This window comes from Microcaecilia unicolor, chromosome 9, assembly GCF_901765095.1.
Source record: "Microcaecilia unicolor chromosome 9, aMicUni1.1, whole genome shotgun sequence".
Classification (NCBI taxonomy): Eukaryota; Metazoa; Chordata; class Amphibia; order Gymnophiona; family Siphonopidae; genus Microcaecilia; species Microcaecilia unicolor.
This window is the reverse complement of record NC_044039.1, coordinates 103,079,604-103,656,319: the sequence shown is the minus strand read 5'-3', so window position 1 is coordinate 103,656,319 and position 576,716 is coordinate 103,079,604. Positions and strand designations below refer to the sequence as shown.

Here is a 576,716-nt window from a genome sequence, read left to right as displayed (position 1 = left end):
CACAGTCCTACAAACCTCCATAGTTCTGGAACAACAACATTTCTAACACGTAGGCTGTAAACTAGTTTCAAGGTGGCCACAGGTACTGCCTACTGAGCCCTTAAGACATGGTGAGGGAGAGAGTTTGTGGTTACAGGTCCAAACCCAAATTACCTGCAGGTAGCTACAACCTGATGGCTGCTGTGGCCTAGTGGTTAGATCACCAGCCTTATAATCACAAGGTTGCCGGTTCAATCACCAGCCTTGTAATCACAAGGTTGGCGGTTCAATTCCCACTCCTGCCCCTTGTGATCTAAAGCGAGCCACTTAACCTTCCATTGCCTCAGGTATAAACTTACAGTCCTCTTGGGAAAGACCTGGAATGTAGGTCACCTTGACCTCCTACTTAAAAAAGGTGTGAGTGAACACCATATTTATTTGTGCCCTTCTGTTGCAACTGTGGTGCAGTAAGCCTCCATCTAATGGTTTTCACATTGTTTTCCCTTTTCTCCTCAGCACTATATACCATTGCAGATGCATAGAATGTGAAAAGATGAGGCAGCTGTTTGTAGGTCCTTGGTGGGCCCCCCACCACCAATTTGGTATGGTTGTGGGTAAGGGTGTCTGGTGATCACACTGAGGAAACATCATGTATGTGCTACCTAGGGTTATGTGCAAGAGTGTACTTGGCAGATCACAAGTGCTAGACAACAAATCTATTATTAATGCCACTCTGTGCTGTGGGGCTGTATGGTAAGGGGGAGGGAGAGAGGCTGGATGGCCATTTGTGTCCCTCAACAGTAAATAGCCATCCAGCCTCCGCGGCCCACCCCCCTGCACATAGGGCCATGGAGGTTGGAATGAACAGGTGGCCTTCTGTATGGGCACCATTATCACAGACATGCATCAGCTTTCTCATTCACACTTCACATTTCATGCAATGCATATTGCTGCCTCCTCTCACATCAACAGCACCATGTGGTTATATGTAATGCACAACGCGCACACTGTTAGTTAAAATGTGAAAAATATTCTTTATGTACAGACCCCAACATATTTCCCCCACACCCACCCCTACAAATTTCCCCCCCTACAAAAATTCCCCAACACCCCTACATATCCCCCCAACCCCCCCCCCTCCAACATTTCCTCCCCCCCAACATACAAACACCCCACCCACCCAACAAACCCCCCAAATACAAACTGTCACCCCCTCCCCCCTCCCTCCCGTCTAGGACAGGTGGCCACGGCCTCTAATCAAGGCCCTATGTAGCAGGGTAATGAGCAGCAGTAGGACCACCCTAAGTGGGCCCTGCAGCTGCTCATTACCCTGCCGTATGATTCGTAGCTCCTGCAGCACCTGGTTCTGCAGGAGGCGCACAACAGTCGCAGGGCCAAGGGCTGGAGGTGGCCCAGGGGACCCAGATGATGGCCCAGGGGATGGAGGGGGCCCAGGCGATGGAGCTGCCTGAGGCGATGGAGCTGCCTCAGGGGATGGAGATGGCCAAGGGGAGAGAGATGGCTCAGACGGAGCTGCAAGTGGGGAGGGGTCCTCCAGAATGTCCTCATCAATGATGAGGACCCCCTCCTCCGAGTCCTCCTCCTCCACCCCCTGGTGGGCCTCCTGGCCTGGCTCCTCCTCCTCCTCCTCCGAGTCCTTCTCCTGGCCTGGCTCCTCCTCCTGCAGGTGGCCCTCCTCGTCAGCCTGCTCCTCCTGCTGGTGCTGGAGCCCTGTGTATGTAAACAGAGTATGGATGAGATGAGCACATGCAACATGGCTTGCATAGTGCAGTAGCTGGGTGGCCTGAGCCAGGGGATGGGGGAAGGTGTGAGGAGGCGTGGCCTATACCCATGGGGGACTGAGATGCATCAGATGACATGACAGGGAACCCTGGAAGCTGCACTGACACAAAACACACAGGACATGTTGGCAGACCACACTCATTGGTGACCAGCATGTTTGCATTGTGAGATGCGACGAGGGTTTGGTGACCTGTTTTTGTTGTTTTTAAGGGGGGGGGGGGGGCGGTGTCCTTGACATCCAGTAAAAGTAGGGCCTCAGGCAGGTCTACCAGGACACACTATCCACCCACCCCAGAAAGGGGGAGACTAAAGTGAGGCATGTCATCTCATTCATCTGGGGGGGGGGGGATGGTCATTGGAAGTTGCAGCCACAGTCATGGGAGGGCACCTGCAACCTGCATCCTTGATCTGGGACCAATAAATATGTTATTACTTATTAGTTGGCTATTAGCCACATATTGTACATGACATTTACATTAATCAATAAATATATTTACAAATCAGTACAGGTGTCCTGTTTTTGAATACTTACGGCAAGCCCTGAGGTGCCGTCGCACTGCCCAGATGAGCTCGGGCCTCTCCCGCCTCACACGGTGGAAACTCCTCTGTAGGGACTCAAGGTCCCGGTGAACGCCGAAGCGTCTGTAAGATATAAGTTTGTAGAGCAGGAGTCAGGGGATGGTCCTTCTTGCCCTCTGCACACACATTCATTTGTTATTCAAATAGCAGAGAGAGGGTTAATACTGTTAGGGGGGGGGGGGGGGGGATCACCTCCATTGGTCCAGATTCATAGAAGCCACCTTTTTACAATTTTTGGGGGTGCTACCCCCAGTGGAGATCACCCCTCCCTGGATCCATACAAGGCATTTGTTCTATATTGGGGGTGCTCAAGCACCCACAGCAGCCACCGAGTTGGATCCTATGCAGATTATGCCATAGAGGTAGCCATGAGGCCAGAAAGTACCGTTTGTATGCATTATAATTTATGCTTGTAAAACTACTTTATATGTGTTATCATTACCCTGTTATCAAGTATAGTATACGTTTAATTGGTATAATGTTTCCACTATTCCGATGTGTTGTAAGCCACATAGAACCTGCAAAGAGGGGTGGGAACATGTGGTATTCACAGGCAAGAAATAATTAAATAACAAAATACATTATTGTAGGGATGTGGGAATGGTCGTCCTTTCAAGAACATACATTTTATTAGTGATTGTGTATGTACCCTTAATACTCATTATCCTTGCATGCACACTCCAGTTACTGGTTACTTTGATGACGGAGCTGTTATATGTGTAGGTACAGGAGGGGGGGGGGGGGCAAACACCTTTCAAGCCTTTCCCTAATGCGGGACCAGGCTCTCATGGCCTGGAGCCTGGGGGGCAGGTGGTGGTGGCTGATAAATAGCCGATGGCGGTGCCTTAGGCATAGCCGCACCAGCAGCAGGCTTTCTTCGTGCCCGAAATTAGGCTCACGTCGGTGCGCCATTTTTTCACGTGTTGGAAAACAAGTGTCTTATATAGACGTCCTTGCGTGACGGACGTCGTTTCGGGCACAGCTCCATATATGGATGACCATCCCATATATGGCCCTATCAGCACGTGGAAGCCGTCGTAAGCATAGACGTCTTTGACGTGCATGCCTGGTTGTTATGCGTGCGGAACTTGCCTTATATAGATGAGTATGAAGCACCCGACCCTTTTCACATATACACAATATGCATATAGCTGCATGCAGTTCCGGACATCCAGAAAGGGCACATATGAGGAATATTCGGTGGAGCAGCATGATCTTTCTGTAGTTGACGCGTATAAACGTTCCTCATATTTTCCTGTACCTGGATGTCCAGAACAGCATGTACTGTACTTGCGGTACACCTATGTACATTCTTTTACACACTTTCTGATTTGGTCGTTTGCACCTGCGATAATCGAACGTGTTAGGGCGCCCAATTTAGTCACGCTTATGCGCTCCTCATTTGGTGGTTTTGCTACAGGGATAATCGATTATCGAAAAACGCCCATACTATTTTCCGATTATACATGCCTGATTTTGGATGTTTTCGTAAGGACGTCCTATTGCATACTTGGACGCCCTTTCGATTATGCCCCTCAATGTAACCCAAGGACACCCATCTCAGAAACGACCAAATGCAAGCCCTTTGGTTGTGGGAGGAGCCAGCATTTGTAGTGCACTGGTACTTCTGACATGCCAGGACACCAACTGGGCACCCTAGGGGGCACCGCAGTGGACTTCATAAATTGCTCCCAGGTACATAGCTCCCTTACCTTGTGTGTGGAGCCCCCCAAAACCCACTACCCACAACTGTACACCACTACCATAGCCCTTACGGGTGAAGGGGGGCACCTAGATGTGGGTACAGTGGGTTTGTAGTGGGTTTTGGAGGGCTCACATTTACCACCACAAGTGTAACAGGTAGTGGGGGATGATTCACTTCTACCCATTCCACTCCACTCATTATTTTATAGACCAATATCATATCTCCCCTCAGCCATCTCTTCTCCAAGCTGAGGAGCCCTAGATGCTTCAGCCTTTCCTCATAGAGAAGTCGTCCCATCCCCTTTATCATTTTCGTCGCCCTTCTCTGTACCTTTCCTAATTCCATTATATCTTTTTTGAGATGCAGCGACCAGAATTGAACACAATAATCAAGGTGCGGTCGCACCATGGGCGATACAAAGGCGTTATAACATCACCACTTTTGTTTTTCATTCCTTTCCTAATAATACCCAACATTCTATTTGCTTTCTTAGCCGCAGCAGCACACTGAGCAGAGCATTTCAACATATCATCAACAACAACACCGAGATCCCTTTCTTGGTCGGTGGCTCCTAACGTGGAACCTTGCATTACGTAGCTATAGTTCGGGTCAGTGGCGTTCCGAGGGGCGCTGACACCTGGGGCGGATCGCCGATGCGCCCCGCCCCCCCCCCCCGGGTGCAGCGCCCCTCCCCCCCGTGCAGCATGACCCCCCGGCGAAGAGACACCCCCCCACCCCGCCGAAAGAACCCCCCCGGGTGCACGCTGCTGGGGGGTGTGCCGTGCACCGGTCAGCGTCGTTGGTTTCCATGCTCCCTCTGCCCCGGAACAGGTTACTTCCCCAGCGGTGTGCACCCAGGGCAGACCGCCCCCATCGCCCCCCCTTGGTACACCACTGGTTCGGGTTCCTCTTTCCCACATGCATCACTTTGCACTTGCTCACATTAAATGTCATCTGCCATTTAACGTCATCTGCCATTTAGACGCCCAGTCTCCCAGTCTCGTAGGTCCTCTTGTAATTTTTCACAATCCCCTTGCGATTTAACAACTTTGAATAATTTTGTAACGTCAGCAAATTTAATTACCTCACTAGTTACTCCCATCTCTAAATCATTTATAAATATGTTAAAAAGCAGCAGTCCCAGCACAGACCCCTGAGGAACTCCACTATCTACCCATCTCCATTGAGAATACTGACCATTTAACCCTATTCTCTGTTTTGTATCCTTTAACCAATTTTTAGTCTACAATAGGACACTACCAATACTATGAGTGTAACTCAGAAGGGGAGGGGAAGGCACCTTAAGTTTAATAGCAAGTATAATGTCAGTTTGCATTATTGTTGTGCAGCTCTGGCTGCCTTGTTGGTCAGACTGGATGGACCTTGTGGGTCTTTATCTGCTGTCATTTACTATAAGGTAGATATTCAAAGTGATTTAAATGGCCAGAAGAGGCTCCTGGTTATTTTAAATCACATGGTTGGGGCTAAGCGAAAATATTCAGCAGCACTTAACTGGACAGTGCCACTGCTAACCAGCCATCCCCTAACAGGTGAGGTTAGGAGCATGCCAGGGACAGAGTTTGGGTAGAGCACCAACCTAGCTGGTTAGCGGCGATAGTCAGTCCGCTAATTGGCTAGGTAACTGCATAAATGCAAGACAGAAAAAAGGCTGTCCTACCTTTATGTGGTGAGGTTAAGAGGGCACCAGTCTAAATATCAGCCAGAGCCTGGGTAACCTCCGGGTAGTAGCTGATAAGGTCCAGTGCCCCCCTCCACCTCCAAAGGCCCCCCTGGGCTTACCTTTGCAAGTTCCAGGCAGTCTAGGGGGAAACGAGCAGAAGCAATGCCCACTCACTCCTGCCTGGCACAGTCTGCTCTTCAAAATGGCTGCTGCAAATTCTAGTGGCAGCCTCACTGAACTTCAATTACTGCGGTCCTGTGGTACATGAAGTGCCACAATGCTGCAACTAGAGGTCATGATATCCATTTTGAAGAGCTAGCTGCTCCAGGCAGGAGTGAATAGGCATTGCTTCTGCACATTTCCCCCAGAGCACCAGGGACCTCCAAAGTATCTTATGCCTATCTTGGCTGAATATCAGCCGGGACCCACATAAGACTGGAGGCTAGCACCTAAATAATTAGCTCGAGAAAACATGGCCTGGCATTGAATATCTTAGAATAATTCTGCTGCAGACTGAATATCCACCAGTATGTTACTAAGTTACTGTGGAAGTCCTGCTGACTGGGTCCATATCTGGATTTTCAGCAGCCGTATCCAGATAATACCATTGAATATCTGGTCAGACTGCTTTGACCCTACCCAGGTAGTGTCAGAGTGGTCAGGAGGCAGAGCTAAGGAGAAGCCAGGAGTACCTGGGTAGCAGTGATATTCAGTTTGCTAACAGGATAAAGTTAGGACAAAAAAAGGCTGTCGTAACTTTAGCTATCCAGTTATCAGTCTGAATATTGGGGTACACAAATTACCACAAAATATCATTACTGAATATGCGGGTATACAAAGCCCATGGCTGCCAGCATTTTAAAAAATACTGACTTCCAGAGCTAAATATTGACCTGATTGTCTTTTTCTTTCCTTTTTATTTTCTTTGCCAGAAGTCTGCTGAGATCTTAGCAGTCAGAAGCCTCAGGCCTGGTAGAAAGTGCACTCAGAAGCACTGGTCGTGAGGTAAATACAGTAATACCCTCCAGGAAAGGACCTTTTATATTTTATCTCCTTTGCTGCCAATTTCAAGAGGGGGTGCCAGAGAGTGGATTTTTGTCTTCTTCACCTGTTAGAAGTTTATAATACTGTAGAAAGCCTATGACTAGCTGACACAGAATTAGAGGAGAGGACTAGCAACCTGAAATGTAGCACTGAAGGCCTGCCCTAGGGGGATTACAAACAAAGGTGTTTACCCACAGGCCTACGGTCACTGGAAGTTCTGGGAATGAGAACATCTAGCAAGATTTTGTGTTAAGAGAGTTTTCAACATACTTTATAACTGGGTAATATTATTGTTCAGTATTTAACCATAAAGGGGCATGTCAGTATATGCTCACATAGTGATAGGAAATGCTACATAAACGGTATTTATTTTGTTAGGACCAGCCCAGGGCCAGAACTGGCAATCACTAGGAGGACATACACAGCTTTCACACTTACCCTCCACTTTCACTCTCCCAAAAAAATCAGTCCTCCACACCAAAGCAATTCTGTATCATTTACTGAAATCAAGTATTTGATAAATCAACTACAATGTAACAGAAGCAGGCACAAGACAAAAACAATAAGCAGCTTTGCACACCTAACTCCAAATCCCAGAGAAAGTCAAAATCCTTCCCTCCTTAAGGGTACTGCTAGTGATAGCAGAGGTTAAGTGAAGTTCAGTATAAGTGCCAATTTCATTCTGGTTACAGTTCTGAAGAGACTCAAGCACTATGAGATTATGAAGCAGTTCCTTTCACATTAGGTTCACCTGGGATATTCTTGACTTCTCAGAAACACTGTAGATTTAGATGGTAAAGTTCCCTCCTGCCCAGAAGTTCCTGGACCACTATTAGATGGAAAGTGTTCAGGTCACCCTGCTGGCCACCCAGTTCTCCTTTCTCCCCTTTCTCAGAAGAGATGTAGAGGGTTCCCTGTTCCCTCAAGCACACAAAGGGTAACTTCTGTGTTCCCCTGAATCACTCCTTGATCGCCTTGCACCAGCTAGGGTAACATGATATAAGCTCTTTGTATTTCTGAGTCTATATGGCTATGACTTTAGGCTCTAAGCCATTCCCTCCATCCCATTATTAAGTCAATAAATCCTCCCTCCTTCTGGAAGAGGCTAGAACTTCTAAGTACTAATGCTCTGTCCAACAACTACTGATTTCAGACACAAGGCAAGATTCTACTGGTTATAGTAGAGGCTCTGGAAATCTTAAGATTCCAGTGGTCCTACATGAGAAAAAGTGTTATGCAAGTTTACCAGTGTAGAGACTTCGAGAGTTCTGCTCTATAAGGATAGCAGAGACCTCTAGTGGATGGACTAAGAAATGGACTTTGACTTGTAAATATCTCCACAGCTTCTGGGACAAGAGAAGGGCTTTCCTAGCTAGTGAAGTAAGGGGATAGGAAACCATTCTTGGAGGGAAACTATGGTTGGTTATAATACCCAGCGCAATTTGAATTTCTGCTGCCATTGTACCTTACAGCAAAAAGAAGAGGTTCCTTGGCTAGCTCAGCCATTGCACATAGATGAACAAGGATTGGAGTGCACTAGTTATGTGGTAGGAGCTGGAGCAGCACCATATCCTGCTAAGGAGAAAATAGCTAGAGAAACTGCAGAAGGAAAAAGATTCAACACTGAGGAGCAGGAGGGAAGAAAGAAAATCTCCTGGAATTAGGGTTACCACACATCTGGATTTCCCTGGACATGTCCTTCTTTTCAGGGGATTGTTGGGGGTCTGGGCATTTTCTCCAGCCAGCCCATTTGTCCGGGTTTCTGGGCTGGCAGGTGAGCTGGCGAAATGACCTTCTTCCCCCTCCTCCGAACCTACCGTGGCACACCTGGTGGTCTAGTGGCCTCTTTGGGGCAGGAAAGAACCCCACTCTTTCCTGCCTGCTGCTGCTGATCTCCCCACTGCTGCCGCTTCTTGAAAATGGCTGACGAGACTAAAAGTGGTGGCCTTGTTGGACTTCCCGCGAAGTCTCGGCAGCAAACCTGTGCTTTCCTTAACATTTAGAGCTAGGTTTACTAAGTGGCGCTATGGGCACATTAGCGTTTTTAACACGCATAAATGGTTTACGTGCGTTCAATGCTAATGTGCCCATAGAAATGTATAGGTGTGTTAGCATTTAAAGCGCCTTAAAATTTACAGACATGTTAAAAATGCTAACGCACCTTAGTAAACATACCCCTTAGTGACCCCCCCCCCCCACACACACACACACAAACAGCACTGTGTCCAGATATACTGGTTGAGAACCACTGCTCCAAGCAAGACAGAGATAAACTGATGTGGTAGCACAGCAAAAGCTTGCAAATGCCAGTGCCTATGCCTTTTCTGTTCTTTGGCTAAAATGAGGGTTTCAGTTGCTACAGTTTTTACCACTATCTAAATACAATGAAATATATGAACATTTGATGATGTATAGTTTTCCTCTTTGGTATAGACATTTGAATATTTTATTTTATGTATTTAATTTCTTATTTACCACCTACCACCATGGTTTCGGCTACAATCACATTATGAATTTTTGTGCATTAAGTACGTTCAGGGCTATGCCTTAGGCAAATCTTCAAGCCATGCTCCTCACCTTTGAAAATGGGCACATTGCAGAAACAGTGTTCACAACCCCAAGGAAACAGGGAGAGTAAGCCATTTCTCAATAGTGACACCTACTGGCTGGAATTAGGTTGTGTGCAATATGGGTACCAGAGGGGGCCAGGAGCTGTGGCACCTGGCAAAGGATATTCATTTCAATATCTGGAATAGGTGAGGGGTTTTAAAATATGAGAAAACCCTATCAGGTAAGTACAAATGAAGGCTCATAGTGATACTGCCTAATGAAGGTCAGTTCAAGAAACAGAATCTATAGGCTAAGTTAAAACAAACAAACAAACAAAAAACAATGCTCAATGATATCAAAGTGTGGTATGATCTTCTGAAGATTTCAACTGTGCTTAACAAAAAAAGTGTGAGCTGTTAGGACAGTTCATGTGCACTGCTGTAGCCACCACCACAGCACTGAGACCCTCATGGTAGCCCTTAATGATTCCATTCATTCCTTCCTTGATCAGAGCTATTTTGTCATCATCTTACTTGATCTCTCTTCTACCTTTGACATAGTCGACCATACCCTTCTTTTCGCCTGTCTTCACTCCCTAGGTATCCATGGCACCATTCGCTTTTGGTTTTCTATCTCACTGGCCGCACCTTCCACCTTTTCATGAAGACTCTTTCTCCCCAGTTTATCTAGTACAATCTGGTGTGCCCCAGGGCTCCATCCTTGCTCTTGCCCTGTTCAGTGTATTTATTTATTTCTCCCCTCTTCACTCCTATTCAGGAACAGGGATGCATGCTTTTCAGTTACACCAATGATATCCAGATTCTCTGCTGTTTTTCTGACCCTCCTCTGCACTGTTCACCCTCAACAACTGCCTCACTCTGGTCACTTCCAGGCTCAAGGAGAACCACCTTTTTCTTAACACTCCAAAATGTGAAGCAACTTACTTCCCTTGGCTCCATTCCCCCTTGCCTCCATGCCCGTCCTTGACAGCCACCACTTCCCATTCCGTAACGCTGTTAACCTGGGCATAATCTTTGAGTCAACTGTTCTTCAAGCCTCAGATCGATTCTATTGTCCACTCACCTTTCTTTGCCCTCCACTGCATTTGCCTGCTGCATCCCCTATTCGATTCCTCACTTACATGCAGTGCGTTTTTTCTAGTGAAAAAGGTGCCGGTACTCAAACGCCAGGCTACCCTTCAGGGATGATGTGATCATTGGGAAACCCACCCCACAATAGCAAGACCAGTCACAGAATTTATGACAAGGCAGAATTTGTTTGTAGAGCCTGAGCTCTTTCATTAAAACTAGAGGACCATGAGTCAATTTTAGGAGATACTGGAAAAGGTGCCGGTACTCAGTACCCCCTCAAAAAATGCCCTGCTTATATGCATCCTCCTCCTCTCCATCGTTATTTTGCACATTGAGTACTGCAACTTGTTATATACCAGCCTTCCTCTCTACTTTCTCAAATGGCTCCAGATCATCCAGTCCACTGCTGTGAAGATCCTCCACTCTGCTCACTGCTTTGACCACATCACTCCATTCCGTAAATTGGTTCCCAGTTCCCGCATGTATCAAATTCAAGCTCTTCTGTCTCGTTTTCAAGTCTCACCTTCCCTCCACCCCTTCCTACCTTAATTCCCTCCTTATTTCCTATGCCCCCTCTCACTCCCTCTTGCTTTTCTGCCTCCAACTTTCTCACAGTTCCCTCCCTCCCTCCCTTCTTCTGTCTAGCGATTTCTTGGAAGATCAGATTCAGCTACCTAAGCTCATCCCTGTGGATCTCCCTGCCATCTCACATCCGCTTAGAATCCTCTTACGCAAAGTTTAAAACACTGCTCAAAACCCACCTGTTTATTGAATCTTTTGGTTCGTCTTCATCACGGCTTCTTCTCCCCTCCCTTCTGCTTCCACCCCAACTGTATTTTTTTAAAACTGTAAACCACAGTAGCCTCTATAGATCACTTGCGGTACATCAAGTGCTGAAAATAAATAAATAAATAATCTGGAAGAACAGTTCAAACATTATTAAAGGTAGACATAAAGATGCAATGACCTGATAAGGTCAGATTTCCCGTAGTACTAAAGCTTAAAACTGTCATAAGGAGTGCAGAGATGATCATACAGCATGCAATACATCATGTGAAGTGCTTTTTAGAAAAGCAGATTCTGTGGAGTATCATTCTTACACTGCCTTATATATGCCACTCCTTCATACCTCCAGCAGATGGCAGGTATAGAGCCTTTCTTAAAGATTTAAAATACATCTGCAAGTCACTAAAAATTAAAAATAAAGTCTTAAAAAATTGAAAGGAAAGTAAAACTTTTGTTCCTAGCACACTTAAAAAAAAATAGGCCCCTTATTTTTATCCTGGGTGATTAATGCACATGCAGAACAGGGCTGCTCTTTATCAACAGATGATGCCTACCATTCCAGAAATGCAAATTAAGCCTCAAAAGATGTAGGAAAGAAAAACATAATCCAGATGCTAATTAAAGCACTTTAGTGAACAAAGAAATATATGGCAATTATTTTTAAGCAATTGTTTGACAAGAGAAGGGGACTGTTTTATTTTTGTTAACATCATATCTGTGCTTCAAATTTCCTTATTTTTGTGAGGCAGCAGTTGTTGGTAGATAGGTCTTCCTTGTGTTTCCAGTCCACCACTGTCATTCCTGCCTCGAAAAAGCAATGAATAGGAGGCGAGGGGATGTTACAAACGTAAAACCCATTTTTTTGAAGCTCTAGGATCCTTACCTGTCCTCTCTGTCTCCTAAGGGAAGAAGTTTAGTGCTTAACATGTTGCAGTGTCTCCTTGATCAGTTCTCGTCGAATGACGACTCCAAGCTATTGACTAATTCATGTCGGGAGGGTACCTGGGTGGGTAGAGAGTAGGGCAGTACAACATCATTGCTATTTCTTCGCTGACGGTCCCATGGGGTCATAAGAGCCCAGGCCTCACGGGGACCGGAAGGAGAGATTTAATCCTGTTGTTAGGGATAGGTGGGAGGTTGGGGGGGGAAATAGGGGTCTTGATACTGTGCTCAATTCTGAGATGGGTTGGGTATAGAGGGTGGTGGGGATGGGATATGTTGGCACGTGCTATTCTTTTTTCGATAAAGTTTGTGTTGACTGTGTTCATAATTTGTTGCAAAAATAAAAAAGAATTACAATATAGGGGGTTGGGGTAAGGAGAAAGAGGGAACATTGTAAAACAACTTGATAACAGACTTCTTCATTGACTTTTCTGTATAAGAATGGATAATTTGGACTTTGTCGATCGAGATTTAAGGTTATATTTGTTTTGCACAAGGCCATCAATAAAAATGTTGAACGTAAAAAGCAGTCAATAATTTAGTGGGGTTCTTTTAATACTGTAGGTGATCTAGAATCAGTTTATTTATTTATTTATTTTATGTTAATTTATATACCGTATCTTATTGCAACTGCAAAACAGAACGGTTTACATATGTATAAAAACAACTAGTGTATACAAATAAACAAACATAGGAATTCCATTCATGACAGGAAAGCACAGCAAACCAGAATAAACTGGTTTGGAAAGTCTAAAGTGGGGAGGTATGAGTTAAAATCCTTGAGGTAGTAGGGGTTTCTTTTTTGGCCTGAAACCCATAACTGTGTAACCTCACACAAAGAAAGGGCAGCAAAATAATTGCACCAAATAAGTTTTATTAAATTTAGATAGTAGATATTTGATAGGTACCAAATAACAAAAGAATAAAATGACAACATAATTAAACAGGGTCAATTTCAATAGACATATATAGGTAGGGTGGCCAACTTTTTGAAAGAGAAAAAAAACCCGCCACCTGCTGTTGCCCACACTCTCTCCCTCAAAATAGAGCAAAAAAAAAAAAAAAACCCAAAAGGCAAAAAATCTGCTTGCTAAAGTCAGATGAAAACTAGAAAGCAGATTGGGTTAAAAAATAAATGGTTTATTGAGACATTACAGATCCCACAAGACAATTCTTCAGCATAATTAAGTATGATACTAATAGTGAGCTGAAATAATCTAAACTAACTTAATCACCATAGATATTTGCATTTACACGTGATACCAAGTTAGTAAAATGGAGAAAAAGACCTCAGTAGTCACCGCGTGGTAGCAGAACAAATAATACCCGCATTTATATGACTCCATTCTTATCATTGCTCAAAAAACTCCACTTCAAATGTATAAGAGTAAGTTGTGACTAATTTTCAATATTACATAGAGATTAAGTAATCTGAATAATGTTACTTAGCTTAAATTTGCCCAACGGGGCTCTCCGTTTCACTCTATAGTTGAGCTTCCTCAGGGGGCCAAGTAACTAATGGCAAGTCACAATGCCTTACAAAATGGCATCCACTTTCTCTGTGGCACCCCTCCCTCAACAATGGGTGCAGAACAGTGTTAGGACCTATCTCCATAAAATTAACAAAAAATGTTTCCGATTCTATTGTCATCTCAGTAACAACATAAATCCTTTCATTACTAGGCATACTGTGAATCTAATTGGAACCAACAGGTTGCTGGCTAATCGAAAAATCGGATAAAACAGAAAAAGTGGATAAAGGACAAAATAGAAATATATTGAATGCATGTTTCAAAAGAGAAAGCAGTAAAAGAGTTTAAAACTTAAGTGCCCAAGAATTTTACCTAGCACAGCCTTTTAACTAAATGGGATGCTGTGAAAGAGAAGCCACACATCTCAATGACAATATTGTGACATCACTATGGTATGTCAGATAATCCAGAATGTCAGATAAGCAAACTTTTAAAAGAAGTCTTAGTTCTAGAGGTAAACGTAAGAGACAGAGGAACAAAAAGCATTAAATCTTGAAAAGGAGAGCATGTTCTCCAAGGAGGGTTAGAGACAGATTTCCCCTCCCCCGTCTCTGTGGTAGGCAGTTCCATTAGCCAGGAAGAGACTTTATAGGCTGCTGATGTAAAGAATTTAAAACAAACTGCCAGTGCTAAACTTATGACTATATTAAATACTGGTGTCAATACATTGCTTACTTAATTGCTTAGCATAGCTGCAACTGCTGATTTGTAAACAGGCCAGACACTTTGCAAAATAACACAAACCCCTGCAAAAAGCCACTCAAAACCTATATAGGAAACTTACTAAACCATAATAGCCCCAACCACCTATGAAAAGACACTGCATGCAAATCTCTCATGAATATTCATTGTGAATATTCTGGGATACCTGCAAGATCAGGTTTGGGAACCACCACTGTTTCAGGACAACTAGCTCCAGCTCCAGCTCCAGCTCCAATCACTTCTCTGGACTGGGTTTCCCAACTGCCCCAGTTCAAACTTTCACTTTCTTTCCAGGAGCTGCTTCTCAGTTTATTGCACTGACTCCACAAGCTGTGTTTTCATCAAGATCCCAGCTTTCAGCACTTTGCCCTTTGTAGCTCACTCTCTTGCACTGCCCTTCTAATAGGGAACAGCTTCCAGGGTTACTTGCTTTCACACTTAACTTTTTTTGCTCTTTTCTTTTACCTTGCCAGTTCTCCTGGGTAGGTGTGGTTTGCATAAAACCCCCAAAACACTCTGCTGCACTTCTGGCCTCACCTGGCCTGTCTTGTGGCTTACTCCAAACTAGAGTTTATTTGCTGCACTACAGCACTGCAACACTATTCCAAAACCCACAGAAAAAAACCCTACTTGTCCAGTGCTTGCTAGCTCTGTTTTCCCTAGCTCTCTTTAGCCTTTGCAAGAATTTCCCCCCAGCTTTACTGAGGCCTCAACTCCTGGAGATACATGAAGTCAACTTATTTGAAGCAGAAGCTCTTCTTTGTAGTCATAATCATTGATGTTCTGGGTATCAAGACCAATGCTCAATGGGGCTTTTATTCTTATAGGGCATAGGTTACTTGCTCATTATCGCTCTCGCTAGAGAATGACACGGAGACGGGGACCGGCGGTAACCGCGGGGATGGAAGCAGGGCCAGATCCCACAGGAACAGGGTGGAGACGGGGACAGATCCCATGGGGATGGGGCGAGGATGGGAACAGAGCCCATGAGGATGGGGACAAACTTTGTCCCTATGTCACTTTCTACTTTGAAGCCTGTTAATGAACTGGGCTATGTAAGCCACATTGAGCCTGCAAATAGATGGGAAAATGTGGGGTACAAATGCAACAAATAAACAAAATAAATAAAATAAATTTATGTTTGTTTGATGCAGACGACAATATTTTTATTTTTTGGAAAAACAAGCAACATGCTGGCCATAGCTAGCAACATTTGCATGGGAGATCCTGTACCTCCTGCTACCAGCACATCTTCTAAGAAGGCATCTTCTATTGCAGGAGGGATTGTGGAAGACAGGAGAGCTAGAGATTGTTGATGACTTCTTATTCATCCACAGATTAAAAAAATCATAACAGTGCTTCATAGAGCAAATTTCTCCCCTCTAAGGCATACATAACAAGTTGTATTTCGTACCCCTGGACATTTTAACAGGGTGGATTATGATTCCTTGGGGTAGTGGAAGTCAGCTATTGTTGAGGGTGGAAGGGTAGAGGGTAATGGTGATGGGAGGGTTATTATAGCTGCTAGTTGTTATTAGTGTTTTCTATTTGTAAATTATACACAACAGTTGCACAGCATATTGTTCCTTTTTATACTTTAATAAAAAGATTTAAATATACAATCACTAGTAAAAAAAGGCCCGTTTCTGACATAAATGAAACGGGCGCTAGCAAGGTTTTCCTCGGAGAGTGTATGTTTGAGAGAGAGTGTGTGTGAGAGATGGAGTGTGTGTGTCATAGAGAGAATGAGAGAGAGACAGAGACAGTGTGTTTGTGTGAGAGAGTGTGTGAGAGACAGAGTGTCTGTGTATGTGAGACTGTGTGTGTGTGACAGAGAGATAGAGTGTGATAGACAGGGAGTGTGTCAGAGAGAGTGTATGTGAGAGACGGTGAGTGAGTGAGTGTAAGCCCCCACCCCCCTCTTGCAGGGCCCCCCTACCCACCCCCACCTCTCTGGTCTCAGGACTCCCTCTCCCCTGCCCCCCTGCAGCTACCCATGTCCAGCGACCCTCCCCCCCCAGTGCATCAAACCCCCTCGCCACCTGCAGCTGCCAGTGGTAACGGTGTCTGGCCGCAGCTGCTTCCCCTGTTGAGAAGCAGTGGCCGCTACAAAAAGAAAATAAGCGATAAATGTTTTTAAACCCAGCTTCTATTCTTTTTGTAGTGGCCGCTGCTGCTCAACAGGAGAAGCAGCAGCGGCCGGACAGCGTTACTACTGGCATCTGTGGGTGGCGATGGGTTTTGATGCATCGGGGGGGGGGGGGGGGGTTAATGTGCTTCAGGTGGGGGGTGTTTGATGTGCTTGGGGGGGGGGTGTTTGATGTGCCGGGGGTGGGATTGGGTGATGCGCCAAGGGGGGGGGTTCTGTGGTGTCGCACTTGTAGTTTTTTGATGCGCCACTCCCTGCCACTTGCTCCGAAGTGGCAGGGAGCGGCGCACTGACAGCTGAATCCCAGGCAGGGGGAGGAGTAGGGGAACACACGTGTTTCCCTACTCCTCCCCCTGCCTGGGAATCAGCTGTTAGTGACATCATCCTGGCTACGGAGCCTAGCTCAGCAACTCCAGGAGCCACGGACACAGGCAGTCCCACATTAGAACGTTGGTGGTGAGAATTATTATATAGGATAAGTGTTTGAGACTTCTGCAGATGAGAACAGAGCCTACGGGGATGGGGTGGGGATGGAGCAGGGATGGAGACAGAGCCTGTGGGGATGGGGATGGAGACAGAGCCTGCAGGGGCGGGGTAGGGATGGAGACAGAACCCAGGGGGACGGGACGAGGACAAATTTTGTCCCCGTGTTATTCTCTAGCTCTCACACTGCAAAGCTCTGGGGCTAAGCGGCCACATTAGGCTGTGACAGCCAAGAAAGTGATTTTTTAAAGATTGACTTAAATTCTGCCTCAATAAATCGGAAACCATGCCTTCTTCTAAAGAGGAATTAAATATTATCCGGTCAAATGTGCCCCCTCACCTTGGGCTCTGGACCCCCCTCCCGCCAAAGTCTGGCTACGCCCCTGGTAAGAACGTGCTAGGGCCACTTTTTACCGCAGTTTGTTAAAAGAACCCCTAGATCTGTTAACGGATAATTTAGGGCCCTGTTTACTAAGACACGTTAGCGTTTTTAACGCACCTACAATCAGCGCGTGCACTCACCATGCAGGCATCTATAGGGATATTGTAGGCACATGCACGGTTAACACACATACATGGTTAACGCGCATTAAAAATGTTAACGCAACTATAATGCGGCTTAGTAAACAGGGCCCTTAATCCTTTGGGCATAAACATCTTTCACTAGTTAAGGATACTGCCCCCTTGTAGTTCACCCTATTCAGATCACAAGCAGCTGCATCTACTTTTTCTCAACACGTCCTCTATTTCCTTTTCAACTGCCTATTCTGGTTTGGATTGGTATCTAATTAAAAGATAGAAAACAAGACAGTTGGACTAAATAGTTGGTTTTCTCATTGAGAAGCACATAATTACACCGTGGAATTTGTTGCTGTAGGATATGGTGAAGGCAGGTAGCATAGCTAGGTTTAAAAAAAGTTTAGATAAATTGCTGGAGGAAATGTCCATACATCATTATTAGACAGATAGGAAAGTTACTGTTTATCACTGAGACTGAGCAACAGGGAATGAATCTACTCTTTGGGATCTTGAAGGATACTTTTGATCAGGATTGGCCACTGTCCGAGAAAGAATGCCAGGCCCAGCACGGCATATGATATCTTCACATAATTCTGAGCTTGCTCTTAGTATATAGCTATAGAAATAAAATACATAAAAATATAATAATATCAATTGAAAAGGATATTCTTTTATGCCCTTTTATCCGTACTCAATTATATACTTTATATCATCAACACTGCATTAGTGAAACCTTTAGCTGATAAATAAAAATTTTAAAAATGATTTCTGAAAAGCATCACACAGAAGCTTTCACAAATACAACACACACTGCGCCTTCACTTGTACATAACCTGTTATTTGCAAACTGTGAGTCTTTTTATGCCAGGTTACAGATGGTGTTTAACCTCACCTTGCTTCATTATTTACAGAGGCTGTGAGCTTGGTCTTCAGTTTCTTTACAGCCACAATTTCTTGAGACATACAGTAGGTGTATAAATGAGTTAGTACAATTACATTCCTTTTGGGTTTTTTTTCTTTGCCATGTTAAATGGTTTCAGCATTATTGTGTCTTGCTTAATAAAGACATTTAACTGTGCTCAGTGTGAGTGAGGAAAGGCAGAAGGTATAATTAACACAGGTTAATATAGGAGCCAAGGCTCACATATGTTGCTTATACAGACATAGAGAATATTCCCCTACAACAGGCATCAAATACAAGTTATTTGGCTGTAACTTAGTGACTGGTGACTAAAGCTGACATGAGTGTTGTAAGCTGAATACATAACACTTCACCCCCCATTAGTCATTATAACAGGAGGAAGGGAAAGGGGAACTTCCAGCCATAACATAGGCAACCGAGACCCTCGGGCCTAGGGTATTCATTACATTGCATAAGAATGACTCGAGACACATGGAATTATTTAACATGGCACAACTCGGCCGCAGCTTTATTTTAAATCTAAACCACATTATAAACATAAAAACCCTAGGTATACCCAAGCCAATCAGCTCGCGGCTTTGTAGCCAACCCAGTCCACCGTCACAGCAAGACTGACCAATCGTAAACCGAGCTCCCCGCCGTGCAGCAAGGGATTTCGACCGTAAGCGCAGCTATCCCAGCTGCCTAGCTTACACCATCGGCTTGAGTACCCTGCCACCAGCCCAGGGTAGCGCAGCTTGCCCCGGGCCCCCCCACTATAGACAGCTGCGGCCTGTTGTGCCAAATACTGATTCTAATACATTCTGTAGATTGTTATTGAACAGGTCATTTCCTATTGCGGATAGGTGGGTCCCATCTCTCCAGAAGAACCCTTGGCACATTTCATCTGCCCAATCGTGTGTGACCTGCCTTACGCCCATGTCTATGACCCATGTGGCAATTTGTTTATTTGCTTTCTTTCTGGGTCTGCCCCAAGGCTTCAAGTGTTTGTGGCGCTATCTGGGGATTATGTTGGACCAGATGATGGTGGTATCGGGAAAAAGGCGGGAAATTGTGGTCAGATCCCGCTGCGCTGCTCGAATCATGTCAATGCAGGAACGGGTTCCATTGTCATTCCCACCCAGGTGTAAGACGGTGGCTACCGGGGAGGCCAATTTGCCTGATTGGCACTGTAGTAATGGGACTAACTGTGCCCATTTCATCCCAGCGACTCCTATCCAGTGTAATCGTACTCCTCTGGGAGCCATGCCCAAGTGGGTGCCGTAGAGTCTTACTGCGGCTCGGTGAGCCGCCCACTTGATAAACGAGTGGCCGACAATCCACACACTTTTTGTCCCTGCAACAGAAAATAGGGTTGAAAAATAGGGGTTGATAATAGACCTTAATTGGTAATTGGTTTGCCATGGGCCTGCTCTGATGTATGCTCGATAGGCTTCTGACTTCCATCTACCCAACTTCTTTATAGATGGCGGTGAGAAACCTAGTGCCACTGCGCATGTAGCGGCTCCTATCCTGAAGGAATGTGTTCCATAGTTCCTCGGGTTATGCCCGATTCTCAGCAAACATTTGTGCAGTACTGCGGAGTACTGGGATAGGGTCAAGGGAGAGCTATCCTGGTGTATGAGTAAGGGTTCACCGCCTGTGGGCCTCCATGCTATATACTCTTTGATGTTCGCTACCGGAAAAGTCTGGAGCGGCTCTACTTGTACCAACGTGATTGCCTGCCCCCTGCACAACTGATCGGTTTTCGATCTATGGATGATCAATCGCAGGGTCGTGTTTGTCAGTGTGATCTTGCTGCGGAGGAGACCAAATCCCTCTGATGAGCTCTTGGAGGGGACTATTAATTCATACACCCTAAGCGCCCCAAAGAAGGCTAATGTGAATGCTGCTCGGAACAGTCGGGTCTCATACTGTGAACTGCAAACACTCGCTAGGGCGTGCCAAATTCCAAGCAGCATATCGTGCGTTATTGGCAATCTCCTGTCTGGTCTAATTCCACGTTCCCTCCTCCAGCCTTCCAACAACTTCCGGACTATGAATCTGTTTTTTGGGTCTCCCCACCCTGCTATTTTCATAAAGAATGAGAATGCAGTCAGGTGTCTGGCTACTACGCTATGAGGCTTATTTTCAAAGCACTTAGCCTCCCAAAGTTCCATAGAAACCTATGGAACTTAGCCTCCCAAAGTGCTTTGAAAATATGCCTATATGTGACCCTCCTTCTTTTCTTGCGTGTACTATGTATTCGGCTATTGCGGTGTCCGGTTCCGGGCCTTCGCGCCATCTGTGCGTATACAGGAAGGAGCTGACTCTCTGGTACCCGGCTGTATAGATCGTCCATGTTCGCGGCACAAGCGACTGTCTCAGCAATCGCCAGGCCTTAGGGCTCCGAAACTCCAGAGGTATTCGGGTACAGTCTCTCCCTTCGCCTAGGCGTCTGAGGCCAGCTTTCGGAACACTTCCCACTTTGAACGAGAAAGAGCATCAGCAATTGGGTTGCTAGCACCTGGAACATGTTTTGCGCGCAATAGAATATTGTGAAATAAGCACAAGGTCACTAACTCACGTGTCAAGTTGACTACTCGGGGGCATCGTGCAGTTTGTCTATTGATTATGTCTACTACCGCCCTGTTGTCTGACCAAAAGACTACTCTCTTGTTGCATAGCCTTTCCTTCCATATGGCCACCGCTACTACTATGGGGAATAGTTCCAGGAATGTTATGTTCCTAGTGATGGGACAACCTTTCCAGCTCTGGGGCCATACGTCTGCGCACCAGGCTCCTTGGAAATAAATCCCAAACCTGATACCGCCGGCAGCATCGGCGTAGAGCTGTAAGTCGGCGCTGGATAACGGGGCATCTAGCCATACAACCTTGCCACTGAAGTCGTTCAAGAACATGTTCCATACCCTGAGGTCATCCTTCATGGCTCTGGTCACTCTGATGTGATGGAAAGGTCTGCGAATCCCTGACATAGAGCTGGATAACCTGCGTAAGAATGTCCTGCCCATGACTATGACTCTACACGCAAAATTAAGGTTCCCCACCAATGATTGCATTTCCTGCAGCGTGACTTTTTCTCTGGCCAATACCCCGGCTACAAGGTTTTTTAACTTCTCAATTTTATCCATGGGGAGCCGGGACACCATGTGGCGGGAATCTAGCTCTATGCCCAAGAATTGCAGCCGCGTGCATGAGCCCCAAGTTTTCTCTTTGGCTAACGGTATACCGAAAGACTCCGCTACGGCGCAGAAGTGGTTGAGAGTGGACTGACAAGCGTGACTATCTGCTGGACCTAAGAATAGGAAATCGTCAAGGTAGTGAATGATACTCTGTCTCCCCGAGGCTCTCTCTACCACCCAGTGCATGAAAGAGCTGAAACATTCAAATAAGGAACAGGACACTGAACAACCCATGGGCATGCATTTATCGTAATAGTACTGCCCTTCGAACTTGAAGCCCAATATGGGGAAGTTGTCAGGGTGTACTGGCAGCAGTTGAAATGCCGATTCTATGTCTGCCTTAGCCATGAGTGCTCCCTGCCCCGCCTGCCGCAGCAGCTGTACTGCCATGTCGAATGAGGCATATTGCACTGAGCTGGCCTCGGGGGGAAGGAAATCGTTCACAGATTCGCCTGTCGGGTAGGATAGGTTATGTATCAGCCTGTATTTGCCTGGGTCCTTCTTGGGGATGATTGCTAACGGGGATAGGATGAACTTTTCGAACAGTTGATGGGAAAAGGGGCCCGCTACTCTCCCTAGGTCTATCTCTTTATAAATGCGCGCCCTGGCCTCATGGCGCAGTCGCATTACTGAGGGAGAGTTCCGAACCATCCATTTGGGCAGAGTTCCTGAATAGGGAATTCTAAAACCAAAGGTAAAGCCTTCTTCTAGTATACGTGCGTCCTTTCTATGTGGGTATTTCGACAACCAGGGTTGCATAGAGCCAAGGTTGACGGGGGAGGGGGCTTTGTGTATATTTTTTTTGGTTATGGTTGGGCAGCTGGCCTGTCAGCGGTTTTCTTTGCACACTTATTACCGGGGTGCGGGGCTCCGCATGTGGCACAAGCGTGTCGGAATCTGCAATTTGGCATGGAGCAAGCCGATCTATTGTAGCGCCAACAGATCGCCTCTTGGGACCTCGGTGTTCTCCCTGCGCTGTTGAACCCCCTGGGATGAAAGGGCCTGCTCTGAGCGCTCATGACCGTCCCTTTATTGGTCATGGTGTATAACCACAAGTCGACATCCTTTGACCCCCACCCCAATGTGTCGTCCTCCTCCATTCTGTCCCTATATTCCTCGTCGTATTTTAAACATCTGTACCCCTCGTAATCCCTATAAGCTTGCATGATGGTATGGGCGTAAGCTAGCATAGGGCTATATTGTTTGGGGTCTGCATGTCCTGCAGCATCTATGACCCTGAGAAAAGCCAAAACCCAGTTAAATAAAGATTTGGGCGTCCCTTTTGCCCGTGGAAATGTGTTTTCTTTCCTGTCCTTGCTTCTTTTCTTACTCCTCTTCCTCCCTTCTAGTACTTGAAAAACGTCAAAAAAATGTTGTGTTTTATCTTCTTCCTAGTAGATTTAGGCACCAATCTCCACAGGCGTGGTATGGCGGCTACCGGCGGGGGACCCTCGGGCCTGACATCAGACGCCTTACCCTCTGTGCTCTGCGGTTCTTCTTCTTCCTCCCCTGACGAGGAGGAGGAAGAAGAAGTAGATGACTCAGAACTACTCTCACTGCTGGAGTCTCTCCTCCTACTCTTTTTCTTTCCCTTCCTTTTCTTTTTCTTTCTATCTTTCTTTCCTATCACGGGTTTTGTATTATTGATGGGTGTGTTCCTACCCTCGCTTTCATTCTCTGTCTCGGTTTGTGGGCCCTGCCACCCCATATTCGCAGCGCTATGATCCTTTATCCAGTCCTCTCCCTCCCCCTCATTCGCATGAACATTAGAGTCGTATTGTGTGAGTGTACTGCTGGATGTACCTGCGGGTTCAGAGTTCGGCGGACAGTTCCAGTGATTGTTTCCTGGCATGCCTCGCATCTGCACCGCACTTTTGCGCTTGGAGTCTGGCTTGAGCATGCCTGCATGCAGTTTGCCTTTGGGCGTAGGTGGCCGCATCGTCATAGATGCGGGGCATCTTGTCTGGCATGTGGTTGGTCCGTATCTTGGCGCCGCTCCGCAGCAATAGTGCTGTTGCGGGTATCCCCATCCTTGGGTGTATGTGGTCTGGTGCTGGCTGTGCCCTCCCGATGGGCCGGGGCAGGTCGCCAGCTGTGCTGCATCGCTCTGCATTATCGGGTGCTGTGGCGTCCATTCCCGGAATTGCGGCAGGTTCGGCTCGAGCCCGGGTGAGGTAAGCCTCGATGTGTTGTTCGCATTACTTGCCGCCTCGGCTGCTCTTGGTCCCGACTGTGCTTGCAGGATGGGTAGTTGTACGTTTGTCTGGCCGCCCTTCTTTTTGGTTCTTGCCTTCGTCGCTGTTGCCACCGCCTTGTTGTTGTCTTTTCTCTTTTGTTCTTTTCCTTTGGCAACTGGGGTCTTTGCCCGTGTGGTTGGATTAGAGGTGCTGGCCTCGGTCTCGTCATGTGTCGTGACTAAGTCCTGTGGTCTGTGGGATGCGTCCATTCCTTCTTCCATTGTGGGTTCAGGTAGGTGGTATGCTCCCTCGGTGTCAGGGCTGTTCTCCGTTTCCATCCTGCACCGGTGGATGGGATATAATGGAGTCGAAGGATGGGATGATCTGTGTAACTTAAAACACAATAAGTTAGTACTGTATAAATTCAACAAAAAAAATTTTTTTTTTGTGGGGTAAATCCAACTGATGAGGCGTAATCGCTCTGGTAGGGTGAAGAATATGGTGCTCCGAATATTGGCCACTAATTATCATCTAATGTATACACAATATGTGCGCTCTGGCTTTTGGCCGCTAATTATCATCTAATGTGGCTGACCAATATGGTCGCCTCTATGCCCTCAAAGTGACTGAGCAATATGGCTGCCCTGAATAACTTACTGTGTCTGACCAATATGGCCGCCTCTATGTCCTCTAATGTGTCTGACTAATATGGCCGCCTCCATGTTCTCTAATGCGACTGTCTAATATGGCCGCTGTGTATAATTTAGTGTGGCTGACCAATATGGCCGCCTCTATGTCCTCTCGTGTGACCGACCAATATGGCCGCTCTATATAACAATGTGGCTTACTACTATGGCCGCCTCTATGTCCTGTAATGTGACTGGACAATATGTCGCTCTGGATAATCTCTTGTGGCTGACCAATATGGCCGCCTCCATATCCCCTCATGTGACTATACCATATGGCTGCTCTGGACAACTTCCCAGCAATGGGTCGAAATTGCCGTAATTACTGACCCCAATGTCGCCAAATCAGATTGGCACCCCAACGGCGCCCTCTGCATGAGCGCCATGGACTGGCAAGGGTAGGCCATCGTCCGGGCAAACCCCCACGCGCCTCACCATCAATGGAGCCGTAAAAGATGGAATCGCTCATGCAACACGGGGGGAGCCGCAAAAGATGGAATCGCTCATGCAACACGGGGGGAGGAATCCATCCCAGACTGCACGCCGTGCACGTGGCCTGGTTGATCAGGGGCCGCCGAGGGAACTGCACACGGCTCCCCGCACCTCCCACCACTCCAGCGTCTGTCTCTGCGTGCCACCGCGATGGCAGGCCGCCCGCGCGCTCTAGTCGCCACGACCAAATCTGGAAAAACCCCAGCCCCATTGCCCGCAAGGTAGTGGCGTACCTAAGGTAGTTGACACCCGGGGCCGGTCATTTTTTAACACCCCCCTCCAAAATCCAGTACTAGGCATACCAAGAATACAAAACACTCAGGACCTATAGAGCAATTCTACCATACCATAAGCAGTCATTTCTATGAGTCACACATGGAAAAAGAAATCTTAAACACTACAGTGAGCACTAGAACATCAATTCACCTATTGTAAAACGAAACCAGACAGATAGTACAGATCGTCAATCCTGCACAGTCAATGCCAACTGAAAGTCATGTCTTTTTCACAAACACAGATACACCCTAATCCACTATAGAACAAGTAATCATAAACTTTCTATTTAGGCAAAAATTAAACTGAACCCCCAAGATGCAATGCAACACCACAGAAACAGAAAATGTCCCCTAGTACTGTGCAAAATATAAAGGCAGCAGATGTAAATTTGGAAAAAAAACCTAACAAATACCAATCACCACTTTACAAATTAACAAATAGAAATAAAACAAAAATAGAAAATAAAATACCATTTTATTGGACTAATACATTTAGCTGTCAGAGGCCAAAACCTTCTTCCTCAGGTCAATACAGTATAGTGTGTTAGTGTCCTAACCTGACCTGAGGAAGGGGGTTTTGTTCTCCGAAAGTTAGTCAAAATGTATTAAAATTAGTCCAATAAAAATATTACCTTATTTACATGTTCTATTATAAACATTTATTAACACAGCTACAATACTACTTTATCCTAAAGCAAAAAAAACAAAAATATATATTTTATTTACAGTTTGTTGTCTCTGGTTTCTGCTTTCCTCATCTTCTTTTCACTGTCTTCCTTCCATCCAGCATCTGTCTTCGTTCTTTCTCTGCCATCCAGTGTCTGCCCTCTCTGCTGTCCCCTCCATCCAATGTCTGCCCTCTCTCCCTGCCCCTTCCATTCACTGTCTGCCCTCTCTCTCCCCCTTCCATTCACTTTCTGCCCTCCCTCTCTCCCCCCCCCCATCCATCCAAGGTCTGCCCTCCCTCACCCCCCATCCATTAAGGGTCTGCCCTCCCCTCTCCCCCCATCCATCCAGGGTCTGCCCTCCCTCTCCCCCCCATCCATCCATCCATCCATCGTCTGTCCCCTCTCTCTCTGCCCCTTTTTTCAGTCCCCTGTTCCAGCCCTCTTATCCCACCTGCCCCCAGTTCTAGCCCCAGCCCACATCTCCCACTTGCTCCCCCTTTTCAGCCCCACTATCCCACCAGTCCGCAGTTTCAGCCCCAGCCCTTTTCTCTCACCAGTCCCGAGCTTCAGCCCCAGCCACTTCTCCCTGTCCCCTTTTCAGCCCCCAGTCCCCCCAGCTTCAGCCACTGCCCCTTTTCAGCCCCCAGTTCCAGTACTAGCCCCCTTATCCCACCTACCCTCCTTTTCAGCCCCCAGTTCCAGCCCCCTTCATCCACATGCCTTGCATTAGGGACCCCTTTTCTGCCCCAGACCCATTTTTCCACCAGCCCCAGGCATGGCTCCCATTTTCTCGCATGGCCCCTTCCCCACCCCCCTTCTCCCCACCCGTCCCCTTCTCCCCTCTTCTCCCATCTGAGATCCCCCTCCCCACCCCAGTCCCCTTCTCCCCTCTTCTCCCATGAGACCCCCTCCCCACCCCAGTCCCCTTCTCCCATCGAGACCCCCCTCCCCATGTCCCCTTCTCCCATCTGAGACCCCCCTCCCCACGTCCCCTTCTCCCATCTGAGAACCCCACCCCCTTCTCCCCAGCCCAGTCCCCTTCTCCCCTCTTCTCCCATGAGACCCCCTCCCCACCCCAGTCCCCTTCTCCCATCGAGACCCCCCTCCCCATGTCCCCTTCTCCCATCTGAGACCCCCTCCCCACGTCCCCTTCTCCCATCTGAGACCCCCACCCCCTTCTCCCCAGCCCAGTCCCCTTCTCCCCTCTTCTCCCATCTGAGACCCCCTCCCCACGTCCCCTTCTCCCATCTGAGACGCCCAGTCCCCTTCTCCCCTCTTCTCCCATCTGAGACCCCCTCCCCACGTCCCCTTCTCCCATCTGAGACGCCCAGTCCCCTTCTCCCCTCTTCTCCCATCTGAGACCCCCCTCTCCACATCTCCTTCTCCCATCTGAGACCCCCACCCCCCTTCTCCCCAGCCCAGGCCCCTTCTCCCCTCTTCTCCCATCTGAGACCCCCCTCCCCACGTCCTCTTCTCCCATCTGAGACCCCCCACCCCCTTCTCCCCAGCCCAGTCCCCTTCTCCCCTCTTCTCCCATCTGAGACCCCCCTCCCCAAGTCCCCTTCTCCCATCTGAGGCCCCCCTCTCGTCCCCTTCTCCCATCTGAAACCCTCCTCGCCCATCTAAGCCCCCCCCCAACTAGACCCACCTACCACCTTCGACGACAACCCTCGTCTCCTGCCTCCATCCTGTGCCTTTAAAATAATCTGAAAAGCAGCATGGCAGGCAGCGCTTCGTGTCTGCCCTGCCTGCTTGTAAAAGAAAGCGGCAAATCTCCTCGTCGACGTCGCGTCGGGTATTCCCTCACTGGATCCCGCCCCCCGTGAGGGTGGGACCCAGTGAGGGAAGACCCGACGCGACGTCGTGACGTCGATGAGGAGGTTTGCCGGCGCTTTCTTTTACAAGCAGGCAGGGCAGACGCGAAGCGCTGCCTGCCATGCTACTTTTCAGAGTATTTTAAAGGCACAGGATGGAGAGGAGACGAGGGCTGACTGCAGTCAGCAACGGAGCACCCCCCACCCACTGACACCCGGGGCGGACCGCCCCCACCGCCCCCCCCTTGGTATGCCACTGCCGCAAGGCGAGACCAGCCCTGTCGCCATCCGATCAGTAGGAATGATCCTCAAAGAAGAGTACTCACATCAACGACAGACTCTCGGGCCCGCACGCACCCTCTCGCTCTCCACGCGGCGCTCTGGTTGGGCGCCGAACACTGGCCAGAGTTCGCTGGCTGGTGCCGCCGTCCGCTGCACAGATGCTGTGCAGGCCGGATCTCGCTGGCTGGTGGTGCACGCCCGATGGCGCTGGCTGGCGATCGAAAGGGCGCTGGATGGTGCCTACTGGTGCTCGGACGGATGGTGCTGGCTGGCGCTCTGCTGGCTGGCGCTCAGACGCTGTAAGGGGACGTCCGAGCTCATCCCAGGGGTTTTAAACCCCCCCTTTGACCCTGCCCCTCACAGCAGGGAGCACCCGCGAGGTGGGATCCTGACCCCCCTCGCCTCGCTCGCTCCCTGCTGCTTCCGGCGTGCAGTCCCGTCGGTGCTCAGCGCCATGTTAATGGCGGCTCCGGGCACCGGGGGGTCCTGCGCCTTGCTTGTCCTCTCCTTTTTTTTTTTTTTTTTTTAGAAGGGTGGCATAAAACTCCAGAGAGACATACAGAGAGGAAAGCAGGGAGGGAAAAGGAGATTGAAAATCTTTGTTTTATTTATTTATTTATTTACTTGCACTTATAAACCATTTTCCTGATCAAAATAGATATTCAAAATGGTTCACAAGCATATACATTTCAAGTTTATTAAAGAATTAAAATGTCTGGGAAATAGAATCAGTATCATAGGCGGTCGGTGCCCCAACTGTTTGGGGAGGCTAAAGAGGGCGGGGTTAGGGGTGGGGCCAGGGGTGGAGCTTAAATCCATAATTGTCTGATAACACGCAGAAAAAATAAATAAATAAAAACAAAAGTCACAATACCTTTTATTAAATGTAGATATTAGATATGTATCATATGTCAAAGAATATGGCTCTTGGCTCCAACCCTCGTCGCCTCTTCGCCACCCTCAACTCCCTACTTAAAGTACCCTCCGCTCCCCCCCCCTCACTCTCTCCTCAAACACTAGCTGACTACTTCCGCGATAAAGTGCAGAAGATTAACCTTGAATTCACTTCCAAGCCTTCTCCTCCCTGTGACTTCTTAACCCACTCCCTCAACCAACCTAACCCGGCCTCCTTTTCCTCCTTCCCTGAGATCACCGAAGAGGAAACTGCTCGCCTTCTTTCTTCCTCTAAGTGCACCACCTGTTCCTCGGATCCCATTCCCACCAATCTGCTTACCAACATCTCTCCTACAGTTAACCCCTCAATCTGTCACATCCTCAACCTCTCTCTCTCCACTGCTACTGTCCCTGACACCTTCAAGCACGCTGTAGTCACACCACTTCTCAAAAAACCATCACTTGACCCCACCTGTCCCTCCAACTACCGCCTCATCTCTCTTCTACCCTTCCTCTCCAAATTACTTGAACGTGCTGTCCACAGCCGTTGCCTTGACTTCCTCTCCTCTCAGGCCGTCCTCGACCCGCTTCAATCTGGCTTTTGCCCACTACACTCGACAGAAACAGCACTCTCTAAAGTCTGCAATGACCTGTTCCTCGCCAAATCTAAAGGCCATTATTCCATCCTCATCCTCCTCGACCTATCCGCAGCCTTTGATACCGTCAACCATAATTTACTTCTTGACACACTGTCCTCATTTGGGTTCCAGGGCTCCGTCCTCTCCTGGTTCTTCTCGTATCTTTCCCAACGCACCTTCAGAGTATCTTCTAATGGCTCCTCTTCCACCCCCGTCCCGCTCTCTGTTGGGGTTCCTCAAGGATCTGTCCTTGGACCATCTGTCCTTGGACCGCTTCTCTTCTCGATATACACCTCTTCCCTAGGCTCGTTGATCTCATCACATGGTTTCCAGTACCATCTCTACGCCGATGACACCCAGCTTTACCTCTCCACTCCCGACATCACAGTCGAAACCCAGGCCAAAGTTTCAGCCTGCCTTTCCGACATCGCTGCCTGGATGTCCAACCGGCATCTGAAATTGAACATGGCAAAGACTGAGCTCCTTATCTTTCCACCCAAACCCTCTTCTCCTCTTCCCCCACTTTCCGTCTCTGTTGACAATGCCCTCATCCTCCCCGTCTCTTCAGCACGCAATCTCGGAGTCATTTTCAACTCCTCCCTCTCCTTCTCTGCCCATATCCAGCAGACAGCTAAGACCTGTCGCTTCTTCCTCTATAATATTAGCAAAATTCGCCCATTCCTCTCTGAACAGACCACCCGAACCCTTGTCCACTCGCTCGTAACCTCTCGTCTTGACTATTGCAACCTTCTCCTCGCTGGCCTCCCGCTTAGTCACCTATCCCCCCTTCAATCTGTCCAAAATTCCGCCGTACGTCTTATCTACCACGTGAACCGATACTCTCATATCACCCCTCTCCTCAAGTCGCTTCACTGGCTCCCAATCCGCTACCATATACAGTTCAAGCTTCTCCTATTGACCTTCAAGTGCACTCAATCTGCTGCCCCCCATTACCTCTCTACCCTCCTCTCCCCGTATGTTCCCACCCGTAACCTCCGCTCTCAGGACAAATCACTCCTATCTGTACCCTTCTCCACCACCGCTAACTCCAGACTCCGCCCCTTCTGCCTCGCAGCACCTTATGCCTGGAACAGACTTCCTGAGCCCATATGCCATGCGCCCTCCCTGCCCATTTTCAAGTCCTTACTCAAGGCCCATCTCTTCTCCCTTGCTTTTGGCGCCTAACCACCTTCCCCATTCCTGTTACCTACACTGACTACGTAGTCTGTTACCGTTAGATTGTAAGCTCTCTTGAGCAGGGACTGTCCCTCCCCGTGTTTAAACTTGTACAGCGCTGCGTAACCCTGGCAGCGCTATAGAAATGCTAAGTAGTAGTAGTAGTAAAGAATAAAGTGGTTGCTGAAAGCATATTCTAACCACAATCGCTCAACTGCAAAACACTATCTTTGTCCAAAAACACACTCAGAACCTTACTGTACCATAAATATTACACTGGGCAGACCTAATACACCAATATACCACCCATACAGAAAATGCAGACCGTCAACAATATGAAACAAGGGATCATATCATCACAATTGTCATGTAGAGCCACAAAACATCCTAATTTATGTTTAATGTGGGATAAAATGCCATAAATAAGTAAATAAATATAAACTTTTAATGTTGAGCACCTGATTCTCAAAGTGGATATATTCCAAACACTATAATGAAAATAAAATGATCTTTTCTACCTTTGTTGTCTGGTGACTTTTTCTGATCATGCTGGCCCAGTATCCGTTCTGCTGCTATCTGTCCTCAGTGCAGGTCAGGAAGTCATCCTCGTTAAATATCTCCCTGGCAACCCAGGACACCTCCAGCTAACCCCCTCTGCTTTCCCAGCAGTAAGGTAAACAAACCATAAACCAATTTCTACAACTGCTAGAGGGCTTTCACTGCAGCTCCTGCTGTGAGGATGGAGGTAAATCAACAATTTAATCCCCTCAGAGCAGCTGGATTCCACAGCTGATCCATTCTGCTGCAGCAGGGGGGAGGCTTAGCCTCTCCAAGCCTCTTATACCGGGCACCTATGATCAGTATATAGGATTCTTCTTATAGAAGAATAGAAAAAAACTTATTTTAGGGGGCTCCATATTTTAACTAATAACTCTAGAAGGGATACAGTAAATGATTCATAACACAGTTGTATGGAAATGTCTGTTTTGGTTTTAACTAAAATTATGGACATCACCCTTATTCGAATAAAGATGAGTGAAGCTAGGATACATATGGGATTTATTTTTGAGTTGAGTACAGAACCCTATATTAATGAGACCTGATTTAGTTGGCATATTACTGAACTAGGGATAAAAGTACCATTCCCTTATTTATTAAAAAGACCATCATTTGGTCCTAATGATAGTTTCTTTTTTTGTGTGTGTAGATGTAATCATATATCAATCAGGAGAATAGGTTTTAAAATGATGCTGAATGCCATGCATTCTTGATCTGTTGCGAGCAGTAGGAAATGCTACTGGAGCTATGATATCTTATCACTAAACTATGATCATCTGTATTTGCAAAAATATAAAGATGGAGCAAAGTGAAAATTGTTGCTACCTTAAGAAGTAACCCCCCTCCCCCCCCCCTTTACAAAGCCGTGCTAGAGGCTGCCAGTGTGGTAATATCAAAGTGAACGGTCTGTGTTGGCATTGCTGTGCAGCAGCTGCTACCACAGCTTTGTAAAAGAGGGGTAAATATCTTAATGAAAATATAAAATCGAGGATATGATTTGAAAAGATGGATTTATATTACAGCTTTGTTCTTTGATGTCTTACATTTAAGTTGGCTAATAATTAGTGACTTTTTCTACACAGTGTGATCAGTCAGGGAGCGTGGATTGGGAACCCGGGGAGCAGGAAGGGGAAAGTCCCTTTTGTACCTTAAAACCCCACGGCAGTACAGAGCCAGAAGGTCCAGGACCAAAAGATCCAAGCCGGTCCGGGAGAGCAGCTGGTCTCCTTCCCCAGTGAGGTCATTGGACTCAAAAGGCTACAAGTCCCAGCAGCTCTTGAGAGAGACACAGGGTAGAGCCAGGAAGTGTTACCCACACTACCAGTCCCAGAATTCTAAGGGGAAGGAGGAGGATCTGGGAGGAATTGATCAGGAGGATGCAAAACAGCTGGAAGAGGGTGCTGTAGAGGAGTCCATGGACTGGCAGGAAGGAGAGCATGGAGAATGGTTAGACAGAGAGGAGATCCCAGAGGGAGAGCCCATGGACATTTCTGCTCTGGCTCGAGTCAAAGGTGAGCAGTTGAAAGGGCTCATGGTGGCTTGGTTTTCTGACTTGATGAAAGGAGGGAGGAAGTGGCTACAGCAGCACTCTAACCATAAATAAAGGTTTCAGCTTGGGTCAAGCGGGAGGTTGTCAAGTGTTGGAGCTGACAAAGAATAGGTGGGACCGTTTCATTTCCCAGGCTGTGAGAGGAGGAAGTGAAGAAAGGGTTGAAACTGAACCAGTTGCATTGTGTATACCAAGGACTGTGCTTGAGGAATAGAAAGGAAAGGAAAAGAACTGTTTAACCTGAGTTTGTGAACAAGGGTGGACTTTGATAATACTAAAAAGTAAATGGACCTGAGGAGTGGGGGAGAGATACAAGCATCCTACTCCCCTTAAGGGGAAGGGGAAAGAAAGAAGGCTGAAGGGGGTTTTCCCTCCAGACTGAGAGTGACTATTGCCCTGGAATTTAGAGTGGACTTGTAGAACACTCAGAGGCTCGAGCAGCTGGATGAGCTGCGATCACGAGCAGTGGACAGAAATTAGTAAGGGGCGGATACAGAAGCCCCAGTGAAAATCTAGCGTCTTAGTTGCCGCCCTTGGGGGTCGCCTAGGTCGGAGCTGAGTGTGCCCATTGGAGTGGAAACTGGACACCTAAGCCAGAAGGGGGAGAAGGCATAAGTGACTAACCTGGTTTCTCCTTGTAAGAGGATTTTCAAGCCAAGAGATCCAGGAAATTGTGGTATCCCATGGATTACAAACCTTGCAGTGTCCCGTGGATTACAATAGCTAACAACATTTGAAACTATGCTTGAACTACTGTGTATCACATTAACATACCCAGCTCCCTACGTACTACTCATTCAAAACAGTAGCAGAGAAATGTTATTGGATCCATCAGAATCTCATACTACCACCGCACTGGCATTATACTTAAGCCACGACACTGATCTGGGTGGGCATGTAATCGTCATCGATCCAATTTTGCAATTTTATATATATATTTTTGTATACATTTTTCCCATCTATATGTGCTCAATTCTCTAAATGGAGGTACACAAAAATACTTAACTCCATGTAGGTTATCATTTTCACCCCAGTGTTCCATTTGAAGATCCAGAATACAATAGGGATCATTTCTTATCCAATTGATAAGAAGACTTCTCTTGCCGACATAATTCATGTTTCACAGTAAGCTGTATCAAGGACCATCTCCTAAAAACATATAAAGTGAATTAGAATGTCAAAGAAGCATATATCAATACTTTCACTCCAATAACACTCTTTCCTACCACACAAGTTTTCTTTGTCGCAGTTTTAAAATAGCAGCAGCGTTTTTTCATTATTTATACTCCTCTTGTATCAGCTGTTCAAGAGGGAGCCAATCAAGTTTGAGGGTTGGGCTAGCACAGCCAATCCCGCACTAGCTCTAAATTAACATCATCCAGTCTACCTCCCGATTTAGACCCCCAGGAGACATCGCTTTCAAAGAAAAAATCCAGTATTGTTCCCTATAGTTGAGTAATTTATTTATCTTACCACCCTCCCACCCCACAGCAATATAGTTAATGATCCTCCACTGAATATTGGTTATTTGATGTCCACACTGAATCCAATGCTGCACCAGCGGTGCTTCAATTTTATGATATAGGATGCATGATTTGTGCTCATTCAAGCGTAATTTTATCACCCGTTTACTCCTACCTACATAGATTTTACCATACGGACATTGAATGGCAAATACTACCATTGTTGAAGAACAGCCCAATACCCATCTTGAATTTACCAGACGACCCTGTGGATCCGACCAAGTAGGGCCAATTAAAGCCTGAGCACACCATTGACAATTACCACAACAAACTTGTTGAGGAGCTTCTGCTTGATCCATATGTAGCGCCCTCTGAGTTTCTGCACTGTCTTCATCCAACTCTAGCAAAGCTACTAGTGTCACAGTGGAAGGTGGAAAGCAAGCATCCCTTGGATTAAGACATACATCCACCCGTAACCGCTTCAGAATTAAAAAAAAAAAAAAAAACCAGCGTTAGCACTGAAAACATTTGATAACCCTTAAAAAAAATAAACACACATTCTTTTAAAAGAAACTTCTTTATTGCCCCATGGCATAAGAAAAAAACTTGTGACGCTGCTTTTCTTTAAAAGTAGAGTCAAGCTTTCAAAATTACCTAGAATACCTCTAATATCCTCTCATCCTATATAATAAAAAGCACCTCCAACCTTCTGAAGCTGACTCCGTGGCACTGAAACCTTGAAGTATTCGTGCTGCCTGTAATTGACGTCACGTACTTCCTGGTACGTCAGAAGCAACACTAACCAACCACGTTAAAGCAGCACGAGGCACACCAACGGACTGAAAGAACAGTCCAACCCACGTGCTCCAACTTCAAAGACAGACAGCCGGCGTCAACACTGCCGGTAACACTGGAAAACTCCCCTCAGCGACACACAAGACAACACCCCCCCCCCCCCCCCCCGCCATGCTCTCTCCCTTACCCCTCCCGATTCACCACTGGACCCCGTCCCCCGCCCCCCTCTCCCACCCTCTTCCCTAATGCACACTCCCACAGAACTCCCTCTCCTCTATGACTTCGGACCCCCACCCTCCCCCTCCTCCCCCTCCTCCTCCCTGACCGACTACCTCCCTCCTGTCACGACTCACCTATGGACGTAGAGGACACCACCCTCTACCCCCGAGTTCCAGGGTTACTCCCTCCCTCCCTTCCAGTTAGAGGCACCCTCCATCCAATTTTGAAAAAACATCTTCACTTACATCGCCGGTGTTATGACGGACAGCAGCAGTTGAACAAAGCATGCAGGCTCGGCCCTTCTCTCTCTCTCTACGCTCTGTTCCCGCCCTTGTGGAAACAGAACACGAGAGAGAAAAGGGCAGTCTGCACGCTTTGTTCAGCTGCTGCCGTCCGTCGTAACACCGACGATGTCAGTGAAGATGAATTCCCCACACACACACACTGACCCCCCTCCAAGCCCCCTGCCACACACCCTCAGTTCAACAACACCCTCAAAGTCACCCACCACTTCCTCCAAATTTGCCATCACGACACATCCACAACCCCCCCCCCCCCCCCCCCCCCACACACACACACACAAAACAAAAAAATTAAAAACCAAAAACTCCACACTAATACAAGCCAGCAAGAACACCGGCAAAACTCACTCCACCCCTCAACCAATGCTGACCCCCCTCCAAGCCCCCTGCCACACCCACACAGTTCACCACCCCCGACCCCCCCGTCATTGTGAGACACACAGACGATATCACAAAAGCACAGACATTCACCACCAAACACCCAGTACGCCCCATCCTCTCTCACACACACACGCAAACTCTCACTGTGACACACACAGGCACACTCTCTCACACACACAAACTGTCCCCTGCCTCATCCATTCATCCTTTTCCAGCAATTTCCCTCTCTCCCTGAGCCCTGCCCTCCCAATCCATGCCCATCCATGCTCCTCTGTCCCCTGCCCCTCCATTCATCCTTTTCCAGCAATTCCCCTCTCTCCCTTCCATGACCCCCCCTCGCATCCATGCTCCTCTCTCTCCCATGTCCCAGCCTGGCCCGCCCTCTTCTCCCCCCCCTTCACATCCATGCCCCCCCCCCTTCGCATCCATGCTGTCGTTTCTCCCCTGCCCTCCCGCTCCCATTGTTCAACTGCCCACCCTCTTCTCTCCCCCCAACATCCCTTTTCTTTTTTTTTCTTTTTAAATTTACCTCTGTGGCGGTTCTGGCAGCGCAGCGTCAGTGAAGGAGGCGGCGCTCCCGACGTCGCTAGCCTTCCCTTCGCTGTGTTCCGCCTTCTGACGTCAGAAATGACGTCAGAAGAAGGCGGAACACAGCGAAGGGAAGGCTAGCGACGTCAGGAGCGCCGCCCCCTTCACTGATGCTGCGCTGCCGGAATCGCTACAGAGGTACATTTAAAAAGGAAAAAAAAAGAAAAGGGATGTTGGGGGGAGGGCGAGCGAGGTGAGCATGGTGCGGCGGCGCCCCCCAGAGGGAAGCGCCCCCCTGCCATGCTTACCTCGCTTACCGTGTTGGCACGGCCCTGCCAGGCCCATCCCCCCCCCCCACCTGTAACACTTGTGCTGGTAAATGGGAGGTATGCAAAACCCACTGTACCCATATGTAGGTGCCCCCTTCACCCCTAAGAGCTATGGTAGTGTTGTACATTTGTGGGTAGTGGGTTTTGGGGGAGGGGGGTTGGGTGCTCAGCACCCGTGGTAAGGGAGCTATGCATGTGGGAGCGTTGTCTGAAGTCCACCGCACTGACCTCTAGGGTGCCCAGTTGGTGTCCTGGCATGTCAGGAGGGCGAGTGTACTACGAATCGTGGCCCCTCCCATGACCAAATAGCTTGGATTAGGACGTTTTTGAGCTGGGCGTTTTTAGTTTCCATTATCGCTAAAAAAAACAAACGCCCAGCTGAAAAACGTCCATTTTTTCGAAAATACGGTCTGTCCTGCCTCTTCACGTACCCGTTTTTGGACATAGACGCCCATGGAGATAGGCGTTCGCGTTCGATTATGCCCCTCCACGTATTACAGTTCATTTCTCCCTCTCTCTCAGAAAGTTGCTTTTCTTTTAATTACAGGACCCTCCTTCTAGATAAGGAATTTCATAAAAGAATTCTTAAGAAGGTTCTGTTTCAGTCTTTCCTTACAAAAAAAAACATTCTCAGTTAACTATTTAAGTAGTTCAAAAGCAATGTCTTTCAAAGGAACAGAGAAGAAAAAAATGTATTGACCCCCCCCCCCCAAAAAAAAACAAAAAAAAAACCCAATATATATGTATGTGTGCTCACAAAATATGTATACTTGCAAGATTTTTCTCAAAAAGGCTATTTGCTCTGCCTCCCTGTTAAAGCTCTGTTTCAGCAGTTCTGGTCCCACAGCTTTCTCTCTTTCAGTTGCAGTTTTGATTCTGCAGCTCTGTCTCTGTGCTGAGGTTTTGAATCTGCAGCTCTGTCTCTCTCTGTGGAAGCCCTGATTCAACAGCTCTGATTCTTCAGCTCTGTCTTTCTCCTGGGGTTTTGAACCTTCAGCTCTGTCTGTCTGTCTCTCTCTCTCTCTCTCTCTCTCTCTCTGCTGGAGTTTTGAATCTGCAGCTCAGTGCCTCCTAGCTGTAGATTTAAACTTGTAGCTCTGGCTCTCGTGGAAGCTCTGATTCAACAACTCTGGATCTGCAGCTTTCTCTGGCATTACTACAAGCCCTTTTCCCTAAACTTTTCAGACTTTGATACCTAATCTCTCTCTGTAACGCTCATAACAGCCATAACCCTCTTCTTTCTTTTTTCTACACTAAAAAAAAACTTCCTACTCTTCCTTTAGCTGTAACCATAACAACTAGAACGCTCTGACATCATCTTTCCCTTACTATCCAATCAAAAACTCTTTCAGGGAAGTCACAGTTTGTACTGATGAAGATGGAACTTTGAATCTTTAATATCAGCTCCATTTTTGAAACTGAATTCCCATAGACTTTAATGGGATAAGAAGCTGGATGAGAAAGATGAATGTGTATTGTTTGGAGCGGGTACCTTGTGGAGGTGTGGGGGGGGGGGGGGGAATAGTGGGTTGTGGAGTGAGCTGAAGGGAGTCAGTGCTGAGGGCTGCCTGTTGGAGGAGGTATAGTTTGGGCAGATCCATGCTGCACTTACCTAGGAGCCATCCGCCTGTGATCTCCCCTCGGTCAAACCTGCGGAAGATTCCTGAGTGCTGCAATATATAGGCATCATGGGTAGAACCTGGGTATCGGGCACACACATCTAGAATCTCCCCCTGGTCATCACACACAACTTGCATATTCATGGAGTGGAATGCTTTCCTGTTCCTACAAGTGGCCTCTCGTGCCGGGGGGGGGGGGGGGGGTTCTGAGTGCGACGTGTGTGCAGTCAATGGCACCTATGACCGAGGGGAAGCGAGCTATGGCGTAGAAGTCAGCCATGTTGTTCTGCAGGGCCTGGGGGGTGGTGGAGAAGGTGATGTACTCAGAGATGTGGGTAAGGAAGGCATCAAGGAACTGGGTGAGGCAGTTAGAAATGGAAGGCTGGGTGAAACCCGTGTTCACAGCTAGGACAGACTGGAAACTCCCAGTGGCCAGAAAAGAGAGAGAAGCAGTGATCTTTAGGTGCACAGGGATGGAGTTGTTCTTATGGGTCCTGGGCTGCAGGAGAGGTTGGAGGTGGTCACAAAGATGCTGAATGGCAGCCCTATCAAACCGGTACCTAGTGAGACACTGCAGGGCAGTGAGGTCTAGGAAACTGCTATGGGGCCTATGAACTCTGGGGCGTGCGTACCTCCTGCGGTGCCTCCCCTCTTCCTCCAACATGTAAACCACCTGTGCATTTTGTGCCTCCATTTCCCCACACTAGAGGTGCAATGCAGTGCCACCAGTGCTCACCTCTCCCTACCAACCCTCTAGCCACTCACTCTCCGAGCAGCAAACGACAGTCTTCACAAACACGCTGCAGCAGTACACAGGACAAAGAGACAAACAGAGACTACAAACAGGTAAGGGAATGAAATATGAACTTGGGGACAGTGAATGGAGAAGGATAGGGGGAGGGGATGGGGGAGATAGAGGAAGGAGTAGTGGTGTCTGGGTTTGGGGCCTAGAAGGGGTAGGGAAAGCTGAAAAGGTAAAACACAAACATTTATATTTATTGCATTTGTATCTCACATTTTCCCACCTATTTGCAGGCTCAATGTGGCTTACAGAGGTCTGTTATGGCATTGCCCTTCCAGGGTGTCAGATACAATTGGTGATGCAAAGAGATTAAGGATGGAAAGAAGTATTAAGAAAATAGGTATAGAAAGATGATTTTCGGGTTAGAGTGGATTGGTGAGGAGGATTGGTGGGGTGGTATAGTTAAGTTATGGGTCCTCTTTGTAGGCCTTATTGAAGAGGTACGTCTTCAGAGATTTACGAAAGTTGGATATTTCGTCAATTGTTTTCAGGTTAGCTGGTAGTGCGTTCCACAGCTGCGTACTCATGTAGGAGAAGGAGGTCGCGGGTACAAGTTTGTATTTTAGTCCTTTACAGCTGGGGAAGTGTAGATTAAGAAATTTTCGGGATGATCTTTTGGCATTTCTGGGAGGCAGGTCCACAAGGTTTAGCATGTAGGTCGGGGCGTCTCTGTGGATGATTTTGTGTACAATCGTGCAGATCTTGAACGTGGTCCGTTCCTTAAGTGGGAGCCAGTGGAGTTTCTCTCTTAAGGGTTTTGTGCTTTCATATTTTGGTTTACCAAATATGAGTCCGGCGGCATGTGAGGGTGAAAACTTTCCGACTACTACAACAGACAAAGGTAACAGGTACTCAACAAACTCTCAGCTTTCTCTGCAAACAATGATTCAGCTTTCTCTCCCAACAACACTCTCGCCACCCTTCAACTGCACAAAATCGCTAATGGGTCTAAAGACAACTTCCCCCTTACTCTGTTCGCTTTTATTTCAGTTCTAAATAAGAACGCTCATGTTCCGACCCATGCAAAACCATTTTGCAAGCCGTCATATGCTGGGGGGCGCACATCACGTAACACCGAAGTTAAATTTCAGAAAGGGCTTGCATGATTATATCTGTACCACTGACCAAGCAAGCAGGATCCTGTGCATCTTTGTCTGTTCATCATTAGGCATCACTCCTGACCTATTAGGCCATATGTATTGAGAATAATCTGACCTTTGATATGGTACAAGTCCTATGTATGTTTCTCACCTGCGGGGGGGTATGTTAAGAAGCTGTGAACACATGATAGCTACGAGTGGGAGCCCACACTCCAATCTAGACTAACAGTCACAGGAATATGGGTCACATGGTATCAACAGTATGCATTAACAACTGTTTCTTTTCTATTTTTATAAACGGACCAGAAGGCCAAACACCAGATCCTGTTGATAAGAACTTGTTTGTTTGCCTAATAGGCTGCTTTTAAACTCTATATATGAGGGGGATTATAGCTCTTTTATTAATGTGATTTATGGGGGGGACCCTTGAGCTGCTCTTAAACTGTATATATAGAGGGAGAGGATTGCAGATCCTTTACTGTTGCACATGAGAAATATAGATCTCCATCTGTATTTATATATTGGGGGGTTGGAAATCAGTAAGCCACTTCTTGTTTGCTCCTCATCTCAGTGGGTGCAGGGGAATAGACTCTGCAGATATATGTCTATATACAGTGGTGGAAATAAGTATTTGATCCCTTGCTGATTTTGTAAGTTTGCCCACTGACAAAGACATGAGCAGCCCATAATTGAAGGGTAGGTTATTGGTAACAGTGAGAGATAGCACATCACAAATTAAATCCGGAAAATCACATTGTGGAAAGTATATGAATTTATTTGCATTCTGCAGAGGGAAATAAGTATTTGATCCCCCACCAACCAGTAAGAGATCTGGCCCCTACAGACCAGGTAGATGCTCCAAATCAACTCGTTACCTGCATGACAGACAGCTGTCGGCAATGGTCACCTGTATGAAAGACACCTGTCCACAGACTCAGTGAATCAGTCAGACTCTAACCTCTACAAAATGGCCAAGAGCAAGGAGCTGTCTAAGGATGTCAGGCACAAGATCATACACCTGCACAAGGCTGGAATGGGCTACAAAACCATCAGTAAGACGCTGGGCGAGAAGGAGACAACTGTTGGTGCCATAGTAAGAAAATGGAAGAAGTACAAAATGACTGTCAATCGACAAAGATCTGGGGCTCCACGCAAAATCTCACCTCGTGGGGTATCCTTGATCATGAGGAAGGTTAGAAATCAGCCTACAACTACAAGGGGGGAACTTGTCAATGATCTCAAGGCAGCTGGGACCACTGTCACCACGAAAACCATTGGTAACACATTACGACATAACGGATTGCAATCCTGCAGTGCCCGCAAGGTCCCCCTGCTCCGAAAGGCACATGTGACGGCCCGTCTGAAGTTTGCCAGTGAACACCTGGATGATGCCGAGAGTGATTGGGAGAAGGTGCTGTGGTCAGATGAGACAAAAATTGAGCTCTTTGGCATGAACTCAACTCGCCGTGTTTGGAGGAAGAGAAATGCTGCCTATGACCCAAAGAACACCGTCCCCACTGTCAAGCATGGAGGTGGAAATGTTATGTTTTGGGGGTGTTTCTCTGCTAAGGGCACAGGACTACTTCACCGCATCAATGGGAGAATGGATGGGGCCATGTACCGTACAATTCTGAGTGACAACCTCCTTCCCTCCGCCAGGGCCTTAAAAATGGGTCGTGGCTGGGTCTTCCAGCACGACAATGACCCAAAACATACAGCCAAGGCAACAAAGGAGTGGCTCAGGAAGAAGCACATTAGGGTCATGGAGTGGCCTAGCCAGTCACCAGACCTTAATCCCATTGAAAACTTATGGAGGGAGCTGAAGCTGCGAGTTGCCAAGCGACAGCCCAGAACTCTTAATGATTTAGAGATGATCTGCAAAGAGGAGTGGACCAAAATTCCTCCTGACATGTGTGCAAACCTCATCATCAACTACAGAAGACGTCTGACCGCTGTGCTTGCCAACAAGGGTTTTGCCACCAAGTATTAGGTCTTGTTTGCCAGAGGGATTAAATACTTATTTCCCTCTGCAGAATGCAAATAAATTCATATATTTTCCACAATGTGATTTTCCGGATTTAATTTGTGATGTGCTATCTCTCACTGTTACCAATAACCTACCCTTCAATTATGGGCTGCTCATGTCTTTGTCAGTGGGCAAACTTACAAAATCAGCAAGGGATCAAATACTTATTTCCACCACTGTATCTATGTCTATATATTTATATAGACCAAGTGGCCAGGGAGAAGAGTCACAGTTAGAGGATGAAGGAGGGGACAATCAGTTTACCCCCAAAATCAGAGGTTTCACTTAAAATCAAGACCAAACTACAGAAAAAGAGAAAAACAATGTTCCTACCAAAGGAGAGAGCAGTCTGGTCCTTGGTAATAGAAAAAGATTGGTCTGTATCTTGGGGGAAGGGTGGTTGGGGTACTTAGTATAGAGCATGGGTTCTCAACTCAGTCCTGTCACACCAAGCCAGTCAGGTTTTCTGGATACCCAAAATAAATATGCATGAGGGTGATTTGCATAGATTAAAGACAATGCTTGCAAATTTATCTCATGCGTATTCATTGTGGCTATCTTGAAAACCAGACTGGCTTGCCAGCTCATTTTCAAAAGAGAAGGGCGCCCATCTTTCGACACAAATCGGGAGATGGGTGCCCTTCTCTCAGGGACGCCAGAATCGGCATAATCGAAAGCCCCTCTATGAAAACTTGTTAGTCTAAGTGCCTTGAAAATATGCCTCTATGTCACCTTCTAGTGGAGGGAAGGCTTAGGGATCCTGCAGGGATGGAAGAAGACGACTGGAATGTCTGTAGGTATCTCCCTTGTGTAGGCTGTGATAGTCAAACAGCTGACAAGGGTTGCCTTAAATATAAATGTCAATTAGCAGTTCACATATGAGGGCTTTAGTCCTGAAACCTCTAAAATATTCATAGAGCTACCTCTAAAAGACTATTATTTATTTATTTATTACATTTGTATCCCACATTATCCCACCTCTTTGCAGGCTCAATGTGGCTTACAATACATCATGGATAGTGGAAATGAGAGGAGAATTGACGTTTGGTGTTACAGAAGTATTTTGGGTTACATGGTAATGGAATACATGATAGTGATATAACATAAGGCATTCTTAACATTACTAGATATATGTGGGAATTTCATATGTTTTGATCTTTGTGGTATATCTTGTCGAAGAGATGGGTCTTCAGTAGTTTGCGAAAGTTGGTCAGTTCATAGGTCGCTTTTAGGTTACATGGCAATGCGTTCCAGAATTGCGTGCTCATATAGGAAAAGGTTTATGCATGCATTAGTTTATATTTTAGGCCTTTACAGTTGGGGAAATGAAGATTAAGGAATGTGCGAGATGATCTTTTGGCATTCCTGGGTGGTAGGTCTATCAGGTCTGACATGTAGGCTGGGGCCTCGCCATGGATGATTGTCCACCTTATAATCGAAAGAGAAAAACGCCTAGATTTCGACCCAAATCGGGAGATAGACGTTTATCTCACAAAAATGAATAAATCGGTATAATCGAAAGCCGATTTTGGACGTTTTCAACTGCACTCCGTCGCGGATGCGGACAAAGTTGATGGGGGTGTGGCGAAGGTGGAACTGGGGCGTGGTTATCGGCCGAGGAGAGATGTACGCGTTAGGGCGATAATCGAAAAAATAAAGGCGTTTTTAGCGAACATTTAGGCCACTTTTGTTGGACCCTTTTTTCACACGAACAGGTCCCAAAAAAGTGCTCTAAATGACCAGATGACCATCAGAGGGAATCGGGGATGACCTCCCCTGACTCCCCCAGTGGTCACTAACCCCCTCCCACCACAAAAAAAATGATGTTTCACAACTTTTTATTTTCACCATCAAATGTCATACCCTGGCAGCAGTATGCAGGTCCCTGAAGCAGTTGTTAGGGGGTGCAGTGGACTTCAGACAGGTGGACCCAGGCCCATCCCCCCCTACCTGTTACAATTGTGCTGCTTAATGCTTATTAGTCGTCCATCCCCCCCAAACCCACTGTACCCACATGTAGGTGCCCCCCTTCACCCCTTAGGGCTATAATAATGGTGTAGACTTGTGGGCAGTGGGTTTTGAGGGGGATTTGGGGGGCTCAACACACAAGGGAAGGGTGCTATGCACCTGGGAACTCTTTTACCTTTTTTTTTGTTATTGTAAAAGTGCCCCCTAGGGTGCCCGGTTGGTGTCTTGGCATGTGAGGGGGACCAGTGCACTATGAATCCTGGCCCCTCCCATGAACAAATGCCTTGGATTTATTCGTTTTTGAGCTGGGCGCTTTCATTTTCCATTATCGCTGAAAAACAAAAACGCCCAGCTCACAAATTGTCGAATAAAACATGGACGTCTATTTTTTGCGAAAATACAGTTCGGTCCGCCCCTTCATGGACCCGTTCTCGGAGATAAACGCCCATGGAGATAGACGTTTTCATTCAATTATGCCCCTCCACATGTACTAGGGTACATACTTTGAACGTGATGCGTCCTTTGAGTGGTAACCAGTGTAGCTTCTCTCGTAAGGGTTTTGCACTTTCGTATTTTGGTTTTCCAAATATGAGTCTGGCTGCTGTGTTCTGGGCTGTCTGGAGTTTTTTGAGTATTTGCTCTTTGCAGCCAGCGTAGAGTGAGTTGCAGTAGTCTAGGTGACTTAGTACTAATGATCGTACCAGATTGCGGAAAACGGTCCTTGGGAAGAATGGTTTTACTCTTTTTAATTTCCACATTGAGTGGAACATCTTTTTGGTTGTGTTTTTTGCGTGATTCTCAAGTGTTAGGTGCCGGTCAATGGTGACTCCAAGAATTTTCAGGGTTTCCGAAATTGGTAGACTTAGTTTTGGTGTGTTGATGGTGGTAAATTTGCTCGTGTTGTGTTGAGAGGTGAGTATTAGGCATTGGGTTTTTTCTGCATTGAGTTTTAACTGAAAGGCATCTGCCCAGGAATGCATGGTAAGTAGACTTTGGTTGATGTCTTTGAAAATTTCTTTTAGGTCTTTTTTGAATGGGATGTAGATCGTTACATCATCAGCGTAAATGTATGGGTTGAGGTTTTGCTTTGATAGTAGTTTGGCCAAGGGTGTCATCATTAGGTTGAATATAGTCGGTGAGAGGGGAGATCCCTGTGGAACTCCGCATTCAGGTGTCCATGTGGCTGATGTAGTCAAATTTGATGTCACTTGATATGAGCGTGTAGTTAGGAATCCTTTAAACCAATTAAGAACGTTGCCTCCGATACCGAAGTATTCAAGGATGTGTAGAAGGATTCCATGATCAACCATGTCGAAGGCGCTTGACATGTCGAATTGTAGAAGTAATATATTCTTGCCGGTTGCAATCGTTTGTTTGAATTTATTCATGAGCGTAACTAGTACTGTTTCAGTACTGTGATTAGAACAAAATCCTGACTGGGACTCTTGTAGTATTGAGAACTTGTTTAGATAGTCTGTGAGTTGTTTGGTTACCATCCCTTCTGTTATTTTGGTTATTAAGGGAATGGATGCTACTGGTCTATAGTTGGTTAATTCACTCGCATTTTTCTTTGCATCTTTGGGTATGGGGGTGAGTAGGATGTTTCCTTTCTCCTTTGGGAAGAGGCCATTTTGTTCAGAACACTGCCATCATCCTCTGCTCATGCACAACTCTATGATTGGGTTATCCCGCTCATGACTCAACATCATTGGCTTCCTATTCTGTACAGGATTCAACAAAAAGTATTAGCTTTGTGTTACAAGGTTCTGTACTCAGGGATTCCCCCCCCCCCCTTTATTTATCTCCTCTCATCTCACCATACACCCCTAAATGGACTCTATGTTCCTCTTCCAAACATAATCTCTCTGTTTCTTCTGTTCATTGTTCTCATCTTGAATCCACTCGTCATTCTGCTTTCTTTTATCTTGCACTTTCACTATGGAACTTGCTTCCTGTCTCACTCAGATCAGAACAGTCCTAAACCATATTTAAGGCTTCCCTGAAGGCACACCTTTTTGACCTGGCTGCGGACAGCAGTGTCAGCTTCTGGTTGTATTTTACTCTAGTTAGTTTATCTTCTCCTCATTTCCTAGTTAGTTTATCTTCTCCTCATTTCCTGTCCTATCTATATTTTGTAGTTCATTTCCTCAATTTAATTTATTTTATTGTAAACCATTTTGATTTTTTTGTTTTGAAAGGCAGTATATCAAGTGCTGAAAAACAAACCATAAAGCAGTCTCTGCTCAAAGAAAATCCACTGTTTATTAGGTAGCCTTTCCACTCTGAAGTTGTAGCCAGCAGTTGAGGCATAAGAGATTTAGATCACAAGACATGCAAATAAAATCCTGCTGGACTGCCTTACCTAGGGCTGAGAGACAGAGATCAAGGATTATCTCTAGCCAGCCCTACTGTATGCCCTAGGGGGCTTGTTCTGCTCTGCATTGTGTCCCCAGGATCTTTACTAATCTATATCACTCAGGGGCGTAGCTACGGGTGGGCCTGGATGGGCCCAGGCCCACCCAGTTTAGCCTCAGGCCCGCCCGCCCGCCCAGAAGCAGATCCTTATCTTGACCGTCTCCCGCCCCTGCCGCAGCGCTTCATTTAATGTTGTCGGCGCTGCCGTTACAGTTTCCCACCCCCGCGGCGGCGCTTTACACTTTACCTAACAGCCAACGCTACAGATGCAGCGCTGACGTCCGAATCCGACGTCCTGCTCCGGGGCCTTCCGCGTCCCGCCTCCGTAACAGGAAGTTACATCAGCGTGGAAGGCCCCGGAGCAGGACGTCGGATTCGGATGTCAGCGCTGCATCTGTAGCGTTGGCTGTTAGGTAAAGTGTAAAGCGCCGCCGCGGGGGTGGGAAACTGTAACGGCAGCGCCGACAACATTAAATGAAGCGCTGCGGCAGGGGTGGGAGAGGGGTGAGGAAGTCAGTGGGGTGCTGCGTGCTGGCCCAGAAGTAAGGGGAGGCAGGGAGGGGAGGGAACAGAAGGGTGCTGGACGTGCCAGGGGCAGAGGGTTGGAGGGAAGGGAGAGAGGTTTTGGGATTTGCAGAGGGGAGGTTGGAGGGAAGGGGAGAGATTTTGGATTTGCAGAGGGGAGTTTGGAGGGAAGGGAAGAGGTTTTGGATTTGCAGAGGGGAGGTTGGAAGGAAGGGGAGAGGTTTTGGAATTTGCAGAGGGGAGTTTGGAGGGAAGGGAAGAGGTTTTGGATTTGCAGAGGGGAGTTTGGAGGGAAGGGAAGAGGTTTTGGATTTGCAGAGGGGAAGTTGGAAGGAAGGGGAGAGGTTTTGGAATTTGCAGAGGGGAGTTTGGAGGGAAGGGAAGAGGTTTTGGATTTGCAGAGGGGAAGTTGGAAGGAAGGGGAGAGGTTTTGGAATTTGCAGAGGGGAGTTTGGAGGGAAGGGGAGAGGTTTTGGATATATAGGGGGGTGGAAGGATGGGGAGAGGTGCTGGATATGCAGGGGGGTGGAGGGAAAGGGGAGAAGTGCTGGATATGCAGAGGGTTGAAGTGAAGGGGAGAGGTGCTGGACATGCATGGGGGCTGGATGAAAGGGAGAGAGATGCTGGACGTGTGGGGGGGGGGAGTGGAAGGAGAGGTGCTGGATATGCAGATGATGATATGCAGAGGGAAGGGAGAGAGATGCAGGGAGAAAGAGCCAGATGCATAAGGGGAAGGAAAGAGAGGAAGAGAAGCTGGTTGGGGGCTGGGATCAGAGAGGAGAGGGACACATTGGTGTGGAGGAGGGAGAAAGGGGACATAGGGAAGTATACAGATACAGAAGGGAGATGATGGGCATTAGGTGAGAGCATGGGGACAGGGACACAAATGTGAGATGCTGTATGGGGATAGCACATGGGCACGGAGGGGTAATGCCTGACCAAGGGGGGGAAGGGGACGGGGATATGGAATAGAGATAAAATGCTGGACACTGGAGAGGGGGGTATATGGACACGGGGGGGGGGGGAAGATACTAGACAAGGGAGAGAATAGGAACGCAGAAGGGATATGCTGGGCATGGGGTGCATAGGTGCACAGAGGAATGATGATGGATGAGGGGATATGAACACAGGGGAGATAATGAACAAGGAAATATAGGAAAACAGAGATGGGAGATGGATGATGGACATGAAGAAAGAAGAAATGTCAAATAGGAGACCCTGGCAAGTGAGTTAAGAGAAGACAGAGGGAAGCAGAAACCAGAGACTGGGACCAATATGATTTGAGAAAAAATGACCAGACAACAAAAAGGTATAAAAAAAATATTTTATTTTCAATGTTGTGAATATAATATGTTGGATTTGGAATGTACATCTTGCCAAAGTTGATGGTAAACATGGCTGGGGTCCAGGACAGAAATCTAGGAAAGGACCCCAAAGTCCATTACCAGGCTGCGCCTTCAGCTTCCAGCATGCAGGCTTTCTCTGGCCAAGGAACCAACCCCTAACACCATCCCTGGCATGTGCCATCTTTATATTTTGCACAGGAGCAAATGCCTTTCTTTCTTGTTTCTCTGGTGTTGTACTACATGCAAGGTCTAGTTTCTTGGGGTTTCCATTTAATTTATATTTCTAGAGTTTGTGGTCACTTATTCTGTATTTGGCATTTGTGTCTTGGGTGTGTGACTGAGGTATTCTGTTAGCATGAAGTTTCCATGTAGCATTCTGTAGTAATTTGGCTTGTTCAGCTTTCCTGATAAATGTATTTGTATTTTAGGGCCCTACTATAATATTTAAGGCACTTCTTTTTCATAGGTAGGATCTTTGTTTTTGGAAGTTAGTGTTGGCATGGTAGATTTGCTCAAGGTTCTGAGTGACTTTTGTTTTATAGATTTTTTTAAAGTTAATTTATAATATGTCTGTAATTGAGATTACACTAGAAAACAAAATTTCTTTATATGATGAGTTTTATGGAGAATTGTCCTTGCTGTGCTCTGTATCCATTGTTGGTGGAGGGCCAGGAGGTTCTCTGGATGCAGAATGTGTTTGGCTTCAATACCATATATGTGTTGGAGGACCATGGCTCAGTGGGGCTGAATAGTGCAGTCTATTGTACTTCCCTTAGCTCTAAATTGGCCTGCAGCCACTGAAGCCTGCATTGCAACCCTCATTGAAGTTATGGGGAGTGGGGTAGGGACAGAGCATGGGTGCATCAGGTTTGCTGTTTTTTTTCTTTTTCAAAAAAGTTGGCAACTCTAATGCCCACCCATCCAACCTGTTGGCCCACCCAAAAATTGCCTTCTGGCTACGCCACTGACACCAGGACCACCTTCTTAGATTTTACTGTCCCTTTGATAGCATCTTGGCTTTCTGTACTTAGATACACATTGGCTGCATGCAGACATTACTGCATTTCTTATTCTTGCAAGAATGGATCCCTAGCAGCAGGAGATGATATCATATTAACACTTCTGCTGCCGCGGTGATGCTGCACCTTCAGAGCGTAGGGAATGCTGAAATAGCAGTGCAACAAGCCATCAGATTGAACAGGGGTTTGGGTTACCCCAGCCCAATCCAGTGACTGAAATTGAGGTGGCAAGAAGGCTTTTTGTTTTTTGGCATGGTACTTGCAACACTTATATCAATACCAACAAATACATACTGTGCCTCTGGAAGGTTCTGTTGGTCATGTTTGGACTAGGTGACCCTGCAGCTCTTAATTTGTTTGCTTTCAGCTATAGCTACTCCTATAGTTTGAATCTAAAATGTCTATGAGGAACTAGACAAACTGAGGTCATCAGGGCAATTTGAACCAGTCCTGGTATTACCCCCACTGGCTCAGCCTGTTCCTGAAGGACCTGCAACTGTCAGCTAAATTTGCTTTTTATAGCATTAACTCAATCCCAGGTGTGATTCTTGCCAGGTTGTAGCAGCAAGTAGCACTTCTTATGATTTTACTTCCAGTATATATTGGTGTTTCTAATATCCATGTTCTGTGTATATGTGACCGAGGTGAGGTATTCTGCTGATAGTAAGTTTCTCGATTTCACAGCAATCAATGCATGCTCTCATTTACACATTCATTATATCACAACTTGATTACTGCAACTCATTTTATGCAGGTATTACTTCCATTCAACAGCATCATCTTCAAACCCTTCATCACTCAGCAGCTCGCCTTCTTCAGAAAGCAAAACAATCTTACCATGTCTCTCCTTTCTTTCTTCAGCTTCACTGATTGCCTTTTCCTTATCGTGTCTGGTTCAAAATCTTGATTCTTGCTCACAAGGTACTCAATTCTGGTTCACCCTCCTATCTTTCCTGTTATAATTCCCTACACTCCTTCCCATTCACTTCTTTCTTGGATGCACATCATTAGGTTCTTCCTTCTCCATGTGGACTTCAGTTTTTTATTCTTTAGCCCATAGGCGTAGTTTGACTGTTTCATTTGGGGGGGCAAAGAATGGGCGGAGCATATTAGCATATCATTTGCATATATACATATGCAAATGAATATGCTAATGTGGAGGAAGGAATTGAATTTACAGGCAAAATATCACAGATGCACATTTCAAAAAGCTGACACATTTCAATTAATAAATTATGAATAAAATACTTTTATCTACCTTTGTTGTCTGATCATTTAGTTTTTCTATTCGCTTTGGTCCCAGTGTCTTCTGTTTTATTCAGTGTCTTCTTTCCAGTAGGCTTCCCTCTGCTCCCCACCCCTCGCAGTCCCATCCATCTCTTGCTCCTTCCCTCTGCTCCCCACCCCTCGCAGTCCCATCCATCTCTTGCTCCTTCCTTCTGCTCCCCACCCCTTGCAGTCCCATCCATCTCTTGCTCCTTCCCTCTGCTTCCCATCCCACCCAGTCCCATCCATCTCTTGCTCCTTCCCTCTGCTCCCCACCCCTCCCAGTCCCATCCATCTGTTGCTCCTTCCCTCTGCTCCCCACCCCTCCCAGTCCCATTCATCTCCTGCTCCTTCCCTCTGCTCCCCACCCCTTGCAGTCCCATCCATCTCTTGCTCCTTCCCTCTGCTTCCTACCCCTCCCAGTCCCATTCATCTCCTGCTCCTTCCCTCTGCTTCCCACCCCTCCCAGTCCCATTCATCTCCTGCTCCTTCCCTCTGCTTCCCACCCCTCCCAGTCCCATCCATCTCTTGCTCCTTCCCTCTGCTTCCCACCCCTCCTAGTCCCATTCATCTCCTGCTCCTTCCCTCTGCTCCCCACCCCTCCCAGTCCCATCCATCTTCCTTCTGCTCCCCACCCCTCCCGTGAGGTCCAAGATGGTGACTCCATTTACCCCCTCTCTTCCTCCCTCCCTCCCTCCGCCGCAGGCAACAGTCTTCAGCTTTTTCAGCGTTCCTGGCAGCGGTAGCGATGTACACGCTGCCTTCGGTCTGCCCCGGAAGCCTTCTCTTCCTGTTCCCACCTATGCGGGAACAGGAACTTGAAGAGAAGGCTTCGGGGCAGAGCCAAAGGCAGCGTGTACATCGTTACCGCTGCCAGGAACGCTGAAAAAGCTGAAGACTGTTGCCTGCGGTGGAGGGAGGGAGGGAGGGAGGAAGAGAGAGGGGTAGACGGACACGCTCCTCTCCGTCTGCTACTCCGCTTGGCTTCCCTGCCCTCTCTGTCTGCGTCCCGCCTTCCTCTGATGTCAGAGGAAGGCGGGACGCAGACAGAGAGAGCAGGGAAGCCAAGCGGATGGAGAGGAGCGCGTGCGTGCATGTGTTTTTTTTTTAAAAAACTAATGGCGCGGCGGCGCCTCATCGTCGTTTGGGGGGCATTGCCCCCCCTCGCCCCCCCCAGTCTACGCCTATGCTTTAGCCCCTAAATTTTGGAATGACCTACCCCCAGCCCTCAGATCAGAACTCTCCTTTCCTAAATTTAAAATTCTACTTAAGAGCCATTTTTTTCAAATGGTGTTTAACTTGTCTGCTGACAGCTTGCCCTATTAGCCATGCAAAAGTGCAGAATTGAATGACTTCGTTAACCCTATTTTTTTTATGCATGATCTTACTCGATTGCTTACCTTTCCTATCCAAATAATGTATTTCTTTTTCTTATCTTATTTTAACTTATTTTAACTTTATTTTTATAAATTTTGTTAACCACTTTGACCTATTACTGTAAAGGTGGTATATCAGATAAAAGTAAATAGAAACATAAAAGATTAGATTCTATATATGGTGCCTGAAAAATCCATGTGGAAAAAAATACACCTAGATGTATTCTCTAAAGTACGCCTACATTTTATAGAATAGACTTAAATTTCTGCACGGTATATAGAATACGCGAAGTGCCTCTCCATATGAGCAAATTTGGTCACGTCCATTTAGACTGCATTTTATTTGGCATAAATCCCAACACCTATGTTAGGCGCAGAGTGGGTGTATTCTATAATAATGCAAATAGATTTTCAAAACATTCATTTTACACCTATAACCACACCCCTTTTTAATTATGTGGCTTGGAATTTACGTGCAAACCCAAGAAGACAGGAGAAGCCTCCACGGAAAGTCAAAGCAAAACAGCAAAAGTAGAGGCTGACAAATGCGCAAACCAATAGGGAGATAATATCAAAAACCAGTTTATTCAGAATATTCATATCAAGGACCCAACACGGTTCGTGTTTCAGCGCCAAAGCGCCTGCCTCAGGGGTCACAATCAACTTTCTCTGAGAAGAAGCTGATAGGCTTGAATAATTCCTTTATGTATGCAAGTTAATCCACAGAGAGAACAAAAGAACAGCCAACTGATCAGCAAACACCATGTGGCTGGTGGAGAGACGTCAGACAGGCAGCACTTTCACTAAATTGTACAGCGCTGCGTAACCCTAGTAGCGCTCTAGAAATGTTAAGTAGTAGTAGTAGTAATTGGGAGGGGTTGGGTGTGTGATCCTTGGTGGGGGGGAGTTTGGACTACTTTAACACCAGTGGTTTCTTTTAATGTATGGACAGCTGGAAATCATAATGAAAGTACAATGAAACAAAAACAAAATAAAAAAATGATAGTGAAGAAAACAACATTTGTTTGCCTATACACCCCTAGAACATATATGCATATTCTCCCTTTGAAAATTACCCTATGGAAAGTACATGCATGCATTTACATCTGCTTTTTAATATGTACAAATTCCAATTTTAGGTATATACACATATATTTTATAAAAATATGCACACAAACACTAATCCCTCCCCAATGCCCTCTGCCCCAAACCAGTGCAATAAAGTTTTAACTGGAGCATCCCTACCTGTTAACAGGGAGCCTCAAAGTATCACAAAATTAAACTTCAACTTACTAAAGAAATAACTAATTTGCTAATAACAAACTTCTGTTCATAGCAAATTTGTGGCCCTGTTTACTAAGCCACGTTGTAGGTGCACAAACATTTTAGCGTGCGCAAAAATGAGCATGTGCTAATTCAAGAGACACCCATAGGAATATAATGAGTATCTCTATCAGTACTTTTTTTGTGCCGGTATGGGCCAATATGGCGTAAGGGCACCTTTTTTCCTAGAGCCAGCTCACCTGCCTGCCCTTAGCTCCACGACAGCCCTGCTTTCTGTTCCTGCTGCCTCGCGAAGCATTTAAATCTTTTTTTCTTAATCTGAAGTTGCAGCATCGGCAGCATTGGTGATAGCAGCAGGCTTGCCTCCTCCAGCCTTCCCTTCCCGAGTCTCAGTGTCCCGCCCTCGCAGAAACAGGAAACTACATCAGAAGAAGGCGGGACACTGAGTCCCGGGAAGGGAAAGCTGGAGGAGGCGAGCCTGTTGCTATCAGCAATGCTGCCACGGGCACTGCAACTTCAGGTGAAAAAAAAATAAAAGACTTAAACGTGTTGCGGGGCAGCAGGAACAGAAAGCAGGGCTGTCGGGGAGCTAAGGGCAGGTAGGTGGGGCTGGGGTTGGAACTCGATGGGGGCTGAAAAGGGGGGCAGGTGGAGGCTGGGGCGAGTTACTGGACATGGAGGGGAAGATAGTGGGCAAAGGAGATTCGCTGGACATGAAGGGGAGGGCAGGGGAGAGAGGAGAATCACTGGACATGGTTGGGAGGGGAGGATAGGGGCAAAGGAGAATTGCTGGACATAGATGGGAGGAGAGGGCAGAGGAGAATCGCTGGACATGGATGGGAAGGGAGGGCAGGGAGAGAGAGCAGAGTTGCTGGACATGGATGGATGGAGGGAAGGGCAGGAGAAATGCTGGACATGGATGGAGGAGAGGGAAGTCAGGAAGGAGATGCACATGGATGGAAGGGAGGGGAGAGAGGAGAAATGCTGGACATGGATGGAGTGGAGGGCAGAGAAGAAAGGAGAAGTGTTGGAGGGAAGGAAAGACAGAGGAAGGAGTGCACATGGCTGGAGGGGAAGGGAGAGAGGAGAAATACTGGACATGGATGAAGGGGAGGGAAGAAAGAGGAAGTAGATGCACATGGATGGAGTAGAGGGGGAGAGGAGAAATGCTGGACATGGATGGAGGGGAAGGAAGACAGAGGAGGAGATGCACATGGATTTAGGGGAGAGAGGAGAAATTCTGGATATGGATGGAGGGGAGGGGAGAGAGTTGAAATGCTGCACATGGATGGAGAGGAGGGAAGAGACAGGGCCGGTCTTAGGCTGAGGCGACCGAGGCGGCCGCATAGGGCCTCGTGCTCAAGGGGGCCCCACACGGCGCGCCTCAGTCAGCCTGAGCCTCCTGTCCTCCGCTTCATCCCCGATTCCCCCGGCGCTTTAAATTTACCTCGCTCTGCCTCCAACGTCTGCGCAGCGTCAGTGAAGCGCTGCCTGTCTGACATCTCTCCACCAGCCTTCGCTTCACTCATTCGTTCCCTCTGTGTCCCGCCCTTGAGGAAATGACGTCAGAAGAAGGAGGGGCACTGAGGGAACGAGCAAAGGGAAGGCTGGTGGAGAGACGTCAGACAGGCAGCACTTTCACTGAAGCTGTGCAGACGTCGGAGGCGGAGCAAGGTAAATTTAAATAGTTGAACAAGAAGCGAGAAGAGGGTGGGCAGGTGGACATGGGAGCGGAGAGAGAGAGAGACAAGGATGGACATGGATGGGAGGTGAGGGTAGGGTCCAGGGAGAGAGGATTAATTGCTGGACATGGAGGGGAGGGAGGAGAATTGCTGGATATGGATAGATGGAGAAGGGAAGGGGAGAGAGGAACAAGGATGGACATGGATGGGAGGGCAGGGCCCAGGGAGAGAGGATTAATTGCTGGACATGGAGGGGAGGGAGGAGAATTGCTGGATATGGATAGATGGTGGAGGGAAGGGGGAGAGAGGAACAAGGATGGACCTGGATGGGAGGACAGGGCCCAGGGAGAGAGGATTAATTGCTGGACATGGAGGGGAGGGAGGAGAATTGCTGGATATGGATAGATGGAGGAGGGAAGGGGAGAGAGGTGCAACGATGGACAAGGATGGACATGGATGGGAGGGCAGGGCCCAGGGAGAGAGGAGAAATTGCTGGACATGGAGGGGAGGGCAGGGTAGAGAGGAGAAATGTTGGGCAGGAATGGAGGGAAGGAACGACAAAGGAAGGAGATGCACATGGATGGAGGGGAAGGGAGAGAGGAAAAATGCTGGACATGGATGTAGAGGAGGGGAGGAAAGTAGATGCACATGGATGGAGAGGGAGTGAGGATAAATGCTGGATATGGATGGAGGGAAATTTGCTGAATTTAAGGGCTGGATCGGAACACTTTGAAGGCAGATGCTGAAACTGGAGAAAGGATAGGGACAGGGCTACAGATGGTAGACAGGACACAGGAGGATGGTGGACATGGTGAGAGAAAAAATATCAATTGGAAAGAAGACACTGGGACCAAAGCGAATAGAAAAACTAAATGATCAGACAACAAAGGTAGAAAAAAAGTATTTTATTCAGAATTTATTAATTGGAATATGTCAGCTTTTGGAAATGTGCATCTGTGATATTTTGCATGTAAGTTTCAATTTTTCTAGTATTGCTGCATGCTGAGTCTGACTTCTTCAGGTAACTTTCCAGTTCAGTATTTTGCTTTCATATCTGTTGTGTCATGTGTTTTTCATGTGTGATCAAGGTGCAGTATCCTGCTAGAGTGTAGTATTTGCAGCCCTTTCTTTTTTCATGAGGTAGTGTATTGTTGTTTTAGAGCCTGGTGTAATTACAGTTCTGCCTTTCCACGCATAAGGTTGTAGCTCGTCCTGTCCTTGGAATTAGTGCTGTTATGGTTTGGTAAGGTTATGAGTGTGTTTTTGTACAAATTTGTGTATAGTGTTTTGCAGTGGAGAGGTTGTGTGTCTGCACCTCTGACCCCCCGGGGTTATGAGAATTGGAACTACTAATTGTAGTGGACTTGAACTGAATAATTTCTGGGGAGGGGGGGTTCATGATAGCATTGTGCTTATTATTTCAATCAGTTTTTCTGTACAAGTTTAGCTTCATTTGTCTTTATTTGAAATTTCATAAATAAAAACATTTCCAAAAATTGAATAATCTTATCAATGGGGTGGAGCTGGGGTGGGGCGGGGCTAGGATGGGGCCCCACCAAATTGGTCTGCATAGGGCCCCACACTTGCTAAGACCGGCCCTGGGAAGAGAGGAAGTGAGATGAACATGGATGAAGGGGGAGGAGAGAGGAGAAATGCTGGACATGGATGGAGAGGGAGAGGAAAAATGCTGGATGGGGATGGAAAAGGAAGGAGATGCATACTGATGAGATGAAGGAAAGGGAAAAGAGGAGAAAAACTGCACACGGATGGATAAAATAGGCAAAAGCTGGATCCATGTTATACCTCCTCCAGTCAAGTCCGCGGAAGACCCAGCTTTTACCTATGGATGTAGGGCATGGAATGAAGAAGAAAGAAGGAAAGTAAAGAAATATATGGAAAGGAAGCCCTGGAAATGGTATTAAGAGAACAGATAGAGAGCAGCAGAATCAGAGACTAGGACCTGAGAAACTGCACTGGCCTCCTGTCAGGGACCGAATCACTTTTAAAATTTGTACTCTGGTGCATAAAATCATCTACGGTGAAGCTCCAGCATATATGGACACCCTAATCAACTTGCCACCTAGAAACTCTCACAGATCAGCTCGTTCATGCCTAAATCTCCATTACCCAGTATACAGTGGCCTCAAGTACAAGACCACCTACACATCCACCTTCTCCTATATTAGCGCTCATTTGTGGAATGGTCTACCTAAATTGGTGAAACTTACTCCTGATCACCCGACTTTCAAGAAACACCTCAAGACCTTTTTATTTGGAAAAGCTTACGCTCAAATCCCGCCTAGCATCTCTTACTTCTGAACTGTCTCTGTCAAGGCGTCATATTGATCACCACTACTCTTTCTCTTTTTCCCTTCTTTGCTTTTACCCTTTCTCCCTTACACTTCTAAGAAATTGATTGTTTGTTTGCTGATTTGATGTATGTTTTTACAGACTGTTGTAAGCCACATTGAGCCTGCCCGTGGGTGGGAAATTGTGGGATATAAATGCTATAAATAAATAAATAAATATGGATACAAAAATAAGACAACAAAAGTAGAAAAAAATCATTTTATTTTCATTTTAGTGTTTGGAAGATGTCCAATTTGAGAATTTATATCTGCTGTCTTATTTTGGACTGGGTATACTGGAGCTGTAATAGCTTATAGAAATTATTTATAATGAAAAAAGAATCACGTTATTTTTTTCTCCTATAGTGGTATAGTATTTTCAATGATACTGCTTATATGCGCCATGACTGGTATAAGGGGTGTAGCTACCTTGGGTGTGGCCACCACGGGGGTGGAGCCATAGATGGTGACCCCACCCATAATGAGTACCAGTACCTTTTTTTCCTACAAAAAAAGCACTGATCTCTATCATTAACGTACACTAAAATGTTTGCATGCCTACAGCTCGGCTTAGTAAACAGGGCCCTAGGTGACTAAAATGAAAATGAAGAATACCATTTAAAGAAACTATACAACACAAGCATATCTATTTTAATGCTTCGTGTGTGTTATGCTGTTTTACAGAGTTCTCAAAGCTGTTGATAAGCAGAAGCCTGCAGTTGTAGGCTTTATTTTTTTTAGTGAGAGGTGATGAAAAGGTGAAAAAGCAATTATTGGATACAATACATTGTGATAGATATGAGGAACAGACCAGGACTATACATGGAGGAAAACCTTCAGCATGCCACCTCCTTTGTCTGCCCAGCATTATCAGAATCAGTTAAAATTGATCATTCTCCATTTAATTGGGTAGGTATATCTGTAGGAAGGAATTTGTGCTAGAAAATCTCACTGCTGTACCAACTGATTTTGTACTTGTCAACCTGATAAACACCATCGTAATTGAAGGAGGTGATGTCATTACATTGGCTAGGACAGCATTTTCTATGAAATCTCATTATATGGTCCTGGGGGCTATCCTAGAGAACATGCTGCAGGATATTGAAACCCTCTGCTCAGTATGCAGCAGCGGGTAAGAAAGCAAACAGAATCCTACGAATTATTATGAAAGGAATGGAAAACAAAATTAAGAATGTTATAATGCTTTTGTGTAACTCCATGGTGTGACTGCACCTCTAATACTGTGTGCAATTCTAGTCACAGCATCTCAAAAAAGATACATCAGAATTAGAAAAGGTACAGAGAACAGTTACACAAATCATAAAGGGGATGGGACGATTCCCCTATCCTATTAGGAAAGGCTAAATCAGCTAGGGCTCTTCGGCTTGGAGATGAGGCGGCTGAGGGGAGATATGATAGAGGTCTATAAAATACTGAGTGGAGTGGAATGGGTAGACATGAATTGCTTGTTTACCCTTTCAAAAAATACTAGGACTAGGGGGTATGCAATGAAGCTACTAAATAGTAAATTTAAAACAAACCAGAGAAAACAAAAAATATTTTACTTATTTATTTATTGCATTTGTATCCCACCTTTTCCCAACTATTTGTAGGCTCAAAGTGGCTTACAGAGTTTGGTTATGACATAATCAATTCGTGTTAACAGGCACATTTCTTATAGTTTGAATGTTGGTAAGAGAAGATAAGCATAGTTGTTTTATGATGACAAGTACAATTCTTGTTGTTTAAAGATTGGGTAAGGAAGGATAGACAGGGAAGTGTTAGATAAGTTAGAGGTGAGCTGTGGTAATTGTGTGATTTGTTGAAGTAATTTGTAGGCTATGTATTTTCCTTGTAGGCCTTTTGGAATAGATGAGTTTTCAGAGATTTGCAGAAGTTAGTTACTTCGTCAATAGCTTTCAGGTCTGTAGGTAGATCATTCCACAGCTGCGTGCTCAAGTAGGAAAAGGTGGTGGCGTGTGTCAGTTTGTATTTCAGTCCTTTGCAGCTGGGGAAGTGCAGATTGAGATATTTGCGGGATGATCTTACCGCGTTTCTGGGAGGCAGGTCCACAAGGTTTAGCATGTAGATTGGGGCGTCTGCGTGTATAATTTTGTGTACTATTGTGCAGATCTTGAACTCAACATGTTCTTTGAGTGGGAGCCAATGGAGTTTCTCTCTTAAAGGTTTCGCACTTTCATATTTATTTTTTCCAAATATGAGTCTGGGGGCTGTATTCTGGGCTGTTTGGAGTTTTTTGATAGTTTGTTCTTTGCAGCTGGCGTATAGTGCATTACAGTAGTCCAGGTGACTTATTACCATTGACTGTACCAGGGTGCGGAAGATGTGTCTCGGGAAGAAAGGTTTTACTCTTTTGAGTTTCCACATTGAGTGGAACATTCTCTTCGTTCTATTCTTCACATGAGTATCAAGTGTGAGGTTTTGGTCAATAGTCACTCCAAGAATTTTTAGGTTATGCGCGATGGGAAGAGAACAGTATGGTGTGGTTATTTTGGAGTAGGTGTTTTTGTTGTGTTGTGAGGTTAGTACAAGACATTGTGTTTTCTCTGAGTTGAGTTTCAGTTTGAACGCATTAGCCCAGGAGTGCATGATTTGGAGGCTTTGATTGATTTCGTTTATATCCTGCTTGAATGGGATGGAGATCGTGACATCGTCTGCAAATATATAGTGATTAAAGTTTTGATTGGCTAGGAGTTTGGCTAGTGGTATCATCATTAGGTTGAAGAGAGTTGGTGATATCAGTGTTGTAGAGCACAATTTTCTCTTTTAGTTGATAATGTTCACAAGCTGATTCAGGCAGACTCTTTTTTAATAATTGGCTTTGAACTTTGGTACATTTTACCATTTGTGCTGACAGTGCCAACTTTGAAGAGATCCTGCAGGGTGGTTATAGATGCTGGTTAGTTGCAAATTTGGCAGTATTATGTCCAGCACAATTTATCTCCATTTAGCATTAAAAAAAAAAAAGATTTAAAAATTTTCTTTTCACTTGCAGGGGTGCTGGCCTATAGCTCTGGCTTCATCCTGACTTTAAATTATAACTTCCTGACTAACTGCTTATAAGTTATAATTGTTCTTGATAAAATTTGTTTAAAGGTGATATTTTTTTATTATCAGAACTATTTTGTACCTGCATTCCATTGTATAGTGCATGTGATTTAGCTCAATTGTATCCAATGACTCATAGTCTGTGTGCCATTAAGGGTGTGTCTGTAGATCCCAGTTCAGGATTTACCAGGAGAACACCATTACTTGAATTTGTACCTGCCAGAGGGCTAGCAGAGAATTTTCAAATTGTCTGGTTTGATTTCAGCTTTTAATGACTTTTTAACCTGTACTTTCTTCTCTTAATATCTGTCACGGTTGTGGTCATGCCCTGTGCCTATACTCACCTCTCTTCCAAGTGACCAGGTCCTATGGCCGCTGTGGACTGCTTTTTCCCTGTTTCCCCAATTGTGTTCCAGATATCATTCCAGTTCTATTCTGATATTCCAGCAGCCAAGCCTCGTTCTGGTGTTCCTGCTGCCAAGCCTCATCCTTAGTTGTGCCATCATCAGTAAAGGCCCTTAAAAGCACTTGGGAACTTTTATGCCTTGCCTTTGCAGCAAGGTCTTCAGATGAGTTCTTGTCTGTGTTTGTTGTACTTCCAGCCTGCTCTTGCTTTGTCTCCGGTCCATAATCTTGCTTCTGCTACAGCTCTGCTAGTCTTTAGCTCCAGTTCCTTCCCTGTATTCTGCCCTGCCTGCTTCAGCTCTGCTTTGTCTTTAGCTTCAGTTCCAGTCCTGCCTGCCTTCAGCTTCAGTTCCAGTCCAGCCTGTTCCAGTTCTGCCTGTCTTCAGTTTCAGTTCTGGTCTCACTTGTGCCAGTCCTGCTCGTTCTCAGCTTCAGCTCCAGTTCTGCCAGTTTTCGCCTTCAGCTCCAGTCCTGCCTGTTCCAGTTCTGCTTGTACCAGTCCTGTCTGTTTCCAGCCTGGATCCTTGTTTGGGTGGTTCGCCTGCTGCTGCCAGTTGCCGGCAGTGGCCCAAAGGCTCACTACTCCTGAATCCGTGACAATATCTCTCCTAGCTGCTGAATTTATCTCCATCTAGCCTTAAAAAAAATGTTCTTTTCACTTGCAGGGATGCTAGCCTCTAAGCTACTATATCTCTGGCTTCATCCAGCTTTTTCTGAAGTTATTCTATTAGATTGTAAGCTCTTTGAGCAGGGACTGTCTTTCTTCTATGTTTGTGCAGCGCTGCGCACGCCTTGTAGCGCTATAGAAATGCTAAATAGTAGTGGTAGTAGCTATTCCTACATGTGGGAAGGGAGACTACGTGAAACAGAGGAATTCAATAGGTGGTTCAAATTTTGGTATAACGAAGAAGGTTTTAAATACATAGGAGGATGGGACAGTACATGGCAAAATAATGGGCTATATTGTAATGATGGGCTCAATCTTTTGGTGACGGGAAAAAGGATCCTTGGGGAGAAATTCAGACAGTATGTTTCTAGACATTTAAACTAGAGGGTGGGGGTGACAAAAGGAAACAAAGGAATTCAGAAAGTCATCCCCAGAAAAAACTTGATGGCAGAGGGAAAGGTCATGTAAATAAAGAAAAACACCCTAACTCAATTAGCACATGGAAAGCAATGAGCACAAATGCTCATAGTCTAAGTAGAAAGATTTATGATCTACAAGCACTGATGTTTGAGGAAAACTTGGATATTGTTGCTATTACAGAGAAATGGATCAATGATTCCCATTTGGATGCAATCATATGGGGCTATAATCTGTCCAATATGTGCAAATGCTTTTCTTCTGCTGTGCTTCCAAGTGAGGACTGAATATACGTTCTTTGGAATCAAACCTTTCTGATTTTGGATTTGTGGATTTTTTAACGTTTGGTGACTAGACTCACTTGGAAGCACAGCAGAAAAAAAGCATTGCACATATTGGACTGAGGAATGTGATACTTCTTCAGAATGATGCACTGTAGTGCCCTAAGATAAGTACCTCCCTCTACAGTTTTGTACCATTCTGCTCTTGGTATATACGAACATAAAAGCTTGATGGAATTGGTTGGTAGGACTGGACTAAGGTGCTATGATGTGGGAAATGTGTTATTACAGCTACTCAAGACTCTGGTCTGTGTAATGCACTTTAAAAACTGAGCACCCATCACACTTATATTTTTAATATTTCCTTATTGTTTATTATTTTTTCTTTATATAGATTTGAGTTTTTTTGTTTTTGGTATCTTTGTATTTAATAATCATTCTTTGAGGTTTCTGGAGTTGTTTAGTTTAATTAAAATTTAATGCCAAGAAGTGCAGAGTGATGCACTTGGGGTGCAGAAATACAAAAGAGATGTACCACATAGGAGAGGAGAGATTGGTAAGCTTGGGTCAGGAGAGGGACCTTGGGGTGATGGTGTCTGAAGATCTCAAGGTGATGAAACAGTGTGACAAGGCTGTGGCCATGGCCAGAAGGATGCTAGGCTGTGTAGAGAGGGGTATAACAAACAGAAGAAAGAAGGTGTTTTTGCCCCATACAAGTCATTGGTGAGGCCCCACTTTGAGTATTGTGTTCAGTTTTGGAGGCCTTATCTTGCTAAGGATGTAAAAAGACTTGAAGTGGTTCAGAGAAAAGCAACGAAAATGGTAGGGGGTTTAGGCAGCAAGATGTACATAGAAAGACTTGCTGACCTAAACATGTATACACTAGGGGAAAGGAGAAACAGGGGTGATATGATACAGGCATTCAAATATTTGAAAGGTATTAATTTGCAAACAAACTTTCTCCAGAGATGGGGAGGTGGTAGAACTGGAGGGCATGAATTGAAATTGAAATGGAGCAGACTCAGGAATAATGTCAGGAAGTATTTTATCACTGAGAGGGTGGTAGATACCTGGAATGCCCTCCTGTGGGAGGTGGTGGAGATGAATTCAAACAGAATTCAAAAATGTGTGGGACAAACACAAAGGAATCCTGTTTAGAAGGATTGGATCCAAAGAAGGGAAGATTAGGTAGGAAAACCGGTGCTGGGCTGACTTCTACGGTCTATGTCCTGATGGAGGCTGAGCAGATTTGGATGGACTGGAGCAGAGCTTTTCGGGTGCTTTGACAACAACTTCAGAAATTTTAGAACAAGGCCAGTGCCGGGCAGACTTCTATGGTCTATGCCCTAAAAATGACAAGGATAAATCAAGAACAGGTATACATATGATGTAACACTTCATGCCATATGCGATGAGTTTATGTTGTCGGGCATACTGGATGGACCATACAGGTCTTTATTTGCTGTCATCTACTATGTTACTCTGATTAGGTCACTACTCTAGCTTTACTATCTTCTTGTGTAACTACATTATTATTGAGTTTTCACATAGCCTGTCTTGTCTACCTGATCAGCTTGTTCAGATAGACAAGAGTAACCCCCTACTGCAGTTTTCCCACCATACATGGATTTTTTTTTATCTGTAGGAATTCCAGAATGCAATTTATTTCCAGCAGAATTTGTATTCTTCCTGACTATATGAAATTGTATTCCCACTATACACGGAATTTTTATCTATAGGGATTCCAGAATGCAATTTATTTCCAGCAGAATTTGTATTCTTCAATTCTTGAATCTTTCAAGAGACAAGCAATAGAAAAAAAAATCAGGAGGCCCATCATTTTCCTGAATATATTTCTTCAAATATTGTTCTATTTCAAAACAGCTGTAATTAGGTTAAGATGTCTGGACCTTTCTAGTGCTAAAGGTGCCACTGTATTTCATATACATTGACACACTATTACTTACATTATCTGTAAACTCCTTTCACACCATCCCCCAGAAGCTGCTTGAGTAAATAAACTGCTAATCCAATTCAAAACCAATTTTTTTTTCAGAACCGAGATTTCTTTTTCTAAACATCTCTTGCATTTAATAATAATAATAAAAGAATCTCTCGCTACATGTGGAAATTACAGGTTACAACAAACAAAGGAAGAATCCTTTAAAATTGTCACAGTGTGTCTTCTTCAATCAAAAACTGAAGAGTCTGCTCAGCCACCTTCTTGCAGGAAAACGATAGGAGAGACAGGAGGATGAAAACAGTCTTGAAGGTAAATTCACATGCTGGAGACTCCCACTGAGAGCCATGGGGCGCCGTTGGTCACTCCATCCTATTAAGTCTCATTTGGAGAGGTGGGAGGGGAGAGAGAAAAGGGGATTGGTAGCAGCAAAGGCGAGAGAGGACCAGCCGGGGATTGGTAGGAAAGGCGGGATTACAGCGCCTCAGGGCTGCATCATTCCCAAGCTCCCGTCGCGCACCCGCCGGGACCGAGCGCGAGCCCCGGGGAGCTGTTTATACGCCCCACGGCGCTGCTTTCCTAACTGTGCGGTAGCGACGGCGAGCTCCCCCAGCCTTCTTGGCTGCATTCCCTCCACACACCCGCAGCCACTTCCGCAAAGTTAGCAACATTTTTTCAAGGCGCGTTTTTGCTTCTATTATTTAGTATATGTTTTAGGCGAGGGAGAAGTGGTGGCTTCGAAGTTTCTCCTCACTAGACTTTTTTCTTTTTTAATTCTTTCCCCTCCTCATTGTTGTTGGGACGCTGAAAGTTTTCCATGAGCTCCCCGTCGGTTATCCGCCCCCCGAGTCCCCCTCCGCAGCCTGGGACTAGAGGCTCTGGTATTGCCATTCACATCCAGATCGGGCTGAGCCGGGAACCGGTGGTGCTGGATGCCAGCGACTTCAGCCTGTCGCACGTCCGCGAGATGGCATGCTCCATCGTGGACCAAAAGGTAAGCGTGCAGGAAGCAGTAGCCGTCGTCCAACCCTCAACAACTCACAATGAAGGGGGGGGGGGGGGGGGGGGGGACGACGACTTTTTTTTGTGTGTGTGTCTTCCTTTTCCTGGAGAGAAGGTACGCCGAGTCCTGCTTTTTTTTTGGTTGTGAAGGATGCTGTTCTCACAAAGTCGAGCAGCAGGACTAATCCACAGCCAATAGCAGAAATTGGAGCTAGAAACAAACCTACTGTAATGTTCAGGCAACAACTAGCGTTCAACTATTCCCCCCCTCCCTTTGGGCTCCGGGAGAGGGCTCCAACACTTTAGGTAACTAGTTTCTAAGCTGATAATAAATGGTGAGATTTTGCGGCAGGGGAGACAGGTATATGCCCCGCCCACTTTGTTAGGGAGGAGGGAGGAAATAAATGGTCTTTCTTGTAGTGTAAAGTGTTGGTAGTTCTGGAGTTAGTACATTTAAAATATTCTTTGCAGGGATAGCAGGAAGATAAGCCGGAATATTTGCCCTTTTCTCGTGTATTTTTTTGTGTGTGTTGTCTGTGGTCTTCAAATAAATAGAGGACTCCTGTATGCTGTTCATAGTATGTGTTTGCAGTTCCTATTGCATCTCTGCTCCCTTTCCCTACTGCCTCTAAGAAAAATAAAATTGAGAACCACCGGGCGTGCTTCGAGCTCTTTAGTTGTCGCTGCACGTTGAAGAGTTTCCTTATTCTAGTAACAGATTAACCACCTGCTTCCATTCTCCTTCAGAGCTCGGCAGCAACACGGCTAGAGGGCTTTAAAATGCCATGTTGTCTGTTCCTTGGAACTGTTTCTACCTCTTTTGGTCTTATTCCTAGGTTCCTTTTAGTTTTAGTTTCTCGTTTATCTTAAAATCAAAGGTTTGTACCTATTATTATAATATATATTTTAAATCCTCCTCAATGTCCACACTTCAGTCCAGTTGGATTTCCAATACTACTTTTAGGAGCTTTGGCCAAGACTCATTTTCAAAGGATTCCCAATGAGTAATTAAAACATGTACTTAAGTCAATTCTTAAACCAAGAGCATGCAAACATTCAATTTATGCATAATATGAATATTAATTGTGGATATTCTGAAAATTAGAACTTGGATTATATTCATAAGAGTTTGGGAAATCTCTGGGACTGCTGTAAGAGACTTGGCTAAGACTTCGCAGAATAGCACCCTTGATTTACTTTTGGGGCTTTCCAAAACTGGCCATGGAGAGCCACAGGCAGTCAAATTTTAAGGTTATTCACAAAGAATTTGTATATGGTGGAAAGTGTATGTAAATTCACCTTAGATTTTCATGATATGCACAATTAATATGCATATTTGCATGTGGGGTTCCTAGTTCTACTTTTGCAAAACCTTGATTTTAACCATGAACTTTCTACACTGATATTTTTTATATGCTTCTTCAGTATAAGTTTGAAGCATAGTACAGTTAAAGACAAAGTTAAAGCAAATTATTTTTAAAACTTTAAAATAAATTCACACTCGCCAAATTAAAAGCCAGAACTTCAGGAGTAAGATAAAAATCTAACATGGGAAGTAGGTGTGTGTGTGTGTTTTTCATTCTAATAAGTCAGAGTATTCAAGTTGATAGCCCTGCCCAGAAACTGTAAACCAGGGACCATAGATTGGCTTGCTTGGCACTTGCAACTAAGAAAGTAATCACAAGTCCTGCCACAACTTTTTAATTGTTGATGCAGTGTTGGGCAAAATTTTGGTATGGCCAGGGCCGGCTTAACCATTGGACTGAGTATCCTGAATTCCACTGCCTGTTCTTTAAACTTAGACTGCAAGCATCAATGCATCTTTGCAAGCATAATTTCCTAAGTGCTAGCTCTTCTTCTTAAAGAAATACCAACAGTCCCAGTACAGAATATATAGAGACCAGGGGTTTAAGTAGTGGTGCCCTTTTCCAAAAACCTTTGGCCCCATATGATTTGTTTTATCTGATTATTTTCTTTTATTTCTATTACCATATGCTAACATAAATTAAATGCATTATTTACTGAAGATCCTATTTATGTAGTGAGATCTATTTGCTAATAATGCAAATTAATAGCATTTGTATATGCTAACAAGGTAACGTCTTAGTAAATACAGCCCACAATAAGGAAAAGAATTTACATGTTACAATTTGGGTGGGTTGGGTGTTTTGAAATTCTGCTATACACAGGTACCTTCTGTGGCTGATACAGAAAACTACCGTGGGAGAAGTGCATGGTTAACAAGCAGTCTACATGGGCTGCATGATTCAGAAAGGGTTTTAGTGTTGTAGATGTCTTACGCAGTAGACATTAGCACACAGCATATTAAAATGCATGGTAAAGAAGCTATTAGCTTTAATCGCAGCAATGCAAAGACCCTTCTTAGCTGTGTGTTGTTAGCTAATAGCCTCTTTACTATGTATTTTAATAGTCTACCATGTAAATAATTACTGCCAGGTCAGAGGCAGCATAGAAAAGTTAGGGAGAGTCCCTTGAGCTGGACATAGCTTTTTCCATCAACCCAGCATCTCTGGTGTCTAGTGGCATCCCCTCCTCAATCTGATCCCCCCCTCCATTTAGAAAAAAAAGTCCTGGTGTCTAATGGCCCCCCACCCCCACCTCTGACATAATCTCCCCTGACTTCAGAAAATCCCTAGTGTTTAGTGGCACCCCCACCCTCCTCAACTCTGCCACCTTGTAACGCTATTAAAAAAATCCTGGTGTCTAGAATATACCCTTACACTTCCCAGATCCTACCACACAGCTTCAAAGAAGCAGAGTCTAGGCAGGGAGTACCAAATTCCCTTATTTTGTAGGCTAACCCCACACGGTGCATCCCTGAATGCACTTTGTGGGGTCAGGCATCACCATTTTTCAAGATGGCAGCATAGAGGGAGGACCAAGTGGACATCACTGCTGCCTCTTTGAAGGTATTTATTAATTAATTTATTTGCTGCATTTGTATCCCACATTTTCCCACCTATTTGCAGGCTCAATGTGGCTTACATTATGCCGCAATGGTAATCACCATTTCCGGAACTGAGAAATACAAAGTGGTATTACAGTAAAATTCATGAATGATAGAGTAGATTACAAAGTGGTATTGTATTAAAGTTCATAGAAGATAGAGTAAAGTGTAAAGTGAGTTGGACATAGAAAGTTCATTTCCGGCATGGGAAATGGAGTGGTAGTGTATAAAGCGTAACACGTGTTCGAGAAAATGAGGTAGTCAGGTGTAGGGAGTTTAGTTTTATTAGAGTTTCATTGTTTAGTATTTAGGATGGATCATTGTGGTATGCCTTTTCGAACAAGTCGGTTTTCAGTAATTTTCAGAAGGTTGTTCGGTCATGTATTGTTTTTATGACCCTTGGTAGTGCGTTCCATAGTTGCATGCTTATGTAGAAGAAGCTTGATGCATACGTTGATTTATATTTGAGTCCTTTGTAACTGGGGTAATGGAGATTCAAGAATGTGCGTGCTGACCTTTTTGTGTTCCTGGTTGGTAGATCTAGGAGGTCAAACATGTAGATCGGGGCTTCACCGTGAACGATTTTGTGGACCAGGGTGCAGACTTTGAACACAATACGTTCTTTTAGTGGGAGCCAGTGTAGTTTTTTTCTCATGGGGTTTGGCGCTTTCATATTTCGTTTTTCCAAATATGAGTTTGGTTGCTGTGTTTTGGGCAGTTTGGAGTTTCTTAATGATTTGTTCTTTGCATCCGGTGAAGATGGCATTGCAATAGTCTAGGTCAGTGATGGCGAACCTATGGCACGCGTGCCAGAGAGGGCACGCAGAGCCCTCTCCCTTGGCACGCGCGCCGTCGCCATCGCTGGTCTGCCCACTCTCCCTCCCAGTTCGGCCTTCCTCCCGCCCTCCCTCCAATGCAATGAGCAACAGCCCGCCCGTCCGTCCTCCCTCCCAGCACTAGGAACCCCCCTCTTCCTAAAATTTTTAAAGCGTACCTCCTCAGTCGGCGTGCGTCGGCAGCGACAGCGAAGCGCCTGTGCTTCGCTCGACGTGCCTTCGGCCTTCCCTTTCTCTCAAGCTCTGGTCCCGCCTATGAGCTTGAGAGACAGGGAAGGCCGAAGGCGCATCGAGCGAAGCACAGGCGCTTCGCTGCTGCTGCCGACGCATGCCGCCTTAACCCCGACTGAGGAGGTTGGAGGTACGCTTTTTAAATTTTAGGAGGAGGGGGGTTCCTGGTGCTGGGAGGGAGGACGGACGGACTGGCGGGCGGCCTGATGCTCGTTGGGTTGGAGGGTGGGAGGGAGGCCTAATGGTGGGTGCTGGGTGGGTGGGAGGGAGGGAAGCCTGATGGTGGGTGCTGGGTGGGAGGGAGGCCTGCTGCTGCGTGCTGGGTGGGAGGGAGGCCTGATTGTGGGTGCTGGGTGGGAGGGAGGCCTGCTGCTGCGTGCTGGGTGGGAGGGAGGCCTGATGGTGGGTGCTGGGTGGGAGGGAGGCCTGGTGCTGGGTGCTGCCGGGTGCTGGGAGGTAGGGCAGGGGGGAGAGGAGGGCTGCTGGACATTTGTGGCTGGAGGGGAGAGGATGGTTGCTGGACATGGATGGAGGGCAAGAAATGAAGAAGAAAGGAGGAAAGTAAAGAAATCAATGGAAAGGAAGCCCTGGAAACGGAGTTAAGAGAACAGATAGAGAGCAGCAGAATCAGCGACTAGAACCAATATGGATAGAAAAACAAAATCACCAGACAATAAAGGTAGGAAAAATCATTTTATTTTCATTTTAGTGTTTGGAATATGTCGAATTGGAGAATTTACATCTGCTGTCTTATTTTGCACTGGGCATGCTGGAGCTGTAACAGCTTACAGAAATGATTTATAATGGAAGAAAGTCATGTTATTTTTTTCTCCTACACTAGTATAATATTTTCAATGATGTCTGTTTATATGCGCCATGGCTGGTGTAAGGGGTGTGGCTATCATAGGGGTGGAGTCATATGTGGTGACCCCGCCCATAATGAGTACCAGCACTTTGCGATAAATAATTCGGTTTTGGGTTGCTGTTTGGGCACTCGGTCTCTAAAAGGTTCGCCATCACTGGTCTAGGTGGCTTAGCACCATTGATTGTACTAGGCTCCGGAATATTTCCCTTGGGAAGAAAGGTTTTACTCTTTTGAGTTTCCACATTGAGTGGAACATTTTCTTTGTTGTATTTTTCGCATGGCTTTCTAGTGTGAGATTTCTGTCAATTGTAACTCCAAGAATTTTCAGACTGTCTGAGATAGGAAGGGTGTTTATAGTGGTGGATTTGTTCGTGTTATATTGTGAAGAGAGGATTAGACAGTGTCAGCTAAACAGCTGTGATTGGCTGACAGAAACTTGGAGGGACTTAATGGAAAGGGAAGAATGTCTAAACAACTGATTCATGTGGTGCAGTGCTTAGAGCACTGGCCTGGGAATCAGAAGGTGGCTGGTTCAAATCTCCCTTTTACTATTTTTTAATTTGGACGTCCCCAACTGCACTTGCATGTTTTTTTTTTCTTCCGATTTTTGCTCTCTGCATGGGTCCGGGCAGCACCAACTAAACTAAATTTGCTCGGGGAACCTGCATACTGCTGTCATGGAGCTTGGGATGATATTTGAAGCTGGCATAGAGGCATCTCAGGGGGACCAGTACACTACCAATGCTGGCCCCTCCCATGACCAAATGCCTTGGATTTGTTCGTTTTTGAGCTGGGGCGCTTTGGTTTCGATTATCGCTGAAAAACGAAAACGCCTAGCTCAAAAAACGCCCAAATCCTATGCATTTGCCTGGCACAAACCGTATTTTCAAAACTAAAGATAAACGTCCATCTTTTTCGAAAATACAATTCGGCCCGCCCCTTCACGGACCCGTTCTCGGAGATGGACGTTTTTACAAATGGGCGTTCGCGTTCGATTATGCCCCTCAATGTCTTCAGCTAATCCAGTGTTTTTCAACTGGTGTGCCACAGTACACTGGTGTACTGCGGCTACTCCCCAGATGTGCTGCGGGGGTGTAGCGGGGATCCCATGAGGATCCCTTCTGCAGAGATATGAAGTTGCTTCTTCCACCTGGGCTTTTCTCTTCCGCTTGAACCAGCATAGTAACATAGTAGATGACGGCAGAAAAAGACCTGCACGGTCCATCCAGTCTGCCCAACAAGATAAACTCATATGTGTTACTTTTTGTGTATACCCTACTTTGATTTGTATCTGTCCTCTTCAGGACACAGACCGTATAAGTCTGCCCAGCACTATCCCCGCCTCCCAACCACCAGCCCCGCCTCCCGGCTCTGGCACAGACCGTATAAGTCTGCCTAGCACTGTCCCCGCCTCCCACCACCGACTCTGGCACAGACCGTATAAGTCTGCCCAGCACTATCCCCGCCTCCCACCACCGGCTCTGCCACCCAATCTCGGCTAAGCTCCTGAGGATCCATTCCTTCTGAACAGGATTCCTTTATGTTTATCCCACGCTTGTTTGAATTCCGTTACCGTTTTCATTTCCACCACCTCCCACAGGAGGGCATTCCAAGCATCCACTACTCCCTCCGTGAAAAAATACTTCCTGACATTTTTCTTGAGTCTGCCCCCCTTCAATCTCATTCCATGTCCTCTCGTTCTACTGCCTTCGCATCTCCGGAAAAAGTTCGTTTGCAGATTAATACCTTTCAAATATTTGAACGTCTGTATCATATCACCCCTGTTTCTCCTTTCCTTTAGAGTATACATGTTTAGGTCCGCAAGTCTCTCCTCATACGTCTTGTAACGCAAATCCCATACCATTCTTGTAGCTTTTCTTTGCACCGCTTCAGTTCTTTTTACATCCTTAGCAGCATCTCCCACCCACACCGTCCTGAGTTCCGCTAACTGTTTTTATTCCTTTCCTCCTGTCCCTGATGCTCTTCTAACCTTTGCATTCAGTACCAGCAGTGTCAGCGATCAAGGCAGACCAATCCTGGAAGCTTTCTTTCTCCCCCGGACTTACAGATCTCATAGCCACACAGCTGAAGTGATGTCACACTGGCATCTGGGCAAAGAATGTCAAGTACCTGAATTAAATCAATTGTGTGATCTATGTCAGTCTCTTTCAGACACTATGATTTCATTTCTTTGTCTATGATATCAAATTCTGAAGACAGACTGAATAACTGATAGAACTGAAAAATGAACTTGCTTAACTATTGTTAGTATTATGTAATTTATGCTTAAAATTGAGCATGGTACCGGAAGATTGGAGGATGGCCAATATAATGCCGATTTTTTTAAAAAAAGGTTCCAGGGGAGATCCAGGAAATTATAGACCGGTGAGTCTTACGTTGGTGCTGGGCAAAATGGTAGAGACTATTATTAAGAACCAAATTACTGAGCATATTCAAAAGCATGGATTAATGAGACAAAGCCAACATGGATTTAATGAAGGGAAATCTTGCATTACCAATCTATTACATTTCTTTGAAGGGGTGGATAAAGGTGAGCAGGTTGATATTGTGTATCTGGATTTTCAGAAGGCATTTGACGAAGTGCCTCATGAAAGACTCCAGAGGAAATTGGACTCCAGAGTGTCCTATTGTGGATTAAAAACTGGTTAAAAAATAGAAAACAGAGAGTAGGGTTAAATGGTCAGTATTCTCAATGGAGAAGGGTAGTTCGTGGGGTTCCCCAGGGGTCTGTGCTTGGACAGTTGCTTTTTAACATATTTATAAATGACCTAGAGATGGGAGTAACTAGTGAGGTAATTAAATTTGCTGATGACAAAAAGTTATTAAAAGTTGTTAAATCACGGGAGGATTGTGAAAAATTACAAGAGGACCTTAAGAGACTGGGAGACTGGGCGTCTAAATGGCAGATAATGTTTAATGTGAGCAAGTGCAAAGTGATGCATGTGGGAAAGAGGAACCCAAATTATAGTTACGTCATGCAAGGTTCCATGTTAGGAGTCACCGACCAAGAAAAGGTGTTGTCGTTGATGATATGTTGAAACCTTCTGCTCAGTGTGCTGCTGCGGCTAAGAAAGCAAATAGAATGTTAGGTATTATTAGTAAAGGAATGGAAAACAAAAATGAGGACGTTATAATGCCTTTGTATCGCTCCATGGTGCGACCGCATCTCGAATATTGTGTTCAATTCTGGTAGCTGTATCTCAAAAAAGATATAGTGGAATTAGAAAAGGTGCAGAGAAGGGCGACGAAAATGATAAAGGGGATGGGATGACTTCCCTATGAGGAAAGGCTAAAGCGGATGGGGCTCTTCAGCTTGGAGAAAAGTCGGCTGAGAGGAGATATAATAATAGAGGTCTATAAAATAATTAGTGGAGTGCAACAGGTTGACGTGAAGTGTCTGTTTACGCTTTCCAAAAATACTAGGACTAGGGGGCATGCGATGAAGCTACAAAGTAGTAAATTTAAAACGAATCAGAGAAAATTTTCTTTCACTCATGTGCAATTGAACTCTGGAATTCATTGCCAGAAAATGTGGTAAAGGCGGTTAGCTTAGCAGAGTTTTAAAAAGGTTTAGACAGCTTCATAAAGGAAAAGTCCATAGACCATTATTAAATTGGACTTGGGAAAAATCCACTATTTCTGGGATAAGCAGCATAAAATGTTTTGTACTTTTTTTGGGATCTTGCCAAGTATTTGTGACCTGGATTGATCACTGTTGGAAACAGGATGCTGGACTTGATAGGTCTTTGGTCTGGCCCAGTATGGCATCTGCTTGACCAAGTGATAAGTTGAATTTATGTGGGCCTAGGAACCTTCACAAATACGTCCAGACCACAGGTTAAAAATGAACAAAAATAAAATCATTGAATATTGTAATGCAAACAGAAAAATACACAGGAAGCTGTTCTCATAGGTTGTTAGGTTAATGCAGCACCCAGATTTAAGTATCAAATAAATGAAAAGGAGTCTGATTCCTATCAGTCTGCAGGAGCTCAGTGTACTCAAGATTGAAAAATACAAAGTTTTCCCACCTCCTGGTTACCCCAAAAGGTAAATTAAGTAAGAATACTCAAGAAGTCTATCTTAAATGAGTGCCTGAATAATAAAGTAAACTTGCCTAAGTCTTGTTTTTGACAAATTTATATACATTGATTACTTCATGAATGGAATAAATTTGAAAAGGAATTTTTTCTGCTTTTTTCTAAATACTTAAGTTTTTATCTAATTTCTATAATTAACTTGTGGCAGGATATGTTTTTCTTTAGATAGTGTTTTCACAGGAAGTAGAGGGGGTGGGATTTAAGCTGAACCATGGTCATCTAGGAATTGCTGCCATTATCTCTTCTGGAAACAGTTTGTGAGCAATAAAATATTCTTGTTGTAGAAAGCACATTTGCTGAAAGTAGACAAAATTAGTGTTTCAATATCTTGACAGTTTTCTCCTGCAAAATATTACTATTTGTTACCCTTTTGAATTGAAGCAATATAAATAATACGGGGGGATTATAGAAAAGAGAATGTGTTTGTATGTTCTTTTAATACTGTCAGAAAATATAGCTAGTTTCAGGATTGCTTATTGCCCAAATACTATCTGCCCAATATTTAAAGCGATTTAAGCAGGCAGGAGAGGCTCCACAGGCTGGTCGCTGATATTCTACGGTAGTGCCCCTGAATAATGGCACTAACTGGCCATTCACAATGTGTTCACGTAATTTAAGCTCAGTATTTAGTAACCTTAATTAATAATTAAAGTGAAATAAAATGTGCTCAGTTCTATTCTGTTCTTACCATTACATCCCCAGGGGAACATGTGGTAGAATCAGAGGAACCATCATTGCACATTCAGTCATTCTAATATGTTAATCCATGGTATGTACATACACAACTGCCTCAAGCCCTCACTCAGGCCTACTTGGGATCACTGGTTGTCCAGTGGGGGTGGTGGGGCAGGAACAAACCCCACTTACTCCTGCCCCTAGCAGCTACCTCAGCAAAATGGCTGCTGCAACCTCTGGCGGTAGCCTTGCGATACTTGCAACTTCCATTAGGAGCCTTATTTACTAAACTCTCTTTTCCTATGGAAACAGAATGGGAAAGGACTTAGTAAATTAGGCACCAACAGAGCTGCAGCAAACCCCTGAGAGGATGTGCTCCCTCCCCTGCTCTTGAACTTTGTTTGAGGCAAATGGGAGATTGGGGAAGGGAAGAAAGGTCTCAAATGTCTGGCTCCTAAGTATTTGAGCTTTCTGCTATATTGAAAGAAGTTTTTCAAGGTCTGATATATGGGGAGCCTGTTTGTCATCCAGAGGAGCTGCTGGTGTGATGGAGAGTGAGGATGCCTTCCTGCAGGTTCCCAAACTCTCTGCTGCGCTTGGAGGATCTGTGCACACAAGAGTGACGTTAGTTGTAGGCACCACCAGAACAGTTTAAAACCAAGTGGCTCCTGTGGTGCGCGGCAAAGAGGCATGCCCTGCCCCTTGGAGCACCAAGGAGCATCAAGCAATATGCTTGACATTGTGGAGGAAAAAATGGAAGGCTCAGCGTAACATAACATACATCATTTATTTTAGATTCCGCAGTAAGCTTTACCGTTCTATGCGGATAATAGTGGAAAAAACTGGACATAACCAGGAATTATAAATCACTTAAAAAATACATTGTGATAAAACAGATACAACATATAAGTCTAGTAGAAATACAATCTAATTTCATAAAACTGATCTAATTCTTGACCATTAAAAATTCCCAAAACAAATATGTCTTAATCTGATACCTAAAATCCTTATAGTCAGTAACAGTTATTAACAAAGCGGAAATTTCCTTGTCTAAGTGCCTAAGACAGCAATAACTGTGAGTACTCCTTTCCTGAAAGAGCTTCTATTAGCTCCCCTAGCATCTCTTTGCTTCCTCTGGTTAATAGTTCAGTTTCTGATGGGGGGTGTGATGACTGCCCAATGGCTTGACCTTTTTTTTTTTTTGTTACATTTGTACCCCGCGCTTTCCCACTCATGGCAGGCTCAATGCGGCTTACATATACAAGTACTTATTTGTACTTGGGGCAATGGAGGGTTAAGTGACTTGCCCAGAGTCACAAGGAGCAGCCTTTGCCTGAAGTGGGAATCGAACTCAGTTCCCCAGGACCCGAGTCCACCATCCTTGACCTTGGGCTCTTATTCCAGAGTCCCTGTGCTCAAGCTAGTTTCTTCTTTGGGGGAGGGAGATATTCCTCCCCCAAATCAGGACAAAATATTACCTTGCAAAACATTACCTTGGACTGTGGTGACCAGGACCGAGTCTATGATGAGATCTCAGGTTTAACAGTTACGTATCTTCACGCCTGAAACTGTTCAAAAGCTAGAGGATATGGACATTAAATTTACTTCAATGGATAAGAGACTCCAAGATTTGGATATGTTATGCAGACTATTCTTATAGCGCATGTGGGATGGGATTTGGCATCCCTGTGTAGGGAACTTGTATGCTTCTGTTGGAAAGGGGGGAAGCCTAGGCTTCAATATGACTTTATGGTTGGCAGTTGGACAACCGGGGGCCTGGGTATTCCTGATTTTAAACTTTATAATTGGGCATGATTGTTGAGACATTTAGGTGATTGAATTAAAAGTATGGAAGAATTTACCCTGCCATATGGTGTGGGAATATGTAGGACCATTACATCTCAATTTTTTGCTATATGCGGCATTAGCGGACTTGCCTCCTTTAGTCAAACGTAGTGTCTTGCTGGCTCATCTTTGGAGACTCTGGTTAGTTTTTACATCAGTATTAGGCCAGGACCCCCACATCCCTCTTTTATTACCATTCCAAGGAAATGTGAATTTTAGTCCAGGTCAAGATAACCTAGTATTTTTGAAATGGAACCTCGCTGGACTACAACTATTGGAACACTGTGTGCAGATTAATGGGAGATTGGGAAACTATCCAGGGGACCACTATGCATATTCCCAACTGTGTCACTATCTTGCTTCTTTCAGGCCCCGGTTGCTATCAGCTGATTACGTCGCTAAATTGAGTGCTCTTTTTAATACTCAGAATGGAGACTCTCCTTCCATTTCAATCATGCATAAAGTCCTCAGGACACTGGAACCCTCTAAGATCTATGATAACCTTCATCAGCTGTGGGAGATGGAAATAGGCGGGGTGGGAGGCAATGTTGATTTTTCTAGCAGAGTCAAATGGATCCCCCAGAGTTTTTTTCAATGCCAAATATATAGAGTGTTGGTACAGAGTTCCTCACAGGTCATACTTCTCTCCCTATCGAATATCTAAAGTGGGGAATCCTAATCTTTCTTGTGTCAAATGTGGGCACTTCTATGGGGATTTAAGTCACACTTTGTGGCATTGTCCGTCTATTTGTTTCTATTGGGGTGCCGTTATTATTATTTGTCTTCTATAATTGGCCAACCAATAGCTTTTCACCCATAAGGTCTGGTTCTTGGATGGGGTAGGGCCTTCGCCATACAAGGGAAGGGTATAAGGCTATTACTCCAAAAATCTCAGGTGATTTCATTAAAATATATCGTTAGACATTGGCAGCAAACTGTTGCGTGCTCGAGGACCTTGGCATACTGTCAGGCTTCTTCCCCGGGAGCACTAGGTTCGTGAGCCCATGGGCCACTACCGTGGAGCGGCAGTGGCAGGCAAGATCACCTCCAAGGTAGAGATGAGACAAAACTGGACCGGAACCCCAGACTGGAGTTCTACACCGGAATACACGGAACTGGAACACACCGGACGGGTGCGCACTGGAGTGGAGCCCGCTGGACTGGAACACACTGGAGGGCCCCACAGGACTGGGACATACAGGAGTGAAACCCGCTGGACTGGAACACACTGGACCTAGGCTTCACCTACGCTTGACCACCTTTCCCCGAGGGTTGAGCCCTCAGGTTCTGGCAGCCGGTAGGACTTACAGGAAAACCCGGAACTGGAACTTGCAAGCAGGAACAGCAGGAATGAAGATCCAGGAGTGCCCCCTGGCACCTAGGCGCAGGCAAGGCCGACAGGCAGGGACTGTCCGGGTTCTGGCAGTCGGCAGGTTTAAACACAATGACTAGTAAACTGTACCTAGGCTAATAGAAACGCTATACCCAGGCAAACCAGTCATACACAAGAAACATACACAGAGCACACTCAGGAGACTTGAAAGCTATACACCAGCTAACAACAAAGCTGTGCCCAAGCTAACAAGTCATGCACTGGAAACAAACACAGAGCACTAGCAAAGCTATACACAGGCTAACAAGCCACACGGTGCTTAAGCTGGCTAGTCTAAACAAACACAGAGCACTAGCAAAGCTATATACAGGCTAACAAGCCACACGGTGCCTAAGCTATCTAGTCAAACATAGAAACTCACACAGAGCAAACACTGAAACAGTGTACAGAGCACTCTATACACCAGGGCCCTAAATGAACAATGCAAAAGCCAGGGCTGTAGTCTCTAAGTGATTAATAAAGCCCTTCCACACCAGAGGGATAGCTGCAGCAATCACCTTGCATCCAAACAGAGGCTTGACACACAGAGAAGTCAGCCCAGCGGGAGCCATCTTGGATACTGGCATAGAGGAGTCAGCGGCAGCCATCTTGGAAAAGGCATAGCCCACACAGGTGAGGTTCAGTAGGGCAATCAGCACACAGAGCCAGAGAGAAACTAAGACAGAGACAGACACAGAGACAAGCAGAAGCCAGCACAGCCACTGACTCCCAGAAACAGGGTAAGTCTGAGGGTGGTCACGGCCACAGACGTAACACAAACAGAGCCACCTTCATAATGGGAGTGGCAATGTGGGTTGCATGATTTGTGTGTATTGGATTCTCAGAGAGTGAGGGGTATTTGTAAACATATATGAAAATTTCTGATGGTTTGGGATCCTTATCTTTATTCCCTTTCTTCAAGAGCAAGAAATTCAATTGCAAATGTTCTTATTGAACGCTTGAGACAGTTATAACCTTAGGTCTGGATTTGGATAGGTTCCTTGAAAGGTATTGCAGTTTGGATGAGTTGGGGTGGGGTTGGAAATAGGAAGACGGGGGGGGGGGGGGGGGGAGTTGGAGACATATGGGGGATTTTTCTGTGTATTCTGAATGTTGGAGAGAGCTATAAAGTACAGGCTGTCTCTGGTTTCTCAAATTTTGATGATGGTGGAGAGGAGAGAGATGGGTGGGGTTTTATATGCTTTATTAAACTCTCATACCTCAATCACCTTTTCCTTCTCTTCTCTTTCCAACTGTAGTGTAACTTGTTTACTGTAGAAGGCTTTCTGTCTCTTGTTTGGGGGGGGGGGGGGGAAGGATGGTGGGGGATGGGGTTATTTATACATATATTGGATGATGGAAAGGTTTCTCATTGCTTTATCAAATCACATTTGTACATTTTATTCATTATTCAACATATATGTTGGCTGTTAGTTATTATGTTTTGTTGCCAATAAAATTGTTGAACAATAAAAATTAATTGTTTTATGGACAAAGAATTCAGATCTTTCCCGATGTGGCTAGATCCACTCAACTGAGAAGGAAGCAATTCCTAGAATTAAGGGACTTGATTTTTTTTTTGTTTTACCATTCCCAAGTGTTGGTTGGCAAGGGAAGAATTATGTCTTCTTTGTTCCTACACAACTTAAAACTGTTATAAATAATAGTAAAAGTTCCTATGGTTTTTGTTTTTCTGTTGAGTGAGGTTAGGTTCTCTGGTAATTAATACTCCTGGAATAGTTTAGAATCGCCCTTCTAAGGGGTAGGATTAATTCTGTGTATACTTTCCTTATATCATTTTTCTTTTGTTTATTGGGTAAGCGAGCTTCCATTATGTGGACTACTGCACCAATGCTTATTGTAGAGAGATTTACCGAATAAACAAGAATGGAAAACCTACACCATGAGAGGAAAAATAGACCCGGTAATATTCTGACAACAGATTTATCACAATGAATGGTCAATAAAAACAGATACAATCCAATTCCTCTCAGAATGGGACGATAGATGCAGGCTTACTAGACAATATTGCTCCAACCCAAACAAGAACCTCACACAGAAAGAACTCAACACCTTGGTTCAACGAAGAGTTGAAAAAACTCAAAACACAAGTCAGAAGGTTAGAACGAGCTTGGAATAAAAAGAAAGACGACAATTCACTTAACGCCTGGAAACAACTTCAAAGAAAATACAAATACACCATAAGACAAACCAAAAGACTACACTACAAAACAATAATTGGACCAAATTACAAGGACACACATAAACTCTTCCAACTCGTGAACAAACTATTAGATATCATACCAGTCACAACTAACAGCAAAGACACTCCTGGAGCAGACAATCTTTCGAGATCCTTAAATGAAAAAATAGTACAATTACGACTTAAAATACCTGTCAGCACCATCGACTATGCTGAACTCCTTAACGGCCTAGACCCAGCCCCTGGCATCCACCCAGTGGACAGGACCTGGACTAATTTCGAGATATTATCGGAGAACATCATCTCCCAAACGCTCAAAAAATTTGCTAAATCTCATTGCAGACTAGATATATGCCCAAACAACCTAATGACATCTGCTCCTCAACAATTCATAAACGACAAAACGAAACACCTGAACTACATGCTACAAAATGGACTTTTACAGAAGGAAAAAGGTAACATTTTACTTATCCCCATACCCAAAGACGCAAAGAAAAGTGCCAGTGAATTAACTAACTACAGACCAGTAGCATCCATTCCCTTAATAACCAAACTAATGGAAGGATTGATGACCAAGCAACTTACAAACTATCTAGATACATTTTCAATTCTTCATGATTCCCAATCAGGATTTCAGGCTAACCACAGCACCGAAACAGTATTAGTAACTCTCATGACCAAATTCAAATAAACGATAGCATCTGGCAAGAACATACTACTTTTACAATTTGACATGTGAAGCGCTTTCGACATGGTTGACCACGGACTTTTATTACACATCCTTGATTACTTTGGAATTGGAGGCAACGTCCTTAATTGGTTCAAGGGATTCTTAACCACAAGATCATACCAAGTGACATCTAATTCGAGTATCTCAGCCGCATGGGTACCTGAATGCGGAGTACCACAAGGATCCCCCCTCTCGCCGACTCTATTCAACTTAATGATGATACCCTTGGCCAAATTACTTTCAAATCAAAACCTTAATCCATACATTTATGCAGATGACGTAACGATCTACATCCCATTCAAACAAGACCTAAAAGAAATTTCCAATGACATCAACCAAAGTGTCAACATCAGGCACTCTTGGGCAGACGCATTTCGACTAAAACTTATTGCAGACAAAACCCAGTGCTTAATACTCACCTCACAACACAACAAGAAAGAATTCACCGACATTAACACACCAACTCTAAACCTTCCTATCTCAGAAACCCTAAAAATTCTTGGAGTCACTATTGATCGACACCTAACACTAGAGAACCACGCGAAAAACACAACCAAAAAGATGTTCCACTCAATGTGGAAATTTAAAAAGAATAAGACTTTTCTTCCCAAGGAATGTTTTCCACCACCTAGTACAATCAATGGTGCTCAGTCATTTAGACTATTGCAACGCACTATATGCCAGCTGCAAAGAACAAATAATCAAGAAACTCCAGACAGCCCAGAACACTGCAGCCAGACTCATATTTGGTAAACCAAAGTTTGAAAGCGCCAAGCCCCTACGAGAAAAATTACACTGGCTCCCACTTAAGGAACGCATCACATTCAAAATATGCCTTCTAGTGCATAAAATTATCCATGGTGACGCACCAGCTTATATGTCAGACCTGATAGACCTATCACCTAGGAATGCCAAAAGATCATCGCGTACATTCCTTGATCTGCACTTCCCCAACTGTAAAGGAATGAAATACAAAACAATGCATGCGTCAAACTTTACCTAGCTGAGCACACAGTTATGGAACGTACTGCCGTGCAGTTTGAAATCGATATACGAAAGAACGAACTTTCGCAAACTACTGAAGACACATCTCTTTAATAAAGCATACCACAAAGATCAAGAAATGTAAACATGCACAACGTGCACATCCATATTCAGAACTGTTTCTTAATATCTGCTTGTATACTATGACTTCATTTAGTTTGTTTGTTTTATAAACATTATGCTGGCCAAGATCCTGTAATACCAAATATTTATCTACTAACATTCTTCCACTACTCATGATGTATTGTAAGCCACTTTGAGCCTGCAAAGAGGCGGGATAAGGTGGGATACAAATGCAACAAATAAATAAATTTTAAAAAAATTCTGCGATTTTTAGGTTATGCAATTGTGTATTTTCTTTGCATATTTGGCTTTGTAAATTTTGAATTTTCCAATTAAAAAGGCCTGATGTATGTATGTTTAAAACAAGAATTAGTCTCAAAAGATGCTTTCACTGTCAATTAAAAAGAGCTTTTTTTCTTCAAACCACAAAAATATGTGGCTAATTATTGACCTCCCTTCCCCTTCATGGAATTGGTACCTGAAATTATCTGGATGGTTGCCTGATTTTTTATAAAGAGATTCTGTTCTTTATATGGTTATGTTTTATTGCATTTAATATACTGCCTTTCCTGGATTCATAACAAGGCAGTGTACAGACTAAACTTAAAAATGGAAAAGAATGCCATTCATTAAATAAGAGATAAAGAAGATCAATACAATAGAATAGAGCAGTCACATCACATAAGAATAGTATCAGTCAAACAGAACAATCATTCTGCCAAAGGAGTGCAATTATTGAAGCAGAGCAGGAAGGGATCATCATGTTCTAGGTAGCCATGTTGCTGCCAATCCTGTCACCAAAAGCTTGAAGGAATAAATGAGCTTTCAAAATCTTGGGAAAGAGAGTTATAGTCAACATAAAGTCAAGTACATTCCAGAGAGAAGGCACAGTGCAAGAAAAGCCCTGTGTCTAGTACTGGAGTCTCGCATGAGAAACCAATGGAATGTGCAGATGACAATCATTAAGAGAGTGCAAAATTATTTTCAACTCTCTGCTATTCTTCAAGGAGTTCAAGTGCACTGTTGGTATTTGCTATAAACCTATAGTTACATAAGTTGGATAAACTATTGGTTTGTTCAGTTATTCAGCGCCCTTGACTGGGAAAAATAGTGCCTGATGTGGTCACGTTTCACCTGAAAAAGCTGCTTCAGAGGTGTACATATATTCTCTGTTATTTCTCAATAATCACAGAAACTCGAGGTGTATTTGTGAGAACACAAACCAAAATGATAGAGTGTTGCTCAGTTTTAATCTCACTCTGGGTGCTGTGTTTCCCAGTCAAGGGTTCTGATTAGTTGAATAAACCTCATTTGAAATCCCTTGGATTCTTTGTGTGTGGTGCTGTTCTCCTTTCTGTTTCGTCAACTGTGTAGCACCTGCCTCTTTCTTTAGTTCATAAACTTTAAAATATTGCCAGTTAGCCTTGTTTAGTCACACTTGTTTTGGGTTTTCCTGTGGAGGGGGGAGGAGAGAAGGGAGGGAAATCCCACCTGCTAATATCCTTCATCTTTGGGTGGAGGCCCCGGTCACCAAGCATTCAACGACTTGATAGAGCCTCCTGAGGGGAACTGTGGCCAGGTCTGCCCTGGACCCATGGACACCCTCAAGGGGGTACTATATTAGGTTAATTACAAGTTTTAAACACCTATCAACAGAGTAATGCCCCAAAGGGACTGTAGTACATACGTCCTTTATCTCTTTCAATTCATTTGCAGATTCTCAGTCATCTTCTATTTATGAAAGGTATGATGGTAACTTGCAGTTCTCTTATTTTACTTGGGGTTCACAAACATTTTCTTGGCACTATAATTTTGACACTAGAAGACATATATGCAGGCATGTACTAGGGATTGCCCTTATTATTGCCCTCCCGCGGGAGGTGGTGGAGATGAAAACGATAACGGAATTCAAAAATGCGTGGGATAAACATAAAGGAATTCTGTTCAGAAGGAATGGATCCTCAGAAGCTTAGCGGAGATTGGGTGGCAGCATTGGTGGTTGGGAAGTAGGGCTAGTGCTGGGCAGACTTCTATGGTCTGTGCCCTGAAAATGGCAGATACAAATCAAGGTCAGGTATACACATAAAGTAGCACATATGAGTTTATATTGTTGGGCAAACTGGATGGACCGTACAGGTCTTTCTCTGCCGTCATCTGCTATGTTACTATGTTTTGTATCATTCCTGTTACACTGTAAGCCGTTGACCCAATCAATTGCTTTAATAATGTGGGGCATTAGAGCAAATAAATGAAGTGAATTGTAGGTTATTGATAGGCAGAATTAAAAAAAAAAAAAGCAAACTTTTTTCAACTAGTCTCCTTATCCTTTTTCCCTAGTTTAAAAAAACATGAACTTTGTACCACAGCATTAACAGATAGCCTTTAGCAGGCACAGCAGGGCCTAGCTCAGGGAAAACAACAAAAAAAAGAGAGAAACAAGCATTATTAACTAGTTTCCATAGTGTACAACCCTTTTCCCATAGTTTTAAACTGAAATTTTTTCTAGAGGCAGAAACGTAACAGCCAAAGAGCATTAAAAAGTATAGTAGCAAAGCCCAAATTTTGTTCTAAAAGATAGCTATTTTCTGTTCTTTGGCTGCTGGAGAGGTAGCACTGCTAGTGACCTCAATTAGGCATTAATTAAGATGTGAGGAAGTAGAATATTTGCAAAAGTTATTAAGGGAAATCTGATTCCTGAGTTAGCTTGAACTTTCTGCCAGGACCTAGTTTAGCCTTAAGTTCCACCCACCTACCCCTAGAACAACTCTTCATTTATAGTCAGTGATTCTAATTAGGGATAACAAGGGAGAAGTGCTCTTACAGAGTTTGAATTACATTTCATTACTTTATAAGAAGAAAACACTAAATAAATTGCACAATATACCATATAAGCTAAAGACTTTTTTTATTTTTTTATATATATTAGACTAATATCCTTAATACCTTAGCAAGTTTTAAATTATTGAAAAACCCAAAAATACTAATATGGAGACACCAGTCCAGCAGTGAGAGGGGTGCTATTCAGTCTTTTGCATTGAGTGTCACATGTATGATTATCTCCCAGTTGGTGAGCAGTTATATGTGTGTGCCCGATACAAAGAGCTCCTAGCTCTCAGAACGGGTCCGTACTCTTGAGAATAGAGTAGCAGACTTGGAGTGCTAAGGAGACAGAGAGGTATATAGAGGAGACCTACAGGGATGTTGTAGAAAAATCCCACCTCCAATCTGGCAGCCCCTATGCTGCCTTGGAGGAGGGAAATCTCCTAGAAGGAAAGCATCACCCTGGTGAAGTAGGAATTACTCCTGTAACCAGGACCTGCCCACCAGGGGATGTACTATCCTCTCGCACCAAGGATATGTCTCCAAGAACTTCTGCCCAGAAGGGAAGGGTTAGGACAGCTGTTGTAGTTGATGATTTAATCATTAGGCATGTAGGTGGGTGGTGGACATGAGGCTCGTCTGGTCACTTGCCTGCCTGGTGCAGAGGTGACGGACCTCACGCATCACTTAGACAAGATCTTAGATAGTGCTGGGAGAGAAACCGGCTGTCTTGGTATATGTGGGTACCAATAACATAGGAAATGTGGGAGGGAGGTTCTGGAAGACAAAGTTAGGCTCTTAGGTAGAAAGCTGAAGTCCAGATCCTCCAGGGTAACATTTTCAGAAATGCTCCCTGTTCCATGCGCAGGACCCAAAAAGCAGGCAGAACTCAGAGTCCTCAATGTGTGGTTGAGACAATGGTACAGGGATGAGGGATTTAGATTTGTTAGGAACTGGGTGACAATCTGGGAAATGGGGAGACTGTTCTGAAAGGATGGGCTCCACCTTAACCAGGACGGAATCAGGCTGCTGGCACTAACTTTTAAAAAGGAGAGCGTCTTTTAAAATAGAATGGGGGGGGGGGGGGGGGTCAACAGTCACCAGGAGTTTATAGTTTGGTGTGGAGTATCCTTGAAGGATACTATTGAAACGGACTTAGGCAATCCCAGTACTGAGGTTTCAACAATTGCTGCAAAAGTAAGCCAAGTGTGCTTAATGAGAGAGCAAGGTAAAGGATGCATTTTATCCCCTTCAACTTCTAAGCAGCTTGTAGATCCAAGGAAAAAACACAATTTGAAGTGCCTGTATACAAATGCTAGAAGCCTAAAAAAATAAGATGGGAAAGTTAGAGTATATAGCAATACATGATGAGGTAGATATAATAGGCATCTCAGAGACTTGGTGGAAAGAGGACACTCAGTGGGACACTATTAACTGGGTACAAATTGTATCACAGTGATAGAGATGATCAAATTGGAGGGGGGAGGATTGCTTTATATGTTAGAGAGAATTTAGTCAAATAAAATAAATGTTCCACATGAAACAGATAGCAGCATGGAATCACTGTGGATAGAAATTCCATGTGTGAAGAGAAGGAGTATTCTTGTAGGGCTGTACTACTATCTACTGGGACAGAATGAACAGACAGATGAAGAAACATTTACAGAGATTAGGAAAACTGGAAAATTGAGAAACACTATAATAATGGGTGATTTCAATTACCCCAGTATTGACTGGATAAATGTTACATCAGGGAGTGCCAGGGAGATAAAATTTCTAGATGTAATAAATGACTGCTTCTTGGAGCAACTGGTCCAAGAACCAACAAGAGGGGGAGCCATTTTAAATCTTGTCCTGTGCAGGGCATAGTGCGAGAGGTGGTGGTGTTGGGTCCCCTGGGAAACAGTGATCATAGCTATGATCTGGGATGAACCCACAAAGGAAATCTACTGTAGCTGCATTTAATTTTCGAAAGGGTGACTATAATAAATTGAGGAAAATGGTTAAAAAGAAGCTAAAAGGATCGGCTGCATCGGTTAGGACACTAAATCAGGAGTGGACGTTATTCAAAAATACCATCTTGGAAGCCCAGACCAGATGCGTTCCACGTATTTGCAAAGTGGAAAGAAGAGAAAACAACAGCCAGCATGGTTAAAAGATGAAGTAAAAGAGGCTATTACAGCCAAAAGATTGTCCTTCAAAGAATGGAAAAAGAACCCAAATGAAGAAAATAAGATGCAACATAAACACTGAAGATTGAAGGGTGGCCAGTGTGACGCCGATTTTTAAAAAGGGTTCCAGGAGTGATCCGGGAAATTAGAGACTCAGTAAGCCTGACGTCAGTGCCGGGCAAAATAGTGGAAGTCTTACCCCACCAATTTGCTTCATTTCTTTGAAGGCGTGAATAAACATGTGGATAAAGGTGAGCCAGTTGATTTAGTGTATCTAGATTTTCAGAAAACTTTTGATAAAGTTCCTCATGAGAGACTCCTGAGAAAATTAAAGAGTCATGGGATAAGAAGCAAGGTTCTGATGTGGATTAGGAATTGGTTATGGATAAAAAAAACAGAGGGTAGGGTAAATGGTCATTTCTCTCAATAGAAGAGGGTAAACAGTGGAGTGCCGCAGGGATCTGTACTGGGACTGCTGCTATTTAACATATTTATAAATGATATGGAAATCAACGATGAGTGAGGTGATTAAATTTGCAGGTGACACAAAACTATTCAAGGCTGTTAAAACAAAAGCGGAATGTGAAATATTGCAGGAAGACCTTTGGAAATTGGAAGACTGGGCATCCAAATGGCAGTTGAAATTTAATGTGCAAGGCGATGCACATTGGAAAGAATAATCTGAATCACCACTGCCTCAAAGGATAAAACCACCTAAGAATAGATGGTTCATGGTAGGCTCAGGCAGACTATGTTATGTGGCACAGAAGCATCCGCCCTCACAAGTGTTACACCTACAGAATTCTTTTGCTCCATTACAGCACTGTGATGTCCCTGAAAATAGAACTGAGGTGGAATAAAAAGCAATGAAGGTGGAACAAAAAGATATGAAGGTGCCCAAAGAGAAAAGGCACCCCGAAAGAACTAATATTAAAACTCTACCAGGAAAATGTTGCTACTAGGGGATTCCATTATCACAGGCATTAACTTTGAAACACCGTTCAAGGGGCCATGCAAGTGAAATGCCTTCCAGTCTCCTAGCTACCAGGAGTACCAAGCAAATAATCTCTATAATCAGAGAAGAAATAAGGAGTCAAACACTGATGTTGTTAGCCACCTGGGAACAAATGACTTGTCCAGTAATACCCCACTTGCAGTACAGAGAGCTTTTCAGCAGCTGGGGCAGGAGTTAAAACCTTTGGTACAAACAATAGCTTTTTCTGAAGTACTACCTACCTTTGGAAAGGGAGAGGAAAAGATTGCGAAGTACTGAAAATTTCAATAGTTGGCTCAAGCCTGGTGTCACCAAGAAGGATTTAGGTACATAGGAAGATGGGGAAATACATGGAAAACAAAAGACTATATTGTAATTATGGGCTGCATCTCACTGTGGCAGGAAAAAAAATCCTTGGCGGAGAAATTTAGACAATATATTCCAGGCATTTAAACTAGAAGGCGGGGGTGGCATACGGAGGCAGGTCACTTCAGGTGCTCACCCCAAGCTAAAGACAAGATGTGACAGTAGAAAAGAAAGCAATGAAACAACAATCTTAGCAAATTACTTCTTACCCAACATAGCAGGAAGTGAGACTAACCAAAAACTGAACAGAAGATAAAAACTGCCACTGAAATGTAGATGGAAAGCGATGACCACAAATGCTCGCAGTCTAAGCAATAAAGTTCATGACCTGCAAGCCCTGATGTTAGAGGCAGACTTAGACATTGTTGCAATCATGGAGACATGGCTCAATGATTCCCTTGAATGGGATACAAATGTACCAGGCTATAATCTATTTAGGAAGGTTAGAGATGGTCGTAAAGGTGGAGGAGTAGCTCTGTGTGTGAGAAATGATATTACAACCACTGAAATGACAGGGGCCTGGGGAAAGGAAGAAGCGATATGGATCACCTTAAAAAGATAGATAGAACCTTTGTCCAACATGGGTGTTGTCTACAGATCTCCAACACAATCGGAGGAACTAGATAAAGATCTGATTACAGATATCAAAAGTTGGGAAAGAAAAGAGAGGTTTCTGTTGCTGGGAGATTTCAATCTGCCGGATTGTAGATTGGAAAGTTCCATCTGTGGAATCGGAAAGAAGTTAAGAGATCGTGGATGCTTTTCAAAGTACTCTGCTCAGACAAATGGTGACAGAACCCACGAGGCAGGGAGCGACACTGGATCTGGTGCTCACAAATGGGGATAGTGTGTCAAATGTCTGAGTGGGTGCCCACCTAGGCAGCAGTGACCATCAAACAGTTTGGTTTGATATAACAGCTGAAGTGCAGGGCAGCCACTCAAAACTCAGTCCTGGATTTCAAGCATGCTGACTTTAGTAATATGGGGAATACCTGAGGAAGGAACTGATGGTCTGAGAGGACTGATGGCTGAGGAAATGGAAGGGCAGTGGTTCAGGCTGAAAGAAGCTATAAATATGGCCACAAACCTTTATGTAAGGAGAGTAAATAAAAGCAAGAGAAAAAGGAAACCGATATGGCTCTCCAAGCAAGTGGCTGAGAAAATAAAGGCTAAAGAGTTGGCGTTGATGAAATATACAGAAAAACTCAAGAAGAGGAACACAGAGAAGAATATCGAATGAAACTGAAAGAAGACAAGAGAGAGATACATCTGGTGAAAGTGCAAGCGGAAGAACAAATGGCTCGAAATGTAAGGAAGGGTGACTAAAATTTCTTCAGGTGTATTAGTGAAAGGAGGAAGACTAAAAATGGAATTGTGAGACTGAATGATGATGCTACGAACCACTATGTGGATAATGATGAAGAAAAAACAGATTTGCTAAACAAATACTTTTGTTCTGTTTCACTGAAGAAAATCCTGGAGAAGGACCAGGATGACTGGCAATAGTACATATGAGAATGGAGTGGATATAGCACTGTTCACAGAAACAGAGTGTGTATGAACAACTTGAAAATCTAAAGGTGGACAAAGCCATGGGACCGGACGGATCCACCCCAGAATATTGAGGGAGCTCAGAGAGGTTCTGGGGGTCCCTCTTAAAGATTTGTTAATAAATCCTTGGAGATGGGAGATGGTTCCATGGGATTGGAGAAGAGCGGATGTGGTCCACAAAAGTGGTGATAGGAAGAAACTGGAAACTACAGGCTGGTAAGCCTCAGTTCAGTTATAGGAAAAGTAATGGAAGCGATTCTGAAGGAAAGAATAGTGAATTTTCCTGGAAGCCAGTAAGTTGCAAGATCCGAGGACAATATGGTTTACCAAAGGTAAATTGGCCAATCAAATCTCATTGAATTCTTGACTGGGTGACCAGAGAATTGAATCAAGGATGTGCTATAGATGTAATCTACTTAGATTCCAGCAAAGCTTTTGACACGGTTTCCCACAGGAGGCTCTTGAATAAACTGGATAGGCTGAAGATAGGACCTGATGTGGTGAACTGGATTAGGAACTGGTTGACGGACAGACGCCAGGGGTGATGGTTAATGGAATTCACTCGGATTAGGAAAGGTGAGTAGTTGGCGTGCCAGAGGGATCGGTGCTGGGGCCAATTCTGTTCAGTATATTTGTGAGTGACATTGCCGAAGGGTTAGAAGGTAAAGTTTGTCTTTTTGCGAATGTGATACCAAGATTTGTAACAGAGTGGACACCCAGAGAGAGTGGAAACACATAAAAAAGGATCTGCAGAAGCTAGAAGAATGGTCTAATGTTTGGCAATTAAAATTCAATGCAAAGTGATGCACTTAGGAAGTAGAAATCATTGGAGACATATGTGTTAGGCGGTGAGAATCTGATATGTACAGACAGGGAGAGGGATCTTGGGGTGATAGTATCTGAGGATCTGAAGGTGACGAAATAGTGTGACAAGGCGGTGGCCGTAGCCAGAAGGTTGCTAGGCTATATAGAGAGAGGTGTGACGAGCAGAAGAAAGGAGGTGTTGATGCCCCTGTACAAGTTGTTGGTGAGGCCCCACCGGAGTGTTGTGCTGTTTTGGAGGCCGTATCTTGCTAAAGATGTGAAAAGAATTGAAGCGGTGCAAAGAAAAGCTACAAAAGTGGTATGGGATTTGCGCTACAAGACATATGGGAGAGGACTTGCTGATCTGAACATGTATACCTGGCGGAAAGGAGAACAGGGGTGATATGATACAGACATTCAAATATTTGAAAGGTATTAATCCGCAAACAACCCTTTTCCAGAGATGGGAAAGGACGGTAGAAACTAGAGGACATGAAATGAGGTTGAAGGGGGGCAGGACTCAAGAAAAATGTCAGGAAGTATTTTTTCACGGAGAGAGTGGTGGATACTTTGGAATGCCGTCCCGCGGGAGGTGGTGGAGATGAAAACAGTAACGGAATTCAAAATGTGTGTGATAAACATAAAGGAATCCTGTTCAGAAGAATGGATCCCACAGAAACTTAGCAGAGATTCGATGGCAGCACCAGTGGTTGGGAGGTGGGGCTAGTGCTGGGCAGACTTCTACGGTCTGTGCCCTGAAAATGGCAGATACAAATCAAGGTCAGGTATACATTAAATTACATATAAAGTATTTATATCTTGTTGGGCAGACTGGATGGGACCGTACAGGTCTTTCTCTGCCGTCATCTACTACTGTTATTATATTAGGTACAAAGTATAAAGAGGACAACCAAGGGACATTCCCAAGACAGGCTACTTCCTGAATGGAAAACTGGTCAACAAGTACGGCAATACCAGGAAGCATATAGCTGTACACATGACAGAGTGTCGCCCACAGCAACCCCACCATCTGATCATCCTCACTACAGAGAAAGTAGAGGATCCAGCCCACAGTGTCATATACATAAGAACCTCATCCTTCAGGAAGTGTTTTGGGGTTTAGGGAGAAACCATAGAACTGTTGAAAAAGCACAGAATTTGTACAAATGTTGTTTTCATCCAGAACAGCAAACACACAAGAACGGAGGTAGAAAATAGTTCAAACATAAGGATATTTATTATACCCAATCAGCTCTGACCACTTCAGTAAAAGTGACTTGATGCAGTCCTGCATTTTGGTGCTACATGCGCCTGCTTTGGCTGTCAGAATACTTCAGCAGCGTTGATAACACAGAGTGACAAATCAAACTATCCAGGAAAAAGGTAAAATCCCCCTCACTAGAAGCTGTGCAACACCACCTTCACTTGCCACCTACAGCCGAGTATGTGCAGCCTTTGAAACCGAATGCCAAGATTTTACTTTTATGGGAAGAGATGTTACAACATTGATCAGAGTTTGTGTAGTTAGTACAGGTCCACTCAATGCTCCATCTGCGTACTGATTTGCCTTGGGATGGTGATAATAGATATGTCTGCCTTAACAGTATGATAGACCAAGGGTAGATGTCTACAAAACAGTGTCTTGGAGAATGGGCGCACCACCTTGTCCAAGTCTTGTCCTAACCATCTGCATATAAAAGCTTTTTCAGCTAGAAAGAACCATGCCCCATCTCACCATCTGTCAGATCACCTGTCCACCAGATTTAGGAAACATCTGGGAATTGTGTTCCAAGCACCAAGGATGATGACAAGCTGACTTTTTTCAGTTAGAAGACATGAGAGTTCTTGAGAATCATAGATAGAGAATTCTCCAAAGATGAGCTACTATATCATTTCTGATGCCTAGATCACGGTTCCCTAGTAACAGAGAGTAAGCTCTCTCTTGACGCACTTGGTTGCAGAAGATTCTAAGATGGAAACCAGAGACAAAACATCACTGTATAACATTCATGCAAAACATGCTGGATAATGGCCATGCAGAGCCAGCTCCACCATTAAGACAATGAAGAATGTTGGTATTTACCTATCTTTGGTGTGTATCACCCACAAAACCAGGCTAGATCAGGATTGTGTTTGATTCTAGTGCTCAGTTTCAAGGGATCTCACGCAACAATGTGCTGCTTTCTGGGACTGACATGATCAACAGCTTATTCAGAGTCTTGATTCACTTCAGAAGGGAACCCATCACCATAACATCAGATATCAATATATATAAATGGCGAGTGTCGTACTCACTCGCAAATGCGCAGTAGAGACCCTCTCTGCCCCGCCCCCACGTCAATACGTGATGACAAGGGCGGAACAGAGAAGGGTCTCTACTGCGCATTGCGAGGGACACCGCCGTCGCTAACGCTCCCCCACCCGGAGTCGCCACCGCCACCCACCTTCCACCGGTCGGGCCCTCGCTCCGCTATTGAAACAGCGAGGGCACGCAGCACACAGCTCTGCTGAGCTGCCGTCGGCACTTCCTTCTTCTTCTCTGCCTGTGTCCCGCCCTCAGACGACGTTACTCACACGAGGGCGGGACACAGGCAGAGAAGAAAGAAGGCCACGGCAGCTCAGCAGTAGAGCTGTGTGCTGCGTGCCCTCGCTGTTTCAATAGCGGCGCGAGGGCCCGACCGGGTGAAGGTGGGTGGTGACGGCTCCGGGGGGGGGGGGGGGAAGAACTCGGCGGGGGAGCGGCAGTGGGGTGGGGGGCCTTTCAACCCCCCCCCTCCTATACTAGCCCGGTTTTTACGGGCTGAACGGCTAGTCTATCAAATATTCTAGTGCTTGCTTGTACACCCAGACTACAGAAAATACTTGAGAATAGTGTGTGTGGTATTGTGACAACATCAACCAGGAGATTGTGGAACACAGAATGAGAGTTCATGTTGTTTGATAACAGCTCTTATCAATCTGCAGTAAAGCACACTTACAGGCTTAGGAGGACAGCCCAAGAAGGAGAAAGAGAGTATGGCATGGATGCCAGATGCTTCATTGAATATATGATGATTTTAAGTCCTTACCTACTGTGGAGAAGACATTGACTTGTTAAGAGAAACACAAGAGATGCCTGACAGAATCCAGACAGACTTCACAAAATTGCCTCCCAACAGTCCAGAGGTAATAGAGCATTTCCTGCAGAGATCATTCAAAGATTTAAGGAGTTAGATCTAAGAGTAGACACCCCCCTCCACTTCAGAGAAGCCTTGGGTTAATTTGGACCTAAAAAGAGTGTTCTTACCTTTCAAGTCTCCACCCAAGAAAAACCATTACCCACAGATGGTTGTCTTGTCCACAGTCAGTTGTCTGTATGAAACCATTGGGGTTTGTGGCTCCACTCAACATTCAAGGAAGATCCATATGAGGGAGTTTTCCCCAAATACTGATGAGTGGGATGTTCCATTGCCACCAGAAATGTTACAAGGATGGGAGAAATGAAAAGATTCTCTGAAGACTCTTGAACAACTGCACATCCCATGCTGTTACATCCCTGTAGCACTCAGTACTGCCTGTCACAAAGAGATCTGTATCTTTTTGGACACTTTTTCAATTTGTACCTGCGGGTGTGAGATGGTATACTTTTCTTTATCAAGAGACATTTGCTCATGTGCTCCACCGGCAATCAGTATACAATTGTGCACTCACAGATCGACCCCTGATGAAGGCTTTCTAAAGCCAAAACACCAAATAAAGTTTTGATTTGGGAGCACCTTACCCTGGTGTTTGGATTGATCTCTGAAGTGGTTTCTTTTCCACCTTTTTTTTTTGTGTTGTATTATTTGTGGAAATTGTGAACCCCTCTTGGTTTTTTGTGGGTTTTTTACACTTATGAAAAAGCCATAGCTGCAGTGGCTACTTGAAAGTTACGGATGCAGATGGGCTATCTCATGTGGAATTCATCTTCGACAAAGCCAAACCCAATCATACCATTCCATGCTTAGAATTGTGTGGAGCCGTGCTGATAGTAGAGATAGCACAAATGATACCAGGTGAATATGGACATTCAAATAGAGTCAGTTTTTACACCGACAGTAAAGTTGTCCTCGGCTACATCTATAACCAAACCAGGAGATTTTACAAGTACATTAGCAACAGAGTTGAGGAATATACGGAAAACCAACATGACCAGAACAGTGGCATTACTGACCAACTAACCAAAGTTCAGCAGATTGTGCCACCAGAACTGTAACAGCATCCCATCTAATGGAAACCATGTGGTTATTGGACCATATTTTCTTCTAAAACTTGGCCACATGTTCTCAGTTATGAAGAACTCCTTTGAGCTTACAGACATCGACTCTAATGCAGCTGTTCTTACTATTAACATTTTGCCTGAAAACAACATGGGAGCTCATTGTTTCTCTCGTTTCTGAAGTTGGATAACTCTCAGAAGAGTCATAATGCACCTCATCCATATTGCATCTTCAACTCCTCAGCTGATGAATGACCCAGCAATTGTCACCACTAATACATCTATACAAAGTCTCTCTCAGGAAGTAAGATTATTCGAAAAGAGAGTACCATCTTACGTTGCATACAAGAAAGGTATGTGGAAGAATTCCAATGCATTAGCCCATTTCTGAAGTTGAACCCCTTCATCAATGAGAAAAGCCTGCCGAAGGTCAGTGGCCGCCTCACCCAAGCAAAACTAGAGAGGGGTGAGAAGAACCCTCTTATTGTTCCAGACGGCATTTCATATCAACCTTACTTGTGCATCGTTACCATGAGTAAGGTTAAACATCGAGGACGACATTTCACATAGGGAGCTGTTCTTAGCCACAGTATTAGGGATTGTGGTAGGAAAACATAGCATTACCTCTGTAATTCACCAATATGTTAAATGTCATAGACTATGGGGGCAAGCACCAAGAACAAAAAATGGCAGATTTGCCAGTAAACTGGCTCAGTACTAAGCTGTCTTTCACCTACATTAGGCTAGGTATCTTTGGACCCTGGTCAGTTGCCACATCACAGAAGAGATGGAGGGCCCAACAGTAAAAGTTGGGCTGTTTTAGATGAAGGGCCCAACAGTAAATATTGGGCTGTGATTTTTACATGCATGGACATCTGAGTAGTTCACACTGAAGTTATTGAGTCAATGAATTCTTCAAGCTTTACTAATGCTTTGCAAGATTCTTTTCCATCAGACGTCCAACTAAGGAAATCCACTTCCCGACCTGTGAAAACCAACTTTGTGGGGCACTTGCAGAGAGTTGAGCATAAACATCTTCTAAATTGGACCATTCTGCCGTTGAAAGGTATCTATCAGGCTTATTTTTGAAAGAGAAGGGCGCCCATCTTCCGACACAAATCGGGAGATGGGCGTCCTTCTATCAGGGGCGCTCAAATCGGCATAATTGAAAGCTGATTTTGGGTGCCATCAACTGCTTTCCATTGCGGGGATGACCAAAGTTCACGGGGGCGGTGTCGGCAGCGTAGTGGAAGGCAAGACTGGCGGCCGTGCTTAAGAGATGGGCGTCCTTGGCCAATAATGGAAAAAAGGAGAGCGTCCCTGACGAGCACTTGGCCAACTTTACTTAGTCCATTTTTTTCGTGTGACCAAGCCTCAAAAAGGTGCCCGAATCTGACCAGAGGACCACTGGAGAGAATCAGGGTGACCCTCCTTACTCCCCCAGTGGTCACCACAGCCCCCTCCCACCCTAAAACAAACTTTAAATAAATTTTTTGCCAGCCTCTATGCCAGCCTCAAATGTTATACCCAGCTCCATCACAGCAGTATGCAGGTCCCTGGAGCAGGTTTTTAGTGGGTTGCAGTGCACTTCAGGCAGGCGGACCCAGGCCATTCCCCCCCCCCCCCTACTTGTACACTTGTGGTGGTAATGTGAGCCCTTCAAAACCCACCAGAAAACCACTGTACCCACATGTAGGTGCCCCCCTTCACCTCTTAGGGCTCTATGGTAGTGTTGTACGGTTGTGGGGAGTGGGGTTTTTTTTTTGGGGGGGGGGCTCAGCACCCAAGGTAAGGGAGCTATGCACCTGGGAAGCCAATTTGTGAGTCCACTGCCAGTGCCCCCTAGGGTGCCCGGTTGGTGTCCTGGCATATGAGGGGGACCAGTGCACTACAAATGCTGGCTCCTCCCACGACCAAATGGCTTGGATTTGGTCGTTTCTGAGATGGGCATCCTCGGTTTCCATTATTGCCGAAAATCGGTGACGACCATCTCTAGGACAACCATCTCGTAAGGTCGACCTAAATGTTGAGATTTGGGCGTCCCTGACCGTATTATCGAAATGAAATATGGCCCGCCCATCTTGTTTCGATAATAGGGTTTCCCCACCCCCTTCGCGGGGACGTCCTGCAAGGACGGTCCCAGGAAAACTTGGGCGCCCCATTCGATATGCCTCTCCATGTGACCAAAGTGTAACCTGGTTTTTTCAGTCCTCCTCACTCTTCACCTATGGGAGGTGCATGGGAAGCATATGATTAGAATAACTCATCATATCCTTAATGCCATGCTCTTAGAAACTGATCACCTTCAATTAACACATGAAACTCTAACAACCTTTCTTACAGAGGTCAAGACGATCATAAATATCAGACCCCCTAGTACCAGTGTCTTCAGATCCAGAGTTGCCATTGATTTTAACATGAGCTATGCTTCTGACGCAAAAGACGAATGCCATTCCTACTCTGCCAGGAGAGTTCATAGGTAGCAATATCTACAAGCACCAATGGAAGCAGGTTCAATTCCTCACAGACATCTTTTGGAAATGTTGGAAGAGGGAATACTTTCCTTCTCTGCAGAATAGAAATAAGTGGCAGAATAACAAGAAGGTGACCTTGTATTGCTGAAAGACAGTCAAGCACAGCATAACAGTTGGCCTTTGGGGCTTACCACTAAAAACATTTCGAGTAAAGATGAGAGAGTCCACAAGCTGGAAATTAAGACTGAATCAAGGGACAGCAAAGCCCTTCATCTGACCAGTTACCGAAGTGGTACTTCTCTTACCTCATGAGGCGATGTGAAATCAGTGGACCACTGTCCATTCTAGAGTCTGACATTTTCTCTGTTTTATGTTGTTTGTGTCGCCTGTCTCTCATTTCAGTTCCTGCGAGACTGCAAGAGAGAAGTTACCTGAACAACAGAGAACTAGAGACAAGCAAAGAGTTGTCAACCTTGAAGATGCAGCTTTAATAGTGGACTTGCTTGCTTTATAATGTTGATATTTTGAAAAATTAAATGGTGGTATCTACCAATAGCAAGTGGGGATTGTTCTGCCCCCCCCCCCCCTTTCCACGGAGGCAGGAAATAGGGTTGTGCCCTTGAACTGCAAATCCCTGTAATCCTGTAGTTCCCTGTAACAGGCTCTTTCAGAGCACATGTCCAGTCCCCTGTGTTTTATAGGATCCTTTCTATTGACTTGCCTTATTCTCTGTGCATGCTGGGCAAGTCGCCCCCCCCTCTTCTTTTCTCGTGTTTGTAAAGGTTAGTCTGCAGCATTTTTGCTCTGTGAACTGAAACTGCCTAAGTTGTATTTCTGTTGTATGGTCCATTCAAGCTACTGTGTCTCTATTAAGATTTCACCAATATAAACAGCATTACTACCCAGTGTATAGCTGAAATTCTCCTAGTCTCTTTTGTATGGAGAGAGAGCTGGTTGAGAACAAACGCCCCAGTTTGCAAGGCAAAACTCTTATCCAGCCACATCTGAACTGTAAGTTATTTTTCCTTGTTTAATTACTGCATTAAAGAAGATTTTGGTTCAAGAGTTCTGAGTCTTCTCATAGTCTTCTCTGGTTTAAACTGACCATCAAGCACAGTGTTAGGAATACTTTGCAAAGACAGAACAGCTGTCGAGACAGTGGTTGAATATTGCTGCTCTCCAGGTAGTGCTGACACCTCACCACCCTATGCTGCAACTGACTATCTGGATTTGTTTTTGTCCGTGGTAGCCGGAGTTTAAATAAACAATGAGTGTTGCAGGCTCAGTATTGGTGGATCTTTTATATCTGCCTTTGTACAGCAATTAGTACAAGGTGGATATCAACAACAGTAAGTTAACAATAAATAGATGAATGCACAAATGTCCTAAAGAAATATAACCAGCAGCCCTGACTTAAGCTCCCTGCTCACTTAACCCTTATAACTGTCAACTGTGCAAACACCAGAATTAGAAGGTAGAGCAGGAGAGTTTGAGTATTTTTAAAAACTTTCAATCACAGTTGCCTTTCACAGACCCTGTATACTGGAAAAGAGCTGTTTGGGTGCTGTTTTTAATCATATGTGCTAGGAGGTTAATCTACAGTTATTTTAAAGGAAAAAATGAACTTTATCTGAAGTTATGGATAGCACATGACATAGTAACATAGTAGATGACGGCAGTAAAAGACCTGCACGGTCCATCCAGTCTGCCCAACAAGATAAACTCATGTGCTGTTTTATGTGTATACCTGACCTTGATTTGTATCTGCCATTTCAGGGCACAGACCGTAGAAGTCTGCCCAGCACTAGCCCCGCCTTCCACCACCGGCTCTGCCACCCAATCTCCGCTAAGCTTCTGAGGATCCATTCCTTCTGAACAGAATTCCTTTATGTTTATCCCACGCATTTTTGAATTCTGTTACCGTTTTCATCTCCACCACCTCCCGCGGGAGGGCATTCCAAAGTATCCACCACTCTCTCCGTGAAAAAATACTTCCTGACATTTTTCTTGAGTCTGTGCCCCTTCAACCTCATTTCATGTCCTCTAGTTCTACTGTCTTCCCATCTCTGGAAAAGGTTTGCTTGCAGATTAATACCTTTCAAATATTTGAATGTCTGTATCATATCACCCCTGTTTCTCCTTTCCTCCAGGGTATACATGTTCAGGTCAGCAAGTCTCTCCTCATATGTCTTGTAGCGCAAATCCCATACCACTTTGCAGCTTTTCTTTGCACCGCTTCAATTCTTTTCACATCCTTAGCAAGATACGGCCTCCAAAACTGAACACAATACTCCAGGTGGGGCCTCACCAATACAGGGGCATTAAAACCTCTTTTCTTCTGCTGGTCACACGTCTCTCTATACAGCCTAGCAACCTTCTAGCTATGGCCACCGCCTTGTCACACTGTTTCGTCGCCTTCAGATCCTCAGATACTATCACCTCAATATCCCTCTCCCCATCTGTACATATCAGACTCTCACTGCCTAACACGTCTCCCGTGGATTTCTACTCCCTAAGTGCATCACTTTGCTTTTGTTCGCATTGAATTTTAATTGCCAAACCTTAGACCATTCTTCTAGCTTCTGCAGATCCTTTTTCATGTTTTCCCCTCCGGGGTGTCCACTCTGTTACAAATCTTAGTATCATCTGCAAAAAGGCAAACTTTACCTTCTAACCCTTCGGCAATGTCACTCACAAATATACTGAACAGAATTGGCCCCAGCACTGATCCCTGAGGCACTCCACTACTCACCTTTCCCTAATCCGAGTGAATTCCATTAACCATCACCCTCTGGCGTCTGTCTGTCAACCAGTTCCTAATCCAGTTCACCACGTTGGGTCCTATCTTCAGCCTGTGAAGTTTATTCAAGAGCCTCCTGTGGGGGAACCGTGCCAAAAGCTGTACTGAAATCTAAGTACGCCTATAGCTCATCCTTGATGAGATCAGCAAATGTTGATGGTGGCTGCTTTTAAAATTTCTAGAGAGAGTAGGAACCAAATACTTCATTTCCGTTGGTTTAGGAGAAACACACAGACAAATTGTGACACTGCCACTTGTTAGTAATGTGGTCAACCCCAAATCATTAAACTAAAACTTTATATTTTCATCTGCATTACAGATTCTTTTGTATCTCGAGCATACACTCTTCTGTCAAGCAACGTGATTGGATTCGGGCAGAAGCAGATATGGCTGTTTTCAGTCAAATATTTTTAGACTCTAACCATTTGCTTTTCATTGTTTATAAAAACAGATGCCTTTGTGTTTTCTCAGTAAGGCATTTTTGGCAAGTTTTGAAAGAGTGCATATGGAAGGCGGAGCAATAAGAGATGTGTAATGCAGACAGAGCAGGATTCAATGGCACAGGTAGCATTTAATGAGCTAGTGCTGATTTTTGGCCTGGGAATTGACAGGTAACCTCAAGAATAAAAAGGTTAATTGAATCACTCTCTGTCAACAGCTTTCAAGCTCTCACTGACTGAAATACAAAAGCCATATAAAATGTGAGATACCCTGTGATATGGTTTGGTTGTATCAGAAAAGCAAGTTGTTTGTGGAAGGTAATTGTCAGTTATGTGGCCAACACATAAGTATGACATTAATCATAGAGGAGGATTCTGTTCCACCTCTCTGCCAGCAAAAGCAATCAACTTGAGGAAGGATGAGTAAATAAGAGCACGATGAAAAATAATTTCCATAGGGATGTAGAAACATTGCTGTGGGCTAGCATGGAGTGGAATTACTGTTCTGGAAATAAATCATGTTGAATTTAAAAGCAGGATTAAACATGAAGGTTTTATGAGTTTTACTGAGCTATTGGCTGAAAGTCAATTATGGCTCCCTGGTACTGGAACTAAAAATCAGAAAACTTAGGGGTCAATATTCAAAGCAATTTGACCAGCCAGAAATGGCTCCTGGCCAGTTAAATCACCTGTGCAGGGCTAACTGCTAATTTTCAGTGGCACTTAACTGGTTAGTGCAGCTGAAATTAACTGGTTAGCGCTGAACTGAAAACCGGCTAATTTGGGGGCATTTTAGGGACAGAGTCGACACTTGGCCGGCTAAGTGCCGATATTCAGCTCTTAACCAGCCAAGTTAATTGCATAAATAGGACCACATAAAAGTCAGGCCTGTCTCTGTGTGGTAACCCATAGCTGGTTAAGTACTTAATATCACACTTAACTGGCGATGCATTTTTAAAGGCTCCAGAAACATGGAAGTTCAATGCTGGTGCCCATACATAGCCTGGCATTGAATTTCTAGGTCCACTGCAGGATGAATATTGGGCCCTCAGAGGTTAATTATGTTAAAAAAAACCCCCTAGATTTAAGTGGCATGAACATGTGTAAATGCCAGTATTTGTCATGCACACATGTATGTTGCACTGAAATTTTTTTAAGTGATTTTTCCAGCGACAAACTATTATGTATGTGCCAGTATTCAATGGTATGTACTTTGCAGGTGGGTGTTCAGCATTTGGGCAGAGTTTGGATGAGGCACATTTAAATGCATACATTATAAAGTACTCTCATATATGCACGTTCTCTGTGGCACGTATAAGTGATTATGCCTAAAATATATGCATGTTTTTGATTGATTCTAGTATTCTAATAAAGAGGTGCCTACTTTTCCTTATAGGCGGGGCTTAATTTGAAGACAAAAAGGAAGGGAACTGTTTTGGTGGGGCCAAAGCTGGAAGTGAAATTACTCCTACACACACAGTACTTCATTTGTAGATTAAAAAGAAGCTGCTATGTACATATATTTGGAAAATTCGTGTATTTAATATAATTTTTTTTAAAGAATATCACAAACAGTAGTACAAGTTTGCAGCATTATGAACAAAATCTGGACTATTCTGTGTTTTTCTCAACACTCACATATTTGATCTTTAAATCAGTTAATGTTGACTTATGCTATTAATTTTTGCTCTGGATTATTCATTTACCGTATTTTTCGGACTATAAGACGCACTTTTTTCCCCCCCAAATTTGGGCAGAAAATGGGGGGTGCGTCTTATAGTCCGAAGGTAGAGTTTAGCAGGCCACCCGCCCTCCCTCCGAGCTCAGGATCGCCCTCACTAGGGTTACCTCCCCTCCCCCCGGCCCTGTCACGACCTCTCCCCTTACTCACGCGATCATCCCTGGTGGTCTAGTGACATCGGGGCAGGAAAGAGCCCCCTCTTTCCTGCCCAGCGCGCTGCTCTCCATCCTCCTGTATGCTGCCTGTGATGACGGTCTCGGCGAGATTCAAAATGGCCGCCGAGACTTCAATTCTCGGCGGCCATTTTGAATCTCGCCGAGACCGTCATCACAGGCAGCATACAGGAGGATGGAGAGCAGCGCGCTGGGCAGGAAAGAGGGGGCTCTTTCCTGCCCCGATGTCACTAGACCACCAGGGAAGATCGCGTGAGTAAGGGAAGAGGTCGTGACAGGGCCGGGGGGAGGGGAGGTAACCCTAGGGAGGGCGATCCCCAACTTGGAGGGAGGGATTCGGACAAAACGCACCGGAGCACCTAGGTTTTAGAGGAGGGAAAAGGTGCGTCTTATAGTCCGAATTTTTTTTTTTCCTATTTCCCTCCTCTAAAACCTAGGTGCGTCTTATGGTCCGGTGCGTCTTATAGTCCGAAAAATACGGTACTTTAAATGTCTATGTGTTTGTAGGGATCAAGGGGTAGCATTTATTTATAACAGAACATTTTCTAATACTGCACAATACTCCTGTGCCCTTACCCAGCTACTCCTTCATGCCACCTGGCTGAAAAAATATCTGGGGAGAACAGACTTGGGGGTGGGAGGGAAGTGAGAGCATGAGTTGGTAGTTGGGGAAGCCCGCTTTTCTTGAGGTGGCGATAAGTTTTGCTGCACTATTGGCGTCAGTGGTGTGCTGGTAAATTTTTAACAACAGGCTCTCTCCCCGGTCCACCTTGGCGCCCCCCCCCCCGCCCAGCTCTGCGCCTCCCCAACATTGCAGAGCTGGCTATAGCCAGGGGGGGGGCAATGCATTACTCTCTCCAGGAAAAAAAAATGAAATGATCCCAGGTTCCAATCTAATTCATGTTTAATATAGGATAAAATGCCGTAAATAAGTAAATAAATATAAACTTTTAACGTTCAGCACCTGATTCTCAAAGTGGACATATTCCAAACACTATAATGAAAATAAAATTATTTTTTTCTACCTTTGTTGTCTGGTGACTTTGTTTCTCTGATCATGCTGGCCCAGTATCTGATTATGCTGCTCTCTATCTGTTCCCTTGACTCTGTTTCCAGGGCTTCCTTTCAATTTATTTCTTTTATTTCCTCCTTCCTTCTTTATTTCTGGTCCTCCGCAGACTTGACTGTACAGTGGATCCAGCTTCTGCCTATTTTCTCCATCCATGTGCAGTTTCTCTCCTCACTTCCTTTTCCCTCATCTAATCTCCTTTCTCTATCTTCCCTCCATGTCCAGCATTTCTTCTCTCTCCCTTCCCTCCCTTCCATCTATGTCCAGAATTTCTCTTGTCCGCCCCTCCATCCATGTCCTGAAACTCTCCTCTCTCCCCTGCCCCCCTCTATCCATCCATACCCAGCAATTCTCTTCCCTCCCCTGCCCCCTCTGCCCATCCATGCCCAGCAATTCTCTCCCCTGCCCCCCTGTACCCATCCATTCCCAGCGATTCCCTCCCCTGCCCCCCTCTACCCATCCATGCCCAGCGATTCTCTTCCCTGCCCCCCTCTACCCATCCATACCCAGTGATTCTCCTCCCTCCCCTGCCCTCCCGCTCCCAAACATGTCCAGCGATGTCCTTCTCCCCCACCCTCCCCTCCCGCTCCCATTCGTCTTTTTCTATTACCTCCATGGAAGCGCTGCGTTATTTAAAGCCCTGCTGCCCGTCTCCAGCCTTCCCTGCTTGCTTCATGATGAGTTCGTTCCCTCAGTCCCGCCTTCGCGGAAAAAGGAAATGACGTCAGAAGGCGGGACTAAGGGAACAAACTCATCACGAAGCAAGCAGGGAAGGCTGGAGACGGGCAGCAGGGCTTTAAATAACGCGGCGCTTCGATGGAGGTAATAGAAAAAGACGGATGGGAGCAGGAGGGAAGGGTGAGGGCGAAGGACATCGCTGGACATGTTTGGGAGCGGGAGGGGAGGTAAGCATGGCCTGTGATGGCACCCTCCTGCCGTGCTTACCTCGTGTAATGGAGCCGGCTCGCCCCGAAGAACAACCGGCTCGTAAGAGCTGTCAAAATTTAACAAGCGGCTCTTGCGAGCCGGTGCAAGCCGGCTCCAGCACACCACTGATTGGCGGTCATGTCAGCATACAGTAACTGACCTGCACAGTAATTATCACAGATGACCACATCTCTGACCACCCATGTCATGCCGTGATCTATCCACTCCTGCATTAGACAGCTAATGTGGGATTTGTACTGCAGCGGCTGCCCTTTTAATGTAGGAGACAGGAGCAGGGGTCTGTGCTACTATCTACCATTTGGTAAACTGTGTATTAGTTTCTTAACACAGCTTAGTAAAAGGGCCCCTTAAAGATAATATGTGTCACAAAGAAAACAAATCTGTGTATAATTAACTTTTTACAAATAATATTTAAAATAAAAATTCCATATTAGACAATCTTATTTAAATTAAAAATATATACACACGAGTGAAAAATGAAAACACTATGAAATACTGTTTAATATTGTAAACATAACTTAAATGTTTCAAGGATCTTTGGTCTGGCCCAATATAGCAGTTATCATGAGTTAAATGTAAGCAATCGTCCCCTAGCAATAGATGTGGCCAAGTGCAAAGTTATCCACTTGCCACAAATGACATGGAGGGGCATAATCGAAAGGTGCTGGCCAAATAGCTGGCCGGCCATCTCTGGGGCCGGCACTGCAAGCGGGCGGAGCCAACCGTATTTTCGAAAAAGCTGGCCAGCAATCTTTTTCTTCGCTAATACGGTTGGGCCTGGACAAATGTCAGAGTTCGCCGGGGTTGAGATGGCTGGCATTGGTTTTCAGCCATAATGGAAAATAATGCCAGCGATCTCAAACCCGGCGAAATCCAAGGCATTTGGTCATGGGAGGAGCCAGCATTTGTAGTGCACTGGCCCCCTCACATGCCAGGACACCAACCGGGCACCCTAGGGGGCACTTATAAAAATTAAAAAAAAAAAAATAGCTCCCAGGTGCATAGCTCCCTTCCCTTGGTTGTTTAGCCCCCAAAATCCTCCCCCAAAACCCACTCCCCACAACTCTATACCATTACCATAGCCCTAAGGGGTGAAGGGGGGCACCTAGATGTGGGTACAGTTGGTTTTGGGTGGGTTTTGGAGGGCTCCCATTTACTAGCACAAGTGTAACAGGTAGGGGGGGATGGGCCTGGGTCCACCTGTCTGAAGTACACTGCACCCACTAAAAACTGCTTCAGGGACTTGCATACTGCTGTCAGCGAGCTGGGTATGACATTTGAGGCTGGCAAAAAAGTTTTTTTTTTTGGGTGGGAGGGGATTGGTGACCACTGGGGGAGTAAGGGGAGGTCAACCCCGATTCTCTCCAGTGGTCATTTGGTCAGTTGGGGCCCCTATTTGAAGCTTGGTCATGAAAAAAAAGGGACCAAGTAAAGCCGGCGAAATGCTTGTCAAGCCTGGCTTTTTTTTTTCCATTATCAGGCGAAGCCGGCCATCTCGTGAGCACGCCTCCGTCCCGCCCCCTCGATGTTTCGCCAGCTCCGCGACGGAAAGCAGTTGAACCCGGGGAAAAATCGGCTTTCAATTGTACTGATTTCGCCGGGTTCAGGAGATCGCCAGCCATCTCCCGATTTGTGTCGGAAAATGGCCGGTGATCACTTTTGAAAATGAGCTGGTTAGTCAATTAGATACAAGAGAAGTGCTGTGTTAAATGTCAAAAAATCCTACAACACCGTGCAGGAAGGAAAAAGGCCTCAAAGAGCTCCTAGATGCTATTGAATTAGTATTTCCACACCCCACTGGTTTTGAGTTCAAGTGCAAAGTTATGCATGTAGGAAAGAGGAACCCAAACTATAGCTACATTCTGCTTTCTGTTCCCTAGACCATGGTGCAAGGAAGAAACCTGTTACATGCAAAACACAATCCTTCCCTAAATTAAAAATTTTACTGAAGAAACTAATTTTGGGAATATGCTCTGAATGATGCATCCCTTTTCGCATATCGCTCTTCTGGATAGTCCTCCTCCCTGTGTGCTACCTATCTTTTGTCTCTTCTTGCTGGTATGATTGATTTGACCATTTCTTTTACAACACTGGCATTCCTTTGTTGTTTCTTATAATTTGATTATGTAAAGGCTTTCACCTGCTAGCCAGATAAAGTGGTACATCAAAAATTCATCATAAATATAAACATACCTGTAGAAGTGAAGACAAGTTTTAAAGGTACACTGGGAGGGAGGGGTTCAGAGACAAGGGGAGATGCCAGACCAAGGTGTGTGTGTCTGTGGGGAGGGGGGGGGGGGGGGAGAGATGGAGAGAAACCAGACCATTGGGGGTGGGGGGAGTTAGCAGGGCAGGAAGTACATTGTGTGGTCATGACATCTCTTCTTGAGCAGCAACAGGTGCTGGAAGGCTGTTTCACTCTGTTCCTGTAGAAATTAAGCCTTGCTTTTAGGTCAGGATCCAAATAGGCATGTTCTAGTGCCTAAAAATAGTACCTCTCTATAGAATTACACTCTTAGGGCATGATCCACTAAAGCATCCTCCACCCTCCTTTCTTCCCCCTGGGAAAAAGTATAATGAATGAGGTCATAAAGGCCAGCACTATTATTTTTGGACCTGTGAACCATTCATTAACATTTCTAGATTTTGAACTTTTGTTTGGCACCTCACTTGTAACAATCTTTCGTCTGTCAATTTGATGAAAGATAGGAAATGTACAGAGCAGAAACTAATCTGGCCGTTCATTCCAAACTGTCATATTTAGTCTTTAGGGAAGGAGAAGGATTTTTCTTTCTCTATGGCAGTGTTTTTCATATTTTTCCTGGAATACCTCCTAGTCAAAGAGGCGGGCAACCCAGTCAGGTTTTCAGGATTTCCTCATTGAATATGCATGAGATCTATTTGCATGCAAGTAGATCTCATTAGTAATCATTGGAGAAAGCCTAAAAATCTGACTGGGCTGTGAACCTTGAGGACTGAGGTTGCCAACTGGTTTTCAGGTTATCCATAATGAATATATATGCAATAAATTTGCAAGCAATAGAGGCTGATCAGCAGGTAATCAAAGAGTAGCTTGAGAAACACTTGCATAGCCTACACAAAGATTACTAGCTTTACCTTGTTTAAATTAAAGCTGCTTTTATTTGCAAAGCTGTTTACATAAATGAGGCAGTGACCTGCTTGGACTTATCAACCTGTGTTTAATGAATCTTAACAGGTCAAAGCACTAAACAAATCAATTTAATTTAATTTTGAGGTCTTTCTTGGTGTGTATATGGCAATGTTTTTTTTTTTTTTTACCTAGAGATCCTTCATAATTCCAGAAAATCCTTGCAAAATGAAGCTCAGGAGGAATATCATCTGTGGTTTACTTTGGTACACAGTACTGTTTTGTTTTACTATGTGGGTTATATGTTGTGCAGCTTTCTGGTTAAGAATAGTATATTGACTATGGTTAGGAGTTTAAATAGAAATCTTAAGGGATGCATGGTTGGTTCCTAAAGGTTTATCTATATAGCTGCTGCACCACATTCACTGAACCTTTCACAGTAGATGCCTAGGGATTATAGTTAATGCTACTAAGCTTAAGCCAGTTGTGAGGCATGGCATGGGGTTAGATCATGAAGTTCTGGGTATCAGCCACAAGGAGCTGTCCTTTCTTTGTGTCTGTGGAGTGGGTGTCCTTTGGTGCCTCTTTGTTTTTATGAATGTAAGTGTATTCCTGTTTCTTGTCTGGGTGTGTCTCATCTTTATTTTCCCTGCTGGGGTCAGCCCTGAGAGCTGGGGTTATATTTGTCCTGCCTCTGGGCTGGTTCAGGCGTGGGTCGCAGTTTATGTTTCCTGTCTTGTTACTGCTGTGTGTCTTGTCCTGTTCTGGCTTCTTGTCTATTTAATGTTCCTTTGCCAGATTCCCGTTCTAATTTGTGTATGGATTCCAGTTTTCATCTTGTTTCTTTGTTCCTGCATGCATTGTTGTGTTTAGATTCTTGCTTTTAGACACCTGCGAGGGTGTTTTAAACTTGCCCTTTGCATTAAGGCTAGTTGGCTTTCATGAGCTTTATGGGTCTGTACTTCTTTGTTTTCTTCCAAAGAGCCCTTCTCAGTGGGCACTTATGTCCCTTCGAGGGTCTTTGACACTGCTAACTTGGCCTGAGTTGAAATAAGTACATTGTGGTTTTTGCAAGTTGTAGTTTTGAAGAACTTCAGGAGGCAAATATTTGGATATCTATATAGCCTTATACAAATAAGATAGCCATGTAAAATTTATCCCCTGGGTTCTGTATATGACAACCAAATCTGGGCACGCTTCTAAGGTACACGTACAACTTAATTGGCTAATGAGTTGTTAACCATCAATACTTGGATTCTAACAATCAATTATTGACCTGAATTGGCACTAATTAGCATGTGCGCAAAAATCTGGCCGTGTGCTATTCTATAAGGCTAAGCGCCTAAATCCCATAGCGCAGAACCCAAAAGGGGGCATGGCCATGGGCGGGTCAGGGGCATTCCAAACAGTTGCACACATTGTTATAGAATAATGGGTTTCCACGCCCAACTCTGGTACCAGGATTTACATAAGGTTCTCCGAGGACAAGCAGGCTGCTTGTTCTCACTGATGGGTGACGTCCACGGCAGCCCCTCCAATCGGAAACTTCACTAGCAAAGGCCTTTGCTAGTCCTCGCGCGCCCATGCGCACCGCGCATGCGCGGCCGTCTTCCCGCCCGAACCGGCTCGTGTTCGTCAGTCTTCTTTTGTCCGTGCTCGGTACGGTCGTGTTTGCGCCGTTCGCGCCCCTTAAGTTGACCCTCGCGCGTCTTTTTGACTTTTCGCTTTAAAAAAAAAAAAAAAAGGGATTTCGGAAAAGGGCCTTTCGGTCTTTTCCCTTTCCCTTATTTCTAGTTTTTGGCCCCCGTTAAGTTTTCTTTCGTTTTTGGGGTAGGCCCTTTTGAGGCCTCGGGTCGAGTTTTTTCTCCCCCTCTTTTTGGTGCCTTACCGCAAATACGAGTTTTGATTTCGCCGGCGTGATTTTTCCGCCCATGTCATCGAAGTCTCCCAGCGGCTTCAAGAAGTGCACCCAGTGCGCCCGGGTAATCTCGCTCACTGACAGGCACGCGTCGTGTCTTCAGTGTCTGGGGGCTGGGCACCGCCCGCAGGCCTGTAGTCTTTGCGCCCTTTTACAGAAAAGGACTCAGGTAGCGAGATTAGCCCAGTGGAACGTTTTGTTCTCGGGCTCTTCGTCGGCATCGGCACCGGGAGTATCGAGTGCGTCGACGTCGACAGCGTCAAGACCTCCGCCCTCGGCCGCGACTGTATCGATTGCATCGAGGCATCGACCCTCTGTATCATCGGGGCCGAGACATTGGAAGGCTGCGTCGGCGTCGGTGGTACCGGGACCTCCACTAGTGCTGATGTCGTCGGACGGTGGTGCTTCGACTGGAGTGCAGGTGAGGGCTGTCCATTCCCCTGCTGGTGGCGGTGAGCCTTCGGGTGGGTCTCCCCCTTCCCTGAGGGCTCCTGCGGTACAGCCCCCCCGAGACCGACCTTCTTCGGCCTCGGCCCCGAGGAAGCGACGGCTGGATTCTATGTCCTCCTCGTCGGTACCGGGAAGCTCCGGTGACATGCTTCGTTTGAAAAAGTCAAAGAAGCATCGACACCGGTCTCCTTCCCGCGTCGGTACCGAGAGCTCTGGGTCGCCAAGGGAGTCGGCACCCAGTAGGCATCGGCACCGGGAGGACCGCTCACCCTCTGTTCAAGAGGTGTCGATGCGCTGCACCTTGGATAGCCCGGAACAGCCTCCACGCCCGGAACAGACTCTGACTTCGACACCTGCATCGGCTTCCATGTCTTTCTCCACAGCCGCTCTGCACGAGAGTCTCCGGGCCGTCCTTCCAGAGATCCTGGGAGAGCTGTTGCGCCCTTCCCCTCCGGTACCGGGGGTGCTTGCACCTCCGGTACTGTCGAGTGAGGCGCCGGCTGGCCCCTTGCCCGGGGTGAGGTCTCCGTCATCGGTGCCGCTTGCGGTACCGACTGCGGTCGCCTCCCAGGAAGGCTCCCCGACGACGTCGGCGGAGGGAGCTTCGCCGGTGCGGGCGAGGGAGTCTACCTCTCGACGTTCACACCGTGGCCGTGGTTCCACGGAGTCGAGCCGGGCACGGCTTCAGACACAGGTTCGTGAACTTGTGTCTGATACCGATGGTGAGGCCTCGTGGGAGGAGGAGGAGGACATCAGATATTTCTCTGACGAGGAGTCTGATGGCCTTCCTTCTGATCCCACTCCCTCCCCTGAAAGGCAGCTTTCTCCTCCCAAGAGTCTGTCTTTTGCGGCCTTTGTCCGGGAGATGTCTACGGCCATCCCCTTGCCGGTGGTTGTGGAGGACGAGCCCAGGGCTGAAATGTTTGAGCTCCTGGACTATCCTTCTTCACCTAAGGAAGCGTCCACAGTACCCATGCATCATGTCCTAAAAAAGACATTGCTGGCGAACTGGACCAAGCCTTTAAGTAATCCCCACATTCCCAAGAAGATCGAGTCCCAGTACCGGATCCAGAGCTGATGCGCACTCAGTTGCCTCATGACTCTGGAGTTGTGGATTTGGCCCTAAAGAAGGCGTGCAGAAAATTCCTGGCCAGAGGGGTGTATGACTGGGAGACTGGGCGGCTAAATGGCAGATGACGTTTAATGTGAGCAAGTGCAAGGTGATGCATGTGGGAAAAAAGAACCCGAATTATAGCTACGTCATGCAAGGTTCCACGTTAGGAGTTACGGACCAAGAAAGGGATCTGAGTGTCGTCGTCGATAACACGCTGAAACCTTCTGCTCAGTGTGCTGCTGCGGCTAGGAAAGCGAATAGAATGTTGGGTATTATTAGGAAAGGTATGGAAAACAGGTGTGAGGATGTTATAATGCCGTTGTATCGCTCCATGGTGCGACCGCACCTTGAGTATTGTGTTCAATTCTGGTCGCCGCATCTCAAGAAAGATATAGTAGAATTGGAAAAGGTGCAGCGAAGGGCGACTAAAATGATAGCGGGGATGGGACGACTTCCCTATGAAGAAAGACTAAGGAGGCTAGGGCTATTCAGCTTGGAGAAGAGACGGCTGAGGGGAGACATGATAGAGGTATATAAAATAATGAGTGGAGTGGAACAGGTGGATGTGAAGCGTCTGTTCACTCTTTCCAAAAATACTAGGACTAGGGGGCATGCGATTAAACTACAGTGTAGTAAATTTAAAACAAATCGGAGAAAATATTTCTTCACCCAACGTGTAATTAAACTCTGGAATTCATTGCCGGAAAATGTGGTGAAGGCGGTTAGCTTAGCAGAGTTTAAAAAGGGGTTGGACGGTTTCCTAAAGGACAAGTCCATAAACCGCTACTAAACGGACTTGGAAAAATCCAAAATCCCAGGAATAACATGTATAGAATGTTTGTACGTTTGGGAAGCTTGCCAGGTGCCCTTGGCCTGGATTGGCCGCTGTCAAGGACAAGATGCTGGGCTCGATGGACCCTTGGTCTTTTCCCAGTATGGCATTACTTATGTACTTATGTACTTAAGAGTTCTAGGGAGCATGCTTCGGCGCCCCCGGGCAAAGACTCTAGAACCTTAGACTCCTGTGGGAGGAAGGCCTACCATTCCTCTATGCTCGTGGCCAAAATTCAGTCTTACCAGCTCTACACGAGCATACACATGCGGAACAATGTGCGGCAGTTGGCGGGCTTGGTGGACAAGCTCCCTCCTGAGCAAGCCAAGCCATTTCAGGAGGTGGTCAGGCAGCTGAAGGCGTGCAGAAAATTCCTGGCCAGAGGGGTGTATGACACCTTTGATGTTGCTTCCAGGGCCGCTGCTCAAGGTGTGGTGATGCGCAGACTCTCATGGCTGCGTGCCTCCGACCTGGAGAATAGAATCCAGCAGCGGATTGCGGACTCGCCTTGCCGTGCGGACAATATTTTTGGAGAGAAGGTCGAACAGGTGGTAGAGCAGCTCCACCAGCGTGCACCTCAGCAAGGCCCCTCGGCTCCCCAGCAAAAGCAAGGGGCGAGCTTTTGACTGGCTCTAGCAGAGCATAGCCGACATCAACGTGTCAGTGCCGGGCGATCTGCCGGTCGGAGGGAGGTTGAAAGTTTTTCACCAAAGGTGGCCTCTCATAACCTCCGATCAGTGGGTTCTTCAAATAGTCCGGCAAGGATACACCCTCAATTTGGCCTCTAAACCTCCAAATTGCGATTTCAGCTGGGCACACATCACTTCCAGTACTGTGTGCTACCCTTTGGGCTCGCCTCTGCACCAAGAGTGTTCACGAAGTGTTTGGCTGTAGTAGCAGCGGCACTTCGCAGGCTGGGAGTACACGTGTTCCCTTATCTCGACGATTGGCTGGTGAAGAACACATCCGAGGCAGGAGCTCTACAGTCCATGCAGATGACTATTCGCCTCCTGGAGCTACTGGGGTTTGTGATAAATTATCCAAAGTCCCATCTTCTCCCAGTACAGAGACTCGAATTCATAGGAGCTCTGCTGGATTCTCGGACGGCTCGTGCCTATCTCCCAGAGACGAGAGCCAACAACTTGTTGTCCCTCGTCTCGCGGGTGCGAGCGTCCCAGCAGATCACAGCTCGGCAGATGTTGAGATTGCTGGGCCACATGGCCTCCACAGTTCATGTGACTCCCATGGCCCGCCTTCACATGCGATCTGCTCAATGGACCCTAGCTTCCCAGTGGTTTCAGGCTGCTGGGGATCTAGAAGACGTGATCCACCTGTCCACGAGTTTTCTCAAATCCCTCTATTGGTGGACGATTTGGTCCAATTTGACTCTGGGACGTCCTTTCTAAATTTCTCAGCCACAAAAAGTGCTGACTACGGATGCGTCTCTCCTGGGGTGGGGAGCTCATGTCGATGGGCTTCACACCCAGGGAAGCTGGTCCCTCCAGGAACGCGATCTGCAGATCAATCTCCTGGAGTTACGAGCGGTCTGGAACGCTCTGAAGGCTTTCAGAGATCGGCTGTCCCACCAAATTATCCAAATTCAGACAGACAACCAGGTTGCCATGTATTACATCAACAAGCAGGGGGGCACCAGTTCTCGCCCCCTGTGTCAGGAAGCCGTCAGCATGTGGCTCTGGGCTCGCTGTCACGGCATGGTGCTCCAAGCCACATACCTGGCAGGCGTAAACAACAGTCTGGCCGACAGACTGAGCAGGATTATGCAACCTCACGAGTGGTCGCTCAACTCCCGAGTAGTGCGCCAGATCTTCCAGGTGTGGGGCACCCCCTTGGTAGATCTCTTTGCATCTCGAGCCAACCACAAAGTCCCTCAGTTCTGTTCCAGGCTTCAGGCCCACGGCAGACTGGCATCGGATGCCTTCCTCCTGGACTGGGGGGAAGGTCTGCTGTATGCTTATCCTCCCATACCTCTGATGTGAAAGACTTTGTTGAAACTCAAGCAAGACCGAGACACCATGATTCTGATCGCTCCTTTTTGGCCGCGTCAGATCTGGTTCCCTCTTCTTCTGGAGTTATCCTCCGAAGAACCGTGGAGATTGGAGTGTTTTCCGACCCTCATCACACAGGACGAAGGGGCGCTTCTGCATCCCAGCCTCCAGTCTCTGGCTGTCACGGCCTGGATGTTGAGAGCGTAGACTTTGCCTCTTTGGGTCTGTCAGAGGGTGTCTCCCGCATCTTGCTTGCTTCCAGGAAAGATTCCACTAAGAGGAGTTACTTCTTTCTGTGGAGGAGGTTTGCCGTCTGGTGTGACATCAAGGCCCTAGATCCTCGCTCTTGTCCTACACAGACCCTGCTTGAATACCTTCTGCACTTGTCTGAGTCTGGTCTCAAGACCAACTCTGTAAGGGTTCACCTTAGTGCAATCAGTGCATACCATTACCGTGTGGAAGGTAAGCCGATCTCAGGACAGCCTTTAGTTGTTCGCTTCATGAGAGGTTTGCTTTTGTCAAAGCCCCCTGTCAAGCCTCCTACAGTGTCATGGGATCTCAATGTCGTTCTCACCCAGCTGATGAAACCTCCTTTTGAGCCACTGAACTCCTGCCATCTGAAGTACTTGACCTGGAAGGTCATTTTCTTGGTGGCAGTTACTTCAGCTCGTAGAGTCAGTGAGCTTCAGGCCCTGGTAGCCCAGGCCCCTTACACCAAATTTCATCATAACAGAGTAGTCCTCCGCACTCACCCTAAGTTCTTGCCAAAGGTTGTGTCGGAGTTCCATCTGAACCAGTCAATTGTCTTGCCAACATTCTTTCCCCGTCCTCATTCCTGCCTTGCTGAACGTCAGCTGCACACATTGGACTGCAAGAGAGCATTGGCCTTCTATCTGGAGCGGACACAGCCCACCAGACAGTCCGCCCAATTGTTTGTTTCTTTTGATCCCAACAGGAGGGGAGTGGCTGTGGGGAAACGCACCATATCCAATTGGCTAGCAGATTGCATTTCCTTCACTTACGCCCAGGCGGGGCTGGCTCTTGAGGGTCATGTCACGGCTCATAATGTTAGAGCCATGGCAGCGTCGGTAGCCCACTTGAAGTCAGCCACTATTGAAGAGATTTGCAAAGCTGCGACGTGGTCATCTGTCCACACATTCACATCTCATTACTGCCTGCAGCAGGATACCCGACGCGACAGTCGGTTCGGGCAGTCAGTACTTCGGAATCTGTTCGGGGTTTAGAATCCAACTCCACCCCCCTAGGCCCATGTTTTATTCTGTTCCAGGCTACACTCTCAGTTAGTTGGATAAATTGTTAGGTCAATCTCAGTTATGTCCTCGCCGTTGCGAGGTCCAATTGACCATGTTTGTTGTTTTGAGTGAGCCTGGGGGCTAGGGATACCCCATCAGTGAGAACAAGCAGCCTGCTTGTCCTCTGAGAAAGCGAATGCTACATACCTGTAGAAGGTATTCTCCGAGGACAGCAGGCTGATTGTTCTCACAAACCCGCCCGCCTCCCCTTTGGAGTTGTGTCTTCCCTTGTTTTTGTCTTGCTACATATGGGACTGACGAACACAAGCCGGTTCGGGCGGGAAGATGGCCGCGCATGCGTGGTGCGCATGGGCGCGCAAGGACTAGCAAAGGCCTTTGCTAGTGAAGTTTCCGATTGGAGGGGCTGCCGTGGACGTCACCCATCAGTGAGAACAATCAGCCTGCTGTCCTCAGAGAATACCTTCTACAGGTATGTAGCATTCGCTTTTCAGTAGGCATAAGTCTGGCTCCCAGTGTTAGGCATGGGAATCGGCGCTATTCTATAAAGGGCATACATGTGTTATAAAATAGCATTTAGTGCCAATCTTTTCTAGCACCCATTTTTGAGTACCATTTATAGAATTCCTACCTATCCACAGGATTCTGTATATTGCGCCGAGATTTTTACGTGGAAATCGAAGCATATTTCATAAGTGTGCATAACTTAATTAACACACTAATTAGTGCTGATAATTGGATGTTAACCAATTATCAATTCTAATTGGCATTAATTAGAATTTATGCATACTACTTGCTAAGCGTATTCTGTAACATGGTTCACACAAATATAAGTCGCATAGTTGAAAAGTGTGTATGGTTATGAGAGGATCAAGGGTGTTATTAAAATCAATGTGCATTCTTGACCAAAGGGTTCAAGTAGCTGAAACTAGGGTAGAGACTATGGTTACCCGACAAACAGAAATGGAGAAAGATTTAAAAATTGTACAGCTACATCAAGAGACCATGATAAAAGATTTGTGTACTTTAAGAAGGCGAACTGAATTTCTGGAGAATGTAACTAGGAATAATAATATCCGCTTTTTGAATTTTCCTAAAAGTATGGGGGTCTTACCAAGAGAAATGCTTAGGAAGTACTGTATATTACAGAGATACTAGGAGTTTCTAAAGAAATGGTTCCTCCATTTACACAAACATATTATTTACCCCAAAAAAACCAAGTATCTCAGATAAATGTCCTAGATATCTCGAGGATTTTAGAATCCTCAGATACTGAATTAGTAAGCCCCTCTACTTTAATTGCCACTGTAGCCTTATCACCAGATAAAAACTGGTTGATGAGGCTTTTCTTCCAAAATAAAGATAAAACATTTCTTGGTTTGAAGGTCCAACTTTTCCCGGATGTTACTAAGGAAACTCAAAAACGCCGCCAGAGATTTTTACTCATGAGACCTGCTGTACTTCAGATAGGGGCAACATTCTTTTTAAAGTACCCCTGCAAATGTTTAATAAAGTATGAGTCTAATAAGTATGTATTCTATGACCCTTCTCAGCTATCATCTTTCCTGGTTGCAAAAGGACAGGGGAATAATTAGATCATAATACTAGGTTTAGAAATTAATAAAGGGTATCTTTAATGAGTAACCGATCTAATAGGATTTTCCTTAAAATTATGTTTCCTTTATTTCCTATCATAAATTTTGAATCTCTGTAATGTGGACTTTAATTAACTTGCTGTAGGTAGTTGTGTTGAAACAATTATTTCTTTCTTTTCTTTAAGAATGTACAGCATAGTTATTTCTTGACAAGGATGTATTCTTGTTTAATGATATATGTAAATGAATAAATAAATAATAATAATAAAAAAAAAATCAATGTGCATTGTTCTAGAATAACCCACTCTGCACCTAATTTAGGCATGGGGATTTACATCAGGTTTTAGTTGGCATAATTGACCACAACTAAATATAGTTGCGTGGACCTGTGCTTGGTGTATTCTATAAACTGCATGGAAATTTAGGCATATTCTATAAAGTATGCCTAAATTAAAGTGTACTTTTTAGAATACACCTAAGTGAATTTTATTTTATTTTAGGTGTAATATATAGAATCTAGTCCCTTATAAGTATTTAATGGCAGTACCTGTATAATTGCAATTGTTGAATAATATATCACTTTATATAGATTTCTTACCCATGCAAAGTTATACCTGCTATTGTACAGCTGCACTAATACAGGTAACTTATACAGATAGCAGCTGAATACTACTGTTTCTCTTAAAAGACTTTACTCTGTTCCCAGCTTGACATAAATCCTACCCAATTTAAACCATATAAATTTGGACTATTGACTTGTATGGCCTAAATGTTTGTTTTGCAGGCTGCAGAATTGATACAAAAAACACTTATGAAGTTGGCACTTGCTGTTGACTGCATAAGTGGTTTTGAATATCAGCATCCAATAGTTTATCTGGTCCAATCATGTTCTAATGCAGTGGCGTAGCAAGGGTGGGGCGGTGGGGGCGGTCCTCCCCGGGTGTCGGCGGGTGGGGGGTGCTCCGTCGAGAGCCGACAGCTCTCGTCTCCTGCCACTACCCTGCTTTTTTTTTTAATCCATTGCAGCGACGCAGGCAGCGCTTCCCGTCTGCCCTGTGAAGGAGAAAATCGCGTCGCTGGCGTCGAGCCTTCCCTCGTTCTGTCCTGCCCTCTTCTGAGGTAACTTCCTATTTCCTCGAGGGCGGGACACAACGAGGGAAGGCCCGATGCCAGCGACGCGATTTTCTCCTTCACAGGGCAGACGGGAAGCGCTGCCTGCGTCGCTGCAATGGATTTAAAAAAAAAAAGCAGGGTAGCGGCAGGAGACGAGAGCTGTCGGCTCTCAACGGAGGGGGCACAGGACGGGACCGGCTCGGGGGAGGGGGAAGCTCAGAGGAGAGAAGGGGATTGGGGAGGGTGGGAAAGCCTAGAGGGAGGGGTGCTTAGGGGAGAAGGGGATTGGGGAGGGTGGGTGAGCTTAGAGGGGTGCTTAGGGGAGCAGGGGATTGGGGAGGGTGTGGGAGCTTAGATGGGCCACTGGGTGCTCAGAGGGGAGAAGGGGATTCGGGAGGGTGGGGGAGCTTAGAGAGGTGCTCAGGGGAGAAGGGGATTGGGGAGGGTGGCGGAGCTTAGAGGGGAGAAGGGGACTGGGGAGGGGAGTGCTCAGAGGGGAGAAGGGGTCTGAAGCTGTAACTGGGGTCTGACAAGGGGGCAGGAGGGAAAATGGATCCATGCCTGGGGCAGGTGGGAGAATGGGTCTGGGGTTGAAAAAGGGGGATGCAGGGCATGTGGTGGATGAAGGGGGCTGAAAAGAGCGGGTAGAGAGAGAGGGGACAGACCCTGGATGTAAGTGGGGAGTGTGAGGGAGGGCAGACCCTGGATGGATGGGAGAGGGAGGGCAGACGGATTGAAGGGGCAGATTGAAAGGGCAGATGGTGGGTGGAAGGGGGAGAGAGAAAGAGGGCAGACTGGGGCAAATGGTGGATGGAAGGGGCAGAGATAGAGGGCAGATGTGGATGGCAGGGAGATGGCAGACTGGGGCAGATGGTGGATGGAAGGGGCAGAAATAGAGGGCAGACGGTGGATGGAAGGGACATTAGAGAGGGCAAACACTGGATGGCAGAGAGCGAAGACAGATGCTGGATGGAAGGAAGACAGTGAAAAGAAGATGAGGAAAGCAGAAACCAGAGACAACAAACTGTAAATAAAATATATATTTTTATTTTTTTGCTTTAGGATATAGTATTGTAGCTGTGTTAAATGTTTATAAATAGAACATGTAAATAAGGTAATCTTTTTATTGGACTAATTTTAATACATTTCGACAACTTTCAGAGAAGAAAACCCCCTTCCTCAGGTCAGGATAGGATACTGTAACAGTACTATACTGTATTGACCTGAGGAAGGAGATTTTGGCCTCTGGAAGCCAAATGTATTAGTCCAATAAAATGGTATTATTTTATTTTCTGTATTTGTTTTATTTCTATTTGTTAATTTGTAAAGTTGTGATTGATATTTGTTAGTTTTTTCAAATTTACATCTGCTGTCTTTATATTTTGCACAGTACTAGGGGACATTTTCTGTTTCTGTGGTGTTGCATTGTATGCAGAGTCTGGCATCTTGGGGGTTCAGTTTAATTTTTGTCTAAATAGAAAGTTTATGATTACTTATTCTATAGTGGATTAGGATGTACAGTGGGGGAAATAAGTATTTGATCCCTTGCTGATTTTGTAAGTTTGCCCACTGACAAAGACATGAGCAGCCCATAATTGAAGGGTAGGTTATTGGTAACAGTGAGAGATAGCACATCACAAATTAAATCCGGAAAATCACATTGTGGAAAGTATATGAATTTATTTGCATTCTGCAGAGGGAAATAAGTATTTGATCCCCCACCAACCAGTAAGAGATCTGGCCCCTACAGACCAGGTAGATGCTCCAAATCAACTCGTTACCTGCATGACAGACAGCTGTCGGCAATGGTCACCTGTATGAAAGACACCTGTCCACAGACTCAGTGAATCAGTCAGACTCTAACCTCTACAAAATGGCCAAGAGCAAGGAGCTGTCTAAGGATGTCAGGGACAAGATCATACACCTGCACAAGGCTGGAATGGGCTACAAAACCATCAGTAAGACGCTGGGCGAGAAGGAGACAACTGTTGGTGCCATAGTAAGAAAATGGAAGAAGTACAAAATGACTGTCAATCGACAAAGATCTGGGGCTCCACGCAAAATCTCACCTCGTGGGGTATCCTTGATCATGAGGAAGGTTAGAAATCAGCCTACAACTACAAGGGGGGAACTTGTCAATGATCTCAAGGCAGCTGGGACCACTGTCACCACGAAAACCATTGGTAACACATTACGACATAACGGATTACAATCCTGCAGTGCCCGCAAGGTCCCCCTGCACCGGAAGGCACATGTGACGGCCCGTCTGAAGTTTGCCAGTGAACACCTGGATGATGCCGAGAGTGATTGGGAGAAGGTGCTGTGGTCAGATGAGACAAAAATTGAGCTCTTTGGCATGAACTCAACTCGCCGTGTTTGGAGGAAGAGAAATGCTGCCTATGACCCAAAGAACACCGTCCCCACTGTCAAGCATGGAGGTGGAAATGTTATGTTTTGGGGGTGTTTCTCTGCTAAGGGCACAGGACTACTTCACCGCATCAATGGGAGAATGGATGGGGCCATGTACCGTACAATTCTGAGTGACAACCTCCTTCCCTCCGCCAGGGCCTTAAAAATGGGTCGTGGCTGGGTCTTCCAGCACGACAATGACCCAAAACATACAGCCAAGGCAACAAAGGAGTGGCTCAGGAAGAAGCACATTAGGGTCATGGAGTGGCCTAGCCAGTCACCAGACCTTAATCCCATTGAAAACTTATGGAGGGAGCTGAAGCTGCGAGTTGCCAAGCGACAGCCCAGAACTCTTAATGATTTAGAGATGATCTGCAAAGAGGAGTGGACCAAAATTCCTCCTGACATGTGTGCAAACCTCATCATCAACTACAGAAGACGTCTGACCGCTGTGCTTGCCAACAAGGGTTTTGCCACCAAGTATTAGGTCTTGTTTGCCAGAGGGATTAAATACTTATTTCCCTCTGCAGAATGCAAATAAATTCATATACTTTCCACAATGTGATTTTCCGGATTTAATTTGTGATGTGCTATCTCTCACTGTTACCAATAACCTACCCTTCAATTATGGGCTGCTCATGTCTTTGTCAGTGGGCAAACTTACAAAATCAGCAAGGGATCAAATACTTATTTCCCCCACTGTATCTGTGTTTGTGAAAAAGACATGGCTTTCGGTTGGCATTGACTGTGCAGGATTGATGATCTGTACTAATCTGTCTGTTTTCATTTTACAATAGGTGAATTGATGTTCTAGTGCTCACTGTAGTGTTTAAGATGCATTCCTTTTCCTTGTGTGACTCGTACAAATTACTGTTTATGGTATGGTAGAATTGCTCTATAGGTCCTGAGTGTTTTGTATTCTCGGTATGCCTAGTACTGGATTTGGGGGGGTGTTAAAAAAATGACCGGCCCCGGGTGTCAACTACCCTAGCTACGCCACTGTTCTAATGTCTTTTTTAATTTTCTAGTGAGCATTGTAGACTGTGTTGTGGTACAGAAACATTACTTTCCATTACATAGCTTGCCACTATTCCAGAACTTGTGTGGATAATTGTATTTGTCAACCAGTAAGTGGAGATAGAGAACTGAAAACTGGAGTTTATATTGCTCTTACACCAGGCCTGTTTACTGAAGCAGGGACAGTCAGAGATGCTGCAGGGTGCTTCAGTTTCTCACCTTGCTGCCCCTCTGGCTCCTAAGAAATCTTGTTTAGAACTCCAGGAGTGGGCAGATGAGGCTATCTTTGCTTCTCCCTCGTTATCTGATGTGGCCTCAGTCTGTTCAGAAAAGTCATCATTGAAGGAGCCATTAGGGAAGGGAGTGCACCCTCCCGAGGAAGGGGATGGTCCGAAAGTACTGAAGTGGTTTCATAAAGAGGAGCTCAGTACTCCTCTTTATGAGGCACTGGTGGTGCTTTCCATTGAGGATCCTTCTGCTTCAGCATCAGGAGTTCCATCTTTGTTGATCATGAGGGGGCTTAGAGGCCCTTCTAAAGCCTTCCTGATGCATCAGAAAGGGTCTCATCAGATGTGAGGCTGAGTGTGGGAAGGACCATGACTCGCCTCTACTCATTGGTTCCTAAGACTAAGGAAACCACCTTGCTGGTGGAAGGGTACATTGCCCTAAAAGACCTATAGGATAGGAAGGTATAAAGCTTGCTGAAACAAGCCTCTGAAGTGGTCTCTTTGGGTTTTCAAGCCATAATTTGCAGCTTGTTCGTGGCAAGAGCATGCCTGAAGTAGCATCAGCAGTTGGTAACACAAGACGAGTGCCATAACGCCCAGCTGGAATCAATGTTGGTTTACTTTTCTGTTACTATTTATAACATGTTATGGGTTATGGCCCGTAGTATGTCATTGGCTGTCATGGCACATCAGCAACTCTGGTTGCGGCATTGGGCAGCAGATGGATCATCAGACATGTCTAGCTAAACTGCCTTTTCGGGGCAGGTGGCTATTTGGACAAGATCTTAGTAACTTGGTGCAAGAACTTGGGAAACTAAGCCACAGCGGTCACTGGAGGATAAGCCAAAAGCCTCTGGTCATTCATCTTCAGGGGCTCTCAATCTCGATTTTGAGACAGCAGACAGTACTGGCCTGGTCATCAGCAATATGGTCAGAAGTCCTGCCTTCAGGCAAGCCAGTCTTCCTTTCATGCAGACAGGAAGTCCTTCTCTGTCAGCTGGAGCACCCAATGCCTCCCGAGCTTCGCAATGATGCAAGGCTGGTTCACTCTTCTCTCTGTCCGATGGGAGGGCATCTTCAGGAGTTTCAGGAGTAGTGGGCCAAAGTCACATCAGAACAGCGGGTTCTGGATATTCTTACTGAAGGTTACAAGTTGGAGTTCTCCTGCCAATTGCTCCTCTCTTCTTGCAGTCTCCTTGTTTAAAAGGAACCAAAGCTGTTGAGGTTCAGACCACCGTAGATTGCTTGCCTGCTTTCCAGTCCATTGTTCCAGTTCCCTAGGCCAAACAGGGACAAGGCAGATACTCCATCTACTTCATTGTCCCAAAGAAGGAAGGCTGCCTCTGAGTGTCCCAGTTTTTACATGGAAGCACTAAAAGCAGTCATAGCCTTGGTTCAAGCAAGAGAATTTCTCACCGCCCTTGATCTCAAGGAGGCGTGCTTGCATATACCCATAAGGCCACTGCATCAGAGATTTCTGTATTTTTCAATGCTGGGCCATCACTTCCCAGTTCAGGGCTTTGCCCTTTGGTCTTGCCACGCACCAAGAACGTTTACCAATTTTATGGTGTTGGGGCGGCCTTTCTTCAGCACCAGAGAATCAGAGTTTACCCGTATCTTGATGAGTGGCTCATTTGTGCTTCATCCTAGTTGGACAGTGTGGCAGTGACACACAAAGTTGTCCATCGTCTGCAGTCGTTGGGTGATCAATTTTGAGAAGAGCAGACTAACTTTGTCACAGATGCTGGAGTATCAACAAGTGAGGAGATCTTCCTCACAGAACACAGGAGGTTAAAGCTGGTTCAACAGATTCGTCTTCTCAGTCAAGGAAGGTCCAGGGTCTGGGACTACATCCAGGTTCTGGGGTCAATAACAATGGCGATAGAAGTTGTGCTATAGGCAAAGGCTGATATACGGCCATTACAGGAGTCTCTTCTGAGCCACTGGTCTCCTGTGTCACAGAAGTATGACCTTCATCATCCTTGGATGCTGGTTGCCAGATGGAGCATGCAATGGTGGTTATCGCCCAGGAAGTTGACCACCGGAGCTCCCTTTCCAATAACACAATGGAAAGTGATGACAATGGATGTGCGCAAATCTGTTTGGGGAGCTCATTACAAGTTCCATTTGGCACGGAGCACCTGGACGGAAGAGGAGTTTCGGTGGTCGGTAAATTGCTTGGAGCCTAGAGCAGTGCGGAATGCCTCGCTCAACTTTGCTCCCTTTCTGGCGGTGACCCTGGTCAGAGTATTCTCTGACAATGCGATGCTGCTGGCTTACATCAACAAGCAAGGTGGGACCTGCAGCCATCCAATGGCAGTGGAGGCAGCCTCCCTCATAAGCTGGGCAGAGAAAAATCTCTGCTTCTCAGCAGCTCACATCACTGGGTCCTTGAATGTGGAGGTGGACTTTCTCAGCAGGCATTCCTTAGACACAGGAGGATGGGAACTATCCAGCCAGGTTTTCAGCTGATAGTGGACCAATGGGGTTCTATCTTCTGGACTTGATGGCAACAAAAAGGAATACCAAAGTGCCCAAGTTCTTCAGCTGTTGGAAAGAAGTGGGCTCGATGGGGATCGATGTCCTACTGCAGCCCTGGCTGGAGGTACAGGTACTGTATGTCTTCCCTCCTTTGCCTGTGGTAGGCTGCGTTTAGAAAAGGATGACATTGCACCAATGTTTAATAATTCTCGTAGCAGCAAATTGGCTACAGAGGCCATGGTACACGGATGTGATTCAACTGCTGGATAGGGATCCTCTCCTTCTTACACAGGAAGAAGGCCTATTGAAACTAGATCCGCAGGTCATGGAGGATCTGTGCCCCTTTGGTCTTATGACTTTGCCATTGAAAGGTCTCAGTTGAGATAAAAAGGTATTCTGAATCAGTAAATGGTACCTTGCTTCAGACTTGGAAATACTCTACATCCATGGCGTATGCGAGGGTGTGGAGGGTGTTCGATGGCTGGTGTTCTGAGCGTGGAATTTCTCCCTTCTCTGTTCAGATTGCACACATCCTAGCATTTCTCTAGGCAGGTCTTCAGAAAGGATTGGCATTGGGTTCTCTAAAAGTTCAGGTTGCGGCTTTGGCCTGTTTCAGGGGCCAATTACAGAAGATGTCTTTTGCGGCTCGCCTGAATATCATTCAGTTCTTTGTGGCCTTCCTTTCGTATGCCTTGTTAAGAGTGGAACCTTAATTTAGTCCTTTGGGCTCTTTAGAAGCCTCGTTTTGAGCCACTCCGTAAGGCCTTACTCTAAAGAACGCATTCTTGGTGGCTGTTGCGTTGTCACATAGGGTTTCAGAGTTTCAGGCTGTCTTGTCGGGATCTCTTTCTCTGCTTTATGGAGGCGGGGGTAGATACTGGGCTAGATGGACCATTGGTCTGACCCAGTATGGCTATTCTTATGTTCTTAAGCCTTTTAAAAGATCTTATGCTAAAGACAGCATTCTTGGTGACTATTGCGTCAGCATGTAGGGTTTCAGAGCTTCAGACTCTCTCTTGTTGGGATCCTATTATTTGCTTTTCAGAGGTGAGAGTCTCATTGTGCATGTTTCCTTCCTTTCTTCTGACAGTGGTATCAGCATTTCATCTCATGCAATCTGTGGAGCTTCCATCCTTTAGAGAGGACAAGGAAGCTCAGTATTCTTCCTTGAAGCTTCTTGATGTGCATAGAGTCCTCATTAGATATCTGGAAGTTTGTAAATCAGACAGACTGTGCTTGGGCTTGGCCTCATGGCTTTCAAGCTCACTAGTGATAGATGGCTGAAGGAGACTGGCGTCAACTTATTTGCTTGCGGAGAAGCAGACTCCTCAGGCCTTGTGGACTCATTCTATAAGGTGTTCAGTGACATCCTGGGTGGAGAATACCTTACTGTCTCGTATGGATATTTGCAAGTCAACGATGTGATTGACGCTGCATATCTTTGCCAAGCACTGCAGGGGTGGGCACTGCAGCTCACTTAGAAGCCAGTTTTGGGGCCTTGGTCCTCAGGGCAGCGGTGCAGGGATCCCACCCACTCTAGGGATTGCTTTTAAACCTCTCACAGGTTCTAGAATAGTGGGAAGCTATGTAAAGGAAGGAGAAATAAGGTCTTATGTATTAATTTTCTTTTCATTAGTCCTTCCCACTATTTCAGAGGCCCGCCCGAGGTTTCTGATATGTTTAGTTGGTGTGAAGTAATTGATGAAATAACAACTGTCACCTTGCATGATGTTTCCTGCATATCTCTTGTTCTCCACAAGTTGTCTAGGGATGGGAGAGGTCCACACATTTGCTCCTCTGGTTACTGTTAGCTTAGAGAGTTGTTTAAGGTTGTTGTTATGTTTTATTATGAGTTTTTCCTTACTGATTGTCTATATAAATACTGAGGAGCTGGACTGGATGCCAAGAGGGAGATGTGTCTCAGCTCAGTTTTCAGGTCTCTAGCTCAGTTTTTAGCGCTCTTATCTCCATCTGCTGGTTGATGGACACAGCTATCTCCTCAGGTTCTGGAATAGTAAGAAGGACTAATGGAAAGAAAATGGAAAGACCTAATTTCTCCTATTTTTAATTGAGTAATTTTTGAGAAATTGACTAATTTACCACAAGTTTGTACCAATAAGAGAGGTGATGGTTATCTGGTTCGAAACTTTGACTTTATTGATCTGTCAAAAGTGACAGTATAATGGAGTTGCTGAAACTTGTTCCTCATTTTAAAGCAACAATGTTCTTTATGATGTGTATAAGCTATATTTTTGAAATCTCTGTTTACAGACTTTCCTGATTTTGTTTGGCAGTATAATTTTCAAAATCTTAAGTTAAAAAAAGCTACAATGTTAGATTCCTTAAAATATCAAATTGCCTTTTGCGTGACTGCTTCTGCTTTAGGTGCTTTAGGTCTTTTTTGATGTAAATATTTTTTATTTTATTTTACATATCAATCAAACAAATACTCAGAAAATCCACTTATTCAAAAATGACTTTGTTTGAAGGAAAAAGGCCTCAAAGAGCTCCAAGATCAATTTTAATCTCACGGAGTTTAAACAGACCTGGACGGTCTTCTCTTCATCATAGGCCAAAAAAACCTTATAATGCTACAGGTTTAAACTTCTTACAATAACTGTGGTCAAAGATTATAAAGCGACTTGCATATTTTTCTTAGTTATAATGTAGGTATAGATCATTACTATACGGTATCCATTATACACTATTACACTTATCTTTTTAGAAGTGGTGCATAATGAATTATGCTGCTCATTCTGGTATTACGCTGTGTAGTCCTTCACTTCCCGCTCCAAGCCAACGATGGAAACATTCACTACTTATCTATTTTATTCTACACCTTGTGTTAATCTCTACTCCAGAATCTACTTTTTAGTGATGATACTACATATGTGCTCTATGTTAAATTAAAAATGTTTATATCCCTCAACCTGGTCAGGACCATTCTATGTGGCAAACATAGTTGCATGCACAATTAAATGCACATTGATCGACTAGTCCATGCCAGTGGGATTTGCCCTCCTATCAGCAGGTAGAGACAGATCTAGTCTACTTAACTTCCTTAGAGACAGCAGCTGAAGTTCTGGCAGGGCAGGTTGAGATTTCATGTCTGTCTTCCAGAACTTGATGACCCTGGGACCTTGGGGGTTATCTCCAGAAAAAAGCTAGCAGTGGGCTGTTCTTTTCTGCCTCTTTGTTCCCTTTGGGTGGTTCCTTGGAGGCCAGGTAGGAAACCCTTAGGCCTTTCATCCTTATTTAGATGAATTGGGTAGATAGTAAATCTGGCCAAAATCTGTTTAGTGCCATCTCAAGGCCTGGAATACTTGGGGATGATATTTGATACTCACCATTCCAACATATTTCTTCCAGATGTCTGAGTGCACAATCTCCAAAGCCATCTATGCGATCTTCTGCTGATAGTTGTCTCTTCAGCATAGAACTATTTGCAAATGCCAGGGTCTATTGCAACCATCACCATGTGGCTGGATGAGAGGAAGGGGAAAAGACTTAGTCTGCATTGTGGCTGGATGAAGGCAATTTGAAAAATGGGAATGGATCTCAACTACTTTGCTTTGTAAAAGTGGTACAGATTTTGTCAGACAATGCCTCAGCAGTGGCATATATAAACAAGGGGAAACCAAGAGCTTACAATTAGTACTTGAGGCCAGGTATATCTTTGGTTGGGCAACGTCTCGTACAAAAGCATGGTTGACATGTCCTATTGCAGTCAAGCACAGCATGGAAGGACAACTTCCACAGCCATTATTCCCTGTAGCCAACAACCCCAACACTTCTTTTATTTTTTCAGTGCAAGCAATTAAAAAGCTGTGGAGAAAAACCAAATGAAATCTTTTTAGTCATCAAAACCCAACAGCAATCTTCAACGGCTTCCTCAGGGGTAATTTTAACAGCATAACAAAAAAGTGTAATTACACATGTTAAGTATCCCATCTGCTTTATGCCCATTCCTCCCTCAGTCCAGAGTACACCCCTTTTTTAGGTAGACTTTTTTTTTTGCATACTGGCCTGGATAGTGCACATTATCCCACTATATAAAATTATCCCCAAAATGTTTTGACATTTGAATTAAAGGCCTAAAGTAAAAGCATGCTTCCAGACTACTCTGTTAGCTGACCATTCAAGTTGGATATTTAAGATCATTAAGACGCACCATTAGGGCTCTTAGAAAATTAATTGGATGTGTAAGTCATTCTGATTGCTGCTGAAGTGTAGATTTTAGTCAGCTAAGTTGTACAATTGTTTAATGCAAATTTAGGGGCCCTTTTACTAAGTTGCACTAAAAGGGGCCATGTGGTATGATTAGCGTGTGGGTTTTCCTGTGCGCTGAGGCCACATTTTGTGTGGCTGTAAAATAGCAGTATTTCTATTTTTTTTCTATTAATGACCAGGTGCCAATTTCTAACTTAGTGCATGAGCCTTTACTAACACCTATTTAGTAGGTGGAAAGGGCTCATGTGCTGATCGGTTGGCGTGCAACAGTGTTGCTGTGCTAACTGATTAGCGTTGAGCATGTCTGCTCTCTGTTCCCCAAATATGCCCCAGTGTGTGCAGATGCCTGAACTACAACAGGGTGCCTGAGCATGCCATGCAGTAGTGCATTTTGGTGCTCAGGAAGCATGTGTTAGTGCTTACCGTCACTTAATAAAAGGACCCCTAAGCCTTCCACAACGTCTCTTAAATTTTTGTAGAGTTCACAGGAATTCATGGTCTACTTACAGGGGTCTCTATAAACTTGCATGGAAAAGAATAATAAATGTTCTGTGAAGTTGTGAGCATTATGACCTCCATGTCACCAGCTGCTGCTGTGCATTTCTACAAGTTACTTGGAGAAATATTGCTTTCTTGTTTGTTCTTTATATTGTGTCACACAATATTTTTCTTGATTTGTTTTTATTACTTTTTTGAGGTAATCACAATTTTTTCTACCTGTTTTCTTGCTCTGTCACTATCTTTATCTCCTTGAGGTTTGTGCAGACTCTTATGAGAACTGTGTACATGTGTCACAGTAATATAGGAAAATGAGGAAGGTACTGTGAACAACTGACTAGCGGACTTGTGAAAAGAGATTTTTAAAGCCAAAATACCCACAACAAAAGGTTCAAATCTTTATATCAAAGGATAAAATGAGTTGTTCAAATGTTGAAAAGTGCATCTCGGATGCAAAAGTTAACATATGATGTGCATAGAGTGCATAGGGAAGAGCTACAAGTGTCTTGATGTATTTTTGGGATGAGGGCTATACATTTTCAGTGATAATGATAGCAGAGGCATAACCAGAATTGCATTTGGGAGAGGCCCAAAGGAGGACTGAAGGGACAAGGTATTCTTTCCCTCCCACACCCCGTCCCACCACTGCCGCTGCCACCACTGCAACTGCAACATTGAGACATACCTTTCCTGGCAGGGATGCCAAGTTCCGACAGCCGAAGAGATCTCCTCTGCGAGTCCCACCTGTGCTGCCAGCACACTTCAGTCGCTGATGTTGGCACTCCCACTCATGCTCAGTTCATTTGCTGAACTGAGCATGTGTGAGAGAGCCGGCATCAGAGGCTGAAGTGCACCTGCCTACTTAAGTGCTGCTTTGGCAGAACAGGTGGGACTCATGGAGCATATATCTCTTTAGCTGGCATGGCTTGGTATCTCCACCAGCCAGTAAAGCAGAGGGAGCCCAAGCTAACGAGGTCTCCCCGTGGCTGTGCCACTGGTTGATAGCAGAAGTGTATTGTACACATTTTATTGTGTAAGTGAAAGGAAAGCAATGCTTTCTTGCTTGTTAATATTCACACATTGTCTGTTGCAGCAAATCCTTGAGTGATGTGCAAGAAAGGTGCTTATTATTATTTTTTTTTTAGTAAGCAGATACCTCTTCGTAATTCCAGAGCATTGTGTGTTCCTTTCTGTATCTTACAGTTGGAAAAGATGTCATGTGAATTATTTGCTTTGGTTTATTCAGTTATTTGGAGATACATTGACAGGCAAAGTACTTTAAAATAGCATTTCTGAATGCTTGAGAATGGCTGGATATGTTAAAGTGCTCAGCTTCACATGCATAGTTCTATCATACTTATTTTCTGTTATACTGCATATTATTTGGCGGTAAGTCTGTTTTATTTTTAAGATATTTCCATTGTGTGTTTAGCATGAGTTATGAATCCTTTGATCTTGGCTGGCTTCTGATTCCTGCTGTGAAATGCTATGTGAAAGCTCATCAAAAGCAGGCAACCTAGTAGGGAACCACAGATAGGCAACGAGAGAAATGGTTTCTAAGGTGTGTTATGCAGATATAAAGGAGGCAGTTTATATTTTGGCATGTTTACTTAGCAGTAGTGCCAGTTGGGGAAGGTTATTCTGTCTGTCCTATCATCGCCATATGTGCATGTGCAAATAAACCTATGTGCTACATAGAGCAGGAGGAAGAGGCAGCTGTCGGTGCCACACGAAGCCCAAACATAGAAAGTGAGGGGAAGAATATGGAAAGGGGAAGAGGTGAAATAGAGTGGAAGGTAAACTGGAAGAGTATGAGGGAGAAGAAGAGTGGGGGAGGCAACAGGGCAGACTGTAAGAGGGAAGTGAGGAAGTGGGAAGAAGAGTGAGAACATCCCTAAAAACAAATCCAGGTCTTTCTGCACTATGCCACACCACACTATACATCCACGTAAGTCCTAAACAACCCAACATCCCAAGACCCTTCATCACATATCATTTATTCATTAAACACTCGCACAACGCAGTCATACATATACAGTGATACACAGTCTCACACCACACTCTCTCAAGTCAATGTCCCATGTCATTCTACTTCATCCAGCTTTCCACAACATCTTGTGTACTCCACGCTAAGTATAGACAGTCATTTCAAATGAACGTTATTCACCATTGATTACGTAATATGCACACATACTCTCAAATTATATATAGGGCGCCCAAAGTTTGACACACAATTTTAGACACGGATCTTGACTAAATTGGTGAGAACATTCTGCATTGGCCTTAACAAGCATTAATTGACACAAATTACTGGCTATGCATGGATCTGTGATCTGCACTTGTTTTATAAAGTGCATTACCAATTCATCTTGTGCACAACTCCAAAGGGGACATGGCCAAGGGAGAGGCATGAGTGGGTTAGGAATGTCCCGAGGATTCAAGCGCAGAGTTATAGAATACAGTGCAATCCGCTTAAGTGCAAGGGTCTGGGACCAAAGAAATACATGCAGTTAACTGGAGCGTGCACTTAACCGTTCTGACCCAAAAAAGCTTGACATCTGATAAACATATGTACAGTACTGTTTATTATACATACAGTATACAGTCTCCGTTAACTGACGTTAGGCTTACTTGACATAATCAGTCATAGTCCTCTGTACACTCTTGTGTCTGTGAGTTCCATAGACTACGTCTGCCAGACGGTAAAAACTGTCATAGCACTGACATCCAGTGGCCTCCAGATAGGCCCGCACGGTGTTGAGACTCTCCAGCGCTCATGCAAAAGTGACAGAAGGTTGTTGAATTTCGTCAGCATGTGCCTCGCTGCTCATTTCATCATCTGTTTCATCATCAGCCATTGCCTGCATGTAGGCGCATATCTAGACATCAGTGCTGTCGTCAGCTGTTTGTAGATCGTAATCAACAGCTACGTAGTGATGAAACTCCTCTTCAGTAACACCGGCTGGGATGTCAATAGCCTGTTCATCTGACGCGTTTGCAACAGCTGCATCTGTTTCGTCCCTCTCCACATCCCTAACAAAGCTTGCCCGCTTGTAGCAGTTCACAATGGTTGCCTGTGTAACATGATTCCAGGCTTCTTTCTACATATGTAGGGAATCCAACAATGATAGATTACGAGCCAGTTCAACAGCACGTTTATCCTTGCCAGTCTGGTCATCCATAATGCTCATCAGACGACGTAGCACAAGAGCCCGATAATGTTGTTTGAAATTGGCTATTATGCCCTGATCCATAGGTTGGCTCAGAGAGGTAGTGCTTGGTGGCAGGAAGACCACCTTGACGTTAGACAGCCCGACATCATCCCTGTGTGCAGCACAATTATCACAAAGCAACGAAATCAGACGCTTTTGTGCCTGCATTCTAGTGTCTAACTTCATTAGCCACTGCTTCCAAATTTCCCCAGTCATCCACAAATTTGTGTTAACCTCGTATGACACAGAAAGTCACTTAACATTCTTGAAGCAACGGGGCTGTTTGCTCTTTCCAATGATGAGTGGTTCCAACTTCTCACTCTCATCCATATTGCAGCAAAGGAGGATCGTCAGTTGGTCCTTCAACCTTTTACTTCCTGTAGTTTCGGCTTGTTTAAATGCAAGTGTTCCATCAGGAATCGCTCACCAGTAGAGACTGTTTTCGTCAGCATTGAAAATGTCACGAGGTGCAAACTCGTTCAAGATGGTAGGAAGAACTGAAACAACTCAATTTTCAGCACCAAAGTCATCAGCGTCTTGTTTTTCACCATGCTGTTTATTGAATTTTATGTTGTTCCTCCCCTTCCATCTTTCCAACCATCCAACAGTGGCTTTGAATTCAGTTAGTCCAAGACTTTCAGCTAGCTGATTAGCTTTCTCCATAAGCAATGGACCACTGACAGGAAACTGTTTGCTCCTGACTTGAGAAAACCACTGAAGAAGAGCATCTTGTACAGCCTCAGCTTTTCCCGCCCGTTTATGTTTCTGGTGTGGATTTGTATTGTTTTGCCAGTCTTCCAGAAGCTGGTCTTTCTGCTTCAAGATACATGAAATTTGACTGGGATTGACACCATATTCTTTAGCAGATGCTTGACTTTGTTTGTTTTCTAATTTTTTAAGAACTTCTCTTCGTTCAGCCAGTGTTAAAGTCTTACAGTTACGCGACGATGACGACTCCAGTGCACAATCTAACATCATTCTTTCGCTTATTCTGCTTGTAGCAGTTAACCAACGAGATTTCAAATTAATGCCCTTTTGTCACGCACCAATCGGCTTCCATATTCCATGCGTGCGCTTATACAGAGTCTTTCCTGCAGAGGAGCGGTCTTAAACCATGCATATAAGCGAATCTTGTAAGTGGTGCGCTAAACTGAAGTTTGTCCCCATAGAAATTGATGGCGCCAAAAACGGGACTGAAGTACGGCATGCAGTTAAACAGAGCATGCGCTTATCTGACGTGCACTTAAATGGAGTGCACTGTACTTCCGTTTCCATGCCTAACTGTCAATAGTTAGGTGCGATCATTTGCCTTGGCAGGTGTAAATGCTTGCACCTAAAGTGAGGAGCAAAAATGACTTAATATTCTATAAAGACAGTTCCATGTGGAGCTATGTTTATAGAATTCATGCTTAGTGTGCATTATTTTGGTGCCTGTCTTTGTGTGCCATTTACAGAATCTAGCCTATATTGCACACGTTTCTTAAAGAATGCATACTATTTGTGTGCTCTCAATGACGTTCATGTCTACCCAGGAAAAAAATACATGAAAATGAAAAATTTCTGGGTGCTCATCCCTGCCTACACTCTTTCAAGACATTCTTACAGATGCATACAGATGCATATAGACCCATCATTCACAGATGCAAGTCTTTACTTGCTGATTTACATTTCTTATAGTGGGTAAGGAAGCCAACTTACTAGAAAGGCATTTATTGGACTTTTTTTTTTTTTTTAAATCTTTTTTTCCCTAATCATTATGTATGTGATTTTTTTTAATGCACCCGCTCTCGTGGACTGACCATTTGGATGTTAATTTTAGGAGGGTTCTCAGTTATTTGTACTGAGGGCTTTATCAGGGTTAGACCTAGAGACTATTCCTCCCTTATCTCACTGTCTCCCGGATAACAATGAACCTTTGCCTTGTGGAGAGAAAACTCAGGTATGGAATAGGACATTGGGTACTACATTTGAAAAGGTGGCCCTTTATCGTTGGGTTTGGAGGTAGCCTAGGAAGTGGGCTCCCTGGTTCTATTCTGGCCTGCGGTTGCTGAGGAGACAGGCATGAAAGATGGAACATTTGTGGTTATGAGACCGTACCTTGGAGATATATTTACACCGTAGGAACCATAATAATTTTTATGTGCAAAAGGTTAAAGAAGTCAAACGATTGTATTTCTCCTTTCTCATACAGGAGGCTGGATGTCTGGCATGGAAGATGTTTCAGGTGGTTGCTGATCTAAGTGGTACTAATCTGCAGAAAGTTATATTGATGCCACCTGTGGAGGAGCTAACCATCTATTTAACAGATAAGGTGATGAGTCTCCTTATGAGGACTGTATTGATGCAAGGAGATGATAATGTTGTTGTAGACCTCTTAAAGTGGCTAGAATACAATAGGCTAGTTGGACTCATTTTCAGCCTCTTTTGCTAGAAGATCTTGAAAAATTATTTGTGACCATCTCTGGGAAAAGGTGACTAAAGTAGTAGATCTAAAATTTTATGAATTGCTGATTTTTTTTTTCATGTCACGGGTACATAAGCATTCTGAAAAAATTACCTTGTTTGAACTCATATAACTTTTTAGGATCGGGTTTGGACTGTTATATTATAGATTGTTTGCTCTAACAGAATTAATTAAAACTTTATTTTTTTGATTTTAGTGACTTTAGTTACCTTTTCTCAGAGATGGTCATAAATGAAATCCTTAAAACTGTGAATGTGCTGAAGCTCTAGTCAGCATCCTTCAATCTTGTATTGGTAAGATGTGGACAGCTGTCACCTTCTAGGACTTGAACCCAGTCTGAACACTGGAAATCGGAGAGAGGCATATTTTTGTCTTGGCAGCCCAAAGAAAAAATAAATTATTAAAAAATCGAGAGGATTTCCACAATTTTAGTTTATAGGAAACTTTGAAAAAATGTTTCCTTCTGTTTCGTTTAATCACATTTTCTTAGTCACCAAAACCTAATCTCTTCATTTATTTTTGTTTATTTATTTATTTATTGCACTTGTATCCCACATTTAAATAGGTGTATCCTAATATGCCACTTATCAACATTCAAAATAGTATTTCAGAAAGGTGCCTCCTAACTGAAACCTAGAGAGAGAGAGAGAGAATGAGAGAATGAGAATCATGTTGCTTTCAACTTTCTATCAGTTGTGCTGGGCATTCTGAATCAATTGGAGCTGGTACAAGCCACATGAAGTTTATCTTACCACAACATCACTTTGTATTTGTTTACACCGGAGTCTGTAACGCCTCTCCGGTACTATGTAAGCCACATTGAGCCTACAAGTAGATGGGATATAAATAAATAAATCACACCAATGTAGAGTGCAGGCTGACTGGATCATGTTATAAAACCTGATAAGTGGTTAAAATTCATACATCTCATTTGCATACTATCTGAACCAGAATGCATGGAGGGGCATAATTGAACGCGAACGCCCATCTCCATGGGCGTTTATCTCCGAGGACGGGTCCGCGAATGGGCGGGCCAGACCGTATTTTCGAAAAAGATGGGCGTCCATCTTTTGTTTTGATAATACGGTTTGTGCCGGGCAAATGCATCGCATTTCGGCGGATTTGAGCTGGGCGGTATCAGTTTTCAGTAATAATGGAAACCGAAGGCGCCCAGCTCAACAATTAACAAATCCAAGGCATTTGGACGTGGGAGGGGCCAGGATTCGTAGTGCACTCGTCCCCCTCACATGCCAGGACACCAACCGGGCACCCTAGGGGGCACTTGTAACAGTTAAAAAAAATTTAAATACCTCCCAACTCCATAGCTCCCTTCCCTTGTGTGCTGAGCCCCCCAAATCCCCCCCTAAACCCACTGCCCACAACTCTACACCATTACCATAGCACTTATGGCTGAAGGGGATCACCTAGATGTGGGTATAGTGGGTTTTGGGGGCGGTTTGGAGCGCTCCCATTTAGCAGCACAAATGTAACAGGTAGGGGAGATGGGCCTGGGTCCACCTGCCTGAAGTCCACTGCACCCACTAACAACTGCTTCAGGGACCTGCATACTGCTATGATGGAGCTGGGTATGACATTTGAGGCTGGCATACAGGCTGGCAAAAAAAAGTTTTTAAAGTTCTTTTTTTTTTTGGTGAGAGGGGGTTAGTGACCACTGGGGGAGTCAGGGGAGGTCATCCCCGATTCCCTCCGGTGGTCATCTGGGCAGTTGGGGCACTTTTTGGGGACTTGTTTGTGAAAAAAAAGGGTCCAAAAAAAGTGACCCAAATTCTCGCTTCTGGCGCCCTTCTTTTTTCCATTATCAGCCGAGTGTGCCCATCTCTCCTCGGCCGATAAACATGCCCCAGTCACGCCTCCGACATGCCCCCGTCAACTTTGTCCGTTTCCGCGACAGACTGCAGTTGGAGGCGCCCAAAATCGGCTTTCGATTATACCGATTTGGGCGCCCATGAGAGAAAGGCGCCCATCTCCCGATTTGGGTTGAAATATGGGCGTCTTTCTCTTTCGAAAATAAGCTGGATGGTGTACTTCATAATATTCTTATACACAGTCTGTGGTTGTGCTGCAGCAACTGCTGATCCAGCATTGCTGTTTCCTGAATTTCATGGTAGTGCTCCTCCATTAATGTTTCAGTCTTATAGAGCATATACTGAAACACCAGGTTCATGTGAAAACTTGCAGGGAGTGTCTCCCTTTTTCTCAGCTCATTGATCTGCCTGCAGTGAGCAGTCTGAAGGACTCTCAGCAGGTCACATTGTAGGTGTAGAATAAAAATGTCTTCTGTTCTGGGTTTTTAAAAATCCTTTTATGTGACTTCTTTGCCTGTCAAAGTAGCCCTGCAGCTACTGGCTGGCAGCTCCGGGCAATTCAATTTCAATGGAAAGCATCAGAATTAAACAACTCGTATTACATTAGTAGCAAAATAATAATCTAGGAGCCTTTTTAGAAAGCCGTAGTAGGGCTAACGTGTGGGTAGCAAGTGCTAGACTGTACCGCCGGGGTAGCGGAGGCACCCAGTTGTGGTTTCGAAGTTAGCACGTGCTATTTCCCGTGGTAGAAAATAATTTTCTATTATCTACCACAGGGGGCATTCCTGGCGGAAATTGGCAGCGCAACCACATTGCTGCGTAGTGTCTGATTACCACAGGAGTAGTGTGTGAGCCTTTACTGCCAAGTAAATAGGTGGCATTAAGGGTTCAGGCAATAAATAACCATGTGGTACTTTTAATATTGGCACACAGCCATTTACTGCCCCATTAAAAAAAAAAAAAGGGCCTTTTCACTTGCCGTGGTAAAAAATGGTCCAGCATGTGTTAATTTCACACATCCAAAATAGCACAGACCACTTTTTACTGCAGCTTAGTAAAAGGGCCCCCTAGTGCATATATTTTAACCCTATGTAATACATATCTCATTATATCAGCACAGAGAAGGGATAGGGAGAAAAAATGACACCTTCTGTAGTCTAAAGATAGTGTGACCTTTGCCAGTGGAGCCTCATGTAGTTGCTGTTTCTCAAATAAGCAGAACAATACTCAATAGATGAAGTGCGGAAAAAATGGATCAGTCTGTCAAAAATTGACCTGGGTCAAGTAGCAACTCTAACTATGCTTTGCAACCTCTTGTCTTTAACATTCACTTCTCACATAAATCGTTTCATTCCAGAAACTAGTCAGATCTTACCCTGCTGCTTCTGTTTGTGACTCATTCTCATCTGACCTTACCTGTCCACTGCACTCCATGTAATTCTGTCTTTCCAATGAATTTGCTTGTACACTCAGTAGGCCATGAATTTTCTAGTGCCTTTGTACTAGTTTGGCTGTGCTTCAGATATTGAGTAATTCAATCCTGCCTCTGAAAACATCTTGGGGTAATTTTATGCAATCATTTTCACGTGTATGTGGCCATGCACTGTGTCACTAGCTTCTTCTAAAATATCGATCAATGTAAAGTATGCATTTTAATATGATGCATACTTTGCCGGAAGGCATATACAGGGATGGAGTTTGGGTTGAGGATGCAAGTATGGACACAGATGATAATACATGGTATCTTGTATGTATTTTAATAATTTAGCAATGGACATTTACAGCTGCTTGAGAGCAGATGTAATGTCCATGGTGGCTAAATAGGCATGATTTCTGCAACTTATACTAGTATTTTATAAAGACACAGGTACTCTTGAGGTGCTCTTTTACTATCAGGCATCTACTTACCCTTGTAAAGCAAGCGCCCTATTATAAATTACCATCCTTATGTTTTGTGTCATATACTATTATATGCTGCTGCACACCACTATGCACTTGACTTTTAAAAGTACTAACTAGCAGTAAGACAGGATCCACATTTAAAAGTTATAGATTGCCAAGACCTGCAGTTGTGTGGCCATCTGTTTTTTTCAGACTTTTTACCTGCTGCGGTAAAAAGGGCCTCAGTGCGCGGCAAAACTGGTCCCCACCGCTAGCACAGGGCCCTATTTACTGCAGCTTAGTAAAAGGGCCCCTAAGAGAAGGTTAAATGTGAGACACCTAGATGAGGTCAGGGTGTCATGGTTGCCTATGTTAGTAACAAAGTGCAGTGTCTCGGGTGCACGTAGCCAACATTAACATGGCACCATGCACCCGATGAACTTATGTCTAGGAGTGAGTCTAAAAGGTTTCTGATGGGAGGCGAAAGAATATTTTCCTGCTTCAGCCAGGTCCCCTTATACACTGTATGTTGAGAGTTATATTTGCTAGTCCGATGAGGAGGTGGGTATGTAAAGCTTAGAGCGATGAAACTATTTGAGCTCTAAGTGACATCGCGGAGGTCTATAAAAATAGTTAGTAGACTAATATTGAAGATATTCATTTTTTGAACTCATGATTTGTAGAATGACATCAATTTAGTTTAGGCATGTTGTTCAGTAGACCTAGGCTAAACTTTCTGCTTATCTGGATAATGACTGAAAATCTGGTCATTTTACTGTTATGTTGTTAAAATTGGAAGTGGTATGTTAAACTGTACCCTGTGCACTGCTTTGGGTGAATCTCTTCATAAAGGCAGTTTAATAAATCCAAATAAATAAATACATCTGGCTATGTGGACCATTTTGCTGCTCAGTCCACTCTCTGCCTATTTATTAAACAGATACTGGCACTGCAAACATTTCAGCCCACTGCGATCTGTATAGAGGCTGAAAATACATGGATGACAGACTTCTGTTTGGTGTGCATAAAGTCCGTTTGAAAAATGACCCATAGTGCCAACTGTTATGTAATATACATGTAGGCATCCTTAGGTATAGGATTGGCGCTTACCTGTGTATTTTATAAAACACACGTATGTGTGTCATATCCCATCAGCACATACTGTACATACATAGTTGTATGCCTGCACTGGATGCACACCACTGAGTTAGGCTGTTCTATAAAAGCACATAGGTACACATATGGCCTTTGGCTTAAGGGAAATCATTAAAAATGTCTCCAGTTCTTGGAATTCTTGTCATAAACCTTTGCTTGATTCATAGCAATAGTCAATTATGGCAGAAAAAATAATAATTGGCCCATCCATTCTGCTCCATTGTTCTAGTCTATGTTGCAAGGATATATCCCAAGTGCTAATCATAGAAGCCTGACTGCTTGTGGGATATGTCCAAGGAAGTCCATTTTCCTTACTGGTTGTCTTATCCTGGGTAGATGAGCATGCAAGATCCCATTTTTATTATTCTGCCCCTGCCCCCCGTCTTACTTTAACTACCAAAAGTCTAAAACAGCTACCAAAACTAGTGCATCTCTTCTATGAACATCCAGTCAGCTATATCCAGTGGTGTGCTGGAGCCGGCTTGCAAGAGCTGCTTGTTAACTTTGCTCGGCTGTTGCGAGCCGGTTGTTGAAACCCGCGAGCCAGCTCTCCTCCCTCCCTCTTCCCTCACATTACCGACCTGACGAATTCTTCGGGGCAGGTAGTCTTGCCTGCCCGCTGCAAGTGCTGACTCTCCCCCGCTGGCGCTGCAGGTTCGCGCTTTAAAAATGGCCACCGAGACTTCCAAAGGCGGCCTCGCGAGACTTCGCCCTTGTAAGTCTCGGCGGCCATTTTGAAGCGCGAACCGGCAGCGCCAGCGGGGGAGAGTCAGCACTTGCAGCGGGCAGGCAAGACTGCCTGCCTTGAAGAATTAAAGGAGTCAGATCGGTGACGGGAGGGAGGGAGGAGAATTCTATTAACAACTCGGGAGGGGGTGGCAGGGGAGAGAACTAGGGAGTCACTGGGCATGGGTGGATTATGGAGGGGAGAGAAGGGTCGTTGCTGGGCATGGGTGGATCATGAAGGGGAGAGAATGGTTGTCGCTGGGTATGGGTGGATGGAGGGCAGGGGACAGGAGGGTCACTGCTGGATTGGGTGGATGGAGGGCAGGGGAACGGAGGGTCACTGGGTATGGGTGCATGCAGGGCAGGGGAGAGAAGGGTCACTGGATATATAGGTGCATGCAGGGCAGGGGAGAGGAGGGTCACCAGACATGGGTGGGTGGAGGGCAGGGGAGAGGAGGGTCACTGGGTATGGGTGCATGGAGGGCAGGGGAGGGTCGCTGGGTGCATGCAGGGCAGGGGGAGAGAAGGGTCACTGGACATGGGTGAATGGAGGGCAGGGGAGAGGAGGGTCGCTGGACATGGGTGGATGGAGGGCAGGGGAGAGGAGGGGAGAGAGAAGAAATGCTGGACATGGATGGAGGGAAGGGAAGAGTGAGGAAGGAGATGAGATGAGGGAAAAGGAAGAGAGGAGAAAAACTGCATATGGATGAAGAAAATAGGCAGAAGTTGAGGACCAGAAATGAAGAAGAAAGGAAAGAAATAAATGGAAAGGAAGCCCTGGAAACGGAGTTAAGAGGACAGATAGCAGCAGAATCGGATACTGGGCCAGCATGATCAGAAAAACAGTCACCAGACAACAAAGGTAGAAAAAAAATAATTTTATTTTCATTATAGTGTTTGGAATATGTTCACTTTGAGAATCGGGTGCTCAGGAAATCAAGGAGTTCAAAATGGCCGCTGAGTAGAACGGATGCATTTAAGAGCTCCTGCTGAATTTACCTTTTTTTTAAGACTGAGGTCTCTTACCTACAGTTATTCCTCAGAATGCCCAAGAGAAGGGGGAAAGCCGCTGCCTCAGCCTCCCAACGGCTTGGAAACCCGACTCGAAGTGGCCCGATTGATTCCTTTCTTCAGCGGGCTCCAGACGCCAGTACGCCGGTGAGCGGCTCGCTGTTGTTTCCTGCGCTGGTTGAAGGTGCGCAGGAAACCTTAGAGCTGGAAGTTTCTCTGAGCCCCGATGTTCGAACACCTCCTCCTCCTCCTGTGCCTCGTGGGTTCGGCTCTCAAGTTATGGCGTCTCCGATTCTAATCCCGGAAGGGGAGATAGAAGAAGGAAGATTGGGGGCAAAAGAAGATCATGAAGGAGTCGTACTGATAACGACGGCTGAAACAACGATGGAGGAACAAAATGTCTCTAGTGAGGCAGGTATTTCCTTACAATCAGAGGTAGGAACTTTTTCATTTGCACTTTTCCAAACTAAACCTCCCGAAGTAACGTTGGACTGCCTTTGGACACTTATTGATGATTTGGGTAAATTATTAATACCTCAAATACAAAAAGTCAGACAAGATACTGAAAGAGTGGAAGATAAAGTAAAACAGTTGAATATACAAGTTGAAAAACAGGCGAAAGATATACAACAATTGCAGGAAGTTCAAAATACCATGTTAAGAGATCTAACTAATTTAAGAAGGAAAGCGGAGATAATGGAAAATTTTTCTAGGAGTAATAATTTACGATTTATAAACTTTCCTTATTTGACTACGATGGCTCCAAGGGAGATGTTAAAACTATACTTCAAAGAAATTCTTCAGATAAATGAGGAGAATATACCTCCATTAGCACAAGTTTTTTATCTCCCACCTAGGAACCAACATATATTAGAAAATCAACCTCTTGATGTAACAGCTCTGTTAGAATCCTCAGATACAGATCAAGTAACACCAGCTACATTAGTGATTACAGTTGCTTTGTCTCCGGATAAACTCTGGATATTAAAATTATTTTACAAATATCGCGAAAAGACTTTCAAGGGATTAAAAATCAATGTATACCCCGATGTATCAAGGGAAACACAGATGCGTCGAAAAAGATTTCTTCAGAAGAAGCAGGAAACGATTCAAATGGGAGCAACTTTTTTCTTAAAATTTCCGTGCAAATGCTTAGTTACATACCGGTCTGAAAAATTTGTGTTTTATGATTCCTCCCAACTAGAGACATTTATTACATCTAGAAGGACAGTTGGATCAATTCCTCCAACTAGTAATAATGTTTGAAATTAAATAGTAGTGTCTAACTTACGTCCGCCTACTCTTTGTAATTGAGTATAATTTTTCTTTTTTGCCTGTTATATCTTCAACAATAATTGCATTTTGAACTCCTCAATGTGGACTTATATTGGTTTGAGGAGACTTTTATAAAATAGTATGTTTTTTTTCCTGATATTGTAACCTCATTTAGCCAATTTTCTTATCAAGTTTGTGTACTTGTAAAATTTGAAATTTAATAAATAAATAAATAAAAAAATAAAAAAAAGAGAATCGGGTGCTCAGCATTAAAAGTTTATATTTATTTACTTATTTATGGCATTTTATCCCACATTAAACATGAATTAGATTGGAACCTGGGATCATTTAATTTTTTTTCCTGGAGAGAGTAACGCATTGCCGCCCCCCCCCCCCCCGGCTATAGCCAGCTGTGCAATTTTGGGGCGGTGCGGAGGTGGACGGGGGGGGGGGGGGGGGGGGCGCAGAGGTGGACCGGGGAGAGAGCCTGTTGTTAAAAATTTACCAGCACACCACTGGCTATATCCCCATAAGTTTTCTGGATTTATTCGGTCATCACCAGCCTGCCAGCTCTGATTTGGGGAGTTTGTAGACTGCTGGTACAAAGTTGCTACCTCATGACTTGCAATATCACAAGGCAATGCTTCTCTTCAGCACCAATCTGCTCCATTCAACCTCTGGTGCGATCCTATCTTATAGATCCCAGCCAGACTTTCCTTTTACCTTCCTGCTACCATGAATCCTGTATATTTGTTGGTTTTTGTATCCACAATTTCCACTGTGGTTCCATTTCATGCATTCATGGCCCTTTCTTTAAAGAAATATATATGTTTTTGCTTTCATCTTTAATCTACTTCCTTGATGCCTCATACTGTGATTCTGATTCAAATAATAATATAGGCCATGAATCATGCATTTTACATAGTGTTCTCAAGGAAAAATTGTTCTTATTTAAAAAGATATATTGGTTCAGGATGACTGAGCACAACATTGATTGTTCTTTGGTTTTACTTCACAGGTCAGTAAATATTGATGTTCGTTTCAACAGAAGTCCAGTAACATGAAACATTTATTAACTACAACATAGAATATCCATAGCAAACAGACAAGAGTTATTGATGCCAACTTAGTGGATTTGCTCACAAAAACAAGTGAAACAAAAACATACAGGCCGATCACTAACCAATATATTTATATCTCTTAAGTAGAGGAGTGTGGTAGCCGTGTTAGTCCACTCTTAAGGTTATCAATAGAAATCAAACAAAATAAAACATGGAAAAGAAAATAAGATGATACCTTTTTTATTGGACATAACTTAATACATTTCTTGATTAGCTTTCAAAGGTTGCCCTTCTTCGTCAGATCGGAAATAAGCAAATGTGCTAGCTGACATGATGTCCCCATGCATACCTCCGACCCACCCCCATCCTCCCACTCTGTCAGACTGTCATAGTAATGCTTGAATGTTTTCACTTGATATCTCTTGAAACCAGAATTAACTCATACCATTTCAGCCAATTGAAGAAGAAACTCTGTAGAAATTTGATCAGGCATAGGTCTCTGATTAAAGATGGTCTGCATCACCCTTATTGCTCCTTCTGGAAGAATATGCATAAGGAAGTGACATTCATGCTTACTAATGTAGAATATTCAGGTAGAGTGTCCAAATCTTGCAATATCTGAAGAAAATGAGATATATCTTGTAAATACTATTTAGCTTGGCTAGCTGTCAGGAGGAGGTAGAGGTCTAAAAGTTTTGAAAGAGGGTCCTTTTTCTTTATCCTGATCAGCTGACATATCCAGCCAATCAGTTCAATCTAAAGACATGCAATGAAGTTCTTCATTAAGCCCACCCAGTCATAGTTTTAAATTCATAAATCCATTTTTGCTTCTTATAATTCAGTACTATAGTCTCTATGGTTTCTCAACCATTTAACAGAGGAATGTTAACATCCAGAGAAGCAAAATGTTTGCGTGAAAAACATGCTTGCAATCCAAAGATATTTTTTTGAACTTAGAAAGCCCCCCGGGACACCCAGTAGCTTCTACTAATTCTATGTTGAAACCTCCGAGCACATCCAAGGACATGGATTACTGAGACCAAGTCAGCACGGCTTTTGTGTGGGGAAATCTTGCCTGACCAATTTACTTCAATTCTTTGAAGGAGTAGACAAACATGTGGACAAAGGGGAGCCGGTTTATATTGTGTATATGGATTTTCAAAAGGCATTTGACAAGGTACCTCATGAAAGGCTACAGAGGAAATTGGAGGGTCATGGGATAGGAGGAAATGTCCTATTGTGGATTAAATACTGGTTGAAGGATAGGAAACAGAGAGTGGGGTTAAATGGGCAGTATTCACAATGTAGAAGGGTAGTTAGTTGGATTCCTCAGGGGTCTGTGCTAGGGCCGCTGCTTTTTAATATATTTATAAATGATTTAGAGATGGGAGTAACTAGCTAGGTAATTAAATTTGCTGATGACACAAAGTTATTCAAAGTCGTTAACTAGCGACAGGATTGTGAAAAATTACAGAAGGACCTTACAAGATTGGGAGACTGGGCAGCTAAATGGCAGATGATGTTTAATGTGAGCAAGTGCAAGGTGATGCATGTGGGATAAAAGAACCCGAATTATAGCTACGTCATGCAAGGTTCCACGTTAGGAGTTACGGATCAAGAAAGGGATCTGGGTGTCATCGTCGATAATACACTGAAACCTTATGCTCAGTGTGCTGCTGCGGCTAGGAAAGAGAATAGAATGTTGGGTATTATTAGGAAAGGTATGGAAAACAGGTGTGAGGATGTTATAATGCCGTTGTATCGCTCCATGGTGCGACTGCACCTTGAGTATTGTGTTCAATTTCGGTCGCTGCATCTCAAGAAAGATATAGTAGAGTTGGAAAAGGTGCAGTGAAGGGCGATGAAAATGATAGCGGGGATGGGACGACTTCCCTATGAAGAAAGACTAAGGAGGATAGGGCTTTTCAGCTTGGAGAAGAGACGGCTGAGGGGAGACATGATAGAGATATATAAAATAATGAGTGGAGTGGAACAGGTGGATGTGAAACGTCTGTTCATGCTTTCCAAAAATACTAGGACTAGGGGGCATGCGATGAAACTGCAGTGTAGTAAATTTAAAACAAATCGGAGAAAAATTTTCTTCACCCAACGCATAATTAAACTCTGGAATTCGTTGCCGGAGAAAGTGGTGAAGGCGGTTAGCTTGGCAGAGTTTAAAAAGCGGTTAGACCGTTTCCTAAAGGACAAGTCCATAAAACACTACTAAATGGACTTGGGAAAATCCACAATTCCAGGAATAACATGTATAGAATGTTTGTACGTTTGGGAAGCTCGCCAGGTGCCCTTGGCCTGGATTGGCCGCTGTTGTGGACAGGATGCTGGGCTCGATGGACCCTTGGTCTTTTCCCCGTGTGGCATTACTTATGTACTTATTTAACTCCAGGTGGAGTTCTTCAGCTATACATAAATCCCGCTTCTACTCCTTGTGATCTTGGGCAAGTCACTTAACCCTCCATTGCCTCAGGTACAAAATTAGATTGTGAGCCCCTCCAGGAACAGAGAAATACCTAGTGTACCTGAATGCAGTGGCGTAGCTACTATGGGGCTACGGGGGCCTGGGCCCCCGTAGATTTGGCCCTGGACCCCCTGCCAACAACCGTCTCAACCCCCCCTCCCGTCGCCAACCCGCCATCAACCTGCCGTCGCCTTCTGCCAGCCGAAGTCTTCTTCCTTCGTTTTGTTTCTGAGTCTGACGTCGTGCAGGATGAAGGAAGAAGACTTCGGCTGGCGGGGGTTGGGGTCCCCCATCAGCAAAGGTAGGCGACGGCGGGCGGGGGTCGAGAGGGTCGTCGGCAGGGGGAGGTGGTGGTGCTGACGGCGGCAGTGGCAGCGGGGGGGGGGGGGGGGGGGGGGGGGGGGTAAAATGTGCCTCCTCACCTCGGGCTCTGGACCCCCCTCACGCCGAAGTCTGGCTACGCCCCTGCCTGAATGTAACTCACCTGAAAAAGGTGTGAGCAAAAATATTAAAATATAAATATAAAAATATGGTGTCACAATCACAAGTGCAGGCACTTTCCATATATAAGATAATTGAAGGGTAAAGGGTCATGGATTTGATATACCACCTCTCTGTGGTACAACCAAAGCGGTTTACATTTATTATATGCAGGTATTTTCTCTGTCTCTAGCAGTGGCACAGCCAGAAGTCAATTTTTGGGTGGCTTCCTTAATCCCCTGCACCTCCATGTCTTCCTTACCCCCCTGCAAATCCAGCACCTCCGCGTCTTCCTTACTCCCCCCCCCCCCACAAGTCCAGGACCTCTCCGTTCAGCCCCCTCCCCTTGCAGGGCCAGCATCCCACTGTCTTTCTCACCCTCTCCCATCCCCGCCACAGTGCTTGCATTTAACACCACCGGCACTGCCTGGCAGCAACTCACAAGATGTGGCGTCCTTCCCTCTGCCACATCCCGCCTTGTGCATCAGCATGGCAGAGGGAAGGCTGGATGCTGCATCTGTGTGGAGTTGCTTCCAGGCAGCGCCAATAGCAAAGTGCAAGCGCTGCAGTGGTGGTGGGAGAGGGTGAGGAAGACATGGAGGTGCTGGAACTGCGGGAGGGACTGGGAGACTGGAGGGATGGTGAAACATGGCTATGCTTCTGGTTGGGCCTGAGATAAAAGAGGCCCACTCAGGCTCACTTGTAGCTATGCACCTGGTCTCTGTCGGGCTCATAATCTAAGTTCATGTACCTGGAGATTTAAGTTATTTGCCCAGAGTCACATAGGTGCTGCAGTGGAAATCGAACCTAGTTCCCCATTACACTAACAATTAGGACAACATTTTTTAAATTTCCCATGTTTATGGGATTTTTTTTATTTTGTATGTTTATTATTTTGTTTTGGGGGAGTAATATTGCCAGTAATGCACACTATTACTCAGTGCACTGTATTGTTCAATAGTGTGTACTATCCTCCAATAGTGTGTCTATTGATAAATAGCATGCACTATGAAGCAATGGAATGCACTGATTCATTTCATTTTGTTTATTAAAAACTGTGGTCTAATTTTCAAAGTACATAGACTTAAAGAAGTTACATTTGGTTACAATGGCCTACCTTAGTGGAGCTTATGTTTCTTATAAGCTTTCAATAAAAGCTTCTGCTTGAGAGCTGCTTTTCTCTTCCCAGGGCTGCCCTCCAGATAGTGCAGCCCTGCTTGTAGCAACCTTGGAGGAATCCTACTGGGGCCTCCTTGACTTGAGTGTGCCCTGAGCTCTTATCCTTCCTCGGCCATGTCCTCCTAACTCCACCCTTGCTGAACCATTTCTCCCTGGACTGGAGTGAAGGGTTTAAAGTGAGTCTGTAACTGTGAGGGAGTATTGATGAGGGGAAACGGTAACTCGCTATAGGCTCTCTCACAGGGCTATGCAACTTTTTTCACAACGTTGATGTTTTTGATGTTCTACAGACAAAAATAAGTGGGACCTATGATTTGTTAATTACTTTTTTTTTTATTGATAAACATTTCTCATTTGTTAAAGATGTAATTATTCCATACATAAGGTTGCAATTCGGCAGGATTATGCAGTTGATATTCCTCTATTTTGTGGTATAAATAAGTCACATGCCCCACTTTTGGTACCTTTTTGCTCAGCGGGTCACATATATTGTCAGTTTGGCAAATGAATGTTCAGAAAGGTTCACTTGAAATGTGATCTACTTCAGATACAGTGTTCTTTCGTAGCAGGGCAGCACTGTGTAAACTGTGTGGTCTATATACACACCAGGGTAATAGGCTGAAGTATTTACTCTCATCTTTGTAGCCTGCTCTGGAAGCACCCCTAGAGCTTCTGTGATTATCTCAGGCTGATCCTCCTCCCCCTCCAAGTACAGTTGGCCCTCATGCTAGTGGAAAACAGAAACCAAAAGGTAACTATAAGACTCCTGAAGCAGGCACATTACACACTGAAACACGGAGCTGTGTCGAGTCTTGAGCTTTGACATCAGTTTTAATGCACATTATTGGACTTTTATTATTATTACATTTGTACCCCGCACTTTCCCACACATTGCAGGCTCAATGCGGCTTACATAGTAAATAATTACAATTACAATCGCAAAAACTTTAAGGAGAATATTATAAGCTGTAGTAAACGTAATGAGAGTGGGGTTTGGAGGAATAAGTGAGTTGAGCATGTTGGGGCAAACAAAGGTAGGATAATCAAAAGGAAAAGGGATAGGGAGGATGGAGAGGAAATGATACAGGGCAAAGGATGGATAGGAAAAGATAAGGGGAAAAGGAGATTGGGAAATATAGTCTGAGGTGTAATGATCATCAGGACCGAAATTAGGAGGAAGAGTTTGAAGTTAAGTAGGGTCAGGCGGGTAAGTTGTCTTGAAGAGATGGGTCTTCATCATTTTCCTGTAGGGTAGATGGTCACTGATTGTTCGGATGGATCTTGGCAAAGCATTCCAAGCTGTTTTAGTATATTTAATTTATTTTATTGTGCATAAAGTCTTGCTTTTATGTGCATTATTGGACTTTCAGTATGTTAATTTTATTGTGCATCTATCATTTCTTTAAGTATTTGTTTTATGCTATTTTTATACATATTTTAAGTAATAAATTTTAATTGTTTTGTTCCTGGGTTTGTCAAGCCTTTCTCTGGTCCCACTTTTTTGTGCCTCATGCTAGTAGACCAGCTTGCATAGCTCCTGGGTCACTTCCTAAAATTTGGTAACCTCTTTTTTGGGGCTATGCTTTGAATGTGACTTCCAACAACAGAAAGCCTTAGAAAAAGGGGAAGAAGAACTGCACAGGCTGTGGCATATACATATCTGGTGCATATTTGGTTACTAGGCCGCTTGTTCCTGGATACTTGCACCACATGCCCAGGTACAGTCTGTATGCAGCTGAGTACAGGATGCCACATATTCATTTACAACACTGTCGGCAGCTGAGTACATACTTGTAGGAATCATCATTGGCCAGTATCACATTAACTGCAGTATAGGCCTATCAGTCATTGGTGTATCTATAACTGTCAGCACTAATATAGCATGCAACAATTGATGTTCCATATCATCAAGCTGATCAATCCATAGACTGGTGGGTTGTGTCCATCTACCAGCAGGTGGAGATAGAGAGCAAACTTTTGCCTCCCTATATGTGGTCATGTGCTGCCGGAAACTCCTCAGTATGTTCTCTATCTCAGCAGGTGGTGGTCACACACAGCAGCAGCTCTGGCTAGGCCTCCAAGCCTAATCCTTGGTTTTGTTGAGGCCTGGGGTTGAGGGCTCTTTTGAGCAAGTGCAAACCTGGTGGTGCCAGGTCCCTCCTTTTCTCCCCCCTCCCGCTGGCTCCGTTTAAAAAAAAAAAAAAAAAAAAATATTTTTAAACGTCTTTAAAGGCGTTTAATTCGACGTTTCTTTAAATGTTCATTGCAGCTACTCACTGGGACACCAGTTCGTTACAGCTCGGAGCGGCAAGCAGGTAATTTTACCTTTTTATAGCGGGCAGGGGGTTCCCCAATTCTTCTCCTCGTGGCAATGGCGTCGGAGGGCGAGGGCGCAAAGGGTCGCTCCCCGGATCGCTGGAGCGCTTCTAGAGGGGATGCGGGGGTTTTACAACCTGATTCGCCCTTGATGGGTGATAGTTTAGTGACCGATGAATGTCCCGGTCGTTCCTCCGGCGTGGCGGTTTTTTCCCGCCATAAACGCCCATCCCCCGCTCCTCGCCTCCGCCATCTTGGCCGGCCACGCGGCTCGGACGGCTTCTTCGGGGCCGCCCTTGAGGTTGGAGACATTAATGCCATGAACGCCCTTAATCTGTATGCAGCTGAGTACAGGATGCCACATATTCATTTACAACACTGTCGGCAGCTGAGTACATACTTGTAGGAATCATCATTGGCCAGTATCACATTAACTGCAGTATAGGCCTATCAGTCATTGGTGTATCTATAACTGTCAGCACTAATATAGCATGCAACAATTGATATTCTAAGCAATATTCAGTGATGAATGGGCAATGCATCTCTGATTTGTGTCATGTTCAATGCTGGCTGGGTTGAACTTGTAAAGCACCAATGCTGATATTGGATAACAAAGTTATGGGCCATTTATGTGTCTGCAGATATTGAAATATATATCTAGATAAGTTCCAGCTTTGAAAATGTAGGTATAAATGTATCTGGTTATTTTTATGCAGCTTTCCTGATGCTCACCATATTTCTGAATATTATGGTGAGTAACTCTGACGTGTTCCTTAGTCTTTGTACTTTTTGAAAAGCATAAACAATCAATTTGCATTTACCCATTGCACTTCACCTAGGCTTTTGTGGACCTCTTTCATATCCTGCCTCAACTTTCTCTTCTCTAAGCTGAAGAGCCCTAACTTCTTTAGCTTTTCCTCATATGAAAGGCTTTCCATCCTCTTAATCTTGTGTGACCATCTCTGGGAAAGGTGACTAAGGTAGCAGATCCAAAGTGTTGAGAATAGCTGATTTTTTTTTTCATGTAAAGGGTCCATAAGCAGTCTGCAAAAGTTAAGTTTCAACTTCTGTATTTCTTTTTTTTTTTTTTTTTTTTCACATAAAGGATGGGGTTTGGATTGTTGTATTGTTTGCTATAACAGAATTCATTAAAACCTATTTTTTTGTTTCTGGTGCTTTAGTCAGTCATACCATGGAGTGATGCAGAGCTTTGTTTTATTTTCTATTCCTTTCCTAATAATTCCAAACATGGTTTGATATATTTTTTTTTTTTGTCCACCACACCGAGCAGAAGATTTCATTGTGTTGACACCTAGATCTTTTTCCTGGATGGTGATTTCTAATGAGGAGCTGTAGTAACGAGAGCAAGAGTAGGGCCGGAAGCCTTGAAAATCACAGCCACACAGTGGGTTTAATGCAAAATAATACAGTTTATTTATATGCAGCTAATTGGATGACCTGTTTCTTTTACAGGTCCAAAGAAAATAAACACACCAACAATCAGTTTTAAGTTTGAAAGTTCTCTCCTCTGGTCTGCTCCTGTAGGGCCATGGCATGCCACTAGTCTTGTGTTCACAAGGCAGCACAACTTGTCTCTGGCCTGGAGTCCCAGAGTTAGTCCTGTCTTTTAGGTTGCAGCACACTTGGACCAGGCTTGGCCCTGAATTTCCAAACTACAATTTCCAGCAGGGTTCCAAGATAAACTTGGCCTACCTGAACGGAGCTTCTGAAGCTGACAGTTCTGGAATGGAGTCATAAGGTGAAGGTCTTCTCTTCTCTCCTCTGGGCCTCCCTGACTGATCTATGCTTAGAGTGTTTATTCTCATGCTCTACCTGCTCTGCTCCTGCTGAATCATCTCTTCCTTGCTCTGTGGCTCTGTGACTGTGAGGGAATGATGTTAAGGGGAAATGGTAATTTTCTATAGACTCACAGGAACCTATCATCAAGTAGCCATGATTTGGATTATTCTTCCCAATAAGTATCCCTTTGCTCTTATCTACATTAAATCTAATCTGTCATTTGGATGCCTAGGCTTCCAGTCTTGTAAGGTCCTCTTGCAATTTCTCACAGTCTGCATGCAATTTAACAACTTTGAATAGTTTTGTGTGTTCTTCAAATTCAATCACCTTACTCATCATTTCTGTTTCCAGATCATTTATAACTATGTTTAAAGCACCAGTCCCAGAGGCACTCAATGTTCAGTTTTCTATTGTGGGGCTGAGCCCTCCAGTACCTAGAGTTAGGGTTCTGGCACTTGTGTGTGCTAAAATGTGGATGGCTAATTTCAAAATAGACATCTACTCCCCAAGCTCTGTGACATTCCCCCTCTTTTGTAACCTGGAGTCCACTGAAAGCAGTGTTCTGCAGCAAGCAACTTTATTGGCATATAATGATGTTTCCAAGAAAATAAAATGTCAAGTGGATCTTTAAACAAAAACATCCAAATTTCTTTCAAACATGAAGGAACCCTAGCCTTGTAGCACTGATACAGAATTGCAGGGTAGTCCAGGCCAAATCACACACACAAAAAAAGAGAATTGGCAGTAAAGAGGCTTTAAAAATACATCTCTGCATGGTGTTCATACAGTTCATATGGTAGCAGCTATGAGAGTTTGGAAATTTTTAGTTTCTTAGACAGTTCTGTGAGCATTCTAAACATGGATAAATCTTCAACTTGAGATGAGGAACATTTCAAACATGTGGTTTGTGTAATCTATGTTGGAAACAAAATTTTTCAGAGCTCTGTTTCGATGGTAGTCCCTTCCTGGGCTGAATGGTCCCCAAATGTAGTCCACTCCCTTTTCCTAGGAGCTGAGTGATATTTATACAGTGTGATAGCGTGACTAGCGGATAGGCCTGGGCCCTTAATAAACTATTTTATTTATTTATTTGTTACATTTGTATCGCACATTTTCCCACCTATTTGCAGGCTCAATGTGGCTTACATAGTACCGTAAAGGTGTTCGCCAAGTCTGGTAGAGAAGCATATACATGGTGATGTTGTGGTCGATTAAGGTTCAGGCACAATGGGGATCGAAGAGAGGAGAGGTTATGTGGAGGGGCATAATCGAACGCAAACACCCATGTGTAAGAACGTCCATCTCCGAGAACGGGTCGTGAAGGGGTGGGCCGAATTGTATTTTCGAAAAAGATGGACGTTTATCTTTAGTCAGGCAAATGCATTGGATGTGGGCGTTTTTGAGATTTGGTCGTTTGAGCTGGGCGTTTTCATTTTTCAGCGATAATCGAAACCGAAGCGTTCCAGCTCAAAAACGACCAAATCCAAGGCTTTGGGTCATGGGAGGGGCCAGGATTCGTAGTGCACTGGTCCCCCTCACATGCCAGGACACCAACCGGGCACCCTAGGGGGCACTTTTAAAAAATAAGAAAAAACATTAAATTACCTCCCAGGTGCATAGCTCCTTTACCTTGGGTGCTGAGACCCCCAGATCCCCCCAAAACCCACTCCCCACAACTCAACACCATTACCATAGCACTTAATGGTGAAGGGGGGCACCTACATGTGGGTACAGTGGGTTTTGGGGGGGGTTAGAGGGCTCCCATTTACCACCACAAGTGGTACAGGTAGGGGGGGGGGATGGGCCTCGGTCCGCCTGCCTGAAGTGCATTGCATTACCCACTAAAAGTGCTCCAGGGACAGGACTTGTTGCTGATGTATAACCTTGGCACAGCAGTTCACACTGTGAGACTAATCTCGCTGAAAACGTCCTTTATTTCAATAACCGCGTTTACTCACAGTTAACTGCAGATCAGAGGTTGTGCCCCACTGGCAACGAGTCTCCCTGGTACTAAGATTAGCAGTAGGTCAGAGCTGGCAGAATGGTGTACAATGCCCTCTTTCAGCAACATTCAAGGTAAGAACTAAGTTTTGTAACGTGGCTAACACACGAAAGGGATCTAAAACGGACTTACAAATAGCCACTACCTCGTGGACTACCGGAAGCAAAACAGGGCACACTCTGACCCAGTAAGCAGAGGGAAAAGCACCATGGGAGAAGAGCCTACCAACTACCAACATCGTGAGACTGTAACACAAGCTAGTGAAATCACGGAGCCCAATACCCTACACCCACCACAATGTAATGCTGATGTGACCCTGCAGTGCACCCGAGAGCCACATCTGACCCAGGGAAAGGCTGTGAGAGGATCGAACACATTCTGCTGTCATGGAGGTGGGTACGGAATTTGAAGGTGGCATAGAGGCTGGGAAATAAGGTTTTTGCAAGTGGCTTTTTTTGGGTGGGAGGGGGTTAGTGACCACTGGGAGAGTCAGGGGAGGTGATTCCCGATTCCCTCCGGTGGTCATCTGGTCATTCCATAGCGTCCCTTCAGATCAATCCAGAGACTTGTGGGTTATGCCCCTCCTCCAGCAGGTTAGATAGAGAGAACTCTGAAGTTTCCCTCTAGAGGGCATGTGCAGCCTGCCTAACTTCAGTATTCTCTCTATCTAGCAGGTAGAAGGACATACTGTGCAGCTCTGGATTCCAAAGCTCCTATCCCGTTCCCTCGGGGGTGTTGAGCTTTTGGTGGGGTTGAGGTGCAGAGGCACATTTGGGATACACCTGGTGGTGGCAGGTCCCTACCCTTCTCCCCCTGACAAGCAGACAAATTTGATGAAAGGTGGTCTCCTGCCTCTTTAAAAAAAACCCAAAACAAAACTCCTTTCATTCGATGGCAGTGCCCTCTACAAGCACTAAGTATTTACAGTGCTAGAAGAATAGCCGTTCAGCGTTCTTTGAATGTGAGCAGTGCTGACAGCAGCTTGTAAGTAGAGTTTTGACTTACTATGTCGGTGCCCTCAGAGTCGGTGAAACGCTGTTCGTGTTGCGGAGCGCGCAGGTCTGCGTCGGGGGGTTGCGAGATGTGTTCAGTAGGTCTAGAGAAGTCGGGTGCCGAAGTTACTGACCGCGAGTTGAGCCCCGCGGCCCCGCAGTGAAGTGAGGCGAGTTTGGCGGGAAGTGTCAGTATCGGGTCGGTGCGTGCCTCCGCCTCCGCCATTTTCTCTCTTCAGCCTGACAGGCCAGAAGCAGGGCGAGCCTCGGTAAAGGGAATCGCAGTTCCGGAGGCTAGCGCAGGTGCGGGGGCGGAGAAGCCAGCGCTATCGGGCTTTTCTCCGGCTTTTGTTTTGTTAATGCATGAGGCTTTTTTGTTGCGCTCTGAGGCAGACTGACAGCCGGCAGCCATTTTAACAGCGCAAGCGGGTTTAGACTCACAGCCACCTCGGCAGCAGGCTAAGAGGTCGCGTGTTGATTTTGAGCACCCCATTCCTGAGGATTTCACTCAATCAGATTTGGAGGGTGAAGTGGAATCGCTGGATTCAAATCCGGAGGAGCTGGAAGGGGAGATACCACCAGCTGAGGGTGATGACCCCACAGCGGCCAGGCTCTTTAAAAGAGAGGAGCTCTATGTGCTTATTGTCCACGCTCTGCAAATTTTGGACCTTTCCGCTCCTGAGCCTTTGGTTCCGGTTAGTACCTCGATAATGTGAGGTACTAGAGCGCCCCCGAAATCTTTTTACATTCACGAGGCTATGCAGGTCTTGATTCGGGCTCAATGGGAAACTCCTGAGGCTTCTTTGCGGGTGGCTCGTGCTATGGGCAAGCTTTGTCCATTACGGCAAGAGGATTTGGACTCTTTGAGGATGCCGGTAGTGGATTCGTTAATTATGGCTGTTACCAAGAAGACCGCTTTGCCAGTAGAAGGCGGTTCGGCTCTTCGAGATCCTCAAGAAAAAAAGCTTGAGGCATCGGTGAAGTCTTCCTTTGAAGTGGCCGCGTTGATTTTGCAGGCTTCCGTGTCTGGGTCCTATGTGGCTAGAGCATGCCTCTCCTGGGTACAGAAAGCGGCATCGCCGGATGACCTGATTGAATTCCTTCCTATGTTGGAGTCAGGTTTGGCATATTTAGCTGATCTTCTGTATGATATTCTTAGAGCGTCAGCTAAAGGCATTTCTTTGGCAGTCTCGGCTAGGCGCTGGATCTGGTTGAAACATTGGGCTGCTGATCTCCCTTCTAAATCCCGCTTAGCATGCTTACCTTTTAAGGGAAGGCTTCTGTTTGGTCAGGAACTAGAACAGATTGTTAAGGACTTGGGAGAGTCCAAGGGTCATCTCCCTGAGGATAAATCCAAGAACCAAGGGAGACCGTTTCGACCACGTTTTAAGGAAGCAAAGAAATATAGACCTGGTAGGGTCTCCGGTTTTTCAAAGCCCCGTCTTTCTCAGAAGCAGCAGCAGCCCTTTCGTCAGGACCGTTGTCGCGTGCTCGAGGACCTTGGCATACTGTCAGGCTTCTTCCCCGGGAGCACTGGGTTCGTGAGCCCATGGGCCACTACCGTGGAGCGGCAGTGGCAGGCAAGATCACCTCCAAGGTAGAGATGAGACAAAACTGGACCGGAACCCCGGACTGGAGTTCTACACCGGAACACTCGGAACTGGAACGCACCGGATGGGTGCGCACTGGAGTGGAGCCCGCTGGACTGGAACACACTGGAGGGCCCCACAGGACTGGAACATACAGGAGTGAAACCCGCTGGACTGGAACACACTGGACCTAGGCTTCACCTACGCTTGACCACCTTTCCCCGAGGGTTGAGCCCTCAGGTTCTGGCAGCCGGTAGGACTTACAGAAAAACCCGGAACTGGAACTTGCAAGCAGGAACAGCAGGAATGAAGATCCAGGAGTGCCCCTTGGCACCTAGGCGCAGGCAAGGCCGACAGGCAGGGACTGTCCGGGTTCTGGCAGTCGGCAGGTTTAAACACAATGACTAGTAAACTGTACCTAGGCTAATAGAAACGCTATACCCAGGCAAACCAGTCATACACAAGAAACATACACAGAGCACACTCAGGAGACTTGAAAGCTATACACCAGCTAACAACAAAGCTGTGCCCAAGCTAACAAGTCATGCACTGGAAACAAACACAGAGCACTAGCAAAGCTATACACAGGCTAACAAGCCACACGGTGCCTAAGCTGGCTAGTCTAAGCAAACACAGAGCACTAGCAAAGCTATACACAGGCTAACAAGCCACACGGTGCCTAAGCTATCTAGTCAAACATAGAAACTCACACAGAGCAAACACTGAAACAGTGTACAGAGCACTCTATACACCAGGGCCCTAAATGAACAATGCAAAGGCCAGGGCTGTAGTCTCTAAGTGATTAATAAAGCCCTTCCACACCAGAGGCACAGCTGCAGCAATCACCTTGCATCCAAACAGAGGCTTGACACACAGAGAAGTCAGCCCAGCGGGAGCCATCTTGGATACTGGCATAGAGGAGTCGGCGGCAGCCATCTTGGAAAAGGCATAGCCCACACAGGTGAGGTTCAGTAGGGTAATCAGCACACAGAGCCAGAGAGAAACTAAGACAGACACAGAGACAAGCAGAAGCCAGCACAGCCACTGACTCCCAGAAACAGGGTAAGTCTGAGGGTGGTCACGGCCACAGACGTAACAACCGTAAGCTTCCGCACGCAGCTCCAAGAGGTCAGCCTGGGACCAGAGGTCCGCAATGATGGGGCCCTGGTCCAGTCCTCTCCGCCCATTGGAGGACGGCTGTCTGACTTTGGAGAGGAATGGGCCAGGGTAACTTCAGACGAATGGGTGCTGAGCGTGATACGAGAGGGGTACAAACTCGAATTTGCGCGTCCTCTCGCAGACAGCTTTTTAGAGTCTCCGTGCAAGTCTGCGGTAAAATCGGCGGCAGTAAAGGACACCTTGGCAGAGTTACTTCGTCTGGGGGCAGTAGTTCCTGTGCTGGCAGACGAGGTGTGTCAGGGACATTACTCAATTTACTTTGTAGTGCCAAAGAAAGAGGAAGCCTTTCGGCCTGTATTGGACCTCAAAGCGGTCAACAAAGCCCTAAGGATTCGGCATTTTCACATGGAAACCCTCCGATCGGTGTTGGCAGCGGTTCAGCCCAGAGAGTTTTTAACAGCTCTCGATCTCAAGGAAGCTTACTTGCATGTATTCCCATCTGGCCTCCTCATCAAAGATTTCTGCGGTTCGCAATATTGGGTCAGCATTTCCAGTTCAGAGCCATGCCGTTCGGACTAGCCACGGCTCCTCGTATGTTCTCCAAGGTATGTTCTCCAAGGTGATGGTGGTCGTGGCGGCCTATTTAAGAACCAAGGGCTTACAGGTTCACCCTTATCTCGACGACTGGTTGATTCGAGCCCCATCTTACGCAGAGAGTGTGCAAGCCACTCAGCAGGTGATAGCTCTGTTACAATCGTTAGGTTGGGTAATAAATTTTCGAAAGAGCCATCTTGTCCCGACTCAGACCTTGGAATATTTGGGGGTGAGGCTAGACACCGCCCAGGGCAGAGTATTTCTACCGGATCAGCGTCGTTTCAAACTGGAGAATCAAGTGTTGTCCATTCTTCAGAAGCCGGCGCCAAGAGCTTGGGATTATGTGCAACTTCTCGGATCCATGGCGGCGACGATAGAGGTTGTCCCATGGGCTCGGAGTCACATGCGGCCTTTCCAATGGCATCTTCTCAGCCAGTGGTCTCCTCTGTCCGAGGATTACTCGATTCGGCTTCCATGGACTCCGCATCCTCGTTTTGCTCTTCGATGGTGGCTCAAACCGGACAATTTGATCCGAGGAATGCCTCTGTACACACCCAATTGGTGTGTGGTAACAACGGATGCCAGTTTGTTGGGTTGGGGGGCTCATTGTCGCAGTCGTACAGCTCAGGGGACTTGGTCGCAACAGGAAGCAAAACTGCAGATCAATCTTCTCGAGCTCCGGGCAATCCGGTTGGCCCTAGTGGAGTTTGAGGACCTTTTAACAGGTCAATCAGTCCGAGTCCTCTCCGACAACGCAACGGCAGTGGCGTATGTCAATCGGCAGGGAGGCACGAGAAGTGCTCCTCTAGCGAAGGAGGCAGCAGTGATATGTCAGTGGGCAGAGAAAAGGTTGCCGCTGTTGTCGGCGGCTCACATAGCGGGATCCCTGAATGTTCAAGCAGACTTTCTCAGTCTGGGTTGTATCCCAGACTGCCTTTTGTCAGATCGTGGATCGCTGGGGGCAACCGTTAATGGATCTGATGGCTCGCTCCTCCAACACCAAGGCGGTCCGGTTTTTCAACAGGGCCAGAGAGGTCAATTCCGAGGGTGTAGACGCTTTGCTTCAACAGTGGCCGATCGAACTTCTTTATGTCTTTCCTCCGTGGCCGATGATCGGTCGGACGGTGGGCAAAATAGCGCGACATCCGGGTCCGGTGATTCTAGTGGCTCTGGATTGGCCACGTCGTCCATGGTATGCGGATATGATTCGACTTCTAATAGACGAGCCATTCCATCTCGCCCCTCAGGCGGATCTGCTCTCGCAGGGCCCAGTGATCAAACAGGATTCCGCTCAATTTCGGCTTATGGCCTGGCTATTGAAAGGTCGCGACTGAGACGTAAGGGTTACCTGGAAGACGTTATTTCTACCATGTTGCATGCACGTAAGCGGTCAACTTCGACAGCTTATGCGAGAGTTTGGAGAACTTTTGTTTCCTGGTGTAACGCGGCTGGAGTTTCTCCTCAATCAGCTCCCTTGTCTTCCATTTTGGCCTTTTTACAGCAGGGGATGGAAAAAGAATTGTCTCTTAACACTCTGAAAGTGTAGGTGGCGGCGTTATCCTGCTTTAGGGGTCGCTTGGGGAAGCACTCTTTGGCCTCTCATCCAGACGTGACGCGTTTTATGAAGGGAGTTGGTCGCTTACGGCCCCCTCGAGCTCCACTAGTGCCGACATGTAATTTGAACTTGGTTCTGCGGGCTTTACAACGGCCTCCATTTGAACCTCTCAGGAAGTCGTCATTGAAGGATATTACGCTGAAGACGGTCTTTCTTGTAGCCATGGCATCGGCTAGGAGGATTTCGGAGCTTCAGGCGCTTTCTTGCCGGGTTCCCTTTCTTCGTTTTTCGGAGGCAGGGGTTTCGGTTTGGCCAGTTCCTTCTTTTCTGCCTAAGGTGGTTACACGTTTTCATCTTAACCAGGAGGTGGTTTTACCGTCGTTCAAGCGGGAAGATTACCCGGAGGATTTTCGGGCTCTACATTGTTTGGACGTTCGGAGAGCGTTGTGCGCTTATCTGGCGGTAACTAATTAATTTAGAAAGTCAGATCATATCTTCGTTTTGTTTGCGGGAAAAAAGAAGGGCAACATGGCCTCTAAGGCGACCATTGCTAGGTGGCTTAAGGAACTGATTTCATCGGCTTATCTGTTGATGGGGAAGCCTTCTCCGATCAGCATTAAGGCACATTCCACAAGATCTCAGGCGACATCGTGGGCAGAATCTCGTCTGGTGCCGTGGGACGATATCTCGAAAGCGGCGACCTGGTCGTCGCTACATACTTTTTCAAGCCATTATCGGATTGACGTAGCAGTGCGGACAGACGCGGTCTTTGGAGCTTCGGTGTTGGCGGCCGGTGTAGTGCGGTCCCACCCTGGCTGAGGATTGCTTTGGTACATCCCACAAGTCTCTTGATTGATCTGAAGGGACGCTATAGAAGGTAAAATTATGTCTTACCTGATAATTTTCTTTCCATTAGTCCTTCAGATCAATCCAGAGTCCCTCCCTGTAAGGTGAACGCGTGATTTCAGATATTTCAGCTACTCAGTTAGTTCTGTTCATGTTCTTGTTTCTTTTGTTGAACGGTTACTAGATTTTTAGTGTTCATTTCCTATTCATTCGGTTACTTGTTTGCAGCAAGGAGTTTTATTCCGAATTATGCTGCTGTTTTAGGGGCAGGAGACTGTATTTGCTTGTTTCTACTGCTTTGGTATCATGTATACTGAAGTTAGGCAGGCTGCACATGCCCTCTAGAGGGAAACTACAGAGTTTTCTCTCTATCTAACCTGCTGGAGGAGGGGCATAACCCACAAGTCTCTGGATTGATCTGAAGGACTAATGGAAAGAAAATTATCAGGTAAGACATAATTTTACCTTTAGGGCACTTTTTAGGGACCTGTTCGTGAGAAAAAAGGGTCCACAAAAGTGTCCTAAATTCTTGCTAAAAACGCCTTTCTTTTTTCCATTATCGGCCGAGCGCGCCCATCTCTGCTCGGCCAATAACCACGCCCCAGTCCCGCCCTCACCACGCCTCCGACACCCCCGTCAACTTTATTCATTCCCACGACGGAGTGCAGTTGAAGACGACCAAAATCGGCTTTCGATTATACCGATTTGGCCGCCCATGGGAAACTGATGCCCATCTCCCGAACATGGGCGTTTTTCTCCTTTCGAAAATAAGCAGGATAGTGTCCATTACAAGCTTTGGTTTTGCTGTGTTGCAGAGTGTAGGCATTTATGTTGGGTCGGTAGGGTATGCCTTTTTGAACAGGTTGGATTTTAGTGATTTCCTGAAGTTTAGATGGTAGTAGGTTGTTTTCACAGCTTTTGGCAGTGAGTTCCATAGTTGTGTGCTTATATAGGAGAAGCTGGATGCGTAGGTTGCTTTGTATTTGAGTCCTTTGCAGTTTGGGTAGTGTAGGTTTAGGTATGTTCGTGATGATCTGGTTGTGTTTCTGGTTGGTAGATCTATGAGGTCTGTCTTGTAGCCTGGGACTTCGCTGTAGATAATTTTGTGGACCAGGGTGCAGATTTTGAAGGTAATACGTTCTTTGATTGGGAGCCAATGCAGTTTTTCTCAGCAGAGGGTTAAAAGTAAAACAAGGCACTTTGAGGGACAGAGAAGGGTAGCCTTTTCTTTCCACAGGTGAGGGGGAATAAGCAAGCAAAAATCAGTTCTTGCCACCAGGAATTTTTCCCGTGGCCTACACCTGTGGGTCAGCATGCACTAGTCTGTCTCTCAAACAAACAACTTAAACAAGCTGGTCTCTCGTCTGGATTCCCAGAGTTAAAGTTCTATGCTTCAGTATTCAAACAGTAGGGCCTTTAGCTGTGAAGTCCAAAAGTACACTTAGAGGCATATTTTCAAAGCACTTAGCCTTCCAAAGTTCCATAGGTTTCTATGGAACTTTGGAAGGCTAAGTGCTTTGAAAATATGCCTCTTAGAAGCAATATTACAAGATAAATAGCCTACCATAGAAGAGCTTCTATAGCAGTGACGATCCTAGGTCGTCTGCCACCCAGGGCTGATCGCCGATGAGCACCCCCCCCTGGGTGCAGCACGACCCCCCCCCCTCCGGCGAAATGACACCACCCCGCCCTTGGTACACCGCTGTTCTATAGCTTACACTTCTGTAGTGGAGGCATCGGGCAGAGGACTTCTCTGCTTTCCTTAGGGCTTCCCTGTTTTGACCTGCCAGAGGACTTTTAACGTCCTACTTCCTCTGAGCCCTGCCCTCCTGATTCAGCAAGCTGCCTAAGCTATTTCCTGCCTTAAGGTAGCTCAGTTCCAGCCTCAGTGAGTGAGTGTCCTTAAGGAAACCCTGCCTTCTCCTTGCTATGTGAAACTGGGAGTAAGCTAAACTCTCCTTTTCTTTGTACATGCTCTTGTTTGCTGGCCTATATATCAGGGGCTCAAAACAGTTGGCAGTTGCAGATCAGCCTCCAGACCTCTAGTCTCTCTTGGTTCCCTTTCAACCCTCTATTTCCAACTTGAATTCCTAACTGAAGTTGCATCAGCAGCATCCCAGAATTCAAAACAGCCCACATGGAAGTCAACCTCATTGCTGGTAGAGGCAGAGTGAATCCAGCAACTTCTTGAGAGTTCCATTGACTTGATTTAAAACAGGGATTCTCAACCCAGTACAGTTCTATGGCTACTCTATTCACCTTTTTCCATTGAGAAAATTGACCATTTAGCCCTATTCTGTCCTCTATCTTGTAACCAGTTCCTAATCCACAATAGGATGTTGTCTCTTGTCCCATAAGTTTTAAAAATTTCCTCATGAGTATCTCGTGAGGGATATTGTCAAATGCTTTCTGAAAATCCAGATACATTATATAAACTCACTTTTAACCATATTTGTTTATGCCTTCAAAAAATGTTGTACATATATTAAATACTCAGATTATCATAACTTATCATAAATGTTATGATGGGTGTATGAGCCCTTAATTGTAACCGTGGCATTCAGCACTCAGAAGATGCAACAATATTAATGAATACATCCTCAATATCGGGCACTCATTCATTTTCTTTGAAAAATTCAACATCAACATACTCCCACACTATGTACAACTGTGTATAGTGTTCTTAAAACAAAAATATCTGTAAAATGTAAAACTCAGTCTCTATAATAATACAGTGCACGCTAAAAATGAGCTTGTTCTAACCGTGTAGATGCCTATAGTATTTCTATGGGTGTCTACATTGCTAGCGTGTGCCTTTGTAAACAGGGCCCTAAGTATAAAGTACACTTCCACCCTTGTTTCTTAAATATAACTCAAAAAGGACTTGTTTTTGTAATGGAAGGGTCCGATAGTGCCTTGTATTGGAACAAAAGAACCATGGGAACTTCAGTCCCCCTTGGGTTCCAGGGCTCTGTCCTCTCCTGGTTCTACTACTACTAACTAGCATTTCTAAAGCGCTACTAGGGTTACGCAGCGCTGTACAATTTAAACATAGGACAGTCCCTGCTCAAAGAGCTTACAATCTAAAAGACAAGAAAACAATCTAAAGACAAGTGAACAATCTAGAGGACGAGTGAACTCCTCTTATCTCTCCCATCGTACCTTCAGAGTACACTCTCATGGTGCGTCCTCCTCCCCTATCCCGCTCTCTGTTGGAGTTCCTCAGGGATCTGTCCTTGGGCCCCTTCTTTTCTCAATCTACACCTCTTCCCTAGGCTCCCTGATTTCTTCTCATGGTTTCCACTATCATCTTTATGCCGACGACACCCAGCTTTATCTCTCCACACCACAAATCACTGCGGATACCCAGGCCAAAGTCTCGGCCTGCTTATCCGACATTGCTGCCTGGATGTCCAACCGCCACCTGAAACTGAATATGTCTAAGACTGAACTTATTGTTTTCCCACCCAAACCCACTTCCCCTCTCCCTTCACTCTCTATCTCAGTTGATAACACCCTCATCGTCCCCGTCTCATCTGCCCGCAACCTTGGTGTCATCTTCGACTCCTCCCTCTCCTTTTCTGCGCACATCCAGCAGATAGCCAAGACCTGTCGCTTCTTCCTCTACAACATTAGCAAAATTCGCCCCTTCCTCTCCGAGCACACCACCCGAACTCTCATCCACTCTCTCATTACCTCTCGCCTTGACTACTGCAACCTACTCCTGACCGGCCTCCCACGTAGCCATCTATCTCCCCTTCAGTCCATCCAGAACTCTGCCGCACGTCTTATCTTCCGCCTTAACCGATATACTCATGTCACCCCTCTCCTCAAGTCACTTCACTGGCTCCCAATCGGATACCGCATACAGTTCAAGCTTCTCTTACTCACCTACAAATGCACTCGATCTGCGGCCCCTCCGTACCTCTCTACCCTCATCTCCCCTTACGTCCCTACCCGTAACCTCCGCTCTCAAGACAAATCCCTCCTTTCAGTACCCTTCTCCACCACCTCCAACTCCAGGCTCCGCCCCTTCTGTCTCGCCTCACCCCATGCCTGGAACAAACTCCCTGAGCCCATACGCCGTGCCCCCTCCCTACCCATCTTCAAATCAATGCTCAAAGCCCACCTCTTCAATATCGCCTTCGGCACCTAACCACTTCACCTCTTCTCAGGAAAACTTATCTACCCCAACTTGACATTTCGTCCTTTAGATTGTAAGCTCTTCCGAGCAGGGACCGTCCTTAATTGTTAATTTGTACAGTGCTGCGTAACCCTAGTAGCGCTCTAGAAATGTTAAGTAGTAGTAGTAGTAGTCTATCAGCACCAGCGATGGGTAGTAAAATTGCTGAGTGCCGCCAGCTCAGTATATACCCCAATTTTTCAATTACATTTTATAAAGAATTGATCAGACTAATGTATCACAAAATGTGCTCCTTAAATAAAGCTTAAGTATCAAGAAAAGTTAAGTTCAAAGATATAGGGGCCAGTTAGAGAGTTGAGTAGATGGAAAGGCTTACATTTGTCCTGGCTGGGGAGGGTGAATGCAATTAAAATGACTGTTCTCCTGAGATTTGTATGTCTGTTCCATATTCTCCCCACTGAAGGGCCAGATCAGTTATTTAAAAAGATCCACAAATTTGTGTTTGACTTCATTTGGGCAGAGAAAAGACCAAGAATTGCTAGAAGGATGTTACAGATACCGAAGAAGGTGTAGAATGGGAATACTTAATTTTAGGGCAGCATTTCTGAAGTAGGCTGTGAAAACTGTAAGGCTTTTCTGCATGTTGTTTGCATTCTTTAATTTGTAATTTGTCAGTTTATATTTTGTATTTACCTTTTCATTATTTTTATTCTTTAATCTGTTTAGGACTGCAGTTTGATAAAAAATTATAATTGCGATTAATCACATTAGTAAAGGTATGTTATATATTTTTCCCCTACTGCAGCTTCTCATGATTCTGGGCAATGGAGGGCTAAGTGACTTGCCCAGAGTCACAAAGAGATGCAATGGGGAGGGGGAAATAAAATATACCTTTTAATCGCAATTAAAATTTTAATCGAGATGTAGTCCTACAGAATTTTAAATTATACTACCAGGTAGCCCAACTGAGGGCATTTAGGGAATGCATTAGAACAGAGGTTCTCAACCCAGTCCTTGGGACACACCTAGCCAGTTGGGTTTTCAGGATACACACAATGAATATGGATGAGATAGATTTGCATGCTGTATCTCCGTTGTATGCAGATTTATCTCATCATATCCATTGTGGGTATCCTGAAAATCTGACTGGCTAGGTGTGTCCTGAGGACTGGGTTGAGAACCCCTGTGGTTAGAATTTGACCTAAAGGCTGAGTTTTTCTGGAGCAGGTTACAGAACAAGGGATTGACTTAAGCACCAGTAGATGAAAAAGTAACTGTGCTAAACCCCCTTTACAAATAACCCCATCAATATATAGAATTTGATAAAGAGTTCTAACTAAGAAACATGTCACCTTACTTTCTAATTCTTCCTACTTTTACTCATCTATATGTTACAACTTTGCCTTACCCTTCACTACCAATTATAATGTTCTATTACGCATTGTGTTGTCATTGCAAGTAGTATACCATGCCATACTTTGTATTGTTTTTGAATATTTTTACTGCTGTAATTGCCTTTTGCTCATGTTTGATCTATTCTTACTGTTCACCGCCTTGAGTGAATTCCTTCAAAAAGGCGGTAAATAAATTCTAATAAATAAATAAATGTATTGGATTCTGTAGGAGTTTCCTGTGAGAAGGAAGGCTGGGAGGTTTAGACAATGGGAGTTGTAAGGGATTAACAAATATGCTGGGACAATTATTGGAGCACAAAAAAGAGTGAGAAAAACAAATCTCCACAGCAAAAGGAAAAAGCAAAACCAAACGGTGGAGAACAACCAAAGCAGCAAACAGAAGTGTGCAATCAATCTTTTTCAAAAGTTCTTTATTAAAAACTGTTGGCTTCAACAAAATGAACTTGACATGTGCTGTGTTTTGGCTATAGGGCCTGCATCAGGGGTCCAAACACAAATCTTCAAAATGAATTTTAATGGCAAATAATATAGGACCTTTTTTTTTTACCAGTCTGCGGCAAAAGTGGGCCTGCGCTGGCGTCGGCACGTGTTTTTCACATGCGCTGAGTCCCCCTTTTACCACCGCAAGTAAAAGGGAAGTCTCTGTTCTGCAAGAAATGGCCGTGCTTTGTAAAACACTTGCCACACGGCCATTTTTGGGAGCCCTTACCACCACCCATTGAGGTGGTGGTATGGGCTCCCGCACTAACATGGCGGTAACTGGGCAGTGCGCGACACTTCTTGATTACCGCCGGGTACACCCCAGTGCTAGAAAAATAAATGTTGTTTTGTAGCACCGGATATGACGGCGCATTGGGGGTAGAAAGTACCGCCGATCTGCTGCAGTAGCCCAGCAGTACTTCTTTTTTAGCGAGTGGCTTACCGCTGCTTTGTTAAAGGAGCCCTAAATTGTTTGCCATTATAATTAATTTTGAAGATTTGTTTTTGGCTTCTGATGAAGGCCCTATGTCTGAAACACAGCTTGTGTTGAGTCCTTTTTACTAAAGCCAACAGCTTTTAATAACGGAGCTTTTAAAGAATTTTGATTGCACACTTCTGTTTTCTGCTTTGGTTGTTCTCCACTGTTTGGTTTTTCGAATTATTGGAGGGCAGTACAATTGTCACTTTTGAGAAGTTGTAGGAGGAGTTCTGAGTATCTGAGAAAGATAGATACCAAAATCTACAAATTAGTTCCTTTATTATTTATTTAGATTTTGCTTACACCTTTTTCAGTAGTAGCTCAAGGTGAGTTACAGTCAGGTACACTGGATATGTCTCTGTCCCAGGGGGGCTCACAATCTAAGTTTGTATCTGAGGCAATGGAGGGTTAAATGACTTGCCCAAGATCATAAGGAGCAGCAGCGGGATTTGAATTGACCACCTCTGGATTGCAAGACCGGTGCTCTAACCACTAAGCCACTCCTCCACTCCACTTTATGAATACTAAAGTGGTATAAGAACTTATGCTAGAGGAGTACAGTTTAAGGAAACTTTGAGAGGATTTATTTCTTGGCTCCTCAAACTTCTACAGCTTCAAGGTGAGATGGCACAACGTTTTTGGCATAAATGAGAAAATGATATGAGAAAGGTATTTGGATGGAGAGAGCAATTGAGGATTATGGAAGGATTATTTAGAGGTTTGTTATCTGCCTTGATGATTGAAAATGGCTATAAAGCATGATACTATACTGCAGTGGTTTTAGCATTTAAGGGAAGGTCAGTACAATGTTGGAGGGAATGTGGAAAAAGAGGGGATGTGGTAGGATTGCTCAAGAATCAGCCCATTATGATGGGAGATAAGAAGGCTGTTGAGATCATTAATAAGAGGTAATATGTCATTCTGTCTAGCACAGGGGCTATTGGGATACCCTAAGGGAGAACTAGACTCACAACAATTCTCTATGCTTCAGTACATAATAGTAGCAGCATGAAAGACCATTGCTCATAGTTGGAAGCAGAGTGAGCAGCAAATTTTAAGCTGTTTAAGTGGATTTTGGACAATATATGGATGATGTTTAAGCTAACAGCAATGACAGCATCAATTTGAAGGGTGAGAACCATACCTATGGTGGAGAGAGAAGCGGGAAAAGCAATAATTTTTGTGTAATTTGCAGGTTTTTCTCTTTGCAGATGTTACCAAGCTCTGTAATAGGGTAGACACCCCTGAGTGGGTGGATGACATGAGGAAGGATCTAGTGAAACTTGAAGATTTAATGCTAAGAAGTGCAAGGTCATGCGCTTGGGTTGCGAGAATCTAAGGGAACGGAACAGTATAAGGGGTGAAGTGCTTCTGAGTATGAAAGAAGAACGGGACTTGGGAGTGATTGTGTCTGATGACCTTTAAGGTGGCCAAATAGGTAGAAAGGGTGACGGTCAAAGCCAGAATGATGCTTGGGTGCATAAGGAGAGGGATGACCAGTGGGAAAAAAGAGGTGATAGTGCCCTTGTATAAGTCTCTGGTGAGACCGCATTTAGAGTACTGTGTGCAGTTCTGGAAACCGAACCTACGGAAAGATATAAACAGGATGGAGTCGGTCCAGAGGGTGGCTACAAAATTGGGAAGAGTTCTCTGCCATAAACGCGATTTAGGAACGGAATTAAGTATCCCTGATTGGAAGAGAGTATGTGCGGAGGTTAAAAAGGCATCTGTGTGCGTGTTAATAAAGGAAAATGCTTATAAGATATTAAGCCGATGGTACTATACACCAGATAGGTTGAAAGCTATGTACCCGGATGCTTCTGACATATGCTGGAAATGTGGAAAAGCAACGGGCTCATACTATCATATATGGTGGGAATGCACAGTGCTGCAAAAATTCTGGGGTGAAGTAGCATGCTTACTAACGAAGGCCCTAGGTGTGCTGTTCCCCTGTGATCCTAAGTGGTGTTTACTGGGTTGGGGCAATAGAAAGGGGAAGAGATGGCAAAGTAGAGTTAAACGGATGGGACTGGCGGCAGCGAAAACTATAATAGAACTGAACTGGAAGCAGAAAGCTGGTCCCACCATACGTAATTGGATAATGAAACTCAGAGTGGTGTCATCACTGGAAAAAATGACAGATCGTCGTTGGGGGAAATTTAACCCGTCAGTGGGTTAAGTTTAACTGAGTACAGTGGGTTTTGGAGGCCTCCCATTTACCAGCACAAGTGTTACAGGTAGGGGGGATGGGCCTAGGTCCGCCTGCCTGAAGTGCACTGCGGTACCCACTAAAAGTTCTTCAGGGACCTGCATACACGCAGGCCTCTAGGACTTGTTGCTGCTGTATAACCTTGGCACACCAGTTGACACCTGAAGACTAATCTCTTTGAAAAAGTCCTTTATTTGAATAAGCATGTTTACTGTGTAGTTAACTGCAGATCAGAGGTTGTGCCCCACTGGCAAAGAGTCTTCCTGGTACTGAGATTAGCAGTAGGTCAGAGCTGGCAGAATGCTGTACAATGCCCTCTTTCAGCAACATTCAAGGTAAGAACTAAGTTCTGTAACGTGGCTAACACATGAAAGGGATCTAAAACTGTGTTACAAAACAGGGCACACTCTGACCCAGTAAGCAGGGGGAAAAGCACCATGGAAGTAGAGCCTACCAACTACCAACATCGTGAGCATTTAACACAAGCTACTGGAATCACGGAGCCCAATACCCTACACCCACCACAATGCATTGCTGATGTGACTCTGCAGTGCGCATAACAGAAAGGATGTCGCACTCACCCGAGAGCCACATGAGAACCAGGGAAAGGCTGTCACAGGATAGAACACATTCTGCTGTCATGGAGGTGGGTACGGCATTTGAGGCTGGCATAGAGGCTGGAAAAAAAAGTTTGTGAAGTGGGTTTTTTTTTGGTGGGAGGGGGTTAGTGACCACTGGGGGAGTCAGGGGAGGTGATCCCCGATTCCCTCCGGTGGTCATCTGGTCATTGGGGCACTTTTTTGGGACTTGGACCTGAAAAAAAAGGGTCCAAATAAAGCGGACCAAATTCTCGTCAAAAGCGCCCTTCTTGTTTCGATTATCAGCTAAAGACGTCCATCTCTCCTTAGCCGATAACCACGCCCCAGTCCCACCTTCACCACGCCTCCAACACGCCCCCGTGAACTTTGTTCGTTCCTGCGACGGAATGCAGTTGAAGACCAAAATCGGCTTTCGATTATACCGATTTGGTCGCACACGGGAGAAAGACGCCCATCTCCCGATTTGGGTCGAAATATGGGCGTCTTTCTATTTCGAAAATAAGCTGGATAGTGTATTAATGCAGACTGTGTTGAATCATCAATTAAAAAAAAACAGTTCTCTGCCATAAAACATATAGGGATAGGCTTATAAATCTCAATATGTATACACTGGAAGAGAGGCGGGAGAGAGGATATGATAGAGACATTTAAATATCTCAGTGATAAATAAAAAAAGAATGTTGTATTTAAGGGAGGGGGGGGGGAGAAAGGGGGAAGAAAAACTCTAAAATGATACATGTTCATTGATCAATGGTTGAATAATTAGATTGAGGTTTGATGACTGTTATCAGCAGAGCCTTGTAAGTCAACGTTTATGTTACTGTAATTTCAATAAAAACTGTTTCAACATAAAGCAGAGGGGAAGGAGGGAGGGTTAGGAGGGGATGGGAGAAATTGTTAAAAAGTTTTGATGATGGATTTTATCATTGTATTTCTATTTTGAAAGTTTGACGGTGGCAATTATGTTTATGCCAGATATTGGATGTAGTTATTTTGTTTCATCAATAAAAATGTTGAAATATATAAATATCTCAGTGATGTTAATGTACAGGAGGTGAGCCTTTTTCAAGTGAAGGAAAACTCCAGAATGAGAGGGCATAGGATGAAGATACGAGGAAATAGGCTTAGGAGGAATCTAAGGAAATACTTTTTCATGGAAAGGGTGGTGGAAGCGTGGAATGGCTTCCTGGTGGAGGTTGTAGAGATAAGGACTGTATTGAAATTTAAGAAAACATGGGACAGGCACGTGGGATCCCTTAGGAAAAGAAGGAGCTAGTGGTTGCTGTCATGTTTCTATGTGGAAATATTTGATATATACCTATGTAGAATGGACAGGAAAGCACGTTATTAAGAGTTGGAGGTATGTGTGTGGGGGGATAGGAGAATTGCAACTTGGAATTGATGTTACAACCCTGTTTTTAGTGGTGTTTTGGCTTCGTGCACCATTAATAAACTCAATAAATTTTGGGGAAAAAAAGAGAAAAGGGTTAAAAGAATGAGGGAAAGAAGCTTAACTGAATTGATCAAGAGTGGAGGCAAAGCTTTTTGAAGCGTTTACATTAAAGTATTTCTTGATGGCTTCTGCTTATATATAAGTGCTAAGATCCTCCAGGAATTTACAGTTGTCTTTTATATACTGAGACTCATTGATGAAACATAAACAAGTATGACTCTGTTTTGCATTTTAAATTGAATTTAACATAGCAGCGTTCATTTTTTTCCCCTTGTGCATTTGCTTTATCTGCATGAGGGCCATTACCTGGGAATAGCTTTTGATGTTTAAGCTAACAATTTGCGTCCTTAATTTCTTCCTTATAAGTCTCAACATCCAAAAGTGCAGGAGTTATATTAGAGTGGTGGAGGTAAAGTAAATGCAGATATTTCATGTTAACATCTTGAGGTGCATATACAGTAGAGCAGGTGCAAAGTTCTCAGGCACCAGCAGTTTTTGCTGGTACTGAATATTCACATAGAAAATTTGATATATCACCCCAGAGATGATATATCCAAGCACTAGCCCCTCAGGGGTGAAAGAGAGGTAATTTTATAATGAAGCACATGCATACATGATATGTACATACTTCTGTTTTGAAAATTACCCCAGGGAACTTATATGCTTATGATTAAACCTACTCTTTACCATGCACAAATTTACTGTGTTAATTTATGTGCATAGATGTGTATTTTCAAAAGTACTGTATACACATAAATGTAAACATCATCACCTTAATCCTGTCCCTGGGAATGTTTCTGTTCAGTTTGTTTCTGTTCATCTCGTAGCAGGAGCAAAAATTCTTAATAAAAACTCGCTTAGTCAGCTGGACCACCATCATGGATTAAAATGGGAACTCAGGAAGGACAAAGCCTTAGTGGAGAGTCTAAATTAATTCTTTCCTTCAGTCTTTACTAAAGAAGATGTAAGGCAGCTACCTATTTGAGAAGTGGAATTTAAAGGTGATGATTCTGAGGAACTGAAACACATTTTAGTGAACCTGGAAGATGTAATAAGCCAAATGGACAAGCTAAAGAGCTGCAAATCACCTGGACCAGATTATATACACCTAAGTGCTGAAAGGACACAAAAATTAAATTTCAGGTTTATTATTAATATATAATCCATCATTAAAATCATCTGGTACCCAAAGCTTGGAGGGTGGCCAACCTGATGCTGATTTTTAAAAAGGGTTCAGGGATGATGTCAATACTGGCAAACATACTTGAAAGTAATATAAAGAACAAAATTAATGAACATGTAGACAGTTATATGGAAGTCTTGCCTCATCAGTCTGCTACACTTTTTGAAGGTGTTAATAAACGTGGATAAATGTGAGATAGTTTGATGTGAAGGTGTATCTAGATTTTCAGAAAACTTTACATATTCTCAGGAATCTCTCATGATGGGCTTTAAAAGCTATGAGATAGGAGGCAATGCCCTATAGTGGATTAGGAACTGGTTAAAAGATAGAAAACAGAGCGTAGGGTTGAATGGCCAATTTTTATAATGGAGGAAAGTGAATAGTGGGGTATGAGATGGATCTGTACTGGAACTGATGCTTTTAAACATGCTTATAAATGATCTGAAAATATGAACAATGAGTTAGGTGATCGACTTGCAAATGACACAAAACTATTCAAAGTGGTGTGCATAGAGAAGAATAACCCAAATTATAACTACATGATGCTCAGTTCCACATTAGGAATTACCACCCAGGAAAAGGATCTAGATGTCATCATGGACAATGCATTGAAATCTTTCGCTTAATGTGTGGTGCCCACCAAAAAAGCAAACAGAATATTAGGAATTATTAGGAATGGAAGAGAAAATAAAGCAAAAGGTATAACACCTGTGTATTCCTCCATAGTGAGTATTGGTCACTGCATCTCAAAAAACACGTAGCAGAATTAGAAAAGGTACAGAGAAGGGGACGGAAAAGGATAGTGGACAAGGAAATGTTGAACTATAGAGGGGAGGAAGGACATTGTGATGCTGGACCATAGGGATGGAGGAGGGTTCAGGAAGATGCTGGATTACAAGCGTGGGTGCAGAGAGAGAGGCAGAGAGAGAGAAGATGCTGGGCTGCAAGAGTGTGGGAAAGGAGTGAGAAGGGAAATGCCAGGCATGGTGGAACCATGTGGGAGAGGCCATGGTTTTTTTTTAAGGAGATGAGAGAAGAGTATGGTGAGTACAGAGGGTAGAAGTGTTGTAATGGGGAATGAGTGAAAAATAGAAGGGAATAGTTGGCCAAGGAAGGAGTGAGACAGGAGAAATGGGAGAGCTAGGGTGAAATTTGAGTAGGAAGAGAGAAAAGAAAGAAAGAAAGAAAGAGGAAATATGTTAGACAGATGCACTGAGGGAATAGAAGAAAGCGAGAGGAAATTGGAGAGAAAACAAATGGACAGCCCCCCCCCCTCCTGGAAAGAGAGCAGAAACAGGAAAGCAGAAAAGAGAAACTGGGACCAACCTGCTTGGAAAAATAACATGACCAAAGGGGTGTGGTCATTGGAATGATTAGTTATTGTATTGTTTTAATTTCTGTTTTTTAAATTGTTTTAATGTTTTGATTATTTATGTATATTAACTCTGTAATCTGCCTATAATCTTAGAATGGAATAGAAATTATTTAAATGTAACTCCCTGGTTGATGTGATCTAGGTGGCTGCCTAGATTATGCCCAGGTAGGTGGACCACAGGGGTGCACACTTTTATTTATTTGTTGAGACTAGTATGGGATTAGGATATACTTAAGAGGTCGAGCAAGCTCTGCACCAGACTTCAGACTCCACACAATGATGGAAACCACACCAGTTCTTTTGCTGAAAACCACAGTCTTTACTGTCCTTCAGTTGATGAGAGTACAGCTTCAAAATTCTAAAACAAATGGCCAACTAAAACAATAGCTTTCTCCTCTCCTCCAGTCAAGCACAAAAATTACAAATAACTTCTCATTCTTTTTCTGCCTGATATTCAGTTCTATTTAACTGGCCAGTCCTGGCTGGTTAAATATCACTTAACTGGCTATCTGTGAATATTCAGTGGGGAATAGCTGGTTATCTCCTGCTAAATATTCCTGGTCAGTGCTTAGTGAATAACTCGCTATACCGTGAGCATTCAGCGCATTGCTGGCTAAGTTAGGGCCAAATTGGGCTGCCAAAATAGCAGGCCTATCTTTGGCCGGTATAAACTTAACCAGCCAGCACTCAATATCAACTTGGCCAGTTAGGTTTAAACTAGTTTTTCAATGCTGGACACTGGAAACGGCCCAACATTGAATATCCGTGACCAGTGCCGACCACGGGAGTCAGCCTACCTAACTCCTGCGGTCTGAATATCGGGCCCCTTGTTACTCAAACCCACTCACCAGCTTGGTGAGGACTTTGCTTGGTTTGCACAGTTGTGTTGCTGTTACATTTAAGCAGATGTTATCAAAATTCAATTAGTAATCACTTGCAGGCTCTTTGGTGTCTAGGCAGTACACTATAGCTCTGCAGCAAGAGTGTTATCAGATGTTAAACAGTTCTTTTTTCCTCCTGCCTGCTGTAGTTAGAGGTTGCAGGATACCTGGATGTCACCACAGGTACCCTGAATGATTCCTCTCCCTTTTTGCCCTGGACTACACAGGAATGGGAAGGCTCCCCATACCTCCCCATTAAAACAAACCAGCAGCCGGGATTCAGGTATGTTACGTTTCCTTGAATCCTTGCTCCTTTAGCAAGTGCCTTTAAGTGCCAGCTCGTGGGAGTACAGCAGATTGATTCTGCATTCAGGATTCCTGCATCAGGCTGGACAGGAGGGCTCTCCCTCTTGGCCTGGGTCAAAGGTGGGAGATGGAACCCAGGACAAATTTGGCAGGCATACAGAGTCTACAACACATAGGGGGAAAGTCACTGCTTTGACCAGACCCTTCCCCAAATTATCATAAATGCTCCTATCCTTCCTTTTGTTTCCAGAGGCTTCTAACCTCTCTGGAAGCTTCTGTGTGAACATGTGCTTTCCTGACAAATGCAGGAACCAGAAAAAAACAAGAGGTTCACTGAAAAGCTACAACAGAAGTTGGCTCCAAGCTATCTGTCAAATCAGGGACAGAAGCCTAGAGACGAGAGCTGGAATAAAATGCAGGCAACCTCTTCCATCCTATTGGCTGTCAGGGCTGCCATGGACCAGCAATGGAAACACTAACTTGATGTACTGAATGAACCGTGCACAGCATGGAGAATTCATACAGGAGAAACCTGATGATGAAATCTCCATGATGTTACATCAATAAATAAATAAAATATGGTTTCAACGATACATGTAGAACCTTTTACTAAGACCAAGCACAACAGTGGAAGTGACCAAACAAAAAAAAGGTCTCATATCAAAAAGGTGCCAACAAATCCTTTACTGAATCTTCAATAGACTGCACACAAACTGTGTTTTGGCCTAGGAGGCCTGCATCAGGAGTCTGAAGATCAATGGAAAGATAAATAAAGTGTTCACTGTACACTGTAACTTAATGAAACCAATGTAAAATCTTCCAGTCATTTCAAAAGATGTGAAGAAACCAAAATGGCTCTCATAGAAAGACATAGTTGCCGGTTTTCAACCATATACAAGAAGAGCCTGTGTGATACCCGTGGATGGTAGTTCTGTTTTTTTGTATCCTTCAAAAAGACAGTAAATAAATCCTAATAAATAAATAAAAAAAAACATTCCATGGCTGAAATTCAAACCTATGTGCTGTATAATATTTGTACAAAGAACTCTATCCCATTTTCTTCCCAAATGTGAAAAAACAATAATAATTGAGTGATTTTCAGGAGTTCATCTAGGTTCAGCTCTTCTGCTGCGTTTTAGCCATCCTATGGATCCTATATTGAGAAAGTGTACAGTCTTGACTTATTTTAGTCATCAAGAACATGGGTTCCTGCTATATGCCAGTTACACAGTTACACAGAAAGTAGCTTCAGAAGGTTATCTAGGACTATTTACAGTAATTGCACATGATTGCAGTACTGACTTATGGGACAGCTGTGCTGACATATTGATCTATGATAAGGTTAAACCTCTGCCAGGTGCTGGAGTTAGCAGTGCTGCCAAGTTATTGGATAACCACTTTTTAACACTATAATTGTTATGATAAAAATCCAATATAGCAGCAATAAAGAACTGCATCAAATGGTTGCTGGAGCTTGTTGCTATAGAGCTTCTGATTACAGACACTTTACATGTTTATTTCAGCAGAGGCTCTGGTTGATTGCAGTAAATTAGATTGGGATAGAGTGAGGGGACAATGTAGCTGACACTGGAAATGTTTCATTAGGTTGCACTGCAATTGGGGAGCAACAACTTCAGGAAAGCAAGGAATGGAGCAGAAGCCCAATTAATAGAAAGATGAGCAACATGACTAAACAAATTATGAAAGAAATGATAAAATACAGAAGGGTGTATGTACCTTGTATAGACAGCAATATGCCTGGTGCTAACATCAAAAAGACTTTTATGCTGCACATCTTTTGTGAGGCAGTGAGTGAAGAATGTTGTACTGGGACAAGCCAGGGCATCCAAGTAATTTATCTGAAGCTTGATTACATGGAGGTCATAGTTTATTGTCTTGTATACAACTTAAATTATGAACTTACTTGGGCAGAGAAAATAACATGTATACCTAAATGTAACTCATTACTGTATGTGCTCAGATTTAAACAACAGTTAAGTAATGAATTTCAAATCCAAATCCACCCCCCCCAAATAAAAATATTGCTAGACAACCTTCTCTGACACACATGGACAGCCTATCTGAGAAAGGACCACACGTACTAAGATTTTTCTTCATTGACACAAAATGGGGGGGGGGGGGACTCTTTAGTACATGTGGTTCAGATGCTAGTTTCATTCTTGTAATCCCATCTGCCAGCAAGATGGCTAGAGCTGCACCTGCCACTCCATGTAGGTTACTCTCCTTCATGATCAAATACTACAAATAGTATAGTCAGCAATTTGTTACAAAGCCAAAACATGTGGAGAGGCATTTTCGAAAAGTCGGCTAATTCCGAATTGAGACTATATATATATATATATATATATATATATATATATATATATTTCTCCGAGGACAAGCAGGCTGCTTGTTCTCACTGATGGGTTGACGTCCTCGGCAGCCCCCTCCATCGGAAAGTTTACTAGCAAAGGCCTTTGCTAGTCCTCGCGCGCCCATGCGCACCGCGCATGCGCGGCCGTCTTCCCGCCCGAAACCGGCTCGAGCCGGCCAGTCTTCTTTCGTCCGCGCTCGGTACGGTCGTGTTACGCCGTTCGTGCCCCAGAGAGTCGACCTCGCGCGTCCTTTTCGACGTGTTTTGTCCTTGTTTTCTTTCAAAAAGTTCGGGAAGCGCTCCGGAAGTGTTCCGGAAGACCCTTTCGTGTTTTCTGCCCTTCCCGTATTTTTCTCAACTTGTGCCCCGTAAGTTTTCTTTCGTTGTCGGGGTAGGCCTAGTTTGGCCTCGGTCGAGATTTTTCTCCCTTTAAATTTTGGTGCTTCAATTTTCGCCATTTCGGCTTTTGATTTCGCCGGCGTGATTTTTCCGCCCATGACATCGAAGCCTTCCAGCGGCTTCAAGAAGTGCACCCAGTGCGCCCGGGTAATCTCGCTCACTGATAGGCACTCTGCGTGTCTTCAGTGTCTAGGGGCCCAGCACCGCCCTCAGAACTGCAGTCTGTGCTCCCTGTTACAAAGGCGGACTCAGGTAGCGAGATTAGCCCAGTGGAACGTTTTGTTCTCGGGCTCTTCGTCGACATCGGCACCGGAGGCATCGAGTGCATCGACGTCGTCAGCGTCCGGACCATCTTCCTTGGCTGCCGCTCCATCGACTGCATCGAGGCATCGGACCTCTGCATCGGCGCCGAGGCATCGGGCGACTGCATCGACGTCGGTGGTACCGAGACTTCGTCTGCTGATGTCGTCGGACGGAGGTGCATCGTCAGGAGTGCAGGTGAGGGCTCTCCATTCCCCTGCTGGTGGCGGTGAGCCTTCGGGTGGGTCTCCTCCTACCCTGAGGGCTCCTGCGTTACAGCCCCCCCGGGATCGACCTTCTTCGGTCTCGGCCCCGAGGAAGCGACGGATGGATTCTACGTCCTCGTCGGTGCCGGGGAGCTCCGGTGACATGCTTCGGAAGAAGTCGAAGAAGCATCGACACCGGTCTCCTCCCCGTGTTGGCACCGAGAGCTCTGGGTCGCCGAGGGATTCGGCACCCAGCAGGCATCGGCACCGAGAGGACCGCTCACCCTCTGTTCAGGAGGTGTCGATGCGCTCCACTCTGGACAGCCCGGAACAGCCTCCTCGCCCGGAACAGGTTCTGACGTCGACGCCTGCATCGACCTCTCAGCCTTTTTCTGCAGCCACTCTGAACGAGAGCCTCCGGGCCGTTCTCCCGGAGATTCTGGGAGAGCTGTTGCGCTCTACCCCTCCGGTACCGGCGGTGCTTGCGCCTCCGGTACCGTCGAGCGTGGCGCCGGCTGGTCCATCGCCCAGGTTGAGGTCCCCGACGTCGGTACCGCGTGCGGTGCCGACCGCGGCCACCTCCCAGGAAGGCTCCCCGACTACGTCGGCGGAGGGAGCTTCGCCGATGCGGGCGAGGGAGTCTACCTCTCGACGCCCCCATCGTGGACGTGGCTCCACGGAGTCGAGCCGGGCGAGGTTGCAGACACAGGTCCGTGAACTTGTGTCTGACACCGAGGGTGAGGCCTCGTGGGAGGACGAAGAAGACCCCAGATATTTCTCTGACGAGGAGTCTGAGGGTCTTCCTTCTGATCCCACTCCCTCTCCTGAAAGGCAGCTTTCTCCTCCTGAGAGTCTGTCTTTCGCTTCCTTTGTCCGGGAGATGTCTACGGCCATCCCCTTCCCGGTGGTTGTGGAGGACGAGCCCAGGGCTGAAATGTTTGAGCTCCTGGACTATCCTTCTCCACCTAAGGAAGCGTCCACTGTTCCCTTGCACCATGTCCTGAAAAAGACATTGCTTGCGAACTGGACCAAGCCATTAAGTAATCCCCACATTCCCAAGAAGATCGAGTCCCAGTACCGGATCCATGGGGACCCAGAGCTGATGCGCACTCAGTTGCCTCATGACTCTGGAGTTGTGGATTTGGCCCTAAAGAAGGCTAAGAGTTCTAGGGAGCATGCTTCGGCGCCCCCGGGCAAAGACCCCAGAACCTTAGACTCCTTTGGGAGGAAGGCCTACCATTCTTCTATGCTCGTGGCCAAGATCCAGTCTTACCAGCTCTACACGAGCATACACATGCGGAACAATGTGCGGCAGTTGGCGGGCTTGGTTGATGCTCTTCCCCCTGAGCAAGCCAAGCCTTTTCAGGAGGTGGTCAGGCAGCTGAAGGCGTGCAGAAAATTCCTGGCCAGAGGAGTTTATGACACTTTTGATGTTGCGTCCAGGGCCGCTGCTCAAGGTGTGGTGATGCGCAGGCTCTCATGGCTGCGTGCCGCCGACCTGGAGAATAGACTCCAGCAGCGGATTGCGGACTCACCTTGCCGTGCGGACAACATTTTTGGAGAAAAAGTCGAGCAGGTGGTAGAGTCTCTCCACCAGCGGGACACCGCATTCGACAAGTTCTCCCGCCGGCAGCCTTCAGCATCTACCTCTACAGGTAGAAGATTTTTCGGGGGAAGGAAGACTGGTCCCTATGCTTCTGGTAAGCGTAGGTACAATCCTCCTTCCCGACAGCCTGCGGCCCAGGCTAAGCCCCAGCGCGCTCGCTCTCGTCAGCAGCGTGCGCCTCAGCAAGGCCCCGCGGCTCCCCAGCAAAAGCAAGGGGCGAGCTTTTGACTGGCTCCAGCAGAGCATAGCCGACATCCAAGTGTCAGTGCCGGGCGACCTGCCGGTCGGGGGGAGGTTGATAGCTTTTCACCAAAGGTGGCCTCTCATAACCTCCGATCAGTGGGTTCTGCAAATAGTCCGGCAAGGATACACCCTCAACTTGGCCTCAAAACCTCCAAATTGTCCACCGGGAGCTCAGTCTTACAGCTTCCAGCACAAGCAGGTACTTGCAGAGGAACTCTCCGCCCTTCTCAGCGCCAATGCGGTCGAGCCCGTGCCATCCGGGCAAGAAGGGCTGGGATTCTATTCCAGGTACTTCCTTGTGGAAAAGAAAACAGGGGGGATGCGTCCCATCCTAGACCTAAGGGCCCTGAACAAATATCTCGTAAAAGAAAAGTTCAGGATGCTTTCCCTGGGCACCCTCCTCCCCATGATTCAGCAAAACGATTGGCTATGCTCTCTGGACTTGAAGGATGCCTACACTCACATCCCAATACTGCCAGCTCACAGACAGTATCTGCGGTTTCAGCTGGGCACACGCCACTTCCAGTACTGTGTGCTACCCTTTGGGCTTGCCTCTGCGCCCAGGGTGTTCACAAAGTGCCTAGCTGTGTTAGCAGCGGCACTTCGCAGGCTGGGGGTGCATGTGTTCCCATATCTCGACGATTGGCTGGTGAAGAACACATCCGAGGCAGGAGCCCTGCAGTCCATGCAGATGACTATTCGCCTACTGGAGCTGCTGGGGTTTGTGATAAATTATCCAAAGTCCCATCTTCTCCCAATGCAGAGACTCGAATTCATAGGAGCTCTGCTGGATTCTCGGACGGCTCGCGCCTATCTCCCAGAGACGAGAGCCAACAGCTTGTTGTCCCTCGTCTCGCGGGTGCGAGCGTCCCAGCAGATCACAGCTCGGCAGATGTTGAGATTGCTGGGCCACATGGCCTCCACAGTTCATGTGACTCCCATGGCCCGCCTTCACATGCGATCTGCTCAATGGACCCTAGCTTCCCAGTGGTTTCAGGCTGCTGGGGATCTAGAAGACGTGATCCACCTGTCCACGAGTTTTCTCAAATCCCTCTATTGGTGGACGATTTGGTCCAATTTGACTCTGGGACGTCCTTTCTAAATTTCTCAGCCACAAAAAGTGCTGACTACGGATGCGTCTCTCCTGGGGTGGGGAGCTCATGTCGATGGGCTTCACACCCAGGGAAGCTGGTCCCTCCAGGAACGCGATCTGCAGATCAATCTCCTGGAGTTACGAGCGGTCTGGAATGCTCTGAAGGCTTTCAGAGATCGGCTGTCCCACCAAATTATCCAAATTCAGACAGACAACCAGGTTGCCATGTATTACATCAACAAGCAGGGGGGCACCGGTTCTCGCCCCCTGTGTCAGGAAGCCGTCAGCATGTGGCTCTGGGCTCGCCGTCACCGCATGGTGCTCCAAGCCACATATCTGGCAGGCGTAAACAACAGTCTGGCTGACAGGTTGAGCAGGATTATGCAACCTCACGAGTGGTCGCTCAATTCCCGTGTGGTACGACAGATCTTCCAGGTGTGGGGCACCCCCTTGGTAGATCTCTTCGCATCTCGAGTGAACCACAAAGTCCCTCAGTTCTGTTCCAGGCTTCAGGCCCACGGCAGACTGGCATCGGATGCCTTCCTCCTGGACTGGGGGGAGGGTCTGCTGTATGCTTATCCTCCCATACCTCTGGTGGGGAAGACTTTGTTGAAACTCAAGCAAGACCGAGGCACCATGATTCTGATTGCTCCTTTTTGGCCGCGTCAGATCTGGTTCCCTCTTCTTCTGGAGTTGTCCTCCGAAGAACCGTGGAGATTGGAGTGTTTTCCGACCCTCATCACACAGGACGAAGGGGCGCTTCTGCATCCCAGCCTCCAGTCGCTGGCTCTTACGGCCTGGATGTTGAGGGCGTAGACTTTGCCTCTTTGGGTCTGTCAGAGGGTGTCTCCCGCATCTTGCTTGCTTCCAGGAAAGATTCCACTAAGAGAAGTTACTTCTTCCATTGGAGGAGGTTTGCCGTCTGGTGTGACAGCAAGGCCCTAGATCCTCGCTCTTGTCCTACACAGACCCTGCTTGAATACCTTCTGCACTTGTCTGAGTCTGGTCTCAAGACCAACTCTGTAAGAGTTCACCTTAGCGCAATCAGTGCATACCATTACCGTGTGGAAGGTAAGCCGATCTCAGGACAGCCTTTAGTTGTTCGCTTCATGAGAGGTTTGCTTTTGTCAAAGCCCCCTGTCAAGCCTCCTACAGTGTCATGGGATCTCAATGTCGTTCTCACCCAGCTGATGAAACCTCCTTTCGAGCCACTGAATACCTGCCATCTGAAGTACTTGACTTGGAAGGTCATTTTCTTGGTGGCAGTTACTTCAGCTCGTAGAGTCAGTGAGCTTCAGGCCCTGGTAGCCCAGGCCCCTTACACCAAATTTCATCATAACAGAGTAGTCCTCCGCACTCACCCTAAGTTCTTGCCAAAGGTCGTGTCGGAGTTCCATCTGAACCAGTCAATTGTCTTGCCAACATTCTTTCCCCGTCCTCATTCCTGCCCTGCTGAACGTCAGCTGCACACATTGGACTGCAAGAGAGCATTGGCCTTCTACCTGGAGCGGACACAGCCCCACAGACAGTCCGCCCAATTGTTTGTTTCTTTTGATCCCAATAGGAGGGGAGTGGCTGTAGGGAAACGCACCATATCCAATTGGCTAGCAGATTGCATTTCCTTCACTTACGCCCAGGCGGGGCTGGCTCTTGAGGGTCATGTCACGGCTCATAATGTTAGAGCCATGGCTGCGTCGGTAGCCCACTTGAAGTCAGCCTCTATTGAAGAAATTTGCAAAGCTGCGACGTGGTCATCTGTCCACACATTCACATCTCATTACTGCCTGCAGCAGGATACCCGACTCGACAGTCGGTTCGGGCAGTCAGTTCTTCAGAACCTGTTTGGGCTTTAGGATCCAACTCCACCCCCCGAGGGCCCTGTTTGTTCTGTTCCAGGCTGCACTCTCAGTTAGTTGGTAAATTTTTTAGGTCAATCTCAGTTATGTCCTCGCCGTTGCGAGGCCCAATTGACCATGGTTGTTGTTTTGAGTGAGCCTGGGGGCTAGGGATACCCCATCAGTGAGAACAAGCAGCCTGCTTGTCCTCGGAGAAAGCGAATGCTACATACCTGTAGAAGGTATTCTCCGAGGACAGCAGGCTGATTGTTCTCACAAACCCGCCCGCCTCCCCTTTGGAGTTGTGTCTTCCCTTGGAGTGTATTGTCTTGCTACATACTGGACTGGCCGGCTCGAGCCGGTTTCGGGCGGGAAGACTGCCGCGCATGCGCGGTGCGCATGGGCGCGCGAGGACTAGCAAAGGCCTTTGCTAGTAAACTTTCCGATGGAGGGGGCTGCCGAGGACGTCAACCCATCAGTGAGAACAATCAGCCTGCTGTCCTCGGAGAATACCTTCTACAGGTATGTAGCATTCGCTATATATATATATATATATATATATATATATATATATATATATATATATATATATATATATATATATATATACACATACACATACACACACACACACAGTGCACTCCATTTAAGTGCACGTCGGATAAGTGCATGCTCTGTTTAACTCCATGCCGTACTTCGGTCCTGTTTTTGGCGCCATCAATTTCTATGGGGACAAACTTCAGTTTAGCACACCACTGATAAGTGCAAGATTTGCTTATATGCATGGTTTAAGACCGCTCCTCTGCAGAAAAGATTCCACATAAGTGCACTCGCGGAATATGGAACCCAATTAGCGCGTGACAAAGGGACGGTAAATTTGAAATCTCGTTAGTTAACAGCCACAGGCAGAATAAATGAAAGAATGTTGTTAGAGTGTACACTGGAGTCGTTATTGTCGTCATTGCGCAACTGGCTGAACAAATAGAAGTTCTTAAAAAACTAGAAAACAAGCAAAGTCAAGCATCTATTGCTAAAGAATATGGTGTCAATCCCAGTCAAATTTTACGTATCTTGAAGTAGAAAGACCAGCTTCTGGAAGCCTGGCAAAACAATACAAATCCACACCGGAAACGAAAACAGACGGGAAAAGCTGAGGAGGTAGAAGATGCTGTTCTTCAGTGGTTTTCTCAAGTCAGGAGCAGACAGTTTCCTGTCAGTGGTCCACTGCTTATGGAGAAAGCTAATCAGCTAGCTGAAAGTCTTGGACTAACTGAATTCAAAGCCACTGTTGGATGGTTGGATGGAAGGAGAGGAACAACATAAAATTCAAGAAACAGCATGGTGAAAAACAAGACCCTGATGACTTTGGTGCTGAAAATTGTGTTGTTTCAGTTCTTCCTACCATCTTGAATGAGTTTGCACCTCGTGACATTTTCAATACTGATGAAAATGGTCTCTACTGGCGAGCGATTCCTGATGGAACACTTGCATTCAAACAAGCCGAAACTACAGGAAGTAAAATATCGAAGGACCGACTGACGATCCTCCTTTGCTGCAATATGGATGGGAGTGAGAAGTTGGAACCACTCGTCATTGGAAAGAGGAAAAAGCCCCGTTGCTTCAAGAAAGTTAAGCAACTTCCTGTGTCATACGAAGCTAACGCAAATTCATGGATGACTGGGGAAATTTGGAAGCAGTGGCTAAAGAAGATAGACACTAGAATGCGGGCACAAAAGCGTCAGATTTTGTTGCTTTGTGATAATTGTGCTGCACACAAAGTGATAATGTCAGGTTGTCTAATGTCAAGGTAGTCTTCCTGCCACCAAACACTACCTCTCTGATCCAACCTATGGATCAGGGCATAATAGCCAATTTCAAACAACATTATCGGGCTCTTGTGCTGCGTTATGGATGACCAGACTGGCAAGGATAAATGTGCTGTTGAACTGGCTCGTAAAGGGATCATGCCTACGGTGGTCATCTGGTCAGTTGGGGCACCTTTTTGTAACTTGTAGACCAAAAATCTCCTTTTTTGCCTTGGACCTTTCTTCCCATTCCATTCTCGCTGAAAAATGTCCATCTTTTCAGCCTGCCCTGGTCCCACCCAGGTTCCTTCCTTGTCGTGCCTCTAACTGACCGACCCTCTTGCTATTTGGACAAACTCAGTGAAAACGTCCCAATTCTGCCTTTTTAAAAATCATGATTTAGACATTTTTTGCAGATGACCATTTTTCTGGCCATTTTGAGACATCCATCTGCTTTAAAAATGGGTGCCATAGGCAGGTATATTTGATACAGTTTTGAAAGCGTGGTTGCAGTATTCATTATCATTACTTGTTTAAACCAACAATCCAAAAATGTTGCAAAATGACAACATTTTATTCGCTATTAACTCTCCTTCCAATATACATTTATAGCATAAAATATGAATATGATTTTAAATATGCTAAACCCACTTGGATCTTGTTAATATTCACCAACTCCTCAAAGGTTTTCATGCACTCTCACTTCAGTCCTGTTCCAGGAACCAAATTTCAGCTGCCCACCAAGTGTTCATAGATGGATTGAACATGTATTAAAGTAAGATTATATCTGTTAAATTTTCCAAAGCAGCTATCAATATCACCTCTTATTACCTTTAAAAAATATCTTACAGAAGTATTGAAAGTACCCGAACAGTCATATCCTCCTATCTCAAAGATATTTTATGTAACACCTTTTTTGAAGAGAGATTCCGAGCAAGTAGAGAGAGTAATGCCCCCAGCAGAAACTGGGGATGTAAACCTGACACAAATGATAGAAGATGATATGGCGGGTCTTACGTCAGCAACACTCAAAGTTACATTTATTCTACAACCTGATAGAGACTGGATACTAAAGCAATATTTTCTGCATAGAGAACAGAATTTCCTAGGTTATAATATAAGAATGTATCCAGATGTTTCAAAGGTAACGCAGAAGAAAAGACAGGAATTTCTTAAACTTCGCCCAAAAGCATTGCAATTGGGAGCGTTGTTTTGGTTAAACTTTCCATGCAAATGTGTTATAAAATTAAATTCTGTTAAATATATATTTTATGATTCTAAACAATTGAACTCTTTTTTGGACTCTAAGTTAGCTGGCTCACCTGTTTCGCTACCAGGACCTGTAATAACGTCTACGCCGTAAAGTTTAATACTCGGACCTTCTGCTTAGCCACCTTTTCCTTAGTTGATATTATTATAATTTTCCTGATGTATACTTTAGTATTGCCCCCATATTGTGGAATAAAAATGAGAAATAGATCATGATTTTGCTTAATCTAGATTGTTCTAAGTATTTCCTTTATGTTATAAATGACTAATAGTCATCTTTGCTGATTTCAAGAATTGTACTTGAATTTAACTGTGAAAAGTGATAAATAAAATAATTAAAAAAAAAGTAAGATTATATTGTATGTGCAATTATGGGGTGCAGTGTGTCTACAGAGATGACATATGTTCTTGGAATCACAGAGTAAGAATCCTATACACTCCATGAAATAAGTGATTCACAGTGATCAACGTAGGAAGTCCTATTACATCAGCCTGAAAATCTTCAAATTGATCCCAAGCATGTACTGGTGTCTCATCACACTGCACATACAAGGCATTCATGCAGTTCCTAATGAACCATGGGTTATGGTGGTTGTATCCCTTCCAATTCTTTTGGTCCATAGCACCATAACTCAAAGGGACTTCTTTCTCCATATGAAACTAATCTTGGTGGAGAAACTCTTAGGCCATGTATCAGGGATATTTTGAAAGAGATGATTATCGCTAAACTATGTTTATTCATATGAATGTTTAAAGCTCTAATCTTATCTTTCTAATTATCTCTGTTAGTTAAATGTTCTTCCTTGCTGTCTGTTATGGTATTGTTTGTATTGTACTAACATTTATTATATTTCTGTTATATGATTATTCTGCAATGCTGTTAAATGTGTATGTTTTTGATACTGTTTCACGTTCTATTATTAGGTTTCAATTAGCTATTTCCAAGTTTACCTCATGTAATGTATTTATGTCCATATTTGATCATTTTATTATTGTTATGCTGTTAATGATCTAGGTTATCATGCCTGTAGAACTTTTGTATAGGGAAGAGACTTATGAATCATCTTACTTGGAGGGCTTGAATTTCACATCTGCATTTCTGCAAGGGAGTCTGACAGTATATAAGTCCTTATATACTGTCAGACTCCCCTTGTATTTAGGTTGCAGCATTGTAGTGATACCAGGTATAGCTATTAATCTTTCTCCTTACCACTGCTTTCAAAGTTTCCCGGTATAAAATTGGGATACACTCCAAATTCACATGGATATAGTTACAATTTTATATAAACCCTTGCACAAAAGTGAGTTCTTCTCAGCATAGAAACATTAAGTCACCAGTGCTTACCTGAGGGCAGGGCTTGCATTATATTCAGAGGGAAAGGAAATGGCTTGTGATCAGAAAAAATGACGGAGTAAAAGATCTGTAGCAAGCACAAAAAAAGTCAGTTTGATATATTTAACATATTTAACATATTTATAAATGATCTAGAGATGGGACTAACTAGTGAGATAATTACATTTGCTGATGGCACAAAGTTATTTAAAGTTGTTAAATCACAAAAGAATTGTGAAAAATTACAAGAGGACCTTACGAGACTGAGCATCCAAATGGCAGATGACGTTGTGAGCAAGTGCAAAGTGATGCATGTTGGGAAGAGGAACCTGAACTATAGTTACGTGATGCAAGGTTCTACATTAGGAGTCACTGACCAGGAAAGGGATCTAGGTGTCATCATTGATGATACATTGAAAATCTTTGCTCAGTGTGCGACGGTGGCTAAGAAAGCAAATAGAATGTTAGGTGGTATTAGGAAAGGAATGGAAAACAAAAATGAGGACATTTTAATGCCTTTGTATCGCTCCATGGTGAGACCACACCTCAAATACTGTGTGCAATTCTGGTCACTGCATCTCAAAAAAGATATAGTGGAAATAGAAAAGGTACAGAGAAGGGCAACAAAAATGATAAGGGAGATGGGATGACTTCCCTATGAGGAAAGGCTAAGGCAGCTAGGTTTCTTCAGCTTGGAGAAAAGACGGCTGAGGGGAGATACGATAGAGGTCTATAAAATAATGAGTGGAGTGGAACGGGTAGATGTGAATCGCTTGTTTATTCTTTCCAAAAATATTAGGACTAGGGGGCATGCAATGAAGCTACAAAGTAGTAAATTTAAATTAAATTGGAGAAAATATTTCTTCACTCAAAGTATAATTAAACTCTGGAATTTGTTGCCAGAGAATGTGGTAAAAGCAGTTAGCGGGGTTTAAAAAAGGTTTGGATGGCTTTCTAAAGGAAAAGTCCATAGGCCATTATTAGGATGGACTTGGGAAGATCCGCTGCTTGTTAGGATGGGCAGCATAGGATGTATTGTACTGTTTTGGGATCTTTCCAGGTGCTTGTGACCTGCATTGGTCACTGTTAGAAACAGGATACTGGGCTTGATGGACAGTCTTCGGTCTGTCCCAGTATGGCAGTGCTTATGTACTTATGAATCTGTGAGATTGATGTCAGGTTTTTAATGATGAGATGTCATTTGCACCAGATACCCAACAGGCCCAGTCACCAAACGAATCTCATTGAATTCTTTGATTGGGTGAAAGGAGAATTGAATCAGGGACGAGCTATAGACGTAATCTACTTAGATTTCAGCAAAGCTTTTGACACGGTTCCCCACAGGAGGCTCTTAAATAAACTGGATGGGCTGAAGATAGGACCCGAAGTGGTGAACTGGATTAGGAACTGGTTGACGGACAGAAGCCAGAGGGTGGTGGTGAATGGAATTCGCTCGGAGGAGGGAAAGGTGAGTAGTGGTGTGCCTCAAGGATCGGTGCTGAGACCGATTCTGTTCAATATATTTGTGAGTGACATTGCCAAAGGGTTAGAAGGTAAAGTTTGCCTATTTGCAGATGATACTAAGATCTGTAACAGAGTGGACACCCGGGAGGGAGTGGAAAACATGAAAAAGGATTTGAAGAAGCTAGAAGAATGGTCTAAGGTTTGGCAATTAAAATTCAATGTGAAGAAATGCAAAGTGATGCACTTAGGGAATAGGAATCCTCGGGAGACGTATGTGTTAGGCGGGGAGAATCTTATAGGTACGGACGGGGAGAGGGATCTTGGGGTGATAGTATCTGAGGATCTGAAGGCGACGAAACAATGTGACAAGGCGGTGGCTGTAGCTAGAAGGTTGTTAGGCTGTATAGAGAGAAGTGTGACCAGCAGAAGAAAGGGGGTGTTGATGCCCCTGTATAAGTCGTTGGTGAGGCCCCACCTAGAGTATTGTGTTCAGTTTTGGAGGCCCTACCTTGCGAAGGATGTAAAAAGAATTGAAGCGGTGCAAAGAAAAGCTACGAGAATGGTAAGGGATTTGCGTTACAAGACGTATGAGGAGAGACTTGATGACCTGAACATGTATACTCTGGAAGAAAGGAGAAACAGGGGTGATATGGTACAGACGTTCAAATATTTGAAAAGTTAATCCGCAAATGAACCTTTTCCGGAGATGCGAAGGAGATAGAACGAGAGGACATGAAATGAGATTGAAGGAGGGCAGACTCAAGAAAAATGTCAGGAAGTATTTTTTCACAGAGAGAGTAGTGGATGCTTGGAATGCCCTCCCGCTGGAGGTGGTGGAAATGAAAACGGTAATGGAATTCAAACGCGTTGGACAAACATAAAGGAATCCTGTTCAGAAGCAATGGATCCTAAGGAGCTTAGCCGAGATTGGGTGGCAGAGCCGGTGGCGGGAGGCGGGGATAGTTCTGGGCAGACTTATACGGTCTGTGCCAGAGCCGGTGGTGGGAGGAGGGGCTGGTAGTTGGGAGGCAGGGATAGTGCTGGGCAGACTTACACGGTCTGTGCCCTGAAAAAGACAGGTACAAATCAAGGTAAGGTATACACAAAAAGTAGCACATATGAGTTTATCTTGTTGGGCAGACTGGATGGATCATGCAGGTCTTTTTCTGCCATCATCTACTATGTTATTATGTTACTACATAAAAAATTCAAGCCCTCTATTCCACCCAGTGCTGATCTGTCCCTAGAGGGATCCAAAAATGCATTTTAGTCTCCACCTACTAAGCTGTGGGGTAAGCTGAAAAATCTTCCAGTAACTTAGGTAACTTTTTATAGAGTACTACTGACTGGCATTAGTGCTGTAGACATTCCTTTTCTCCTTCTTTTTACTCTTATAGCATTTTATTTTGTGAGCCGCTTAGGCCAACTTTAATAAACTGTAAACTATAAACTGTAAGCATTGTCATACTGAAACAGACCGAAGGTCCATCAAGCCCAGTATTGTGTTTTCTACCAGTGGCCCTAGGTGACAAGTACCTGTCAAGATCCCAAAACAGTAAAACAGATTTTATGCTGCTTTTCCTAGAAATAAGCAGTGGATATTCCATCTTAATAATGGCTAATGGACTTTTAGGGGGTCTTTTACTAAGGTGTGCTCATGTTACAGACGCCAATGCATTCCTATGGGTGTCTTTAATGTTTAGTGCGCACTCAATTTTAGTGTGTGCCAAAAATGTGAGCATGCCTTAGTAACAGACCCCCTTAGGAAGTTATCCAAACCTTTTTTAAACCCTGCTAAGCTAACTGCTTTTACCACATTCTATGACAGCAAATTCCAGAGTTTAATTACACATTTAGGGGGTATTTTACTAAGGCATGCTCACGTTTTTAACACGCACTAAATGTTACAGATGCCCGAATGCATTGGCGTCTCTAATGTTTAGTGCGCGCCCAATTTTAGCACGTGCAAAAACATGAGCGTGCCTTAGTAAAAGGGGGTCAGAGTAAGGAAATATTTTCTATGGTTTAATTTACTACTTTGTAGTTTCAGTGTTCCTCCTAGTCCTAGCATTTTTACAAGGCAAAGTTTCTGAGCCATACCATATGTAGTGGTTCACAACTGTACAGGGATCAATGTGGCATCTCCAAGACCCAGAAGTCCTTGAAACCTAGCATATTCAAAACATTTTTGTTCTTTTTTTATTCACTGATTCTTAGTTCTTCTATATTGATCGGGAGAGCCAACCCAGGGCCTGAGACTCTGGACAAAAACCCAGTCCAAATATACAGATCTGCCAAGGATAATAAAGTGGTTTGCAGTTTTCCAGTTTAATAATTATTGCGGAATGTACTGATTTGAAATCTTATTTGGCACCATATGTTCACCACAGATGCAATACAGCAACAATGAAAACATTTTTGGACATTTAAACCACACAGTGCATTCAACATTTTAAAGTCTAAACCTGCCAAATATTTTGATGACAACTCCCACGAAGCCATAAAACGTGTATACAAGTTCTTTTTTGTGTACACATACAGTATGTTCTCTCAGGTTTTTACAGATGTCAGAGATTTGCCTCTCAGGAGGATACATTGTAAGGCTTGTGGGAAAAGATGTCACGATGTTATACATAAAAAGATTTGATTTGATTTAATGTAGAATTTAGTGGTCTTCATTTGCCTTGCAAGTGGTTGTGCAGGAATCCTGGTCTCTTGTTAAAGGGGAACTGCAATCCAGAAAAGGAAAAAATAAAAGTTGATAAATTCTCTGTTAGATCTCTTAAGCATTTTGATAATGTTTGAATATCATATTTATAATTATTTTTTTAAAGCAGAGGTTTTTAATCTGGTCCTTGAGTACCCCTTAGCCAATCTGGTTTTCAAGAAATTTGGTGATTTTAATCTGTTAAAATTAGCAAATCATAATTATGCATAACATTTGCAAAAAAGTCATATTTAACTTTGTACCATGCAAGGGTTGTGTCATAAGTACATAAGTATTGCCATACTGGGAAAGACCAAAGGTCCATTGAGCCCAGCATCCTGTTTCCAACAGTGGCCAATCCAGGTCACAAATACCCGACAAGATCCCAAAAATGTACAAAACATTTTATACTGCTTATCCCAGAAATAGTGGATTTTCCCCAAGTTCATTTAATAACGGTCTACGGACTTTTCCTTTAGGAAGCCGTCCAAACCTTTTTAAAACTCCGCTAAGCTAACCGCCTTTACCACATTCTCTGGCAACGAATTCCAGAGTTTAATTACACGTTGAGTGAAGAAACATTTTCTCCGATTCGTTTTAAATTTACTACATTGTAGCTTCATCGCATGCCCCCTAGTCCTAGTATTTTTGGAAAGCATGAACAGACGCTTCACATCTACCCGTTCAACTCCATTCATTATTTTATAGACCTCTATCATATCTCCCCTCAGCCGCCTTTTCTCCAAGCTGAAGAGCCCTAGCCGCTTTAGCCTTTCCTCATAGGGAAGTCGTCCCATCCCCTTTATCATTTTCGTCGCCCTTCTCTGCACCTTTTCTAATTCCACAATATCTTTTTTGAGATGTGGCGACCAGAATTGAACACAATATTCGAGGCGTGGTAGCACCACAGAGCGATGCAAAGGCATTATTTATTTATTTGTTTATTTATTTGTAGCATTTGTATCCCTCATTTTCCCACCTATTTGGAGGCTCAATGTGGCTTACATTATTCTGTAATGGTGATTACCAGTTCCGGAAAAGAGAAATACATAGTTAAGAATAGAGGCGATAGAATGAATTAGGTATTCAGGTAAGGACAGATTCATATTATAATAAGATATGAAGGTATCGGATTGAACTTCATACATAATAAAATTAGTTTTATACAATCAGGCATACTAAACTTCAAATCATAATAAAATTGATATGAACATATAACATCCTCATTTTTGTTTTCCATTCCATTCCTATTAATACCTAACATTCTATTTGCTTTCTTAGCTGTAGCAGCACACTGAGCAGAAGGTTTCAATGTATCATCAAAGACGATACCTAGATCCCATTCTTGGTCTGTGACTCCTAATGTGGAACCTTGCATGACGTAGCTATAATTCGGGTTCCTCTTTCCCACATGCATCACTTTGCACTTGCTCACATTAAACATCATCTGCCATTTAGATGCCAAGTCTCCCAGTCTCGTAAGGTCCTCTTGTAATTGTTCATAATCCTCCCTCGATTTAACGACTTTGAATAACTTTGTGTCATCAGCAAATTTAATTACCTCACTAGTTACTCCCATCTCTAGGTCATTTATAAATATGTTAAAAAGCAGTGGTCCCAGCACAGAGCCCTGGGGAACCCCACGAACTACCCTTCTCCATTGAGAATACTGTCCATTTAACCCTACTCTCTTTTCTATCTTTTAACCAGTTTTTAATCCACAATAGAACACTACCACCTATCCCATGACTTTCCAATTTCCTATGGAGTTTTTCATGAGGTACTTTGAAAGATTCTGTTCCCTTAGGGAACCAAAACAAAATTTGACCAGATGTGTGTAGACTTTTGTACGCATTTGTATGAATGCCAGGCAGGAAAGAACTCATGTGATGCTGATTGTTTTAGTACTATAATGGAAATAGACAAAAGAGAAAGGAAAAAATTTGCAAAGCTAAGAAATACTGTACAAGATCTCTCAATAAGTACTGAAAACCACACTCTGTTATAAATATTTCTGTCCTCTTTGTTTTCTCTATCATTCCAATGTTAACTGTTGCTTTATGTCCAGTAAAACACATTGGAAAGGATGGGGATGTGAAGTTAGGTCAATGATAGTGCAAGTTACTGAAACTCTGTAACCATATTAAGGTGATCCACATGATTTATATCCTCATAATGCTCTAAGGGGGTCTTTTACTAAGGCGTGCTCACATTTTTAGCGTGCGCTAAAATTGGGCTCCTGCTAAACGTTAGAGACGCCCATAGGAATGCATTGACATCTCTAATGTTTAGCTCGCACCCAATTGTAGCGCGTGCTAAAAATGTGAGCATGCCTTAGTAAAAGGGAGTCTAAGGGATGATAGGAGCATCTCATAAAATGGAGCCAAGCATGACCCAAAGAAATGAGGAGGCAAACACAAGGCAAAAAGAAGATCTGCTTAGATACTGCATAAGTTTGCAAGATTTCCAAAAACACCACCAACATGTACAGGAGTATCAACACCTCCTTACTTCTGCTGGTTATACCCCTCTTTATGCAGCCTACCATCCTTCTGGCCATGGCCACCGCCTTGTCGCATTGTTTCATCACCTTGAGACCCTCGGACACCATCACCCCAATGTCCCTCTCCTGAGCAATGCTTACCAATCTCTCCTCCTTTCTGGTACTTCTCCTTTGGATTTCTGCACTCCAAGTGCATCACTCTGCACTTCTTGGCATTCACTTTTAAATAATCCACCTAATTAGGGGATATAAATGAACTACCGGAGTAATAAGGTAACTATAGCACACTAAAACTCCAGTAGCTGTTTTTGAAATACAAAACACCTGTTTGTTGTATCTAAGTGCCCTCACACATGACACTAATACCAATTAAAACTTCATTCATCCACCAATCACCCATTTAAACCCATATTTGTTTAGAATGAACCATAATAACATACAACTTTGCGTCATAAACATGGATTGCAATGAATATAACTGCAGTTCATAATGTCCACAAAAGTTACACTAAAAAAATGTCTCTTTGTGCACTGGTGGATGTGCTGAACAATGTTCAAATCAGTTAATTCATGGATCACTTATCAAATGATACCGCACTTATCTCGTGCTCTTCAGATGGTAAAGAAATCGATGTGCCCTCTATCTTGTAAAAGGACATCAAAGCTCATGTCCTTTTACAAGATAGAGGGCACATCGATTTCTTTACCATCTGAAGAGCAATGTCTCTCACAAATATATTAAACAGAATCAGCTTCAGCACCAATCCCTGAGGCACTCCACTACTCTCCTTTTCCTCCAAGTGGATTCCATTTACCACCATCCTCTGCTGCCTGTCAGTTAACCAGTTTCCAATATGGGTCCTACGTTTAGCTTCTCAGCTTATTCATGAGTCTTCTGTCTGAAATCCAAATAGATTACATGTAGTGCATTTCCTTCATCCAGTTCTTTGATCACCCAGTCAAAAAAAACAATCAGATTAGTTTGGCAGGATTTTCCTTTGGTAAAGCCATGTTGTCTCGGATCCTGCAACCTGTTGATTCTAGAAAGTTAACTATCTTTTCCTTCAGCAGTGACTCTATTATTTTTCCTACCAGCGACATAAGTCTTACTAGCCTGCAATTTTCCACTTTTTTCCTCTCTCTGCTTTTGTGAAGAGGGACCACATGTGCTCATTGCCAATCCCACGGAACCTCTCCCATCTCTAAAGATCTATTAAATAAATCCTTAAGAGGTCCTGCCAGGATTTCTTAGAGCTCCATCAGAATCTTGGCATGTATCCCATCTGGCCACATAGCTTTGTCCATTTTCAGATTTTCAAGTTGTTTATAAATGTTTTCTTCCATAAATGGCGCAGTATCCACTCCATTCCCAGATATACCCTCAGCAGCCAACTGTAGCCTTTCTCCAGGATTTTCTTCTGTCAACACCGAAGGGAAGTATTTGTTTAGCACATTTGCCTTATCTTCATCACTTCCTGCATAGCTATTCTCAGTGACTTTCAGTAGTCCAATTCCATTCCTAACTTTTCTCCTTTCTCCAATATACACCTGTCTGTACATTTTTAGCCATTTTTTCTACCACCTGCACTTTTGCTAGATATATTTCCCTCTTCGCTTCTTTGAGTTTAATCTGGTAATTTTTTCCATGATCCTCTTATTGCTTTTTTCTGCATTTCGTAAACACAGCCTCTTTTGCCCTTATTTTTTGAGCCACTTGTTTAGAGAACCATATAGGCTTCCTGTTTCTCTTGCTTTTGTTTATGCTCCTTGTATTTATTTTTCCTTGTCATCTAGCAGATGAATCCATTACGAGTGGGTTGTGTCCATCAACCAGCAGGGGGAGATAGAGAGCACTGAAAAACCATAGTGCCTCATGGCCAGCTAGCTCCATCTGCCTCTTCAGTATTCTCTATCTCCCCAGCAGGGTGGTTGCAGCTTGTTCAAGCTCCTTCAGAAAATCTGCCTGGGGTGGCTCCTGTGCTTTTGCCAGTTGTAGCAGGGGTGTTGTGGCTGATGGTGCCCACTTTAAAGGCAAATAGGTTAGCCCTTTCCCTGCCTTACCCGGCCCCCGATGTGGAAGTAGACAAATAGGCAAGCCCTGTCTCTGTCTTTCCCACACTACTGATCCTCCGGAGTTGGAAATTTGCCCTTTTCGCTGTTGCCTCAAACTTTCCTCACAGCGTTAAAAAAAAAAGTTGCGTCGCGCTTTGGCGCTGCAATCCCAGAAAAGAGGTTTTCTTCTGATTGTGCAGCGTGACCGGAGCTCGGAGACTCGGTCTGGTGAGGTAAGAGCATTTTGTAGCTCCTCCGGGGAGGGCCCGCATTCAGGACGATTTTGGCGCAAATCCACCATTTTGAATTTCCGCCGCTTTTGGCGATGGCTGCTGAGAAAGTAAAGCGCTGTGCCATTTGTGGCAAGCGCAAATCTGCAGCGGGATTCTGTAAGGCATGCTTTTCAGACGGTAGAGCCGGCCTGAGCATGGCGAGCGATGTTCCTTCCCGCTCCGTGGAGCTGGCAGTGGGCGCCATTTTGGAACAGCATGGCGCGACCCCCACTGAGGCAGAGGGGTTTGAGCCTGGAGGGGCGCCTCATGTAGAAGCTAATAAAAGAGCTGTTTCCCCCGGACTGGAACCGGGAGGCCAGGGTGAACCATTTTCCCCTGAATTTGTTTTATTGCTGCCCAAAGTCCCATGCTTCTACAGCAGTGGTGTAGCCAGGGGGGGTGCCAGGGGAACGGCCGCTCCCCCAAATGGAGTTCTGCCGGCGCTGGCGCCTATTCTTTTTCAATGTGTTGCATTGAAAATGTGCTCTGGCACCGGCAGAAGTCTGCTCTCGCTCCCCCCACACCGTCAACCTGACTACGCTTCTGTTCTACAGCAGACGGGAGAAATCCTCGCTCGGCAGGGTTGGATGCCTTGGCTCAACCCTGGCCTCAGGGCCTCCTGTATGTGTTCCCTCCGTGGCCCTTGATAGGGCGAGTACTCCTGCGGATTTGGCTACACCAAGAAGAGGTGGTTCTCGTCGCCCCGGATTGGCCCAGGAGGCCGTGGTATGCGGACCTCCGGCGGATGCTGGTAGAGGATCCCCTGCCGTTACCTCTGGTACCGAACCTGTTGTCACAGGGCCCGGTGACCATGGAGGACGCCTGCCGCTTTGGTCTTACGGCATGGCTATTGAGAGGATGCAATTGAGAGACAAGGGATATTCCAGTAAAGTCATTTCCACTCTCCTACAGGCCTGCAAGCGTTCCACTTCCGTGGCTTATGCCAAGATTTGGCGCCAATTTGAGGCTTGGTGTGCTTCTAAAGTGATTACACCCATGCGGGCTTCTGTCTCGCCGATACTTGACTTTTTGCAGGATGGTTTACAAAAAGGCTTGGCTTATAATTCCCTGCGTGTTCAAGTGGCAGCCTTAGTATGTTTTCGAGGGAAGGTCGCTGGCCTCTCTCTGGCTGCTTGCCCGGATGTGACATGGTTTCTTAGAGGGGTGCTTCGGCTCCCTCCTCCCGTGCGGGCTCCGTGTCTGGCCTGGAACCTGGGGTTAGTTTTAAAGGCCCTTCAGTGTTCGCCCTGCGAGCCGCTTAGGCGAGCTTCGGAGAAGGATGTGACCTTAAAGACGGTCTTTTTGGTGGCCGTGACTTCGGCGAGATGGGTATCTGAGCTCCAGGCACTGTCCTGTCGAGACCTATTTCTGCAGTTCTCAGAGTCCGGAGTAATGGTACGTACGGTGCCTTCCTTCATGCCTAAGGTGGTTTCAGCGTTTCACCTAAACCAGCCTATTTTCCTGCCCTCCTTTTCTAAAGAGGAGTTTCCAGAAGCCTATGGGCAGTTGCACCTTCTGGATGTGCGAAGGGCTCTGTTGCAATATCTGCGCATGTCAAATGCCTTCAGGACCTCTGACCATCTTTTTGTTCTTTTGTCAGGTCCGCTCAGAGGGTCTCCAGTGTCTAAGGCCACTATAGCCCGTTGGCTCAAAGAAGCTATCTTTTCAGCATATCTGCTATCTGGCCGGCCTCCACCTGAAGCCTTTAAGGCACATTCCACAAGAGCGATTTCCTCTTCTTGGGCTGAAACTGGAGCACTCTCTCTTCAAGATATATGTAGTGCAGCTACTTGGGCTTCTAAGCTCTCGTTTGCCCGACATTACAGGCTGGATATGGCTACCAGGAGAAACGCACATTTTGGAGCACAAGTGCTGGCGCGTGGTATGGCATGTTCCCACCCTATCTAGGGATTGCTTTGATACATCCCACTCGTAATGGATTCATCTGCTTGATGACAAGGAAGGGAAAATTAGGTTCTTACCTTGGTAATTTTCTTTCCTTTAGTCATAGCACATGAATCCATGAGCCCTCCTCAGTGGTTCATTATGTGATTTATGTTACTTTTATGTTCAGTTTTTCCTGTAGATATGTTCCCTCATTGGGAGAAGTTGGAAAACAGTCTTCAGGATTTCTGTTCAGTTACAGGAGGATGAGTTCATTCCTTCCTTTGAATTATAGCTCCAGTTTTGGGGCGTTCATCCACTGTGAGGAAAGTTCATGTTATTATGCTTGGCGGTGTAACACTGCTTTGGAAGCTTCAAATACTGAAGAGGCAGATGGAGCTAGCTGGCCATGAGGCACTATGGTTTTTCAGTGCTCTCTATCTCCCCCTGCTGGTTGATGGACACAACCCACTCGTAATGGATTCATCTGCTATGACTAAAGGAAAGAAAATTACCAAGGTAAGAACCTAATTTTCCCATTTTCATTACTTGATATACTGCAAGTAATCCCTGAGGTGACTATTGGGCTCATTTACGAAACAGAAGGACACCCATCTTTTGACATAAATCGGAAGATGGACGTCCTTCTCCCAGGGTCGTCCAAATCGGTATAATCGAAAGCCGATTTTAGACGTCCCCAACTGCTTTCCATCGCAGGGATGACCAAAGTTCAAGGGGGTGTATTGGAGGCGTAGCGAAGGTGGGACTTGGGCGTGCCTAACACTTGGACGTCCTCAACCCATAATCGAAAGAAACAAGGATGTCCCTGATGAACACTTGGACGACTTTACCTGGTTGTGTTTTTCTTACAACCAAGGCATAAAAAGGTGCCCGAAATGACCAGATGACCACCGGAGAAAATCGGGGATGACCTCCCCTTACTCCCCCAGTGATCACTAACCCCCTCCCACCCTAAAAAATATTTTTTCAAAATATTGATTGCCAGCCTCTATGCCAGCCTCAGATGTCACACTCAGGTACATCACAGCAGTATGCAGGTCCCTGGAGCAGTTTTAGAGGGTGCAGTGCACTTCAGGCAGGCAGACCCAGGCCTATCCCCCCACTACCTGTTATGTTTGTGGAGAAAACAGCGAGCCCTCCAAAACCCACCCCAAACCCACTGTACCCACATCTAGGTGCCCCCCTTCACCCGTAAGGGCTATGGTAGTGGTGTACACTTCTGGGGAGTGTTTTTTTTTTTTTGGGGGGGGGGGGTTGGGGGCTCAGCCCACAAGGTAAGGGAGCTACGTACATGGGAGCAATTTATGAAGTCCACTGCAGTGCCTCCTAGAGTGCCAGGTTGGTGTCCTGGCATGTCAGGGGGACCAGGGCACTAGAACTGCTGGCTCCTCCCATGACCAAATGGCTTGTATTTGGTCGTTTCTGACATGGATGTCCTTGGTTTTGAATTTTGCCGAAAATCAGAAACAACCAAGTCTAGGGACGACCAAATTTCAGGATTTGGACGTCCCTGACCGTATTATCGAAACGAAAGATGGACGTCCATCTTGTTTCGAAAATACGGGTTTCCTCGCCCCTGGATTGGGACGTTTTGTGAGGTAGTCCTCATCAAAACTTGGATGTCCCTTTCGAAAATGCCCCTTGACGTGTTTTAATTTATTTATTTATTTATTTATTTATTAAATTTTACATATATACAAGCATAATATCTTGCATCAGGAAAAATTGGATAAACAGGAAAAGAATATTTTTAAAGGAAAAATAAATTACTAAAGCATTATTTCTTCCAGTCCGATTTAAGTCCACTATGGGGAGTTCAAAAATTATACAAACATTGTTGAAGTGAAAAAGTTAAGGAAATATTACAGTACAACTTGTAGGCCAGATGAATTCTGGACACTTAAACATTTATATCAAACATTAACGACAGGTGGGATCACCACTCCACCTGCCTTCCTAGATGTTATAAACACCTCCAATTGGGATGGATCAAAAAAGGTAAATTTCTCATTACGGTATGAAATTTGACACTTGCAGGGAAATTTAAGGAAAAAAGTAGCTCCCAGGTTAATCACTTCTTGCTTTTTTTGTAAGAATTTTCTCCGGCGCAGCTGTGTTTCCCTTGATACATCCGGGAATATATTAATTTTTAGCCCCTTAAACATTTTAATTCGATTTTTATAGAAAAGCCTCAGTATCCATTGTTTATCTGGTAGTAGGGCTACAGTTGCCACCAATGTGGCTGGTAGCACTAATTCTGTATCTGAGCTTTCCAAAAGAGCCGAGACATCTAAGGGTTGACTCTCTTGCTGCTGTAATTTCAAAGAAGGAATATAGAATATTTGTGTAAAAAGAGGCATATTTTGTTCATTTATCTGAAGAACTTGCTTTAAATACAAATTTAACATTTCTTTCGGTGCTATATTTGACATATATGGAAAATTTATAAAGCGTAAGTTATTGTTTCTGGAAAAATTTTCCATAATTTCCGCCTTCCTTCTCAAATTAGCCAAGTCTCTTAACATTATGTTTTGAGTTTCTTGAGTCTGTTTTAAATCCTTTGCTTGATTTTCCACCTGTGTCTTTAATCCTTTTACCTTATCTTGAACTTCAGCAACGTCTTGTTTAAGGGTTTGTATCTGTGGTATCATAGCTTTGCCCAAATCTACAATCAAATTCCAAAGGCAGTCCAGTGTAACCTCTGGGGGTTTACTTTGAAATAAATCAAGTGAGAAAGTTTGTACCTCCGCTTGTTGTAAGGAAAGGTCTACCCCCACAGGAGAGTTTCCACCTTCTGCAGTTATTCCGGGCAGTGTAGTTACCGCTCCTTCCTGGTCTCCATTTGCCCTTGGTCTTCCTTCGTCCTTCTCCCCTTCAGGGTGTGGATTAGGAGACGCTGATAATGAAGGGGCAGGCCTAACTTGCCCTGGAGGTGGTGGAGGCGTTCGAGTGTCGGGGCTTAAAGAAACTTCCAGCTCTAGAGATCCCGGCGAGCCTTCAACCGCAGCAGGGATATTCAACGAGCCGCTCACCGGCGTACTAGTGTCCTGAAGAGCTCGCTGTAAAAAGGTATCAATCGGGCCGCTTCGAGCAGGGGTACTCAGGCGTTGGTGGGCAATGGCAGCCGCCTTCCCTCGCCGCTTCGGCATTTTAGAAGAAATTAGTGGCGCTTAATCAAAGAGCCAGTAAGTATATGAAGAAAATTACAGGAGCTCAAAAAATGCGTCCGACCTACACGGCGGCCATTTTGAACTAGGACGTGTTTTAATTTTTTAATTTATAAATCTTTATTGGAACAATCAAACATACAAGAACTTCAGCATAACATGTTCCAGAAGATTTGTTATACCAAACTACCCATAAGCCCCCATCCTCCCCACCCCTTCCCCCTTACCCTCCCAACAACCACCAATTACAAACTCCCAGATCTGTTGTACTCTTATCCAGATCTGAGAATCAAATAAGAGGATGAGCAATGTAACAAACAACTCAACAGTGCAGAAGCCAGCTGCGAACCCTATGTGCCATGGCTAACCAAAAGGCTCCCAAATACGTTGAAATTTAGCCAAATGGCTTGGATGGTTCCAGTCCGCACGATGGTGTTCCAAAACCATGAGGGCATATACCATATTGAGCCATTGGGTCACATTAGGAGGGTCAGTTTGCAACCATTGTAACAGGATTGCACATTTAGCCAGTAAAAACAAAAAGAAAAGTAGAGCACGTTTAGTCTTATTTGTTCGAATAGGATATTGGTATAATCATCAAACAAGAAAATCTGTGGTTTCAGAGGTAAACAAAATCCAAATATGCGTTGAAGTTGATGTTGAACAGACTTCCAAAATTGTTGTATCAAAGTACAGGCCCAAAACATGTGGCCCAGAATGGCATCTGTTTGTAATCATTTAAGGCATTGACTAGTTTCGGCCAGACCTAGTTTAAAGACCCTCCGAGCAGAGAAGTTCAAAACAAAAACTTGTAATGTTGTTCTCCATGTTTTGTAGAAATTAGTTTCCAACGGCTTACAAATCAGTTGTTGAAACAATTCAGAAGATAGATCAGTCCCTAGATCACTAGACCAGGCAGTTGCTGCCTTCCAGAAATTCAAAGGAGGAAGGTCTGCATGCAAAAGAAGGAAACTCTCTGTGTTGTAGCACTTCCCAGTAAGCAGGTTTGCTCTACTTTCTCAGTTTTATCATCTGTCAATGCCTCCTTAGGTATTGAAACAACATAACGGCGCACCTGTAGGTAGGAACAGCATTTAGTTGGAGACAACTGATATTGAGCACACAGGTGGTTAAAATAGACTATTGACCCATTCTCCATAATGCAATACTTAAGCAAAGAAATCCCACATTCTTCCCAATGCAGAAAAGATTTTTTAGTCATACTAGGTGGGAAGTCATTGTTACCTCGAAGAGGCAGCTAAGGGTTGACTCGAAAGTTCAGATTTTTCTGCTTACATAACTACACCCATACCTTTTGCAAAGGAGTTATCAAGCAACTCTGTTTAATATGAGCAGGTAAACGGCATGGTGCAGCATGTAAAACAGAGCTGGGAAATAAGGGCGCTAAGAATTTTTTCATATGAAAGAGGTGTATAATGGACAGTTTGTTTCAACCAATCTTTGACATGCTTAAGGTGGAAGGTTCTATTATATAAATCTAAGTCTGGAAGACCCATGCTATCCGTTGTGGCATATATGTCAGTTGCTTATATTTTATTTTTTGTTACATTTGTACCCCGTGCTTTCCCACTCATGGCAGGCTCAATGCGGCAGGCAATGGAGGGTTAAGTGACTTGCCCAGAGTCACAAGGAGCTGCCTGTGCTGGGAATCAAACTCAGTTCCTCAGGACCAAAGTCCACCACCCTAACCACTAGGCCACTCCTCCACATATGTAAAACATGCTCTATTGCCCTTCCAAAGAAAATGTACCATTCGTTGCAGCTGTAACGTCCTGTCTGTGCAGAGCCAAGAGAATAGTTTGGAACACATAAAGCAGTTTTGGTAAGATAACCATCCGGAAGAGTGCCAGTTTGCCCGGCATGGTTAAAGCAACTGAAATGAATTGGCTAACAAGGAATTTGTGAAAATTAGCAATGGTTTGATATTGGTCTCATTTAATTGATCTAAAGAAAGAAGCAACTGGATCCCCAAGTATTTAGTAGCCTCACCTCCCCACTGAAAAGGGAACTGAGCCCCTGACAAAAATCCTCCTGTGTGATGTTAATAGGGATAGCAACCATTTTCTGCCATTTGAGCTTAAAACCTGCCTCCCTCCCAAGACAGTCAATAAGTTGAAGGGTGATGAATTCGTGGAACGACCTCTCAGTGGAATTGGTGGAGACAAAAACAGTATCTGAATTCATGAGAGCTTGGGACAAGTATATAGGATCTCTAAGGGAGTGAGAGGGAGAATAGATGGCATGGATAGACAGACTGGATAGGCTATATGGTCTTTATCTGCCAACATTTTTCTGATTCTACTAGGGAAAAAGGCCCGTTTCTGAAATCAATGAAATGGGCGCTAGCAAGGTATTGGCTTTCTGCAATTAATATTTTGAAAGGGATTGTTAGGATAAATGTGTTGTCATGCTAATGAATAATTTACATTGTTGTATTATGTGTAATATCATGTATTTTTTTTCTTTTTTGTTTTGTTGGTTATTTTATTGTATTTATAGGATTTAAAAGGCCCGTTTCTGACACAAATGAAACGGGCGCTAGCAAGGTTTTCCTTGGAGTGTGTATGTTTGAGAGAGAGTGTGTGTGAGAGTGACTATGTGACAGAGAGAGAGGGAGAGAGAGTGTGTGTGTGTGTGACAGAGAGAGAGTGAGTCTGGGTGCGAGAGTGTGTGTGAGAGAGAGAGAGTGTGTGTGTGTGAGAATGAGAGTGTGTGTGTGAGAATGAGAGAGTGTGCATGTGTGAGAGTGTGTGTGTATGTGAGAATGAGAGTGTGTGTGAGTGCGTATGTGAGACAGTGAGTGTGAGAGAGTGTTTCACACAGATACAGTGTGTGTGAGAGAGAGAGTGTGAGAGAGTATGTGTGCGATACACAGACTCTCTGTGAGACCGAGAGAGTATGTGAGAGTGACTGTGTGACACATACAGAGTGAATGTGATACAGTGTGAGACATGGATGAGAGACAGTGTGTGAGAGTGAGAGAGAGAAAAACACTGACTGTGGGAGAGAGAGAGAGAGTGTGTGTGAGAGAGAGAGAGTGTGGAGTGACAGATACCTCCTCCCCTCCCTCTCTGGTCTCAGGACCCTCCCCCTCTCCCCCTTGTCAGGTCTCAGGACCCCCTCCCCTCTGGTGTCAGGATGCCCTCCACCTCCCCCCCTGCGTTCCCCTCCTCTCTAGTCTCAGAAACCCCTGCCCCTCCCCTCTCTGCGTGGTTGGCAGCACCGTGCGAGTATGTGTGTGTGTGACAGAGAGAGATACTGGGTGCAAGTGTGTCTGTGACAGAGAGTGTGTGTATGATTCTCCTCTCTCCCCTGCCCCCCCTCCAGCCACCCAGCAATTCTCCTCTCTCCCCTGCCCCCCCTCCAGACACCCAGAGATTCTCCTCTCTCCCCTGCCCCCCCTCCAGCCAACCAGCGATTCTCCTGTCTCCCCTGCCCCCTCCTCCAGCCACCCAGCAATTCTCCTCTCTCACCTGCCTCCCCCTCCAGCCACCCAGCAATTCTCCTCTCTCCCCTGCTCCCCCTCCAGCCACCCAGCGATTCTCCTCTCTCCCTTTCCCCCCTCCAGCCACCCAGCGATTCTCCTCTCTCCCCTTTCCCCCTCCAGCCACCCAGCGATTCTCCTCTCTCCCCTGCCCCCCTCCAGCCACCCAGCAATTCACCTCTCTCTCCTGCCCACCTCCAGACACCCAGCGATTCTCTCTCCCCTGCTCCCCCTCCAGCCACCCAGCGATTCTCCTGTCTCCCATGCCCCCTCCTCCAGCCACCCAGCAATTCTCCTCTCTCCCCTGCCTCCCCCTCCAGCCACCCAGCGATTCTCCTCTCTCCCCTGCTCCCCCTCCAGCCACCCAGCAATTCTCCTCTCTCCCCTGCCTCCCCCTCCAGCCACCCAGCGATTTTCCTCTCTCCCCTGCTCCCCCTCCAGCCACCCAGCGATTCTCCTCTCTCCCCTTCCCCCCTCCAGCCACCCAGCGATTCTCCTCTCTCCCCTGCCCTCCCCTCCAGCCACCCAGCGATTGTCCACCTCCCCTGATTACTTCCATCGAAGCGGCCACATTATTGAAAGCCCTGCCCGTCTCTAGCCTGTCCGTCTCCAGCCTTTCCTTCGAGTTCGTTCCTTCAGTCCCGCCTTCGGACATCATTTCCTCTTTCCGCGAGGGCGGGACTCTGAGGGAACGAACTCGAAGGAAAGGCTAGAGACGAGCAGGGCTTTCAATAACGCGGCCGCTTCGACAGAGGTAATCAGGGGAGCAAGGACAATCGCTGGATGGCTGGGGGGCGGCAGGGGAGAGAGGAGAATCGTTGGGTGGCTGGAGGGGGAGGCAGGGGAGAGAGGAGAATCGCTGGGTGGCTGGAGGGGGGCAGGGGAGAGAGAATTGCTGGGTGGCTGGAGGGTGGCAGGGGAGAGAGGTGAGTGATTGCAGCTCTGGATGGGGTACGGGTTCCAGCGGCAACTCGGGAGGGGCGAGGGAGAGAGCAGCACGTCCCCTTCCCTCTCAGTGTTCAGCCCTCGACGTCATAACGCTATGACGCGAGGGCGGAACAGTGAGTGTGGTTGGTCACTGCTGCTTGTGACGAACCAGGAAGCACGCAAACGTCAGTACAGGAGATGGATACAGCGTTACAGGCAGCACGAACCCTACAAACCCTTCACTGCCATGGAGTCAGCTTCAGAATGTTGGAGGTGCTTTTTATTATAGTAGATGTTAGTGTAGCCCTGGTGGAAATATTATCCTGGGAATTCTTCAAAATGCCAGTAAGATCTATACTATCCTGAGGCTGCAAACACCTAATTCTTTTCCTTCACCCTCTAAAACCCATATTTTGGTTGGTATATAATAACAATTACATATCAAAATGCGTAAGAAAAGATTATAATTCATATTATGAAGCTTAGTAACAGTTTCCTGCAAGAAAATACAAAGCTGAGAAACTGAACCTTAGAGTGATGTCTCCAAACACACAATTGCAGTCCAAATATTAGTCAAAGAAACTTGTTTATTTTCCTTGGAGGCTTCCAGCCCAGACTCTTCCCTAAGTGTAAGATCTGTTACTATGGAAGGCAACAATGGAAAGACCATTTGTAAATCTTTCTCAATGGGGGTTGGAGAAACAATTGAATTAGAAGTAGCCATAAAAGATACAGCTGGCAAAAAAGGGAGAGTGTGTTATGCAGAGCTCAGAGATGTCACTTTCTGACCCATAGAAGAGGAGTCAACAACTACAGACCCTGATACTAGCAATACATGTATATTCATGGGACCTTTTAACACCCGAAAGAGCGGTCCTGCTCCTTGGTATTTGATCTTGTTTGCCCATTTGAATAATAGAAAATAGGTACAGTTAGTGACTCTCAGTTCTTTGGCAGCAGCAAAACGTTTTAATAGAAAAAGGCCAGTGACAGCCCCCTTGCTCCAAAGGTGCACCCAGCATGCATGATATGCCCCTTAGAGCATGTCCCTGTGGCCACACCCTGCAACTGCATGCCACAGTGCTATGTTGATCTTATGGCCTAGAACAAGGCCCCAAGCAACCCAGATCTGTCCACATTTGTGCCTGTAAGTTGTTCTTGGGTTCTGGGCTCCTCCAGACTTGTGCTCTCACTAGCCCACTCTTCCAGCAGGGAATCAGTGTTGCATTGATCTTACGGCCCAGGGCAAGGATCCAAGCAGCCGAAATCCGTCCTCTACTATGCCTGTGAATTGTTCCGGAGTTTAGGGCTCCTATATACCAGTGCTTAAACAAGACTACTCTCCTTTCCCTCTAACATATAGTGCCAACCTCCTCCAATTTGATCCACCTTTTCATTGTGATTTAAATTCTATTCTGGTTATCCTCCTCTGGTCGGGTCTCTGAGATATCTATTTAAATCTACTTCTTCACTTAGTGCTATATACTCTAACTCCCCCATCTTATTTTTTAGGCTTCTAGCATTTTATGTAAAGACATTTCAAAGTATGCTTTTTGTTTGTATCTACAAGCTGCTTAGCAGTTAACAGGAATCTTTGCTCTCCTCTTCTCTTAAAGGTACCTGGATTACTTTAATTTTTGTTGCAATCTGTCAAGATACTCTAACTTCTGTTTTTTAATCATTCAAAAATACCTTGCTCCAAACCATGTGGTCCTGAGTAACTCTTGGCTTTCCCTCAAGTTCTAGTTTAAAAGCTGATCTGTCTCCTTTTTAAATGTTAGCTCCAGCAACCTGGTTCTACTCCGGTAAGGTGGAGCCTACCTGTTTAGAATAAGTTTCCTCGTCCTCAGAATGTTGCTGAATTTCTAACAAATCCCTTTTCTCCTACACCATTGTCTCATCCACACATTTGAGCTCTGCCTTCCTCTTGGTGTGGGAAGGGGAGCATTTCTGAAAATGCTGATCTAGAGGTTCTGAATTTCAACTTTCTACCTAAGAGCCTATATTTAACTTCCAGAATGTCCCTGCCACATTTTTCAGTGTTATTGGTATCCATGTGTACCAAGACCATTCCTCTCCAGCACTGTCTAAAATCTTATGTAGGCGATATTGGACCTTGTGGGGGGGGGGGGGAGTGGGGAAATTAGATGGCTTCATCAGGAGGGGATTGGGACTGAAGTAATGGGGAGAGGGATTGGATTTTTGGCCAGCACCCGTGTAGCTAACAGCAAATTTAGGACTGGTTTAAAGCAGTCTTAAATTCTCACAGTTATTTATGCAGGTGCCAGCACTGAATATTCCCAGCACTCACATAACTCCTGGCTGTTCCCTGACTTTATCCCCGTAACGCCCCTATGTGGCCTGGTTCAAAAATGGCTGTTTTGTGCTGATTTTGAGTGACACTGCCCAGTTAAGTGGCACTGAATATTGGCAGTTAGCTGTCTTGTCATCTTGGTTTTACATTTCTGAAGTACATGATAAAACTCTGGAGGTAAAACTCTTCCAAAAGTTCATAATATTGTTCTTGGTAGCTCATGTGGTTGTTCTTTAACATTGAATTAGATGCCTAACATGTATCTGTGAATGTGCAACTGTGTTCCACTTTCTTCATAGTCTGAAATGAAATTTTTTATGGGTAGGTTCTGTCCAGTCTGATTTGGGGAATTTATCTTCACAGCTGTGGTATAGTTCAGTGAGAGGCGATTGCACATTCCCATTAATGGAGTGAGATACATTTCCTGTTACAGGAACCAGACACAATTTAAAAGTTCATTTTTTCCTGTCAAATTCCTTTAGATCTCTTAATATAAATAATTGTTAAACTTGAGTCAATGTTGTAAAAGTTATTTATATAGTGAAGGTACCTGTTGCCATTTAGTCATTACTATCAAAAATTTAACTAGGTGTATCTTCAACATAAAATAGTTTCATAGTTTGTTACAAGCCTTGAAGTTAAAAAAAAATCTTTAAATTTAGAAACATACGAAAGAACTCCTGTAACATTGTATCTTCTGTTTAAAAATCACGGAGACTCAGCGTACAGGAACTGAAAAACAGCAAAAGAGAAAAAAAAAAAAAAAAAAAAGAAATTATATCATTGAGCTAAGATTGCAACAGGCTATGGAAATATCATAGGACTTCAAAATGGGAGTCCTTAACCATTCAGACATGAAGGTCCAACCCTTAACATCAAGAACCAAGTGGAATATCCTTAGACTGTGTTAACCAATGAGTTCCAAGAGGACTACCATTCCAAAAAGTGGCTGTAGTAAAATGGGCAGCTAAGAGTCATAGGAGCCAATGTTTCAAAATTATTGGGGGTGCTAAGCCCAGTGGAAATAACCCCTCCCTGGACACATTCAATGAATATTCTCTATATTGGGGGTGCTCAAGCACCCACAGCACCCACAGAGTCGGCTCCTATGCTAAGAGTAGCCAGTAAACTAATCTGTGGTACAGAAATGGAACACAAGAATGCGTTTGACAAAGTGCCGCACGAAAGACTCCTGAAGAAATTGCAGAGTCATGGAATCGGAGGTAGGGTATTATTATGGATTAAGAACTGGTTGAAAGATAGGAAGCAGAGAGTAGGATTGCGTGGCCAGTATTCTCAGTGGAGGAGGGTAGTTAGTGGGGTCCCGCAGGGGTCTGTGCTGGGTCCGTTGCTTTTTAATGTATTTATAAATGACCTAGAGATGGGAATAACTAGTGAGGTAATTAAATTCGCCGATGACACAAAATTATTCAGGGTCGTCAAGTCGCAGGAGGAATGTGAACGATTACAGGAGGACCTTGCGAGACTGGGAGAATGGGCGTGCAAGTGGCAGATGAAGTTCAATGTTGACAAGTGCAAAGTGATGCATGTGGGTAAGAGGAACCCGAATTATAGCTACGTCTTGCAAGGTTCCGCGTTAGGAGTTACGGATCAAGAAAGGGATCTGGGTGTCGTCGTCGATGATACGCTGAAACCTTCTGCTCAGTGTGCTGCTGCGGCTAGGAAAGCGAATAGAATGTTGGGTGTTATTAAGAAGGGTATGGAGTCCAGGTGTGCGGATGTTATAATGCCGTTGTATCGCTCCATGGTGCGACCGCACCTGGAGTATTGTGTTCAGTACTGGTCTCCGTATCTCAAAAAGATATAGTAGAATTGGAAAAGGTACAGCGAAGGGCGACGAAAATGATAGTGGGGATGGGACGACTTTCCTATGAAGAGAGGCTGAGAAGGCTAGGGCTTTTCAGCTTGGAGAAGAGACGGCTGAGGGGAGATATGATAGAAGTGTATAAAATAATGAGTGGAATGGATCGGGTGGATGTGAAGCGACTGTTCACGCTATCCAAAAATACTAGGACTAGAGGGCATGAGTTGAAGCTACAGTGTGGTAAATTTAAAACGAATCGGAGAAATTTTTCTTCACCCAACGTGTAATTAGACTCTGGAATTCATTGCCGGAGAACGTGGTACGGGCGGTTAGCTTGACGGAGTTTAAAAGGGGTTAGATAGATTCCTAAAGGACAAGTCCATAGACCGCTATTAAATGGACTGGAAAAATTCCTCATTTTTAGGTATAACTTGTCTGGAATGTTTTTACGTTTGGGGAGCGTGCCAGGTGCCCTTGACCTGGATTGGCCACTGTCGGTGACAGGATGCTGGGCTAGATGGACCTTTGGTCTTTCCCAGTATGGCACTACTTATGTACTTATGTACTCCCAATGTCCTACATGCCTAAGATTGGTGTAATATGAACAGGGTATTTTATTTGAGATAACTTCATTTTCCATCCAGCTACAAAACTGTGGAAAATAACTGTTTTCCCACCACATATGCATATGTGACCTGTAACTCCATAATACCCCCAACAAAGTGGATAAGAACCCACTTAAAATCTGGAAAAGAAAATTGGGCTCCGTCCTATGGATGAACTTAACCATGAGCTCAACCCTTCATGTGCATATTTAAATGTTATATGTTGATTTCCATACTGTCCAAGTCAGTTCCAGTTTCTTATTTCCATTCCCTAATTATGCATGTGTAACCCTGGTCCCACTCACTCAGTTCACAGGCACTGGCTAAGCTCCTCGGGTCAGGTAACCCCAGGACCAGGATGTACAGAAACAGAGTTCAAGGTGTTGAGTTGGGTGTAGGCTGGGGCTGTGCTAAGTCCCAGCACCCCGAAGGGTACTCTTTTCTGGGCACTCTTTATTTCAGTCACACACAAAATAGGCAGCAGTCTCCGTATTTCAACTTAAATTGCTTTATAAACAGTAACTGGCTCTTCACAAAACCTCCCACCAGGCTGGCAGTCCCAGCCCCTGTTGTCTTAGTGACCTCCCTCAAAATCCACTGCATCAGAGGTATATTTCAGGGGGGGTTACACATGCAACAGGGCTTTTGCCACATCTGATTTCTAGAAGGCCTTTGTATAATAAGGGCTTATTATGGGACCCCTATGACTTTTGACCATGCATAATTTCAAGTGCATTTATCTTGCTAATGTGGGATCTAATCTCCCTAGAAGAAAGGAGTACATGTGTGATTAATAAATAAACATGAAACACATTTGTACAAAATTAGCTCTCCCTTATCACATCCGAGATCTCTCTCCTACCACATATGTAGGTCTATCATAAAGGAGCCTATCACTAGCTTAGGATAATGTCTCGGCAGGGCACCCAGGGGGTGGGGGGAGTGGGGGTGGGGGGAGAAGGAGGCACAAACCTGTCTGTTAATGTAGATATGCATTTTCAGTTGCATGTCAGTGTGGCTAATCAAAGACTATTTTCTGAAGATCTTCCTTGATAGCACAAAGGAGAGAGGCAGAACTGATAATGTATATAGATTAATAACCATGGCCTCACACTCTTCCAAGGGCAACCATAATACATGGACACTAGAGTTGACCCACTCCCTAACCAATAAGAGCCTCACAGCCCAATAAAAAAGTTAGATAGAGCTACCACTCTCCTTATTTTGGGTAGCCAGAGTACACTTATTTTAATCTTGGACACTCTGTTGTGTCAAATCTTGATATGTCACTGCACAGCCCAGACAGTATTGTCGTTGGCACATCACAAGAAGAGTTGTGAATTCAGTTTCTGTTTTTGGTTTAGAAAACTGACACCTCTATTACTACTACTACTACTATTTAGCATTTCTATAGCGCTACAAGGCATACGCAGCGCTGCACAAACATAGAAGAAAGACAGTCCCTGCTCAAAGAGCTTACAATCTACCGCTGGTTTTCTTGCATCCAGCTTTTTATTGGTTATCATAAGCTCTTATCATGACCCTAAGAGAACTGTAGAAAAGGAAGCTCTTCATTTTCCACAGTTCTCTTAGGGTCATGATCCTAATGCCTTTCTGGTACACTGATAGTGTAATGTTTATAGAGTTTCCAGTGAATGAGATGTGCCACATTGCTGTTCCTTCCGTATAGAAATTTCCTGCCATCGGCACTTTGCAGTCAGCTACATGATGAATAACCATTTCCAGCTCTTTCTTTCAGAATCTACAAATGTCTGATGTACCAGTTTTTTCTATGCTTGTGGTGAACCATCTTGTTCCTATTCCACCATCCTGGGCTGCAACTATCAATTTCTCATCCTTCAGTTTCAGTTCTCCTGTCTTTAACCATTCATGCGTCCAGGCTTGATCCACTTATTTATTATCTCATTTATACCTCACATTTTCCCAACAGCGTCAGGCTCAATGTGGCTTACAGCGCACCGCAGAGGCAGACGCCAGTGCAGTAAAATCAAGCTAATACAACAGAAAACGTACATAAGAAATAATGGGGAAGATGGGGAAGGGACGGAAGGAGCAGGGAAACCGGGGGAGAGGAGGGAAGGGTGGATGTGTCCAAAATTGTCGATAGATTGATGTGTATCAAGCAGAGGAGACACATGGTTCCTGGAGTAACACTTTTTCACCCTAATTCTATATATGATGCTCAAAATTGTGTGTGCAAATTTGGGTGTGCACCCAATTTCTGTATACAATTTAATAGACAAACAAGCTAATTAGTGCCAATAATTGAATGCTAATAATTATTGGTGCTAGTTGGCATCAATTTAAACTTTTTTAGTGTAAAACAATTGTGTTGAACAAATAAAAATCTTTCAATTACAAAGCCAAACTGTTGTACCTTGCATTACAAGGTTGAACCTGACCCCAAAACCCACCCCCACCCTCTCATGTTTACATGTAACATCTGGAACAGGAACCGCAAATTGTGGAGAGCCTGGTTTCTTATGACTCTCCCCTCCTGACAAGAAGAGCTACAGTAGAGAAGTCACCATGTACGGACATAGTGGCCGAGAGGTGCAAAGGAATAGACTCAAGAATACCTATACCCACCCCACCTCCCATTAACCCAACAACCCCCCCCCCCCCCCACACACACACACTCCATGCTTATAAAGCCAACTAGCACTGGCCAATGTAGTAGGAAAGATCAGAGCTACCCGGCATGTAAGACAGCATGACATTACAATGCACCCAAAAGAGCACCTAGCTGATTGAGGATATGACTACAAGCCCAGGGGTCTAGACTATGAATATACCACCCCCAAATTAAATAAAGATGGTGTTGTGATTTAAAATTGAGTTGGGAGGCCCTAAGCTCCACTAAAAGCAGAGTGTGGAACTTATTGTACCATAACCAATAAGAGGAAGCCTCTGGGCAGATCAAATGTTTTAAAATACATTTCTTACCCACCAAGCAGGTTTTTTCTATCAAAAGATTTTGTTGTTTAGTCCCAATTCTCAAAGCTGAAGTATACCCAAGGAGAATATCTCCAGGAGAAAATAACACCTCTTTCCCCAATATTCGTTCCAAGTATCTGATCACCAATTTCCAGAAGGATTTAACAGCTGAGCACTCCCAAACAACATGATAAAAAGTGTTAGGGTGCCAGCCACACTTAAGACACAGGGATATGTCCATACCGTCTATCAGGTGCAATCTCGATTGCGAAATATAGGGCCCAAGAATCACCCGCACCTGGCATTTACTGAGCTCTGCACTCTGCACCCATCAAGGAATGTTGCCAATACAACTTATCATATCCCAAGATGTAATAGGAGTCCACAGATCTTCCGACCATTGATGAGAAAGTTTGTCAAAATCTTGCAAGGGGACAACACGGTAGCAACGACAGGTCTTGGCGATCTGCTGGATATGGGCAGAGAAGGAGAGGGAAGAGTCAAAGATGACCCCAAGGTTTCGAGCTGAGGAGACAGGGAGAATGAGAGAGAGCTATCAACAGAAATAGAAAACGGGGGGGGGGGGGGGGGGGGGGGGGTGGGGGGGGGGGTTTGGGGGGAAAAATGAGAAGCTCGGTTTTGGTCATGTTTAATTTCAGGTGGCGTTGAGACATCCAGACAGCAATGTCAGACAAGCACGCTGAAACTTTGGTTTGGATGCAAGGTGAGATATCAGGGGTAGAAAGGTAGATTTGGGAGTCATCAGTATAGAGATGGTAGGAAAAGCCATGGGATGAGATTAATGAACCAAGGGAAGAAGTGTAGATAGAAAAGAGGAGGGGACCAAGAACAGAACCCTGAGGTACGCCGACAGGCAGAGGGATAGAAGTAGAAGAGGATCCACCAGAGTGAACACTAAAGGTGCGGAGGGAGAGGTAGGAAGAGAACCAGGAAAGGACAGAGCCCTGGAATCCAAGTGAGGACAGGGTATCGAGAAGTATGCTGTGATCGACAGTGTCAAAAGCAGCGGAAAGATCAAGAAGAATGAGGATGGAATATTGACCTCTGGATTTAGCCAGTAATAGGTCATTGGAGACTTTTGTAAGCGCAGTTTCGGTTGAGTGGAGAGGGCGAAAACCAGATTGTAGTGGGTCAGGAATAGCATGTGAGGAGAGAAAATCAAGGCAGCGGCGGTGAACAGCACGCTCAAGTAATTTGGAGAGAAAAGGAAGGAGGGAGATGGGTCGGTAATTAGAGAGACAAGTAGGGTCGAGTGAAGGCTTCTTAAGGAGAGGTGTGACCACAGCATGTTTAAAGGCAGCAGGGACAGTCGCAGTGGAAAGTGAGAGGTTGAGAATGTGACAGATAAAAGGAATAAGAGCAGGAGAGATGGCATTAAGAAGGTGGGTGGGAATGGGATCAGAGGAACAGGTGGTACATTTTGAGGAAGAAAGGAGAAGTGTAGTTTCCTCAATAGTAACTTCAGGAAAGGAGGAAAGGGAATGAGGGGAAGGAGAGAGAGGGGAACGGACTAGTGGAGGGAGAGGTGGTGAGGTAGAGAAAGCAAGGTTTATCTTTTCAACCTTGTTGTGAAAGAATTCAGCAAGGGTCTGAGGAGATAATGAAGGGGGAGTTGGGGGAGGGGGCACCTTGAGGAGAGAGTTCAATGTGGTGAAGAGAAGTCGAGGATTAGAGCCAAGAGTGTTGGTCAGTTGGATATAATAATCCTGTTTGGCACGTGAAAGAGCAGAATGGAAGGAGGTCAGCATGAACTTAAAGTGTAAGAAATCAGCAAGGGCCCGAGATTTCCGCCAGAGGCATTCGGCGGAGCGGGTACAGGAACGTAGGTAGCGGATATTAGAAGTCAGCCAAGGTTGGGGTTTTGTACGCCTTACAGGGCGGGTCATCAAAGGTGCAAGAGTGTCTAAGGCAGAGGATAGAGTATTGTTGTAAGAAGAAACAGCCTCGTTGACAGATGTGGATGGTGCCACAGTAGAGAGAAGGTTTGAAACATGGGAGGATAGAGATGAAGGGTCAATATCGTGAAGATTCCTAGATAAATTAGATAAGATAGGACGGGACTGGGAGGGAGGAGATTTAAGTGTGAAAGTTATAAGATGGTGATCAGAGGAGGGAAGATCAGAGACAAGGAAACTAGAGGGTGAACAGTTGGAGGAGAAGATGAGATCAAGACAGTGACCATTTTGATGAGTGGGGGAGGTGGAGCATAGTTGGAGATTAAAGGAGGACGTTAAAGCGAGTAACTTGGAAATATAAGAGTTGGAAGGATCATTAGCAGGAATATTAAAGTCACCAAGGATGAGAGAGGGTGAGGAAGGATCATAGAAGAAGGCAAGCCAGGCGTCAAAGTCACTGAGAAAGGATGAAAGGGACTTATCAGGGGGACGATAAATGACCGCTATTCGAAGAGGCAGAGGAGAGAAAAGGCGGATAGAGTGGACTTCAAACGAGGAAAAACAGTGAGATTGAGGTGGAAGAAGGGGTTGAAATCTGGAGGAGGGAGAGAGAAGTAGTCCAACACCGCCCCCACGGCCAGCAGGGCGAGGAGTATGTGAAAATATATAACCGCCATGGCACAGGGCTGCGACTGAAGCAGAGTCATCAGGGCAGAGCCAGGTTTCTGTTATGGCGAGCAGATGGAGGTGACGCGAGATAAAGAGGTCCTGGATATAGGGGAGTTTGTTACAGATAGAGTGGGCATTCCATAGGGTGCAAGAGAAGGGCAGAAAAGAGGAGGGGAGTAGAGGAATAGAGATGAGGTTAGAGAGGTCGCGGTGAGATCTGTAGAGTTGGAATAATAGTTGGTGAGGAGGGCCAGGATTGGGATTGATGTCACCGGCTGAGATTAAGAGAAGGAGTAAAAGAGAGCGGAGGAGAGTAGGAGAGGTGTGGCGTCGAAGGCGAGAGGCATTTAGGTGGAATGGTGAAGGCAAAATGTAGGGAAGAAAGAGATGGAGATTAAAAGCCAAGAGGGAGGAAGAGGGTAGGAGAGATGGTGAGGTGATGAAGTCGATGGATGGGCAGTGAGTTCCTGTAGCGGAGAGAGGTAGGGGGTGAGGGAAAAGATTAGGAAAGGACAGGGCTAGGAAGAGAATGTGAATAGGGGCCATAAATGACTGAGGTACTTTACCAACTGGGAAGAAGATTAGATGTAAAGAGAAAAATGCCCCGCGCGCCGTTAGGCGCGCTGTGCACCTAGAGCGGAGGCCCTCAGTGGATCGGAGTGGACCTGGGTGTCACCCCGGAGAAGGCTGTAAGGATATGCAGATGAGCTGCAAGTCCTCCACAGCACCTGAAAGGCAGCTGGTGGTAGAGCTGGGCACCTCTCAGCTGAGGAAAGGCTTACCAGGGGTTAGGCCGAAGCCAGCATTCCTCCCCCTGAGGGTCGCCTGATCCATTCCTAAGGATCTATATGTATGTAGAGCCAGATTCAGTAAATGGTGCAGAAAGTTAGCTGACATAAAGATCTGTGCTGAAAACTTATTCTATAAAGGGCGCATCCAGGGGTAGCCCAAGGCAATCTGCCACCTGAGGCAGGGATGAGATGCTGCCCCTTCCCCCTCCCCCACCCGACCACTGTCGGGCATCTTCCCCCTTCCTTCCTCAACCCTCTTCCCTTGTTTGTCTTCTTTTTTTCTTTTCTAAAATGCGGCAGCAGCAGTGATTCCCATAGGCTGCCCTGCCCTCTGCACAGGCCTCTTCGCTCTACTGCATCCCGCCTCTGAGGAAACAGGAAGTTACATCAAGAGGCAGGCCGCAGTAGGGAGAAGAGGCCAGTGCTGGCGGCAGGGCAGCCTATGGGAATTCTTGCCACTACTGCCTTTTGGAAAAGAAATAAAAAGACAGTAAACGCGGGAAAGAGGGTTGAGGAGGGAAGGGGGGAGATGCTTTATTGAGAGTGCTGCCTGAGCCCCCCTGCCTCAGTTAGCCTAATGAAAGGGCTGCCACTAGGCGCACTATGCCTAGTTCCCTTTGTAGAATAGCTCTTGGTGCTGATTTCTGCAACCAACTTTGGGTGTGCAGACATACACCAAGTGAAACCTAGTGTAAAACCTGGCATGCAAATTTCAGAAACCTTTGTAGAATCCAGGGAATGTTGTATAATAGTAGCATTATGTTTTTTAACACCTATTTTTATGTGTGTATATGCTGGAGCAATTTGATAAGTGCCTATTTGAGCAGGCAAAATTCTGCTTTACATGTTCATATTGCTTATAAAATGACCTTCCTTTTTATCAGATTCCTTTTGCAGGATGAAGAACATTACCTAAACATATTTCTGAATACCGCCTTTTAAAACTTCTAGCTTTGAAAATTCTTTGCTTAATATAGTAACTTGTTAGTATATGTCAGATTCTTAGATATTCCCTCTTTTATTCCCCCACCCCATTGCGCATTTTCTTTAAATTCATTAAGTTAATGAACAAAACATGCAGCATTATTATGAAACATGGAGTGTCTACTGTGTGCCATAATGACAGTTTTATTCAGAGCGTGAGACAAATAGCGTGAAGTGTTTTTCATTTCAGCTGCAAATCCACACACCTAATTACTGTTGTGTGAATAATTTGAGGGTGCCTACTAAGACTCAGTAATGGCTTTTCCTGAACAGTAATCTGTCAAAGTATAATACAGCATAATATGTTTTTACACAACAATGGCGATGCACTCATTAATTATTACCACCTATAATTGGCTTTTGTGAACATTTTATTTTAAGGATTGCAGCCTGTGTGTAACAAAACAACTTCTTTTCATATCTCTGAGGACAGAATTATGAAAGCAGACCAGGACAGCATGAACTAGTCTTCTAGTTAATTTCCTTCTTGGAAAGATTTTAAAAGGAAAGTGGATTTGATGATGATCAGGCATTCACTATTTGGATTGAGCTCTATACCACGCCCCCTTCATTTTAGTTAGCAGATGCCCAATTGGCTCAAATATCAACCACACCCCCTCCAAAATGCAGGGAGAGTAAAAAGCAATTCACTATCTGTCATCTTTGATCATTATACCCCCTCATGTCCCCTTCGCTCTGCAGTTGAACACTATCTATTCCATCTGTTCATTGCTCCAGTCTGGAATTAACACTCTGGATATCCCTGCCTTTTTCACTGTGCTCCGAACAATTATATCAACAATTTTGGGTCACCCTAAACACAACTCTAGCTTTCGGAGGTTGGTAGGCATGCTAGTTGGTGCTTATCTTCAATAGCCCTTTTCCTCCCCCTTGCTTTCCTACCTTTTCCCTTCTTTTATTCTTTCCTGTCCATCAGTTTTGTTCTTTTCCTTTTTCGTAACATTTTGATTGTTAACTCCTTTGCTTGTTCTTTTATTGAAAGCAGCTATACCAAAGTTTAATAAACATAAACATAAAAAGCTGTGTACTTCTATAATCATAGATAACAGTCAGAAGGTTGCCATTAATGAGTGAGCAGTGCCTTTTATGTGCTCAGTGATCTGTAGCAATATAAAACTGGTACTGTAGAAATAATAAACACTGAGCCTTTGGGTGCTTTAGTCCATCATTATATAAGACACCAACCTCTACTTCCCTACTACCATTTACTGTTTTGTTAAAACATAAGAACATAAGAGTAGCCATACTGGGTCAGACCAATGGTACATCTAGCCCAGTAACCTGTTTTCCAAACAGTGGCCAAGCCAGGTCACAAGTAGCTGGCAGAAACCCAAATAGCAGCAACATTCCATGCTATCAATCCCGGGTCAAGCAGTTGCTTCCCCATGTCTGTCTCAATAGCAGACTATGGACTTTTTCACCAGGAATTTGTCCAAACCGTTTTTAAACCCAGATATGCTAACTGCTGTTACCACATCCTCCAGTAAAGAGTTCCAGAGCTTAACTATTTGTTGCATGAAAAAAATATTTTCTCCTATTTGTTTTAAAAGTATTTCCATGTGACTTCCTGTAGAGTCTCCTAGTCTTTGTACTTTTGGAACAAGTAAAAAATTGATTTACTTCTCCTCGTTCTAAACCACTCAGGATTTAGTAGACCTCAATCATATCTCCCCTTATCCATCTCTTTTCCAAGCTGAAGATCCCTAACCTCTTTAGCCTTTCCTCATACCAGAGGACTTCCAGCTCCTTAATCATTTTGGTCACTCTTGTTTGATGCTTTTTTAATTCCACTATATCTTTTTTGTGATACAGTGACCAGAACTGTATGCAATAAGGTGTGGTCGCACCATGGAGTGATAGAAAAGCATTATAGTATTTTCAGTCTTATTCACTATCCCTTTGCTAATAATTCCTAGTATCCTGTTTGCTTGCTTCCTGAGTTGCTGGATGACCTTTTTCAATGGTATGCATCAGCATCGGGGTGCTTGCGCCTACTCTGCCTTCCATTGCGGACCCGCTTGAACTTCAGCCTGCGGTGCAGTCCCAGTATTGACTACCACCCAGACTGGCACTCCCTCGACATCGCTGGAGGAAGCTTCGCCAGAGTCAAGGTGGGAACCGGCTTCTTGACACCATTCTAAAGGACATGGCTCCTCCAAGCCGATGCAGGTTTGGTCTCAATGCTCCCACCCAGAGGTATTGTCTGACACCAAAATGGAGTGTTCATGGGATTCAGAGGAGGATCCAAAGTACTTTTCCTCAGATGAGTCCTATGGAATTCCCTCTGAGCCCTCTCCTCCACTTGAAAGGAGAAAATCTCCCCCAACAGCCTTTTATTCCTTTGTTTTGTCAAGGAAATGGCTGCGGCTATTCCATTTCCTCCCCCGAGAGCCTTTTATTCCCTTCTTTTGTCAAGGAAATGGCAGCGGCCATTCCATTTCCTTTGGAAGTGGAGGACGAGCCCATGGCGAAGATGCTTGATGTCCTGGACTATGAGTCACTTCCTGGGGAGGCTGTGAATGTCCCTCTCCATGAGGTACGCCAGGAAATCCTTCTCCAGAATTGGGAGTCTCCTCTGTCAGTCCCGGTACTTTCCAAGAAGATTGATAAGCCTCGGTTGCCTCACAGTTCCATGGTGGTGGAATCCGCCCTTTAAAGGGCCAGAAGTTCTTGGGACTATGCCTTGGCTTCCCCAGGCTAGGACCTTGGACACTCTTGGGAGGAAGATGTTCAGACCTCTATGCTTCTGTCATGTATCCAGATGTTCACAAGCGTGCACTTGCAAGACTCGGTGCGTAAGATGCTGGACTTAGCTGACATGCTCCAACCGGAGCAAGCTGAGTCACTTCATCAGTTGGCCAAGCAGCAGAAGGCGTGTTGACAGTTCTTGATGTTGCATCCAGGATCCCTCCCCAAAGTATAACAATTCACAGACTCTCATGGCTGTGTGTTTCTGACTTGGAACAGTTGGTTCAGCAGAGGTCAGCAGATGCTCTGTGCCAAAGGGATAACCTTTTTGGAGAGAAGGTTGAGGAGGTCACAGACCAGATCAAGAAACATACTGATACCATCTCTTCTGTCTCCCACTCGACGCCTTCTGCATCTGCCTCCACATCTCAAAGGTCTTTTGGAAAGTCGAGGAGGGGTCCCTATTACCCTCAGAGGTGTAGGTTCGCCACCTCTTCTTTCCAGCCTGTTCAGTCTCAGCCCCAGCATGCTCATTCTTGTCAACAATGTGTGCCTAAGGCCCCTGCTGCTCCCTAGTCAAAGCAGGGGACAAGTTTTTGGCTGGCTCCAGCAGAGCATAGCCACTGGCAAAGTATCCATCCCGGATGACATGCCAGTCATGGGAGGCTGAAGTTTTTTCTAGAAAGGTGGCCCCTTATAACCTCTGACCGGTGGGTTCTCCAAATAGTCCGTCTTGGATACGCCCTCAATTGGTATCAGAAACCTCCAAATTGCCCCCCAAGCGCACATTTCTTCAGCTCTCAGCACAGGCAGGTGCTTGCAGAGGAACTCAGCCGTTCTGAAGTCCCATGCGGTCGAGCCCATTCCACCAGGGGAGGAAGGGCGGGGAGTCTATTCTAGGTACTTCCTTGTGCAAAATAAAAAAGGGGGGATGTGTCCCATCCTAGACCTAAAGGCCCTGAACAAATTCCTGATCAAAGAAAAGTTCGGAATGGTTTCACTGGGCACCCTTGTTTCCATGATTCAGGAAAACGATTCGCTATGCTCTCTGGACTTGAAAGATACACGTAATCACATCCTGATACTTCCATCCCACAGGAAGTATCTACGATTTTAGCTGGGAACACATCACTACCAGTACCGTGTGTTGCCTTTTGGCCTCATGTACATAAGTACATAAGTAATGCCATACTGGGAAAAGACCAAAGGCCCATCAAGCCCAGCATCCTGTCCCCGACAGCGGCCAATCCAGGTGAAGGGCACATGGCAGCTTCCCAAAAGTACAAACATTCTATACATGTTATTCCCGAAATTGTGGATTTTTCCCAAGTCCATTTAGTAGTGGTCTATGGACTTCTCCTTTAGGAAACCGTCCAACCCCTTTTTAAACTCTGCCAAGTTAACCGCCTTCACCATGTTCTCCGGCAGCGAATTCCAGAGTTTAATTACGCGTTGTTTTAAATGTACTACACTGCAGTTTCATCGCATGCCCCCTAGTCCTACTATTTTTGGAAAGCGTGAACAGACGCTTCACATCCACCTGTTCCACTCCACTCATTATTTTATATACCTCTATCATGTCTCCCCTCAGCCGTCTCTTCTCCAAGTTGAAAAGCCCTAGCCTCCTTAGTCTTTCTTCATAGGGAAGTCGTCCCATCCCTGCTATCATTTTCGTCGCCCTTCGCTGCACCTTTTCCAATTCCACTATATCTTTCTTGAGATGCGGCAACCAGAATTGGACACAATACTCAAGGTCTGGTCACACCATGGAACGATACAACGGCATTATAACATCCACACACCTGTTTTCTATACCTTTCCTAATAATGCCCAACATATTCGCTTTCCTAGCCGCAGCAGCACACTGAGCATAAGGTTTCAGTGTATTATCAACGACGACACCCAGATCCCTTTCTTGGTCCGTAACTCCTAAAGTGGAACCTTGCATGACGTAGCAATAATTCGGGTTCTTTTTTCCCACATGCATCACTTTACACTTGCTCACATTAAACGTCATCTGCTATTTAGCCGCCCAGTCTCCCAGTCTCGTAAGGTCCTTCTGTAATTTTTCACAATCCTCTCGCGAATTAACGACTTTGAATAACTTTGTGTCATCAGCAAATTTAATTACCTCACTAGTTACTCGCATCCCTAAATAATTTATAAATATATTAAAGAGCAGCGGTCCTAGCACTGACCCCTGAGGAACCCCACTAACTACCCTTCTCCATTGTGAATACTGCCCATTTAACCCCACTCTCTGTTTCCTATCGTTCAACCAGTTTTTAATCCACAATAGGACATGACCTTCTATCCCATGACCCTCCAATTTCCTCTGCAGTCTTTTATGAGGCACCTTGTCAAACGCCTTTTGAAAATCCAGATACACAATATCAACCGGCTCCCTTTTGTCCATATGTTTGTTTACTCCTTCAAAGAATTGAAGTAAATTGGTCAGGCAAGATTTCCCCACACTAAAGCCATGCTGACTTGGTCTCAGTAATCCATGTCCTCGGATGTGCTCTGTAATTTTGTTTTTAATAATAACCTCTACCATTTTCCCCGGCACCGACGTCAGTCTCACCGGTCTATAATTTCCCGGATCTCCCCTGGAACCTTTTTTAAAAATCGGCGTTACATTGGCCACCCTCCAATCTTCTGGTACCACGCTTGATTTTAAGGATAAATTGCATATCACTAACAGTAACTCCGTAAGTTCATTTTTCAGTTCTATCAGTACTAGGATGAATGCCATCCGGTCCAGGTGATTTGTTCTCTTCAGTTTGCTGAACTGCCCCATTACGTCCTCCAGGTTTACCATGAATTCAGTAAGTTTCTCAGACTCATCCGCTTGAAATACCATTTCCGACACCGGTATCCCACCCAAATCTTCCTCTGTGAAGACCGAAGCAAAGAATTCATTTAATCTCTCTGCTATGTTTTTTTGCCTCTATTGCTATCTTTTTTTCGTAAACCCTCTTGGCCTTCTTTATCTGCGCCTTGCATTTGCTTTGACACTCCTTATGCTGCTGCTTGTTATTTTCAGACGGTTCCTTCTTCCATTTTCTGAAGGCGTTTCTTTTAGCCCTAATAGCTTCCTTCACCTCACTTTTTAACCACGCCGACTGTCTTTTGGACTTCCATCTTTCCTAATTCGTGGAATATGTTTGGCCTGGGCCTCCAGGGTGGTATTTTTGAATAGCATCCACGCATGTTGTACAGTTTCTACCCTCTCAGGTGCCCCTCTAAGTTTTTTCTTAACCGTTCTTCTGATTTTATCATAGACTCCTTTTTTAAAGTTAAACGCTAACATATTTGATCACTGTTATCAAGCGGCCCCAGTACCATAACGTTCCCCACCAGATCATGCGCTCCACTAAGGACCAAGTCTAGAATTTTTCCTTCTCTCGTCGGCTCCTGCACCAGCTGCTTCATAAAGCTGTCCTTGATTTCATCAAGGAATTGTACCTCGCTAGCGTGTCCCGATGTCACATTTGCCCAGTCTATATTTGGGTAATTGAAGTCACCCATTATTATCACATTGCCCATTTTGTTTGCGTCTCTGATTTCTTTTATCATTTCTTCGTCCTCCTGCTTATCCTGGCGAGGCGGACGGTAGTACACTCCTATCACCGTCCTTTTCCCTTTTCTACATGGAATTTCAACCTACAATGATTCAAAGGTGTGATTTGTGTCCTGCTGAATTTGTAATCTATATGAGTCAAGGCTCTCATTAATATACAATGGTACCCCTCCACCAGTCCGGTCTAGCCTATCACTATGATATACTTTATACCCCGGTATGACACTGATCTTTAGTTGTATTTAAAGGCACCTGGCCTACCACGGTCTGTTGTGTAGCCTCACTATCCAGAAACCCTACCTTCCCTGTTTGTGAGGTATCCTTGCAAGATACCTTATCCCGAATCATGCGCTGTTGTGCGACTGTCGGCCTTTCCCCCATATCTAGTTTAAAAGCTGCTCTATTTTGAATGCCGACGCCAGCAGCCTGGTCCCACCCTGGTTAAGATGGAGCCCATCATTTTGGAATAGGCTCCCCCTTCCCCAGAATGTTGCCCAGTTCCTAACAAATCTAAAACCCTCGTCCCTGCACCATCGTGTCATCCATGCATTGAGACTCCGGAGCTCTGCCTGCCTCTTGGGCCCAGCACGTGGAACAGGTAGTATTTCAGAAAATGCCACCCTAGAGGATCTGGATTTGAGCTTTCTTCCTAAAAGCCTAAATTTGGCTTCCAGAACCTCTGCCCCACATTTTCCTACGTCATTGGTACCCACATGTACCAAGACAGGCGGCTTCTCCCCCAGCACAATCTAAAATCCTATCTAGATGCCGCGTGAGGTCCGCCACCTTTGCACCAGGCAGGCAAGTCACCAGGCGACCCTCCCGTCCACCAGCCACCCAGTTATCTACATTCCTAATGATTGAATCGCCAAGTATGACAGCTGTTCTAACCTTTTCCTCCCGGTCAGCCATTGGAGATTTATCCTCGGTGAGAGAGGATAGTACATCTTCTGGTGGGTAGGTCCTGGCTACAGGAGTACTTCCTACTTCACCTTCTGGGAGACTTCCCTCCTCCAAGGTAGCACAGAGGCTACCCGACTGGAGGTGGGACCTCTCTACAACATCACTGTAGGTCTCCTCTATGTATTTCTCTATCTCCCTCATCTCTACCAAATCTGCTACTCTAGCCTCGAGAGAACGAACACGCTCTCTGAGGTCTAGGAGCTCTTTGCATCGGGCACACACATATGACATCTCACCAACTGGGAGATAATCATACATATTGCACTCAACGCAAAAGACTGGGTAGCACCCCTCTCGCTGCTGGACTGCTGACTCCATCTTAGTGTTTTCAAGTTTCTCAATTTAAGAGTTGATACAGTATTAAGAATTTCAGTCTGATATAAAGAGATTTTAGTTTATATATTGTATGATCCTTGTAGTGATAACTACTCAAATGGTAATGAATGTATATAGTTCTATAAGAGCACTCCTAGCTTATTTACCCTAATTACACTACTGGCTATAAATGTAGGTGGGTGGGAAGACTAAACTAGATCCTACACTGCCTGTCAGACTCTATCTGCTACTGCAAGTTAATGGGATTACTTCACTCGGTAGAGAAACCCAGCACCTTCAAAGCAACTCCAGCACAAGTAAAGCAATTTCCCAGCACACAGTTTTAAAAGAAACAGCCAGCCCCCAAATTAAACCTAGCAAGTATAGAGTAGATAAAAGAGGCTTAGAGAGGACTAGAGAGGAAAGACCCTCAGCAGTGAAGGAACAACGTATTTTTTTTCTTTGTTTTTTTTTTAGTGTTTGTTCTACTTGAGATATAGAGGCAGACAGTTATAAGAAAAAGCTTTAAAGAGAAAGAAACGTTTTAAACCACAGGCCTCCTTAGCCACCAAACAAACCAGCCCTGAAGCTCCCCCACACGAATCCAAGGCAAGTGAAGCTCCCAGGGTTTTTACCAAATGTTTAGTAGTGGTCGTAGTGTCGCTATGCAGACTGGGAGCCCATGTGTTCCCTTATCTCGACTATTGGCTGGTGAACAGCACCTCAGAGGAGGATGCTCAGGAGTCTATGTGGAGGACTATTCAGGTGATAGAACTACTAGGGTTCGTTTTAAACTACCCCAAATCCCACCTTCACCCTTCCCAACATTTGGAATTTATAGGAGCCCTGCTTGACACATAGAAGTTTTGAGTTTACATTCCGAGGCTGAGAGCAAACACTTTAGTTGCACTGGCTTCCCAGTTTCAAGGCTCTTGGGCCACATACTACTACTACTACGACTACTATTTGTTGGAATGTAATTGTATTTTACATGCATTGACTGTCACCTATTATTTCTCTGTGATTACTCTGTGACCTCTGATGTGAATTACTTAGAGAGGTCACACTGCTATGCAACTTCCTGTGGGGGTTAGATGCAGCAGATGCAGCACATGGAGCTCATGATCTCTCCTAACCTGAGAGGATCTATGGTGGTGTGAGCATCCATTACCATCTAAGCACATGGAAGGAGCTGATAATACAAATATATAGTAATATGTATATATAAGCCTGTCTGATTATAATCTAACTACAAACTGTGAGTAAACAGATGTTTTGTTACTTCAACTTTAAAGTGACTCAGCAGTGAATTATTCAGGGGTGAATGAGAGAGAGATGAAGAAAGAAATTAACATTTCTAAAGCTGAAGCTGTGTGTACTAAAATCTGCTAATTATTTACTACAAATAATCCAACAAAAAGGGTTATGGGCCCAGGTCCAGGAATTGAAAAAGAAGAGAAATATTACCAGGCAGAAAAAAAGGCCACATTTTTCTCTTAAGTTTTAAAGGAAAGATTCAGTCTGTCTCTCTCTCCCCCCACACAGCAGACAGAAGGCTAAGAAAATGGCTGAGGGAGGAAATTCACCATTTTTCTATTCTCTCAAGGTGCCTAGATTAACTGAGTTTAATTATCAGCAGTGGGAACTAAGATTCATATGTCTCCTTCGAGCAAAAGGATTAAATATATGCTTAGACCAAGACAGAACAGCTGAAAATATGGCTGAATGGGACAATGCAAACTATTATGTGAAGTGCATGCTTTTGGAAGCTCTCTCAGAGGAACAAGCCATATTAGTGGAGGGAAAAGATACACCAAAGGACATTTTATATAAACTGAGAACTATGTATGCAACTACATATGCAAAGCAGCAACCAATTTGGTTAGCAGAGTTGAATGAAACCAAATTAAGGGATAAAAGTAAATGTAATGATCACATTATGCATCTTATGTCTTCATTTCAAAAGTTAGAACTTTCTGGAATTCCCATGTGTGATGCATTGAAAAGAGCATTTCTTTTTACCTCACTATCAAAGAAGTTTGATGTTTTTAGGTCTGTAAATGAGGCCATTGAAGGGCAATCTTTTGAACAGGCAACATCAAAACTAAGGCAGGAATGCATAATAAATGATTCTGAGGAGATGTGTTCTCAAAGCAAGTCAGAGAGAAATGAAACAAATTTCTTGGCAAAGAACAGAGGAAGGCGGAGCTATGGGAAAACTCCACCCAAGGGCAAGCTGATTTGCTACTCATGTGGAAAGGAGGGACATGTATCTAAATGGTGTAAAGAAACACAAAACACTCCCTCTAGCTCACCTAAGCCAATGGAACTAAAGAATTTTCAAACCAGGAAATGTATGAAGGACAAAGATAAACACAAGGGCTTTCTAATGGCAGAAAAATCTTTGACTATGGTAAATAATAATTCAAATGAAAGTACTTGGATTTTGGATTCGGGGAGCACATGCCATTTAACCAATTGTAAGGATTTCTTTCAGGAAATGTGTCCAGAAGAAGGTATTCTTAAAACTGCAAACGCAGGGACTGCTAAGATCCAAGCAAAAGGTATTGGATTCTTAAAATGCAAAGTGTCTAATGAAGTTAAAGAAATTCCTGTAAGTGATGTCTTGTATATTCCCCAAGCAGTTTGTAATATGCTTAGTGTATCTACATTAGATAAGAAGGGATTTGTGATTCATTTTGAAAACAGTAAGTGCACAATCTCTAAAAATGATGAAGTGTATGCTGAAGCTTTTATGCATAATGATGTTTATAAACTGAGCATTTCAGGTGAAGCCTCACATCTGGCGCAAGTAAGGAAGAATGATGGTAAAAGTAGTCTGGAAATCTGGCACCGCCGCCTGGGACATCGTGATTCTAAGGTGATCCAGGATCTTTACAGTAAGCAACTGGCCACCGGCATTCAGATAAGTGCAGATGCTGGTAAAATGGAGAAATGCATAGACTGTGTTACTCAAAAAAGTGTGAGACCCTCATTTCCTGCATACACAGGAAATAGGAGTAATAAAGTACTGGACTTAATACACAGTGACTTATGTGGACCGTTTAATATCCCATCATTGGGAAATAACAGATTTGTGCTAATATTCTTGGATGATTTCTCTAGATATTGTGTGGCCTATTTGCTGAAAGAAAAAAGTCAAGTCACAGACATGCTGAAGAAATACGTAGCCATGGTGAGCAATAAATTTGAAAGAAAACCAAAGGTTCTTCAGACCGACAATGGTGGTGAGTTCATTTCACAAAGCATGCGCACATTTCTAGAACAAGAAGGCATTCAGCATATCACAACAGTAGCTTATGCACCAGAGCAAAATTCTGTTGCAGAGAGAAAATTTAGGTCACTTGTGGAAATGACCAGATGTATGCTGTCAGATAGCAATCTCCATAAAAGACTATGGGGGGAAGCCATTCTCACAGCAGTGTACCTACAAAACAGAATGCCAACTAATGGCGCTGAGCGCACACCACATGAGACATGGCATGGTAGGAAGCCAAACCTGTCACACATAAGAACATTTGGAAGTACAGCATATGCTCATATACCAAAGCAAAGAAGGCATAAGCTGGATTCCACAACAGAAAGGGGCATTTTAGTTGGCTATGCTCCAGGACACAAAGGATATAGAATTTTGAATCTGAAAACTGGCATTGTTGGCATAAGACATGTTACATATTTTGATGAAAACAAAAGGGTTGATAAAGGCTGGATTATCCCAGATGAGCCTTATCATCCAGAATATGAAACTAGAACCATAATAGACATGCCAGTGTATATAAATGCCATACCAAGGCAGATGTCTGAAAGCAACTCATCTGTATCTAACGAGGAACAGACAGAGGAAACAGACACAGAAAGGATCATTGAAGAAGACAGTACAGTTGGAGAAGGGGAATCAATTGGAGAAGAACTCTCAGATATAGAGGATGCGGAAAGGTCGGACCAACCTGTTGTCAGACGCTCATCCAGGGAAAACAAAGGTGTTCCACCCCCAAGACTGTCTTACCTAACAAAGTCAGCAGAAGCTCAAGAGCCCTTAACATGGGATGAGATTGAGAAAATGTCAGCAGAAGAAGCTGCTGAATGGCGTAAAGCTGCACAAGAAGAAATTGATGCATTGGATAAAAATAATACTTGGATTCTTACAAAATTACCTCCTGGCAAGAAAGCTATAGGATGCAAATGGGTATTCAAGTTAAAAAGGAATGCACAAGGAAAAGTGGAAAGGTATAAAGCCAGATTAGTGGCAAAGGGATATCTTCAAAAATATGGAGAAGATTTTGATGAAGTGTTTGCACCTGTAGTGAAACACACGACAATCAGAACACTTCTGAGCATTGCAGTTTCAAAAGGCATGCAAGTCAAACACATTGATGTGAAAACAGCGTTTCTTCACGGAGATATAACTGAAGACTTGTACATGGAACAACCAACAGGTTTCATAAATACAAAACAAAGACAGCTAGTGTGTAAATTAAACAAAGGTCTTTATGGATTAAAGCAAAGTGCAAAATGTTGGAATGAAAAATTGCATGAAATATTGACAAATTTAGGATTTAAGCAAGGTGAAGCAGATAAATGCTTGTACACTAGGTGCAGAAATGGACAATATGCATACATTTTAGCTTTTGTTGATGATCTGCTCATTGCAAGCAAAAGTGAGCAAGAGTACAAGGACATTGTAAAGTGTTTAAACCAGAATGTTGAGATAAAAGAACTGGGTAATGTGTCATACTATCTTGGTATAGAAATTGAGAAACAAAATGATGGTTCTTATCTTCTAAGCCAGAAGCAGAAGATAAATGAGCTTATTGAAAGTTTAGGTATGCAAGATGCCCAAGTTGTAAGCACTCCCATGATCACTGATTTTCTGAAGGATGAAACAGTAAGAGAACCTTTACCAGATAACATCCAATATAGATCAGCCATAGGTAAGCTTTTATATCTAGCTACCACATACAGGGCTGATATAGCAAATGCAGTAGGAATTTTGAGCAGAAGGGTCAGCTCACCTACCAAATCAGATTGGACTGCAGTTAAAAGGATGGTAAGGTATTTAAAGGGTACCATTGATTGTAAATTAAAGATTTCAGCCAATAGTAATCCAAAACTAATATGTTACTGTGATTCAGATTGGGCAGGGGATCATTCTGATTATAAATCCACAAGTGGATATGTGTTTATGTATGGAAATGTACACATTTCATGGGCCAGTCATAAACAAAGTATTGTGAGTCTGTCTTCTACAGAAGCTGAATATGTGGCCGTATCGGAAGCGTGCAGAGAACTGATGTGGATTGAAAAACTTATGCTGGATTTTGGAATAGCTGAAAAGAGACCAATCCAGATAATGGAAGATAATCAGAGCTGCATCCGACTGTCACAGAATGACAAGGTTCAGTCACGCACCAAGCACATCGCAACGAAATACCACAACGTGCGAGAGTTGGCGAAAGAAGGGGTCATCAGTCTACACTATTGTCACACCAGTGAGATGACAGCTGACATCATGACCAAACCGTTACACAGAGAACATTTTGTGAATCTGCGTATAAAGCTTGGACTTTGTATGAATAAATAATTGCATGACAGTTATGCATGAGAAGGGGTTTGTTGGAATGTAATTGTATTTTACATGCATTGACTGTCACCTATTATTTCTCTGTGATTACTCTGTGACCTCTGATGTGAATTACTTAGAGAGGTCACACTGCTATGCAACTTCCTGTGGGGGTTAGATGCAGCAGATGCAGCACATGGAGCTCATGATCTCTCCTAACCTGAGAGGATCTATGGTGGTGTGAGCATCCATTACCATCTAAGCACATGGAAGGAGCTGATAATACAAATGTATAGTAATATGTATATATAAGCCTGTCTGATTATAATCTAACTACAAACTGTGAGTAAACAGATGTTTTGTTACTTCAACTTTAAAGTGACTCAGCAGTGAATTATTCAGGGGTGAATGAGAGAGAGATGAAGAAAGAAATTAACATTTCTAAAGCTGAAGCTGTGTGTACTAAAATCTGCTAATTATTTACTACAAATAATCCAACACTATTTAGCATTTCTATAGCGCTACAAGGCATACGCAGCGCTGCACAAACATAGAAGAAAGACAGTCCCTGCTCAAAGAGCTTACAATCTAATAGACAAAAAAATAAATAAAGTAAGCAAATTAAATCAATTAATGTGAACGGGAAGGAAGAGAGGAGGGTAGGTGGAGGCGAGTGGTTACAAGTGGTTACGAGTCAAAAGCAATGTTAAAGAGGTGGGCTTTCAGTCTAGATTTAAAGGTGACCAAGGATGGGGCAAGACGTAGGGCCTCAGGAAGTTTATTCCAGGCGTAGGGTGCAGCGAGACAGAAGGCGCGAAGTCTGGAGTTGGCAGTAGTGGAGAAGGGAACAGATAAGAAGGATTTATCCATGGAGCGGAGTGCACGGGAAGGGGTGTAGGGAAGGACGAGTGTGGAGAGATACTGGGGAGCAGCAGAGTGAGTACATTTATAGGTTAGTAGAAGAAGTTTGAACAGGATGCGAAAACGGATAGGGAGCCAGTGAAGGGTCTTGAGGAGAGGGGTAGTATGAGTAAAGCGACCCTGGCGGAAGATGAGACGGGCAGCAGAGTTTTGAACTGACTGGAGAGGGGAGAGGTGACTAAGTGGGAGGCCAGCAAAAAGCAGATTGCAGTAGTCTAAACGAGAGGTGACAAGGGTGTGGATGAGGGTTTTGGTAGAGTGCTAGGAAAGAAAGGGGCGGATTTTACGGATGTTGTAAAGAAAGAAACGACAGGTCTTGGCAATCTGCTGGATATGAGCAGAGAAGGAGAGAGAAGAGTCAAAGATGACCCCAAGGTTTCGAGCTGAGGAGACAGGGAGAATGAGAGCGCCTTCAACAGAAATAGAAAACGGGGAGAGCGGGGAGGTGGGTTTGGGGGGGAAAATGAGAAGCTCGGTTTTGGTCATATTTAATTTCAGGTGGCGTTGAGACATCCAGACAGCAATGTCAGACAAGCACGCTGAAACTTTGGTTTGGATGCAAGGTGAAATATCAGGGGTAGAAAGGTAGATTTGGGAGTCATCAGCATAGAGATGGTAGGAAAAGCCATGGGATGAGATTAATGAACCAAGGGAAGAAGTGTAGATAGAAAAGAGGAGGGGACCAAGAACAGAACCCTGAGGTACGCCGACAGGCAGAGGGATAGAAGTAGAAGAGGATCCACCAGAGTGAACACTAAAGGTGCGGAGGGAGAGGTAGGAAGAGAACCAGGAAAGGACAGAGCCCTGGAATCCAAGTGAGGACAGGGTATCGAGAAGTATGCTGTGATCGACAGTGTCAAAAGCAGCGGAAAGATCAAGAAGAATGAGGATGGAATATTGACCTCTGGATTTAGCCAGTAATAGGTCATTGGAGACTTTAGTAAGCGCAGTTTCAGTTGAGTGGAGAGGGCGAAAACCAGATTGTAGTGGGTCAAGAATAGCATGTGAGGAGAGAAAATTAAGGCAGCGGCGGTGAACAGCACGCTCAAGTAATTTGGAGAGAAAAGGAAGGAGGGAGATGGGTCGGTAATTAGAGGGACAAGTAGGGTTGAGTGAAGGCTTCTTAAGGAGAGGTGTGACCACAGCATGTTTAAAGGCAGCAGGGACAGTCGCAGTGGAAAGTGAGAGGTTGAGAATGTGACAGATAAAAGGAATAAGAGCAGGAGAGATGGCATTAAGAAGGTGGGTGGGAATGGGATCAGAGGAACAGGTGGTACATGTTGAGGAAGAAAGGAGAAGTGTAGTTTCCTCAATAGTAACTTCAGGAAAGGAGGAAAGGGAATGAGGGGAAGGAGAGAGAGGGGAACGGACTAGTGGAGGGAGAGGTGGTGAGGTAGAGAAAGCAAGGTTTATCTTTTCAACCTTGTTGTGAAAGAATTCAGCAAGGGTCTGAGGAGATAATGAAGGGGGAGTTGGGGGAGGGGGCACCTTGAGGAGAGAGTTCAATGTGGTGAAGAGAAGTCGAGGATTAGAGCCAAGAGAGTTGGTCAGTTGGATATAATAATCCTGTTTGGCACATGAAAGAGCAGATTGGAAGGAGGTCAGCATGAACTTAAAGTGTAAGAAATCAGCAAGGGCCCGAGATTTCCGCCAGAGGCATTCGGCGGAGCGGGTACAGGAACGTAGGTAGCGGATATTAGAAGTCAGCCAAGGTTGGGGTTTTGTACGCCTTACAGGGCGGGTCATCAAAGGTGCAAGAGTGTCTAAGGCAGAGGATAGAGTATTGTTGTAAGAAGAAACAGCCTCGTTGACAGATGTGGATGGTGCCACAGTAGAGAGGAGGTTTGAAACATGGGAGGATAGAGATGAAGGGTCAATATCGTGAAGATTCCTAGATAAATTAGATAAGATAGGACGGGACTGGGAGGGAGGAGATTTAAGTGTGAAAGTTATAAGATGGTGATCAGAGGAGGGAAGATCAGAGACAAGGAAACTAGAGGGCGAACAGTTGGAGGAGAAGATGAGATCAAGACAGTGACCATTTTGATGAGTGGGGGAGGTGTAGCATAGTTGGAGATTAAAGGAGGACGTTAAAGCGAGTAACTTGGAAATATAAGAGTTGGAAGGATCATTAGCAGGAATATTAAAGTCACCAAGGATGAGAGAGGGGGAGGAAGGATCATGGAAGAAGGCAAGCCAGGCATCAAAGTCACTGAGAAAGGATGAAAGGGACTTATCAGGGGGACGATAAATGACCGCTATTCGAAGAGGCAGAGGAGAGAAAAGGCGGATAGAGTGGACTTCAAACAAGGAAAAACAGTGAGATTGAGGTGGAAGAAGGGGTTGAAATCTGGAGGAGGGAGAGAGAAGTAGTCCAACACCGCCCCCACGGCCAGCAGGGCGAGGAGTATGTGAAAATAGATAACCGCCATGGCACAGGGCTGCGACTGAAGCAGAGTCATCAGGGCAGAGCCAGGTTTCTGTTATGGCGAGCGGATGGAGGTGACGCGAGATAAAGAGGTCATGGATATAGGCGAGTTTGTTACAGATAGAGCGGGCATTCCATAGGGCGCAAGAGAAGGGCAGAGAAGAGGAGGGGAGTAGAGAAATAGAGATGAGGTTAGAGAGGTCGCGGTGAGATCTGTAGAGTTTGGATAATAGTTGGTGAGGGGGGCCAGGATTGGGATTGATGTCACCGGCTGAGAGTAAGAGAAGGAGTAAAAGAGAGCGGAGGAGAGTAGGAGAGGTGTGGCCACGAAGGCGTCGAAGGCGAGAGGTATTTAGGTGGAATGGGGAAGGCAAAATGGACGGAAGAAAGAGGCGGAGATTAAAAGCCAAGAGGGAGGAAGAGGGTAGGAGAGAAGGTGAGGTGATGAAGTCGATGGATGGGCAGTGAGTTCCTGTAGCGGAGAGAGGTAGGGTGTGAGGGAAAAGATTAGGAAGGGACAGGGCTAGGAAGAGAATATGAATAGGGGCCATAAATGACTGAGGTACTTTAGCAAGATTAGATGTAAAGAGAAAAATGCCCTGCGCGCCGTTAGGCGCGCGGCACCTAGAGCGGAGGCCCTGAGTGGATCAGAGTGGACCTGGGTGTCACCCCGGAGAAGGCTGTAAGGATATGCAGATGAGCTGCAAGTCCTCCACAGCACCTGAAAGGCAGCCGGTGGTAAAGCTGGGCACCTCTCAGCTGAGGAAAGGCTTACCAGGGGTTAGGCCGAAGCCAGCATTCCTCCCCCTGAGGGTCGCCTGATCCGAGCCAAAAAACACCTGGAAACTCTGTGCACTTGGAGCGAAGGCCCTGGGAAGATCGGGGTGGAACTGGAGTCACCCCGGATACAGCTGTGAGGAAATGCAGAAGGGCTGCAAGTCCTCCACAGCACCTGGTGGGAGCGCTGGGCACCTAGAGTGGAGGCCCTGAGTGGATCGGAGTGGACCTGGGTGTCACCCCGGAGAAGGCTGTAAGGATATGCAGATGAGCTGCAAGTCCTCCACAGCACCTGAAAGGCAGCCGGTGGTAGAGCTGGGCACCTCTCAGCTGAGGAAAGGCTTACCAGGGGTTAGGCCGAAGCCAGCATTCCTCCCCCTGAGGGTCGCCTGATCCTAGCCAAAAAGCACCTGGAAACTCTGTGCACTTGGAGCGAAGGCCCTGGGAAGATCGGGGTGGAACTGGAGTCACCCCGGATACAGCTGTGAGGAAATGCAGAAGGGCTGCAAGTCCTCCACAGCACCTGGTGGGAGCGCTGGGCACCTAGAGCGGAGGCCCTGAGTGGATCGGAGTGGACCTGGGTGTCACCCCGGAGAAGGCTGTAAGGATATGCAGATGAGCTGCAAGTCCTCCACAGCACCTGAAAGGCAGCTGGTGGTAGAGCTGGGCACCTCTCAGCTGAGGAAAGGCTTACCAGGGGTTAGGCCGAAGCCAGCATTCCTCCCCCTGAGGGTCGCCTGATCCACATAGAGGGCCATAATCGAACGGGGCCGGCCATCTATAAGGGCGGCCATCTGTAACGCCGGCCTCGTCAAGCGGCGTACCCAACTGTATTATTGAAACAAGATGGCCGACCATCTTTCGTTTCGATAATACGGTTGGGGCCGGCCAGATCTCAACATTTGGCCTGCCCTTAGAGATCGCCGGCGTTAGAGATGGCCACCATTGGTTTTCGCCAATAATGTAGACTAATGGTGGCCATCTCAAACCCAGCCAAATCCAAGGCATTTGGTCTTGGGAGGAGCCAGCGTTTGTAGTGCACTGGCCCCCCTCACATGCCAGGACACCAACCGGGCACCCTAGGGGGCACTGCAGTGGACTTCACAAATTGATCCCAGGTACTTAGCTCCCTTACCTTGTGTGCTGAGCCCCCCAAATCTCCCCCCCAAAACCCACTACCCACAACTGTACACCACTACCATAGCCCTTAGGGATGAAGGGGGGCACCTACATGTGGGTACAGTGGGTTTTGGTTTTTTTTTGGAAGGCTCCCATTTACCACCACAAGTGTAACAGGTAGGGGGGGATGGACCTGGGTCCGCCTGCCTGAAGTGCACTGCACCCACTAAAACTGCTCCAGAGACCTGTATACTGCTGTCATGGAGCTGAGTATGACATTTGAGGCTGGCATAGAGGCTGGCAAAAAATGTTTTTTATAAATTTTTTTTGGGTTGGAGGGGGTTGGTGACCACTGGGATATTAAGGGGAGGTGATCCCCCATTCCCTCTGGTGGTCATCTGGTCAGTTGGGGCACCTTTTTGAGGCTTGGGCGTGAACAAAAAGGGACCAAGTAAAGTTGGCCAAATGCTCGTCAGGGCCAGCTTTCTTTTTCCATTATCGGCCGAAGCCGGCCATCTCTTAACCATGCCCCATCTTGCCTTTGGTACACTGCCAACACGCCCCCTTGAACTTTTGCCGGCTCTGCGATAGAAAGCAGTTGAAGCCAGCCAAAATCGGCTTTCGATTATACCGATTTGCCTGGCTTTAGGAGAAGGCCGTCCATCTCCCGATTTGTGTTGGAAGATGGCCGGCCTTCTCGTTCGAAAATAAGCAGGATGGTGTCCATAGTGTACATAACACCCATGACATGTCTTCACATGAGATCAGCCCAATGGACCCTGGCTTCTCAGTGGTATCAAGCCAAGTGTCCCCAGAGCTTGTCCACTCACTTCACTGGTGGACCATTCAATCCAATTCGACCTTGGGACTTCCATTCCAAATTCCTCATCCGCAAAGGGTGCTGACAATTGATGCATCCCTCCTGGGTTGTAGAGCTTATGTGGATGGACTCCACACTCAAGGTGTTTGGTCTGCCCAGGACCAGCATGATCAGATCAGTCTTCTGGAGCCCCAGGTGATCTGGAATACTCTAAAGGATTTCAGAGATCGGCTGTCTCACAAAATTGTGCTCATTCAGACAATCAGGTTGCTATGTATTATACCAACAAGCAGGGGAGCACCAGATCATGGTGTCTGTGTCAGGAGGCTGTCCAGATGTGGCATTGGGCTCACCAATATGGCTTGTACCTGTGAGCCACTTATCTGGTGGGCAAAAACACTGTCTGACAGACTGAGTAGGGTTATGCAACCGTATGAGTAGTCTCTCAATATGGGCATTGCCCGGGAGATCATCCAGTGTGGGGCACTCCCTTGGTGGATCTCTTTGCCACTCAAATCAACCACAAAGTCCCTCAGTTCTGTTCCAGGCTTCAGGCCCACAGCAGACTAGCATTGGATGCCTTCCTTCTCCATTGGGGACAGGTCTGCTGTATGTGTATCCTCCCATACCTCTTGTGGGGAAGACTGTTGAAACTTAAACAAGACCATGGGACCATGATTTCAGGGCCAGTACTAGGCTTTCTGGTGCCCTCCTGCAGCCTATTAGCGCCCCCTACCCATCCAGGGATGGGGTCACTATGGCTCCGCCCTTATACTAGCCACACCCTACAGTAGCCACACCCCTTTTACTGGCCATGGTGCATATAAACAGGCATCATTGAAAATATTACACCAGTATAGGAGAAGAAAAATAGTTTTTCTTTTCATTATAAATAATTTCTATAAGCTGTTACAGCTCCAGTATACCCAAAATGATACAAACCAAATTAGCATACAGACCAGGAATTAGGAGAACAGTCTTGCCCAACCTGAAACAATATATTATCAAAATATCAGAACCTAACAAACAGATCCCTATTCAGACACTTGGCCTTGCAGTCACACATGCAGAACAGAGATAGCCCTTCTTCAAATTTAACCTGAAATCCTAAGAAGCTAGACTCTGCATGCAGCACAATGCCAGAAAATAGAAAGAAACACATTACTATACATTGCAAAATAAGACAGCAGATGTAAATTCTCAAATTGGACATATTCCAAACACTAAAATGAAAATAAAATGATTTTTTCTACCTTTGTTGTCTGGTGATTTTGTTTTTCTGATCATGCTGGTCCCAGTCTCTGATTCTGCTGCTCTCTATCTGTTCTCTTAACTCCGTTTCCAGGGTTTCCTTTCCATTTACTTCTTTACTTTCCTCTTCATTTCTTGCCCTACATCCATAGGTAAAAGCTGGGTCCTCCGTGGATTTGACTGGAGAAGGTATAGCGTGGATCCAGTTTTTGCCTATTTTCTCTATCCATGTGTAGTTTTTCTTCTCTTTTCCCTTTCCCTCATCTCCGTTCAGTATGTATCTCCTTCCTCTTTCTCCCCTCTCCTCCATCCATGTCCAGCATTTTTCCTCTCTTCCCTGCCCTCCATCTATGTCCAGCATTTCTCCTCTCTTCCCTCCATCCATATGCATCTCCTTCCTGTCTTCCCTCTCCTTCATTTATGACCTGCATTTCTTCTGCCCTCCCCTCCATCCATCCATGTTCAGCAACTCTCCTCTCACCCCTGCCCTCCCCTCCATCCATCCATGTCCAGCAATGCTTCTCTCTTTCCTGCCTTCTCCTCCACCCATATCCAGGTGGTGTTCTTTCAAATGGAGGAGGTTTGCCGTCTGGTGTGAGAGCAAGGCCCTAAATCCTCTTGCTTGCCCTACATAGACCCTGCTTGAATACCTTGTACACTTATCTGAGTTTAAGCTCAACTCCATAAGGGTTCAATTAGTGCTTATCATCATCATGTAGAAGGTAAGTCCATCTCTGGGCAGCCTCTAGTTGTTTGATTCATGAGAGGTTTGCTTTTGTCAAAGCCCCCTGTCAGACCTCCATTAGTGCCATGGGACTTCAACGTTATTCTCACCCAGCTGATGAAAGCTTCTTTTGAGCCGCTGACTTCCTTCCATCTGAAGTACTTGACCTGGAAGGTCATTTTCTTGGTGGCTGCTACTTCAGCTCGTAGAGTCTCAGAGAGTTTCAGGCCTTAGTATTGGTTGCCCCTTATAACTAAGTTTCATCACAACAAAGTAGTCCTCCACATGCACCCTAAGTTTCTGACAAAGGTGGTGTCGGATTTTGAAGACCTCTGTCATATCCTTGTTCAGGAGTCTCTTCTCCAAGATGAAGAGCCTAACTTCTCATATTTTGGTCACCCTTCTTTGAACCTTTCTAATTATGCTATATCTTTTTTGAGATATGATGATCGGAATTTCACATAATTCTCGAGGTGAGTTTGCACTATGGAGTGACAGAGGGATTTTATTATTCTCTGTCTTATTTTCTTCTCTTTCCAAATAATTTCCAGCATTCTGTTTGCTTTTTCGGCTGCCTCTGCCAAAAGATTTCAATGCATTGTCCATGATGAAACCTAGATCTTTTTCTTGGGTGGTGACTCCTGGAGAAGTAGCCTAGTGGTTAGTGTGGCAGACTTTGATCCTGGAGAACTGTATATACTGTGAAAACCACTTTGAATGTAGTTGTAAGAAACCACAGAAAGGCAGTATATCAAGTCCCATTCCCTTTCCCTAATGTGTTAACCTATTGTGAAATAACTATGATTTGGATTATTCTTCCCAATGTGCATTACTTTGCATTTGTCCACATTAAATTTCTTCTGCCATTCGGATGCCCAGTGTTCCAATCATCTAAGGTTCTCCTGCAATTTCTCTCAGTCCCCATGTGATTTAACAACTTTGAAAAGTGTTGTGTCATCTGCAGATTTAATCACCTCACTTGTTCCATTTCCAGATCATTTATAAGGCATATTAGTGAGGCGAGATTTCTGTTTGCTCAATCCATAATGACTCTCTCCCATTAAACTACAGTTGTCTATGTATTCAGTTTATTCTTTATGATATTCTCTAATTTTATTGGCACTGATATCAGGCTTACCAGTCTGTAATTTCCCAAATCACCCTTGGAACCCTTTTAAAAATCGGCATTACATTGGCCACCCTCCAATGTGCAATGAATAATCATTGATGATATCCTGTAAATCTGGGTTGCCTCCAGGATCAGATTTGGGAACCTCTGGGTTAGAGTCTTCGTGCCACAACTTTTATGAGATTAAGAATGTATAGGTAATTTAAGTGGTAGTGAACTTTCTCTTTTTAAACTCCTCAAAGGTTAGTGGATTCCTTTTCTAATCCTAGGGTGCTGTATAGCGTGACCAGCTGTAATTAAAGGGAGTGTTCATTTATCCGTATTTCTCAAGAGTCTACAAATTGTCAATTAGAATATACATTGGATTCATAGCTGAATCACGAGGAAGAGAATTCTGTTCATTTTCCATAAGTCTAGTGCCTCAACTATCTTTTACAAGAATTATATATGAATTACGCATATGCTCCTGGATTATATATATGGTGTGCATAATTGTATGTGCAAATTTGGGTATGCACCCAATTTGTATGCACAATTTGAATTACAAGCCAATCAGCGCTGATTATTGGGTGCTAACAATCAGTGCTAATTAGCAATAAGAATTTACGCATGCATCTTATTAGGCGCTATTCTATAAAGTTGCGTGTGTAAATTCTTATGTACGGATCCAAAAAGGGGGCATAACCATGAGAGGGGCATGGGTGTTCTAAAAAAATTCCACCCATGTTATAGAATACAGCAGATCCTTATCTAATTTAGGCACGAGGATTTACAACAGGTTTCAGTTGCTGTTTAGGCACTGATCCCGGCACTAAGAGCTATTCTATAAACAGCGCCCAGCTCGGAACGTCATTTATTAAAAAGTGCTTAGTGCTCATTTGTTTTGGTGTTCATTTTTTGGTGCCATATCTAGAATTTGGTCCATGAACTTTCAGATATCTTGGGTTGCATCGGTCTATGGGCAGAGCTAGCTACTGTGTAGTGCTTTCTGTATGCACCGTAGGTGTGCCAACAAGCAGATGGTTGATAGACAGACACTGAGTAAGGAAGATTTTGTGCAGAGACTGATCTTAATATGTTATGAATGAATGAATGGAATTTAATTTTGGGAGGAAGGTTAATCTGTGCAGTTTAGGATCCTGTCAAAGTTGTTCCTAAAGGGCAGATATTTTCTCCCTTTGCTTTTATGAAGCAAACAGTAGAACAAAATTACCTCTTTTAAGTTCAGCTGGCACTTCTGGAGGCTGAACATAAATGGATTAGAAAGGAATAACACTCTATAATCTAATATCTGTAAGAAGAGTACTTAATACTTGTGAGAGCTCATGTGCAGCTTATTAAATTAGACTGACTAAGCAGCATCTCTGAGAGCATGAAAATAGTCATCCAGACAGTTGCTATGGTAATTATAACAGGATGAGAATAAAGAAAATGTTTACAATATTAAATCTACCTGCCATTTGGAATGTGCATGGGATTCATAGCCCTATCAAGAGGAAGATATTTCTATTCACCCTATGAAAAACTGGCCTTGGTATCCTGTTGGGTCATAAGGATCAGCTGGGGAGAGAAGGATAGTTCTTACCTGGTGTCAGGTCCTTCCTCATCATTGTATTTGTCCAATGAAGACTTTTGTGACAGGGATCCCCAGTCCCACCCCTTGCTAGGACAGTGAGGCTGAGCTGCTCCTACCTGTTGGGTTGAAAAGATCATCTGGTGAAAGGAATGCAAAACAAAACCAAGAATATTATAATGCCTCTGTATTGCTCCATGGTGCAACCTCCCCTTGAGTATTGTGTTCACTTCTGGTCACCGTATCTCAAGAAGATATAGTGGAATTAGAAAAGGTTCAAAGAAGAGGGACCAAAATGATAAAGTGGATGGAACTCCTCCAATATGAGGAAAAGAGATGGATGAGAGGGGATGCAATTGAGGTCTATGACATCCCGAGTGGTATAGAGTGGATGGCTAGAAATAATGTGAACATGTTAATTTTCTCACTCCTTATTCCTCCTTTTTTCTCAGCTATCCACTGGGATCTCACAAACTTTTATTTTAATTTATGAAGATATTTGACATCATTCATTTGGATGTGGAAGAAAGCACAAGTCAATTTCCAGATGCTAATAACCCCCAGGAGGCCTTGGCATTTTTGTGTTTCAAAAACACTATTGGTATGTCTGTCTGAATGTTCTATTTGCATGGTGTAAGTCAACTAGTTCTGCTCATTGGACTAGACGAACTGTTGGCATTCCCTGTCTTAGTAGAAGATTTTACTTTGGGTGGGGGGAGGTAAACCAATGTAAAGGTCCTTTCCTCCTTTCCTGAGGTCACTGATGAAGAAACATCACATCTTCTCTCCTCCTCTAAACGAACTACCTGTTCCTCTGATCCCATTCCTACCCACCTTCTTAACACCATCTCTCCTACTCTCACCCCTTTTATTTGTCATATCCTCAATCTCTCTCTTTCCACTGTGACCGTTCCTGATGCCTTCAAACATGCTGTGGTCACACCACTCCTGAAGAAACCTTCGCTTGACCCTACCTGTCCTTCCAACTATCAGCCCATCTCCCTCCTCCCCTTCCTCTCCAAGTTACTTGAACGCGCCGTTCACCGCCGCTGTCTTGACTTCTTCTCGTCTCATGCTGTTCTTGACCCACTCCAGTCTGGCTTTCGCCCTCTTCATTCAACTGAAACTGCATTTGCTAAAGTTTCCAACGACCTGTTCCTGGCCAAATCCAAAGGTCTCTATTCTATCCTCATCCATCTTGATCTCTCCGCCGCTTTTGACACTGTTGATCACAGCCTACTCCTTGATACCCTGTCTTTATTTGGATTCCAGGGCTCTGTTCTTTCCTGGTTCTCCTCCTACCTCTCGCTTCGCACCTTTAGTGGTGGATCCTCTTCCACTTCTATCACTCTACCAATCGGTGTACCTCAGGGTTCTGTTCTAGGTCTTCTCCTGTTCTCCATCTACACTTCTTCCCTTGGCTCTCTGATATCATCCCATGGCTTTCAATACCATCTCTATGCTGACGACTTTCAAATTTACCTCTCTACCCCTGAAATTTCAACCAGCATCCAGACCAAGGTTTCAGCCTGACTATCTGATATCGCTGCCTGGATGTCCCAACGTCATCTAAAACTTAACATGGCCAAAACCGAACTTCTCATCTTTCCCCCTAAACCTACCTCTCCTCTCCCCCCTTTCTCTATTCCTGTGGATGGTACTCTCATTCTCCCTGTCTCATCAGCTCGAAACCTTGGGGTCAACTTTGACTCCTCTCTCTCCTTCTCTGCTCATATTCAACAGATTGCCAAAACCTGCATTTCTTTCTCTATAACATTAGCAAAATCCGTCCCTTCATCTCTGAGCATTCTGCCAGAACCTTTATCCACACTCTTATCGCCTCTCGTCTTAATTATTGTAACCTGCTTCTCACCGGCCTCCCTCTCAGCCATCTCTCTCCTCTACAATCAGTCCAAAACTCTGCTGCGCGACTCATTTTCAGTTTAAGCTTCTCTTATTGACCTATAAGTGTATTCACTCTGCTGCTCCCCAGTACCTCTCCATTTTCGTCTCTCCCTATGTCCCCCCTCGGGTACTCCGTTCTGTAGATAAATCTCTCTTATCCGTCCCCTTCTCCTCTACTGCTAATTCTAGACTCCTTTCCTTTTGTCTTGCTGCACCTCACGCCTGGAATAGACTTCCAGAGCCTGTGCGCCTAGCCCCGTCTTTGGCCGTCTTGAAGTCCAAACTTAAAGCCCACCTCTTTACCACTGCTTTTGACTCCTAACCTCTACTCACTTGCCCTGTTCTTTATCCTCACCTATTTGTTCCCTTACCCTTAATTGTTCTGTCTGTTTACCTGTCTTATCTAGATTGTAAGCTCTTTGAGCAGGGATTGTCTTTTTGTGTATGGTGTACAGCGCTGCGTATGCCTTGTAGTGCTATAGAAATGTTAAATAGTAGTAGTAGTAGTAGAGGTAGCTATCTGTGGTCGAGCCCCTTTATCTTTAATGCACCTCCTTACTTTCTATTTACCTTGCTTTCCTCTCAGCAACTCAGGCAAATGAGGATTTGTGCATTGCATGGCACACTTAAGTGTTCCCATTTACACCTGCTATTGATCTGGCATGAACGGTCATGATGGAGCTGAGTATGACATTTGAGGCTGGCATAGAGGCTGGCTCAAAATATTTTTAAAGATGTTTTTTGAGGGTGGGAGGGGGTTAGTGACCACTGGGGAGTATAAGGGGAGGTCATCCCAGATTCTCTCCGGTGGTCATCTGGTCAGTTCGGGCACCTTTTTGTGCCTTGGTCATAAGAAAAACAGGACCAAGTAAAGTCGTCCAAGTGCTCATCAGGGCCGCCCTTTTTTTTCTCATTATGGGTTGAGGACGTCCATGTGTTAGGCACGCCCAAGTCCCGTCTTCGCTATGCCTCCAACACACCCCCATAAACTTTGGCTGTCCCTGCGACGGAAAGCAGTTGGGGACATCCAAAATTGGCTTTCGATTATACCGATTTGGGCTACCCTGTGAGAAGGATGCCCATCTTCCGATTTGTGTCAAAAGATGGGCGTCCTTCTCTTTCGAAAATAAGCCTCATAGTATTGTAAAACTGGAAAAACATTGGAGGACTGATGGTATACTTATTATATAATAGAAGTCAGATGTACATAAGTACATAAGCATCGCCATGCTGGGACAGACCAAGGATCCATCGAGCCCAGTACCCTGTCACCGACAGTGGCCAAAAGAATAAGCAATTTATCCTGCCCATCCTAGAAATAGTGTATTTTTCCCTCGTCCATTCAGTAACATTTTATGGCCTTTTCCTCTAGGAAGCCGTCCAACCTTTTTTTGAAGTCTGCTAAGGTAACCGCCTTAACCACTTTTTCCGGCAGCGAATTCCAGAGTTTAACTACGCATTGAGTGAAGAAAAATTTCCTCCGATTTGTTTTAAATTTACCACACTGCAGCTTCATTGCATGCCCCCTTGTCCTAGTGTTTTTGGAAAGTATAAACAGACGCTCCACATCTACCCATTCCATTTCACTCATTATCTTATAGACCTCTATCATATCTCCCCTCAGCCACCTTTTTTCCAAGCTGAAGATCCCCAGCCTCTTCAGCCTTCCCTCATAGGAAAGTCGTCCCATCCCCTGTATCATCTTTGTTGCCCTTCTCTGCACCTTTTCTAATTCCACTATATCTTTTTTGAAGTGCGGCGACCAGAATTGAACACAATACTTGAGGTGCGGTCGCACCATGGAGCGATACAACAGCAGAATAATATCCTAATGATACCCCAACATTCTATTTGCTTTCCTAGCCGCAGCAGCACATTGAGCAGAAGTTTTCAAAGTATCATCAATGATGACACCTAGATCCCTGAACCTTGCATGACGTAGTTATAGTTTGGGTTCCTCTTTCCCACATGCATCACTTTGCACTTGTTCACATTAAACATCATCTGCCATTTAGACGCCCAGTCTTCCAGTCTCGTAAGGTCCTCTTGTAGTTTTTCACAATCTTCCCGCGATTTGACGACTTTGAATAACTTTGTGTCATCAGCAAATTTGATTACCTCACTAGTAACCCCCATCTCTAGGTCATTTATGAATATGTTAAAAAGCAGAGGTCCCAGCACAGAGCCCTGGGGAACCCCACTAACTACCCTTCTCCATTGCGAATATTGGCCTTTTAATCCTACTCTCTGTCTCCTATCTTTCAACCAGTTTTTAATCCACAGTAAGACACTACCTCCGATCCCATGTCCCTCTATTTCCTCTGTCATCTTTCATGAGGGACTTTATCAAACGTCTTCTGAAAATCACCTTTGTCCACATGTTTGTTTACTCCTTCAAAGAAATGCAGCAGATTGGTGAAGCACGACTTTCCTTCACTAAGTCCATGTTGAGTTTGTCCCATTAGTCCATGCTTTTGAACGTGCTCTGTAATTTTGTTCTTGATAATAGTCTCTACCATTTTGCCCAGCACCGACGCCAGACTCACCGGTCTATAATTTCCCGGGTCTCCTCTGGAACCTTTTTTAAATATCGGCGTTACATTGGCCACCCTCCAATCTTCCGGTACCACACTCGATTTGAAGGATAAATTACAAATCAATAACAGTAGCTCTACCAGCTCATTTTTTAGTTCTATCAGTACCCTGGGGTGAATACCGTCTGGTCCAGGAGGTTTGCTACTCTTCAGTTTGCAGAACTGCTCCATTACGTCTTCCAGGTTTACAGATATTTCATTAAGTTTTTCCGACTCTTCAGCTTCGAATACCCTGTCCGGCACCGGTATCCCACCCAAATCTTCCTCGGTGAAGACCGAAGTAAAGAACTCATTTAGTTTTTCTGCTATTTCTTTGTCTTTCTTGATCGCCCCTTTTACACCCCGGTCGTCCAGCGGGCCAACCAATTCTTTTGTCGGTTACCTGCTTTTAATGTATCTAAAAAATTTTTACTGTCAGTTTTCGCCTCTAATACTATCTTTCTTTCAAAATCCCTCTTTGCCTTTCTTATCAGTGCTTTGCATCTGACTTGACATTTCTTATGCCGCTTCTTATTTTCTTCATTCAGTTCCTTCCATTTTCTGAAGGATTCCTTTTTAGCTCCAATAGCCTCCTTTACCTCACTTTTTAACCACGCTGGCTGTCGTTTGGTTTTCCATCCTCCTTTTTTGATACATGGAATATGTTTGGCCTGGGCCTCCAGGACGGTGTTTTTGAACAGCATCCATACCTGTTGTAGGTTTCTTACCCTCTCAGTCGCTCCTCTAAGTTTTTTTTTACCGTTCTCATTTTGTCATAACTTCCTTTTTTAAAGTTAAACGCTAACATATTTGACTTCATATGTTTACCTTTTTGAAAGCAAATTTCAAAGGTGTTACCTTCCGTACCAGATCATGCGCTCTACAAATGACTAAGTCTAGAATTTTTCCTTCTCTCGTCTGCTCCTGTACCAGCTGCTCCATAAAGCTGTCCTTTATTTCATTAAGGAAGTTTACCTCCCTATCGTGCCCTGATGTTACATTAACCCAGTCTATATGGGGATAATTAAAATCACCGTTTACAACAAAATTCTACTTTGTGATAACCCAGTATTGGAGGTGTACACTTACTAGTATTCATGAAAACGTGGAGAAAAAAAAAAAGACTTCAGAAACCATAAAGAGTACTCATTGTGCAAGGACCACCCTTCAATTTTAGAGAACTCCTCTTCTTCAATCACTAGTCTTCACAAAAAAAACTCCACTCTTCTTATTCATGTAATACAAGCACATACACCTTCCACAATACTATATGGTGGAGGCTTATTTAAACATTACACAGCCGGTGAACCAATTTGTACTTAACTTGAATGCTCTTGCTGCTGTCAATCCACACTGTCGTCCACTGTCTTCCACAGCATACGATGCAAAGCCCAACAGGAGAACCCTGTTTCACCACTATCGGGCTGTTTCAAGGGCTGAATATTACCACAGACAGCTGCATCCAATACGTTCCCAACTTCACCGCACCAACTGCCTCATCTCGGCGTCCCTCAATTTGCATAAAGCACTCATAAAACTGGAATTGCATAGTGCTTCCCTAGCGGATTATTGTCGGCAAGAAATAATCCCTAGGGGTTTACGTATGCTAAGAGGACCGAGGATGTTTCAAGATGATGAGACTTTTGTTACACAGTGGAATATGATACTGAACAGATGTTCTTTGGATTTAATGGTGTTGTTGATGAAGAGATCACAAGAGCAAATTGTCATTGAAAAACAACGTTGTGAGGAGCTATTGAAAGCTCAAGAAACATCTAATACTTATTTGGAAGAATATAAAGAGTTGACATTTAAAATTTCAGAAGGAGTTAAAAATGCAAAAAATAAAAAAATTTCAACGTGATAAGCGTGATTATGGGGAAGGATACGTATATCCATGGATGAGAAAAGAACAAATTGATAAAGGCAATAAGAAAGAGACCAGGTTTCAATTGTCTTCTGATAGTTCTAGTAGTGGGGAAGATGCTAATGAGACGTCTGGGGAGAAGGACACCAGCATGCGAGGAAGGCAGGTGGGCGTGCTCGAGGAAGGGGGTACAGAGGCCAGGGTCAATGGCCACAAACGAGATCACAGCGGCATGGCCAGCAGTGGTAAATATCTCTAACAAAGTGTTAAACACTAGTGTGTTGTGTAAAGGGCTTACATTTATACCAACGAATTTTCATGATGCCTTCCAAATACGCATGGATGTGGAGAAATTTATTCAAAAGTTGAATTTGAAATTATATTTTTCGATGTTAGATCAAGATGCGATTCCTGACAGATCAATTGTGAGTGAACCTTCAAAATGGCACATAAGTGGATGTATTCACAATACAACTCCTGGTGCTGATACAGGTTTTTTTTAAAATGCAAAATATAGCTGCTACTAGTGCAGACCAGTGTGTGTATGTGTCTGGCATGCTTTCCTATGTTAGCGTAAATATTTTTGCATACAGCTTCTTTTTTTTTAAATTTATGCATGTGTTAAGAAATCCTGTGCGGACCTTTAGTGCAGAGCTGTTAACACACAGCTTTCTGCACTGGGAAAGCATACAAGGGCAGCTAAGGTCTAATTCTAGAAGGGAGCTTATTTTTATATTGTTTGTTTATGTTTGATTAAGCATAATTTTGATAAAAATGTTTTTGCCCCAATAGGAAAGATACAGTTTTACAATAGTTTTTTTTAAACCACAATAAGAGTTAATTAAAGATTCTCATCAACCAGTGAGTAACTCTGACTTTATCAATAGTTTAATTTTAGTCAGTGACAAATATAAAATGCAACAAAAAACCTTAAAGGACTTTATCACCCCATCCCTTAGCAACTTCAATAATACTAAAATAAAGACTGCATTCCAGCAACAAGTCTCTTGCACCAAGCTGCGATAAAGGGGGGCCTGTGGTGGTGGCATGTGGATTTGCCAAATGGCAAGGCTCCCTTTTACCGTAGCGGTGAAAGGTTGTTTTAGACCTAAAAAAAAAAGAAATGGCTCTGCACTAATCACAAGGATTGGCGTACAGCCATTTCTGGGGAAGCCCTTACTGCTACCTATTTAGGTGACAGTAAGGGCTCCCGCACGTACATGGTGCCACAAAAAATGAAAAATATTTTTGATGCTCTGGAAATGGCATGTACTGGAGATGGGAACTACCGCTGGGCTCCTGCGGTAGTCCTGATTTGATGTGCGACAGTGCCGCGGTAGCTCTACCACAGTATTATAAAAGGGCACCTATGATTAATTCCTAGTTGGTGAGAGGTTATATATATGCATTCAGTCCAAAGAGCTGCTAGTTCTCAGACAGGCCTGATCTCTGGAGGCTAAAGTGAAAAACTAAGAGAAATTGAGGCAGACAGAGAGATATATAGTTGAGATCTTCAGATACAGCTCCATGTTGAGTCTAGCAGCCTCTATGCTACCTTGGAGGAATAAGGGCACGGGAAAGCAAATTTTAACTTGGTGTGGTGAGAAGTGATACTGTAGCTAGGGTCTGCCTCAGTGGTGTGCTGGTAATTTTTGAACAACATGCTCTCTCCCCAGTCCACCTCTGCGGCCCCCTGTCCACCACTGCCCCCCTCCCCTTATTTGCAGAGCTGGCTATACCCGGGGAGAGAGCCTGGGGGGGGGGGGGGGGGGCAATGCATTACTCTCGCCGGGAAAAATTGTTTTTTTAAATGCTTCCAGGTTCCAATCTAATTCATGTTTAATGTGGGATAAAATGCCATAAATAAGTAAATAAATAGATAGAAACTCTGAGTCTGAACGTTGACCACCTGATTCCCACAACATGATGTCTGTTTTAGAAGCCCTTTACCAGGAGGAAAAAAACCTCTGCACCAATAACAGGGTTAGGTATCCCTATAACCAGCCCCTCCAAATGACACACTGATTACGATTTATAACAAATTACTACTCTACCTATGAAAAGTTATTCCCTTGTTATAATTACTACTACTACTACTAGGTACTACTATTTCTAAAGCGCTACTAGGGTTACGCAGCGCTGTACAATTTAAACATAGAAGGACAGTCCCTGCTCAAAGAGCTTACAATCTAAAAGGCAAGAGAACAATCTAAAGACAAGTGTACAATCTAGAGGACAAGTGAACAGTTAATCTGATAGGGTGGATAGATTGGGGCATTCTATATTTCTCAAGCGATTAGGCGCCGAAGGCAGCATTGAAGAGGTGAGTTTTAAGCAGAGATTTGAAGATGGGTAGGGAGGGGGCATGGCGTATGGGTAAAGGAAGATTGTTCCAGGCATAGGGTGAGGCAAGGCAGAATGAGCGGAGCCTGGAGTTGGCAGTGGTGGAGAAGGCTACTGAGAGAAGGGCTTTGTCCTGTGAGCGGAGGTTACGGGCGGGAACATAGGGGGGAGATGAGGGGGGAGAGGTAATGAGGAGCCGCAGACTGAGTGCATTTGTAGGTAAGGAGGAGGAGCTTGAATTGTATGCGATATCTGATCGGAAGCCAATGAAGTGATTTGAGGAGAGGGGTGATATGAGTATATCGGTTCTGGCGGAATATAAGACGTGCGGCAGCGTCCTGAACGGATTGAAGGGGGGATAGATGGCTGAGTGGGAGGCCGGTGAGGAGTAAGTTGCAGTAATCAAGGCGAGAGGTAATGAGAGCGTGGACGAGAGTTCTGGTGGTGTGCTCAGAGAGGAAAGGGCGAATTTTGCTGATGTTGAAGAGGAAGAAGCGACAGGTCTTGGCAGTCTGTTGGATATGCGCAGAGAAGGAGAGGGAGGAGTCGAAGATGACTCCGAGGTTGCGGGCAGATGGGACGGGGAGGATGAGGGTGTTATCAACTGAGATAGAGAGTGGAGGAAGAGGAGAAGTGGGTTTAGGAGGAAAGACGAGGAGCTCGGTCTTGGACATGTTCAGTTTAAGGTGAAGGTTGGACATCCATGCCGCAATGTTGGATAAACAGGCCGATACCTTGGCCTGGGTCGCCGCGGTGATGTTAGGTGTGGAGAGGTATAGCTGGGTGTCATCAGCATAAAGATGATACTGAAAACCATGAGACGAGATCAGCGAGCCCAGGGAAGAGGTGTAGATTGAGAAAAGAAGGGGTCCAAGGACAGATCCCTGGGGAACTCCAACAGATAGTGGGATGGGAGTGGAGGAAGATCCATGGGAGTGTACCCTGAAGGTGCGGTGGGAGAGATAAGAGGAGAACCAGGAGAGGACAGAGCCTTGGAACCCAAAAGAGGACAGCGTGGCAAGAAGTAAATCATGATTGACAGTGTCAAACACGGCGGAAAGATCGAGGAGGATGAGGATGGAGTAGTGACCTCTGGATTTGGCCAGGAGCAGGTCATTGCAAACTTTAGAGAGTGCCATTTCTGTCGAGTGCAGAGGGCGAAAACCGGATTGAAGTGGATCGAGGATGGCATGAGAGGAGAGAAAATCAAGGCAGCGGCTGTGAACGGCGCGCTCAAGTATTTTGGAGAGGAAGGGTAAAAGAGAGATGGGGCGGTAGTTGGAGGGGCAGGTAGGGTCAAGTGAAGATTTTTTTGAGGAGAGGTGTGACAATGGCGTGCTTGGAGGTGTCAGGGACAGTTGCAGTGGAGAGAGAGAGGTTAAGGATGCGACAGATGGAGGGGGTGACAGTATGGGAGATGGTGTTGAGTAGGTTGGTGGGGATGGGATCAGAGGAACAGGTGGTTTATTTCGAGGAGGAAAGAAGGCGGGAAGTTTCATCCTCGGTTATCTCAGGAAAGGAGGAGAAAGAGGCCTGGGTAGGTTGGTTGAGGGAGAGGGTTAAAGGGTGAAGAGGAGGTGGTGGCTTGGTCGTGAACTCAAGGTTGATCTTTTGCACTTTGTCGCGGAAGTAGTCGGCCAGTGATTGAGGAGAGAGAGAAGGGGGAGTAGGAGCGGGGGGCACTTTTAGGAGGGAGTTAAGGGTGGTGAAGATACGACGAGGGTTGGAGCTGAGAGAATTGGTCAATTGGGTGTAATAGTCCTGTTTTGCACGGAATAGGGAGGAGTGAAAGGAGGATAGCATGAATTTGTAGTGGAGGAAGTCTGAAAGGGTACGAGATAATTCCTCTGTGTACATCCCTATGCACAAGACAGTGGCATTTTTGAGAATTTAACTTTTTTTTTTTACTGTATCCTCCCCACCCCACATCACCTACCTATTACAGACCTCCTCCCCGCTCCTCCGAGCCAAAGGGTCCAACTCCCAGCGTATACCTGAAGGCAACATCCCTGGTGGTCTAGTGGATTCTTTGGGGCAGGAAAGATCCCCATCCTTCTCTGCTCGCTGCCGGTGCCGACCCTTCTCCTGCCACATCTTCTTTAAAATGGCTGCCGAGACTTACAAGGGCGGCCTTGCAAGACATCTCCTTCCTTTTTCTTTCCTCCCCTCCATCCATATGCATCTCCTTCCTCTCTCTTCCCTTTCATCCATCCATGTCCACCTTTTCTCCTCTCTCCTCCCCTCCATCCATGTTCATCTCACTTCCTCTCTCTTCCCTGCCCTTCATCTATGTCCAGTATTTCAACTCTCTTCCTTCCATCCATGTGCATCTCCTTCCTCTGTTTGCACTCCCCTCCATCCATGTCCAGATTTTCTCCTCTTTCCCTTAAATCCATGTGCATCTCCTCCTCTCTTCCCTCCCCTCCATTCATGTCCAGCCTTTCTACTTAAGTACATAAGTATTGCCATACTGGGACAGACCGAAGGTCCATTAAGCCCAGCATCCTGTTTACAACAGAGGCCAATCCAGGTCATAAGTATCTGGCAAGATCCCAAAAAAGTACAATACATTTTATGCTGCTTATCCTAGAAATAAGCAGTGGATTCCCCAAGTCCATTTTAATAATGGTCTATGGACTTTTCCTTTAGGAAGCCATCCAAACCTTTTTTTAAACACTGCTAAGCTAACTGCCTTTACCACATTCTCTGGCAACAAATTCCAGAGTTTATTTACATGTTGAGTGAAGAAACGTTTTCTCCAATTCATTTTAAATTTACTACTTTGTAGCTTCTTTGCATGCTCCCTAGTTCTAGTATTTTTGGAAAAAGTAAATGAGCGATTCATGTCTACCCATTTCACTCCACTCATTATTTTATAGACCTCTATCATATCTCCTCAGCCATCTTTTCTCCAAGTTGAAAAGCCCTAGCCACTTTAGCCTTTCCTCATAGGGAAATCGGGCCATCCCCTTTATCATTTTTGTCGTCCTTCTCTGTACCTTTTCTAATTCCCTCCCTCCTCTCCATCCATGTCCAGCATTTCCCTTGTCTCCCCCTCCATCCATGTGCATCACCATCCTCTGTCTTTCCTTCCCTCCAACATTTCTCCTCTCTTCCCTTCTCTCCACTCCATCCATGTCCAACATTTCTCCTCTCTCCCCTCCCCGCCATCCATGTGCATCTCCTTCCAGTCTTCCCTCTCCTCCATCCAGGTCCAGCATTTCTCCTGCCCCCCCACTCCATCCATCCATGTCCAGCAACGCTCCTCTGTCCCCTGTCCTCTCCTCCCATCCATGTCCAGTGATTATCCTTTGCCCCTATCCTCCTCTCCCACCCATGTGCAGAGATTCTCCCCTACCCTCCACTCCCTTCCGTGTCCAGCGATTCTCCTTTGCCCCCTAACCTCCCCTCCCATCTATGTGCAGTGACTAGCCCCAGCCTCCACCTGCCCCCCTGTTCAGCCCCCGAGTTCCAGTTCCAACCCCAGCGCCGGCTCATCTGCCTGCCCTCAGCTCCCCAATAGCCTTCCTTTGCTTACTGCCACCTCCCTGCCTTTAAATATTTTATTTTACCTCAAGTCGCACAGCGGCACTGAAAGCAGCAGGCTCGGCTCGCCTCCAGCCTTTCCTTTTCTCTCAGTGTCCTTTCCTCGTGGAAACAGGAAATACATTAGAAGAAGGCGGGACACAGAGAGGGAAGGAAAGGCTGGAGGCGAGCCAAGCCTGCTGCTTTCAGTGCCGCCGTCGTGACGAGGTAAAATAAAATATTTAAAGGCAGGGCGATGGCAGGAAGGAAAGGATGACTATCAGGGAGCTGAGGGCGGGCAGGTGAGCCAGCGCTGGGAGACTGTGACCCTGCAGCTCGCAGGGTGGGGTGAGAAGAGGCAAGCCGGCTCGCACTCCCAGAACAACCGGCTCGCAAGATGCCAAAAAATGTAACAACCGGCTCTTCTAGATTATCTAGTACCCTTTCACACCAAGGATGTGTCTCCAGGGGCCTGTTTCTATGAGGGAAAGATTAGGATGGCTATTATAGTTAGCAATTCAGTTATTAGGAATATAGGTAGCTGAGTGGCTGGTAGTTGTAAGGATTGCTTATTATCTTGCCTTCCAGGTGGCAGACCTCATGCATTACATAGAATGGATGAGGCCTGTAGGGGAAGAGCTCGTTGTTAATCGTACATATGGGCACCAAGGTCATAGTATAGTATAGAAAGGGGTTCTGGAAACCAAAATCTGGGATTTTAGGTAGAAACCTGAAATCCAAAACCTCAAAGGTAGCAGTCTCAGAAATGTCTCTCATTCTATGTGCAGGGCTCCAAAGGCAGGAAACACTTGTGTCTACATGTGGACAAGAAGAAGGTGCAGAGAAGAGTGATTTAGATTTGTTAGGAATGAGGCAGTATTTTGGTGAACAGGAGGCCTATTCCGAATAGACGGGTGCCATGTTAACCAGGGCACATTCTTACTCCCTCCAGCACCACTGGAAACCTTCAGATTTGCTATGTGTATGTTATAGACTGATTAGAGGAGAGCTCTGCAGACTAGGCTTCCTTGGAGGTGATCCCCAGTCCTTGTGGCTGCATTCCCCTATTGTCTATGGGGAAATATCGTCTGCAGTTAAGCAACTCTGCTATCCTCCCTGTGTCTGACCTTTTATTCCAGCTTTCCTGATACTTCATTTCATAAACTCCAGACAATACAGAACACTGCCGTTCATATTCTCATTCATGCCCGACATTATAGTCATGTAACCCCATTTCTGAAAGAATATCACTGGCTCCCTATAAAGTCTCATATTATTTATAAGGTTTTGACCATCACTTACAATGCCTTATGTCTAAATTCCTCCCCCTTATTTGGCCAACCTTTTTACCCCCTACTGCCCCGTGCATGCTCTACGTTTAGCATTTGACTCCCGCCTTTCTGTGCTACCCTTTCACTGTGCCTGTCTCAGCTCCACTCATCATTCTGCTTTCTTTTACCTAGCCTCTTCTCTCTGGAATTCTTTATCCTCTGCTCTGAGATCTAAGCATTTGTTCCCTAATTTCCTCTGTCTTTTTAAAGCCCATTTATGTTCTCTGGCGTTTCCTTAATTTTCACGCCCACTGTGTGGATCCCGTGGATCCTGTGTTGCAGGTTTTAGCAGGCGTTCAGTTGTCTCTCTGTCCCTGCCTCTTCTTGATTTATTCCCCCTTTTCACCTCTCATTTTATTTAATCTGTCCTATCAAAAATTGGCATTCCTTTCCACTATCTATTTAGTGCTTTGCACCGCTTTGATTTGTTGTAAAGCACCCAAATGAATATAATCAATAAACCGATCCAGATAGTTGGCAATCCTAGGCTCCTGAGTCCTCAGCACATCTGACAGGGCCCTCCCCCCTAGACATCTGGGCCCTAGGCATGTGTCTAGTTTGCTGTGTCTCATTCTAACTGTGATTGACAGATTTGAGGCATCTAGAGGCATGAACAGTGACTGAGTTCTTAAACTTGTGGTGAAGTGTTAAAAACAGCAGACACTTTGGCTCAGGTTCAGGATACCACAGTTTTTATTCCAAAGGCAGAAAAACACAAGAATGACTGGCTTCAAATAGCATAATGTTGTGGAAACCTTCCTTAACCTATTCAGGGTCTTCTCTTTCTCTCTGGGCCTGGGGCTTTTAATTTAGTGCCCTGGGTGCCACTCTCTGTTCTAGGTTCCTTAGCTAGGTTCCTGGTTAAAGAGGACTGGAGGACTTGTGCCTTAAGGTGGAATTGAGCTCTCTCTTGTACATTTCTTTACGACATAAAACAGAATACAGGCTGGGCTGGGAAGGTTAAAAGGATGGAAAAAAGACGCAGGGTATGAAAAGATATGAGAGAAAAGAAAAAGATAAACCAGAGTGAAATGAAATTAGATTAGGTCAGAGGGAAAGGTATAATAGAGAAAAGAGAAATGGAGAACACAAGAGGCAGAGGAATAAATTAAGAGGAAGACAGAAAACTGGGCATGGAAGCCTTAGCTAGCTAGTGCATTAATGCATGCTAACTGACTAATACAAAGTTAACATGGGAACACTTACTGCCTCCTAAATAAGAAAGTGGTAAGTGGTCCTGCGTTAACTCTCAGCAGCTACCACACACTAATGGGAATATTAACTCACAACCTGCAACAAAAATAACGGGTATACTCCTGAAAGATACCACATAAATGTTACAGCTACCACATGGTAAATAATCCCACATTAAAAGCCACGGTAACTTCAAAATGTATCCCATTTTAGCAAAAGGACTCCTAATTTAGAATGAAGAAACAGACAGAACAAACTTAGACTAAGAATAAATCAATATATGGACTTGCAGAAGTCCCAAAAGTGTTGTTGTTTTTTTTAAATTGCTGGTTGGTACAGTGGGTGGATCTCAGGTCCAGCACTGATTTTTGTCTTCTTGCTGTGGCTCATGATTAGGACTAACACTAGTTAGAGAAGAGGATGAGTAGAGAGGACGTGAAAACAGGTGATGGTCAAAACGGCAAGGATCTGGGCACCAAAGTCCTAAATGTGTCCCTGTATGCTCTACAGCATTGTTTCTCAATCTTGTAAGTAGCAAGTACCCCCACACTTTTGATAATTTGTAAAGGTATCCCCCTCAGCAAGAAGGGTTATTGCCAGCACTACTCCCTTCTGCCTTTCTGTCCTCACCCTCTCTCAGTAGTCTTATCCTTACACTGTTTGACTACACCATAAAGGCTATTTTCTCTTACCTGTGGCTTCTGGCTTCTGTTTGTGCCTTGCATTTTGGAAATAGGTCTGAGCCTTTGGTTCAAATCTGCCTCAGCTGGAATATTGCATTTTCTGGTTTCTGTTTTGCTGAGCATTGGGCTTCTCTGAGCCAGATTTTTCTGTTAGACCTGGCTATGAATTCAGCATCAGCAAATATGGACTGGAAAGTCTTTTGAGCTTATTTTCGAAAGAGATCGCCGGCAATCTTCCGACACAAATCGGGAGATCGCCGGCGATCTCCTGATCCTGGCCAAATCGGTATTATCAAAAGCCGATTATGGCTGGCCCCAACTGCTGTTTCGTCGTGGCGCCGGCCAAAATTCAAGGGGGCGTGTTGGTAGGATAGTGAGGGAGGGGCGTGGGTACGAGATGGCCGGCTTTGCCTTTTAATGGAAAAAAAGAGGCCGGCTTGAACAAGCATTTCGCCGGCCGGACGTGGTCCATTTATTTTTAGGACCAAGTCTGGAAAAAGTGCCACAATTGACCAGGTGACCACTGGAGGGAAGCGGGGATCACCTCCCCTTACTCCCCCAGTGGTCACCAACCCTCTCCCACCCAAAAAAATTAAAAAAAACATTTGTTGCCAGCCTGTATGCCAGCCTGAAATTTCATACCCAGCTCCTTGACAGCAGTATGCAGGTCCCTGGAGCAGTTTTTAGTGGGTGCAGTGCACTTCAGGCAGGTGGACCCAGGCCCATCCCCCCCACACCTGTTCCACTTGTGGTGGTTAATGTAGAGCCCTTCAAAAACCCCAAACCACACTGTACCCACATGTAAGTGCCCCCCTTCACCCCTTAGGGCTATGGTAATGGTGTAGAGTTGTGGGGAGTGGGTTTGGGGGGGATTTTGGGGGGGCTCAGCACCCAAAGTAAGGGTGCTATGCACCTGGAAGCTATTTTTTAAGTGCCCCCTAGGGTGCCCGGTTGGTGTCCTGGCATGTCAGGGGGGCCAGTGCACTACAAATGCTGGCTCCTCCCATGCCCAAATGCCTTGCATTTTGCCGGGTTTGAGATGGCTGGGCCCGGTTTCCATTATGGCTGAAAATCGGAGCTGGCCATCTCATCTAAACCCGGCGATCCTGCTCTAAAACCTGGCGAGCGATTTGGCTGGCGCCAAGCGTATTTCGAAAATACGCTTGGCTCTGCCCCCTTTCGGAGCCAGCCCTGAAGATGGCCGGCTAGCGATTTGGCTGGCGCCATTCGATTATGCCCCTCTTTGAGATCTCTAGAATTAATTTTTTGTATTTGTTGAAATTCTGAGCTGTTTTGTTTCTTTATCCCTACACTCTTTTCCTGTTTCATTTAGTGCTCCTCAGAAATGTTTTTCAAAAAGAATTATTGGGTTTATAATTCAAAAGAAGTTCTATGTTCACCAGCGGCCAGTGAACACGTAACTTCACTATCTGTAGCTTTTCAGATCCTATATGAATAGTATTGGGCTGAAAATCTAACTGATCGGTTCTACACTCTCTCTATAGAGGGGGCCAAATTTGGGACAAGGGAGGGTGAAAAATTATCCAGATAGTAGTGACGTTTATCCACAATCTGGATAATTTACACATTTAATTTAGGTCTGCTGAATAGCTGGATAGTGCTGGCATGGTGACCACACTATACATATATTCAGTTCATTACCACTCTCTTTGGACAAAGATGCCAAAATTTACAGATTAAGTTAAAAGCCAGTGCTGGTGTTTGACTTGATCTGGTCACAGAGCTGGCTGAAACCTGGCCTGAATGTCAGTGCATGAACTGAGATCTGGTCAGCTCCTCCTTTCAGCAGTGCTTCAGTCTTCACCATAGTCTGAGTTAGAATACCTGTGGTACTGCATTGGCTAATTGTATAAACCTGATGTAAGAAATTGACTAGTCTAAAAACAAGTCAATATTCAGTGGCACTTACTTGGTTAATGATACCTGCTTTCTGAATAAGTGTCCCTGACCGAGATATTCAGTGACACTAAACCCTGGATTCTATACAGTGTGACCGAAATTATGCTCGCAAATCCGATCATATTCTGGATGTGTGAGCCACTTAGCAAGCAATTATTGACACTAATTGGCATTAATTAGAATTTATGCGCACAACTTTCTAGGCATATTCTGTAAAGTGGTGCGCATAAATTCTAATTCATGCTGCCAAAAAGGGGTGTGGCCATGGGCATCAAATAAGTGGGTCATGGGCATCCTGAAAAATTACGTGCAAGGTTGTGGAATACAGTTAGGTGCAGGCATGGCCACTAGGCATGGTTTACAGAATATGCTTAGGCAGAAATATGTTTAGGCATCATATGTAGAATCTAGCCCAATGTGGTTACTGCCTCTGCATAGATACGAGGGCTGAGTGAGGACAGAGCCAGAAGGAGACAATCAAGTTGGTGACAACATTCAGTCTGTTAACTGGAGAACTATCTGGATAAAGTTAGAGCAGCACAACAGCTGAACATCCAGATTTCTTTTTAGCCACAGTGGCCAGCGTTTAAAAAAAGAAATGCTGACTGCCATGGCTCAGTATTGACCTGAAAATTTCCAACTTGGTTGGACTGCATCTCTGAAAACATGCTTGATAGGAAAAATTATAGCCTCCTTTCGATCACTCAACGCATATGCAATCCTGGGTGCCAAGGAAATGTGGGGGAGGAAAAGCCTTAGATTGTTCAGCTGCTATGACAACTAGTCAAGGACTGAAGTTCCACTATCATGATGACCTTAATGCCTTGTACGCTGTTTCAGTATGAAACCTTTTCTGAAGAGCCCTTGGAGCTGAAACAGGAGCTTTGTTAATGATCCAGAGGCTTTCTTCAATAAATCAAAGTGAGGTTTCCTAGAAACCAAGCTGGGATTCACAGTGCAGCTACTGTACTTGCCTTTGTTAAATTAGATACAAATCTGTCAGCCATTTGAATCACAACTATCTTAATGTTTAAGGAAAAAATGTTAAATTGTTTGCTCATTTGATTCACAACTCTCTTAATGTTGTTTAAGAAATAAAACATATTGTTTAATTGTTTGCTCCTGATTTGGATGATGCAACATTTTGGCAGTATAGCGACCTTTTGGGGTTTACCTATGTCATATTGTTCTTGATTAAAGTAGTCACTTGTAGTTGCTAAAATATTTTTTAAGCTAACATGGTCTAAGGGTAAAGGGACTCTTGATCTTGAGCTGGGAGTCTGCTGGGTAAAATAACAGAAACCATGCCTTTTTAGCCACTGAATGGAATTAGATGTGATGAATAGCTATTTTAGGAGGAAAATCACTGTTTAGACCTTGACTGGTTGAATGACTGGCTGACTGACACACTGACTAATTGACTCTGCACTGACTGACTGATTCAGTTGTTGACTAACTGACTGGTTTTATGACTGGTTGAATGGTTGAATTGTCCTACTGAATGGATTGACTAACTGGATGACTGACCTACTGGTTGGCTGATTGTTATCTGACTGACTGACAGGTTGACTAGTTCATGATTGATTGATTGATTGAGTGGTTGAATAATAGATTTAGTGACTATCTGAATAGATTGACTGAATGACTAACTAGACTGACTGATTGGGTGGGCTGACTGAACTAACTGGGTAATTGAGTGACCCACTGACTGAATTGACTGATTGGGTTGATTAATTCACTGACTGATTTGACTGAATGGGTTGACTAAATGACTGACTAGACTTGGATGACTGAGTTGACTGAATAACTGACTAGACTGGGTAGACTGACTGAGCTGACTGACTGTCTTGATGACTAACCAACTGAATGGTTGACTGATTGGTTGTGTGACTGACTGACAGGTTGACTGGTTTATGACTGGCTGACCTACTGGTTGACTGGTTTGCAGGTTGAATGATTGAATGACTAACAGACTGACTGTCTGACATGTTGACTGGTTTACTTGTTTATTGAGTGACTGACTGGTTGACTAACTGACTGACTGGGTGAGTAACTGACTGGTTGATTAGTTGAATGGTTCTGAATTTGAACGTTTTAAACAAAACGTCCAAATTCTGAACGAGAAAGAAGGCCATTCTCAACAAAAAACATCCAAATGCAAAACGCACAAAATCAAGCCATTAGGATACAGACCAGAAGAAAAGTTTCAGTCACAGGAAAGCATTCATAGAGGATAACAAAGTTTAAACTGCTGTAGAATCAGTCCTGTTACACTTGTGGAGGAAACTGTGAACCCTCCAAAACTCACCAGAAACCCACTGCGCCCACATATAGGATTGTCATGGATTGTCTGGTGGACTGTGAGGCTGTCCTCAATGACGCTTCTACCACACTTTCTATATTCAACTGTTTTAACTTCCGAAAGGATTCTATGGTTTATTGCTAGACCAGTCCACCAGAGAATCCATGTTGCAGTGAAACAATATGCATGCCCTAACTGGGAGAATCTTGGGATGATAAGAGATGTTGAGAAAGCAGGCTTCTAGCAGCTCCTATTAATAACTCACTTGGAAATATTTTGGTCCAAATTAAAAGTGAGTGTTCCGGACTTCTGGTGGAGCTGCCGGCCAAGATGGCCGCTGCACAGTGAGCTCCCGAAGGCGACGATTGGGGATCCTACAAGACAAAGTACTTCCACCCCCAGAAAACGGCGGAGATGCTGTACTCCGGCCAAAGAATGACCCTACCATAAGATTGAGAGCCGCGGAACTCGAATCGCAGAGACAGAGAGGGGAAATTCGGCGATCCCGCGCTTGGCCGCACCTGAGTGGAGCCGCGATCGGCAGTAACCAGCGAGGAAACCAGGAGAGAGGCACGCCAAAGGCCCATTGTGGGAGGTGGATCGGAAAAACAAACGAAAACAAAAAAGGTACAAAAACCTTATTCGTGGGATCCAGAATGGGCGAATGGAGCCGGAGGCGCGAGTAGCTGGATGAGGGTGTGGTGGAGCGCGGCTGAGAGAGCGGGACACGCGAAGTAGGGGGCAATGCAGCTCATTTGTTTAAGCGACTGATGGTTGAAAGAGAGGCATGCGAAGATAAGCACGAAGGTTTCAACTTTAGCATCTGTAAATGACCACAAATGCGCTCAACAAATAAAGAAGAATTGGCGAACATGAAGAGGCACAACGTTTGCACAGGCAGGGATTTGTAAAAGTGCAGAGACTCGGACATTATAAGATTAGACATCAGAGATCAAATAAGGTAGCTCCACAGACGTAGGACTGAGCGACCATAAAACGGTGCTCAGTACAATACAAATAAATTGACTGTTCAGCCTATAGCAGCAGATAACTGAGCAACTAGGACAAAGTACAAGGGAAAAAAGGAAGAAATTTTTTTTTTCTGATCTGATTTTAGTTGACCCTAGCACACATTGTATGGCGACCAGAGGATCCAGGAAAGAGTTGGACAAGAATAAGAGTGGGAGTATAAAGATGGCGGAGAAAAATTTTCCGCCGTCACCATCGGTGAGCTCTGTTTGGGCCTCTGAAATTGTCACAGAGGTAAAAATGGTGGTGGAGGAAACCATGAACCACAAGCTACAGCAAATAATTGACAAGCTGGATGGAATGGACCAAAGAATCACAACCTTTTACTAACGAGTTTCAGGAGGTCCAACAGAGACTGGGGGATGTGGAAATCTCCTCACAAGAAGCTACAAAGTCCATTGAACATCTCCGAAAAAAGGTTTCAACACTAGAAGGTAAAGTGAATGACTTGGAGAACCGTTCTTGGAGGAATAATCTATGACTAGTAGGAATACCAGAATCAATACAGGACGCGGAACTGAGAGATTTCTTGGAGCCCTGGCTTGCCAAGTTGTTGTCTAATCATAGTACGACGGGGCCACTCAAGATAGAACGAGCACATCGCCTGGGCCCAAGGAAAGAGACTAACATGCGGCCAAGAGTGGTCATAATAAGACTGCTCCACTACCAGCATAAGATGGAGGTGTTAGCAGCTGCAGAAAGGGGGAAAGCTGGAGGTAGATGGACATAAGATACTATGCTTTCAAGACTATTCTACCAAAGTCTCCCTCCAACGCAAGCAATTCGCGCAAGTTTGTGGACTATTACATAAAAAGCAGATATGGTTCAGCTTACTGTACCCGGCTAAATTAAGAATCCAACATAATGGTACAGTGCGGTACCACGACACAGTAGAAACTGCTCAAGCGTTCGTGGACCGGCTGGAAGAAGGCAGACCCAGCAAGTCTAGAACTACATGAACAGTTCACAAGCTGACGAAAGAGAGATTCAAGCAATAGACGGTGGAGGAGCAGTGAAGATGTGAAGGCTCGTGCTTGTTTGCAGCTGAGTTTACAGTTATGCAGATGTTGATGATGTTTGTGAAGTTTGTAGGGTGGAAGGGGGACGGGGATAAAGAACACATATATTGTTGGTAAGGCTGGGATCCCGGATCAAGGCATGGAAGTAGGGCACCCTCGGGGCTGTTAAGAGTATGGGGATGCTGGGAAGAAAAGGGGAAGGTGGGGGAGGGGTAAAGGGGGTACATTGAGGAGTAGGAACTTCATGGTCACAGGGGTACAGGAGAATACAGGTAAAACATTAAGAGTCACAAGAAGCATATATACATGTAGCATTCTGATTAGCTACAGGTGTGGGGGGGGGGGGGGTATAGGCTGGGATGCCCTCCCCACTCAATCAGAGAAGATATCAAGGTAATACATTATTTAAATTAAGGTAACACGTGATGACCCTTAAAGTAGTGACTTGGAATGTGGGAGGTATCTCTTCGCCGATTAAAAGGCAGAAGATACTTCAAGCACTTCATAAGCAACAGGTGTCAATAGCATTACTTCAAGAAACACATTTAAATACCAAGGAATATGAGAAATTACGCCGTTGGTGGGTGGGCTCATATTACGAATCCCCGGCGCAAGCTAAAAAAGCGGGGGTAATAATTTTAATTAAGAAGGGGGTGCAAATTACCACACATAAAATCATCGCTGATGGAGCGGGAAGATTCGTAATGGTACACCTAACAGTAGAGCGTCAACCAGTAGTTATATGTAATGTGTATGCTCCTAATATGTATAACAAGGGGTTTTATAAATAACTCTTGCATCATTTAACAGGCTTTGAGGGAATTCCCTTACTGATTGGAGATTTCAACGAAGTGGGGAATCCTAAATTGGACAGATCACAGGGAGAGAAGAAGGAAACAAGTGCGGACTCCAGAGGAATAGGTGTATTAAGTGAGGTTCTAGACTGGTGGATGTGTGGCGCACCTTGCATCCATTAAAGCGTGACTATACTCACTTGTCTCGCGCACATGCCACCATGTCACGGATTGATTACATATTTATTACCCGTTCCTTATTTACAAAAATTCACGCTACAGAAATAGGACCCATTAAAATATCTGATCATGCAATGGTAATGGTTGTATGGGAACCTGCAGAGGACAATCCGGGATCATTCCAATGGAGATTTCCTATCCGTTTATATAAAGATCAGGGCTTCAGGGAATACATACTCAAAAAATATAAACAGTTCCAAGACACTAATCAGGCGTACATGACAACTCCCATACTCTATTGGGATACAGCCAAGGCAGTACTCAGAGGGTAGATTATCGCATATACAAGTCATCAAAAAAAGGCAAGGGAGAAGGAATTACTCTGTTTAGAGAAAGAAGTAACGCAGATATGGCGTGAGTATGGACGACATCATAATGTCGCATTATAAGCCCAACTTTTAGAACTGCAGCAAACCTTAAATGAGAGGTTACACAATAAGGCCCAACAAAATTATGCCTATTATAGATATAAATTATATAAACATGCCAACAGAAGTGGAAAGATATTGGCTAGGTTGGCAAACCCCAGGCAGGGCCCCTATAAAATAAACACTTTGTACTCACCTAATGGAACTTTAGAAAATAAAGATGCCCAAATAAACAGAATCTTGCAAGAATATTATAGGCAGCTGTACTCTGTCCCGGATCCACCCCCGTTGGATAGCAAGATGTATTTGGAGGGACGGGATCTTCCGCGTATAGGTGCACAGAGCCTAGATATGCTAAATGCTCCAATAACGGTGGATGAAGTGTCATGGGCTATACAGCAAGGACCCTTGGGGAAGGCCCCAGGCCCAGATGGGTATAGAGGAGAATTCTACAAGATGTTGAGGGACGAAGTAGTGGAACCATTTACATCAATGTTCAATATTATAGTACAGGAGAAACAAATGCCCAGTTCTTTAAGAACAGCTCAGATTATTGTGATCCCCAAACCTGGGTGGGACCCGCAGAAACTAGAATCGTATAGGCCAATATTATTACTCAACTATGAGGCAAAACTGTTTGCCAAAGTATTAGCAAATCGATTATCGAGAGTATTGCCAGATACTATTGAGGAGTCACAGGTGGGATTTGTACAGGGCAGAACTATCACTAAAAATGTGAGGAAGATATTGGTAACCTTGGAGGCAGTATCCAAGCAAGTTATACCATCGATGCTAGTCAGTTTTGATGCCGAAAAAGCATTCGACAGGGTGGTATGGGATTTCCTATTTGGAACGTTAGATGCTTATGGCATAAAAGGGTTCTTTCAGGAGGCGATCCGAGCACTTTATTATCTCCCACAAGCCCAGGTGTGGACTAATGGCATCCTGTCCCCTCCTTTTCCAATACATCGGGGTACTAGGCAAGGGTGTCCACTGTCGCCTCTATTGTTTGTTCTAACATTAGACCCATTGATCAGAGATATCCAACAAACACCTGATATACAAGGAGTCAAGATAGGCACAGAAACCTTTAAAATAGCAGCTTTCGCTGATGATTTATTAGCACATGTGACCCAACCAGAAACATCATTGACAGCACTCTTGGAATGTATGGCAGAATATGGTGACTTCTCTGGCTTTAAGCTAAATTTAGAGAAGTCGGAGGTTCTACAGAGGGAGGGGGACCAAGTCAGAGATTGGCAAAGACAGCTCCCGTTAAAATGGACGGAGGAGTCATTCAGATACTTAGGAGTGCGCCTAACTATAGATCCCACTAAACTTTATAAAATCAATATAGAAAAGCTGCTACAGGATACCAGCCGAGCCCTTGAGAGATGGAGCCACTTACCTTTATCTTTAATAGGTAAAATTAATCTATTTAAAATGATCACATTCCCAAGATGGCTTTATATTCTGCAGGTACTGCCAATACATCTGCTTGGTAAAGATATACGAAAGCTGCATAAGATATGTCAGAGATTTCTGGGGGGGGGGGGGGGGGGAGAAGTCAAAACTACATTTTGAATATTTGAGTGATGGATGGGCGCAAGGTGGGCTCGGACTACCCTCTATAAAAAGATACAATCAGGCATGCCTTCTGAGACATCTTAGGGACTGGTTGTTCAATACAAATCAATACACACCGATTAGTTGGGAGCGAACACTATTTGGGCCTTGGCATTTGAATTTCCTTTTGCAAGCTAAAACAAAAAATCTACCACACACTTGTCGTAGCAGTTTACTGCTGCAACCGTTGAGAAGCATTTGGCGTTTCCTTATGCAGGTGTAGAAACACAACCCCAATATTAGTGATCAGCTCCCACTGCGAGGGAATGGCGATTTTCTACCAGGACTGGAGAAAAGGATATTTGATAGATGGTCAGAAATGGGGATTACCCTGCTTGAACACTTGGTAAATGAAGAGGGTGGTCTGTATGGTTTTCAGGACTTGCAGCAAAGACTCTCACTAACCAATAAAGATTATTATTCATTTAGACAATTACATCATTACTGGCTTAGTTTGGACCAGGCAGCCCTGGGCACGAGGATGGGACAGAGGCTTCGCGACTTCCTGAGAGGGGATACACATGGGCAGGTGTCAATCTCGAGTTTGCATAGAGCTCTGGTGTCGCTTATTCCCCCACGTACATATGAGACATTAAAAGAGGCATGGAGCAAAGATTTGGGATATGAGCTGAAAGGCATAAATTTTGCAAAATTGATAAAAGAAATACCAAAGCAAGTAGGTGGGGCAGAGTTGCAGGAGAGTCAATATAGGGTAATCCATAGGGGGTACATAGCACAGGTACAAGCGGTAAGAGCAGGATGGACACCTGATGTCCAATGCCCTAAGTGTTGTAGAGATAGTAATACCTTTATGCATGCATTTTGGAGATGTGATAGAATAAAATTATTTTGGAGAGCGATGCAGAAATATCTTGAACATCTATTAGGGCAAAGATTGCTCCCTTCCTGGAGAGGAGTGCTTTTGAATAAAAGTGATGCTTATGGGATTTCAGACAAAAATATGGAGATATTTTTATGCAAGGCATATGCAGTGGGGAAAAATGTATATTAAGACATTGGTTGTAGGTAGATCCACCCTCCTTTTGGTATTGGAGAAATAGGCTGCATGAATTAATGCTGTGGGAGGCCAGGGAGGCCTCTGGCAATCCCAAGAAAAGAAAGAGGTTTATAGATATATGGGTTAAGTATTTGCAAAATATCTCCCACAAAGCAAGAAGTGCCGTGCTCAATAAAATTGGCACGCCCTAACAAATGGGATGCTCAGCAGAAAAGTACTCATGTATAAGACTGGAAATTCCTGTAATAGCCTCTGGAAGGAATAGGTACCATGAAGTAAGAAGTTTAATGTGCAGCTGTTCCTGGGGGGGGGGGGGGGGTGGGCAGGGGGGGGAGAAAATGAAAAAAATTTGATGATGCAGTTAAGATGTATGTATACACATATGACTTGTTATTATGATCACAAAGAGTTTGACTTTATTGCTTTTATTCAAAATGTTGAATCATCAATAAAAACCGTTGAAACATAAAAGTGAGTGTTCCGATGTAAATGTTTGAATGTTCTGATGTAAATATTTGTTCCTTCCATCACTTTTTGTCATTATTGTGTTTGCAGTTTCCTGAATGTGGTTTCTATGGAATGTATGATAAAATTCTCCTGTTTCGCCATGATACCAGCTCAGAAAACATTCTTCAACTAGTCAAATCAGCCACTGAAATCCAGGAAGGAGACCTTGTTGAAGTTGTCTTGTCAGGTAAAGTGTGCATAAATTGTAAGCTATTTTTAGTTGTTGTTTCTTGAACTGTCTTAAGAAATTCTTAATGCCTACTGTAGGTGTGCTGGATTATTCTGTTAAGAAGAGTTCTTTTTTAGATCTGTATTTACTTCATATATTGCCCAAATGCACTTCATGTTTTGACTATAAAAAAAATTGCCAGCTTTCTTTTCCTAGTAAATTTAGGTATAACTTTCAGGGTAATGTCCCCAAAAAGGTTAATTTTGCATATCACAGATACAAAATTAGCTTCTGCTACTACAGTGAAATTCCCAGTATTCCTTACTCCAAGAAAAAGGTTTTGTCTTGCCAAAACTTTTCAAAAAACTTTCAGAAAAAGATGGCAAAAAAAGACTTCAGACACTAAGGTGTGCTGAAAAATGGCCTGTGGTAGTGTAGACGTGTGTTTTGGGCGCACACAGAAGTATTTTTTAGCTGCACTCGCAGACCCAGCACACAAACCACTAAGATTCTTTATCAGTCCAGACAGGCAGAGGCAACAAACTAATAGTGTTTATTGTCTGAAAACAGTGAAACAGAAAAAGTGCAATCAGCAAAGCAATAACAGGTAAGAACATAAGAATATAAGAATTGCTATACTAAGTCAGACCGATGGCCCATCTAGCCCAGTATCCTGCTTCCAACAATGGCCAATCCAGATCACAAGTACCTGGCAGAAACCCAGAGGGCAGCAAGATACTGGAATTCCAAAGATTAGCAAGATTCCATGCTACCAACCCCAAGGATAAGTAGTGGTTTTCCCCACATCTACCTTAATAATAATTTATGAGCTTTTCCACCAGGAACTTGTCCAAACCTTTTAAAACTCAGATATGCTAACTGCTGATACCGCATCCAGGTAACTAAAATATGGATCAGTTATAACACTAACTAAACATTTTTTTACTATCTAAGTAGTACTTGGGACATCAGGAGATATAGCTGCTCACTAGTTATCAAATATAACTGTTTTTACAGGGCTTCAGCAAAGAGCTCTCTCTCTCTCTCTCTCTTCTGGGCTGAAACTAGAGGAAAAGCCAGTAGCTCCTGGGTAACTTCAAACTCCAGGCCAATCAGAGCCCAGAACAACAACATTTGAAAACTGCTGGCTACATCACTGCAGGAACTACCCCTTTCTCTGTGTTAACTAAAGAAGGAAAGGTCAATTCTCTGTAACAGCTTTAAGCATAAATATGTACCACCTACTGGCCAAACTAGAGAAATACATTGCTGGAAAATATCAAAACAATTATCACAGGCTTAAAACACACTATTCTGTCACAGGGGGCAAGTGTTTCAGTGAGAGAAAGATCACCATATTAAAAAAAAGTTATTGAATGACATTTAAAAGAAAACAGAGCAGACGAGTTAAGGGAATTTGACTTATTTGAGATCTGCTGTGAAGAGATAATTTCTCTTAATATTGAGTTCATCATTCTAGTATAAATATTTAATGAGTCTGGTATGTATGAAAGGAGAGAAAAAAATCAGTTTCAGTGGTGGGCAAATGAAAAGCATCATATGGGCTGATGGAAATTGATATGGCAGTCAGATTCTAAAAGTGTGCTTTATATACATTATATTGAATCTCTATATAAAAAACTTGAAACTGGGTTACACCGGAAAGCGATTGAATTAAGGTTTGGAGAGAAAAATGTGATGAGTGAGGGTGACAGTGGAAGAGTGATTTTGTACTTCTTGGGGTGGTTTAGACAAGACACTTTTTAATTATCTGTTTATGTTTAAGGAATTGCTAACAAACATATAGAAACAAGGAGATAGATTCTCTTTAGTTAGTAAAGACAGAGAGTAGCTGCCAAGGAGAAGAAAGAAGACACTTACCTGGGAGAGACATCCCTTGTAGAGTCATCTGCTAGCTAGACTGACTATTCAAATTTGAGGGTGCATCTCAAAGTTATGACAAATTATAGAGAGAGGCATAGAGCTAGAGACAGACTGAGATAAATATAGACAAAGAGAAACATTAAGTGGAGTAATATTTACCTGGTTACAGATTCCAGATCCTGAAATTAGAAGTGCAAATTGTGAAACCTGTGAAAATAAAAAGTGAAAAGAAATGTAAAATATCTAGTTTCTAAATTGAGGAAGTTCAGTTTAATAGTCGAGTAAAGACTACTTGAGTTTGAATACTTGTCTGTGAGAGGTCTTATGATTTTGAATGTGCTGTTATCAAAATTGATAAAACTGTAATTGAAAACAACATTTTATTGGATTTGTGAAAAACTAACATCTTTAATATTCTTATTTTAATAATTAAAAATAAAAATATATTTTATTGTACATTCCCTGGTTTGGTGTGAGTTTAACTGGGGAAACACTGACCTCTGAACCATGACACAATTAAAACATTATAAAGGGTAATATACTCCACCACGAAGAGGTGTTACACAGGCTTTGATTTTAAGTGTGTTGGATTACCGGAAATGTGTTATATATTGGTTTGCTTCAAGCATCGTCAAGAGATTACAGGTCATTCAGAATATAGCAGCTCAGTTTTTTTTTAAACAGGTATTAAGAAATAAGAATGTGCTGAAGTTATTCCTACATATGGGAAGGGAGAGGAAAGATTACATAAAACATAGGATTCAATAAGTGACTTGAAGCTTTGTGTAAAGAGGGAGGTTTTAGATATATAGGAGAATGGGGCAGTATGTGGAAAAATAACAGACTGTACATATGGTATTTCTCACTTGATAGAACACACACACATTTCTGGATCAATCAAGTGCCTTTTGGGCAGTGCAGATACTAAGAGCTTGGGATTATCTTCAGTTTTTTGGTTCTATTGCAAAGGTTATGGAGATACTATCATAGTAAGAGCACAAATGAGACCACTCCAACAGGCATTACTATCAAGGTGGTAACGATGAGTCCTTCTTATGCAACATTGCTATGATTTTTTTCATACCTTTTCTAATCTAAGATTCTCAGTACTCAAAAGTTTGCCTTTTTGCAGATGACATGAAGATAGCCAATAGAGTGGATACTTAGAAGGGAGTAGAAATCATGTGAAGAGATCTTCAAAAATTAGAAGAATGGTCAAAGGTCTGGCAGTTAAAGTTTAATGTAAAGAAGTGCAGAAATCCAAAGGAGATGCACCAGATAGAAGGAGAGAAATTGATAAGCACAGCTTAGGAGAGGGACCTTGGGGTGATGGTGTCTGAGGATATCAAGATGGCGAAACAATGCGGCAAGACAGTGGCTAGAGCCACAATAATGCTAGCCTCCATAGAGAGGGATATAACTAGTAGAAGAAAGGAGTTGTTGATGCATCTCTACAAGTTGTTGGTGTGGTCCCACTTGGAATATTGTATTCAGTTTTGGAATGTGTATCTTACTAAGGATGTGAAAAGATGAAGTGGTTCAGAGAAAAGCGATGAAAATGGTGTAGGGTTTGTGTCACAAGACCTATGAGGAGATATTTGAGGATCTGAACATGTATACCCTGGAGGAAAGGAGAGATGGGGGGGAGGGGGGAATATGATATAGACATTCAAATATTTGAAAAACAAACAAACCTCTTCATGTGGAGGAGTGGCCTAATGGTTAGGGTGGTGGACTTTGGTCCTGAGGAACCGAGTTCTATTCCCACTTCAGGCACAGGCAGCTCCTTGTGACTCTGGGCAAGTCACTTAACCCTCCATTGCCCCAGGTACAAATAAGTACCTGTACACAATATGTAAGCCGCATTGAGCCTGCCATGAGTGGGAAAGCGCAGGGTACAAATGTAATAAAAACTAAAATAAAATAGAGATGGGAAGGTGGTAGAACTAGAGGACATGAATTGAGATTGCAGGGGGGAATAATGTGAGCAAGTACGTTTTTACAGAGAGGGTGGTAGATACCTGGAATGGTCTCCCGTGGTTGGTGGTTGAGATGAAAACAGTAATGGAATTCAAAATGCATGGGATAAACACAGAGGAATCCTGTATAGAAGACATGAAACCAAAGCTTAGCAGTGATTAGATGGCAACATCAGTAATTGGGAAGCAAAGCCAGTGCCGGGCAGAATTCTACGGTGTGTACCCTGATCATGGCTGGAGAGATTCAGCTTCAGTAGCTGGACAGATAGGCCAGTGCTGGGCAGACTTCTGTGGTCTTTGCCCAGATCGTGGCTGGACAGATTTGGATGGGCTGGAGCACAGCTTTAATGACAGCTTCAGTAGTTGGAAAACAAGGCTAGTGCCGGCAGACTTCTACAGTTTGTGCCCTGAAAATGGCAAAGACAAATCAAGATCAAGTATATATATGTAGTATCATATCATACCTTATGCTATGAGTTTATCTTGTTGGGCAGACTGGATGGACCGCACAGGTCTTCATATGCCATCATCTACTATGTTACTTTGCTGATCCACTTACGATTTGGTTACATATTTGAGAGAGTAAAGTTTAACTTTTGGGCATTGCTCATAAGATTTTATGACATAATAACTGTATCTATTCATGTGAGACCTCTGAGATCTAGCCAGAGTTTTCAGTTAGTGATTCCTCCTAGGTGCTGAGTAAGAAAAGAATGATAGAGACTGAAGGTGCTCTTAGTGGCAGTACCCCAAGTTTGGTACTCTTTGTACCTAGAGGTAAGACATGAAGCAAATTCATTGGCTATTAGGAAAAAAATAAAAGCCATCCTGTTCCCTGCATTAGGAGCTGTAGCAAATTTGAGTTGTTTTTAGATGTAAATAGTTTAAAGTCCTATAGCACTTTGTAGGGTGAGAGACAAAGAAAGGGGACAGGTCAGTGAGTGAGGAGAAAGAGAAGATAAAAATTGGGAAGGTGAAAAGGTGAATGGGAGCATGGTTAAGGTTAAGACATAAGAAAGGACGCCTATTAGGGCTATAGAAATGATAAGTAGTAGTAGTAGTATTGGAAACCTTCATTGGACCCTACCTGTCCTTCCAGCTATCGCCCCATCTCCCTTCTCCCTTTACTATCCAAGATACTTGAACATGCTGTTCACTGCTGTTGCCTTGACTTTCTTTCATCTCAAGCTATTCTTGATCCACTTCAATCTGGCTTTCGCCCCCTTCATTCAACTGAAACAGCGCTTACTAAAGTCTCCAGTGATCTGTTCCTGGCCAGATCCAAAGGTCTCTATTCTATCCTCATCCTTCTCGATCTATCTGCTGCTTTTGACACTGTTGATCAGAGCCTACTCCTTGATATGCTGTCCTCACTTGGATTTCAGGGCTCTGTTCTTTCCTGGTTTTCTTCCTATCTTTCCCAGTGTACCTTTAGTGTATACTCTAGTGGATCCTCCTCTACTTCTATCCCACTGTCAGTTGGAGTACCTCAGGGATCTGTCCTGGGACCTCTTCTTTTCTCCATCTATACTTCTTCCCTTGGTACTCTGATCTCATCCCATGGTTTTCAGTATCATCTTTATGCTGATGACTCCCAGATCTACCTCTCCACACCAGAAATCTCAGCCGAAGTCCAGGCCAAAGTATCAGAATGCCTGTCTGATATTGCTTCCTGGATGTCTCGGCGCCATCTGAAACTAAACGTGACCAAGACCGAGCTTCTCATCTTTCCTCCTAAACCAACCTCTCCTCCTCCCCCATTCTCTATTTCTGTGGATAACACTCTCATCCTTCCTGTCTAATCAGCGCGTAACCTTGGGGTAATCTTTGACTCCTCCCTCTTCTCCTCTGCACATATTCAACAGAGTGTTAAAACCTGTCATTTCTTTCTCTATAACATCAGCAAAATTTGTCCTTTCCTTTCTGAGCACACTACCAGAACCCTCATGCACACTCTTATCACCTCTCGCTTAGACTATTGCAACTTGCTTCTCACAGGTCTCCCACTTAGCCATCTCTCTCCTCTTCAATCTGTTCAAAATTCTGCTGCACGACTAATATTCCGCCAGTGTCATTATGCTCATATTAGCCCTCTCCTCAAGTCACTTCACTGGCTTCCTATCCATTTCCGCATACAGTTCAAACTCCTCTTATTGACCTATAAGTGCATTCACTCTGCAGCTCCTCAGTACCTCTCTACTCTCATCTCTCCCTACATTCCTCCCCGGGAACTCCATTCACTGGGTAAATCTCTCTTATCTGCACCCTTCTCCTCCACTGCTAACTCCAGACTCCGTTCCTTTTATCTTGCTGCACCACATGCCTGGAATAGACTTCCTGAGCCAGTACGTCAAGCTCCATCTCTGGCCATCTTCAAATCTTAGTTAAAAGCCCACCTTTTTGATGCTGCTTTTAACTCCTAACCCTTATTCACTTGTTCAGAACCCTTATTTTATCATCCTCGCTTTAATATTCCTTTATCTCTTATTTGTCCTGTTTGTATGGCCTAATTAGATTGTAAGCTCTGTCGAGCAGGGACTGTCTCTTCATGTTCAAGTGTACAGCGCTGCGTACGTCTAGTAGCGCTTTAGAAATGATAAGTAGTAGTAGTAGGAAGTGGAGAGGGAATGAGTGAAAGGAAAAGAGCTGGGATTGGTGAGGGAATAAGAGGCAGAGGAAGGTAGATGAGGCTAAGGAAGAGTCCATCTACAAATGATGGAAATGGGAGAGAAGAAAGTTGGAAAAATAGTGAGAATATGAGGGTGAGGAGGGAATGAGAGATAGAAGAGGGAAATAGGAGGACTGAGAAAGCAAATGGAAAACTGACAAGTGGTGAAAAGTAAAAACATGTAGATTAAGGAGGGGAAGGACCAGGCTATAAAATCTAGCTGTAGGTAGAAAATGGAGAAAAAAGATGAAACAAAAAGATCACATTTGGAGATAAAATGTAAAGGAGGTTGGGAAGGAGTTAGTGGGATTAAACAGAAAATTCTTCTTCTCTGATTCTATTCTAATCCAGGCTAAAAGCCCATCTATTCTCTTTTTTAGTACTACAATTGTTTTTAATCTTTTCCCATAATAAATGAAACAACCTTGTCTCTAAATTTGTCCTGTTACCTTTTTGAATAGAGTTTAAGTACTGTTGAGCACAGATTGTCTTTCACATGCATGTGTACAACACTGCATACATCTAGTAGTGTTATAGTAATGATTAGCAGTAATAATAGTAATAAACTCTAGAAAAGCTTTGAGGAGATCAACAAGAAAAAGTAGTAAAGAGAGACCAGGACAACCTAAGTAGAAAAATAACCTGATTAGAAAGCAAAGATACAAACATTTTTTTTTCCAATTTATAGAATGAAATATGTTGTCTTCAAGTGTGTATTTCTTATGATTTATGTTTTGTTTACTAGTAGAAGAAATGTATTTCTGTGATTTAATGTTTATGCAGTCTGCTTTCTTGGATTTTCCATTTCATTTTTTGTCTGCACTTTTGTAGTCCCCTGTTTTTTTTTTTTTGTTTGTTTTTGTTTTTTAAATTAGGTAATGGTCTGTCTGTGATCTGAATCTGTAACCACCTCCACTGTGCATTCAGCTCTGGCTGGTCCGAATGCATGGAGGTTAGATGGGGTCCAATCTCAGATTTGCTATACTGACATGTTATCTTGCTCTTATTTGTACCTGCTTACTTTTATTCTTGTCTTTAACTTTTTGACTTACATTTCCAGTCTGTTCAATTAAATGTAATCGGTTATGTTAGATGCTCAATATAGTGATTAATAACAGGTAGCTAATTACAACACTGTATAACAGCACATTACACTCCAGTCCAATATTTAGCAAGCAGTGTAAAGTAATCTTTTGTTCTCAAGTCAGTTGGAAGTAAGTACAGAGCACGTTTATACATTGATTAAAAGACTTAAATCCATTAAAGACTGTCAGAGGGGCATTAATGACTACTTCAGCTCTTGATGATGACTGTGGGGTACTGAGATTGCTATTGAAAAATAAAATCATGGTTTTGCTAGCCTAACTCCATGTAGTCATGTCATGGTACAATCCTGACTTTTTTGTTCCGATCCCAACGCAAGGTTGGTGTTGCTTTTATTAAAGAAAAGGTATTTGGAGCCATAAAACCTGAACTGGATGAAAACTTTAAACTGAATTTAAGAAAGAATTTTTCATTTTCATAAACTGTGTTGACTTCATAAACCAACAATGCCTATCTTTTTTCCCACTGGTTAAGGGGCCTTTTTGCTAAGCCGTGTAAGCATCTACGCGCGCCCGTGTGCCAGAATGGAGTAACCGCCCGGTTACCACGTGGCTGTTGCGGTAATTTCATTTTTGATTGGAAGGCCCGAGTCGACGTCTAGACGAGGAGGGGAAGGAGATTTGATTTTTTTTTTAACAAGCAGGGCACGAGGCGCTGCCTGCGACGCTGCTTCGCCGGTTTTTTAAATGTGTGGCGCCGCGGGAACGGCCACGGGAGGCGGCGGGAGCGGAGCACCCCCCACCCACTGGCACCCGGGGCGGACCGCCCCCACCGCCCCCCCCCTTGGTACGCCACTGCCACTAGGTCACTCCTCCATGCACATCCATTTTTGGCAAAAATAAGTAAAAAGGCCTTTTTTACAGGCGTGTTGAAAAATGGATTGGTGCGTGCCCAAAACCTGTGCCTACGCTACTGCAAGCCATTTTCAGTGCACCATAGTAAAAGGACCTCTTACAGGCTTATTTTTGAAAGAGAAGGGCACCCATCTTTTGACACAAATTGGGAGATGGGCGTCCTTCTCCCAGGGTCGCCCAAATCGGCATAATCAAAAGCTGATTTTGGGCGTCCTAAACTGCTTTCCATCGCGGGGACGACCAAAGTTCATGGGGGCATTTCGGAAGTGTAGCGAAGGCGGGACTAGGGTGTGCCTAACACATGGGCAACCTCCACCGATAATGGAAAAAAGTAGGGCATCCCTGAGAAGCACTTGGGCGACTTTACTTGGTCCATTTCTTTTTATGGCCAAGCCGTGAAAAGGTGCCCGAACTGACCAGATGACCTCCAGAGGCAATCGGGGATGATCTGCCCTTACTCCCCCAGTGGTCATCAACCCCCTCCTACCCTAAAAAAAAACCTTTTTAAATATTTTTTGCCAGCCTCAAATGTCATACCAGCTCCATGACAGCAGTATGCAGGTCCCTGGAGCAGTTTTATTTATTTATTTGTTGCATTTGCACCCCACATTTTCCCACCTATTTGCAGGCTCAATGTGGCTTACATAGTACCGTCAAAGGTGTTTGCCCATGCAGTGCACTTCAGGCAGGCGGACCCAGGTCCATCCCCCCCCCCCCACCTGTTACACTTGTGGTGGTAAATGTGAACCCTTCAAAACCCACCACAAACCCACTGTACCTACATGTAGGTGCCCCCCTTCACCCCTTAGGGCTATGGTAGTGGTGTACAGTTGTGGGGTTTTTTTTTGGGGGGGGAGGGTTGAGGAGCTCAGCACACAAGGTAAGGGAGCTATGCACCTGGGAGCAATTTGTGAAGTCCACTGCAGTGTCCCCTAGGGTGCCCTGTTGGTGTCCTGGCATGTCAGGTGGACCAGTGCACTACGAATGCTGGCTCCTCCCACGACCAAATGGCTTGCATTTGGTGGTTTTTGAGATGGGCGTCCTTGGATTCCATTATCACCGAAAATCGGGGACGACCATCTCTAAGGTTGACCTAAATGTTGAGATTTGGGCGTCCCTGACCATATTATCGAAACGAAAGATGGATGCCCCTCTTGTTTCGATAATATGGGTTTCCCTGCCCCTTCGCCAGGATGTCCTGTGAGGACGTCCTCAGGAAAACTTGGCCGCCCCTTTCGATTATGCACCTCCACATCTCTTAAGAGCTACAGTCATCTTAAGACCCTTCACCCTTCTGCAGTCTGTTTGCTGCAGAATCACAAGTTTCAATGTTCAGTAGAGTAGGTAAAAGCACTATGTGTATTTAAAAGCAGGGTAGGGTAAAAATTCTCAGTACAATTCTGTAACTGGGTGTGTGCAGTTACACATGCATTGTGCAAGTGACACAGCACTTATGCATGCAAGTGCACTATATTCTATTCTAAAAGGGAGCACCTAAGAAGCACGTAACTGCAAGGGTGCGTACACATAGGTAGAGCATGAGCGTGTCACCTACCTATGCACACACCTTATAGAATACCATAGGTTTTGCACACTTAGATACACCAACATGATAGCCATAGACCTGGCGTAAGTGGTCATGCCTAAATGTGAGCACATTCGTCTCGACTTACATTAGTATTCTGTAATGGAATCTTGGTGCCAAGATGCCATTATAGAATTGGTGCTCAGCATGTGGCATCATAACACCTAACTTGAGATAACAAGAGGGGCATAATCGAATGGGGCGCCCAAGTTTTCCTGGGGCCGTCCTCGCAGGACGGCTCCGTGAAGGGGCGGGGAAACCTGTATTATCGAAACAAGATGGACGTCCATCTTTCGTTTCGATAATACGGTCGGGGAAGCCCAAATCTCAACATTTAGGTCGACCTTTGAGATGGTCGTGCCCGATTTTCAGCGATAATGGAAACCGAGGACGCCCATCTCGGAAACGACCAAATCCAAGCCATTTGGTCATGGGAGGAGCCAGCATTCATAGTGCACTGGTCCCCCTCACATGCCAGGACACAAACCAGGCACCCTAGGGGGCACTGCAGTGGACTTCAGAAATTGCTCCCAGGTGCATAGCTCACTTACCTTGTGTGCTGAGCCCCCAACCCCCCAAAAAACCCCACTCCCCACAACTGTACACCACTACCATAGCCCTAAGGGTTAAAAGTGGGCACCTACATGTGGGTCCAGTGGGTTTCTGGTGGGTTTTGAAGGGCTCACATTTACCACCACAAGTGTAACAGGTAGGGGGGGTGGGCCTGGGTCCGCTTGCCTGAAGTGCACTGCACCCACTAAAACTGCTCCAGGGACCTGCATACTGCTGTCATGGAGCTGGGTATGACATTTGAGGCTGGCATAGAGGCTGGCAAAAAATATTTTTAAAATTTTTGGTTGGTGACCACTGGGGGAGTAGGGGGAGGTCATCCCCGATTGCCACCGGTGGTCATCTGGTCAGTTCGGTCACCTTTTTGAGGCTTGGTCGCAAGAAAAAATGGACCAAGTAAAGTCAGCTAAGTGCTCGTCGGGGATTTCCTTCTTTTTTCCATTATCGGCCGAGGACGCCCATCTCTTTAGCATGCCCCAGTCCCGCCTTCGCTTCGCTGCCAACACGCCCCCGTGAACTTTGGTCATCCCCGCAACGGAAAGCAGTTGAGGGCGTCCAATATCGGCTTTCGGTGATGCTGATTTGACCAACCCTGAGAGAAGGACGCCCATCTCCCGATTTGTGTCAAAAGATGGGCGCCCTTCTCTTTCGAAAATAAGCCTGCAAATTATACAGTTGCTCCCTTTGTGTATGCTGTGATAAATTGTTTGCTGGATAAATTATTCTATAAAGAGGAGATTTTTGCAAAGGGTCTCTGCTGCTAGAAGGTGAGATAAAAGTGTGAATAGTTAACTTAAGCATTGTAAAAGATCAAAAGCAGAAAAGTTGAAAGGGTTACTCTTCCAAATTAAGGGGTCCTTTTACTAAGCTTCAGTAAGTGTTAGTGTGCGCTGTAAAGGGAATGTGGAAAACCATAGGGACCTGGGAGAAACACAGGGAACCAGATCCTACAACCCCCAAAAAGCCACAGAGGAGATTCTCCCTTACCGGCCGCTTTTCCCCAAGAGACAACTTAGGGGCAAGAACTACAAATCCCAGCAGCCACCTTGGGAAAAAGAGAGACAAACCAGGGTGCCTTCACAAGAGTCACCAGAAGGGGGCTGCAGGAGAAGGAGTAATACTAATTCTCCAACCTGGGGGAAAGAGAGGTGGAACAGGTGGGAAAAAGAAGAGAAAAAGCCCGAAAGGGTTAATGAGGAAAAGGAGGAGCAGCTGGGGAGAGGGTGGGGCGAGGAGAGTATGGACTGGGCTCCTGGGAAGGAGAAAGAGGAGTTTGGGCCTTGGCCCATGGAGCTGACAGTACCTGAGCAAACCCTGGAGGAGCCCATGGATGTATCAGCTCTGGCCCAGAGAAAGCCACAGAAGTAAGACAGTCCCTGGCTAAGCAGGCCAGAGAAGGAAAGGGGTCAAGCGGGAGGAGGTCAGAGGAGTAAGTAAAAGTCTGACCAAGTGGGTGGGACCCCAGGCTTTGAGCCCGCGCAAAGCCAGAGGAACTGTGGACTTGAAAAGCCAAGGTATAGTGCTGTTTTGAGCGCTTGGCTACCTGAACTGTGGATTTAAAGAGCCAAGTTATATTGCTGTTTTTGAGAGCTTGGTTACCTGAACTGTGGATTTAAAGAGCCAAGTATAGTGCTGTTTTTGAGAGCTTGGTTACCTGAACTGTGGATTTATAAAAACCAAGGTGTCCTGAGCTGTTTTTGTTTTTGGGTGTTTTTTTTTGAACCCAGGCTGTATGGTGCCTGGGGTTATAACAAGCCCGGGTGGGACTGAATTAGGGTTTCTCTCTTTTGGAGCCGCTCCACCCCAGGAAACCGAAAAGGGGAACCAGCGGCTGAAGCCTGGGCTGAGTTCTCCCAAGCTGAATGAGAGAACAATAAAAGGGAAAAGTTTGTATTTGATCCTGATGTGTTTTTTTTGTTTGTTTCTGTGTTGAACAAGACTTGTATGCTAAAGGCTGCTGAGAAGGGCGGATAGCCCTAGAGGCTGAGCAACGCCCAGCAACCTATTACAGCGCGCACCACAAATTGAAAGGGCTTACTACAGGACATACTGAGGTGTCCTGGGGTAATTTTGTTCTCTGCATTAAAAAATTCTTTATATTTTTCAAGGAAGGGGGTGTTTATGAGGGTGGAGAGTGGGCATTTTTACGCTAATCAGTTAGTGTGTTGGCAGTGCTGACACGCTAACTAATTAACATGTGAATAACACATGAGCCCTTATCACCTACAAAATAGGTGGCAGTAATGGCCACATGCTAATTGGCAACATTAGTGTGTGGCCATTAATACCAGAATGGTAAATCGGCCAAAACACTGAGTGGAGTGGAACGGGTACATGTGAATTGCTTTTTTACTTTTTCCATAGAAATCAAACAAAATAAAACATGGAAAAGAAAATAAGATGATACCTTTTTTATTGGACATAACTTAATACATTTCTTGATTAACTTTTGAAGGTTGCCCTTCTTCGTCAGATCGGAAATAAGCAAATGTGCTAGCTGACAGTGTATATAAGTGAAAACATTCAAGCATTACTATGACAGTCTGACAGGGTGGGAGGATGGGGGTGGGTCGGAGGTATGCATGGGGACATCAAAGCATATCATTGATATTCTAACAGGATGGGTGTGGATAGATGAGGGGTGGGGTGATCAACAGAGACATACAGCTTTATGGTTTATAATGCGCTAGGAACCCCAGATCCTTGTTAAGTCCTTTCTGTTGGGTGTTAAAATATTCAATCATTCTGACTTCAAAGGTTTTACATTCTTGGATGGTTTTAAAGTTACCTTTCAGTATTCTTACTGTGAAATCACTGGTACAGTGTCCTGGTTCTGTGAAGTGCTGTCCCACCGGGGTGGGGGCCCTACTGGCTGTATTGTTCATGTGATGTCTATGTAAATTGAATCTTGTCTTAAGCATCTGGCCTGTTTCGCCAATATAGCATTCTTCGTTACATTTTTTACACTGAATGATATATACCACATTGGAAGATGAGCATTGGAAGATGTGGTATATATCATTCAGTGTAAAAAATGTAACGAAGGATTCTATATTGGAGAAACAGGCCAGATGCTTAAGACAAGATTCAATTTACATAGACATCACATGAACAATACAGCCAGTAGGGCCCCCACCCCGGTGGGACAGCACTTCACAGAACTAGGACACTGTACCAGTGATTTCACAGTAAGAATACTGAAAGGTAACTTTAAAACCATCCAAGAACGTAAGACCTTTGAAGTCAGAATGATTGAATATTTTAACACCCAACAGAAAGGACTTAACAAGGATCTGGGGTTCCTAGCGCATTATAAACCATAAAGCTGTATGTCTCTGTTGATCACCCCACCCCTCATCTATCCACACCCATCCTGTTAGAATATCAATGATATGCTTTGATGTCCCCATGCATACCTCCGACCCACCCCCATCCTCCCACCCTGTCAGACTGTCATAGTAATGCTTGAATGTTTTCACTTATATACACTGTCAGCTAGCACATTTGCTTATTTCCGATCTGACGAAGAAGGGCAACCTTCGAAAGCTAATCAAGAAATGTATTAAGTTATGTCCAATAAAAAGGTATCATCTTATTTTCTTTTCCATGTTTTATTTTGTTTGATTTCTATTGATAACCTTAAGAGTGGACTAACACGGCTACCACACTCCTTTACTTTTTCCAAAAATACAAGGACTAGGGGGCACGCAATAAAGCTACAAAGTAGTAAATTTAAAACAAATCGGAGAAAATATTTCTTCACTCAATGTGTAATTAAACTCTTGAATTTGTTCCAGAGAATGTAGTAAAAGCAGTTAGCTTAGTGGGGTTTAAAAAAAGGTTCCGATAGCTTCTTAAAAAAAAAGTCCATAAGCCATTATTAAAATGGATTTGGGAAAATCCACTGCTTATTTCTGGGATAAGCAGCATAAAATATACTGTTTTGGGAAATGCCAGGTACTTGTGACCTGGATTGGGCACATAAGAAGCCACATATGGTGGGCTGCCTGAGTGCAGTGTCTAGAATGTAAGAAGGCGGCTCTTAAACCAAATGCGATATGATACAGGTAGCCAATGTAGTTTATGGAATAATGGGGTTACTGGATCGAAGCGCTTAGCTTTGAAGAACATACGGATTGCTGAGTTTTGAAAGGTTTGAAGATGTTGTAATTGAAATTGTGAAAGACCTGCATAAACAGTGTTACAGTAGTCAAGACAGCATATGATAAATTCATGGATTAATGTATGCAGTGAAGAAAAGTCGAGGTAGTGCTTGATCGAGTGGAGACAACGCAACCAAAAGAAGCCAATCGTTAAAACCTACAATATTTGCTTATCAATAGAGAGTTTAGAGTTTATGAGAATGCTGAGATATTGGAAGGAATCAACTGGGGGTAAGATGATTAAAGAGAGTCAATGGTGTAGTTGGTCTCTTAAGTAATCCTGAAATCCAGCAAGCAGTAGTTTTAGAGGGGTTGAGAACTAGCTTATAGGAAGGTAACCAGCTACAAAGTGATAAGGCAGATTGAATGAAATTCATGGCGAAAGGGAATATGGGATAGATTAGAAGGATGCCGTCTGCGTAGATGAAAAATAGAATATTGAGATTCTGAAGAAGAGTTGCTAAAGGGCTGAGGAATATATAAACAGTAAAGGGGAAAGAACTGATCCTTGTGGGACACTACAGGATAGAGGGACATCTGAGGACAGACTCATGGGGGTGGATTCAGAAAAAAATTTGGTTCGAAAGAAATGATCTAAACCACGCAAGAGTGAGTTTAGTGAGTCCGATGGATTGAAGACATACCAATAAAAGAGAATGGTCCAAGAAGATAAGGAGAGCGATTTCCCCTCTTTCCAGGATAGTGTGCAATTCACTAATCAGAGTAGTAACAGTTGTCTCTGTGCTGTGATTTGTTCTAAATCCCATGTATCTAGAGTACAGTACATTAGATTGCTCTATATGTCAGAGGAGTTGTTCAAAAACTATTTTCTCAGTAATCTTTGAAATGATACATAGATTGGATATAGGGTGATAATTAGTGTGATCTGAGTAGGTGATCTGAAATGGAGTTTTTTAAAACTGACTTGACTGCAGCCTTTTTCCATAGCCTTTTGAGAGACTTAGTGATAACAAATTTAGGAGGAGAGGAGAGAGACCATGACATTGGATAGTTAGCCAACTAGAGGGAAAAGGGTCCAAAGCAGAAGTTGTGAGGCGAATATGTTTGATCGTATTGTCAAGGACACTTAAGAAGGGAATAGTGAGAAGAACTCCAGTGGAAGGAGTGTTCAGAGGGATCCTGAAGCAGTAGAATAGAGCTAGAAATAGCGTCAGAACTAGGGGACAGCGACTGTGGTAACTTGAAGGTTTTAGTTTGAAAGTGGGTGGCCAAGGAATCTGCTGAAGGGAAGGTCTGGATGTGTTATGTAAGTCTATAGTATGTTAAGTTGGCTACTGTTTGACACAGTTTCTTTGCAGGATTGCACTAATGTTGTTAATACTTTTTTTAAAATTTACTGTGGGTTTCATTTCATGCAGAGTGAATCTAGTTACAAATAACATGTGTTAATAGTGTTAGCTTATGCTAAAGTGGTAGCTCACATTCGTAATTTTAGCTGACAATCTGCAATACCTAATTTGAAAAAGAATTTTCCCATAACATGCAGCAATTCTTATTTGTATAAATGGAAATGTATGGACAGATTTCGCATTACAGAATTGTAAAATTTTTAACTCTAGTGGTCTGTCTTTCAGGATATCACAGAGAAATAGGGGGCTAGTTGTAACTACTGCCTACTATAGCAAATTAAGAGGACTTTAATAATAAACCTGAAAATGACAATAATACATTGTCAATAGTGGCCATAGACCAGAAGGAAATCTTGCTTTTGAAGTGGCCTTTGAATACAGGAAGAGATATAAATGAGATGATCTAACTCTCCACTGGAGCCATATAATTTCTTTCTTAATATCTTTGTAGCTTCTGCCACATTTGAAGATTTCCAGATCCGACCACATGCCCTATTTGTCCACTCATACCGAGCTCCAGCCTTCTGTGATCATTGCGGAGAAATGTTGTGGGGTCTTGTACGTCAGGGGCTGAAATGTGAAGGTAAATAAATCTTTCAAATAATTTCTGCACTGTTACTTTTTAAAAATAAAATTTAGGAGAGTAAATACCAATTAAAATTGTCTTCTCTTACTTCGACTTCTAAGGATTTTCCTCAACTAGTACTAATATAGTTCAGTATAGTATTTTTTTTTAATTTCCCACCCTAGCAACATTGACTCCTCAAAGATTCACAAAAAGATAAGTGACTTCTTAACCGATGGCATTAAGGCTTGTATATTTATATTGCTTTCACATTATAAAACAAAGTCTGATATCAGCAGGAAATTGATATTTCCTGCTTTTGAATTCACTTGTTCATGGTTTTTTGGCTCTTTTAAGAAACTATATATAGATTTGCATTCATATTTTTAAAATATGTTCTGGAAGTTCTTTAGTTTACATCCTGAGACATCATCTAATAGCAAGACAACCCAAACAGCTTTTAATAAAGCTGCCCGCAAGAGGAAATTAACATCACCTGTAGGTATTCACACCCCTGGTTTCATTGGGGCCTCAGGCTTCTAAAACAACAACTCCACCACTGTGAATGCCAGTGGAGAAATAAACTTCCACATTACTTAATACCATTCAAAAAGAACACACATTATTACAGGAATTCTGTCACATTAGCTAAAAAAATCTTATTTTCCTCATTACTTCAAAGGGATTTTAATTAGTCTCACCTTTATAAAATGCTCCAAGTCACAAACTCTTCTCAGCATTGTCCACATGCCGATGATCTTGCTCAGGTCCTCCACAAGAAAGTTGTGGATGTCTAATTGACTTTACTACCTTTGGCTTCAAATAACCTTCTTTTATCCCCCCTACTACCTCAACCCAACATAAACCCTATATAAACCTCTTTTGAAGAACTTTACTGTTCCTTCTCATTCAGAATTGCAGAACATTATAGTTCATTTCAACTCCTCCACCACCCCTTCTGATCCAATATCCATTTCTTTCTTAAAACAGATTTGTGATCCTTTCTTCCACAACATCACTCTTTTATTTATTTATTTATTTGTTGCATTTGTACCCCACATTTTCCCACCTATTTGCAGGCTCAGTGTGGCTTACATTATGCCATAATGGCGATCGCCATTTCCGGGATTAGAAATACAAAGTGGTATTGCATTGAAGTTCATAGTTGATAGAGTAACGTATAGAGTCAGTTAGACAATCAAATATAGAAGTTCATTTTGGCGAAATAAGTGGTAGTGCGTTAATGTTCATGAATCAGTCAATTGTAAAGAGTTCGATTTTGTCTGGTTTTGGTAGAGTATCATTGTTTAATAATTAGGATGGATCATTGTGGTATGCCTTTTTGAATAGGTTGGTTTTTAGTAGTTTTGGGAAATTTGTTAGGTTGTGCATTGTTTTTATGACCTTTGGTAGTGCTTCCATAGTTGCGTGCTTATGTATGAGAAGCTGGATGCATATGTTGATTTATATTTGAGTCCTTTGCAACTGGGGTAATAGAGATTCAGGAATGTGCATGCTGTTCTTTTTGTGTTCCTGGTTGGTAAATCTATAAGGTCTGACATATAGGCTGGGTGGGGCCTCTCGGTGAATGATTTTATGGACCAGGGTGCAGATTTTGAACGTAATTCGTTCTTTTAGTGGGAGCCAGTGTAGTTTTTCTCTTAGGGGTTTAGCGCTTTCATATTTCGTTTTTCCAAATATAAGTCTGGCTGCTGTGTTTTGGGCGTTTTGGAGTTTCTTAATGATTTGGTCTTTACATCCGGCGTAGATGGCGTTGCAGTAATCTAGGTGGCTTAGCACCATTGATTGTACCAAGCTGCGGAATATTTCCCTTTTAAATCATCAAGCCTTAGTATTGGTACTTTTTCTTCAGTTTGGAAATGCCATTGTTTTTCCTCATCAAAAGAATATTCAGGCTGATAGCTCAGACTCCTCAAATTTTTGTCCAGTAGCTTTTTTTTGAATGATAACTAACTGAAAAGGTGGTTATTTTGGCAATTGCAATCACAATTGCAATCTTTCTTGGATGAAACTAATGCCTTACATCCTATCAGATTAGATTTAGAGAACTTTACAGTACTGAACACTCAATGTTAGCATTAGTTAATTCAATATGTAGCTCCTTAGATCAAGGGAATGAAGTGCTTTTAGTATCTTTACATCAGGGTTGTCCAACCTTGGTCCTCGAGGACCGCAATCCAGTTGGGCTTTCAGGATTTCCTCAGTGAATATGCATGAGATCTATTTGCATGCACTTCCTCCATTGTATGCAAATAGATCTCATGCATATTAATTGGGGAAATTCTGAAAACCTGACCTGGTGAGGGCTGAGGTTGGAGACCCCTACTTTAGACCTTAGTGGAGCATTTGTTTTGGTTCACCATTCAATCTTTCTTCACTGATGTATACTAGTAGGCATATCTGGGAAAGTATCATCATGGTTTCGTTCATACTTACAAGGTAGAACATTTCAGGTCTAGTGGCTTAATTCATTATCTAAATCTAAACTAGTGGGATTCTTTAGGGTGCAATCTTGGGCCTAATACGTTTTAATATTTTTCTTTCACCCTTAGCTCTTTTTATTCAATCACTTGGAATTTCTTTTTTCATGTACACTGATGATATTCAGTTAATATTTTCTCTTCAATCTCGTTCTGCTCAAATTTCTGGTATTCCACAAAAACTTGATCTTATTATTGATTGGCTTTTATCTAACCAAATGAAACCAAACATTTCTAAAACAGTAGTGGTTTTCTTTCCTTCCGTCAGCCCTGCCACACTTCATTTCCTTCCAATGATTCATAACATCCAGATCCCACTTAAAGAAGTAATTAAAATCCTTGGAGTTCCCTTAGATAGTCATCCTACATTTACTCCTCATATCTCGTCACTGATATAGAAATCATTTATAAACTCTAACAAATGCAAGCAGCTCGTTCTTTTAGCTCTATTCGACTTCTGATTCATTCTCTAATTATGTCACATCTTCATTATTGTAATTCTCTTCTTTATGGTCTATCCCAGTATCAGCTTCATAGGTTAAAAGTGGTCCAAAAAACAGCAGTTAAATTGATTTATGGTGCAACAAAAATATGATAGTGCCTCTACTCTTCTGGTAAAAGAACACTGGCTTCCTATGTTTTATAGGATCCAGTTTAAAATCATCATTCATCCAATGTTTACACTCTGGAATGCCATCATTTCTTTTCATTTTTTTATTCCTCCTACTCCTGCACGTACACTTCATTCTGCACATCAGCATCTACTGGTTGTTCCTTCTTTTTTGCAAATACATTCACCTCCCTGTTTTTCCTGCCTTAGAATTGTTGCACCAACTTTATGGAACTCTGTACCCTTAGATGTTCGCTCTGAATAAGAATATAAGAATATCCATACTGGCGCTGGGGCCTTTCTCCTGCCGCTCCTGCCTCCAGAAACTGGAAGTAAGATCAGAGGAGGCGGGGCAGCAGAAGAAAGGCCCCTATGTTGGCCAGAAACATTGTCTATTCAGCGCTACCTGTAGTGGCGGCCTCTAGCAAGTTTGGCAGACCACGGGAGCCAGCAAGTGGGAGATGACAGCTGGGCTGCTGGAGAGCAGGAGAAGGAAAGGAAGAGAGTGTCCTGGGGTGGTGAGAGGAAAGGATGCCAGGATGGTGAGGGGGAGGAGGAAGAGAGATGCTAGGATGGTGGGGGAAGTGGTGAGAAGCATGAGAGAAAGAGATGCCAGGGTGTGGGAGGGTGGAGAGAGAGAGAGAGAGAGAGAAGAGAGAAGAGATACCAGGATAGTGGTGGGGTGGGGTGGGAGAGAAAAAAAGATACTAGGATGGTGGGGAGGGGGGGGGGGGGCGGGAAGAAGGAAGAGGGAAAGGTGCTGGAACTCCAAAGGGGAGACAGAACAGGCATAAGGGAAGAGAGGAACACTTGCTGGGCCCCTAGGGAGAGGAGGCAGGAGGAGGGAAGAGAAGGGAAGATGCTGGTCTGATGTGCAAACCTCATCATCAACTACAGAAGACGTCTGACCGCTGTGCTTGCCAACAAGGGTTTTGCCACCAAGTATTAGGTCTTGTTTGCCAGAGGGATTAAATACTTATTTCCCTCTGCAGAATGCAAATAAATTCATATACTTTCCACAATGTGATTTTCCGGATTTAATTTGTGATGTGCTATCTCTCACTGTTACCAATAACCTACCCTTCAATTATGGGCTGCTCATGTCTTTGTCAGTGGGCAAACTTACAAAATCAGCAAGGGATCAAATACTTATTTCCACCACTGTATGTTCGTGATGATCCAAATATGTTTCTGGTTGGTAGGTCTATGAGGTCTGTCATGTATCCTGGGACTTCGCCGCAGATAATTTTATGGACAAGGGTGCAAATTTTGAAGGTAATACGTTCTTTGATTGGGAGCCAATGCAGTTTTTCTCGGAGGGGTTTGGCACTTTCTAACCGAGTTTTACCAAATATGAGTCTGGCTGCTGTGTTTTCAGCGGTCTGTAGTTTCTTTGTGAGTTGTTCTTTACATCCCGCATAAATTCCATTGCAGTAGTCTGCATGGCTTAGTACCATTGATTGTATTAGGTTGCAAAATGTTTCCCTCGGGAAGAATGGTTTCACGCGTTTAAGTTTCCACATTAAGTGGAACATTTTCTTAATTGTGGAGTTCACTTGGCTCTCGAGTGTAAGGTTACGGTCGATTGTAATGCCGAGTATTTCCAGGCTATCTGAGATAGGGAGGGTGTAGTCTGGGGTGTTTATAGTTGTGGGTTTGTTTGTATTGTGTTGAGATGAGAGGATGAGGCAGTGTGTTTTTTCAGTATTCAGTTTCAGTTGAAATGCATTTGCCCATGAGTCCATGGTTTTCAAACCGAGCTTGATTTCATTGGTGATTTCTGACAGATCATGTCTAAAGGAAATGTATATTGTGACGTCATCTGCGTAGATGAACGGGTTGAGGCCTTGGTTGGACAAGGATGTGTCTAGTGGGATCATCATTAGGTTGAAAAGTATTGGTGATAGTGGTGATTCTTGAGGTACTCCTTAGTCTGCTTTCCACGGTGGTAATATGTTTGAATTTTATTTCACTTGGTATGTTCTGGTGGTTAGAAAACCCTTGATCCAACTAAGTATATTTCTACCAATCCCAAAGTAATCTAGGTTCTAGGAGTCTTAGTAGTATATTGTGGTTTACCATGTCGATTGCACTCGAAATGTCGAATTGGAGGAGAAGTATGCTTTTACCTCTAGCTATTTCCTTGTTGGAGCATGTAGTTTAGGTGGGATGTGAGGTCTGCTATGAAGCGGTCGGGGGCGGATTTAAGTAGGTAGCTGGGGCAGGTATCCAATTTGCAGTGGGTATTGGAGAACCTATGAGTCGCATGGGTAATTGTTTCGACGGTGAGGAGAGCAAAGTTTGACCAGGTACAGTCCACTGGGTATTCTCCACAGGTTGGGTCCAAGCCATTGATGAAGTTTTTGTGTATTGTGTAGATTTGTTATTTTTTCATTGAAGTATTTAGCAAGTTTGCCTGCGGATGGGATGTCTGTGTTGGTTGTGGTGACTGGAGTGGTGTTTAGTAGTTTATTTACGAGTTGGTATAATTCCTTCATGTCTTTGTAATCCGGTCCTATTTTAGTTTTGTAATAAGACCTTTTGGTCTGTTTTATTGCATATTTGTTTCGATGCATTGAGTGTGTGTTCATCTTTTATTTTTTTCCATGCTCGTTCGAGTTTCCTGGATTGTGTTTTGAGTTTTTTCAATTCGTCGTTGAACCATGGTATCGGGATTTGTTTTTGTCATGTTCTTGTTCTTAAGGGTGCTATTGCGTCTAGTATGCTTCTGCATCTTTCGTCCCAGTCAGAGAGGTAATGTATGGAGTCCGTTTGTGCTGTCCATTCGTTGTCATATATCTGTTGCCAGAATGCTTTTGGGTCTATTTGGCCCCTTGTGCTGTAGGTTGTTTGTTCTTGTATACGGTATGATCCCTTTTTCCGCCAATTTAGGGATAGGTTTAGTTTGTAGTGATCGGTCCAAGGTGTTTCTGACCATTTGATATCTGTTATTAATAGGTTGTGGTCTGTGGACAATTTGTGTGAGAAGAGGTCAAGTGTGTGCCCTTTGACGTGGGTAGCTTGCATGTGTGGCCATTTGAGATCACATGAGTGGAGGAATTCCTTGCATTCTTGAGCATTGGTAGAGTTTGGGTCTTCTAGGTGAAGGTTTATGTCTCCTAGTACTAGTATGTTGGAGTTGTTTACACAAGTGTTTGAGATGAAGTCCGTGAAATTTGGCTGGCTTTTGTTCCAACTACCGGGTGGTCTGTAAAACAAGACGCAGTTCAGATGATCAAGCAGGGATTTGTTGTGGATTCTGATTGAGGCAATTTCAAGTTGGGTTGTTATAGACTCGGCAGTGGTTTCAGTGGTGAAGTGGGAGCGGTAGATTGGTGCTATACCTCCGCCTCTCTTTTCCTTTCTGGTCCAGTGAGTGATTTTGTATCCTGGAGGGCATAGGTCAAGGATTATGGGGTCCTTTTGATCATGGATCCAGGTTTCATTGATGAAAATTAGATTGAGGTTTTCTGACATGATCCAGTCTGTTACTGTTGTTGTTTTGTTTACTACGGACCTGGCGTTAATGTAACCCACTTGAATGTTTTGGTATGGGGCTTCTATGTTTAGTGTTGTGTGGATTTTTGTTAGTTGTCGTTTCTTAGTTAGTGTGTGTTTGTTCTCATGGTTTGTTCTCATTGAAGCTTGGTTCAAAGTTCATGAGTAAAAGGCACCCATGGACTATGTCCCAAAGTGGACAGTCTAATTGTCCCCATGATGATTGTAGTGATGTATTTCTTCAATCTGTTTACAATCTGTGGGCTGATATTCAAAATAATTTAACTGGCCAGAAATAGATCCTGGTCAGTTAAATCACCTGTTCAGGGCTAACCACTAATTATCAGTGGTACTTAACCAGCTAGTTCCGCTGAAAACTAGCGGTTAGTTATAAACTGAAAACTGGTCATTTTGGGGGCATTCTGGGGAAGGAGTCAGCACTTGGCCAGTTAATTGCTGATATTCAGCGCTTAACTAGCCAAGGTTACCACATAAATAGGACTGCATAAAAGTCAGTCCTATACGTGATGGCCCATAGCCAGTTAAGTGCTGAATATTGCATTTAGGGCCCCCTTTTAAAAAGTGGCAGTAAACCCTAAGAGGGCTTACCGCTCACTAAAAAGGAAGTACCGCTGGGCTACCGCAGCAACCTGGTGGTAATTCTCACCCCCAGTGCACGTCATATTTGGCGCTGCAAAAATATATTGCTAACCCAGCCGTAACTAGGCAGCTCACGATACTGCTCGATTACCGCCGGGTACACACCAGCACTACAAAAATATATTTTTTTGTAGTGCTGGTGTGTACCCAGCGGTAATCGAGCAGTACCGTGCTGCCTAGTTATGGCTGAGTTAGTGCTGGAGCCCTTACTGCCACCTCGATGAGTGGCGTTAAGCCCCCCCCCAAAATGGCCACGTGGCAAGTGAAGCACTTGTCATGCGGTCATTTCCTCAAAAAAGGGGGTAAAGGGAGCATTGGCGCACATCATAAACACATGCTGACACCAGCGCAGGCCCCCTTTTGCTGCAGCTTGGTAAAAGGGGCCCTTAATTGGCTATATGTTAGCTGGCTCCGCATACCCAGAAATTCAGTGTCGAAGCCCAGACTTGGCCCAGAATTGAATTTGCAAATTTAATGCCGGCAGCAGTCAGCAAAACGCTGAGCGTCGCTGGCTGAATATTGAACCCCTTATTCTTGCTGACCTGGCTGAAATTTGTATAAGATGAGATACCAGTTTTTGAAGTCTTGACTTTTTATCAGGGTCTTTTTCTTTCTTTTTTCTAGGATGTGGGTTAAACTACCATAAGAGGTGTGCATTTAAAATCCCTAACAACTGCAGTGGGATACGAAAGAGGCGACTGTCAAATGTTTCCTTAACAGGACTCACGACTTTTCAGACTGTATCAGCAGAACTGTCACAAAGTGTCCCAGATGAGGCCCTTCTGGTATATTATTCTTTCTAAATTGATTAATTATGTTAAGAAAGAAAGATACCTATCACACTGCTGATGTGTTATATCAGACAGTATGGGTGGAGAGGATGAAAGGAAAGAAATTAACAGGCAGTTAAGTAGATATGGTCCAGTAATTAGTTATCTGCATTGCCAAGGATTTTTTTCCTTGTCTCCTGCTTCCCTTCAAGATGGCTGGGTATTTGTTGTTGAAATAACACTTATAACCAGTCACTTTGACAAAATCAAAGACAGATAAAGTACAGAGCAAGAGTGAAAGTAGCACTTCATGAGGTCCTGCTATTCTAGCTACAGAACACTGCTGCAGTAGTTATACATATTGTGATATAAAATGTAATCTGAATGTGCATTTGTACATCAATAAAATCTTACTCAGAAAGAAGGAGAATCGCCTTGCAGAAGAGGAGGGTAAACAGAATAAGTCACTTAAACAAAGGAATGGCATTAGGGAATATTTGATACTGTATTGGCATAGCTAAATTAAGATGTTGTTTATTTGATTTTCTTTCCCTTCATTTTTCTGAGATTGGCTTGGCCTGACTGACCATGTACTTAACTGGTTTTCTTATCTCCAGGACTGTCCTTTTTCAGTTCTTTGCACTCTCTGCCTGTGAGGTGCCACACAGCTCTATTCTGTCTTCTCTTTTATTCATTCTAATTTTTAGTCCGTTGGCTACTATCAAGATTATAAGTTTTTAATTCTATGTGGCTTCTTTTCAAAAGCTTGATTTAGTGCTTTTACAAACTTGTATGGACTCTGTGGCAAATTAGCTTTGTGGCCAGGGCTATAGAGTCAGAGTCTTGGAGTTGGAAGCAGTTTTGGGTGGAGTCGGAGTCAGAGTTGGTAAAAATGTACCGACTTTGACTCCAACTTCAAAATAAAAATTTTCAATACTATGATTTCTCCGAGGACAAGCAGGCTGCTTGTTCTCACAAATGGGGTGACGTCCACGGCAGCCCCTCTGATCGTAGATCTTCCTAGCAACAGAGTTTGCTAGTTCTCGCGCGCGCCCGCGATGCACGCATGCGCGGCCGTCTTGCCGCCCTAAATCGCTCATGTTCGCTAGTCTCCTTTTTTCCGCGGCTCGGGACTGCTGTTTTTTCGGTTTCTCCGCGCCCCTAGGAGATCCCTCGCGATTCGCGGTCTTTTTTCTCTTTTAAATTTTACCTCTATTTCTAGTGTTGGCCCGTAAGTTTTCTTTCGTGGTCGAGTGCGGCTTTTTTCGCCGCTCGTTTGTTTTTGGTGCCTTTTTTCACCATCGCGGATTTCAATTTTGCCGGCATGATTTTTCCGCCCATGTCATCGAAGCCTTCCAGCGGCTTCAAACCGTGCGGCCGGATAATCTCTCTCACTGATAGGCACGCTTCTTGCCTTCAGTGTCTGGGGGCTGGGCACCGTCCTCAGGCCTGTAATCTCTGTCTTCTTTTGAAGAGGAAAACTCAGGCGGCGAGATTAGCCCAGTGGAACAGTTTGTTCGGGGCTTCATCCGGCGCGTCGACATCCTCCGTTCCGCGGTCCTCGGCATCGGAGCCTTTGGTACCGCTCCAATCATCGACTTCGGTACTGCGTTCATCGGTACCGGCATCGACATCGAGGCCTTCGGTATCGAAGTCATCGTCTGGTGCAGCTGCGAGACCGGGATCGTTCCTCGTGAGGATGTCGTCGGAGGGTGCTTCGATGTCTGGAGTGCAGGTGAGGGCTGTCCATTCCCCTGCTGGTGGCGGTGAGCCCATGAGCAGGTCTTCGCCTGTCTCGAGGGCTCCCGTGGTACTGCCCCCCCGGGGATCGACCCTCTTCGGACCCGGACCCGAGGGGACGTTTGGATTCGACGTCTTCCTCTTCGGTACCGATGCCGGTGCTAAGGCAAAGAAGCACCGGCATCGGTCACCCTCCAAGCGTGGTACCGAGAGCTCTGGGTCGCCGGTACCGCCGGCACCCAAGCGTCGAAATCGGGAGGACCGCTCACCCTCCATTCAGGAGGTGTTGATGCGTTCCCCTGTGGACAGCCCGGTACCGCCTCCATCCCCAGAACAGATTCGCAGCTCGTCGCCGGTACCGGCCCCACCGCCTTTCTCCACAGCCTCTCTGAACGAGAGCCTCAGGGCCGTCCTTCCGGGGATCCTGGAGGAGCTGTTTCGCCCTTCTCCTCCGGTACCGGGTGTGCTTGCGCCGCCGGTGCCGTCGAGTGAGGCGACTGCTGGGCCCTCGTCTGCGGTGAGGACGCCCGCCCCGGTATCGCTTGCGGTGCCGGTCGCCTCCCAGGAGGGCTCCCCGACAACGTCGATGGAGGGAGGTCCATCGTCTCCGCTACGGGAGTCCTCTTCTCGACGCTTCCACCGTGGCCGTGTTTCCACGGAGTCGAGGCGGGCGCAGCTTCGGACCGAAGTCCACCAGCTAGTGTCTGTCACTGATGAGGAGGCCTCGTGGAAGCAGAGGAAGGTGTCGGATATTTCTCTGACGAGGAGTCTGACCGTCTTCCTTCTGTTCCTACTCCCTCGCCTGAAAGACAGCTTTCTCCTCCGGAGAGTCTCTCTTTCGCGGTCTTTGTCCGGGAAATGTCTACGGCAATTTCCTTTCCCGTGGTCACGGAGAATAAGCCGAGAGCTGAGATGCTGGAGCTCTTGGACTATCCTTCGCCACCTAAGGAATCGTCCACAGTACCCATGCATCATGTCTTCAAGAAGACATTGCTGGCGAACTGGGCGCAACCCTTAACTACGCCCCACATCCCCAAGAAGATCGAATCTCAATATCGGATCCATGGGGACCCAGAGTTGATGCGGACTCAGTTGCCACACAACTCTGGGGTGGTGGATCTGGCCCTCAAGAAGGCCAAGAGTTCTAGAGAGTATGCTTTGGCGCCCCCGGGCAAAGACTCTAGAACCTTGGACACCTTTGGGCGGAAGGCCTACCATTCTGCAATGCTCATCGCCAAAATCCAGTGCTACCAGCTCTACACGAGCATACACATGCGGAACAATGTGCGGCAGTTGGCGGACTTGGTGGACAAGCACCCTTCTGAGCAGGCCAAGCCCTTTCAGCAGGTGGTCAGGCAGCTGAAGGCGTGTAGGAAATTCCTGGCCAGGGGGGTCTTTGACTCTTTTGATGTTGCACCCAGGGCCGCTGCGCAGGGTGTGGTGATGCGCAGGCTCTCATGGCTGCGCGCCTCCGACCTGGAAAATCGAATCCAGCAGCGGATTGCGGATGCCCCTTGCCGGGGGGACAAGGTCGAACAGGTGGTTGAACAGCTCCACCAGCGGGATACTGCTTTCGACAAGTTCTTCCGCCGGCCGCCTTCAGCATCTACCTCTTCGGGTAGACGTTTTTATGGGGGAAGGAGGACGGTCCCCTATTCTTCTGGCAAGCGTAGGTACAATCCTCCTTCTCACCAGCCTGCTGCTCAGGCTAAGCCCCAGCGCGCTCGCTCTCGTCAGCAGCGCGCGCCTCAGGCCCCTGCGGCTCCCCAGCAAAAGTCAGGGGCGGGCTTTTGACTGGCTCCTCCAGAGCATAGCCGACGTCCCAGTATCTGTGATGACCTCCCGGTCGGAGGGAGGTTAAAATTTTTTCACCAAAGGTGGCCTCTTGTAACCTCCAATCAGTGGGTTCTCCAAATAGTCCGGCTAGGATACTCTCTCAATTTGGCCTCCGAACCTCCAAATTGCCCACCAGGAGCTCAGTCCTTCAGCTTCCAGCACAGGCAGGTACTTGCAGAGGAACTCTCCGCCCTTCTCAGCGCCAATGCGGTCGAGCCCGTGCCACCGGGGCAAGAAGGGCTGGGATTCTATTCCAGGTACTTCCTTGTGGAAAAGAAAACAGGGGGGATGCGTCCCATCCTAGACCTAAGGGCCCTAAACAAATATCTGGTCTGAGAAAAGTTCAGGATGCTTTCCCTGGGCACCTTTCTTCCCATGATTCAACAGGACGATTGGCTATGCTCTCTGGACTTAAAGGATGCCTATACGCACATCCCGATTCTGCCAGCTCACAGGCATTTTCAGTACTGTGTGCTACCCTTTGGGCTCGCCTCCACGCCCAGAATGTTCACCAAATGCCTGGCCATAGTAGCGGCTTCTCTACGCAGGCTGGGAGTGCATGTGTTTCCCGTACCTCGACGATTGGCTGGTAAAGAACACCATCCGAGGCAGGAGCTCAGCAGTCCATGCAGGTGACTATTCGACTCCTGGAGCTGCTAGGGTTTGTGATAAATTATCCAAAGTCCCATCTTCTTCAGTTCAGAAACTCGAATTCATAGGAGCTCTGCTGGATTCTCAGACGGCCCGTGCTACCTTCCAGAGACCCAGGGCTGACAATCTGCTGGCCCTTGTCTCCTCGATTGCGGGCGTCTCAGAGATCACAGCTCGGCAGATGTGAGATTGCTCGGCCACATTGCCTCCATGGTTCACTGTGACTCCCATGGCCCGCCTTTTTATGAGATCAGCTCAATGGACCCTAGCCTCCCAGTGGTGCCAGGCTGCTGGGGTCTTAGAGGACGTGGTCCGCTTGTCCACGAGGTTCTCCTCTCCCTCCATTGGTGGACAATTCGGTCCATTTGACCCTGGGACGTCCCTTCCAGATTCCTCAGCCACAAAAGGTGCTGACCACAGACGCGTCACTCTGGGGTGGGGAGCGCATGTCGATGGCTCCACACCCAGGGGAATTGGTCCGTCCAGGAACAAGGTTTACAGATCAACCTCCTGGAGTTGCGAGCGGTCTGGACGCTCTGAAGGCTTTCAGGGATCGGCTGTCCATCAAATTATCCAAATTCAGACAGACAACCAGATTGCGATGTATTACATCAACAAGCAGGGGGGCACCGGATCTCGCCCCCTGTGTCGGGAAGCCGTCAGCATGTGTCATTGGGCACGCCGGTTCGGCATGTGGCTCCAGGCCACGTATCTGGCAGGCGTAAACAACAGTCTGGCCGACAGATTGAGCAGGATCATGCAACCGCACGACGTGGTCGCTCCAGTTCCAGAGGGTTCGCGAGATCTTCCAAGTGTGGGGCACCCCCTTGTGGATCTCTTTGCCACTCAGACCAATCACAAGGTCCCTCAGTTCTGTTCCAGGCTGCAGGCCCACGGCAAGACTGGCGTCGGATGCTTTCCTTTTGTTTTGGGGGGAAGGCCTCCTGTACGCGTATCCTCCCATTCCTCTTATAGGGAGGACTTTGCTGAAACTCAAGCAAGACAGGGGAACCATGATTTTGATTGCTCCTTTTTGGCCTCGTCAGATCTGGTTCTCTCTTCTTCTGAAGTTGTCTTCCGAAGAACCGTGGAGATTGGACTGCTTTCCAACCCTCATCACGCAGAACGAGGGGGCGCTTCTCCATCCCAACCTCTGGTCTCTGGCCCTCACGGCCTGGATGTTGAGAGCGTAGACTTCGCCTCCTTGGGTCTGTCAGAGGGTGTCTCCCGAGTCTTGCTTGCTTCCAGGAAAGATTCTACCAAGAGGAGTTATTTTTTCCTCTGGTGACGGTTTGCTGTGTGGTGTGATGGCAAGGCCTTAGATCCTCGTTCTTGTCCTACACAGACCCTGCTTGAATACCTTCTACATTTATCGGAGTCTGGTCTTAAAACCAACTCTGTAAGGGTTCATCTTAGTGCGATTAGTGTATACCATTACCATGTGGAAGGTAAGCCGATCTCTGGACAGCCTTTAGTAGTTCGCTTCATGAGAGGTTTGCTTTTGTCAAAGCCCTCACTCAAACCTCCTACAGTGTCATGGGATCTGAATGTCATTCTCACCCAGCTGATGAAACCTCCTTTTGAGCCGCTGGACTCCTGTCATCTGAAGTAATTGACCTGGAAGGTCATTTTCTTGGTGGCAGTTACTTCAGCTCGCAGAGTCAGTGAGCTTCAAGCCTTGGTGGCTCATGCTCCTTATACCAAATTTCATCATAACAGGGTAGTCCTCCGCACTCAGCCTAAGTTCTTGCTGAAGGTGGTGTCGGAGTTCCATCTGAACCAGTCAATTGTCTTGCCAACATTCTTTCCCGTCCTCATACCCGCCCTGCTGACGTCAACTGCAACACATTGGACTGCAAAGCGAGCATTGGCCTTCTACTGGAGCAGACAAGCCCACACAGACAGTCCGCCCAACTTTTTGTTTCTTTTGATCCCAACAGGAGGGGAGTGGCTTTGGGGAAATGCACCATATCCAATTGGCCTATCAGATTGCATTTCCTTCACTTACGCCCAGGCTGGGCTGACTCTTGAGGGTCATGTCACGGTCATAGTGTTCGAGCCCTGGCGGCGTCAGTGGCCCACTTGAAGTCAGCCACTATTGAAGAAATTTGCAGGCTGCGACGTGGTCATCTGTCACAAATTCCAATCTCACTACTGCCTTCAGCAGGATTCCCGACGCGACAGTTGGTTCGGGCAGTCGGTGCTGCAGAATCTGTTTGGGGTTTAGAATCCAACTCCACCCCCCCTAGGCCCATTTTTATTCTGTTCCAGGCTGCACTCTCAGTTAGTTGGAAAAGTTTAGGTCAATCTCAGTTATGTCCTCGCCGTTGCGAGGCCCAATTGACCACTTTTGTTGTTTTTAGTGAGCCTGGGGCTAGGGATACCCCATTTGTGAGAACAAGCAGCCTGCTTGTCCTCGGAGAAAGCGAATGCTACATACCTGTAGAAGGTATTCTCCGAGGACAGCAGGCTGATTGTTCTCACCTACCCGCCCGCCTCCCCTTTGGAGTTGTGTCTTCCCTTGTCTTGTTTTGCTTGGTACGGGACTAGCGAACATGAGCGATTTTGGGCGGCAAGACGGCCGCGCATGCGTGCATCGCGGGCGTGCGCGAGAACTAGTAAACTCTGTTGCTAGGAAGATCTCCGATCGGAGGGGCTGCCGTGGACGTCACCCCATTTGTGAGAACAATCAGCCTGCTGTCCTTGGAGAATACCTTCTACAGGTATGTAGCATTCGCTATATGGTAAATTTTTCATTTTATACTAGTATATATTTTTGTCCTGAATCTAAAATACTGGTACAGCTATTGCTCAGTTGAAGTCCACTAGAGAGACTGGCACTCTTCTTCTGGAACAATCTTCCTTTGGCACTGCAAGCCGAACTGTCAATTCAGAATTTTAAAACTGCATTGAAGACTCACCTTTTTGGTGACTGATTTCCTGTTACTTAATTATCTAATTTTAACTCTTGATTTATTTGACTGTGATTGACATTTAAGGTGCTTTATTCCTTTGAGGTGTGCGCTATCTTTTGTGTTCGAATGTTGGGTTTCCTATTATGGATTGTGGGAAGTTTGCAGCAGCCTCTGCAGTGACCCTTTTGGTGGGTTGATGTGGAATGAATATCCTATTCTGTGGCTGATCCTATAAGTAAAGTTTAATATTTCATCCAAAATAGTGCTTCAGGGCAAAAGTGAAAAGAAGGCAGCAAGACATAATGGAAGCCACTTAATGGCAGATGACGTTTAATGTAAGCAAGTGCAAACCGATGCATGTGGGAAAGAGGATCCCGAATTATAGCTATGTAATGCAAGGTTCTGCATTAGGAGTCATGGACCAGGAAAGGGATATAGGTGTCGCTGTTGATAATACTTTGAAACACTCTGCTCAGTGTGCAGCGGCGGCTAAGAAAGCAAATAGAATGTTAGGTATTATTAGGAAAGGAATGGAAAACAAAAATGAGGATGTTATAATGCCTTTGTATCGCTCCATGGTGTGACTGCACCTCGAATATTGTGTTCAGTTCTGGTCACCGCATCTCAAAAATGATATAGTTGAATTAGAAAAGGTACAGAGAAAGGCGACGAAAATAATAAAGGGGAAGGGACATCTTCCCAATGAGGAAAGGCTAAAGTGTCTAGGCCTCTTCAGCTTGGAGGAGACAGCTGAGGGGAGATATGATAGAAGACTATAAAATAATGAATGGAGTGGAACGGGTAGATGTGAATCGCTTGTTTACTCTTTCTAAAAATATTAGGACTAGGGGACATGGAATGAAGCTACAAAGTAGTAAATTTAAAACGAATCGGAGAAAATATTTCTTCACTCAGCGTGTAATTACAACTCTGGAATTTGTTGTCAGTGAATGTAGTAAAAACTGTTAACTTAGCGGGGTTTAAAAAAGGTTTGGCTGGCTCCCTAAAGGAAAAGTCCATAAACCATTACTAAAATGGACTTGGGAAAAATCCACTGCTTATTTCTAGAATAAGCAGCATAAAATGTATTGTACTGTTTTGGGATCTTGCTAGGTACTTGTGACCTGGATTGACCACTGTTGGGAACAGGATACTGGGCATGGTGGACCTTTGGTCTGTCCCAGTTTGGCAATACTTATGTAAGACCCCTTCAATCAGGAAATAACTACTAATGAATTACAGTGAGCAAATTAGTGATGACTAATAAATGTACAAAAAACAAACAAACAAAAAAACAAAACAAACAAAATTAGCAGTGCAGCATGTGGCCGGATCAGGCCTTAGGTACCTGATGGCATTTCACATTGGTGAAACACACCTAGGGCAACGCTGGTAGAGCTTAGAATCGTGGTTCTCAAACCTGTCCTGGGGGTCCACTTATCTCATGCATACTCATTGTGGATACCCTGAAAATCTAAGTTTGCAAGCCTAGCATTTCCATTATATTCAGATCTAACTCATGTATATTCATTACGGATATCCTGAAAACCCATCTAGCCGCTTTTACCCCAGGATAGGTTTGAGAACCGCTGCAAGTAAGGATGAACATGATATAGAGACTTTGTTAATTTCTGTTCTTGGCAAAATTAAAGCTGGTTTTCACAAGGGCACTAGTTACTTTAGCCATCTCCCTTCTGTTGATTCTGTCAGTTACATTCGCAACTGACAGTATTTAGGTGTGAGCATCCACACCAGCCTTTGACATGGTATAAATGCTTGTGCTTAAAGTTAGCTTTTCAAATACCGATTTACACTAGTATGCTATAATGGCTTCAGGGCCCAACTTTACTATTGTAGAATACATGGTTAGCATTTTACAATAACATGGTTTTGCACCTATTTTTGGTGCCCTTTTTTTGAATTTACCCCAGTATGCATTTGCAAGGGGAGCATACTCAGGGGTGGAGCATGCAGGACATATGCAGCAGTCCCACTTACATGTGTAACTTACAGAATATAAGTTACACACATAGGCGCCCGGTATAGGAGGCTTGGGGAGGCTAAGCCTCCCCAGCCAAAGCGACGGTGGTGTGCTGGAGCAGGCTCGCACCGAGCCGGCTCTCCTCCCTTCCCCTTCCCTCCGGATCCGGTCACCAACCTGACTCGTCGAATTCTTCGAGGCAGGCAGTCTTGCCTGTCCGCCCCGCTGCCAACGCTGACTCCTCCCGCTGGCGCTGCCGGCGTTCGCACTTTAAAAATGGCCGCCGAGACTTCCAGAGGCCTCACGAGACTTCTGTAAGTCTTGGCGGCCATTTTGATGCGCGAACGCCGGCAGCGCCAGTGGGGGAGAGTCAGCGCTCGCAGGGGGCAGGCAAAACTGCCTGCCCCGAAGAATTCGAAGAGTCAGGATCCGGAGGGAGGGAGGAGAATTATCGGAACAACTCGGGAGGGGGTGGCAGGGGAGAGAAGGGAGTCACTGGGCATGCTGGGTATGGGTGCATGCAGGGCAGGGGAGAGGAGGGTCACTGCTGGACATGGGTGCATGCAGGGCAGGGGAGAGGAGGGTTGCTGGGCATGGGTGCATGCAGGGCAGGGGGAGAGAGAAGAAATGCTGGACATGGATGGAGGGGAGAGAAGAGTGAGGAAGGAGATGAGATGAGGGAAAAGGAAGAGAGGAGAAAAACTGCACATGGATGAAGAAAATAGGCAGAAGCTGAGGACCAGAAATGAAGAAGAAAGGCAGAAAATAAAAGAAATAAATGGAAAGGAAGCCCTGGAAATGGAGTTAAGAGGACAGTGTGAAGATGAAACTCCCACCTCAGGATCCCAGGTCCCTCTTTCACTCAGGGTGAGCTGGTTCACAGTATGCAGATTTTATGTAAATTATTCTACTACCCCTTTCTGCTCAGGGTGACCTGCTTCTCAAAAGGCAAACACAGTCAGGTCTCAACAACAGGATATTTCTCATACAAATCTTTTATTCCCCCTTCCTGGGGCACATGTCTTCCAGCTTAAAACACTTTTACAAGCTTAAACATGTCTTCCTACTCAGTTCAATCTTCCAACTTAAGCACCTGGACACTCAGTCCTTCCTTGTGACATGGACACCCAGTCTTTCCTTGTAACACACAGTTCTTATACCTGACAATCTAGGGCCTTCTTACCCCATCCAGCTTCCTTGCTTTGCACACAGTTCACCACCAGTCCAAAGGGCTCAGCCAATACTTCTCATGGGGATCCTCCTGCTTCAGTTACCAGCTCTCTTCTTCAGCTGCTAGCTCTCCTCCTCCCTCACACTCAGGAGGGGTATTAAGTGGTTAATGACCAAACAGGACCCAGCCCATAACCTGCTGCACCTGTTTCTATCCCCAGGACTCTCCTCGGTCCTAGCGACCTCCTGCTATACACCCCTTACTGGCTCCCTTTAGTGACTCACCCAGCCCTTCTCCCTAGACATTTTAGGGGAACAGCGCCCTCTAGGGGCCTAACCAGGGTAGGACAGCTTCTTCCTTCTCACAACAGATAGCAGCAGAATCGGATACTGGGCCAGCATGATCAGAAAAACAAAGTCACCAGACAACAAAGGTAGAAAAGATCATTTTATTTTCATTATAGTGTTTGGAATATGTCCACTTTGAGAATCAGGTGCTCAACATTAAAAGTTTATATTTATTTACTTATGTATGGCATTTTATCCCACATTAAACATGAATTAGGATGTTTTGTGGCACTACATGAGAATTGTGATATATTATGATCCCTTGTTTCATATTGTTGACAGTCTGCATTTTCCGTATGGGTGGTATATTGGTGTATTAGGTTCTGCCCAGTGTAATATTTATGGTACAGTAAGGTTCTGAGTGTGTTTTTGCACAAAGTTGTGCATAGTGTTTTGCAGTTGAGTGATTGTGGTTAGTATGTGCTTTGAGCAACCTCTTTATTCTTTGACATATGATACATAGCTAATATCTAAATTTAATAAAAGGTATTAATTGTGACTTTTATTTTTATTTATTAATTTTTTCTGTGTGTTATCAGACATTTATGGATTTAAGCTCCACCCCTGGCCCCACCCCTAACCCCGCCCCTTTAGCCTCCCCAAACAGTTGGGCCACCGACCGCCTATGGTTACACATGTCCTGGCCAAACTTAGGTGTGCACACTTACACCAGCTTTATGGCTGGTGTGTGAATGCCTAAATGTTAGAGGTGTTGATAGCCAGTTACCCTAGTATTGTGTAATGGAATCTGTTATAGAATAGGCTCCTACCCCATGCCCTCAAGGAGCTTAATTGCAAACACCCAGTTCTAGAATTGCCTTCATGATGTTGAGTTCATGGCTCATTGAGCTCAGAATCCTGTCTGCAACAATGGCTTGCGGTAGGGTAGATGCGGGTTTTGGGCGTGTGCCGATCCATTTTTTAGCATGCCTGTAAAAACGCCTTTTTTTGTGCCGAAAATGGACATTCGGCAAAATGAAAATTGCTGCACGTCCATTTTGGGTCTGAAACCTTTCCGCCAGCCATTGACGTAGCGGTAAAGACTCACATGGTAACTGGGCGGTAATGACCTACGCACATCAAATGCCACTTGGCACGTGTCCATTACGCACGCCTGAAAATAAAAAATATTTTTCAGACGCGTGTCAAAAATGAACTTACCACAAGGGCCACGCGGTAACTGGGCAGTAACTCCATTATGACGCGCGTTGAGCGCGTGTAGGCATCTATGCTGCTTAGTAAAAGGGCCCCTGAGTTTGCCTAAAAGAGCCCTATTAATCATTCTCAACTGTCTGAACGAGAATCTGCAGTATTTCAGTAACGGGTCTGGGGATCTCTATTTGTTATCATATTTTACCTATTCACTCCTTTCCGTAGTTAACTACTTCTGCACCCCTATTTCAGCTGTGCAGAGATACTGATCTATTTAAAATATTCTTGTGTATGCCAGCCACTCAGTGCCAGAATGATAGAGATAACCAATGGATACTTAAAGGATAATCTCATGTCAGTGGTGTGCTCTTAAAAATGTACATATACATAAAATAAAATAAATCAATTTGGGGAAAAATAGAAAGAGAATTAAGAATAAGACTAAGAGAAGAAAAGAGCTGCTGAGGATTTAGAGTAGTAGTCTGTTAATTCACACTTGAATCTAGAAAGCTGTAATCAACTTGATTATGCCAAAGGTATTTACTCTCTTGGTATTGTATATAAATTTGCATCTTATTTTTTTTAGATAGCAAGTCAGTTTAGATTTTCTGAAATTCACCTGTTTAAAATATATTTTTAAAAGGATGAACATTAAACATTGCAAAGATGGAAGCCATTGGCAAGAACAAGTAATCATTGTCATGTTTGCCTCCTAATTAAAATATTTTACACTGATTGAACTTGACAAGAGATGAAATTGTTTTATTGCAAGTGGCATATTGACATAGCCCTGGTGTTATATGTAGTACTATGAACTCCAATTATATACAGATGATGATACTAATTATCTTTTCCTTGAGCTGCTTAACAGCATTGGTGTAAATGCATGCATATATTTAAAAAAAATTATGAAAATAAAAGCAGAAACCTAGTGAAATAGATTTGTTATATTTTTCATTTTACTGAAGTGTTTTGCGTAGTGTTTTCTTCATATGTTAAAGAGAGGGATTTTACCAGCAGAGTGAGCAAAGCCTTTTTAAGAGCAATGGCTGTAAAATTTGTGACTATTAGTGCATGTAAATGCAAAATAGGTTCACATTGCTCCAAGTCATACTGCTGTCACAAAAGGCACACTGTGTTAAGGGGTAAATTGGGTCTCAAGGAAGATGAGATAGCAACTCATGCAAGATCTACTGCACATGACTGAGACTTCCTCTTGTGGGCTTGCTGGGAAATACCTCGTTGTTTGCTGTAGAGATCATTTCCAATCTACTAAAAAAAAAGTCTTAGTATAAAAATGAGACACTGGAATCCTATGTGTTTGTGTGTGTGTGGTCCTTTAGGTAGAATTATGTATTTGTTTTGTTCTTTGCTGATAATTGAGAATGGGATTTTCCATCCGTGCTACCTTTTTCTGTGGACGGCACCACAAGTCAATGGGCTGATGTGATGGGCAGACCTGATTGAAAACTGGTACTTTGCATTGACCAGGAAGTTACAGCAATTTTAATTATGGAGCTGAGTAGATTTGCTTCCAGGCCAGTGACTAAAAGTCCTTCAGAAAGAAATGGGATAAGAGAAAAAGGGAGATGTCTTTATTTGCAAGGAGAGGACCCATTGCATATGTGCAAGCCCAGGGCCGTGCCTAGGGTCTCTGGCGCCCCCCTGCAGACTATCAGTTGGCGCCCCCCCCCTGCAGACTACCTCCCCCCCCCCCCCGTGAAAGTGATCGCTCACCACTTGCCACACTGACAGGAATTGTCAGCAATATTCTTAGAAACAAATTGCTATACATTGCAAAATAAGCTAGCAGATGTAAGTTCTCAAAGTGGACATATTCCAAACACTAAAATGAAAATAAAATGATTTTTTTTCTATCTTTGTTGTCTGATGACTTTCTTTTTCTGATCATGCTGGCCCAGTATCTAATTCTGCTGCTATCTGTCCTCTTAACTCCGTTTCCAGGGCTTCCTTTCCATTTATTTCTTTCCTTCCTCCTTTCTTCTTCATTTCTGGTCCTCAGCTTCTGCCTATTTTCTTCATCCATGTGCAGTTTTTCTCCTCTCTTCCTTTTCCCTCATTTCATCTCCTTCATCTCTCTTCCCTCCCCTCTATGTCCAGCAATTTCTCCTCTCTCCCTGAGCCCTGCCCTCCCATCCATGCTCCTCTGTCCCCTGCCCCCTCCATTTATCCCTATCCAGCAATTCCACTCTCTCCCTGAGCCCTGCCCCGCAATCCATATCCATCCATGCCTATCTGTCCCCTCCATTCATCCCTATCCAGCAATTCCCCTCTCTCCCTGAGCCCTGCCCTCCCAATCCATGCCCATCCATGCTCCTCTGTCCCCTGCCCCTCCCCCCAACATCCCTTTTCTTTTTTTTTTCTTTTTAAATTTACCTCCGTGGCGGTCCAGCAGCGCAGCGTCAGTGAAGGAGGCGGCGCTCCCGACGTCTCTAGCCTTCCTTTCGCTGTGTTCCGCCTTCTTCTGACGTCATTTCCTTGATGTCAGAAGAAGGCGGAACACAGCGAAGGGAAGGCTAGAGACGTCGGGAGCGCCACCTCCTTCACTGACGCTGCGCTGCTGGACCGCCACGGAGGTAAATTTAAAAAGAAAAAAAAAAAGAAAAGGGATGTTGGGGGGGGGGGGGGGGGAGAAGAGGGCAGGAAGTTGAACAATGGGAGCGGGAGGGCAAGCGAGGTGAGCATGGTGCGGCAGCGCCCCCCAGAGGGAGGCGCCCCCCTGCCATGCTTACCTCACTTACCGTGTTGGCACGGCCCTGTGCAAGCCACTGTGCTCTCTTTGCACATAGTGCTCCCTCTTTAAAAAGAGTGCACACTCAGCGACTTTGTTCCCATGACCAAAACAATAACCAAATGAAAACAAATAAAACAATCATTCCTGAAAACTGGACAGGAGATGATATAAAATGAAAATTTTCTGCCTGCCCATCCCTAGTGAAGATGAAAAAAGGAGGTTGAAAGAGAAGAAGAGACTGGTAGTGCTGATGGACAGAGAGAGAGAGAGAGAGAGAGATAGGAGCAAGAGGGGTATGAGAAGAGAAGCTGGTAGGGACAAGGGGGGAATGAAAGACACTAAGGAGTTTGAGGGAGAAGGAAAAAATGGGAGACTGCTGTGTTAGGATTGGGAGGATGAAAGAAAGAGACTGGATGAGTAAAGGCTGTAGGAGAGGGGGGAAATTGAGAGAAAAGGAAGAGAGAGACTGGTGGTGATCAGAGCCACAGCAATAGGTGGAGCAATGGCACATAAGGGCCTAATTTAGTAAGCCTGTCCCTACCTCGTAGACACAGACTGATCGATATTAAAAGGGTGCTGACTGATTAAATCACTTCTTCGTGGCTATCCATTCATTTTCAGTTGCACTTATCCAGTTATGCTCACTTAAAATGGGGTCATTCCATGCCAAGTGGTCTAAACCTTCCCACCATCATGTCTCCAATTTTGTTCAAATTTTATCTGTTGCACGAGTCAGGTGTTAAACGAAGTTACCCAAAATTTGAGGTCTCTAACTGCAATAGTTGCAGATATAGACCCCCTTTTCTGAAAGGTTGTCAGTCCATGAGCGCGCAACATTTACCAACATGCCATTTTTGGGGTCTAATAAAATCCAAACACATTTATAAGAATGGCTAAAAAATTCAAAACCTGTACAGTTTTTGATGCAAATTCCGATGAAATACATTTTAACATTATGGATGCAAAATCCAGTCAAACAATCGGAACATATTTGGACCAATATTAAGACCACAACAACTTCCATGCAAACAAAGATACTGACTTGAAATTTTGATCAAGCATTATGCTTGTGCTGGACATAATACTCTTTTAACAAATTACAAAAAATCAGGAAGAACAAATCCAACAAACCAAGTTAAACCATAAACTCACTATAATAAACTTGGACATAATACTGCCAGATTTGCAACTAACCAGCATCTATAACCGCCCTGCAGAATCTCTTCAAAGTTGGCACTGTCAGCGCAAATGGTAAAATGTACCAAAGTTCAAAGCCAATTATTTAAAAACAGTCTGCCTGAATCAGCTTGTGAACAGTATCATCTGAAAGAGAAAATTGTGCTCTACAAGACTGGTGTTCAGAACCCGGTCCTCAGGATACACCCAGGCAGTCTGGTTTTTCCTTGTAGCCATAAAGAATATGTTTGAACTAGATTTATATGCATTACCTCCATTATTTGCAAATTTATCTAATCAATACCTATTGTAGCTATCCAGAAAACAAGACTGTCCAGGTTGAGAGTAACTCTTGAGTTTGAGAACATCAGCATCCAGACTGAGGCTAATGTGGACTATTTGCTGGGCTGAATGACTTATGAAACCAATTTGGTGCTTCTAATTTATTGGTATCCTTGCTTGCTACTTTATTCTGTATTTTCATTGCATTGGTGGTATGTTCTAGCAATAAATATTTCAGCAGAATACCAGCTATAGCAATAAATTTGATAAAATCAAAAGACCTTTCAGAAGTTTTGAGCATGTCACTTCTTCAGTGCAAGAAATTCTAGGAAGCAAAATGTTTAAACAGGGAAAGTGATGTAATGCTTTCATAGTTATATTTCATTTTTACTATTTTAGTGCTTGATGAAAATGTAACATATTTTCTGGTGAGCACAATAATTTAACATTGTTTTTTCTTCTTCTTCCTCTGCATCTTTCTTTTCTTCTCTTTCATGTCCTGCCTTAGTGTCCTGTCAGCCCTGGATGTGAGGTATGTACTATAACTATCCTTTCTCTGATCCCTCACCCGCCTCCTCCACATTGGACAGTCAGTGCAGCCTCTCGCTTGCCGTCTTGCCGCCCTCCCTCTTCGTCATCTCCGACAGTCCGAATCCGGACTTGGAAAGGAGAAGAAGGGTGGCGGCAGCGGTTTTTTAGGGCGGTTAGTGGTTCGGGAGGTTGGCAGCCAGTCTGGTGCGATTCCTAGGCAGGGGGAGGAGTACTTTCCCTACTCCTCCCCCTGGCTGCTATTCCTCCCCCTGCTTGGGTCGCTGTTTGCTGCTGATGTCACTTTGATCTACTCCATGAAGCAGACCACCTCCAGCGGAAGCCACGGTCCCAGGCAGCCTCAGAACGTTGGAGGTGAGAATTATTATATAGGATATATATAATATGTAAAATGTACAGTACATACATGGAAAGTATGCACATATGTTTATGTGATCTGGGGGTATAGTTTGGGGCACAGCAGAAGTACAGTTGCAATATACATGCATACTTTCTTCTTTTAGAAATCTCCCAATAAGTGCCCCTGCCCCTCTATTGTGGACTTTATTATGGAGGGTTTATTTAATTTTATTTTTTTATGGAGGGTTTATTTAATTTTATTTTTTGCTTTTTTTTTTTTAGATTATATAAAGGGAATGCGCTTCATATAAAATAAGTTTAGCGCGGTTCCCACACCAAACGTTTGGGCACCAGACTTATGCCTGCTGAAACCTGTTATAATTGGCAGCACCCAAGTTAGGCACAGTTAGGCACTATTCTGTAATTCCATGCACAACTTTTCAGAATGCTCCTGACATGTTCATGGCCATGCCCCCTTGTGAGATACACGCCATGAGAATTAGGAACTGTGCTGTATAGAATAGTGCACATCCAGATCTGCATGCAAATTTTAATGAGCAGCAAACAACATCGTGATTGGTTGTTAGCACCCAATTGTTGTTGGTTCAGAGCTTATCCAATTTATTTGTATGCACATCCTGGAACCACGCCCAAGTTGGATGCACGACTTTGGGCGCAATATATAATCTGGGGGATAGAGTACATGCAAAAATGTAAACCTTCGAAGTAGATTTAAATCAATGTATTGACATTTGAGTACTGTTGGAGCGATTTCTTGCAGCCTATTTTATTTATTTATTAGGATTTATTAACCACCTTTATGAAAGAGATTCACCCATTTTATAAAGGCACATAGGTGCTTATGGTTCTTTTATAAAATAGGTTTAAAGTATATGACTTTTTGGACTTCTCAGATAGTAATACTGTTTTAAAATTACTACGGTGCTATGCATGTAGCGATGCCATTACCAAGAATTTCATTTGTATCTGCATTTTATTGAATACTTTGGCTGGTTATTGCATTTCAGCTTGACAGTCATATTAAATATGATTGCAATTCTGAGAAAATATTCCAAGATTTTAAGCTTTAGTAATGTATTAAAAAGGGGATTAAAGATTGGCTGCTAATATTGAGCAAAATCACAGATGTGACTGTGTATATTAGACATGGGATAAGATGCCATAATACCACACTGGCCCTCTCACAATACACCATCTTGACCCACCAAGATAAACTTTAGGATTAAACAAAGGACTGACATCTTTTGTCTTTCCCTAAACATAACTCATGTTTGTTGGCGTGACTTTTTACCTGTCCTGTACTTATAGTATGCCAGATCTAGCCCAGAACATTTGTAGATCAGATGCATTCATCACTTAGATTAAAACATAGAAAACAAAATAAAATGAAACCTTTTTTATTGGATTAACGTAATACATTTTTTGATTAGCTTTCAAAGGTAACCCTTCTTCTTCAGATCTGATCCGAAGAAAAAGGGTTATCTTTGAAAGCTAATCAAAAAATATATTGTTAGTCCATAAAAAGGGTATTGTTTTATTTTATTTTTTCTGTTTTGTTTCATTTCTGTTTGTTACCTTTAAAAGTGGATTAACACGGCTACCATATCACATCACTAAGGAGCCCTTTTACTAAACTGTGGTAAAAAGGGCCCTGTACTAGCAGCAATGGCCGTTTCTGCCATGCACTGAGGCCTTTTTTACTGCAGAGGGTAAAAGGCTGAAAAAAGAAAAGGCAATGCGGTAAGATTAAATTTACCACATGGCCATGTGGGGGGTGGGGAGCACTTACTGCCACCCATTGAGGTGGCAGTAAGGGCTCCTGCGCTAACCTGGCAGTGACCAGGTAGCACATGATGCTGCCCGATTACCGCCAGGTAAACCCCTGCGGAAATATTTCTGCTAGCGCTGGAAATGCCGCGCACTAGGATAGGAAATACCGCTAGCAGGCACGTTGGGCCAGCAATAGTTCTGGATTGGCATACGATAAGCCTTCGTTGGCTTACTGCCACTTAATAAAAGGGCTCCTTAGATTGTAAGCCTAGTAGAGACAGAGAAAGTACCTGAATATAATATGTAAAGTGCTTTAGTTGTACCACAGAAGTGCAGCATGTGAAATGCATTACCCTTTACCTCTTTACCCTTCTACCTGTAAAAAAGATTCTAAAGTCGAACAGGAGGAGCCATAGAACCTGAAGCTGTGTTAGCTGTTTTGTCAGCCAATGGATGTCTTCATTATCTTCTTTTACAGATGGACACTTTTGTGGTTGAAACAGTAACACAGCATCATTCACATTCCTCTTGTTATCATCCCGCCATTTACTTAACACTATATTCCCTCTGACTGGGCTTATTTCTAGGTTTTATTTTTGTCTTCTTCAAATGTTTATGATTCCAACTTCCAGCTGTTCTGCTTTCTTACATTGAATGCTGCAGGTGCTATTGGTTTGTTGGACCTTTGATGACTGGTTTGGTCATAGAGAAGAGGAAATTGAAAAACTTAAAATATTTATTCCATAGGCCAAGGCAGAAATAAGAAGTAAAAATGAACTGTTAATTAAGAGGCCCTTTTACTAAAATGCTCTAATATTTTTCAGGTAACACAGCTTGATTTTCCCACGTAGCGGGTTTGTTTTTTAGGGCAAATATCTTTTTTGTTTTTTGCAAGCTGTGTGCTAATATTGCAATTAGTGTGCAAGACCTGCCAAAAATTTAATGTAGGAGTACTTAATGCCTCCTAAATAGGAGGTGCTAAGTGCTCTTGCATTACAACTGTGTTAAGCAGTTAGCGTTTGTTAATTATAATACACTAGTTTGCTAATGCAAACACACCTATTCCTTACCCATGCCACACTCCCAAAAATATTTTTACAGAATTGGTGTAATAACAGAGAAAATACTGCACAGTGCTTTTCATGGTGATATTTGATTCTTGTCCCCCCAGTTGATCTGATCCTCACCATCTTTTTCCCTTCTGACACCCTTGATTATATTCTCTGACTCCATACCCTTGTTTGAAACCCCCAGCTGCCTTAGCAGATCTCCCCTCTGATCCCTCCATCTAACCAATTTCCCACCCACAAGTTGTCGAGGAAACCCTCCCCACCGCAGCTCCTCCGTCCCCTCCACTCTCACCCTTTTTCTTTCCCACAAAAGGGCAGGGTGGGAGTGGGGGAGGGAACCATTCTCATCCTGACCCATTAGATTACCAGGGATTACCTCCAGATAAGTTATGGATGTAGGGGACCTGATGAGTGAGAGAGGGTTTCCTTGACAACTTGTGGGTGGGGCTTTTGTTCAAGGGAAATGTTTATCTGGGGACTTGGATCAGCAGAGTTGGGGGATCTACTAAGGGGATTGGGGTTGCAATCAGGAGGGTCAGGTTAGGGGATAAGATTAGGGGTGTTGGGGGGGGGATAGGATGATGGAATGTCCAGAAGGGAGGGATATGTGTTAGGGGTGTGCTATTGCTCCTGTTGATTTGTACTCTTATTTATTTATTCTTGGGTTTGCACCGCATTACCTGTAGTGGTTGATATTGCAAGCACTTGTGCTATTTGGTATTACATGCAGTAAATGTCTACCATTTGTGGTAGATACAAGGCAGATGCTAGATATGCCCCCTACATTTACTGCACATGCTTTGCACTTACCATGCACTATTATTTTGCAACTAATGCATATGTACACTTTTGTAAAAATACCTCCTTGAGTCAAATTGAATTTTTCTTTCAGCATAAGCCTCCATTACAGTTGACAAAATGGAGAAAGCTTTTTTAACTTTATACTGTAGGACTAAACCGTTCCAATACCAACTGCAACATCATGTGGTACCCTTAGACTAATCACTTCACAGATTACAATATCATCATCCATTTTAACTCAGCATTCAGTCCCATATGTAATGAAAATATCCAGTATTTCAAATATTTTTATCTTGGGAGAACAGGAGAAAGTGCTGATTTTGGACTTAGGATTTGTTCCTTTTACATCCTATGATCCATTTAAGACTAAAATGTGATTTACAAATTTATTCAGAAATTGCAGTTTTGATATTTATTTTCTTTGATTCCATTTGCTCTGAATATATTTATGATTCATCCACCATCGAGATGGTATCTCCCTGGTCCGTTGGACCCATATATATTAACTTTTAATGCTCTGAAACATTTGCAGGATAAAAATTAATTTACGTTTTTCAGAACTGATAAAGGTGGCATGGTGGGTCTTCTGTCTATAATCAGTTGCTTTCAAAAGTTGAGGGTAAACTTCATTTTCATACATCTTACAGTCCAATAGCACAATTGCTCTCCCTTTATTAGCTCTTAGGATGATAACATCAGAGTTTTTCTTCAAAGAAGCAGTTGTAGACTGTTCTTTTTATTGTGCAGTTAAAGAATGTTCTTGAGGACTGTTGCTCCAAGTGTTCAATATCCCTCAATTCAAGTTTCTTAAATGTCAATAAGACTGGATCAATAGGGCCCAGAGGGATCCAACTCGATTTGTTTGTAACAATTGAATTATCACTGTAAGTGCCTTTTTTTCTCACAAAAAAAAAACACTTTAATTGTAAAATCCGAAAGAACTTTTCAAAGTCAAATTGGCATTGAAAAGCATCATGTAATTGCGTAGGTACCAGTGATAATCCTTTAGAAAACACTTATTTCATTTGATGACAAAACCAAGGATGACAAGTTAATTATTGCTTGATTATCTATTTCTGTGATCGTGTGTATGGGCGATCTTGTTGGTTCTGATAATCTCCTTCTATTCTGCGATAATAACGGTTGAAACCTCTCCGGATTATAGTTTGTTAGAAAAGATCCAATGAGAGATTTACAATTTATTATATCCAAGATAACTATGGAAGCTCTAAAGAGAGGTTTTCTTACAAGAAAGGAATTTAAATATTTGAATGTTGTTGCTCCAACGACACCAGTATTTATATTCTACCGAAAATTCATATGACGTTGTTAAATCCCCCAGGTCAACCGATTGTTTTGAGTAAGGGATCTGTACTAGAACCTTTATCAGTCTACGTGGACCATTATTTTGAAACCTATTGTTCAAAAGGCTAAGTCAAATATTAAAGACTCGTCAGATTTTCTAAGCCAGTTGGAGGAATTTGCTCAGACAGAAACTGATTAAAAAAGTTATCTGTTATGGTATTAGACATTATTTTTCTTTATACAGCTATACTTCAGCATGAGGCATTGCATGTATTTGAACATTATTTGAATACCAGAGTGATTAAAATATTTCCAACCTCTTTTATAGTGGCTTCAGCTGAGATAGCCATGACAAATGTTTTTTTTACAAGTTTTTTCAACAAATCTCTGGAGTAGAGATGGGGGCAGTGATGGCCCCCTCAATTTCAAATTTGTTTGTCACTTTTTTTGAGCAATATACTGTTTATTGTTCTTTTTTGAACATGTGAAATTATGGGTACGTTTTATTGATGTTATCTTCTTCATTTGGAGTGGTTCTAGCTCAGCTTTAGAAGAATTTGTAGAGTGGTTAAGTGGAAGTAAACTGGCATTGAAATTTTCAGCTACTTGGCATTTGACAGAAATTTCTTTTTTTTTGGACGTACATATTTTGAAAACAGATAAAGCTTTATTGACTACAATTTTCTGCAAAGAAACTGACCTGAATTCTTTGTTAAGTTATGAAAGTTGTCATCCTCGATCTCTGAAGGGCAGTTTACCAATTTCTCAATTTTTGAGATATAGAAGAATATGCTCCATGAATGATGAATTTGAGAGACAAAGCAAAGTGTTGAAAAATAGATTAAGAGATGGAGGTTATTCGGGTTCAATTATTCGAAAGGCATACAAAAGAGCCAAATATAGTAACAGATTGGCTCCTACATCCAAATAGAGAAAAAGACAACAAATGAAACATTAACATGTGTATTGCGATATAGAAATAAAGCGAATGCGCTTGTGAGAATTTTAAGACAGCATTGGAATGTTATCTCTACATTGCCTACATTTGAGAATACAAAATTAAGAGTGGCCTTTAGTAGGGAGAAGAACCTCAAAGAACTATTTTGTCCATCTGAATTTTCAGTTATGATGAGAAAAATTGAGCCTCCACAAGGACACAGAGCATGTACATAATGCTCTGTATGTTTGAATATGCTAGAGCAATCCAATTTTATTAATCCGCTGGATAGAAAAGATTTTCAATTGAGAATTAATACTAGCTGTCTGTTCCCTTATGTTGTGTATTGTATTGCTGTCCGTGTCGAAAATTGTATGTCGGGCAAAATCAAGAGCTCTGAAATTGAGGATATTAGAGCATAAAAGGACTATTCAGACATGTAAAGAGACATCACCTTTAGTGATAAGTTGCACTCAGTTTAAACACCACTTTGCGTCTTTAAAGTGTATTGTGTCAGAACAGATGTTACTGAAAAATAGGGAAGAGAATCAGAGATGTCAGTTGCTGAAAGCCGAACAGCGTTGGATCTTTAAATTGAAATCCATGAAACCCAATGGTTTAAATGTGAAGATAGAATGGCAACACTTCTTTTGATTGGAAGTGTATTTGAAATTTTCCTGCCCTGTGAAGTGATTGGTAATTGGGTATCTTACAAGACACGTTAGAAATGTAGGGCAGCGGGTAAGATGTTGTATCTTGTTTGTGAGCGTGTTTCAGTAGAGAGCTCCCTAAGTTTTTGGGGTACGCTAATCTGTTGTTTTACTTTTTGAATAGATTTGCACTTTTTAGATTATAAGAATATATGTTTGCCTTACAGAAAATGTTCTCCTGCCTATTAACTACCACAAGTCCCTGAAGCAGAAACGAAATGCTAGCCACCGGACTTATGTGGTGATGGTCATTAAACTTACAAGTTAAGTATGGTGTTCTGAAGAATGTACACGAGAGCTTATTACATATTTTGATTTATCAAATAATACAAAATAAATAATGCAAAAGAGGTTTTTTATGCCGATTATAGACACTGAACCCCGATTGGCTATAATGACATGAAATAGCTGAGGTTTGCTGAGGCTTCTTCCTCTTTGTGTTTTGTGCAAAGATTTTATAAAATATGTTTGGAAGCCATGCAAGAATTGCTGAGTATTGAATATATTTTTGGCATGGTTGAAATATCTGAATCCAGGTTTGTTGTTTGTTTTGTCCTATCATCAGTTCCAAATAAATGTTTTGGATACTTTGAAGTGAAGAGAGAAATATGGCTGGCAAAAGCACAGGTGGAAGAAAAAATGGCTAGATATATAAAGAGATCTGATAAGACTTTTTCAGGTATATTTGGGAAAGAAGGAAAGCTAGAAATGGAATTTTAAGACTGATTGATGCTGAAAACTGCTATGAGGAGAGTGATAACAAAAAGCAGATGTGTTTAACCAATTACTTTTGTTCTGTATTCATGGGAAAAAAATCCTGGAGAAGGACTTTGGTTAGCTGACAAAGATACATATGGGAATGGACTAAATATCTCACCATTCACGGAAGGACGTGGTTATAAAAAACTGAAAGTGGACAAAGCCATGGGACTGGATGAGATTTATTCTAGGATATTGAGAGAGCTCAAAGCTTTTCTTGCAGGTCCTTTTAAAGATTTGTTTAATAAATCCATGGAGACAGGAGGGTTTCTGCAGGATTGGAGATGAGCAGATGTGGTCCCTCTTCATAAAAATGATGACCAAGAAGAAGAAGTTGTGAGAATTATAGGTCGGTAAGCCTTACTTTGGTGGTTAGAAAAGTAATGGGGTTGCCGCAGAAGGAATAGTGAATTTTCTGGAATCCAGTGAGTTAAATGATCATAGGCAGTATTGTTTTACCAAAGAAAAACTGTTCCAATGAATCTGATTGATTTTTTTTTTTACTAGGAAACTAGAGAATTGAATTGTAGACATGCACTAGGTGTAATCTACTTTTGTTCCTGATAGGAGGCTCATTAATAAACCATGAACTGAAGTTAGGACCTAGGGTAGTGGACTGGATTGGAAACTGGTTGACTGACAGACAGTGTGTCAGAGTGTGGTGGTAAGTTGCTTTGAGAAAAGAAAAATGTGAGAAGTGGAGTTCCTCACGGATCTGTACTGAGGCTGATTTTATTAAAAGAAGCATAGAGGAACTGAGCTATATTTTTCTTTTAGAAGACCTCCGAGATTCTGATCTGTGAAACATGATGTCATGTCAAAGGATGACAGTCTTCTATAATTTGACAAGATAAGTTATTACTTCAGAGGCCCTTTTACTAAGCTGTGTAAGTGTCTACATACGCCCAATGTGCACCAAAATGGAGTTACCGCCTGACTACCGCATGGCTCATGCAGTAATTTCATTGGCACATCTGAAAACATTTTTTTATTTTCAGCCGCGCGTAACACGCACGCCAAGTGGCATTTGGCACATGTAGGCCATTACTGCCCGGATTCTTTACCACTAGGTCGATTGCTGGCGGTAAGGTCTGAGACCCAAAATGGATGCGCAGCAATTTTGATTTTGCCGCACGCCCATTTTCAGCAAAAAAAAAGAAAAAAAGGCATTTTTTGTAGGTGCGCATGCCCAAAACACACGTCTACACTGCCGCAGGCCATTTTTCAGCACACCTTAGTAAAAGGACCCCTCAATTTGGAATATTATGCCATATATTTTGAAAGTTAACCTTCTGAATTTGGGGCACTAGAATCACAACATTTATGAAAATGATGGACCTATAACAAATGTGGATTAATTTTAAATATCACCAAGGAAAGGATCCCAGTGATTTTAACCCTCTGATGGTCAAAAACAAACCTTGCTAGGAAATTGCTGCCTTGTTTAATGCTAAACATATCCTCTCCTAGCTTGTGAATATTTGAATGTTTGCCTGTAATATACCTTACAAATTAGTCTGCCATTCATTTCCCTAGATTCATGATCCTAGTGATGAAAAGCAGTGGTAAGCTCCTAAGCTTTTTTTCCCCATTCTACATCTGTCCCTTATCACCATTCTCCTTTTATGCTCCTAAATTAAGGAGTTAAGTGAAATTTGAGTACTATATGCATACTCAAACATAAACGTATCCGAGTATACACCAAGATAAGGAAAAGGGGGGAAAACGTTAAATATAAACCAGAGAGTTTATATTTGACAATTTAAGTGGAACACCACAGGGGAAGGGAGAAGGAGAGAAAGTGTTTCTCTCCTTCTCCCTTCCCATGTGGTGTTTCACATTTCTACATTTCTGGCCTCCCTTCTGGTATGTGGCAGTTTTGTCCTTACCTTCTTCCCATGGCAGACGCTGTGGGAAGGAGGAGCAGTGTCCTTGGATCACCAATCTAGGGGTGGGGTGGGTTATATTGGGGAAGAAATGCTGGTCACCGGGAGAGAAGGGATGTGGAGGATTTGGAGAAGAATGGTGGAGTGTGAAACGAGAGACTCAAATATAAACTGAGATCCCCATTTTTGGCCTTTCTTTTTTGGATCAAAAATAACAGATTATATTTGAGTATTTACAGTACATTTTTAGAGCATAAATCCAAGAATATCAGCCCCCAGCTCTCCTTTTTTAAAAGTTTTATTAATTTCATTTGGACAATATTTTATTTTCTTTGAAAGCTTCTTCTACATATCTGGTCCCTTATTCTTGTCAATCTGAGGCAGTTTGGTTGTAAGGAAGACAAAGACGTAGCGGAGAGACTGAATGAATTCTTTGCTTCGGTCTTCACCGAGGAAGATTTGGGTGGGATACCGGTGTCAGAAATGGCATTTCAAGCGGACGAGTCGGAGAAACTTACTGACTTCACGGTAAACCTGGAGGACGTAATGGGGCAGTTCGGCAAACTGAAGAGTAGCAAATCTCCTGGACCGGATGGTATTCATCCTAGAGTACTGATAGAACTGAAAGATGAGCTTGCAGAGCTACTGCTAGTGATATGCAACTTATCCTTAAAATCGAGCGTGGTACCGGAAGATTGGAGGGTGGCCAATGTAACACTCATTTTTAAAAAAGGCTCCAGGGGAGTTCCGGGAAATTATAGACCGGTGAGTCTGACGTCGGTGCCGGGGAAAATGGCAGAGGCTATTATTAAAAACAAAATTACAGAGCACATCCGAGGACATGGATTACTGAGACCGAGTCAGCACGGCTTTTGTGTGGGGAAATCTTGCCTGACCAATTTACTTCAATTCTTTGAAGGAGTAAACAAACATGTGGACAAAGGGGAGCCAGTTGATATTGTGTATCTGGATTTTCAAAAGGCGTTTGACAAGGTACCTCATGAAAGGCTACAGAGGAAATTGGAGGGTCATGGGATAGGAGGAAATGTCCTATTGTGGATTAAAAACTGGTTGAAGGATAGGAAACAGAGAGTGGGGTTAAATGGGCAGTATTCACAATGGAGAAGGGTAGTTAGTGGGGTTCTTCAGGGGTCTGTTCTAGGACCGCTGCTTTTTAATATATTTATAAATGATTTAGAGATGGGAGTAACTAGCGAGGTAATTAAATTTGCTGATGACACAAAGTTATTCAAAGTCGTTAACTCGCGACAGGATTGTGAAAAATTACAAGAGGACCTTACGAGACTGGGAGACTGGGCGGCTAAATGGCAGATGACGTTTAATGTGAGCAAGTGCAAGGTGATGCATGTGGGAAAAAAGAACCCGAATTATAGCTACGTCATGCAAGGTTCCACGTTAGGAGTTACGGACCAAGAAAGGGATCTGGGTGTCGTCGTCGATAACACACTGAAACCTTCTGCTCAGTGTGCTGCTGCGGCTAGGAAAGCGAATAGAATGTTGAGTATTATTAGGAAAGGTATGGAAAACAGGTGTGAGGATATTATAATGCCGTTGTATCGCTCCATGGTGCGACCGCACCTTGAGTATTGTGTTCAATTCTGGTCGCCGCATCTCAAGAAAGATCTAGTAGAATTGGAAGAGGTGCAGCGAAGGGCGACTAAAATGATAGCGGGGATGGAACGACTTCCCTATGAAGAAAGACTAAGGAGGCTAGGGCTATTCAGCTTGGAGAAGAGATGGCTGAGGGGAGACATGATAGAGGTATATAAAATAATGAGTGGAGTGGAACAGGTGGATGTGAAGCGTCTGTTCACGCTTTCCAAAAATACTAGGACTAGGGGGCATGCGATTAAACTACAGTGTAGTAAATTTAAAACAAATCGGAGAAAATTCTTCTTCACCCAACGTGTAATTAAACTCTGGAATTCATTGCCGGAAAATGTGGTGAAGGCGGTTAGCTTAGCAGAGTTTAAAAAGGGGTTGGACGGTTTTCTAAAGGACAAGTCCATAAACCGCTACTAAACGGACTTGGAAAAATCCAAAATCCCAGGAATAACATGTATAGAATGTTTGTATGTTTGGGAAGCTTGCCAGGTGCCCTTGGCCTGGATTGGCCGCTGTCGTGGACAAGATGCTGGGCTCGATGGATCCTTGGTCTTTTCCCAGTATGGCATTACTTATGTACTTATGAACCATTATTATGATACATAAGAACTGTGAGGCAAACACAGATAACATTTTGGGGTGCTATTGGGGAACAGAAATGTAGTATAGATTGCAGAAGAACTGGACACTGCCACGTTCTGGCATTAGACAAAGTAGTATCAGAAGCAATCTCCAGATCCAAGCTCAATATGCCCAAATAATAATAGACAGAACTAACTCCACTCCACAGGTATTATAAAAAAAAATAGAGTGCATATTTATTTATAGTAGCAACAAAAAACAATATGAAAGTTGCAGGAATGAAGACAGAAAATGGTCTTATTATAGAAACAGTTCAAAGTAAATGCACATCACCCTTGACAGACTTATAATTTAGTCAGCTATTCTACACCCATAGCACTTATAAAACATCTATACATGGCAATTATACAACCTGATGTAGACATCCAGCAGATGGCAGAGTGTTCCTCAGATGGTCAGCCACATGTACAGCAGGGGCTGCACCTCGGATGAAATGTCAACACAGCAGCCCTTGGCATCAAATATTGAACCCATTTTTATACAATAATCATGAACTGTAGTTGGGCTAATGATGTGCATTCTGGCCTTGTCGTCACACACACAAAGCTTTGTTTGTCCCAGATGTTGTGGCTTCAAGGGCCACAAGATTGTCTCACTGGCACCATGTTGAAGGGGTCACCTTGACAATGAGCTTAGGTTTCATAAACAATGTGCAGTTTTGCCAGCCACAGCGTCTGACCGGCTGGTCTGGCCATGACATTGGTGCTGATATTGTTGTTATTCTGGTACATCGGCACCCTTGGCAGCATTTTTTGTTTGAATGCAAGGCTGAGGCTTCTTAAACAACAGGCTTTAGCAGTAAAAGATGAAATAAGTCTGCGTCTGCATTTTTAGTCAGGTTGTTAATCCTAGATAATGCCATTTATCACAATCCCATATATTTTTGTTATATTGGAACATACAGTGCTGTATATTACATAGTAACATAGTAACATAGTAGATGACGGCAGAAAAAGACCTGCACGGTCCATCCAGTCTGCCCAAGAAGATAAATTCATATGTGCTACTTTTTTTATTTGTACTGTCCTCTTCAGTGCACAGACCATATAAGTCTGGCCAGCCCTATCCCCGCCTCCCAACCACCAACCTCGCCTCCCAACCACCAGCTCTGGCACAGACCGTATAAGTCTGCCCAGCACTATCCCTGCCACCCACCACCGGCTCTGGCACAGACCGTATAAGTCTGCCCAGCACTATCCCCGCCTCCCAACCACCAACCCCACCTCCCAACCACCAGCTCTGGCACAGACCGTATAAGTCTGCCCAGCACTATCCCCGCCGCCCAACCACCAGCCCCGGCACAGACTGCATAAGTCTGCCCAGCACTAGTCCCGCCTCCCAACCACCAGCCGCAGCACAGACCGTATATGTCTGCCCACACTAGCCCCGCCTCCCAACCACCAGCTCTGCCACCCATTCTAGGCTAAGCTCCTGAGGATCCCTTTCTTCTGCACAGTGCTTCATAGTGCTTGCTTTGCTTCTACAAAGCAAACATAATAATTGTCATACATAATTTTAAGTTGGATATCAATTACAGGAAACAGTAGTATGTTAATGATCTCTTTACTGGCACGTATTCACTTGATATGAAAGGAACCCTTTTACATCAATTGATCAAGTGAATATGCTCCAATAAAGAGATCATTACCACACTGTTGTTTCCTGCAGTTGATATCCAGCTCTACGTTCTGTCTGTGGTTTGTGTATTGAACTTAACCTCTACTTTTGACCATAAAAATTGCCCTACTGGATCAGAGTAAAGGTCAGTGAAGCTCAGTCTTCTTTTTCCAACAATGATCAAGCGGTCACAAATCCTTGGCAGGATCCCAGAAGGTAGATAGATTCTAGGCTGCTTATCCCAGGGATAAGCAGTGGGTTTCCTCAAGTCCAGAATAATAATGGTTAATGAACTTAATGAACTTATCTTCCAGGAACTTGTTCTAAACTTTTATCAACCCAGGTACATCAGCAGCTTTTACCACATCCTCTGGCAACAAGTTCCTAAGCTGAAGTTTGCACTATGTGAAAAAATGATATATTTTGAATGTACTAGGTAGTAATTTCATTGCATTTCCTAGTCTTTGTACTTTTTGAAAAAGTAAACAATTCAAGTTCTCATGTTCAACTCAAACTTGTTTATTTGATATATTGCTTATTAAGTTGTTTCCAAAGGAAAAGCTAAATTATATAATGAACATTTTTAAAAAATGGATGCATGCAAATAAACCATCAATTAAGAATTAGCTTTACAACATAACAATTAAATATAACAAGTTAAAAATCAACAGCACGACAAAATATTATGCAGGTACATGATTTACCAGATACCTGAATCACTTCTCCCCTCATCCACTGGATATTTACCCCCAGATTCTATATATGGCGCCCAGAAATGGGTGCTCAAATTTGGTCACACTTCCAAGATGCGCGTGAAAATTAATTGGCTAGCTGTGAACCATTATTGATTGCTAACAGCCAATTATTGATGTTCATTGGCACCAATTGAGATTTGCATGCACATCTGGCTGTGCACTATAATATAATGCTGGGCCCCTAAATTCCATAGCGTGTAGTCTGGGTGCTAGGTTATACACCAAGTTTCAGCAAGCGTAAATCTGGCACCCAGACTTGGGCTTGGAATTTGGCGCTATATGGTATTCTGTAAAGGGTGCATGCTACTTTTATAAAATAGCGCTTAGCATCAATCTTTTCCAACGCTTATTTTTGAGCACTATTTATAGAATTTCTCCCTTAAAGGGCAAATCTATAATCTATGTGCCCACATTTACACATCAATTGTTAAATGGAGGAGTGGTCTAGTGGTTAGAGCATCATTCTTGATATCCAGAGGTGACCAGTTCAAATCCCACTGCTGCCATTGTGATCTTGGGCAAGCCACTTACTCTTCCATTGCCTTAAAGATTGTGAGCCCTCCAGGTACAGGAAAACACCCAGTGTACCTGAATGTAACTCACCTTGAGCTACTACTGAAAAGGTGGGAGCAAAATCCAAGTAAATGTCTAGAATGTGCACTTACATTTTGCTATTGACATGGTGTGGCCTTGCCTAAATGTTGGCATGTAAATGTTGACTTATGCTAGTATTCTGTAATGGAATCTGGGCGCGCAGATGCTGTTATAGACTATGGGAGTCTTTTACAAAGCCACACTAGCGTTTTTAGCTTGTAGTAAAAATCAGCTGGTAGTAAACACTGAGATTCCCATAGGAATATAATGGGCATCTCAGTATTTACCGGCAGCTGTCTTTTACCGTAAGCTAAAAAATGCTAGCAAGGCTTGGTAAAATACCAAGTACTTAGTGCTTAGGGCTAGATTCTGTATATGGCACCTTAAAAATCCGCATGGAAACAAATTACGCCTAGGTTTATTCTCTAAACTACGCCTAAATTTTATAGAATAGACTTATTCTGCGTGATGTATAGAATATGCCAAGCAACGAAATTTGATCACATCCATTTAGGCCACGTTTTACTTGGTGTAAATCCTGACACTAGATTAGATTTTAGAAACACACACACCCCGCCCATGGCTATACCCCCCTTTTCAACTATGGGGTCCTTTTACTAAGGTGCACCGGAAAGTGGCCTGTGCTGGTATAGACGCATATATTGGATGCGCACAGGTTCATTTTTCAGCACACCTGCAAAAAAAGGCCTCTTTTTGGTCCGAAAATGGACATGCGGCGAAATGAAAATTGGCATGTGTCCATTTTGGAACTGAGACCTTACCGCCACCCATTGACTTAGTGGTAAGGTCTCATGGTGTGCTCCTTCTTGGTGCCGAACTTTTGTCACCCTTTATAGAATTTCTTCCTATATCAACTGGCTCACCTTTACCCATGTTTGTCCTCAAAATAATGTAACAGATTGGTGGGGCAAGACTTCCTTTAGTAAATCATTTGACTTACCATTAAATCATAATCCACATTATAAGTCCAGCAGTTTTATTGTTATGTCTATAATCAATTGGGGGGGGGGGGGGGGGGGGGATGGGGCGATATTCAGTCCATGGCAGTAAGTGGTCTGCAAGGGCATTGAATATTCATGTATGTCTGCTGACCTGGAAGTTAACTGGACACTGGCTGATATTCAGAGTTGGTACCCAGTTAACTCGCTTCATAAAGTTAGGACAGCTGTTTTGCCATCCTAGCTTTATGTGGTTACTTAACCAGGTAGCAGATTGAATATCACTGCCAACTGCTTAAACTGACAATACGCCCCCGGCCTCAATCTAGCTAGTTAGGGGATGGCAAGTTAGCGGGGATATTCAGCGGCTGTGACTGGTGAAGTGCTGTTGAATATCCAGGATTTATTAGATCAGTTAGGTTTAACCGTTCAGGAGCTTCTGGAAGGGGGCATGTCGATAGCAGAGAGTGGGCATTTCTGTGATAATACATCTACATTATTGCATGCTAACTGATTAGTGCAGGATTAGCACATGAGCCCTCACTGCCTACAAAATGGGTAGCAGTAAGGGCTCATGCACTAATTTTTGTTAATGGCCTTGTGCTAATGGCAACATTAGCACATGGCCATTAATTCAAAAAATAGAAAACTGGCCATTCTCTGAGGACAAGCAGGCTGTAGTATTCTCACAAGTGGGTCGGCGATCTGCAGTGGCCCGGGAACCAGCATTCTGTATTTTACTAGAGCCTTCTGAACGCGTCTCGTTTCCAACTGCGCAAACACAGAGTGCCTTTCCATCTGTCGCGCGACCGCCTCCTCAGTTCTTTTTATTCCGCGCGAGGAGCGGCAGTGTTTTTCTGTTGCTCCTCTGTGTGGCCGGGAAAAGAGCCTGACGTGCCTTTTTGAAGCCCCTTTCAGCTTTTCTTTACTTCTTCATCTTTATTTTGTCTTTAAAAAAACCCAAACAACCCTTAGTGTATATAAATGCTTTTGAATTTTGAATGTTGAATTGAGTCAAAATACTAAATGCACACATTAAATAGCAAAATAAGGAGCTTTTTCCCGATGATAGAAACTTAACAACGGCATATGAGTCCTGCCATTGTAAACCTAGGATTTGTTTAAATCCAAAAGGTTTCTGAGGGATTTTCTCCTTGTGAAACACTGCATGAGTTTGGACAGCTCATCATTGACTAGTGTTTAAACGTGTTTGTATAGATTTGCCCTGAACAAATTCCTGGTCTGAGAAAAGTTCAGGATGGTTTCCCTGGGCACCCTTCTTCCCATGATTCAGGAAAACAATTGGCTATGCTCTTTGGACTTGAAAGACGCTTATACTCGTATCCCAATACTTCAAACTGACAGGAAGTGTCTTCGATTTCGGCTGGGAATGCAACACTTCCAGTACCGTGTGCTGCCCTTTGACCTAGCGTCAGCCCCCAGAGTATTCACAAAATGCCTAGCGGTAGTTGCAGCGTCTCTACGCAGGCTTGGAGTGCATGTGTTTCCTTATCTCGATGATTGGCTGGTGAAGAGGATCTCAGAGGACGGTGCTCGGGAGTCCATGCCGAGGACTATTCAGGGGCTAAAACTGCTAGGGTTTGTAATAAATTAACCCAAGTCCCATCTCACTCCTGTTCAAAGATTGGAGTTCATTGGAGCACTGCTGGACACGGGAACAGTTCGGGCCTATCTCCCCGAGGTCCCTGGTGTCCACGGATCGAGGCATCTCAGCAAGTCACAGCTCGGCAGATGTTGAGACTCTTGGGGCACATGCCCTCCACAGTTCATATTACATCCATGAGATGTCTGCATATGAGATCTGCTGAATGGACCCTGGCTTCTCAGTGGTGTCAAGTCACGGGGAATCTAGAAGATATCTTCCATGTCTCCGCTGACTTTGTATATTCTATGCAGTGGAGGACAATTCGATCCAATCTGACCTTGGGACATCCATTCCAAATTCCTCAGCCACAAAAGGTGCTGACGACAGATGCATCTCTCCTGGGGTGGGGGGGGGGGGGCTTATGTAGATGGGTCCCCCAGTAAACAGATCTTCAGATCAACCTACTGGAGCTCCGAGCGATCTGGAACGCTCTAAAGGCTTTCAGAGATCGGCAGTACAACCAAATTATCTTAATTCAGACAATCAGGTTGTGATGTACTACACCAGGGGTAGGCAACTCCGGTCCTCGAGAGCCGCAGGCAGGTCAGGTTTTCAGGATATCCACAATGAATATACATGAACTTGATTTGCATACACTGCCTCCATGGTATGCAAATCTATCTCCTGCATATTCATTGTGGATATCCTGAAAACCTGACCTGCCTGCGGCTCTCAAGGACCAGAGTTGCCTACCCCTGTACTACACCAACATGCAGGGGGGCACCAGATCTCACTCTCTGTGTCAGGAAACTGTCCAGATGTGGCTATGGGCATGCCGTCATGGCATGTTTCTACAAGCCACATATCTGGCAGGTGTAAACAGTCTGGCTGACAGGCTGAGCAGGATCATGCAACTTCACGAATGGTCCTTGAATATGGGTGTAGCCTGCAAGACCTTCCAAACATGGGGCACCCCCTCGGTGAATCTCTTTGCCACTCAGTACAATCACATGGTCCCTCAGTTCTGTTTCAGACTTCAGGCCCACGACAGACTAGCGTCAGATGCCTTTGTCTTACATTGGGGAACAGGCCTTCTGTATGCATATCCTTCCATACCTCTAGTGGGGAAGACTTCGTTGAAACTCAAGCAAGACCACAGAACCATAATTCTGATTGCAGCCTACTGGCCGCATCAGACATGGTTCCCTCTCCTTCTGGAATTGTCCTCCGAAGAACCATGGAGATTGGAGTGTTTTCCAACCCTCATCACTCAGAACGAGGGGTTGTTCTGCATCCCAACCACCATTCTCTAGCTCTCATGGCCTGGATGTTGAGAGCTTAGAATTTATTTCCTTGGGTCTCTCGGAGGGTGTGTCCCGGGTGTTGCTGTCTTCCAGGGAAGATTCCACTAAGAGATGTTACTCTTTTAAACGGAGAAGGTTTGCCTTCTGGTGTGACAGCAAGGCCATAGATCCCCTTTCTTGTCCTACACTGACCCTGCTTGAATACTTTCTACACTTATCAGAGTCTGATCTCAAGACCAACTCCATAAGGGTTCACCTTAGTGCAATTAGTGCGTATCATGAATGTGTAGAAGGTAAGCCCATCTCTGGACAGCCTTTAGTTGTTCGCTTCATGAGAGGTTTGCTTTTGTCAAAGCCCCCTGTCAAACCTTCACCAGTGTCATAGGATCTCGACATCGTTCTCACCCAGCTGATGAAAGCTGCTTTTGATCCACTGAATTCCTGCCATTTGAGGTACTTGACCTGGAAGATCATTTTCTTGGTGGCTGTTACTTTAGGTCAAAGGGTCATTGAGCTTCAGGCCTTAGTAGTGGATACACCTTATACTAAGTTTCATCACAACAGAGTAGTCCTCCGCACGCCCCCTAAGTTCCTTCCGAAGGAGGTGTCAGAGTTACATCTGAACCAGTTGATTGCCTTGCCAACATTTTTTCCCCGCCCTCATGCCCACCCTGGCAAAAGCAGCTTTTACACCTTGGACTGCAAGAGAGCATAGGCCTTTTACATGGAGCGGACAAAGCCCTTCTGACAGTCTGCCCAGTTGTTTGTTTCTTTCTTTGATCCCAACAGGAGGGGAGTTGCCATAGGTAAATGCATAATTTCCAGTTGGCTAGCAGATTGCATTTCCTTCGCTTATTGCCAAGCTGGGCTGACTCTAGAGGGCCATGTCACGGCTCATAATGTCAGAGCCATGGCTGCGTGGCTCACTTAAGGTCAGCCTCCATTGAAGAGATTTGCAAGGCTGCGACTTGGTCTTCAGTCCGCATATTCACATCTCATTACTGTCTTGAGCAGGATACCAGATGCGAAAGTCGGTTTGGGCAGTCGGAGCTGCAGAATCTGTTTGGGGTTTAGAATCCAACTCCACTCTCCTAGGCCCGTTTTGTTCCGTTCCAGCCTGCACTCTCAGCTAGCTTGTATATAGTTTCAGGTTAATCTGTGTTATGTCCTCGTCGTTGCGAAACCCAATTTACCAATGTTTTTTGTTTTGAGTGAGCCTGGATGCTAGGGATACCCCACTTGTGAGAATACTGCAGCCTGCTTGTCCTTTGAGAAAGCGAAGATACCTGTAGCAGGTATTCTCTGAGATAGCAGGCAGATTATTCTCACAAACCCACCCACCTTTCCTTGGAGTTGTCTTCTCTTTTTCTTTCTTATGCTTTTGACTGAACTGAGGAACGTGGTTACGTAGCGGGCGGGAAGGCACTCCACACATGCGCAGTCGGACGTGTGACGCGTTCAGAAGGCTCTAGCAAAATGTTTGCTATAGAGAATGCTGGTTCTCAGGCTGGCGCGGATCGCCAACCCACTTGTGAGAATAATCAGTCTGCTTTTCTCGGAAAATACCTGCTACAGGTAAGGATCTTTTCTTTTTCTGGCTGTGGGAAAAAACCCACCATAAGCTTAGAGCAGTTCATGTTAAAGTGGTATAGAAATGATAATGAATGAAACATTTTGAAGTCTTTATAGAGTTGCAGATTTTGATCTGTGAAGTCTGGACTTTATTAAGTAGGGCTCAACCCATAATATAGAGGTTATTATGATACTGATTTGCCTCACTGTTCATGTCTTTTTCACAAATCAAAGAAAAGGTCAGAATGGAGAAAGCCCAATCGAAGCATATTGTGGAGCACCCAGCAAAGTGCAGAAAAGGAGAATGTATAGATAGGTTTCAATCTTTGCACATATATGTAAGAATATGTTTGATATAGGCAGAAAAAGTGGGGTAAGAAATACACAATTGACAAAGATGACAACATGAAGAAATATAGATAAGATAAAATGTAATATTTTAATTGTTTCCTAACAAAACAGCTATATAGCAAGCAGGTATTATTTAGACCAGTGTCTCTCAACCTTGTCCTGGAGGCACAGCTAGCCAGTTGGATCTTCAGGATTACCTCAATGAAAGGTATGACATAATTTTTTTTTATAGCTTTGGCCTTTTGTATGCTAATATGTGTCATATATATTCATTACGGTGATCTTAAACGCTTGACTGGTAAGGTGTGCCTCCAGGAGATGGTCGAGAAGCACCGATTTAGACCACATATTAATAACAGCATACATTTCAGATGTAACCTACAAGCCATTACTAACTGATAAGAAAGAAACATTTATTCAACAAATTCATTTCAAAATCCTTATCCCCCACAGACAAATCCATTTTGAGCAACCATACATAACACTTGAAAAAGTACCTTTTGTTCCAAAAAGAAAGTCAAACTCAGCTGGTATGAACATAAATCTTTCAGGCACAGTAAAGAAATCTCATAAATGCTATAGTTTAGAGGCTGTAATGTGGTTCATTTACTATTGTTAATAAATAATGTATAAATTGTTTTGGCATATTTCCCCTGCAGCATCCTCTATGCATATGCTACACCACTGACTGTGACTCATCAAGTAACATGTTATTGAACTATCTTCTAATGCGTGGGGCATATTTTTCTTAGGTCAATCTGTTTGTTTCCTAATCATACCATGCAGAGCAAAGCTGTATACAAAACAATTATTTTACATTGCTTTTTTAAAAATAATAAAACAGTTAAGAATTGCCAGGAGAAACAAATTATATCCTCTGTCTTTTAGAAAAATTCTATGTCAATTTAATCTGCCTGTTTAGCCCGATCTGTCACAAAACATAGACCCTATTTTATCTATGGCTTTACCCTTGGCTTGGCCATGCTCTTTTAATGTGACTTCTTTTTGTTTCTCCAACCTATTACTACTGCAGATTCATCCATCCTCATTAATTTTTATATCCAAAGAAAGTTCAATGAATTCAAGGTATTTTTTAAAAAACTTTTTAAATATTTTAATTTTTATTGATGTTTTACCTTAGTAATCACAGTGTGATACCATGAGCAGGCTGGACTTGGGGTCCAGATAAAGTGACATCATGCAGCAGGTTAGAGGAGCAAAATTAACATTTATTAAAAGTGTTGTGGAAAACGGGTCCTGTTAAGTTCACAGGGGAAGGAGAAATCCAATACAAAATTAGTCTTGGATCAGAAGAATGTCCTTCTTGGCCTGCTTCTGCAGGACCACTGGATGCACTACAGTCTCTGGGTAAAAAAATACTTCCTCTTGGCTCTGGGCTGGCTTCCCAGAGTTATCAGTACAATTCTTAACATTTCACCGGCCAGCCTGCCTTGGGCTGGATCCAACGTACAAAGCTACAACGTCCAAGTTAAACTTGGCCTACAGTTCACAGTTATGTGGTGAAGCTGTATGTAGTAGCCTTCGTTCCTTCCCTCTGAGCCCCCTTAACCCCACTCTGACCCTGCCTTTTATTGTTCCTGGTTTTAACTCCACCCCTCCGTCTGACTCCCTCCTTGGGTGGGGCTAAGGGTTTTGAGGTGGTTCACAGTACCTGAGGGGTCCTTGTTAAGGGTGAGGGGCAGTGTTTTGTATACCCCTTCACACACAGACATATCACTCTGACCACCACAATTTGAAAAAAAAATGATAATGATCAAGAAATACAATAAACAAATTTTTATCATTAAATCCCTCCACAGGCAGTCCTTAGATCTCCAATTACCTAGCACAGCTCCTACTTGATTTAGGGCCTTGTTTACTTAGGTGCACTAGCATTCTTAGCGTGCTTTAATTTTAGAGACACAATATATTCCTATGGGTGTCTCTAGTGTTAGCGCATGCTAATTTTTAGTGCGCGCTAGAAACGCTAGTGTGCCTACAATACGGCTTAGTAAACAGGGCCCTAAGTTTGCGTGGGGAGTAAACTGTTACTTATTTTGGCTGAGAGAAGATACTCTCCTATAATCTGATTCTTCAGACTATTTACATGACTCATTTCCGGTTGGAAGTGATTCTATTTGTATTTGCAGTCACTTTTTTTTTAATTGTCTTACTTCTTCTTAAGGGGATATACTTGATTTCTATGTTTATGTTGAAATTTGGGGCTGTGCATGACTCGTTCCTTCTTATAGAGACATGTCTGACTTGTGGCATGTGTTACTATCATATTGAGTTCTTGGGAGGGAGGGGGTGGGAGGTAGGTAGTTGGGAAAGTGGCAACAGTTGAAGGGGAGTCCTTTATTAGTACATTAGATGAAGGGGGTTGAGCTGAAAGGGATATCAATGGGTTCGGTGTATTTCTGATGTTTACACCTTGTCATTTTCTCTGGTGGATTTAAAATTTGTGTCTTCGAATGTCAAAGACCTAAATACATATTTTAAGCACCAGCTGTTATTTAGAGAAGTGCAGTGATTGCAAACTGATGTAATCTTTATTCAGGAAACTCATTTCCTCTCTAGACATGAACAAATATTTTTTCATAAAAAATACCCGGGGGTGTATTTGGTTTCTAATAAACTTCAGAATAAATCCAAAAGAGTGGGCATTTTGTTGTCCCGAGATTAATGCTGGCAAATTAAGCAGCAGTTGGCACATAAGGAGGGCCGATATTTATTGCTAGTAGTTCAAATCAGACAATGTTTATTTACCTTCCTAAATATTTATGCACCTAATCAAGACTAAACTTTTTTTTTTAATCATTATCTGAGTTGCTGATTAGGCATATGAAAGGAACTCCGTTAATTGGAGTCGATTTTAATCTCACTCTAAATCCTGATATTGATAATTCAGCTACCTCTGGGATCCTTTTACTAAAGTGTACTGAAAAATGGCCTGCAGTAGTGTAAGTGTGGGTTTTGGGCACGCACAGAATCATTTTTTGGCGCACCTGTAAAAAAGGCCTTTTCAAAATTTTTGCCGAAAATAGATGTGCGGCAAAATGAAAATAGTGGTAAAGTCTCGAGATAGGATCAAGATGGCGGCGCTAACGGTTGTGTGAGCCCTGGGCTCCGCGGTTCCAGCGATCGTAAAAGCAGACAGAAGTTCTCTTTCCGATTAAAAAATGGGAAAGAGAAAGGGGAAAACGCAGGCCCTTACCTCCATGGTGCCAACGTCGACTCCAATCTTGAAGCAAACGACGTTGGAGAGCTTCGGAGTCAGGACTCCGGGCGAAAGAATGCCTACTTCGATGAGTTCGACTCCTTCGGGAACCGAACGCAGCGCTGAGGGAGTGACGCTGAGTCCTCCCGATTCCACCCCCCCTCCACAACCCGGAAGTGTGATGGCGCCGGCAGGACCGCAGCAGTTGGTGAATGCAGCCGAGCTGTTTGCGGAAGGAGGATCTTTCGGCGCACAGATTCCTGTGATGGAAACAACGAATCGGGGACAGACGCTGGACGCTGCCCCTAGAACCCAGGATCTACCTTCCGAGGATATTGGAGGTATGAAGAGACCAATGAGGGTGACAATGGAGACATTGTGGGAGGCAATCCAGGGGGTGAACAAGACATTACTGCAGATGAATGTTTCTCTTTCTGGCGAAATTAAGGACTTAAAACAATCCTATCAAACATTGACTAAAGATGTACAAGAACATAAAGGGCAAATTGAGGTGATTGAAAATGAAGTAAAACAATTAAAGAATTTAACAACTACTTTGATTAAAGATAAAGAAACCCAAGAGAGAAAAATAGAATATCTGGAGAATAATGGGAGAAGAAATAATCTGAGGTTTCTGAATTTCCCCAAGTCACCCTTAATCTCAGCAGTGGATATGCTCAAGAAATATTTCAGTGATATATTGGGGATTCCTATGGAGGGATATCCCCCTATAGTGAGGACCCAATATATTTCAGGGATAGCGAAACATCCGATTGAACAACCACAGATAACCCCAAGTTTAAACTTGACTGAGTTTCTTGAAAACTCTCTGGAGTTTGTAACTGAGAGAACCACGCTGATTGTATCATTTGCTCTTGAACTTGATAGAAATAATATTCTGAGACTTTATTTTCGCCATTTAAATGAAATTTTTCTGGGACAAAAAGTTCAAATTTTTCCCGATATGGCAAGAAGTACACAAAAAAGAAGGAAAGAATTTCTCTCTTATAGATCTAGAGTTGTTAAATTGGGTGCTACTTTCTTGTTAAAGTTTCCCTGTAAATGTTTTGTAACTTTTGAAATGAATAATTATATATTTTTTTCCCCTTTGAAATTGTTAGAATTTATCTCATCTAAAGAAAATGTTAAGTCGCCAACTGTGTTGCTTCCCTAATTACAGTGCTGTTAACGTCGGCTGTAGACATCCATAGCCCCTCCCGTTTTATTTTTGATTAATTATATAGATTTAAATTTCCTAGTGTCTTGATCCACTTATTGGGGACAAATGTAAACTATTTTTTCCAGTATAATTTAACCTGTTAGGTTATTGTAATTTGATTACCTTTACTTTATTGCTGATATTTCAAGTTTATATTATTGGATGTAAACAAAAAATTATAAATAAAGAAATTAAAAAAAAAAAAATAGTGGTAAAGTCTCATGCGGTAACCGGGCAGTAATGACCTTCATGCGCGTCCGATACGTGTGGCCAAAAATAAAAATGATTTTTTTTGGCTGTGCGTATCGGATGTGTGTCAAAAATGAAATTACTGCAACAGCCATGCTGTAGTCATGCGGTAAGTCCATTTTGGCATATGGGTGTGCGTAGACGCTTACACGGTTTAGTAAAAGAGCCCCTCTGTGTCTTATACCAAAGCAGATAAAAAAGCTATATAATGCTTTTTAGTTCACTGGGGGGTTATTAGATCTATAGTAAGAGTATCATATAGCATATATTAGGTGTCATATTCTGCCAAATACGACACCTAGTATAGAAACAAATATTTTCCAGAGAAGGTAAAACAGTAACAGTAGAGGACATGAATTGAGGTTAGGGGGTGATAGACTTAGGAGTAATGTCAAGAAATTCATTTTCACAGAGAGGATGGTTGATGCCTGGAATGGCCTCCCGAGGGAGGTGGTGGAGAAAAATATGGTGACAGAATTCAAAAAGGTGTGAGATGAACAAAGAGGATCTCTAATTAGAAAATGAATGGTATAAAAAACAAAACTTAAATGGTTGCATGTGTGTTTACTTGTCGAGTGGCACCTAGACGGCAACTTCAGCTGTGAAGAACTAAGGCTGGTGCTGGGCAAATTTGTACAATCTGGGTCCCGTATATGGCAGTCCACTTTAGGATGGGCTGGAGAGGGCTTCAACGGGAATTCCAGTGACTTGGAACATGAAGACAATGTCGGGCAGACTTCTATGGTCTGTGTTCCAGAAATACCAAAGATAGACAATGTACACAGATGAAACAGGAAGAAACCTCTACGCATGGCCCTTGTCATGTCCTTTGTTGGTGCCTTAATAAAGAATTGTTTGCATGATACTCCCCATGTGGAAGTCAGTATGTTATCCTCTACTCTCTTGTTTATTCCTTTCATGAATAAATCTAAGAGTCTAAAAGTGCAAGAGTTGTGAGCTAACATAGATTCCTCTTGTAAAAGGGAGTAAGGGGACTAAGGTTCACAGAGAAGCCTACATAGAGCTCGGTTACAACTTCATGAGCTTGAATTAAATGATATTACTGAGAAATTAAACTCAGGTAAGCAAGAATATTTTCAATTTAATAACAGGCTGCTTGTCCATAAATTAAATAGACAACAGTTGCACAATTATATTTTATTAACTATTTACTTGGTACTTGCGTAAGTAAAGGAAATCTAAAGTACACTGTTAGCAAGTTTATCTCTCTGCCTTTATAATTTTCGCTTTGATATGAGGAAAAGACTTCTGGCACTCGGTACCTGCTGCTAATTTTAGCTTAGCTTTGCCTGGCTTCTTAACAGCAGTAATTCAGAAGCCAGGCAAACTTCTATGGTCTGTTTTCCAGAAATGCCAAAGATAGACAATGATCAATTATTTTATATCACATTCATTGTTGGTTTAATCATGACTTGATAATGAGTGTGACTGTTGGGCAGACTGGATGGACTATTCAGGTCTTTGTTGTTATTTATTATGTTATTATTCTAGAATAGACCTGTGGTGAGCTGGACCCAAAGTCTTTATCACAGGAATCTGTTACCACCGATTGCTTTCTGATACGAAGCACCTAGCAAAACAGGAGCTCGCTGTCGGGCATACCCAGCAGTCACAGAATGCACCACAGCTAACTACCAGTTTTTTTCAAACATTTCAACATTAAGTTTGATGAAATTAACTCGAGGTTTTATAGACTTATGACGATACTCGCCAAACGTATATATTTTAAGAAAAGACATTTTTCTAATGTGCGTTGAGCGAACTGGACCGCTGAGCTAAAATTAGCAGCAGGTACTGAGTGTCTGAAGTCTTTTCCTCATATGAAAGCGAAAATTATAAAGGCAGAGAGATAAACTTGCTAACAGTGTACTTTACAATTATATTTTAGCAATTCGAGATAACAAGGGTCAGCATCGGGTAGCTGACATTGATATTCAGCAAGAATTTGTGACCTTTACTAAATTATATAAACCTGAGATGGAGCCCATAGAGACAATGATTTCCCAATTCCTCTCTACTATTGATTTACCTAGTATTGCCCCTCAGAGAGTGTTGTTCCCTAATCACTTTTGGATGACATTCTGGGCCATTAAGTATTTCCCTAATGGCAACGTGCTAGGACTGGATGGTTTTGGCAATTGCTTTTTTAAATGCTTAGGTAAAATTCTGCCACCCATCTTATTGAGGGTTTATATTTCCATAGATGAGCGCACAGAGGTGCCCCATTCCTGGCGGTGGTTACTATTATACCCAAGCTGGGGAAGACCCACTTTTATGTGGTTCATATCACCCTATCTCTCTGTAAGGAACAGATTATAAAGGTCTTAGCAGCTTGGTTTCAAAGTCTTACCTAAATTAGTGTACTTTGACCAAACTGGCTTCATCATAGGAAGAAAAAATTATGATAATATTCACAAAGTGTTTCATTTGGTGGAGCAGGCCTAAGCTTCAGGAATCTCATCGTTGATACTTTCACTCGATGCGGAGAAGGCCTTTGACAGTCTGTTGGTGGTCCTATAGGTTCACGGTATTGCTGCTGAACACACCTACTCTAAAGTCATGTATACATACGTGCCTAATTGCATCATACTTTTTTGTAGTAATTTTATAGGAGGTATATCATGAAAATAAATGGAACAAAAAAATATGTTTGTTTATGTTAATTAAAATCTTGATATACCACCATTTTCATAAGATTCCTTTTACAAAGCCATGCTAGCGATTCCTTCATGGCAAATGCGATGAAACTCATAGGAATTAAATGGGCTTCTTCATTGCATTTGCTGCACCAGAGTCACTAGCACAGCATTGTTATTAGATTCTATATATGGTGCCTAAAAAATCCATGTGGAAAACATTGCCACTTAAGTATATTCTATAAGATTCATGCACAGTATATAGAATATGCTTAGTTGATATTATAGAGTCTAAATCTACGTGTGTCCATTTACGCCAATGAAAATGTGGCATAAATCCCTTCATGTAGATTTACAAGGACTATAACAACATGCGCAAATTCTGGAACGCCCAAGAAGTACCCATTTCCCTTCCTTTAACCAGGCCCCTTTATGCCAGTATGCATTAGCAGTTAGGTGCACTGTGTTATAGAATACACTTAGCGAGTTGTGTGTGTAAATTCTAATTATTGCCACTTAGTGCTCATTATTGCTTGTTAAATGCTGTTAAAAATGCTGATTAGATTTTTAAGCTAATTAAGTTACGTGCGTACAGAATATGCTTGGATTTCAGCACGGATCCCTAGACGCGCTATATGGAATCTGGCGGAGTATCTTTATTTTTATTAGTTAGATGTTTTATAATTAGATTTAAGTAAATAAATAAGCCTAAAGCCAGGTTCTATGTCCCTGTGATTATTTAAGCTTTTTGCAGAATTCAAGCTGTTATCTGGATTTAACCTTTCTACGTTTCCAAATTACCTGGCCCTTGTCTCTGTTAATTTCCTTGCATTTATTTATGAGTGCTGATTCACATAAGCCTGGCTGGGGAACAGTTAGAAGAGGATGATGCTCAGTGTTTGGCTGATATATTTTCCATCCTGTAATCTGGTGAAACAGTCTTTCCTGGGATGCTTCCAAGCTTGCTGAGTCAGTCAGCTGGCTGGCTACCAGGGAATGAAAAATTATGGTGATAATGTGCTTCTCTGACCATGTCAATGACACATTGCTTAAACTGGTACTTTTGTAGAATTCCAGCTACTGCAGTGATGTCTGCAAAGCAGGAATGACTGGACTGTGGTATCACACTTCCTTTGTCTCTAAAACACATGGAGCAAAAGCCATTATCTATTCCAAAGAGAGGTTTATTAAAACAGAATTTCACTGCCACAGCATTAGAAATAAAGAATAATAGTCAAAATGTAGATGGTACTTTTTATACTGGACACAAATATTAACCAAGTATTATGGTGTATCAGATTACCTTTTTCTGCATGTTCAAGTGGAATAATATGACAACCACTTCTACACTATTGTACAATAATTCTTTGGCAAGGTTGGAGAAAGAGACTGTTTATTTAATTTGTCCAGTGTATAAAGAGTTATACTGTGAAGTGGGAACACATAATTAAATATTGTGCAACACTGCAAAATGGAGGCCAGCATCCTGTTTATTAGGATTACCCTGACCTCCTAAAAATGACGTACTATAATGTTGTTATGAGCCAGACCTATTTTACTTATGAAAAAATAAAGACAAGAATATGACAAAACTTGGATAGAATTATGAGGCCCTTTTACTAAGCAAAACGCATGCCAAAATGGAGTTACCACACTGCTACTGTGTGGTTCTTGTGGTAATTTCATTTTTGGCGCGCATTGGATACACACGTCTGAAAAATATTTTTTATTTTCGGATGCGCGGACCAGACGTGCGCCAAGTGGCATTTGGCGTGTATAGGTTATTACTTCCAGGTTACCGCATAAGTCTTTACCGCTAGGTCAATGGCTGGTGGTAAGATCTCAGACCCAAAATGGACGTGCAACAATTTTCATTTTGCTGCACATCCATTTTTGGCAAAAATGTAAAAAAGGCATTGTTTGTAGGTGCGTTGAAAAATAATTCTGCGCACGCCCAAAACACACGTCTACACTACCGCAGACCATTTTTCAGTGCACCTTGGTAAAAGAACCCCTATATCTCTTAAATGGATTATACACTCATTGACATTTGTATTTTACTAATGATGTGTGAAAGATGACAGTGTTGTCTGTCTGATGATGTGGGAGCATAACAGACTAAACATTTTGGACTTAGCTTATGCTTTTTTTCTCCCTGGACTTCTCTGATTAATTACTGTATTTTGCATGCCTACCAACATTCTACATCTCCAATTAGGTACATTTTAAGTGGGCAAAGTGTCCGATGAAGACTTTTTACATTACATTGCAGTCAGATTTATATGTTACCCTCCTCTATAAAGGCCCTAGGATAACTCATAATAGCAATAAAATAATTGGGACTTTACAAATATATTTTAAGCAAACTAAATGAGCTGCAGAAAGGAGAGCATTTTCCCTACTAAAATATTCATCTGTATGCAAGCAACATACATGAAGAGTATAATATTATAAATGATTTTTCATGCATAACTCTTTAATAAAATTACCCCAGATATTACATATAAAAATATATGTGAAGACAAGAAGGTGTGTACTTTAATGTGATCTGCATGTAAATAATCACAAATATGTTCTGGGGTGAAGTTTGGGTCGAATTGTGATTTACACCTGTATTTAATTACATAAATACATACATGTGTACTTTAGTTCAAAAGATTCTATTGATTTTTCATTATAGAAAACAAAACTTCTATAACTATAAAAACAGCAGTTGTCTGGAGGTAATCCACTTCTTGCTAATACAATAAAATTCTACAATCTGATCGTCAGCCTGAACAATCATTCTCTACTAAATTAACCGTTAGTATTCAAGTTATCCTTTAAAGGTCACCATAATTTCTCTGTTTTAGCTACTCATTTCATTCTCTGGGTTGCCTGCACCTTATACCTTTATTTGCCCACCAGTAGTGAATGTTCAATGAAATAACATTTTTCCAGTTAGGTGATATAGATGGGCATTTTCGAAAGAAACGTCTAAGTTGGACTATGGATGTCTTTGCAGAATGTCTAAATTTGGAGGTGGGGAAAAGGTCATTTTCAAAAAATATAGACGTCTATCTTTGTGTTCGAAAATACCTTGGACGTCCTTGGATTTGGTCGTCTTTGATTTTCGGCTATTTTTGAAACCAAAGACATCCAAGTCTAAAATGTCCAAATTCAAGCCATTTGGATGTGGGAGGAGCCAGCATTTTTAGTACACTGGGCCCCCTGACATGCCAGGACACCAATCGGGCACCCTAGGGGGCACTGCAGTGGACTTCATAAAGTGCTCCCAGGTACACCGCTCCTTTACCTTGTGTGTTGAGCAAAACCTACTACCCCCAACTGTACACCACTACCATAGCCCTTACGGGTGAAGGGGGCACCTATATGTAGGTACAGAGAGTTTCTGGTGGATTTTTGAGGGCTCGCTGTTTCCTCCACAAATGAAACAGGTGGGGGGGGGGGGGGCTGTGTCCACCTGTCTGAAGTGCAGTGCACCTACTACTAAACTACTCCAGGGACCTGCATGCTCTGTCATGGACCTGAGTATGACATCGGAAGCTGGCATAGAGGCTGGAAAGTAATATTTTTAATCATGTTTTTTGAGGGTGGGAGGGGGTTAGTGACCACTAAGGGAGTAATGGGAGGTCATCCCCGATTCCCTCCAGTAGTCATCTGATCATTTCGGGCACCTTTTTGTGCCTTATTCGTAATAAAAACAGGTCTGGGTGAAAACGTCCACGTTTTTGCCCTGGATGTCTTTGCTTTTTTTCCATTATGGGTCAAGGACGTCCAAGTCTTAGGAACACCCAAGTCCTGCCTCGACCACACTTCCGATACACCCCCTTGAGATTTGGATGTCCTTGCGACGGACTTCTGAGAAAGACGTCCAAAATCGGGTTTCGATTATACCGATTTGGACGTCTCTGTGAGATGGACGTCCAAGTGCCAATTTATGTCAAGTTTTGTACGCCAATCTCTTTCGAAAATGAGCCTGATACTCTAATGCTAAGGAAATTAAAATGTCAAATAAATTATACTACTCCTTACTAAGTATATTTTACATCTTAGGGGACTGAAACACTAGTCTCTAAGCAGTAAGCGATACTTCAGAATGAAAAATGACTGGTATTGAGGCCAAGCCTCCTGCCAGAAAGGCTGTACTTGGATTAATGAGACAAAGCCAATATGGATTTAGTGAAGGGAAATCTTGCCTCACCATTCTACTACATTTCTTTGAAGGGGTGAACAAATGTGGATAAAGGTGAGCCAGTTGATTGTGTATCTGAATTTTCAAAAGGCATTTGACAAAGTACCTCATGAAAGACACCAGAGGAAATTGGAGAGTCATGGGGTAGGAGATAGTGTCCTATTGTGGATTAAAAACTGGTTCAAAGATAGAAAACAGAGAGTAGGGTTAAATAGTCAGTATTCTCAATAGAGAAAGGTAGATAGTGGGGTTCCCGGACCACTGCTTTTTAACATATTTATAAATGATCTAGAGATGGGAGTAACTAGTGAGGTAATTAAATTTTCTGACAACACAAAGTTATTCAAAGTTGTTGAATCACAAGAGGATTGTGAAAAATTACAAGACGATCTTACGAGACTGGAAGACTGGGCATCTAAATGACAGATGACGTTTAATGTGAGCAAGTGCAAAGTAATTCATGTTGAAAAGAGGAACCTGAATTATAGCTATGTAATGCAAGGTTCCACATTAGGGACTTAGTTTACTGTGGCGCATTAGCGTTTTTTAACGTGCCTACAATTAACCTGCGTTCTAACCGTGTAGGCACCTGTAAGGATATTGTAGGTGCGTACACGATTAACACACATACATGGTTAACGCCTATTAAAAAGGCTAATGCACCTATAATGCGGCTTAGTAAACAGGGCACTAGGAGTCACTGACCAGTAAAGCGATCTAGGTGTCATCGTTGATGATACGTTGAAACCCTCTGCTCAGTGTGCGACAGTGGCAAAGAAAGCAAATAGAATGTTAGGTATTATTAGGAAAGGAATGGAAAACAAAAATGAATACATTATAATGCCTTTGTATCGCTCCATGGTGCAACCACAGCTTGAATATTGTGTTCAGTTCTGGTCAATGCATCTCAAAAAAGATATAGTGGAATTAGAAAAGATACAGAGAAAGGCGACGAAAATTAAAGAGGATGGGACGACTTCCCTATGAGGAAAGGCTGAAGTGGCTAGGGCTCTTCAGCTTGAAGATGGCTGAGGGGAGATATGATGTCTATAAATTAATGCGTGGAGTGGAACATGTAGATGTGAATTGCTTGTTTACTCTTTCCAAAAATACTAGGACTAGGGGGCACGCAATGAAGCTACAAAGTAGTAAATTTAAAACCAATTGGAGAAAATATTTCTTCACTCAAAGTGTAATTACACTCTGGAAGTTGTTTAGCAGAGTTTAAAAAAGGTCTGGATAACTTCTTAAAAGAAAAGTCCATAAGCCATTATTAAGATGGACTTGGGGAAAATCCACTGCTTATTTGTAAGATATACAATACAAGGACTAGTAGAAACTCTATGTGTGCGAGTTGTGTCTTGCTAATTGGTTATAGGGAAAGTCTCATACAGTCGCTAGGGTTATATACTTTTCTCCACTCTCAGTAAACCCCTGTTTTTACGACAGTTGTATTCATCGATGATCCCTACGTCCACCCACTGCTTAGTTCTGTGTATTCTCTGACTGTTCTCCTCTTTTTTTCTTTTTTCTTTTTTTCTTATATCACTTTTTTGTATATTATAAACTTGTGGAGGTATCAACTTAATCGATTCAAGATCTCAACGTACACAATGTGAACTCATGTGTTGAGCATTTAAGGCTAAGCTGTACTTGTATACAGTATTGAATCTTAGCTTGAATTTCCAGGTGCTGATAGTGCCCCGACAGGTGCCTGTTTCGCTCGACGTGGCTTTCTGGATCAATAGCACTCTGGTCCTGGAATGAAACAGAACAGTACAAAAAACCATCAACACAGTCATTTGTACTGTTCCGTTTCATTCCAGGACCAGAGTGCTATTGATCCCTTGAGAATGCCACGTCGAGTGAAACAGGCACCTGTCGGGGCACTATCAGCACCTGGAAATTCAAGCTAAGATTCAATACTGTATACAAGTACTACTACTACTTAACATTTCTAGAGCACTACTAGGGTTACGCAGTGCTGTACAGTTTAACAAAGAAGGACAGTCCCTGCTGAAAGGAGCTTACAATCTAAAGGACGAAATGTCAAGTTGGGGCAGTCTAGATTTCCAGAATAGAGGTAAAGTGGTTAGGAATAGAGGTAAAGTGGTTAGGAGCTGAAGGCGACATTGAAGAGGTGGGCTTTGAGCAAGGATTTGAAGATGGGCAGGGAGGGGGCCTGTCGTATGGGCTCAGGGAGTTTATTCCAAGCATGGTGTGAGGCGAGGCAGAAAGGTACAGCTTAGCCTTAAATGCTCAACACATGAGTTCACATTGTGTACGTTGAGATCTTGAATCGATTAAGTTGATACCTCCACAAGTGATATAAGAAAAAAGAAAAAAAAGAGGAGAACAGTCAGAGAATACATAGAACTAAGCAGTGGGTGGAAGAAGGGATTGTCAATGATTATAATTGTCATTAAAAAAAAGTATACAACCCTGGCGACTGTATGAGACTTTCCCTATAACCAATTAGCAAGACACCACTCACACACATAGAGTTTCTACTAGTCCTTGTATTATATATTCACAGCATCATAGTAGAACATTGCTACTCAATATTGACAGTATTTGTAGGATAAGCAGCATAAAATGTATTGTACGTTTTTGCAAAAAGGTTAATGGGTTTCTGCTTCATAGTATTTTACATAGTCTGTGTGAAATTTGTTTTTAATATGTATGTTTTTATTGGTAGAAGTTTTTAAAATAAATACATTTTATTCAGATTCGTTATTAAGCTGCTGTGTGCAGTATCATGCAAAGGAGCTTACTAATGATGAATTTAGCAAAAATTGATATGCAAAAAATTATTGTGGGCCAGTTATAGTAAAAAATTATAATTACATCTCAGTGAGGTGTAATTATCTCTCTTTTTTTTTTTTGCTAGCTTCCCCATAGCAACATCACATACAAAAGTTTGCTGTGGAGCTCGTTGCATCCATAGCATCCTTTGGGTAAGTATATCCTTTGTGAGCATGAAAAATTTGCAAGAGGGACATGTAACTGCCAGTGTGGTGAAGAGTAGACCTAAGCTGGAGAAAGAGGGAGTCCTTGCTGTCCTTGGCTCAAACAGGAGATCAGGTTAGGTATTGAGAAGAGCAAATATAAGGTTTGGGTATAGAGAAGTAAATAATTTATAAACAAAAATAAATGCTTCCACAAATTGAAAAAAAAAAAAGGAAGAATGCAAAGAAGAAATTTGAGTGTAGTCTTGTAGAGATTCCTAGGGTTCTGCCTTCTTTAGACTTCAGAGACCTCTACTAAAGTATTGAGCTGTGCGGTTTCCAGAACAAAGGGTGGACACTCTTGACCAGTGAGATAATGGTAAGAGGAGACCTTCTTTTGGATAGAAACTGGGACTGATATAAAACCTAATGTAATCTTGCCTACAGTTCCCCAGCCATTGTACCATGCAGTAAAAGGAAATCAGTTCATATTAATGTGACAGAGGAGAGAAGGAGAAAGAATATAGGTTTCTTTGTGGTACAAGCAAACAACAAGGAGACAGTAATCCTGGAAAAGGAAGAGAGGGTACAGCAGATGTCCCCTGGATTTGAGAAAGAAAGGCCAGGCAGCCAGAAGGTACTATGTGGCCTTAGATATAATAGGCATCTCTGAGACCTGGTGGAAGGAGGATAACCAGTGGGACACTGTCATACCGGGGTACAAATTATATCGTAGTGATAGGGTGAATCGGATTGGTGGAGGGGTAGCATTGTATATTAACGAGAGCCTTGAATCAAATAGATTGAAAATTCTGCAGGAAACAAAACACTCCTTGGAATCACTGTGGATTGAAATTCCATGTGCAAAGGGGAAAAGGATAGTGATAGGAGTGTACTACCGTCCGCCTGGCCAGGACGAACAGACGGATGCGGAAATGTTAAAGGAAATCAGGGACGCAAACAAACTGGGCAACACAATAATAATGGGGGATTTCAATTACCCGCATATAGACTGGGTTAATGTAACATCTGTACACGCAAGGGACATAAGATTTCTTGATGAAATCAAGGACAGCTTCATGGAACAGCTAGTTCAGGAGCCGACAAGAGAAGGAAAAATACTAGACTTAGTCCTTAGTGGTGCTCATGATCTAGTGCAGGGGGTAACGATACGAGGGCCGCTTGATAACAGTGATCATAATATGATCGGTTTTGATATTGGCATTGAAGGAAGTGAAACTAGGAAATCAAGTACGCTAGCGTTTAACTATAGAAAAGGTGATTACGACAAAATGAGAAAAATGGTGAAAAAAAGACTGAAAGGAGCAGCTCGCAGAGTAAAAACTTGCATCAGGCGTGGATGCTGTTTAAAAACACCATCCTGGAGGTTCAGGACAAATATATTCCACGTATTAGAAAAAAGGGAAAAAAGACTAAACGTCAGCCGGCGTGGCTAAACAGTAAGATAAAGGAAATCATTAGAGCCAAAAAACAATCCTTCAGAAAGTGGAGAAGAGAACCAACTGAAAGTAACAGGATAGATCATAAGGAATGCCAAGCCAAATGCAAAGCGGAGATAAGGAGGGCAAAAAAGGACTTTGAGAAGAAATTAGCGTTGGAAGCAAAATACATAGTAAAATTTTTTTTAGATACATTAAAAGCAGGAAACCAGCCAAAGAGTCGGTTGGGCCGCTGGACGAAAATGGTGTTAAAGGGGCGATCAAGGAGGACAAAGCCGTAGCGGAGAAATTAAATGAATTCTTTGCTTCGGTCTTCACCGAGGAGGATTTGGGGGGGACACCGGTGCCGGAAAGAATATTTGAAGCGGGGGAGTCGGAGAAACTAAACAAATTCTCTGTAACCTTGGAGGATGTAATGGGTCAGTTCAGCAAGCTGAAGAGTAGTAAATCACCGGGACCTGATGGTATTCATCCCAGAGTATTAATAGAACTAAAAAATGAACTTGCGGAGCTACTGTTAGAAATATGCAATCTGTCCCTAAAATCGAGTGTAGTACCGGAAGACTGGAGGGTAGCCAATGTTACTCCGATTTTTAAGAAGGGTTCCAGAGGAGATCCGGGAAATTATAGACCGGTGAGTCTGACGTCGGTGCCGGGCAAGATGGTGGAGGCTATTATTAAGAATAAAATTGCAGAGCATATACAAAAACATGGACTGATGAGACAAAGTCAGCACGGATTTAGTGAAGGGAAGTCTTGCCTCACCAATCTAATGCATTTTTTTGAGGGGGTAAGCAAACATGTGGACAATGGGGAGCCGGTTGATATTGTATATCTGGATTTTCAGAAGGCGTTTGACAAAGTGCCGCACGAAAGACTCCTGAAGAAATTGCAGAGTCATGGAATCGGAGGTAGGGTATTATTATGGATTAAGAACTGGTTGAAAGATAGGAAGCAGAGAGTAGGATTGCGTGGCCAGTATTCTCAGTGGAGGAGGGTAGTTAGTGGGGTCCCGCAGGTGTCTGTGCTGGGTCCGTTGCTTTTTAATGTATTTATAAATGACCTAGAGATGGGAATAACTAGTGAGGTAATTAAATTCGCCGATGACACAAAATTATTCAGGGTCGTCAAGTCGCAGGAGGAATGTGAACGATTACAGGAGGACCTTGCGAGACTGGGAGAATGGGCGTGCAAGTGGCAGATGAAGTTCAATGTTGACAAGTGCAAAGTGATGCATGTGGGTAAGAGGAACCCGAATTATAGCTACGTCTTGCAAGGTTCCGCGTTAGGAGTTACGGATCAAGAAAGGGATCTGGGTGTCGTCGTCGATGATACGCTGAAACCTTCTGCTCAGTGTGCTGCTGCGGCTAGGAAAGCGACTAGAATGTTGGGTGTTATTAGGAAGGGTATGGAGTCCAGGTGTGCGGATGTTATAATGCCGTTGTATCGCTCCATGGTGCGACCGCACCTGGAGTATTGTGTTCAGTACTGGTCTCCGTATCTCAAAAAAGATATAGTAGAATTGGAAAAGGTACAGCGAAGGGCGACGAAAATGATAGTGGGGATGGGACGACTTTCCTATGAAGAGAGGCTGAGAAGGCTAGGGCTTTTCAGCTTGGAGAAGAGACGGCTGAGGGGAGATATGATAGAAGTGTATAAAATAATGAGTGGAATGGATCGGGTGGATGTGAAGCGACTGTTCACGCTATCCAAAAATACTAGGACTAGAGGGCATGAGTTGAAGCTACAGTGTGGTAAATTTAAAACGAATCGGAGAAAATTTTTCTTCACCCAACGTGTAATTAGACTCTGGAATTCGTTGCCGGAGAACGTGGTACGGGCGGTTAGCTTGACGGAGTTTAAAAAGGGGTTAGATAGATTCCTAAAGGACAAGTCCATAGACCGCTATTAAATGGACTTGGAAAAATTCCGCATTTTTAGGTATAACTTGTCTGGAATGTTTTTACGTTTGGGGAGCGTGCCAGGTGCCCTTGACCTGGATTGGCCACTGTCGGTGACAGGATGCTGGGCTAGATGGACCTTTGGTCTTTCCCAGTATGGCACTACTTATGTACTTATGTACTTATGCACATCTCAGTTCAATCCAGTTCTGCAAAATAGTCTTGGGAAAAAGGAGATACTAGAAAGGGATTGTTAACCTAAGAGTGAGAGTTCAGGACTACGAAGAAGGACTGTAATTGTTTGATGTTTTTTCTACTTTGTTGTTATTGGATTTTGTAATTCAACCCTTTAACTTTCCCTAAATGCTTGGTTCAGAACAATATCTGGCCTTGACTGGTTTATTGGGGGAAGGTGAAGGCACGGAGAGGATATATTTTGGTGTTAACAGCATCCTAGGCTTTACTGGTCCCACCTGGAATTCTGAATACCCAGAGAATTAAACTTGCAAAAGCTTGTGGTACCTTTGTGAATTTGTAGTCCCCATTTTGTGCACAGAGCAGTATAGCCTCTCTGAGGGTCCCCAGACTGGCAGGGGTTCAAAAGCATCTAAAGAGTCCAGATTCTGGACATGAACTGAAACGTGGCAGTTTTAATATATTTTTAGATTTTTCTTCTGATCTGTGAAATCTTAGTTGAGAGAAGGTGGACCAAGTAGAGAGGATATTGGCAGGACTGAGGTCAGCAGAAAGTATAGTATTTGAGGAAGAATCTCAGACAATTTTCACTGTTGAACCTTTTGTGCAGTTTTCAAGTTTTTTTTTTTCCCCTCACATTCAATCTGGCTTCTATTTCTCCCTGGCAGACTTGGTCAATGTTCCCCTGCTTGCTTGTGTGAGGAGAGTTCACACCAAGGAGAGTGACAATAGAGACAAGTGTCAAGGCCCACACAATCAGAGATCCACTGCACATGTTCAAAAGAAGAGGCACATTTAAACCGTGCACTGGAGAACTGATGTCATTGTGAGGAGGACGCGAACCAAGAGGGAAGGGACTGTAAGCAATTTACTATGAAGGATAGGCCCCAAGCCCAAATGGAGGCCTATCCATCTAGAGAGATACAGCACCAATCACACCAAAGCTACTGGACAACTATGGTTCAACAGCTACAGCTCAAAACATTTCTGTCCATTGAGGAAGGAACTCCCATTGGAGAAGCCCAGTGTAATTGGTGCCAGTGAGAGAGCAAGACCTAATGCTCTATGTAAAGAGTCCTTATTTTGCTCAGAGTCGTCACTGGATTCCCAATAGAGATCAGAGCACTTGCCTGGAGTGAAGCAACAGAGCTAACTGAGTTGCTGATAACTTTTGATGACTAGAAGTGGCTCCAGCCATGATAGCATACAGATTCATACAAAGAAGACCAGTGGGGTGAGTACCATGAGGGGTTGTCTGTTCCCTCTAAAATCTCTATCAGGTCCTGGAAGAAAGCTAGTACCATGGCACCACACCCAAGTGAAGTCTCTGAAGCTGTGGGGGCCTAGTCAGTGTTTTTTAAATATGCTGGCTTAAAATATGATTTGGATATGTGTAATTTTATTTTTTTACCAAAAAAAATCAGTAGTTTCTTGTCTCAGGAGGAATTTTTCCCATATATTTTGTAGGGGACATTGCCAGAGGCAGGAGCGAGTAGGCATTGCAGGGGCCGCTTGATAACAGTGATCATAATATGATCAGATCTGATATCAGCTCTGGAGTAAGTACACACAGGGAATCTAATACATTATCATTTAACTTTCAAAAAGGAGACTACGATAAAATGAGAAGAACAGTGAAAAAAAACTTAGAGTAGCAGCTGCGAAGGTCAAAAATTTACATCAGGTGTGGATACTGTTCAAAAATGTCATCCTGGAAGCCCAGGCCAGTTATATTCCATGTATTAACAAAGGAGGAAGGAAGGCCAAACGACAGCCAGCATGGTTAAAAAGTGAGGTGAAAGAAGCTATTAGAGCTCAAAGAAAATCCTTCAGAAAATTGAAGAAGGATTTGACTGAAAATAATAGGAAACAGGATAAAGAATGGCAAGTCAAATGCAAAGCGCTGATAAGAAAGGCAAAGAAAGACTTTGAAAAAAAGATTGCATTAGAGGCAAAAACATATAGTAAAAACTTTTTAAACATATATTAGAAGCAAGAAACCAGCAAAAGAATCAGTTGATCCACTAGATGACTGAGGGGGTAAATGAGACACTCAGGGAAGGCAAAGCCATAACTGAGGTATTAAATGAATTCTTTGCTTTGATCTTCACCGAGGAAGATTTAGGAGATATACCGGTGCTAGAAATAGTTTTCAAAGCTGATGAATCAGAGAAACTGAATCAAATCTCTGTAAACCTGGAAGATGTAATGGGGCAATTTGACAAATTGAAGCATAGTAAATCACCTGGACCAGGTGGTATTCATCCTAGAGTACTGATGCTATTGAGAAATGATCTTGCAGAAGTATTGTAAGTAATATATAATTTATCTTTAAAATTGAGCATGGTACCAGAAGATTGGAGGGTGGCCAATGTAACACTGATTTTTAAAAAAGGTTCCAGAGGTGATCCAGGAAATTATAGACCGGTAAGCTTGAGGTCAATGCCGGGCAAAATACTAGAGACTATTATAAAGAACAAAATTACAGAGCATATTGAAAAGCATGGATTAATGAGACAAAGCCACTATGGATTTAGTGAAGGGAAATCTTGCCTCATCAGTCTACTACATTTCTTTGAAGGGTGAACAAACATGTGGATAAAGGTGAGCCAGTTGATATCGTGTATCTAGATTTTCAAAAGGCATTTGACAAAGTACCTCATGAAAGTCTTCAGAGGAAATTGGAGAGTCATGGGATAGGAGGTACTGTCCTATTGTGGATTAAAAACTGGTTCAAAGATAGAAAACGGAGAGTAGGGTTAAGTGGTCAGTGTTCTCAATGGAGAAGGGTAGATAGTGGGGTTCTCCTGGAGTCTGTGCTGGTTACACTGCTTTTTAACATATTTATAAATGATCTAGAGATGGGAGTAGCTAGTGAGGTAATTAAATTTGCTGATGACACAAAGTTATTCAAAGTTGTTAAATCACAAGAGGACCTTATAAGACTGGGAGGCTGGGCATCCAAATTGCAGATGACATTTAATGTGAGCAAGTGCAAAGTGATACATGTGGGAAAGAGGAACCCGAACTATAGCTACATTCCACATTAGGAGTCACCGACCTGGAAAGGGATCTAGGTGTCATCGTTCATAATACATTGAAACCTACTGCTCAGTGTATTATTAGAAAAGGAATGGAAAACAAAAATGAGGACTTTATAATACCTTTGTATCGCTCCATGATGCAACCACACCTTGAATACTGTGTATAATTCTGGTCATAGCATCTGTTAAAAGATGTGGAGAGGCATTTTCGAACGGAGACGCCCATCTCTAAAGGCGCCCATCTCTGAGGACATCCCCGCAAAGAGGCGGGGCATCCCGTATTATTGAAACAAGATAGGCGTCCATCTTTCATTTCAATAATACGGTCGGGGATGCCCAAATCTCAACATTTAGGTCGAGGGCGCCCATCTCAAAAATGACCAAATGCAAGCCCTTTGGCCATGGGAGGAGCCAGCATTCGTAGCATCCTTTCTGCCTCGCCTCACCCCATATGTGGAATAATCTCCCTGAGCCCATATGCAGGCCCCTTCCGTGCCCATCTTCAAATCCCTGCTAAAAGCCCATCTCTTCAATGTCGCCTTTGGCACCTAACCACTACTCCAGAAATCTAGACTACCCCAACTTGTCATTTCGTCCTTTAGATTGTAAGCTCCTTTGGGCAGGGACTGCCCCTTTTCTGTTAAATTGTACAGCGCTGCGTAACCCTAGTAGCGCTATAGAAATGTCAAGTAGTAGTAGTAGTGCACTGGTCCCCCTCAAATGCCAGGACACCAACCGGGCACCCTAGGGGGCACTGCAGTGGACTTCACAAATTGCTCCCAGATGCATAGCTCCTTTACCTTTGGTGCTGAGCCCCCCAAACCCCCCCAAACCCACTCCCCACAACTGTACACCACTACCATAGCACTAAGTGGTGAAGGGGGGGCACCTACATGTGGGTACAGTGGGTTTCGGGTGGGTTTTGGAGGGCTTACATTTACCACCACAAGTGTAACGGGGGATGGGCCTGGGTCATCCCCCATTCCCTCCGGTGGTCATCTGGTCAGTTCGGGCACCTTTTCGAGGCTTGGTTATGAAAACAATTGGACCAAGTAAAGTCGGCCGAGGACGCCCATCTCTTAACCATGCCCCCGTCCTGCCTTCGGTACACTGCCGACGCCCCCATGAACTTTGGTCGTCCCCGCAACGGAAAGCAGTTGAGGACGCCCAAAATTGGCTTTTGATTATGCCGATTTTGGGTGACCCTGAGAGAAGGATGCCCATCTCCCGATTTGTGTCAGAAGATGGGCGTCCTCTTTCGATTATGCCGCTGATAGTGGAATTAGAAATGGTACAGAGAAGAGCAATGAAAATGATAAATGGAATGGGACGACTTCCCTATGACGAAAGGCTAAAGTGGCTAGGGCTCTTCAGCTTGGAGAAAAGATAGCTAGGGAAGATATGATAGAGATCTATAAAATAATGAGTGAAGTGGAACAGATAGACATGGATCGCTTGTTTATTCTTTGCAAAAATACTAGGACTAGGGAGCATGCAATGAAACTATAAAGTAGTAAATTTAAAACAAATTGGAGAAAATATTTCCTCATTCAAGGTGTAATTAAACTCGAATTAGTTGCCAGAGTATGTGGTAAAAGCAGTTAGCTTAGCAGGGTTTAAAAAAGGTTTGGCTAACTTCCTAAAAGAAAAGTCCATAAACCATTATAAAGATGGACTTGGGGAAAATCCATTGCTTATTTTTAGAATAAGCAGCATAAAATATATTGTACTGTTTTGGGATCTTGCCAGGTACTTGAAACCTGGATTGCTGACTGTTGGAAAAAGGATTCTGGGCTTGATGGACCTTCGGTCTGTCCCAGTAGGGCAAAGCTTATATTCTTATGTACGTTTTTGATCTTCTGGAGATAATGTTGTATAAATCTAACTTTGACAGACTGACTCTACTTTTGAATGAGCTTCATTGGTTGCCAGTAATAACCCACTTGAATTTAAAATTTTATGATTTGATTTTAAGTGTTTATATGGGAATTGTCCACTTTTTTTTATGGTGTAGACCCAATAGGGTATCTAACGATCTTATGCATATTAATAAATTTGAGCTCTCGGCTGCTTAATCTGTATGGCTGCCAACAAATGGAGCTGTACTCTACTAGTACTAAAGTCAACACTCACAAGGTTAGTAGAGAACTACCGGGAGTACCAGTATATTGGAGGTTTAAGGGCAAAGTCTCATTTCAACATTGCAGCTACTCTTTGCGTTATTGCTGCGGTTTTATAATCATAGACTTACACCCACCTTCCTTCCGCTGGTCTTCACTGGTAGCTAACCTCTTTTTATCAATTTTTTCTTTTTTTCTTTCACTTTTATGCTAGCTACTAGCACATTAATTGTTTAAACCGTCACTTATCTTGCATCTGAATGCCGTCAGACAAGCACACCCCAACAGGAGCCTGTTTCGCCCTCCTGGCTTTCTCAAGGGGAACTGCGACGTGCTGTCTCCGACTACAAGGTATCTATTCGCTAAGCAAGAAGAAGTTAGCGAATAGATACCTTGTTATTTTCAGTGGCACTTAACTATTTAGTGCCCCTGAAAATGACCAGTCAGCTTAAATCAAAACAGCTACTCTGGGGGCGTTCTGGGGACGGAGCTGGCACTTGGCTGGTTAAATGCCAATATTCAGCACTTAACCGGCCAAGTCTTCTTTATTCAGTACCTCTTAGTTGCTCCAGAAACCCAGAAATTCAATCCTGAACCCTGGACATAGCCTTGCATTGAATTTCCAGACAAAACGCTGAGTGCCGCTGGCTGAATATTGATCCCATATATGATATCTGGTTATCATAATCTGTTTTTTTGTAAAATTTGGTAGGCTGTTCAGAGCTAAGATTCATGACAATATGGCGAACGAGGAGTCGTTGCCGTGGGCTGTGGCATAAGCTATGGAACTTAGGTAACATTAGCGACGAGTACACAGCACCTCAGCGGATAATATGGCAAAGTGAGTTACTATGTATATGTTAATGACCTGTTGAAAGTTACAATACTGAGCGAAATGTTATGCCTGCATGCGGGCAGGATTACAGAACAAGATGGACATGGCTAGTCTCCTGGCTTGGACGGCCAGGGGGCCAATAGCTTTGGTTAAAGTGGTAAATGCATCCTTGTACGGGATGCATTTGATTGGACAGCGTGCTATAACAGACAGCACTGAGGAGGAACAGGGTGCTTGGACGGCACAGCCTGTAGTAATATAAGCAAGAAGGGCTGTGTACTCGGAGGGAGATGTTTATCAATGATGTTTACCAATGATTGTTTATGTGAAGGTTTACGGTAAATAAATGTTTGCGGACCTGGCTGCGGCCTAAATAAATCCACATTCGTTAAAGAAATTGGCTTCTGGTGTGGTGTTTGGATAGAAGGGGGTGACTGAGTGAATGCCGAATGCCCGTGTTGATGGAAAGGCTCACCCTTAAAGGGGAGCCGATTACAACCGGGCTGAAGGCTCAGGAAGAATCGGGGGTGGGGGGGGGAGAGGGAGGGAGGAGTGGGAGTGGATAGGAAGGATAGGAGATTGAAGGGTGATGGGTAAAGGGGCGGGTAGGGAGGAGGGGTGAAGAAGGGCTGTGAAGGGAAACACAGCGCCATTTGGATTTCAGCAAGCAGAGGGAGCAGTGTTGACCCGCCCTCCCGCCCATGAGGTACAGGGAAAGGGTCGTTGTCGCAGCAAGGCATAAGCTATGGAACTTAGGTAACATTAGCGACGAGTACACAGCACCTCAGCGGATAATATGGCAAAGTGAGTTACTATGTATATGTTAATGACCTGTTGAAAGTTACAATACTGAGCGAAATGTTATGCCTGCATGCGGGCAGGATTACAGAACAAGATGGACACGGCTAGTCTCCTGGCTTGGACGGCCAGGGGGCCAATAGCTTTGGTTAAAGTGGTAAATGCATCCTTGTACGGGATGCATTTGATTAGACAGCGTGCTATAACAGACAGCACTGAGGAGGAACAGGGTGCTTGGACGGCACAGCCTGTAGTAATATAAGCAAGAAGGGCTGTGTACTCGGAGGGAGATGTTTATCAATGATGTTTACCAATGATTGTTTATGTGAAGGTTTACGGTGAATAAATGTTTGCGGACCTGGCTGCGGCCTAAATAAATCCACATTCGTTAAAGAAATTGGCTTCTGGTGTGGTGTTTGGATAGAAGGGGGTGACTGAGTGAATGCCGAATGCCCGTGTTGTTCAATCCTGAACCCTGGACATAGCCTTGCATTGAATTTCCAGACAAAACGCTGAGTGCCGCTGGCTGAATATTGATCCCATATATGATATCTGGTTATCATAATCTGTTTTTTTGTAAAATTTGGTAGGCTGTTCAGAGCTAAGATTCATGACAATATGTAAAAACCTTGTTTATTATTATTATTATTCCTTTATTGGAGTAGAAGAAGTTGTGGCAGATTTGACTGGTGCAGGTAGGAATGATAAATGTGGTATTTTCCCCTATTCTATTATGGCCAGCTATTTTGGGGTGAGGTCTTCTGCCCCTGCATGGAATTTCGTATCCAGTTTCAGATGAAGCACCTCCCTTTGTATGCTTATCAACAGTAAAGGAGATTAGAAAAGGAGAATAGAAAAGGATTTGTTAGAAGCCCGACGGAATTGGGAGGTATTTTTAAGGAATAAGGATAAAGGGTGAATAGAACAGATATATAAATACATAAGCAATCTCTTTAAGGTTAGTGAGGTAGGCGTTAGTAGGGTGTGGGATAGAGAGCTGGGTAAAGGGCTGGAGAAAGAAGTTTGGGAAGATCTGTCGCTGAATGTATGGCACTGCTCAGTTCATTGAATTTGGGGGTTGTTGGGCAGCAACACAAGATCCTGATATGGAGGTATCTCACTCATGTAAAACTAAGCACAATGAGAAAAGGATATAGTGACATCTGTTGGAGAGGCTCTGGGTTAATAGGGACTCTGTCACATATTATGTGTACTTGTCCTAGAATCCAAGGGTTTTATGTAAAGATCTGGAGAGAGATTTGTAGATTTACTCAAATCAAGGTCCACCCAGACTGAAAGATACAATTGTTTTCCCTGATAACCAAGGGATTGGGGGATGATCCTGGGGAACAGCTTATTGAAAAGTTAGTGCTAGGGTCTAGGAGGGTGATTCTGGCTGCACAGAAACTGGGAGAATAAGAGAATGGTGATTGGATGTGTGCAAGGTGATGGAGATGGAAATGTGGGCTGCCTAAGTATATATGGCCCTGTTTACAAAGGCATGCTAGCTTTTTTTAGCACACACTGACCATATTGACGCCCATAGCAATATTACAGGCATCTACATGGTTAGCATACACTAATGTTTAGTGCGCTAAAAACGCTAATGCGCCTTTGTAAATAAGGCTCATAAGAAGGTGGACAAAGTGCAAATTATATGGGAACCAGTTTTGTTGGGATCTTGTTAGAAGGATATAAGAGGAGGGAGTGATCTTGTGTTGGTGTGTTGGGAGAGGGACAGTGGAATATTCAGAGGGTTTTGATGTTATGTTATGGTATCTCATCCTTAGGTGTTTGTGCATGTCATATGTGTCAGGACCCCCCCCCCCCCCCCCCCCGCCAAAGAACACAAGCATTTGGGGGAAATAATTGTTTCAAAACCGGATATGCCCATAAGGATCATGTTTAGAGAGTAGGCTATCAGGAGGAGGGTGGGCTAGGCCTGTTGAGGGGGAGGGGGAAGAATGGTCAAGAAGGGGGGACCTTTGTGTTTTTTGGTTGAGGGACATCTTCCTGATTTTTGACAGTGATATGTGTTTTTTGTTATTATATTGTTAAAAACTAATATAAACTGTAAGTGGGCATGCACATGGAAAGAACTCATGTATAGTGCTTACACTAGTATTCTATAAAGGAAAGCAGGCATCTATGTTCTTATACAATAGATTTCTATCAGGTGCCCAGTTATAGAATTGCCACCTTACTGAGTAGTAAATACCCAAATTACTGCATGGTAACTGCAAAACCTGTGCAGTAACTGTAGAATGTGTTCCCAGCATCTTACCATGCAGTTATTGCAGAGGAAACACTTTTACCACATAGTAAATACACTTACTGCCTCCTGTCACCAATGCAAATCTGTAGCTAAGAAAGAAAAAGATACTTTGTGCCAGTCTTTGAACAATCATCATTGCAACCCATAGTCCTTGTGGACCGTTGGAGTCAGCAGTGGAAACCATTCTTCTTGCCCAAGGTTCTTTCCTGTACTGATCCATGTGTACTGAACTTTGGAAGTCTAGTCCAGTCCACTCCCAGATATCTTCCAGCCATCTTCTTTTCAGTCTTCAGTTTTAACTCACTTGTTCAATGTTTTATCAACCTGTCACCTTCCATCCTACAGATGAGTCCAGACATTGCTAGTTTCCTTTCTTTGATCTTGCCCACAATTGCTACTTTCCTGTTCAAATACTCTTGGATCTCTCTGTTGCTCACCATATCCCTCCAACTTATTCTTTTTATTTTCCCGTAATACTTCAAACATGATCAACTTTAGGGTGTTTGTGGTATTTTTTTAGAGTCCAAAATTCATATGCTTATAGCAATGTAGACATCACATACGCTTCCATTATTCACAGTTTGGTTATTAACATAGTAACATAGTAGATACATAGTAGATGACGGCAGAAAAAGACCTGCACGGTCCATCCAGTCTGCCCAACAAGATGAACTCATGTGTATACCTTACCTTGATTTGTACCTGTCTTTTTCAGTCTGCCCAGCACTATCCCCTCCTCCCAACCACCAGCCCCGCCTCCCACCACTGGCTCTGGCACAGACTGTATAAGTCTGCCCAGCACTATTCCCCGCCTCCCAACCACCAGTCCCATCTCCCACCACCGGATCTGGCACAGACCGTATAAGTCTGCCCACCACTATCTTCGCCTCCCAACCACCAACCCCTCTTCCCCCCCACCGGCTCCACCACCCAATTTCGGCTAAGCTTCTGAGGATCCATTCCTTCTGCACAGGATTCCTTTATGTATATCCCACGCATGTTTGAATTCCGTTACCGTTTTCCTCTCCACCACCTCCCGCGGGAGAGCATTCCAAGCATCCACCACTCTGTGAAAAAATACTTCCTGACATCTTTTTTGAGTCTGCCCCCCTTCGATCTCATTTTATGTCCTCTCGTTCTACCGCCTTCCCATCTCCAAAAATTGTGTTAATATTCTTTCTTTTCCATATCATGGTCAGTCTTGCGAAAGCACTACTTGCTATTGTAGTCCTCCTCTGTATTTCCTTGCTACAGTCATTAGCTTTGGTTTGCATGCTTCCAAGGTATATGAATTGGTCTACACATTCCAACATCACACCTTCTATGAACACGAGTGCCTTGTGGTCATTGCTCATCACCATCACCATCATTTTTGTCTTATCTGTGTTGATGTGAAGTCTAAAATCTTGGCCAGCCTATAGATTTCTGACAATTGCATTTGGAGGTGGTCCTCCCCTTCCACTAACAGATCTATATCATCTAAAAATTTCAAATCCTTAATGTTCCATCCCTGTATTACCACACCTCTATGTTCTTATACTTCTACTTTTTCCCATAACCACCTCCAGAATAGTTATGAATAACAGCAGAGACATTGGATCTCCTTGTGTACTGCATATTGTTGCTTTTATTTGTTTATTCAGTCCTTTCTTGGACTTATAGTCATCTCTAACAATCTTTCATGCGATACCAAATCGAATGCCTTCTTGAATTCAATGAAAAAGTGGTAGAGGGTTTTTGGCTTGCCTAGCATTTCTTCATCAGTTAGTTGAAGCATCAGTATCTGCTGAATAGTACTTCTGTTTTTTCTATTTTTCTCATTCAGGTTTCATATGAGTGCATTTCTCAATCTCCTTTGCAGAGTATTCCAACATTATTTTGAGTAGGTGTGGGATTGGTGCTATTCTGTAGTTTGCATAGTTAATCAAATCTTTCTTAGGTAGTACCTCCAGGATGGATCTAAACCAATTTTTCAGCCATTTGCTCGTTCCCAAATTTCATTACAGATCTTCCATACTTCCTTGACTACCCATGTTCCTACTACCTTAATTAAATTCACAGGTATCTTATCATTTCCATAGCGTTTGTTGTTTTTTTGACTTCCTGTTTGTGCTTTCTACTTCTGACTTCAGTATACCATCTTCACTGCTCTCTTCCTTTGGCCTGCCATCTCTTTTCTTCAGCTGTTCCAAGACACTACCTCATAACAGCTTTGTACTGTATCTGTATAGAGCTCTTTTATGTATTTGGCTCATCTGTGAGATAAGAACATAAGCTTTGCCATGCTGGGACAAACCAAAGGTCCATGAAGCCCAGCATTCTGTTTCCAACAGTGGCCAATCCAGGTTACAAAACAGTACAATGCATTTTATGCTGCTTATCTTAGAAATAAGCAGTGGATTTTCCCCAAATCCATCTTAATAATGGCTTATGGACTTTTCTTTTAGGAAGTTATCCAGACCTTTTTTAAACTCCGTTAAGCTAGCTGCTTTTACCACATTCTCTGGCAACAACTTCCAGAGTGGAATTACACTTTGAGTGAAGAAATATTTTCTCCATTTTTTTTTTAATTTACTATTTTTTAGCTTCATTGCCTATGAAACATTTCCTGATTTGTTTTTGATGGCTCTCATAGCTGGATTGAATTCTCCTTTTGGATCTTAATCAACTTGAATGTTTCTTATGTCTTACAACTTACAATTGTCCTTTCTATTGCTTCACACTGCTGTTCAATCCACTTCCTCCTACCTGATCTTACAATTTTCTTGATGGCATTGCCCAGCTCTTTGTACTCTCTCGTCATTGTTGGTTCAACTTCAACTCTTCTCATTATTTCTGTCCTACCAACCTCAATGTTTTGCTGCATATCCACTGCTTTTTCAGCTTCCTTGCTTTTTCCATTCCAGCTGCTGCTTCTCACAGTACCTCTGTTATCTTGTTTGCCCTTTCTTCCAAGTCTAGGTCATCTTCCAAGTCTAGTTCATATTTCATTTTCATGCTCTCTTCAACATGCTTTACATTCTTTCTCACTGCTACCTTTTCTTCATGTAAGTTGATCCTGTTCTATATCATGTTTCTCACTCCATACTTTGCTGCTTCTTTTTTCTTCACTTATTGAACTGTGTCATTGTGTACTATCAATGAGTTTATTTCAACCAGAATCAAGTCGATCATGTTCATCTTCTGGGCATCTGATGATTTCCATGTCCAATTATGTTTCTGTAGCCTGGAACTTTATGTTCACCAGATACAGACTGTTTTGTTTTGCAAAGTTCAGGAGCCATTCACCAACATGTAAATGCTAATTTTTGCAACCTCATGTGTAAGTACTGGCATTAGCATGTATTAGTGCCATATGTCAGAAAACTACACATATAGCAATAGCCAATTAAGGAGCCAAGCTTCCAGTCAAAGACGTTTCTTAATACATTTAAAGTAATTTTAATTACCAAAGATTTAAGCATATTTGCCCCCTCACTATAATTCACGTGGTATCTGCTTACCACACTTTAGTAGGTAATAAATATAAATAAAACAAAACAGAGAAAATAAGATCCGATACCTTTTTTATTGGACTAAATTAATACATTTTTTGATTAGCTTTCAAAGGTCAGTTCAAAAAATGTATTGTTAGTCTATTAGAAAAGATATCATCTTATTTTCTTTAATATGTTTTGTTTTATTTCTATATATTACCTTTAAAAGTGGACTATCATGGCTACCACACCATACCTTAGTAAAAAAAAAAAAAAAGGAATTTTATTTGGATTTGGGTACTCAAAGTACATATTTTGAAGATAGAAGCTGACTGAATTTTGGTTTTGGTTACGGTGCCGAAACTGGCTCAAAATTGTTTTTCTGCCCAGTTTCAGTTTCAGCCAAAAGGCTACAGTCATGGTTATGGTTTCAGACAATACTGACCATGTGTTTTTGGTGGAAGATGAAAATGTCTGCTTTGTTCTGTTTATCTCTCTCCCTCCCTCCTCCTTTCTGAATAGGAGTTGTGTTTCACCCCCTTGGGCCTATCATACAATCCCTTGTAGTCAGGGCAGGAGTGATTTGTAGTTGCTCCTGCCCATGCTGGCTGTTCTCTCAAAATGGCTGTTATGACTTCTAGTGGCAATCTCGGAGACTGCTGCAAGAAGTTATGGCAGCCATTTTGAGAGTAGAGCTGATCTGTACAAGAGCGACTGGAGATCACTCCTGCCCTGACTGTCCCACTAGACCACAAGAGATTGTAAGATAGTTTACGAGAAGACTGCTCTTTGCATTCTTTTTTTTTTGTGTGTGTGTGTGTATGTGTGTAATGCAGTTGGAAGTAATGGACAGGATGCTGGGCTCGATGGACCCTTGGTCTTTTTCCAGTGTGGCATTACTTACTTATCTTGCATAGTAGTTTATATGGTAAATAGATAAATGCTTTTCATAAAAAAGTTTAGCAGTGATTTAAGTCCATAAATTTAGGATTGAGACAGCAGTGGACAAAGAAATTATATTAATTGTTAATTCTGTTTAAAAGTTTGGTGGTTAAATTCTCAGTTCTGTAAAGTAAAGTGAAGGAATGTCATCTGGTTTAGATTACTTAGAAAGTCTAGCTTTGGCTAAGCTAAAGGTTAGAAAGGTCAGAGAGAGAAACTTTCTTTGACCCCTTGTGAGTGATGGAGGGTTAAGGCTAGTTCAAAGGTATTACCTTACCACATATGTATACCATTATAAACAAGGCATGAGCCAGACATACTGTAGTTTAAAAGTAGGCTGAATGCTGTTTAAATAATTCTAGATATTCTTGATATTTAGAATATGTCTTATAAGGAATACTGATTCTGCTTATTTTAGAATATGTTTTATTCTGTGTAATTAATATGTAGAATATCTTTAAATCCAGTGTTACTTTTCAAGTAAGACTGCAGTTGAAAAGGTCAGCATCTGGTTTGAGTTATCTGCAGTCCTGGCTGGTTCAATGTATGAAGCTAATAGGTGAAAAAGGTCAGGAAAAGCCTTCTCCTTGATTGATTAGCTAAGTGTAGGACTGTAGCATTAAGCAAGAATATCCCTTAGCCCCTAAATGAACCCAGTTTAAGCTATAGCTGAGAAATTAATCATAATGAAATGCCAAGAGTTCTGGTGCCCAATTGTCTGGTGTGAGAGGCCCCAGGTCATAGGTCAGTTTGAGAAATATCAAACCTATGTAACTGATATTTTTAAAGTATATGTATGGTAATAATTAGTTCAAGGCAAGGTAACCAATCTATTCTTTACCATCTGGAGAGTAAGGGGGGCTAGAGAGGGGGATAGAACTGTATATAAGTGGGAGCAGAAGCAGCTTACGTCAGAAGGAACAGACAGAAGAAGGAGAGAGAGGACAGACAAGAGATGCAGGATCCAGAGAGAGCTGAAGAAGAGACTTAGTGCTGATGTTCTACTTTGTTTGCTGGCAAATAAAGAAGATTTCTCCTTCATTCTGGTGTGTGCTGTTTGACTCCTGAAGTACCACAGATTCTGCTAACAATAGGGGTAATTCCTGCATCAATTCCTGCAACAGGATCATAAGCTCCTTAGGAATTAGCCTTTCTTTGGAGATATGACATCAACTGTCACTCCAAATGTGGCGCAAAATCAGCCTTAGTAAAAGCACTGTGGCTTTTGGTTTCAGTTTTCATTAGCTGAGGTCCATGTGTGCAGCTATTTTGCTTGTAGGTAAAATAAGGTCTTTCATTATTTAAGTTGGATAATGTTTGTGTGATGCTAAAGAATTTCCAGGCTCTGTTGGGTATGATGAAGATGTAGCATTTAATGAAACTTGTGGCATGCAGAAGCTAGATTCTATGAGAAAGGAATCTGCATTAATTGCTTTTAAGCACAAGTACTGATCAGCTTATAGAGTTAGTAGGGAAATGAAGTTTATATATTAGAAATTACTTTAAGAAATGTATTTCTCTTAATTGTAATTTTTCAGAGCATATAGTCCTCACATTTGGTAATGGCAACATGATTTTTTTAGGATTATACAGTGGTGGAAATAAGTATTTGATCCCTTGCTGATTTTGTAAGTTTGCCCACTGACAAAGACATGAGCAGCCCATAATTGAAGGGTAGGTTATTGGTAACAGTGAGAGATAGCACATCACAAATTAAATCCGGAAAATCACATTGTGGAAAGTATATGAATTTATTTGCATTCTGCAGAGGGAAATAAGTATTTAATCCCTCTGGCAAACAAGACCTAATACTTGGTGGCAAAACCCTTGTTGGCAAGCACAGCGGTCAGACGTCTTCTGTAGTTGATGATGAGGTTTGCACACATGTCAGGAGGAATTTTGGTCCACTCCTCTTTTGCAGATCATCTCTAAATCATTAAGAGTTCTGGGCTGTCGCTTGGCAGCTCGCAGCTGCAGCTCCCTCCATAAGTTTTCAATGGGATTAAGGTCTGGTGACTGGCTAGGCCACTCCATGACCCTAATGTGCTTCTTCCTGAGCCACTCCTTTGTTGCCTTGGCTGTATGTTTTGGGTCATTGTCGTGCTGGAAGACCCAGCCACGACCCATTTTTAAGGCCCTGGCGGAGGGAAGGAGGTTGTCACTCAGAATTGTACGGTACATGGCCCCATCCATTCTCCCATTGATGCGGTGAAGTAGTCCTGTGCCCTTAGCAGAGAAACACCCCCAAAACATAACATTTCCACCTCCATGCTTGACAGTGGGGACGGTGTTCTTTGGGTCATAGGCAGCATTTCTCTTCCTCCAAACACGGCGAGTTGAGTTCATGCCAAAGAGCTCAATTTTTGTCTCATCTGACCACAGCACCTTCTCCCAATCACTCTCGGCATCATCCAGGTGTTCACTGGCAAACTTCAGACGGGCCGTCACATGTGCCTTCCGGAGCAGGGGGACCTTGCGGGCACTGCAGGATTGCAATCCGTTATGTCGTAATGTGTTACCAATGGTTTTCGTGGTGACAGTGGTCCCAGCTGCCTTGAGATCATTGACAAGTTCCCCCCTTGTAGTTGTAGGCTGATTTCTAACCTTCCTCATGATCAAGGATACCCCACGAGGTGAGATTTTGCGTGGAGCCCCAGATCTTTGTCGATTGACAGTCATTTTGTACTTCTTCCATTTCTTACTATGCCACCAACAGTTGTCTCCTTCTCGCCCAGCGTCTTACTGATGGTTTTGTAGCCCATTCCAGCCTTGTGCAGGTGTATGATCTTGTCCCTGACATCCTTAGACAGCTCCTTGCTCTTGGCCATTTTGTAGAGGTTAGAGTCTGACTGATTCACTGAGTCTGTGGACAGGTGTCTTTCATACAGGTGACCATTGCCGACAGCTGTCTGTCATGCAGGTAACGAGTTGATTTGGAGCATCTACCTGGTCTGTAGGGGCCAGATCTCTTACTGGTTGGTGGGGGATCAAATACTTATTTCCCTCTGCAGAATGCAAATAAATTCATATACTTTCCACAATGTGATTTTCCGGATTTAATTTGTGATGTGCTATCTCTCACTGTTACCAATAACCTACCCTTCAATTATGGGCTGCTCATGTCTTTGTCAGTGGGCAAACTTACAAAATCAGCAAGGGATCAAATATTTATTTCCACCACTGTATGTGTCAGACTGGAATAATGACTGCAGTGTTTTGACCAGTGTCTGGATACCTTTAGTCTATTTTAGTAAGAATCTACATCATGCTTGTCCTTTAATTAAATACAAAATGGGAAACACGTCATTGCAACCTTTTCTTGTTACTTGTGCACAGTTTAGGTAAGCATAAAAAGCTGGTAATCGTGATTTTTTTTAACACATTCTCACAAAGGTCCTGTCTCAGAAAATATTTAACTACACCTGCATTGACTTGAGATTCTAAACGTGCCAGACTTGTTGAGAAGTCTTTGTTAAAATGACTCTCCCAGTTGTCAGCCTGTGCTTGCAGCTCCTGGGACTGGAGGTTAATCTCCTGTGGGTTTAGCAGAAGGTTGCCAACTGCAAGCCCTGGCACCTGACAATCTCCAGTGGGCCTCATAGTTTCATATTCACACAACCAAACTTTAGTTTTTGGTTTCGGCAGAATCCACACAACAAGTTTCAGCTGCAGTTTTGGTTTTACCCGAAAGTGGTTAGACATTTTCAGCAGGAGTTTCAGCTGAAACTGAAAAAGCTGTTTCAATTGGCTTCTATTTGAAGATATAAAAGGTGAAACTTAAGAAGAACTATTTTATTGTTATAGAATCGTTCAGCTTTTGGAGATCCCATAGGCAGCAACCTGAGATACGTTAAAGAGAAATCTGGTTAGGTTTTTAAGCTTTAATATTAATGTATATAATGATATATGGCATTATTAAATAGATTGCACTTCTATTTACACTGGAAGGCTGCTGAAGATGATGGATGCAAGGAGTTATTTTTTAGTCATATGCTGCTATGAACTTCTCTCAGTAATTGCTCATCTATATCAATCTGCAGCAGAAATCCCTATCGGAATCTTTCATGGGTCGAGAAAGGAGATCAAATTCACAGTCTTATATTGGCCGCCCCATTCAACTGGATAAGATCTGGCTCTCCAAGGTTAAAGTGCCTCACACATTTGTGATCCATTCTTATACACGTCCCACAGTATGCCATTACTGTAAGAAACTCCTCAAGGGACTCTTCAGACAAGGTTTACAATGCAAAGGTAAGTGTTGTTCAGCCATTACAAAGTATGATAACAGGTGGCATATAAATCATTTGTAGGATCTTTGAACATTCATATTAAAATTCTTACAATCTTTGTAAGTGGCATGAAGATGTAAAAATGGCACATTTGTGGTCATCTAACAAAATGCAATTATGGAAATTATAGTGGGGTAAATTTTTAAAAATTTGCCTATACCTGGGCAGCACCATTTTAGATTTTCTGTTGTGGGTTGATTGTTCTATTGCTGAGTGATAAATACTATCCTATCAAATACTGTAGTTCCTTTCCCTTTCTTATATTTTTGTTGTTTTAGACTATAAACCACCCATATCTGTGAGATGACTTGGACGATATAGTAAGTTTTTTTTTTAATTGAAAGAAGTAAGTTTTAATAAACTATAGGCCTTGGATGTGTGAACCTTGAGATTTTAGTGAAAATGTACAGAAAATGGGACATATTTTACAAGTAATGCAAAATAAAGAAGGTCAAAAGAAACAGAATCAATCTGGAATATAAACTCTTTCATGTATCAATAATCCAACAAAATGTATTTCTCAAAACACTCCAACGTGGCATTGAATTGACCAGGACGAAAAAGCCTCAGATCCCCTCCACCCTATTTTTGAAAAAACTTTCAGGTGGCAGGATTTAAGCGGTGTAAAGTTTGCATCATCGGCATAAAAAACCTCTGGTATTCAGTTATTAAAATGCCACATGGTTATATATCTGGTTAGATGTATATCCTTGCCCCAGGAAAAACGTAGAAAAGGGGGAAAAACTGAATAGGAGATACATATGGCTATTAGCAAAAAACTGAAATGGTAGACATCTAAATCCCAATGGCTTGTAAAGTGGAGGTAAATACATTGAAAGTGGGTTTAAATATGGAAACACATGCAGGACTGGTGAGATTCCCTGGCAATGAAATGTACCCATGTAGTGCCTGCAGGGAAAAAAGCATACCTGGGTCTGCTGGTGGCCATACCCATGCAATGTTAGAAGTCCAGTGATCCATACATGTGTACTGCTAGCCATACAGTGTCTTCTGTCCATCCTCTGGTAGCAACAGAAAAAGTGGAAATCCTGCTCGGAGGCACATAAATGGCTTTTCCCAGCAATGCCTAGGTTATTATTCTGACCTGCCACATACACATGCAAGATGGAGGCCAAGAAGGAGCAAAATTTCTCTAAGAAGGAAAGCAACCTCATGAGAATCCTAGTCAAGCAAAATGAGGAGGGCCTCTTCAGTGAGGGCAGGCACAGGGTCCCTCCAAGCAGCAGCAAGAAGGGTCTGGGAGGCGATCTGGAATAAGGTCCTTACAACCACCCCACCTGTGTGATATCTTGCCAGCTACACAGCTGTCAAGATGCTGAGAGCACCTGTACACAGTTGCAGACCTCTAAGGTCACAACACAATAGCAGGGTGGCCAGTACACGTTCATAGTGCACATATGCAGTGCTGCAAATCTAGCATATGCAGAGTGACACCCATAGGCACAAAGGTGCTATTCATACCTGATGGTAGCACCAACCTAGACCATCTGGACCATCTTTGGCTGACCTTCCCTCAACATACAGGCCACCTTTTCACACTCCCATTATCCCTCCTGACCAAATCCATTACAGTATTGTAAGAGGATATGATTGCTTACTTTGGGGATTGTCTGTCATATGGCTGTCAACATCACGCAGAAGCCCCCATGTGCTACCACAAGTGTGTCAGTCATGAGTTGCATGTCTCTGACAAAGGGAGCATCATCTCATAATGCACACAGACCTAGCCAAACTAGCACCTACCAATCTCATGCACATTGGAGGAGGAGATTGAAGAACATGAGGAGGAGGAGTGGGAGAGCTGGGTAGCTGCAGCAGCCTTCCCATGCAGCCTAGCCCCAGAAAAGAGTCATGAGGGGCACCACTTCCACCTTGGTTCTACACACATACACAGTTTGGGGTTGTAATTGTTCCCAGCTGCCAGCAATTTAGGAAACAAACACATGTAGATTATTGATGTGCTCATCCCTCCCACCAACAACTGAAGGTGGTGGTATGGCCCAACAGTAGCCTTGTAGACAGCAGCATGAACTGGTGACCTGTGCTTGTGATCTTATGGCGCAGAACAGGGACATAGTGGCCCAGAGAGATACTGTAAGCTGAATTACAGATGCTGGCAATGATGGAGTGGTAAATGGCACAGGTGGATGAACAAATACAGCTGAACCAGTTGGTGGTGCAGGTGATACAGATATTGACTTGCAGAATGGAAATACTGTGTGAGAAGATGGCCTCCCAAAGTCATCCCAACAGCCAGCCCATTCCATTCACCAGTGAGCCTCCAACACCATACATACCAATAGGGGCTGGAAAGCAGCAAGCTCCAAGGGCCTGTGACTATCACCTAGTTGGCACCCATCCCAAGGGTTCCAGGGGACAGACATGACCCACCACCCATTATGCAGCAGGAACTGACTCAGTGTCATGCCCTATAATCACTCTTGATCTTCCCAACATTTGCTGCAGCAGCACAGCAGGCGGGAATGGATGCTGAGAAATCCTCATCCAGATTGAAAAACAGTGATAGCTCCTCCCAGAGTCCAGAATCCGCAGGAAGCCAAAATGTATTAAGGAGGAGGAAGGTGGATCTCAGAGGGGGAGGGGGAAAAGATAGATGGGCAGTAAGAAGGTGGGGGAGGAAGACTTTGTGTGGGGAGTGGTAGGCGGTATGGAATTAGTGAGGGTGAGGGATATGGCTTTTGGGCAAGGGGGGAAGCACTTGTAGGAGTGGAGGGGGGAAGGTTATAGTGCAGTAGTTATAGGTGGCAGCTATGGGTGTTGGTGGGGGCCCTCACTTATAGGATAGGGAATGGGCACTGTGTAGGTGATAAGGGTGACATATTTTACACATGCTCACACATTCACATATTGTAATTGCTCACTTGTTCTGCTATGGCAAATATACCTTCACAGAATTGAGTGGTATATGAGTTCATTCCTTGATGCAGTGCCCTACTGGAATGGATTCACATGCTCAAATGCTGGTGGTACCTTTTCCTCCTCCTCTGTGCCTCTATCCTTTGTCTCCAGTTCCTCATGTAATGACACAATGCCTTTTAGCGCAAGGTTGTGCAGGATACAGCAGGTCATGAATATCTGGCAAATCTGTTTAGGTTTGTAGAGCAACTCCCTTCTACAAATCGTTCCACATCTCCATGTCAACCGCTCCTCCATTTCCCCAGCGGATTCCTTCCGTTATCTTCGGGTTACTTTGGCCTCTCATCTTACTTTCAGTTCTCATATTTTATGTCTTGTCAAATCCACCTTTTGCACATTAAGACAAGTTTGAAAGACCATATTTCAGTCATAATTTTTTTCAGAGTCTCATCTTGTCATTTATTATTTTGAAACTCGACTACTGTAACATCATTTATTCGGGTATTCCTCAAGCATCACTCAGGAAACTACAGGTAATACAAAATTCTGAAAAAATTTGATAGAGTTACACCACTACTTAAATATCATCACTGGCTCCCTGTCTTTTTTCAAGTGCAGTATAAGATCCTCCTTTTTGAATTTTCAAGCTCTTCATGCTGTATCCCCTAATTACCTGCCCATATTAACTATCCCTTATGCTCCAACTCATGTCCTTTGATCACAGAATGATCATAGATTAATCCTACCAAGCCCAAAACTTGCACATCAGGAGCAAATAAGACACAGTGCATTTTTCTTTATGGCTTCAGCCCTTTGGAATAGTCTTCCTCTCTATATTCACAGTGAATCTTCTCTACCCAGATTTAAGTACTTCAACAAAACGTGGCTCTTTTCTCAAACTTTCGATGCCCACCCTTGATGTGACTTCAGTCTGACATACTCCATATGCTTTTTTCTCGTTCCTCCTTTTCCCTTTCCTCCTTTCTTCCACTTTCTTTCTAGTCTCTTCGATATCTTTGTCTGGATGTTTACATCACTTTTCTATCCTTGATAGTGTAATTCCTTTCTATTGTATGTTTTAGCCTGTACACCGCCTAGTACTGCATGACAGATTTGAGCAGTATAGTAAATATGAATAAAGAATCCATCTAGGCACCTGAATTGTTACTTGAGCAGTTCAAAGATGCATTTGAAGACAGCCCTGCTTTGGTGGTGGTCACTGTTGTAGTGCTCTTCTGCCTTATCATGGGATCTGATGTTTGGGGTCATGAGCTATCTCTTCTGTGAGTAGCCCTGTATGATATGGGGAGAGTGGAAGAATGGTCATGGGATGATAGGGAGATCAGCGACAGATAGGATACTGTCCCAGCTAGAAGCATATTGATGCTATGAGTTAGGCTCTGGCACATGGATGTCTGCAGTTGTGATGGTGTCATGTGTTATCTATGAGCCAGCTGCTAGTGATCTCTCCACTCTTGAAATGGTCAGGCATCACCAAATGTGTAATGATGAATGAGTCATGTCAGAATCCAGGGAAGTGTGGGAAGGCATCATATTGAGGGAGTGGAAGATCTTTCTGTTGTGGTCCGTGGGCTCTCTCCCTGCCACAAATGTGCAGTCAGTGACATTGAGGACAGAGGGGAAGTGAGCAATATCATATAATTGGGTCATTGTGTATTGTGTTTGCTGCTAGGTCTGGAGGAATACAATATAGTCAGTGGAGTATGTGAGAAGAACCGTGAAGAACTCTGTGATGCACTGGGAGATTGCTGACTGGCTTAGGCCTGTAGTGGCTGCCGGACAGACTGGAAATTGCCAGTAGCCAGAAAGACTAGTGCAGAGGTGACCTTGAAGTGGATAGGTACGGGTTCTCCCTTGTGAGTAGCAGTGAGAGGAGGAGCTCCAGCTGTTGGTAGAGATGCAGAATGGCTGCCTTGTTGAATCAGAAGCACTCTTTGCATTGCTCCTCAGTGAGATCAAGAAACTGTGTCCCGACCTTTATATCCTGAGATAAGGATGTGACCTGTTGACCCTCCTCCAAGTGTGCCTTGTGGCAGCATGGCTTCCACAGCACACATGTTTTGGTGGTTCATAACCAACAACGCCTACCACTACCATCCAGAGTGCTCCCCACCACCTCTACCCAGAGTGCTCCTCACCACCAACATCAAAACTCACACACATTGCAGCAGCACAGAGATTCACAAAAACCACCTCACTTGCCTACAGATACAGGCCCAGACACAGACAGAACATAGTGGTGGTGGTGGTGGGGGTGAACTATGAACAGACATGGGTGGACAGAGATGGCAGTCAAGCTCACAGACTCTCATATCAGCTCTTCTCGGTCAGCACTAACACAAGCAGTCACAAAGTTAAGCTGCCATGACACTTATTTGTGCTTTATAGAAGGTGTAAGTCTCAACATTTTTTTTAGCTTCCTGTATACTGCTGTGCCACCCAGAATGAGTTTCCTGTATATTGATGTGCTACCCAGAATCACTGATACACATCAGATGTAGCACTTGAGTACTGCCCATTGTGCTACCCAGAATCACTGATACACAACATATGTAGCAATTGAATACTGCCCATGACATACCCAATGTGCCTCCTGCCTTTTTCGACGTTTTCACCACACCAACATTTTTCTCTGGGGAGTTGTAGAATAGCACTTTATAAGGTTTAGACATTTAGACATGGATGTACCAGGATATCCATGTCTAAAATAGGAATATTGCTTCTAAAATGACCACCATAGTCTGGGTGCTATTTGTCCATGGACTTCACATTAGTTTTCAAATGGAAAAAGTTCCTTTTGAAAGTTTGAGTAAAATACTTACACAGCTTTTCCCCTGTTGTCATATGGATACTTTTCTCAATGAAGCTTATGTACTTATTTTTTGAAATCCAAAAAAATGGGATGTACATCTGATCCTTACCACCAACCCTATCTCCAAAAAATGCCTCCCTAATGTGTTACTAAGCCTGTGTGCATAGACAATGAAGTAAAATCACTCGTAAGGGTCAAAATTACTTTATGCAGTACAGGGAAAGCTCAATATGGCACAAATATAAATTTAACTAACAATCTATCCCCCAGATTCTATAAAGGTTGACAAAATTTGTGTACCATATTTTGGGTGTGATTCAGGAATGCACACATAAAATAATTAATGAGCCAATTATCACCAATTATAGGCGTTAATTGACAATTATTTGGATTTGTACGTGCTTCTGCCTACACGCTGTTCTGTACAGTAACACATTAAAATGATCTCACATACAACCAAAAAGGAGACGTGGCCATGGGATCAGCATGAGCGGGTCAGGGGTGTTCTCATAATTTAGGCACAATGTTATTGAATTTCAGAGTTGCATACTCAACTTGCATGTCAGGATTTACACCAGATTTCACTTGGTGTACGTCTGCATGCCTAAAGTTGGTGGCAGGAATAGGTGCTAAGTGCTATTTTATACAGGGCGCTTGGCACCAAGGACCCTTTATAGAATTCGCTCTCAGCAGGGATCTTTCTGGCACAACTTTAACTGCTCCTGACTTACCACAGTTCATCATAGCTGTTTGGAACATTAAAGCGGGCCAACTTCCATGACAGAGCTGGAGAAACATAGACCTTGTCAGTAGCTGGTTCCTGGATATCTAAGCTAAGTATTTCATACCACTATAAATGTATGGAAGTTTGAATTAATGATTTGATTTGGAAATCTGAATCAATATATTTTGAATTCAATGGTTTTAAGTGCAAGACAAATATTTGAAAAAGTGGATCTAATGATGATCTGTGGTGAGTCACGAGCAGTTAAAGCAGCTCATGTGAAATATGCTACCTCTGATGGTCCTAAAAAATGTATTTCCTTTCCAATTCTTACAGCCCGCAGATACCTGCACAGTTCAAAGTGGGTCACATAAAAAAAGAAGCTGAATGCAGAATAATATTGACAAAGAATTGACTTAGGGGCCCTTTTACTAAGCTGCGTAAGCGTCTACCCATGCCTAACGCGTGCCAAAATGGAGTTACTACTACTACTACTACTAACTAGCATTTCTAAAGCGCTACTAGGGTTACGCAGCTACTGCCCGACTACCGCGTGGCTCTTGCGGTAATTTCATTTTTGGCACGTGTCCGATACACGTGTCTGAAAATTATTTTTATTTTCAGGCGTGCTTAACAGACACGCCCCAAGTGGCATTTGGCACGCGTAGGTCATTACTGCCCGGTTACCATGTGAGTCTTTACCGCTAGGTAAATGGCTGGCGGGAAGGTCTCAGACCCAAAATGGATGCGCAGCAATTTTGATTTTGCACATCCATTTTCAGCAAAAAAGGCTCTTTTTACAGGCTCTGTAAAAAATGGATCGGCACACGCCCAAAACCTGCACCTACACTACCACAAGCCATTTTTCAGTGCACCTTTGTAAAACGACCCCTTAATGTTATATCTATGAAACAGTTAACCATCAATCCAATGTTCCCTAAACAAAATGGTTTTAATTGCCTCTCTAAATGACAAATAATCCGTTAGACATCTAATTTCTTCTGGAAGGGAATTCCAGATCAAAACCATTTAATATGAAAATGAAGAATTGGCATATTTAAGAGGTTTAATCCCCTTAACAGTAAGGAAATTTAACCTCATCTGATTCCTGAAACAATATTACAAATTGCTGTGTGATACTGAGGTGGAGCTGACTAAATATATAGGAGCTATCCCATAAAGTATTTTAAAATCCATCATGCAGATGTTAAATTTTTCACAAGCCTCGATCGGAAGCCAGTACAATCAGAGAAAGAGGACAGTCACATTATCAAACTTCCTAGCAAAAAAAATATGCCTAATGGCCGTGTTCTGAACAGTCTGAAGTCTTTTAAACACAGCTTTTGAACAGCCTACGTAGGCACCATTACTGTAATCCAGTTGGGACAGTAGCAGTGCCTGGACTATCAAGAGTGAACCTAGGTAAATCAAAATATTTCCTAATAGAAAGCAATGTCTATCTGATGTTCCATTGATAAAAGGTTATCTACTTGGGCTCCTAAAATGCGTGCTGTGGATTCCAATGAGTAATGGTCCTTATCAAGTTGAAAAGATAAGTTGGTCCAAGGATGATTAGCAGGAGCCACCAAAATAAAAATTGTGTGTTCTCTATTTAACTTAAGTTATGGTTACAAATATCCGTTGATAATGGGGTGAAGATTTAAATTATATCATATAATCAGGCTTATTTAGAAAGGCACCCATCTTTTGACACAAATCAGGAGATGGGCGTCCTTCTCTCAGGGTTGCCCAAATCAGCAAAATCGAAAGCCAATTTTGGGCATCCTCAACTGCTTCCCGTTGTGGGGACGACCAAAGTTCCAGGGGGCATGTCGGAGGCATAGCGAAGGCGAGACTGGGGCATGCCTAACACATGGGCGTCCTCGAGCGATAATGGAAAAAAGAAGGGCGTCCCTGACGAGCACTTGGCCGACTTTACTTGGTCCATTTTTTCTTACGACCAAGCCTCAAAAAGGTGCCCGAACTGACCAGATGACCACCGGAGGGAATCGGGGATGACCTCCCCTGACTCCCCCAGTGGTGACTGACCCCCTCCTTACCTGAAAAAAACAACTTTACAACCTTTTTTTGCCAGCCTCAAATATCATACTCAGGTCCATCGCAGCAGTATGCAGGTCCCTGGGGGGGGGGGGGGGGGGGGGTGTGGACGTCCTTCTTTCAAATATTTTGTACGTCCTGAACTGCCCCCCCCCCCCCCACAGGGACGGCCAAGTTTCAAGGGAGTGGAGGAGTGGCTTAGTGGTTAGAACACTGGTCTTGCAATCCAGAGGTGGCTGGTTCAAATCCCACCGCTGCTACTTGTTATCCAAAATCCAAATTAATAAAGGGGGTGTCAGAGGCATAGCAAAGGCATGGACATCCTTTTCACAGAAACATCCAAATTTTGGACGTCCTAAACTGCCCGTTGCAGGGACGGAGGCATAGCGACTGAAGGCACCTAACACTTGGACGTCCTTCACCCATACTAAAAAAAAAAAGACGTCCCTGACGAGCACTTGGACGTTTTCAGCTGGACTTTTGCCTTTTAAGGTTGTAGACGGCTATTATATATGCAGCTTGTCTGCGTGTATGAAGCCGTCTTTAGCATGCGCATGTGCATAACGCGTGGCTGCTCTGCATTGGCTTCCCCTCCTTAGGAAGGAAATCGTGTGTAAATGAGCTATCAGTGAGCAGCTCATTTGCATGCGATTTCCTTCATGCATGCCTGTTCCTTTCCGAATCGCTCAGGGATCGGTAAGGGAAGGGCTTTTTCCGTTCAGTTAGTGCATCAGTTAGTCCACTGCAGTGCCTCCTAGGGTGCCCGATTGGTGTCCTGGCATGTCAGGGGGACCAGTGCACTACAAACACTGGTTCCTCCCATGACCAAATGAGTTGGATTTGGTCGTTTTTGAGATGGGCGTCCTCGGTTTCCATTATCGCCAAAAACCGGGGACGACCATCTCAACATTTATGTCGACCATCTCTAAGGTCGACCTAAATGTTGAGATTTGGGCGTCCCCAACCTTATTATCGAAACAAAAGATGGGCGTCCATCTTGTTTCGATAATACGGGTTTCCCCGCCCCTTCGCGGGACATCCTGTGAGGACACCCTCAGGAAAACTTGGGTGCCCCGTTCGATTATGCCCCTCCACGTGTGTTAATTAAAGTTAGCTAGACAGTGAAGCAATGCTTATAAGTTTACCCTCAGATATAGTGGTCATCTCTCAAAGCCTCACTTCCGTGCATAAAACCCCATTTAATGCAGCAATGGTTTTGAAAATTGCCTTTGATGTGTGAGATATTGGAGGTTATATTAGACTTGTATATCATTTGTATGTATAAATAGCAATATTTTCACATTTAAATGGCATACATGTATAAATGCTGAATTTTACAATGTTACTACTTAAACATGTAAAAATCAAAGGATGCACAAATTCAAAGGGAGCATATTGAGGACGTGGGTTGAGCAGTGTAAAAATTTGCATGTCCATTCTCAGTTTTTCCCACCTATTTTCAGGCTCAATGTGGCTTACATAGTACCGACTCCGGTATGAACAAATACAAAGTGATGTTGTGGTAAAATAAGGTTCATGAACAGACACATTAGGGAATCGTAGAACGGAAGAGTTATTTTATGTCCATTATGTGCTTTGGTTTCATTGTGTTGCAGAGTTCAGACATTTAAGTTGGATCGGTAGGGTATGACTTTTTAAACAGGTTAGTTTTTAGAGATTTCCGGAAGTTTAGGTGGTCATACGTTGTTTTCACGGCTTTTGGTAGTGCATTCCACAACTGTGTGCTTATGTAGGAAAAACTGGATCCATATGTTGATTTATATTTCTTTGCAGCTTGGGTAGTGGAGGTTTAGATATGTTCGTGTTGATCCGGATGTGTATCTGGTTGGTAGGTCTATGACGTTTGTCATGGATCCTGGGACTTCGCCGAAGATAATTTTATGAACCAGGGTGCAGATTTTGAGAACAATACGTTCTTTAATTGGGAACCAATGCAGTTTTTCACGGAGGGGTTCTGCGCTTTCAAATCGCGTTTTTCCAAATATAAGCCTGGCTGCCATGTTTTGAGCGGTCTGAAGTTTCTATATATGTGATAAGTGCAAGATTCGCTTATATGCATGGTTTAAGACTGCTCCTCTGCAGGAAAGACTCCGCATAAGCGCATGCAAAGAATATGGAAGCCGATTGGCACGTGACAACCAACAAGATTTCAAATTTACCGCCCCTTTAGCTGTCACAGGCAGAATAACTACTACTACTTAACATTTCTAAAGCGCTACTAGGATTATGCAGCGCTGTACAATAAGCGAAAGAATGATGTTAGAGGGTACACTGGAGTCGTCGTCGTGGCGGAACTGTAAGACTTTAAGACTGGCTGAACTAATAGAAGTTCTTAAAAAATTAGAAAACAAAGAAAGTCAAGCATCTATTGCTAAAGAATATGGTGTCAATCCCAATCAAATTTCACGTATCTTGAAGCAGAAAGACCAGCTTCTGGAAGACTGGCAAAACAATAAAAATCCACACCGGAAAAGTAAACGGGCGGGAAAAGCTGAGGATGTAGAAGATGCTCTTCTTCAGTGGTTTTCTCAAGTCAGGAGCAGTTTCCTATCAGTGGTCCACTGCTTATGGAGAAAGCTAATCAGCTAGCTGAAAGTCTTGGACTAACTGAATTCAAAGCCACTGTTGGATGGTTGGAAAGATGGAGGGAGAGGAACAACATAAAATTCAAGAAACAGCATGGTGAAAAACAAGACGCTGATGACTTTGGTGCTGAAAATTGGGTTGTTTCAGTTCTTCCTACCATCTTGAACAAGTTTGCACCTCGTGATATTTTCAATGACGAAAACGGTCTCTACTGGTGAGCGATTCCTGATGTTTCAAACAAGCCGAAACTACAGAAAGTAAAACGTCGAAGGACCGACTGACGATCCTCCTTGCTGCAATATGGATGGAGGTGAGAAGTTGGAACCACTCGTCATTGGAAAGAGCAAACAGCCCCATTGCTTCAAGAATGTTAAGTGACTTCCTGTGTCATACGAGGCTAACGCAAATTCATGGATGACTGGGGAAATTTGGAAGCAGTGGCTAAAGAAGTTAGACACTAGAATGCGGGCACAAAAGCATCAGATTTTGTTGTTTTGTGATAATTGTGCTGCACACAGTTATGATGTCAGGCTGTGTAACATCAAGGTGGTTTTCAATTTACACCTCTTCCCTGGGCTCCCTGATCTCATCCCACGGTTTCCAATATCATCTTTATGCTGACGACTCCCAGCTTTATCTCTCCACACCAGACATCACTGCGGAAACCCAGGCCAAGGTATTGGCCTGCTTATTCGACATTGCTGCCTGGATGTCCAACCGCCACCTGAAACTGAACATGGCCAAGATCGAGCTTATTGTCTTCCCACCCAAACCCACTTCTCCTCTCCCTCCACTCTCTATCCAGGGCTGTGCTGATGCAGTAAGCGAGGTAAGCGCCGCTTGCCTTCGAGGGGCGCCACTGCCCTGCCGTCAGTCTGCTCACTTGCAAAATCTTTCACCTGAACTTGTGATTCTCCTATCTCCGCTGCCCTCCCCTTTTCATGCAAAGGAGCAGTATTAATTGAGGCAGGCACGCTCTTCAAGTTATGTGAAAATACAACCAGATTGCTATTTATGCTTCAGTTTGGGGCTAGCTCCTCAGTCAGGGTGAGTTTCAGAGCTTGAAACAGCATTCAAATTAAAGAGAACCTGAAATTTTAAAAGTGCTAAAAATAAGTTTTTAAAGTATTTGCCTTAAATCTAATTGCAGAATTCAGGTGCTGGGAGTCTGTACTTGGTTGTCATATGCTCAGATTTGTTTAAATCATATGCAAATTAGTCCGGTGTTTTTCACTAAACATTCCCATGAGTGTCTGTATGTTAATCTGCATTCAAATAGAGCTCTCTGATTGGATGATCAGCTTCTGTTAAGAAATCTGCCCGGGAAGTGAACAGAGTGAGAGCTGTCCTTTGCCAAGAGAGGCATCCAGCTGTGACTTCCTGTGTTTGTTGACTGAAGTTATAAAAGAGTGCCTGATTGTGGTAAATGAGAAAATATAAGTGAAAAGAGATTGGTGGCGATTGAAGTTTCTCTAGTGAGAAAAGGATCTGAATATTTCAGGATTACTTGAAGTTTATGAAGAATAGAAAAGGGTGAATTTCCGTTTAAGAGTGTTTAAATCCTATAAGCTATATAAAGGCTAGGTAGATTTAAGTGACTGTAAGCAAGGAAACCTTAATATTTGATCTGAAATAAATATTTGATCTGAGATAGTTGATCAGAGATAAATGTTTGATCTGAATTATATCCTTTGGTGCAAAGGAGATTAGAATGCAATAGAGTATTTCTTTCTGTTTACCAGTACAGTCAAATAATTCCATTCCACTTAAATAATTTTTTGTTATATATATGAGGGAGTAGTATCTGGATTTATTGTAAATCAAATTGATTCCATTCACAGGAATTCATATTCACCTTCATGCATTCATCCGATATTATCTTTTAAGGATGAAGTTTTATTTTATGTTCACTCTGTCTCTTGTGAGCTGAGCACAGTTAGTTTCCTCGGCTGGCACGACTACATATTAGAGGTATTTTGATACTGTGTGAAGTTTTACCATATATAAAACATTCTCCTTGGATAGGATGTGATATGTGAAAATACATTTTGCTTTAATGAAATTGCTAAACTTTAGAGTCAGAGACTTATCAATGAGGGATACATACAGTGCTCTTTTTTCCTGAGGTCCGGCTTGCTTGCCTGCTCCCTTCTGTTCCTGCTCTGCTGGACAGGAGGGGGGGGACGGGGGGGCGCCAACCGATAGTCTGCAGGGGGGCACCAGAGACCCTAGGCATGGCCCTGTCTCTATCTCAGTTGATAACACCCTCATCCTCCCCGTCTCATCTGCCCGCAACCTCGGAGTCATCTTTGACTCCTCCCTCTCCTTCTCTGCGCAGATAGCCAAGACCTGTCACTTCTTCCTCTATAACATTAGCAAAATTCGTCCTTTCCTCTCTGAGCACACCACCCAAACTCTCATCCACTCTCTCATTACCTCTCGCCTTGACTACTGCAACCTACTCCTCACTGGCCTCCCACTTAGCCATCTATCCCCCCTTCAGTCCGTTCAGAACTCTGCTGCATGTCTTATCTTCCACCTGGACTGATATACTCATATCACCCCTCTCCTCAAGTCACTTCACTGGCTTCCGATTAGGTTCCACATACAGTTCAAGCTTCTCCTACTAACCTACAAATGCACTCGATCTGCAGCCCCTCCTTACCTCTCTACCCTCATCTCCCCCTACGTTCCTACCCATAACCTCCGCTCTCAAGACAAATCCCTCCTTTCAGTACCCTTCTCCACCACCGTCAACTCCAGGCTCTGCCCTTTCTGCCTCGCCTCACCCCATGCTTGGAATAAACTCCCTGAGACCATTTGCCAGGCCCCCTCCCTGCCCATCTTCAAATCCTTACTCAAAGCCCATCTCTTCAATGTCGCCTTCAGCACCTAACTACCATACCTCTATTCAGGAAATCTAGACTGCCCTAACTTGACATTTCATCCTTTAGATTGTAAGCTCCTTTGAGCAGGGACTGTCCTTCATTGATAAACTGTACATCGCTTCGTAACCCTAGTAGTACTCTAGAAATGTTAAGTAGTAGTAGTAGTCTTCCTGCCACCAAACAGTACCTCTCTGATCCAACCTATGGATCAGGGCATAATTTCCGATTTCAGACAACATTATCGGGCTCTTGTGCTACGTCGTCTGATGAGCATTATGGATGACCAGACTGGCAAGGATAAACATGCTGTTGAACTGGCTCATAATCTATCACCCTTGGATTCCCTATATATACATAAAGAAGCCTGGAATCATGTTACACAGGCAACCATTGTGAACTGCTACAAGCGGGCAAGCTTTGTTAAGGATGTGGAGAGGGACGAAACAGATGCAGCTGCTGCAAACGTGTCAGATGAACAGGCTATTGAAGGGAAGGGAAATGGGACTTGATATACCGCCTTTATGAGGTTTTTGCAACTACATTCAAAGTGGTTTACATATATTCAGGTACTTATTTTTGTACTAGGGGCAATGGAGGGTTAAGTGACTTGCCCAGAGTCACAAGGAGCTGCAGTGGGAATCAATCTCAGTTTCCCAGGATCAAAGTCCACTGCATTAACCACTAGGCTACTCCTCCACACCCAGCCGGTGTTACTGAAGAGGAGTTTCATCACTACGTAGCTGTTGATTACGATCTACAAACAGCTGACAACAGCACTGATGTCGAGATGTGTGCCTACACGCAGACAATGGCTGATGATGAAACAGATGATGAAATGAGCAGCGAGGCACATGCTGACAAAATTCAACAACCTGTCACTTTTGCAAGAGTGCTGGAGAGTCTCAACACTGTGTGGGCTTATCTGGAGGCCACTGGATGTCAGTGCTATGACAGTTTTTACCGTCTGGCAGGCGTAGTCTATGGAACTCACAGACACAGACACAAGAGTGTACAGATGATTATGACTGATTACTTCAAGTAAACCTAACGTCAGTTAACGGAGACTGTCTACTGTACATATAATAAACAGTACTGTACATATGTTTATCAGATATCAAGCTTCTTTGGGTCACAGTGGTTAAGTGCACGCTCTGGTTAACTGCATGTATTTCTTTGGTCCCAGACCCTTGCACTTTAGCGGATTGCACTGTGTGTGTATGTGTGTGTGGGAGGGAGGGACGGAGGGAGGGGGGCCCTGGAAATGGGAGGGAGGAAGGGGGACACTGGAACTCAGAGGGGGGAGGGATGGAAGGGGGCCTGGAATTCGAAGGGAGGTGGAGGGGGCAGGGGAGAGATGCTGCACATGGATGGATGGAGGGGGCAGGGAACAGAGGACGTTGCCTGCATATGGATGAATGCAGGGGAGAGAGCATAATGCAGGGGAGGGAGGGGACCCTGAAACTTGGAGGGAGGCAGGGAGGGGACGGCCCTGGAACTCAGAGGCAGGGAGGGGACGACCCTGGAACTCGGAGGGAGGGGGGGCGACCATGGAACTCAGAGGGCGGGAGGGAGGGGACGACCCTGGCACACACTCTCATGCTCACACACACACTCGCACCCAGTCTCACTCTCTCTCTGTCACAAACACACACTCACACAGTCACTCTCACATACACTCTCTCAAACATACACACTCCGAGGAAAACCTTGCTAGCGCCATTTCATTTGTGTCAGAAACGGGCCTTTTTTACTAGTATGCTCCTACAGACATAATTTAACATAAGACTCGGCATTCTGAAAGATTTTCAGTGTCCTGTCTTGATGTTTCATTTCCAACCTAAATGCTGTATATAAAATCAGGTTTATCTTGTTTGTAAATGAGGATAAAGCTAGGTTATGACTCTGAATCTGAGCCATGAAATTGACTATGAATTCCTAGGGTAAATTTATTATCTTGGCAATGACATGTGGAATGTAGTTTGTTTGCTTTAATTAACATAAAATATTACTGGGTCTTATAATTCAGGAGACTGACATAAAGATAAATGGCCCAATATTTAAAAAAAATGCTGAACTTCTACATTTTAGCCATATTTTCAGCCAATTTTAGGAGCCTAAATTTTTAGCTGAAAATTCATCTTAATTTAAAAGTTTAAGTTACCTGGTAGTTTTCAGGTGCTTTTATAACCACTGACAGCCACAGCTGAATTAGAACCAAATATTCAGTACCCGGCTGTGTCCGGCTATTGGCCTTCCATATACAATTTCTTGGCAAACTGAGAAGTTAATGTGGATATTGGCTGATACTCGGTACCAGCATCTGCATAACTAACCAGGCAAAGACAAGACTGCTTTTTGTGCGGTTGTATCTGTCAAGTTAGGTATGTGGACACTGATACTGAATATTACTAGAGCCCACATATCTTCTGGGTTTGTTTTGATTCCATCCACTGACTTTCCTGGTACTAACCAGACAACGCCATAGTAATCAGAGGGAATTTTTAGCAGCACCGCTGGTTGAATGCCACTGAATATCTCATCATGGCTCGCTGATTGGGGTTTAAGTGGGTAGGAACCTCTATGCGTATATATTTAAGACTATAATTCATTTATGTAAATTTATGAGCCTAGCTGAAAATCAGCTTACTTCTCTTCCCCACCCTAAATCTGCTCCTACTGCACCCATTTCTTATACTCCTAAATAGGAGTTTATTGACATTTTGAGCATAAATTTAGGTACTTAGCACTAGTAAATTTTCAAATCCAATTTAGGGGCATAACTCTCAAAGACCTGTGTTTACAAAGGGGCGTTTATAGGCGCTAACGCATGTCAAACGCTAACACACCTATAGGAATGTATTGGTGCATTAGCGTTTAACGTGCCTTAACTTTAAAGGTGCATTAAAAACTCTAATACGCTTAAGTAAACATACCCCAAAGTTAGAAGCATAAATAATTTGAATATTGAGCTCAAAAAAGTATCTTTTTCACAATTAGCTACATCAAGCTCAAATCAGTGATGACTGAAAATGATTAGCTATTTAGAGAAATTCCTAGTGAAAGAATTCACATTATTAAAATTACCATCACTTTTTTACAATTGGTCAGGGGTAGTGAAACACTTTTTTGGTTTGGGTTCCAAGCTCCCCCCCAACTCCACCCCCAGCTCTGCCCCCAACTGTAGAAGCCAGCTCTGTGGGTGCTGTGGGTGCTTGTGCACCCACAATATTGAACAAATTCCTTGACTGTGTTCCACCTATATGTAAATAGAAAGTTTTGTGAGATGGAAGATGCTGAGGCAGGCACAAGCTGTGCATATGAATAGCTGCTTGCTGCCAGCGACTTCCAGGGGTGGAGAAAAGATTTAGATGTACACCAGGGAAGGGAGGAGGGATGAGAGAAGGGGAATGATGCTGGTTCATAGGCAGGAGGGTTGGGGGTGGGAGTGGAAGAGAGGGAGAGACACTGGACCGGAAGTGGGGAGGTAGCTTGACAATAAAATCATCTGGGCTGGTCGTCACCAAACTGGGGGAAGTGAGGTAAACACCTTGAGGGAAGGAAAGGAGAACTTTGGGCATGCCATTGCACCTGTGGCTTCCCCCATTCCAACACCTTTGCAGCTAGTTGTCTAATCTATAGGGTTGTAACGTAAACAGGCCTGGTGATGGTAGCTGAAGCATAAAATCAAAACCTGTGACCCACATTCTAATCCTATCTCCACCACTCACTCTGCAGGGAGTAGTTTAAGCTTTTTATTTCTTTATATTTTTTTCTGTTACTGTGGGAAATACGTAATATTTCAAAAAACATTTTGAACCATGTCAGTACAAACGTCTGCATACCAGAGAAATTGAAGGTCCATAGTTATTTTTAAGTTAAAAAATAAATTAATTGAACTGCTCAAATGTGTCTCATTAAACATAAATTAACATGACTCAAACTGCTACACAAAGGGATCCTTAAAATATCTCTGTCACAGTGTGACCTTATAAAGTTGTTCTACTTATACAACTAACAGTTGTGTTTCTTTCAGATTTATTATACAGAGACTTCTGTACTGTAGTCAGTTTTATTCTGTAATTGTGACTGAATGGATTTAGAATTGGGCTGTGAGTTTACCTAATATGGTCCTTTGGTGCTGGGTTGAACTGAAATTTGTGCTTTCCTTCTTGGTTTTGTTTAGATTGCAAGTTCAACTGTCACAAACGCTGTGCACCTAAAGTGCCAAATAATTGCCTTGGTGAAGTCGACATCAATGGAGGTAAATGCAAGTTGATCTTTGTCTAAAAAACATTTCAGTTGCTTTTGAAGAAGGTCAAAACATTTAAAACATAGTAGATGACGGCAGAAAAAGACCTGCACGGTCCATCCAGTCTGCCCAACAAGATAAACTCATATGTGCTACTTTTTGTGTATACCCTACTTTGATTTGTACCTGTCCTCTTCAGGGCACAGACCGTATAAGTCTGCCCAGCACTATCCCCGCCTCCCAACCATCATCACCGCCTCCCACCACCGGCTCTGGCACAGACCGTATAAGTCTGCCCAGCACTATCCCTGCCTCTCAACCACCAGCCCCGCCTCCCACCACCGGCTCTGGCACAGACCGTATAAGTCTGCCCAGCACTATCCCCGTCTCCCAACCACCAGTCCTGCCTCCCACCACCGGCTCTGGCACAGACCGTATAACTCTGCTCAGCACTATCCCTGCCTCCCAGCCACCAGCCCCACCTCCTAACCACCGGCCCTGCCCTCCCTCCGAGTTCCAGGGTCGTCCCCTCCCTGCCTCCCTCCGAGTTTCAGGGTCCCCTCCCTCCCCTGCATTATGCTCTATCCCCTGCCCTTTCACTTGCCAAACAAGATTACTTCACCCATTTGACTAATTCCCATGGTTCTAACCCTCGACTTCTCTTCGCCACACTAAACTCTCTTCTCAAGGTACCTCCATCCCCTATTCCCCCTTCTCTTTCTCCTCAGGCCCTATATACGTAAGATTAACCTTGAAATTTCATCCAAACCCTCCCCACCTCTCTCTCCCTTAGTCCTCACCCCCTACTCTCCTTCTTTCTCCTCCTTCTCCGAAGTTTCCACTGAAGAAACTGCCCTTCTTCTTTCCTCCTCTAAATGTACTACCTGTTCCTCTGATTCCATCCCTACTTACCACTATCACTCCTACTATCATCCCTGTCATCTGTCACATCCTAAATCTTTCATTCTCCACTGCAACTGTTCCTACGGCCTTCAAACATTCTATTGTCACTCCACTCCTTAAAAAACCCTCACTTGACCCTACATGTCCCTCCAATTATCGCCCCATCTCCCTTTCCTCTCCAAATTACTTGAGCGCGTCATTCACTGCCGTTGTCTTGACTTTCTCTCTTCTCAACCTATTCTTGACCCACTTCAATCTGGTTTTGCTATAGAGATAAATTTGCAAGGTGTTGACTTTGATGCCAACCCAGTTTAATATTCAGGTGCATTTTTTTAAACGCTGACTGGCTAGCAATGTTAAACCCAGATATCAATGATGGGCCATGTTTGTGCACTGGCATTGAATATCTGTACATATCTGGGCTTGCGTACACTGCTGGCATTTATCTGATATTTGGCTGACATTCTCTTAGGACCTGAATAATACTTATATGGGTCCCAGCTAAATATTGGCCAGGATCTGGATAAGGTGGTCTGTAAATGAGCTGCCTTAAGCAGCTCATATGGCACGTCCTCCAACCCCCACCTTTTGGCTCCCCAGTCTAATCTCCTAATCCCCCCCCCCCCATTTCTGATCCCCCCGGGCCCCTTGCCACCCTAGGGACTTACGTGGAGGTGATCCCTGATGTCTAGTGGACTGGAGCGGGAGCGGTCCCTTCTGATACCACCCTTCTAGCTCTTGGTTCAAAAATGGTAACACCTAGAAGTAGTCTCACAGTACTACCACTAGTGGTTAGCCTTCCATATAAGGACAAATTGCCCTTATATGGAAGGCTGCCTCCTAGTGGTAGAATCCATGAGAATTGTGTTCAGGAGCAGGTATAAATGATAGCAAATAAAGTACATATGTACTATATATGTAAGTTATGACTCTGCCTGTGCTCTGCTCTCATTTCAGAACACAGCTATTCTTGGATCGCATAAAAGTATGTCTTCATAGCACCACATATACTTTTAAGTTTGTAACCCATGGGGAAATTTTATAAAAGCCCTTTCATAGATATAAAATGATTTAGCAAAAAATAAATGTACAAAATTACAATATAAAAATAATTTATATATTCACAAATAAAATATATATATGCAAAATTAAATATTTTTTTTATCCCAAAAGGCCTTTGTCCCTTAGAACTTACTACGGACCCATAAAGTTAAAATTATTTCTATTTAGATTTAGCTCACACCTTTTTCAGTAGTAGCTCAAGGTGAGATACTTCCAGGTATACTAGATATTTCCCTGTCCCTGGAGTGCTTACAATCTAAAGGCCCTGTTTACTAAGGCGCGTTAGTGTTTTTAATGCCCCTACAATTAGCGCGCGCACTAACCATATAGGCGTCTATAGGGATATTGTTGGCACGTACACGTTTAACGTGCATACATGGTTAACAAACATTAAAAACGCTAACGCAGCTTAGTAAACAGGGCCCTAATTAAACAAAACCAGTATAATAAACAACAAATCAGTTTCAATCCATGATTTTCTTACAGATAAAACAATTGCTTGAAGTTTACATTCTCACCAGTAACTCATTAAAAAGGCAGGTCTTCAGTTTTCTCTGAAATAAAATATAGGTAGTCTCTAATTTAAACTCTGCAGGAAGAAAATTCCAGTTCATTGGTGCTATTCCAATAATTGTTTTCTCCGTACTTTAGGCCAGTCACACTTCTTTCACTGATGGTATCTCCAATCAAAAATCTGATTGTAATCTAAGAGATCCAGCCAGTTTGTCTCTATTTATTCACAAAGCTACTCAAATACTTAGGTCCAATAACAAAGAATTATAAAAATAAAGCTAAGTAATTAAAAAGTAATCAACAGATCTAGTGACTGAAAAGATGGCCGACAGGTAAGGAGCTCCACAACTGAGCTCCTGAGGTCCGGAAGAGTAAAATTACCTGGACCGTGATGCATCGCCCCTAACCAGACCGTAACGGACCGGAGCTGACCCGCAATTGAGAAGGGGACCACAGGACCACGACAGCCTCGCCGAAAACCTACACAGACGAACGAGCCCAAGGCTGATCAAGGTGGTCTACCTGCCTCGTGGCACGACATCCCGACTAGACTGGTCTGCCTGGGCCTGGTAGAAAGTAACCAGGAGGTCTAAATCGTCCTGAACCGGGCGGGGGCTGGGTCAGAGCCGGGTCGGAACTAGCTCAAACCCAGATCGGAACTGATTCGGAGACAGGTGGTTCTCTAGCTCGGGGCGACCTCACTGCACTCCCGAGTTGTTCGCTGTGTCCGCCGACTGCGCCCTCGGCCGGACTAGGCCGAGCCGAACTGGGGCCGATCGACTTCGCCATCCGACATCCAAGGAGGGCATTGAAGAAGGATTTAATGATCCCTAGATTCGGGTCCGATGCGCTGTTGAGACAACGGCCTGGGTGACTCTGGGTCTGACGGTACCGGCGAGCGATTTGAACACCTCGTGGTGGAGTAACAGATCGGGTGGATGGTTGACCCGCAGCAGAGGCCTGAATTCCCGGGGGGCTGGAACCGAACACACCGTTTAGAACATCGGACGATAGAGTGGTGAACCCTGCTGACTACTGGAACTGTGATCGGAGCCACAACGCTCCACAGCCCGGACACCACCAGAAAAAAGAACTCTCACAGCTCACAATACAGCAAAAATCACCAATGAAACGTGAGCAATGCCAAATCTGAAGAACCTGATTTGTAACAAGGTGAAAACTTCCTTAAATACTCTGGCTGCTTAGATGCTGAATGCATCAAATATAGCAAGCTCCTCTAATGCTTTAAATGAGATAAATGTTGTAAATGCTTCCTTATTTGTTTAAATGCCATATATACTTTAATGTAGGAAAACTTCCTTTGAATGCTACACTGCTTCAAATGCTTTAACTGCAGCATGTGGAATGACTTCCTACAAATGCTTCAAATACTGTAAATGCTTTAAATTCTTCGCTAGACTTTAAACTTCTAATAGCTCATGTAAAGGACTTTTGAGTATCTTCACCATAAAACACCTCACAGCATTTCCGCTGTATTTGTAACACAATATTAGCCTGATATTAGAATTGTAACTGTTCTAGTTAACATTCTGCATAACTAAGGATGATAGTCATTGTATTACTGATATACTTACTGACCTAATTCTCTAATGAGACTTTGTACCACTCCATTTCACTGCAAGTGAGATTCGCTTCTAGTACATGGCGTTATTGAACTAGATGCCACACTGCTCTGAAAGCACTGCTCACATTGAACTAAATTCTGCTGCCATATTGTAAATGCACTGTTTACAGGGACCCATAATGTTCACTGCAAATGAAATTCTGCATCACTACATTTCACTGCAAATGAGATCTGCTCGTAAGTACACTGCTTTATTGAACTAGATCCCGATCTGCACTGAAAGCACTGTGTACACTGAACTAAAATTCTGCTGTCATATTTTAAGGGCACTGTGTACAGGGACCCAGTTGGAGATTCCGTGCCGTAGGTGTATCGCGCATATTGTACTTCTATTCCATATACTGATGCTTTAGAAATTTCTGTAGTGTCTTAAATGCTGATATGAACCCCAGCAAAATACTCCTAACTATCTACTGTCTCACTCTACTCATACATGCACATTCAATCCACGATATAGATAACAACAATCACACAACTCACAAATCACACACCCCTCACGTACACAACATGCCCTCCCAAAAATACAACAAAGACCACATCAAACCAAATGCCCATGGATGCCATCAAGGGATATCAAAAAAAGAAGATACTAAACCCACACATCAAGGAAACAGACAACTGATAAAATCACCACTATTTCGAACCCAGGGGAGCAATACCAATCAATACAAATAGGTTATACTAATGCCAGATCAATAATCAAAAAAACCTCAACGATAACTGACTGGATAACGGCAGATCGTCTTGACTTCCTTCTCATTAATGAAACTTGGATTCATGACTCTAAAGACCCAATAATCCTAGAGCTATGTCCACCAGGATACAAAATTACCCATTGGACAAGAGAAGGAAAGAGAGGCGGAGGTATAGCTATAATTTATAAATCCCAATTCACAGTTACAACAATAGTTGAATCTATCCTCCCCCAACTCGAAATAGCCTCAGTCAGAATCAACCACCCCAACCTGCATGATCAACTAAATATAATCCTATTTTACAGACCCCCGGCTAACTGTCAAGATGCTCAGAAACACTTTACGGACTTCATTTCAAATACCTGTCTGTCTTCCCAGAATATTCTCATAGCAGGAGACATCAACCTTCATCTTGAAGATACTAACATAAACAATGTACACGAATGCAAGGAATTCCTCCAACTATGGAGGATCCACTGGCCTAACATGCAACCCACCCACAAGAAAGGACATACACTAGACATCATGACTCACAAATTTTCATCAGAAGTGAACCTCATAATCAGAGACACAAAATGGACAGCCACACCATGGTCAGATCACCACAAGGCAAACACTTCCCTCCTCTGGAAAACAAAAAAGACACAAGAAAAACAAGAAAAAAGAACCTATACTACAAGAGGCAAAATAGACCCTCTAACATTCTGGCAACAAATATATACCGACGAATGGATAACAACTACAGACTCACTCCAATTTCTACAAGAATGGGACAACAGATGCAGAATAGTTCTAGACAAGATAGCACCGCTCCAAATTAGAACCTCACATAGGAAAAGCTCAATCCCATGGTTTAACAAAGAACTGAAAGAATTAAAAACACAGGTTAGAAGACTAGAAAGAGCATGGAGCAAGAAAAAAGACGAACACACACTCAAAGAGGGGAAACAGCTACAAAGAAAATACAAATACAACATCAGACAAACCAAAAGAACGTACTACAAAACTATAATAGGACCAAATTACAAGGATATGCACAAACTCTTTTCACTTGTAAACAACCTCCTAAACACCACACAGGTCACCTCGAATAGCATAGAAACCCCATCAGCAACCAACCTAGCGAACTATTTCAAGGAAAAAATCATAAAGCTCCGACGCATGATACCAAGCAATACCATTGAGTACACAAACATCCTTGAATGCTTAGACCCAAAACCTGGGGAATATCCAGCCGATTGATTATGGACTAAGTTTGACTTGATTTCAGTAGATGAACTCTCATACTGGCTCAGAAAATATGCCAAATCTCAATGCAAACTCGACATTTGCCCCACTAGTCTAATAAAAGCCGCCCCCAAACAATTCAAAAAAGACCTCATGAACCAAGTAAATCACAGACTCCTAAATGGTCTCTTCCCCACGGATAAAGGAAATATCCTTCTCACTCCGCTGCCAAAAGATGCCAAGAAAAGCACAATGGACCTAACTAACTATCGACCAATTGCTTCTATCCCGCTCATAACAAAATTGATGGAAGGCATAGTGACGAAACAACTCACGGAATACCTAACCAAACATTCAATTCTACTTGAGTCTCAATCAGGATTTCGATCAAATCATAGTATTGAAACCGTACTATAGTCTGCAATGAATTCATTCAAAAAAACAATTGCAAGCGGCAAGAACATACTCATATTACAATTCGACATGTCTAGTGCTTTCGACATGGTGGATCATGGAATATTACTACATCTATTAGAATACTTTGGTATCGGAGGCCCAGTTCTCAAATGGTTCGAAGGATTCCTCACCACCAGATCCCACCAAGTAACAACGAATACTGACAGATCACCACCTTGGATACCGGAATGTGGAGTTCCTCGAGGATCCCCCCTTTCACCAACCATTTTCAACCTAATGATGATACCACTAGCCAGACTTCTAGCTAATCAAAACCTTAACCCCTGCATATATGCTGATGATGTTATGATCCACATCCCGTTCAAAAGTAACTTAAACGAAATAACCAACGAGATCAACCAGAGCCTCCAAATCATGCACTCCTGGGCGGACTCTTTCCAGTTAAAACTTAACGCAGAAAAAACTCAATGTCTAGTTCTCACTTCCCAGTACAATACAAACAACTACCCCACTATAACCACACCATACTGCACACTTCCTATTTCAGAAAATCTGAAAATTCTTGGAGTCACTATTGATCGAAACCTCACACTCGATACTCACGTGAAGAATACAACGAAAAAAATGTTCTACTCGATGTGGAAACTCAAAAGAATAAAACCTTTTTTCCCAAGAAACATCTTCCGCACTCTAGTACAGTCATTAGCGATAAGTCACTTGGACTACTGTAACACTCTGTACGCAGGCTGTAAAGAACAGACATTCAAAAAACTCCAAACAGCCCAGAACACTGTAGCCAGACTCATTTTTGGTAAAGCTAAATACGAAAGTGCAAAGCCCCTAAGAGAGAAACTGCACTGGCTCCCGCTCAAGGAACGAATTGAGTTCAAGATCTGCACAACCGTTCACAAAATCATCCACGCAGATGCCCCACTCTAAACGTTAAATCTAGTGGACTTACCGCCCAGAAACGCCAAAAGATCGGCCCGCAAATTCCTCAACCTGAACTTCCCCAGTTGTAAAGGAATTAAATACAAACAGTCATATTCAAAAATGTGTGGGAATCCTGTTCAGTAGGAATGGATCCTCAGAAGCTTAGTGGAGATTGGGTGGCGGGGCTGGTGGTTGGGAGGCGAGGCTAGTGCTGGGCAGACTTCTATGGTCTGTGCCCTGAAAATGGCAGATAGAAATCAAGGTCAGGTAACACAAAAAAGTAACACATATGAGTTTATCTTGTTGGGCAGACTGGATGGACCATGCAGGTCTTTCTCTGCCGTCATCTACTATGTTACTATCCTGCTTATTTTCGAAGGAGAAGGGCACCCATCTTCCGACACAAATCGGGAGATGGTCGCCCAAATCGGCATAATCGAAATCCGATTTTGGGTGTCCTCAACTGCTTTCCATCGTGGAGACGACCAAAGGGGGCGTGTTGGCAGTGTACCGAAGGCGGGACGGGGGCGTGGTTAACAGATGCTGATAATGGAAAAAAGAAGGGCGTTCCTGACAAGCACTTGGCCAACTTTACTTGGTCCATTTTTTCTTGCGACCAAGCCTCAAAAAGGTGCCCGAACTGACCAGATGACCACTGGAGGGAATCGGGGATGACCTCCGCTTACTCCCCCAGTGGTCACTAACCCCCTCCCACCCTAAAAAAAACTTTAAAAATATTTTTTTCCAACCTCTATGCCAGCCTCAAATGTCATAACCAGCTCCCTGACAGCAGTATGCAGGTCCCTGGAACAGTTTTAGTGGGTGCACTGCACTTCAGGCAGGCGGACCCAGGCCCATCCCCCCCTACCTGTTACACTTGTGGTGGTAAATGTGAGCCCTTCAAAACCCATCACAAACCCACTGTACCCACATGTAGGTGCCCCCCCTTCACCCCTTAGGGCTATGGCAGTGTTGTACAGTTGTGGGTAGTGGGTTTTGGGGGGGCTCAGCACACAAGGTAAGGGAGCTATGCACCTGGAAGCAATTTGTGAAGTCCACTGCAGTGCCCCTTAGGGTGCCCGGTTGGTGTCCTGGCATGTGAGGGGGACCAGTGCACTATGAATGCTGGCTGCTCCCAAAACAAAATGGCTTGGATTTGGTTGTTTCTGAGATGGGCGTCCTCGGTTTTCATTATCGCCAAAAACTGGGGACGACCATCTCCAAAGTTGACCTAGATTTCATGATTTGGGCGTCCCCGACCGTATTATCGAAACAAAAGATGGACATCCATCTTGTTTCGATAATACAGATTGCCCTGCCCCTTTACAGGGCGCCCTTAGAGATGGGCGCCCCCGTTCGATTATCCCCCTCCACGTTACTATGTTATCTGAAGCCTGGGTAAGTGACTTAGGGGTCCTTTTACTAAGCTGTGGGAAAAAGGACTCTGCACTGGCCATGAGGGCAGTTTTTCCTACTCACCAGGGCCCTTTTTCCCACAGCTAGTAAAATCTGGGGAAAAAAATGGCCACGTGGTGAGATAACTCTCATCATGTGGCCATGCAGCGGGGAGCCCTTACTGCCACCCATTGAGGTGGCGGTAAGGGTTCTGACGCTAACCTGGCAGTAAGCAGGCAGTGCGCAGTAATGCCTGATTACTGCAGGGTTACCGCCGCACTAACTATTTCCGGGGGTTTTCTTTTAACCCAGAAATGGCGTGCGCTCTGGGCGGGACTACCGCCAGTGGCCATGTTGGGCTAGCTGTAGTCCCGAAAGAGCGAGCGGTAAGCCCCCGTTGGGTTTACCGCCGCTCTGTAAAAGGGTCCCTGAACCATCCATTGTCCCAGGTTAAAAAAAATCAAATAATAATAAAAAAAAAAAACAACAAAACTTAGATTGTGAGCTCACTAGGGGAAAAAAAAAATACCTGTATACACATTGGTGTTTTGTGACTCATATGTTTGGCGAGGCTAAAGTGGAGCAGGGTTGAGGTGGGTCTATGGAGTGGGGGGGCGGGGGTAGGATGGGGCATGGTGGGTCTGCCTGTGTCAGCAGGAGGGGGACAAAGTGAGCACTTTTCAACACAGCTGCTGCCCCCACCTAGTGCTTCTGTTACTGATTGTATTGTACACACTGAACACACTCCAGAAAATTATGTGCCAAAAAAATCAAAATAATGCATGAAAGTAATAAAACATATGAAACAGAACAATATTAACAGCATTCTGGAAATACACACAGCTACTTAACACTTTGCTGCCAGTCAGCCCTGGCTCCTCAGTCCAGCATCTCCTTACTAGCCATGTGAACAATGATGTTCAACAGCACTGTAACAGAAATTCTGTGGTTACTGGCAACCATAAAATTATTTGCCTCTTATAGCCACTAGGTTTCAGATCTGCTGTCTTGTTAATTGTTGAGATGCTAAGCATGTTTGGATTAGTTGTACATAAAGGTTAGAGCAGTTAGCTGAGAACTATGGAAGTGAGGGTTCAAATCCTACTGTTGCTTTTTAAGATCTTGGACAAGCTGTTTAACCCTCCATTGCTTCAGGTACAAACTTCAAATTGTAAGCCCTCCAGGAAAATACCTAGTGTACCTGAATGTAACTCACATCGAGCTACTGTTGAGAATGGCATGAGCTGAATCCAAAATCTTGTATTAGGCATTTTGGTAATACAAAATCTTAAGGTCACACAGGCCCTCTAAAGCAAATTTACCATACCATAATAACACATACTTCCTGGAGTCGCACAAGGGCCTATCTAGGAAAAGTAGCACTGTAAGCATATCAGTGGGCACAAGAACATTAATATACCCACTAAACTAACTGAGGGCCCCGCTTACTAAGCTATGCTAGAGGCGTGTTAGTGCTTTTAGTGCACGCTAACCATTAGCGCATGCTGTGTAGGCGCCCACAATATTCCTATAAGTGCCTACACAGTTAGCACATGCTAATTTTGTGCACGCGCTAAAAATGCTAGCGCACCTTAGTAAACAGAGCCCTGGATTAGTACAGATTGATTCTATACAGAGTTTCAGTGCTATCAGAACAACTGGCTTATTTCACAAATGCAGAACACAGCAGACCCTCACCAAGTATGGAATAAGTAACCACAAACTAAAAATAGAGATATGTAGACAAAAATTAAACTGAAACCCCAAAAAGCCAGACACTGCATACAGTGTAACACCAGAGAAACAGAAATAGTAATACATTTCCTTCTGTACTATACAAAATAAAGATATCATTTGTAAATTTTAAAAACTGACACATTCCATTCAATAAATTAAAAATGAATTTATAAAAATAGAAAATAAAGTGATAGCTTTATATTGGACTAATTTTCTTTTTATTAGAAGTTTCTAAATGTTACAAAAACAAGTAACAGAGAAAATATAATGATCAATAAAAGTAATAAAAAATCAAGAACATATTATATGTATCTAGCCCACATATAGAGGAAAACATCTGGAGTTACTGACTCTCTCATTGGACTAAGTAAATTAAAGGATTCAAAAGCCTGAGATTAAATTACCCCCCCCCCCCAATAAAAAAAAAAAAAAACATGTTTACAATTTATGTAGTAACAGATGAAGAAATCTTAGAAATGGGAGGGATCCAAAAAAACATAAGCATTTTGTCATATGTAACCAGGCACTTGCAGGGAAACTTTAAGAAAAGGTGCCTCCAACTGAGTTGGCCTGGATATGTCAGGAAACATAATAGTTTGACCATAAAAGGTACGCTTTTCTTTTGAAAATATGTCTTTAATACCAGCATCTTTTTTTCCACAGTGCTAAAAACAACAAAGTGGCCCTCTTAGCAATATTATCCTGAGAGGATTCCAGAAATTTTGTAAGATCTAAAGTATCAGGTGAATTTAAATTATCCATCTTCCCCTCCTGATTAATCTCTGTAATCCCTCTAGGAAGATAATGCACATTTGTTATATCCCTATCACTAAAGGCTAACCTCCTTAACATAAACTTTAAAAACAACTCAATGGGGAACAGATAATGAGTAATTGGGAAATTTAACAACCTTAAATTCAGAATCCTGGCAGCATTTCTAAAGATTCCATTTGAAGATGGATTATCAGTCTGTCCTTTGCTGAAACAGCTAAGGCTGACTGACAAGTCCCAATGTGCACCAGTTTTTTCCCAATTTATTCTCTATATACAATATCCTAGTGTCCTACTCCTTAAACTTTACAACTGCTTCTTTAGTAAACTTACTATATAGTGAAAGATTGTCCTTCAAATTCTCATCAATATTAGTAACAGCCATATAGACATCCTTCAAACATATATCTTGTACAGATATTGAAGCAGGCTTACATATATAGAACAACAGCCGATACCTTACAAAAAGAGGATCCTTCAACTGCTTCATTAGCAACAGTGAGAGTAGTACCATTTCTAACAGAAACATCCTGAGGAGTGGACACACTCTTCTTCTCTAGAGCATGAGATGACTTTCCATTCATAACAGATTGTTCAACTCCCTGATGAAAGGGAATCATCTGAGAGAGAAAGAGTACTCACTTCTGGGAAGATGACAACCCTGATGACTTAGCTGCTTGCAGATGAAAATCCATAGGTCCGTTAACATCAATCAGCACCATCTGGAGCTGCTGACCCATGCAGTTGCATGCACTTTAGTTGGTTACCCTTGGACAGCTGGTGTCATCAGAAGAAGCCCCTTGACGCCATCTATTTTTGGGTGGCCCTATCATGGAATACAGCTGTGGGCACATGGCTGTGGATACATGCCCAAAGGGGCAGGCTCTGCTCCTTTGGAACCCCTTTGAAGCAACTGTGGATCGTGGGACTCTGCTCCGCTCCAATGACTTATTTAATAAATTTTCCAACTAGCTTTTGGAGGCCAAGATCTCCTTCCTCAGGTTACATAAATTATCCTGGCTTGATGAAGGAGGTCTTGACCTCCAAAATCTAGTGAAAATATGTATTTAGTCCAATAAAAAGGAATCACTTTATTTTCTGGGTTCTTTTGTTTTATTTTATTATTAACTTTTAATGTGGACTAACACAGATTCCACATTATTTCACCCTAATCTAAAAAGATTAGGAGGGGCTAGTTTCTGTTGAGAGCTGGGCAGCTTCAAGGGCCTTACTTGTCTCCTGCCTCAAGGAAACTCACTCAGATAAGACTTGTGCTGGCTTTCTTCCTGGATTTTCCTACTCGAAAACTGTGTGTTTGGTTATCTCTTGTCTGCCCTTGTCTTTGCACTTAAATCTTTCCTAAAAAGAGAAAACAAGGGTTTTAAACTGTTTTGCAAATATTGTGATCTGACTGTGTGACCTGATTGTTTTCAAACTGCTTTATTGATATCTGCAAATCTGAAAAACTAGATTTCAGATTTCAAAACTGCCAGATAGTATTAGAACTCTCTTTCCTTGACTATAATTGTGCTGAACTCTCCCCCATCCCCATCCCACCTGGCTTTCTGCAGACAATCTAAAACGATTAGGAGGGGATAGTTTCTGTTGAGAGCTGGGCAGCTTCAAGGGCCTTACTTGTCTCCTGCCTCAAGGAAACTCACTCAGATAAGACTTGTGTTGGCTTTTTTCCTGGATTTTCCTACTCGAAAACTGTGCTTTTGGACATTTCTGGTGCATTTTGTAACCTTGTCTTCCCCTTATCCTAACCAGCTGTGTAGATAAGTGGCTTAATACAATTCTAGAGATAGGTTTTACAACAAACACATTCCACGCGTTTTAAATTTTAACCCCCCTCCACCCTGCCCCTCATCCCACCCACCCCAAGACTTCCACTTCCTAAATAGCTTTCCTAAATACACTACTTATCACAAATTAACTCCACCCAAATACAAATCTCTCTGCCTGTGTGGTTTAAGAGTAAAGTAAATCTTGCATACTATTAACCCCATCATAGCATACCTTTTCATACCCAATAAATCAGGATGACTCTTATTCTCTGTAATAATTGTGGTGCTTTAGTTTCAAGGCCAATCATCTGGACACTAAAAGCTTGTCCTATATGTCATCAGCTCGCTAGTTTAAAACAGGAGCTCAGTAAACTAAAGGAGGAATTAGATGCACTTAAAGCAGCTTCAAAGACTCCACAAAATCATACTGCACAGAATCAAACCAAATTCACACCACTGCCTCAAAGGATAAAACCACCTAAAAATAGATGGTTCACAGTAGGCTCAGGCAGACTTCGTTATGTGACACACAAGCATCTGCCCTCACAAGTGTTGCCCCTACAGAATTCTTTTGCGCCATTACAGCACTGTGATATTCCTGAAAATAGAACGGATGCAGAAGAAAAAGGAATGAAGGTGGAACAAAAAGACAGGAAGGTACCCAAAGGGTTAAGACACCCCAAAATCACTAATGTTGAAACACATACCAGGAAATGTAGATGGAATGCGATGACCACAAATACTCGCAGTCTAAGCAATAAAGTTCATGACCTTCAAGCCCTGATGGTGGAGGTAGACTTAGACATTGTTGCAATCACAGAGACGTGGCTAAATGGTTCCCATGAATGGGATGTAAACATACCAGGCTATAATCTATTTAGGAAGGATAGAGAGGGTCGTAAAGGTGGAGGAGTAGCTTTGTATGTGAGAAATGATATCACAGCGACTGAAATGACAGGGACCTGGGGAAAAGAAGAAGCGATATGGATCACCTTAAAAAGAGATGATAGAACTTCAGTCCACGTGGGTATTGTCTACAGACCCCCGACACAACTGGAGGAACTAGATAGGGATCTGATCGCGGATATTCAAAAGTTAGGAAAGACGAGGGAGGTGCTGTTGCTGGGAGATTTCAATCTGCCGGATGTAGATTGGAAGGTTCCGTCGGCGGAATCGGAGAGAAGTAGACAGATCGTGGATGCTTTCCAAAGTGTTGTGCTCAGACAAATGGTGACGGAACCCACGAGGGAGGGAGCAACGCTGGATCTGGTGCTCACAAATGGGGATTGTGTGTCAAATGTCCGAGTGGGTGCCCAACTGGGTAGCAGTGACCATCAAACGGTTTGGTTTGATATGACTGCTGTAGTGGAGGGCGGCCACTCAAAACTCAAAGTCCTGGATTTCAAGCATGCTGACTTTACTAAAATGGGGGAATACCTGAGGAAGGAGCTGATGGGCTGGGAGGAAGTACAAGAAGTGGAAGGACAGTGGTCCAGGCTGAAAGAAGCTATAAATAGGGCCACAAACCTTTACGTAAGGAAAGTAAATAAAAGCAAGAGAAAAAGGAAACTGATATGGTTCTCCAAACAAGTGGCTGAGAAAATAAAGGCTAAAGAGTTGGCGTTCCAGAAATACACAAAAACTCAAGAACAGGAACACGGGAAGGAATACCGGCGGAAACTGAAAGAAGCCAAGAGAGAGATACGTCTGGCGAAAGTGCAAGCGGAAGAACAAATGGCTAGAAATGTAAGGAGGGGTGACAAAAATTTCTTCAGGTATATTAGTGAAAGGAGAATGACTAAAAAGGGAATTATGAGACTAAAAGATACTGCGAACCGCTATGTAGATAGTGATGAAGAAAAAGCAAATTTGCTAAATAGATACTTTTGTTCTGTTTTCACAGAAGAAAATCCTGGAGCAGGACTGCGATGGACTGGAAAAAGTACAAATGAAAATGGAGTGGATACAGCATCATTTACAGAAGAGAGTGTGTATGAACAACTTGTGAAGCTAAAGGTGGACAAAGCCATGGGACCGGACGGGATCCACCCCAGGATGTTGAGGGAGCTCAGAGAGGTTCTGGCGGGTCCTCTTAAAGATTTGTTTAATAAATCCTTGGAGACAGGAGAGGTTCCGAGGGATTGGAGAACGGCGGAGGTGGTCCCTCTTCACAAAAGTGGTGATAGGGAAGTAGCTGGAAACTACAGGCCAGTAAGTCTCACTTCGGTTATTGGAAAAGTAATGGAAGCGATGCTGAAGGAAAGGATAGTGAATTTCCTGGAAGCCAATCAGTTGCAAGATCCCAGACAACATGGTTTTACCAAAGGGAAATCGTGCCAAACGAATCTCATTGAGTTCTTTGATTGGGTGACAGGAGAATTGAATCAGGGACGAGCTATGGACGTAATCTACTTAGATTTCAGCAAAGCTTTTGACATGGTTCCCCACAGAAGGCATTTAAATAAACTGGATGGGCTGAAGATAGGACCCAAAGTGGTGACCTGGATTAGGAACTGGTTGACGGACAGACGCCAGAGGGTGGTGGTGAATGGAGTTAGCTCAGAGGAGGGAAAGGTGAGTAGTGGAGTGCCTCAAGGATCGGTGCTGGGGCCGATTCTGTTCAATATATTTGTGAGTGACCTTGCCGAAGGGTTAGAAGGTAAAGTTTGCCTATTTGCGGATGATACTAAGATCTGTAACAGAGTGGACACCCCGGAGGGAGTGGAAAACATGAAAAAGAATCTGAAGAAGCTAGAAGAATGGTCTAAGGTTTGGCAATTAAAATTCAATGCCAAGAAATGCAAAGTGATGCACTTAGGGAATAGAAATCCATGGGAGATGTATGTGTTAGGCGGCGAGAGTCTGATAGGTACGGACGGGGAGTGGGATCTTGGGGTGATAGTATCTGAGGATTTGAAGGCGATGAAACAGTGTCTGTATCTAGAAGGTTTTTGGGCTGTATAGAGAGAGGTGTGACCAGCAGAAGAAAGGGTGTGTTGATGCCCCTGTATAAGTCGTTTGTGAGGCCCCATCTGGAGTATTGTGTTCAGTTTTGGAGGCCGTATCTTGCTAAGGATGTAAAAAGAATCGAAGTGGTGCAAAGAAAAGCTACGAGAATGGTATGGGATTTGCGTTACAAGACGTATGAGGAGAGACTTGCTGACCTGAACATGTATACCCTGTAGGAAAGGAGAAACAGGGGTGATATGATACAGACATTCAAATATTTGAAAGGTATTAATCCGCAAACGAACCTTTTCCGGAGATACGAAGGCGGTAGAACGAGAGGACATGAAATGAGATTGAAGGGGGGCAGACTCAAGAAAAATGTCAGGAAGTATTTCTTCACGGAGAGAGTGGTGGATGCTTGGAATGCCCTCCCGCGGGAGGTGGTGGAGATGAAAACGGTAACGGAATTCAAACATGCGTGGGATAAACATAAAGGAATCCTGTTCAGAAGGAATGGATCCTCAGGAGCTTAACCGAGATTGGATAGCAGAGCTGGTAGTGGGAGGCGGGGCTGGAGGTTGGGAGGCGGGGATAGTGCTGGGCAGACTTATACGGTCTGTGCCAGAGCCGGTGGTGGGAGGCAGGGATAGTGCTGGGCAGACTTATACGGTCTGTGCCAGAGCCAGTGGCGGGAGGCGGGACTGGAGGTTGGGAGGCAGGGATAGTGCTGGGCAGACTTATACGGTCTGTGCCAGAGCCGGTGGTTGGGAGGCGGGGCTGGTGGTTGGGAGGCGGGGATAGTGCTGGGCAGATTTATACGGTCTGTGCCCTGAAGAGCATACGTACAAATCAATGTAGGGTATACACAAAAAGTAGCACACATGAGTTGTCTTGTTGGGCAGACTAGATGGACCGTGCAGGTCTTTTTTCATCTACTATGTTACTAATTTTTTAAAATCTACCTTTGTTTTCTGGCCATTTAATTATTCTAATTATGTAGATCCCAGTCTCTGGTTACTGTTTTCCTTTCTTAACTCTTTCCAGGGTCTCCAATCCATTTGACAGTTTTCTTTCTCCTTATGTCATCTTCACCTTTTTTACTGCATTCATCGCTGTCATTAATATTTTCCATTCAGCTTTCTTCTATTTTACTGTCCCTCTGTCCACTCAGATATCATTCATTCTTAGTATCCCATCTTCAGTCTCTTTTTTCTTTTTTTACTGCGAGTACCTTCAGTTTTTCATCTCTTTCCCTCACCCAGGCCCTCCTATTCTGCTTTTCTTATTTCCCAGTCTTTCACTAGCTCTTCCCTCTCTTCCCCTTGTCATGCAGCATCTCTTCTCCATGTTTCTTCCTTCCCCCCCATCCATGCAACATCATCTCTCTGTGTTTCTCTCCACCCCCCCCCCCCCCCCCCCCCAGTCATACAGCATTTCCTGTCTGGGTATATATCTCTCCTTTTCCTCTAATCCATGCAACATATTGTGAGCACTCTGGAGGGCTGGTACGAGGGAGAGGGGATAGTGGTTCTTTCAGCCGGCATCATCCCCAGTCATTCAGCCCAGCTAGGAGAGCAGGGCGCCCTCTAGGGATCAAACTGCCAGGGAAAGCTGTAATGCAGGAGAAAAACTACACTCCCCAGAAGCCAGTGCAGGGTCAGCTGAACTCTCAGGAGGGGAAGGGTGGAATGACTGATTGGGAGATGAGGTCTGATCCTGGAGATGGGGAACAGCTGGTGGAGCTTGGGGAGGAGGAGGAGATGGAGTGGAATAAAGCAGAGGTAGAAGGAGAAGGTAAGGGGGAATGTATGGAGGTGGGTGGTTTGGCTCTAACCCGTGCAGACAGGGTGAGAGCTTTTGTGGCCTCAGCATTGCCCCGGTTGTGGAGTTGGGGGAAGCTGGGAGCAAAGCAGTGGGGGAGCAACTGGAAAGCACAACTTGCTACCATATTGGCTGTTCCCAAGAGGTAGTGCTGTGGAAGGGGGGGAAGGGCTTTAAGACAGAAAGGCATGTGCATTTTGGGGGAACTTAAACTGTAAGAGGTGAGAGAGGAGGTGGTTCCAGCTAAATCTCCAAAACTATCTGCGGTGAAGATAGTGTGGCTGGAGGTTTGGGGAGAGAGAATTTAAAACAAAAGCCTGTAATTGAAAATGGATTAAAGTTTGCTGATAATTGGAGGTGTTTAGACAAGGCTGACATCTGTAACAATAAAGAACTTGGATTGCTCTTTCTGCTGGAGTGGGACTGATTTTCTCAGCAGCTGGCAAGGTGGAGAGGGAGAGCAAGTGAAAGTGCGGTGGCTGGCTAGGAAAGCAGACGGAAGCCAGTGAAAGCTAAGCAGGGTCCACCCTGGCTCCCACCTGGAAGGGGGACCTGGTTACAAAGTGGTGGCAGTGGTGGGATGATCTGAACAACCCGCTGGATAAAGAAGCGTGTATTACTCTGAGTTCCGGTACCAGTGGCTAAGACGACATGGAGTCGAAGGAGCTGCTGTCTTTTATGGCCCACCAGTTCCAAAAGCAGCAGGAAATGGCTCAGAGACTTCTAGAGGATTCCTTGGCTGCTTCTCGAGCACAGATACAACCGGTGCTGGAGGTGGTGCAGGAATTGTTACGGGCAGTACCCCTACCGAGGAAGGAGAGTACTTCGTTGGAGGCTACAGCTACTGGAGCTGTGCCTGGAAGCATGGAGCCTGGACGAGTTAATTGGTTGCCTTGGGGCAAATTAACAGAGCAGGACGACATTGAGGATTATCTGGGGACTTTTGAGAGGGTAGCATTGGCGGCTGCCTGGCCTCAAGAGCAATGGACCATTAGACTGGCTCCTGCCCTGTCGGGGGAAGCCCTGGCAGCTTTTCGGAGCCTGTTGCCAGGGGACGTGGTGGATTATCAGAAGCTGAAAACGGCTATTTTGGACCGGTATGGGGTAAGCAGACAAACTTATCGCAGGCGCTTTCGGAGTTGGAGGTGGAGGGAGGGGGAGACTCCGAAGGCCTTGGCTCAGAAGCTGATGGACTTGGCTACCAAATGGCTAGAGCCTGATAAGAGGGCAGTGACTCAGTTGATGCAGGATCTGGTGCTGGAGCAGTTTTTAGAGGCTCTACCGGACAGTATCAGGGTTAATTTGATCAGGAAGGGATGTGAGACTCTGGAAGAAGCTATCAAAGGCTTTGAATACTTCCTGGAGTCACAATACTCAGGGGGGGGAGAGGGGGGTCTGGCGGGGTGGTCGGGGTAAAATGTTCAAAGGATCTGGGTGGAGGGAGGACGGTCCTAAGGAGGATGATAGAATGTGCTACCGATGTGGGAAGTCGGGACATGTGAGGAGGGATTGTAGGGCCAAGTTGGGGCTCATATCTCAGGTAACCCCCTCTAAGGAACCCCAGTTTACGCATTGGGTTAAGATAGGAGGGGTCCCGGTGGAAGGACTTTTAGACTCAGGAGCGGACCAGACAATGTGCTCCCAGAAGTTGTGGGGGCAGATTGCCCGGAAAGGGGGTCAGCAGGGTAGGAAGAGAGACCGTCCGTGGCTATTCAGTGCATACACGGGGCCTCCTCAAGGTATCCGGTCCGGCTAGTAGACATACAGGACCAGGAGGGCCTTCAGTGGGTGTGGGTGGCTGTACTTCCTAGGCTACCTCAGGATCTCATTTTAGGACGGGATTGGGCTCCATTCACATACTGCCTTGGTGGTAAGCAAGCCTTGGTATCTACCCGGGCCCAGGAGAGGCAGGAGAAGGAGCAGGAACTGTCCCTGGCACAAGTATTTCCATTCCAGGGAGAGGTTATGGGGCGGCCGGGGAAGACCAGGAAAGGCTCTCAGCAAAAGAAACGAGGTCAGGAGCAAAGGCGGCAGCATTGTCAAGAGCTCCTTCATCAGGGGAGGTTCCCAGGGGATACGGAACAGGTGTTAGAGAGATTCCCTGATTTTTCCAAAGAGCAAAAAGATGACCAGACATTGCAGTATGCGTGGGAGCGGGTAGATCAAGAGGGAGAAACCAGCTTCCCTCGGTTTGTTAGTGACAAGGGGTTGCTATATCGGCTGTCCTGTTTAGCAGGGGGGAAGGAACCTCAGAAACAGTTAGTAGTACCGAGGGGGTTTAGGGACCTGGTGTTACGGGTATCTCATGATCATATCTTAGGGGGTCACAAGGGGGCTCAGAATACTCTCCGGCAGGTATTAAACAGATTTTACTGGCCCGGGGTGTATAAAGAGGTGGAACAATTTTGCAGCTCCTGTAGTCGGTGTCAGAGGGTATCAGAGCAAACACCGAACAGAGTGCCCCTACGACCCCTTCCCCGTATAGGGACTCCTATTACCCGTATGGCAATGGATATGATCGGGCCCATTGATAAGTCCCGAAGGGGGTATTCCTATATTCTAGTGATCATGGATATGGCCACAAGGTATCCCTGGGCCGTGCCGCTTCGTACCACCTCAGCGAAAGTTATTGCGGCCCAGCTAATTCGGATCTTTTGTGAGGTGGGGTTTCCTAGGGAAATGATTACCGACCGGGGGACCAATTTCATGTCACGAACCCTGGCCCAGGTGTGGGAGGCTTTCGGGATACAGCATATTCGGACCGCAGCTTACCATCCTCAGACTAATGGCCTGGTGGAGAGATTCAATAAAACCTTGAAAATGTTGTTGAGGAAAGGGTTAGGTTCCTCCCATGAGGAATGGGATCTATTGTTACCATTTGTTTTGTATGTGTGTAGGGAGAATGTTCAGGCCTCTCTGGGCGTATCACCATTTGAATTGATGTATGGGAGATCACCCCGGGGAGTGTTGGATGTGTTAAGGGAGCAGTGGGTTCCTCCGGAAGAGGAGGATCGGGATGTAGTGAACTATCTAGTGAAGCTGAAGGAACGGTTGCATAAATTGAGCCGCGGGGCTCAGCAACACTGGGAGAGGAGTCAGGATTATCAGAAAGCCTATTATGACCGGAAAGGGGAGGAGAGGGCACTGGAGGTGGGGGACAAAGTCTTGATCATGGTTTCAGACTCACCTCATAAGTTCACGGGATGCTGGAGGGGTCCTGCTGTCATAGAAAAGAAGTTAGGTCCAGTCACCTACGTAGTAAGGAATGAGCAAGGCCGGGGGCAGACCTATCATATTAATGTGCTTAAACCTTGGCAGGAGAGAAGGGGACTATTTGGTCAGTCTAGGATAGAAGCTGAGGAAGAATTAGGACCACAGATCACGGAGATATTTAAGGCAGGAGAACCGCAGATTGCGACTACATTGCCAGGGAGTCAGCAGAAAGAGGTTCAGGCACTTGTGGAGGAGTTTCGGGATGTCCTGACTCCTTGCCCAGGGGAAACCCACCTTATCATGCATGATATCATCTCGGAGCCAGGCCGGGTGGTCAGACAGAGACCTTACCGTCTCTCACCCCCAAAGAAACAAGAGGTGGTCCGACAGGTACAGGAGATGCTGGATTTTGGGGTCATTGAGGAATCTGTCAGTCCATAGTCGAGTCCTGTGGTGTTAGTGCCCAAGTCCGATGGTACGTGGCGGTTTTGCATCGACTTTAGACAAGTTAATGCGCTGTCAGATTCTGATGCCTATCCGATGCCACGTATCGATGAACTATTGGATCGGTTGGGTACTGCCCGATATCTGTCCACCCTGGACTTGACCAAAGGGTATTGGCAGATCCCTCTGACTCAGGAGGCCAAGCCTAAGACAGCCTTTTCTACACCCATGGGGCTCTATCAATTTAAAAGCATGCCGTTTGGTCTTAATTCCGCAGCAGCTTCCTGCCAGCGGTTGTTAGATCAGGTTTTAAGACCACATCAGCAATATGCGGCGGCTTACCTGGACGATCTTATCATTCAGAGTGAGGATTGGCCCTCTCATATGATAAGAGTGAGGGCGGTATTAGAGGCTTTCCGTCAAGCAGGTTTGACTTTGAACCCTCAAAAGTGTTGCTTTGGGCAGGAGAAGGTTAAATATCTGGTATACCGGGTGGGGAATGGTCAGATAACTCCGCTCTGGGATAAGGTAGCGAGTATCCGGGACTTTCCCTGCCCCAAAAATCAGAAACAGTTAAGGAGCTTTTTGGGCCTAGTGGGGTACTATAGGAGGTTCATACCCCACTTTGCCTCCATTGCTACACCCCTCACTAATAAACTTCAGAAGGGGTCCCCCAACAGTCTACGATGGGAGGAGGGAGGGCTTCGGGTGTTCAATGAATTGAGATTGGCCCTGTGTCAGGAACCCCTGCTGAGAGCCGTGGATTTTGGTAAGCCCTTTGTACTGCAAGCTGATGCCTCGGGGGTAGGTTTGGGGGCTGTGTTGTCTCAGGTACACGAGGGACAGGAACATCCCCTGATGTATCTGAGCCGGAAACTGCTCCCCCATGAGGTCCGGTACTCGACCATAGAGAGAGAATGTTTAGCGATAAAATGGGCAGTGCAGATGTGCCATTACTATTTAGATGGGCGTAAATTTACTCTGGTTACTGATCATGCACCTTTGAGGTGGTTAGGCCAGATGAAAAATAGTAATGGTCGTCTCACAAGGTGGTATCTGGCTTTACAGCCCTATCAATTCAAGGTGGAGCATAGATCAGGCAAATTTCTGACAAACGCGGATGTTCTTTCTCGAATTGCCAGTACAGGACAGGAGAAGACTGGCAATCGTTTGAGCCGGGGGGTGTGTGAGCACTCTGGAGGGCTGGTACGAGGGAGAGGGGATAGTGGTTCTTTCAGCCGGCATCATCCCCAGTCATTCAGCCCAGCTAGGAGAGCAGGGCGCCCTCTAGGGATCAAACTGCCAGGGAAAGCTGTAATGCAGGAGAAAAACTACACTCCCCAGAAGCCAGTGCAGGGTCAGCTGAACTCTCAGGAGGGGAAGGGTGGAATGACTGATTGGGAGATGAGGTCTGATCCTGGAGATGGGGAACAGCTGGTGGAGCTTGGGGAGGAGGAGGAGATGGAGTGGAATAAAGCAGAGGTAGAAGGAGAAGGTAAGGGGGAATGTATGGAGGTGGGTGGTTTGGCTCTAACCCGTGCAGACAGGGTGAGAGCTTTTGTGGCCTCAGCATTGCCCCGGTTGTGGAGTTGGGGGAAGCTGGGAGCAAAGCAGTGGGGGAGCAACTGGAAAGCACAACTTGCTACCATATTGGCTGTTCCCAAGAGGTAGTGCTGTGGAAGGGGGGGAAGGGCTTTAAGACAGAAAGGCATGTGCATTTTGGGGGAACTTAAACTGTAAGAGGTGAGAGAGGAGGTGGTTCCAGCTAAATCTCCAAAACTATCTGCGGTGAAGATAGTGTGGCTGGAGGTTTGGGGAGAGAGAATTTAAAACAAAAGCCTGTAATTGAAAATGGATTAAAGTTTGCTGATAATTGGAGGTGTTTAGACAAGGCTGACATCTGTAACAATAAAGAACTTGGATTGCTCTTTCTGCTGGAGTGGGACTGATTTTCTCAGCAGCTGGCAAGGTGGAGAGGGAGAGCAAGTGAAAGTGCGGTGGCTGGCTAGGAAAGCAGACGGAAGCCAGTGAAAGCTAAGCAGGGTCCACCCTGGCTCCCACCTGGAAGGGGGACCTGGTTACAAAGTGGTGGCAGTGGTGGGATGATCTGAACAACCCGCTGGATAAAGAAGCGTGTATTACTCTGAGTTCCGGTACCAGTGGCTAAGACGACATGGAGTCGAAGGAGCTGCTGTCTTTTATGGCCCACCAGTTCCAAAAGCAGCAGGAAATGGCTCAGAGACTTCTAGAGGATTCCTTGGCTGCTTCTCGAGCACAGATACAACCGGTGCTGGAGGTGGTGCAGGAATTGTTACGGGCAGTACCCCTACCGAGGAAGGAGAGTACTTCGTTGGAGGCTACAGCTACTGGAGCTGTGCCTGGAAGCATGGAGCCTGGACGAGTTAATTGGTTGCCTTGGGGCAAATTAACAGAGCAGGACGACATTGAGGATTATCTGGGGACTTTTGAGAGGGTAGCATTGGCGGCTGCCTGGCCTCAAGAGCAATGGACCATTAGACTGGCTCCTGCCCTGTCGGGGGAAGCCCTGGCAGCTTTTCGGAGCCTGTTGCCAGGGGACGTGGTGGATTATCAGAAGCTGAAAACGGCTATTTTGGACCGGTATGGGGTAAGCAGACAAACTTATCGCAGGCGCTTTCGGAGTTGGAGGTGGAGGGAGGGGGAGACTCCGAAGGCCTTGGCTCAGAAGCTGATGGACTTGGCTACCAAATGGCTAGAGCCTGATAAGAGGGCAGTGACTCAGTTGATGCAGGATCTGGTGCTGGAGCAGTTTTAGAGGCTCTACCGGACAGTATCAGGGTTAATTTGATCAGGAAGGGATGTGAGACTCTGGAAGAAGCTATCAAAGGCTTTGAATACTTCCTGGAGTCACAATACTCAGGGGGGGGGAGAGGGGGTCTGGCGGGGTGGTCGGGGTAAAATGTTCAAAGGATCTGGGTGGAGGGAGGACGGTCCTAAGGAGGATGATAGAATGTGCTACCGATGTGGGAAGTCGGGACATGTGAGGAGGGATTGTAGGGCCAAGTTGGGGCTCATATCTCAGGTAACCCCCTCTAAGGAACCCCAGTTTACGCATTGGGTTAAGATAGGAGGGGTCCCGGTGGAAGGACTTTTAGACTCAGGAGCGGACCAGACAATGTGCTCCCAGAAGTTGTGGGGGCAGATTGCCTGGAAAGGGGGTCAGCAGGGTAGGAAGAGAGACCGTCCGTGGCTATTCAGTGCATACACGGGGCCTCCTCAAGGTATCCGGTCCGGCTAGTAGACATACAGGACCAGGAGGGCCTTCAGTGGGTGTGGGTGGCTGTACTTCCTAGGCTACCTCAGGATCTCATTTAGGACGGGATTGGGCTCCATTCACATACTGCCTTGGTGGTAAGCAAGCCTTGGTATCTACCCGGGCCCAGGAGAGGCAGGAGAAGGAGCAGGAACTGTCCCTGGCACAAGTATTTCCATTCCAGGGAGAGGTTATGGGGCGGCCGGGGAAGACCAGGAAAGGCTCTCAGCAAAAGAAACGAGGTCAGGAGCAAAGGCGGCAGCATTGTCAAGAGCTCCTTCATCAGGGGAGGTTCCCAGGGGATACGGAACAGGTGTTAGAGAGATTCCCTGATTTTTCCAAAGAGCAAAAAGATGACCAGACATTGCAGTATGCGTGGGAGCGGGTAGATCAAGAGGGAGAAACCAGCTTCCCTCGGTTTGTTAGTGACAAGGGGTTGCTATATCGGCTGTCCTGTTTAGCAGGGGGGAAGGAACCTCAGAAACAGTTAGTAGTACCGAGGGGGTTTAGGGACCTGGTGTTACGGGTATCTCATGATCATATCTTAGGGGGTCACAAGGGGGCTCAGAATACTCTCCGGCAGGTATTAAACAGATTTTACTGGCCCGGGGTGTATAAAGAGGTGGAACAATTTTGCAGCTCCTGTAGTCGGTGTCAGAGGGTATCAGAGCAAACACCGAACAGAGTGCCCCTACGACCCCTTCCCCGTATAGGGACTCCTATTACCCGTATGGCAATGGATATGATCGGGCCCATTGATAAGTCCCGAAGGGGGTATTCCTATATTCTAGTGATCATGGATATGGCCACAAGGTATCCCTGGGCCGTGCCGCTTCGTACCACCTCAGCGAAAGTTATTGCGGCCCAGCTAATTCGGATCTTTTGTGAGGTGGGGTTTCCTAGGGAAATGATTACCGACCGGGGGACCAATTTCATGTCACGAACCCTGGCCCAGGTGTGGGAGGCTTTCGGGATACAGCATATTCGGACCGCAGCTTACCATCCTCAGACTAATGGCCTGGTGGAGAGATTCAATAAAACCTTGAAAATGTTGTTGAGGAAAGGGTTAGGTTCCTCCCATGAGGAATGGGATCTATTGTTACCATTTGTTTTGTATGTGTGTAGGGAGAATGTTCAGGCCTCTCTGGGCGTATCACCATTTGAATTGATGTATGGGAGATCACCCCGGGGAGTGTTGGATGTGTTAAGGGAGCAGTGGGTTCCTCCGGAAGAGGAGGATCGGGATGTAGTGAACTATCTAGTGAAGCTGAAGGAACGGTTGCATAAATTGAGCCGCGGGGCTCAGCAACACTGGGAGAGGAGTCAGGATTATCAGAAAGCCTATTATGACCGGAAAGGGGAGGAGAGGGCACTGGAGGTGGGGGACAAAGTCTTGATCATGGTTTCAGACTCACCTCATAAGTTCACGGGACGCTGGAGGGGTCCTGCTGTCATAGAAAAGAAGTTAGGTCCAGTCACCTACTTAGTAAGGAATGAGCAAGGCCGGGGGCAGACCTATCATATTAATGTGCTTAAACCTTGGCAGGAGAGAAGGGGACTATTTGGTCAGTCTAGGATAGAAGCTGAGGAAGAATTAGGACCACAGATCACGGAGATATTTAAGGCAGGAGAACCGCAGATTGCGACTACATTGCCAGGGAGTCAGCAGAAAGAGGTTCAGGCACTTGTGGAGGAGTTTCGGGATGTCCTGACTCCTTGCCCAGGGGAAACCCACCTTATCATGCATGATATCATCTCGGAGCCAGGCCGGGTGGTCAGACAGAGACCTTACCATCTCTCACCCCCAAAGAAACAAGAGGTGGTCCGACAGGTACAGGAGATGCTGGATTTTGGGGTCATTGAGGAATCTGTCAGTCCATGGTCGAGTCCTGTGGTGTTAGTGCCCAAGTCCGATGGTACGTGGCGGTTTTGCATCGACTTTAGACAAGTTAATGCGCTGTCAGATTCTGATGCCTATCCGATGCCACGTATCGATGAACTATTGGATCGGTTGGGTACTGCCCGATATCTGTCCACCCTGGACTTGACCAAAGGGTATTGGCAGATCCCTCTGACTCAGGAGGCCAAGCCTAAGACAGCCTTTTCTACACCCATGGGGCTCTATCAATTTAAAAGCATGCCGTTTGGTCTTAATTCCGCAGCAGCTTCCTGCCAGCGGTTGTTAGATCAGGTTTTAAGACCACATCAGCAATATGCGGCGGCTTACCTGGACGATCTTATCATTCAGAGTGAGGATTGGCCCTCTCATATGATAAGAGTGAGGGCGGTATTAGAGGCTTTCCGTCAAGCAGGTTTGACTTTGAACCCTCAAAAGTGTTGCTTTGGGCAGGAGAAGGTTAAATATCTGGTATACCGGGTGGGGAATGGTCAGATAACTCCGCTCTGGGATAAGGTAGCGAGTATCCGGGACTTTCCCTGCCCCAAAAATAAGAAACAGTTAAGGAGCTTTTTGGGCCTAGTGGGGTACTATAGGAGGTTCATACCCCACTTTGCCTCCATTGCTACACCCCTCACTAATAAACTTCAGAAGGGGTCCCCCAACAGTCTACGATGGGAGGAGGGAGGGCTTCGGGTGTTCAATGAATTGAGATTGGCCCTGTGTCAGGAACCCCTGCTGAGAGCCGTGGATTTTGGTAAGCCCTTTGTACTGCAAGCTGATGCCTCGGGGGTAGGTTTGGGGGCTGTGTTGTCTCAGGTACACGAGGGACAGGAACATCCCCTGATGTATCTGAGCCGGAAACTGCTCCCCCATGAGGTCCGGTACTCGACCATAGAGAGAGAATGTTTAGCGATAAAATGGGCAGTGCAGATGTGCCATTACTATTTAGATGGGCGTAAATTTACTCTGGTTACTGATCATGCGCCTTTGAGGTGGTTAGGCCAGATGAAAAATAGTAATGGTCGTCTCACAAGGTGGTATCTGGCTTTACAGCCCTATCAATTCAAGGTGGAGCATAGATCAGGCAAATTTCTGACAAACGCGGATGTTCTTTCTCGAATTGCCAGTACAGGACAGGAGAAGACTGGCAATCGTTTGAGCCGGGGGGTGTGTGAGCACTCTGGAGGGCTGGTACGAGGGAGAGGGGATAGTGGTTCTTTCAGCCGGCATCATCCCCAGTCATTCAGCCCAGCTAGGAGAGCAGGGCGCCCTCTAGGGATCAAACTGCCAGGGAAAGCTGTAATGCAGGAGAAAAACTACACTCCCCAGAAGCCAGTGCAGGGTCAGCTGAACTCTCAGGAGGGGAAGGTGGAATGACTGATTGGGAGATGAGGTCTGATCCTGGAGATGGGGAACAGCTGGTGGAGCTTGGGGAGGAGGAGGAGATGGAGTGGAATAAAGCAGAGGTAGAAGGAGAAGGTAAGGGGGAATGTATGGAGGTGGGTGGTTTGGCTCTAACCCGTGCAGACAGGGTGAGAGCTTTTGTGGCCTCAGCATTGCCCCGGTTGTGGAGTTGGGGGAAGCTGGGAGCAAAGCAGTGGGGGAGCAACTGGAAAGCACAACTTGCTACCATATTGGCTGTTCCCAAGAGGTAGTGCTGTGGAAGGGGGGGAAGGGCTTTAAGACAGAAAGGCATGTGCATTTTGGGGGAACTTAAACTGTAAGAGGTGAGAGAGGAGGTGGTTCCAGCTAAATCTCCAAAACTATCTGCGGTGAAGATAGTGTGGCTGGAGGTTTGGGGAGAGAGAATTTAAAACAAAAGCCTGTAATTGAAAATGGATTAAAGTTTGCTGATAATTGGAGGTGTTTAGACAAGGCTGACATCTGTAACAATAAGAACTTGGATTGCTCTTTCTGCTGGAGTGGGACTGATTTTCTCAGCAGCTGGCAAGGTGGAGAGGGAGAGCAAGTGAAAGTGCGGTGGCTGGCTAGGAAAGCAGACGGAAGCCAGTGAAAGCTAAGCAGGGTCCACCCTGGCTCCCACCTGGAAGGGGGACCTGGTTACAATATCTTCTGTGTCTCTCTCTTCCATCTCCCCAGCCATGCAGCATCTCCTCTGTCACCTCCCTTAATTTCCTTTCTCTTTCTCCACCTGCCATGTAGCATCTCCTGTACTCTCTGCCCCTGCCATGGAGGATCTTCTGTCTGCCCCCTTCTCCTCTGCCCCAACCCAGCCATCCATGATCTCCTTTCTTTCTCTACCTGCCATTCAGCAACTCCTTTCTCTCTCTCGTTTCCCCCCAGCCCCAAACATGCAGCATCTCATCTCATTTCTCTCTCTCTCTTCCCCGCCATATTCATTCAGGATCCCCCTTTCAGCCATCTATGATCTTCTGTCTCTTACGCTTCCCCAACCACCTTCTCTTTCTTCCCCATCTGACATCAGCTTTCTGTCTCTCATCCCCCAGTATCCAGCATTGCTCTCTCTCTCTCTCTCTCTCTCTCTCTCTCTCTCTCACTCTCTCCATCTAGCATCACCTGCTTCTCTCTCTTTCCTCCAATCCCCTGCCAGGCAGCATCGACCATCTTCTCACCCACCATCGCCCTGTGATAACGTGATCGATGGACAGGCATGGAATCCTCACAGGAGGAGTTCAGTATAAATTCAGTATAATTAAAGCAAGACAGTCTATTCTTCTCACAGGCTTACTTTCTCCTTGGCAGCAATCACCATTACTCTCTTCTGTCTTAACACTTCTAGCTTCTTCAATACAGTTCAAGTTACTCATAAGTCTAGGCCCAGCTCCAACTAGGACACTCAGGACCTGGGTCTTCACAGATAAATAAAGGCACTATTTTACCTTTGTAGTCTTCAGTTCCTCTTTCATGCATTCACTGGACTTCTACAAGGTGCAAGCCTCTGAGCTAGCCATGCTCCACTTCCCTGGGACTCTCTCTCACAGGTACTGCAGCCCAGTCACACTTTAGGGAGGGTTCCTTCCCTTGGAACCTTTCTTCAGAAGATCTTTGCCCTCAGGATCTCTCTCTCTCTCTCTCTCTTTTCTGGAGACTTCTTGCCTGGGGGCCTCACAGATCCACTCTGTTCCAGGGCATTTAACCACCTCCCAGCCTGAGCTCTAGCACTCTGACTCAGCCTCTGACATGGAAGGTTTAGTGCCACCTGCCATTAGGTGACTAACCTGCAACCTCAGGCCCTGATGATCAATTCCCCTTGCTGTTGAAGGTGGTGCTGGAAAGAGGAGAGAGTGCTGCTCCCTCCTCCAGTGCAGAGGTACAGGGGGGCAAGTTGGCCACTAGACTACCAGGGAGGTTGGGGGGATTGAATCGGCAGCCTATTTTTGCCATCAGGTCTGTTTTCTGGATGTGGGGGTTTAGGGGGTTAGAGATCCACCGGACCTCCACCAGATCTGTTTTTTGGGTGTTGGGGGGGTTAGGGGGCTGGAGATCCACCAGACCTCCTGCCCCCATGTCGCTGTCCCAGCTCTGTGCTATTGTCTTGCTTGGGTGCTATTTGCTTGATGATCATGGGGGCACAGGTAAATTCGGGCGCTAGTGGCTTCTAGCACCCGCATTTACCTTTGATCATCGGGGCCTCAGTGAGGGAGTGTTCTTAGGGACACCTGCTGCTTTACCACTCACTCCCTCACTTGCCCCATCTCTCTCTCTCTCTCTCTCCACCCCCTCCCCTTCCAAGTCACTCACTCACTCCCTGGCACCTTTGCCAGGCCACTGCCTTCTGGAGTCCATAAGCTTCCCTTCCCAACCTTTCACTTGCAGGTTTGTACCGCTGCCTCCCTGACTGGGCTGTGAAAAAAAATGAAACCACTCTCGTGGCCATAGCACTGTGTGTGCCGCTGCTGGCTCTGCTGGTCTTCCTCCTCTCTCCTCCTCCTTCTCCAAAGCAGGAAGTTATGTCATAGTTGGGGGAGAGGAGGGAGACTGGCAGAGCCAGTGGCGCCTCTCATAGTACTATGGCACCACGTGTGTTTCATTGTTTTTACAGTTGAGTCGGGGAGGCAGTGGCATGAACCTGTGAGTGAAGGGATGGGAAGGAAAGCTCACAGTTCTGTTTCTTGTCACTGCAGACTTCAGAAGACAACGGCAGGATGGGGAAGATAGCAGTTGGGGAGGCTTATGGGCTGATTTTCAAAGCACTTAGACTTAAAATGTTTCGTAGGATACTGTGGAACTTTGTAAGTCTAAGTGTTTTGAATATATGCCGCTTAGGCTCCACAAGCCTCTTATACTGGACACCTATGGTTTATACAATATGTGAACCACTTTGATTCCAAACACAGAAAGGCAATATATCAAATTTCTTCCCCTCCTTAAAACCCGTTTGGATAACAGTAGTCTAACTGCAACAGAATTACTGCCTGAAATATCTGCCTCAGGTCCCTCTTTTTAGATGTAACTAATTTGTCTCAATGTACACAGATTTTAGAGAGCTTTCTTCAAAAGATGAGATACTTGGGCTCCAAGTGATAGCGTAGAATCAAAATACCTAACCTTTTTATTTGAGACATTAATTCAATTTGAATTTCCTCAATATTTTCAGTGGCAATGAATCCAAATTTATTTCTTCTATCAAGGCACCAAAATATGGAATTCTCTTCCTAATTCAATCAAGTTTACAGATGATTACCTAACTTTCAGAAGTCTTCTAAAAACACATTTCTTTAATCTGGCCTTTCCGAATACGAAGAACTCTATTTGAACTTTACCCACATCCTTGTCTTAATCTTGTTTTGTTCTTTTTTTTTTTTCCATCTAGTCCTGCCTAATTATGCTCTCACCTATCCACCCTTACTTATTTGTTTGTCCTTGAGATAGTCTAAATCCCTGGTTACTTACTGCACATGTATTAATTTGCTTCTTGAACTTATTGTAATTTGTGTTATATTCTGTACATTATTATGTTTTATTCACTTATTGTTTGTTTATAAGCCACATTGAACTTGAGTCTATTTCGGTCTAATGTGAGGTATAAATGTCATACAAGTAAATAAATAAATACTTGCCAACCCATAAAATAACCATTTTATCAAGTTTAGTTTCAGTCAATGTTTTTTCCATTCATGCAGTAATAAGTCCCACACAGCTGGACAGCCTAGCACCTGTCTTATTTAAGGGATCGACTAACTGAAAGTTATCAGCGTATGAGAAATGAACCTCCTTGTGATGTTGATGTCTTCAAATCATGGACAAATATGTTTTGGCCACTATTTTATTTAATATTTGTTTGTCCCATTTGGCTTTACTTATTCACAACCTGGGGTTACATGCATATTTCTATGCTGACAATATTCAGGTAGTGATAGAAGAAGATTCCTGGGATCTTATAAAACAGACAGCATTGAACCAAAAGCTTGCTTAGATTAAATGATGGTTAGATAATCATGGGCTATTTTCAAACCCACTTAAATGTGAAGCACTATGGATATCTGAGACACAAAAAGACCTCCTTTCATACCTAAATTCATAACCACCCCATACAAGTGAAGAATATGATTGCAACTTTAGGGGTTATAAATTCTCTATGGGAGAGGGAGGAATAGTAGATGACTGGTAGGCAGAATGGATGTTCCATATGGTCTTTCTATGACCTCATTTTTCTCTATTTTCATGATTCTATGTTTGGGATTCAAACTTCTCATTTTCATTTAAATATCTAAGTTCATATCTAAGTTCATTCAATGTTCCTTTTTCTTTTTAAGGAAAATTTGCTCTTTAAAGCATTTTTTAGATAAGAAAGCAACTAAAACACTACTTCATTCACTTGTAATTAGTGGATTGGATTACTGTTATTCACTATTTATTGATTGTCCTTAGTATCTTATAAAATTACTCCAGTTAATTCAACACAAAGCTTACAACTGCTATATAATACAAAAAAAATATGATCATGTGAGCCCATTGCTCTAGGATTAACATTGATTACCTATTGTTTTTTGTCTTAAATTCAAAATTTCTATTCTGGCCCATTGAGCTTACTATACTGGAATCTCTGCTTATCTTCATGCTTTCCTTCCTCATCAACCTATAAGATCATTATGCTCCTCTCAAGTGAACTTAATAAGGATTCTTTCTCACAAGTAGCATTGGCTAGATGCTTCTCGCAATACCACTTTTGCTTGTGTAGCTTCATGACTCTGGAGTTCCTTCCTGAAGAGTTTTAACACTCTTACTTAAAATTCAATGCAGCTGTAAAAATAAAACTGGCTGTTTAAGCAAGCATTTAATTAAGTTTAGAATATATATTCTCTTGTACTTTTCTTAGAGCTGTTGCTCTGTTAACAATGAGATGGCTTTTATACCTAATGTGTACTGTTATCATAGTAAACCATACTTTTTTTTTTATTGTTATCCTATAGCATTCCCTCTCCTAATATGTTATTAGTCTGTATTGCACTTTTTTTTTTTTTTTTTTTGCAATATGTCTGTTTTTATGTCTGGAATAAAAACCTGGCTGTAAACTGCTGGTATATCAAGAGGCTCAATTTCGAAACAGGAAAACGTCCAAAAAGTGGCACAAAGTAGCAGATGGACTTTTTTTTCTTTGCCAAAATGTCGAAATCGCTTTTTTTGAAACCCATTTTAAGACATTTTTCTATGCAATTCATATGCAATGTGTCTAAACCACAAGGAGGCATATTGGGGGCAGGATTTGGGTTTTCCCAAAACTTAGATGCTTTTCTTCCTTAATAGAACAAAGCAAAAACATCTAGGGCTAAAAGTTAGACATATTGGTTTAGACCTGTTTCAATCACAACTAAGTCACAAAAAGTTGACCTAAAAGACCAAACGACCACTGGAAGGATTAAGGCATAGCCCCCCCCCCCCCTTTACTCCCTCAGTGGTCACTGACCCCCTCCCACTCCCAAAAGGTGTGAAAGAAACAGTATATACCAGCCTCCATGACAGCTTCAGATGTTATGGCCAGTCCTATTAGAGCAGCAGCAGATCTCTGGAATAGCCTAATGGTTGGTGCAGTGCACTGTAGAAAAGGGAACCCAGGCCCATATGCCACTCTGCTACGCTGGTCGTGGAAAGTGTGAGCCATCCAAAACCCACCAAAAACCTACTGTACCCACGTATAGGTGACACATGTAGGTGTAAGGGCTATTGTAGTGGTGTACAGTTGGGTGCAGTAGGTTTTTGTTGAGTTTTGGAGGGCTCACCATTCATGGTGAGATGTGTACCTGGGACATTTTATATGAAGTTCACTACAGTGCCCCCTAGGGGTCCACTGCTCTGCTGGGATGTCTGTGTGGCCAGTCTACTAAGAATGCTAGCCCCTCATACATCCCAATGACTTGTTTTTAACATTTTTTGGATTTTTTTTCCGAAAATGGTCCAAAAAGATAGATACACTGAGCATAAAAGCGTCTAGCAAATGGCCATTTTTGAAACAAAATGATAGACATTTTTCTGGTTCAAAAATGTTTGCCACTTGATTTTTGACCATTTTCAGCACATGTCCAAAACATGAATAAAGGATAGCCGGCTGCACAAACCCGGATATTCAATGCCAGTGGCCAGATATGGCCCGGCATTGAATTTCCAGGCATTACACTGGTGGCAGCTCCCCCCCCCCCCCTCCCCCCCCCCCCCCCCCCCCCACACACACACAAAAAAAAATGCTGTCTAATTCTGGCTGAATATTTATCCCTAAATTAATTTTTCTCCCTTTGTGTGATTGCTATATGCTATTATTTTTATAGCCATCCAAAATAGCATTGCAAGCTTTTTTTTCTCAGTCTGTAAACAGAGCATCCTACCAATGAGGTATAGCATTTCTTCTTCAATCCACAGGCCCTTCTTTGCATACAGTTGTAACATACACCAAGGCAGGCATAGAAATTCCTGACAGTACTAGGAAAGTTTTATAATTTCACATCTATGTTTTGCAAAGCTTGAATTTTATTTATTTTCTCTGAGTGTAATTATTTGTGCTGTGTTTCTACAGCTTCCAGCAAATTACAAACACTGCTTTTTTCTCAGATTGTTGGCACATGTACCAAAGAACTAAGGGACCCTTTTACAGAGCAGTGGTAAGCCTCTTTTGGGACTGCCTCCAGCCAAACATAGTCCTACCCCAAACGTGCACCATTTCCGGGGGAAAAAGAAAACCCCCAGAATTGGCTTGTGTGGTGGTAACCCAGCAGTAATCGGGCATTGCCACATGCTGCCCGGTTACCGTCAGGTTAGCGTGGGAGCCCTTATTGGCACCTCACTGGATGGCGGTAAGGGCTCCCCCTCGCATGGCCATGCGGTAAGAGTTCTCTTAACACATAGCCACATATGCTGGGGGCTTTTTTTACCCTCTTTGGTAAAAAGGGCCCTGGTGCGCGGGAAAAATGGCCCCTGCACTCCAGCACAGTGCCCTTTTTCCCACAGCTTGGTAAATGGGCCCCTAAGTCAACTTTGTTTCTTTCTCTCTCTGTGCCTCTAGTGTATGATTGTCTGTCTGCCTAATTTTCTCTAATACTTTATACAATCCTGATACACATCTCCTTATGTAAATACTGAATATATTTTCCTCTGTGTGTCATCGTCTTTCCCTGTAGGCATACATGAGATTTCTGCCCCTTTCCTGCACATTTTGGCTGTCTGTAGTAGGACAGAAAAAAAATGAGCATATCAGATTTGATAAAAATGATCATCTTCTTTTAGTCACTTCCTAATTCTCTGTATTAAATATATACCAGTTAGCATTTTTTTTCTGTGTTACCTGGACATTTAAAAGTTAACTTCCCTAGACATTTAAAAGCTAACATCCCCACCACTCCTCCACCCTGCAGGCAGTCAGATTTTGTTTTCCGCTACTAAGGTGCTATATCAGCAGTGGGGCCGGGAGGGGGGATATTCTGGTCACTATAACAACCCCACACCCTATTCTCATCACTTTTAGGCCTGCCAGGGCTCAAAGTCTGTATATCTATATATATATATATATATATATAGAGAGAGAGAGAGAGAGAGAGAGAGAGAGAGAGAGAGAGAGAGAGAGAGAGAGAGAGAAATAAGTGATGCAGTGACTCTGCAGCTCCAGCATCTGAACAGAAAACAAGAGTTTATATGTGAATTTGAGCACAGCATACAATAAGCCCCGGGATGGCTGGATAGAAAAATAAAATTCTGAAACACCAACAAGCTAGAAAAACAGTCATACTTTGCCTGAAAAAAAATCAGACTTTCCATTAGATGACATCATCAATATGTCTGCCTCAATCACATGTGGGGTGACCAATTAGGCATTCGCACAGTCCGTGAAGTCAGTATGTATACTGAACTTTGTCACAATGGGGACAGGGAATAGTATATGCTTAAAACATATGCAAAAACATGGGCAGACCCTCACCAAATAGTGAATAAATGTGATATACATTTTCTATTTCTCCATTCAAAAATACAAAGACAAGCATTTCCCAAAACTACCAGTAGTATTGTATCCAGCCATCAGACAATAAAACAACAGTAAAATAAAATGTCTCCTTTTTTCTTTCATGTCTGGATTAGAAAGTCCATGTCGCGCCCCGTACCTGCGCCGCCTTGCCCGCTGGGAGGTCCCTCTCCGCGAGCAGGGGAGAGCGGAGTATCGCTGGCTATGGGCGGCGTGGGCGAAGAGTTGTACCCGCCTCCTGGGCTATGCCGGTTCGCCGCTTCAGCGCGGTGGCGGCCGGAGAGCGCCGGCGTTGCCAAAATGGCCGGCGCTCTCTTACTTGCAAGGCTCTTCCGGGTGCAGGACCTGGGAACAGAGGAAACGCCCATTCAGGGTCCGGATTGGCTGGTCGCGGCTAGTCTCCGCCCTCTCTCTGAGACCAGCCTATCCGGAGCCCTGGGGCTGGTTGTGGGCCCCTCCTTTTCGTCAGCTGTTGAGTGTTCTCCAGATGGAGGGGGCTATTTAAAGGCAGTCACTGACAGTGTTCATTGCTTCGGCTTCGACTTGTGGATCCCTGAGTGTTGTGTTTTGGAGTGCCTTCCGTTTGCCTTGATTCCCTGATTGAACCTGGACTTTGCTTTTGCCTGCCGCCTGCCTTTGAACCTCTGATTGAACCTGGACTTTGCTTTTGCCTGCCGCCTGCCTTTGAACCTCTGATTGAACCTGGACTTTGCTTTTGCCTGCCGCCTGCCTTTGAACCTCTGATCGAACCTGGACTTTGCTTTTGCCTGCCGCCTGCCTTTGAACCTCTGATTGAATCTGGACTTTGCTTTTGCCTGCCGCCTGCCTTTGAACCTCTGATTGAACCTGGACTTTGCTTTTGCCTGCCGCCTGCCTTTGAACCTCTGATTGAACCTGGACTTTGCTTTTGCCTGCCGCCTGCCTTTGAACCTCTGATTGAACCTGGACTTTGCTTTTGCCTGCCGCCTGCCTTTGAACCTCTGATTGAATCTGGACTTTGCTTTTGCCTGCCGCCTGCCTTTGAACCTCTGATTGAACCTGGACTTTGCTTTTGCCTGCCGCCTGCCTTTGAACCTCTGATTGAACCTGGACTTTGCTTTTGCCTGCCGCCTGCCTTTGAACCTCTGATTGAACCTGGACTTTGCTTCTGCCTGCCGCCTGCCTTTGAACCTCTGATTGAACCTGGACTTTGCTTTTGCCTGCCGCCTGCCTTTGAACCTCTGATTGAATCTGGACTTTGCTTTTGCCTGCCGCCTGCCTTTTGAACCTCTGATTGAACCTGGACTTTGCATTTGCCTGCCGCCTGCCTTTGCACCTCTGATTGAACCTGGACTTTGCTTTTGCCTGCCGCCTGCCTTTGAATCTCTGATTGAACCTGGACTCTGCTTTTGCCTGCCGCCTGCCTTTGCACCTCTGATTGAACCTGGACTTTGCTATTTCCTGCTGCCTGCCTTTGAACCTCTGGTTAAACCTGGACTTTGCCTCTGCCTGCCCTATCCGGTCCTTCTTTGGAGGTCTCTGGCCTGATTCTCCAGGTAAGATCAGAACTGTCTGGCTGCCAAACGTGGTTTGGTCCAGGGGCTCACTTTTCATGACATAGGCCTGACAGAAAGCCGAAGCCATGAGCTCGCCAGATAAGCCTGACCTTACCGACCTGGCCCAAGCTCTCCAACAGCAGCAGGCTCAGCTCAACAGATTGTCTGGAGTATTGCAGGATGTGTGTTCCCAGATGTCAGCACAGCGAGCACCGGCTCCCGGGGCAAGTAGGACCCCTCCACCTCAACCTGCATTTCGTTTGTCAGAACCTCCCCGGTTTGATGGCACGCCCTCCGCATGCCGCGGATTCTTGAACCAATGTCAAATGCTCTTTGACATGCAACCTGCTTCTTTTCCTACGGACAAACAAAAGATTACCTACATTATTTCATTACTCTCCGGTGCGGCTCTGGCATGGGCTTCACCTCTCTGGGAGCAACAGGATCCTCTCCTTTCGGAACTGGGGGAATTCCTGCGTCGGTTCCGCATGGTCTTCGATGTTCCAGGGCGTCCCTCCTCTGCTGCAGGGGAACTTCTACGGATTCAGCAAGGAAGCAATACGGTTGGAGCCTATGCTATTCGATTCCGTACTCTGGCGGCGGAACTCAAATGGAATCAAGAGGCTCTTACGGCCATTTTTTGGCAAGGCTTGAGTGGGCGCATTAAGGACGAGCTAGCCGGCCGGGAGATCCCTAGTACCTTGGACGCTCTAATCTCTCTAAGTACCCGAATTGATGTCCGTTTCCAGGAACGGGCACGAGAACAAGCTGCCTCTCGTCCACCTCGCAGGTTTTCCCCTCAAAGACCTCGAACTGTCTCTCCCCAGGAGGCGATGGTTCCGACGGTGGAGGCACCGGAGGTGCCTATGGTGATTGGCAGGCACCGATTGACACCTATGGAACGAACCCACCGGAGGGAGAATAAACTATGTATGTATTGCGGGAAACCTGGCCATTTTGTGAAAGGGTGTCCCAACAAGCCGGGAAATGCTTAGACCCTAGCCTGGTGAAGGGGGTGGTTTTGGGTCGTTCAGGAACCCTTCCGGATAACTTAATGACTGTACCTATTATCTTACGTTGGCGAGAATTCAGGATAAACACCCTAGCCCTGCTAGATTCAGGAGCAGGAGGCAACTTTATTGATGCTCGGCTACTTCAGGGCCTTGGAAGGCCGGTTATTTCCTGTAGACCAGCTCTTCAAGTCACTTCCATTCACGGCTCTACCTTACCTCAGCCTATTACTCATCTCACTCTCCCGCTCCAGATGCAGGTGGGCCTTCTTCATCATGAGGAGATACAATTTCTTATTTTACCTCAGGCCATCCATCCAGTAATTCTAGGTATACCCTGGCTGCGGCTGCATGCGCCTTACATAGACTGGCCTTCGGGAGAGATCAGCCAATGGAGTGGTCATTGTTTTGAAACTTGTCTGACACCAGTGCACCCTCTTCCTATTAATGTGCCAGCGCTACTTGGAGCCCTCCACCCCTGTGATGCTCATCTTCCGAGAGAGTACGAGGAGTTTTCTGATGTTTTTGATGCCCGGGAGGCAGATTCCCTCCCGCCCCATCGCCCGTTCGATTGTCCCATTGATTTGTTGCCCGGCTCGATGCCTCCTCGAGGGCGATTATATACTTTGTCCCGGGAGGAATCTGCTGCCATGCGGGCCTACATTCGGGACAACCTTCGTAAAGGATTTATCCGTCCATCCTCTTCTCCTGCTGGGGCGGGGTTCTTTTTTGTCTCAAAAAAGGATGGGTCCTTACGGCCCTGCATTGACTATTGTGGACTTAACAACATCACAGTCAAGAACCGGTATCCCCTTCCGCTTATCCCAGAGCTTTTTGACCGACTACAGGGGGCTGTCATCTTTACTAAGTTGGATCTGCGAGGGGCCTATAACTTGATTCGTATCCGTCAGGGGGACGAGTGGAAAACTGCGTTTAATACTCACGAAGGCCATTTTGAATATCGGGTCATGCCCTTTGGACTGTGTAATGCTCCAGCTGTATTTCAAGACTTCATCAACTTCATTTTCCGGGATCTTCTGTATTCTTCAGTCATTGTGTACCTAGACGATATTCTGATCTTCTCTGCTTCCCCTCAGGATCATCCCGGGCATGTCCGCACGGTGCTTCAACGACTCCGGGATCATCGACTGTTTGCCAAGTTGGAGAAGTGTGCATTTCATCACTCCACCATTCCTTTTTTGGGACATATTATCTCTGCTGTTGGATTACAAATGGATCCTGCTAAACTGCAGGCCATCCGGGACTGGCCGCTTCCCCAGGGTCTCCGGGCCTTGCAACGTTTTCTTGGCTTCGCTAATTACTACAGACAATTCATTCCCCATTATTCGCTCCTCACAGCTCCTTTGACAGCCCTTACTCGGAAGGGGGCGGATGTTCGGCATTGGTCTCCTGCTGCCCTGGAGGCTTTTTCTGCCTTAAAGACAGCTTTCTTGTCTGCATCGGTGCTCCGGAGTCCTGATGTCACGAAGCCTTTCATCGTGGAGGTCGATGCCTCCGCCCTGGGAGTGGGGGCGGTGCTGTCCCAGACCGCGTCTTCTGGTAAGAAACATCCTTGTTTTTTTTTTCTAAGAAGTTTTCGCCTGCTGAACGTAATTACACCATAGGGGACAGAGAGCTGCTGGCTCTAAAGCTCGCCTTTCAGGAGTGGCGGTACCTACTGGAGGGGGCTGCGCATCCTATTACTGTCATCACGGATCACAAAAACCTGCTTTACTTGCAGGATGCCAAACGCTTGAATCCCCGGCAGGCCCGTTGGTCACTATTTTTTGCTCGTTTTTCTTTTCATTTGGTATTTCGTCCTGCAGAAAAGAATATCCAGGCAGATGCCCTCTCCCGAGCTTTTGACGCACCTGAGGAGCCTGAGGAGTCCTATCCTATGCTCAATCCTGCTTGCCTGTCTCCTATGGTGGGGGCATCCGCCTGTCTCAAGACTCCTGTTCCTGCTCGATCTCGTCGCAAGGTTCTTCAGTGGGGTCACTCTGCTGCGTTTTCAGGACATTTTGGGTTCCGTAAAACCTATCACCTTATTGCCCGTTATTTTTGGTGGCCCCGCATGGCCCAGGAGATTCGGCAGTTTGTCTCTACCTGTCCTACCTGTGCCCGTACCAAGTCCTTGCCAGGCAAGCCGTGGGGGCTGCTTCAACCATTACCTGTACCCCAGCTACCTTGGCAGGAGGTCTCGATGGACTTCATAACTGATCTTCCCTGTTCCAAGGGCAACACTATCATCTGGGTGGTGGTGGATCGTTTTTCTCGCATGGCTCACTTCGTTCCCATGCGGTCCCTGCCATCCGCGAAGACTCTGGCCTCCCAATTTATCCAGCACATTTTTCGGCTGCATGGCCTGCCGCATCGTATCATCAGTGATAGAGGGTCCCAATTCACCTCTACATTTTGGAGATCGTTATGCTCTGCTTTTGGGGTGACCACACATTTCTCCTCAGCTTATCATCCTCAGACCAACGGCATGGCAGAACGGACGAACCAGACCCTTAAAGCCTTTCTGCGGGCCTTCACGAATGCTCGGCAAGATGATTGGACTGATCTCCTGGCTTGGGCTGAATTTGCATACAACAATAGTTTTCATTCGGCTTCACGGACATCACCCTTCTTCACTATTTTTGGTCGTCATCCACGTGTTCCACCTCCGATTCCTTTGACTACAGCTCCCCCACTGCTCCAGTCTACTCTCACCACTATTCATGCAACTTGGAGGACAGTCCGTCAGCAGTTGGGGAGGGCGGCTGCTCGGTACAAGCAATGTGCTGATCAGCGTCGCCGGGTCGCTCCCGTATTCCAGCCGGGACAAAAAGTATGGCTCAGCACCAAGTACCTCAAACTTCGTCTTCCCTCCCTGAAGTTTGCTCCTCGCTTCATCGGGCCATTTTCTGTGTCATCTCGAGTGGGGACGGTGGCCTACCGCCTTCACCTACCTGGTAATCTACGCATTCACAATGCTTTTCATGTGTCTCTGCTTAAACCTTTTAGGACTTCCCCCTGGCATCCTGCTCCTAAGAAGATACTGGTTCCTGATTCTGACCCTGATCCAGAGTTCGAGGTAAAAGAGATACTTGACTCCAAACTCCAGCGGGGTCGATTGTTTTACTTGATCTCGTGGAAGAACTTTGGTCCTGAGGATAACTCCTGGGAGCCGGTGGCTAATATCCTTGCCCCTGATTTGTTACACGAGTTCCACTCTCGTTATCCTACTAAGCCTGGACCTAGACGGAGAGGGGGGGCTTACGGGGGGGGTACTGTCGCGCCCCGTACCTGCGCCGCCTTGCCCGCTGGGAGGTCCCTCTCCGCGAGCAGGGGAGAGCGGAGTATCGCTGGCTATGGGCGGCGTGGGCGAAGAGTTGTACCCGCCTCCTGGGCTATGCCGGTTCGCCGCTTCAGCGCGGTGGCGGCCGGAGAGCGCCGGCGCTGCCAAAATGGCCGGCGCTCTCTTACTTGCAAGGCTCTTCCGGGTGCAGGACCTGGGAACAGAGGAAACGCCCATTCAGGGTCCGGATTGGCTGGTCGCGGCTAGTCTCCGCCCTCTCTCTGAGACCAGCCTATCCGGAGCCCTGGGGCTGGTTGTGGGCCCCTCCTTTTCGTCAGCTGTTGAGTGTTCTCCAGATGGAGGGGGCTATTTAAAGGCAGTCACTGACAGTGTTCATTGCTTCGGCTTCGACTTGTGGATCCCTGAGTGTTGTGTTTTGGAGTGCCTTCCGTTTGCCTTGATTCCCTGATTGAACCTGGACTTTGCTTTTGCCTGCCGCCTGCCTTTGAACCTCTGATTGAACCTGGACTTTGCTTTTGCCTGCCGCCTGCCTTTGAACCTCTGATTGAACCTGGACTTTGCTTTTGCCTGCCGCCTGCCTTTGAACCTCTGATTGAACCTGGACTTTGCTTTTGCCTGCCGCCTGCCTTTGAACCTCTGATTGAACCTGGACTTTGCTTTTGCCTGCCGCCTGCCTTTGAACCTCTGATTGAATCTGGACTTTGCTTTTGCCTGCCGCCTGCCTTTGAACCTCTGATTGAACCTGGACTTTGCTTTTGCCTGCCGCCTGCCTTTGAACCTCTGATTGAACCTGGACTTTGCTTTTGCCTGCCGCCTGCCTTTGAACCTCTGATTGAACCTGGACTTTGCTTTTGCCTGCCGCCTGCCTTTGAACCTCTGATTGAATCTGCTTTTGCCTGCCGCCTGCCTTTGAACCTCTGATTGAACCTGGACTTTGCTTTTGCCTGCCGCCTGCCTTTGAACCTCTGATTGAACCTGGACTTTGCTTTTGCCTGCCGCCTGCCTTTGAACCTCTGATTGAACCTGGACTTTGCTTCTGCCTGCCGCCTGCCTTTGAACCTCTGATTGAACCTGGACTTTGCTTTTGCCTGCCGCCTGCCTTTGAACCTCTGATTGAATCTGGACTTTGCTTTTGCCTGCCGCCTGCCTTTTGAACCTCTGATTGAACCTGGACTTTGCATTTGCCTGCCGCCTGCCTTTGCACCTCTGATTGAACCTGGACTTTGCTTTTGCCTGCCGCCTGCCTTTGAATCTCTGATTGAACCTGGACTCTGCTTTTGCCTGCCGCCTGCCTTTGCACCTCTGATTGAACCTGGACTTTGCTATTTCCTGCTGCCTGCCTTTGAACCTCTGGTTAAACCTGGACTTTGCCTCTGCCTGCCCTATCCGGTCCTTCTTTGGAGGTCTCTGGCCTGATTCTCCAGGTAAGATCAGAACTGTCTGGCTGCCAAACGTGGTTTGGTCCAGGGGCTCACTTTTCATGACATAGGCCTGACAGTCCACAAGGACAAGCCACTGATGAGGAGGTACTCTTTGAAAGTAAAAGAAATTCAAAGAGTCATCTACGTTAAAAGGGGTCTATGCGTGGATTTCAGCATACCACTCCATGAGTATTGAAGAGGTCAAAGTATGACGAAAGCTCCCTTTTTCCTGTATTATAGCTGGCCTTGTAACAGTGAGAAAAGTTACTTTGTTAAAAAATAAACTGTAAGAACACACTGATTTTATGTTCACTGTTGTGCCCAACCATATCATGTAGTATTGCAGTTGCTGGCAACCTTTGCATAAAGAATTATTATGTGGAAATACTTTTAATGCTTTATTGATTGCTTACCAGATACTTCTAATGGTGATCAACTGTTTCTGATCAATAAAGTAAACTTGGTCATGGTAGATGATTTGATGGAATCTGCTTATAAAAATTACGAACTTGAGAAAGCTTTTGCCCAAAACAAGGACCATATTTGAGATTTATCTATATTATCCAGGACATTCTTTGCCAAAGCAAAACAAACTGCACTAACCACTAATATTTGGTGTTTTTTAAGATTCCTAGAGATAAACAGTACATTGTGGTTCTTGCTGGCCAAAGGTAACTTTGCAAGTCGCACTTGTTTCTTGAGGCCTCCGAGAATGCTACCAGAATGCCATACAGTTACATCACTGTGGATTTGAATAATTTAATATCTGATGCTTATAGATTGAGGATGGACATCTATCCCCCTTACTGATGGCTGACTACTGTGAAAAAAGAGAGAACCTATAAAAAGAAGTGCCTAGCAGCCACTTTTCCCCACATACACACAAATCATAGTATCTCAGGAAACAACATATCTAGCTATCTGAAAAGGAACATGTCACTTTTAAATCTTTTATTTCAGTCCTCATCCTGGCAGAGAAAGGCCATTCTTGGCACTATTCTGATGATTTAGTAGTGGCTATAGCTGAGATCACCCTATACATTCTGAAAGGTAACATACCATTATCATAGCATCCCGAAAAGACAAAAGGCATGTGATAAAGAGTCTTTTGGATAAAAGGGTACTTCTTAAAAAAAAAAAAAGAAGAAGCTGGTGATTCAGTCTGGGTGTTTTATCATACCTCAATTAAGTTTTGCCTTGCCACTGATTACATGTCTCTTTCAGTGATGCAGTATGCTGAAATGATGTACTTGGTCTCTAGCTGGCAACTTGATAATTTCAGAGGTCATCCTAGGCTCCAAGGAAATATTGGAACAGATTGTTCAAAAATTAAATGAAGAAGTGAACAATATTCTTCAAAGTTCTGGCCTGATTATAAAAATTAATCTCTATGTTGGAACTTGCCTATGTATGTTTTTTCAAATAGTACTTTGGAAAGCAAGTTATACTGTCTTTAGAAACTTTCACTTTCTAACGGAGGAAAAGACTTCAGAAATTCTGCACAGTGCTCTCACACTATTTGCAGACTGCTTCCTTTCCTTTGCCAGTGGTTGACCTCTCTGTTTAGGATAAGTTGCAGAGTCGTCATCAGTCTAAAAAAACTCCTTGTAATCTTAAAGATATGCTGTATATATAGTTTTTCATTTAATCATCATGTTTTTAGTTTTTTGTTCTTTTACACTTTTGCACTTATCTTAGTTGTGGCACATGTAGTTGAGAATGCCCAACAGAGAGCCTCCGTTTCTCTATCTGCTTCCTCAGGAGTTGTACCCTCAACCACCACACTCTGCCCTGCAGTTAAAGTGTAAATACATGGTATTAGAAAGTGGACCAAGGAGGACTGCTTAACTCAACAGGTAATACGTTCTGAAGCTTACCTTCTGTAGTTCCTGCTGATTTCTTCTGCGGGACTCCACTTAATCAAAATGGTGTCGGGGTATTTAAATGTTCACCCTGATCACCTGGTGCCATTCTATCGGATTCTCTCTTAAAGGGACCTTGTCCCATTTGCTTTGTTTCTTTGTCATAACTTCTATGCCCCTTTACAGGAAAGCTTTCCACTTGATATGTACATTTAAACCATTAGGTATTATCGTGTTTAATCTAAAGATCCACCGCTGAACAAGGTCCCTTTAAGACCTTCAGTCCCATGCAATCTATGCATACCTGATGTTGGCCTTCTGCAGTGCTTCCACCTGACCCAGCCTTAGGCCCAGTGACACTTTTACTGTCTTTATGAGCAGTGATACAAATTGGATTTAAAGTTTGTATTGTCCTCCAGCACCCCTGCTCATTAAACAGAAGGTATAGTTACTTCTTGTCAGATATATCTTAGTGTCTATCCCATTGATCAGAAGTTTCCCTTGGAAAAACACAGCTCTGTAAATGGCCTAACAATTCTACCTTATGGCTAGAGTCTGTAAAGTAAGCCCTGTTGTTAAAACTGACATCCCAGGCTCCTGGATTTGTCACTTTTCAGCTTCCTGTAGTGTCTTTATTAAATGGGCTGATCATTAACTGCCTTTTGAGGAGTCCTTAGCTAGCAGTGAGAGCAGTTTTATGAGGTCTTTATAAGACTAGCAGTTGTTACTCTGGCTAATGAGCCTGTCTCTGAGCATGATGAGCTGCCATTACTTTGTCATGCTAGTGTACTATGCACTTTCCCTAGGTCCTAGGTACAATATAATCCATTCATATATCTACCCTAGTTATATTGTATCTACTATATTTATGTACTCATTCAAATTATACTGTAAGCCACATTGACCAGAACGATTGCTTGGATAACGTGGGTTATAAGAAATAAAATTAAATGATGTCCAGCTTACTAAAAGAGAGGCTATCTTAATTTACCAGTGCCACTTTTGCTGTTTGTCCTATCTTTTACGATCTTACATGTCAGGTACAACAATGTGTTGTTTAGGTACAACAGTGTGTTGCTTAAATCTAAATAGTCTTTCCCTGTCCGGTGATATAAAAGTTGAGTGGTTGAGTGGTGTGGTTTTCAATAAAGCCAGTAATGGATGTATTTCTACATAAATGCTTTTTTTTTTCAATACTGTTTAGGTGGTTGACAATTGGATGGATGACAAGGTCTGTCTTTCTTTCTTTCTTTCAATGTGTTAGGGAAGTCATTCAAAAGCATCTGATAATTGCTTTTTTTCTTTTAACAGCTCTTCGAACCACCACTAGTTCTGAGCCACTCTGCTCTGCTTTGTTATTCATGTTATTCAGACCAGCCATATTGATGTTGATATCACATCTTTGGCAGTGTTTTTGGTTGCACTTTTCATGTGAGATTTAACTGTCTTGATGCCCCTTCTCAACAGTGGCAGTGCTTTTCTAAAGAGACTATAGAACACATCACTGATCCCCCACTCCATACAATAACAGGTGACCCAGATAATCCCGGAAATCCATACTCAGCCTGGGCCACCCATTAATACATGTTGGGGGTTGCTGTTGGTTTTAATCACCACCATGGTAAAAAAAAAATAATAATAATGTCACTTTCTGGAGTCACAAGGGAAGCTTAAAGATCACTTTCCCTTAGTGAAGTAAAGGTGATAAACTTGATCCTTTTCCATTTATCTGGAAAAAAAGTGCAGGGGTGGCACAAAATGATTTCCTGTTTTCTGATGTTCCACACTATCTGCTTAGAATAGAAGAACATAAGCATTGCCATACTGGGACAGACTGAAGGTTCATCAGGCCCATTATCATGTTTCCAACAATGGCCAATCCAGATCTAAGTGCCTGGCAAGATCCCAAAGGAGTAAGACAGATTTTATGCCACTTCTGCTAGAAATAAGTAGCGTATTTTCCCATATCCATCTTAATAATGGCATATGGACTTCTCTTTTAGGAAATTGTCCAAACCTTTAATAAACCTTGCTAAACTAATCACTTTTACAATATTTCTCTGATAACAAATTCCAGAATTTAATTACAAATTGAGTAAAGAAATATTTTCTCTGATTTGTTTTAAATTTACTACTTAGTAACTTCATTGCGTGCCCCTAGTCCTTGTGTTTTTGAAAAGAGTAAATAAGCGATATCATATTTATCTGCTATCATATACTATTGTCCCACTTCACAGTATTTTATAGACCTCTCCTTCAGCCATCTCTTCTCCAAACTAAAGAGCCCCAGCTTCTTTAGCCTTTCCTCTTAGGGAAGTCATCCTGTCCCTTTTCATTTTTGTCACCCTTCTCTGTACCTTTTCTAATTCCGCGGTATCTTTTTAAGATGTAGTACCCAGAACTGCAGACAATATTCGAGGTGTGGTTACACCATGGACTGATACAAAGGCATTTTAATATTCTCAGTTTTGTTCTCCATTCCCTTTCTAATAATTTTTAACATTCTATTTGCTTTTTTAGCCACTGCTGCATACTGAGCAGAGGATTTCAACAATAACACCCAGATCCTTTTCCTGGGCAGTGATTCCTAATGTGGAACCTTGCATTCTATAGCTGTAGTTTGGGTTCCTCTTTTATACATGCATCATTTTGTACTTGGTCACATTAAATGCCATCTGCCATTTGGATGCCCAGTCTGATAAAAGATAGGAGATATTAAACCCCCTGTGATTTCTGCAGGCACTTGAGTATGGTATGTAAAAGTGTTAAATTCTAGCTTCAAAATGTTTGCTGACTCAGCCTCCTCATAGATTAGCACCAGTAATTCTATTTTGGTTATTTGACTGCTAGTTGCACACAAATTGCAGGAGTTGCATGTTGTAGTTTGTTACGATGTCCTCATTCATATTCTTTACTACATCTTCCACAATTGGATAGCAGCCTTTCTGTACTACAAATTTTTCTTTTCGTATACTGTTCATCATGGCATAAGGTTGTTTTTTTTGTAATGTTATTCCACTTTCCACAGTCATTTTAGATTCAGAAGTCTTGCTAATTGTACCATAAAATTGGAATTGGTGTTTTATGGAAATATTCCCACGGAAGCTAGGCGTCATGATGTTGAACCCCTCCTTGTTCATTTTCGGTTTTATTGTGCATAGCCTTAGATATCTTGTACCTTGGAAGTCAGCACCCACCTATTATTTTCCAGGCCGCCTTCTTCAACTCACAAGACACTTTGTTCCTGCCCTTTCTTTTTACTTCGTGCAAGGCAGGATTGATTTTTAATACTTCTTTGGGGTAAAAAGAACCTTCCACGGTTTCCCCATTATAACCCTTCTTTGGGGTAAAAAGAACCTTCCACGGTTTCCCCATTATAACCCTGTATCATGTAAACCCTTTTCTGCCCCCTGTTTAATTTGTGCATTATTATAAATATAACTTATCAGGTCCATGTCTGTTCATAGCTCTTATATGATCGTCTTTTTCAAAATGTTTCTTAGCCAATATTAACTTTGCACCCTCTTTACAGATCATTCTCCAGATCTGTAGAGAATTGAGATCGATGTGCCTCATATGGTTCTTTGTAAACTATGCTGTGTAGGAAGACCTGCAATATATCTAGAAAGATAAACATATTGCAAGATGTGAACAACTGTTACATTTTAGACTTCAAAGTTCAGTTAAACCTTTCAACTATGACCACTTTTATGTCATTGTTGGTTACAAAATGACAGATTCCTTTCCTTTTCAATAATGTCTTTAGAGGCCTGTTTAAAAAATGTACTCTTGTGTGTATTTTTTTAGCCATATATTCTAAGGCATTGGTAAGTTTGTGACCTGCTTTCATTTCTAAACTCATGGCTTATGCATATTTCATTAGTAGATATTTACAGCTGTTGTTACAACAAGACAGACACCATGTCAGCCTGCCATTGTATATCCACGTCTGAAACTATTGATTTGTATCTTTGAAAATAAATGAGGGCAGGTTGATGTTACGTATGAGTCTGTTGCTCCCTGAATCATTCCTCTAATTTGTTTTTCAGGTTTTTTTATTATGTTTTCTAGAGGTGTTGGAACAAAGTAAATTCTGCTTAGCCGTTTCTTGTATGTGGCTGTTGATATTTTATGATGGTGTATAGTATTTATATTACATTGCTGGAAAGACTTGTAATTGGAAGAAAGCAAAAACTTAATGGGTTCCTTTTCAGGCAGCTAGATAACTTGATGCCTGTGGTATCATGATATGGGAGTGGGAGAAGAGTGGCAACACAAGGGGAAAGATGTCCTTTCTTAATCTATTAGCCTTGGGTGTCACTGTATAAAAATCCAGGATGAGATAACTATATAATTTTCTTGTAGCATCTTTGAAGACCTATTACTACTACTACTACTTAACATTCCTAGAGCGCTACTAGGGTTACGCAGCGCTGTACAGTTTAACAAAGAAGGACAGTCCCTGCTCGAAGGAGCTTACAATCTAAAGAACGAAATGTCAAGTTGGGGCAGTCAAGATTTCCTGCATAGAGGTGTAGTGGTTAGGTGCCGAAGGCGAAGGCGACATTGAAGAGGTGGGCTTTGAGCAAGGATTTGAAGATGGGCAGGGAGGGGGCCTGGCGTATGGGCTCAGGGAGTTTATTCCAAGCATGGGGTGAGGCGAGGCAGAAAGGGCAGAGCCTGGAGTTGGCGGTGGTGGAGAAGGGTACTGAGAGGAGGGATTTGTCTTGAGAGCGGAGGTTACGGGTAGGAACTTAAGGGGAGATGAGGATAGAGAGGTAAGGAGAGGCTGCAGATCGAGTGCATTTGTAGGTTAGTAGGAGAAGCTTGAACTGTATGCGGTACCTGATCTGAAGCCAGTGAAGTGACTTGAGGGAGGGGTGATATGAGTATATCGGTCCAGGCGGAAGATAAGACGTGCAGCCGAGTTCTGAATGGACTGAAGGGGGGATAGATGGCTAAGTGGGAGGCCAGTGAGGAGTAGGTTGCAGTAGTCAAGGCGAGAGGTAATGAGAGAGTGGATGAGAGTTTGGGTGGTGTGCTCAGAGAGGAAAGGGCAAATTTTGCTAATGTTATAGAGGAAGAAGTGACAGGTCTTGGCTATCTGCTGGATATGCGCAGAGAAGGAGAGGGAGGAGTCGAAGATGACTCCGAGGTTGCGGGGACGATGAGGGTGTTATCAACTGAGATAGAGAGTGGAGGGAGAGGGGAAGTGGGTTTGGGTGGAAAGACAATAAGCTCGGTCTTGGCCATGTTCAGTTTCAGGTGGCGGTTGGACATCCAGGCAGCAATGTCGGATAAGCAAGCCGATACTTTGGCCTGGGTTTCGGCAGTGATGTCTGGTGTGGAGAGATAAAGCTGGGTGTCATCAGCATAAAGATGATATTGAAAACCATGGGATGAGATCAGGGAGCCCAGGGAAGAGGTGTAGATTGAATAAAGAAGGGGTCCAAGGACAGATCCCTGAGGAACTCCAACAGAGAGCGGGATGGGGGTGGAGGAAGAACCATGACCTCAAGAAAGAAGAATGATTTACTGATGTACATTTGTCTGGCGAGAACCACAATTTGCTGTTTATCTTTAGGTTTCTTATAAAGTATCATTTATTTGGGATTTAAGGTGACAGTGCAGCTTGTTCTAACTTGGCAAAAAAACGTATTGGACAATATAAATAATAATTAGATTTCTGTAGTAAAAGCTTTTACATGTTCATCATTTTTACAAACAAACTCCATTCAATTATCTATGATGACCAAATTTACTTTATTGACCAGAAATAGATGCAACTTGGAGGGCAAATTTTACAATATTGTATCAAAGACTATCACTTTGCCTAAAAAGAACAATGGTAAGAGGACCCCACGATTTAATATGCTATAAATGTAATCAAATGAACCTCAACTGCTCAGAGCCAATGAAAGCCACAGCTTTACAGACATACACAGCTCCATAACAGGCTTCTATCATAAGCTCTAACTCGTGAAATGCAAAAACATTGGTGGAAAACAACTCCAAAACACAGGCGAAATAAACCACAGACGAAAAAAGCAGATTGACCTATCACATATTCAAAAAGTACAAAAAACAAAATTTTGTGATGTCCCCTTAACTGTGTCACCACTACATAACAACCTAACAGTCTTATTTCATAGTTCCTTAGGATATCAAAGGCAAACTCAAAACAACTTATCTGGTGATATTTTAACTTTCCACAATTTTTCGATAAACTTCCAGTCACTTTTAAATTGAGCTGTCCCGCTGAAAATCCTGACCCTCGATAATGGCCCCCTTGTTTTCTTCCCTGCTTCAGGAAGAGGAACCAACAATTACTGCAATCTTACAAAAATGGCCAGAAATAGATGATCATCTTTAAAGGTATCTGGTAAAGAATTCATAATCCATAAAACATTGAAAGAACTTCTTCATAATAATTTTGTATACAAAGGTTGCCAGCAACTATAAAACCATATAATATAATCAGGCATAATAGTTTCTGTATGATCAGCATGCATAAAAGTCTGCAGATGGTAAATCAAACTCTCTCTGTATCTCCTCAAGAGACTTGAGTTGTCCCTCTTCATTCAACAGCTGATATAAGTAGCAGATGCCCCTCTGCTTCCAGAGTGCAAACGTTTTTCCCATTGTCTCTGCTGGGAATTCAGGATTTAAACACAGTAAGACAAAAGGGGTAGCTGCTGCCGAGAAGCCATGTCTGCGACACAACCATCTCCACATTGTCCTGGCCGAGCGTATAAACCAGTTCATGGTGGGCATGTTCGCCGGCCTTTTCTTTGTGGTATGCAACAGACAACTTAAATGCGTTCCAGGCGAGAGTGAGGCTTCCAACTGCGTGTTCGTAAATGGACTACTACCCGCCAGCCAATCTCTAACGTGCCTCATGGTGCAAGCATGCATTTTGGGTTTGTATAGCACTTCCAGAGGGAGTCTTGGGCGCTTATTATTCCATAAAAATGTTCTTAGCATTGCCTTTAACTCCCTTTCTTCTCGCCCTCGCAGGTGCAACGGCAGCATCTGAAACCTATACAGCCATTTGGGGGCTATTATCATGTTATAAAGGGCTATATGCCCTGTCAGGGAAAGAGGGCAAGAGCTCCAGATACCCATCAGACGCCTAGCATCTGCTAATAGTGGCCGTACATTTTCTTTATATAGCGTGGACAAATTAACTGGCACTTCCACCCCCAAATATTTCAGCTTTCCTTCTGTCCATTTAAAGGGAAAGGGACCTTCCCATTTCCGTCTGGTGGTATCTGTTATTGGGAGTGCTAGAGACTTGCATAGGTTTAGCCGAAATCCCGAAAGTTCCCCATACTGCCCAATCTCTCTCAGCAAACAAGCTACTGAACGCTGGGGGTCATTGACTAACAGCAGCAAGTCATCCGCGTATGCTAATAACTTTATTTCTTCTCCTCCCGTCTGCATCCCTTTGATCTCCAGGGCTCTCCTAATGATGCACAATAATGGTTCTAGTGCTATCAAGAACAGTAAGGGGGAAAGTGGACAGCCCTGTCTTGTTCCTTTCATGATCTGGAACTCTGCGGTTCGGACCCCATTCACTACTAGTCTTGCCCTCGGGTTTGCGTATAGCGCCTGTACGACTTTCACAGCCCATTCCCGCATTCCAAACCAATGTAAGGCCTCATACATGAAGTGCCACACCACCCTGTCAAAAGCGCGCTCTGCATCTAGGCTAATGACAATGCCCTTAGGTGCCCTCTCAGGAGCTTCTATCATGGCTGCTGTTTCCTCACATTAATCACAGAGTGCCTGCCTCGGACAAAACCTACTTGCTCTCCTCCTATTATGGATGGTAACACTTGTGCCAGCCTCTTTGCCAGGACCCGCAACAAAATTTTAATGTCCACATTTATTAATGATATTGGCCTATAGGCCGCCGGGTCCGTGGCATCTCTCCCTGGCTTCTGTATTAAGCTAATCAGCGCTTCATTAGCGTGTCTGGGGAACTGTCCCTCTCCAGTCACCTCTTCATAGAGGCTCATCAGTGGGCCTATTACTTGTATTTTAAGCATCTCATAGAATTCTCCAGAAAACCCATCCGGGCCCGGAGCCGAGTGCATCTTTAATGCTTTTATGGCCTTCATCACTTCCTTGGAACTCAGAGGGGAATCCAGAAAATCTATCTGTTCCTGCTCTAACTGTGGGAGTCGTGACCTGTGTACAGTAAATATGTTCTGATCTTATCACGCATCCCCGACCCCAGGCTTTCTTCTGAATATAATCTTTCAAAATGCTGTTTAAATATATCTGCAATCTCCTCTGGCCTAGAAGTATATTTCCCAGTCGGACTACGCAGCCTAGCAACAATAGACTTCCTACGGGTTCCTTTGATTAATCGTGCTAGCATACCTCCCGGCCGGTCTTCATATCAACTAAGGTTATATTTACGGACTATTGTTGCCTTCATGTACCTATCTTGCAAAAGGCTATTTAACTCTACGCGTGTTTCAGTCAAAGCCTCTAAATTGGCCTTAGTAGAGTTGTTCGCATATCTTCTCCTAGCCAATTTGACCTTCCTTTCTAGCTCTACTATCTTCTGCGTTACCCTGCGGTTTCTCCTGCTAACGTACGCAATCACCTCCCCTCGCATTATGGCTTTAGCCGTAGACCAATAAAGGCCAGGAGTCTCTACATGCTGTTCATTATGCTTTGCAAATTCTTCCCACTTTTGTATGAGGTGTTCGGTAAATTCAGGTGAAGCATAAAGATATGCCGGGAATCTCCACCCTCCCAGTGTACGGTAGTAGGGCTGGGCCTCCACGTCTACCCAAATCATGGCGTGGTCCGAGACCTCCTCTGGGCCTCCACAATCTCAGCCTCCACAATCCGTGCAAATAGCTGCTGTGACACCAAAATGTAGTCTATCCTGGACTGGGTTCTGTGTGCCCTCGAGGTGTGCGTAAAATCACGCTCTTCCTCATGTAACAATCTCCAAGAGTCCACCAAACCCAAATCCATCACAGAAGGCCTCCAGTATTCCAGACCCATAGGTCCTCCCCTCCCGTAAGCGTCCCGTTCTGTCCAGCAGGGGATCTATAACCTGATTCATATCTCCAGCCACTATTATGGGGTCCGTTCCATGCCTCTGGCACTGTGCAAAAAGGTCCGCGAAAAATTTTGTCCCACCAGTCTGGGGGGGCATAAACTGCTACTAGTAAATAGCATTTCCCTTGCCAATTTATCTGCACCCCCACATAATGGCCCTCAGTGTCAGCAAACAATATCTTAGCCTGTACTGCCACATTCTTACTTATCAGAATAGCTACTCCTCCACGCCTTCCTACCGCCGGTGAACAAAACACCTCACCTACCCAGTTTCTTTGTAGTTTCTGGTGCTTCTCTAGGAAAGTCTCGTCTCCTGTAGGCAGGCCACTTCCACCCCATGCCACTTCAGGGCACCCAGAAGCTTTGCCCTCTTAACTGGGGAAGTGACCCCTCCCACATTCCACGATATCAGTCTTGTATTCCCCTTTAGTAAATTAGCCTGTATTCTCAATCACAGTTAAGATGTTTAAGCTGTCTATATATTTCTTTCCCAGGGGTCCCAGCCTCCCCCCAGGAATTTGTTGTTCTCGTGCATGGCCCACCCTGTGGGATCTCCATGTTAATATCTGTCGTTGCACCAGCTGCTTCTTCTGACTCTTCCAATCCCGTACACTCAACCACTCTTCGCTTCCACTTTGTGTTCCTATCTGCCCTTTCCCCTCCTGTCCCTCCCTTCCCCCCGTCCCCATCCCAAATTCCCCATCCCTCCTCTGAAACTTATCCCTGACCCATTATTGTAGATGGGCATAAGGGGCTTCCCGCCTCCCCCTCTCCCCGCTCCCCTAAATGTTAACTCTCTTTTAATACTGGAAATTAGCATTGTCAGTTTCTTATGATAAGCCTCTCCATGTAATGGCAACAGTACCTTCTTTGAATGGCTCTCTACAGCAATCAATCATCCTTTGTCTGGAGTCCGCGTTTCAGCCTGCCCAGATTCCTCCATGTCTTTAACAAACTTTTGTGCCTCCTGAATGTCTTCAAATATTCTCCATCTTCCCTCATGTTTTACTTTCAAAATTGCAGGGTATAGCAGCATAAAGGTTACCTGTCACTCGTGCAGCTTCTGGCATAATGGCGTAAATCGTCGGCGCTTTTCCTGTAGGGCCGCCGAGTAATCCTGAAATATACGCATTGGATGTCCTTCATACCGCAGCTCGTTTCGCTTCTGACGGAATCCACGTAAAATCTCCTCTTTGTGCACATAATTGTGCACTTTAATTACTACTGTCTGCGGGGTCTGCCTTCCATCTTGTCGCCTGCCAATGCGATGCGCTCTCTCAAGGCAAAGCTTTCCTGCGCTGTCAGACAGTGCAAACTCCTCTGATAGCCATGCTTCTAAGACCGATGAAAGCGCTCTATCATTTACAGTTTCAGGCAGCCCCACTATCCGCAGGTTTCCACGTTGCGACCTATTCTCGAGGTCATCTAGTTTCTCTTTTAGGGTTTCCACTGTGGCGGCCATGTTTTGGAGCGTAAGCACCGTAGGCCCCGCTGAATCTTCTATCTCTGATACACGGCACTCCAATTCCCCTGTTCGTTGTGTGGTGTCAATTTGCTGCGCCTCCAGGTTAGAGACCTGCGTGTATAATTTCTCTAATTTTGAGTCTATTGCTGCACTTACTGCCTCGGTGATCTGTTGTAGTTGCTCCGCCGTGAAGGGCGCACTTCCGCTCGCCTGCTGCCCATCATCGACTCCGCTTGGCGCCTTCGTTTTGTCTTTGTCTTTTTTGGGTCCTCTACTCGCCATTGTACGTGCTGGCAAGTTCAGATATTTGTCCATGGAAACTTGCGCTGCTATTGCACAGCTTCTGAGGCTTCGCTTCGCTATATTTCCAGGTTTTTAATGCATTTTAAGAAGCCAGGGCCTTGGAGGACGCGGGACCACGTCTTCCTCTCTTCAGAGCATCATGTGACCCCCCTCAAAAGACTTTTTGAAAGAGGAACAATCCAAGTTCCGTAAGTCGTACTGACAGTGCTAAGGCAATACAATGCTGATTGACTGAAATGATTGGAAGGGCTAATGCAATACAATGCTGATCAGCTGAAAAGATTGGAAGTGTTCGTGACTGTCTGTCAAAATATGAATATTAGGTTTGACAAAAGCTACATAACTTATGCTAGTATTTTTTTAAACCCTCATTACTGCCAGTTAATTTAGAGCTGGATATTCAGTGCCAGGCTGTCTCTGAAAGTTATGACCTATATTCAGTGAGTATGACCTATATTCAGTGCCTGATCCACATAGCTAACTGGATAAAGTTAGGATTGCTATTTGTGCACTCGCTTGCCAGGCGAGTTATGTGGGCACAAGCACTGAATATTGCCAGTGCCCATATAACTTCCGGGACCATGCTGACTCCACCCCAGATGGCTCTTGCTCTGTCAAGACAGTGCTGCAGTGGTTAGAGCCAAAGTTCAGTGGTAGTGCCCAGTTAAGTGCCACTGAATATCAATAGTTGGCCTGCACAGCATGATTTAATGGCAGGAGACTCCTGCCTGGTTAAATTGCTTTCGGTATCTACTCCAATATGTATGATTTTTCAAGCAGATCTGAATTTATACCTATAATGCCTTTGTGTCGCTCCATGGTGCATCCGCACCTTGAGTGTTGCGTTCAGTTCTGGTCGCTGTATCTCCAAAAAGATAGCGAAATTAGAAAAGACTCAATAGTGACCAACATGATAAAGGGGATGGAACTCCTCTCTTATGAGGAAAGGCTAAAGAGGTTAGGGCTCTTCAGCTTGGAAAAGAGACAGATGAGGGAAGATATGATTGAGGTCTACAAAATCCTGAGTGGTGTAGAATGAGTAGAAGTAAATCGATTTTTTACTCATTCCAAAAGTACAAAGACTAGGGGACACTCGAGGAAGTTACAGGGAAATACTTTTAAAACAAATACGAGGAAATATTTTTTCACTCAACTAATAGTTAAGCTCTGGAACTCTTTACTGGAGGAAAAGTCCTTAGTCTGCTATTGAGGGAAGCAACTGCTTGCCTTGGGATTTGTAGTATGGAGTGTTGCTATGATTTGGGTTTCTTCCAAGTACTTGTGACCTGCCATGGCCACTGTTTGGAAAACAGGATACTGGGCTAGATTGACCATTGGAGTGGAGGAGTGGCCTAGTGGTTAGGGTGGTGGACTTTGGTCCTGAGGAACTGAGTTCAATTCCCGGCACAGGCAGCTCCTTGTGACTCTGGGCAAGTCACTTAATTCTCCATTACCCACCGCATTGAGCCTGCCATGAGTGGGAAAGCGCGGGGTACAAATGTAACAAAAAATCTGACCCAGTATGCCTACTCTTATGTTCTTATACCCACATGAAGATACACCCTTTGAAGTATTTTCTTCCATAAATAAATAATAAATAAATATTTTCTTCAGTGGGTCAAATCACAGAAACTGTTAGCATTTATTTAGTTTAGTTTTTTTTTTAAACTCTCAAGCTGTCTCTTGTTGTTGTTGCTTTTTTTAATATATATAAAATTGAGCATACGAAACCATACATACATGACAGGTACAACCCCCAATAACCTTACTGGGCAGACTGAAGGGGCGATGTTGGACTTCATCTGCCATCATCTACTATATTACTATATTTTCATAAGGGGCTAGTTTTAATTCTTCTTATTCTTTTCCTGATTTACATCACAACCATGTTCCTCTGTCTCTTCACAGAGAGGTAAACAAGTTCTCACAAAACAGTTTTATTTAAAAATTATATTCCACTTTTTTCTTCTCTAAAACAATCTACAAGATACAAACAATGTCAATGCTGCTTTTTTTCCAGTCCTTTTTCCATTTTATTTATTTTTGTTTTGATAGCAAAAATATTATGTCATTGGAACCTAAGAATTTCCATATTGGGTCAGACCACAGGTCCATCTGGTCATCCTGTTTCTACATGGGCCCCTAAGTCCTTTCTTTGTAAGCTGTGGGGATCCAGACACCCAAATGCCTGTTCCTCTGTGGTGAATTCTTCTCCTTCCACTCAAGACTCCATGGTCTCAGGCTGTGCTTCTTAGAGTTTAGGTGCATGATCAGGTGGGAAGGCAATCAGGAAAGACCCCACTATATACAGACTGGATTCCTCAGTGTGTCTCTTTCATCACTCCTTGTGTGCCCCCTAGTTTCCTCCCAGGCTCCTACCTGGTTAAATCACACTCAGCGGATTATCTACCAGTATTTAGCGATACTTAAGGAGGCAGTGCAGTTAAATATCTGCTCTAATTGCTCACGTCAAAATTGGGCAATGAAAGGGCAGTCTTGGGACGGAGTCGGGAGTTATGTGCTTACTGGTGATATTCTTTGCTATTGCCAACATAGCTAATTGGCCAGATAAGACTACATAAAAAGCTGCCCTAACTATGTTTGCTTAGCTATGCAGGTACCTGCACTGAATATTAGCCAGCTTCCACATAACTTCTAGGATGTGGCCATAGGGTGTCAATCCAATTCCTCCCACAAGGCACTCCCCCAATGCTCTCCCCTCCAATAAGGCATTTTCCTTATACCCCCCTCCCAAACAAAATACTCCCTTGATAATCCCCAAATACGATACTTCTCTGATGCCTCCCCAATACTCCCCTTCCCACACACAAGATACTCCTCCAGTGCCACCTTATCTATACTGACCCCCTGAGAACCCCCAGAACTTACCCAGGGGCCATCCCCAGTGGTATAGTGGTAGGGGGCAGCCTCTTATGGCTCCAGGTACAAACTTCAGACACAGAAAAAGTTACCTGCCAATAATGGCAAACCACAAGGGATAGGGTTTAAGCTGGAGTATGGGAATATTGAACTGAAAGCTGCAGGACAGGGTAAGCAAAGATAACCTGCTAGCAGCTAGAGATATATCAGTTGAGTGACCATGGGTATCGGTTCATTCTGTGCACTGAAGGACTGGTAAGTCAAATTTGTTTAACAATATATAAAATGCAAACACTTTTCCATGTTTGTATGCATGCTTTGCTATTCTGCTTCTAATATAAGGCTAATGGCTATTATTAAAAGACCCTGATTCATGATTGTAGATGCATGCAAAGCCACTTTCTATTTGTTTTCCATGTGTATTAGTTTTGGTTAATGATTCCCCTTTCTTTGATATTTCAGGTTAAGTGCATGCATGTAAACAAATAAAAATTACTTGTGTATTGCTATGGACTCTCCTTAAAAGATAGCTGTGAGTGTCCATCTCAGCTCATTCTATCAAGTTGATGGAAACATGTTGAGGAAGCTGAAGATCACATTCAAAGCTGTCAATGCAGGAGAATCTACTGTTTGTGGTTTGGTTGGTTCTTTACGGTTTATAATTCCGTGTTTTTTAACAAAAAATACTTGATGTTGACAGTTCTCAAGTTTTAAGAGTCGCATCACAGCAGTGGCATAGTCACCAGGAGGCATTGGGGGCCTGGGCCCCACCACTTTTGGGTTTGGGCCCCCTCCAGAACTGCAGCACCCCTTTATCTTTGCTGGTCGGGATACGAAGCTCTACCAGCCAAATAAATACAGTGCCACTGCTCCTCTCCTTCTCGCGCTGCTTCCTGCCTGTAGGCTTTAGTGGTGTGCCTCCAGCCGCCGATACTGAGACTTCTCACTCATGCACTGAATGTGTGGGACATGCACTGTATTTATTTGGCTGGCGGGGCCTTGGCATCCCTGCCAGCAAAAGTATGGTTAGCGCACAAGGGGGAGGGAAGAAGAATGCATTGCCCCCCCCCCCATTCCACCCCTGGGCACCTCCAAAATTGGAGGGCCGGCTACTCCCTGCTTCACAGTCACTAAAAAACAGTTGGTTGCACTTGGTTAATGTCATGTTTTAATGTTGATTAATGATGTAGACAATTCATACTACAGATGTACAGAGCCCTGGTGCTGAGTCCGATGTTGTCATGGAGGAAGAAAGCGATGACAATGACAGTGAGAAGAGCAGTGGGATGCCAGATGACATAGAGGAGTCTCTGACCCATGACTCAGATGCTTCAGTGACAGGGTGTCAAAATGACAATGGGGATATGCAGGACCAAGATGCAGACCATGATGACACAAACAGAATGATCAGGTTAGCAGGATGTAAAGTGTGACGTCCATCACTATGGCGCTTATCCTGGGACATCTAGGCAGAGATTTCTGCATTTAGCCAAGCCTTATAAATAGTTTTGTAATCTTTTCTTAATGTTTCCTATTCTTCACTTTCGCTCCATTGTTTTCCCTTCTATGACAAAATCTTCTGGCATGCAAAATGTCTTGCTGACTTTCTTAAAAAAACTAGAAGTTGCATTATTCTGTAACACAGGAGTTTATGCATCAGCAAGAGGAGATATTTTTAATGTTTGTAATGGTTTTTTTGGTTGTGGAAAAAAAAGCAGTACTCCTTGCTTCTTGTTCTGATATCGGAAATTATAATTAGACCTATGTGGTGGTACTAACTCACATACAACAGTATTTTACAAAAAATGCGTATGTGGTCTAATATAAAGAAGAATCAGCAAATAATCCAGTCTTCTTGATTTCAGGTTACATTATAGAGGGATTGCAAAGAAAGCAAAAAGTACTTAGTATAACAAATACTGTATACTACTAAGGTAAATAAAAGGTAACATTATAATAGGTCTCCTAGGTTGGGATGCCAGGTAGGCACCTATTTTGACACTGTTCTATAAAGATAAAGGTTTCTATAGGGCATATTTTCAAAAGAGAAAAACATCCAAAAAATGTAATAAATCTGCATTTTCTCAGAAAAACATCCAAATTAGTATTTTCAAAACCAATTTTTAGTCATTTTTCTATGAAGTCTGTCAGAAGTGCATTCAAATCACAAGGGTGTGTTAAGGGCAGGATCCGGGTGTTCCTTGAACGTTTTTCTGCCATAATGGAACAAAACAAAACTGTCCAGGACTAAAACTTAGATGTTTTGAGCTAGACCTGTTTTTATCATGAATAAGGCACAAAAAAGTGCTGTAAATGACTAGATGACCACTGGCCGAAATCAGGGATGACCTCACCTTACTCCCCCAGTAGTCACTGACCTCCTCCCACCCCCCAAAGATGTGATTTAAAACATTACTTACCAGCTTCTATGCCAGCCACAGATGTCATACTCAGGTCCATTAAAACACCATGCAGGTCCCTGGAGTAGTCTAGTGGTGGGTGAAAATATGCCACATACATGTTGATACTGGGCTTTATGGTATTTTAAAGCTGCATCCCATTTGGCAGTAAGTGACTGTTTTGTGGATTTTCTAATAAGTTGCACCTTTTCAGATGCAAAGCTTTTTGGTGCATTTCTAAAGGTATGTATTTTTAAATGGTAATAGATGTCCTTTTTGAGATACTGTCTGGAGTGGATTGCCTGCCTTGCCTTGTAATCTGTACTACCTGATCCTTTAAAAGATCACTGCTTAGCTGGAAATGATGAGGTCTGTTTTATTCCTGTTTCCAGGACCATCCCTCTTTTTTTAGATGATTCTATATAATGGTTATTTTGTTTTACAGCATTACCAAGCTAGGGTTCTATATACTACTTTTGGTTGGTTTTGAGATGGTACGATTAATAAGATACAAATAGGTAGATAGATATATTCATGTTATTTTTTATTCTTTAGGCTTTGTCTCTTGTCTGTGTAACCTCCCCTCCCCATTGTACAGCTAGGGGGATGTCTAGTGTAAGCCTGGTAAACTGGCTGGGAACAGGGAGCACACTCGCTTATTGCTTTGTTGACAAACCAGAGATAGGACTAGGATTTTTCCTAGGAGGCCGCACAAGCTATGCACCACACTTTATATTCAAAAATCCACAACACACACAGTCCTTTATGTCTGAACCAAACTTTTCTGTCCTTCAACTGATTAAGGTTCAGCACAAAGGTAATTTGCCAAACAAGTTGCAACTATGTACAGTCTTTCTTCTCACCTCCAGCAATAGCATTGGTTACATTAGTTGGTTACTCTACTTCCCTTAATTATTCCGACCAACTTACCAGGTAGGTGGGGGTCCTACAGACACACAAACTACACCTGCTGTTCAGATTTACAGATGGTATAGATTTATCAGTTCTCATTATAGATATTACACTTACAGGTTTCTCTAGCATCTGGATAGTATACACTTGGCTCCTGTGGATGTGATTGTATCTATATAATAAAACTCACCCTCAACGTTCTGAAGACACTGATGTCACTGAAGCCAAGCCACTGACGTCACTTCCTTCATGAAGGGTTTGTGGTGGTGAAGCCACCGAAATCACCAAGTCTCTGGGCCCCGCCCTCACGTCAAACGTGATGACGTCGAGGGTGGAGCAATGGCGTCACACATCGAGGGCAGAGCAATGGCGTCAGTGGCTTCAGAACGAAGGTGATGAAGGTGCATTGACGAGGTGCGGAGCAATGGCATCAGTGGCTTCACAACGACGAAGGGGTAGGGAGGGGGGGTTGGGGAGGAAAACCTTGCTAGCGCCCGTTTCATTTGCTCCAGAAACGGGCCTTTTTTTACTAGTTATTTAATAGAAGATATTAACCCTTCTGCCCTAGAGATATATGATAGGATGCCTGGCTGTAACAGCAGAAAATCATGAATGACCTCCTCCTCTCATGATTTTGCAGGGGTGTAGTGGTTCCCCATAGCATCACACACGCACACACAAAAAAAGGCAAGCAACTGTGTTAGTTCTGGTTCTTGTCCCTAATCCCTTTGAATCCTTTCTCTGGGGCAAGTACCTTTGTGTTTGCTAACCCTTGGGGGTATGACAGAGTGTTTCCTCAATTAGGATGCTGCTGTGCATGAAGGTCAGAGGCAGGAGATGACCTCTTAAGACAAATTTTGAAAACAGAGTGGGTGTAAATACTTGGGGGGAGGGGGCTACTGCTGCCACCAGACCCTTTCCCCTGATCAGCACAAGGTATTCGTTCTTTCTACCATCTTTCAGAAACCCCTCAACTATTCTATTTATTTCTACTCCTCTCTGGAAACTTCTTGTGCCATACTGGTGCTTTCTCCAACTAGTGAAGGAAATACCAGAGTTCAGCAAGAGGCCACAGCTAGGATTGGTCTCAAGGATAGTGCTACAATAATATGCAGGCAGCTTTCTCCTATTGGCTGGCTGGCTTCTCATTAGTACATAAGTACATAAGTAGTGCCATACTGGGAAAGACCAAAGGTCCATCTAGCCCAGCATCCTGTCACCGACAGTGGCCAATCCAGGTCAAGGGCACCTGGCACGCTCCCCAAACGTAAAAACATTCCAGACAAGTTATACCTAAAAATGCGGAATTTTTCCAAGTCCATTTAATAGCGGTCTATGGACTTGTCCTTTAGGAATCTATCTAACCCCTTTTTAAACTCCGTCAAGCTAACCGCCCGTACCACGTTCTCCGGCAACGAATTCCAGAGTCTAATTACACGTTGGGTGAAGAAAAATTTTCTCCGATTCGTTTTAAATTTACCACACTGTAGCTTCAACTCATGCCCTCTAGTCCTATTATTTTTGGATAGCGTGAACAGTCGCTTCACATCCACCCGATCCATTCCACTCATTATTTTATACACTTCTATCATATCTCCCCTCAGCCGTCTCTTCTCCAAGCTGAAAAGCCCTAGCCTTCTCAGCCTCTCTTCATAGGAAAGTCGTCCCATCCCCATTATCATTTTCGTCGCCCTTCGCTGTACCTTTTCCAATTCTACTATATCTTTTTTGAGATACGGAGACCAGTACTGAACACAATACTCCAGGTGCGGTCGCACCATGGAGCGATACAACGGCATTATAACATCCGCACACCTGGACTCCATACCCTTCCTAATAACACCCAACATTCTATTTGCTTTCCTAGCCGCAGCAGCACACTGAGCAGAAGGTTTCAGCGTATCATCGACGACGACACCCAGATCCCTTTCTTGATCCGTAACTCCTAACGCCTCCTATAGAGGCCAGCAGTGAGAACATTGAGACTGAAATGAATGAGGGAACAGCAGTGAGAATTCAGGCAGCGTTAACCTGCTAAATTTCTCATGATGTTATATCTGGTGTATGTTTTTGTTTGTTTTGATTAATAGTGGATATATATGTGAGTGTCCGACTTGCAACAAAATTTGAAATTGCTATGATGCAGGCGTTGTGACGCCAAAACGTTAGTCTGGTTGAATAATTATATCTAAAATCTAGACATATGTACAACTTGAACCACCTTTTTACATTGATTGATTTTAATAAATTAGTTTGAGCCAACTGGCCGCCCCACTGCTCACTTTATTTTCTATATACAAATGAGACCAAAAAAGAAACCCGAACACTGATGTTTTTGGTTATTCTAGTGGCAATACTGCTTTAACAATAAACTTCTCCTTAAGTGTAATAGCTTTGTTTGATTTGCAGAAATATTCTAACATATTCAGTTTTTTAAAATTGCAGTCCATCTGCAAGCAACAACATTCCCCTCATGAGGGTGGTGCAGTCCGTGAAACATATAAAAAGAAAGGCCAGTAATGTGATCAAAGAAAGCTGGATGGTTCACTACACAAGCAAAGACACACTGGTAAGTGAAATGTTTGCACAGAACCTTTCCACTGAAGTGTACTGACACAAAGGAACACTGCGTTTAGCGAAAGCAATAACAGAAACCCAGGAACTCAAATGGAACTATGATTGCTCAAAGGAAGTCAGAATCATCCCACACAACTTCCTAGATGTGGCTGCAAGTTTATTTCTGTGTACATGTGTTTTATGTTTAAGCTGACGGTAAATAGATACGTGTCCATAAAATTATTATCTGCCTGATTAGTGAGAAGAGTATATTTTAGATGTCAGCTCCTAACTTAAGATCAGTTTTACCAAGCTGCAGTAAAAGGGGGCCTGTGGTGGCATCAGCATGTGGATTTGCCACATGTTGAGGCCCCCTTTTACCACAGCGGGTAAAAGGTTGTTTTCAGCCCCCAAAAAGAAATGGTCCTGCACTAATCACATGGATTGGCACTTGGCCATATCCAGGGGAACCCTTACCGCCACCTATTTAGGTGATAGTAAAGGCTCCCACGCTAACCCTGCACTAGAAATGGTGCGTGCTAGGGGTGGGAGCTACCACCAGGCTCCTGCGGTAGTCCCAATCTGCCGCATGGACTGAAGGATCTTTGAAGCAATTTAAACAAATGCTAAAAGCATATTATTTTACTGCAGTGTTTGGTGAGGCTTCGCTAGAGGTAAAAGCACAGTGGTGTACAATAGGCCACTAGCCAAGAAATGTAAAAGGTCCCATCTAGGGGATCAGCAATGACTGGGAATTGGTGTGTTTGTTTTATTTGTTTATTGCATCTTTTTAGCTTGCCTAAAAACTAGGTGGGTTACAATCAACATATGTAACATAAAATATACTAATGGTGGAACACATGGTTTTGAGAAAGTGTGCTTTACTATTTGATTTTTTGAGTGCCTTTTTAATTTTGATTTTATTGTTGTACAAAACTGTGTTCTTATTTTATTAAACCAATCCTAATAAACTGTAAACTGTAATAAACTGTAAACTGTAAGCCAAGAAGCAAGTTGTAGAAAGTGAGAAACCTGGTAGAGAAACCTGGACGGTCTGACTGAAAAGGAAAGAGGAAAACCATTTAAGGACCTTCCCTGGAATGCCAACCGAGGAAAGTCAGGAAAGAAGGAGAGAATGTCTAACTAGGTCAAACACCACCCTAAGGTCCAAAGAAATTAGGAGGGCAATGTCGCTATGGTCCAGCACTGAGTGCAGATCTTTGATTAATGAGGCCAGTATAGTTTCCGTTAAGTGCCCTTGGCGGAGACCCAGCTGTCAAAGATGGAGCAGATGGGTGGCTTTTCAGCATGTTCAGTTAGTCAAGAAAGAACCACCCACTCTGTCAGCTTGACTAAAAAGGAGAGGTTAGAAATTGACTTACAGTTGAAAAGTACAGTTGAGTCTGATGAAGATTTCTTGAGAACTGGATGAACTAGAGCTAATTTACAGGGAATATGGACAACACCAGAGGTGAGACTATTTACAAGGCAAGTGATGGTAACCCATGAATTGGTATCATTAACCAAGGAGAAGGGATGGAATCAAGGGGGCAAGTCATTTTCCGTGATGTAACAAGCTTAGTAAAAGAAGTTAAAGAGGGAAGAGAAAACTGGACCAGACATGAGAGAAGAAAGGAGCAGAACAAAGAACTAAGCTAGATGTAGCAAGAGGCAAATGGCTGAGGGAAGGAGGAGTGGGGGGGGGGGGGGGGGGGGAGAAAAGAAAAACTGACCGAAGGCAGCTAAAGAGTTAATACAGGACCATTTACCACCACCTATGAGGAGGCACTAAGTGCTCCGGCGTTAACTCAGCATTAGCCAGGTAGCGTGCACTAATGCAAACATGCTAGCTGGTTAACATTTCCATGCCTGTTCTCCACCCATGACACCCCCCCCCTTCTAAAAAAACTATTTAAAAAAAATAGCTAATATGTGAGTTAGCACGTGCTAACAGGTAAAATACTGCAAAACAAAGATATTGTGTGGTAGCCTGTTTTTCACATGCTATGCACATGTTAGGGCTTAATAGTCTAGTATAAGGGCCCCTGTGTGCATTTGTTGCCTCCATGTTTTGAGATTACAGGAACTAAACAGATTATAATATAACCATAAGCATTACTGAAGAACCAGGCATTACAGTAATCCATCAGCTGTTTTATATGTGAGCTGAATAGGATGTGGTTGTTTCTGTTATAGGCTTGGTAAATCTTGGATTCCTGCTTCCTAAGATTTCAATTTTCCTATTCTTACAAGGGAGGAAAAGGGGCCCTAATTTAATGACAATCTGTAACTGTGATATCCAGATACTCCACTGCAAACTACACAAGCCAACACCTGTACAAGCATATGCATATTTAATGAAAAGAGCAATGCAACCAGTTATTGCCTGTCTGATTATTTTGCATTCATTTGTTCCAGAGGAAAAGACATTATTGGAGGTTGGACAGTAAATGCATTACGCTCTTTCAGAATGACACTGGAAGCAAGTATTACAAGGTAATGGGGACCAGTGGCGTAGCCAGAAGGCAATTTTTGGGTGGGCCATCAGGTTGGATGGGTGGGCACTAGACAGTGGTGTGCTGGTAAATGTCTAACAACAGACTCTCTCCCTGGTCCACCTCTGCGCCCCCCCCCCCCCTGTCCACCTCTGCGCCTCCCCTCAAAATTGCAGAGCTGGCTATAGCCAGGGAGAGAGCCTTTGAGCGGTGGGGAACAATGCACTACTCTCTCTAGGAAAAAAAATTTAAGTGATCCTAGGTTCCAATCTAATTCATGTTTAATGTGCAATAAAATGCCATAAATAAGTAAATAAATATAAACTTTTAATGTTGAGCACCTGATTCTCAAAGTGGACATATTCCAAACGCTATAATGAAAATAAAATGATTTTTTTCTACCTTTGTTGTCTCGTGACTTTGTTTTTCTGACCATGCTGGCCCAGTATTTGATTCTGCTGTTATCTGTCCTCTTAACTCCGTTTCCAGGGCTTCCTTTCCATTTATTTCTTTACTTTCCTCCTTTCTTCTTCATTTCTTGCCCTACATCCGTAAGTAAAAGCAGGGTCCTCTGCAGACTTGACTGTCCAGAGGATCCAGCTTCTGCCTATTTTCTCCATTCATGAGCAGTTTTTCTCCTCTCTTCCTTTTCCCTCATCTTGTCTCCTTCCTCTCTCTTCCCTCCCCTCCCCTCCATCCATGTCCAGCATTTCTTCTCTCCCTTCCCTCTCCTCCATCCATGTCCAGCATTTTTCCTCTCCGCCCTCCATCCATGTCCAGCATTTCTCCTCTCTCCCCTCTATTCATGTTCATCTCACTTTCTCTCTCTTCCCTCCCCTCCATCCATGTCCAACAATTTTCCTCTCTCCCTGCCCTCCCCTCCATCCACCCATGTCCAGCAACTCTCCCCTCCATCCACCTATGTCCAGCAATTCTCTTCTCTTCCCTGCCCTCCTCCATCCATCCATACCCAGCAATTCTCTTCTCTCCCCTGCCCCCCTCTATCCATCCATACCCAGCAATTCTCTTCTCTCCCCTGCCCCCCTCCGTCAATCCATACCCAGCGATTCTCCTCTCTCCCCTCCTGCTCCCATCCATGTCCAGCAATTCTTCTTCGTCCCCATCCTCCCCTCCCATTCATATCCACCTGCCCGCCCTCTTCTCCCCCCAACATCCCCCTTTCTCTTCCTGCCATGTGTGGTTTAAATCTTTTTTACCTCTATCGAAGCGGCCGCGTCATTGAAAGCCCTGCCCATCAAGCCTTCCCTTCATGAGTTTGTTCCCTCAGAGTCCTGCCCTTGTGGAAAGAGGAAATGATGTCAGAAGGTGGGACTCTGAGGGAACGAACTCACGAAGGGAAGGCTTGATGGGCAGGGCTTTCATTGACGCAGCCACTTCGACAGAGGTAAAAAAGATTTAAACCCCGGGCGAGGGAATGTTGGGTGGGAGGGCCTGGAGGGAAAGTGGCTGGGCCTGGGCCCGTCCAGGCCTGCCTGTAGCTACACCCCCTGATGGGGACCCACTTCCTTCTCCCTCTCCCCTTTCTGACTTTTCCTAGCTTGACTGGGAATAGAAGGTCCTTGTGACCAGAATGGTCAGCTTAAAGAGCCAGTGCTATTGATGTATTATATACCATAAGTGTATTCTGTTGCAACAAATGGGTAGTCCTAGGTTTATGCAAGTTATTTGTAAAGAAACTAATAAGGAAATTCATTTGTTAATCTCAAACTGATCAGTATTCAGCTGGCAGTGTTAGCATTTTGTTTTATGTGCTGGCCATCACTGGTGACATTAGACCTGGATATTCAATGTCAGGCCATGTCCAGGCACTGACATTGAATATCCAGGTAGGACCAGACAAGTCTTGGCTACCAGAGCTTATGTGGATCCTGGCTGAATTTTGGCAAGGATCCACCCCAGTTTGGTTCACACAAAAGCCTTCATCACATAACCTGACTCTTTTCCAACCCCCTCAACAAGAGAAGGCCCCCCCTTACCAACATGATGACCCCCCTCCCCACTATGAGTAGACTCTCCTGAATGCCTCCTTGGAAAAGGCCCTCTCCAACCCCCACCCCCCAGAGATGCTCTTCTCCCTTGTCCCAGTAGCCCCCTCCCCCAGGGCCTAACTTAACAGCCCCTGGTATTCTAGTGGTCATTCATGCCGGAGTGAATCCCACTCTCTCCTGCCTCTAGTGGTTTTAGATGAAAAATGGCTGCAGCTGTACTACCACTATGGGTCACCTCAGTTGTATATTTACAGGGGGGAGGGAAGGAGGGGAGATCAGCTTCATTTGAGGCCACTACCCTAATTGTTTGTGGGTGCTGGCTGATATTCAGTGACAACATCCGCATAGCTAAGTGGGCAGAGTTAGGACTGCCTTTTGTGCAGTCCTATCTCCCCACTTAGTTATGCAGGTGCTAGCACTGAATGTCATTGGTACTCATATACTTGCTGACTCCTCCCTGACTCTGTCCCCAGTGTGTACTTTTACTGGCCAGGTTTGACATGGCTGCTTAGTGCTGATATTCAGTAGCACTGGTTAAATGCTGCTAAATATCAGCAACTGGCCCGCTCAGCATGGTTTAAGCAGGCAGCAGCCTAGCCTACCCTCTTAAACCACATTGAATATCAACCCCAAAAGTCTAACTGTGGTCAGAAGGGTATTTTAATTATATAGCTAGAAATGCAGCACTGTATAGTTTACTTTGTTACTCTACAAATTGACTTGCTACTTTCAGGACCAGCCTGACCACTAGGCAGAATAGGCATCCACCTAGAGTAGCATGATTTATTTATTTATTTATACATACATACCCTACCTATCCAAAGGATCATCATTGGCTTCCAGTTGCATTCTTTATTCAGTTTAAAACCTCGCTCCTGGCATTTAAGGCTTTCTGACAAGATACACTTGCTTCCTTATCCTCACTGACTGTTCCTTATTCCCCCAGCTTGAGTCCTGCACTCTATTAATGACCTTGCTTGGCAGGGAGATAATTCGCCATGTCACCTTTTTCTTTGTTGCCCCTCACTTATGGAATTCAGTGCCTAAAGAAATTCAAATCACTACTTAAAAGCCGGGCTGTTTCAACTGGCCTATAGTACTGAATGATGTGTGGCATAATGTGGTATCAATGCCTGAATGAGAGTACCTGACTTAGTTGCATACATTCTCAAGTGTACAAGTTGCTTTCCTGTTAAATATTGTACTTCCTTTCTTATACTTTTATTATTAGTTTGTTAACTGCTTTGCCCTGTTTATTAGAAAGCGGTATATCAAGTTTTGAATAAACAGTGGCGTACCAAGGGGGGGCAGTGGGGGCGGTCCGCCCCGGGTGCACGACACTAGGGGGGGGAGTGCCACGCACCTGTTGGCCAAGTCCGCTCGTTCCCTCCCTGCTGCTCCCTGCGCGGAACAGGTTACTTCCTGTTCCGGGGCAGAGGGAGCAGCAGGGAACGAGCAGACTCAGAGCCGACAGCAGGTAAAAATGCACCTGGGGGGGGGGGGGGGGTCACGCTGCCCCCGGGGGAGTGTAATTTCGCCGGGGGGGGGGGGGGGGGTGCATCGGCAATCCGCCCCGGGTGTCAGCCAGCCTAGGAACGCCACTGTGAATAAATAAATCTAAGTGGGTTACAACGTTCACTCATAAAAAAATACATAGACCAAACTAAAACGTACTATACAATAAAGCATACGTCATCCCCACAAATGACAGCAGAACATAGCATAGAATTTTGTCAAATCATTGCAAAATACCTCACCAAACAAAAAAAAATTTCAAATGTTTTTTTGAACATCATCAGTGAGGTAATTTGACGAATCTCAGGGACAATGAGTCTTCTGGCATGGGATCTTGTGTATCTGTGTCCCCTCTAAACTTCCTGCTTTGCAGAGGATGGGAGCTGGCAGGCATTGAGCATGTGCCCATGTCCCCCAGTGTCAGAACAGAACTGAGAACTCCAGAAGGACCCCAGTGCATTAAGACCTGGAATACAGTCAGTAGACTACAGAGCTGAAGTTATTGCATTACTCCACAACAGGGGCGTATCTGCGTGGGGCCTCAGGGGCCTGGGCCCCCGCAGATTTTGCCCTGGACCCCCCCTCCCGCCGCCAACCCTCCCCCGCTGCCGTTGCTTACCTTTGCTGGCGGGGGACCCCAACCCCCGCCAGCCGAGGTCCGCTTCCACCTGCTGCTGCCTTAAAAACTACTTCTTCAGCCGGCGGGGGACCCCAAACCCCCGCCAGCCGCCCCGAGGTGTTTAAAATTCATCTTCGGCCTCTGTGGCCGTGCTGCTGTTGATAGGAGCTGTTGAATCCATTTCGGAGTCTGACGTCGTTGTGCGTTGTACCTCGGGGCGGCTGGCGGGGGGTTTGGGGTCCCCCGCCGGCTGAAGAAGTAGTTTTTAAGGCAGCAGCAGGTGGAAGCGGACCTTGGCTGGCGGGGGTTGGGGTCCCCCGCCAGCAAAGGTAAGCAACGGCAGCGGGGGAGGGTTGGCGGCGGGAGGGGGGTGGAGAGAGTCATTGGTGGCAGTGGGGGCTCTGACAATGGCGGGGGGGGGGCTAAAATGTGCCCCCTCCCTCTGGCTCTGGCCCCCCTACCGCTGGAGTCCAGATACGCTCCTGCTCCACAAAGGGTAATGGTTAGAGGAACCATTGAAACAATAATAGATCCAAGATGACCATGTCATGTAGCCATAGGAGAGAGAGGTGCACCAGTGATCATCCAACAGCCGATGAAAACTCAGAGGATATTAGCATGGGTGGTAAGCACTGCCAGCATTCCAGTGCAGTTACATAATTTTATAAAAGGTCACCTAGGTTTGGAGGTCGAGAAGGTGTCTATTTTGTAACCTGTTTTATAAAGACACCTAGGCACCTATGTGTTTTTTTAAAATACAGGGATAAACTGTCAGTAATTGCGTCTAGACTGAAGCTGTGGACTCGTACCAGGCCGATATTCAGCCTGTGTTAGGCAGGCCAGCTAAGTTCTGCTACAGGCGCTGAGCCTGGTTATTCAATGCTGGGCCATTTCCGGTGACTGGCATTGAATATCCATTTTTTATGGGCCGGCTTAAACTTAACTGGCCAAGTCAATATTCATCGCTGGCCAGTTAAGTTTATAACTGCCAAAGATAGGACTGCTATTTAGGTGGTCCGATTTGGCTGCTAAACATAGCCAGCAAAGTGCTGAATATTCACGGCTAGCTGGTTATATCGTGTGATATAGCTGGTTAGCTGCTATCCCCTGGATTCTATATAGTGCACGTGGAGGGGCATAATTGAACAGGGCACCCAAGTTTTCCTGAGGGCGTCCTCGCAGGACGTCCCGGTGAAGGGGCGGGGAAACCCATGTTATCGAAACAAGATGGGTGTCCATCTTTTGTTTTGATAATACGGTCGGGTTGGTGACCACTGGGGGAGTAAGGGGACATCATCCCTGATTCCCTCCGGTGGTCATCTGGTCAGTTCGGGCACCTTTTTGAGGCTTGGTCGCAAGAAAAAATGGACCAAGCAAAGTCGGCCAAGTGCTCATCAGGGACGCCCTTCTTTTTCCATTATCAGCCGAGGACGCCCATGTGTTAAGCATGCCCCAGTCCCGCCTTCACTATGTTTCTGACACGCCCCTGGAACTTTGGAAAGTAGTTGAGGGTGCCCAAAATCGACTTTCAATTATGCTGATTTGGGCCACCCTGGGAGAAGGACGCCCATCTCCCAATTTGTGTCGAAAGATGGGCGCCCTTCTCTTTCGAAAATAAACCTGCTAGAGATCTGTGCCAAATTCGGCACAGATTCTATAACAATGTGGGTTCAACTCAATCAGCTTAATAAACTAATGAGTGCTGATAACAACACTTAAGCAGTAATGAGCACTAACTGGTAAGGATTATAATTTAGGCGCACAGCTCACTAAGCATATTCTGTAACGGTGTGCACCAAACTTCTAACGCATGCAGGCAAAAAGGGATGAGGTTATGGGTGGGGAAATGGGCATATCATTGGTGTTCCAAAATTTGCGTGCCTAGTTATGGAATATATGCAGTGCGCTTAAATCTATGTGCTGGGATTTACACCACATTTCCGTTGGTGTAAATGGATGTGCATGGATTTAGGTGCTGAAATATGAACTAAGCATAGTCTTATCATTCTAGGCACTGATTTCAGCACCAATTTTTTAGGCACCATATATAGAATTTCCCCCTATACGCTAAGCACTAATATTCAGTGGAGATAACCCCTTCCCGTGCACTCCGCTCCATGGATAAATCCTTCTTATCTGTTCCCTTCTCCACTACTGCCAACTCCAGACTTTGCGCCTTCTGTCTCGCTGCACCCTACGCCTGGAATAAACTTCCTGAGCCCCTACGTCTTGCCCCATCCTTGGCCACCTTTAAATCTAGACTGAAAGCCCACCTCTTTAACATTGCTTTTGACTCGTAACCACTTGTAACCACTCGCCTCCACCTACCCTGCTCGCCTCCTTCCTGTACACATTAATTGATTTGATTACTTTATTTTTTGTCTATTAGATTGTAAGCTCTTTGAGCAGGGACTGTCTTTCTTCTATGTTTGTGCAGCGCTGTGTACGCCTTGTAGCGCTATAGAAATGCTAAATAGTAGTAAATAGTAGTAATAATCAGCTATCTCGCACTGAATAATTAGCACATAGCTGGCTAATTGCTATTTAACTGTCCAGGAGCTGTTTCTTGCTGGTTAAATAGTGCTGAATATTGGCTAATTAGTACATAAAGTATGCTCATATGTGTGTATTTTATAATGTACATGCATAAATCATAATGTCACCTGTGCTCAACCCAAACTTGCCCCAGAGCATATGGGTCATGTAAAAGTACACGCCTTCTTGTCAGTGTCTATACATTAACCCGCACACCATCTGGAGTAATTTTATAAAAGTTCTTATATGTGCAAAAAACAGGGTTTTGTGCATGCTAGAAAGTTTATAAAATTATCCTCAGTATGTTCAAGTGTGGTTCCAGCATGGTCTGAGAGTCATCTACCATGGTACATAAGGACAGCATAGCTGAGTTTTAAGGATTGCCATATAGGTAGCACATGTACTTTTACGTACATTCTTTCCCTTTCTGCCTAGCTCTGATAGTAGAAAGGATAGGCCTTTCAAACTGTTTCTTGTCCTTCACACTGCTAACTCTTGCTGTAGGATTCTAACTGTGGCTACTTAACTGTGGACAAGCTCTGCAAGGTTTATTTTCCATTGCCAGTCCTAGGAAAGAAAGTAGTTTTAATCTTACAGCTGGTTTAATTTTCAGTTGCATTGAAGAAGTGGCTATATTTATTTGGATTTGAAGGAGAGAAGTTAGATTCTAGCAGAATTCTCAGTTTCTTATCCCTCAAATCTCTGCACCCCCCCCCCCCCCCGCCCCCCCAAAAAAAGCACAAATGTAAGCCTAGATCATGCAGCTTCTTGTTAATGTTAAAGGCAGAAATGGAAGAATATATGCACCCTGGAAGAATAGGTGAAAGAGATTTCCAAAAAAGGAGAATTCAGACAAAAAGCACATGCCTCAGATCTCTTCCAATGATTGTTTATGTTCATTGAGTTCTTTCTATATGACCTAACAGATGAACGTACAAGGTGGTATACAGCCTAAAATCATTAGGAAAGAAATACTATCAGCTAATAGGACAGGAAAACAGAAAAGAGCTGAAAAGAGAAAAGCAAATAAATACCAGTAAAGTCAACAGATTCACAAATTGACAAATACAGGTATATAAATTGTCAAGGCCCCTCCACTGGTTCTGCTGACAAATCAGAAGCTTTCTGGATAAAGTAGATTCTCAGATCAGCATGAAATTGCATGTATGCCCCTGGATTGTACGTGTAGTGTGCTTAGATTTAGGCACCAAAATCGGCGTGGATTCTATAACACCGCATGTAACTTAATTGGCTTAACAAGCTAATGAGCGCTGATAATAGCACTTAAGCAATAATGAGCACTAACTGGCACTTAGAATTTAGGCACACAATTCGCTTAGCGTATTCTGTAACGATGTGCACTGACCTTCTAACGTTTGGAGGAAAAAGAGGCGTGTTATGTGTGGGGAAATTGGTGTTTCATGGGCATTCCAAAATTTAGGCGCCTAGTTATAGAATATGGCCCAAAGCGCCTAAATTTACGTGCTGAGATTTACACCAGGTTGTTATTGGTGTAAATGGATGCGTGCAGATATCAGCGCTGAAATGTAGGTGCTGATTATAGAATGACTCTGAGTGTAACTTCTTTGGAAGAGTTGGAGCGATGTAAAAGAAAGCTGAGGTATGAGCCATTTCGAACTGGGCATTATCAGGGAATACCAAGGGAATAGCAAGATGTGATTCGTAAGAAGAATGTAGTGCATGTGTGGGGGATATATGGGGTAATCAAAGAAGTGAAGTAAGCAGGGGCTTCAGAAATTTATGTTTTTATTTATGACATTTATACCTCACATCCCAAACAACCTCAGGTTCAATGTGGCTTACAAAGCACAGTGGGAACAAGCAGATAAGTAAAATAATGTATAACACTTAGGGCTTTGCTTACTAAGCCATACTGTAGGCGTGCTAACATTTTTAGTGCATGCTAAAAATTAATGCACGCTAACGCTAGAGACACCCATATATTCCTATGGGTGTCTCTAGCATTAGCACACGTTAAAAATGCTAGTGCACCTTAGTAAACAGGGCCCTTTATTTCAAAAAGTACAAAACCATTCCAAAGATAAACATTGCCGAGATACCACAAACTTGTATAGAACTACAATCCTAAACTAAGCCTAATTAAGATCACCTACAGAAAGAAATTTCCTAAAGAGGAATGACTTCAGCAATTTACTTAATAACAGGTAATTATCTTGATATTTAATGGTATGAGTTAGACATAAGATCTTAAATTGAACTCCAAAGGTAACTGGAAGCCAATGCAAACAGAGGTATTCTGAACTGATTGTAAATGCTTCATCAAAGAAGAGGTAATTCCGGCATGGGCAGTTGTACAGTAGTCTGAGCATGTAAGTACTGATGAATAAAGAAGGGTAAGGCAAGCCGAAGTGTCGAGGTATTTATGTACTGCCCTAAAATGACAAAGGGCCCCTTTGACTAAGCGGCGGTAAGTTCAACGCGGGCTTACCGCTCGCTAAACGGGAAGTACTGCCCGGCTACTGCAGTAGCTCGGTGGTACTTCCCACCCCTAACGCGCCGTCATATCCAGCGCTACAAAACTATATTTATTTTTGTAGCTCTGGAGTGTACCCAGCAGCAATTGGGCAGTGCCATGTGCTGCCCGGTTACCACCGGGTTAGCGCAGGAGCCCTTACCGCCACCTCAGTGGGTGGCAGTAAGGCCCCCCCCCCCAAAATGGCCGCTCATCAAGTGCTCTACTTGCCACATGGCCATTTCTTGCAGGGAAGAGAGACTTCCCTTTTACCTGCTGCGGTAAAAGTCGGCCTCGGCGCGCGTGAAAAACACATGCCTCCGCCAGCACAGGCCTCCTTTTGCCACAGCTTGGTAAAAGGGTCCCAAAGTCCATTAAAACACGAACAAACAGTTGAAGCAATTGATTAACTTAAAGCAATGAGATAGAAAATAGAGAGGAAGAGGAGATCTTACCCCATTACAAAGTCACTGTACTGTATAACTCACTCATAAATTTATGAATCTGTTGACTTTCAGTTCATATTTTTGTTATTTCTTTTTTGATTGATTTTAAAATGGTTTTACTAAGTTGTGTTTTTATTTTATAACAGGTATTTTTGTTTGTGTTCATTTGTTTTGTTTTCTTTTTCAGGAAATTCCGCTATCTGAGATTTTATGCCTGGAACCAGCAAAAATGTTTACATTACTACCCCCTAGGGCCAACCCCCATTGCTTTGAAATCACCACAGCAAATGCTATTTATTATGTAGGGGAAAACCTTGTAAATCCTTCAAATAACCCTCCTGGTAATAATATTCTCACCAGCGGTGTGGGCCTGGATGTTGCACAGATGTGGGAGACAGCCATACAACATGCCCTAATGCCTGTCAATCCCAAAGGAGCCTCAGTTGGAGTCGGGCACAATCAGCATAGTGAGTCTATCCCTCCTGCATTCTCTGTGGTCTAAACCATCGTAATCAGCAAGAGTATTTGAGAAGTACAAATAGCAAGGTGTAATACTCGTCTGTAGCTATGGTAAATTCTTAAACGTGTGCTTTAAATCATTTCAAGCACTCCTCTGCTGTTTTCTGAATTTCCAGCAGGAGTCTTAGATTTTAGGTTTCATTTCTCACTTTTTGCAAATCTAAGGTCAAGGCAAGTTACATATCCAGGTAAAGTTGATAGATTCTTGCCCTAGTGTCTTACAACCTAAGGGGCCGTTTTATCAATGGGCGGAAGGGCTTATGTTGGAGTAGCATATGGCGGATTGGCCCTTCCTCCGAGCTCGCCCAGGAGCCCAGCGGTAGTTCCAGTTTTGCCACGTGCTGGTAGTAGAAAAAATTTTTTATTTCCTAGCGCTTGATTGCGGCGGAGTAGGTGTGCCCAGCAGTAATTGGGTACTGCAGCATGCTGCCCAATTGTCGCTGGGTTACTGCTGGAGCCCTCACCACCTCCTGAATTTTTAATGTGGCACACATCTATTTACTGCCCCAACTCACAAAATGCCCTCTTACTGTGGTAAAAGGTGGCCTCGGCATGCAGCAATCCCACGTGCCAATGCCACCGCAGGCCACCTTTTACTGCCACTTGGTAAAGGGGCCCCTGAGTTGTATATGAGGCAATAAAGGGTAAAAGAACTTGCCCAAAGTCACATGGAGCTTCAGTTGGAGAAGCAATCACTGGTATACTCATCCATTCTTGTATACCAAGATAATGTAGTGACAAAAGACCAATACTGCATAAAACAATCAAACATCATCACAATTTAGAAGGTTATGGTGACTGTCCTCCAAAAGGGTGTGCAGCCTCTGAGTTCATGGGCATATGTGTTTTCTTTAAATATTTTTCAAAATACAGGAAGACATGCAGAGGCCCTAAATTGTGCTGCTCAACCTTAATTAAAAATAAATATTTAAAGTGCAGAAAACGTAAGAGTGATTAAAATGCAACAAACTCCAGAACAAGATGTTTGGAAAGCCTCTTTTCTAGATGTTTGATATTGTCCATAATGACTTAGGACCCTTTTAGTTTGCATGATTTTCTTATCACTTAGGGGCCCTTTTATTAAGGTGCGGGAAGGCTAATGTTTGGGTAGTGCGTACCAATTTGGCACTACAGCCGGGCTAGTGCATGTACCCAGTGGTAATTTTGAATTTGGCGTGCACTGAATCCCACGATAGAAAATACTTTTCTGTTTTCTACTGTGGGGGGTGTTCCCAGCGGTAATCAGCAGTTGGAGCCCACTGCATGGTTACTGTGTGGGTAGTGCATGAGCCCTTACCACTAGGTTAATGGATGGCAGTAAATGCTCAGGTTGTTCTCTGCGCATTGCCTACCCTCCTTCTTCCCAAGTCAAATTAAACCCTGTACAGAATCCTATGCCATACACCATTTTAAAATTATTATTATATTGCAGAGGCTGTCAAAGGCTTAACTGTAGAGGCAAAACACTGATAATTGGCTTTCCAGTCATATGGACTGAAAATAACAGAGCTAGAATGTGCTCCAGTTCGGGGCATTGCAGTGACTGTGCCCCTCCTGATTTCTTTTGGAGTAATTTTACAACAGGGCATCTAGTTTAATAGGGCAGGAAAGCACCTATTTTTCTTCTGTTTATAAAGACACATAAGTGTCTATCGGGTTCATTTTCAAAAGAGATAGATGCCCAAAAAGTAACATAAGTCAGCATTTGGACGTTTATCTCACAGAAATGTCCAAATCAGTATTATCGAAACCTCTTTTTGGTCGTCTTCCTCTGAAGTCCATCAGAAGGATGTCCAAATCTCAAGGGGGCGTGCCAGGGGCATGTTCAAGGCGGGATTTGGGTGTTCCTAAGACCTGGACATCTTTCAGCCATAATGGATCAAAGCAAAAACGTCCAGATGACCACTGGAGGGAATCAGGGATGACCTCCTCTTACTCCCCCAGTGGTCACTAACCCCTTCCCACCTCCAAAAAGTGTGTTGAACAACATTACTTGCCAGCCTCAGATGCCATACTCAGGTCCATTACAGCAGCATGCAGGTTCCTGGAGTGGTTTAGTAGTAGGTGTAGTGCACTTCAGACAGGTGAACCCAGGCCCATACCTGTTCACTTGTGGAGGAAACTATGAGGCTTCCAAAACTCACCAGAAACCCACTGTACACACACATAGTGCCCCCTTCACTCGTAAGGGCTATGGTAGTGGTGTACAGTTGGGGGTAGTGGGTTTTGGGGGGCTCAGCACACAAGGTAAGGGAGCAATGGTCAGGTGTGTACCTGGGAGCATTTTATGAAGAGTGCCCCATAGGGTGCCCTATTGCTGTCCTGAGATGTCAGGGGGACCAGTCTACTAAAAATGCTGGCTCCTCCGTCCCAATGGCTTGATTTTGGACATTTTGGACTTTCTTTTTTTTTTCCCGAAAATGGCCGAAAAACAAAGATGTCAAATCACAAAACATCCAAGTCACTGGACGTCCATTGTATTTTCGAATGCAAAAGATAGACGTCCATCTTTTTCGAAAATGACCTTCTTTCTTGTTCGGAATTTGGACGTCTTTGTAAAACGTCCAAATTCTGATTTAGACGTTTCTTTCAAAAATGCCCCTCTTTGTGTCTTTATAAATCCTGCAGAAATTGCACCTAGATTAAAGGTACAGATATTATGTGTGGTCAAGAGCAGATATACATGTTAGCATGTACTTTACATGAGATGCACATATTTTTTACAATATGCATTTAAATTGCTACTCTACCAACACTCTACCTCTCACCCCTGAACATAATTACTGTAAATGTACACGCCAGCTTTGTAATTTTATAAGAGCCCATTTATGTGCTGGCTTGGCCCATATGTCTACAAAGCTTGTTGATTCTCTGCTGTCATCTTTGCGACTGGGTCTATGATGGCTGCACACTGTAAGAAAAGGTCTGTGAGAGGAAAAAGAAAGATCTTGCAGGGGGCTATAGAAGAGGCTAGTGTGTTGATGTTGGAAAATTGACAGTCTTGGTATAGGGGCTATGAAGTGGAAGGGTTAAATATTAAATGAAGCAAGCATGACTTGCAAATAGTAAATCAGGTACATAAATAGCAGAAAGAACTTGGTGTTACAATGGCCTTGGAACACTTATGAACGTGTAGCAAAGGACAGTGGTCTGACGGCTTAAAACTACAATTCTAGCAGGCTCTTAACTCTTGACTTTTCTTCTTACAGGAGATGCATCCATTAGCATTTCTGTATCCAACTGCCAGATTCAGGAGAATGTGGTAAGTGCTTAATAGGTAGTGGTGATTCTGTAGGACCTGCGGAATGAAGCATTAATTTCAAATCACTCATGAGATTGAAGATTTAATTTGCTTATCAAGCTCATTTTATAAAAAGATTATATATTGATTGTACTGAAAGAGGGACAAATATCAGCTTTTCATCTCCAGTAAAATATCAACCAGTTGATATTTAACTTGTGGCAGAATTAGCTTCAGATGTTCAATATCAAGCCATGTAAGGGCACCAGCATTGAATATCTGGGGCTAATTGAAAGTGCACTGGTCACCAGAGCTTATGCGAGTCCTGGCCAACCAGGGTGTGCATAAGACACTTTTGCAGGCCCTGACTGAATATCATGCAGGACCAGCAGAGGTGCCTCAGCCTTTATGATCCCCTCTCCCTCTGCCTTGGTCCCAACTGCCCCTCTAAAATACACAATCCTCCACCCCCCACTCCAGTAGGTCTTCCTCACCCCCTGTAGATCCCCCTGGGTATACATTTGCAGTGCCCTGTTGACCTGCTTCCACAAAGAGGGCATCCACCCATAACTGCTGTCAACAACTGACCCAGCTGTAGCTTCTGCTGTTACAGCTACATTGACCAGTGACCCTCAAAACAATGAGAGCTCCCATCTAGTATATGCCATTGATAGCACATGTGCACACTAAGAGGAATACAGGCAGGTCTAGGGGGAATATAGCAACTTGCTCCTGCCTGGCATGGCTGCCTTGTCAAAATGGCTGGCATGCCCTCCAATGGCAGCCTCATGGTATTTCAGAAGTGGATGATCTCCCCGGGCTGCGCCGTTGCTTCGGGAAAGGATCAGGACAGGGGGCAGTCGGGACCCCTCAGACGCTGCCCAGAGGTTAACCGGGCATTAGCCAATTTTCAGACCGGTGCCCAGTTACCTCCTCAGCTAAAGTTACAACAGCCTTTTTGCCGCCTTAACTTTAGCAAATTAATTAACCAGTTAGTAGTCTGAATATGGCCACTAACCAGTTAAGAAGTCCTGGCTCCTCCCAGGAGACTCAAGGACAGTGCGGGGCAGTCTGTGGTGATATTCAGCAGCACTCTCCAGTTAAGTATTGCTGAATTTCAGAACTTAAGCAGACATAAGTGATTTAACAGAGAAGGAGCCTCTCCTGCCCAGTTAAATCCCTTTGAACTTTAATCTCAGCCTAGTCTAATATAATCAACAGGGCATAGAAACAGAGAAACACCCTGATGTGTTCATGCAATAATAATATTTAGAATTCTTTTAGTGCTACTTGATATATGCAGACTTGTACACAGGTGATACGTTATTTCAGATGTGAGCTGTTCCCTGAAGTTAGTCTAAGAGGCCTATTTACTGAATCACATTAAGGTTTTGTTGTTAAAATTTACTTGTAGAGAGCACTGTTGCAATATAGAGAAAAAAGAATCCTGATGTTGATTCATGTGACTGCACAGTAAGATGGCATGGTTGTTACTGTGGAACAGTAAACTACATGTTACATGTTAGTTACTGTCTCTTTCTTGCCCCCATTATGCATTAGCATGCAATCCTATACTAGAAGGGCAATTCTATAAAGGGTGCTCAGTTAAATAGGGGTGTGCTTAAATGGCTGCATCAGAAAGTATGCATGTATTCTATAAAGGGTGTGCCCTATACAGAATAGACGTGTATGCTGTAAAAAAAAAATATATATATATGTACACGATATATGTGTTGTTGTCACAACAAGGGGGACATTTGAAATACAGCTGCTATGACTCCTGAATTTTGGAGCTGCTAACACCTTCCTCCCAGCTAGACTGTTCCTGTCAAGGGAACATAAATTGTTCCCTGTGTCTGGCCAGAGCAGGGACCATGTCAAAATAATGAGAGCCTGAGAGAAACTCGGGAAGCGTTTCAACAGGCAAGTATCAGTCCCTAGAAAGGTAAGTGGCAACAGAGGTGTAGAGCTAGGGGGAGAGCGCTAGATAGGATATGTAAGGGAAGTTTTTGAAATTAATTCCATCCAAAATATTGGCAAACTTGTTTGATTGGCAGATGTGCCAGAGACATCACCAGCACATACATAGAGCTGGATAGGATTGAGGCTGGGAAAGGGATAAAGAGGACTTCACATATAGACAAGGCACGTAAGACCCAGCAGCACTCACATAGGCATATCCCACCTCACCTGCCCCCACATGCAATCACTGCATTTATTCTTTATTTAGGTTTTGCTATACCACATCAACTGAGAAGCAGAACTGAGAGGGTTACAGACTAAATGGGTTAGAAAAGAACTACAATCATTAAAAAGGAAAGAGGTCATTCATTCAGAGAGTAATAGATACTGGAACAAGGAGGGGGAAGGCAGGGGAAACAAGGAAATGAAAACAGTGGGGTAGGAACACAGAGGAGAGCAGCCATGAAAGGGGATGGGATTTGATATACCACCTTTCTCCGAGGACAAGCAGGCTGCTTGTTCTCACGACTGGGTGACGTCCGCGGCAGCCCCCACCAACCGGAAAGAAGCTTCGCGGGACGGTCGGCACGCAGGGCACGCCCACCGCGCATGCGCGGCCGTCTTCCCGCCCGTGCGCGACCGCTCCCGCCAGTTCCTTTTTTTCCGCGCCTGGAGAGAGTCGTGTTTTGCGCTCTCTCTGTTCAGCCGCCAGATCGTTCGATCGCGTATACGCTGATCGTGCTTTTTTCTAACTTTGTTTATCGGTTTTAGTTACCGCCCGGTTTCCTTTTAAAAAAAAAGAAACCCTGCGCGTGTGGGACACGCGCTCCCTTTTTTCCCTCGCTTCCAGCGGGGACGCCACGTTGCGGCCTAGTGGCCGCTCAGTCGTTTGTTTTTCGTGGTGTGATTTTAGCCACCATTGACGACTTTGACTTCGCCGACGCGATTTTTCCGCAAGAAGCGTCGTCACCGGTCGCCTTCGGTGCATCCCGATGTCGGAGAGGAGGCGACGCCGAAGCGTCATCGTCGTGAGGAGAGGTCTCCGTCGGTTGTGGAGGTACCGACGCGTCGGGGTTCCGGCACCTCGGTGCCGTCTCCTGGCCCCCAGCAGCTTCCGGCACCGACACCCTTACCGGCCCCACCGCCTTTCCCGGCAGCGGGCCTGGACGAGTGCCTCAGAGCCATCCTTCCGGGGATCCTGGAAGGGCTGATGCGCCAGGCTGTGCCGGCGCCGGGGGTGCTTGCGCCCTCGGCGCCGATGACTGTGGCGCCGGCGAGCTCTAGCCCGGCGCCGGGGCTGTCGACACCGCCGCCGCTTGCGGTGCCGGTCTCGACCGCCACGCAGGTGGAGTCCCCGTCGACGTCGATGGAGGGAGCTCCGTCCCCGCCGGCGCGGGAGTCCACCGCTCGACGACACCGAGACCTCGGTGCCTCGACGTCGAGCCGGGCCCGGTACAGGACTCAGCTGCATGAGCTAATGTCCGATACCGAGGATGAGGACTCGTGGGGGGAAGAGGAGGACCCTAGATATTTCTCCTCAGAGGAGTCTACGGGCCTTCCCTCGGACCCCACGCCTTCACCGGAGAGGAAGCTCTCACCTCCTGAGAGTCTCTCCTTTGCCTCCTTTGTGCGGGATATGTCTATCAGCATTCCCTTCCCCGTGGTCTCTGTGGAAGAGCCGAGGGCCGAGATGCTCGAGGTCCTCGACTATCCATCACCACCTAGAGAGTCCTCCACGGTGCCGCTGCACAATGTCCTGAAGGAGACGCTGCTCCGGAACTGGGTGCGACCATTAACTAACCCCACCCTTCCCAAGAAAGCAGAGTCCCAGTACAGGATCCACTCTGACCCAGAGCTCATGCGGCCCCAATTGCCCCATGACTCAGCGGTCGTGGATTCTGCTCTCAAGAGGGCACGGAGTTCGAGGGATACCGCCTCGGCGCCCCCGGGGCGGGAGTCTCGCACTCTGGACTCGTTTGGGAGGAAGGCCTACCAATCCTCCATGCTCGTGACCCGCATCCAGTCATACCTGCTCTATATGAGCATCCACATGCGGACCAATGTGCAACAGCTGGCGGACCTGGTCGAGAAGCTCCCGCCGGAGCAGTCCAGGCCTTATCAGGAGGTGGTCAGGCAGCTGAAGGCGTGCAGAAAGTTCCTGTCCAGGGGTATTTTTGACACCTGTGACGTGGCATCTCGTGCTGCGGCCCAAGGTATAGTGATGCGCAGGCTCTCATGGCTGCGTGCCTCTGACCTGGACAACCGCACCCAGCAGAGACTGGCTGACGTCCCTTGCCGGGGGGATAACATTTTCGGTGAGAAGGTCGAGCAGATGGTGGACCAACTGCATCAGCGGGAAACCGCTCTCGACAAGCTCTCCCACCGGGCGCCTTCAGCATCCACCTCCACAGGTGGACATTTTTCCCGGGCCCGGCAGGCTGCACCCTATTCTTTTGCGAAGCGTAGGTACAACCAGCCGGCCCGAAGGCCTCGTCAGGCACAGGGACAGCCCCAGCGCGCTCGTTCTCGTCAACAGCGTGCGCCTAAGCAGCCCCCTGCGCCTCCACAGCAAAAGCCGGGGACGGGCTTTTGACTGGATCCACGGGAACATAGCCGCCCTACAAGTGTCCGTACCGGACGATCTGCCGGTCGGAGGGAGGTTAAAATTCTTTCACCAAAGGTGGCCTCTCATAACCTCCGACCAGTGGGTTCTCCAAATAGTGCGGTGCGGATACGCCCTGAATTTGGCCTCCCTGCCTCCAAATTGTCCCCCGGGAGCTCAGTCTTTCAGCTCCCATCACAAGCAGGTACTTGCAGAGGAACTCTCCACCCTTCTCAGCGCCAATGCGGTCAAGCCCGTACCACCCGGGCAGGAAGGGCAGGGATTCTATTCCAGGTACTTCCTTGTGGAAAAGAAAACAGGGGGGATGCGTCCCATCCTAGACCTGAGAGGCCTGAACAAATTCCTGGTCAAAGAAAAGTTCAGGATGCTTTCCTTGGGCACCCTTCTGCCAATGATTCAGAAAAACGATTGGCTATGTTCCCTGGATTTAAAGGACGCATATACTCACATACCGATACTGCCAGCTCACAGACAGTATCTCAGATTCCGCCTGGGCGCACGGCACTTTCAGTATTGTGTGCTGCCCTTTGGGCTCGCCTCTGCCCCACGAGTGTTTACCAAGTGCCTCGTGGTGGTAGCGGCCTACCTACGCAAGCTGGGAGTGCACGTGTTCCCATATCTCGACGATTGGCTGGTCAAGAACACCTCGGAGGCAGGAGCCCTCCGGTCCATGCAGTGCACTATTCAACTTCTGGAGCTGCTGGGGTTTGTGATAAATTACCCAAAGTCCCATCTCCAGCCAACTCAGTCTCTGGAATTCATAGGAGCGCTGCTGAATTCCCAGACGGCTCAGGCCTACCTTCCCGAAGCGAGAGCCACCAACCTCTTGGCCCTGGCTTCGCAGACCAGAGCGTCTCAGCAGATCACAGCTCGGCAGATGTTGAGACTTCTGGGTCATATGGCCTCCACAGTTCATGTGACTCCCATGGCTCGTCTTCACATGAGATCTGCTCAATGGACCCTAGCTTCCCAGTGGTTCCAAGCCACCGGGAATCTAGAAGATGTCATCCGCCTCTCCACCAGTTGCCGCACTTCACTGCTCTGGTGGACCATCCGGACCAATTTGACCCTGGGACGTCCATTCCAAATTCCGCAGCCCGTGAAAGTGCTGACGACGGATGCATCTCGCCTGGGGTGGGGAGCCCATGTCGATGGGCTTCACACCCAGGGTCTGTGGTCCCTCCAGGAAAAGGATCTGCAGATCAACCTCCTGGAGCTCCGAGCGATCTGGAACGCACTGAAGGCTTTCAGAGATCGGCTGTCCTGCCAAATTATCCAAATTCGGACAGACAATCAGGTTGCAATGTATTACGTCAACAAGCAGGGGGGCACCGGATCTCGCCCCCTGTGCCAGGAGGCCGTCGGGATGTGGCGTTGGGCGTGTCGGTTCGGCATGCTCCTCCAAGCCACGTACCTGGCAGGCGGTAAACAACAGTCTGGCCGACAGACTGAGCAGAGTCATGCAACCGCACGAGTGGTCGCTCCATGCCAGAGTGGTACGCAAGATCTTCCGAGCGTGGGGCACCCCCTCGGTGGACCTTTTCGCCTCTCAGACCAACCACAAGCTGCCTCTGTTCTGTTCCAGACTTCAGGCACACGGCAGGCTAGCGTCGGATGCCTTTCTCCTCCATTGGGGGACCGGCCTCCTGTATGCTTATCCTCCCATACCTTTGGTGGGGAAGACCTTACTGAAGCTCAAGCAAGACCGCGGCACCATGATTCTGATAGCGCCCTTTTGGCCCCGTCAGATCTGGTTCCCTCTTCTTCTGGAGTTGTCCTCAGAAGAACCGTGGAGATTGGAGTGTTTTCCGACTCTCATTTCGCAGAACGACGGAGCGTTGCTGCACCCCAACCTTCAGTCTCTGGCTCTCACGGCCTGGATGTTGAGGGCGTAGACTTCACTGCGTTGGGTCTGTCTGAGGGTGTCTCCCGGGTCTTACTTGCCTCTAGGAAGGATTCCACTAAAAAGAGTTACTTTTTCAAGTGGAGGAGGTTTGTCGTGTGGTGTGAGAGCAAGGCCCTAGAACCTCGTTCTTGCCCTGCACAGAACCTGCTTGAATACCTTCTGCACTTATCAGAGTCTGGCCTCAAGACCAACTCAGTAAGGAATCACCTTAGTGCGATTAGTGCTTACCATTATCGTGTGGAAGGTAAAGCCATCTCTGGAGAGCCTTTAGTCGTTCGATTCATGAGAGGCTTGCTTTTGTCAAAGCCCCCTATCAAGCCTCCTACTGTGTCATGGGATCTCAACGTCGTCCTCACCCAGCTGATGAAACCTCCTTTTGAGCCACTGAATACCTGCCATCTGAAGTACTTGACCTGGAAGGTCATTTTCTTGGTGGCAGTTACTTCAGCTCGTAGGGTCAGTGAGCTTCAAGCCCTAGTAGCTCATGCTCCAATACCAAATTTCATCACAACAGAGTAGTGCTCCGCACCCACCCAAAGTTCCTGCCGAAGGTGGTGTCGGAGTTCCATCTTAACCAGTCAATTGTCTTGCCAACATTCTTCCCCAGGCCGCATACCCGCCCTGCTGAACGTCAGTTGCACACATTGGACTGCAAGAGAGCATTGGCCTTCTACTTGGAGCGGACACAGCCCAACAGACAGTCCGCCCAATTGTTTATTTCTTTCGACCCTAACAGGCTAGGGGTCGCTGTCGGGAAACGCACCATCTCTAATTGGCTAGCAGATTGCATTTCCTTCACTTACGCCCAGGCTGGGCTGACTCTTGAGGGTCATGTCACGGCTCATAGTGTTAGAGCCATGGCAGCGTCAGTGGCCCACTTGAAGTCAGCCACTATTGAAGAGATTTGCAAGGCTGCGACGTGGTCATCTGTCCACACATTCACATCACATTACTGCCTCCAGCAGGATACCCGACGCGACAGTCGGTTCGGGCAGTCGGTGCTGCAGAATCTGTTGGGGTGTAAATCCAACTCCACCCTCCAGGACCCGAATTTATTCTGGTCAGGCTGCACTCTCAGTTAGTTGTTCTTCGTAGGTCAATTTCTGTTGTTTCCTCGCCGTTGCGAGGTTCCATTGACCTGGGTTCTTGTTTTGAGTGAGCCTGAGAGCTAGGGATACCCCAGTCGTGAGAACAAGCAGCCTGCTTGTCCTCGGAGAAAGGGTATGATACATACCTGTAGCAGGTGTTCTCCGAGGACAGCAGGCTGATTGTTCTCACCTACCCTCCCTCCTCCTCTTTGGAGTTGTGTGTTTCATCTTTTGCTAGTCATTCAACTGGCGGGAGCGGTCGCGCACGGGCGGGAAGACGGCCGCGCATGCGCGGTGGGCGTGCCCTGCGTGCCGACCGTCCCGCGAAGCTTCTTTCCGGTTGGTGGGGGCTGCCGCGGACGTCACCCAGTCGTGAGAACAATCAGCCTGCTGTCCTCGGAGAACACCTGCTACAGGTATGTATCATACCCTTTCTGTGGTTACAATCAAAGCAGTTTAGATTTTATATATAAGTGCTTATTTTGTACCTGGGACAATGGAGGTTTAAGTGACTTGCCCAGGGTCACAAGGAGCTGCAGTGGGAATTGAACCTAGTTCCCCATGTTCTCAGGCTGCTGCACTATTCCTCCACTCCTCTTGCATTGAAGGCCTGCTGAAAGAGCCAAGTCTTAGTGGCAGTTTTCAAATGAGGTAAGGACAGTTCACTTCATATTGATAGAGGTAACTTATTCCAGAGGGCAGGGACGGTGAAATAAAAGGCCTTATGCCTTATTTGTAATATTGGGCCTGTTTTGACCAAGTAAAACCATCTGGTAGATATTCAATGAGAGGAAGTGTAGGGAATTGTAAGGGAGCTGAGATAGGAAGGTGAGCCTTAAAAAGGCTTTGAAAGCCAAGAAAAGAATATTATACTAAATATGTAAAGATATTGGTAACCAATGGTGGTCCTTTAGAAAGGGTGATACTTGATATGATAATAAAGTGTGGCAAAGGAGGCAACTAGCCATGTTTTGAAGTGTCTGTAGCTTCCTTCAAGATAATTGAGTGGTACCGGAATAAACAATGGTTACAGTAGTCAAGCCTACTGGAAAGGAGTAAAAGTATAAGGGCTTGGAAAGAGTCTATAAGTATTGCCTTATAGATCACAATTGGTGAAGGATGAAACTTTCAATCTGAGAAGATTCATAATTTGAGGATCAAAGGAGCGTTGTGAGTCAAGAGTAACCCCAAGATAATGGAAAGATTCAACAGGGATGTTGGTCTTACTCATTAAGTTAAGAGGCTGTGAAGGACTGGATGGACGAGCAGTGATCCAACATACAGTAGTTTTGTCTGTGTTCAGGATAAGATGGTGAGTGGACAACCAGCAGGAAGCAGAATCAGGACAAGCCTGTAGTAGGGCAATTCGAGGGGCATCAGGGTCGGTGTAATAAAGAAAAAGAATGTTATCAGCGTAGATATAAAGTGGCTAAGGGACTAAGAAAGAGATTAAAGTGTAAGGGAGCTAGGACAGATCCCTGGGGTACACCACAATAAAGTGGACAGGCTTCTGAGGTAGAGGAAAGAGCTATAACCTTGAATAAGTGGTAGGTAAAAAAAAAAAAAGAGAAGCATTATAAAACAGCATCAGCTAAACCGAGGGCAGATAGATACGAAGAAGTATGGAGTGATCAATAGGGTTGGAAGGAGCAGAGAAGTCCAGGGAGGTAGCTAGAGTAAAGAATCCCTTGTCTAGGTGGGAGTGCATTTCACTAGATGCCAGTAAGTATGGTTTTGGTGCTGTGATGTGATCTGAAATCTGATTGTCTAGGATAGAGGGCAAAGGTTCTTTGTGCAAAAGAGGCTAATTGCAAGAATATTGTCTTTTCAAGAACTTTGGACATTGAGGACAGTGGGGTTCAAGGTGGGCTTTTTTAGAATAGCGCATAAAACAGCTGTCTTCCACAAAGAGGATACAATACCTGAAGATAAGCCAAGGTTAATAATGGAGAGGATAGCGGGAAAAAATTAAAGATGGTGCTCCTTCAACCAGTTGGAAGGGAGGGGGTCAAGCCAACAGGCCAAAGGTTTAATTTATGACATTACTCGAGAAAGAGAGGCAAATGATTGTAACTGGAAGTCAGAACAAGATGGGGTACCCAATACTCCTGAGGGGTGACAAGAAGGAGTTGATCAGACAAGGGAGATGGGATCGAAATTTGTTATAGAACTGAAAAAAATGAGCTAGATCTTCAGCAGAGGGCTAAGCCAAATTGTTAGGAGGACTGGGGGCAGTATTAAGAGTCCAGTACATACAGTAAAGTTCTATAGAGTGTCTGGTGGTAATGTGATGGTTGAGATAGGAGGCTTTAGCTTTTTCCAAGTGATAGTTGTATTCTCTATGTGAAGCTCAGCAGAGGTATAAGTTCTCAGCAAAGTTAGATTTCTTCCTATGTTGCTCAGGTTTGTGAGCTTGTTGCTTCAGAAGATGGAAGCCACTGTGGTATCAAGGCTTATGGGAAAAGGGAGCGAGAGAACAATGCTTAAGGGGGTAAGTAAGTCCAAAGTGGTTTTCAAAATGGTATGCACAAAACAGCAAAGCGAACAATGATTGGCATAAGACCTTTATTCAATGAATATGATCTGACACGGACCATGTTTCAGCTCTAGGGCCTGCATCAGGGGTCTACAAATTCAACACTAAAATATAATATCCGTCAATGAATGATCAACTTTTGCTTATATGTTGGTGGGAGCAGACCTTTGGCAAGCGAGTCACTCTGATATCTGAATTTCATAGTCTTTTTGAAGACTCTGAGCTTAGTATTGATCATTCATTGACAGTGTTGAATTTGCAGACCTCTGACACAGGCCCTAGAGCCAAAACACAGTCCATATCGGGTCATATTTATTGAATAAAGATTTTCTGCCAACAATCGTTCGCTTTGCTGTTTTGTGCATTCTTCATGTTCTGCGGAGTGAGCTCTCCTTGGTTTTGTTGCTTTCAGAATGGTTTGCCAGTTTAAGACCTGTTCATCCAGGGGTTTGTTGGTTAGATAGAGGGAAGGGAAAAAAGAGAGGTGCGAGAGTATTGCGGTCAAATGTCATGTGGATCTGAACCAGTAACAAAAAACAATGGGGTTGTAGGGGGAAGTAGATGGTAAGCTTGAAGCAGACACAGTAGTGATTCGATCAGAAAAGAGGAGTGGAGTTAAAGGAGGAGACTAAAGGAAGTTCCTATAGGGGTTAGAACTAAGTCAAGGGTGTGACCAGCATGATGAGTTGGAAAGGGAACCCACTGGTGGAAATTAAGCTCTGCTAAGAAGGAGAGGAAATGTGACACATGGGGATGATGAGGGGTATCTACATGGATATTAAAATCACCTAAAGTCAAAAGGTCTGGAAAACAAATGGTAGCTTCGATAATCTTTGGAGGCATGATTTCCAGGAATCTGAGGTTAAAGAAGGAGAACAATAAATGAGCAGGAAATGCAGAGGGGTCGAAGCACATACGCCTCCGTGTAAGGCTTATTTTTGGAGAGTTCTGAAATATGCAGGTCAGAGCGAAGCATCCTCCTATCTTGGAGGACCACACAGAAGAAAATACATCATAGCCCAGTGAAAGGGACTCAGAGAGAAAATGTACCTCACCCCTTTTGAACCATGTTTTAGTAGGAAATAGAGGCTCAGTCTGAGTATGTATAAGAAAGTCACAGATGAAAGAAGTTTTAGACTGGATTGACCTACAGTTTAATAGAGCCGCTGAAAAGCACAGACCAAGAGAGGGGGCGGACGTGGTGGGCTTAATGCGGTGTAGTGAACGTACCTGAGGAATCCAGTGGTGGGAGCGATGAAGACACAGAGGCTGGTGTTCCCAAAACACTGGAACAGTACATGCCTTGAGTAAATGAGCCCTCAGAACTCGTCCCCAAGATCTTGGCCAAGGAGCACTACCTGCTCCTTGGGCGAGCTGCTTCGGCTTGCCACCACAGTGCAAAACGCTGCACGTTGTAGGTTAATATAGATTCGAATTTTGGAGTGGCAGCTTACCTAGTGTGTCTTATGATGTGATGTGCGTGGGACAAGGAGCTGTCAGTACAGTCTATAAGCAAAGGTTCGTGAGTGCCAGTCCTGAAAAAAAAAGCCACAAGAGTTTCAATCACACAAGTGCGTGAGTAAAGAACAGCGAAACACTAGAGGTAGTAGGTTAATACAGATTTGAATTTTGGAGTGGCAGTTTACGTAGTATGTCATGTGATGCGACGTGGGCGGGGGGGGGCGAGGAGCCGTCAATACAGTCTATAAGCAAAGGTCTGTGAGCACAATCATAGCACATCATGTGATGCAATGTGGGCAGGACAAGGAGCTGTCAGTACAGTCTAACAGCACATGTAGCACTATGTCCACACATCCTCTAAACTAACAAGTAATAGGAAACACAGTGGAATGACTAAGGAGGGTGAGAAAATGGGTCAACAATTTGCAGGGTGAACGTGTATAAGTAGCACAACCCTGTGGTGTGTGTGTTGGTGGGGGGGGGGGGGGGGGGAGATCTGTCAGTACCTTCAAGATTAAATGGAGGATAGGTGAAGGGACAGCACATATGCTCACAGGGACAACAAATATGAGCATGTAGAATATGACTGCAAACACCTCCCCCCCTCCAGTCTCACAATAGAACACCCTATATCTGCACTATCATGTCAGTGGTGTGCATAGAGTCCACATAAGCGCACAACACACTGAGAGAGATGGACTAGGAGGTGCATGTGAGAAGAATGTTTAGGACAGGTTGCCTTGTCAGTGCACCATGATCAGGATGGCTGCTCCATCCCTGTATAACATAGTCACCAAGGAACCCCCATAAGACAGCACTAGCTGACTGAGCTTATATAGGTGATATAGTGGGAAGCACGGCCGAGGAAGGTTGCAGAAAAGAAACTGTCAGGTGAGAGTGGCTTAACCTCTTTCTCTTCTTCTCTCCTTTTCCATACAGATTGAAGACCTGGAGAAGAGGGCCAGATACTTGTGCCACAGGAGATCAGAGTTGCTCCATGGGATCTGTGCCCAGAAGGTGAAAGGAGCAGGTCAGTATCAAGCACTCACATATGCTTCCACAATGAGGGCATCCACCCATGACTGCTGTGAGAGCTCACATCTAGTATATGCCATTTGAAAGCACACATGCCACTGGTCACAACACATCACACACACAGTGAGTGCTCATATCACAGCAAATCTTCATGTTGGTGTTCCAGAAATGCACACACATCCTCCTGCTAGGCTGCCGCCACCTGCAAAGCAACCCTAAAACTGTGAGACAATGATACATTCTGATTGCATTTCCCACAGGTTCATGGATCTAATTGCTGACATTATGATACGTTTCTATTACTGATGATCAAACTGCTGGACTCTCTGGAGAAGAGGGTGTAGGCCTGGCCCCAGAACAACTTATCTATAGAGGTGGAAGGAGGAAAAGAGGACAGACAGAGACTGCTGGGCCCCTCTACCCACTCATTCACAACCAATCTTCACAGCTCCCCCACCCCTCCTAATCATCCCTCACAACTCCCTCCATCACAGCCACCCAACGCTGCTTATCCTACTGCCTCCCAACCATTTTTCACAGCTCTCCCACCCCTCCTAATCATCCCTCACAACTCCCTCCATCACAGACACCCAACCCTGCTCATCCTACTGTGCCACCCCCCCAAAAAAAGATGATGACAATCAGGAGGTGGTAATATTCTCTGACAGTGAGGCAGTTCAGGCCATCCTGCAGCGACAATATCCTAGCCTTCATACAGCAATGCACCATCCCCTTTGGCATCTGGGGGACAACAGTCTGTCAGTACAGGAAATAGGACACAAGCTGCATTGTTGCAAGAGATGGCCCAGTAGCAGGAGGCTCTGGACTGGAGGCTAAGGGTCATAGAGAAAGACACCGAGAGGACAGAGCTTGCTCTAGGATATATTCTGGATATCATTGAGGACTTGGCATCTCTCCTAGAGCATACTGGTATCATCCAGAGGCCCCCATCTCATGACCCTTAACTGAGCCACCTCCTGATATCTGTCCTCTTCCTCTCCCTGGGGTGGCCTCCCTCCCTCTGTGAACCATTCTCCCTACAAAAAAAATTTGCTTACTAAATTTGAAAATAAACAAATGTTAAATGTTGATGATAACAGAGTTTTCAAGTGTATTTTATGCATGCCAATGGTTTTTCCATCTCCTCTGTCCTGCTCACATGAACTCACATAGGCACATAGCCCTGACATGGGAAATGTTGTTTCAAATTAATGCAGATCCCTAAATTTCACTGATAAATTATATGAAATTCCAGCTGATCCAAGGGCCTTTTATTCTTCCCTTTTGCAAATTTGCAAAACTATAATGCCATACCACAGTTTAGTAACCATAACTTTACTCAAACTATATTGAACAAGTATCACTCCAAGTATGAACACAGAAATATCAGTCTTAACTTTATACAGATATAAGTTGTCCATATGTGGGTACTTTTATAACAGGATGCCTATTTGACAGGATTAAAAAGGTGTCTATTTTTTTATAAAGGTAACATAGATGTTTATGTGCATTTATAAAATAGTTTTCTAGATCCAGCCCTAATGCCATACAAGTACCAACACCTGTTCCAAAAGAGGTTTAAATTTATGCATGTACTCCACATATGTACATGCCTATTTAATTAAATGCATGCATTTACATTGCAAGTCTGCTCCACTTTGCCCAAACTATGTGCATGGTTATGCCTACACACAGATCTTATAAAAATAGGCACACACCGGCCGATATTCAAAGCGATTTAAGTGGGCAGGAGAAGCAGCTGCCCACTTAAATCACCTGTGGCCACCTAACCCCTGGATATGTAGCCGCACGAAACCGGACAATGCTGCCGGGAATTGGGGATGAGCCGGCGGTTATTTAGATGCCGGCAATCGCATAGCTAACCTGGCCAAGTTAGGACAGCTTTTGAGCCCCTCAAACCCCGAGGTGTACTGCAGGCCATGTTCATGATACTGCCACTAAGGGTAGGAACAAGGGGGGTTAGCTCCTTCTTCCATCACTCCCACTGGACCACCAATGCTTGGAGGTTGGCCAAGGGGCCCATTGAAACCTCAGGGGTTGGGGGTACCATTCTGGAGTAGGGGGTAGGAGCGGGATTGTTGAGTTCACAGGCTTGGGGAAGGGGGAGACGAGAGGAGGGGCCTTTTTCTGTGGGCCAAAGGGGGTTCAGAGGACTTCACAAAGGGTTTTCCCAGTTATGTGAGTCACGGCCGATATTCGGTCGGGGCTCGCAAAAATGTCTTATGTGGGCCCCAGGTGAATATTGCCTGGGGCTCACATATGCTGCAGCAGCCAGAGTAGTTTAAATTAGCCATGGATATTCAGTGCCCACAGTTTATTTATTGCATTTGTATCCCACATTCCCCCACCTATTTGCAGGCTCAATGTGGCTTACATAGATTTGTTAACATTATCATTTCAGGATATCAGATACAGTTAGTAATATGTAGTGATCAAGGAAGGGAAGAGAGAAGAAGGAAGAGAGTGATTGGGGTAGTTATAGAAGGTGGGCATTCATAATTGAGTGGGTTGGTGAGGTGACTTAGTGAGGTAGTAGGCTTTCATTGTAGGCCTTGTTGAAGAAGAATGTTTTCAGAGATTTTCGAAAGATAGTTGTTTCGTTGATTGCTTTCAAGTCTGTAGGTAATGCATTCCATAACTGCGTGCTCATGTAAGAGAAGGTAGTGGCATGCATCAGCTTGTATTTAAGTCCTTTGCAGCTGGGGTAGTGCAAGTTGAGAAATTTGCGGGATGATGTTGTGGCGTTTCTGGAAGGTAGGTCTACTAGGTTTAGCATGTAGATTGGGGCGTCTGCATGAATGATTTTGTGTACAATCGTGCAGATCTTGAACGCAATGCGTTCCTTAAGTGGGAGCCAGTGAAGTTACTTTCTTAGGGGTTTTGTGCTTTCATATTTAGTTTTTCCAAATATGAGTCTGGCGGTCGTATTCTGGGCAGTTTGAGTTTTTTGATTGTCTGTTCTTTGCATCCAACGTATAGTGCATTGCAGTAGTCCAGATGACTTATTACCATTGACTGTACCAGGGTACGGAAGATGTATCTCGGGAAGAAAGGTTTTACTCTTTTAAGTTTCTACATGGTGTAGAACATCTTTTTCGTCATGTTTTTCATGTGGGTATCAAGGGTGAGGTTTCGATCAATGGTGACTCCTAGAATTTTCAGGTTTTGTGAGACAGGAAGGGAACAGTATGGTGTGATTATGGTGGTGAAGTTTTTTGTGTTATGTTGTAAGGTGAGTACCAGACTTTGTGTTTTTTCTGCATTAAGTTTTAGTTGGAATGCGTCTGCCCAAGTGTGCATTATTTGGAGGCTTTGGTTGATCTCGTTTAAATGCACATGCTTCTTACATATGCATGTAATCATGCAATTTCATCAATCCATTTTTTTCTGCATGTAAGGGTGGCTTTACACTTAGAAAAAGCTTTATGAAATTATCCCACATGTTCAGTGTTCAGACAAAATGTTCAGACAAAATATGCATAAAAATGTATGGACAATATATCCAAACACAGAAACCAAAGCAGGAGTAGAGGATGACACAATGACCAAATCCACGAAGGAGATGTACTTCAAAATGGATTTATTAAAACACCAAAACAGAGGACCCAACACTGGACGTGTTTCAACAGACACAGACGTCTGCCTCAGGGGTCACTGTGCACATCTGTTTGTGAAAAGAAAACGTAATAAATAAACATTTATAACTTCATATAAAAAGATATATCCCTAAAAAACATACGACTATAAGACTTGGAGGGGCATTTTCGAAAGGAACTTCTATGTTTGGATTTGGACATCTTTGTAAAACATCCAAATCAGGGGCCGGGGAAAACTGTAGTTTCGAAAAAAGATGGACATCCATCTTAAGTTTCAAAAATACCGAGGACGTCCTTTAATTTGGACGTCCTTAGACATGGACGTCAAAAAAACATGGACATCTTTGACTTTCAGCGATTTTCAAAACCAAAGAGGAGCCAGCATTTCTAGTGCACAGGTCCCTCTGACATGCCAGGACACCAACCGGGTACCCTAGGGGGCACTGCAGTGGACTTCATAAAATGCTTCCTGGTACATAGCTCCCTTACCTTGTGTGTTGAGCCCCCCCAAAACCCACTACCCCCAAATGTAGACCACTACCATATCCCTTACAGGTGAAGGGGGGGCACCTATGTGTGGGTACAGTGGGTTTTGGCGGGCTTGCTGTTTCTTCCACAAATGTAACAGGTAGGAGGGGTATGAGCCTAGGTCCCCCTGTCTGAAGTGCACTGCAATACCCACTAAAACTGCTCCAGGGACCTGCATGCGCTGTCATGGACCTGAGTATGACATCTGAGGCTGGCACGAAATATTTTTTAAATAGTTTTAAAGTTGAGGGTGGCAGGGGCTCAGTGACCACTGGGGAGTAACAGGAGGTCATCCCCGATTCCCTCCGGTGGTCATCTGGTCATTTCGGGCACCTTTTTGTGCCTTATTCGTTAAAAACTACTACTACTTATCAATTCTAAAGCGCTACTAGACGTACGCAGCACTGTACACTTGAACGTGAAGAGACAGTCCCTGCTCGGCAGAGCTTACAATCTAGTTAGGACAGATAAACAGGACAAACAAGAGATAAGAGAATATTAAAGTGAGGATGATAAAATAAGGGTTCTGAACAAATGAATAAGGGTTAGGAGTTAAAAGCAGCATCAAAGAGGTGGGCTTTTAGTTTATATTTGAAGACGGCCAGAGATGGAGCTTGACGTACTGGCTCAGGAAGTCTATTCCAGGCATATGGTGCAGCAAGATAAAAGGAACGGAGTCTGGAGTTAGCAGTGGAGGATAAGGGTGCAGATAAGAGAGATTTACCCAGTGAATGGAGTTCCCAGGAAGGAATGTAGGGAGAGATAAGAGTGGCGAGGTACTGAGGAGCTGCAGAGTGAGTGCACTTATAAGTCAATAAGAGGAGTTTGAACTGTATGCGGAAACAGATAGGAAGCCAGTGAAGTGACTTGAGAAGAGGGCTAATATGAGCATAACGACACTTGCGGAATATTAGTTGTGCAACAGAATTTTGAACAGATTGAAGAGGAGAGAGAGGCTAAGTGGGAGACCTGTGAGAAGCAAGTTGCAATAGTCTAAACGAGAGATGATAAGAGCGTGGATGAGGGTTCTGCTACTGTGTTTAGAAAGGAAAGGGCGAATTTTGCTGATATTATAGAGAAAGAAATGAAAGGTTTTAGCAGTCTGTTGAATATGTGCAGAGAAGGAGAAGGAGGAGTCGAAGATGACCCCAAGGTTACGAGCTGATGAGACAGGAAGGATGGTGGAGGCTATTATTAAGAATAAAATTGCAGAGCATATACAAAAACATGGACTGATGAGACAAAGTCAGCACGGATTTAGTGAAGGGAAGTCTTGCCTCACCAATCTAATGCATTTTTTTGAGGGGGTAAGCAAACATGTGGACAATGGGGAGCCGGTTGATATTGTATATCTGGATTTTCAGAAGGCGTTTGACAAAGTGCCGCACGAAAGACTCCTGAAGAAATTGCAGAGTCATGGAATCGGAGGTAGGGTATTATTATGGATTAAGAACTGGTTGAAAGATAGGAAGCAGAGAGTAGGATTGCGTGGCCAGTATTCTCAGTGGAGGAGGGTAGTTAGTGGGGTCCCGCAGGGGTCTGTGCTGGTGCGTTGCTTTTTAATGTATTTATAAATGACCTAGAGATGGGAATAACTAGTGAGGTAATTAAATTCGCCGATGACACAAAATTATTCAGGGTCGTCAAGTCGCAGAAGGAATGTGAACGATTACAGGAGGACCTTGCGAGACTGGGAGAATGGGCGTGCAAGTGGCAGATGAAGTTCAATGTTGACAAGTGCAAAGTGATGCATGTGGGTAAGAGGAACCCGAATTATAGCTACGTCTTGCAAGGTTCCGCGTTAGGAGTTACGGATCAAGAAAGGGATCTGGGTGTCGTCGTCGATGATACGCTGAAACCTTCTGCTCAGTGTGCTGCTGCGGCTAGGAAAGCGAATAGAATGTTGGGTGTTATTAGGAAGGGTATGGAGTCCAGGTGTGCGGATGTTATAATGCCGTTGTATCGCTCCATGGTGCGACCGCACCTGGAGTATTGTGTTCAGTACTGGTCTCCGTATCTCAAAAAGATATAGTAGAATTGGAAAAGGTACAGCGAAGGGCGACGAAAATGATAGTGGGGATGGGACGACTTTCCTATGAAGAGAGGCTGAGAAGGCTAGGGCTTTTCAGCTTGGAGAAGAGACGGCTGAGGGGAGATATGATAGAAGTGTATAAAATAATGAGTGGAATGGATCGGGTGGATGTGAAGCGACTGTTCACGCTATCCAAAATACTAGGACTAGAGGGCATGAGTTGAAGCTACAGTGTGGTAAATTTAAAACAAATCGGAGAAAATTTTTCTTCACCCAACGTGTAATTAGACTCTGGAATTCGTTGCCGGAGAACGTGGTACGGGCGGTTAGCTTGACGGAGTTTAAAAAGGGGTTAGATAGATTCCTAAAGGACAAGTCCATAGACCGCTATTAAATGGACTTGGAAAAATTCCGCATTTTTAGGTATAACTTGTCTGGAATGTTTTTACGTTTGGGGAGCGTGCCAGGTGCCCTTGACCTGGATTGGCCACTGTCGGTGACAGGATGCTGGGCTAGATGGACCTTTGGTCTTTCCCAGTATGGCACTACTTATGTACTTATGTACTTATGAGAGTGTTATTCACAGAAATAGAGAATGGGGGAGGAGGAGAGGTTGGTTTAGGGGGAAAGATGAGAAACTCAGTCTTGGTCATGTTTAGTTTCAGATGGCACTGAGACATCCAGGTAGCAATGTCAGACAGGCATTCTGATACTTTGGCCTGGATTTCAGCTGAGATTTCTGGTGTGGAGAGGTAGATCTGGGAGTCATCAGTGTAAAGATGATACTGAAAACCATGGGATGAGATCAGAGTACCAAGGGAAGAAGTATAGATGGAGAAGAGGTCCCAGGACAGATCCCTGAGGTATACTAACTGACAGTGGGATAGAAGTAGAGGAGGAGCCACTAGAGTATACACTAAAGGTACACTGGAAGAGATAAGAAGAAAACCAGGAAAGAACAGAGCCCTGAAATCCAAGTGAGGACAGTGTATCAAGGAGCAGGCTGTGATCAACGGTGTCAAAAGCAGCAGATAGATCAAGAAGGATGAGGATAGAGTAGAGACCTTTGGATCTGGCCAGGAACAGATCATTGGAGACTTTAGCAAGCGCTGTTTCAGTTGAATGAAGGGGGCAAAAGCCAGATTGAAGTGGATCAAGAATAGCTTGAGATGAAAGAAAGTCAAGGCAATGGCGGTGAACAGCACGTTCAAGTATCTTGGATAGGAAAGGGAGGAGGGAGATGGGGCGATAGCTGGAAGGACAGGTAGGGTCCAGTGAAGGTTTTTTAAGGAGTGGTGTGACTACGGCATATTTGAAGGCTTCAGGAACAGTCGCAGTGGACAGTGAAGGATTGAGGATATGACAGATAAAAGGGATGACAATAGGAGAGATAGTGTTAAGTAGATGGGTGGAATAGGATCAGAGGAACAGGTTAGTTTCGAGGAGAAAATAAGATGTGTAGTTTCCTCTTCAGTGATTTCAGAAAAGGAAGAAAAGGAGGCAGGGGTTGGAGGGTTGAGAGAATGGACTAAGGGAAGGAGAGGTGGAGGTGACTTGGTTGAGAATTCAAGTTTAATCTTGTGAACCTTATCATGAAAGAACTCAGACAGAGTCTGGGGTGAAAGTGAAGGGGGGGTTGGAGGTGAAGGCACTTTGAGGAGAGAGTTCAGTGTGGCAAAGAGACGTTGAGGGTTTGAGCCAAGAGAATTTATCAACTGGATGTAATAGTCCTGTTTGGCAAGTAAAAGAGCAGACTGGAAGGAGGTCAGCAAGAATTTGAAATGTATAAAGTCAGCATGGACATGGGATTTCAGCCAAAGGCGTTCGGCAGAGCGGGCACAGGAACGTAGGTAGCGGATTCTAGAGGTCAGCCAAGGCTGAGGTTTGGTACGTTTTACAGAACGAGGAATGGGAGGAGCGAGAGTATCCAGAGCAGAGGAGAGAATAGTATTATAGGAAGAGACAGCCTCATTGACAGACTTGGATAACATAGTGGTAGAGAAGAGATTTGAAACATTGGGGGACAGAGTAGAAGGGTCAATAGCCTGAAGATTCCTAAATGTATTGGTTAAGATTGGACGGGACTGGGGAGAAGGGTGTTTAAGTGTGAAAGTTATCAGATGATGGTCAGAGAGGGAAAGAGTTGAGGCACAGAACTGGAGAGTGAGCAGTTTGAGAAGAGGATAAGATCAAGACAGTGACCATTCTGGTGAGTGGGGGCAGTGGAGCACAGTTGAAGATTGAAAGAGGATGTTAAAGCAAGAAACTGCGAAGCATAAGAGTCAGAGGGATCATTAGCATGAATGTTAAAATCCCCAAGAATGAGGGAAGGAGATGAAGGTTCAAGAAAGAAGGAAAGCCAAGCATCAAAGTCAGTGAAAAAGGAAGAAAGGGACTTATCTGGAGGTCGATAAATGACTGCTACTCGGAGAGGCAGAGGAGCAAATAGACAGATGGAGTGGACTTCAAAGGAAGAAAAACAGTGAGACTGAGGTAGAAGAAGAGGTTGAAATCTACAAGAGGGTGAAAGTAGTAGCCCGACAACACCTCCGCGGTCAACCGGGCGAGGAGTATTTGAGAAAAGATAACCTCCATGGCATAGGGCCGCTACTGAAGCAGTGTCTTCAGGGTAAAGCCAAGTTTCAGTTAGGGCAAGCAGATGGAAAGTACGAGAGATAAAGAGGTCATAGATGTAGGAAAGTTTGTTACAGACAGAGCGGGCATTCCACAGAGCGCAAGAGAAAGGCAGGGAAGGAGGGGGGAGGAGAGGAACGGAAATTAGATAGGAGATATCACGGTGTGACCTGCACAAATAGTATGAGAGCTGATGTGGAGGACCAGGATTGGGATTAATGTCCCCAGCAGAGAGCAGGAGAAGGAGCAAGAAAGTATGGAGAAGAGTAGGAGAGGTACGACGACAGCGACGAAGGCGAGATGTACTCAGATAGAAAGGAGATGGATGAATGGAAGGAAGGAAATGTTGAAGGTTGAGAGCTGAGAAAAAGGAAGAGGAAAAAAGAGATGATGAATACAGAGGGTGGACAATGTGTTCCTGCAGTGTACAGTGGTTTAAGATAGAGAAACAAATTAGGAAGGGACAGTACCAAGAAGAAAAAGTGTACTGGAGCCATAAGTAGTAACTGGGAGAAAAATAAATGTAAAGAGAGAAATGCCCCTAGAGCGGAGGCCCTGAGTGTATCGGAGTGGACCTGGGAGTCACCCCAGAGAAGGCTGTAAAGGATATGCAAGTCCTCCACAGCACCTGAAAGGCAGCTGGTGGTAGAGCTGGGCACGTCTCAGCTGAGGAAAGCCTTACTAGGGGTTAGGCCAAAGCCAGCATTCCTCCCCCTGAGGGTCACCTGATCCACGTCTGGGTGAAAGCGTCCCAAGTTTTACTTTAGGACGTCCTTGCTTTTATCGATTATGGCTCAAAGACGTTCAAGTCTTAGGCACGCCTAGGTCCTGCCTTCACCACGCCTCCGACAATCCCCCTTGAAATTTGGACGTCCTTGCGACGGACTGCAGTTGGAGATGTCCAAAATCGGATTTCGATTATACCAATTTGGACGCCCCTGGAAGATGAACGTCCATGTTCAGATTTATATCGAAAGATGGACATCCATCTCTTTCGAAAATGAGCCTGATAGTATATAAAAAGTATAAAAAGAAAAAGTGGACTGCAACAAATACAAATTATCACAATATGATATTGGGCATATGAAAAGAATGTAACCATTGAGTGGAGGAGTGGCCTAGTGGTTAGGGTGGTGGACTTTGGTCCTGGGGAACTGAGGAACTGAGTTTGATTCCCACTTCAGGCACAGGCAGCTCCTTGTGACTCTGGGCAAGTCACTTAACCCTCCATTGCCACATGTAAGCCGCATTGAGCCTGCCATGAGTGGGAAAGTGCGGGGTACAAATGAGTATCAGTAGACCATATAATAAAAGCATATTAAAATGTATAAAAAGAGAGGATATAAATGTTGCAACAGTGACTCGCTGGCAGAGATAAACATCACAAAGGTAAGAGAAATGAGCACACAGAATATCCAGTCACTACTAAAAGGCAGCATTACTAGGGTAGTAAATAATTTTTTAAAAGATAAATAAAAATGAGGTACCTTAAAACACCGGGGGGTGGGGGAGGGGTGTTTTACTAAGGTGCACTAGATTAGCTGGTGCTAAACACTGAGACGCCCATGAGGTAAAAACACTAGCACACCTTAGTAAAAGACCCCCTGAGACAACTAAGAGCAATGTCTGGTGCAGAAGATAAAGCCAATAAAAGCAGCAGCCTCAGTGTAAAAAATGTGCATAGCAATACTTAAGAAGGGTAACATCAGAAAGACAATGTTACTAATTACTACATAAAAATATAAACAATTAACGATAAAATAAGACCGGTTAACATTAAATAAAAGCCTGTTATCTATGTGATGGATAGCCGATTAAGAATAACCGGTCATGACACTATGACCAGTTAATATTATAAAAAATCAGTTAAGAATGTAAAAATCTGGTTAAAACGCTGTGACTCATTAACAAACATAAAAAGGTGCCAAAATGAAAGCACCGCAGCAATACATTTTTATGTGAAAGTCGGCTGTGTACTACATTGTGGCACAAAAATACTGGTGTGCAGGTAGAAATAATAAACTGGGAAAAACTTGCCAGCGCTGCAATGTGGACGGTACCACACCATGGTCAATTCACAGGTTAGCATTGAGCCAGAAAGGGCAGCAACACTGCCACACTAGTTTTAAATATGTAAAAATGAATTATTCATGAGAGCAAAATGCATATGGAAATTGTGCCTGTCGCCAGCTGTGGTACAATAACCAGCTAGGTGAATCATTAATTTTTTTAATTGATAAAATGTTTATTTATACAATAGTTCCCATTCATATGTTATATTCTTACATTTTTCAGACCTTGCCCATTATGGAGGAGATTCTATATATGGTGCCTAAAAGATCAGCGCTGAAATCAGTGCCGACTAAACTTATTCAATAATCGGCACCTAGATTTAGGCACCGATTAAAGAATATGCTTAGTTGATATTTCAGCACCAATATCTGCGTGCATCCATTTATGCCAGCGAAAACCTGGTGTAAATCCCAGCGTGTAGATTTAGGCACAATGGGCCATATTCTATAACTAGGCACCTAAATTTTAGAATATCCATAAAACGCCCATTTCCCTGCCCATAACCATGCCTCTTTTGCCTCTGCACATTAGAAGTTGGGCGCATATCGTTACAGGATAGGCTTAGCATGTTGTGCACCTAAATTCTAATCAGTGCCAATTAGTGCTCATTATTGCTCAAGTGCTGTTATCAGTGCTCAGCTTGTAAAACCAATTAAGTTACATATGGTGTTATAGAATCTGCACCGATTTTGGTGCCAAAATCTAAGCGCACTATATAGAATCCAGGGCTATGGGTCTTATTCTACAAAGTTTATACTCCTAAATTATGAATTTAATGTATGTTCCTACATACGTTTGGGAGCATATATTTTGCTCCTAAATTTATGAGCATACATTTATTAGCATAAATTATACTCATAAATTTAGGAGTGTAAATTTAGGAGCATAAACTTTGTAGAATAAGGCCCTATGGAGTCTTTTTACCAAGCTGCAGGGAAAAAGGGACTTGTGCTAGCGGCTGGGGCCCTTTTTACTACAGCGGGTAAACAAGCTCCCAGCACACATGGCCATGCGGTAAGAAAAGGTGGTGATAAGGGCTTCTGCAGTAACCCAACGGTAACTGGTCAGCACATGGCGATGCCTGATTACTGCTGAGTTATCATCACGCAAGCCATTTCCATGGGTTTTCTTTTTCCCTAGAAATGGCACAAACTCAAGGCGGCACTACCGCCAGCGGCTGCTTTGGGCCAGCGGTAGTCCCGGAACAACGAGCGGTAAGCCTGCATTCAGTTTACCCCCACTCTGTAAAAGGGCCCCTATATTTTTAAACAACCGATTAAATATATAACTGGTTAAATACAGAAACAGTTAAATCACATAGGGCCCCTTTTACCAAGCTGTGGCAAAAGGGGCCTGTGCTGGCATCAGCGTGTGTTTTTGATGCTTGTCAAGGCCCCGTTTTACCCATTGAGGTGGCGGTAAGGGCTCCTGCACTAACCCGACAGTAACTGGGCAGCTTGTGGCACTGCACAATTCCGGATATGATGGGAAACTGGGGATGGGAACTACCGCCAGGCTGCTGCAGTAGCCCAGCAGTAGTTCCTTTTTAGCGAGCGGTAAGCCTGCATTGGGCTTACTGCCACTTTGTAAAAGGGGCCCATAGCCAGTTATTGTACCCCAGCTGGCAATCACAGGCACAATTTCCATATGCATTTTGCCCTCATGAATAATTCATTTTTACATATTTAAAACTGGATTGGCAATGTTGCTGCCCTTTCTGGCTTAATGCTGACCTTTGAATTGACCATGGTGTGGTACTGTCCACACTGCTGCGCTGGTAAGGTTTTCCAGGTTTACTTTTTCTACCAGCACACCAGTATTTTCGTGCCACAATGTATTACACAGCCAACTTTCACATAAAACTTTATTGCTGCAGTGCTTTCATTTTGGCACCTTTTTATGTTTGTTAATGGGTCACAGCGTTTTAACCAGATTTTTACATTCTTATCTGATTTTTTTTATAATATTAACCGGTCATAGTGTCATGACCAGTTATTCTTAATAACCGGCTATCCATCACATAGATAACCAGCTTTTATGTAATGTTAGTCAGTCTTCTTTTATCTTTATTTATTCATTTATATATATTTTTATGTTGCAATTAGTAACTTTCTCTTTCTGATGTTATCCTTCTTAAGTATTGCTATATACAGTTTTTTACAGTGGAGACTGCTGCATTTATTGGCTTTGTCATCTGCACCCAGTGGTGTGCTGGAGCCGGCTCGCACCGGCTCGCAAGAGCCGCTTGTTAAATTTTGACAGCTCTTGCGAGCCGGTTGTTGTTGGGGGCGAGCCGGCTCCATTGCGGGAGGTAAGCATGGCAGGAGGGCGCCATCACTGGCCATGCTTACCTCCCCTGCCGCTCCGAAGCATGTACAACCATGTCCTTCGCCCCCCTCCGTCTTTTTTAATTACCTCCGTCGAAGCGCCGCCATTTAAAGTCCTGCTGCGTGCTGGCTGGCCGTCTCCAGGCTTCCCCTGCTTGATTCGGATGATGTTCGTGCCTTAGTCCCGCCTTCGCGAAAAAGGAAATGACGTCAGAATGAAGGCGGGACTAAGGCACGAACATCATCCGAATCAAGCAGGGGAAGCCTGGAGACGGCCAGCCAGCACGCAGCAGGGCTTTAAATGGCGGCGCTTCGACGGAGGTAATTCAAAAAAGACGGAGGGGAGGGTGGGAGCGAAGGAGCGGCAGGGGAGGGAGGATAATCGCTGGATGGGTAGAGGGGGGCAGGGAAGAGACTTGCTGGGCATGGATGGGCAGAGGGGGGCAGGGGAAAGAATTGCTGGCCATGGATGGGCAGAGGGAGGCAGGGGAGGAGATTTGCTGGCCATGGATGGGCAGAGGGAGGCAGGGGAGAGATTTGCTGGCCATGGATGGGCAGAGGGGGGCAGGGGAGAGATTTGCTGGGCATGGATGGGCAGAGGGGGGCAGGGGAGAGATTGCTGGGCATGGATGGGCAGAGGGGGGCAGGGGAAAGAATTGCTGGCCATGGATGGGCAGAGGGAGGCAGGGGAGAGATTTTCTGGCCATGGATGGGCAGAGGGGGGGCAGGGGAGAGATTTGCTGGGCATGGATGGGCAGAGGGGGCAGGGGAAAGAATTGCTGGCCATGGATGGGCAGAGGGAGGCAGGGGAGAGATTTTCTGGCCATGGATGGGCAGAGGGGGGCAGGGGAGAGATTTGCTGGCCATGGATGGGCAGAGGGGGGCAGGGGAGAGAACAGCTGGCCATGGATGGGCAGAGGGGGGCAGGGGAGAGAACAGCTGGCCATGGATGGGCAGAGGGGGGCAGGGGAGAGAATTGCTGGGCATGGATGGGCAGAGGGAGGCAGGGGAGAGATTTGCTGGCCATGGATGGGCAGGGGAGAGAATTGCTGGGCATGGATGGGCAGAGGGGGGCATGGGAGAGAATTGCTGGGCATGGATGGGCAGAGGGAGGCAGGGGAGAAAACTGCTGGGCATGGATGGGCAGAGGGAGGCAGGGGAGAGAATTGCTGGGCACGGATGGGCAGGGGAGAGAATTGCTGGGCATGGATGGGCAGAGGGGGGCAGGGGAGAGAACTGCTGGCCATGGATGGGCAGAGGGAGGCAGGGGAGAGAATTGCTGGCCATGGATGGGCAGAAGGAGGCAGGGGAGAGATTTGCTGGCCATGGATGGGCAGAGGGAAGCAGGGGAGAGAATTGCTGAGCATGAATGGGCAGAGGAGAGAATTGCTGGGCAGAGGGGGCAGGGGAGAGAAGAGAATTGCTGGGTATGGATGGATAGAGAGGGGCAGGGGAGAGAGGAGAGTTTCAGGACATGGATGGCAGGGAGAGCAAGAGAAATTCTGGACATGGATGGAGGGGAGGAAAGGGAGAGAGAAGAAATGCTGGACATGGAGGGAAGATAGAGGAAGGAGATTAGATGAGGGAAAAGGAAGTGAGGAGAGAAACTGCACATGGATGGAGAAAATAGGCAGAAGCTGGATCCACTGTACAGTCAAGTATGCGGAGGACCAGAAATGAAGAAGAAAGGAGGAAAGAAAAGAAATAAATGGAAAGGAAGCCCTGGAAACGGAGTCAAGGGAACAGATAGAGAGCAGCAGAATCAGATACTGGACCAGCATGATCAGAGAAACAAAGTCACCAGACAACAAAGGTAGAAAAAAAATAATTTTATTTTCATTATAGTGTTTAGAATATGTTCACTTTGAGAATCAGGTGCTGAACGTTAAAAGTTTATGTTTATTTACTTATTTATGGCATTTTATCCCATATTAAACATGAATTAGATTGGAACCTGGGATCATTTAATTTTTTTTCCTGGAGAGAGTAATGTGTTGGCCGCTGCCCCCCCCCCCCCCCCCTGGGTATAGCCAGCTCTGCAATTGTTTTTTTTGGGGGGGCACAGAGGTGGACGGGGGGCGCAGGGGTGGACGGGGGCGCAGGGGTGGACGGGGGGCGCCGAGGTGGATGGGGGGGGGGGCGCCGAGGTGGACCGGGGAGATAGCCTGTTGTTAAAAATTTACCAGCACACCACTGTCTGCACCAGACATTGCACTTGGTTGTCTCACCTCCCTGTTTACTAAGCCGGGCTAGCGGCTGCCGCACGGCAATGCCGACACAGCCCATTTATTTACCACCCTAGTAATGCTGTTTTTAGTAGTGACTGGATACTCTGTGCTCATCTGTCTTACCATTGTGATGTTTACCTCTGACAGTGAGTCACTGTTGTAACATTTATATCCTCTCTTTGTATACATTTTAATAGGCTTTTATTATATGGATACATTTATATTCTTTTGATAAGCTTTTTACCATATTGTGATAATTTTTATTTAAGTACACTTTTTCTTTTTTTATGTGAGATTATGAATGTTTATTTATTCTGTTTTCTTTTCACAAACAGTTGTGCATAGTGACCCCTGAGGCTGATGGCTGCGTCTGCTGAACCGTGGCCCTAATCGGGTCTTCTTGTTTTGGTGCTTTAATAGATCCATTTTAAACTACATCTCCCTGGTGGATTTGGTCATTGTGTTATCCTGTACTCCTGCTTTGGTTTTTGTATTCGAATTTCCCTAGAGAGTGTCTTCCTGCTTCTGCTGTGGATATTCTTTGGATAATATATCCATACATCTTTATACAATCACTGGACCATGAAATGTGTACTTTACATATATATACAACTGTAAATGAAAACTAATAAAACTAGGCATCTAGCTAAATCCAATACAGTTTCAGTGACAATGGCTTCAGTACCTACCATCACAATGCTTAGTATATCTATACAGTCAGACTGTCTGGAATCCTCTCATTATTAATGCAGCAACCTTTTTAGGCCCTAGAAAGGTTGGTATCATTTTACTTCCACGATGTTGACCATGCAACATAAGAATCATTCAAACATTGTATGAGAGACTCTTTTCCATTTCTTCATCAGATGGCAGCTAGAAGCACAACTTTCTACAGTGCTTCATATTTCTTCTTTCTCACTAGAATCTGACACAGAATCAGCACTCATGGGATACTGAGTACAGATCCATGGAGTTAGATTCTGATATTGATGTCACTCAGGGTCTGTCATCTGACCCATTTTCTCCTCCACTCGGAGTGATAAATTATTCAAGAAAATCTGAATATCACCACTTTCTAAATAACCTCTGGCTCCATCACTGGCAATACCCCTATTTCTACCCCATGTTAAATGGATAACCTTTGGTCATGTAATAATATAAATAAGGCTATGAACAGCATATGAGCAGGTGCACATTTCCCTGACATATGCACTGTATGGTAGCTGTAATTCTACATAGATCTTGACCCCTGGATTTTATAAAGGGTCCTGAAATTTGCGTGTGATCCTGAGATGCACGCAATACTAAATTGGGTAATAAGCCAATTAACGTCAACAATTTTATTTATTTATTTATGACATTTATGTCCCCCATTGTCCCAAATAAGTTTGTGTTCAATGTGGCTAACAAGAAACATCTGCAAAAAAATACAATACACTTAATATTAGCATATGTAGTAATAATACAATACATTGGGCGTTAACAGCCAATTATTGATGTTAATTGGTGCCAATTTGGAGTTGCACATTTATCTTAGTATGCTCTATTCTATAAAGCTGTGCACCCAAATCCTATAGCATGCAACCCAAAAGGGGGTGTTGCTTGGGAGATGCATAGGCAAGTCAGAGGAGATCCAGAAATTTGCATGTAGTGTTATAGAATGCCATGGATATGCACCCAAATTGGGCACCGGGAATTACGCCTGGTTTCAGCAGGCATAAATTCCTGACATCTGAATGTGGATACGAGAATCAGTGCTACATGGTATTCTATAAAGGGCACTCAACCTGGAGTGCCCTTTGTAGAATAGCGCTGGACATTGATTTTTCCTGGCACACAAATTTGGGCACCATTTACTGAATCTGGTCTTTTAATATACTCTGTTTTCTACTTTCATGTGCAGTGAGAAGTTTATCCTTCCCTTTGGAGCAAACAGTATATGGTATCTGACTCAGAATATTGCTTTATTTGTCCACAGGATATAAGCACAGAATATCAGATCTTTCCTGATGAAGTATTAGGATCGGGGCAGTTTGGAGTTGTTTATGGTGGTAAGTTCATCTAAAAGCTATATTTTTAGCATTATGTGTTTTGTACATTTAGGGAAGTAATTATGGTGCAGTAAAGGTCAGGCTTTTAACACACCTTAATTTCCTGCAGGTGTGACTGTCTCAGTGGTATCTCAATACCACAGCTTAGTCACTCCCGTGATAAAGAATATCGCTGCTTTTGATCAACCTTGCAAACAGCATTATTTTCTATTTGGGGTGCATTGGGCTACGATGTTTCCAGGACACTTCTTAGAGATGCCAGGCTGAAGTATTCCCCCCTCCCCCTAAACTTCCCTTTTGCTAACACCAGCAGGTGACTCCTTGACTCAGGCCCCCTCAAACACCCCCTTCCCCCAACTCCCCTCTCCCCGAATGGAGGAGTGGCCTGGTGGTTAGGGTGGTGGACTTTGGTCCTGGGAAACTGAAGAACTGAGTTTGATTCCCACTTCAGACACAGGCAGCTCCTTGTGACTCTGGGCAAGTCACTTAACCCTCCATTGCCACATGTAAGCCGCATTGAGCCTGCCATGAGTGGGAAAGCGCGGGGTACAAATGTAACAAAATAAATAAATAAATAAAAATGGTGCCAGCCACCCATAACAGTAGTATACAGCAGGTTGACCCTAGTAGTAGTACCATGAAACTACCATTAGTGGTGGCTGGCACCATTTTGTACCCAGCACCAAAAAAGGCAGGAGCAACTAGGAATTGCTTCTGCCCTGACTCCAATACTTCCTCTGGGATTTGCCAGTTAGGTCCATGGTGCCCTGTTGGGGAGGGGCATTCAGGAGTGATTAGAGTTGAGAGATCTATTGGGGAAGGGGTGACAAAAAGGGAGTTGGAGGAGGGGGGTCCTTTGACTTGGCCCCTTTAAGAAATGGCCCAGTCTGGCAGTGCTTTTTTTTTATCCCACCATACCTAATATTCATGTGCGTTATTGCCCTTTAACACATATTAAGGGGCAGATAATTTATTTTTTATTTATTTATTTGTTACATTTATATCCCACATTTTCCCACCTATTTGTAGGCTCATTGTGGCTTACAGAGTACCGGAGAGGCGTTTGCAGACTCCGGTGTGAACAAATACAAAGTGATATGGTAAGATAAAGTTCATGTGGCACAGCCACATTAGGGAATCGTAGAATGGAAGAGTTGTGTTATGTCCATTACGTGCTTTAGTTTGGTTGTATTGCAGAGATCATGCATTTAAGTTGGATCGGTAGGGTATGCCTTTTTAAACAGGTTAGTTTTTAGTGATTTCCGGAAGTTTAGGTGGTCGTACGTCATTTTCAAGGATTTTGGTAATGTGTTCCACAGTTGTGTGCTTATATAATGCATATTAATATACCTTTTTGATTGCTTTGTCTTAACATACATAATAAAAGAACAAATAATAAAAATTATTTTGTACCCCACCTAGAATTCTGAATAGCGCAGGTTATAAGTTTTTCTATAAATAAAATAAATAAATAACTGCCCTCCCGTCCCTGTTGGCCAATTATTTATACTAACATTGTGGATTACAAACTGACTAAAAGACAGAACACAGTGATTGGGACTAAATGATCACTTAGCATGTACAAACAGCAGACCAATGAAGAATGTCTGCCATCAAAATTTATTCATCACAACATAAATAAAAGACCAACACGGCCATTTTTTGCCCTCATAAGGACTGTATTGGGGCATACAAAGACTGTTAATAGATACACAGAAAAACAAATGTTAATTCAAATCATAAAAACTGACACGAATAAATACATTAAAACTACTACTGAGGGCCCCAAGATACCATCCTAGACACTTCGGCTAGACGGAGTTCCGACTGAGTTTGAACTTTTCTGCTGTTTGCACCTGTTTGGAGCATTTACTACAGTGGTTAGGTGAGAGGGGAAAACGAGAACTTACCCTTTGGAGTCCTCGCCGTTCCCTACTGCTTCTATTGAAAAGTTTGTGGTTCATTTAGCTACCTCCTCTAGTTCCAGCTCTGAGAGTGATGCAGCCTTGCCAGCTCTGAGTGTATTGCTTAGCCCAGAGGAGTGACTTCCACCACCTGACCCAGGCATAATTAAGCAACTGGAGCAGTTGATGCTGCTGCAGGAACCAGGTAAACTGGCTACATTGAGAGTATCAGAAAGAGGTGCTCGCAAGGCTTCGAAGGAGCTGCTGGAGGAACGGAGGCTGCATCAGGTGAAAATTCCTTGGAACTTGGAGGTGTTCCCATGGTCCTGGTTATAATCCCTGGAGAAAGGAGGATAGAAAGTGACCTTGGGAAGGAAGACCAGGCTTTGAACTCTGCAATGATGCTGGTTGGTGACTTTTCAGTTACTTCTTTGGTCAAACCTGCTAATGCCACCTTAGATTCCATCTGGGATGCTGTAGCCCATTAAAAAAACATTCCTGGCAAATAAGATTGTTATGGACAATTCTTTGCAAGATTGAAAGACTCAATTGGTCACCCAGGAGGCATGGAACTGGAGAGGAAAGTAGAAAATATCCAACATGATTTACATGAGATACAACTGAGAGGGGCAGCATCAGGCCTTGCTATTTCCAGTTTAACCAATAAGATGGGAAAAGTTTGAGAACTTTGTAAGGAGGCTGAATTTGCGATTTGTTAGCTTTCCTAAAGTGGCGAGCACAGTTCCGGTGAAATTGTTTAAGAAATATCTAATGGATATTTTGGGGATTCCTAAAGAAGCCTTCCCGCCTACCTGTCTTGTTTATTTCTTGCCTGAAAAGAAATGTCAGGAATTACAACCAGAAGAGCAGTTTGAAGATAGTTTAAATGTCACACAATTGTTGGAAAGATCACTAGAAGAAGAGTGTGTTAGATCGACTCTCTTGGTGACATTTATTTTTGAATCAACAAAGACTGGGTGAAGAGGCTTTATTTTAGAAATTGTACCAAGTTGTATTTGGGGTTGAAGGTTTGGGTTTTTCCTGTTATTTGTGTAGATACACAAGAAAAGAGGAAGATGTTTTGGTTAATAGTAACATAGTAGATGATGGCAGAAAAAGACCTGCACGGTCCATCCAGTCTGCCCAACAAGATAACTCATATGTGCTACTTTTTGTGTATACCCTACTTTGATTTGTACCTGTGCTTTTCAGGGCACAGACCGTATAAGTCTGCCCAGCACTATTGCCGCCTCCCAACCACCAGGTCTGGCACAGACCGTATTAGTCTGCCCAGCACTATCCCCGCCTCCCAACCACCAGCCCCGCCTCCCGCCACCGGCTCTGGCACAGACCATATAAGTCTGCCCAGCACTATCCCTGCCTCCCAACCACCAGCCCTGCCTCCCACCACCAGCTCTGCCACCCGATCTCGACTAAGCTCCTGAGGATCCATTCCTTCTGCACAGGATTCCTTTATGCTTATCCCATGCATGCTTGAATTCCGTTACCGTTTTCATTTCCAACACCTCCCACGGGAGGGCATTCCAAGCATCCACTACTCTCTCTGTGAAAAAATACTTCCTGACATTTTTCTTGAGTCTGCCCCCCTTCAATCTCATTTCATGTCCTCTCGTTCTACCGCCTTCGCATCTCCGGAAAAGGTTCGTTTGCGGATTAATACCTTTCAAATGCACCCAGAGGTTTTATCTCTGGGTGCTCATTTCTTTTATGTTTTCGTTGTAAATGCTTAATACAAATGGATTCTGTTAGATACCTTTTCTATGATCCAAATCAAATTAGGATGTTTCTTGATAATAGACATACCGTTCAGCTTCCCATGAGTTAGGAGGTAATGCCTGTATAGGAAATTTTAAATATATTCAGTATCTAGTGATGTTTATTAACTGTTCTTTCCTTTTTTATTTCCTTTATTCTTTTCCCTTTTTTGGGATGCATCTTTCCTGTGGGTTGCTGTCTCCCTTAATTGTGGGCTTATACCCTACACTGTCAATTAAAATGTTCTTTTACGTACTGTGTTGACATTGTGAATAGTATTATTATTTGAATAGTTTAGCTGCTGTAATTGTCTATTCCTCATGTTTGATTTATTCTTACTGTACACCACCTTGAGTGAATTCCTTCAAAAAGGAGATAAATAAATTCTAATAAATAAAATAAATAAATATTGGAAGTTAGGTATTATCTTTTTCACAAGTGGGTTTCTGCTTGTTTAAATTGAATTGTTGTATTTTTTAAATTTCCTTTACACTGTAACTTTTTTCCTTACTATGCTTGTAAAATTTAGAAATGCAAATAAAGAAAAAAGTAAAAAATAACATACCCATTGAAATCATAAGAACTGATAAGAATAAAAACATAGGGCCCTGTTTACTAAGACATGCTGTAGGATTGCTAACTTTTTAGTGTGTGCTAAAAATTAGCATGCGCTAATGCTAGAGACACCCATATATTCCTATGGGTGTCTAGTGCTCATTTTTAGTGCACATTAAAAAGTTAGCGCACCTGCAACGCAGCTTAGCAAACAGGTCCCCTAGATAGGTGATTGCTGATTGTAAAGTACCCATAAAACATACATATCTAAAAATGATGATGATTAAGGTCAACCAGATTTTTATCTTTTGAATGTTTATTTCTGGAACATCTGAAGTTATTTTACAAACACAGGACTAAATGTAAAAACCTAATATAAAATCAATATATCTTCGCTCCCTGACCAAGGCATCCTAAAAACATATAGCAGATCAATGGTGATGTCTTAAAATGTGGTAATTTAAAACAGCTGGAAAAAAAAAGTGTATTCAAGGGTGTCCATGAAGCAGAAAGTGGCCCACATGAGCTCACACCATTATAGCCTGCCCCCAGGGAATAGTATGTACTGTCCAGGAGGCCCCTGCTACATCTCTGTTGTCCATTCAGTGCCTACAGAGGAAAATGTCTAATGCCACATGTAGTTGCAGTATGTATGTTTATATTTAGAAACCACCTAGTTTATAGGTGAGCAATACATTTTTTAAATAAATAAAACGTATCGTGCATGCAAAACAATTAACACTGCCAAATGTTTAACACTGCAAAATGTTTTGCACTGACCTGGAATGCAAAATGTTTATTTTGATCACATCTTTTTCAAAAGTAGCTTAACCTCTGTGAGGCTCACAATCCGATTTTGTACCTGAGTTAATGGAGGGTTAAGCAACATACCTAAGATCACAAGGAACAGCAATGGGATGTGAGCCAGGCACCCCTGGATGTCACTCCTAGTGCTCTAACCACTAAGATACTTCTCCAATCTGATCTGCATTGCAAAATGGCACTGCTCTGAAGTGCAAAACGTATTGCATCACAGAGGTTAGTGGAGGAGTAGCTTAGTGGTTGGAACACTGGGCTTGATATTCTGGTGCCTGGTTGAAATCCCCTCTGAGCAGTGCAAAGCATTTAGCCATGAGCTTTTTTTGTGTTTAACCTTTATATACTAAGTACTGCACAGAAATGGATCAAGGTACATACATCATTAGCAACTACAATATAAAGGGTATCAAATCACGAAATTGTTGCAGAGACCTTATCACAATGAAAATTTTTTCTGAGGATTCCAATACACTTTGTTGTAGAGCTGGCTACCATTGCCTTTAATAAATATTTGTTTAAATTTAAGGATACATACTACCAACAGATAAAAGGGACAGCTATGGGTGCTTCTATGGCACCCTCCATTGCTAATTTGTACGTTGTACAATTTGAGAAACAATTTCTCGCAGAACATGATTGTAAGGAATAGGTGGCTCTATGGCAAGGGTATATCGGTGATGTTTTAATGATCTGGCAAGGTACTGAGGAGGATCTACATAGCTTTTACACGTGGCTTAATACTTCAGACAAAAATTTACATTTTAAGAATTCAGGGGCGTAGCCAGACAGCCAATTTTGGGTGGGCCTGAGTCCAAGGTAGGTGGGCATGGAATTCATGCCCTCCCCCCATCCCTAGCCCCCCTCTGCTCTTCATCCCTCCCTCCACCTGCAAGCCCACAATATTAAATACTTGAGCAGGAGGGGATCTACAAACCCCACCAGCTGAAGATTTCCTCCTGCTCAGACAGTCAGCACTCTTCCAAACAAGCCAGCAGCACTTTCCTTGAACTGATGCCACAGCCACCAGGCTGTGCATGCATGAAAACTAAGCATGTGAAGAGGGGCTGGGGTTGGTTTCATCTGAAGGCAAGTGCTGCCATCTGCCATTTGAAAGAGCACTGGCTGCCTGAGGAGGAAATCTTCAGCTGACGGAGTTTGAGGACCTCTGCAAGCCATAGCAAGAGTGCACAATTTTGGGTGGGCCAGAGTCCAAATAGGGTGGGCCCTGGCCCACCCAGGCCCACCCATAGCTACGCCACTGTTTAAGATGCAGTTTGATAAGAGATGTTCCTGTTCATCTTTCTTACAGGGTCATTATGTTCTGACTTGCAAGCCCAAGGAATGGTGCCTGATCTTCAGCACTCCTCCTTTTCACCGTTTCCTCCCTATAGGATTTTATCTCTCAGACTTTGGAATTTCCTCCCCTCTGTGGAATATCATTTCTGGTTTTCCCTCCCTGTGTGGTGAGGGAGACAAAGACGGGCACACTTAGTCTTACCACACAGGATAAGCACATAAACCGAAGGAGAAAGGAAACATCCTACTCACCCCCATACCTAAAGATGCAAAGAAAAATGCTAGTGAACTAATCAGTTATAGGCCAGTAGCATCCATTCCCTTAATAACCAAAATAACAGAAGGGATGGTGACCAAACAACTCACAAATTATCTAAACAAGTTCTCACTACTACACGACTCCCAGTCAGGATTTCGTTCTAACCACAGTACTGAAACAGTACTAGTTACGCTCATGACCAAATTCAAACAAATAATTGCAACCGGCAAGAACATACTACTTCTACAATTTGACATGTCTAGCTGCTTTGACATGGTTGATCATGGAATTCTACTACACATCCTCGAATACTTCGCTATCGGAGGCAACGTTCTCAATTGGTTCAAGGGGTTCCTAACCACACGCTCATATCAAGTGTCATCAAATTTGATTACATCAGCCACATGGACACCTGAATGTGGAGTTTCACAGGGATCCCCCCTTTCACCGACCTTATTCAACCTAATGATGATACCCTTGGCTAAACTACTATCAAACAAAAACCTCAACCCATACATATACGCTGATGACGTAACGATCTACATCCCATTTAAACAAGACCTAAAGGAAATTTCAAACGACATCAACCAAAGTCTACATATCATGCATTCATGGGCAGATGCATTCCAGCTGAAACTTAATGCAGAAAAAACCCAATGCCTAATACTCACCTCCCAACACAACACAAACAAATTTACCACCATCAACACACCAAAACTGAACCTACCAATTTCGGACACCCTAAAAATTCTTGGAGTTATGGCACCTAACACTTGAAAATCACATGAAAAACACAAGCAAAAAGATGTTCCACTCAATGTGGAAATTAAAAAGAGTAAAACCATTCTTCCCAAGGACCGTCTTCCGTAATTTGGTTCAATCATTGGTACTCAGTCATCTAGACTATTGTAATGCACTCTACGCTGGCTGCAAAGAGCAAATACTCAAAAGCTCCAGACAGCCCAGAACACTGCAGCTAGACTCATATTCGGAAAATCAAAATATGAAAGTGCTAAACCTCTACGAGAGAAGCTACACTGGCTCCCACTCAAAGAACGCATCACGTTCAAGGTGTGTACCCTAGTTCACAAAATCATCCATGGCGATGCCCCAGCCTACATGTCAGACCTGATAGACCTACCACCCAGAAATGCTTAAAAATCATCTCACACATTCCTTAATCTTCATTTCCCCAACTGTAAAGGTCTAAAATACAAGCTAACGCACGCATCAACCTTTTCCTATATGAGCACACAATTCTGGAACGCGCTGCCGCGCAACCTAAAAACGATCTATGAACTAACCAGCTTCCGCAAACTACTGAAGACCCATCTCTTCAACAATACATATCACAAAGATCAACACATATGAAATCCCCCACATGCATCTAGAACTATCTTATAATGTTTTCTTGTTATTTTACTATTATGCTTTATCATTATCATGTAACCAAAATCCTTCTGTAACACCAAATGTCTATTCTCTTCTCATTTCCACTATTCATGATGTATTGTTAGCCACATTGAGCCTGCAAAGAGGTGGGAAAATGTGGGATACAAATGCTACAAATAAATAAATAAACCCCTGGATTCTATATAGCTTGACAAGTTTTGTGTGCAAATTTGGTCAAATTCTGGAATTGTGTGCACAACTTAATTAGTTAAAAACCCAGTCAGTGATGATAATTGCCAATTAATAAGCAAATATTGGCACTAATTGGCATTAAATTAGAATTTATGCACACAACTATCTAAGCGTATTCTGTAACGTGAAGCATGTAAATTCTAATTAATAGTTGAAAAGGGGGCATGACCATGGATGTGGAATGGGTGGGTCATAGGCATTTCTAAAATCTATGTGCATTGTTATAGAATACACCTGGTATGCGCCTAATTTAGGTGTTGACATTTACACCAAGTTTTACTTGGTATAACTGCACACGACTAAATTTAGTTGTGAAGAAGATCAATTGGCATATTCTATAAATTGCGTGGAAATATAGGCATATTCCATAAAGTATGCCTAAATTTAGGTGTACTTTATAGAATATTCATAGGTGGGGGGGGGGGGGTGGTGGTTGGCACCTCATATAAAAGTACATGCTTTGCCAAGTAGCCACAAAAATGTATGCAGCCTGCATGTAGGTATTGTCAGAGGAGCAGTTTGGGTGGTGCATGTTATTAAGTGCACATGTAGGCTATACATATAGTTCAGTGGTGTACATTTACACCTGCTTCCAGACTGGTGTAAATGTATATGCAGCTGCAATTGTGGCTGCTTTTTGCTGGAATTTATAATGAAACTTAGGTGCCTATTTGTCTTTATAAAATTGGCTTAAATTAGGCACCTACTTACTATAAAATTACAATGTAAACCTTTTTATTTTAACATAAACTCAACAGATAAATATCTTCATCCTCACTTTAACTTGGATATCTGTTTGTCTGATAGATTACCTTCTTCTGATAATTCTGTTGCATATTGGCAGTAACTGAAACACCAGTCTGATGTGTTCCAATCAGAAGAGGGGGGAGAGAAACAGGGAATGGGGAATGGTAATTCCACCATTGACTTGAGTGGAGGAGTGGTCTAAAACAGGCTTTGATCCTCGCAACCTGGGTTTAGTTGCTCCTGCAGCTCCTTGTGACCTTGGACAAGTCACTTAACTCTCCATTCCCCCAGCTACAAAAACATAGAATGTGAGCCCTCTAAGGACAGAGAAAGTAACTGCATATAATGTGTACAGAACTGCATACATCTAGTAGCATTATAGAAATGATTATTAGTAGTACTGTTTTAGAGGTCTTTTATGGTAGCTTACACAGAGGAGTAGGAGAGGAAAGCAGTGCTTCTTAAGGCTGTTGCAACAATTCAGGCATTCTCTTTTACCTGATAACATTCCCTACATATTGTCTGTCATCTACTCTTTTTCTTGCAGGGAAACATCGGAAAACAGGAAGAGATGTTGCAATTAAAATAATTGACAAATTGAGATTTCCAACCAAGCAGGAAAGTCAGCTTCGTAATGAGGTGGCAATCCTTCAGGTACTGAGAGTTCGCCACTTTGGAGGATTGGGTCTAACACTACATCTAGGGGGTCATATGCATAAGTTTACCCAAACTAAGCAGAGGTATTCCCAGGTGTGGAGTTCTGGATGGATCATCATTTCTGGGTCCAATATTTAAAATGGTTTAAATGGTCAGGAGAGGCTCCTGACATTTAAATTACCTGTCCAGGGCTAACCAGGCATTTTCAGTGGCATTTAACTGGATAGTGCCATTGAAAATGCGTGGTTAGCGCCCAAGCCAAAAGTGGCTATTTTGCAGGCATTCCAGAGTTGGAGTCGGTACTTAGCTGGTTAAGTTCCAATTTTCAGCACTTAACCAGCTAAGATAACTACATAAATAGGAACAGTAAAACGCAGTCCTATCTTTATGCGGTCGTTATGCTATGCTATTAAGGTCTTATATCCAAGGTGGGCTACAGACATCAACAATAACAAAAAAAAGTCATAAAAACATATAGCACACATCACATAAAACATTAATTTTTCAAAAAAGCCAAGTTTTCAAATTCTTTCTAAATACTAGATAAGATGAACTCTGTCGAATATGCAAAGGTAAAGCATTCCATTCTTTGTACCTGATTAAGCGCTGAATATTGCTATGTTTCTTCCATCTCTGTATACCTGGGAATTCAATGCCAGAGCCTGGATATGGCCTGGCATTGAATTTCTGGGTATAATGCTGGTGGTGGTCAGCAAAACGCTGATCACTGCTGGCTGAATCTCAGGACCTATATGAATACTTTAAAAATTTGTGCATACAAAATAACAGGTGAAAATTTGTGGATACTTTCCCTTTGAAAATTGATATAATCTCTATATATAAAAGGCACCACCAACGTTCTAAATGAAGCCTCCAGCCGGAAGTGTGAAGGGGGAGAGATATCCGGTTTCCCCATGAGTGTCTGCCCCGCCCTCGCTCTCTCTGTAACACAAACAGTGAAGGAAAACACAGCAAAGCACGAAATCAAATCGCTCTCTCTGTAACAGTGAAGGACTCAGAGGGGGGAGGGGAGAGAGGGCAGAAGCCCTCACTATCTCTGTAACACAAACATAGCAGGAAACAACACTGAAGGACGCGACTCCGAGGGGGGAGGGGACAGAGAGGACAGACAGCACAGGGGAAGGGAGAGAGGGCAGAGGGCAGGGACACACACACTCCCACATGCACACAGAAGAAAACCTGCTAGCCCCCGTTTCATTTGCATCAGAAACGGGGCTTTTTTACTAGTATATACATATTTGCCATTCAGGTTAATCAGCCTGTTCAGAATTACCCCCTGAGTGTATTATATTTTAAATATAATTGACACATTCATTTCAGGCCATAAACTACATCCTATACACCAGTTTTCAAAGGAAACGTACACATACATTTTGGATTTGATAATGTTCACAAAAAACTATCCACAACACAATTAACATTTTACTAATTTATGCCTAAAGCTCTTTCAGGAACATTTGTGCATAGCTATGAGAAACCCGTGGGGACATTTTCAACATGATGTCTAAATCTGAATTGAGATATTTTACCCGAACCATCGCAATCCAACATCTAGCACACAGCCCATAATCAAACCAGAAAAACATCTACATTTCTGGTTTGATTGTGGTTTTGGAGGTAGATGTTTCAGGCTGAACACATAGATAAGTGCCATTTAAAAAAAATGTTCTCAGGGAAAAATGTAGAAAAAACAGGCCTAGTGGCCACCACAGTCATCCCAGCAGTGCAGAGGGGCAGCTTAGTGGTCAGTGAAGTGGACGTTACATAAGAGGGACCCAAGAGTAGCTTGTAGCATGTTGCCTGGCACCACCTAAACCCCTTCATATTGTATGATGAGCTGTCCGAAACAGAGAAAACTACTGTACCTAAAGCTCCACCACAAATTGGTTGTATGGCAGGATTTGTTACCAGGGGTGAAAAGCACTTCATCACATTAGAGATTTGAGAATGGAAGGATAGAGCTGTGTCCAGAGTAACTCTAAGGACCCTAACAGAGTCCTTGTAAGGAATGCTGACATCATTAATAGTCAAAGAGAGATACAATGGAGCTGGGGACTGCATGGAAAAAATAATAGCATCAGATTTGGAAGGATTTAGTTTCATGTGATGAGTACTAAGCCAATCATCAATTTTACTGAGATGCAGACAGACTGTAGTCATGATGACAGGTGAAGAGGAGTCAAGTGAGACCAAAAGCAGAATATTATTAGCAAAAATAAAGTGAAGCTAAGAGACTGTATCAAGGTAGCAAGTGGTGAGAGGAAAACATAAAAAGTTATGGGGCCAAGAATTGAGCATGCTATGGTCCATGTTCTACCTCAAATCAATAAAAGGACCACAAAGTTAGTACAGCCTTTTTGCTGACTGAATATTGCCACTAACTGGATAATTGCCAACTCTGCCAACTCCTGGACCACTACCCAAATTAGGCTGAGATGGTCTGACCAGATTTTCAGCAGCATTAACCAGATAATGTCTCTGAAAATCTTGGCATGGGCCCAGTAAGTGAGACTTATTTGGGTAAGAGCTGTTCTTAACCAGATAAGTCCTGCTGAATATTGACGCCTTAATATTGCAAAGCACCCATTCATCCTGCATCCTATACACATTTGTTGCAAGAATGATCTATACAAGGCTGCACTAAGGCCCCTTTTTTCCACTGTTTGGCCAAAGGCCCCCTTAAGTCATGATTTAAGGGGGCCTTTGACCAAACAGTGGAAAAAAGGGGCCTTAGTACAGCCTTGTATGGATCATTCTTGCAGTAAGGCCATTTTTATTGCTGGGGCAAAATGACTGATTTTTCTACTTTCCTTATTAATGGTCATGCACTAATTTTCCTTACTTACTTATTTACTGTCTCCTGTTTTGCTGTGCCTACAAATATGTGTGATGACAAGAATGATTGTACTTATATGTGACTTTGTGGCAGATTCGGGATGAAGCATAGATGGAGTTTCAATTTACACACATACTTTATAAAATGTGTGTGCTGTGTGTGTGTGTGTGTGTGTGTGTGCACATTTCATGTACAAACATTTACACTGGCTCCCAGGCACGAGTAAAGTGAGTGTTTTTGAGCAACATTTGGCCAGCCTCTACTTTCTCTTTGCTTGATCATACATACTTAAACATGGAGGTACGGGCGTAGTTTGACTGTTTCATTTGGGGGGGGGCAAAGGATGGGGCGGAGCATGTTAGCATATTCATTTGCATATATATATATATATATATATATATATACACACACACACACTAATGAATATGCTAATATGGAGTAAGGAAGGAAGGGAGAAAGAGCTGGCTTTTTTGGGGAATAACCATAATGAATATGTAAGAGATATCAAGCCAGCTCTTTCTCCCTTCCTTCCTTCCTTCCTTCCTTCCTTCCTTCCTTCCTTCCTTCCTTCCTTCTTTCCTCCTTACCCAGCACTCCCTTTTCCTCTCCAGTAGTATTTCCCCACCCCCTTTCCCATACCATGCCAATGTTGATCTTAGAAATGCATAGGCTCTTTATGTAGATCCTTCAAGAGGTAGTGTGTCATGATTTAGGCTCTAAAACCCTTTCTGATGTTTTGGTGCCACCTCAGTAAGGCCAACACACTATCTCTCCACTGCAAAACGCTATACACAAACTTGGGCAAAAACAAACTCATAATCTTACCAAACCATAACAGCACTAATTCCAAGTACAGGACGAGCTACAACCTTATGCGTGAAAAGGCAGAACTGTAATTACACCAGGCTCTAAAACACCAATACACTACCTTGTGAAAAACAAAACAAAAAGGGCTGCAAATACTACACGCTAGCAGAATGCTGCACCTTGATCACACATGAAAAACACATGACACAACAGACATGACACAAGGAACTAGAAATCAAAAAATATGAAGGGAAAATACTGAAATGGAAAGTTACCTCAAGAAGTCAGACTCAGTATGTAGCAATACTAGAGAAATTGAAACTTAAATGCAAAATATCACAGATGCACATTTCCAAAAGCTGACATATTCCAATTAATAAATTCTGAATAAAATACTTTTTTCTACCTTTGTTGTCTGATCATTTAGTTTTTCTATTCGCTTTGGTCCCAGTGTCTTCTGTTATATGCAATGTCTTCTTTCCATTTGATATTTTTTCTCTCACCATGTCCACCATCCTCCTGTGTCCTTATGCGTCCTGTCTACCATCTGTAACCCTGTCCCTATCCTTCCTCCAGTTTCAGCATCTGCCCTCAAAGTGTTCCGATCCAGCCCTTAAATTCAGCAGTTTCCCCTCCATATCCAACATTTCTCCTCACTCCCCTCCCCTCCATCCATGTGCATCTACTTCCTCTCTTCCCTCCCCTCCATCCATGTCCAGCAATTCTCCTCTCTCCCATTCCTTCCCCTCCATCCATCCATGTCCAGCAAATTTCCTCTCCCCTTTCCCCGCCATCCATTCATGTCCAGCAATTCTCCTCTCTCCCCTGCCCTCCGCTCCATGTCCAGCAATTTCTATTCTCTCCCTTGCTCTCCCCTCCATCCATCCATGTCCAGCAACTCTCCATTCTCCCCTGCCCTCTCCTCCATCCATCTCCAGCAAATTTCCTCTCTACCCTGTCCCCTCCATCAATCCCTGTTGTCCAGCAAGTCTCCTCTCTCCCCTGCACATCCTGTTTTCTTTCCATCCCCTTCCCCCGTTCTATCACAGCATCTCCCCCTCTCTCTCACCCTTCGCAGCATCTCCCATTTCTCTCTGTTTCTCTCATTCCTTTCCATCGTGTTCTCTTCCCCCTTCCATTCAGCATCTCCCCCCTCTCTCTCCCCTTTGCAGGATCTTCCATCTCTCTCATTCCTTTCCATCCAATGTCTCCCCTTCATCCCTCCATCGAACATCTCTGCCTCACCCCTTCATCGATGTCCTCCCTCACTCCCCTTCCTTGCCTCACCTGTCCTCTCACTCACTCTCTCTACCCCCCGCCCAGCAATGTTAGGGACATAGGCGCCATTGCACCAAACTACTAGCTACTCCTCCTGGCTGCTGCTATGGCAGCCAGGAGGAACCATGAACTTACATGCTCTTCCCTTCCCTGCCTCTCGCTCGCTCGCTCGCTCCCTCCCCCACTCCGGCAAAGCATAATGCAAACATGCGCCGCTGCCGGCTTCCCTCCTTTCTCCAGAAACAGGAAGGAATTTATGAGGCGAGTGAGGGAGAAGGAGGGAGGCTGGCAGTGGTGCACACAGCAGGAGTACGGCCCCGCACACGTTTGCATTATGCTTTGCCAGGGAGGGAGTGAGTGAGTGAGCGAGCGAGAGGCAGAGAATGAAAGGGAAGAGCATGTAAATTCGTGGTTCCTCCAGGCTGCAAGGTAGGAGTGGCTTGTTTGGGGGGGCACTGCCCCCCCTCCGCCCCCCAAACTACACCCATGCATGGAGGGTATTTTATAGTGGTATTTTGTGCTCATATACTGGTATATACAGTACATGTGAAAATGCCTTTAGTGTCAATAATCACCCATGAAACTGTGGCAGGCAGCAGTAAGTTTCAAATACATATATTCAATCTCACTGACTGTATGTATTGTAACACTGATTATAAGTATTTAAACACTGTAACCAGCATTTAAATAAACTCACTGCCACTCCTGAGTATGGATCCCAGTTTGGAGAACTACTGTTTTTTGGAATATTAAACAACTGAATCCTTACTGCCAGTATCAAGAAAGGTTATAACTTGCATTTAAATGTCATTGTAGAAGTTTCAGTGCAAAAGTAAAACCACTGGATTGCCTGTGTATGGCTGATCTGTGATCTTTCCCTCAAGTTTATTGGATAAACCATTTGTTTAATGTTGCCAACTATCGCATAAAAGACACAATGCAAAGCTCAGCTTGTGTTACTTCTGAAAATGATGTTAACAATAGAGAAAGGGCAGGACCTTCACTGCAGGATATGTGTCCTCTGCATGGGAATAGAGTGTGTTAAAAGGAGATTGATCCATAAAGAAGCTCCGAATTCACAGAGCACCCCCACATAGATTGCAATTTCACCCATTTTCTAAATTCTACTAATTCATAATCCTACTGTGTGAAGCAGCTTCCAGTCAGTTATAATGCTATCTTGACAAGGAAAAATTGCTTGTGGAAGATGAAGATGTGGGCTTGTCACTGGACTGTTTGATTTATTTGTTTTGTTCCCTCTAATAGAATCTCCATCACTGTGGTGTTGTGAATCTGGAGTGCATGTTTGAGACTGCTGAGCGGGTGTTTGTCGTTATGGAGAAGCTGCACGGAGACATGTTGGAGGTGATTTTGTCAAGTGAAAAGGGCAGGCTGCCAGAGCGCATTACAAAGTTTATCGTTACCCAGGTAAGAAATCAGGAATCAGAATTTGTTATAAAGGGGAGAAGTTATCAACGTGGGCTACTGTTAAGATGGGTTATTTTATTGTTAACCTGGGTTATTAGTAACTTAGGAGACCTTTTACTAAGGTGCATTAGGCGAGTGTTAGCACCTAACACAGTTTAAAAATGTTTACCACAGGATGTGCTCAGGAGCAAACCACATGCAGGAGAATTTTTAAAAAATTTTCCATAGGGGGTACATGTCGAGGTGGCAGAGATTGGGAGTTTCTGCACTAATCAATTAACACATCTACATTACCACGTGCTAACTGATTAGTGCAGGATTATTGTGTGAGCTCCTACCACCTACTAACTGTGTGGCCGTAAGTGCTCACGTGCTAATTTTTGTTAATGGCCATAAGCTAATGGCAATATTAGTTCATGGCCATTAGTTCAAGAAATAGAAATTGACCATTTTCCAGCTGCGTGAAAAATAGCCATAGCATGCGGGAAAAACCTGTGTAAGGGCGTCCAAAGGCCAAATTTTTCGGCAACTTGGTGAAAGGACCCCTAAGTCTTATTGCATAAAATGGCACCTGTAATAAATAGCACAAGTCATGGTAATGATAACTTCCCCATCTAGTCTACTTATTTCTTAACAGGATTTCAATATCTCAGGATAAAATTTTATTTTAATTAAATTTAGTTTTGCCATACTGGGAAAGACCAAAGGTCCATCGAGCCCAGCATCCTGTTCCCAACAGTGGCCAATCCAGGTCACAGATACCCAGCAAGATCCCAAAAATGTACAAAATATTTTATACTGCTTATCCCAGAAATAGTGGATTTTCCCCAAGTCCATTTAATAACGGTCTATGGACTTTTCCTTTAGGAAGCTGTCCAAACCTTTTTTAAACTCCGCTAAGCTAACCGCCTTTGCAGAGTTTAATTACACATTGAGTGAAGAAATATTTTCTCCGATTCGTTTTAAATTTACTACATTGTAGCTTCATCGCATGCCCCCTAGTCCTAGTATTTTTGGAAAGCGTGAACAGATGCTTCACATCTACCCGTTCAACTGAACTCATTATTTTCTAGGCCTCTATCGTATCTCCCCTCAGCCGCCTTTTCTCCAAGGTGAAGAGCCCTAGCTGCTTTAGCCTTTCCTCATAGGGAAGTCGTCCCATCCCCTTTATCATTTTTGTCACCCTTCTCTGCACCTTTTCTAATTCCACTATATCTTTTTTGAGATGCGGCGACCAGAATTGAACACAATATTCGAGGTGCGGTTGCAACATGGAGCAATACATAGTAACATAGTAGATGACGGCAGAAAAAGACCTGCACGGTCCATCCAGTCTGCCCAACAAGATAACTCATATTTGCTGCTTTTTGTGTATACCCTACTTTGATTTGTACCTGTGCTCTTCAGGGCACAGACCCTATAAGTCTGCCCAGCACTATCCCCGCCTCCCAACCACCAGCCCCTCCTCCCAACCACCAGCTCTGGCACAGACCGTATAAGTCTGCCCTTAACAAGATACGGATGTAAAAAGAATTGAAGCGGTGCAAAGAAAAGCTATGAGAATGGTATGGGATTTGCGTTACAAGTCGTATGAGGAGAGACTTGCTGAACTAAACATGTATACTCTGGAGGAAAGGAGAAACAGGGGTGATATGATACAGACGTTCAAATATTTGAAAGGTATTAATCCACAAACGAACCTTTTCCGGAGATGGGAAGATGGTAGAACGAGAGGACATGAAATGAGATTGAAGGGGGGCAGACTCAAGAAAAATGTCAGGAAGTATTTTTTCACGGAGAGAGTAGTGGATGCTTGGAATGCCCTCCCGCGGGAGGTGGTGGAAATGAAAAGGCATTATAACATCCTCATTTTTGTTTTCCATTCCTTTCCTAATAATACCTAACATTCTATTTGCTTTCTTAGCCACAGCAGCACACTGAGCAGAAGGTTTCAACGTATCATCGATGACGACACCTAGATCCCTTTCTTGGTCCGTGACTTCTAACGTGAAATCTTGCGTGACATAGCTATAATTCGGGTTCCTCTTTCCCACATGCATCACTTTGCACTTGCTCACATTAAACATCATCTGCCATTTAGACGCCCAGTCTCATATGGTCCGCTTGTAATTTTTCACAATTCTCCCGCGATTTAACGACTTTGAATAACTTTGTGTCATCAGCAAATTTAATTACCTCACTAGTTACTCCCATTTCTAGGTCATTTATATATATGTTAAAAAGCAGCGGTCCCAGCACAGACCCCTGGGGAACCCCACTAACTACCCTTCTCCATTGAGAATATTGACCATTTAACCCTACTCTCTGTTTTCTATCTTTTAACCAGTTTTTAATCCACAATAGAGCACTCCCTCCTATCCCATTTTTACAGTATGTTTAATATTTCCATGCATGGCATCTTCAACAATAATAAACCTCAGAACCTAACAGACAAGAGAGAACTGAATTAAGGTGAATATGTTAGTTTTACTTTGTTTTTATTTATATTTCATTTTTTGCACTACCTGGAATTATTATACCAGGAATAATTAATAAATTAAAATGATAAATAATTAAGGAGCTAATTTTCGAAGCTGATATACATCTCAAAATGACCAAAATCACTACTTGCCAAAATCATCTGTTCGAAAAGGCAGAATTTAGATGTTTCCCACTGAGTTCGTTCCAATTACAAAGGGATGTTTTTGGGCAGGACTAGAGCGGGCCCAAAATAAAATGTCTTTTTTTTTGGGGGGGGGGGGGGGGGTTGCCGGGTTCTTGAAGCCTGGATTGGCCGCTGTTGGAGACAGGATGCTGGGCTTCATGGACCCTTGGTCTTTTCCTAGTATGGCGGTGCTTATGTACTTCAGTGATAATGGAGCAGGAAGACAAGTCCAAGTCTAAAAAGTACGTTTTTATCTAAAACTGTGTCAATCATGTTCAAGTTTTTAAAAAAGATGCTGTGAATGGCCAACTGATCAATGGATAGATTAAGGCTTGACCCCTCCTTAATCCCCCAAGTGGATGCTGTCCCCTCCCCCCCAGCCTTAAGAACTGAAACTGAAAGGGGATACCAGGCAATATGACAAATGTAGAGAAGAGGAGAAATATGAGGAAGTGCCTGGTAGTGATAGAAGATCTAATCAGTGTTTTACAACCTTTTTTTGTGTCATGGCACACCCAGCAATGGGTTCACTTTGTAACAACAAACCATTAACTTCTTTGTTCTTACTACCAGCTTCAACACCTTCTCTTCCATCTCCTAACTCCTTGGTACCACCACCTTCCCTTCCTCCACTGCTCTTGGCATCACCATTATCTCCTACTCACTTCCTGGCCTTTCCTCTCCCTCCCATCCAACTCCCCTGGTTTCATCATCATCAGTTCATAACCTCTGGCATCGTCACCTTCCCTTCACTTTCCCCTTCCCTTGATATCATTTTCTTTTCCTCTCCACCACACCTTCAGTTCACCATCTTTCCTTAGGTCCAAATTTAAGATGTTAGCATTATTAGGCAGGACTGGTGAGGGCAAGAGGTTGCTCTCCCAGAGATTTTAGAGCACAGTCTTAATTCAACCAGAATCAGACTTATTTAGACAAGTATTTGGTCCCTTCAAAATTTGGTGGCCTAGGCAGTTGCCTGTGTTTTCTGTGCCTTAATCTGGGCTTGTCTTCCCTTCCTCCACAACCTGATATCACCATCTTCCCTTTCATCCCTCTGTTGTCACCACCTGCCATTCACCACCAATACTTAGCGCCATCACCCAGATAGCTATGTGGGCAAGTTAGGTTGCAAAAATAACTGTCCTAACTTCTCCAGATAGTTATCCTGGTAGTTGCACTATGTATTAGTGGATAATTTCCAACCCCACCTTAGCTTCACCTAGTGCCACCCTGATACTACCTGGATAGTGGTGAGGTGGAAAGATATGATACACAGGGCCATTATATGAATAATTCTGCTGAATATTAGTGCATGGGCCAATGAACACTAGTTATCTGAATAGCAGATACTACTACTCAAATAATTAGCTTTAAATATTGACCCCTTTGTGGCTGAATACTCTTGCTAAGTTGAAAACTTTATTTATTCATGAAATTTATAGTCCGTACAATCTACAGTTCTTGGCAGGTCACAATAAAACATACATAATATCGATATAACTAGTCAGCTCTGCCTTCACTCTTCCCTAAACCTGGACCCGTTTTTTAAATTTAGATAAAACTTGGCCATTTTAGCCTTTTAAATACCATATTTTATCAATTGAAAATATGTAGATAAATGAGTTATGTATTTGCACCTGATGGTGCAAAAGTGTGTAACCTCATTGTGGCATAACTGCAAAAACAAAATTAACAAAGGGCAATGGAAAAATAAGAAGAATGAAATGGAGAGAGTAGGCTGACTAATCATCACAACTGCAATGTGCTCTTGACACAGTCCCCCAGTCTTATAAAATCCTCCTCCAGTTCCTCACAATCAACCTGTGACATTTAAATACATTAAATAACATTGTGTCATCATTAAATTTATCACTTCACTTATTCTTCCCTTTCCCAGATTATTTATAAATATATTAAAAAGCACCTGTCCCAGTACAGATCCTGGGGCACTCCACTAGTCATCCTTCTCCGTTGAGAGAAATGACTATTGTGATAATTCAAAGGCTCCACTCAGGTAGGATAAGCAGTTTGATAGTAAATCTGACTCCTTTTCTCAGCAGCCCATGAACAGAGCCCTAAGTAGGTTATAAAACCTGGAAGGGTCCTGGAAAGGATGGGAACCCAGCCCTCTAACTCCCAGGAAGCCCCAGAGTCAGTCCATGGGGCGGGCAAGGATGCAGAGTTAGCCCAGTATCCCTGGGCTCACTAAACAATACAACAGGGATTTACCTCAAGGTTGGGAGAGAAAGGAGCCAGCATGGACAATTAAGAATGCTGAGGGGAGAGGTGAGGGGGAGGGGTCAGTATGGGCCAACAAGAATGCAGAGGAGCTGAGGGGGAGGAGATGGAATGAGCAGATCAAGTTGAGTTTCAAGCGGCCTCAGCTCAGAGCTACCTATTCCAAGAAGAATCAGCAATGGAGATTGCCACAGAATAAATTGTGCCAGCAGGTCTGTGCTTGAAACCGCCTGAAGGATCTATTTTTTCACACTGTCTCGGCGGGTGGTACAGGGTGTTTGTAATTGCCGGTATGAGGGTGGAGGGACAGACTGAGCCACAGAGATGCTGAGTTGGTCAAAGTGTGTGAAAAATTATGAACTACCTGAAAATTAACTTGCAGTTTTCATCTGTGCTTTTCTGCTTTTGTTTATCTCTTGTGCTGGACAGAACTGTGCTCAGGAGGGAGAAGGTTTAAACTTCCCCTGGGTCGCCTGAGCGGCTAAGCAGATAGATTAAGAGAAACTGGTTTCTAACTTCTTCTGAAAATCCAGCTACATTATGCTTACAGACTCGCCCTTGGCCATATGGTTTTGAACCGCTTCAAAAAATCTCATAGATTGGTAAAACAAGACTTCCCTTTGCTAAATTCATGTTGATTTTTCCCTATTATTCTGTGTCAATTCAAATGTCTAGTCATTTTGCTGTTCAGAGTAGCTTGTAACGTGTTGCCTGGCACCAACTTTGACATGTGTTGTTGGTACTGGGGAATTTGTGATTAAATGTTTAAAAAATGCAGGATTCATTTGTTTGTTTTGCAGATTCTTATTGCATTGCGGCACCTTCACTTTAAAAACATAGTTCACTGTGACCTGAAACCAGAAAATGTCTTACTGGCATCAGCTGACCCATTTCCCCAGGTAAGTAGAAATGAGTTAGTTTTCAAAGGAAGTTATAAATTTACTTGTAACTGGTAAACTTATACCTACCTTTTCTATGGATGTTCTAAAGCAATATGGATTTTGCAGAGGATAAAATATATCTCACTGCCCCAGCACAATCCATACAGTGAAGGGCCAGAAGGAGGACACAATAAGAATAGCAATCTATGATTATCTGTGTACCGATGATATTCAACCATTCTACAGATCAACTATATGTTTAGTTGATCTGTAGAATCAACTAAACAGAGGCCATAACTAAATGGATAGCAACAATGGCAGTCACCACACTTAGTTGCGAAGTCTGTAAATTGGTGCCAAGGTATAGATGCACCAGTGCCATGTGCTTAGCGCCAATTCTTTAACAGCATCTATCTGCAAGATTCCATTATAGAATACTAGCATAAGCCAGCATTAGTGCAACTAACGTTAGGCACCAACCATTACACCAAGTCAGTAGCAGTTGTAACTTTTGACATCTAATTGTGCCCTGAAGGGTGCCCATGACCCACCCATAATCCACCCTTGTGTATGCCCCCCTTGTACTTATACATTAAGGGGCCATTTTACTAAGCAGTAGTAAGCCCACAATGGGCTTCCCGCACGCCAATCTAGAACCGCAGGAGCTCAGTGGTAGTTTCACCCCTAGCCCAGTGCTACAAAAATATGTTCTATTTTTGTAACACCAGAACTTAACCAGCAGTAATTGGGCAGCGCCACACACTGTCTCGTTACTGCTGGGTTAGCGTGGGAGCCATTACTGCCATCTCAATGAGTGGTGGTAAGGGATCCATACAGAAATGATCGTACGGTAAGTGGTTCACTTAACACATGGCTATTTCTTTTTCCCCAAAATAGACAGCCTTTTACCCTCTGCGGTAAAACGGGGCATCAGCACACATCAAAAACACACACTGATGCTAGGGCAGGCCCCCTTTTACCAAAGTTTAGTAAAAGGACCCATAAGTGATTTTGGCCCATAAGTGTATGTTACAGAATAGCACCTAGCACTTATGCATGTGATTGCCAGTTAGTGGCACCGACCATGTATAAGTGCTATTCTATAATTTACGCACACAATTGGCGCCTATCTTTAGGTATCAATTTATAGACTTGTCCTTTAAATGTATATTTGGCACTGTTGACTTGACACATACAGGTACTGAATATATGTATTAATTTAAGCACCAGCATTAATATTAACATGCTGGCAACCTTCCTGAATATTACCCTCAAAATATTTTATAATCTTTCCTACAGTATAATGTTTTCTAAGGCATGAACATTTCAACACACAGCATCTTTTATTTAGAGCATGACAGAACAAACTTAGTTTATCAAATAAATAATTACTGATTCAAACTTATTTTATTTATCTTCAAGTTGTAGAGAGAATTTGTTGGTCTTCATTAACCAGGCTTACAAAAATGCAACCCAAGTACACAAAGTTAGAAACACTGGAGGTAATTCTATAAGGAGGTGCATTCATTTAGGTGCCCCAATGATTTGGGGTGAGATCCTATTCTATAATTGCACCCAGGTGTCTAGATGCCATTATATAATTCTATTGTAATCCGATATGAGACGCTTAAAATACAGGCACCTGTAGGTTACACCAGCTATAGACCTGCTATAACTGCGGATGCCCAAATATGGCAGGGGCATGCATAACAGTATTCTGTAAGGTGAATGTGTAAGTGGTAGTCCTGCCATGCTCTGCCCCTGTGTATGCCCCCTTGCATTTAGGTGCTATGCCCCTTAGTCACACTCTTACAGAAAAGCACTTAGGGGGAATATTGACACATATGTGCATATGCATGCGTCGGTTTCAATATTCTACATTTATACATGTAATGTATGCATAAATATAAGCGCTCCATTATGGAATTGCCTCCTTTATGTCTACCTGCAGAATATTTTCTCTATAAATCAATAGGGCAATATTTCATTGGTTAAGAGGCATTTTCGGGTCAAGACAGTTGGCACTTAAATGCATAGTTGCTCTACAATCTATTCTATAAAGTAGCACATAAGTGCCTTGGTGTGAAACTGCAAAGGGAGCATACATGTACACATGGGCAGAACATGGGAGGGACATGAGCATGTCTCCAATTTATGTATGTAATTTATAGAACACTATAAGTTACGCACATTGCATGGCACACTTAGACATGGGTTGTGAAAGTGACACGTTGAGTGAGGCCAATATTGGAAGTAAGCGAGAAGAATGAGGTAGCCGTGACAGATGGAGTAAATTAAAGTCACCTAACAGCAAAAGAGGGGAAAAAGAGAGGACAGCATTCATAGAGAAATGCGGAAAGGTGATCTAAGGAAAGGGTAGATAGTGGAGGGGGATGGTAAAGAATGATCAGGTGTAAAAAGGTGGAGGAGGAAGACAGGTGCAAGATCAAAGCATTAGATATATAAATGGGCTTGAAGTCACAAGCTGTCATGCAGAGGGAGGAGGAATAGAAGCAGTCTACACCTGTAGTAGCTTTATTTTGAGCACCTCAGTCCTTGTACTTTTGGAAATATTAACAAATCTATCTGCTTCACTCCATTCTTGATTTTAGAGACCTCTATCATATCTCCGCCTCAGCCATTTCTTCTTCAAGCTGAAGAGCCTTAGCCTCTTTATCCTTTCCTCAAAGGGACGTCATCCCATTCCCTTTTTCATTTTGGTCACCCTTCTCTGTACCATTTCTAATTTCACTATCAGGCTATTTTCAAATGAGATAGACGTACAAAAAGTGACATAAGTCGAAACCTCTCTTTGGATGTCTTTCTCTGAAGTCTGTCAGAAGGACGTCCAAATCTCAAGGGGGCGTGCCAGGGACGTGTTCAAGGTGGGACTTGGGCGTTCCTAAGAAATGGACGTCTTTCAGCAATAATGGAACAAAAGAAAGACGTCCAAGACTAAAACTTTTGAGCTAGACCTGATTTTATAGGGAATAGCTGCAGTGGGAATTGAACCCACTTCCCCAGGATCAAGGGAGCAATGGTGAGATGTGTACCTAGGAGCATTTTATAAAGTCCATTGCAGGGCCCGCAAGGATACCCTATTGCTTTCCTGGGATGTCACTTTTCCACTATTCTACCTGATGCCAAGCTTTCTATTTTTTTTATAACATCTGAGCCTTGTGTCTATTGTTTATCATTAGATTTAGGCTTTGAATTCAGATCTATAGATGAAAAGGAGGTCTCATTACATATATCTAAATACCAGAGTGCTATTTTTCCATACTTCATAGCAAGAGTGTACATTCCCTAATTACCTGTCCCAAAGCAACTGAAGCTTTTACCTCCTCTGTGCATGTAAATGGTTTCATCCCTGTGTGTATTCTCTGATGCCGTGTGAGGCTTTCTTTCCAACCAAAGCTTTTTCCACACTCAGGACATGTAAATGGTTTCACTCCTGTGTGTATTCTGTGGTGCATTGTGAGGTTTACCTTCTGACCAAAGCTTTTACCAGACTCTATACATGCAAATGGTTTCTGTCCCATGTGGACTTTCTGATGCACTTTGAGATTTGCATTCCAACCAAATCTTTTACCACACTTAGAACATGTAAATGGTTTCACTTTATTGGGATTTTTTTTGTGTATTTTGTATGTTTTGCATCTGGATGTATTTGTTTGAAAATGGACCAAAAAATAAAACATTCAATTCACAAAACATTTTTCCAAACAGCATTTTCAAAAGGAAAAGAGACTTTTTTTGTAGAAAATGACCTTTCCTGTTCTGATTTTGGACATTTTACAAAAACCGTCCAAATTCAGACTTAGATGTCATATCCAAAAATGCCCCTTGTGCATTTGACTTGTCCAAAGTCACAAGAAGCAGCACTGGGAATTGAACCCATATTGCCAGGATCAAAGCCCGCTGCACTAACCACTAACCACTAGCCACTCCTCCTCTGTTTTGGACATTTTGCATTTGGATGTTTTGCATTTGAACGTCTTTTGTTTGAAAATGGATCAAAAAAAGGGACGTTCAAATCCCAAAAAGTCCAAATCACAGGACGTCCATAGTATTTTCGAACACAAAAGATAGACGTTCATCTTTTTCGAAAATGACCTTCTTTCCTGTTCGGAATTTGGACGTCTTTGTAAAACGTCCAAATTCTGATTGAGACGTTTCTTTCGAAAATGCCCCTTCACATCATTTTTAATATGCCGTGACCAGAATTGCACACAATATTCAAGTTGTGGTCACACCATGGAGCAATGGAGAGGCTTTATAATATTCTCAATTTTGTTCTTAATTCCTTTCCTAATAATTCCTAACTTTCTGTTTGCTTTCTTAGCCACCATTGCACACTGAGGAGAGGATTTCAACATCATCAACAATGACTCCTAGATCCTTTTCCTTGACTGTGACTCCTAATGCGTAACTTTGTATCATGTAGCTATAGTTGGGGTTCCTCTTCCCTACAAGTTTCACTTTGCACTTGCTCACATTAAATTTTGTTAGACATTTGGATTCCCTGTCTCCCAGTCTTGTAAGATCCTCTTGCAATTTCTCACAACCCTATTGTGATTTAACAACTTTGAATAACTTTGTGCTGTCAGCAAATTTGATCAACTCATTCATTATTCCTGATTCTAGGTTATTTAAAATATGTTAAAAAGCATATTTCCCAGCACAGATCCCTGGGGAACCCCACTAGTTACCCTTCTCCATTGAAATTATTGACCATTTAGCCATATTCTCTGTTTTCTATCTTGTAACCAGTTCTTAATCCTAAGTAGCACACTGCTTCCTATCACATGACTTTTTAATTTCTTCAGAAGTCTTTCATGATATATTTTGTCAAATGCCTTCTAAAAATCCAGGTAAATAATATCAAGTGGCTCATCTTTATCCACATATTTGTTTACTTCTTCAAAAAATGTAGAAGATTGGTGAGTTAAGATTTCCCTTGTTTTTGTCCTACAAATTTATGTTTATGTATATGTTTAGTAATTATGTTCCTTATAATAGTCTCTACCATTTTGCACAGCTCTTACATCAGGCTCACTAGTTTGTAATTTTTGGGTCACTTTGGAACCTTTTTAAAAAATTGATATTACATTAACCACTCCCCAAACTTCCGGTACCATTCTTGTATTTAAAGTTAAATTACAAATTACTAATAGATCTGCACTTTCCCTTGTTTAGTTCTATCAGTACTCTGCAATGTATACCATCTGATCCAGGTGATTTGTGCTCTTTAGTTTATCAAATTGCCCTATTACATCTTCCAGGTTTTACACAGATTTGCTTCATTTCCTCCAACTCATCACTATTGCTTCCAAGGGTACAGAAAAGCTTGTTTTTGATCATCTGGCATCTTTTGTTGACAGTAATTCCACATTACACCACAGTACTGAGACCACTATTGCTTGTCTTCTCAGTGACCTCCACTTACTCTTGACAAAGACCACATTGCATCCCTGGTGTCCATTGACCTTTCCTCCGCTTTTGACCTAGTTGACTAGTCAGTTCTGCTAACTGGACTACAAGCTATTGGCATCGATGGTTTGGTACTGATTTAGTTCTCCTCCTATCTCTCCGGTTGCTCCTTTTGTGTCAGCACTTCTTCCCACTATGATAGCTTTCCCCTTTGCTATGGGATCCCCCGGGGTTCTGTTCTTTTACCTTTGCTGTTTAATGTCTTCCTTAGTCCTCTAGTGATTCTCTTACAAGATTTCAACATCTGGTTCTTTTTTTTTATACAGATGACATTCTCCTAATTTTTCCAACCTTCCCCTTTTCTACTAATCTTGATCTCCTGTATGCTGCAACTCAGGCCATGTCCATCTGGCTCTCTGCCCATAGGCTCGTCCTGAATCCAACCAAGCACATTGCTTCTTGGATTACTGGTTTTCATTTGGCCCCTTCACTTCCTCTTTCACTGTTCAATACACTATTAACTCCGGTTACCTCATTTTGTTACCTTGGGGTCATTATAGACTCCCATCTGACATTCAAATATCAAATTTCTAAAGTAGTCCAATTTTGTTTCTATTGGCTTTGACGGCTCCGATCTATTAAGAAATACCTTGACTAGATTTCCTAAATCTTGGCTCTGGAATTTATGGACTTGAGTATTGGTTACTTTTGAAAATGTATATTTTCTTATTTTTTCCTATTATTATATACCTGTTTCTTTTATTGGATACTTTCCTAAGCAAGATGTTTCTTGTAATAAGTTGAATAAATGAATAAATATTAAAATTAAAAAAAAAAAAAAAAGAAATACCTTGACTTTTCCACTATGCACACTCTTATTCACGCATTTCTCATCTCATGTCTGGATTATTGTAATTGACATCCAACTTCGCAGTCTTCAAACATTACAGAATTCTGCAGCTCATCTACTGCTAAACGATAAGAAAATTGACCATGTAACTCCTCTTTACATTCAGCTTCACTCGTTACCCTTCCCTTTCCTGTCCTGGTTCAGAATTCTGGTTCTCACTCACAAAATATTCCATTCCAGTTCCCCATCCTTCCTCTAAGTGGGTGCGATTCCCTGTACCCCTACTTGCTCTCTCCATTCCCTCTATGCCCACTGCCTAATACTTCCATTTCTGAGACTTGCCCATTATGAAACCACACAGTCCTCTGCGTTCAACTTTCTAGACTCTGAATGTGTACTTTCCTTTGCCTTCACGTGCCACTTTTTTACTTCTGCATTTAACCTCTCTGTTGACTCCCTCTCCCACCTACCTTCACAAGGAGGCATGCTGGAGGCAGGATTTGGTTGTTACCAAAACTTGTATGTTTTTCTGCCATAATGGAACAAAGCAAAAATGTCCAGCGCTAAAAGTTAGATGCTTTGGTCTAGACCTGTTTCAATCACGACTAAGTCACAAAAAGGTGCCCTAAATGACCAGATGACTGCTGGAGAGATTAAGGCATGAACCCCTTTACTCCCCCAGTAGTCACCTACCGCTTCTTACCCCCAAAAGATATGAAAGAAACAGTACATACCAGCCTCTATGATAGCTTCAGATGTTATAGCCAGCCCTGAAGTAGCCTAGTGGTCTGTGCAGTGCAATGTAGAGAAGGGGAACCCAGGCTCATATCCCACTCTGTTACACTTGTGGTGGAAAGTGTGAGCCCTCCAAAACCCACTAAAAACCTACTGTACCCACATATAGATGGCACCTGCAGATATAAGGGCTATTGTAGTATATAGTTGGGTACAGTAGGTTTTTGTGTGGAGGGCTCCCCATACAATATAAGGGGATAATGGTGAGATGTGTACCAGGGCCATTTTCCCCGCAGCTTGGTAAAAGGACCTCAGAGTGAGCATTCAGAATAATATTTGATTATATTTATTGGCTATAAACATAACCAGCAAAGTATAGAAGGTTTGTAAAGATTTTTCCCGCAAAAAAATTAGTAAGTTTAAATAGATCAGAGAAAATTCACAGGTTGATTAATAATTGGATATTTGCATGGAAGTTTAAGGTCAAAGCAACCACCCAGTTGCATGACCTTAACTTGCAGCTTATAAAAAAGCTTCTCTTTTTCTCAGTTTTGAGGGGTTTTAAAGATGTGAGATCATGCCTATTGAATTTTTTTCTCTGTTTCACTGTCAAAAATATTCTGTTTTCTCAAAAGCTAGAATGATGTTAAAGATCCTGATGCAGACTGTACCTGAAGTATTTCTTAATAATATTAAGTAAGATGTCTGGTGCTAAAATACATAAGAAACATCAAAGAGAACAGAAGATAACCAAGATAGACCAGATACAAATCGCTAAAATACATAAGCGCAAGTTAAAATGGAATAAAGTTCATCTCGATTAATGGGTATAAGTGTGTTTAAATATATAGTTTATGTACTAGTTTAGGGTTTAAAGTTTCTGTTACAGTTTCATATAAATCTGTTTTAGAGTATAGTTTAGCATTTAAAGTTGCTTTTTTCTAAGCCAATTGATATATGTAAAAAAGATAGGGTGCAGCTAGGTGTCATGCATGCTGATCTAGAACTATGTATTCTGCACAGGTGAAACTCTGTGACTTTGGCTTTGCCCGGATCATTGGTGAGAAATCTTTCCGACGGTCTGTGGTGGGCACACCAGCATATTTGGCTCCTGAAGTGCTACAGAATAAAGGCTACAACCGATCCCTAGATATGTGGTCTGTTGGTGTCATTATCTATGTGAGCCTCAGTGGCACTTTCCCCTTCAATGAGGATGAGGACATCCACGATCAGATCCAGAATGCTGCATTCATGTATCCACCCAACCCATGGAAGGAGATATCTCATGAGGGTAATTGATGATTCTATGAAGCTGATTTTGGGATGTCTATAATGTTCCTATTCCAGTTGTTATTCCACCGCTTATGAATTGAAGAATAAATAGTAGAGCAGTAAGGATCCTAAAATCGATAAGGCCTGGGCCATAGGTGTCGGAGCCTAAAGGGTACCTTGGTGCTATTGTTTATGCAGCTGGCTTCAGCATCTCCTTTCTCTTGTATCTAGGTGGTTGAACTTGAAGTGTTTGAATCATAGGACTCTGTTTCAGTCCTGTGCGGTTCAATCATCAACTTTGAGCCACATGGGACCTGTAACATTCAGACAGCTGATGTTTAAACCACGTGGAGCTCCATAGTTACAGAGCCTCACAGCTCAGCTTTTAACCAATTGGTCTGCAAGAGGGAGGCAGGAAGAAGTACCCAAGCTGAGAACAAAAGCAGTAGCCATACTGGTTAAAGGTACTGCGCTACATGTTAATAGCTCCTTGTGGAGGGGGAAACAGAGGGAGAAAGGATTTGTGTGAGGGCAAGGGATCAGAACAGGAAAGAGCAGGGCAAAAATTGAACTTTGAGACTGGGTGGAAATACAGAGACCTGGGAACTGGGAGATAGTGCGGGAAGAATGGAGGGTCTGAGGAGATAGCAGGGAATTAATGGGGACTCAGGAATTGAGAGAAAAGGAAGGGAAGAATGGGTTTCAGGGTGAAGAGGTGTTGAGTGTGGACCAACTGAGGGGAAGAAAATTTCACTAATGAGTATATTACGTGCTGGGAGATTGTATTCAATCTTAGGAAAAGGCAAACTTGGAGCTAAATAGGTAAATTCCAGTGTCTTTTTCTGCTTATTTAGCAATGGCAGTTTAGTATTTAAAGTCTCTGTTACAGTTTCATATAAAAGCTGTTTTACAGTAGTGTTTAGCAGTTAAAGGTGCTGTTTTACAGTTTACCATAGCATCAGTTTAGAGCACAACTAGCAATTAAAGGAAGCCTTTGTTTAAAATTTAGCATCTGTTTAGAGCATCCAATTTTGTACAAAAACAGGTGCGAAAGAAACAAGAGTAGGGAAGGGTCAATGGCAAACCAAATTAAAAAGCAATTCCAGAGGTAAGTATAATGCACATTTATTGGATATCAGAAGCCTTTAATGGACTCATACAAAGTTCTGTGAGAGCCAAACAACCTCCGTACTATCTGCACTAAGGCTTAATGGTTGCATATGGTACAGATATACTGACTCCTGAAGCAAGCATTATATTGCCAAAATATGGTTCTGTGTCAGATCTGTGTGGTTTCTGATATCCAATATACTTGCATTATACTTACCTATGAACTTGGCTTTTTAATTTGGTTGGCCATTGGTCCTTCTCTACTCTTTTGTTTCTTTCGCAGAGCACAGATTAGCCATTGAAAAGAAAAGGAATCTCTATTACTAAAAACAGAAAGCATGTTGGGGTCATAGTTATATATATCTATTTAAAATTATTTGCTAAAGAAAGTAACCTTTGCAGAGAACATTTTGCAAAGGATCTTCCTGTTTGGAAGTAAAAAGAAAGTTTGGTACTGTTTAGTTACCTGTCAATTAAATCATAGTGACTATAATTAAAGAGAAAAATTGAAAGGGCCCTTCTAGCAAACTGATTGAAAATTGAATAACCAGAATTGTTAGTAGACTATTGCCTTAGAAGCACAGATACAGGAGGGGTATTTTTGATATGCAAAAAACATCCAAAATCTGAATAGGAAAGAAGTTCATTTTCAAAAAAGAAAAACGTTTATCTTTTGTTTTCAAAAATACTGTTTCTAACAAGGTATTGTGCTTTGGAAGTCCAAGTGAAAATGTAGAAAATCAAGCCATTGGGATGTAGGGGGGGGGGGCAGCATTTGTAGTAGACTGGTTTCCCAGACATCCCAAGAGACCCAGGAGATAAATGGGGTACCCTAGGGTGCACTGCAGTGAACTTTAAAAGCATGATCCCAGATACACTTTCTCACTGTTGCTCTGTCTTGTAAGCTGAGCCCACCAAAACCTACCCAAAATCCACTGCCCACAACTGTACACCACTACAATAGCCCTTATGGGTGAGGGGGCACCTATATGTGGGTACAGTGGGTTTCTGGTGAGTTTTGGAAGGCTCATAGTTTCCCCCACATATGTGACAGGTAAAGGGAGATAGGGATCAGAGTCCCACACTCCATGGTGCAGTGCACTGACCACTATACTATTCCAGGGACCTACAGGCTGCTGTAATATACCTGGGTCTAAAATCTGAGGCTGTCATAGAGGCTACTAAATCATATTTGTATTCACATTTGTGGGGGGTGGGAGGGGGGTCAGCGACCACTGGGGGGGTGTTGGAGGGGACACCCTTGATTTCCTCCAGTGGTCATTTAGAGCACCCTTTTGTGCCTTATTCATTATAAAAACAGGTCTAGCTCTAAACATCTTAGTTTTAGTCCTGGACACTTTTGTTTTGTTCCATTATGACTGAAAAATGTCCAAGTGTTAGGAATGCCCATATCCCGCCCTTAACACGCCCCTGACAAACCCATTGTGATTTGAACGCACTTCTGATGGACTTTATAGAAAAACGTCTAACAATTGTGTTGACAATACCAATTTGGACGTTTTTGTGAGAAAAGCGTCCAAATGCAGATTTATGCCACTTTTTGGATGTGTTTCTCTTTTGCAAATGAGCTCAATAGTAAACCAGAGCTCAGTTGCTCTCAATTCTGAAGAGCTGTTGAGAGAAGACCTGCTAAGGGAAATAAATCTTCCTTGGTAAATATATTGCCTGCTGAGAAATTGCATTCAGACTTAGGAACAGAGACTTGGGGTTAAATAGGTAATTCCAGTGTCTTTTTTAAGTTACTCTGCTTATTTAGCAAAGGCAGTTTAGAATTTAGTTTAGTATTTAAAGTCTTTGTTAGATTTTCATATAAAAGCTGTTTTAGAGTACAGCATTTAAAGTTGCTGCTGTAGAGTTTATAATAATATCAGTGGATGATACCAGGTGCACCTAGGAGGATAGAAGTTTTAATTAGGACACCTTCATCAGCCAATAATTAGGTCTTAGCAATACAGTATTTTAGGTCTTTGAAACAAACCTAAAAATAAATTAATTTTTAAATATAACTAGTAATCATAAGGGACTTTAGTTTACATATTCTTACTCTGTTAGCAACTTAATTAACAACAGTAGCAGGCTTGGAGGAGAGAAGTCATACCTCCAGCTCGGCAATTCCTGTGCCACCATGGAGGAAAAAGGTCACCTGAAAGGAGAGCATCATCTTGGAGAGGCAGGAATCAATTCAGTAGCCAGGACTTGCCCTCCAGGGGATATAATATCTTTTTGTACCAAGGATGTGTTTCCAGGGGCTTTTGCCCAGGAGGGAAGGGTTAGGATAGCCATTTTAGATGACAATTCATTTATTAGGCATATAGATAGCTGGGTGTCTGGTGGACATGAGGATTGCTTGGTCACTAGCCTGCGTACATGTCAGTTCCTATTACATAGAAAAATGAGATAAGATTCTGGAAGCCAAATTTAGGCTCTTAATTAGGAAGTTGGAATCAAGAACCTCCAGGGTATCATTTTCAGAAATGCTCCCTGTTCCACGCACAGGACTAATGATGCAGTCAGAGCTCTACAGTCTCAATATGTGGATGAGATGGTGGTGCAGGAATGAGAAATTTAGATTTGTTAGAAACTGGGGCATATTCTGGGGAATAGGGAGCCTATCCTGAAAAGATGGGCTTTACTTTAACAAGGATAGAAGTGGGACCAGGCTGCTGGTGTTAACGTTTAAAAAGGAGATAGGTCAGCTTTTAAACTAGAATCAGGAATATATGATTTGGAGTAAGGCATCTTTGAAGGATATCACCAAAACAGGAAAGTTAAAGCATCCTGCTAGATATATTGCAACAAAGACAAAAGTAAGGCGGGAGCCTTTAAGGGAAGGCAGAGTAAAAAGAGAGCAAATTATTCCTGTCAACTGCTAATCAGCTTATAGATACAAACAAAAAATACATTTTGAAATGTCTGTATACAAATGCTAGAAGCCCTTAAAAAACAAGATTGGAGAATATATAGAACTAAATGAAGAGGTAGATACAGTATGCATCTCAGACACCCAGTGAAGGAGTATAACCAGTGAATGAGTCAACAGGAAACAGTAATGTGGAATACTTATACATAGAAATTCCATGTCTGAAGGAAAAGGGAATACTGATAGTGCTAATACTATCATCTTCCAGGCCACAATGAAAAGGCAGATGATGAAATGTTAATTTAAATTGAATAAGCTTGCAAATTTGGCAATACAACAATAAAGGGTGATTTCAATTACCTCATTATTGACTGGATAAATGTCATGTGAAGAAATGCCAGGGAGGTAGAGTTCCTACATAAAATAAATGACTGCTTCATGGAGCAGCTGGTTCAGGAGCCAACAAGAGGTGGAGCAATTTTAGATCCAATCATTGGCGGAGAAAGGATCCAAATGAAGAAAAAACAGGAAGCAACATAAGCACTGGTAAGCTATGCAAGGTATTGATAAAGAAGACAAAAAGAATATTTGAAAAGAAGCTTGCTATATAGGCAAAAAATCATGGCAAAGTTTTTGAGCTCCATTAGAAACTGAAATATTGTGTCATTTGGACCCTTAGATCACCATGGAGTTAAAAGAGCACTCAAGGAGGACAAAAATATAATGGACAGGCTAAATGAATTCTTTGCTTCACTGAACAGGGAAGCTCCAGTTAATGTCCAGAATATTAAAATCACCTATTAGTATCACTTCCCCTTTCATAGCTAACTTGTAAATGTCTTCAATTAAATCTCTGTCCATTTATTCTAACTATGAAGGTAAACTGTATATCACACCAATGTAAATACATTTTCTATTTCCTCTTTCCAGATTAATGCATAGTGATTCTTCCATACCCCATAAGTCCTGCAATTCTGTTGCTTTAATAAACGCCACTCTTCCACCCTTTTTTCCTATCCTATCCTGTACTTCAAGAATGGATTATAGCCCAGTATAGCTATATTCCAGTCATGGTTTTCCGTGAACCATGTTTCTATTACCACCACTAAATCCAGGACAGCTTCTACCATTATCTATATACCAAGATCTCCAGATATTATCCTTTTTCTTATTTCTGTAAAGGTATTTGATACCTTCTGCTCTTGAGGAATATTAATGATCAGGTGGCTTTTTTTCACCTGTCCCCAGTGATTTTAGTTTAAAACCCTCTTTAGTAGGTTAGCCAGTCTGCTGCCGAAGACACGTTATCCATTCTTTCATAGATGGACACCATCTCTGCTCAATAATTTTGCAGTGTCTGGTGGTCTGTGTCCAACTGTCCTTTCAGCACAACATCTCCTTCCCTTTTGCTGGAAATCCTTGATACCTTAAGATACATTTCAAGGATGTACTTCTTGTTGTCAAAAATGCTTCTTAGTCTCAGGGGCGTAGCCAGACACCCAATTTTGGGTGGGCCTGGGCCCAAGATGGGTGGGCAGAAGAACCTTCGCCCCATCCCACAGGTGATTTGGTCTCTCCTCTCCCGTATACCTTTTAAATAGCATATTTTCACCAGCAGCAACTAATACACACTGCTCATGTTGGCCCCACACCCTTCCCTCTGATGCAACTTCCTGTTTCCACCTAGGCAGAATTACATCAGAGGGAAGGCTGTGGGGCCGGTGCGAGCAGTATGTATGTCACTGCTCACTGCAGGCGAAGATCTGCTACTTACAAGGTATGCAGGAGGGACACTTGTTGGGAGTTTTCGGCTGGTGGAGCTTGGGGATCCCTGCCAGCCACATCATAGGTATGCTGCTACTGGGTGGGCCTGAACCCAAAGCCCACCCTTGGCTACGCCACTGCTTAGTCTTGCCACCTCCTCTCTTAGTTCTTGCATTTCTTTCTTGAGGGATTCAATGTGCATACATCTTGCACGTGAAACCAATTCCTGGCCTTTGATCAAACATTCAGTCTGGACATAGAGGGAAGCTATAATGAGGGCAGCAGCCTTGTGGCATGATATTTGCTAGCCATATTTTAACTATAGGAGTTTTTGTACCTGCTTATAGAAATGAGAAAAGGCCTACCAAATTCCCAACCTTTATTTTTATTTTCTTTGGCTGTAAGTTACAAGAAGCAGGTATTACTTCTTTATAAGATCAAATAACCTGTTCTTATTTACTGTGTGAGTTCTGCTTGCTTCCTCTCCTGTTATTGGGGTACACAATGATTTAGCTTATCCTTTCTGGCATGTTTAGAAATATGTGCGATGGAATGAATATATGTACGTAAGCAGAGTACGGGCAGAATCAGGAATAATGTGCATTGGTTATAAAATATTGAGGGTAGGGGGATGACTGTGAGAACTCTATGCAAACTGACTATTACGATAAAATCATGGTAGGTAATTCTATAACTGAGTGCCTCTCTTTAGGTGCTCTGATGCCTATTTTATAATCGGCACCTGGGCGCCCAGATGCTGTTATAGTGGTTCATAAGTGGCAGCACTGCCCCTGCCCTTCCTATGCTTCACTCTTGTGAAGGCTCCTTTTGCATTTACATATTATGCCATGTATGCGTGCCCTTATAGAATAGTGCTTAACTGTTTTGCTGCCACTTACCCATGAGCGTGCAGGTATTACATTCATGTGTGTAAGTGGCACAGAAATGTGAGCACTCTGTCCTAGAATTACTTCCATAACCTTCGACTTCACTGCAGTTAGGAACAGTGAAACTGATGAACCTATGATAATATTGGCTGGAAAAGAAAAAAAAAAAAGGACATTTGATCCTTAGTACTCATTTATTTTGTGCTATCCCCTGAGAAAATGGTTCCAAAAGACAAGGCCACTATTGCTACAACTGAACCTATGATGGTAGAGCTATTAACCTTAAAGGAAAAGATGTAAGCACATGCTACAAAATAAGTGGAGAGCAATCTTGAGAATCTGAGACGTCAATGTACGGTTTCAAATAAATGGCTTACAACACTTGAAGGAGGAACTGAGAAGCTGGAGTAAGTGGTGCCACAAATCACTTCTGTCAATATTTGTTTGCAGGAAGTCCAGAAGAGGAAACCATAGTCTTCAAGCAGTATTAGGTAGTCCACAAAAGCAGAGCATAAGTCTTCTGATCTTTAAAAGGCTTTTATTTCTGCCACTTAAAACAAACAGTGCTGAATGTGGCCATGTTTCGCCTCCCTAGAGGCTGCATCAGGGGCTATAAGTGGATAGCAAAACATAAAAACATGCATTTATTATATAAAAATAAATACATAAAATAATATATAAATACACTCAACATACATAATTAAATCACATTAAAAAGCAAAAGCAACTAAGATGTTAATGCACAAGTAAATCAGGCACAATAATAAAAGTAACCTCATAATGCTTAATAGATCAAAAAACTATGGGCCTCTTTTATCACACCACGCTAGCGGTTCCTGTGCAGCATTGCCAATGGAACCCATTCAAAATGAATAGGCTTTGTCGGCATTGCAGAGTGGCTTGATAAGAGGTCCTATATATATACCAGATCAACTCTTTAGTGACAGGATTAATCAAACCACAAGACCCAAATCAAATATAAAACTTAAACTCAAACAGAAAGAGGAACTCGCAATCTAAAACATTTAAAAGGGACACATACCTATTAGAGTCCCAAGAGGCACTTACATCTAATAGCAAGAAGTTCAAACAAAACAGCAGCAAGTAGTAGCTCAGCCTAAGGGCAGCAAAAAATAAATAAGAATAAGAATAAAACTAAAGCCAAAATATAACTAAGAGGAAAAAAGCACAATGACTCACAGCTGGCAGCAGCATTTACACTTGCAGAGTAACTCCTCCTCATTCAGCACCAAACAAATCACCACTGAACTGGCAAGCTGTTTAATACTTCCTGTATGAGGTCAGAATTCAGTCACATAAAATCACTTCAGAAAAAAAATGGCTAAAAAGGCAAAAGAACACACTTTAATATTTGATTATCCAACTGCAGGAAAATATCAAAATAAATAAAAAGGAGCTCTTTGCAAGATTGTAATTAAATACATAAATCCATTGAAAGTAGGAACTAAAACTGATGATAAATGTAAAAAGTACATCTTCTCCCTACCTGGAAACAGTAAAAATGAAATGAAATAGCTATTTAAAATGCTCAGAAATGTTTTTTTTTTAAAGTTGTAAAAATATGTGCTCCAGGCGGCTATTTTGTTTTGCATTCCAATGATGTCAGTGACATCACTGGAACGGGAGAAGTATATAGATACCACCAGCAGATGGCACAACTTGTTAAAATGATATAAAAAGACAACATGAAATATCACTGAAAAAAAACAATTAAGATAAAAATGTACATAAAGATGGGCATGCACAGGTCAATTGCTTTCACAATATTTGCAACTCCACAGAAGTAGTACATAATTATTGATTACTATAATATAAAAATCATAAATAATCATAGACACTTACAAATAAAACCAATAAGCTTATCAAACCAACTAAATGAAAACATTTAAAGATGGTAAATCATATATTCAATAATATTTCATGATAAGAATAACACATGAAGAATAAAACACAAGTATAGCAAATCAAAACAGGATGTATCCCTTTTATCACATCATATTCCACATCAAAAAAACAGCTGCAGGCATAACATTAACTGTCCCTCCTTAATGTGCAGAAGGCAGACCTCTCATTAAAAAATGCTGACAGGTCTATTTCTTGATTCAAACCTTTTAGTGACATGAAGTCTGCCACTTAAAAATGAAGCACTGTTCAGCTTGTAAAAGTACTCTATCAACATTCTCTCCCCTCTAAGATACAGTGGGTCTATGAATCACTAAGAATCTATAACCTTCAAATTTATGATTTGCTATCATTAAGTGTTCAACTTCAGCCAGGGTTTTCTCTATTACTTTCCTTTTCATTGCGCTTCTGTGTTCTATTAATCTCTTATTGAACATGCTTTGTTTTCCCCACATATAGAAGATTACAGGGACACACTGCCAGATATACAACTTTATCTGTCTTACAGTTCATGAAGTGTCTTAACTCATATCTTTCATTTGTAGTAGAGTGGTGAAAACATTTGATTTTCTAAATTCACATTACACACTGAGCAGCTCTCACAAGGAACTGCTGAGAGAACTCTGTGGGAGGGTAGATGGTACCAAAAGGTTTTTCAAATTATGATTCTTCTCCTTTGCCACTGATAGTTCTTTATCATTAAATGTGTCTATATTTTGAACTATATACCAATGTTTCTTCAGAATCCTGACAGTGTCCTTAGATAAATGATTGAAACCCAAAGTGCAGACAATTTTATCTTCTTTCTTTGTAGTTTTATATTCTAACTAGTAAAAAAGGCCTGTTTCTGTTTTAAAGGAAACGGGCTCTAGCAAGGTTTTCCTCGGAGTGTATATGTTTGAGAGAGTGTGAATGTGCGAGTGTGTGTGTGTGTGACAGAGACAGAGTGAGACTGGGTGTGAGTGTGTGTGTGTGTGTGTGAGAATGAGAGTATGTGCCAGGGTCCCCCCTCTCTCCCAGTTCCAGGGTTGTCCCCCCCCCCCCAGTATGTCTCCCATTTGTAGGGGTGTCCCCCCTCCCTCCCTTCTTTCCTTCCTCCCAGTTGCAGGGTCCCCCATCCTCCCTTTTTCCCAGTTGCAGGGTCCCCCCTCCCAGTTGCAGGGTCTGTGTGTCTCCCCCCTCCTTTTGTCCAGTGGAAACAGCTGTAAAAACGGCAATGAGAAGCAGCTCCTAGGTTTCCTTTTTTTTTTTTTTTTGTGTATAGGAATGACGGCTGCTTTGGGGAGTGGAATCAGAAATTAACCAATGGGCTTCCTTGCTTACCATAGACTTGCTTTGTTCACTTCCACTCCTGTCTATTGAACGTTCTGCAGCTTGTCTTAGCAGCCAATCAGTGGCACTTCAGGAATGATGTCACTTTTATCTACTCTACTTTCCTTTTCCACGGTTCCAGGCAGCCTCAGAATGTTGGAGGAGAGAATTATTACATAGGATAATTCTCTTCTGTCTAATAGAACTGTCTTCTGAAAGCATTTTTCAACTGTTTATCTTGGATAGCCTCTTGCCAAAAAAATGATCACGCATATCTGTCGATTAACTTGAGAAATCCCTTTGTGTTCAACACAGCAGTTTCAAATACAGAAACTGGCGGTATGGCAGGTTAGCTGTTAGTGCTGTACTATGACACCTAGTGTAATGCAAAACTTTGTTTGTGGCCATGGGTTTTCTATAAATGTCAGTCTCAATTTTCCGATCTACATTCCTAATTAAGATATCCAAAAAAGGGATTTCTCTTTTGTCATAACTAATCATGTGCCGGACCCGGACTGGAATCAGGAGTTGAACCAGGACTGGGACCCGGACTGGAATCAGGAGCTTGACTGTAACTGGAACTCAGACTGTAATCAGCATCTTGACAGGAACTCGAACTGGAATCAGGAGCTGGCCCGGGACTGGGACCCAGACTGGCATCAGGAGCTGAACCAGGACTGGGACCTGGATTGGCATCAGAGTCTTGACTGGAACTGGAACTCTGAACAGGAGCTGGACTGGGACTGGGACCCGGACTGGCATCAGGAGCTGAACCGGGGCTGGAACCCGGACTAGAATCAGTGTCTTGACTGGAACTGGAACTCTGAACAGGAGCCGAACCGGGACTGGGACCCGGACTGGAATCAGGAGCCGAACTGGGATGGGGACCCAGACTAGAATCAGGAGCTTGACTGTAACTGGAGCTCTGAACAGGAGCTGGACCGGGACTGGCACCCAGACTGACATTAGGAGCCGAACCAGGACTGGGACCTGGACTGGAATCAGGAGCCGGACTGGGACCCAGACTGACATTAGGAGCCAAACCAGGGCTGGGACCCGGACTGGAATCAGGATCCAAACCAGGACTGGGACCCAGACTGGAATCAGGAACTGAACTGGGGCTCCAAAAAGACCGCAGGCGAGCCATGAACTTAGGACTTAAGACGCCTTCTTTCATCATCAGCTTCAGGAGTATCCCACAGGGCTAGATCTGAGATACGTTTGTAGCAGTAGTCTAAGAGCATGATAGAAGGATCAATAACAGAAACTGGGTTTATAAGGAACCCAAGCGCCCAGATACGCTTTCTCGCAGCTGCAGCTTCAGGAGTATTCTTCAAGGCTGGATCAGAACAAAGTTTATTGCAGTAATTCTGGAGTGTCATAAAACCATCAAGAGCAGAAACTGGGTCGGGACCGGAATCTGAACTGGAACTAGGAGCTGCACCCGAGCTGAGACCCGGATTGCCAACAGAGAAAAAAGTCATGGGCTGGAAGCCCAGCTGGAAGGATGATTTTGCCGAGCTCATGGCCTTTGCAATCTGTCACAATCCCAGGTTTTAAACAAACAGTCACAAACTCTGGAACAACGTGAGCCCTTGGCCTACTGTCATCGAGTGGCAGCAGGAGGCAAAACCCCCCAAGCAGGACTGGACAGGATTCGGGATGCACTTGGCTTGGCTGGAATGGGATTCAGGAACGGACTTGGCTTGGCTGGAACCAAATGCTGGAACAGACTTGGCTTGACTGGAACAGGATTCAGGATTTTCAAACCAGCTTGGCAGGAGCAGGATTCAGGATACTCAAAGCAGGATTCAGGATTTTCAAACAAGCTTGGCAGGAACAGGATTCAGGATACTCAAGCAGGATTCAGGATTTTCAAACAAGCTTGGCAGGAACAGAAGCTGAAAGCAAACAGGGCAGAGACAAGCAGGAAGGGGACTGGAGCTGAAGACAAACAGGGCAGACACAAGCAGGCTACAAAGCTGAGCCACACAGACAAACAACAGAGCTAAGGCTGAAGCTAAGGTAGAGTGGACTAGAACAAGCAAGACAGACTAGGCAGGACACAAAGCTGACCCACACAGACAAACAACAGAACTATGGCTGAAGCTAAGGTAGAGGGGACTAGAACAAGCAAGACAGACTAGGCAGGACACAAAGCTGACCCACACAGACAAACAACAGAACTATGGCTGAAGGCTAAATCTAGCACACAAACAGACCGAGAAGAACAAAAGCAGAAGTGCACACAGGCACCTTAAACAAGGAAACAAGACAGAAGTACCCACAAGCACACAGGCTACGAACAAAGCAACAAGAAATCAAGGCAGAAGTGCCCAAAAGCACACAGACTAGAACAAGGCAGAAGTGCTCCAAACTAACCTGGAGACCTTTGGCATTGCAAAGGCAATGAATGAAAGTGCACCACTTCCTTATAAACAGGACAGAGGCAGGAAATACACTGAACCCAAAGCGAGGCTTGAAACATGCAGGAAGTGGAGACCCTACAGGACAGAGGCAGAAAACACACTGAACACCCAAGTAAGGCTTGGAACACACAGGAAAAAAACAATGCAGACAGTAGCCAGCTCAGCAGCTGACCATCGGGACATAAGGTGAGTCAGAGGGGAATCATGACCAGAGTCGTGACAATTATGAGGTTCACTCCCACACAAGAGATGAACCTGTTGAGAAAGTGGCTAGGAACTGAGTAAGCTAAATGTGTAAAAAGCTTACTGGATACATTTTTGCATGACCCATCAAGAGGTTTGAAATAAATGTGGAAGAGACTTGACCAGCACTATATCAGCCCAGAAGCTATCCAAAAGGCACTGATGAAAAGAATAAGGAGTTACCGAAAGGTGAAAAAATAGAGATAATGACAGGCTACAAGAATTAGGAGATCTTCTCCAGGAACTGGAAGCACTTAAGGCTGATCCAAACCTTCCTGGCCTATACTACTTGAATACAACATGGGGCATAAATGAGATTGTATCAAAGCTGCCATATGACATAAGAAAAAAAATGGTCATCAGTAGGCGCCAAGTATAAAGAGGACCACCAATAGAGGTTTCCTCCTTTCACAGTCTTTGTGAAGTAGAGAGTTGCACGGGGACAGAAATCTTACCCATCCCCGCCCGTCCCTGCTGGAATCTTACCCGTCCCCACCCATCCCCACTGGAATCTTACCCATCCCCACCCATCCCCGCAAAAATTTAAACCATTCCAACCCGTACCCGCAAGAATTTAACCCATCCCCACCCATCCCCGTAAGAATTTAATAGTACATAAAAGAAAGTTCCAGTCAGCTCCCTCAGTCTCTTTCTGGATTTGAGCCACAGCACTGTAGGCAAGGAAGGAACGGAAGTTGGAACTTGGAACTCTGGTGCGTACATGTAAGATTTGTCTCTGATTCACTGGCAGTGTGTGCTGAGAGGTCGCCACATGCACACGCCAGTAGGTCAGGTGACATCTGATTCTCTTGCCTGTGTCAGAGCTGAGGTCTTTGCACCAGCCTGGGAGCAAAGAGGATTAATAGTAACATAGTAAGTGACAGCAAATAAACCTGAACGGTCCATCCACTCTGCTCAATAGTCACACTCATGATCAATTCATCATTAAATCAACAAGTGTGATATTATATACTTGATTATGGTCTTTCTTTCGTGTTTCTGGAACAAAGACCACAGAAGTCTATCTGGCCCCATCCTTATGTTCCAACTGCTGGAGTTGCCATCGAAGCCCACTCCAGTCTATTCATGTTCTCATTTGTGGGACACAGACCGTAAAAGTCTGTCCAGCACTGTCCTCAAGTTCCAGCCACTGAAGTTGCTGTCTAAGCCCTTTCCAGCCCATCCTACACCAGATTGCCATGTATGAGACACAGACCATACAAGTCTGCCAGGTATCAGCTCTAGTTCATCACAGCCAGAGTCGCCATCTAAGTGTCACTTGACATATCCACACACATGCAGCCATTTAAGGTTAGCTTTTATATAACTTCCATTTTCTAATTAGAGATCCTCTGTGTTCATCCCACGCCTTTTTGAATTCCGTCATCATTTGTGACTCTACCACCTCCTTAATGGAAGACTTTCCACATTTATGCTGTTAAAGCAAAGAAGAAGAGGAGGAGACAGCACTCAAATAAATTGGTATTCGGTAGATGAGAGGCTGGTGCAGGTGCAGCTTACACTTCCACGGGAAGCCCACAGAACTAGTTCCATCCCCGCGGGAACCCCGCAGGAACTGCCTCCGTCCCCGCGGGAACCCCGCAGAACTGGTTCCATCCCCGCGGGAACCCCGCAGGAACTGCCTTCGTCCCCGCGGGAATCCCGCGGGTTCCGCGGGATTCCCGCGGAGACGGAAGCCGTGCAGCTCTCTATTGTGAAGTTCATCCGAGATTTGGCAAAGAGGAGAAATGACTCCAGCTTCATGTTTGATGTACCTGAAGCAGTCAAGACAGGCTACTTCCTGAGTGAAATGCCAGTCAAGAAGTACAGCAACATCATCAAAAAGAAGACTAGGGGGAGCTGTGGAAGATGGAGGAGAAACAATAACAGAGGGGTGTGCAGTGCGAAGACTCTGCATGAGATTCAATACTTTATTTGCTAGGTGTGTACTAGAGTGTCAAGAGAGAGGATGACATGGGAAGAAGTGAGAAGGCTTGCAAACAACTGTGAAATGAAATTCATTATTTGTAAAACCTTTTTATGTTTATTTGACAAATATGCAATTAGTCTTGAATAGTGAGACCCTTTTGCATTCTGAATTGTACTGTTCTAGGCAAAGTATAATGTAGCTTAAACATCCAGCATAAACCATTCCCAAATAGAAGCTTTACCAGTAGACACTTGGTTCTTAAGCAAATCTTCTTTACTGTAGTACTCAGCTTAAATAAATAAAATCCACCTTATAGTTCAGTTGCTTGTAAAAGAATTGTGACCTTCTGCACATGGAGTCTGTATGTATCTAGCCACCTCAGAGGCAAGGAGTCGGCCAGAACCTCACCCCAAATGAGAGGAAAGGCTGTAACACTCACAGGAGAATAAGGGGGAGAAACTCAGGGAAAATAAATGGATCTAAGTGAAATTTTACTAGGTCTTGTAAGATTTTGTGAGAAACTTGCTTGAAAAATCTTTGACATCCTCTGGAGGTAGCTATTCTTTTCTACAGAAATTTAATTTTAATTAAACCAAGATAGCTCAATCAGGGGAGAAGTGGACTGCAAATTTAAGGATCTCTTGTTTGATCCTGGGGTTTCGGAGGTAGGTATTCCAATGGATCAGGATATGAGGCTGGGAAGGAGTAGTCTCAGGATTAACATACTGAAGAAGTCCTTCAATGTATGTAACAATCTCCCATTAGAGGTGGCTGAGGTATTGAAATTCAAGACAGCATGGGGCAAACACAGCTAGAGGTGAATTAGGAAGAATATGGGTATTTGCTGTCCAGCACCCTTCTGTTTGAGCAACAGTATCCTTTAATACCCACTTCTTTAAAGATGCAAGGACAGACTGGCAACATTTGTAGCACTGCAAAATAGAATTGCTTCCAGGCCTTTCCTTGTGCTTTAAGGGGGTGTATCTGATGAAATTATGCTGCTTAGGCTGAGCAGTGCTTGTGAAACAATGATGCCAGTGTGGAGAATGAGGTGCTGCTTTCACTATAGAACATATTCAAAGGAAACTCCCTCCTATTCACCTCTGCTGCTATATCTTTGAAAGAAGAACTCATATTCCCACTTCTTAAGAGATGTGTCTGTCTATATGTAGTGTATTTGGTATGAGTAAACTAGATGACTCTTGTGTTCAGTATTTTGTTTGGTTCTGGTGAAAGATGCTAGAGTTATCCAAATAATTCTTACTATGTTGAAATAATGGTATTCTTAAACATGAGACTAGAAGAAATGGTATGCAAAGGCCAAACTGGTTTTCACTGATAAGTATCACTGTATTTCTGAATGACAATTTATAATATATCTGTTTTGTTTTTTAGCTATGGATCTCATAAATAATTTACTGCAAGTGAAAATGAGAAAGCGTTATAGCGTGGATAAGACGCTAAGCCATCCATGGTTACAGGTAATGCTTCTTGAACATCCAAGAAATAGTGCATCTTTACGTGGAACTTTCCCACGCACTACACTCATTTTTAGAATGGCCATCAAAAATGGCTTTTTTCTATTTGTTAAATATATGGCTGTGCATTGTTAGCATCAGTGTGCGGCCACTGAGAAAAAATACTGCTGGCGCACTTACCACCAGTTATGTAGGAGGTACTTAAGGCTCCCTCATTCTGGACTCGCTAACCAATTAGCACGGTGGTGATGTCAGCACGCTAGCTGATTAGCTCATCCATGCCCTTTCTCCACCCCTGACACACACCCTCCAAAAATAAAATAAATAAATACTGCATGCTTAGCACATGCAGATGAGAAAACTAACATAGAACGCTTTAGCATGTTCCATGTTAGGCCATTTTTGCTGCATTAGGTACCTAATGCATCTTAATGATCTAACAGCAGTTTTGTTTTTCTTTATTTAAACTTGAACCTTATTAAGAATTTTTTATAACCATATATAACAAGCTGTTAGTAACCCCAACCCTCCCAACAAGAGCTTGCATTTACCGTGGTCCAAATTCAAAAGAAAATAACATAAGTAATGTCTACCATATCATTGCTACAATATAGCCTCCAATACAACCTATTAGTAAGAAGCCAGTAATGTATAATACACAATACAACACAAGTCCAACCACCAAAACATAGGTAGTCTAAATTACAAGGTGGAACTGGAATTTTACCAAGACACAAAGGAGCCTCATAGTTTATCAAATAAGCCTGCCATAACTGGGCCCTCAAGTCGGCTAACTGGGGCAGAACTTTGGTTGACCTGCAGCGAACAACCTCCCTTCGCATTACAGAGACAGATTAAGAACAACTTGAATTGTGGAGGGAACAAGGTGGGTGGCTGGAGATGTAATAATGAATATTTATGGTCCTCAGGTATATGAGCATTTATAATCTATGATAGAATTTGAGCACATTCAGACCGAAAGGAGTGATACTTATACACTCCCACCAGACATGAATAAAGGTGTCCTGCTTCCCACAACCTCTCCAACATAGTGGAGACGCTCTGGAAAAAAAGAGCAACTATCTAGTCGGGTATAAATACCAGTATTTCAACAATTTTATCCCATGTTCAATTAAATTGGAAGACGTGGAGGTGTATTTTCAAAGCACTTATACTTCCAAAGTTGCATAGTAACCTATGGAAGTTTGTAAGTCTAAGTGCTTTGAAAATGAGCCCCATAGAGATCTTAAATGTATTAGTATGAATAAACTGCCATTCTGAGTCAGATATTGTTGCACCCAGGTCTTCCTTCCACTTAATCGTGTAATTTAAACATTGTGTGCACCTTGTAAATAACATATAAATTTTTGAGATGAGCTTTTTCTCAGAGGCTCCCTGGAGTATTACTTCCTCTAGTGGGGTAAGCTTGCAATTGAGCTACCCCAGTAAAACAGAAGTATGTAATAAGTGGTGTATCTCTAAATTTACATAAAGTTCCAAAGCGGACAAACCTTATAAGTGCCTTAGTTGTTGAAAAGATTTCAAAGTTCCACCCGCAAATAAATACACAGTCAGCAGTACACCCCTCCTTTCCCAACCTCAAAAATTCTACTGTCCCTTTCAGGTGCAAAATAATAAGGAGCATAAGGAAGACAATGATGAAAGTCTTTTGTTGCCCACTACAACCTGCAGTACCTGGACCCAGATAGTATATAATTGTTTCGGCACCCGGTCAAAAGAAACTAGATAAAAGAAACCAGACAAAAAAGCTCCAAACAAAAAAAGTTCCCGACATAAAAGTCCCTGACAAAATAGACTCCTGAAAAAAGGGCCTGATGAGATAGATTTTTGAATGGTACGAATTTGAAGGGTACAAAGAAGTGGAGGAGCCATAAATTACTGAGAAAGTCCACGACTTGTCACTTGAAAGTCCTGGCACCTGCCTATGGCTTGACTTCACTATCCACACTTGGTATCTAGTGAGAATCATAAATCTGTTTTGTTGTGGGTTTTTTTTGTATAGGTTTTTTTTTGGAAGGGTTTTTTTTTGTCATGGTCTGTTTTGGTTTTAGTCTGTTTTGTTGGGTTTTTTTTTGTATGGTCTATTATGTCGGGGTGCCAATTGTTTCAGAAAAGGAGAAGCCTCCACCATTCTAAGGGAGGATCCTACAGGCCCCCAGGTTCAGTTAGACCATCTATATGGAGGTAACATGCTCCTCTCAATACAAACCCATACTTGCACCATCCAATAATACTTTCTTAGGAACATATGGGCGTCTCTAGCATTTAGCACGTGCTAATCATTAGCATACGCTAAAAACATTACCGCGGCTTAGTAAATGACCCCTTCAAATTTAAATACATTCGTCTGGAAACCGGATAGCTTGCCAAATTCTGGCAATTCTGTAAGAACTAGTAAAAAAGGCCCATTTTGGTGAGCAATGAAACAGGCGCTAGCAAGGTATTTGATTTCTGCAATGATTGTGTTGAAAGAGGTTTATTTTATAATTGTGTTGTGTTGGTAATGAATATTTGACATTTTTGTGTTATGTGCCATTTCATTTTTTATTTTTACTGGGGTTTTTGTGTGAGTGAGAGAGTGTGTCTGTGTGTTGATCAAGTTGTGAGCGTGGGTTTTCTCCGTGGTGTGTCAATCCTGTTATTTCAGTAGTGCTTTTCTTCTTAGGTTGAACATTTGTTGGTACAGTTGCTGTTTTCTGTGTCTTCTGTTTTTTGCTAGAAATGACATGGATAGTGTTAGTAGGACAACTTCTGAAGTGATGTGTTAATGGGTGGGTGTATGTAATTTTGGATGGGCTTTGGACCTTATCCTGTGGGTGGGTGGAAGGGGGGGGGTTGTTGCGTGTGTGAGAGGGGCATTGGCCATTTTTTATGTGTTTGTCTTATTGTTGAAGGGGTGATATAGTGAGAGAGAGAGAGAGAGTGATTTAGTGTGAATGTTGTGCATCAGCGTATGTGTGTTTTTTTAGTGGTGTTTTTGGTTGGAGGTTGTAGTTTGTATGTGTGAGAGAGAGTGTGTCTGTGTTTGTTTCAGTGTGTGTGTGTGTGTGAGAGAGAGAGAGAGAGAGGGTGGGGCGTTCAGTTTGTTTTCTGGGAAATGTGTTTGTGTCTGTTTGTCTCTGTCAATGACAGGGGGGGTGGTTCATGGGTTGGTGAAATGTGAGGGTGGTTAGGGGGGTCAGCATCTTGTGAGTGTTTGCGTGGGTTGTGTTTGTGTTCTTGCTTGTTTTTTTTTGTGTGTGTTGTGCTGGCAAAGTTGGAGGAAGTGTTTTTTTACTGAGAGGGTTTTGCAGGTGGGCTTGGAGTGTGTGTGATATAGTGAGAGAGAGAGAGAGTGAGTGAGTGAGTGTGAATGTTGTGCATCAGCATATGTGGGTTGGAGGTTGTAGTTTGTGTGGGTGTGTGAGTGAGAGTGTGTCTGTGTTTGTTTCAGTGTGTGTGTTGTGATATCCCCGTTCTCACTCAGGGTGACCTGGTTCTCAATATGCAAATCATATGCAGATTAGTGTGCTGTCCCTTCTCACTCAGGGTGACCTGGTTTCCACTCAGCAAATTAAGCAGGTCTCACCAACTGCATATTTCTCAGGCAACTCTTTATTCCAGCCCCTGGGCACACTTCTGCTAGCTTAACACTTTATGCTTTCATAGATCTTCACATTGAGCCTCCCCACACAGATACATGGGCTCAGTACTATACCAATACTTTGGGGACTCTCAACCCCAGGCTTTGCAGCCTGCTTCTCTCAGTACTTTAGACCTCCAGTCTCCCCTTCTTTGGACACACAGTCCCTCATTGAACACACAGTTCTAGACACACAGTCTTTTCTTCTTCGGACACACAGTCCCTCATTGAACACACAGTTCTAGACACACAGTCTTTTCTTCTTCGGACACACAGTCCTAGACACACAGTCTTTTCTTCTCCGGACACACAGTCCCTCCACTGAACACACAGTTCCTATAACTACGGAGGACACCCAGTCAAACACTAATGCTTTAGGGACTTCTTACCCCAGGACTTTCAGCCTGCTGATCTCCTTTGGACACCCAGTCCACCCCAAGTCCATAAGGTTAGCCAGTATCTTTAAGGGGCTCTCTCTTCTCCTCTGCTAGCTCACTTCCCTTCCTTTCACAACTCAGGTGGGGTATAAAGTGGTTAATTAGCTACCCAGGACCCAGCCCATAACCACCTGCACCTGTGGACCTCCCAGGGCTCTCCCCGGTCCTAGTGACCTCCAACTTCTCCTAGCGCCCTCTAGTGGCCTACACCCTATAGGACACCCTCTTACTTATCACAGTGTGCGTGTGTGTGATATAGAGTTGGGTAGTCAGTGTGTTTTTTTGGGAATGTGTTTGTTTCTGTGGTAGTGTGGGTGGTTGGAGGGGGGGTGGTCAGCGTTTTGTGAGGATTTGAGTGGGTTGTGTTTGTTGGGGGGGGGGGGTTCTGTTTTGCTTGGCAAAGTTTGAGGAAGTCTTTTCTAACTGAGAGGGTTTTGCAGGTGGGTTTCGATTTGAGTCTGCGTGTAGGCACGTGCGGGACCTGTGCTGTGTTAGAGAGGGAAGTTCTGAGTCTGGATGCTTTTGACTGCTGCAGCCATTCGCCGTATCAGCGTCGATGTAGGGATGGTGCCTGCAAGTTTTTTTTAGTGACGATGCGACGACCCTTTTGGGTGGGGGGGGGAAGGAGAGGGTGGTGTCGTGTACGTCCGGAGGTGTGCCGTGACGGGAAGGCGGAGGGTAGAAACGGATTGTTCTTCGATTCGAGAGGGAGTCTGTGGGGAAGGAGGGGGAGGTCTGAAGTCATGGAGGAGAGAGCGGTGTCCTAAGTCGGTTGAGGGAGACGTGGTCAACTGGCACCTCGGGAAGGGGCGAGTGACAGAGCACCGAGGGTGTGGGGGCTGTGTTCCAGTGTGTCAGCTTTTACCGGCAGTGCTCCTTTTTTTTCGCGTTGGCGGTTTCCTATTTTTTAATACTGGTCCGGCAGTGCTGTTCTCTTTTTTTGTTGTTGGCTTTTTTTTTTTGGTTTGGTGACGTCTCGTGCTGCTGTGCTGTGATTGGGCACAGTCTTTTGTGACTCGTCCGTAGTTGCGGTATGTCATCATGTCTGCTGATGCATAGTTTGAGCACGAATGCTTCAATTTGTCCACGCTGCCACTGGCCTGCCAGCTTCAGAACGTTGGAGGTGGGTTTTATTATATAGGATACTTGGAAGCAAGTGACACGAATTCCCTATTGTAAGGAGGATGTCATGCTGAAAAAGCAAAATTTTATATTCTCCCGCTTGGAGCCACTTATTGGCAAGGCGTACCTTTGCTGCTAAGGGCTCCACCAAAAGAGCAAAAAGGAATGACGAGAGTGGGCAACCCTGCCATGTGCCTCTTGACAGACTAAAACTGTTAGAGTACCCCCCATTAACTCACACTCTAGCTGTGGGGTATGAATATAAAGCTGAAATCCAGCTTTTGAAATTTGATCCAAAATCCAAACGAGGTGACAAAGCAGCAGATCAATAATAATAAATCCAGAGCTGTTCCACATATAAAAGTCCAAGTTTATTCACCACATAAAAAAATTAATACATAGATAAGTACATTTAGTATGTTTCCTGGTGCTTGATTCTCAATGTTTGTCCATGAGTGAGCATATACTGTTTATTTGTGATAGATGGAGTTTTTTTTGCCTGTGATAGTATTGATGACAACTTTACATTATTTGCAAGGTGGCTGTTACCTAACTTTGAGGCTTTTTTCTTCCACCTAATGGTGTATAACGGTGATTACTCCCCATGGGACATTGTGTAATCCTAATATTTATCTGTTTTGCTTATTGAATTGTTACTTTAACCCCATTCCTGTGATAGTGAGCAAACAAATACGGTGATTCGACCCTGCCAAAGGCCTTCTCAGCATCTAATGCAATAGCCACATAAGGAGTAGTCAAACATTGGACCTGCAATAAGATAGTAGTAAAAAGTCTGGTATTATTACCTGAATATTGACCAGACATAAAGCCAGTCAGATCTTGCTGAATAATTGCTGGTAAGGCTAGTTGGAGCCGCGAGGCTAAAAGCTTTGCATATAACTTAGCATCCACATTGATCAGTGAGAACAACCTGTAAAGCAGTGGCGTAGCCAGACAGCCAATTTTGGGTGGGCCTGAGCACAAAGTGGGTGGGCACAAAATTTTCTCTCTCCCCCAGCAGTTCCCAATTCAAAATATAAATACTTTAGCAGATGAGGATCCCTAATCTCTGTCAGCTGAAGGCCTCCAGTAAAGATGGCCAGAACTCCTCTCCACCAAGCCCAGTAGGCAGCAGCAACTCCTAGAGCCACTGATGCCAGCACCCCATACATGCTTAGTTGTCAGTGGCTCCAGGATGCTGCCCCCATCTGCCAAGCTCAGTAAGAAGGCATCTCTGGCCAGCTTCAGAAGAGACCCCAGCTAGTAGGGCTTGGGAATCCCCACTAGCTACAGCAAGGGTCAGGGCTGCCATTAGCCATGCTGGTGACCAGGGCAGAAAATAAAGCCCCTCCCCCAATTCCCTCTCCTCTCCAATCTCCTCATCTGCCGTTAAAGTCACACTGACAGACCCTCACAAATTACAGAACAAGGGATCACAAATTAGAAATAAAAATATATAGACAAAATTGAACTGGGAACCTCAGCATGTACTGCAACACCGGAGAAAAAAAAACAAAAAACAAAAGCGCATTTCCTTTTCTACTTAACACAATAAAAAGACATCCGCTATGCACATTTCCCAAAGTTAACATATTCCATTTAAAATATTCAAAGTAAAATGAATTTCCTACCTTTATTGTCTGGACATTTTATTTTTCCATCGTGTTGGTTCCAATTTCTCTTTCCCGCTTTCCTGTCTGTCTTCTACTAATTCTTCAAGCGGTTGTCCATTTGTCTTTTTTCTCCTGTTGCTTCATTTCCTCACTATACCTACCTCTGAAATATTGATCCTTCCATTTTAGCTCTTTCCTTTCTTTTTTTTTTCTTTTCTGCCTCTGTACACTCAAATTTCATCCTCTTTCTGAATCTTTTCCTTCTTTTTACTTTTCAGATATCTATCACATTTCCATCTCCTTTCACCCACTAGCTCTCCCATTCCCATCTCTCTCCTTCTCAGCCTTCCATTCCCTTCCATCTTCGATCTACACGCCATTACCATATTTCTACCCCCTGTGATCACTATTCTCTCATTTTTTTTCCTTGCCATCTCCACTCCCTGGGCCTCTCCCCCATGCTTTCCACCATTCCCAGTGTCTCCCTCCCTCCACCCTTCCAGCCCAGCATCTGTTCCCTTTTTCTACCCTCCTCACCCTCGTAGCCTGATATTTCCCTGTCCCTTTTACCTCCCACCACCAGCATCTTCCTGTCCCATCTATCTCCCCTCCCCCATTGTCCAGCATTTTTCCCTTTCTCTTCCCTACCATCCATTGTCTATCTTCTCTCCCTGGATCCATCTTCCCTCTTTCTCCCCTCCCCCGCTTGTGCATCTCTCCTTTCCTCTCCTCTTCTCCACCTTCATGTCCAACTTTTCTCCCTTTCCCTGCCTTGAGCCCCTGGTTTGACATCTCTCTCTACCCCCCCCCCCCCACCCACCAACCAACCACCATCTCTCCACCCTTCCTTTCCCTCACCTCATTGCCATGTTCAACATTTCCCCTGTCATCTCTCCCTTCCACTTCCATGTCCAATGTGTTTTTTTCTCTCGTGCCCTTTCCCTCCCGCTCCCCATCCCACCCATATCAAACAATTCTCCCTCGCTTTCCCCTTGCATCATCTCTACGTCCCTCCCCCTACCTAACTCTACCCTGTCTCACTCCCTCATCCCAACAATGCTTCTGTCTCTCCCCGACGACCCCCCCCCACACACACACACATATATACTTACAAACCAACCACCCGCCAGCCAGCATGTGCTGCAGCTACAGGTTTTTTCCCTCCCTTTCCCCAGCCACCACTGGCACACTGGCTCCAGGCCTTCTTTCCCCTCCTTCCACTTCTGGCAGCGTCGCAGTCTATCTCTTCAGTTGAGGAAAGCTGCACGGCTTCGGGTCTGTCCTGCCGCTGTGACTGCTTCCTGCTGGCCCGCCTCCAGAAAGAGTATCGGAGAAGGTGAGGCCGGCCGGAAGGAAGCAGTCGCAGGCAGCATACAGAAGACAGCCCTGGCAGCGCGCGGATCCGCTGCAGATAAGCAGCAGAAGAACAAAGATGACAAAGGAGCCGGAAGCAGCAGCGTAGCGGCAGGACGGACCCGTGCGGTGCCATGCAGCTTTGCTCAACTGAACAGTTAGACTGCAGCGCTGCCCGAAGGGGAGGGAGGGGAAAGAAGGCCGGCAGCGGATCAATTCTTTTGCCATCTCTCTGCACCGTTGCTGGGTGGGCCTGAGCCCAAAGTGGGTGGGCCCGAGCCCAAAGTGGGTGGGCCCAGGCCCACCCAGGCCCACCCGTGGCTACGCCCCTGCTGTAAAGTGAGAACAGACTGTAATTTTGTACATAATGAGGGTCCTTGTCCGACCTTAGATAGTATAGTTATCATGGCTTCCTTGAAGATTCCCTTGACTTTGCAGAGGCTACCAGGTAGGTGAAAAACTCTTGAGCCAAGAGACTAATTCCTTATGAAAAGAAAGATAGAAGATAGAATTCAACAGTTAGCCTGTCAGGCTCAGGAGCCTTGCATCTAGCTATGCTTTTCATTGTGGCTAGTACTTCATCCATCCAATCCTTCAACTGACAGCTTGGCATTGGCTGTGGGTGGAGGAATAGGGTGCACTAGAGATTCAAAGAGCCCAAGGAGGAATCAGAAGGAAAAACCTCAGAGAAGTGTAATTGTCTGTAAAAGTCCTGAATTAGGATAAGACGTCACCTAGTTTTTGCCAAGGATACTCTGCTTGCATTCTTAAGTATATAGATTCCAGGTCTTTTACATCTGCCCCTGAGATATTGAGCCAATAAATGACCGCATTTGGGGGGGGGGGGCTTTTACAGAGTGGCGGTAAGCCCTATATGAGCTTATAGTTCGCTCTTCCAGGACTACCATTGGCCCAACGCATGCGCCATTTCCAGGGGAAAAGGAAAACCTCCGGAAATGGCTTCCACAGCAGTAACCCGGCGGTAATTGAGCATTGCCTTGCACTGCTTGGTTACTGCCAGGTTAGCACGAGAGCTCTTATCTCTTACCACATGGCCATGTGCCGGGGGCTTGTTTACCCGATGTGGTAAAAAGGGCCCTGGGGCACGGGAAAAATGGCCCCCACCGCTAGCGCAGGGCTCTTTTTCCTGCAGCTTGGTAAAAGGACCCCTTGTTGTTTTCAGCATGATACTGAGCAGATCTCATAAATATAGACATGCCTGTCTGTCTACTCAAAGACATGTTGTAGTTGTATTTCAGCTTCAGCAATCTTGAGAGGAGGGTTATGTCAGTTGGATCCACCTGATGTTTCTATTCCATATCGTTAATGACCTGCTCCATTTGTGCAGACTCCATTTTTTAGTTTAGTTTCATTTTATTCATTTATATCCTGCATAAAACTATGCGAATTACAAAGCTACATACATAATCATAAAATCCCAAACCCACATTGAACAAAACAAACTACAACACATTTTCTTGTCTCCTTTGTACAATGGTTACTTTCAACCAGCTAAAAGTAACTTCACTGACTGGCTGGGGTGCCTCTAGGACCAGGTTTGGGAACCACTGACCTAAATTAAATCAGCTTCCCCAAACAGGATCACCCATCTTCTCATAGATCCGAGTCTTTTCATAGAAAAGCCAAATTGAGAAAGATCTTCTTCCTAATGTTATCTAGTCAATTTCAACCACAATAATAATCTCCTAATATCCTTCCTACCTATCCCAGTAGGTTATATAAATGCCAGATCTATTATAAACAAAACAGATATAATTAGAGGGCATATAGAGGATGAATACATTGAACTAGCCCTAATATCTGAAACCTGGTTACATGCCAAAGATGATCCCTTACTACTCGAAATCTGTCTTCCAGACTACAAGATTCTCCATCAAACAAAACCCAAGAAAAGAGGTAGTGGCAAAGCCATCATCTACAACTCCTTTTTTAAAATTGAGTTAATCTATTATATCCCTCCTAATCTAGAAATTATTGCATGCAAAATTACTGATGATTCTCTCCATGATTCAATTTGTCTTACCCTATTCTATCGCCTACCAGGTAGATAGTCATCCACTGAATCTGATTTCTCTGAATTCGTCTCTAATATATGTGTCAAACATGACAATATCTTACTAGTGGACGAAATAAATTTACACTTAGAAAACACGAATGATACTAACACCAATATTTTATGATTTCTTATCGTTTTGACAATTCACTTATTTTTATTCCACTTCCTCCCATTCTAGAGGATACCTGCTGGACTTATTGGCACACAGATTTAATGATTCAGACAACATCTTCTTATACAATGCCTCCTGATCACAAGTACCCTGGTCTGATCACAAAAAGGTAACATAACTGTTAAATGTAAACCACTTAGAACTTGTTGATATAGTAGGTTATAAATGCCAAATTAAATTAAATTCACTCTAAATTGGAAAGAAGCAACTAAAATCAAGCCAACACCAGCTGATTCCTCAACTTTTATATCTAGATAGAAGATTGATTCTGTAATGTGTGTGGTCCAGCATATAAAATTTCAGGATTTGCCCCAAACAGACACAATTGAATTCATGTCAAAATGGGATGAATTAAGCAAATCTGTTCTTGACATTTTGACTCCCTTAAAAACCAAGATTAGGTCCCCCCCCAAAAGGTCTCTCCTTGTTCAGTCAAGATACTCTTCTCTTGATTAGAGGGCAGTGCCGAAAACTAGAGAGGAGGTGGTCAAAAACAAAAACAGATGAAGTGCAACTTCTCTGGAAAACATCAATTAAAGTCTATAAATCAAAAATCAAAGAAGCCAAAACCCTGTTCTATACTAAATTGGTGATCATTTCATGAGCACCAAAAAACTTTTAAATCTAATTAGCGCCCTCTTAAATGCTAAGCATGTGTCCTTTATTTTTAAAAAAACCCAGCTCCTACAGCATTTCAATTAACCTCTTATTTCAAGCAGAAAATCCTCAACATAAGATCTGGTGTCAAGAAGCTTAATGATGTTTCTATATAATCCTCCCAAATGAATCAACTAATACTGGCAGAGGTTCTGCAGCTGACAGAGCTTGGTGTTCCCTCCTACCACCTTCCCTCGATACAGTTAGATCATTCCTAATGAAATATTCTTCCTCTCACTGTTCGTTGGATGCTTGTCAGAGCTACCTTCTAAAGGTTGTTTACACTGCATTTATTAGTCTCCTCAAAACAAACATTTCTTTCATGCTAAATCATGGCCTTTTCCCAAAGGCTCCGTATTATTAACCCCTATTCCAAAAAAGCATATCTGCCTCGATAAACAATGTCATTATTATAGACCTGTGGCTTCCATACCCTTATTAACCAAAGTCATGAAAGGTATAGTTGCAGCCCAATTTATGGATTATCTATCATCTTTCTCACTCTTACATAAATTCCAATCTAGATTCAGACCATAATATACTACTGAAATGGTCCTTTCCAGTTTTTTTTTTAATCCAATTTCAAGAAAGAAATTAGCTTAGGTAATAAGATCATATTGATGCAATTCAATATGTCAAGTTCTTTTGATGTAGTGGATCATGACATTAAATGTGCTTGATCACTTTGGCTTAAGTGGCAAGGTTCTTCAGTGGTTTCAAGGTTTCCTTAAGCTGAGATTGTATCAAGTAAAAATAGCAGGTTCTATTTCACCTCCCTGGTCCCCTGATTGTAGGGTTCCCCACTCTCCCCCATTCTGTTCAATGTTATGATGGCACCATTGGTAACAGGCTGGAAGCTGCTGGTTTTCAAACCTTCAAATATGCAGGTGATGTCACCATATACTTCCCTTTTAGAAAAGACATTTCTGAAATTTTTAATCTAATCAATTTAGGTCTTCGTCCTTATGGAATCCTGGGCATCTGAATTCAGGCTAAAACTCAATAGAGACAAAACTAAATTCCTAGTTATAACTAATCCGTATGATTCTAGTCTTGATAATAATTTCACTATTAATCAAACTTCCTATCCTATAGAATCCGCATTAAAGATTCTAGGCATTACCATTGATCATACTTACGTTTGATTGTCATGTATCAAACATCACTACCAAATCCTACCCAACCCTTTGAAAGCTAAAATATATTAGATCTTATTTTTCATATGGGACTCAGGCTTTTTGTTCAATCTCTAGTTCTATCACAAATGGATTACTGTAATGCTATCTATTCAGGATGCAAGGTCCTAAAAAGATGCCTGACTGCTCAAAATACAGCAGATCAATTTATTTTCAACGTTCCACACTTTGAACAAGTCACATCTCTGTTAACTAAACTGCATTGGCTTCTTATTAAAGCCAGGGTTTCATTTAAGCTTTGTACCATCATCTTTCAAATTTTACATGGATTGGCCCCAGATTGCATGAAACATCTATTAGAGCTCCCCCCATGAAATGCCTTCCATGGAGCTAAGGATTGCCTTAGACTCCGCCCACCAAACTTTAAAAATGTCTATAAATTAGTACTTTTTTGACTTTTAAAAAATCCAAAAGTCCTGTGTGACTCCCTCCTTTGGTATTATGAAAGTAATTTTTTCACAGGAGTCTCAGAAAATCACTTTGTACTGCTGTCAGGTCTAATTCTGAGTCAGCATTTTAAAAAATTCTGCATGGCATACCCCCCCCCCCCCCCCCCCAATACCTACTGTACCTAAATATATAAGCTATCTGCAAGCCTGAAAGCTGTTGAAGTGGTATACATTCAGATACAGTATACATTTTTCTGTTCCTGGAGGGCTCACAATTACAAAATAAAAAAGTTAAAGTGTGATTTGAATCTGAGTCCCTCGGTTTAAAGTCCACTGCACTAACCACTAAGCTGCCCCTCTGCTCTGCAGGGACATCTGTGTAGCCATTCGTCTAAGAATGCTGCCAGACGATGTCCTTTTCCCTGCTGTTATTCCGTTTATATGTTGGATGTTCCAATTTGTAAAATGGACGTTTGTGTGCTGAGGACGTCCAGCATAAACATGTATTTCCTGTTGGAAAATACATTTGAGATGGACATCTGTTTTGGATGTTATAAGCTGGATGTTTCTATTATGACTTGGATGTCCTTTCGAAAAATGCCCCTCCGTGTCTTTTTAGACATCCCTCACTCCATACCTTTTTGGATCCTGCCTTTTTAAGGTAAACACAACTCATATATCAAAAGTTTGAGAAACATACAGTCCAGGAAATTTCTGCATAACTAGCTTGGCTTCTCTAGATGAAGTTTTATAAGGGCAGTTTTTAAATGTCTTCGGCAGTAAATTGGAAAAAAAATATATATATATATGTACAGTACACTCCATTTAAGTGCACGTCGGATAAGCGCATGCTCTGTTTAACTGCATGCCGTACTTCGGTCCCGTTTTTGGTGCCATCAATTTCTATGGGGACAAACCGGGTTAGCGCACCACTGATAAGTGCAAGATTCACTTATATGCATGATTTAAGACCGCTCCTCTGCAGGAAAGACTCCGCATAAGCGCATGCATGGAATATGGAAGCCGATTGGCACGTGACAAAGGGGCGGAAAATTTGAAATCTCATTGGTTAACTGCCTCAGGCAGAAGCAGCGAAAGAATGTTGTTAGAGTGTACACTGGAGTCGTCGTCATCGTCGCACAACTGTAAGACTTTAACACTGGCTGAACGAATAGAAGTTCTTAATTTGAAAAGAAGCAAAGTCAAGCATCTATTGCTAAAGAATATGGTGTCAATCCCAGTCAAATTTCACGTATCTTGAAGCAGAAAGACCAGCTTCTGGAAGACAGGCAAAACAATACAAATCCACACCGGAAACGAAAACGGGCGGGAAAAGCTGAGAAGGTAGAAGATGCTCTTCTTCGGTGGCTTTCTCAAGTCAGGAGCAGACAGTTTCCTCTCAGTGGTCCACTGCTTATTGTAGAAAGCTAATCAGCTAGCTGAAAGACTTGGACTAACTGAATTCAAAGCCACTGTTGGATGGTTGGAAAGCTGGAAGGAGAGGAACAACATAAAATTCAAGAAACAGCATGGTGAGAAACAAGACGCTGATGACTTTGGTGCTGAAAATTGGGTTGTTTCAGTTCTTCCTAACATCTTGAACAAGTTTGCACCTCGTGACATTTTCAATGCTGACGAAAACGGTCTGTACTGGCGAGCGATTCCTGATGGAACACTTGCGTTCAAACAAGCCAAAACTACAGGAAGTAAAATGTCGAAGGACCGACTGACGATCCTCCTTTGCTGCAATATGGATGGGAGGGGAGAAGTTGGAACCACTCGTCATTGGAAAGAGAAAACAGCCCCGTTGCTTCAAGAATGTTAAGCGACTTCCTGTGTCATATGAGGCTAACGCAAATTCATGGATGACGGATGAAATTTGGAAGCAGTGGCTAAAGAATTTAGACACTAGAATTCGGGCACAAAAGCATCAGATTTTGTTGCTTTGTGATAATTGTGCTGCACACAGTGATGATGTCAGGCTGTCTAACGTCAAGGTGGTCTTCCTGCCACCAAACAGTACCTCTCTGATCCAACCTATGGATCAGGGCATAATTGCCAATTTTAAACAAAATTATCGGGCTCTTGTGCTATGTCGTCTGATGAGCGTTATGGATGACCAGACTGGCAAGGATAAATGTGCTGTTGAACTGGCTCGTACTCTATCACTGTTGGATTCCCTACATATGCAGAAAGAAGCCTGGAATCATGTTACACAGGCAACCATTGTGAACTGCTACAAGCGGGCAAGCTTTGTTAGGGATGTGGAGAGCGACGAAACAGATGCAGCTGTTGCAAACGAATCAGATGAACAGGCTATTGACATCCCAGCCGGTGTTACTGAAGAGGAGTTTCATCACTACCTAGCTGTTGATTACGATCTACAAACAGCTGACGACAGTACTGATGTCGAGATATGCGCCTACACGCAGGCAACGGCTGATGATGAAACAGATGATGAAATGAGCAGCGAGGCACATGCTGACGAAATTCAACAACCTCCTGTCACTTTTGCAAGAGCGTTGAAGAGTCTCAACACCGTGCGAGCCTAACTGTTGGCCACTGGATGTCAGTGCTATGACGTAGTCTATGGAACTCACAGACACAAGAGTGTACAGAGGACTATGACTGATTAATTCAAGTAAGCCTTACGTCAGTTAACGGAGACTGTATACTGTACATATAATAAACAGTACTGTACATATGTTTATCAGATGTCAAGCTTCTTTTTTGGGTCACAACGGTTAAGTGCATGCTCCGGGTAACTGCATGTATTTCTTGGTCCCGGACCCTTGCACTTAGGCGGATTGCACTGTATATATATATTTTTTATTATTATTTTTTTTTAATCCATGTTAATCAGCTGTCTGAAAATAGCCCACCCTATATACAAGTAAAAATGGCGGAAGCATTTTCAGGGTTGGGGTGGAAACTATACAAACATACATATTTTGATATTTTCAAATATATGTACATTAGTAGAAAAATATCTGCACAAAATTTTGCTTAGGCAATTTCTCATGGAAAAATGGATATTTTTTTCTTGCTTTGAAAATCTGTGCAAAGTTTGTTTGTAAAAGGTACCTATGTACTTTGCAGCTCTGTATGTTGTTTGAAAATTGCCTGTTTCCATAAAATTAACAATGGGTTCTAGGAGACCCTTCTAACAAATCACAATTACTTCCTTCTCAGCTATACAAATAAATGTAAGTCAGTTGTGTCTGAACAGAATACAGAATATGGTCTATCTTTGGCCTTTAGTTTGCACTCGTCTTAAACGGGGAATCACTGTATTTTCCAGGAGCATAGAAACTCATAAATTTTAATAAACCAATGCTCCTAATGCTTTGTTTCCCCAAAGAAGTATACCTTTATTTCAATAATTTCCATACATTACAGACCCCAGAACTCAATCTCTCAAACCTTTCACTGCGCCATTCAGCCCACACATCACTTCCAGTTAAACGAGGTACACCCCAGCTTTTAAACATACAATACACACCCCAATTATATGTCTTATAGTCCCAACAGTCCAGAAATATCCGAGAGCTAAACTCCCCGATACATTGTCCGTGTATGCATTTGTTCAAAGTTCTTCCTGCAACAGCAGTATATACTTTGTAAAAGATAATCCTTTCGCCAGGTGTCCTTTTTAGCATATAATCCTTCAACGGCTCAATGGGTTAGCTGACTTAAAGAGAGCTTCCGTTGGCCTGCAGCAACCTGCATTAAAATTCCTCTCCAGCCATAAGCGAGACCGCATTTCGTTTTCCACCTTCCTCAGGAGGACAAACTTCCACAACCTTAGGGAATGTTTATCCAAGGCGTCCCACCTCACTGAATAATACAGCTGAATGAATTGCATGCCAGTTTAATATTGCAAGCCAGTTTAATATTTTTAATTTGTTTTTAGACATCTGTACCCAGTGCACTTTTTCTTTGTTCAGGACTACCAGTCATGGCTAGACCTCCGAGAACTTGAACATAAACTTGGAGAACGGTACATCACACATGAGAGTGATGATTCTCGATGGGAGCAGTATGCAGGGGACAACAGTTTGCAGTACCCATTACACCTTATTGATTCACATCTGAAGTACCAGGAAACCACCAGCAAGCCTAAGGATGCAGAGATCACAGCCCTTACTGAGCGCATCAGCATTCTCTAAACCATGTTCCCCTTGCAATGAAAGACTAACGAATGTATGTGAAAATGTGCATGGGATTCATACCAGACTCATCGGAGTTCTAATGCAGCAAAGGTCACATGCCAGTCACATGAAACAGGCGTTCTCCCGATCTGCCACGTATGCCTGTAGATCTGCTTGCAAATTGGCCATGTGAGGTTGGCCATGTGAGAGCTGAAACCCATCACAGAACTATAACCTCAGCAGCTGAGAATAAACAAGTCTGAATAGGTATCCACCTGTCCCAGTGTTTTATAGTGTGGCTTCTAGGCGAGAACGTTCAGAATTTTAAAAGAAATTTTATATATCTATATGTATATCAAATACACACTCTGCACAGCAATGGCTTCATGGCTGTTTCAGATACCTGACCCATAAAAACTGCAATGTGCTGAACAGCACTATTTTGTTCTGAAATTGTCATTTTCTGGGTTGTAGAAGGCTTCACTACCCTAAAAACCATGAATAAGCATTACAAAGCACTACCTCTCAGATGTTAATGCTAAAAGCACTGCAGAACATTTTCATATAAGTTGTAGGGACTGTTTTCTGCACATATGCAGAATGTTCCTGGGATTTCTGTATATTGCACCTGGGATTGTTTCCTTCACTGCTGACCTTGTTGCCAGTTGTATAGTTGAGCTTTTGGGACACTAGACAGATTGCAGTTTGTTTCATTATGCAAAGGTGCATGAAATGTTATCAAAAATGTGGAAAAGTTGAGAAATTGAAAACACTTATAATTTTATTGAATCTATGATCTTCATATGACTTTGCCTTAAATGCTTCTTTATACTAATATATTTCAGAATACTTGCCTGATGAGTCAATTCTGAAATTAAATTAAAATGTTAAAACGTAGCATATTTATTCACTCAGGGGGTCTTTTACAAAGGCGCGCTAGCATTTTTAGTGTGCGCTGATTAGTGCGCGCTAAACGCTAGAGATGCCCATAGGAATATATGGGCATCGCTAGCATTTAGTGCACACTTATTTTTAGCATGTGCTAAAAACAGTAGCACACCTTTGTAAAAGGCCCACTCAGTACCCACTCCAAAAAATTAAATAAATATTTAGGTTAAAGGCTTTGATATATGTGAACATTGTGACCAGCACAGTGGAGTAGGAGCTCAGAAAAGAGGAAGTATAAAGATAAGCCCCTCAGAAAATTCAATGAACCCCTAGATCCTAGTAGAAAGCATAAAAAGAAATACAAAAATATAGGCTTACCTGGAATGTCTAAAGTCCAGTCCAGAGAACAGCATTTCTCTGAATGTAAGTTTCTTCAGGGATGGGTACGACAGTTTAGGAAAGGTTAGAGCAGAAAATGCTCTGGAAAGAGGACAGTCTTCTGGGAGCTGTAGTGCTGGACTCAGCTATCTGGCAGATGAAGGGATGACTTATTGGTTGCCTCAGCAACACAGGAAAGGGGTATGTGGCTGAAAACACTTTTACAAAGGCCAGTATATCAGAGGCGGCAAATAAAACAGCAAGTAGCACTGTACACTTCCTTAATAGAGAGAAGCAGATGCTACCTTGAACCAGGAGCACCTCTGTAGGGAAAGGGGGAGGAAAGAAATGGGCAGATGACTAAGGGGCCGATGCACAAAGCTCACCGTTAAATCCAGCAACCACGGGTCTGCTTACCAAGTTGCAAACAGTGACTGATGCACAAAGGAGATGGCATGCAAATGAGCTGCTCAGAAATTGAACGGCGACCTTTGTGCCTTGGCCACTGGAAACGCCTAGCACATGCGCAGAACAGGATCATGAGCCAGGGCAAGGGGAGGGGGAGAGCTCCTGCACTCACGAACAGTTCACCTTTATCTTCGGGACAACAGTGATGTGCCTGCCTGTGGTGGTAGGGAGACCAGTGTCTCGAATTCGGTGCTAGTAATTTTAATTAAACTTTGCATTAATCAGCAGTGCACCAGAGAAGGGGAGGGCTCATTGCACCAGGCCAGGGGTCTGTTCCAGAGGCAGAAAGAGGCTGAAGGGAGAGAAGGGAACTGGACGATTCAGCTCCGGAGTTGCCGGTGTGGATGAGGAAGGCTCCTCTCCAACAGCTCCTGATCTGCTGTAAAATCTAGCTTGTTAAAGGCAGTTGCTCCTTTCTGTGCATCACACGGAATGATAATTATAATACTAATGAGCTCATTGTAATATATTTGCATTGGATTCTTGGTAGATGCTACAGCAAACAATTAGAGCCACGCAAAATGCCTTTGTGCATTACACGCTACATAACGTTTGCTTTAGACCTGGTAGAGCTTCGATTAAACCCAACCTTTTATTTGAAGGTTGAATTGGAAATACCTATTAAAGGTACTGTTGGAAGCAAGAAGGATAAATGGCAGACACTGCTGTATGGGAAATAGGGGGGAAGACCCTCATGATATTACTTATGTGTTTTATGTTGCAACAAAAGTGAAATAAATGTGTAGTAGGGTTGGAAATCCAGGGTGTGGTTTTGTCCAGGAGTAACCTGTTCTTTGCACACATGGGAGAAAGCATGCCTATACTGAATTGTCTAAGGGGAATTAAGGAAGTGCCCAGAAAAGATGTGTAATATATCCTTGGAATTAATCATGGGCATAGCCAGACACTCAAATTTGGGCAGGCATGAGCCCAAAGTGGATGGGAACAACAAATCCCCTCCCCCAGGCTATTAGGTGGTCTCTTAACTGTACAACCCTCCCCTCCCTCCCCCCACCCACCGGTAGCTTTTAAATCTTTCAGTTCTTTGCTAGCAGCAAGCAGCGACTCATACCTGTGCTTGTGTTGGTCCCAAGCCTTCCCTCTGTTGTAACTTTCTGGTCCAGCAATCAGGAAGTTATGTCTGAGGGAAGGCTTAGGACCAGAGCGATTAGTGAGAATGTAGCATAATCTGAGTTATTGATTTTACTGGATCAGATGCAAATGTATACTTATTGGGACAGAATCAGATAAACAGGTCTGGCTTTTATTTCACATTCCCCTTCCCCCTGTCTGACAAACTAGCTGGGTGTATACCTAAACCCATTAACACATCTCCAAAGAATCAATCACAGAGACTACACCTAACAAAAGACTCAGAATGAAAAGCACATCTAGCTATCTGACAAAAGAAGCACCCTCAGACAGACTCTTGTAATCCTGTCAGATGCCTTATGGATGTGTATCTGCCACAGATGTTCAGACAGGAAGTCTTATGATGTCATTAAACATGGGACCAGTTACCATGCTCCATCTCAAGACTAGATGAAACCAGGTTTCAGCTATCCCTGAGTTTCCATCAAGCACACCCCACCTGACCTCAGCCTATATAAAAAGCCAGTTACTAAAAATAGAGCAACTAAAAATAGATGGGAACCAGGTACTAGAAAAGGAGCTGGAATTGCTGCTGGGGCACTCTTCCTCTGGACACTGGGCTCAACGGATTCCTGACCGGTCGCTCTCTTCGCTCTGCCTGCTGCTGGAGAATACACACATCCTGACAAGACTCCTCTCCAGTCTCCAGCAACCAACTTTGCAGAAAAAGACTTCTGTTCCAGCAAGGATCTTCATCACTCCAACCAGCTAACAGCAGAGGCTATCAAAGTGAGTTACTATATCCAGCATAATTTATAATTCAGACTTGATATCTTGAAGCACATTTTCCGCTTGCGATAAGATTCTTAAAACCTACCTCTCGCTTGTAACATTATTACATTACCTGTATTGTAAATAAACCTTTTTAAAGTAAAATATATTATGTTCTGAAAGCACATGTTCTTAAACCTTACAGTGCAGGTTAATGTAATTCAGCAAATATAATATTTAATTCCCCCTTTTTCTTACATATGCTTATCTTATTACCTTATAGGTAATTTGTGGAGAATAGAATCAAAATAATATATATATTATCCTTACAAGTATAAGTCACTGCTTGCTGCTGATGAAGACCTGAAAGATTTAAAAGGTACCAGGGGCTTGAGATAGTGCAGTTAAGAGACCCCCTGATAGCCTGGAGAGGGAGAGATGCTAGGAATCTGCATCTGGTGGGGCTTGAAGATCTCCACCAGCCACATGGCCTGAATTCAAAGTGGGTGAGCCTGTGCCCACATGGGCCAACCTGTGGTTATGCCATTGGAATTAATAAGAAAAGATATATGAGAAATGTGTTAACACTTTCTTCGCTGTTAAAAGGAAAACCACATGGGATATGTGTAAATGTTTCTTGAGGTGGGCAGCCTGAATAAAAAGTCTGTTCCTTACACATATGTAGTCTCAAGTATGAAGTCGGAGAGTGCTGTAAGGTAGCTGCTCAGTTAAAGGGGCAGGACAGGCAGTCTCTTAGGAGAGACTACTGAGAGAGACTACTGATACTGAGATACCAGGAGGCTACTGTTCTGGAATAGCAATAAGGCTGAGGTAAAGGGGCTAAGAGGTGTCTCCAGGGTAATTAATCTCACTGAAACAGAAAGAGGGAAGTGGCCCAGTCATTTTAGAATGCTTAAAGGGTCAACACTGTGCACATTACTACAGAGGTGGCACACAAGACTACAGTATCAATGTATTAGAGAATTCAAATAATTACATACTCCTTTTTTCTAAAAAAAAGATTTAAAACATAATCTAAGTCCCAGGACAGGCAAGGTAAGTGAGATACCCAGTCACATTATGAACGGAGGAGGGAGTGAACTGAATTGTTTGATTAGTCTCTAGGACTCTGTAATACCTGGACCTAATGGGTCCAGTTTGTAGGACACTCCAAACACTAGATAATCTGGAAACCAGGGATATTGGATTAGGTTTGAGGGATAATCTGGAAGCCAATGTATTATACTACTACAATTACTACTTTTAATTTATGTGGTGCTATTAGGCATATAGAGAGAGTACATAAGAATAGACATACACGGTCAGACCAATGGTCCATCTAGCCCAGTGGCCAATCCAGGTTACAAGTACCTGGCAGAAACCCAAATAGTAGTAAACTTCTATGCTACCAATCTCAGGGCAAGCAGCAGCTTCCCCATGTCTCTCTCGATAGCAGAGTATGGACTTTTCCTCCAGGAACTTGTCCATAACTTTTTAAAACCCAAATACGCTAACCGCTGTTACCACATCCTCCGGCAAAGAGTTTCAGAGCTTAATTATTCGTTGAGTGAAAAAATATTTCCTCCTATTTGTTTTAAAATTGTTTCCATGTAACTTAATTGAATGTCTCCTAGTCTTTGTACTTTTTGGAAGAGTAAAAAATCAATTCACTTCTACTCATTCTACACCACTCAGGATTTTGTAGACCTCAATCATATCTCCCCTTAAAAGAGAGAGTAACCATTCCCAAAGGTAAAGAGACAAAGATTTCCATACCTCTATTCATGCACATCTGTTTCCAAACCTGCTACTGGCACATCTAATTGTCAGAAAGGCACGCTGTGCGAGTACCTGTCCAATGACTGAAGTTAAAGGAGGTTATAGTGAGTATTGTATTGTCCAGGAAATCTTCACACATATGCTCTGATGCAGAAGCGTAGCCAAGTTGAGGGCATGGGGGAGTGAAGAGTGGACTGCCAACCGCACCAGCACTTAATTTAAACGTGACAGATCACTTAAAAAATAGGTGTTGGCGGAAATCCGTTTGGGGGAGCGGCCGGTCCCCTGGCCACCCACCTAGCTACGTCTCTGCTCTGATGGTAAATCACTTACAAGACAATACTGCTGCTGTAAGAATTGATCTTGCAACTTCCATATCTATGAGTTGGCTCGTTAACTGTATGCTTAACCCTTGAGGCTATTCCTCAATGTATGGTTGTTAGCCAATAGAGTTTTGTGTGAATGTGAAAAATATACTGCAGAAAGCAAATGTTGATGCTGCTAGCTTTAAAACAAATCCATTTTGGTGTTCTAGTGTAGTGGCTGCTTCCAATATTGAGTCTCGCCCGAGGTGGGTATAATCAATTTGTTGTGTCTATGGTCAAATTTGTGCTTCTCCTCTCTTAACTTTAACTCATGGCACACAAACTATATGAATTTCACTCTAGTGAGCTTATAGTTTTACAGGTGGAATGTTAATAATAGGCACAATAAGGAAGGAAGCAAAAAGAACACTGAAGGCATTGACTTTAAAATAAAAACTCTCTTTAAAGGGCACTCCAGTAAAAGTTAAGTTGTTCATAAAATCAGTGTAAAATGGTTGCAACAATTATCATAATACTTCATAGAAAATGTACTAGTTTCTTTCTTTTTTTTTGTTCTAATTTAATTGAAATATACTACAAATTACAAGGAATACATGCCCGAATTCAGGAAACAAAAACATTACAACATAAACTACCAAGAAAAGTCAAAACAAAGAAATTATATTTATTTATTTATTTATTGGGATTTATTAACTGCCTTTATGAAACCTAGATCCACGACCTTAAAGACCCCATAATCTTAGATCTATGCCCACCAGGATACAAAATTACCCATTGGACAAGAAACGGAAAAAGAGGAGGTGGAATAGCCATAATATATAAATCCGAATTCACCATCACAACCACAGCTGAATCCATTATACCACAACTTGAAATCGCTTCGGTAAGAATCAATCATCCAAACCTGCAGGAATACCTTAACGTAATCCTACTCTATAGACCTCCAGGCAACTGGCAAGACTCCCAAACACACTTCATGGACTTCATTTCAAACACTTGTGTCTCCACCTCAAACCTTATCATAATAGGAGATATCAACCTGCACCTTGAAGATCCTGCCTTAACAAGCACCCAAGAATGCAAAGAGTTCCTACAACTATGAGATCTTCACATACCAGATACACAACCAACTCACAACAAAGGACACACACTAGACATTATCACACAGAAATTCGATCCAGATTCAAACCTTACACTAACAGACCACTATAAAGCACATATCTCCCTTCAATGGCGAACGAAAAACACAATTATTAAACAAGAACGAAAAACCTACACCACGAGAGGAAAAATAGACCCAGTAATATTCTGGCAATAGATCTACCACAACGGATGGACAACAAAGGCAGACACAAACCAATTCCTCCTAGAATGGGACAATAGATGTTGATCAATATTAGACAACATTGCCCCAATTCAAACCAGAACCTCACACAGGAAGAAATCAACACCATGGTTCAATGAAGAACTGAAAAAACTCAAAACACAAGTTAGAAGGTTAGAACGTGCGTGGAACAAAAAGAAAGATGACCCCACACTTAACGCCTGGAAACAACTACAAAGAAAATATAAATACACCATAAGACAAACTAAAAGATTATTTTATAAAACTGAAATCGGACCAAGCTACAAAGACACACATAAACTCTTCCAACTCGTGAACAAACTACCAGATACCACACCACTCACAACCAATAGCAGAGATACACCAGGAGCAGACAATCTTGCAAGATACTTCAATGAGAAAATCATACAACTGTGACTAAAAATGCCGTTCAGTACCACCAATTACGCCAAACTCCTTGACTGTCTAGACCCAGACCCTGGAGTATACCCAGCAGACAGAACCTGGACCAACTTTGAGATAGTATCGGAGGATCTTATCTCTCATACGCTCAAAAGATTCGCGAAATCTCATTGCAAACTAGACATATGCCCAAAGAACCTTATGATATCTGCCCCCCCCCAACAATTTATAATAGACCTCACGAATCATGTGAACTATATGTTACAAATTGGACTCTTCCCGAAAGAGAAAGAAAACATTCTACTTACCCCAATACCCAAAGACGCAAAGAAGAGTGCCAGTGAACTGACCAACTACAGGCCAGTAGCATCCATCCCCTTAATAACCAAACTAACGGAAGGGATGGTAACCAAACAACTCACAAACCATTTAGACAAATTCTCAATACTACACGACTCCCAGTCAGGATTCCGATCTAATCACAGTACGGAAACGGTACTAGTTACTCTCATGAATAAATTTAAACAAACGATTGCAACTGGCAAGAACATACTACTTCTACAATTTGATATGTCTAGCGCCTTCGACATGGTTGACCATGGAATACTACTACACATCCTCGAGTACTTCGGAATTGAAGGCAACATTCTCAATTGGTTCAAGGGGTTCCTAACCACACGATCATACCAAATGACAGCTAATTCGACTACATCAGCTACATGGATACCTGAATGCGGAGTTCCACAGGGATCCCCCCTCTCACCGATCTTATTCAACTTAATGATGATACCATTGGCGAAACTACTATCAAACCAAAACCTTAACCCATACATATACGCAGATGTCGTAACGATCTACATCCCATTTAAACAAGATTTAAAGGAAATTTTCAATGATATCAACCAAAGTCTACATATCATGCACACATGGGCGGACGCTTTTCAGCTGAAACTCAATGCAGAAAAAACCCAATGCCTAATACTCACCTCACAACATAACATGAACAAATTCAACACCATTAACACAGCAAAATTGAATCTTCCAATTTAGGACACCCTAAAAATTCTTGGAGTTACCATTGACCGACACCTAACACTTGAGAGTCACGTGAAAAACACAACCAAAAAGATGTTCCATTCAATGTGGGAATTAAAAAGAGTAAAACCTTTCTTCCCAAGGGCCATCTTCCACAACCTGGTACAATCAATGGTATTCAGCCATCTAGATTACTGCAATGCACTCTACGCTGGCTGTAAAGAGCAAATAATCAAGAAACGTCAAACAGCTCAGAACACTGTAGCTAGAATCATATTCAGTAAAACAAAATATGAAAGTGCTAAACCTCTGCGAGAAAAGCTACACTGGCTCCCACTCAACGGATCACATTCAAAATATGTGCCCTAGTTCACAAAATCATCCACGGAGATGCCCCAGCATACATGTCAGACCTGATAGACCTACCACCCAGGAATGCTAAAACGTCATCCCGCACATTCCTTAATCTTCACTTCCCCAACTGTAAAGGTCTAAAATACAAACTAACGCATGCGTCAACCTTCTCCTACCTGAGCACACAATTCTGGAACGCACTGCCGTGCAACTTAAAAACGATCTATGAACTAACTAACTTCCGCAAACTACTGAAGACACATCTCTTCAACAAGGCACACCACAAAGATCAACAAATATGAACTCCTAAACGTATATCCAGAATTGCCTTACAACATTTGCTTGTTAAACTACCATCATGTTTTTAGTTATCATGTTACTCTAGACCCTTCTATAATACTAAATGTATATTTTCTTTCATCCTTCCACTATTCATGATGTATTGTAAGCCACATTGTGCCTGCAAAGAGGTGGGAAAATGTGGGATACAAATGCAATAAATAAAGAGATTCACCAAAGGCAGTGTACAGCTGGTACAGTTTAACATAAAACTTACAATTTTGTTAACAGTTGTTAAATTGCAAGAGGATCATGAAAAATTGCATGATGACCTTATGAGACTGGGAGACTGGGCATCCAAATGGCAGATGATGTTTAATGTGAGCAAGTGAAAAGTAATGCATGTGGGAAAGAGAAACCAGAACTATAGCTACGTGATGCAAGGTTACGCATTAGGAGTCACCGACCAGGAAAAGGAACTAGGAGTAATTGTTGATGATACTTTGAAACCCTGTGCTCAGTGTGCTGTGGCAGCAATGTTAGGTATTATTAGGAAGGGAATGGAAAATGAAAACGAAGATGCTATAATGCCTTTGTATTGCCCCATGGTGCTACCCACCTTGAATATCGTCCTCACGTCCACCAGCCATCCAGCTATCTACATGCCTAATGATTGAATCACCAACTAAACAGCTGTCCTAACCCTTACTATACTTTGGGCGTTCCTGATTTGGGCATTTTGCACTGCAATAATGGAATGTCTAAGGACGTCCATAATATTTTTTCGATTATACTATCTAATTTTGGCCGACTTCGTGAGGGTGTCCTAATTCATACTTGGACGACCTTTCGAAACTGCCCCTCTATGCCACTTAAGAGCATTTTTGCATGTGTCAGTGTATACTTGCCCATGTATTCTGTACATTTATGCACTCAAGTAGCACGTAATTGTGGATGCCCTGTTATAGATTGCCTCCCAAGTATCAGCGAATTACCAGTTTGCAATATTTATACCATCTCTGTCATCTCGAGTCCAGATGTTCTCCTTTAGCGTACAGCTCAGTGATCTCATATCCTATGGCCTAGTGGTTAGGGTGGTGGACTTTGGTCCTGGGGAACTGAGGAACTGAGTTCGATTCCCGGCACAGGCAGCTCCTTGTGACTCTGGGCAAGTCACTCAACCCTCCATTGCCCCATGTAAGCCGCATTGAGCCTGCCATGAGAGGGAAAGTGCGGGGTACAAATGTAACAATCAATCAATCATGCTGTAGTTGATAGGATTCCAGCTTTCCAATATCCTATTTCCCAGTTGCTAAGGAGTTTCTATGTCAAACCACCACTGTAGAAGCTTCTTTTGCCGTGGGACATCATTTATGAAGTTGCAGTTTAAGCTAGTGGAATCAAACATATCATCTGAAATGGTAACCTCAACTAAAAGAATGTGAACCTCAGGCCTTGCTGACGTGTGAATCATACACTGTTTCATCATAGCAATGTGACTCTTTGAACTCATGGCAACATTTTACCCAAAGTGGTAATACCTTTTCTCATAAGTGTACAAATGAGTGCATACAAATATTGAGCCCTCTATCTAGATAGCAGGTGCTTCTATTTGGATAAGCGCCACTCACTGGGGTCATCATTTAATTTTCAGTGACATGTGAAAAATGCCATGGAAAATCATAGCCAACGTACACACAGAAGAAAATCATAACCAAGACCAGCTAGTGCCAGGGAGGATGAGGGTGAAGTCAGATCAAATGACTACCCAGATAGGTTGTCTGTCTTTATCCAGTTATCTTTTTGCTGTCCTATCTGCATAGTGATGGCAGTCAGTGCTCCAGCTGGATATTCAGCACCAGCCACTGAATAGCCAGATATTTTTGGATATTATGGACAACAATGTTTTTAAAAAATGCTAGCCACAATGGCTAAATATTAGACTGACTGAAAAAAAAAAACTGAATCTATCAAAGTCTATGCAACTTTGCTTTTGATCCCCAACAGATTTGTTATTCCAGTCATCAAACAAACTAGAAAATTGGCTAACATCCTGTATCTAATTCTGTTATATAAAAAAAAAATAAATAAAAATGAGTGCACCTGTAAGTACTAAAGTAAAACCTCGTCAGGTAAGGGCCATTCCAGCTACAGTGGCTCTCCTGAAATCTGCTTCACTGGTTAATATTTGTTACAGCACCAACCTGGTCCTGTCATCATACCTTTACTTTGCACTATTGCTTGGACCAGTCACAGTCAGAGACAGTGCATTTGATTGAGCAGTGCTGGACAATGTGTGTGTGTGATTTTGTCACTCTTGCACAGGTTTTTACATATGGGATGCTCCTGCAAAATAGATAACACATAAGGGAGATAACGTTTTAAACCATTTGTATATATAAAATCTTGAGATGCATATGAAAAAGATAACTAATAAAATTAAGTCAAACACAAGTATGTGTGATGCTGGTGCATACTTTTATAGTATACTGTATATGCTTGTGTAGTGGAGTGTGGGTGGAGTTGAGATTTTTGCACATATTTTTTCAAATACGTGCATTTGCTCATTTAAAACTAGATTCTATATATCACTCCTAAAAAATCAGTGCCAAAATTAAATACGCCTAGGCATATTCTATAAAGTATTGCTAAATTTAGCATACTCTATATAATAAGCCTAAATTTCCGCAGTTTATAGAATACGCCGAGCGCCCGTCCGCATGACTAAATTTAGTCATGGACAGTTACGCAAAGTTAGGTGGCAATTAGCACTGATATGACTACTACTATTACAACTATCACTCTATAGCGCTACAAGGCATACGCAACACTATTCACCATGCATGAAAAGACAGTCCCTGCCTCAAAGAGCTCACAATCTAGGACAGGCAAACAGACAGAACAACTAAGAGGTAAGGGAATTAAGAGGTGGGGATAAAAGGGTACAGGGCAAGTGAGTAGTGGTTAGGAGTCAAAAGCAGCGTTAAAGAGGTGGGCTTTTAGCCTGGATTTGAAAACGGCCAAAGACGGGGCTAGACGTTCAGGCTCGGGAAGTCTATTCCAGGCGTGAGGTGCAGTGAGATAAAAGGAACTGAGGTCTGAAATTAGCAGTAGAGGAGAAGGGGACAGACGAGGAGATTTATCCACAGAATGGAGTACCCGAGGGGGTAGCTTGTTAACTACATAAGTTGTACACGCAAATCCAAATATGATTGGATTTGTGTGCACAACTTAAGTCACGCTATATAGAATCCAGGGGAAGTGCACACTGACATTTTGGCCTGTTCAAGAACAGCATAGTGACCACACTAAAATCTAGGTACATGTTCTGCTGGATTTGCGTTAGAAGTTTATAAAACAGACAGACACCTATATGTTGTTAAAGCTGCCAAGATCTTGAGACTGAATGGGTTATCAAATGATGTAAATAAATAAATGTCTTTATAAAATAGGCAATTCATAGGTGACATCCTGCTCAATTAACCTAGGTGCGCTGTTATACAATTACCCTACGAATAAACAGCCCTGAGCTTCGGTGTCACCCACTTGTTTATCTAATTCAGTCCTGCTTGTTGACAGGAATAGCATTATTACTCACCTGTAATAGATGTTTTCCATAAATAGCAAGATTGATCAGGCACTCAACCCCTCCCTTCTCCTGAGAGTTGCATTTATCTTTGAACTATGGAACTACATGCTTAATGTTTATAGCATGTATGTGCAAGGGAGCATATATAGGGTGGGAACATAGGCAAGACATAGGTGGGACTCCAACTTATAAGCATTCCTGATCTATTTAGATGCTTGCACTTCCATCACCTGTATGGCTGGTGTAAGTACAAATGCCTAGATATTAGGTGTGTTGATACCAGATCATGCTAGTATTCTATAATGGAACCAAGGCCCTAAGTTCTTTTATGGAATAGACTCATGCCATGTGCCCTTGGGGTGCCTAAATGGAGGCACCCAATTATAGAATTGTCTACTGATATTTGACATCTAATTACCACAGACATGCTTAGCATGGTAACACTAATAGTTGGGAAGCAAACCCAATGCTAGGCAGACTTACGGTCCTGTGCCCCCATCGTGGCTGGATAGATTCAGCTTCAGTAATTGGAGAACAGGCCAGTACCAGGCAGACTTCAATGGTCTGTGCCCTGAAAACAGCAAGAACAAATCAAGATCAAGTATACAAATGTAGTATCACATCATACCTTACTATGAGTTTATCTTGTTGGGCTATATACAGGTCTTTATCTGCCATCATCTACTATGTTACCACATCGTCATACTTTGTGTGAATGTCTGAGGCATAAACTTCTTTTAAGCCTTAGTGACTTAGGGGCCCTTATACTAAAGCTTAGTATTATTAATGGAATTAGCACGGCCTAAAAGATAAGAAGCCCATAGGGATAAAATAGAGTTCTTTGGATTTAGCCAGTGGCGTACCAAGGGGGGGTGGGGGGCGGTCCGCCCTGGGTGCACACCGCTGGGGGGGGTGCCGCGCGCCTGTCGGCTCTTCGTTTTCATACTCCCTCTGCCCCGGAACAGGTTACTTCCTGTTCCGGGGCGGAGGGGAGCATGAAAATGAAGAGCTGGCAGGCGCGCGGCACCCCCCCCCCCCCCAGCGGCGTGCACCCGGGGGCGGATCTTTCGCTCAGGGGGGCGTCGCGCTGTTCCGGGGGGCGCTGCACCCGGTGGGCGGGGCGCATCGGCGATCCACCTCGGGTGTCAGCTCCCCTAGGAATGCCACTGGATTTAGCGCATGCTAAACTTTAGCAAAAGGACACCCTAATAATGAAAGTAAAAAAATACAAAGGATATCACACCAGTCCCAGGTTTTCAGATTTTAAGTCTTAAGCATAGGCTTGAAAACAGCCTGTCCATAAGGTTTGTCAGTATACAGCAGCTGCTAACCAGTATCAATTTGGCACAAGACTTAGTAGAAAATAATGGTGCCTGTCTGCATTTTCAAAATTGCTGTAGACAATTCATTTGCAGGTCTAAACCTTGCGTGTGATTTGTGATTATAGGAACCAGTTTTGTGGAAGTTTACTTCGGGAAAATTAACTTACTTTGACTGACATTAAGGGGCCCTTTTACTAAGCTGCACTAAAAGGTGGCCTGCACTATGATTAACGTGGGCTTCCCATGTGCTGAGGCCATGCACTATCTCTGACTGTGACTGGTCCAAGCAATAGTGCAAGGTAAAGGTATGATGAAAGGACCAGGTTGGTGCTGTAACAAATATTATCCAGTGAAGCAGATTTCAGGAGAGCCACTGTAGCTGGAATGGCCCTTACCTGACGAGGTTTTACTTTAGTACTTACAGGTGCACTCATTTTTATTTTTTTTTTATTAACAGAATTAGATACAGGATGTTAGCCAATTTTCTAGTTTGTTTGATGACTGGAATAACAATCTGTTGGGGATCAAAAACAAAGCTGCATAGTCTTGATAGATTCAGTTTTATCGTGGCTGTAAAATGGCCACATTTCCTATTTCCCCCATTATTGGCCATGCACTAATTTCCCTACTGTGGGTGATCATTAGTGAAGGAGTCCTTACCGACACCTATGATGCAGATGGTAAGGGCTCCTGCGCTAACCATTTGCTAATCAGTTAGTGTATGGTGACGTAGCTGCACTAACTGATTAGCACTGGGCACATCTACTGTCTGCCCCCAAACACTTTCCCAGTGCTAAATAATAAAAAGTATTTTTTAGAGCTTGGGAAGCACATGCAGATGGCAAAACTACTGTGGGATGCCTCAGTGCAGCCTGCGGTAGTGATTTTTAACCTGCATAGTGCTTTCTGCAGCTTAGTAAAAGGTCCTCTAAATGTTGCCTTTTAGTGTGCATAGTTTGAGGCAGGAGGTTCAAAGCTGGCAAGCAGGGCCATGGAGGGGGGGGGGGGGCAAGATTCCTCGGGTCTGGCCTCCTAGGGGTGCCTGGCACCAGAGTCTATCTCTCTCCTGCTCCTGTGTGTCGGGACTCGGGTGATTGCATTAACCTGGGTCCTGGCACACAGGAGCAGGAGAGTGACAGACATGGAGGGAGGTAAGGGGGGCAGCGGTAGCCTGAGGGGGGGTCGGTGGCTGCGGAAGCAATGCCTTGGACCCGGCCCTGATGGGATAGTGCTAGGATAGTGGTGTGCTTCATAAAGGCCTCGACTGCTGTTTTAAATCCTCTGCAGTGTTAACAGTAAAATCTTAAAATTAATGTCTGATTATACCATTTATTTCTGTAGTAGAAATATCATGCAAGTGTTTATTCTGTAAAATTCAGTGGTGTGTACTGCAGGACAGTGGTGTTTAAATCTGCAGGACAGAGTTGAACAATGCTGTGTTTGGGAGGGGGAGGGGTTTAATAACTAATAAATAAATTGTAGGCTGACTATCTCCAGAGTTCTGCAGGATTGAATCAAATGCTGCTCTGGTGATGAGTCAGCATATATCACATCAGTCACTCCCTAGCAATCCTAGAATTCAATAGATGAGTTAGACACACTCCTGAAAACTGATATATGCAATTGAAGGATCACAATTACTCTATGACATGAACCAGGAGGCAAATGGCTGTTACACTATTAATACAGCCCCCTGATGGCACCAGAAAGAAATATTTCTTGTTTGCTTACTCTCAGTCCCCATGTATGCGCTCTGAATGTGTTCAAACATTTTCAGTGTCTTAATTATTTTTCTGCTGTATGAAGCCTATATTGTGTAGCTGGCTTGGGCAGGTGCTTTGTTTGAATATACTCACAGAATTGTCTAGCTATATCCCCTAATTTCCAATTAATGCCATTTAAAGATGCAAAGCAGTGAAATCTCCAGCTGGTATTCTCAGGTAGCATCAGTTGAAAGATGGAGTCATTACACTCAATATTATTCCCATAAGCTCTAACTTAACTGTTGGCACACGCTGTTTCTAATGATCTGCACAGTGGAACTGAAAAATCAGCTTGAAATAGTACTGCAAAGGAGCTATGCAATAAAACTTACACTAAAAAGGTTTAAGCGTGCAATTCAGTTACATTTTTATATGCATGCTATATGAAGTAATGTGGTATGTGAGCACTCAATAAATTCACAGTGTAGCAGATAGCATGAACATTAGTTTCTTGCAATATTTACTTTAGCTGCCCCACAATCCCAGGGTATTTTTTCTCCCCAATCCTCCCTCCCTCCCCAGGAAAGAAGGTATGCTCCCCCACTATTTGGATAGCCACAGCACTGATTGCAAACTCTGGATATTTATCTGAACATTGCCACTGAATATGATTTTTTGTTTGTTTTTATTTACATAGCAGCCAGTGTTTTAAAGAAATACCGACCAGTGTGGGCTCAATATCCCCCCCCCCCCCCCCCACACACACACACAGTTTAAAAAGAAAACAATAACTCTTTAGAAATCAATTATTGACATCCTCTTAACAATTTCAGGAAATATTTTTTTTAAGTTTACATACCATAGCCAACTGAGGGGTCCTTTTACTAAGGTGTGCTGAAAAATGGGCTGTGCTAGTGTAAGCATGCGTTTTGAGTGCATGCAGATCCATTTTCAGCGCACCTGCAAAAAGGCGTTTTAAAACATTTTTTGCTGAAAATGGACGTGTGACAAAATACAAATCAGCACACGTCCGTTTTGGGTCTGAGACCTTACCACTACCCATTGACTTAGTGGTAAGGTCTCACGTGGTAACCATATGGTCATTGTCTACTCGCATAGAATGACAATTACTACCTGGTTTCTGCTGCACGCAGAAAAGTAAAAATTATTTTACAGCTCGCGTAAAAAATGAAATTACTGCCTGGGCCACATGGTAGCTAGTCGGTAACTCCAAATTGACGCACATAGCACATGCATACATGCCTACACGGCTTAGTAAAAGGACCCCAGAATCTGTGCCCGAAAGTAATTCCTGTATGTGTTTTTTTGTCAAGTCCTGAAAAAGTACCTGGAACCATGAGCACCAACGTTTTTTCTTAGAAGGAGGCATGATTATATCTTCATATGTAAGTACCTAACAAACATTCTGAATGGAGGAAGCTTTTTCTAAGGTGCCAACTATGCAAGCAAAAGGAATCCAGTGTGTGTTTTAAAGAGTGCTCTGTAGGCATGTCCTGTTCTGCCTCTGGTGTGTTCAGAGTCCTATCCTTCTCGATATAGCACCTGAATTTCTGAACACATGCAGCCATAGAATAAGAAGGTTCAGAAATTCATGCACTTGATCGAGGAGTTAGCAAGGTCATTTCATCCCTGAGGAAGGATTTTCCAAAATGGAGTACTTGTCAGATGATTATCCATGTCCTTCTTTTTCAGATATGTACTGTGTTATAATTTTTCACTCTGCTGCAGCGCTGACCAAGTTTATTTATTATTTATTTAATGTGTTTTATTAACCAACTTTATGAAGAGATTCACCCAAGGCAGTGTACAGCAGGTATAGTTTAACATAAAACTTACAATTTTGTTAGCAGCATAACAATAGTAAAATAACCCTAATGGGCTCACAGTATAAGTACCTGGGGCAGTGGAGGGCTAAGTGATTCGCCCAGGGTCACATGGAGCTGCAGAGGGAATTGAACCCAGTTCCCCAGAATCTCAACAAACTGCCAACAGTTAGACAGCAGCGGGAATCAAATCTGGTTCCCCTGCTCTACAACCCACTGCACTAGCCATTAGGCCGCTCCTCCAATCTCTGCTGCATTTAGATGCCTGCACTTATGAGTATTCTATAATGGAACCCAGGTGCTTAGGTTCCATGATAGAACAGGCTCCCATCATATGGGCTCTAGACACCTAAATGGAGGTACCTGATTATGGAATTGCTCCCTTCACACGGAAGTGACTAGAATACCAACATAAAATTCCTTTTGCCTGAAATTAGGCAGTACCTACTGCAACACTGAAGGGTCCCATGTAAATGGCAGTAATGTATGTCAGATATGTTTCTTTCCTTAGAAACCACTTTGAGAACTGTAAATGTTGAGTGTTTCAAGGGAACATTTGCCTTTTGTGCATATTTTTAATAATATAAAACTTGCAAAATATACCTTTTGGAGTTTGAGTCCAGTTTTTATTGTATGAAAATTATCTACATTTCCCTACTGTTAATTATTTATGCACTTATACACTAAGAAGATAATGTGGATACTGGAACACTTTACTGTA

The 576,716-nt window shown here is 44.0% G+C and overlaps 1 protein-coding gene across 1 annotated transcript; it reads left to right on the top strand.

Annotated features, from left to right (window-relative positions):
* Positions 1 to 268,559: 268,559 nt before the first annotated feature.
* PRKD1 (protein kinase D1) lies at positions 268,560 to 559,347 on the top strand. Its single transcript, XM_030215182.1, has 18 exons — positions 268,560 to 268,695; positions 285,306 to 285,437; positions 293,313 to 293,473; positions 309,973 to 309,996; positions 366,215 to 366,422; positions 384,652 to 384,729; positions 444,919 to 445,123; positions 449,469 to 449,592; positions 451,998 to 452,075; positions 461,880 to 462,159; positions 465,421 to 465,473; positions 495,481 to 495,553; positions 505,101 to 505,207; positions 511,419 to 511,580; positions 517,284 to 517,382; positions 525,406 to 525,673; positions 541,528 to 541,613; positions 558,217 to 559,347. The coding sequence occupies exons 1-18, from the start codon at positions 268,581 to 268,583 to the stop codon at positions 558,436 to 558,438; spliced, it is 2,475 nt and encodes an 824-aa protein (XP_030071042.1). The 5' UTR covers positions 268,560 to 268,580; the 3' UTR covers positions 558,439 to 559,347.
* Positions 559,348 to 576,716: the final 17,369 nt, after the last annotated feature.

What these genes read in the sequence shown, in the direction of transcription:
- PRKD1 (XM_030215182.1), top strand. Translation starts at nt 268,581, where the DNA reads ATGTATGATAAAATTCTCCTGTTTCGCCATGATACCAGCTCAGAAAAC. An exon ending in CTGTCAGCCCTGGATGTGAG is followed by an intron (nt 309,997 to 366,214) that starts GTATGTACTATA and finishes AATCTGCAGCAG; the next exon opens with AAATCCCTATCGGAATCTTT. An exon ending in ATGAGGTGGCAATCCTTCAG is followed by an intron (nt 505,208 to 511,418) that starts GTACTGAGAGTT and finishes TCCCTCTAATAG; the next exon opens with AATCTCCATCACTGTGGTGT.